The 467,981-nt window shown below is 41.5% G+C and overlaps 39 protein-coding genes across 54 annotated transcripts; 16 read left to right on the forward strand and 23 right to left on the reverse strand.

The window, feature by feature from the left end:
• Positions 1 to 5,962: 5,962 nt before the first annotated feature.
• LOC111605698 (relaxin receptor 2) lies at positions 5,963 to 25,493 on the forward strand. Its single transcript, XM_030223585.1, has 17 exons — positions 5,963 to 6,002; positions 6,259 to 6,681; positions 7,000 to 7,114; positions 7,685 to 7,756; positions 11,639 to 11,716; positions 11,985 to 12,056; positions 15,167 to 15,238; positions 15,295 to 15,366; positions 15,473 to 15,616; positions 15,717 to 15,788; positions 17,079 to 17,222; positions 17,968 to 18,084; positions 23,472 to 23,707; positions 23,790 to 23,904; positions 23,987 to 24,286; positions 24,964 to 25,037; positions 25,105 to 25,493. Exons 1-17 carry the CDS (start codon positions 5,963 to 5,965, stop codon positions 25,389 to 25,391), a joined length of 2,433 nt encoding a protein of 810 aa, XP_030079445.1. The 3' UTR covers positions 25,392 to 25,493.
• Positions 25,494 to 25,563: 70 nt separating this feature from the next.
• LOC111602660 (26S proteasome non-ATPase regulatory subunit 5) lies at positions 25,564 to 27,407 on the reverse strand. The gene is made up of 2 exons (XM_023319884.2): positions 26,144 to 27,407; positions 25,564 to 26,071 (listed from the first exon to the last, which is right to left on the reverse strand). Exons 1-2 carry the CDS (start codon positions 27,280 to 27,282, stop codon positions 25,711 to 25,713), a joined length of 1,500 nt encoding a protein of 499 aa, XP_023175652.1. The 5' UTR covers positions 27,283 to 27,407; the 3' UTR covers positions 25,564 to 25,710.
• A 444-nt stretch (positions 27,408 to 27,851) lies between these two features.
• On the forward strand, positions 27,852 to 29,795 carry LOC111602858 (brahma-associated protein of 60 kDa). Its single transcript, XM_023320214.2, has 3 exons — positions 27,852 to 28,082; positions 28,161 to 29,408; positions 29,471 to 29,795. The coding sequence occupies exons 1-3, from the start codon at positions 27,972 to 27,974 to the stop codon at positions 29,624 to 29,626; spliced, it is 1,515 nt and encodes a 504-aa protein (XP_023175982.1). The 5' UTR covers positions 27,852 to 27,971; the 3' UTR covers positions 29,627 to 29,795.
• Positions 29,796 to 30,676: 881 nt separating this feature from the next.
• LOC111599933 (cleft lip and palate transmembrane protein 1-like protein) lies at positions 30,677 to 32,747 on the reverse strand. The gene is made up of 2 exons (XM_023315826.2): positions 31,512 to 32,747; positions 30,677 to 31,440 (listed from the first exon to the last, which is right to left on the reverse strand). Exons 1-2 carry the CDS (start codon positions 32,409 to 32,411, stop codon positions 30,688 to 30,690), a joined length of 1,653 nt encoding a protein of 550 aa, XP_023171594.2. The 5' UTR covers positions 32,412 to 32,747; the 3' UTR covers positions 30,677 to 30,687.
• A 781-nt stretch (positions 32,748 to 33,528) lies between these two features.
• LOC111604871 lies at positions 33,529 to 56,275 on the reverse strand. The gene is made up of 7 exons (XM_023323111.2): positions 55,779 to 56,275; positions 37,152 to 37,474; positions 36,256 to 36,434; positions 35,622 to 35,976; positions 34,872 to 35,498; positions 33,929 to 34,552; positions 33,529 to 33,839 (listed from the first exon to the last, which is right to left on the reverse strand). The coding sequence occupies exons 1-7, from the start codon at positions 56,167 to 56,169 to the stop codon at positions 33,711 to 33,713; spliced, it is 2,628 nt and encodes an 875-aa protein (XP_023178879.2). The 5' UTR covers positions 56,170 to 56,275; the 3' UTR covers positions 33,529 to 33,710.
• A 9,458-nt stretch (positions 56,276 to 65,733) lies between these two features.
• Positions 65,734 to 182,072, reverse strand: LOC111604861 (voltage-dependent T-type calcium channel subunit alpha-1G). Its single transcript, XM_023323098.2, has 27 exons — positions 181,971 to 182,072; positions 179,735 to 179,737; positions 120,155 to 121,039; positions 111,898 to 112,009; positions 109,884 to 110,115; positions 109,649 to 109,823; positions 105,354 to 105,395; positions 100,980 to 101,101; positions 100,603 to 100,757; positions 98,042 to 98,134; positions 95,115 to 95,356; positions 91,396 to 92,011; positions 90,512 to 90,535; positions 88,417 to 88,716; positions 88,131 to 88,353; positions 87,383 to 88,085; positions 87,107 to 87,316; positions 80,398 to 80,563; positions 77,296 to 77,451; positions 76,451 to 76,633; positions 75,994 to 76,173; positions 75,739 to 75,900; positions 74,749 to 74,981; positions 73,555 to 74,658; positions 72,786 to 72,978; positions 71,801 to 71,950; positions 65,734 to 69,673 (listed from the first exon to the last, which is right to left on the reverse strand). Exons 3-27 carry the CDS (start codon positions 120,976 to 120,978, stop codon positions 66,893 to 66,895), a joined length of 9,381 nt encoding a protein of 3,126 aa, XP_023178866.2. The 5' UTR covers positions 120,979 to 121,039; positions 179,735 to 179,737; positions 181,971 to 182,072; the 3' UTR covers positions 65,734 to 66,892.
• A 2,481-nt stretch (positions 182,073 to 184,553) lies between these two features.
• LOC111604619 (vanin-like protein 3) lies at positions 184,554 to 188,037 on the reverse strand. The gene is made up of 2 exons (XM_023322744.2): positions 187,340 to 188,037; positions 184,554 to 185,585 (listed from the first exon to the last, which is right to left on the reverse strand). The coding sequence occupies exons 1-2, from the start codon at positions 188,031 to 188,033 to the stop codon at positions 184,663 to 184,665; spliced, it is 1,617 nt and encodes a 538-aa protein (XP_023178512.2). The 5' UTR covers positions 188,034 to 188,037; the 3' UTR covers positions 184,554 to 184,662.
• A 958-nt stretch (positions 188,038 to 188,995) lies between these two features.
• Positions 188,996 to 191,164, reverse strand: LOC111603624 (vanin-like protein 2). Its single transcript, XM_023321334.2, has 4 exons — positions 191,048 to 191,164; positions 190,334 to 190,991; positions 189,524 to 190,262; positions 188,996 to 189,428 (listed from the first exon to the last, which is right to left on the reverse strand). The coding sequence occupies exons 1-4, from the start codon at positions 191,126 to 191,128 to the stop codon at positions 189,191 to 189,193; spliced, it is 1,716 nt and encodes a 571-aa protein (XP_023177102.2). The 5' UTR covers positions 191,129 to 191,164; the 3' UTR covers positions 188,996 to 189,190.
• A 1,785-nt stretch (positions 191,165 to 192,949) lies between these two features.
• Positions 192,950 to 194,944, reverse strand: LOC111605690 (vanin-like protein 1). The gene is made up of 4 exons (XM_030223551.1): positions 194,812 to 194,944; positions 194,093 to 194,753; positions 193,290 to 194,019; positions 192,950 to 193,212 (listed from the first exon to the last, which is right to left on the reverse strand). The coding sequence occupies exons 1-4, from the start codon at positions 194,890 to 194,892 to the stop codon at positions 192,975 to 192,977; spliced, it is 1,710 nt and encodes a 569-aa protein (XP_030079411.1). The 5' UTR covers positions 194,893 to 194,944; the 3' UTR covers positions 192,950 to 192,974.
• Positions 194,945 to 196,191: 1,247 nt separating this feature from the next.
• LOC111602509 (vanin-like protein 1) lies at positions 196,192 to 198,333 on the reverse strand. Its single transcript, XM_023319632.2, has 4 exons — positions 198,209 to 198,333; positions 197,495 to 198,152; positions 196,640 to 197,369; positions 196,192 to 196,568 (listed from the first exon to the last, which is right to left on the reverse strand). Exons 1-4 carry the CDS (start codon positions 198,287 to 198,289, stop codon positions 196,331 to 196,333), a joined length of 1,707 nt encoding a protein of 568 aa, XP_023175400.2. The 5' UTR covers positions 198,290 to 198,333; the 3' UTR covers positions 196,192 to 196,330.
• Positions 198,334 to 222,322: 23,989 nt separating this feature from the next.
• Positions 222,323 to 224,202, reverse strand: LOC111604335 (vanin-like protein 1). The gene is made up of 2 exons (XM_023322434.2): positions 224,130 to 224,202; positions 222,323 to 224,066 (listed from the first exon to the last, which is right to left on the reverse strand). The coding sequence occupies exons 1-2, from the start codon at positions 224,187 to 224,189 to the stop codon at positions 222,492 to 222,494; spliced, it is 1,635 nt and encodes a 544-aa protein (XP_023178202.2). The 5' UTR covers positions 224,190 to 224,202; the 3' UTR covers positions 222,323 to 222,491.
• A 672-nt stretch (positions 224,203 to 224,874) lies between these two features.
• LOC115482747 (UDP-xylose and UDP-N-acetylglucosamine transporter) lies at positions 224,875 to 227,069 on the forward strand. 2 transcript variants are annotated; one of them, XM_030223590.1, is made up of 3 exons: positions 224,875 to 225,273; positions 225,375 to 225,425; positions 225,654 to 227,069. In XM_030223590.1, exon 3 carries the CDS (start codon positions 225,662 to 225,664, stop codon positions 226,700 to 226,702), a length of 1,041 nt encoding a protein of 346 aa, XP_030079450.1. In that variant the 5' UTR covers positions 224,875 to 225,273; positions 225,375 to 225,425; positions 225,654 to 225,661; the 3' UTR covers positions 226,703 to 227,069. The 2 variants fall into 2 exon arrangements, with proteins under 2 accessions (XP_030079450.1, XP_030079449.1); XM_030223589.1 differs by having other exon boundaries at positions 224,876 to 225,277.
• On the reverse strand, positions 225,470 to 233,478 carry LOC111592350 (myosin regulatory light chain sqh). The gene is made up of 4 exons (XM_023304504.2): positions 233,344 to 233,478; positions 231,980 to 232,440; positions 231,445 to 231,908; positions 225,470 to 225,491 (listed from the first exon to the last, which is right to left on the reverse strand). The coding sequence occupies exons 2-3, from the start codon at positions 232,397 to 232,399 to the stop codon at positions 231,804 to 231,806; spliced, it is 525 nt and encodes a 174-aa protein (XP_023160272.2). The 5' UTR covers positions 232,400 to 232,440; positions 233,344 to 233,478; the 3' UTR covers positions 225,470 to 225,491; positions 231,445 to 231,803.
• Positions 228,473 to 231,372, forward strand: LOC111592331 (UDP-xylose and UDP-N-acetylglucosamine transporter). Of its 2 annotated transcripts, none has more exons than XM_023304488.2 (2): positions 228,473 to 228,520; positions 230,266 to 231,372. In XM_023304488.2, exon 2 carries the CDS (start codon positions 230,288 to 230,290, stop codon positions 231,347 to 231,349), a length of 1,062 nt encoding a protein of 353 aa, XP_023160256.1. In that variant the 5' UTR covers positions 228,473 to 228,520; positions 230,266 to 230,287; the 3' UTR covers positions 231,350 to 231,372. The 2 variants fall into 2 exon arrangements, with proteins under 2 accessions (XP_023160256.1, XP_023160246.1); XM_023304478.2 differs by lacking the exon at positions 228,473 to 228,520 and adding an exon at positions 229,981 to 230,188.
• A 545-nt stretch (positions 233,479 to 234,023) lies between the features above and the next one.
• Positions 234,024 to 247,828, forward strand: LOC111592316 (probable serine/threonine-protein kinase nek3). Of its 2 annotated transcripts, XM_023304432.2 has the most exons (6): positions 234,024 to 235,427; positions 235,538 to 235,813; positions 245,803 to 246,012; positions 246,073 to 246,155; positions 246,227 to 246,342; positions 246,949 to 247,828. In XM_023304432.2, exons 1-6 carry the CDS (start codon positions 234,967 to 234,969, stop codon positions 247,201 to 247,203), a joined length of 1,401 nt encoding a protein of 466 aa, XP_023160200.1. In that variant the 5' UTR covers positions 234,024 to 234,966; the 3' UTR covers positions 247,204 to 247,828. The 2 variants fall into 2 exon arrangements, with proteins under 2 accessions (XP_023160200.1, XP_023160209.1); XM_023304441.2 differs by lacking the exons at positions 234,024 to 235,427; positions 235,538 to 235,813 and adding an exon at positions 239,702 to 239,808 and having other exon boundaries at positions 246,949 to 247,827.
• A 13,166-nt stretch (positions 247,829 to 260,994) lies between these two features.
• Positions 260,995 to 263,823, forward strand: LOC111605263. The gene is made up of 4 exons (XM_023323705.1): positions 260,995 to 261,082; positions 262,410 to 262,621; positions 263,162 to 263,341; positions 263,404 to 263,823. The coding sequence occupies exons 1-4, from the start codon at positions 261,071 to 261,073 to the stop codon at positions 263,753 to 263,755; spliced, it is 756 nt and encodes a 251-aa protein (XP_023179473.1). The 5' UTR covers positions 260,995 to 261,070; the 3' UTR covers positions 263,756 to 263,823.
• Positions 263,824 to 265,243: 1,420 nt separating this feature from the next.
• Positions 265,244 to 267,396, reverse strand: LOC111605681 (Meckel syndrome type 1 protein homolog). Its single transcript, XM_023324353.2, has one exon. It carries the CDS (start codon positions 267,329 to 267,331, stop codon positions 265,319 to 265,321), a length of 2,013 nt encoding a protein of 670 aa, XP_023180121.2. The 5' UTR covers positions 267,332 to 267,396; the 3' UTR covers positions 265,244 to 265,318.
• A 1,023-nt stretch (positions 267,397 to 268,419) lies between these two features.
• Positions 268,420 to 291,738, forward strand: LOC111605028 (myb-like protein I). Its single transcript, XM_030223567.1, has 4 exons — positions 268,420 to 268,457; positions 289,119 to 290,104; positions 290,170 to 290,292; positions 290,963 to 291,738. Exons 1-4 carry the CDS (start codon positions 268,437 to 268,439, stop codon positions 291,210 to 291,212), a joined length of 1,380 nt encoding a protein of 459 aa, XP_030079427.1. The 5' UTR covers positions 268,420 to 268,436; the 3' UTR covers positions 291,213 to 291,738.
• A 2,704-nt stretch (positions 291,739 to 294,442) lies between these two features.
• Positions 294,443 to 369,679, reverse strand: LOC111605673 (homeobox protein prospero). Its single transcript, XM_023324341.2, has 9 exons — positions 369,210 to 369,679; positions 367,737 to 368,093; positions 365,158 to 365,314; positions 308,953 to 309,087; positions 300,731 to 301,361; positions 295,968 to 299,093; positions 295,412 to 295,595; positions 295,214 to 295,333; positions 294,443 to 295,136 (listed from the first exon to the last, which is right to left on the reverse strand). The coding sequence occupies exons 1-9, from the start codon at positions 369,677 to 369,679 to the stop codon at positions 294,950 to 294,952; spliced, it is 5,367 nt and encodes a 1,788-aa protein (XP_023180109.2). The 3' UTR covers positions 294,443 to 294,949.
• Positions 349,891 to 351,341, forward strand: LOC111599853 (cuticle protein 2). Its single transcript, XM_023315698.2, has 3 exons — positions 349,891 to 350,150; positions 350,918 to 351,118; positions 351,196 to 351,341. Exons 1-3 carry the CDS (start codon positions 349,891 to 349,893, stop codon positions 351,326 to 351,328), a joined length of 594 nt encoding a protein of 197 aa, XP_023171466.2. The 3' UTR covers positions 351,329 to 351,341.
• Positions 369,680 to 374,772: 5,093 nt separating the features above from the next.
• LOC111592030 (probable E3 ubiquitin-protein ligase IRF2BPL) lies at positions 374,773 to 384,734 on the reverse strand. The gene is made up of 4 exons (XM_023304061.2): positions 383,469 to 384,734; positions 375,833 to 375,922; positions 375,142 to 375,767; positions 374,773 to 375,052 (listed from the first exon to the last, which is right to left on the reverse strand). The coding sequence occupies exons 1-4, from the start codon at positions 384,361 to 384,363 to the stop codon at positions 374,912 to 374,914; spliced, it is 1,752 nt and encodes a 583-aa protein (XP_023159829.1). The 5' UTR covers positions 384,364 to 384,734; the 3' UTR covers positions 374,773 to 374,911.
• Positions 384,735 to 388,722: 3,988 nt separating this feature from the next.
• LOC111605056 (LIM domain kinase 1) lies at positions 388,723 to 398,502 on the reverse strand. Of its 3 annotated transcripts, XM_023323428.2 has the most exons (6): positions 398,221 to 398,502; positions 396,761 to 397,378; positions 395,473 to 395,559; positions 394,108 to 395,377; positions 391,723 to 393,286; positions 388,723 to 390,588 (listed from the first exon to the last, which is right to left on the reverse strand). In XM_023323428.2, exons 2-6 carry the CDS (start codon positions 397,330 to 397,332, stop codon positions 390,281 to 390,283), a joined length of 3,801 nt encoding a protein of 1,266 aa, XP_023179196.2. In that variant the 5' UTR covers positions 397,333 to 397,378; positions 398,221 to 398,502; the 3' UTR covers positions 388,723 to 390,280. The 3 variants fall into 3 exon arrangements, with proteins under 3 accessions (XP_023179196.2, XP_023179278.2, XP_023179356.2); XM_023323510.2 differs by lacking the exon at positions 395,473 to 395,559; XM_023323588.2 differs by lacking the exons at positions 395,473 to 395,559; positions 396,761 to 397,378.
• A 92-nt stretch (positions 398,503 to 398,594) lies between these two features.
• Positions 398,595 to 401,654, reverse strand: LOC111605692 (ATP-binding cassette sub-family B member 8, mitochondrial). Its single transcript, XM_023324407.2, has 6 exons — positions 401,480 to 401,654; positions 400,860 to 401,223; positions 400,244 to 400,777; positions 399,700 to 400,182; positions 399,033 to 399,638; positions 398,595 to 398,969 (listed from the first exon to the last, which is right to left on the reverse strand). Exons 1-6 carry the CDS (start codon positions 401,524 to 401,526, stop codon positions 398,799 to 398,801), a joined length of 2,205 nt encoding a protein of 734 aa, XP_023180175.2. The 5' UTR covers positions 401,527 to 401,654; the 3' UTR covers positions 398,595 to 398,798.
• A 317-nt stretch (positions 401,655 to 401,971) lies between these two features.
• On the reverse strand, positions 401,972 to 403,865 carry LOC111592378 (kelch domain-containing protein 4). Its single transcript, XM_023304583.2, has 4 exons — positions 403,659 to 403,865; positions 403,288 to 403,593; positions 402,809 to 403,229; positions 401,972 to 402,751 (listed from the first exon to the last, which is right to left on the reverse strand). The coding sequence occupies exons 1-4, from the start codon at positions 403,770 to 403,772 to the stop codon at positions 402,039 to 402,041; spliced, it is 1,554 nt and encodes a 517-aa protein (XP_023160351.2). The 5' UTR covers positions 403,773 to 403,865; the 3' UTR covers positions 401,972 to 402,038.
• Positions 403,866 to 404,020: 155 nt separating this feature from the next.
• On the forward strand, positions 404,021 to 418,582 carry LOC111604622. Of its 6 annotated transcripts, none has more exons than XM_023322791.2 (11): positions 404,021 to 404,181; positions 405,593 to 408,801; positions 410,372 to 410,713; positions 412,289 to 412,724; positions 412,786 to 413,516; positions 413,773 to 414,037; positions 414,104 to 414,268; positions 414,323 to 414,793; positions 417,547 to 417,716; positions 417,785 to 418,323; positions 418,386 to 418,582. In XM_023322791.2, the coding sequence occupies exons 2-11, from the start codon at positions 405,620 to 405,622 to the stop codon at positions 418,574 to 418,576; spliced, it is 6,492 nt and encodes a 2,163-aa protein (XP_023178559.2). In that variant the 5' UTR covers positions 404,021 to 404,181; positions 405,593 to 405,619; the 3' UTR covers positions 418,577 to 418,582. The 6 variants fall into 6 exon arrangements, with proteins under 6 accessions (XP_023178559.2, XP_023178800.2, XP_023178878.2 ...); XM_023323032.2 differs by having other exon boundaries at positions 417,550 to 417,716; XM_023323110.2 differs by having other exon boundaries at positions 414,326 to 414,793.
• A 1,284-nt stretch (positions 418,583 to 419,866) lies between these two features.
• On the reverse strand, positions 419,867 to 421,798 carry LOC111592931 (box C/D snoRNA protein 1). Its single transcript, XM_023305434.2, has 4 exons — positions 421,724 to 421,798; positions 421,429 to 421,553; positions 420,591 to 421,360; positions 419,867 to 420,530 (listed from the first exon to the last, which is right to left on the reverse strand). The coding sequence occupies exons 2-4, from the start codon at positions 421,449 to 421,451 to the stop codon at positions 420,328 to 420,330; spliced, it is 996 nt and encodes a 331-aa protein (XP_023161202.1). The 5' UTR covers positions 421,452 to 421,553; positions 421,724 to 421,798; the 3' UTR covers positions 419,867 to 420,327.
• On the forward strand, positions 421,741 to 426,560 carry LOC111592114 (putative folylpolyglutamate synthase). 3 transcript variants are annotated; one of them, XM_023304184.2, is made up of 5 exons: positions 421,741 to 421,820; positions 422,235 to 422,592; positions 422,658 to 422,831; positions 424,515 to 425,353; positions 425,853 to 426,560. In XM_023304184.2, the coding sequence occupies exons 2-5, from the start codon at positions 422,311 to 422,313 to the stop codon at positions 426,265 to 426,267; spliced, it is 1,710 nt and encodes a 569-aa protein (XP_023159952.2). In that variant the 5' UTR covers positions 421,741 to 421,820; positions 422,235 to 422,310; the 3' UTR covers positions 426,268 to 426,560. The 3 variants fall into 3 exon arrangements, with proteins under 3 accessions (XP_023159952.2, XP_023160034.2, XP_023160109.2); XM_023304266.2 differs by having other exon boundaries at positions 421,742 to 421,820; positions 422,230 to 422,592; XM_023304341.2 differs by lacking the exon at positions 421,741 to 421,820 and adding an exon at positions 421,949 to 422,005.
• A 1,119-nt stretch (positions 426,561 to 427,679) lies between these two features.
• On the forward strand, positions 427,680 to 432,035 carry LOC111593601 (homeobox protein B-H1). The gene is made up of 3 exons (XM_023306498.2): positions 427,680 to 427,752; positions 430,995 to 431,499; positions 431,777 to 432,035. The coding sequence occupies exons 1-3, from the start codon at positions 427,680 to 427,682 to the stop codon at positions 432,033 to 432,035; spliced, it is 837 nt and encodes a 278-aa protein (XP_023162266.2).
• Positions 432,036 to 436,120: 4,085 nt separating this feature from the next.
• On the forward strand, positions 436,121 to 443,080 carry LOC111593161. 2 transcript variants are annotated; one of them, XM_023305801.2, is made up of 4 exons: positions 436,121 to 436,240; positions 441,777 to 441,891; positions 441,954 to 442,145; positions 442,223 to 443,080. In XM_023305801.2, exons 1-4 carry the CDS (start codon positions 436,233 to 436,235, stop codon positions 442,847 to 442,849), a joined length of 942 nt encoding a protein of 313 aa, XP_023161569.1. In that variant the 5' UTR covers positions 436,121 to 436,232; the 3' UTR covers positions 442,850 to 443,080. The 2 variants fall into 2 exon arrangements, with proteins under 2 accessions (XP_023161569.1, XP_023161652.1); XM_023305884.2 differs by lacking the exon at positions 436,121 to 436,240 and adding an exon at positions 437,450 to 437,522.
• On the reverse strand, positions 436,290 to 443,325 carry LOC111593454. The gene is made up of 5 exons (XM_023306252.2): positions 443,111 to 443,325; positions 437,328 to 437,468; positions 437,075 to 437,257; positions 436,552 to 437,010; positions 436,290 to 436,497 (listed from the first exon to the last, which is right to left on the reverse strand). Exons 2-5 carry the CDS (start codon positions 437,433 to 437,435, stop codon positions 436,363 to 436,365), a joined length of 885 nt encoding a protein of 294 aa, XP_023162020.1. The 5' UTR covers positions 437,436 to 437,468; positions 443,111 to 443,325; the 3' UTR covers positions 436,290 to 436,362.
• Positions 443,326 to 443,434: 109 nt separating this feature from the next.
• Positions 443,435 to 444,821, reverse strand: LOC111593372. Its single transcript, XM_023306127.2, has 2 exons — positions 444,452 to 444,821; positions 443,435 to 444,386 (listed from the first exon to the last, which is right to left on the reverse strand). The coding sequence occupies exons 1-2, from the start codon at positions 444,478 to 444,480 to the stop codon at positions 443,528 to 443,530; spliced, it is 888 nt and encodes a 295-aa protein (XP_023161895.1). The 5' UTR covers positions 444,481 to 444,821; the 3' UTR covers positions 443,435 to 443,527.
• A 144-nt stretch (positions 444,822 to 444,965) lies between these two features.
• Positions 444,966 to 446,243, forward strand: LOC111593068 (putative glutathione-specific gamma-glutamylcyclotransferase 2). Its single transcript, XM_023305689.2, has 2 exons — positions 444,966 to 445,106; positions 445,185 to 446,243. The coding sequence occupies exon 2, from the start codon at positions 445,226 to 445,228 to the stop codon at positions 446,192 to 446,194; it is 969 nt and encodes a 322-aa protein (XP_023161457.2). The 5' UTR covers positions 444,966 to 445,106; positions 445,185 to 445,225; the 3' UTR covers positions 446,195 to 446,243.
• Positions 446,244 to 446,829: 586 nt separating this feature from the next.
• On the forward strand, positions 446,830 to 447,806 carry LOC111594421 (NTF2-related export protein). The gene is made up of 3 exons (XM_023307746.1): positions 446,830 to 446,969; positions 447,042 to 447,128; positions 447,204 to 447,806. The coding sequence occupies exons 1-3, from the start codon at positions 446,961 to 446,963 to the stop codon at positions 447,513 to 447,515; spliced, it is 408 nt and encodes a 135-aa protein (XP_023163514.1). The 5' UTR covers positions 446,830 to 446,960; the 3' UTR covers positions 447,516 to 447,806.
• Positions 447,807 to 447,831: 25 nt separating this feature from the next.
• On the forward strand, positions 447,832 to 449,120 carry LOC111593684 (high mobility group protein DSP1). The gene has a single exon (XM_023306629.2). The coding sequence runs from the start codon at positions 448,271 to 448,273 to the stop codon at positions 449,006 to 449,008; it is 738 nt and encodes a 245-aa protein (XP_023162397.2). The 5' UTR covers positions 447,832 to 448,270; the 3' UTR covers positions 449,009 to 449,120.
• A 770-nt stretch (positions 449,121 to 449,890) lies between these two features.
• On the reverse strand, positions 449,891 to 450,643 carry LOC111594282 (protein lin-52 homolog). Of its 2 annotated transcripts, none has more exons than XM_023307629.2 (4): positions 450,503 to 450,643; positions 450,339 to 450,440; positions 450,171 to 450,275; positions 449,891 to 450,113 (listed from the first exon to the last, which is right to left on the reverse strand). In XM_023307629.2, the coding sequence occupies exons 1-4, from the start codon at positions 450,543 to 450,545 to the stop codon at positions 449,950 to 449,952; spliced, it is 414 nt and encodes a 137-aa protein (XP_023163397.1). In that variant the 5' UTR covers positions 450,546 to 450,643; the 3' UTR covers positions 449,891 to 449,949. The 2 variants fall into 2 exon arrangements, with proteins under 2 accessions (XP_023163397.1, XP_023163320.1); XM_023307552.2 differs by having other exon boundaries at positions 449,896 to 450,113; positions 450,339 to 450,443; positions 450,503 to 450,642.
• A 543-nt stretch (positions 450,644 to 451,186) lies between these two features.
• Positions 451,187 to 454,083, forward strand: LOC111592843 (N-acylneuraminate-9-phosphatase). Its single transcript, XM_023305317.2, has 3 exons — positions 451,187 to 451,653; positions 452,838 to 453,323; positions 453,573 to 454,083. The coding sequence occupies exons 1-3, from the start codon at positions 451,495 to 451,497 to the stop codon at positions 453,984 to 453,986; spliced, it is 1,059 nt and encodes a 352-aa protein (XP_023161085.2). The 5' UTR covers positions 451,187 to 451,494; the 3' UTR covers positions 453,987 to 454,083.
• Positions 454,084 to 456,559: 2,476 nt separating this feature from the next.
• On the reverse strand, positions 456,560 to 461,101 carry LOC111592701 (MAP kinase-activated protein kinase 2). Of its 2 annotated transcripts, none has more exons than XM_023305119.2 (5): positions 460,980 to 461,101; positions 459,009 to 459,314; positions 457,359 to 457,630; positions 456,873 to 457,288; positions 456,560 to 456,807 (listed from the first exon to the last, which is right to left on the reverse strand). In XM_023305119.2, the coding sequence occupies exons 2-5, from the start codon at positions 459,293 to 459,295 to the stop codon at positions 456,715 to 456,717; spliced, it is 1,068 nt and encodes a 355-aa protein (XP_023160887.1). In that variant the 5' UTR covers positions 459,296 to 459,314; positions 460,980 to 461,101; the 3' UTR covers positions 456,560 to 456,714. The 2 variants fall into 2 exon arrangements, with proteins under 2 accessions (XP_023160887.1, XP_023160961.1); XM_023305193.2 differs by lacking the exon at positions 460,980 to 461,101 and adding an exon at positions 459,922 to 460,084.
• A 1,337-nt stretch (positions 461,102 to 462,438) lies between these two features.
• Positions 462,439 to 463,800, reverse strand: LOC111594044 (ubiquitin-conjugating enzyme E2 G2). Its single transcript, XM_023307200.2, has 4 exons — positions 463,644 to 463,800; positions 463,382 to 463,463; positions 463,035 to 463,294; positions 462,439 to 462,955 (listed from the first exon to the last, which is right to left on the reverse strand). The coding sequence occupies exons 1-4, from the start codon at positions 463,684 to 463,686 to the stop codon at positions 462,837 to 462,839; spliced, it is 504 nt and encodes a 167-aa protein (XP_023162968.1). The 5' UTR covers positions 463,687 to 463,800; the 3' UTR covers positions 462,439 to 462,836.
• Positions 463,801 to 464,053: 253 nt separating this feature from the next.
• On the reverse strand, positions 464,054 to 466,911 carry LOC111595003 (venom carboxylesterase-6). Its single transcript, XM_023308544.2, has 4 exons — positions 465,583 to 466,911; positions 465,170 to 465,520; positions 464,810 to 465,099; positions 464,054 to 464,747 (listed from the first exon to the last, which is right to left on the reverse strand). Exons 1-4 carry the CDS (start codon positions 466,483 to 466,485, stop codon positions 464,516 to 464,518), a joined length of 1,776 nt encoding a protein of 591 aa, XP_023164312.2. The 5' UTR covers positions 466,486 to 466,911; the 3' UTR covers positions 464,054 to 464,515.
• Positions 466,912 to 467,981: the final 1,070 nt, after the last annotated feature.

Consider the following 467,981-nt stretch of genomic DNA (forward strand, 5'->3'; position numbering starts at 1 on the left):
AAAAGGAAAGTACGGGAATAATGCTTAAAGAATATTCTCTCTCACTTAATGTGTAAAATATGAGAGGGGAAAGAAGAACAGAACAACAGAATAATCTCTGAATGATAATGATAATGATAATAATAATGAAGCAGCAGAGAAGTGAATATAAAAATAAAGGAATGAATATAAAAATAAAGGAAGAGAAAGTCGATCAAAGAAGAGAAAAAGAGAGAGGCAATATAATAAATAGAAAGAGAAAAGCGATGTGGGTTAAGTAAATGAAAAGAGATTCGCTCAGCTACAAAATATAAAAGCAAGCAAAAAGGTGAAAGAAAAAGGAGAATGTAACGAGAAAGAAAAGGGACAAGAAGAAGACATAAGGATAGTAGATATAGTAAAAAAAAAAAGGATTATCCCTGCTCTCCTAGGCAAAGGGAGACAAAAAGAAGATAAGAAATAATGGCTGCAGATAAAGAAAGAGGAATGTTAAGTATGAAAAGCTTTCATTTCTTCAAATTCAAGTTTCAGCAGATTCCCTTTTCGCTGAGTGTAAATTTGCTGTTCGAGAATCAATTAAAAGCAGCAAAACTGAAATTTGTGTTACTTAAAGTACTAAACATTGTTAATACCACCCCATTTCGATAGCTTCAAAGTTAATTTCTGGGAAAAGAGCTTACAAAATATAGAACACATTTCCCTTGCTCGGCCCTTTCAATTGGCCTCTTTAAGGTGTATTTAGTGCCAATTGGCACAAAACAGAGCACAGACGTCATAGACGACTCGCATTTGGCGGGTCATTACGAAGGGGCTGGGGCTGGGGCTGGGGCTGGGGCAGGGAGTATAAGGGTTGTACAGAGCAAAGTAGAGGATCCCATAACGAAGCACTCGACCCATAATCGACAAATTTGACAAGTTGTTTACACGGCCAGACCCCAAACAAAAACACAGAGAAACCCAACAAGCTCGACGAGTCGATGCGACCTGCTTTGACCCGATAACATTTCTCGAAAGTATTTCGGGTGTGCGAGCTAGCGAGAATGTGTGTGTGTGTGTCTGTGTCTGTCTGTGTGTGTATTGGCATAAGTCGATCGTTTTCTTTATTCTTTATAGCTGTGCTTTCTATTTTGGTGGCACGCCAACCTCTCCGCCCTACAGGCCCCTGTTAGCATTTGCCTGGCTGCATGCAAAAGCATTTGCTTTAATTATTCGAATTGGACATAAACAAAGGCAACCAATTGGCATTGGGCAAGTTGAAGCGCTTTGCTGTTTGCTTATGGCCAAATGATAATTTGGCCCAGACTGTGAAACGTCAGGTGGCCCCGTTCTCGGCTCGCTGTAGGCCTACGGCTTTTCCAACACCAGGCCAAGGCCGTGCCGAAGATGGGGCATCGTCTACCCTCTTTATCTATAGCTCATCAATCACAGCGCAAACATTTCAATTGCTGGCAAATGTGTTGACAAACGTCGGCAGGCTCGACAGCCGCGGTCTGGGGCTTGCGTAGGAGCCATCGCGAACGCGCGGCTTTCAACCCCTTTTTGACGCCCGCACATTAGCAACACGTGTCAAGTGTTCGCTTTCCTGCTCTCCGCTCCCGGTTGGATGTCTTATTCTGCGTTGGCACAAGTCTGGAGTCCCTGCCTCCTGCGACGTCGTTACTCACTCTTAGACCCGGTTCGGACGTTGCCTTTTCCTTGCCAGCTCAAACGCCTCTCAGTCGCAGCCGTAAGTCTCATTCTTTGACTCTGTTCCGATCTCTTTCCCTGTGCATCTCCTGCTCTGACCTCTCAGCTGTGGTCCTTGTTTCCTCCTGCTTGCCTGCGCTCTCGACTCTTCTCTGCTCTTCTAGTTCCCGTAACGTCTTGCTCTTCACGCCACCTCCGACTTGCTGCAGCGTCTTATTCTGCGCCCCAGCTACAACGCGTCTCCCTGATTCCATCCTCATACGCCTTCTGCTGTTGTCTCTTTTCTATTGGACCCTGCTCTAACCCCCCACGCCGGCCCCCTGCTCTTGCCGCCCAGCTCGGGTGCACTTAATTACACTTTTATGGAGTCATCCGCTACGCCAGCTCGCAGCCATTGTTGTCGCTGGCCGCAATTGCTGTTGCATTTCGCTGACTTTGGCTTTCATTGCTGCCGGCTGAGTTATGAGCTGATGCAATTGCTGCAACAACTATTGTTGGCTTCCCGCCCCGACCACTGCTGCCTCATGCAGTTATTGTTGTTGTTCTTGCCGTTGTTGTTTATATGTTTAAACATTGTTTTGGACTTTTGTGACTCTCACGGCTTGCACATGAGCTCGGCTCTCTTGACCCCAAAGGCACTTGTGTTCCCTTCCATATCGATAGATCTATCCACAGCCCTCCCATTAAGTGGTATTCGTATTATTTTGCGTCTTTTTAAACAGAGACTTTAGTTTCTTAATACTTTTGCTTATTGCATTCCTTCTCTTAGCCACTTGTGCTTATTATAAATATGATTTTTTATTTTGTTTATTATGGAAAATATTTAACAAATCCCAGCGATATTTTCTTTTCTCTTTTGTTATATTTATAAATAAAGTATTTCCTCACTAAATATGCAAAATGTTCGAATTACTTTGCAGCTGCCTTGCTTTCGGCTCTTCATAATAGGAAATAGTTAGTTGGCAACAAAAAACTTCTGGGCTAATTGACCTCTCAACGTGAATTGCTCCGGCAGGCAAGTGTCTGCAAAACACTTTTAGAATTTTCAGCTTTTTCCTTAAAGTCCGCTCGGACTTAAGTCTTCCACAGCCTGAAGTATTAGGAGTGAGTAGTACTCTCCCCACACTCTCAGCGCTTCCTTCTCTGTCTATTCTCATTTCGCTGCTTCTTTCTCTTTCTCCATCCACACTTTTTTCTATCTTCCTCTCTTTTATTTCTTTTTGTGTCTCTGCCCCTGTTCTCTTCCTTGCTCCTATTGTATTCTATACTGAAAGGTCTTCAACACATTCTGAAGTAGAAGAAGTGACTTGCTCCCCTCTCTTCTTCCTCTTCACACAGTCACTTAGTCTTTCCTCATGTTATTCTATCTATATCTTACTCTGTCTGCCATTCTCCATCTTTCTGGCTCTCTCTCTCTTTCTTTTATTTGCTTTTCTGCTGGATTTTCATTGCTTTTCTTAATTTTTTTATGAAAAAGCCCCAAAAATTTGGCTCAGTAATGAGTAAGTTGAGACCTTCGAGAACTTATAGGGTATGCATATTTGATCAACTCTCCGCCCACATTTGATTTATTTCTGATTGTTCTCTGTTTTGTTTTGGCTGTAATTCGATTTTTGTTGCTCTTTTTGTCTGATTTACATTTATTTGTTTACCTTTGGCTGTTATTTATTTATTTGTCTGCTCTTTTTTGGCTTCCTTTTTATACTCCTTCATCAAGTGAAATGAGAGAGTATATTGGTTTTGTACACTGTTCAACCATCTATATGAATGCATAAATGTATTGAAGCTAGACATTTGGTATTTATAGCTGCATGCCTGTTCAGCCTAGTCTTATAAGGTATGAGGCTTTGAGGTATCTAAGGTATTTCAGGCTTTGGATAAGTCCCCTAAGGCTATATGAACATAAATATGTATATGAATAGGAATATTGAATATGAATTATGAATATGAATATTATATGAATATGAATAATTAATAAGAATGCGAATATGAATATAAATATGAATATGAATATGACTCTGATCTGACTCATACCTCTGCTCTGAATATGCTCTGCCTCTGCCTATGACTTGCATCTTTCTCTGCCTCTTCCTCCGCCTGCGCCTCTGCCTGTCATTGTCTGCCTTGCATCTGCCTCTGCCTCTCCTCTGCCTCTGCCTCTGCCTCTGCTTCCTCTGCGCCTCTGCCTGTCTTGACTTGCCTTGCCTGCTCTAATCTCTGCTCTGCCTCTCTTGCTCTTGCGCCTGCGCCTCTGAATATCCCTATGCCTCTGCCTCTGCCTCTGAATATGCCTATGCCTATGCCTCTGCCTCTGCCTCTGCCTCTGCCTCCTGCCTCTGCCTCTGCTCTCTCTGCCTCTGCCTCTGCCTCTGCCTCTGCCTCTGCCTCTGCTCTGCCTCTGCCTCTGCCTCTGCCTCTGACTCTGCCTCTGCCTCTGCCTCTGCCTCTGCCTCTGCCTCTGCCTCTGCATCTGCCTCTGCCTCTGCCTCTGCCTCTGCCTCTGCCTCTTCCTCTGCCTCTGCCTCTTGCCTCTGCCTCTGCCTCTGCCTCATTTCTCTGCCTCTGCCTCTGCACTCTGCCTCTGCCCCTGCCTCTGCCTCTCCCTGTGCCTCTGCCTATGCCTCTGCCACCGCCTCTGCCCTGTGCCGCTGCCTCTGCACTCTGAGTATGATCCTATTCATGAATATGAATATTACAACAACATTTGAATGTGACTCTGAATAATGAATATACATATGTCTATACTCCACCATGAAGAACATTAATCAGTCGCTATGCTCATTGACAACGTATTTACATGTGTCTTTTTTTGGGTTGAGATGCTCATTTGGATTCGAACAGCTGTCAGCGCAGCTATCAAAAAGTCACCCACATTGATGGCTTATCGATGATGCGGAAAGTGTCTCCCAGTGTCATTCCCACTGTTACACCTACAGCTAGTGCCGCTCCGGCTGCCCCGCCGCCCGCTGCTCGGTGGAGCATTTCACGGTCCATTGAGCCATGGCCCAAATGTACTGTGCATAATTTTTATTAAAAACAATTTTATTGCATATTTTACATATTGGCATTTTCGCATGTTCGCATATTCACAATTTGCGATACGCATCCAGCGTTCGGCGATTGGCCCCAATACAATTTTCCATTTTCCAATTCCCATCTCCCATTCTCCCGCTGGCAAAATTGCATCGTAAAAAATACTCTGCATTAAATGCAATCGTTAAAAATGATAAATGTTCAATAGTTAAGTGCTGCGGAACTGGAACTGGAACTGGAACTGGCACTGGAATCGGTACTGGAACCAATTGACCGAGTAAATTTGATTGTTACAAAATGCAATTCCATTTTCATTTCGATTTACATTTCCATTTCCATTTTCAGTAATTAATATAAAGAGCAACAGATACAGATGGACTCGTTGGCTTTACAGCTACAGTAGTCACTCGACATACATCAAATGTAACAACAGCGATTTGTATACATTTATAAAGCAGTTCTTTTCATAAGCCTATTCAAGATTCCATACAATATCTTAGTTAGCCTGATTTTGTTCTATATCAACTATAAAAAATTTTGCTGAAATAAAGTTTATCTCAATTAATATCAAATTCGCCGCAGTCATAGCAAATTTGAAGGCTGTAGCTGAGTTCACTGCTGAGTTCACATAGGTTTTCACTCAGATCCATGGAGGTTAGGCATATTTCAGCTTCAGATTTCGGCCTGTCGAGTAAATCAGTTGCCTAACTACATGGCTGCATGTGCTATGTAAAGTTTATGTGACTAACAGATACCCTCTAATATATATCTACCTCAACTATAAATCAAGTTAAATATTTCTGCTGAGCAAATTTGTAGACCGAAATTGTGGGGCATTTGTTCAGTCACTCGTTTTTGACCTAATTCAATATTTGATTTATTTGTAATCAAATCAGAGTCGAAGCTGTTGTTCATCTGAAATCGGAAAACTGCATTTCCCAGTTTAACAAATCAAAAATTAAATTGATAATTTACTCGACGTCTTCGAAATTATTTGGCCTTGACTGCTTGGCAGCGACTTTGCTTGAATTTTGTATATTTTATGAAAATTTAAATATGTTTTCAAATGTTTTCTCTATATACCCTCAAGCTATTTAAAATGAATAAATAGGGTATCTTGATTTTGTGCAGACGTATGCAACAGGCAGCAGGAGATGTGGTCTCTTGCGGAGGAAACGTCAAAGAATGAGAAGCGAACTTCGTCTGTCCGTTCGTCCGTATGTGACATAACTTGAGGACCACAAAAGCCATGTTTAGTCTGAAGATGTCCTTGATGACTCGAACCGTCTTCAGGGTATTTACAGGTCAGGCACTCCTGATACTTTGACTTGTTAGCCCAAATAGTTTAAGCTTTGTAAATATCAAAGGAGCTGAGGAATGATTATAATAATTTACACTAATATTTCCAATTGCAATGCAAGGCTCAATCCATACAATGAATTCCCTCTTATAGATCCCAAAGACGTAACACACAGACAACCTAACCTAAGCATATCTAAGACACTCTGAAAACTTAACCCTCTCTCTCACTCTTTGTCTCTTGCTCTCTCCCTTTTGCAGCACTCCTAAGCCTAGGCCTTGTCTCTGCACTGCTCTCGCTATCGTCAGTGACCTGGGCTAGCATTACAGCCAGTGTGGAGCAGTCAAAGTCGGCCATAAAGGCCAGTGTTGGACAGCGCCAAGCGATGCTCAAGCTCAGCAGCACTGCGATGGAGAGTGAACTAGACGCTAAGCTGATTGCCATAGATACGGGCATACTGCTGCCCGACGACAAGGACAACTGCCCGGCCGGCTACTTCCACTGCAATACAACGGCGCAGTGTGTGCCGCAGCGTGCCAACTGTGATGGCAGAGTCGATTGCGATGATGACTCGGACGAGCAGAATTGTGTGAATAACTTTGAGGCCAAGTACTGGGATCATTTGTTTCGCAAAAACTCGTTCGGACGTCAGGGCATGGATGATAAACCGATTGGCGAGTGCTGTGAGTATTCAATAGATGTCTATACGCTACGCTGGATGTGCGCAGCGACAAGGTCGAAGTAATTAACAGTCGACAGCACTGTGCAAGTGGCGCCAGCCAGCGGACGGTAGTCGTAACATCCCACTCCCTCTCCTCTCCCCTTCTGACGCTGCTTCTATTATAATAATAGAAATCCGCATGTAAATTTTTTGCATTCAGTTTTTCATGCGTTTAATTAAAAGACTCGAATGACAATTATCCTTGATGCGCATATCAAATGTAATGGCCACAGTGAAGACTCATTAAAAGCGATTTCTCATTCTTTCGATGCACTTGCAGCATGGCCGAATGCGAAGAACTTCAGCTGCCCATGTCGCGGCAATGAGATGCTGTGCCGCTTCCAGCAGCTCACGGCGCTGCCCCTCCAGCTGCCCAGCAACAATCTGGAAACACTGTAAGTATGGAGATACTCTAGTTAATGTTGGCATCGTATGGCAACCTAAAGACACAATCAGTTTGGTGAAAAGCAATTCTTCTAGCATGCCTTTGCACATACAGTGTTGGTTAACAGCAAAAACAACAAAAGATTAACAAACTAAAAGTTAATGAATATTATTTTCATGCTTCATTTTGCTATATCTACTACAGGCTTTCTATATCTTATATCGTATATCCTAACTGATTGCCTAGCAAAGCTTTCCTAGACAGCAATTGCAGCTAGTGAAACTCAGATTCAGATCAGCAATTCCCAAAAGCTTAAAGCTTGACCTTCTCTTTAGATTAGATTAGAGCTAGGTATACAATACTCTAGTGAAATAATTCTTTTTTATATATATTTAGCTATGCTTGTAGAGTAGCATATAAATTGCCAGAGCACTTACTTTTCATGCTGTTTCTCATGCGTCTCACGCTTCTGCTCTTCAGGTTGGCCTACAGTTTGCCCAATTTCTCTCGGTGTATTTAGTATTTACCTTGATTGCTTTTGATGGCATTTGATTCGCGTCTCATTTGTTTTTATTTCCAGCGACCTCACGGGCAACAATTTTGGCCTCATCGACGCGAACTTCTTCAGCGCCCTGCCCGAGGTGGAGAGCCTGTAAGTATTTGTAAAGGATTTTCAGCTCGTTAAGTATCGAAATTCAAGCAACGTCAAGCCAACTGCGAATACAACTCGAAATTTGCAAATGGGTCCTTCCTCCTGGGAAAATATTCTATTAGCGTCGCTCGCTGTACTTAAAGCAGCCAGAGACACCCCATTCAATAGCTGGCAGCTGAGCGGGTATGGGCGGCATGTTGTGGGGGAAGGCTATGTTCTGGCATGGCAGACAGCTCGTATCGTGTTTTGCAGGCACTTGCAGTTTATGTGGAGCTCTGCTAAAGGACACTTCTACGACCACGGCACAAGCCGTAAAATCGTTTTAACATACGACAAAATGTGCCTCGCTTCGTTAGCACTGCAAGAAATAGCCCAAGAAATACCCGAAAATTTAGCCACAAATGAAATTACGGAGAAGCTGTTATCAAATTTATTTACTGGAAGTGGAAATCTAATATGTCCCAGCGCAGAGCTAGAGACAGGGCGGAGCGTGGGAGCGAAGCCAGTAGAATTCCGTCACATAATATAAAACTGTTCGAGTGTAACTGATATAAGTAACTGTTTATTATTTTGAATTTGGAATAGAGGAATTGGAGAGTTCTGAAGCGATGCGAGAGAGGTAGGGGAAGGTTAGAGCTGTGAGCGAGGATCGAATATATATATTGAAAAGGGGAAAGCAAGCGAGAAATTGGAGCTAGAGATAACTAGAGGAAAGTGAGAAAGTAAAAAGAGATAGAGGAAGAATAGAAGAAAATGAGAGACAGAAAGAGAGAGAGAGAGAGATGTGGAGACATCATAGAATGTAATGGCAGACAGAGAGATAGTTTGTGAAACGGAGAGAGAGAGAGTGAAAGAAAGACTTTCTGTCCCAAAGAAAGAAAGAAAAAGAATGTGAGAGACGGAGAGAGAGAGATGTGGAGACATAGTGCGAATCATAGAATGTAATGGCAGACAGAGAGATAGGTTGTGAAACGGAGAGAGAGTGAGAGAGTGAAAGAAAGACTTTCTGTCCCAAAGAAAGAAAGAAAAAGAATGTGAGAGACGGAGAGACAGAGAGAGTGTAAGATAAAGATTGCCAGAGAGATATACAGAGAGACAGAGAAAAAGGAAAGGGGAAAGAAGGCAGTCAGATGGAGGTGATGTATGTAAGTTTCTCGCCTCGCAAAGGTAAATGCCAAAGCGTATTCATTCAATTCCTTGAAGCATCTGCGCCTTTCGCTCAGTGCAGCTGTCGTTGATTCATTTGCTATGGCCTACGATGCCGGACTTTGTAGTTAATGGTTTCGGTCGTCTGTTGCCACGACTATATTGCCTATTGGCCACATTGCTTAAGCCTAAGCACTTGGAAATCCATCACCGGGAGAGCTTATGCCTGGGCACATATGTGAGATGCTTTAGCTAAGATGCCGACTTTATACTCCCTCCTTCCTTTTGAATGACAGCTGCCTGAGCCGCTGTCGTTTTTTTTGAAACTGACAAATTCCTGCAACGCCCTAATTATATCGCCCGGGACTATCAAATTGAAGGAGACAAAGACGCCGCGACACCCAACTCGGTGCCTTCGAGGCGGCTGTCAGAGTACGTGGGCGATGGACATGCGTGAAAATTAAATTGACCGTAGGCTGTCAGAGTGAGCAAAACAATGTCAAAAGTGCGTGGGAGTTAACAGTGAGCGGTGATTGTAAATAAATAATGCCGCCTAGCAGATACCCTGTACAAAGTTGTAGAGCATCTGTGCTCTTAGCTGCTTGGGAACTAAGAAGCAAATGAAACTATATAAAAAGTTTTGCTCTAAGGGCAAATATAAATATATATAAATATAAAAAATATAAACGCGAATTTAAGATACCCTAAATAATAAATATTCTACAGAGTGTCTTAGAGAATACCCCAGGTTAAGGAAAACCCTGAGATAAGCTGCAATTATAACTTGAAGTTATGTGTAGCGAAGATGCGATACGATTCAGATCAAGTGTCCTCAACTTAAGATTATCATTGAGAGTACACCAAGTGATATACACCCTCCAGAGCGTCACAGAGAGTACCCAACACTAATAGAAAAGTTTAGACATCCTAAGAGTATCCATCGCACAATGAACGTGCCAAAAGATAACTAAGCTATTCAGATGAAACTATTTGTGGCTTTGTCTCTTCACTGAACTCACGTAAGCAAAGTTTTTCTCAGTGGTAATTGAATATAACTGAATTTACCAGTTCAGAGAGCTGGGGGGAGGGCTGCTTCCTGTTGCACTCCTCGACTCACGCTTCGACAATTTTGTGGCTAGGCATAATAAGAGATAAACAAAAGTTCCTCGCCTTTCTTAATGCAAACTTTGCTTTTGTCCGTACGCAACTTTCATCGTCCCATTTCCATCGGGGAGACGCAAAACTTGACAATTGAATTTCGAATTTATTAAGTTTTATTCATTGTTTCGATGCCTGTGACGTAACTCTATATGAATATAATAAGACATGCCTTAAGTATATGCCTATATATCTATATATATATATATATATTTATATATATCTCTATCTGTATGCCTACTCTATCTCTATCTCTATCTCTATCTCTATCTCTATCTCTATCTCTATCTCTATCTCTATCTCTATCTCTATCTCTATCTCTATCTCTATCTCTATCTCTATCTCTATCTCTATCTCTATCTCTATCTCTATCTCTATCTCTATCTCTATCTCTATCTCTATCTCTATCTCTATCTCTATCTCTATCTCTATCTCTATCTCTATCTCTATCTCTATCTCTATCTCTATCTCTATCTCTATCTCTATCTCTATCTCTATCTCTATCTCTATCTCTATCTCTATCTCTATCTCTATCTCTATCTCTATCTCTATCTCTATCTCTATCTCTATCTCTATCTCTATCTCTATCTCTATCTCTATCTCTATCTCTATCTCTATCTCTATCTCTATCTCTATCTCTATCTCTATCTCTATCTCTATCTCTATCTCTATCTCTATCTCTATCTCTATCTCTATCTCTATCTCTATCTCTATCTCTATCTCTATCTCTATCTCTATCTCTATCTCTATCTCTATCTCTATCTCTATCTCTATCTCTATCTCTATCTCTATCTCTATCTCTATCTCTATCTCTATCTCTATCTCTATCTCTATCTCTATCTCTATCTCTATCTCTATCTCTATCTCTATCTCTATCTCTATCTCTATCTCTATCTCTATCTCTATCTCTATCTCTATCTCTATCTCTATCTCTATCTCTATCTCTATCTCTATCTCTATCTCTATCTCTATCTCTATCTCTATCTCTATCTCTATCTCTATCTCTATCTCTATCTCTATCTCTATCTCTATCTCTATCTCTATCTCTATCTCTATCTCTATCTCTATCTCTATCTCTATCTCTATCTCTATCTCTATCTCTATCTCTATCTCTATCTCTATCTCTATCTCTATCTCTATCTCTATCTCTATCTCTATCTCTATCTCTATCTCTATCTCTATCTCTATCTCTATCTCTATCTCTATCTCTATCTCTATCTCTATCTCTATCTCTATCTCTATCTCTATCTCTATCTCTATCTCTATCTCTATCTCTATCTCTATCTCTATCTCTATCTCTATCTCTATCTCTATCTCTATCTCTATCTCTATCTCTATCTCTATCTCTATCTCTATCTCTATCTCTATCTCTATCTCTATCTCTATCTCTATCTCTATCTCTATCTCTATCTCTATCTCTATCTCTATCTCTATCTCTATCTCTATCTCTATCTCTATCTCTATCTCTATCTCTATCTCTATCTCTATCTCTATCTCTATCTCTATCTCTATCTCTATCTCTACCTCTATATTGAATTGCATCTTTAACTATATCTTTTCTCCCCTCTCCTTATGCAGGGTTCTCAAGTTTTGCACAATCCGTGAGATAGACTCGCATGCCTTGGACAGACTGGCCGCCATTCCGCTAAAGACACTGTAAGTAGATGTTCGTGATGTGGTTGGGGCTGCTGGTTCCACTTTTGGTTGGGGCATAACTCTTAATTAGGTCTTATTATTAATGTGTTCTTAATTTATTTGCTGCTGTTGCTGCCGCTGCGGCGCTCGCCTTTCAAATTGGCCCTGGACCTGGCCCTGGCGCACTGTTTTTATATTCGATTCTTTCTCTGCCACATCAATATTTTCTCCTGCTTTTTACTCACTGTTCTCCTTCTTGTTTTTCGGTTTTTGTCCTTCTGTTTTCCAGTTATATGGACGATAATGAATTATCGCGTTTGCCCGAACACTTCTTTGCGCCGGGCAATCAATTGCGCATTTTGTAAGTATTATTAACTATTTTATTGCAATGAGTCGCATAATTAACTGTTAAGTGGCGCCGCCTTTAGTCACATTTTATGCTTCATTTACCGCTATGCTTTGGGGGTTGTTGTAAAGGGTGAGAGAGACAGAGGCAGAGAGAGAGAGAGAAATACAGAGCTTAAGTATTTTTTGGACTTGGCTAAAGATAAACTAATTTTATATTGCATATTTAACTCATCTTCAGTTCTTGACCGCCTTAGGGCCTTAGTCAAGGCAAAAGCTTGTCGCATGACACCAAAGTTGAGTTGATTCCAAATTTAGGCTTATTTTCACACTGTTTGTAGCTTGAAATAGGTCCAACAGGCTACACTTTGAGTGACGAGCTCTGCACATTCTAGACATTTTATGACAGCTAGTTATTGTAGTTAACCGATGCATCTAATGCTTGCTTAAGTTTCCCAATCAGCTGCAGCAAGTTTCATGAATGTAGCTGTGCCAACAGCTGAGTTCACATAGGAGACAATTTTCTATATATCAATTGAATTTCTTTTGTAGTACGATAGTTATTATAGCATAAAAATCTTGCTTTACTGCCTTTCATCAACTCCAGTGAGCTTTAGCCTGTGCCTTCTATGAAGGCGCTGGAATATTGCGCATACGCCGCGTGCGCCGCTCTCAATTTCTAAATGTTTAAAGACTTAATTATTTATTATTTATATTGATTACTTGTAAAGAAAAAAACTGCCTTGGCTTGTTTATTATAGCTGATATTTGCCTGTTGGTTAGAAAAATATTTCGATTTTTTTTCAAAATATTTCTGTTAATAAATTTTGCTGCATTAACTGTTTATGTGGCAGTTCGCTTATGAAATTTGCATAAATTGAAATTAAAACAAGCAACAATGTTGCAGTCGGGCGTCTGCGACTGCATAATACTCTTGCTCTAGCTTATGACGAAATGTGCACTTACTCAAATTTCAATATTGCGAAGCTCTAGCTTCATATATATATGTATATATATACGCTGCCAGCAGATATATAGTATTGTATATAGTATGTGATATATCTATATATATATATGAAAAGTTTTTAGAAGCCAATATACCCCTTTCATTACATGTGCAGCAGCCAGTCGAATGCCCAATTACTCTTATTTATAAAAAAAAATAATAGGGGTAGTCCTTTGCATTATATTAGCTAAGCTGGGGCTTTACCCATGAAACATCTATTTGAATTTACAAATTCCTGTTTATGCACATGTTTTTATTATTTTTACATATATTTTTTTTATTAAATTTAATATTTTATTGATAAAATTTTACTTTGAAGTGAGTGGAAAATATTTAAAGTTTTGTTGTTCAGTTTGTGCAGCTTGTTTAAGCTTTGCCCCAGCCCTGCTGCTGCCTTGTAATTTGGTCGCCATCGATGCAGCGATAAACGCTTCTCATAATTACTTCCAAACTTATAGTTTTGTGCGCAACTGTACCTGTGGGATAGGATCAAAAATTCTGAGCGTGCCTAAAATATTTTTTATTTTTTTTTGCTTTGTCAGAGTTGAGGGCGACAAAAGTGCTTATTAACGCAACTGGCCTGAGGTGAAACGACCTACAAAAAAAGTCTGTAATTGCCAATAACTATATAGTAGATAAGGGCACACACACACACACATACACAGCAACAGACCAACACGCCAACACACACGCCCACACATGCAGCGAGGCTATTGCACAGAGGCGCACAGAGGACAGTTATGTGCACTCACAATTGTTGATTGTATCATCATTTCTGTGTATGAGTGTGTGGGTGTGTAGATGAATGCCAGCTGATAATAAGCGTGTGTGTGTGTGTGTGTATGTGTGTGTGCTGCAGCCATTGTTGCGTATACGCAACGCCTGCCAGTTGGGGCCATAAAGTGAGCCATTGTTTGGCCTCGGCTGACGGTTTATTTTCGGGCGGAGGAGCTTAGCAGCTATACAATAAATATATTAGCACACACACACGCACACTCACACGCATACAGAGGCTGCAAAGTTCTGTGGGCGTGGCAGTTCCGGTCTGAGCAGTCGACTACAAAAAAAAACTTAAAAGGGAAGCAGAAGAAGCAGCCAGCTGCAGCCGGCGACAACAGAAAACTAAAGCGGAAAACAAAACAAAAACACATAAACAACTCAGTTACACTTTGCACACCCTACAAATTGATGGGGGGAGACGGGTAGGGGCAGCTTGGCATTGGCTAGTTGGTTTGACTGCAACGGAATCACAGCTGCTGCTGTTGCGGCAAGCCAAGGCTGTAGGGCGCAGCGAACAGAGTTGCATTTAATGGCTTATTAAGTTGCTCTCTAGGTGTCTCTCTGTCCGTCCGTCTGTCTACGTCTCTGTTTCTGTCTATGCGCTAACTTTTTATGGCCTAAAACAGGGTACTACACATGTCACATGAAATGTGTCGCGCCGAGCAATTCACGTTTGCCAGGAGCTTGCTTGACGGAAACTGTTCTCATGCTACCTTTTATCATTGTAGCTAGGCACTAAATACCCCAGCAAATTGCCCATAAAAATAGTGGTATTTTAGTATGTATACGCCCCTTGTGGGCGTGGCAAGTGCAATTAAAATGTGGCATATACTGTCTTGGAAACCATTCAGTAAGTGAGCCAAGTAATCCTTTGACTATGGCATATCAATCCAGGGCCAAGCTGAGAAGATACTATTTCCGATAACAGCAGCTGTGTGGGTTATCGATAACAAACGACAGTTGCATTATTCAATGAGATGTGCCATTTGATCTTGAATTGCCTTAAGTCTGCCTTAGGTGAAGTATCCTCAGCATGGCCCAAATGCGTAGACAATTCGTGGCTTGAGCATGACTGAAATCCTTTGAGATCTTGAGTCTTAAGTGAAGAGCACATAGTCGGGAATAACCGATATAATCGATAAATAAATTGAAACTGGAAACGCACTAATATTTCCAAAGTATTAGAGAACTTAGAGCACATAGAGCTGCTATGCTTGGCTTTGGTTAGCTGCTTTGAATATCAAAAATTGTGTGTATTATAATAGAGTATTTGGCGTTCGGTGCCTTTCGTAGTCTCTGCCTTTGCGCATTAAAAAACAATTTTTGGTGAAATGTTTCAGGATTTTGGCACGCAATCAACTGAGCAGCCTAAGCAGCAATAATTTTCGCTACCTACAGCAATTGGTGGAACTGTAAGTAAAGCCCATTTGCTAATCATATTAAAACTTGAATTACTTTTGCTCCACAGCGATCTGAGGGGCAATTTGATAGCAAACTTTGGCTCGCAGGTTTTTGCACAGCTGCACAGCTTGGAGGTGCTGTAAGTAGCATTGAAACGATGCTAAGATCTGAGCTATATAGATAACACTAATCGTCACCCCCCCTCCGCCCCGTCTCCTTCTACTCCAACTCCCCCACCTGCACAGCTATTTGAACAACAATCGTCTGCAGCAGCTACATTTGGGCATGTTTCCTAGCAACTTGCTCCATTTGCAGACTTTGTCCTTGGCGCACAATCAAATTGCGAGCATTGAGCCGAACACGTTCACATTTCCACAGCTTCGACACTTGTAAGTATTCCTCACAGGGGTTACCTAGTGGGGGAATGGGGCATGGGGCGTGTCCCCTTCGCAGCGCTAACATTTTACGCATTTTTGTGGCTTTTTGCAGATTTTTAGCTGGAAATCAATTGTCTTACATACGCGAAGGAACCTTTTGCAATCTCAGCTATCTGCAAGGACTGTAAGTCACAAAGGAAACAAACAAGGCAAAGGAACCGAAAAGGTTCCCTTTGCAGCTCAGCCAAAATGTCGACGAGGCATATACCCTGTTTGTGTGTTAGCTGTGTGGTATAGTTAAAGCTCTGCTGGTATTGCGACTGCAAAGCTAGTTGAGAGTTTTCTAAATGCCTAGGAAAAGATGACAGACTGGGCATATACCCTGTAAAGGGGCAATTATACATAAACTTTTATTTATTCCTTAACTTCTCTACTCATGAGTTACAAACGGCTGTGCCTCTCTCTCTCTTTGTAGACAATATGACAGACAGAGCTATACCCTGTAATTGAAGAAACTGCTATTTGATGCGGTTCCAATAGCTTTATTTATAAGTAAAAAGCATATACACAGCATAGTTTGCTGCAGCTCTGTCAACAAGTATGATAGACTACTACATACCCTGTAAATTGGCATGGTTCAATTCGATTTTAAACAGGCTTGCCTTTACATAAGCTAAGAATATATGTTTCTGATAAGCATCGCTTAGGCTAAGCCTACGCAAATAATAGACTAGCCATATACCCTGTAATTGGAAAAGCTAGTTCGCTTCGAGATGATGCGAAGTTTCCCTATCAGCTAAAACAATGTTCTACAAGCTCTAATTGGATTCTCATATGATAGCATAGGCATATAGCCTATTTGCTGACAGACCCGGCATATACCCTGTAATTGTCTAAAGATTATTCAAATATATATAGTCCAGCATGGCCTTGCTTCACATCTTCTACAGGGTATTGGCGCGCAAAATATGTTGTCGGGCCCCGGGAGAAGGCGAAGCTGCTGATAGCCACATAAAAATGTGTCGCGGCTTATCTTGCCCATTGAGCTTTTCCAATTTGCTTAGGCTTAACCACAAAAAAGAATTGGGCACAAAGGGCCGTGGAATGAGAGAGAGGGGCAGGCGAGCTGGGTGGGCAACGAAGGGTTTGCTTTGTGGCTTCATGCCGAGGAATTTCATTTATCAATAACGACTGACAAAAGGCACGCGGCAGACGCATCAACTGGAATGCCAAAGGAAAAGAGAAAATGGGGAAAATATTTGAAAAATAAAATAAGCCAACTTAAGTTAAGCTAAGCTCGAGTCTGGCTTTGGTTCTAATGCATATTGAATAACAAGCAGCAAATGATAAAACTTTAATGACAAAACTTCAAGAAAACTTGCCTTGCACGCCGAAGCCAGGGGCTTCTCTCTATTAGCCACCCACACACAGACAGACACGGACAGAGATTAACCTTTGCATCAATATTCTGCAGGCATTTGAATGAGAATCAAATCGAGAAGTTCGATTTGCACGCCTTCGACTGCCTGGAAAATCTAAACTCTCTGCTGCTAAACGGCAATCGCTTCAAGACCCTCCAGCCGGCTGTGCTGCAAAATCTGACCAATCTGGACTTTATGTAAGTATCAAATCAATACCCAGTAATGGCCCATAAGCAGGCTAATGCTCTGTGCGCAGCATATAAATGGGGTATATGCAGTATATATATATATAGCATATATGTATATCTGTCATTTATTTCCATACAGATAATATACAGTTTTAAAGTCACTTTGACATTAAATTTGATGAGTCGCCATAGTTTATGAGCCGAAACTGAAGATGCTTTTGCAAGCTTAACAAATCTACAGTTTTGAGTGTACTGTGCATGTTACAGTTTCAGAGTCCTTATTTTGAAAAAATGTTCAAGCAGACACAGTTACTAATGAAAATACAAAGTGCTTAACACAGTTTTAGAGTCATTTTACATTTACGGTTTGAGTGTCCGATCACTAAGACTAGAAAACGTCTTATGAAACCTGCTCTAGTTTGGTAAATATCATCAGTTTCTAGTCTTACAGTTTGAATACCATTCAATGCTTACAGTTTGAGAGTCCAAACAGTATTTTGTCAAAAGCATATCTCTCACAGAAGCAATATATTCGACTCATTGCTAAGGAATCCGCAAAGCACGACTTCGCACAGTTTGAGAGCCACTGAGGTAATCAAGAGCACACGCGTCTCGAACGCTAGCTGAACTGTGTGCAGAGCATGGCACAGTCGACTTAAGCACAATATTCCTGCTTCTGTTGGCAATTGCCAAATCTCTTTTCTCTCCTGCTCTCCCTCTCTCGCCGTCTCACTTTATCTCTGTCTTTTTTCAGCTACTTCTCGTGGTTTCATTTGTGTCGCGCCGCGTTGCATGTGCGCGTTTGCGATCCCCGCGGCGATGGCATCAGCAGCACCTTCCATCTGCTCGATAATCAGTTGCTGCGCGGCAGGTAAGTGTCCTATGCCACCTCTCTCAGCCTCCAGCCCCTGGTCCTGCTCCAGCTCCTGCTCCTTGCTCGCTTCGGCTAATCCTTTGCTGCAACTGACGACATTCGCCTTCCAGTTTATGTTTATGTTTACTGTTTACCATTTGGACTCTGTTTATGCTTTTGCATATTCTTTTCGCAGTCCCCTCATATTACAGCTACTAAATATACCCTGTAACCAGCTTAATTGAGTGGAAGAGACGCATAGACAGAGGAACAGTCTGAAACATTTGGCTCAAGCGACTTGGCTTTTCGATGTAATAGATTCTTTGAGCTGGCTTGACTGAATTATCTTAGCTCATTATACCCTATTTCGGCCGTTTGCAATGGGTATAGGCTATACTAGTTATATCTAATACATATGCAGAGTACTTTGTAAAGCAGCTGCAAGTGCAAACTGTTGAACAAGCGTAAACAAGCGTTTTACAACACTTAACTGGATTGATATGAAAAAAATTGGGGGGAGAAGAGAGGGCGGGAGAGGCAGACCTAAAAGTGGGAGAGGTCACAGATGGAATAGAAATGGGAGAGAGAGAAAAGAGCGAGAGCGATGAGAGACAGAAGAGATAAAAGATATAAGATATAAGATATAAGATATAAGATATAAGATATAAGATATAAGATATAAGATATAAGAGATAAGAGATAAGAGATAGATAAGAAAGAGATCATCAGATCAGATCAGACAAATATATTATAAATAGAGAGAGAGAGGCAAGAGTTGATACCAATAGAAAACTGGAAGAAAAAAACCAAAAAGTGGAAGAGGTGAGAGATGGAAGAGAAATGGAAGACAGAGAAATGAGCGAGAGCGATGAGAGACAGAAGAGATAAAAGATATAAGATATAAGAGAAGAGATAAGAGATAAGAGAGAGATCATCAGATCAGATCAGACAAATATATTATAAATAGAGAGAGAGAGGCAAGAGTTGATACCAATAGAAAACTGGAAGAAAAAAACCAAAAAGTGGAAGAGGTGAGAGATGGAAGAGAAATGGAAGACAGAGAAATGAGCGAGAGCGATGAGAGACAGAAGAGATAAAAGATATAAGATATAAGAGATAAGAGATAAGAGAGAGATCATCAGATCAGACCAGACAAATATATTATAAAGAGAGAGAGAGACGCAAGAGTTGATACTAATAGAAAACTGGACGAAAAGACCTAAAAGTGGAAGAGGTGAGAGATGGAAGAGAAATGGAAGACAGAGAAATGAGCGAGAGCGATGAGAGACAGAAGAGATAAGAGATAAGAGATAAGAGAGAGATCATCAGATCAGATCAGACAAATATATTATAAAGAGAGAGGCAAGAGTTGATACCAATAAAAAACTGGACGAAAAGACCTAAAAGTGAAAGAGGTGAGAGATGGAAGAGAAATGGTAGAGCGAGAGCAATGAGAGACAGAAGAGATAAAAGAAGATATAAGAGATAAGAGATAAGAGATATCATCAGATCAGACCAGACAAACATATTACAAATAGAGAGAGACGCAAGAGTTGATACCAATAGAAAACTGGACGAAAAGATTTATTTTTAATATATATTGTTTCGCCTCAATTTTTGTATTTGAATTTTAGATTGCGTGGCTGTGGTATTTTTTAGATCTTTTACATGGCTGCTCGCATGACAGCTCGTATAGCCTCTGTTAGTACAGTCAGTTGTATAGGGCGCGACGCAGGCGCTCGCGCAGCACCAGCAAACGCATTTGATGCTGATGATCGGTGCTGCCTAGCGGAGCGGCGGAGGGCGGCTCCGCCATTAGGCCATTCCGGCCGGCACATGGCACGCCTCCGCCTCGATTGCGCACTACCAGATCCAGATCGACGATGGGGCTAGTCTCCTGACCTTGGCGCTGGTACTCAAAATGCATGCTGACTTCTCGTATGTTTGCAAATTTTGGACTATTTCTCACGACGTGTTTATTTTTTTTTTGTTTTTTTTTTTTTTTTCTGAGTTATGTTACTAAGCTGCGACAATTTATAAATAAGAATGCGAACTGAGCTTCGCTCCACAATTGACTAACATTCCTGACAACCTAACCCAGGCACACAGTTTGAGCATGTGACGCATGTCTCTCAGTCGAGTCGATCGAACCAGGTTCGTCTAACACTCCGTGTGTATGTTCGCTTGTCCGACTGATGTCCGTCTGTAACTCTGTCCTGTCTGTCCATCTGTCTGTTTGTCTGTCCTTCTGTCTGTCTGTCCTTCTGCCCTGTCATCTGCTCTACCATCTGAGCGTCTATCAATCTGTCTGTTCCTCTGTCTGTCGATCTGTTCGGTCATCTGTTCGTCCGTCCTTCCGTCCGTCCTTCTGTGCATCTTCCGTTTGTCCTTCTGTCAGTCCGTCTGTTCGTCCATCTGCTCTGCCGCCTGTCTTTCCCCTTTAAGGAGGCTTTTAAAGCTTTTTCAGGTTCTCAAATATATTGCAGATATTTTCTGAGCCCCTTTGATGACTAGTGGAAACTTTTTAGGCTCGTCGTGAGTTTAAATTGGTTTTGCAAAATGTTTATTCTAGAGACTTGAGAATTGCACTATCCTTGCTCAACGGAGCTGTCAGATGCGGAATACAAACGACAATTTCATAGCTGATCCCTGATGAGATGCTGTTGATCTTCTCTATGGATTGACTCCTAGGCAAATCTGACTATGTCTAAGCCACATCTACTTGAACGAGCATTATGCAGCCGTTTCTACCCGACTGCAGAGTGCTAACTTTGTTTTTCTTACATTTAGGAGAGGGTGCAAACGTCTTTTCCATTTGGCATTTTTCATTTTCATCTGGGAAAAGCAACCGACAGCAGGCAGCAGTCGGCAGTCGGCAGTCAGCACTTGTCATCGGCTGCTAACTGGGCTGAGTGATTATCCGGCTGCTGTCTGTTTGTTGAGGGTGTGAGAGATGATGCTAAGTGCCCCGCCCCTTTGTTTGTGCCAAGTGAAAATGAAAATTACGTTTTTCCTTGAGGTCTCCCCACATCTAGCCATCTATCTATCTATCCATACACGTTTGCTTGTTTGTTTGTTTTGCTTGCATTTACACGCTCTGCGTGCTGTCGGAGTTTTCCGAGTGCTACCCACTCTAAACCCTTTTCCACCCTTTCAAGCCCTCAGCAGCCAGCCCAGCGTATGCTTAATGTAAGTTTCAGCATGTGTTTGAGCATACTCATTCGAATCTACTCATTCAACTGCTGCTCGGCTCTGCCGTTCGTCTAAGCTGCAGGGCAAATATTAACAGCTAGTCGCACCCTTCATCTGCCCCTCTGAGTGTGGAGTGTGGCTGAGTCCCTCTGGATGCCTGCACGGCGCGCAGCCTGGCTGGCATGTGCCAGTTACATTATCATATTATTTTTAGTTGACGCTTTCATAAAAATTAAATACTTTTTCACAGTTCTTTGTTCGCTCCGCGCTCCACCTGCTGCCTCAGTGCTTAAAGCGTTATTTGAGCACATGTGAAAACCTTTTCGGCAACTTGTAGCAGCAAATGCCACACGTCTCCGGTTGCCAACTGTTGCCACACAGCCACCCGCACAAAATATATATAGGCCTTAAAAGTATTCTATAACAGTTTCAAAACTCAACTATAGTTTATTAACTAGCACTTTTAGCCTCTTGTCAAAGTTGGCTAAGTTTAGCTGTCTTCATTTAAAGCTTGAAGAAGGCTTTAAAATTTACACAAACCCTGATTTGGGTTGGTTAGGGCATAGTTGACTAGCAGTTAGCATCAAATGTGTGCCTTGCGCTTCCGAAATGAGTTTCTTATCGGGAGTAGTCGACTGGCATATACCCTGAGCACCAGTCCTTGCCATTTTGAATGAGTCTGGGGCAAGGTAAGCAAACTGATGACTGGATTGTTGGCATGCCTCTGCTCATCCCTTTGTCCCTGGAAATTGTCTATACAATTTGTTTATTTGATAGCTGTAATCTAGTTAAAGAAACTCGACTCAAGGCTAAACTAATTACTTGCAAATGGCATTCACATAAGACAGAGGCTTGTTTCCGTGATGCCTGTTAACGCTAAAGCTGGCAGCGACAACTTTAAGCAAGTGTCATTCGATCATAATTCCATGCAAACTCTGCCTGCCTGTGGGCTTTAGCTTTAAGCCAACAAGTTGATATGATTTCTGGCTTCCGTGCGTAACTAGAAGGAAATGTTTGTCGAGCAAATGAATGGAAACGGGCATAAATTACAGTGATTTTATGATAACTGTGTCCCGACCCCGTCCCACCTCCAATGGGCAATCAAATCAAAAGTAAAGGCAAAGCATTCGCAATTGTCACAAACAGTCGTGGGCTGCCTGTGCCAAGCGAATCCTAATTTCAGCACCAACTATGACTGCAATAATGAGCACCTATTCGACCACACCCGCACCCGCACACACACACACACACACATCCATGGCACACAGCTAATTGGCCAATAGCATTCAGCAGAAGTCGCCTTTGTGTGGCTTTTGCCACTTAAATTTCCTTTAATTGCCCAAAAGCTATGCCAATTGATATTCCATTCGCATACGCAGTAGGACAACTTACCCCCCCCCCTCTCTCTCTCTCTCTCTCTCTCTCTCTCTTACTCATTAAGTTCTCTTTCTATTTATATTCAATTACTCACAATCCATAATTCCTGGAATATATAAAATAATTGAACTACCTCTAACAACGACTTGCTCAAGCAATCCATAAAGCTAATTAAATTTAAATTTAACATTAGCTTTTAACGTTCAGTCAATCAATCAGTCAGTCAGCCAGTTACTCAATCAAGAACAACTCTTTCAACTATACCTAGACATTGTTTTAGAGCTAGCTCTCTTTTTACATTGCCTTAAGATAGGTCAATCAATCAATCAATCACCTCTGCAGTTATTTTCAATAGTTTCTCCACCCACAACCTACTGTTCTTCAAATAGTCGCTCAATCAGTCAATCAACTCTAAAAACTCTTTCAGGTATTAATAGTTTCCTTTGACAGGCTGAGCACTGCTCATCAATCAATTCATCAGCTAATCAGAGGCAACTTTTGTTTAACAATTCCACTTCTTTGTGCGTTATTCGTCAATCAAGCAATCAGTCAGTCATTAGCTTTAACAGGCAGACAAATGTATTCAGTTAGTCACCAGTCAATCAATCATAAGCTTTTGTATTTATACATAATTTTATATCGTCAATCAGTCATTCAGTCATTCAATCAATCACTCACTAAAACCCTCCTTGATCTCTATAGATTCGTTGTTTCAGCTATGCATAGCGCTTTCAAGCTCTGTGCTATTCATGCACAAATTGTTCAATCAATCGATTGACTGATTGATTGCTCAGTTCTATTAATTCACTGCTCTATTCTGCCTCCACTTTCCACAGCGTTTGGATCATGGCTTCGATTGCTGTGGTGGGCAATCTACTCGTTTTGGCCGGACGCTATTTCTACAAGTCGCGCAGCAATGTGGAGCATTCGCTCTACTTGCGCCACCTGGCGGCCAGTGACTTCCTAATGGGCATCTACCTGACGCTTATTGCATGCGCCGACATCAGCTTCCGGGGGCAGTACATACGACACGAGGAGTCCTGGCGGCACAGCGAGCTCTGCGCCTTTGCGGGTGGGTGTGCCCCGAGAGCAGCCCGGTCTAGCTGCACTCTGATATGTATTCTACAACTAACTGTATTTTGCACTATTTGCAGGCTTTCTGAGCACCTTCAGCTGTCAGTCGTCGACGCTGCTGCTCACGCTCGTCACCTGGGATCGTCTGATGTCGGTCACAAGACCTCTAAAGCCACGCGACACGGAAAAAGTTAGGTAACTTCACGTTGACATTTGGCAACACTATTGAGTAGTGTTGTAAAGCAATCTGGCACTCAAACGAGCATCAATTTTGCAGAATTGTGTTGCGTCTGCTTCTAGTGTGGGGCATCAGCTTTGGCCTGGCAGCAGCTCCGCTCCTGACCAACGACTACTTCGGCGAGCACTTCTATGGCAACAATGGCGTCTGCCTCTCGCTGCACATACACGATCCGTACGCCAAGGGCTGGGAGTACTCGGCGCTGCTGTTCATCTGCATTAACACCATCTCCCTGATCTTCATACTCTATTCCTATGTGCGCATGCTGCAGGCGATCCGCGACTCTGGCGGTGGCATGAGAAGCACCCACAGTGGACGAGAGAGCGTGGTGGCCACGCGGTGAGTGGAGAGACGAGACTTTAGCCATAGCTTATATAACTTTTATAGTCGCTACAGTCTACAGTCATTTATATGATATAAAGAGCTCTGCTCTGGGCATTTCTTTTATATACATTACTCAGAGAGAAAAGGCGTCTGAAGCGTAGCTATAGCAGCTGTGGCTATAGCTAGGCTCTAAACAGTCTATAAAATCTCGTAAAGATATCATATACAATTTGATATATAGTATGATATATATCATCTTAATAGACTTCTCTATGTTGTCACTATATAGTTCAAACATATTTAATATATAATCTTTATAGTATATAAAAAGTGCCCTATAGTCTAGAAGGACAGTATAAATATAGTCCACAAAAGATACGGCTTTATGACCCCATATAGATATATCTCTATACTTGATTGTTTCTGTAGTCTGTGTATAGCTTATAGGCATGTATACAGGATCTCTATAAACCATGCACCGAATATAGGTCTCCAAAAATGCGGAGCCTAGAAAGTCTCTTTCTTTCTAGTTCTTATACATTTGTTGGCAAATTTATAGAATCTGCAACATGAAATAGATATTTCAATCTTAACTTTGAGTATTTAGTTCTAAGAGTCTATGCACAAGTATCTTCTATCTCTGTTCAATTCGAGCAGTAGAGTGTTTTATAATTCTTAATCTTCTTTTACAGCTTTGCCATTATTGTGACCACCGACTGCGCCTGCTGGCTGCCCATAATCGTGGTTAAGGTGGCAGCGCTCTCAGGTAAGCACAGCATCCAGCTCTCTCTCTCTCTTTCTCACTTGCTCTAGCTCGTGCTTTACTCTTCTAGGCTGTGTTATATCGCCCGATTTGTATGCCTGGCTGGCTGTGCTGGTCCTGCCAGTGAACTCGGCGTTGAATCCAGTGCTCTATACTCTAACGACAGCCGCATTTAAGCAGCAGCTGCGTCGCTACTGTCACACGCTGCCCACCTGCTCCCTGGGCAACAATGAGACGCGATCCCAGACGCAGACGGCCTACGAATCGGGCTTGAGCGTCAGCTTGGCTCATATGGGCGGCAGCTTGGGTGGATCGGGACGTAAGCGCATGTCGCACAGACACATGAGTTATCTGTAGGGCGTAAACCTCGGTTCTCTATAAATGTGATCTAAATAGTTACAGAAAGAAAGAAACGTTAAATTACTATAAATTATTACAATTGTATTGTAAATACATATATATTTGGAATTTTGGGCACAGTTCGCAACTGCAAAATGAAAATAAACATTTGTTTCTCTCTCCATCTCCCGCTTCCTCTCCTTCTACTTCTACTTCTAGTTCTAGTTCTAGTTCTCCTTCTCTCTCTCTTTGTGTCTCGATGTTAAAATGTGGTGTCGACTAAACTCTTATATATTATATAGAAGAAAGTGTTTTATAGTAGCTGCTACTGCTACAGCTACTGGGGCTCGGTGGCTATGTTAACTTCGCTCTGTATATGATATGGTCCCTCGTTCACATAGGCGGTAAAGCGAACAATCTCTGTCGCTGAGAACTCATTGCTGACGGAGAGCTGTTCCATGATTTGCCACTTAAGATACTTGACATCCTTGTGTAGATCGTGTTGACGTGAGAGCAGAAACTCAATGGCACCGCCCGTGCACTGCACAGCCTTGCAGCCCCATTGATATTGGCAGAGGGTCTTCAGCAGACCCAGCGCTGCGAGCTGTAAATCGGGAAACGGAGTTTGCAGCAACTCCATAATGTGATTCACTTGCTGGCCGCCAGCAAAGCATTCATACCAATTCTTTAAGATGACACTGCAATTTGAAGACACATAGAGAGAAAGAGAGAATTAGTTACAGCTATATAGAGTCTCAATTGCAGCTCACCTCAGCTCCTGGCTGACTGGCGTATTGATTGTATAGATAACATCCAGCGAGTTGAGCATGCGTATTTTCAGTGGCGGCGATAAACTCTTCGTGTAGGCAGAGTATTTGCGTAACATCTGCTCCATGGCCGGCTGAAACTGAACATGCATTAGCATCTTGCCCTGCACTGTGCTTGCCAGGTTGGCCAACGTGTCCATGGCAGTGGGCAGCACTGTCTCATCGCCCGATGCCAGCAGATCGAATAGGCAGGCCAGCATATGTGGATAGCCGGTGATGATCTTTTGCGGCTGGACAGCAGCAATTTTGCCAAAGAATTTCATAATACTCGGTATGAGTAGCGTATCCAAGGGATTGTCCTCGATGTGCTGCACCCGACTGCTGATAATGTCGAAGACGCGGCGTCTCTCCATATAGCTTAGGCCGTGATTCTGTTCGGCCAACGGCACAAGTATCTCCATTACGCTCGCCTGCAGCAACACATCGTCGTTGTCCAGCTCACTTAACGCCGCATCCAAAATGAACTCTACTGAGGACAGGGAGTCGGCGCTACGCTTGGCTAACATGACGCCTAGCTCGTAGGCGCGACAGCGCACTACCTCGTTCTGCTTGAGCAGCTGCACGAGCTTCGACTGTACGCTTTCGTCATTCAGCCCTTGGTCGAGCACAATGGTCAGAATGTTGATGGCAGCTGTGCTGCTTTGTGTCTCTGGCTGCTGGAGTTCGTCGAGCACATAGACAAGCAGCTCATTGCTGGGCAGCGGCTGAATTTGCATGGCGCTGGCTTGTTGGCGGCGCAGCTCCTTTAGCAGAATGTTCAGTACCAGGGAACGCAGTGCGGGATTCGAATGATGTAGAGCCGGATTAAGCAGCTGCGGCAGATTGGCATCGCTGGTGTCCAGCTGCAATTGCTCGAGGCAGCTACTCATGAAGTCGGTGCACAGATTAACCAGTGGCTCCTTATCCGTACCCTCGACAACGGCGCATTCGTAGAGCGCCGGCGCACGCAACAGCAGCTCAATTATTTTTCGCGGCAGGGCCGATTGTTTGTTGATTTTCGTATACATGCTGGTGAGCGTCTCCAGGCGCTTGCCCTTTGCATTTAGCTGACGTAAATTGGTTTGCCACCATTCTTCCTCCATGTTGGGATCTTTGCTTGACTTTTTAGACGTACTCAAAAGCAAGATTTGATTATTGAATGAAATTAAAACAAATCAAGCAACAGTCTACTTATCGATATAAATTGGGACTGTCGATTAACGCCAGTCACGGTCACTGTGTGACCGTTTATGGCACGCAGTCAAAATACTTAAAAGTACCGAAAAACATTCACATATTTAGTGATAAGTACTTAATAAAGTTTCAAGGGATACCTTAAATATATATAGATATATTAATATAAATCATTTATTTTTGAATTAAGTACATATTATTTTTATCAAACAAATGTAAAATGTTTCTCACAAATATTGTCCAATTAGTATATATCATAAAAAGTGAACAGAATTCACTTCTGCATCGATATATCGGTAAGCCAATATTTATTTCATTTATTAAAACTGATATATTCAGATTCACTTTTAGAATGGGCTGAATAATATTTATTCCCAACAACTTTAAATGTTAAACAAAAATATTTAATATTACCGCAATCGATCTATCGTTATTTTAGTATTTATTGCAACTATCGATAGGCACAGTATATATTTTACAACCCTAAGTACGACGCCATTTTACAAATAGTTTTTTTATGTGACGCAGCGTTGTTGTAATCAAAAAATTGTAATTTTTCGTGGATTGCAGCAAGTGCAAAGGTGAAACAGAATTAAAGATGTCGCAACGATTTGCGCCAGGCCAAGCGCCGGTGCAGTCGCGCTATCAGCCGCCACCTCAGGCCCCCGGAATGCGTCCCTATCCGCCAGGCACCGGCTCAACTTTCCCGGTAAGTGAGAAAATCAAATCATCGATTAGTCTCAATTTTCACATTAAGTTAAATTAACAACTTTGTTTTGCTGGGCAGCCTCGCGGATTTCCGCTGCATCCGAACACAACGCAGCCAGTACCAGGGAGCGTTGCCGCTCCAGTTGGACCCGGACCCGCCCTGCTGCAGCGCACCACCCAGCCCACTTTCCAAAGCGGTTTGCGCGGCAGCGGCTCGGGTGGTGGTGGTGGCGGTGGCAGCAAGCGATCAGCCGAATCGCGCAGCCTGAACAGCGGTCCCAACAAGGGTGAGTTTGTTGCTGGCGCCAAAAAGAAGAAGAAGCTGGCAGACAAGATATTGCCACAGAAGGTGCGGGATTTGGTACCAGAGTCGCAGGCCTATATGGATTTGCTGACATTTGAGCGCAAGCTGGACGCTACCATCATGCGCAAACGTCTGGACATACAGGAAGCACTCAAGCGACCAATGAAGCAGAAGCGCAAGCTTCGCATCTTCATTTCGAATACATTCTATCCGAGCAAGGAGCCAAGCAACGATGGAGACGAAGGCGCCGTTGCGTCATGGGAGCTGCGTGTCGAGGGACGGTTGCTGGAGGATGGCAAAGGGGATCCCAATACAAAGATCAAACGTAAATTCTCATCGTTCTTTAAGTCGCTGGTCATCGAGCTGGATAAGGAGCTATACGGACCGGACAACCATCTGGTCGAATGGCATCGCACACACACCACCCAGGAGACGGACGGCTTTCAGGTGAAGCGGCCCGGCGATCGTAACGTGCGCTGCACCATCCTGCTGCTGCTCGACTACCAGCCGCTGCAGTTCAAACTGGATCCCCGGCTCGCTCGACTGCTGGGCGTGCACACACAGACGCGACCGGTAATAATATCGGCGCTGTGGCAGTACATAAAGACGCACAAGCTGCAGGATGCCCACGAGCGAGAGTATATCAATTGCGACAAATATTTGGAGCAGATTTTCAGCTGTCAGCGCATGAAGTTTGCGGAGATACCGCAGCGTCTTAATCCGCTGCTCCATCCACCAGATCCGATTGTGATCAACCATTTCATTGAGAGCGGAGCGGAGAACAAACAGACCGCCTGCTATGACATCGACGTGGAGGTGGATGATACGCTCAAAAACCAAATGAATAACTTTTTGATGAGTACCGCCAGCCAACAGGAGATCCAGGGGTTGGACACCAAGATACATGAGACGGTGGATACGATCAATCAAATGAAAACGAATCGCGAATTCTTTCTCAGCTTTGCCAAGGATCCGCAGATGTTCATACATCGCTGGATCATTAGCCAGACGCGGGATCTCAAGGTAAGGCTAGATACTCGAATTATTCGCAGAAACAATTCTATTAATTTTGTATTCTTTGCCAGCTCATGACCGATGTGGTGGGCAATCCGGAGGAGGAACGTCGCGCCGAGTTCTACTATCAGCCCTGGACGCATGAAGCTGTATCGCGCTACTTCTTCACCAAGGTCAATCAGAAGCGCGCCGAACTGGAGCAGGCACTGGGCATACGCAATGGCTAAGCTATGGATTGAGCAGTTGTTCCATCAATGTCCATGTCGCATGTAGTACGGCAAACTCTTTTTTCCTTCGGCAGTTTAGTTTAAGCCCTAAATGCTACACACCCTATACATATATATATATATATACTATATAAATAATTCTATCATTTTTTTGCCAACAACAACAAAATCAGCGACAGCCGCTAAAACAAAAATAAACAAAAAAATGTAATACAAAACAATTGAGATTATTGAGATATATAGATCGAATCCATGAATTGATGAATATAGCTCGTCTTCGTCTCCATTGACAATTGGCTAAGATGTTTCGTAAGGGTATAGACTATATATATTTTATATACACTTTGTAATTTTGAAGTTGGCTAGACAAGACTACTTCTGAATTTACCAGTGATTGGGATTATTGTAGTTTCTATAGTTTCTGTATGAAAGGTAGACTTGGACAACATCTGAACGCTTATTGTAAAGAAGCTGACAAAGCCATTAGAGGCTTATAAGCTAGCGACGTAGAACTTTCTGAACCAGCTGGGTCGTCAAGCTAGGCTTAAATCTAAAGCTAGACATAGTCTAGAATCTGACAGTTTTGGAGCTGCATAATCTAGGATTTCAATGTCCGACAATTGCTGAATTTAAAAACGTTTTTCTCAATCTGTCGGTCGTCTTTGAACAGTCTATGTTAGTTTTCGAGGTGCTGCTGCTGCATCAAGTGGTGATATAATAGACTAGCTTGTGCTCTCCGGATAGCAGGCATCTCACCTGCAGAGGTGTGTTATGCATAAATAAATACGTGATGGTAAAATTTGATTATTTGATGATGCTTGCATTTGCTACATTAAACAGTTACATGTGAGCGTGTGTGTGTTGTGTGTGTGAGTGTGACTGTGAGTGTGAGTGTGTGTGTGTGTGTGTGTGCGTGTGTGTGTGTGATGTATTACAGCCTAAATAAATCGACGGAATGTACAACTGCATATCAATGGATAAATGCATTAAAGCAGTTGCTTCTCTCTTTCTCTCTGTCGCCTCTCTCTGCGTCTGTGTATTCTGTATCTCTGTATCTTTGGCTAATCCCGTTTGGGATGTGCGTCGGCGCGATTAGATCGTGTTGGCTCTTCAATGGCCAGGCCCGTATCGACGCGTGTCTTATCCACAGGGTACAGCCAGCGCTGGTAGAGATAGATGAGGAAGACAATATCGTCGCGCAGACAGGCGACACGATGGGCCGTTGGCATTGTGATGATGAAGGCAAAGAAGTCATCGATGAACGTGTTGAATGCTTTGTACATGAAGGCGCGCCAGGGCAGCGCGGCCACAGACTTGAGCTTGTAATTGACAAACAGTTGGGGCAGCATGAACAGAAAGCCAAATGCGTAGACTCCATTCACAAGCGAGTTGAGCGTCCAGCTGTACCATGACCGATGCGGCTGATAGAGCAGCGAGTAGGCAGCGCCGCCCAGACACAGTGGATAGAGCAGATAGCTTAGATAGCGCATGCCCTCGCGATCGAACTGCTGCGTCTGCTGCTCGGCCAGCTGGCCGGGCTCTGGCTGCTCAGACTCCTGCAGTTTGCGTGTGATGAACGATGTGAAACTGAAATGCAGGCGCAAGATCTTCTTGCACTTCCACAGCTCGATCAGCGTGCCTAGGCCGACGGGCACAATCACCAAATAGGAGGTCTGCTCGTCCAGCAAATATAAAAAGATGATGAACTGCGAGAAGGCGCGCCACAAGGTGGTTCGTGTGGATAGACCCTCATAGGATTGCTTCTTGCGCCAAAAGGAGACATCGTTCTTGAAGCTCAAGAAGTCAAACAGCATCTGCAAGCGACAAAGGAGCAAGTGCATCAGGCAAATCTCCCTCTCTCTCTCTCTCTCTATCAGCTACTTACATGCACGCTGGATACAAAGATAGTGCCACAGAGCAGATATACGTTCGTATCGGAAAATATGCCTTTGACCTCGTCAATGTCCTTCTCGGCAAAGCCAATGGACTGGAGGGTCTGTGTGGCATGCTCCATGAGCAGCATCAGTCGCAGCTTGCCCACGCCAACGGGCTTGTAATGGAAGCTAAACGTAAATTCGGTGGTGTTGCTGGTCACTGGCACCAGATGCTTCAGTCTCGTATTGAACATATCCGTCTGCACGATGGGCAAAATCTGTTGCATGCGATTCACTCGGATCAGTGGCGCCAATTCGGGCGGCAAGTCCGCTTGGGATAGAGCGAATGCATCTGTTAGCAGCGTCACATACACATTGGAGCGTATATGTGTGCTGGGCAGATCTGCGTTGACGTTTGTCCTCTTCTTCTTTTTCACCTGCTGCTGCTCGCTGGGCTCCGGCTTATCCTTCTGATTGATCAGGTTGAAGGCCTCGGCACGTGGCACCATATAATCACAGAGATTAAGCGTATGCACCACTGTGGGTCCATCGCGTTTCAAGGTGCGCCATTCGAGGGGCTCACCCTCCAAGGCCAGCACCACATGCAGATACAGGGTGCCATTCCGTCGCGTCTTGAGCGGCACATCGAGCTGAAAGTCGTGATCGAAGGCTTGCGCATAATTGAAACGTTTCGCCTTATACACATCATGCACTTCACTGGCGATGGGGTTCCGGTTCTGCGAAGTGAACAGGGCCAATTGCAAGCGCGGACGCTCGGTCAGAAAGGACGTGTAGCAGGGGGAGCTGCTGCATTGTAGCGTCGTAAATAACTGTGACATTTGGTAGATCGAATTTAGGATGTAGGCTAAGAACGCCACGCCCACCAGCGTCGAGATCGAAGGCAAGGCCATGACGTAGCACGGATCCTAGCCAAGTGTGGGTCCAGCACTGACTGGAGTCTCCCTTTTTTTCCTAGAGTTCTTGCAAAACTCCGCCAAAAGCTACGTCAGTGAAAGCAACTTTTTTCTTTTTTAATTAATGGCCAAAAATGCCGGCGTAGCTTAGTTCCAGTGTTGTGAAACGCGTAAATACTTTAGACAAATGGCGCAAGTTTATGCCGCGTCCCGGGTAAGTTTTAAAACTAAAGAATAACGGCAGCTTTGTAATTTAAAAATAAAAGATATACAAATAACTAAAAAATCAAATATCGTATACATTTCAGATTTAAGTACTGCTGACAATAAATGTTAACACATAAGTTTGAAAAAAGAAACGACATTTCAAGGAGCTTAATTCAAGAACAAAAAGTACTAAAAAATACCAAAAATAATGACTGCCTACTAAATACTCCATTGAAATTATGTGAAACTGTTCAAATTATTTAAACGTGATATATGAATAAAAAGTTCTATTTCATTGCTATATCGGTACATTTTTATCGCTACAATTTTACAGCAGCTTATATAAAATTTGAATAAATTCAACAAAAATTGTTCTATTGTTTGGTACAGCACGTATCTACATTAGGTACACTTACGGTATATGCAGCCCTGGTTTGGGCAAATCTTTCGTTCAGTTATAAGACCAAGTGCAATTGACAATCGATCAATTTAGCCGCCAAACCAATATACTTAAAGTTGAAATTCAAATATAAATTTTCCGTTTTTTAATTTTTATTTGGTAGCAGTTTTATTTAAAAGTTTATACATATTACACATGTATATATATATTTAGTAAATATATACAATATGAACTTGTAAAATTAGGTACTAGAGTTGAATTTTTTGTCGTTTTTTTTTTATTTTTATAATTATAGCTATTAAGTACTATTTATGTTTTCGTCACACACAAAAATTTCCAAACCTTTGGAATAAATTAAACGACTAAAATGTACACATTACGAAACAAAAAAATGTAAAGTATATATATATATATATATATATATATATATATATATATATATATTGTTAAAAATCTGTGATAAAAAGTGTATTAGCAAATAGAGGATGTTAATAAAACAGAAGGAATCGAAATGAGAGGTTATGTATGAACGATCGATGCTATAAATATGTGGACAATTTTGGTTGAGAATGTAATAGTAAGAGATAGAGAGAGATGATGGAAGTGTTCGCTATATGGTATATATGTATGTATATGGTAGATATATATTTAGTAGATATTCGCATAAATAAAGAAGGGAGAACCCGGACTTAGGCGAGACGTTTTTTTCGACTAGGTGACAAGATTTTGAGCATTGTAACAACGGGCGCCTCGAACGACATCGAGACGACAAAGGATAGGAAATAGGAGGCGACCGTCAGACCAAAGAACATGACGACCTGCCGAGAGAAAGAGAGAGAGAGAGACATAGATAGATAGGTATATGTAGAACGAAAGGGAAAGAAAAATATGAGGGAGTTCTACTTACCATCATATCTCCGCCCAGATGGAGCGGCGCATCCGAATTGAGCGCCATGGAGCGTATGACAATGGGATGCACCAGGTAGGCGCAGTAGGTGACACGGGAGAACGGATAGAAGCAGGGCGCCGATAGCAGCGAGTTGATATAGCCGCCATAGCCCGTTGAGCAGGCGATGGTTATCCAGGCCAGCGACAGCGCCCAGGCCGAATGACTGAGCGAGCTATATGCGGCCGCTGTAAACTGTGACAGATCGGCCCGGTATAGACCAAAGACCAGGACGAACAGATTTAGCATTGCCAGCGTCCAGGCTGTGGCAACTGTTAGTCGTGGCAAACGAATCTTGCAATTGGTGCGAAACAGTATCCAGCCGACAGCCATGCCAATTAGATAGGGACCCAATCTCGTCCAGGGCTTATCGTAGATTTTGTCGAAGAGCGCCAGTGGATCATCCGTATTGGGCCTGTGATTGTTCGTGAAGGCAATCACCGCTGTGGTTATCCAGGACAGCACCAAAAACACCAATGTGGTTATAGCCGATAGCTTAAAGTGACGTACGCCCACAATTAGGATTATAGCGCCGATCATATAGAACTGCGTGTCATTCGCCAGATACCAGCTCCACAGCATGCACTGTAAGAGAAAGAGAAAGGGAGACAGAGACGGAGAGAAAGACAGAGAAGGGGAAACAGAAGATTAGTGGGGCTTATGAGGGAAGCTAGCGAGAGGTACTTCGAGGGATCGCGCCAGAGATCTCTCGATAGGTCGTGTGAGAGGCCATTGGATGGCCCTTCGAGGGATCTATCGAAGGATCTACTGAGGGATCTATCAAGGGATCTGTCTAGGGATCCATCGACGAATCTATCGAGGGATCAGTCAAACGATCTGTCGAGGGATCTATATTCGGACCAATCGAAGAACTTCTCGAGTGCTTTATTGGCGATTTACCCACCATCTCATCAACGGGAAACAGCGTATTGATATAGAGAATGTTGCGCCACCAATAGTCCGGACAGGTCACATGGTCCATTGTTGGTGGATCGAATATAGAGTAGGCAGCCAAATATCTCATTGTCACTTGGACCACACCCAGCACGAACAGGTAGGGAGCAGTGAGTCGCATGAAGCGATAAGCAACTAAGCCAAAAAAGTGAGCGGTGCCCGCTGTGAATTCATTGGCGCCCTTGCTCAGCTTGTTAAGTTTGCCCTTGGCATTCGTGCGGAAATACAAATAGGAGATCAGAAAGCCGCTGATGAAGAAGAAGGTATCCACGCTGAATGGTCCATTGGTGATTGCTTGAAAGAAGAAATTCTGTTCGACCTCCTTGCGCATCTCCATGTTGTCCGAGTATTTGAAGACCACAATGCACGTGTGTCCGAGGATGACCCAAGCCATGCTGAAGGCGCGCAAGCCATGGATACAGGGTATTGTATCGGCGCCCACATTGCGATCACAGATGGCATTGAAGTTCGTAATTGCCGAAAAGGAGAGCAACAGTTCCGAGTAGATGCTTAGCTTTTTGGGTTCGTGCAAGTGACCCTCCAGGTGCTCATCTGAGTTGCTGTTGTTCTTGTTGCTGTTGTTGTTTTTGTTGTTCGAAATGGAGACGACACCGCCGCTGCTGCTTCTGCTGCTGGTGCTGCCGATGCTGACCCCTTGATGATGACGATGATGATGATGATGATGATGATGAACGTTTATGCGCTCATGATCGTGATGCTCAAGTTCGTGTTCGTGATCGTGGTCGTGTTCGTGTTCATGCTCGTGCTCGTGATGGTGGCCATTGCCGCTGTCATTGTCGCTGGGTGGCAAGTGAAGTACCAGCTGATCGAGCTGCTTCAGCGAATCGGATTGATTTGATTGCTTCAACGCCTCCTCATGGGCAGTCATCGTGTCGCTGTAGTCGGAGGAAGCACAGCCTATGCCCGAGCTAGTCTCACTGTTGTTCATCATTTCCTTGTCTTGCAGACGCAGCGCCTCCTGCAGTTGGCGATTCAGATAGATCTCGTAGAGTGTGCCGCAGCAGATCAGTCCAAGCACAATGCAAGAGACCACACTAAATCGAGACAGACGCAGAGGGAGAGAGAAAGATGGCGAGAGGGAGAGTGAAGTAGAATGTTAATATGATAATCAAATAAATGGAGGGCGTGGCGGGAATAGCTTCGCTTCTTTTTCTTTTTTCGGACTCGCATTTCACACGATTTCAAATGCTAATGGCTTAAGCCAACGGTGGCACAGTCGGGGGAGGGGAGTTCAGTTGTGGCATTCACTATTTGCGCTGTTGATTAGCGACAGACTCACGCTTATTTTTGAAAGTAAGTTTTGGGTTACTTACATCAGCAGGCAGAAGGTTTTGTCCGACCAAATGTTAAACTCCTTGTCCGTGGGCACGCGGATATCGAGCACGCGCAGCTCACGGCTGGGCAGCTCCAAGCGTGCAAAACCGGACATGCGACGTACATCGGCAATGCTGCAGCTCGAGGGTAGACACAAGCCCATATATAAAGTGCGTAGCTGCAAAAGGAAAGAGAGTAAAAGGTAAGACCGGAAGAAAAAAGAAAGAAGTTTAAGGCTTAAGAAAAAAGGGTTTTCACTGCTCAATGTAGAGCTGTAAGATGAAGTCAACTCTCTAGCGGAAGAGACGCCAAGGGAGAAGCTAAGTAGAAAGCAGGCAGCAGGAGGGCGTAAAGGGTGTCTTACTTTTAGATGCATAGTCAAATTTTAGATCCAAATATCTATATATTAAGTAAGTCATAATCAATGAAGAAGTTAAGTGAGGGGCTAGCTTATCTGGGAAGCTAAGAGCAGCATGATACTGATGACAGAGTGAGTGAACGATGGCAAGTTATGTATTCAAAATCAATTAATGGGAGAAACATTAGTTGAACTGAGCAACTTACTTAGCTGCTCGCTTCTGTCGACACGCCTAATATAAAGCGTAGAGTTTATTTACCTTGAAAGCAAGAAGCGAAGTGAAGTGAAGTTTCGAATTGCATTTCATTTTGACTTTGCATCTCTGGTCTGGCATAAGCCAAGGCAGCGAAAAGCCTTTAGAGAAGTTCTTGCTATTAAGCTTCTACAAATGCTTCTCGCTGTGAAATATATTTTGTATCATTTAATTGTAGCTCTATGATTTCCCTCTCTCTCTCGCTCTGTCTCACTCTCTTTCTGTTAACTTATTCAATTGCTGCTCTCTTTCTTAGATTTGGCCTGGAATTACTTTAGACTTACCATTTCTGTTGGCATCGTTTCATTCAGCTGCAGCTTAAGTACATAGAAGCCCGGCACAAAGGGAGGCGGCGCATTGTAGACGCTGCTGTAGGCCTCGGCATACGCCTCGGCAAAGGGCAATCCATTGTTTCGATTCCCATTCGACGTGTTGTTGGTGTCCTTGCTGCTGCTGCCGCCGTTGGTGTTGTTGGAGCTAGAACTGGAGCGGGAGCTGTCAATGGTGCTGGAGCCGCCGTAAATGGCTTCGCAAAGGGCCAATGAACCCATCCAATAGTTGTTGCCATAGAAGAAACCGGAAGTGTAATGTCCGGAAGCATCGTCCACTGTAAGCAAAAAGCACAAGCAAATGTTGAAAGTGAAGGGCATTATTTAATGCAAGACCGATTAGCATTCGCCCCGTCAGGCCCTTACTGGGCGAATTGCGTACTCATGCGTTTACCCTGTACACATAGTGAGTGTCCAACTGGGGAATATTGTCTATCATAGAGTAACGGGAATCTTTGAGTATATGCAGCTAAGGTTTAAGCTAATATCCACGCACTCCAAAACTAAAGCTACCATAACCAAAAGTACAACTCATTCACTCCCAGACACTCTTTAGACTTTTGAAGCATCCTTTTTTGACAATGACTTTTACCTTCATCTGCAAAACAGAATTCTTGTTTCCATTTCGAATTCCTTTCGTCTCAGAAACTTGAGCAGAATCAAGTTTGACTTTTGATGAGCACACCTGGTTAGGCCCTCTTATCTACTGGCAATTGTATATTTTGAAGTAGCTCTCATACATTGAGTATGTAGACTTTCGAGGTGTATAAACACACTTTAGGGCCAACATCTCTATATGGCATGGAGATAGGTGTCTATCTATAGGTATCTATTTATAGAGTCATAGTTAAAAAGAAATATAAACACCCTGTAGTGCTAATATCACTATATAAATATCGAGTGTAGTGAAAGGTAAATATTCAGATATATTCAAAGAGGATGAGGTGCTTCTGATAGCTCTGTAAAGAAGTTCTATGGCTGTGGCACAGCTCTCAGTCTTCTCTTCTTGGACCTAGTGGGTAAGGCGCATACAAGAGATAGATCTGTACGTAGGAAAGCCAACTGGATCGTAGCGAAGTGTGTAGGATTGAGGAGTTCTTATAGACATGAGTCTTGAATGAGCTTTATGTATATTGCTTAAAGCATATCTATCAAGAGCCGTTGTTACTTAAACGCCCAGGGTATCTGCTAGTCGTTCACACTACTCAGCTGGTTTTGAAATGATTTTCCTTTTCGTCTCTGGCATCTGTTGGTACATAAAAAAGTTGCCGTTGCTGCTGATTATATAATGTTGTTTGTTGGCTCTGTTTCTGTCTTCCCTGTCAGCTCTGCCCCGCACCGACTCGCGCGGTCGCTCGCTGCCCACCACTTCTCCAACATGCAACATGTTGCGCGCTGTTGTCGCATTTAAGCACATGCGAACTTTATGTTTCAGCTCAAGTTTTTTTCTCTTTTGGCCATGCGATCTTCTCCCATTTAGCTTGTCATATATTTTCAGTTGTTTGTTGTTGTTGTGAATTGTCTTGTAACCAGTTGCCAGTTGGTTCAGCAACCAGTTTCTTTGGTCGTCAGCTCCCAACAGGCAACAATAAAGTAATATCAACTGCAGCTGCGCAATACTTTGTTGTTGCCTGTTGTTGTTGCAGACATTTTGGCATTTGGGCTGGCAACTTCCCTCTGTACGCAAATTTTGCTGGTGGTTTTTTTGGCGCTTGACTTGACCAAAACGCAGATTTATGTATGTTGCAGAGGCGTAGCATGGGACAGCTGGGAAAGGGGGAAAGGGGTCTTAGCTAAAGGGGAAGAAGGAAGCTTGTAAGGGGAAACGTGGCCTAAGCCAGCTGCTTGTAGACCACGTCCCATGGCCATGACCATGAGCAGGTTTTAACATGAATAACTTTCCGGGCAGCTCTGAACAAGATGTCAGAGAAAGAGGGAGAGTGAAAGGAAGACAGAGACAGATGAAGAGTGGGAAGAGTGGGCAGGCCAGTTGCTAAAGAGGTGATGATGAGCATTTTAGCGCATTGTTAATTGTTTAGTCAACGATTATTAATTAATCAAAGCAATTCTTGACCAACCCGGGCTGACACATTTGCGTAATACCCTGTAAGACTTGCTCAAAATGGGCTGGCATGTTGATATTACGGAGATCTGTAAAAATATTGCATAATTCATTTGACCCATGCAAATCGATAGATATCAATGCAACAGCTGAAAATTATTAGAAGTCTATCGATATCGATAAATATCGAAATGACAATTGCTTATTTTGAGAGCATATTAAAAGTTATTATTTTCTATCAAAGAGTTTATTTAAATCGATGACATTGTTTATCGGAAATCGAACACTCAAAAATCGATAATTACATATATGTCACCAGCGATTGAAAGTCTTCTTATATGGCACACTGCTCAATTGATTGCAAAATATTGGCATAATCGATAAATATCGATAATAGCTTGGAGACTAAATTTTCATGTATCGAAATGAATGTATATTTGGCTTGTAAAATATGATTAACTTAAGCTTAGGCCATCTATTGCTACTTTCCCTTGGCGTGATTGGTTTAAATGATTGAATCGATAAATATCGATAGTAGCAACGAGACAAGATGTAATTGGTAGCCATGCCCATGCTTAGCTTAGAAGAGCATCTGCTCGTTGCCTTCACTTGGTCGGAACACTTTTACTTTTTTCCCACACGCTCGCCGCCCTTTGGAGTGGCTCTTTCACTCTGGCCCCTTTGCCAACATTCGTCTTTCTACCTCACCCTCTGTCACATTTTTGTAATGTTTAAACATGTTTTTGTTGCTGTTTCTGTGTGTCTGTTGTTTGTGTTTTTTTTTTTTCTTTTTTCGGTTTCAATTTAATTTGCGATTGAGGTCATTTGATTTCTGTTGGCTTTGGGATTTTGTTGTCTTGGCTTTTATGTAATTGTTAGGCCAACTCTGCTTTGGTTTTTTTTTTTTTGGTAAGAGCTGAGGTCTTCGTAGATCTGTGGGACCTCTAACTAGTCAGATTTCATTTTGTATTTGTCACTTCTCTCTGCATTTTTGTTTTGTTTTTGTGATGTCTCATGTTCAATTGAACGTGTCATTCAAGCGTTTAACGTGTCTTCAACAACAAAAGCAGCCCAACAAAAATAATCAAGCGTCGACAGATCCAAAGTAGACGCGAGACACAGACTCCATCAAGGTAAGCGCCGCGATGTACATGACAAAAAGCCCGATCGGAGCAAACAGCAGCCGGAAAAAGCCCAACCAGGTAGCGCTTGGACCAGTGTCGTCTCTCCCCTCTCCCTCTCTGCCCCTCAGCCTCTCTTTTCATCGAGTACCGTTTAACCCCAGCTCAATTTGATCTTGTACTCGCAGCTCTAGCTGCTGTACCCATATAAATTCTTGTATGGCCGCAAGGTCTTCGCTTCACAGACGAGACCCGAAAAATCATCTAAATAACACGGTCAATGGGCATGGAGCGAAGCGGTGGGTATGGGGTTATGGGGTCCACAACCATCAGATCAGCCAACATGCTCTAACCTAATTGAAACTTGTTGACAGATCTATTAAATAAATTAAATTAAATAAATTAATAAAAAAATTAAATACTGCAGTTTCAACCTTCAAACTGCTTGGAAGCATTAACTTATTTGCCATCACTCATTCAGGCAGTCAATCAATGAATTGAAAGTTGTTGACAGATCTATTAAATACTGCAGTTTCAGCCTTCAAACTGCTTGGAAGCATTAACTTATTTGCCGTCACTCATACAGGCAGTCAATCAATCACTCAATCAATAAAACAGTCTATATATCAGTCTGTACACTGATTGTATTAGCGAATACACCTTTGATTGATCTAATCGTTTGTATTAGCACATTGTGCCTAGACACCATCAAGAGCCATAGACACATTGGATATGTTTATGGCGTCTCTCACATACCTGATATGCAAATTTAAATATTTAGAATTTAATAAGCTTGCAGATAAAACATTTGAATACTGCTCATTGTTTAGTCATAAAACATTGTCAAATTTGTGTTTGGCTAATGTTTACTGATATGTGTGGTACCAGAAGAGTAATTGCAGTACTCTGACAGGCATGATAATAATCATGATGATAATATCAATGACAAGGCAATGATGAAATAATGAAAATTTGACTGAGTAACAGAATGAGAATGATAATGATATTGATAATGATATTGATAATGATAATGATATTGATAATGATAATGATAATGATAATGATAATGATAATGATAATGATATTGATAATGATAATGATAATGATAATGATAATGATAATGATAATGATAATGATAATGATAATGATAATGATAATGATAATGATAATGATAATGATAATGATAATGATAATGGTAATGATAATGATAATGATAAGGATAATGATATTGATAATGATATTGATAATGATAATGATAATGATAATGATAATGATAATGATATTGATAATGATAATGATAATGATAATGATAATGATAATGATAATGATAATGATAATGATAATGATAATGATAATGATAATGATAATGATAATGATAATGATAATGATAATGATAATGATAATGATAATGATAATGATAATGATAATGATAATGATAATGATAATGATAATGATAATGATAATGATAATGATAATGATAATGATAATGATAATGAAATGGAAAAATGCAAATAATACTCATAATGTTGATGTCTGTATTGTCTGTAATGCAATAGATAGTGATAAAGATATCATTGAAGGTTATGAAAATGCTGTCGACTATGATAATGAGCAGCTGCCAAAGCCTATGCATGCCTAGTGCAATTTTGTAGAGCTCACGTTACATACTTGGTCATAGATACATCATACCCTGCTGCTAGAGCAATGAAAGAATGCTTTAAAGACTTGTATTTATTATGTTGTTAAGCAATTTTCATCTAACTGAGAATCAATATTGTCCATAGGAAGCCATAACAAATAGTTTTCGCTGATATATCAGCAATAAACTTGAACTGATGTTTGGCAATCGCTTATGGGGTATTTCTCTCTCTATATATGTGTGTGGATATTCAGATGTGTTTCTTATTTTTGTCATTGTCACCTGAGTGTCAATGAAATCGCCAATTGAAAACAATCAGCGAATTGTCAAGAGCTGTTTGGCTCAAGTCAAGTTGCGATTGGAGGTTATGACAGGGAAATATATAAATTTATATATATATCTATAGGGTATATTGAAGTGGGGCGCCTGCGCAACATAGGTGTTAACACTAACACCGATTACAGCACAAAAGAAAGAGAGAGAGGAAGAGGGGGCGACTGGGCGTGGCACACGCAACGCCCATTAAATGACAGCCACATAAAACTGTTGAAATTTTTTCGTGTTTGATTGATGAAACGCAGCACAAAAATAATCATAAATAATGTGCTTAACACGCCAAACAATAGCAACAACAACAACAATAACAACGAATAGTTGTTGTCTTGTCAGAGACACTTAATATTTTTATAGAGCTGCGGCGCAGCATTGCGAAAGGTTTGCAAAAAAATAAAAATAAAATTGAAAACAAAACAAATCGAAACAAATATAAATGAAAATAAAGCAACAACAAAAATAGTTTTTGTTTTTTATTTTCAACTTTTTTTATTATTTGTTTTATTATTTTTACAACGCGTTGCAAATTTAAAGCGCGCAATTAAAGCAACAATAAAAAGAAAGAAGAAGACGAAAAACGTGCGTCAGAACCATTAAAGAAATTATGATTATTCATATATAAATTGCTATATATATATCTAGACATATATGTATATATATATATATATATATATATGTATATATATTTATATATATATATATATTTATTTCTTAAAGCAAAGAGAGTAGATTGGCTTTTGTACTCTTCTCCATTTGTTGCCTGTTTGTCTCTTTAAGCTAAAGAGAGTTGGACTATATATTTCTATACATCTACTAGTCTTATAGACTATTTGAAATGGGGCACATCTATTACAGTTTCATATTGAGAGCCGCCGATGAATTGCTCTATAAATTGATTGCACTTTTCTACCTCACAATCGAGTCGCACTTATAGCTCTGGTAACTGCAAGTTTTTAAGTTGACTCATTGCTCTGCTGTTCTACAAAGAGAAGTGTAGACTATACTCTGCGCCCGCAGGGGTCATGACGAATGTGTGAGAAAGCTATAGTCGGCAATGCCCGACCAGCAGATATCCGAACATTGTACCCAGCTGCTATTCAGACATCATTTTTACACTCCCAATTTCAAAGCTGTTTACTGCAATGGGCTTTACGTGTGTTTCGGCTTCTAGGCTAGACGCCTCTCTCTCTCACACACACAGCTTTTGGTATTCTGTTTATGCATTGTCAACACTCAAAGCTAACAAAATCCTTAACAAGTTCTGAAAACAAACAAATTCTACGGTTGCCAAACTTCATTGAACCCAAAAAATAAAGAAAGCTAACAGCATTCTCTGGAGCATTGTCAATAAAGGTGTGAACGAGAGTGCGGGCGACAATCCTTTTTGAAAACCCAAATAAATATTACAACAGATCTTTGCCAAAATGTCTAATCGAAATTTCTGGGTAGTCGCTTGTGACCGAGCAGCTGCAGAGCCAACAATTTGCCTACAAATTCTACGAAATTCGACTAGATCAATAGGAAAATAGAAACTTTACTCAGCGCCAATTTTGAAAGAAAACTTTTCAATGTTTGTTTGGAAGACTTTGGCAGCGCGAAGAGTCAATAGAGTCGAAAGCTGTTCTAAGTCTCATTGAGTTGTTGGCGGCATCATTAAATGGAATTTTAATATATATATGTGTATACATCTATGTTTATATCATATGATCAATCAACACTTCAAACTTGTAACATTTTCCTTCAAGTTTCAGGTATTCCTGTTTGGCAAGGGAACTTATCAATGTTCAATATTGATTCAGTATTGATATGAGTTGCACTTCAATAATTTATGTTAGTTCCAAGCTTCAATGATCTTGCAATAGTTTTGCAAATAATTGATGCAGCTTCAGCTGTTGCTGTTGGGGGAAATAGTTCAATATTGATTTGTGTGAGAAGATCAAAGCAATTGATCGCTGATTCTCTTTGTATATATAAACTATAATAGTAATGATGTCATTGAGTTGGATCAGTACGTCAAAGAGTTAGCTCTAACTACACGAAATTATCTTTAACTTCACAGCTCGCCTGCCCTTCTAACTTATATATAATATATCTGTTATACTATTTATATATCTGATATGTATTTTGTTCTCCGATACTGAACAACGATTCTCCATCAAATTCTCAAATCTTCAAGCTTAAGAATTTCTAACTTGATTACATATACTTCGCTTCATTTAGGCTTCTTCAATATATAATTATTATTTCAAAGATCTTTTTCGTCTAGTTTTCACATGATCCGAACAAGCTTTGCTAATGAAATAATAATTAATACAGCTGGCACCTGAGGCACTCATTAATTTGTCTCGCTGTTGACTTGATTCTCGGCTTTGTCATAAATGACTCTAACGATGTATTAGTTGTATCAGTTGGGAGATCGTTGGGGCTATGCCTACGTCTGTGCCTGACTCACAGCAATTTGCTGACGACTCAACACGATTTCAAGGTACTTCACGCAATTTCTATGGCTGCTCCAGTTAATCGCGGCGATTTATGTAATCGACTGCGTCTGGCGGGCAAAACTATCTGAGAACACGCACGCAGCAGCTCAAGCATGGAATTTGAACTGAAGAAACAGAAGGCTATTAAATTGTTTGCTTTCTTGCCTCTAAGCTATGTTTACTAAATACTTTTACTACACCTGGAACACGTTTATAACAATTTAAGTTTCAGTTTCAGAGGGCCAAAGAGCCAAAGGTCTTGCTGCCTAATAGGGAGGAATTTTGAGATAAAGCAACTTCGAACTTTTGCTGCTAATAGGAGCTACGGAAAGTGCAAAGCTTGGCATCGAAGCATCGATTCTGTGAACTATGCAAAGTGACTTAATCGATAGCTATAACTATAACTATAACTATTAGAGATATTGTTAATACAAGTTGCTTATATATGAATGCTTCAGAGTTTTTTCAACCTCTTGGATTCTGATCAGTCTTAGACGCAGCCTAAATATTCCTTTATATATTTAATTATATTGTCAATAGTTAAACAAGCATAAAATAGTCTTATTCCTACAGAAAACTGTCTAGACAAACTCCACTTGCTCTGCTTTCATATTTGAGCCGACAGCTCATCAAGTCATTAGATAACCCTACAAAAAACCCACACCGTTTGATATATCGACCTTAAACTTTATCTTTTTCTATTATATCATATGCTGCATAACATCAAGTTCATAAATAAGGCATTCCAGACTCTCTGCAATCTCTTCAACTTCAACTTGCTCACCCAGTCGATAGTTTTTGATCGCTTGAGTAATCCATGCAGTTATATTTCATATCACATCAAGGCTTTGGCTCAACTGCAGTCAAGCTAAGCTTATGTTGTAGTAAAAGTTTGATTATGATTAAAAACAATTTCAGCTTGAAGTCCTATAAAAAAGTTGATTCAAAAAACTTTTGATGATCTCGAGTTACGTGGCAGCAGCTAATCAGTTTTATGATCTGAACTTAGCAATTGAATGCTTGAAATAACTCAAAAAGTGTTGCTGCTCTCGCTGTCGTCGTTGCTGTTGCTGTTGCCTAATTGAGTCACATCAAAGGTTTTTGTTTTGTTTTGGGCAATTTAATGCTCGGCCACGCCTCGAAAGATCGTCTAAGCCTTGATATGACAACGTCTTCGCGCCTGGCTGCAGCTGACAAATCTTCGCCTAACTTCCCTATTACAATTTATTGTACAAGAGCAACAATTGCTGCCGTGCCGCTTTGCATTTGTTATTCAGGTCGTGAAACTGAGACAACGCACTGTCAGTTTCAATGTCAATGTTGCTGTCTGTTGGGCAGAAGTTGTTGTTGCTGCTGCTGCTGCTGCTGTGGTTCAAGAGCAAAATGTTGCTGTCTTGGCCAACAACCAACCCAATGTTGCTGATCTTGTTACTGCCACAGCTGCTGCTGTCGAGGTTTAAGAGTCATATGTTGCTGTTGGCGCTAAACAACAATATGTTGCTGCTGTTGCAGCTGTGGGTCTAGCTATTGCTCTTGTTGCTAGTAAAAGAATTGTTGCTGTTGTTGCCAAGGTAATATATTGCTGATGTTGTTGTCGGAGTTCAAGAGCAATATGTTGCTGCTGTTTCGCCCACCAGCAACATTTGCAGCCGATAGCGTAGCGTAGCTATTGTTTCAGTTTTCGCTGTTGCTGCTGGGGTTCAAGAGCAATATGTTGCTGTTGTGTCGCCTACGCTGACAATGCCAAATATTAGACAATTGACAGACGCTGTCAACAGCAGCAGCAGCAGCAGCAGCGGAAACAACACGATGAGCAGCAACAATTGCCGCTGGCGCTTTCGCCGCGAACATTGACAGCAATTCGTGCTCCAATTCGCAAGCGACAGATAAAGCAGATGTGTGCGAAAGAGTAAGAGAGAGAGAGAGAGAGAGAGAGCGAGCGAGCGAGAGCGGGTGTCTTTGCTTTGATATGGTTTCTGTTTGGTTTTCATTTATTATTCCGTTTCATATAAGTTTATTTCGGCTCTCGCATCTGGCGGAGATTCAGCACAAGGTCAGCTGCATCTTCAGCAGCAGTCGCAGTCGCAGTCGCAGCAGCCGCAGCAGCAGCAAAGGCAACTTCGACTTTAGCCATTGCCAGTGACGACCCGTTTTTGGTATATGACTAACTGGTATTTCCTCTGGCCCCGCCACGCCCCCCTTCGGAGGCTGCGCCGCACACAGCTCTGCACGATCTGAAGGCTTTGCGTAACATGCGTGGCAGATGGACAGAGATATAAGTCTGTGCACGAGCTTATTTGCTCAGCTCAGGGCTGCATCTGCAGTGCCATTAATAACACTATTAACACTGTTAATGGCATTCCACAGAATAATTAGCCAAACGAAATGTTCATGTGAAATCTTCATTTGTAACCAAATGTCAAACAGTCATTCTGAAAATTACAAATCAATTATCGATAAATGTACTGTGTACTACATATATATATGCATATATCTATATATTCTCTATAGATCGAACAACGTAAATTAGCTGCATTAAAGGTTTCTATATTTTCTAATTACAGCAATTGCTGAATCGATTCATCTTGTCTAATGAATGGATTAATTAACTTATTATTGTGGGAAAATCTAATGGGGTTTCTTCTTCTTTTTCTTCTTATGCATTATATATTTTCGACAGATTGAATAACTGAATAACTGTGCATATAAGTTGTCAGTTTGTTTGGGAATATCTTGAAAAACGGATCGAATTGCAAAGAGAATTCTATAGAGCTTTATGCTTTATATGGGCTGATCTATTCGTCTCTTTCTTCTGCTATACAGCCTCAATGAACTCGGGAGTTATTAGAGCTAGACTTACGAAATTTGGTATGCAAGTGCTCTAAGACTAAGCAAGCTGAAGTCTATTAAGATTCTTGATAAAATTCATAAAACTATTTCAGTCTATCTCTATACATTCCATTCTAATTATAGCTTCCAAGCTCACTGAGGCTACTTATTAATTAACATATGACGCACTTACATTCAATAATTTGTAATAGACAATAGGAAAAACAATAAAACGTTTATGTCGCTGATATAGCCCAGTCGATCCAACGATCTGACCATTTGGTCTGGCCTTTTTCGTTGGCCATTTGCGCAGTTATATCAGCTGCGATTGCTGCCTGCTGCCTGCTGCGTAATTATCAAATGGCCCGAACGCGATTATGGTCAATAACCCCAAATAGAGGGCGCATGCAAATTGTTGCTGTTAGCCAATTTCATAACCGATTCCAATTTCGATCATTTCAATTTGAGGCACGTGCCAAGTGGCTTTTACCTAACGGAAGCGACGTTTTCGACAAGACTTTTACCCGGCCCGGCTCGGTCGGGTCCGTCTCAGTGTCAAGTCGAAAATGGGGCCAAGCCAAAAAGCAAGCGAATGCACTTGCACTTGCCATAGAAACAAGGGATATATACATACATGTATATATATACATATATATATCTATACTATATGTTAATATCGGTCTGAAGGAACCTTCGAGTGCAACAAGCGCGACATAGAAATCGTTCGATTAACTAAAGTCAGAGCTTAGCCAAGATCACGCGACGCATTAAGCTTGAAGGTCGATAAGCTATTGCAATTACGAATTCGATTACGATTACGATAACCGATTGGCGATGTCTGATTAACGCTTTAGCTCGGCCATTCCGTATGCTATAAGCAGCCAACTTATATGAGCATCAGAGCCAAACACGTTGCTGCGATTCACAAATTGCCAGAGTTGCAAGCGAAATCCGGCGACATCATCATCGCCATCTTCATCATCATCATCAGCTCTGGACAGGTCCCAAATTGCATGTCAAGTGCAAATATTATGTGCGTGTAATCAAATATGGCATCCATCAAGTGTTCGATTGCATAACCCGACCAGTCGAGCCCAATATAATGTGCAGAAACTGGTTCACACTTAACGCAACGCCGTCCATTAAAATTATCATATTCATCAAAGAAATGAAATGAAATGCTGAAGAAAAACGATTACATTTTAAACACATCTTGCCCTGCAGATCTCTCTGAGTAGATGAACTGAATTATAAAGAAAATTAATAAAAAAAAACTGTAAGTTGGAGATAATAAGAGTTGAGCTGAGCTTAACTATAGCTATTGTTTCTCATCAAAGCCCTTTCTAGATAAATATAAAAGTATGATATAAATACAATTATGGAGCGAAGCTTGATCCAAAAATGTTTGGTAATCCAACAATGACAAGCCAAGCCCCTGGCAGTATGTTCAAGCATGAACACTTGACATTACTAAAAAGAAGAGCTTCAGCTCACTTAAGCTATCTCATAATCGTAATAATGAAAGATGGGAAAGCCATGCAATCGATAAGAATCTAGATCAAGCATTGAGAAGAGCAGCAACACCTTTGTAGAGATCTGACTGGAAGTAAGTTTAAGATTCTTACGTTGGGTATATAAGACAAGGGTTTCTAGTAAATAAAATAGTGTTAATCTTGAATGCATAGATCACTGTATCTCGCTCTTCCGATCCTTTGAGCTACTTTGTGTATCCTCCATCGGTGATATGATCCCCTATTAACTCTCTCGCATCATCTCTCTTTTGCTGGAACTATTTTTCTAAAATGTTTCCCATTAGTAAGAAACTTTAGCTTTAAGCTTATAAATAGTTGCAGTCAGAGCTTAGTCGCTCTTCTTTCATAAGAACTTATCATATAATACCATATACCGTGCTTCATTTATATCTGCTCCATTTGCTTGCTCTAATGCCTTACATCAACTGTCTGTAGTTAAATATACTTTTTATTATATTTCTTACCACACGATCTAAGCTTTTTTATAAGCATCATCAAGCCTATTAAACCATTTTTAATCTTCCTTTTCTCGCAGCTCTACACAAATTTGTCGCTCAACAAAATGAAATGAAAATGGAAATCGGGCGGGAATTGCAACAGATGTTTTACGCCATAATTCATGATCAAGTGCCAGCTTAAATTGCGTTGAATACAACAACAAAAACGACAATAGAAACAATAATAAGAAAAATTGCTCTAGCCGAGCAAGTTCGTTGCCTAAGTCTTTTGTTTTTGGTGTGTGAAGCTGAAAACGAAACAAAAATGAAATTAAACAAGAGGAAAACGCGGTCAAAGTTGAAAGTGGCTGCCACACAATTTGAACCGTTGTTGTGCCTGCTAGCAGCAGCAGCAACGACGGCAACAGCAACAGCAGCAGCAGCAGCAACAACATAAACGAACGCACATTTGCCTGTGCCATAATTTTGTTTTCGCCAAAGCAACAACAACAGCAAAAAAACTGCAAGACATTGCAACAATCAAATTAAACTTAAATTACATAAGCTTAGCGCTGCCGACGTCGCTGCCTGACCAGCGCAGGCTGACAGGCTGCAATTGTTGTTGCTGCTGACTTGGCGTGTTTATTTGTTGTGCAATGCCTGCCTGTGTGTGTGTATGTGTGACTGTCTCTGCTTCTTCTTCGTCTTCTTCTTCTTAATTTTTTCTTGTTGCTGCTGCCGTACAACAACAACAACAATGGGAAAGCAGTAGAAATTATGTTGCGTGACGTTTCATTTTGCACAAAGACTGTAATTGCTAGCTGCCATGCCCCACGCCCCCTTGCCGCCCCTCCCTGCCGTCCAATCCAAAGTCGTCTAAGTATATTGGCCTAAAAATTGTGGCTATTGTCCGCAATAAACATAAAAAATAAAAACAGGCCAGGCACGAGCCACAAGCCATTTGCCAATTTGCAGCCAAGCGACCAAACGGCCAACAGCAATTTGGACTTTTGATTATAACTGTTTATATACATATATATATATATATATGAATATATATTTTGATTGTCTTTTGGTTTTAATACAAGACGAGGTCAGCATCAAAACGAATTCGTTTGGTAATCGACAAAATTTGCAATTGCTGCCAAAGTGAAGACAAACTTCCAGGAAAAAAAAGCAAAAACTGATGCGAAAGCAGCCAGCAGGAAGTTTGCACAACACACATACAAACACTTCATATATATGTAACCAAACTTAGATTTATATAAGCACACATATAATCAGCCACAGTCTAAATCGACTTATGCTCAGTCAAAGCAAATATTTGCTTTTTTGCTCGCACTTTTTGTTTGCGTTTGTTTCCACAAAAGCCTTGGCCAAACATGCAACAGCGGCAAAAGCCACAGCAACAGCTAGAAAAGAGAGCAACTGCATTTCATTGCCAGGATTTGTGCGCATGCCATGGCCCAGAACCAGCCAAGCCAACTCAAGCTAAACCGTGTCTAGCCAAGCAATTGGCCTTCATCCAAGTCGTAGCCAAGTCGAGCTAACAAAACAGCTTTAAAATGCAACGAGAGGAGGGTGGGGAGTGCATAGAGTGGACAGGGGGAGGGGGGAGCTGCAGGGGTCCAAGCTGGTGGCCAATTGATTTCAACAAACTGCCAAAAGGCAACGGAGCGTAGTTGCCACCAAAAGCAACAACTCAGAACGTTAACCAAAAAGGCGAAGACAAAACATGCTGAGAGTATGCAAGTGCGCGAAACAAGTTGACATTGTATCTATGTAGATATAGCTTATACACCCCTCTGTAACCTATAGAAGTACTTAGCATGACATCGTATATAGATGAAGATGTGTATATAGATGCTAGAGATATGTATTTAGAGATATATTTATATAGATAGTGTACAAACATCATATGATATACAAATTCTTGGCATTGGATTGATATAAGCCAGATATTGGGCAACATTTGCCAAGACTTAAGCCAAGGAAAAAATACAAATTGGCTTATTTAATTCAGTTAAAACGGCACTATGAATATTTCCTGGTGTTGGCTTAAAGTAAGCAACGATGGCTGTATTCATGCTCATCCCATCATCCCTCAAAGTAAAGTTTGCATAATACAAAATTCATTCGAATTTCAATTTAAATTGAAATGCATAACAGTTAATCAAAGTTGTTATAAATGTAAAGGAAAAGCGAGCAACGATTGCCAAGTTCTTGGTTCGAGTTGTTGATTATTTATTTTGCAGCGTGTCTGAACCATAACTCTAACAAAAAGCCGCTCCATATGTAGCTTAGCAATGTAGAGAAGTTCTTTGCAACTAGTTAAGTAATGAAAAACCTGAATGAGGTTCAAACAACTTTCTGACCTATGAACCGACTGATTATTGGCTTCGACTAATTTGCAAGCTTAAGCTGAATTCGTAGTGGTATAAGAATAGGAATTTCGAACTAGTTCACGAACTGCATTAAGCCTTGACCTGTATTGCACTACGAGCACAAAGATAAAGTCTATTGCAGCCGGAGGGGTGAAGTAAAGGTATCGGAGCAATGCGACCTGCATGATTGGCCATTGATCTTGGCCATTTGAGGCTGGTCTTGGCTTTTAAGTCTCTTTCCGAGACATCGACTATGACGTGATCAAAGGCAAAAGTAGTTAACAAAACAGAAAAACGCTTAGCGCACAATTAAAGCTAGTTAAAGCCAATGAATGTGGTTAGGAGTATGAAGAGCGAATAGAGAATATCAAAAGAATAAATAAAACACAAACTGTTTGTACATATAATAAGCAACTAAGCGCGAATACCTTGTAAGTATTGAGCAGCAGACTTGCTGGACTTAGAGACTTTACATTGCATACGCGAATCTATCAATAGTATCAATGGTATCAACTCTAGCTATACGATTTTAGGTCATCGTCATCAAATCGATTAGGATCGATATAAAACTTCTTCTTCTCTCTCTCTCTCTCTCTCTCTCTCTCTCTCTTGTATCCCTTTTATTTCTTACCCTTTAATTATATTCTCTTCTCTTTTCTTCCATTCTTTCACTAATTCCTCTTTCTCTTCTCTTTCAATTATTGCTCGTCTTTTCTCTTCTGAATCGTTCTTCTCGCTCCTCTACTCGTCTCTGTTCTTTACTGCATTTCTAAATTTATTCCTTTTCGCTGCTCTCTCTCTTTCTCACCTCTCTCTCTCTTTTTCTATCTTTGACGAAGTTCGCGGTAGTTGCTAGTCGTTCACTCCCTACTAAATAGAGCACTCTTACTTGCTAGTCAGTGAAACTTTGAAAGCAACTAAAATACTGTTGCTGTTGTTGTTGTTGTTGCTGTTGTTTTTCTCTTTCATTTTGCGTCTCGTCTTGAATGTGTTTTCGTGTTAATTGATTGCATAACCAACAGAAAGACACACTCACATTCACTCTTGTCAGTTGGTCAGTCGAACTCGGATTCGGACTGGCTCGCTCCGTCAGTCAGTCAGTCAGTCAGTCACTCGGTTGGCCAGTTGGTCAGTTGGTCACTGCGGCAGCCAATGGAGGGGGCGTGGCATGCACTCCAATCGCTGGCGCAACCAAATCCAACAAATTCAAGAGAAACCATAAAAAACCCAAAAACTCGTCGCACAACATTTATTCATCATTTGGTTTTGCCTTGCAACAAGCTGAAGCTGAATTTGCAGCTGTTGTCAGGCTGTGCATTGTGTTTACCATGTACCTGTTAAAGTGCATGTTAACTACTTGACAGCTAGTTGTAGTTATCAAGCAAAATTACTTTTCATATGAATTGAATTTGGTTTCTTTTAAGTGATTTGCCATGTACCTGTTAAAGTTCACGTTAAATGTTTACCAGCTATAGACTAAGTTCATGTTAGATAGCTAACATGTAAATTGCATTTGATTTAATTAAAGAAGCTGCAGACAGCAGAGGTAGCTAACCAACTTACCAGGTACCTGTTAAAGTTCATGTTATATATTAAAATCTTGGCAATGAATTCCAGACACACAAATTCAGCTTAGTGGGGTCATATGTTATCATTTTCCCCAAGCTGGCAACATCACTAAGCTCAACTGACTGTCAATGAACTAACTTGCATGTCGAAGTTCATTTAAGTCTCTATTCAATTGAATTCAAGGAACATAATTTGGGCAGTCATCAACTGTTCAACTAGGTGGCAACGTCCAAATAACTGTCCAATCTAACGTCGCAGAAGTTAATTGATGTTTAGTTAAATTTCTGGTGACAGCGCCAAATAATAAATGTTAACCAAATCTGAGCAAATGCCAAATACTTTGGTCTATGCCCAAGCTTTTTCAGAGTGCATTCGGCCAGGTGGCAACACTGGCGCGAGCATCCCATTAGCCATAAATAACAGAATACTTAACAGTTGGATGAACTGCCCACTCAACTTTGACAGACAGACAGAGAACATGAGCGTGACGCAAACTAGTTAGACAGCCAGTTCAACTGTTGGTTAACTCTTTGACAGGAGTGAACGTGAATGTGAACGCGCATGCGCATGCGCGTTGCCCCCAAAAAAGTGATATGATATGCCGTGTTGCATTATGCGCAATATCCACTTACAGTTACAGGGGGCTATTGTTCAGGCTGACATAATGACCAAACGATTTGCCAAAAAGCCGAAAACCGAAAACCGAAAACCGAAAACTGAAAATGTAAATTACTAAGCAAATCGAATCGAAGCAACAGCAACAAAAACAACAACAAGGACGTTCGCCTTAACCAGACTGCATAATACTCGTTCACGGTCCAAAAAACAAATCCAATTTATCGAATTCGAGTCGACAAACAAGGGCAGTGCAATATCTTAATAGGGTGCAGCTGTGGGCGTAGGTCGACACAGTTTGGATTGCCTAGTCGTCTTATATATAAATAGCAATGGATCTATTGAGCAGCTTTGTGACAAGTCTCTTTCCCATATTATGCTTTAGTTTCCAGCCGAGATCAACTGTAAGCCACAGCTGCAATACTCGATTTTCAATCAACCTATAGCGAAGGTCAACTGTGCCCGACATGCCACGCCTCCCAGTTGATGCATCGCAAATAGCTCAACAGGTTAAAGTCTCTAGACAGACAAACGCACGGAATATACTTTTCTGTCACCTGCCTGAGCGAGCATAACAACTAAACTAAACTACAAATCAAAATGCACAATTGAGTTGCTGTTGTTGTTGCTGGTTGCAAGTTGTTGTAGTCGGGCAAGAACTAATTGCGACCTTGGGCGTCCACAGCCAGCGGCGCATGCATGAAACCAACCAAACCGACTCTATGCAGATCCGAAAAACTTGAAATGTGGAGAATGCGCTAAACTAAACGACACGTTCACATGCACTAAGCCAAGTCAACCAGCAACAGCAGCAGCAGCAGCAACAGCAACAGCAATCAAACACTAATAACTGTCAGCCATAAAGTTTATATAAATAACTTAATACATGAATCTGAAAAACCGATCAATGCATAAATGTTAATCGAATACGATTTGGCACTTTGCTCGATTGCTCAGCTAATGGATAATGCTCGATAGTTTTGATGTTTATAGATTTCCCAATGGGAATATTTGTCAGCTTGAACTAGCTGCTTGAAGTGAAATATGTGTGATCCAAAAGTAACTTGTTGAGATTGGGTTGCGCTAAGGTTGAATATAGCAAACGAATGAGAAAGATATTTGTATATGGTAATTTTTCGTCCTATCTATCATGAACTGTGCCTAGAATTATATTGCCTTCCCTAATTTATCATAATGAAAATATTAGACTTTCTCTTTGATAGCATCAATACAAGATATCTTATATCAAATTTACATATTACATACATATTTACATATTTTTTATTTACATATTTACAATAGTTCCTGGATGATTTTCCTTGGCAATCTCAATTACAACAATTATTTTCCTCTTTATCAGCAGCCAATTAGCTGTTCCCATTTCCTAACGGATACATACTAGTCCTATTTACTGCTGTTACACAACTTCCATAACTTCCAATTGGAATCACTGTCACATTGAATCACATTAAAGTTCTGCTGTTCTCTCAAAATTAATAGCGAACGCAGCCAATGACTGTTCCCATTTGCACTTGCACTTGTAATGTCGCATCTGTTCTCACTTAATGCGCTTGTACTTACTTTTGACAGCCCACATTGTGGCATCGGTCAGGCCGTGCAGATAGCTGCGCATATCTTTTGTGCAGTTGACGCTCAGCATGCGTGTGGCTTCGAGGCGTGGCCACTGCGGCGCTAGCAGCGACAGATCGAAGACATTGAGTGCATCGCGAAGTCGTTGCCTGCGCGTCAGGTCGAAGTTTACGTTGGTGTCGCTGCTGCTGCTTCTGTTCCCATTGATGTTGTTATTGTTAGTTTCCGTTTGTAGGCTCAAGTTGATGACATTGTGCTGATCGGGGCTGATGATAGGCGAGGACTTGTTGTCCTTGCTGTCAATGGCCGCCAGCGTGACGCTCGCTGCCAGCGCTAGCAACAGCAACGGCAGCGGCAGCGGCAGCATGCGTTGTATGCGCATGATTTAAATGAGAAGAAAAAAAAAAAACAAAAAAAATATCGCACAAATTGATGGGGCACGTTCGCCCTGCCCTGCTTCACTTTCACTCAAAAAAAATATATCGAAAAAAATCTGTATGTGCGTGTGTGTGTAAAAGAAATTCCAAAAATATATATTAAGTTCCAAAATCTGTGTCGTTTGTTTTCGTTTTTTAATAATTTTTATTTATTTTTTATATATTTTTTTTTTGGTCAATTTCTTTGCAAACACTTTGCTTAAGTCATTTTCACGCAGCGGACGATGAAAAAAACGAGCTTTAATTATCACACAAGAAAGCACATAAAAAAAACTTCGGCTTCGGCTTTGGCTTCTGCTTTTGCTTGCCCTTTTCTTCTCTTCTTCACTTTTGGATGGCAGTTGTGTAATAAGCGCTGCTCCGAGCGTTGCTTTGCTTTTTAAAAACCGTTAGAATTTCTCAGTCGTTGCTTTTTGTTTCGTATTTCTTTTTCGATAATTTCTGTTGGTGTTGCTGTTGTTGTCACTTTTACTTTCGTTGAGCACACGCGAGCCCTGGTGCGAGCGAGACGGGGCTTTAAGGCTGGCGAGTGTGGGGGGTGGGCTCAGTGTTCGCACTCGACTGCCGTGTGATTTTGGTTACTATTGGGAGCTGCGACAAGCGACGACCGCTTGGCATGAACGCACGTCAACGAATTGTGGCTGCGCGTCTTGGCCAGCTGTAAAAATATGCTAACAATTTCAAAAACGCAGCCCAAAAACTCACAGTGGCAGCGCAGCAGCAGCGTCGTGGCGCAGCGGCAGCACGAGAGCCCAAAACGTAGTAACAACTGCGCTAATCTCAGCCAACATAGGCTCAGGCGTTAACGTCAGCAGCGCAGCCGCCGTCGACCGCTTGAAAGCGCAAGTGAGCGCAGGCAGTGCAAAATTTTTACCGTTAGCTGAGCAAGCGCAACGAAAGTGCTGCAGCAGAGACAACACACACACACACAAATCAAACAAAATAAATGAGAGCGAGAGTGAGTGAGTATATAAAAGCAAAAGAGAGCGACACAAAGAGAGAGCGACGACGACGACGGCTACTGCTGCTGCTTCTGCTGGACAGTGGAAGAAAAAGCCCTGCGTCATCGGCGATGTTGTAATAAGCATTTTGTTAACAAACGAATGTCGTTGTCGCTATTGTTGTTGTTTTATGTTATGCTGCTGTTGCAAAAGTTGGCCGCAAAAAAAAAAACCGAAATGGGAAAGAAAAAAGAAAGAGTGAAGCAAAAAAAAAAAATGAACTCAAATGCGATTGAATAAATAAACGAATGAGTGAATAATTTGAATACGCAAGGAAGTGAATGAACACGTGAATAGCAGGAAGGAAGTTGTAGAGATGAGCGAGATGAGATAGGAGTGAATACTTCGAATGCTGACTGAATGCAAGCTAAGAATTGATAAATAAAAAGCAAATGAATACTTGAATACTGTGTGGGAATGAATGAATGCCACAATGAATAAGAAAGTCAGATAATCTAATGAACTTACATGGATAACTAAGCAAATACTTTGAATATGAATCAAAATCCAAATAAAGACAAAGAATGAATGAATCATTATGAATCGTAGTCAAACTATTCAAAGGAAGCTCAAGCATAAATGAATAAGTGATTAAGTATCTATGAATTAACCAACTTTAGTCACATCATTAGACACAGATCAATCAAACGTTCAAAGGGCATTCATTCATTCATTCACTCAGTCTTCGTGAATACCGTGACAAATGAATAAACTGCTAATTAAGCTGCTTAAGCTCACATTCCGATCATTAATCTAATCTATAAAGTAGGAAGGGGAATTTTAGATTTCTGTTCGAAAAATTAATTTGTGGCGACGGTTTCGGCTGCTGTTGACCCATTTACACACACACTCACACACTCACTCACACATACACTTGTGACTGAACGTGATGCAGTTACAGCTTCAGTTACCATTTTAGCCTCGATTCCAGTTCGCAAACAACAGACAGCAAGTTGTCGCTCCCTCCTCTCCCTCTTCCTCTCTCTCCCCCCCCCCCCCTCTCTCTCTCTCTCTTTGTTTCTTCGAAATCCCATTGTGTAATACAAAAAATCTCCAAATGTCGTGCAAATGCTTTTTCAATTTTCCACAAAAAGGCGAAATAACATGAAAAGTTGGGAAAATACGTTTTGGCCACAATGCTTTTTGGCGCTGCCTTAGCTTTACCGTTATCGCGGTGCTGTTTCGAAAAACCAGTTTTTGAAGATCTGAAAAGAAATTAACTGCATTTACTGGAACTGACAATACCCTGCAGTCAGTGGCCTAAAGTCCCGCTAGATATGCATCGACTGAGCTGAAAACTGTTCACGTGGCTTCATTTTTCAGGCTCACAAATGTCTATCCAGGAAAGGATTTATTGAATAGGTATATATACTATATGAGCGTCTCTATACCAAATTTGCTGTACGTAGCTCTAAGAGTCTTCGAGTTATGCCAAAAATAAAACAAGTCTAGGTCTCAGTCTAGAGACTCAACTACAATCTAGGTATAATACAGATCACCTAAACTCGTTACATGCATACGTTTAGCATCATCATACCCCATTTGCTGCTGGGCACAGGGTATCCCAAAACTGCCAAAAACTGCAGGCACGACTGGAATTCTCCATAATTATGAGCTGGGTAATATGGAGAGGTGTACATACGTGGATGAAGGGCGAACAAACTGCATTTTCGGAAGATGCGACCAGAAGCAGAGGCACGAGAAGCCGCAGAGGATGAGGAAGAAGCAGAAGCGAAAAAGAATTCATCGAGTCTCAGATCGAAAATGGAAACAGGTTTCTGTCCATTTTCGAAGCAAAGAGTTGAGATGCATTGATTGGGTTTCGAGCACTCATAAAGATTGACACAATTCGAAAACAAAGTATTTTCATGAAGATAACGCGACTTGCAGATATCCTCTACGTGTAGATGATATGATATGAATACATGAATATATGAATGATATGTATATGAATACTCAAAATACTTGAAAGGAGAAACCGAAAGACAGGAAGAGAGAGAGAGAGAGGCAGATAGGTAGGGAATGATGAGGAGAGAGAGAGAGTGAGACATATAGAGAAACATTACATGGATAATTGCTGGTCAACTATAGAGAGAGAGAGAGAGAGAGAGAGAGAGAGAGAGACAGAGATACTGCTTACTGGTTAGCCACAAGTCAGCTGTATTCACTGACAGCGAGAGAGAGAGAGACAAAGTTATGGGATATGTACATATGTCAAATGTCATACGACATGTCTCTATATATGTTATAGGGTCAGATTCGGATTCACATTCGCACATTCGTATATTCGTTAACGCATTGTAATATTGCCTGTCAGCTGGAAAAAAAAACCAGTCTCGGCCCGGTCTCATATTTTAATGAGAAAAGTGAAAGTGTCAAGAAACAAAATTTAAAAAAATACCTACAACAACAGCAACGAGTGCTACTAAAGCCCAAATACAAATATACGAATACTAAATGAATGTACGAATACTAAACGAATAAGCGCCGAGCGTTCGTATGCAAATAAAGAGGCGGCGCGGCGCGCGTCGGGTGTTGCGGCAGAGGCGGCGGCAATACACCGAAATGTGTGAAAATCAAAATTTGAATTGTAATCGAACGAAGATAAGTAAGAATGCTGCCATCGGGTGTAGCCGACTGCACAACACCCGCTCACTCCAACTATCATTGAACAAATATACTTCTGTCTGGTCGAGTAGGTTGACTTTGCTAAGCTTGAGAAAGCTTTCTGATTTCAGCTCTATGAATGTGGTAGCTGGATGTGCCACGATCCCAGTAGGCGAAGGCATATACAGTTGAGGTCAGACAAATATGTATGTACGAGTCGCCTTGCGTTTCAGAAAAGCTCGAAGTCATATCAAGCCGGGTGACAAGGCGTGATTAAAAATAATCCATTTACAACTAGCTATTAGAGCATAAGACATGTGTAGAACTTAATATATGCAATTGGATTAAAGTTAAATACATTTTCCCCCTTTTTTAGTAGCCACTACTATTTTTTTGAACGACTACATTTTGAGACTTTCTTTCTCAAGCCCTGAAGCTCGCATGTTCCCTAGCTTGGAGCCCAACAAGAATCGCACTTAATAAAGACAAATGCTAATCCTATTATAATAACTATGCAGTCGCACTACTATTTTTGTGAACACAGCTGTATTTATTTTCAGATATAAACTTTCAAGTCTTGGGCTGCCAATATGCACACTTTTCGTATGAACTTTGGACTAGTATGCCCAACGATCTGTCGCACTTTTGCAACACTGTTGCTGTTGCTAGCAGTGTTGCAAGAGGTTTTATGACGGCGGCTATAATTAAAGTTGTTTGCATAATGATATGATTGAAGATAACGAATCTTTACATAATTATGATTACTTGATGCGAAGTAGTTCAAGTTGTTCGTGATTTGTCTGATTCGACAGATTCGAATTGTTGCGCATATTCGATGACAGGGCTGAGGTTGCAGAATCGCTCTTATGCAGAGCTTCGAGCAACTTATTGCCAGCTCATTTCGATAACATTGCGATATTAATCGATCATAGATCAATTGTATTTGTATCAATCACCCTCATTCTGAATGAAGCTCGTCTATCTTCCCCTTTCTATTGATCACTCTCACTTACTGTCTTACTCCTCCTTCTCTCTCACTCTCTCTGCTGCCCCGCTTCTATATATCTCTTACGCTTCTTCCCATTTGTTCTCATAGTCTCATTCTCTTTCAGAGTGCCCCTATCTCCATGTCTCTCATACCCTCCATCTTTTGCTCTGTTCTCCTTTTCTAACTCTGTCGCTTCTTCTCTCTCTCTCTCTCTGTCTCTACTCATCTTTCCTACTGCCTTTCTCAATGTTCCCTATCCTCTCTTTGTCTCTTTATCGTTCTCCCTCTTTTTCACTAACTCTCTCTCTCTCTCTCTCTCTTTCTCCTTCACTCTACCTCTTCGTTTGGGGTCAGTGAATAAAGTACCGTTACATCACGTTTGACACTTTGACCATGAACGCATTTCACGCCAAGGAAAACGTTCAGCAATACAACAACAACAACTGGAACTACTCTAGCTGAAAACTGAATCAAATGCCGTTATTTTTTCTTACGTCGTAACTGAAGTTATGTTACCTGTTGTTGTTGTTGTTGTTTTATATCTTTTGCTCATCTTCGGCATTTATGTTTGACCGTTTTTTTTTTAATTTGTCGCTTGGTCTCTTCTGCTGCTTCTTTTATTCATTTTTTTGATAATTACTTCATTTGCAATCTTTCATGAAGCAATAGGAAAAAAGCGCCGTTAATTAAAAACGCAAACGCGAACGCGACTCGAGCCGAGTCGAGTCAAGACAGAAGGCAAATGAGCGTCGATTGCCTCAAATCTCTGCTACGCTGATAGGGGCAGTGCGGCAGGCAGAGGGGCTGGAGTAGGGGTTGGGGGAGGGGGTGTAAAGACAACTGTCATTGTCAGTGTCAGTGGAGTGGGAGGGGGTGAGCGGCTGTGGGGTGCAGGGGTTGGCAGGTGGACAGGTGGGCAGGTGTTGAGGTGGGTAGGCAGATCTTTGTTGTTATAAAAGCGGCGCCAAAATATTTTCACTTGTCTTTAGCGGGATGCAGGGCAATATGGGCAGAGGGGGGAGGGGCGTGGTAATAGGTTCGCTCTTATGCAACAAAGAGAAAATTTTGCGTAAAACAAAGCCCAAGAGAGTCCACAGAAAAATGCATTGTCATTCAGCCATTAATAAAAGCAAGCGGCTGGGCGGGAAAAGAAAAGAAAGATGAGAAGCGGAGAATGTGGCTGGGCGAGTATGCTCGGCCATTGAATAACCTGTAAATGGACCAAAAGCCCATGAATAGCCATTTATATAAAAACGGACTGTATGATACATACCTTTAAGGCATTAAATCTTAATATATATGATCATATGATGATGTACTTACCTGCCAGGTACCTATCAAAGCAATGCCATTAACATTAACAAGTAGAAATAAACATACTTACAAGCAGAGCAAAGTTTTTTATAAGTTGCGCATATATCCTGATTTCAATATTTGCGAGGTATTCGATGAAGCGGACACACCTTGGTTGAACTTTAACGACCGTTGACAAAGCAATTCAAAAGATAACACACTGCCGTCTGCATGTCTGTCTGCTTGCAAGCAGGCGACAAGCAGTGCTTGCCATGTGACAACTGCCGCCGCCGTGCTCTAGATGGCGCCACTTGCGTAATAAATAAAATCAATCAATATTCTAAATTCTTTTCAAAATTTCTGTTTAATTCATAATGCTCTTTGTTTTGCTTATATACATATTTAAATATATGTGTGTGTGTGTGTGTGTGAGTGTATATGTGTGCACGTGTGCATGTGTGTGTGTATTAGAGGCATTTGTAGAGCGATTTCTGTGGTAGTTTCAACCATATTGTACAACTATTAATTATTATTTATTTATTTATGTTTTCAAATGATTTTTGTTACTGTTTTAACTGTTTTTTGTTTTGTTCTTTACCTTTAGTTTTGTGGTTATTACTTTTTATAACTAGGGACAGGCTGAAAGTGCTCAATTTTTTAACTCACTTTTTGTTTTTTTTTTGTTTTTTTTTTCAACATTTACATAATTAATTTTTTTTGATTATTTCATTTGGCTAAAAGCAAATTCAAATATTTTTATTTATATTTTTATGTTTTTTTTTTTGTTTTTCAATTCAAATTTCTATATAGTTCTTGCGTATGCAAACTTTTTTCTAATTCTTTTCTGCCTTTATTTTTTACCTAATTATTAATCAACAAGACAAAAAAAATTTTATTTGTTTAAATGTTGTTTATAACTTTTTTTAGCTCAATAAAATAGATGTTAAACCGAAGCAGATGAAACTAAAAACATAACTTGAAGTAAATTGATGTGTTAAGTGTATGGAAGAGTGAGAGAGGCGAGGAAGAGAGGGAGAGGGAGATAGGGAGATAGGGGGGGAGAGAGAGTGTCTCTGTGTGTTTGTCTGTTATTCACTTATTGTTATTGTTATTTGAAAAGATTTGTTTATCAATTGACTTTCACAGTTATTCCTGTTGGGCTTAAATTTGCAGGCAATCGATATTGAAACTTAAACTTGACAAAGTCAATAAAAGCTTTGCAACATGCAAATTGCATGTTAAATTTTTAACAGCTGGTCAAACTGTTTGCTAAGAGTTTCGCGGAGAAAGCAGTTGGCTTCAATTTGTCGGTTACTAGGGAAATCTGAACAGATTTCTCTCATTTGTGTTATCGATAACTTTATCGATTTATTTGATAGCTAGATCAATTGAGATAAAGAGCGACTGATATTTATATAGACGCAGAGAAATGGTAGCTTGCGCTGTTTACAGTCTCTGCTGACACTGATTCAATTATCGATAAGCTATCGATACATTTATTGACAGCCAGAGTGAGAGATAGAGAGATAGAAAGAGTTTGTAAAGAAGAGCACATGTGAAGTATATATTTAGTATATAGTAAAGTAGTTAAGTATATATCATAATTTGTATTTAGTGTTTATATACATAGAGCTCAATATATATATATATATATATATATACATAATTATATATATATATATCGATATATATATTCATAGAGAAAGGCACAGATGAAATTATTACATAATTAAATTTTGTGTTCGGATTTTCTAAGTTCGATTTGTTGCATTTGCAGTTTTTGTTGTTGTTGTGTCAAAAGTTTTTCTAAATTTGGGCATTTGTGTCTTGTTATCGAACTATCGACTTAACGATGTTACAAAGAGTGTACAAATGCGTTTCTTCTCCTTCATCTACTAGTACTACTTCCTCCCCTTCTTTAAGATCATGCTACTAAATTGACAGTTTTTCCTTCCTACATTTCTAAGTTCGAATTTATTTTTTAATTTTCTTCTTTTTAGAACTTGCGTTAAAAAGAGCTCAGCTAGCTTTCTTCCTTCTCTTTGGCTTAGCTATGGTAATTCGTTGATAGTTTCACATTAAATTTATATATACACACACATATACATACATATATATTTATATATATATATATAAACGATATATATATATACTATATACGCTATATAGTGCGCGATTGCTACAGTATTTTCTTCTTTTATTGTAAATTTCTACTACTTTTTATAAATGCTACGCCATAAAGTTCTTCAGTTTACCAATTGAAGTCGGCTTACCGTATATATATATATATATATATATATATATATACAGTATATATATATATATATGTATATCAATATACAGACAACAAAGTTGATTCTACGTTTTCTATAAGCTACACTAAGAAAAAAAAATTGTGTTTAGTCTGCATAGGGATTTTGTCTTAGCCAATTTTTCAGTATTTTTTCTGTATTGGCGTTTTGTATTTTTGGTTGTGTATATTTCCCTCTGATTTGCTTACATATTTTCGGTATCTTTTTATAATAGGTATTTTTGACATTAGCCAATTTCTAGATATTATCAGTAATTTTGGTAGCTTCGGTACCTTTTGAAGTTTCGGTATTTGGTGTAAATATTTTTCGCCAATTTGTAGTTATTTTTCTAGTATTTTTATAATATTTTAGTATTTTTCGGTATTTTCCGTAGCTTTTCGCTTAAATGTGAATAATTACCGAATTTCGTTTTGGACTACAGAAACAAGTTAACGTACACTAATTACCCTTACTCTGTGTGTCTGTGTTTTTTTAGTATATTTAAAGTATTTTTTATATTTTGGCACAATTTGTGTGTAAATGAGCGATAGTTGAGACAGCGCTAGGGTTAAGGCCAGAAAGAGAGCGCGCTAGAGGTGTACGAAAGATTGTCTAAAATGAGCAAGCCAGCTGCTGCTGCTGCTGCTGCTGTCTGTGTGTGTGTGTGTGTGTGTGTGTGTGTGAGTGTGTTAAGTACCTATGTAAATTCGTATTTTTTGTTATATATTTTTTTGTTTCTTTCATGCATAAAGTGGCAACATTTCGGTATTATTTAGGTATTTTCATAGTATTTTTGTTTGTTTTGTTGGTATTTTAGTATGTTTCGTTTCGTTTAAAGTTAGTTTATACCATCTTAACGAGCTAAAAAAAGTTTTGCTATTGCTTATCCATTGTGTATGTACTTGTTATACTAAATACTGCATCCATAATAATAGTAGACTACATAAAATACCAGACAACATATATAGTATATGTGTGATCCATATCCAATGATCTCTATGTACATACTCTAGTATTTCACTTGTTTATTCTTCCCCTTCCCCTTCTTCTCATTCGTCTTCCTCTTCTTTTCATATAAATCTTTTTAAACTTTAAGAGCTAATCACAGAGTTGATGATTTTTTTCATTATATATATAGATATATATATGCTTATATATATATATATATATTTCTCTTCACAATATCCATAGATATACATATATATATATATATATATATATATATATATATATATATATAGTTGTTGTGTATAACTGTGTATATAACTCTTGTATATATATATATATATGTATATATAGTTCTATATAATCATCATAAATCAGCTTTTTCTTGTAACTTGTTGTGGTTGAAACGGAAAACGCTCTAAGCAACGATTTTGGTTTAGTATTCTTAATTTTGTGGTATATTTGTAGTATTTTTTATGTTTTTCTTTTCAAATTTGTTTTTGTTTCTGCTAAACTTATGAAAACCGTAGATTGCACTAAAAACAGTTGACAAGTTGTTGTTTGTTTTGTTTTTGGTAGAGAACGCTCGATGAGTAGCTATCGTAATTGTTATCGTTATCGTTATCGTTATCGTTACCATTACCGTTACCGTTATCGTTATCGTTACAGTTAGTTTGTAGAGTTACAGTTACATTTATAGTTACAGTTAAACGCCTATACTCTAGTGAGTAATGTTTATCGTTAATCGTTATTGCCTAAGAGCTAACGCTTTAGTTTCTGTTTCTTTCTTTTTCTTCTTATTATTTCTTCCGGTTTCGTTTGCCTTCTTCAAACTGAGCACTTGGAAAATTCCCTAAAGTTATAGTGTGAGTGAGAGAGTGTATGAGAGGGGGAGATGCTTGTGCATGCCAACAGACTTGCTTCTGTTTATACCGTAAATTATTTATCGACCTATCGATAATGCTTAAATGCGCATGGAACTCTCTTTTAGCAAGCCTCTATGTCAGCGAGAGCACGTCAGAGAGTGAGAGAAAGATATAAGTATTTCTGCTAACAGGCTTGCTATGTGTTATCGACTTATCGATAATCTTTAAATGCTCGGGAAATACTCTCGCGGCAAGCCTGCTTTAAGGTATGTGTGAGAGAGAGGGAGACAGTTGTTGAATAAATTTGTGATAGTGGCGGGATATATATATGTATATGGGCTTGCTTGATGTTATCGTTTATCGATAGTGCTTATCTTTCTGTCGTGCGTGTCTCTCTGTAAAAGAATTGTGTGATTGACTGAGAGTGATATTGATATATGTGTGCTTCTGGGTATTTGTTATCGTTTATCGATCTAATTTAGAGATTGTGAGAGGGTGGGGGACGGGGATATATGCTTATGCTAACAGGCTAGCTTCGTGTTATCGTGTTATCGTTTATCGATAGTGCTTAAAATTACTTATAGTAAGGCCTGCTTTACAGTGTGTTTGTGTGTGTGACAGAGAGAGAGAGAAAGAGAAAGAAAGAGAGGGAGAGAGAGACAGACGAGAGTGAGCGCTTAGTCCGTTGAGGATTGCGGCGACTTGACCAGCAGGAGCTCATTGTAGTCGCTGTCCTCGTTGCCGCACTGATCCCGCTGATCCATGCGTCTGCGCTCGCTGATGATGCGCATGATGTCCGCTGAATCGGATTTGCTTAGGCCCGCTGCGCTGCTGACGTCGACGACATCGATGTCGCCGTCAACGTCGCTCGCTGCTGCTGCCGCTGCCGCTGCCGCTGCCGTTGGGTGCTCCGAGTGGGTGCTGGGAGCAACTGTTGCTGCCTGATGCGTGGCGGGCAACAGCAGCGAGTTCTCATCCATGTCGGCGTCCTCATCGAGCGCCTGCTGCTTGAAGAGCTGCTTCGTGCTGCCGCTGCGACTGCGAGGGGGCATCGAACGTGGCACCGAGAGCAGCAAGCTGCTGCGTCCACCGGGGCCAAGCAGGCAGCCTTGATCCACCGACTGTGACCAGCCAAAGGGCCGCCGTGGTTGCTGTGGCTGTGGCTGTGTCTGTGGCTGTGGCTGGGGTTGGGGCATGGGCGTAGACGTTGGCGTTGGCATGGGCGTGGGCGTGGCTGTTGTAATAGGGGGCGACGATGGCGTTGCCATCGGCTGTATTAGAGCACTGACCACGGCTAGTGGTTCCAGCGTCTCGTCATCGTCGCGCGGCCTGGAGACCTCAGCGCTGCGTATGCTACGCACATCCAGATCATAGCTGGAGGCGGGATCCGATTCGAGGCTCTCGAATATGGTGCCGCGTCGGTAGTCGAGCGCATCGCCGCCCCACGGCAATGAATCGCAACTGGTGCGTTTCGCCTCCAGATTGCGTCGCCTGATGGCCTGCTCGTCGAGCGAACGTTCCTTGGACAGCACGCCGCGCTTGCGGAAGCCAGCGGCGGCCGAGGCGCGTCGCCCGCGTCGGCCCAATGGCGGCAGCTGCAAGCCCAGCAGCTCTGAGCCCGGACCACTTCCAGCTGCCGTCATGGCGCCGCCAAAGGGCTCGCCCAGCCGAGCGCTCAAGCTCTGAGGCGTCAGCGCGCTGCCCATTTCGGCCAGGCTCAATTGTTGTTGTTGCTGCTGCTGTTGGTGTTGTTGTTGTTGTTGCTGATTGAAGTATTGTACGGTCTGGCGACGTTGGCCTGCGCCAGCGGCTATGTTGTTGGCGGTGCTGCCAGTTAGACTGACGCTCGGGAATTTCTTTTCCAGCGACGGTGTGCTATAGATGAAGTTCTTGGGCAGGGATTTGACCTTGGCCAAGGGTCTGGGCGGTGCTGGCAGCTTGGCCTGCGCCTCCGCCAGCTGCTGGCACAGTTTTTGCTCCTGGGCAAATTCCTGTTCGCGCACCAGTTCGCGCTCCAGCTCCACTTCCATGTCGAGCTCGTCTTCCATTTGCTTGTGGCTCTCCTCGAGATGTTTCATCAAAACAGCCACCACGACGTTCACCAAAACGAATTGCGCCATAAGAACGAATATCACAAAGAATATGGGAGCAATAAATGAGCTGACGCAGCAATTGCGCACGCAATCGGCGGCGTCATCACAGTTATCCCTCAGCGTGTCCTTCATGATGCCGTTCCAGTTGTCGCCAGTCGCTACGCGAAACAATGTGAGGAAAGCCATGCCAAAGTTGGCGAAGTGCGCGTGCTCGCCGAGTCCCTGGCAGGGTATCTCATCGGAGCATTCGAGCCGGCCAAACAGCTCCACGCCCAGCGCCGCAAATATGAAGAACAGCAAGAAGAAGAGCAGGCCCAAGTTACCCACCTGGGGCAGGGCCTGCATAACGGTGTCCAATAGAGCACGTATGCCCTTGGCCATCTTCAATAGCTTGAGGACCCGTGCGATGCGGAGCACACGCATCACTCGTATTATCGTCGGATTTATGGGTATTATGTTCGTTTCCAGCTCCTCGAGGACAATGCCCACTATCGAGAGGAGGACAATGCCCACGTCCAACTGATTCCAGCGATCCTTCAGATAGAGACGCCAGCCCAGTGCCACCAGCTTCATGTTTGCCTCGAGTATGAAGACGGCTGTGAAGAAATAGTTGAAGATCTTCAGAGCGTATTGCAGCACCATGGGCATCTTGTAATACTCCATGGCCATGGTGACGACATTCAGTCCAATCACGGCGGCTATGGCCAGGTCGAAGTACTTCGACGTGACCACATTGTGCACGAACATTCGGGTGGGCGAATAGTTAGTGTAGTAGGGCGGCTCGTGCATGCGTCGGCGTTTCTTTTCCATTTGTAGCGCACGCTTGGCGGCTCGTCGGATTTTCTCCTCCTTCTCTTGCTCTTCGCGGCATCGATGGAAGTTCTCGACGACCACGCCCACAAACATGTTCAGCACAAAGAAGCCGACCAGCAATATGAACGCTATGAAGTAGAGCAGGCGCCATTCGTTGTAGTTGACGATCGGCTGTTGATCAACGCCGACGGCATCGAGGCCCGTGTACATGATGTTGACCCAGCCATCGCGGGAGCTGAGCACGAAGAGGGACATCAGTGCCTTGCCAAGATCATCGAAATTATATTTGCGATTCGTCCAGACGTTGCCCGGTATGCGACGGCACTCGTCGGCGTTTCGTACGTTCTTAATGTTCTCGCCCTCGCAGTAGAAGAAGGTGCCCTTGAACAGCTGGACGCCGAGGATGCCAAAGATGATGAAGAAGGTGCAACAGATCAGCACGATATTCCCGATGGGACGCAGGGATGATAAGAGCGTTTGAACGACTAGTTTCAGACCCGGCGCTCGGTTGATCACACGCAGCGGCCGTAGGGAACGAAGTAGACGAAACACCTGCGAACAACAATTGGGTTTGGAACATGCATGAATCAGTATTAGTTCGATTTCAATTGATCTATTTCGAATTTCGTTTAAGAACGACGATTCGTTGTCGCATCACAGTGTGAAGCGGCTATAGCAACTGAAACGACTGGAATTGGAACAACACAAAAAACAAAACAAGGCAAAGCAACATGATGATAATGGAACACTTGAATGCTACCATAGATTCGAGCTACTTGAGCTTTACGGGAAATATATATTTATATTGAAGAAGAAACGATTTGGAATTTGAAACACGCTAATAATGAAACGATTTGGTATTCCAAACGTGTATTCAATTCGATAATGATGTGAACAGCAAATGACACTAGCTGGTAAACTTTCAAAATGTCATTTGCACAATGGCATGGAACGAATGGAAATGGGAATGAGTGAGGCGGTTAATGCAAGGCTGGTGAAAGCTGTATGTAGTGCAATTGATTTGGTGTATAATTGATGCTTTATGATGAGGAACGAGCGGAACTGGGACAGATTGATAAGAACAAATGAAAATGGTATGGCAAGAAAATGCAATGGAGTAGTAGATGAAACAGCTTACGCATATTGAAAAATTGTAAAGCTGAAGTTATGGGTTGGAACGAGTGGAATTGGGTTTTTGAATGTAGAGTATAATTGATTATATTATAAAAAGCTGATATTTAAAGGGGGGTTGAAATAAACAATGATATAAAAAGCTTAACAACTTGAAACACATGGAATTGAAACAATGATCATTATGTATAATTGCAATGCAAAGGGTTATAAGGTAAGAAGGGGCGGTAATAGCCAAGGGACATGTGGAATTTGGACTAACAACAATGATATTATCACATGAAACAATCGGAATCGGAACTATGACAATTTTTAATCATAGTAGTAATGAGGCTGAAGCTGCATAGGGTAGGAGCGGAATTTATGCTAAAAAAAATGATAAAGTAGATTTTACAACATGAAACAAATGGAAATGGAACACTGATAAATATGCAGAATAGCACTAAAAGTAAACTTATTTGATGCAAATGTAGGTTTAAACTTTAGTTTGACAATATCGGAGCCGTAAGATCTGTTTTAGATTTTAAAAGACACGATTTGTAGTATAAAACGTATTGTAAACGGAAAATGTGGAATAAAACTCTGGATTAGTTTAATCTTTCACCTTAATTTCTAGGCAAAGTTTCAAAGAGCTTACAACTCCGATAGGTGAATTTTGCAAATGTGAGGTTATGTTGCGTTTATAAGCGAAAGTTGTGCGTGGTTGAGGCATGACCAAGTCTTAAAGCAATGCAAATCTTATCGTTAACAAATATAGATAGATACATATATACAAAGAGCTATAGCATGAGGGAGAGGCCAACGTTTTACATATTTGGAAAGGGTATTAACAGTTTTTAAGGGACTCTACACACACACACAGACAAAAAATTGGATTAATGCTTTAGATATTGGTTTGCCATTAAGTGATATAGCAGCGAGAATTTACCTGCAGATTGGTTTTTTTTTTGGTTAATGTTAAGATTAAGATACGAATACCCAATTCAAATACAATAGAGTCATATATATATATATATGCACAAGTATATATATATGAAGAGAGAGAGAGAAAGACAGAGAGAAAGATAGAATTTCAGAGAGAGAGAGAGAGTTGTAGAAAGATTTGTGTGCGCAGTAGGCGAGACGAGACGAGAGATGTGTGCGTTAGACAGAGATAGCGATAGCAATATAATAAGAAACAAAGTTAGCTAAAGAGAGAAAGATAGAGAGAGAGAAAGACAGAAAGAGAGAGAGAGAGAGAGAGAAGAGCGAGAGAGCGAACGAACGAGCGAGCGAGCGAGCGAGCAACTGCTAGAGCTTTTCTTAGCGTTTCTAGTTTTTTGGTTTTTAATGATTCCGCAGCTGATTTGATCTTGTTTTTTTTTTTTTTTTGGCTTTTTGAATATTTTGCGTGGTGCGTGGTTCGAGTTGTTGAATTTGTGGCTCGCACATTTGTTGGGCGCTGCATTCAGTTGCATGCTGCATGTGGCATGTGGCATGTGGCAGTCGCTGTTGGCATTTCGATGCCACGTTTTTTGTTTTGCCACGCCGGCCCACTTACAAACTTACCCTTAAAATCCCAAATATCCTCGGGCTCGACTCGCTAATCAATGACATTAACAAATCAATTATCGAAATTGTAACCAAAGATCCATCCATTATATTCCAGCCGGATGTGAAATATGCATCCGGGCCATAAAACATGCCCGTGGCAACTACCTGCGAATGCAATCAAACTTCATCAATACCCAAAATTCAATTACAAATCACAAAATGCACAATACACTCAGCGAAACTGCTAGGATAGATGAGAGATACGACTCAATTTTCAGGTGACAAGTTTGGCTTCCGACTCGAAATAGTCACAGTAACTGTTTACCTTACGTATGATAGCTGACCTATGCGAACTAGCTTCTCGGTGTAGCTATTTAGCTGAAATTTGGTTCAGTTGTTCCTCTTGAAGCTAGTATCATATATCATATATCATATATCATATATCATATATCATATATCATATATCATATATCATATATCATATATCATATATCATATATCATATATCATATATCATATATCATATATCATATATCATATATCATATATCATATATCATATCATATATCATATATCATATATCATATATCATATATCATATATCATATATCATATATCATATATCATATATCATATATCATATATCATATATCATATATCATATATCATATATCATATATCATATATCATATATCATATATCATATATCATATATCATATATCATATATCATATATCATATATCATATATCATATATCATATATCATATATCATATATCATATATCATATCATATATCATATATCATATATCATATATCATATATCATATATCATATATCATATATCATATATCATATATCATATATCATATATCATATATCATATATCATATATCATATATCATATATCATATATGATCATATAGCATATATTTAGAGCTCTCTCTACTATTTTTCGCTGAGTGTACTGTTACTGCTAGTTGAACTGGCATAAACTTACCTTAATGAACATTTCGACAGTAAAGACGACGGTGAACACGTAGTTGGCTGTTGCTAGGAACACTCGTTCGGTGCTGCTTGGAGGGATGTTTGGTCTTTCCATGGCTAGAGTTATGCAGTTGAGCGCTATAAAGAGCAGCACAACATTGTCGAACCACTTTTGGTTCACGAACCACGTGCAGATCTGCCGGAACCTGTTGACAAACCCAAAAGCAGAGAGGGCATCAGCTCGTATTGCAACAAAGTTGTATAATTGAATTACAGCTTTTCCGATGCACAAATCAGGAACGAAAATTGAAAATGAAATCGAACTGTGAAACGTGCGACAAACTGAAGGACACTCAAGTTTGTAGCTATGGCAAAAGTCAATTGGAAAATTGTTAAATGAATGACGAAAATTTGTAGCATTTGATTTAGTGAATAGGAAATGTGTTTCATGTGCTTCGTAGTTGAGCTTTCAAAAGACTTTAAAGTACCGCAGAGAGTGGCTTATTAAGAGCTTTGAGCTCAACAGCAATAATGAAAGCTTTCAATGGAAGTGTGAACGTGAAAGCTCTGATTCAGTCCATAAGCTTATTAAAGCTCGCATTAAAACGAACTTTAAGCAACCGAAAGCTTTATTAAAGCTTTTTTGAAGTTCGTGTGGATAGTTCATTGAAGCTTATATAAACTCTCTGAAAGCTCACATTGAACTTGCTTTACAGGACAATTTCAAAGCTCTCGTCAAGATCAGTTTTAGTTTTACCATTAGCACTTGAGACTCGACGCACCTGTTATCCTCCGGAAAGACGTACATGGAGTAGGAGTCACGTTCGGCGGTAAAGTGCTTGGGCGTCAGGCGCTGTATCAGCATCTTGAGCTTCGAGACGTGCTCCCCGCTAGAGCCGCACGGCACCATGGAATGTCGTTGCATAGACAGCAGCTGCAGCTCCTTGGCCAGCTGCTGTGGCGGCAGCTGTGATTCGAGTTGCTGCGGATGCTGTGGCTGCTGCTGCTGTTGCTGCTGCTGCTGTTGCAATTGCTGCTGATGCAGCTGCTGTAGCTGTTGCAACTCCTTCTCCTCGAGTCGCTTCTTCAGATTGTAATGGCTGATGGAGTTCTTGCGCTTGTCCCGCGCCTCCATATACTGTTGCAGCATGTCCGGTTCGTTGAGGGTCATGTAGGACTTTTGCCATTTGTCCAGATCGATTTTCGAATTGGTGTACGACAACGATTTGCGGTTCGCCTCCAGATTGTGGAGATTCAAGTGCGATGTCTTGCTGAACGCCAGCTCAATGGAGCTCATGCGTCGCTGGCCAGCGCCCGGTCTCAGCTTGGGCGGCTGGTTGAGATTCTGATAGACCTGCGAGTTGAAGATGCAGGCCGAGGCGCGTCGACTGCCCGGACCGCTGCCGATGCTCAGCGTATTGGACAAGCGACGTATCGAGTTCTGTGGACTCAGGCGATTCGTGTCCTTGGCACCTGTAGCGCCAGCTGCCATGGCCGAGCTGCTGCGCAGCAAATAGCTGTTGTCGCCACTGCCATTGTTCAGCTGTGGCTCCTCCTCGTCGCCAAGGTGCTGCTCGTCGGCGCGCTGTGTGCTCGGCCGCTTCTTGGAGCTGGAGCGACGGAAGCGCTGCTTGAAGCTGCTCGGCGGTGCCAGCGGCAAACGTTCGCTGGATGAGCTGCCGCTGGTGGAGGCAACGCTGCCACCGGCGCCGCCCACAGCCGAGCTGAGCGACAGTTCGGATAGATTGAGGCTGTGGCTGTGGCTCTCGGTCGGTGGCTGCAGTGTCGATGCCGCCGATGATATGGTGGGCACATAGATGGGCGGGGCTGCGGCAGCTGTGCTGGAATTCTTGGAGATGTCATCGATGATGACGCTGTGCATGCTGCTGGTCAGGGCGCTGGGCAAAAGGCTGCTCAGCTGATTGCTGCTGCCACTGGATAAGCTGGAGCTGCCAGCAGCACCACCAGCACTGAACCCAGCCACACCAGCACCGCCGCCACCACCAGCACCAACACCTGCACCACCCAGACCGCTCACAGCTCCCGCATGTCCCTGCAACTGGCTGGCATTCAGTATGTTGAGCGGCTTGTGCGCCAGCACCGGCGATGGCGGTATGAGATCTATGGCCGGGATGCCCTCGTCGAGAGTCCGCTGCCCACCGCTGAAAATGTTCGGTGGCTTCAGCAGCGACGGCGACGGTGGCACGGGCTGCGGCATAAGCGACAGGCATTAGTAAATATTAAGCAAGAGCTTAGACTTACTATCGAAATGATGTGTGTTTCTACAGTTATATATGTTCCGTTAGGTTCAATTGATAGGCTACAAGGTCAGTTACTTACATTCAGATTCATTATTCTTTATTCACATTCTGTATAAGCTCATTAGAATGCTATCTATCTATCTACCAAGTTGAATGTGCCTAACACTTAAAGTCTTCGAGTTATGCTAAGTAACCAAATCTCAAAATCACATAGTTCCCATACTAGGAAGTAGTAGATTTCGTATATATATATCGAAAAGCAATAACTTAATTGTGTATTTGTTTCACACGAGCCTCTATACCAAGTCTTATATATTTCTCTCGTATAGTCTTTGAGTTATGCTAATAAAAACCAAGCTTAAATATTCCACAATTCCTATATTAGGAATGAATCTTTTTAATCTGTGCTTGCTTCACACAAATCTGTTTACCAAAGTCTGCCTCAAAACCCAAGTCTCAAACAGGGACAGCTCGCGTCTTAGGGATTTTCAAGTTGATCAGGATTATATAGTCAAAAAAGAATTCCTTTTCATCCCTATATACCTTACACAAATCTATATTCCAAACTTTAATTTTCTATCTTGAAAAATCTTCGAGTTATGCTAAAAGTATCAAGAGCCTACATCGATATTTATCGATAAGCCAAAGAATGTATAAGAATGAAATCTAGTTTTCAAATAAGAATTTTGACTTGGCGTAACTCACCTCCATGTCGCCCCATTGGCGGAAACTCATGCCCGGCTCCATTGTGGTGCTGGGCGAATCTTGAGGCGTGGCCGCTGTGGTTGTGATGAGCGGTGGATCGCGTATGAGTCGCATTTTCGATATTCGTGGCGCCTCGCTGCGTCGCTCCTTGATCGAGTATGTCTGTCGTACAAGTGGAGGTCGGTTGGATATGTGGCTTGATGTTGATCGTCTTCTACATCTTCTTCTAACTAGAAGTTGAGCGAGCTCACTTACCTTTTTGAGGCCACCGCGTGGCTTAGCGTCGCCCTCCTTGTCGCCGGCATTGCCAAGCGAGGCAGAACTGGCGCCTTGGGCGGGCAGCTCGTTGATTTGATAATCCTGAATGGGCTGCAGCAGACGCTGGCGATGAATATTGCTCTTGGTTTCGATGTTCAGCTCGGCTGATTCCTGCAGCTGCTAAAGTGACGATAGACGATAGACGATGAGCGATAACAATCGATGATGTATGCTGATGGTTCAACAATAGACTACGGATACATACCGTGATGGACTCTTGAGGGCACACGCACTCACTCATTTACACTCTCTCACTCACTAATACTCACAACCACATGCATGCTATCTCACTCACTCTTGCAGTCAGTGCGTGGCACAGAGTCGAGCTTGAGCTTTCGCTCTCCCTCGCCCACTCTCTCTCTCTCTTTTCGATTCGATTCTCTCTTTCACTTACCTTGCGCACATCCTCAGCACTGCGCCAGCGATTGCGTACTTCGTAGTAACTATCGTTTGTGGTTGATGAATCCGCTTCGCTGCGTGATTCATCGTACATACCATCGCTATAATTTTCGGCCAATGTCTCTTCGCGCAGTTTTTTTACCAATTCGCGTTGTTCGCGCTCGCGACGTTCATTTCGCTGAGGGAATCAAAATTTCAAAATTAGACTTTTTCGTCAACGTTATCGTTATCGTTATCATTATCGATGCTGTCTATCGTTTGCGCGAGCTATTGTTTTCGCTTCAAGACAGTGTCTCAATTATCGTTTATCGAACTTATTGAACATCTGATTTACTTTTCTATATATATCGATAACATATCGAAGCTTAGAGAATTATCAAATTTGAGCAATAATTGAAACATTGTTTTGTTTGCTTCGTTGTTAATCGATTATCGATTAGTTATCGATATAAATTTCAAGTGTTATTTTTTGAAAAGTTAAATAGGAAATCATAAAAGACAGCAAGAATCGATAGATTGTTAAGTTACTGTAAGTCGATAATTTATCGATAAGTTAGAGAATTGAAATTTACTATAGAGCTTAAGTGAAAGCAGGTTTTAGTAGAAAATCAAAATAGAGCAAGAGCTGAAATAGTATTATTTATCGATTTTAAAGAGCAATTGAAAAATTGATCGATAAACTTGACCTGGTTATCGTTTCGACTAAAGGACATTGAATGAATGAAGATAGTGAAACGATGACCAATGTGGTCAAAGAAAAGGAAAGTCAATTATAATTTGTTTAGTATTTGCAGTATTTTTTAGTATTTTCGTAATTAGTTGATGTTGGCAAAACTCTACCTCTGAACTGAATCCCTCAACCAAAATGGCGACCAATAAATTAAACAGCACATAATTGCCGAATGTCATTAGAGCCACAAAATACAATGCGGCCCAATGACTTGTCTTTTCCATGCCATTGAACAGGACAACGTTCCAATCCTCTTGCGTTAGTATCTAAAAACATTTTTGTTGTTTGTTTGTTGTTGTTGTTGATGTTTGGTATTTTTTTTATTTTTTGGTTGCAGTTGCAGGTGGATTGCGGGCGGCAAAACGTGGTGCAATTAACGTTCATATATATACGATATATATACGATATATATTTGTTATCGAAAGAAGCATAAAAAGAGAACGAAACACCATAAACATGTGTGTGTGTGTGTGTGTGTGTGTGTTGGTATATAAGAAAAAAGAGAGCATAAAAGAAAATACATCATGTTGGAGAAGCAAAAAAAGACGCCAAAAAAATGTGTTAGATATATCTGCTTCTTCTTACATTCTTTTTGTTATCGATTATTATAGATGTATATAAATATTATAGAATTCAATATATGTTAGGGTAATACATAAGGTAGATATAAATATATATAAATATATATATATATATATATATATATATATATATATGTATATATGTATATATATATATTTATTGTAAATGTTAAGTAATATAGCGTTTAATGTTTAGCTTGTTGGCTTTTGGTATTTTTAATATTTCGAACATAAGATTATAAGAACTTTTTAAGTAAGTTTTAATGAAAATTAAAGCACTTAATTTGAAAAGTAAATAAAAATAAAATATTAAAAAAAAATTGTTTTGGGATTTTTTAGTCTTTTTAAACTTAAGTCTATTGCCCTTATATCATCTGTTTTTGGTATTTTCTTTTTTATTATTTTTTTTAGAGTTCTTAAATATTAAGAAAAAATACATTCAACATGGAGTATGAAACACAAAAGTTTGCCAAGGCGCAGTAAAAGCAGTTGGCAAATGAAAGCACAATCACAAAACGAAACGAAACGAAACAAAGGAAAGGAAAAGGAGCTTAAGATTAGAGACACGCACTGTAAGTAACCCAAAAGTTAAGTTGAATTGAACGAACGAATCTAAAGTACATGGTATTATACTTGTAATTCGTGGTGTGGTTTAAAAAACGCAAAGCACTCGATTAAAAACACGTTTTCAACTCAAAATACAAACTCCAATTCCATAGAAAATACTGAGTAATTAGAATTAGGAAACTAAACAATGAAAATTCCTTTAAAGAGCTGCAAAAGCGCGCAAAAAATATCTTGCATATAAATTCAAATTCTTGTTAAATACTAAAAGTGGTATTTTTTCGTATATATACTTTTTTTGGTATTTTATATATATATATTGTTGATTTTTTTTTAATTTTTTTACACGACGTGCCAATAAATAGTTGATGCTATGGGGTTTCATATACAAATCGATTATATATATTTTTTTGGTATATTTTTGATGTATTTTTTCAAATTTTAAATATATATATTTTTTCTTTGTCGTGACTGTACATGAATAACATTTGATTTTTTTCTATATATATATATGTATGTATATAGTATTTTTTTTATTTTTTTAGAAAAGCGCAAAAAGCAGCAAAAAGCAATTGTAAAACGTGAGCTAGGCATAAACGCAAAACGAAAACAATAAAACGATACCACAAAGCTTGGGGGAAAATAACATGAAGAGGAACAAGAAGAAGAAGAAGAGCAAAGCAGCAGCTGTTGAAGGCGTAACGTGGTGGGGGCGGGGCAACAAGCCAAAAAAAAGCGGATCGTAAAGAAACTGTTTATATATATATATATATATATATATATATATATATATATATATATATATGTATATATATATGGATCAGTTGTATATGTGTATATAGAGCTCAAAGAATGAAAATGAAAATGGAAAGAAAAGAAAAACGAAAAAGTTTTCAATTCAGAAGAAAAATCATGCATGAAAAATTAAATGAAACTTTGGTTTATGTTACAAATGAGTTGTGTAGGTTGTGTGACTGAAAGAGAGAGATATATATATATATATATAAAGAAATAGCAATGCACAGAGAGAGAGAGAGAGAGAAGATAAAACTAAAAGACAGCGACGTCAAAGACGAGAGAAGAAGAGAAAGAGACAAAGCTGTCAGAGATTAATGGTTGGAGTTCAAAGTGCGCGTGAGCTGTGTGTGTTTATGTGTGTGTGAGCGAGATAGCTGGCTTACTAGAGACAATTATATAGAGATAGAGAGAGAGAGAGAGCGAGAGCGAAAGAGTATTTGAGGAGCTAGTTCAGCAAGTGAGAGTTCTTATAGAGTGCACACTAAGTGCTGTACAATATGTTCATTGTTCAGAGCTGCCAAGCCAAATGGCAATTGGCAGTGTTTCAGTGTTTCAGTGGTTCAGTGGTTCATAGTGACTGAATAGTTTGGCTTAAATCAATTTCAAGTTGCGCTCAGTTCGCACTTGTTGACAAAATTAACTAGTTCCTCAATAAACGGAATGTTTACAAATGTTTTTCCATAAGTTTAACAAATTTCAAGCAAGGAGAGACGCTCAAAAATTACCTGTGTGAAGGTGGTGGTGCGAAGATGTGTGTGTGTGTATGTGGGTGTATGGGCGTGTGTGTATAAAGTTAGCTAACAGCTACATTCTGATTGAAAAAGTATTTGAAAACTAAGTAAAAGTTACGAAAAGAACCAAAAAAAAAATTGAAAAACTCAACCGAACCGAATGAACTTTTTAGAGCCAACCAACTAAAGCTAGGAAAACGAGTAAAGTTTTTCTTCTTCTTGATATACATAGAGCTTAGAGGGATATGTTTATATATATATATATATAGTATAGATTTAGCTGGGGGAAATTAACTAAACTAAAACTAAGAAAATAGTCAACAGAAGAGAACTAGTTAAAGTTTGGATACAGCTGCTTTGGATGTTTCGACATAAAATTATATATATAGAGGTAATATTTTCGCTTGTCTGTTTTGTACTTAGAGATAAACAGTTGGGTATATATATATATAATGTTGATATATATATATATATATATATAGTGGGTATATCTCTTAATGGATGTTGTTTGTTTTGGTTGATTGTTGGTTGCTCTTACTTGGAAAACTGTGACAGTGGCCCACAAAATGTTGTTGAAGTGTTTGCGATCGCATTCACACTGCGGATGTCGGCTGATTATTTCGGGACACGTGCATTCGCGTTCGAGTCCGGATTCATCCAAAAATTTACAAAACTTACCGCCAAACAGATACATGCCGAGTATGCTGTAGGTTTATACGTATATATGTTTTATATATATATCATATATATAAGTTTTTTTTTTGTTAGAGAGAGAGTATTTTTTTTGTGTGTGTATCTAGAGCATATATATATAAATATGTATATATGTATATATATATGTGTGTGAGTGAAGATTAGATTAAGTAGAGCAAAAGGCTCAGATAATATGATTGGGAATATATATATGTATATATAGATATATAGTATATATAGACTATATAGCATTTCTGTGAATATACGATTCTATATATATATATATTTATATTTATATATATATGTATATATATAGGTAAAATTTGTTTAATTTTTAGATATTTTGTTGTATAATTGGTTGTTGTTGTTGTTGTAGTTGTTGTTGTTGACTCTCAGTTTTTAAGAAACTTGGAGCTAAGTGGGTATTTCTTTGGGATAAAAATTGGTTGTATAACTGTTTTTCTGTACAGAGTGGATAGAGAACTGGGATATTCGTGTTTTTTTATGAAGCAAAAAGTTGAGCAAGAAAAAAACTGTTTTATTTTACAGAGTTTTTTTTTGGTATTTTTTTAGTGATTCTGTAAACCTCATAAACTCTAGAGACTGTACTAGATATGTATTATATATATATGTGTGTGTGTATGTGTGTGTGTGTATGTATGTGTATGTGATATGTAAAGTTTTCTTTAGAGGAATATAGTTTACAGTTAAGAGTTGAGAGTGCTTGTATGTGTGTGTGTGTGTGAGGGGGTTTTGGTTAAGTGGAGGAGGGGAGAATACAAATTCTAAACAACTTAGAGTCTAGATTATATAGCAATTGATATGTACCATGGATGCATACATAGATAGTAACAAATATTTAGACAGACAGAGGGAGAGAGAGAGAGAAAAACACAGAGAGAGAGAGAGAGAGAGAGAGAATAAAAAACATGTGTGTGTGTGTATGTGAGTGTGTGTGAGTGCGGGTGTGTGTGTGTGTGTGACAAGAGGCAAACGACGAGTGAACACAAAGAGTTGGACTAGAAAGTAGAACGAGTTAATGCGTGTGTGTGCGTGCGCATAGAGCAGACAGCGGTAGGTGTGATCGACAATTATCGATTAAGCAAGCCAAAAAAAAGTAATTGCAAAAACAAATATACATAGATATAGATATATATATAAGGGCAGGCGATTCTACGCAACTGGTATGCTTACCTGTGCAGTTTATGAATATATATATATATATATCTGCCTTAGGAGCTAGGCTAATTATACAATCGATAGCTGATCGATAACGATAAAGAAACGAAAATTCTATATACAGAAATAGCGAAACAACTATGGCATGCGTATGCGCGTAGCTCCATAAAAAAAACATGGCATGCCACATCAACTAGGCTCAAACGTGCAGGCACGAAACGAAATGGAATGGAACACAATGAAAATAAAGACCACACCAAACGGACTACACACCACAACTTAGTGCGAAATCGAATGAAAACAAAAACAAACAAACATAATACAAGAAAGAACAAAATCAAGGAAAGTTTTCCATTTTGCAGGCGTTTTCACGGGCCAAATTGGAATTGAAACACACACAAGAACTGAACACACAGACAGACAGAGTGACAAATATAGATATATATATATAGAGAGAGAGAGAGAAGGAGAGACAGAGCACTAGTTTCTGGGAACACAAAAGAAAGCACAACAATTATAATCGAAATTATTGTTATCGTTATTGTTATCGGTTATCGGTAATCGGTTATCGGCAAGGCCTGGCACATTATCGAACAAACCAAATCGAAAAACACTTCAACAAAAGCCATAAACAAATATCAACGTAAGACAAACAAAACAAAATGCTTACAACTTGGTATTATTCTTGGTATATTTTGTTGATATTTGATAAAAAAAAAGGAAAACGAAAAACTTGTTTTGTTTTCATTGAAACATTTAAGTGTTAGTTATCGATAGATTACGATTATGGCATAAAATTAGGTGGTAAACACATATATATATATTATATATATTTTTGTATAGTAGTAGTGGTATTTATTTGGTATTTTTATATATATATATATATATTTAGATAAGTTAAAATTATGCTGATAGCAAATGGGGTCTACCTGAAACACTGTGACGAGCGCCCATAGCAGGCTGTCGAAATTCTTACGATCGCAAATCTTCTCTCCATTAATTTTCTCGCAGAATTTACATCCGAACAGATTCATGCCGAGTATACTAAATTGATGGTTTTTTTTGTATTTTTTTTTGGTATTTTGATATATATATGATATACATTTATATTTCGATAATATATATATTTTTGGTAATATTCTTGTAAGTATTTTTTTTAATTATTATTATTATTAATGTTGTTGTTAAATATTTTTGTGGTGGTTTTTTGTGGTGTTTTTTTTTTTAGTTTTTAGTTTAAGATTTTTATTTTTAGTTTTTTTTTTTGGTTTTAAAGTCATTTTTAGTATTAAAATATTTAAGAGTAGAGCAATTGTGTGAGAGAGAGAGAAAGAAATAGAGAGAGATAAAGAGATAGTTAAGGAAGAAAGAGAGAGAGACAGAGAGAGAGAGAGAGAGAGAGAGTATGTGACTGTAAGTGAGCAGCAAGCGAGCGTTAATTCGAAAATCAAAATTTATTTAATTTTTTCAAAATCTCAAAACTCGAATATCGAATTTTTAATTTGAGCTTTCACGTAGAGAGGCGAGCTTTCAAAGCTCAAATCGGACCGAACGGAACGAAACTAAAAGTTGCTGGAAAATGTAGTGTTAGAAAATATATTTGTATTATTCGAATGGTATTATTAGTATTTTGCTTCTTCTGTTTAAATCTATTTATTATTAAACGGGCTTTATTTATGAGAGAGAGAGAGAGAGAGGGAGAAGAGAGAGATCGAGACAGAGTGAGAAGCAGAGGGAGAGAGAGAGAGTATGTGGGGCATTGGGTCTTCAGGGTGGACATACTCTAAGTATTCTTTCATTCCAGTTGTTGTGATCTATGTCGCTTGTGTTACGTGTGTCAGTATGTGACTGTATTTTGCAGTATTTTTTTTTAGATATTTTTAAGATTTTATTGTTATTTTTTGTTTTTGTTTTGGTTTCTAACTACGCAAACGTTTACGACTTTTTAGTTCAAGAACAGAGCAACTAAGCTAACTAAACTTTGGTTTAGAATAAAAATGTACGATTGAAGTATTTTTTTGGTATTTTTGCATATATATTTTTGGTATTTTTCGGTATTTTTAGTATTTTTGTAGTAGTTTACGATTTAAATTTAAGTAAAATCAAGAGTTTTAAAAATGGAAATTTGAATAGTAGATATATATATATAAATATATAGGAAAGATAGCATGTAGTAGTACGAGTAGTTGAGAATTGAGATATATATATATAGATATATATGAAGTTTATATATATATATATATACAGCTATGGTTTGTATGCTGCAAAACTACACAATAAGCGTACGACTTGATAGTTACTGGTTTAACGTTTAGTATTGTTAAAAACACTATTACTTTTTGGTGTTGTTGTTGGTATCTAATTGTTGTTTTTGTTGTTCCCGATTTGGTTTTGTTTCTTGTGTTGTTTAAGCAAAATGAAAAGCGTGTGGAATTTCGAGTTTGTTTGTTCAGTGTTGGTAAACGCTAAGAAAGCTAAGACACACATTTAGTTAAGCCTTGTAACTAACTAATTGTTGTATGTGTTGTTGCTGTTGTTGCTGGCTGTGTCAAACAAGTGAATTGGCAAATGGCTTGTAACAGAGTTTTCTTGGCAGCGAGTAGCGAGTGAGAAGTTAACAAAAAATTGAGATAAGTTAAGTAAATAAACGAGCTGTTGGGGGAGCACGCAAACCAGATGCGCCTATAAATGGGGCGACGAGTGACGAGTAAAGAGAGTAGCGAGAGTAGCAAGTGACGAGTGGCGAGTAAACAAAAAGCGAGAAGAGTTGAAAAAGTAACGAGTAGAAGAGCGCAAGGCGTATGGGAGTGAGTGAGAGAGAACGATAGAAGGGGAGAGAGAACTAGCCTCGTTGTTGGTGCTCACAAATCGTTGACAAGTTGGTATATAAAAATACAGAGAGAGAGAGAGAGAGAGAGAGAGTAGAAAATCACTCGCATACATTAACTTCGATTTAGTTTTTCTCAGTGTATTATTTTGTTTGGTTTAGATTAAGTGTGCGATGCGAGTGTACGACAACTAACGCAGCAACGAATTGTGTTATATAAAGACAAAGACAGAGAGACAGAGAGTGAGGTAGGGAATATGTGTGTGTGTGTGAGAGAGTTGGAAAACAGAGACTGAAATTGATGTTAGACTTGGATTCGAATTTGAATTTGGATTGTAAAACTCTAACTACAAATCGAGATTACGAGTACACTTAATTTAAATGAGAGAGAGACAGACAAAGAGAGAGACAGTTAGAGTAACTGCATGTGTGTGTGTGTTTATGTGAGAAACAGAGAGAAAGAGAGAGAAATAGAGAGAGAGAGAAAGTCTTACGCAATCGTTTACTCAAATGGTACGCATAAAAACGAGTACAGTTATTACCAGGGCTAAAATTTAAATACTTTTGTTTCTATTTTTTGTGTTTTTTTTAAGGGTTTTGGTACGGTTTTTGGAGGCGAGTTTCAAGTGTTGTATGATGCAGAAGAAGAAGGAGAAGAGAGAGGCAAAGAGAGTGAGAGATGTGTAATGTGGATGAGAGAGACAGAGAAGGATAGACGAAGACAAAGAGAGATCGCATATGAGAGATAGAGAATAGAGCGATAGAGAAAGAGATGCAGAAAGAGCAAGTGAGAGCCAGTTAGCGCCAGTGAGAGCTTGCGAAAGCAAGTGAGAGAGAGTTATAGAGAGAAAGATAGCGAGCATATGCAAGTATCTGAGCAAAGAGAGAGCGCATATGCGTGTATGTGAGTGTGCAGACCGAGAGAAAGAGAGTGAAATGGAGATTGTTTTCATTGTATCTGATGAGATAGCAAGAGCTTATTAGAAAGAGAAATTGAGAGAGAGAGAGAGAGATAGAAAGAGCAGAAGCACATCTGCACAAACATATAACTGAATATATATATATATAGATACATATATATAGACACACATGTTCCTATGCAGAGGTCTCTTCTCCATACGTGTATGCGAACGATCTGTTCCATATATGTCGTGAATGTGATCGTATGTGTGTGTGTGTCTGTGTGTGCGTGTTAATAACTATTTCTCTTAGATCATTATTAGTTGTTGTTGTTGCTGCTGTGGTTACTGAGGGATTAATGAGAGGCTAGCAAAGAGTTAGTAGATTAGTATTACGCAACTCTATGTCATATAGTAGACGAGCTGATTACTAGACATATCTTCAGCATATTATCGAAGCTCTAAGAGCTGTGGACTAACGCAAACAAAAAGAAGACACAATCAACTGTTTAGTGGGTCACTGATGCGGCGGGTCAGTGGTTTAGTGGTTCAGTGGGTCGCTTCGTATTAATTGGATGCGCATCAGCATTACGATATACATTTCTGTACATATCCATATGTATGTTGTATGTATGCGTGTGTGTAGATATGTATGGGATGTTGAGCTCGGCTCGGACTCCATGAAATAGTTGGCAAATAGAAGTATCGCTGGAAATTGACGTACTGGAAATTAGCTGAGACTGCAGAAGCTGGTTTTTCGCAGATTTCGATACAGATATTTCCTGGAAGGAAATGTAGTACTTGACTTTGATCGAGGGAATTTCAAGCAGAGCTCATATTGCAGACAGAAGTTTACAAAGGATTACTTTGATGGACCTCGATCATATAGTTTACTCTCTTGGTAATGGAAGAGTCTAAAATAGAGCTCGAATTCATATAGCTAAAGCCCAATAGGGTGATAATAGGGATAACAACCAACTTTAAATCTAATGTCTCACAGACTCTACAAAGGCTTGAGTTGAGATCTAGGATGTCATACAATACTCTGAAGAGCTCCTAGCTATACGTTTCTGATGGATTTTTTTAACTTATCTTTTAGCTTGACTTTAGTCTCGTTAAACTGCTGGAATATAGAAGGGATATAGAACATATCTTCGAAGTGAAAATATCTCTTTCAACTGAACTCGTCATTCACACAAATTATGTCTGATTAGAGTTGACTCTCAGACTTCGTTTTCAGTCTAAAGTTTTGTATAAGCCTATATAGACATGGGATATATACTCCAATACTACAAAAACACGCGCCTAACGCTTGAACAACTTGGGGCAAATCGAAACATTTCCATTAATGATTCAGTGCTGAGCCCGACTGCAGGATTCGTTCTTCTGTCAATTTGCCTCTGCTTGCCAACTTCTTTCAGGAGCTCTCTGTTTACGCTTGTTGTTGTTGTTCTTTTTATATAGATTTGATATCTTTGACTTTGACAGTTACGTTTCAGTTGTTGTTGGGTAGGTGTTTATGAGGTGTTAGTCGCGTGCCCAACAGACGCCTACCCCGTAGGCAATTGCTGTTAGTTCACATGCATATATTCGTGTGTGTGTCTGAGTGTGTGTGTGTGTGCGTGTGTGTTGGTTACAGTAGAACTCACCTGAATATGAATATAAAGAGTACGAGTAATGAGAAGAAGACAGCAACATTGTCCATGGTGCGCAGCATGACAAACAATTGCCGCCTCAGATTGGGCATAAAGCGAACGAGTTTGAGGATGCGCAGCAGACGGAAGGTGCGAAGGACGGACAGACCTGAACCACCGCCGCCAGTGCCATTGCCTGCGAACGTTTGACATATCTCAATGGCGCTGAGAGGCAAAGAGAGCGAGAGAGAAGATTAGCTGAGTGCCATGACAGCTACTGTGAATGCTCACCTGAGTATGACGATGATGCCGTCGAAGACATTGAAGCCGTTGGCTATGTAGCGAAAGGGTCCCTCGGCAACCACCTTGAGCAACATCTCGACGGCAAAGATGCCAGAGAAGACAACGTTGCTCGTCTCAACAATGGCCGTTAGCTCCTCGGGCTGGTTGTGATACTCGATGCCCATCGACAGAGTGTTGATCAATATGGCCAAGAGGATGCCCTGCTGAAAGTATTTGTGCTCGACGAGCCGCTTGATATAGCGACGGATCCAGCTGCAGACGCGCATCAGGCAGCGATAGATGGCGATGAGCAGGCGCAGAGCTGGGGAGCGTGGACGTTGGCGTTCGTCGAGGGGCGAGAGTGCATTCTGGTATAGATCGTAGCAGCAGGCATAGTCTTCCATGTAGTTGCCGGTGGGGGCGTGGCTGCGACCATGTTGACGTTGTCCGCCGCCCGTGTTGCGGCTGTGATTGCTTTTGCTGTTGTTGTTGTTGTTGTTGTTGTTGTTGTTATTGTTGTTGTTGTGGGGCAATTGCTGGCGCTCCTTGCGCCGATTCTCCATGGGCACGGCAGCCGAGACAGCGGCCAGTTCCAAGCTCAAAGCCGGTGCCGGCAAATCCGCACTCGAGTCGAGTATATCAGCTGCAGCAGCAACTGTTGCTGGTGTTGCCGCTGCTGGTGTTGCTGCTGCTGTTGTTGCAGCTGCTGCTGCTGTTGCTGCAGTTGTCGCTGTGGCTGTTGTTGCCGCTGTCAGACGCTTCTGCTGCTGCACCTTGTTCAGCGCCTCGACCGTGTGCGGATCGCAGCGCGCCAGCGATGAGTAAAACGATTCGAGCGTACTTTGACCCGTCGGCAATGCCGCTGAAAATGCCACAGAGAATGCTAAAAGCTCTTGACAGGTCATCGCATCGTGTATACCCAGTTCGGAGCAATCGGCATACGGATTGGCAATGGTGCCGATGCTTTGCGGTAGATTCACCTGTCACAAAGATTTCAAATAAGTCGATTTTAAATAAGTCGATGCCACGCCCTCAACACTCACCTGCCAAATGCTGCCGTCACCTGCCTGTGTCATCTTTTCCATGGAGTGAATGTTGCCGCTGCTGCTGACATTGTTGGTTGTTGCTGTGGTTATTGCTGCTGCAGCTGTGGTTGTTGCTGCTGCTGATGTTGTTGTTGCTACAACTGTTGCTGTTGTTGTGACGGCTGCTGCTGCTGCTGCTGTTGGCTCGCTGCTCAAAGCTGGCGGCGTATGCAGCAACACGTACTCATTGAACATAACCGAGGGACGGCGGCTAGCCGAGGTGGGCGGACTCAGAAAGCCCGAGGTGCACGGATGGCTCTATAGTGACACAGAAAGAGAGAGCGACACACAGAGAGAGTGGGAGTGGGAGAGAGAGAGAGAGTGGAGGGGAACATGGGTAAAATAATAAATATGCATTAGCTCTTGTAACTTCAGTTGAAAAAACATTTATAAATAGTTTAAAAATTTCATTTAGAATTGCGACTTAAACGTTTTGTTTTAGAGTTTGGCTATGTACAGTGGGCACTGGGCAGGAAGCGCTAATGGAAACAACTAGAGACAAAAATGCCATATAAATAAACAAATAACAGTGATTTGGTCGGCTATGATCGACTACGGGATACCCTCACTGCAGCTTTAAACTTGGTTTTTTTAGAAATGATTAAAGTATTCAAAAGACATCAAAGTGTGTTAGCGTTTGGCCTCTATAGATTCAATCAATAGACTTTTTATCGATAGTTGCAAAGTGATACGATATATCGCAATATAAAAAAAATATATTTTACCTTTTAAGTTTCTAATATTGGTGTCTTACGAACTCATTTAGCCTTAAGTTATAATTATTGAACTCTTAGCAACACTGGAAATGCATTGCCCAACACTGAAAAGTCAGTTTCAAAGACTTGAAAGTGTGCTTCACATCATTGATTAGCTATATTTAACTCGAGCATGGATAGGTAAGCTGTTAAAGCTGCTTAAAAATATTCTAAGCTAAAGCAGAACGACAAAGATTAAAAGCTTTTTATGGCTTGAAATTAAAGCTCGCTCGGACTTGAAGACTTTAAGTGATATCGATTTTTGAGACATTCAGAGCTTAGTTCTTGAATTGCTTGAAAAGCTCATTAAACTATAAGTCAAGAATTGAGTTTTGACTGCGATCGGCCACTTATGAATGCCAGCGCTAAAAAGAAATGCAAAAAGAGTTTCTAATCCCGAGCTCTTCAAATGGAACATGCTCTACACTAGAATAATTGCATCTAATATTCATAAAGCACAAATCTATATCCCTCAAAAGGTTGCCTCTCCTTTGATGGGCGAGGGAATCGTCGAGTTGAATGAATCTCAATTACTATTTACATATGTAATGAAATGAAACAAATATTTGAATAATTAATTGGCATTTTAACAATGGGTCTAATGGAACAATGGACTTCAATGGGTCGCCGGGGGCGGCGGGGCTGTGGGCGTAGGTCTTTTATACATTGTATTCACATTTAATGGGCGTAATTCTCCTTTTCGCTTCGAGCTTTTGTTGTTACATTTTTGATTTAATTGCAAATTTCGAAGTCTCGTCAAAGATATTAACGTTTTGCCCTTGCAGGAATATGGAATTATAATCGTTTTCTGGAAGTATTGTCCTAATATTTGAATATCGTAATTTCGTTGTATCGTTACATTGTAATATCGTAATTTCTCAATTTCTGAATGTCGTAATATAGTAATATTTGAATATCAGAATATTTGAACATCGTAATATTTGAATATCGTAATATTCGAATATCGTAATATTTGAATATCGTAATATTCGAATATCGTAATATTTTAATATCGAAATATCATATCAAAATATCGTAATATAATTCCCGAAAATAATTATTACATCGGATTATTATGGAAACGTAAAGCCGTAACATAATATCGTAATTCTTAAGCCTATTTTGATTGACTCGGAAAGATTTTCTGTTTCAATTGAATATCCTCTGCTCTCAATATTGCCGATTCCATACATCTGCTTGGGCTGCTTCGGCTAGCCGAGGCTCAAACTTCTAGCTTGATTTAAATATATATGTTTTTTAGGGTTCTTAAAGATTTTAGTTGTGATAGATAGCAATACCTTGCCTAAATTTCCCAACTGCAGCTACAAGTTGCGCGACGTTCGTGACAAATATGAAAGATCATTATTAGCGGTATTACATAGTTAAGTTAGTGGGTGGTCAAAAGTATTGTTGGGTTTGATTATTGTTTCTTGGTTGTTGAGTATGTTTGTGGAATTTGTAAGCAAAGTCTGGCCCTGCTGCTTGGTGAATGTCAAGATAATGTATATCGAATATCGTATGTGGTATATCGTATGTAGTATAGCTTATTTAGTTGCCAGTTTTATGTTAGGCTTAGTGTGGGATATCATGCATATGATATCAATTGTCATATATAATTCAATATCGTACATTGTGCATCGAATATCGTATCGTATCGTATGTATATCGTATGTGTTATAACTTATAAAATATGAAAATATTATCGTATCATATCATATTTAATTAACTGCTCATGGAATATCGTATACGGTACGACAGTTTTGGAGTTTATCGTAAGTTTTGGTTTTTGCTGATTTTGTAATAGCCGTAACTTTGTAGTGTATTTAGTATATTATACCAATGTATTGAATATCGTAAGACACATGTGTTTAATTTGTAGTATATCGTATTAAGTATCATATGTAGTATCATATGTAGAGTATCGTATTTTGTGTATCGTATCGTGTTGTCAAAAATAGTATGTCAAAAGCCATATATCGTAATTAATATATAGGATATCGTATTTGGTTGTAGTATCATGTTTCGTATATCGTTAATTGGTTTCTCGTCACGGGTAATTAACTTATGGACTTTATGTGGCCTAGAATTTTAACATGTACATATCGTATATCTTTGGACAGTTTTTGGATATGGTATGCTGTTTACTTCTGTTCGCTTCTTCCTCTTTTCGGTTGGTACTTACGATCAATTGGTCCGAGTCGATGACCTGTTGTGGCAGCTTGAGCAGAATTGTCTTCTGCTCGCCGCCAGTTGCCTCTGGCTTGAGCTGCAAACTGTGGCCATGGTGGGCGGTGGGTTTCTTCATCGAGGAGCTGCGACGAGCGATGCCTGAGCCGCTGCCCTCGCCAAGCGACTGCTCCGTGTTGTCCGACGAGGAGAGTTGCGCCTGAGACGCAGCGCCGCCTGCCACCAACTGTTGCTGCTGGGCCATCGAGACGCTGGCGGTGCTGCCATTGATGCCATTAATCAATGCAACAGTGGTGTGATTGTGGCTGTTGCCAGCTCCACCACCAGCACCACCAGCACCAGCACCACCACCACCAACTCCACCACCGTTGCCGCTGCCATTGTTGCTGCTGCTGTTGTTGTTGCTGTTGCTGTTGTTGTGGCTGCTATTGTTGTTATTGTTGTTGGAATTAAGCGGCACCATAACGGTAATCATCTGATCCTGTATGCTGGACGGCTTGCGATTACTGTATTTGGGACAATTCGGATGATGGCACTTGATGCGCGACGGCGAAAAGGTCAGATTATCAGCATTGGGTAGCAGACCCTCGCGACGCTGTTGCCGCTGATACCTGGACGAGGACGAGGACGAGGACGAGGACGACGCAGCAGCAGAAGGTGTTAAGGGCAAAGGGCAAACGATTAGTGTATATAGTCAAAAACAAGCTCATGCATTACACATACACACGCACACACACACACCTACAAACATACACATTAACACTCGCGTAGACACACACACTTACACTTACATGTGGTTCGCACGAGAACGTGTGCGGGTTCTGTTTCGAGGTTTGGATTACGTGCGTGTGGCTCTCTGTGGCATCATTAGACATTGTCTAATTGTGTAAGTGTAAGTGTAAGTGTGTGCGTGCGTGCGTGTGTGTCTGAGTATGCGTGTGCTTACTAATTAGACAACAATTACATAATTCAATCAAATGAACAACGCAAATAAGCAAAAACAACGACAACCACAACAAACGAGCGTCGAACAAGACGAATGCAAATTAAAATTAAAATATTTTATAGCAATTCGACTTAAGGCAAGAGACAGAGCAGACTGTGTAGTAGAACGGAGGAAAAGAGAGACAGAGAGGCAGAGAGAGAAGGAAAGAAAGAGGGGGCTCATGTGTTGTAAACGTGTACTAAAGCTAATGACTTAAAGCATCTCGCAGAGCTGAAATGTTTGTGGCATCAAGCCCAGTGAAGCACTCGAGCATGACTTTCATTGAGTGAATGTTGCTTAACATTCAAAGTGAAGTTGTTATCTGACCTTGTTATCAGCGCTTGAGCAGCTGTTAGAAAATAATCAAATGCTTACTAAGTCAAATTAAATTCATTTTCATAGCTCTTGAATTAATCTTGTGATTAATTACTTACAATAATCATTGGTTAGCTGAATTTAAGTCAAGTGTGCTGAAAGCACCTTAAAGCTTTAAGTGATCTGAATTGTCACGCTTGGTAAGAATGTTTTAAAGTATGGTAAAAACTTTGCATATCTTGCTAAAGTAAAAGCTCTTGACTTTTAACTTAAGAAATTGGAAAGTTGAAAAATTATTTTAAATTTCTTTAAAGGCTCAATGTGACATAAACTGCCAACCTTAAGCAATATTTTTGGATTCAGATGAAAACTCATAGATTGAAAATATGGTTGAGAAAAAATATTTGATTAAAGAACAACAAACGCTCACAGCCTAAGTTGGTAAGTTTTTTCACTTACAAATTGACAAATCTATGCCTTATTATAATTTTTCATAGCTAAACATGCTACATTTGTGTTAAGGTAAGCTAAGCTTAATGTTTAGGGGAGCTTAACTTTAAATAGCTTTCTAATCTTTGGCAATTCCAACTAGCTGATTATACTAGCATAGTCTAATTCTATATTATGCTAATTCTAGCTTTCTGCTAGCACTCACAGTCACAGTCACAGTCACAGTCACAGTCACAGTCACAGTCACAGTCACAGTCACAGTCACAGTCACAGTCACAGTCACAGTCACAGTCACAGTCACAGTCACAGTCACAGTCACAGTCACAGTCACAGTCACAGTCACAGTCACAGTCACAGTCACAGTCACAGTCACAGTCACAGTCACAGTCACAGTCACAGTCACAGTCACAGTCACAGTCACAGTCACAGTCACAGTCACAGTCACAGTCACAGTCACAGTCACAGTCACAGTCACAGTCCCAGTCACAGTCACAGTCACAGTCACAGTCACAGTCACAGTCACAGTCACAGTCACAGTCACAGTCACAGTCACAGGCTAAACTGTCTAAGGTGACTAACTCTATTTGTTGCATTTGCTGTTCTCTTGTTAGACGAGACACAGCAGTAACGGCCACACATGGGGAACAACACACGCGACCAGATGCAAGTGCAAATAATTGAAAGGCAAAGCCCATAAAAAATGCAAAACCCAAAAAGTTGACAGCTGTAAACGAGAAAACTAAAAAGCAGAAAAAAGAATAAATATAAAAAACACAAGAAGAAACAAACAGAACGTGCGCTGCAGGACGTGAGAAGCGGAACGCATGTTAAATGAATTTTTAATAAATCACAAAAATATATATATATATTTATTTATATATATTTTAGCCAGAGCAGTGGAAGATCCGGGTCAGGCGCTCAAAGGGAAACGAATTCAAATCGAAGTATCGCAAATAAAATGCAATAAAATCAAACGGCGTGTTGCGTAGAGGCAGACCCCTGCCTCTGGATGAGAGCTAAAAACTTGTGAACTGAGAAATTCAATTTGAACGTCAAATACAGTTGGCTTTAAGCCTCAACTTTGACTAAGAGAACTTTGCTTTAGAAGACTCTTGGAATAGTCAATTGAATAAAACTTATTCAATTGAATGAAACTTGCCAAGATTTTACTAAGACAACCATTTGATACACTTGGTCTAGGAAGATGCTAGTTGCGAGATCTGTGAAGATTTATTTAAGACATGTACGAAATTGGAAAGCTCTCTAAGTGTGATTGAGCTGTTAATTGAAGAGGTGTTAGATTAGGTTGGGTTGGGATATTGTGAGAATAGTCTAAGAAGGGTTAGGTTAGGTTAAGGAAGGAGTTAGATGAAGAGGGTTTATGTTATAATAAGTTGGGATAGTAAAGGGTTAAGTTGGGTTGGATTAGATTAGACAAGATTAGGTTTGGCATTATTAGGATGGCTAACATTAGGCTGCCTGCTGATCAGAGACAAGTTTAGGAATGGCCTTCGAGTAACGTATTTTGAGCCTAAGCTGCATGAACTCAAGACGATGAACCAAAATTAAGCAAATGCGAACCAATGCCCAGCTTGAACTTATGTTTGCTAGAGCTCTACCATTAGAGCAAAGAGCAGGTTCTCATATCCAGCGCCCTAGCTAAACATTTAAGATAGTGAGACTTAGTGGAATTTTTGGGCTATATCAAATAGGAAGAAATCGTGAGCTCTGAGATAAGAGCTGAGTCAATCGAGTTGGAGTCCTTCACTTTGGGTGTTGGGAGGCCTGACAGAGAGGCTGACCTGTTGCAGTTGTTGTCAAGCTAAGCAATTGTTAAGTTGATGTTAAATATTTGATGGGATTTAGTTTACAATGAAATAACGAGAAAAACGAGAACAGTGACAGGTAAACAGGTGAACGTAAAACGTAATTGAATCAAATCAAAAAACGGACAAGCAGCATACTTATATAATCTGTACTTCTTTAACATTCGTCTCTTGAAGCGTCGCCACAGATGGGCGATGTATTTGACTATCTCGGCGTAGCATGTGGCCGGCTCTGAGTTGTTTGTGCTGCTCGCCAGCGTCGAGGTTGACGTGTATCGTGCACGCTCCTGCCGCATGCGCTCCATCTCACGTTTCTTGGTCTCCGAGAACTGGGTGGCAATGACGACCAGGCACAGGTTGATCATGAAGAACGAGCCAATCTGCAAATGAGTAGAAAACCAAATATTTGTTAAAGTTCACAGCAAATTTTGTAACTTTTCACATTTCCATGCCACAAGCGACAAAACAAGTTTGTGCCACAAATTGAGGCAGCTTCGATAGCGGCGCGACGGCTGCACCAGGCAGCAGCAGGCGGCAGGCGGCGCTACAAATTGTGGAACTTTTGATTTGTTATTCGTTCAATGACTGCAAATTAGTTGAGTTGCCAATTTGGCTCACTCCCTCCCTCCCTTTCTTACTCTCTCTCTCTCTCTCGCTCACTCTCTTTCCGCCTCCCTCGCTCACTTTCTATGGATAGCCATCCATTAGCTTGCTGTTGCATTTTAATAGCTTTCTGGCAAAACAAATTTGCCAACTTTAAATTGAAAACATATTTTTGTACAACAATAGCAGCAACAAAGAGAGACAATAAAAGAGCCAGACTAGCACATACCCTCTAAATAGTTTGTAGAGTATAAGATAAGCAAAAGAGTTGACTGACTGATGGATTGATTGATTGAATAACTAGATGATGGATCAGTCGTTGGCCTATCATATCATTAGCGATTAGGTATAACTGATTGACTGATTGACTAATGAAATAATTACGTTGTAAATTGACTGATTGAGTGATTGATTGACAAATTGATTGGAAAATTGACTCATTGATGGGCTGAGCCATAGACTGGGAATAGGCTGATTATTGACTGATTGACTAATTATCAGATTGATTGACGACTCGCACTTGAAAAGCTGCTTGCTGACTGATTGTTTGATTGATTGAATGACTATATGATTGAAAGAGTGTTTGACTTACCGATTGCCGGCCTGACTGATTGACTCTCAGACAGATCACATAATTGACTTAGTGTTAAGTGATTGACGAGCTGATTGATTGACAGAATGCCGCCTTTCGAGTCGATTGATTTCGCAATGAAATTGCTTTAAAGAGTTCAATCTCCGAGTTGGGTAAAATGAGCGCAGATGATCCACTTCATCCACGTCCACTTTGCCAAGGGTATGCCGAGCGAAATGTTTCTAATTTTGGAATTTGTGTGGCGCTCGCTGCACAAAATGTTTCTCAAAATAGAAAAAGGAGCAGCAACAACATAAATATGCAATTTCCTTGCTGGCAACAAGCAACTTTCAATAGCATAAAACATAAAAGAGGGTTTTGACTTGTGGAGTGGATGGAAATGGGGAAATGAATGGGCTTTGGGGCAGGTGGTTGGATATATGCCTTGCATAGACTGCTAGCTATTTGCATATGAAAAGTTATTGCTGCTGCAGTTGCTGCAGCTGCAGTTGCAGTTGTTGCTGTTTGCCTGAGCAACAGCAAAAATCATTTTGCACATCAGATGAGCAACTAACAAAGCAGCTGAATCGAGTGAGATAGCAAGCGTTCGGTGTGAGCGAAACAACAATTTGAACATAAATAATGTGTGTGTGTTGGCTTAAAAGGCTTTTAATTAGTACAAGGACACTTGATACCTGGAGATGCAACAAAAGCTTGCAACATGTGGCCAACTGGGCAAACGCATGATGAATCTCCAGCCAACTGGACTTCTATTATTCTATATGTGAGTGATTCCGTGTGTGTGTGTGTGTATAACATATATATTTACATATTCAAATTGCTTTAGCTGCTTTGCTTTGTGCACTCAACGAAATTCGATTCAAAAGTTTCAAAATATAAATTGGAATCTTCTATGGGGGCACAGAGCTCGAGCTTCAAAATACAATTAGGCAACTCAAATGTCAATATGACCCGAAATAATACGATGTACAGCTGGCGATAAGTGTGGTTATGCTTACAGCTTAACCCAAATGCGAGTTTTAACAACAAATCGATGAGTCGAACCATCTATTGCATACTTCTGCGGGCGTTGCTCTCGCAACTTTTTTATTGCCTACTTATTGGCGCTTCCATTTCGTGCTCACTGAGTCGCTTGACAGCGAAAGTATCGGCAGTATACGTTTATTAATTTTATCTTTACACTTTGCCTGCAGTTGCAAATATGCTAAAACCTTTCCTTAATGCCCGTTTAAGTCTCACCAGGGAGGCATTTATACACATTTAATAGCCGTTTGGCTACTGTGTTGATTATCAATCAGTCAAATTGTCAGATAAAGCTTTTTATAGCCTGCACCCATTCAAGTTGAGCCAACAGGGTATATGGCTATGTGAAAAACAAAAGCAAGTGTTGGCACTACTATTTTTATGAACAGAGCTGTAGCCACGTTCGTCTGTCTGCCTGTCTGATTACTTAGCACATTTGCTTATTTTCGATGCAAATTGATTTTTGGCAGGGTCTTTGAACCCTAAATGCTGGAGACATCAAAATTAGTTTATATTTTCCATGCATACATACGCAGGGCTGAAATATTTTCGGATTTGGATACCTTCACTCTACTCCAGACTTGGCTGATATTCAGAACTTTGGCAAAGAGGAGCAGAGGCAGAGGTGTGCGTGTATTGAAGAGATTCAGGGTATTTGCTAGTCGGATACTCCTCAATTATGTATGGATATGTTAAATAGTTGAGAGAATGCGGAAGTTTTTTAGGCTGTGCATTTATTATTCAATCAGTCACTCCAAAAAAAGTAATTTACATATATGAATATCGCATGTATATAGCATATATATCTAGATATATATAAATGTTTGTATTAGCTTCACGCACTTACCACAATTAGTAGCACAAAGTAGATCCAGTCCCAGAAGCTGTGCGCATCCTGCACGTAGTACATAATGTCAGTCCAGCCCTCCAGCGAGATGACCTGCAATGACAAGTGACAAACGTTTAAATTCTTGTTGTTGTTGTTGTTGGCTTTGTTTTTAGCGTAATTAGCAGCGGGCAACAACAACAAAGGTCAGCTCTTCATTTTGTACCACGTCACGTATGCGTAATATTTCAGTATTGTTTTGTTATGTGTGTGTGTGTGTGTCCCTGTCACTTCTGTCAGTGTGCTGTCCTGCAACGCAGATGGTTTAATGCGTATTTGATTTGTGTTTAATTGCAAAGCATTTAAACCCTTCGTTGACCCCATTGGAAAGCCGGGGAGGGAGCCTCCAGCATTGGCTGCGGCTCCGCCCCCTTAATGGCGAAATATCAAAGTCACAAATCAAAGCAGCCACAAACGTTGACAGCGCAGGGGACGCAGCACTGAGGCAGCCGCAACTGTATCTCTCTCCTGTATCTGTCTCTCCATCTGCATCTTAATGAATGCATCCAGCTGCATTTGTATCAATTAAAGCGCAGAAGCTCACTCTGCGACTGTATCTAAATTAGTATCTCTCTTTCCCAGAATCAGCTTTTGACTGCAGCTGTCATTTGGAACAGCTTCTGCCTCTGCATAAGTTTATCTCAATGTATTTTTATTTGTATCTTTTGCATTGGCATTTGTATCTCTGGGAAGTAAATCAGTCAATCGATTTCTCATTATCATTCTATGTATCTGTATCTGTATCTGTATCTGTATCCGTATCTGTATCTGTATCTGTATCTGTATCTGTATCTGTATCTGTATCTGTATCTGTATCTGTATCTGTATCTGTATCTGTATCTGTATCTGTATCTGTATCTGCATCTGTATCTGTATCTGTATCTGTATCTGTATCTGTATCTGTATCTGTATCTGTATCTGTATCTGTATCTGTATCTGTATCTGTATCTGTATCTGTATCTGTATCTGTATCTGTATCTGTATCTGTATCTGTATCTGTATCTGTATCTGTATGTATCTGTATCTGTATCTGTATCTGTATCTGTATCTGTATCTGTATCTGTATCTGTACTGTATCTGTATCTGTATCTGTATCTGTATCTGTATCTGTATCTGTATCTGTATCTGTATCTGTATCTGTAACTGTATCTGTATATGTATCTGTATATGTATATGTATCTGTATCTGTATCTGTATCTGTATCTGTATCTGTATCTGTATCTGTATCTGTATCTGTATCTGTATCTGTATCTGTATCTGTATCTGTATCTGTATCTGTATCTGTATCTGTATCTGTATCTGTATCTGTATCTGTATCTGTATCTGTATCTGTATCTGTATCTGTATCTGTATCTGTATCTGTATCTGTATCTGTATCTGTATCTGTATCTGTATCTGTATCTGTATCTGTATCTGTATCTGTATCTGTATCTGTATCTGTATCTGTATCTGTATCTGTATCTGTATCTGTATCTGTATCTGTATCTGTATCTGTATCTGTATCTGTATCTGTATCTGTATCTGTATCTGTATCTGTATCTGTATCTGTATCTGTATCTGTATCTGTATCTGTATCTGTATCTGTATCTGTATCTGTATCTGTATCTGTATCTGTTATCTGTATCTGTATCTGTATCTGTATCTGTATCTGTATCTGTATCTGTATCTGTATCTGTATCTGTATCTGTATCTGTATCTGTATCTGTATCTGTATCTGTATCTGTATCTGTATCTGTATCTGTATCTGTATCTGTATCTGTATCTGTATCTGTATCTGTATCTGTATCTGTATCTGTATCTGTATCTCTGTCTGTATCTGTATCTGTATCTCTAACTGTATATGTATATGTATCTATTACTGTATTTGTATGTGCATCTGTAAATGTATCTTCATCTCTAACTGTAGATGTATCTCTAACTCTATCTGCTTCCATGGATTCAGCTGAAATCCGTTTATTTTGTGGTTTTGTATTCAATTTGGTTTCTAATTTCAATTAGGTGTCGAGTTGAGGCGAACAATCGCAGCTGAAGCAATGCAAACTGTGAATTTGTGTTGCAAATTTGCGCTTCGATAAGCTGTTAACTTCCAAAAATGATTCAATCTGCAATGACATTTCGCAGTTAGTTTGGAACTTTGCTGCTGCTGTCGCTGCTGCTGTTGAGTTGTCGCGGCAACGTGACGCTGACTATTGACACATTGCGCGTACGCCGCGCTGTGCCGCGGGGTGAATCGTCGTGACCCGCTTAGCTGACAGCAGCAGCTACCGCCCTATGCAAATTTGACAGCTGCTGTTGCCGTGTTTGTTGTTGTTTTAATTGAAAGCGATGCCAAAAGTGGCAACTGGCACCGCAGTTGAGCAGCGAAATTAACATGCAACAAACACTCGACTGAGTGCCTCGCTGGTTGCCTGGCTGCCTGGCTACGTGTGCTCTGTCAATGTTGTGTCATTGTTATTTGTTTAAGCAAAAAGTTGCGATGCGCTAATTGGCAAAAAGTCTGCGGCTGCTCGCTGTCAACTTACCAGAAATATGGCCACCCAGGCCATGCCAATGTTGTCGAAGGATATGGTGCCCTGAAAGGGATTCTCGCCGCTCTGCTTGCAGGTCGTATAATACTGATTCCAATTCACGCACGACGTATTCGTTGGCTCATTCAGGTCCAGTAGCTTGGCCTCCTCTGCAAAAAGTTTACAATTAGTTTCAGCGGGAGCGAGGTGGAGAGACTGAATAGGGCGGAGCGGGACGGGGCGGAGGCTGCCAGAAAGTTGAGCAGCACGAAAGCAATTAAAAAGTGCCATCAAAATTTGATTAACACGCACAGTTTGCACCTCATTAAGATGAAAGTTTGCTTGAGCCGAGGGGGCGGCTTGGGGTTAGCCGGCTAGCTGGAAGTACTTACCACTGCAGACCAGTGATCCGATGCGATACGGCGGAAAGTTGCCACACAGATGCATGCCCGAATCCTCGGGCGTTGAGCAAATGTAGTCCTGATCCTTGGAGAACTCATAGTATTGCGAGAGGCTGCGACAGTTGATTGGGTAAAGAGAAGGTCGCATGTTGCGTTTGGTTAGATAAACAAACAAGTTGCGATTGTCCAGACAGACAGAAGAGACAAACACGTTATATTTATATAGAAAATAGACAGAGAAAGAAACACACAGAGAAAGAAAGAGAGAGAGAAAGAAAGAGAAAGAGAGAGAGAGCATAAAAAAGAGTCGTTTTTTAACAATCAAAGTTCACATCAGATTTCATTTCATTTAATTGATACGTAGAGTAAATGTCATTATGCGTTACGTTATTTTATGTTTTTGTTTCTTTTTTTTTTTTTTGATAACATTTACACATACATCGACAATTTGAGAGAATACGTTGAAAAGTTCTATGAGAGAGAGAGAGAGACAGAGATATATATATTTTTTTTGATTGAGTTTCTTTGGTTCGTTTTTGTTTCGCATGATCAATTAGGTGCGTGAAAATTTTGTAGAGCTTTTTTCAGTTTTTGACTGCGACTGAGGCAGTCATTCAGTCAGCACATACCACTAATTAGAGTGAGACAGAGAGTGAGAGTGAGAGTGAGATAGCGTGAGCAGAGCCAATTGAGAACAAGCTAAGGTGACAGAGTGAGACACACGTTGATCCAATGTTGAGTCCAATACAAAGTGAAAGTGAGACAATGAGCGAAAGAGTGAGTAAAAGCGAGACAGAGAGAGAGCTAATAAAGAGCCAGAAAGCCAAGCCTTAAGCGTGAGAGACAGAGCTTTGCACTTTAAAAGCTTCAGGAAGAGAAAGAGAGGCACGCAGTGAGCGAGTGAGAGCATGAAATAGTGAGTGAGAGAGTAAATGAAGAGCGAGCCAGCCAAGCTAGAAGCTTGTAGAGGAAGAAGAGAGAAATAAGCTTTGTGCTTTTAAAGCTTCTGAGTAAGAGAGTAAAAGAGAGAGAGAGAGTGATAGTGGTGAGTGATAAGCTTTGAGCATAAGAGCGTAAGTCGAAAAGAGAGAGAGAGACGCATTAAGCTTTTAGCTCACTGTTTTAGTATAAATAAGAGAGTGAGAGATTTGTCAGGCATAGGCTTTGAGTATAAAGCAGTTGACAAGGCGTTCAGCTTGCATGTGAGAGCCAGATCAAAGTAAAAGACAGAGTGAGAGAGTGAGAGAGGTAGGCAAGGAGTATGTAGAGAAAGCTCAAAGCTTTGGCAAGATCAGAGCACGTACAATGCAAATACAGCTCAAGCACAGCAGGCTACAAGCACAATAGTAGCACAACTAGAGAGAGAGAGAGAGCGAGAGAGGCAGCGAAAGAGAGTGAGTGAGTGCGGGAGATAACGTGTCTGAGAGACCATAAAAAGCGGCTAAACCGCAGACCACAAAAAGTGCGCACTCAAAAGAAGCAGCCACAAAATTAAAACGTAAAGCTCAACAAAATTAAAAGAAATGAAAATAAGAACAAGAGAAGACGGCAAAAAAGAAGAAGATAAAAACAAAAGTGGCAACGGCAAAAGTAAATTCAAAGCAATTTAAATTAAACGCAACGAGGGCTGCAGGGGCGAGAGGGGCGTTGAGACTGCACCACAAAGGGGGGCGTGACGGGGCAGAGACACAAAAATGTCAACGTAAATGTACGCGTGTGTGTGCGTGTATGTGTATGTGTATGTGTGTGTGTGTGTGTGTGTGTGTGTGTGTGTGTGAAACGAGAAGAAAATAAAAATGCGAAAATTCTCGCGCGTAAAAGTATGCTAAACTTTTTTGACAGAGCGCCGAAGAGGGAGAGTCAGGTGTGTGTGTGTGTGTGTGTGTGAGTGTGTATAGCTTGTAATGCGACTTTAATTTTGATTATTGTTGTAGCTGCCATTTGTGGCAAGCTGTGTAAGTGTGGGGCTGGGGGCGTCACGGGGGTTTCTTATGTTAAGCTAGGTTGGGACCGGGCAGCTTTAAATACCTTTGCAATAGAAACTGATGGTTTTTCCTGTAAAAAGAGTTGAGCTTACAAACATAGATAGCATCAGTTTTAGGGTGCGACTGTGTACGTGTACGTGTGTGTGTGTGGGTGTGAACATAAATGCAAATAACAAAACACAACTAATATTTGCTGCTGGAATAGGGAGAAAAACTAACGCATTGACTACGCTATGAAAACACGCTAAAAACTAACAAAAAGTGTGTATGTGTGTATGTAGGTGTGTGTGTGTGTGTGGATTAAATGGTAGGCTGGTACAAGATTGTTACCCAATTTGTTGTTGTAGTTGAGGGAAAACACTTTTCGGGTTCGGCTTCGGTTTCAAAGGCAAATTCGAGGCAAAACTAAATGAAAACTCACAATAAATCAAAGAGTAAGAGACAAAAGACACACACACACACACACACACACATACACATAGTCAACATCAAGTCTAGGAACACAAAGAAACGAAATAAAACATTTTTGTTTAAGTTCGAGTGAGTAACTGTTGCTAAAACACTAACAAGTACGAGTACGAATACGAGTACGAACACAACAAGGACATAAATATACACACACACACATACAAAAGTAAAAAGAAGTAGGAGTAAGGGAGAGCAGGTGGGGCAGAGAGAGACAGAGAGAGAGAGGGAGAGTTATATTCACTACGACAACGACACAGACTTCACACACGTAGAGTTGGCTACAAAAACATTACGAGTGACTAGTATCTGCTGCTGGTGTGCGTGTGTGTGTGTGTGTGTGTGTGTATGTGTGTGCGTGCTTGTGTGCTTCTAGTAAAGGCTATTGACCTCAGACCGCAAGCAGCTGTGAGGCCAGCAAGAAAGAGAGCAGCTTAAGGAAGGCCAAGAAGCCTTCACAGAAGAGCTAAGCTAACAGAGTAGCGAGAAGCTTAGAAAGAAGCAAGCAATTTGAACAGAAGTGAGTAGCTGAGAGAAGCAGTAAGTTAGAAGAGAAGTGGGGAAGACGAGCGAGAAGCTTGAAGGTAAGCAAGCAGCTCAATAAGAAGCCTACACAGAAGAGATAAGCTAACAGAGCAGCTTGAAGAGAAGCGAGAAACTCGCAGGCAAGTGAGAAGCTTCAAAATCGGATGAATGAAGGCATCTAAAAAGTCTAAAGAAAAGCAAGAAGCTTTAAAAGAAGCGAGACTTAAGAACACATTTTAATAAATTCAAAGAAGTTTGCTTGACTTCTTAAGAGAGAAGCGAAAGTATTTCAATCTTCTCGCTTGATGCAATGTCGCTTCAAGCTGAGCTGAGCAATATGCTTTGCCTGCCTGGCAACTGCGCTTCTCGCTGGACATTTATTGCTTTGATTATGTTACTTCTATTTCTCAACTAAGCTTATCGCTAAGCTTCTCAGCTTTGCTTTGCTCTTTTTAAAATATCTGATATAAATTTAGCTGCTGTCATCAGTGAGGCCTTAGCTACTCGCTTTAAAGGTTTCTTGCGGCGGCTGTGGGCACACAGCTTGGGTGAGTACAGTGTCAGTGTTTCAGTGTTGCATAACGTGTCACGCCAATAGTTGAGTAGTGTTGTATTTGGCAGTTGTTTGATTGAGCAGATGTATTCGTTACGTTCTAGTTTATATAGTCTATATATGGTTTAAGTATAATAAGTTTAAAAGTTTTTAAGTAAGTATTTTAGTATGTATATATCGGCAAATATTACTTATAAGGTGTACGACAGATATAGAGATAGGGATAGAAAAAGAGAGAGAGAGAGGGAGACAGAGAGAGGTAGCTGTTTACGTATTGGAAACATATATATTGAGACTAGAGCTTGAGGGTGTAAAACTAAAGGGAAGACAAATATAGATAGAGGGAGAGAGAGAGACTAAGAGAGAGTGTGTGTGCTAGAGATAGAGCTTAGCGGGAGAGCGTGTAACACGAGTAAGTTTTAGTGCTTGCGATATATGGACTATCGCTAAGGGGGATAAGACAGCGAGCGAGCGCTAGCTCCAGGGTTAATATAGAGAGAGAGAGAAAGAGAGTAGATTTTACTGGTTAAGGAAAGAGAGCGAGAGCGTACACTAGAGAAAGAGAGAGAGCGAGAGAGCGAGAGCTATATTAGACGACTAGGGTTCTTATATACTGTGTGTTCGTGTGTTGTTGTTGTGTTGTTAATCAAATTTACTCATTTAGTATTCGTGTGGTATTTTTTTGTATATATATTTTTTAGGCTTGGTATCTTATTGTGTTGTTGTTGTTGGTGGTATTTTTTATTTATTTTCTGGTTGTTTGTAGTTGTTGTTGTTTGTTTGTTGTGTATTTAGGGCATTTTAAGAAAGGGGGAAAAATAAATCATTTTATCTTACGAGTTAACACGGACTCGAACTCTGTACACTTCAGGTAGTCCCCTGTAAACAAAAAGTTTGTTCCCGGTATGATTTTTGTTTTAGTATCTTTTTTTGTATTATTAATGCTTTTTTTTTGGTATTTTTTTGGATTATTTGGATAAACATATTTGAAACTCAATGCGATAAACAATAACTGAAGACAGAATTTTGCAAGAAATTTGATTCTTAAAAAGATATTTGGTATTTTTTTTCGTTGGTGTATTTCCACTTACTCAGTGCCAATTAAATAAAATTATACTTTTTAATGCAATGTTCTTTATCGTTTTTCGACTTGTTTCAAAAAAGAAAATTATTAAATAAGAGATGAAAAAAAAGTAAAATAAAATCAAGGAAAGAATTGGAAAAGAATTATGAAATATAGTTATGTATATATATGTGTTTGTGGTATTTTTTTGTTGGTATATTTGTGGTATTTTTTATATTTTGTTGTTTGTTGTAAGCTGTTGTTGTTGTTGTTTGGTCTGTTGTCTGCTCATCATCATCAAAAAATACAGAATAAGAAGAAGAAGGCGATGCATGTGAATGCAGCAATCGCGCCTGCTCATTGTGAATGGCTCAAAAAATGTAGCTTTTGCACGTGACTGTACACATGTGTGTGTGTGTGTGCGTGTTAAGTGTGTAAAGTGTCTTTTATGTAGTGTGTGTAAATCCAAACCAAAACGTCTTAAGGACAGCGACTCATCCACTGCGTAGCCAATAAATGTAATGCCCTAAAAATACTTTTGTGTTGAGCCGAGCTATAGCTAAGAGAAGTCTTTCATATGCTGATGCGACTATTGGCTATATAACAGATAGAGCTTCAAACATAACGGGTTTATATACAAAAATACTTTAAAAAATACTGAAGCTTGAACTAGATAAATATACAAAAATAAGAAAAAAATATAAAAAAATTAATTTATATAGTAACTGTATCTCTATGGCCTATAAAGCGAAACAGTTATATCCCCACGCCACTGAACACTCAGTGGAAGAGATAGTATCTGGCAGCGTGAAGCTCTCTATGCTATGTTGGATGTGTGTCGCTTTGAAGAGAAAACAAAACATTTAAAGCCATCAAAACTAATTTTAAATATTTATTTATATATTACAAATATGTACAAATAGGCCCAAGGATCAAACGACTTGAGTGCTATCAAAAATCAATAAAAAGCAAAAGATAAAGTAAAACTATTTCAGTTGGGCGTAGCCGACTTCAAAATACTCGTTCACGCTTCGAACTCGAGGCCAAGTCTAATAGATTTTGAGATATGGCTTAGAGTTGAGGAAGACGACAAGCCCTCAAGAGGCGTCCGTCTATGACGAACTGCATTTGGACTCCTGCTGCTACTGCTACTGCTACTGTAAGCTACTGCTTAAACTATACTGCCACGCCCATCAACTTGACTATTCAAGTTAACTGCAATATATATATATATATATATTGTATATAATACAAGGTCTGCTGTCCTGCGAGAAAAACTCTTGGGAGGGCTGACCAAGCAAGAGTGATACTATTTTCGATAACAGTTAATCAGCAGTTGTTAAAGTAATCGATAACTCTTAGTTGTCGAAAGTTTTAATAAGATTTGCCATTTGATTAAAAATTGCTTACTGCGTGCCAAAAGCATAAATATAATTTAAAAATTCGGCGAAATGGCAACTCAGCAAGATGACTTTTGCCGGCACTCGTCAGAGACGTTGACAATTCGTCGCTCACTTGCTAAGTTTTAGCGTGAGTTGACACTTTCTTGGCCAATATCCTGCCGGCAATTGGAATAAGTCGAAAATAGTTTCCGCTTCAAGCACTGCCTGAGCTGTTCACTTGATATATTACTCTATAGCTAATGGCATATGGAATGACTTTGGACTAAGACTAGTAACACTAAAGTATCTTAAAGAACCCATTTTGCTATGGCTCACACAAAACACAAAGGTCTCCGTACAATTGAAACCAATATACGGCCGTTTGTCTACCGTGAACGAGTATGAAACGCATGAATTCAGCATTTATCAATGCGACAAGCCGCGAAAAGTGCTGCCCATTTAAATGAATGTGAAAAAAAGATACAAATTTGCATGTGAACATAAAAAATATATGCAAAATTATGATGGAAATGCAAACGAGCATTTATATACATATATATATACGCAGATATAGGTATATATATAAATACATGTGTGGGCCATGGGAAATTTGCATTTACAATAATTATGCGAGGCAGCGAAAAATGGCGTAAAATTAACACCTGCGAGTGTGGCCTATTTTGCGGCCAGGCAGGTACAGTTGCTTGCTGCATGCAAAAACAATCGATTAACGATAACAGAGAAGGCAAGAAGGAAAGAAAAAATCAGCAAAAGCAAACAAAAACTTGGCAAAGGTAGGGGAAAAGCAAAAGGTTCTATATGCTGCCTACATTTGGGTGTTTAGCTGCGAGTGTGTGTGTGTGTGTGTGTGTGCTGACGTCATTGCTAAGAGAGTGAGTGGGAGAGAGATAAGGAGTGGGAGAGAGATAAGGAGTGGGAGAGAGAGACAAAGCATGACCCGTGATAAATGATTTTTTGCCAAGTTTGAAGTCTTTGCCAGCTGTCAGAGCCAAGAGGCGCCGCATTTGTGTGCTGGGGTTTGGCCCGAGTGACCATGGAGGTGGCCTGGCTCAGCTGCTCAGGCATTATCACATCAAGGTGACTTAGTATAGTTCTACACTTTGCTTGCACAGGAAATCTGTGATTCCAGACATAGACTAATGCATTATGCCATATACCCTAGCAAGGCAATCGAAGTGTTGCTGATTGAAGTGGGTCAATCAGTCTGACTGTCCTCCTTGGTCACTTGATTGACGCCTTGACTATCTGCATTCTTGACTCTAACTTTTGGCTTGAGATTAGCCTAAATACGGCTGAAGTGGCATTGGTGAATGCCCGCCAGATTCATTCCTCTCCATGGTCACTTTTTTATACTAAACGAGCAACTCAGTTCGAGGCTGCTGCTGTTATTGTAAAGCACTGTGACAAGCTTAGGAGCAGTCAAGAGGCGTGGCAATCAGACTGACTCACTTAGTGCTTGACTTTGTGGCATTTTTCAAACAAGTTTTTGACTTTAAAGCAAACTTGGCCACACTGAAAGTGAAGTGGTTGAAGTACACTAAAAATATCCCCGCTCCCTCCATGGCCACTTTCTCTTGGGTTAAGTGATCAGTTGGCTGGACTCGAAGCTGTTGGCTGTGTTTGAATAGAGGCTAAGTGACAATAGGGTTCTTCGTCCTCCATGTGCACAATGGGACATTATCTTTGGCCATTTATTGGCTTTTAACGCAAACTTTGTCGCTGGCCACTCGCAGCAACTGGCCTCCATGGTCACTTTGTGCTGGGCACGTCATTTACAGGCACTTAAGCCGAGAATAGAGTCAAATTTGGCATGCTTATGTCGATGGGCCCACTCGAAGTGTGTGTTGAACACTTTTACTCGTGCGTTTTGCAACACTGCTAACAATTGAGGCACACAGCCAGACGTCAAGTTTGACGAGCGCTCAGTGCATTTCACATGCAAATGCGTAGCGTTAGACAATGGACAGTACGGATGTGTGTGTGTGTGTGGAGGTGTGTGTGTGTGTGTGTGTGTGTGTGGCTGTAAGCTGTCAGTGGCATTTACCAAAAATCAAATAAGCAAAAGCCAAAAAACGAAACAGCAAAAAAACATAAATTAACAGCCAGGCAGCCCAGGAAAGAGCGAGTGTAAGAGAGAGAGAAAGAGAGAGAGACAGAGCGAGCGAGTGAGTAAGTGAGCGATGAAGAGTTAGATACAGTGAGTGAGAGCGAGAGAGACAGAGAGAGAGAGAGAGAGAGAGAGAGGGATAGAGCGAGCCTGAAGTGAGCTAAGCAGCTATCAAAAATCAAAGCAAAAAATTATATCAAAAAGATATATATATAAGATATATATATATATATATATATAAAATATGATCAAAAGGAACTTAAAACGATATATCAAAGCGATATATATATATATATACATATATATATATATATATATATATATATATATATATGTAGATATGCATTGGAGGCGCCTGCAGCGAGAGAGAGAGAGAGAAAGAGACAGAGACAGACATATGTGACTCATACGCGTCGTCAGCTCAGTTGAACTCAGTCCGTCGAATCGAATGTTCCCCGTCCCACACAAACGAAACCAAATGAGCATATGGAAATCAAAATAGAACTCAAAAGAGAAAGTAAACCCCAGTGGAAAATGCTTTGCAGTGGAACTCGCTTACGTTATGGGATAGATCATGCCTTCGGGTCGCTCCAGTGTGCAGCGCTGCCTCAGTATGCCCTCCCACAGCTGCACGCCGATGATGCCGAAGATGAAGAAGACGAAGAAGCAGAGCAGAAGCACATTGCCCAGCATGGGCAGCGTATCCAGCAGCAGCATCACCAGAATTCTCATGCCTGCAACGAGAGTGGCGTTCAGTGAAGTCGGACTACCCGCTGCAGGACCCCTGCACTTACTGGGTATACGATTGATGGCGCGCAGTGGCCGCAGCACGCGTATCGTGCGTATCGCTGTCAAGTTCAAGTTCTCCACATGCATCACATACTCCAGCAGTCCGGCCAGCACAATGAAGAAGTCCAATCGATTCCACGAGTCGGCCAAATAGGTGTTCTTGCCACACATGCCCATGGCCACCATTTTGATGGTCATCTCCAGGGCGAAGAAGGCGAAGATGATGTCATCGAATATCTGTGCGGTATGAGATATTGCAATCAAAATTATATTCAAAGTAACTGCATATATCTATTTATTTAAGTTTATATATATATATAACTGGCTTTTGAACCGAAAACCTAGCGAGCTGAGCCCAAGCCTGAGTCGTCGCATAAATTTCTTCACACTCCTTCACACTTCTTCACAGCCTGAACTCTGCTTACACCTTATATATATATATATATACATATATATATATATATATATATATATATAATTGATATTTTTTAATTTCTCGCTTGTATTTGCAGCGCTTTTGCAGTTTTTGAAACAGTTATTTTCGAACTGGAAAACGTTCTTTAAATTTGGGTATTATCTTTATTTGCTATCAAACAATTTACTTAGCAAAAGTTCAGCTTAAGTTAGAGAGGGAAGTGAAACAATTCAGTTTAGTCAACTGAAGTGCCCAAAACTTGTTAGAAACAAATTATATATAAACAATTTTTAAAGAAGACAAATAACACTTTTCGATAGTGTATAAAGCGTTACAAAAAAAAATTAGCTTAATGTAACATAGCTACATATATACTAAAAAAAAAGAGATGTTTTCTTAAGACTTCTTGCTTAAGCGAGTTCATAGAGCTGATTATTACTTTTTATATATTTTTATATTATAAATATAGCTTCATATATATAGCTTCATTATATTTCTAGCTTACCTTTTTATTATATAAAATATATATATATATATAGCTTTCAGTTATATCTGCCTTTTCTATACACATTCTTATGCACTTTCATTTGCCAAGAAGAGTCTTACTCTGTGATAACTTCAGCTTCATTCTGCTCAACTGCAAAGTTGATTTTGCTAGAAATCTGAACTAACTGAGATAATGAAGTGTGACAAGCAGAGGCAGCTAGAGAGTGCGAGAGAGTGGGGAGGGTTGGGAGGCAGCGGATGTGGGCTGCAGGTGGAGTAAGCGTGTGACTCATTTAGTGCTTAGAGCATAATGTGGTTGACACTTGTCAAAATGAGCTGTTGTCTACTTTAGCTGCCACTACGTGTTGCTACATCATGCATGAACTGCCACGCCCCCTGCATACTGGCCCTGCGTCGCCCTTGCCCTCGAATACTTTGAGCAAACAGAAGGAGCCGACGCTCAGCTCAGCAGGAGCCGTCCCAGTTTCAGTTTCAGTCTCAGTCTCAGTTTCAGTTGTAGTTTTAGTTCCAGTTCCCGTTCCAGTCTCGCTCTGTCTCCTTCACTCAGGCAGTTGCCGTCTTTATCTTCTTGGCACGGCTCAAACAATTCTCAGCAATTTGGGCGCCACTTATGTCCTGGCTCATGCTCGGTCTCGGTCTCACTTCTGGACTGGCCTCGTTGCCCCGTTCCCGTTTTGCCAATTTGTCGCCCTGCGCACGCTTTACACTTGGCTGCGGCCAAAATGTCTGCCTGCCATATCATTTACAAACATTTTCGCACGTTGGCTGCGCCCCAACCCAGCTCCTTCCTGGAAAGCAGTTTCTATACCAGAGCCGTGGCTCTGTAATTGCCCCAAAAAAAGAAGAAGCACAAGAAGGGCAACTCAGGAACCAGCCCCCATTGCCCCGCCGCCCGCCCTCTAGCGCCACGGCGTGTGCGTTGGCTGCCTAATGAGCCGAAGTGCCTGTTTGATGTCATCAGCAAGGCAGACAGGAAGTGAGCCAAAAAATTGCTTAAATAAATGACAGTTAATGTGACGCCAGCGTCGACAGCTCCCTCCAACTCTCTCTCTCTCTATATATATATATATATACAGGTATCATATGTATTTACTCACCTGCAATATTCTGCAGCGCGGCTTCAAACAGGTATCGTCTACACAGGGCTGATACATGCCCAGCGTTATGCAGTTCAGCAGAATAACCAGAATCGAGATGCGCTCGAACCACGTGCACTCCACACAGATAGTCAGCTATAGTTAAGGAAACCAAGGTTCTAACCAAGGAAGAGGAAGAAGAAGAAGACAAAGGCTGCAAAGGAACAGTTCCGACTATCGGCTGCCCTGTCAAGCGAATGCAGAATTTAGTTGGAGTAGAGCAAGAAGCGAAGCGAGAAGTTGACTGAGCATTAAAGGAAAAGTGGAAAGAGGAAGGAGCAGGTGAAGGGGTGGAGAAAGAAGGAGATGTATGAAGTCAGCAAGCAAAGAATAAAAGCAAAAGAGAGAAGCGAAGTGAGAAGTTGACTTAGTTTAATTAAGTAAAAGGGGAATGGGGAAGGATCAGGGAAAGGAGGTGATGTATAAAGTCAGCAAGCAAAGAATAAAAGGAAAAGAGAGAAGCAAAGTGAGAAATGAGACGTACAGCAGAAGGATGTGGGTAAGAGGAAGTTTAAGGCCAATATGAGGAGAGTCTTCAAATTGAGAGAAAGGACAAGGATATAGAATAAACTTAATATAGCTAAACTAAGAGAGAAGCAATGGGAGAAGTTAAGTAAAAGGAGCAAATACAAAATCTGGAGTTGATGAAAGAAGTATGCGGAAAGAGAGAAGCGAAGTGTTAAGTATCATCATCATGGAATTGGGGAAGTAGTTTGTGAAAGAAACTTTATCAAGCTAAAACTAAGAGAGAAGCTTGATAAGCTCAAACAGCTGCCTTAAAACAGACTCGTGTGCCTTTGCCAGATGCAACTGTTTAGCTCTCGAGCCTCGCACTTTGAGAAGTATTTTTTAGATAGAAACAGAGCATCGAGAGATTAGTTTGCATAGCGATTGCCTGCCTGTTGACTGCTTTTGTGTGCTGATTTAAGCAAAACATGTCGAGCGCCCAATCGGTTGCACGCCCTCAGCTATGCTGCCCCTCGGTTTTTAAGGCATGCCACGCAAAGCTGACAGAATTGTGGCGCAAGCCACGAGGCACCAGGCACAAGGATGGCAGATAGCTGTTTACTATCGCCTCTAATGCGCACTCAAGTGCTTGTCAACTTGGCTGCATTTTGTACTCGACGTGCTGCCATTGCTGCTTATTTTTGCAACAACTTCTGCGTCTGTTCCGCTCCCGCGCGCTTGCTTTGTGTGCGTTTTGTGGCAAAAAGAAATGACACAAATTGATGACAGTCACTCAGTCAGTCATTCAGTCATTCAGTCATTCAGTCAGCCAACCAGCCAGCCAGTGGCATTATAATGCAATGTTGCAAGAACTTCTGTAAGCCTTTTAGCCAGCATATTAGCCACGACGGCACAGTCACTGCACGGTCCGGGCCAGTCTCGGCTTGATGTGAACAGCTCACTCCATCAGCATCTGAAGTCTGCTTCAAAGGCAAATGACTGTTAATACAGCCAAAGCTTGAGTCCATGAAAACATTGGCATTAGCATCCATGGCCTGATGGATGGCTGTGGCTGCTTTTTCGACACAGTTCAACTGCAGCTGCAGCACGAAGCAACGCATATTGCAGTTGCCTTAGAGATTATGGCGAAGCAAGACGTAGTTAGCTTGGGGCACATATGTCAGTGTCGCAATATAAAGTCCAGGGAGAAGCGCACCAAATGATGAACTGCAAGCGAGAGAGGGAGAGAGAAGTTCAGTTTGAAGGGTATTGCAATGGAATGAACAAACGGAAAGCGCAGAGGAATAAGCGAAAGGTGAATAGAACAAGTTAAAGATTGCAGAGAGAAACTTGAAGAACCTCAAAACAGAAGTCGTTCGATGAGCCGAGTCAGAAACCGAATGCAAATCAAATAGAAATATAAATGTAGTAAGGTAAGAGAGAAGCAAAGTGAGAAGCTCAATGTTTAGCCTGATGAAGTTGAAATAAGAGAAGGAGCGAAAGAAGAAGTTGACTGAGCATTAAAGTGAAAAGCTTGAGTAGCAAATCTAGAGTGAATAAGAGAAAGGAATAGTATAGGTGAAGCGAGAAGCGATGTGAGAAAACAAACGACAAGCAAGGCACAAAGAAAATAGTAAATGAAAGAAGCAAAAAGAAGAATGAAGCCCGAGGTAAAGTGAGAAGCAAAGGAGACAAGGGTAAGCTAGAGAGAAGGTGTAAGTGAGGCCAATCGAAAGAGCTAAAAGCAAGTATGTTAGGGAAAGCAAGAGAGAAGCAATATAAGAAGCAAACACTTCACTCGAAGCTTCTCTCTGCTGGCTGCTCGCACTGACGACAGCTGCAAATAGCCCGCGGACTGGCCAAATATTTGCTCGACATGCGAAATCGGTTGCGTTTCGCGTGTTTTCAATACACAAAGCCAAGGACAACGGCGAAAGGATTTCAATGGGGCGCTTAATGCATGCCAAATGCGCGCCAAGGACGAGGCAGCAAAATACAATGCACAAAATGTTTACGCTATTAACGCACAATTAAAGATAAAAACGGCACACAAAAGGAGCAGCAGCAGCAGCGGCAGCAACGATGTGCACATATATATAAACAAATAAAAGGACAATCGTTTGGGGTCCTTGCAATTCATTAGGAGCGCTGCGAGCGGCGCGAGCGGGTTAAATGGATGGCATATGCAGGTCAGGTCGGGCCAGTGTCATAAAAACCAATGTATAAAGCGCGCGCACATAGAGCGTAGAGGTCAGCGCAGTGTGTGTAAAAGTTTTGGGCGGAACGAGGCGTGTCAGTGGCAGAGGCTGAGAGGCTGAGCATTTGGTGGAACGTTGTATAAATATTGCAGCAGCACAAATATGCGACACAACGTTGCGGCCTCTCTCTCTCGCACTCGCCCCCACTCGAGAGAAGGGGTTGACGGGGGCTGGGGTCCATGAGCTGCCATTATTTTTGATTTGGCGCGCAGCGTCGACGTTGGCAAAGGCCACCAAACCAACAGTAAACAAATTAAGTCGAGCGTAAAGTGGGCCAGCAAATGGCCCCAGCCAGAGCCTCTCTCTCACTCTCTGTGTGTGTGTGTGTGTGTGTGTGTGTGTGCATGCGAGCGTACAAAAATCGCAACAAATTAAAAGACGGGCAAACAAAAAAGTCGAACGCCGAGCATCGAGCGTTGAGCCGCTGCAGTCGAGTGGACACGAATAATTTGTGAACACAGCGAGCAGCGAGCAGAAGTTGAAGAAGAGAAGCAGAAGATGATGAAAAAACCAAATCAAATGAAAGGAGTCGAAAAGGTAACGAATCAAAGGAAAATGCGAGCGAGAGTGTGTGCGAGCCAGAGCCCGAAATAATTGGCAACGTGGCAAACGCAGGCCCAAAAAACTTGCCAATTCAATTGAAATTTTTTATCAAATACAAAAAAAAGAGAAGTGGAAAGAAAGAGAAAGTGGGGCAGAGTGGGGCAGCGTGGGGCAGAGCGCGCCTTCATTTGAATGCAAATGTGCTGGCAATTTGTGTGGCTTATTTGCAGGTGATAATTGGGCACAGGTGTGAAGTGAAGTCTATAAAGAGTCAGCTTAAAGGAGATGCGAAACTCTCATAGGTATATGGCTTACATGAGAGAAGTTCCAATAGGAAAGAATAAATTCCAATTAGATTTTAATTTACGCTATTTGTCAATCAGTTCTGGTGTATAGAGCAAGTCTACAATTATGAGTTGAGCTAAAGAAGAAAGAAGATGAAAGAAGAGAAGATGATGAAAGCAGAAGAAGAAAAAGAAGAAGAAAAAGTAGAAGAAAAGCAGAAGCAGAAGATGAAAAAGAATCAGAAAACCAAAAACAAAGAGTAAAAAGAAGAAGAATTGTATAGAGAAGAAGAGCACAACGGGAGAAAGAATAAAAGTCAGAAAACGAAAAATGAAGGAGAAGAATGAGATAAAGAAGAAAAACAATATTTAGATGAGAAATATAAAGAAAGAGGAATAAGACGACAAAGTTCAAGAAGAAGAATAAAGATAAAGATGTAGTAGAACAAGAAGGTTGGTACAGTCCAAGCTTAAATTCTAAATTTCAAGTCTCCAGCTTCGATAAATGGGCTGTAGTCATGCCCCATTTGCTACGCCTTCAATGGGCTTATAGAAAAAACCCCAAGGCCTTAACATAAGGGAAGATATGAGTCTATACATAAAAAAAGGTTTGAACGAGTGTTAACAGACTGAACACATAAACACGATATTTCGCTGCTATCGATACTTATCGATTTGAATGCCTTTCCGTCTGTTGTATAGAAGACTTGTAAATGCCACAACGGCTGAACTTTGACTTCAAGCAAGAAGTTAACTCTTGAACTTGCACTTAAACGAATTTGCTTTTCGATATGCATACAAAATTGCCACCTTGCCTATCGATGACTGCCTAATTATTGGCTTCAGTAGCTCCGCCTTTGACTAATTGATATCAATTTTCCCTGTTGTGCTCTGGAAAACACAAATAATTGGCATGCCACGAGGTGAGCCGCCAAACCACGGATCCACTCAGCCACCTGTTGGCCCCGATGCGAATGGGAGCTGCCATCGGAGCTATCGATGAAGGCATGTAATGTAATATCAAGCACTCAGCAATCAGCGAGGTCAGAGCGGGGCTCGGCTGGGGCGCAGGGCTAATGAGATTGCGCTGCGATTCATTGCTATTAAGTAGATGCCATAATTAGTTGTGGGCGTGGATATCGCATTACTTTGCTCGCATGCTAATGATGTGTACGACGTGCCCCAAAATGGCCCCAACGGCGACTGCCCGCGCTGCGGCAAATCAGCTCCGTGTTCTGATTGCGAGGAAAGAAATTAAAAAGAGAGAGGGAGAAGGAGACAGCGATGAGAGAAGAGAAGAGAGATGAGCGAGGTGAGGGATCATAGAAGAGATAAGAGAGAAGACAGATAGGAGACGAGAGATGAGAGATGAGAGATGGAAGAAGAAAGATGAGAGAAGAGAGAAGAGAGAAGAGAGATGAGAGATGAGAGATGAGAGATGAGAGATGAGAGATGAGAGATGAGAGATGAGAGATGAGAGATGAAAGATGAAAGATGAAAGATGAAAGATGAAAGATGAAAGATGAAAGATGAAAGATGAAAGATGAAAGATGAAAGATGAGAGATGAGAGATGAGAGAAGAGAGATGAGAGATGACAGAAGAGAGATGATAGATGAGACATGAGAAATGAGAGAGGGAAATGAGATGAGAGTTGAGAGAAGACAGAATCTCTTCTGCATGAAAGAAGATAGATGCACGAGGTGAGAGAGAGCAGAGATGGGACAGATGACAAAAATACAGCTAAACTAGGAGATAGAGTTTGACTCAAAAAGAGATGAGATAAAAGATGGGATAAGAGGCGAGGGAAAGGAGAATTAGAGATGTTAAAGCTGGCGACTTGAAGGCGATGTTCACACTTTTTGGCAAATGGCTCAGTTGACCTCGCACGTTCATCCTCTCTCCCTGTCTCCCTCTCTCTCTCTCTCTCTCTGTCGCCTTGTTTGTCCTTTATGTTGCAAGTGGCATTGAGCAGCGCCACGTAGACGAGGCGAAGCAGTAAAGTTTTCAACTCGAAATTAGTTTAGGGTCGCTCTTAATGTAGTTATGAAATTGATTATGAGCAATGCCAATTGAATCGAGACGCCACGCTGACTGCAACAAAACGTTGCAATCCGATCAACAATAATTGATAAGGGAAGGCTAGCAGCTGCAGTGGCAGTAGCAGGAAAAACTTTGCGAAACTCGCCCAAGATATTGCCCAAGGGACAGTAGAACAATGACAAAATCAAAATTTATAGCCAACAATTAAGTGGGCCAGGCCAAGCGCACGAGAAACTTATCAAAGGGGTTAGCTAAGGGGCGTCAAGGGTGCGATTATCGTGTTATTGTAGCTGACTGAGCAATGCAGCTGGCAGCTGGCAGCTGGCAGCTGGTAATTGGCACTGGGTATCTCTGTCTTCCTCAGTCTCTGTGTGTCTCGTTTAGAAATCTGGGCAACAGCAACAACGGAAAATGACAGGAAATGGCAATTGAGATGCCACAAAGATGTCCGGAAAAGTCGGAAAATGGGCAAATGCAATAAATAGTTTCGGCTCAAAATCTATTTGTGGCAATCGACAGTTGCCGACAGCGAAGCCAACAACAGCCTTCATAGCAAATATCCGAAATAGAAAAGTTTAAGGAAGTAGGAAGCACTTGCATTTGGGCTGACTAAATTATGCATATCTTAACACTAAATCCAATTAGAACTGCTGTCGAGTTCCCAACTGATTGCGACTCAAATGTTCACTGCGAAAACTAAGATCAACTTGAACTCGAAGTGCTAGAGCTCAGCTTCGGCAGCAGCTTAGTTAAGGCTAAAGTGGAAAGTCCACGTAAATCTTTGCTTAATCAGTTGAATTAGCTCAGTTAGTATAGGCATGTCTGTCCATCTGCAAAGATATCCTTAGCTAGCAAAGCTAGAAACCTTAAATCTAAAATAAAATGTTCTTTTTATCAATTTATTTTCGCTAACTCATCTCATTTAGCCATTATCGATAGTCACAAATCGATTTTCAGCTCAGCTCGAAGACCATCAGATCTAGGGCCAGCAAAGTTGGATTTGCTGCGATGAACGGACTCAGATCTTGCTTTGATATGTCCTAACTTTATTAATATATATATATATATATATTCTGATCTGTGCTTGATGCTACGACTAGAGCAATTTCATTTAATTATCTTTCGATTGCTTGGAACAACGCGGTTAATTCCTGTGGTCCTGAAGCAGAGCTGACTGCATAAGAAAGCACTTAAAGGCAGAGCATCTGTTGGCCATGTGGGCTGAGTGGCTGAGTTTAATGTATGAAGTGTGTTCGTCTTAAATATCAACGTCAGTCAATTTTAATTTCAGGTTAAATTAAATGTGAAGTGCGCCCGAAAGTATGCAAAGCGATTTTTCATGCACATGCCAGAGGCGCGCGCGCGCTGCCTGTCACGAGCAGAGCGCAGAGCGCAGAGGGCGGGCCAGGCGACGGGACACTGATTGCCGCACATTATCCCCTAGCGACAACAACAGTCAGGAAGAAGCAGTAGAAGAAGAACAACTGCAAATGACAAGGCGCAAAAAAGGCAGAGAGAGAGAGAGAGAGAGAGAGAAAAGCAAGGACAGAAATGTCAGAACAGGAAGCAGCGACTGCAAATGGCGATTGGCAACTCGGGCAGCGTCTTCCGCTACGCCGATATATGTTATTTATGCGATACACACACACACACACACACACGTGTGTGTGTTTATATGTAGGCATATATTTTGCAACAGGCAGGCGAGTATGAAAAAAAAATGAATAAATAAAACGCAAATATTTCAAGGCTCACAGGCAGCTTATACCCTGCACTGGCTGCTGCCGCGAATGTGGGTAGTTTGACTAAGAGCAAAGAAGGTCATCTTAAGTACAGTCTTTGAATCATAAACATATGTATACATATACCGAGCTAACTCAATTGCTATTCGTTGCCCAGGCTACCTGCAGTAGTAGACCCATCCAGTGTGGGATACATATATCTATAGAGCATATAATAATATAGGGTATTTAATAGAGCTTCAATCAAATATTTTATGTAGATATCATTGACATTGGAAGTCGTCTAAGCCTTAAAGTCTGCTGATCAAGATCAATTGTCGAGTTGATTTAGCGCGACCTGTAAGACCGTTTGTATGTCTGTCTTGCCTATGTGTCCTTGCCGCTGTCCGACTGTCCGATTGTCCGTTCGCCCATCTGTCCGCCTGTTTGTCGGATCGTTCAACCGCTCTGTCTGCTTTATCTTCCGTCCGTTCTTTGGACATCCCTCTGTTTGTCCATCCTTTGGACATCCCTCTGCTTGTACGTCCTTTGGACGTCCTTCTGCTTGTCCGTCCTTTGGACGTCCTGCTTGTCAGTCCTTGCCCTTGCTTATCCGTTGCATACAGACCAGGAGAGTACTCAACTATTTCGTCATCTGTCACCATTATTGCTAAGCTCGGCTTCAGGGTAGCACTCAGTCGGTACAGCTTGCTAGCCTGAATTTCAGATGTACCTTTAAAAACGTAACTCCCAGCAGACACGAGCAGACACTAAAAATCAATAGGCCGCAACTGCGATATAGCTCTATATATATATACGGCTTTACATATATAACATGAGTATGTATCTATTGGGTGCAAGGACACAGCAGGAAGGACAGCCCTAGGTATATGTGGCACATGTGTTTTGTTTAAAAAAGGATATGGATTGGTGATGAGCATCAGGCACCAGTTGCGCGGCCGTGTGTATTGTGTGAGCGCCTTCATGGCAATCTCTGGGAAGCCTGGGTAGGGCAGATTCGGTTCGCCCGACGAGCTGGACGAGGAGGAGGACGAATGCGTTGAGTCGCCATCGTCGGAGCTGCAGCTGCCGTTGCAGCTGGATGCCGTCGAGGAGCTGCCGGCCGAGTCTCGGGCCGTGTCGCGTGTGCGACGCTGGGCTGCGCCAGCCGTTGCCTCGCTCAGCGTGGAGGCGCCGCTGTGACGACGTGTGCCACGCCTACGCGCCGCCTCAGTGCGCTCCTTGCTGCTAGCGCGTCCAGCTGGCTGATAACGACGCGATTGTTGCTGTTGCTGTTGCTGTTGCTGCTGTGGCTCCTGTTGCTTCTGTTGCTGCTGTTGCTTGTGCATCGAGTCGGAGGCATTTGAATGCTGTCTGTGTGGGCGGCGCGTGTGCGGCGTGGGCGTGGCCTTGGCACTGGCACTGGCACTGCATGAACTAGTCTTGCGCAGCCGCTGCTGCTGTCCGCTGCTGCCGCTGGCGCTGGCGCTGCGTCGCAGCTTTTGCTGCTGCTGCTGATTGCCGCCGTCGACGATCACCGACGTCGGCGGCTCCTCGTTGGAATGCATTGGCTGTGGCTTTAGTTTGTTGTTGCTTTTATTGTAAGTGCTGCAGCTGTCGCTAGCTGCCACGCGACGTCGCTGCCCATTGCCTGTTGCAGCTGTTGCAGCAATTGTTGCTGCTGCTGTTGCCACTTCAGTTGCTGCTGTTGCTGTTGCTGCTGTTGCTGCTGTTGGCTGTTGCAGCATCTTCCGACAACGTGTGTGTTCCAGCACAAGCAGCTTGGGTCATTCCATGTTGACTGACTGCCTATAATGAGCAAAAGAAACAGAGAGAGACAGAGTGAGTGAGCGTGATAGTAAGAGCGGGTGAAAGAGAGAGAGAGAGAGAGAGACTATATATTAGTCAGTTAGCAGCCACAGCAGCGACTGCTTCATCAAAGCCGCATAAAAAGCTGTTGCTGTTGCTGTTGCACACAAAACACACTTGAAACACACGCACACACACACACACACTCCCACACACACACACACACATGCGGCACACACTTCACTTGAAGCTACGTGCAAAGTTTGTGAATTGATTTTTAATGCGGCGTCTGCCGAAATATGCCAAACACACATAGAGGCACAACACACACACACCCACACACACTCACACACACACACACACAGACGAGCACACACTCTTGGCCTGGGTCATAAAAGCAGTTGGCATAATGAAGCCCAAACATAATTTATATGCGTGTGGTGTGCGCACCTATGTCTGTGTGCGTGCGTGTGTGTGTGTGTGGGCTGTGCGTAGCTCTAAAAATAATGAGCAGCATATTTGTTGCCCACAACGTAAATTGTAGCATACTTTTCAGAGCAGGCGCTTGTTAGGCAAAAGTTTGAGTTTGTGTGAGAGGAAGTGCGTGTGCTTATGTGTGCATGTGTGTGGGTGTGTGTGTGTGTGTGAGTGTGTTCAATCATTAATTACGACCCGCACATGTATGTGCATGCGCACGTGTGCGAGGCACCTAAGTATAACACATTAACTTGCCAAAAAAGTGCCACGTTGTGGCTTCTGAAACACACAGAGGCAGGCACACACGCACACACACTCACACACTCACAGGCACACACACAGCAATTGTGCGAAAACTGGTTTATTGATAGGCCACAGGAACAATGCGAATAGAGAAAGGCATTAAGCTACTTAAAATGGCATTCGCATTTGCTAATTCGCCTGTCCGCAGCGTTAATTAAAAATTTATCGATAGACGATAAGCGATTAAGCCCGAAAATGTAATTGTTGTCGTACAAATAAACAGTGATAACAATTTGCATAATAACAATTAACGCTTACAAAAATATGACTGCAAATTATGGCAGTTGCACAGTTAATTAACGAACGATAACAATTGGCAATGGGGCTGAAATGTTATCGATGGCACGTCTACAGATGTAATTAGAGTATATGCAAATTCCAATAATCATATGAAAGCAAATCATATGAATTCTATAAGCAAATTGTTAAACTTGATGTTATCGATTGCACAAATTATCGAGTTTTGTGCGAATTTTAATATTTTGTTATCGATAAACGTAGCCAATGGGCGTAAAATGCATCAGGAGGCAAGTAGATAAAAGCAAGTCGATTACTTCCTCGTCAATCTAATGATATGGGCTATCGATAAATCGATAAATTGATAAACTCCGATAAGTATCCACAAATGATTATTAAATACCAAATTGGACAGATTCAATCAAAAATAAGTCAACTATCCACTCTTTAGTAGTTGTCCAAATCTGATCATATTTATCGATAAGTCGATACATGTATGTCAAGTCAATTACAAATACATGTAAGACTACAGGCTAGACCCATAGACCCTCATCAATCCTTGGCCTAATCTAAACAGATGGGTTATCGATAAATCGATAGAATGCAAAAAAAAACTATCGAGAAATGATTGTAAAATTCTAAAATTGTTAAGCTACATGGGCGCATCCAATAACTTAGCCACGCCCATTCCAATCCTAGCCCAATAATTATTTTATGTACTATCGATAAATCGATAATCACCATGACATAATTAAGTAATTCATAATCTCTATGGCGCGACCCAAAGTAGTTCAAATATTTAACAAACGATTTATCAGTGCTAATGCAGGAAATTGTTTGTGTTTCCAGAGTTTAGGATTGAACCGACGCGACGAACCGGTCCTAGGGGGTGCGGCGTCGACTGCGGCACGTGTCCTGCCACAAGCATGGACAAAGGCAACGAAATCAACAATAATTAATCGTTCGCTGGCGCCATTTGTTTACAAACCGGAAACGGAAGTTGGCCCCAAGACAAGCTCTAGATGTGTCTGTGTGTGTGTGTGTGTGTTTGAATATGAATTTCAAATGTTAAACAAGCCGAAAAGGCCAGGAGAAAACACAAGTAACTAAGAGCCAAAGAGCGAGTAGAGCAGAAGCGAGAGAGAGAGAAGGAGAGAGTCAGAGAAAGCTATACAATAACGAGAATAACAATGTAAGCGCCTTGTATAATAACACAACGCACATATGTAAACACACACACAGACACAGACACACTCTCACACACACACACACACGCACACTTATCCATAATTAAACACAAACAACGCGGAAAAGCAACTTGGGCAAATAAAAAGCTGCGTGGCTTACACACTTCGCGCGTGTAAGAAGAAAAAAAAAAAAGCACGACACACAAACATATCTACACATACACACATGCTCACACACACATACATATACATGCATATATGTACATACATGTGCTTGTTTATGTCCATGAGACACAGGAATATTGCCGCAAATCAAAATGTCAGATTTCCATGTCGAGATCTTTAAACTGGCCAACAAATTTCTTGCTTGATGTGGGTTCTGCAAAGGTTTCTTTGTCTTCTTCTTCTTCTTCTTAAGCCTAAATAGATGACGCCGTCTAGATAGTCGCAGCTCTTTCACTTTTCGTGCTGTTTGCCTATTGTTTTGCTTAAGTCAAGTGAGAATTTGTCTGATAGAAAAGCGAATTGAAGTTCTTAAGTCGAAGCCTAATCGGGGCATAAAATGTTTGCTAGAGGCAGCACTTGGCATAGCTGACGGCATGAGCTATGTATTATATATTATATACTATACTATATACTTCATCAGGAACAGTCTGGGCCTAGGACAATCTAGACCTGCCTTGACCATTAAGAGCCACAGACGTGGCTTGGCACAAACTTTCTTCTGTAGCAAGCGCAGACTAAGTTGGCTCAGCAGTATCGATAACTTGTTTATGTGAAATCGATACAAATCGATACAACTAACAAAGTTTGCTTAAGCAGAGTATCAGCTTTAAGGAAATATCTAAAGTACGGCAGAGCCTTAGACTTAATGTTTCAACGTAAACAAAGCCGCAGGCTTTACTTTTCGGATGATAGTGAACTTGCTGTAATCCTAGTCAAAGGCTCGCTTAGCCTTGTAAGGCCAAGCTGATCGTAAGTCAAGTCTAGTTTCTTATTGGGCTACATTCAGAACTAATTTCAAATTATTTTCGTTTCAGTTTTAGCCAGGTAAAGCATAGTCTGGTTAGTAAAGTCGAATGGCTTATGACTTTGGCCTGGAATTGATTTTAGAATATATCCAACAGACCGCTAACTGTATAGGCTCTAGTCTAACTCTTATGGCTTTCAGTCTAATTTGTATGCATTTGGTCTGCTCTGCGCTGGAATCTATCAGCCCAAAATATCAACTCTTCAAAATTCCAATTCCCAGAGCCCGCAATTAATTTTCAACTAATCTATTTACATTTCAGCAAATTCCACTCATAATCTCTCTCTCTTCCACTCTCCCGCTCTCTCTCTCTATGTCTGTGTGTAATATGACAGACATGTGTACTTAACTTTAAGCCCTCGTTTCAGTTGAAATAAAAAACTTTGACTGTTTCGCCCCCATCGCTGGAGCGCTGTGTGCGGCAACTGCTGGCCTAGTTCTGTTTGTTCTGGCATAAACAAGCGATTGACTTTTGTGGCACGTGCAAACATTAAATTGCTTATGTGAAAGCATATTTAAATTTGTAGCTGCTTTAGAACTGATTATCCCCGGCTTGTTGTTGCTTTAGTTTCTGTTATCCCGCAAGACCCGCGCACGCAGCTTGCTCAAAAAATTATGCAAATAGATTCCATCCGTCCGTGCGTCCGACTGTTTGTGTTTTGCCTTTTTGACAGCTTCAAAAAAACCTTCACTCGAATATAAATAAACAATGCGAATACGAATGTGAAGCTGAAGCTGAAGCTGAATCTGAATCTGAATGCGTATGCGAATGTGTGACATAATTTACTTTTAAATGCAAAGTCGATTCGCTTGCTGTCATTGATATGAGCCTGCCATCTCACAGCTTTCAGCCTCTCAGCCACTCGCGCTCTCTTCAGCTAAAAGAAAAAATACGCATACGCAGCGTTGTGCACGTTGGCAAATAAATCAAAGCGAGAACAACGACGACGACACCGCGGCGCCGAGATTCCCGTTTTTCTTGTTGCTCACAGTATTTTTTCCTTGTCTTTTGTTGTTACTGCTGCTGCTGCTGGGCTGCTTCTGGCTGGGCGGCATACTGAGATTTATGCTCGCTGTTGTTTATGAGCCCGGGAGACTGGAGTCTGCCCGCCCGACAGCAGCAGCCGCCGCACATTAGCATAAGTCCACGTTCCGCGCAAATAGTTCAGCTCCATTTGTTGTTGCTGCTCGGGCTTTAGCTCCGATCGCCTTGGCTTTTTATTGCAAATTTTATTATTGACTTGATATGCCATTATTATCAGTCTTTCCGCCATAAAGCCAAGGCCTTACGCCTCGCGCATAGCCATTAGCACTTCAACACAACTATTCGTGCCTGCAGGCAGAGCTTATTCGAAATCCACTTGATCGCTCAGTCTCTAGGCTTTTGGTGACCGACTCTTGAGTGTCTCTCCTGGCTCAAGCAGCAACTCTGCCAGTCGCTGCCAGTACAAAGTCCGCTACCGCTCGCCAGTCTGTTCTATCTCTGTCTGTCCTACAGGTCGTCCTATCCCTTGTGCCTGCAGAGCCGCCATTGCTTCGCCTGCTAGCTCTAGGTCAAGCCTTGCTCCAGAATCAGACGTGCTTCTGCTAAGCTGATGATTCCTACTCGCTTGAGGCCTATTCTTTTAGTCTTGTTCCCTTCTTTTAACAAACCCTGTTCAGCTTTCTAATCAACTCAGCTGTCCGCATTGCTATATATGATCAAGTGCTCTGCTCTGCTCGCCTGATAATTTGATTCAGATAGTCACTTCAGATCTATCGCCACTGGCTCACTTCAGCTAGTTTAGCCTCTCAACTGTCCACAATCGAACTCCAGCTCCACTCAGCCTCTTTGCTCAAGTAGTTCTATATGCTTGCTGTCAGATTCTGCACTCAGTCTAAACATCAGTTCACTCTATCATTCGCTTATCCCTGCCGAATGGCCTACCTGCTCGGACGCCGCTGCGTCTGTCCGTACGGACTTTCCCAGCTGGGAACTCTGATGTATTTAACATTAATATTTATGATTGCTCATCTGTGTATACGAGGCGCTGCCGCTGATGGCCCCAGTCCGTATCTGGGCATTCGCATTCGACGTCTCATTTTCATTGCTTGCTTATTGCGCTGATTTTATTACGAGTATTATTTGTTTTGTTGTTGGTTTTTTTTCTGCTTTTCGCTTCTTTTTTTGCTTTTTGCTTTGTTTTTTTTTTTACTCCGCGTGGCGCATAAAAATACAAAAGCTCATTTTCATGCTCAGCAGCTGCCAAACGCAGAGCCAAATCTTTACCTTTGTATGGCATAGAGAGCGGGTGAGAGAGGGAGCGAGCGAGAGGGTAGGGGGAGAGTGAGAGTGGGAGAGAGATTGTTTTTTCTTTTTCCATTTCATTTTCCAATTTCATTGGCTTTTCGTTTGCTCTGTTGCTTTTCAGCTTCATTGAGCTCGGCTACTCTTCACTTTTACTTTTTATCTCTGTATCTCGTGTGCGTGTGCGTGTGTGCGTGTGTGGGTGTGCGTGGGTGTGCGAGTGTGTGCTTATTGTCATTTTAAAGACACAGCAGTAAAATTCATATTTTTTATGCCTTGGCTTTCATTGGCCATTCGCTGAAGCACCTCGCAGTCAGTCTCAGCCGCATGACCAACTGTCCAGAGCGAAATGACGGACATAACGGTAAACTGTTGGTGTAACTGTAACTCGTATCTGCAATATGCAACTGTAACTATAGCCGCATCTCTTGCCCGTTATCTATATCTTTAAGTACACTTCAACTATTCAATTAGTCTGGAAATATTTGAAGTGGGGAATGCCCTTACTCTACCGGATATATCCATATACACTGAGCTTAATCTACGTTCATTTCATACAGCTCATCTCTGTCCATTGAGCTCGAAACAAGCTGAAGTCAAGGCTGAAAGGTCCAAGATATATCGAAGAATAATGGAAGAAGAAGAACACTAGCAAACCAAGCTTGAGGAAAGCACGAAGACAAGTGCAGAAATTTTAATGGCTTGAAGTTGTAGCAGCTAAGCTTGACTTTGTAGAACTATCAATAGATAGCAAATGCCAGCTTTATATATACATATATATTGCTATCTATATCCATTAAGCTTCGACACTTTAGCTTTAAAACTTAGCTTCAAGAAAATTGTAGATTACTCAATAAATTTGCATTACGCTTATCGAGTGTGTGCCTTAGTCTCTCTCTCTCTCTCTCTCTCTCTCTCTTTCTCTCTCTCTCTCTCTCTCTCTCTCTCTCTCTCTCTCTTTCTCTACGTCGCCTCTGCTCAGCTTTTCACCTGCTGCACTTATGTAATTATGCGAATTGCAATCGTCAATTTTGACGCCTTTGCATTGTTTGCAAATGGCTGAAATATTGCGCATACGCCACGTGAAGGCCGAAACATTATTTCGCTTTCCTTTGTTGATTTTCGCCAATACGCCCACGGTTTTCGTCAAGTCACGTCGGGGCATGCCCACAGCGCCCACAAATTTCCCAGCACAACTCATTCAATCAACGCGCTTGGCGCACTTTTTAAGTAATGAGGACAGCATCAACAGCCGCATCCACATCCGCATCCTCATCTCCATCTCCTCCTCTCCTTCACCGTCTCCAGCTTCGTCTGTTTCTGCTTCATCTTGGCCATTAACGTCGCGCCTACTTCACCTGCTGGCAGCAGCTGCAGCTGTTAAATAATAAAAAAGCATCTAAAAGCTGCCAGCTTCATGATAATCTCAATCTTAAGCCAAGGCTGCGGCCGCATTCGCATTCACACACATCCGCAGCATCCACAGCATCCGCAGCATCCACAGCATTCGCATCGATATTGTAAATTACTTGCCCGTCCCTTATTGAAAACGGAATTTCTGAGCAGCTCAGCGCACATTGTGACAGTTCAAGGAGCATTTCCCAAGCAGCAAAGAAACCGAAACTGAAGCAAAAAGCAGAGGAAGAAGAAGTCGAGCAGATTACGTGAGCAAATCGTAGCAAATCATTTGAAGGAACCAGCTTGAGTTTGTCTGTCCCTGCCTTTGCCATATATTAATATTAAGTGAAATCTGAATCTGAATTTGAAACTGTTTCAAAATCACAAAACCTCAGATTTGCGAAAGTTTCGTAAGTTTTGAGTCAAAATTCAGCAGGTCAAAATGTTGCTAACTGTTAACATGCTATTTGGTAAAAATGTCTTATTTTATTCAATTATATAAAAAAAATTTTTTTTTAAATTCTCAAATTTTTTTCAAAAACGAATACAAAATTTTTAAGGCATAAATTATTTTTAAAAATTGTAAAAAAAAATTCATAATGAAAATATTTTAATAGAATTTTGATAAGATTGAAATATATTTTTTATTTAAAAAATTTGACACTATCTGAAAAAAAATATTATATGAAAAATATATTTTCTAAATTGTTTCTAGAATTTGTATGTTTTCGCCTAATTTTAAATTTTTGGCCAAACAAATTTTTTTAAAAATAATTTTTAGATTTTCTTAAATTTATAAAATTCTTAAATTTCTATTTCAATTGTTACATTTTTTAAATAAGCAAAACTTACATAAAATCAATTTTGGATAAAAGTAGAGTTCCAACAAATATTGAAGAAAAAGTTCTGAATCACAGAAATTTGTTTTAGTTTTTGACAATTTAATGTGAGATCTGGGCCTCGATGAAGCATTTGACAACAATGTGAACTGCAACTCCAAGTGCAAAATCGTTTATATCATAAGCCAGCTCCAGTCGGATTAGGAGAGCAAAGAGGCAGGCGGCACAAGGACTTAAAAGTATTTATGCTTATGAATAATTGCAAAGGGGGAGTTGAAATCGATTTGAAATCAATTAGAAATCATGCCAAGGCGAGTGACGGACGGAATAAATTGAATATTTGTGCATTGTGCGAATTAAAAGTACATTTATTAGATCGATTTGGGGCCTGGTAACCCAGTGACCCAATGAGATGCGAAGAATTTGAATGGAATTGGAATCAAATCAGAGCATTTTGCTGATTTAATGCCTCGAGTCGGCTAGGCCCCAGGAGCGAGCAGTTCACACAGTAGATGATGCCTCTCTCTGTGTGTTTGTGTGTGCGTGGCAAACTAATCGCTCGTTCTGACCGGGGGCTCAAGTGTTTGGGCATTATACTCAGCCCTTTTGGGACAATGGCACGCACTCGACTGCAGCAGTTGGAGTCGGAGCCCGCTAGATGCCCAGCAGTTGCCAGTTCAGTGGGCTCATCCAAATGAATTTTTATGCAAATTCTTTTGCTAGCCAGAGCAACGGCAACTTGTTGCCACAAATTCCATGCTGGGGTTCTTTGATGTGGGGCTTCAGTTCAGCCTCAGTGTCCCTGGTTAACGGGGTTTCGTGTTTCGGGCTTGCCAAAAAAAAACCCACACACACTGTGTTTCCTGTGTCCTGCCTCGTCCTGTGTTGTCAGTCAGTCAACAGGGGAGCAACTGTGCTCGTTCTTTTGGGCTCGGGCAGCGTTGACAAATTAAACAAATAAGACAACAACAGGCACAACATACAGAGAGTGATAGATGGAGAGGGAGAGGCAGAGAAACTCGTAATTCGATTTCAGTTTTGGGTCTGCCTCAGTCTTGTTTGTTGATGTCCCTTAATACCCTGTGCCCATTAAAATTGCTTAACGACAAACAACAAAAGCTTGGCAGGGTCCAAAGACTCTGCCGATGACAGCTAACCCCAAAACGAAGACCGACTCTAGGTGGAACTACTCTTTGCCTTGCACTTAACATTTGAATCTGGAACAGCTTTCCACCTTACAGTTCACAAGCTTCAAGAGTTCAACTCTCTGTCAAGAGAAGGCTAAAGAAAACTCAGCACTAAGCCCTGTTCTGCTCACGAAAGCATTCACAAAAGAAAACTTGATATAGATCGCAAACGATTTTTTTCTAACCTTGAATTTCCGATCTGCAGCTTTCACTTTTATGTATCATATAAAATGATATGGATTGAAATATTATTCCTAGTTTTCAATAAAGCTTAAGCTTTTCTATCCGTCAGCTCACAAACCTGAATCAGAATCTGTATTTGCAGTAAAGAGAAACTAAACTTGAGCTGTTCAAGTCTTTTGTATGACGAGCTGCTCTCCATAATTCAAATTCCAATTAAGTTCATTCCTGTTCCAGTTCAGACTTCTCTCTACACCTCATCTGCTAGTGAACCATGCGCTAGCTGCCCACAGTTGATGACAAAATGATATTTTATTCAATCAGCTTTTTAATTAATAGCTTTCATAGCAATTGCCCATTGCAGAGTATCTGCTAGTCGTGCATGCTCCACGCACATTTTCTTCATCTTTTTTTTTGGGGAAGTAACAACGACATGTATATTTTTTTTTTGCCTTGCCAAACGTCTCAACGGAAATGCTTAGAATTTTGTTGACAACACTGAGACTGAGTGAGAGAGAGGACAGAGAGAGGGGGAGAGAGCGAAAAAGTTTGTGGCCCAAATCGAAAAGCACACGAATGAATTTTCATTCAATTATCCTGAACATTTGCCCCCAAGTGGCGTCTTCGCTTTCGTCTTCGTCTTCGTCTCCAAGCGGAGGCCTCTGTCCCCATGCTGTTGTTCGTTCTCGTTCTTGTTCTTGTTGCTTGTTCTTGTTGTTTGTTTGGTTTGTTTTCATTTGTCTGGGGACTGAAACTAGCCCCCAAAACAGCGCAAGGGACGCATTCGCACTCGCTCCTGCTTGTGTCTGTCTGTCTGTCTGTCGGTCTGTGTGGCCCATTGTCTTAGCTCTGACTGAAAATTCATAGTCGCTCTGTTTCAATTTTTGGCCTCTGCTCCATTGGTGCTGCTCCTGCTGTTTGCTCTCTCTCCCTTACTTGCTCTCTCTCTCTCTCTCTCTCTCTCCATTTCTCTGGTGTCTTCAGCTGTTATGTCCTCTTGTCCTGGCCGTCGGCTATTCTCCCGTCTCGTTGCCATAAAATTTCATTTTATCTCAAACAATGAAAACGTGTCGGACGCTCGCCCAACACACAACAAGTAACGACATACACACACACACACACACCTTGAAAGCATCTCGTGGAAAAGTGCTTTAAGGGAATCTCGTATATTTCACGTAATTCTCTCCTTTGGATTATGCCCTCTATGCAGTTACGCTCGCTCGCAGAGCTCTAGATTGCCTCGTAAGACTGCATTTATGTTATATTTTACGTTTACGAATGAGCAAACGCAAATGACGAAGATAAAACTGTAAAAGTGGAAAGCGTAAACTGTAAGAAATGTGCAAGGCGCTGAAGTTTATTGTAAAACTTTAATCACAAAGCAGAAGTCAAGAGTGAAAAGTTTACGAAAGAGTTGCACACTAAAATCTAAGAGATTAAATAAGTCTTTTTGTGAAACGTTTACGAATAGCCGACAAAAAGCAATTGACGATAAATGGAGGGAGTAGGAGAGGCACAAAGCCGAGTTAAAGAGAAGATAGGTAGAGAGGAACAAATGAAGCATTAAAAATCAAGGCAATAAGCTACAAGAAGACTTTCCAAAAACAATTACGAATGAACTACGAAGCAGAATATAAGAGAAGAATGAAGATAGATTGAAGGCATCTACTGTAAGGCAGAAAATTCAGATAGTCATTCGAGTCTATTGTAAAACGTTTACGAATGCCTCACAAAGCAGAATCGACGATAAGTTCAATTCAGCTCTAAGAAACTCGATTATCTTTTACGCAATGCTTAAGTAATTTTACTTTAAGCTATTACCTCAAGTCGCTTCACACTTAGTTCAAGTTTCTCGCTTCTTCTTCTGCTTCAAGTAGTTCAAATATTTGCAGTTATTTCAATTTCGAATGCTTTTCTCGCCGTGTTTTTGTTTTGGCTCTCGACTTTTATGCTTTTTTTCTTGGACGCTCTTCTTTTCGGCTAATTAAGTTTCATATTCCACTGCGGAATTTCGTAAGTTCGTAATTTCGTGGGCAGATTTCATGCCCAATTTTCAGGCAAACAAAAAGTTCTGCTTTTAATTTGCGCTTTTGCTTTTCTTTCCCGTCCTCCTTCATTTCTATTTGCCACTTCCCATTCTTTCACTTATGCCCCTTGAGCATTATCATTTTGTTGCCTAAAGGTGCCAGCTGTGCCAATTAGATGTCATATAAAATATGTTTTGTATATACCTTTCAGACTCGCTTCACCAACTGCAAAGAGGGAGTTTATACTACTTGCTGGCTTACCTCGCCAAGCTAGAGACAAGCAATTTCGAATATATATACTAATCTGTAGCCTCATCTCTTATAATTGTTTATATATATATCGCTAAGTTCGTCTGAAAGTAGAGCATATCTGGCATCTGCTGTTGTTGAAGCTATACACTTGAGTCAGGGCAATAAAGCTTTTGTTGATCAGATTGTTAGCTCTTATAGCTTGACAGCAAAAATCGCCAGATACAATGTAAGTCTCTTGGGATCATGGCAAGCCTGACATCTCATGATCTCCTCCTGCTAATAGATCTTTAAATTGTACGCTGCGTCGTGACATATCCAACATTTTATCACTAACAAATATTCTTTAAAAATATTTAAAAAATATTTAAATATAATAAATAAATAAATATTCTTTGAAGTATATTTTATTGAACTTGATTTAATATTATCCTATCATCTATAGATCTTTCATACCTGATCTTACCTCCTCTTTCTCTCCTCTCATTATTCTTTAAACTACTTTTCTTCCATCCTTCGCTTTTAAGCAATTCTATTGTACATACTCTATATACTCTATATACTCTATATACTCTATATACTCTATATACTCTCTTTAGAAGTGTATTGCCTAGTCGGTCAAGCAACGAATTCTTGTTTTTGCTCCTTCCCTGGTTTATCATTTTCTGGTTTTGGTTTTTGTTATTGCAAATTCATTTCAATTAAGCTTTCCACAAATGATTTTTCCACTGTTTGTCGTTGTTGTTGTTGCTGTGTTTTTCTTAGTTGACAATTTTATTTTTTGTTTTTTGGTTTTTAATTGGCCGCCAGGTCACAGCGACAAGCGACGAAATTGCAAAATAATTTAGAGCCAGAGCAAAGTTTGTTGTCATTGTCATTGTTGTTGTTGTTGTTGTTGTTGTTGTTGTTGTTGTGGCCATCGCTGCTGATGCTGCTGCTGGCTGTTATTGTTTGTGTTGTCGTTGCTGCTGTTGATTAGGCCAATGTCCTGAGCACAAAAGACCAAAAGGCCATTAAGCGTCATAAGACGCGCCTTAAAACCGGCCTAATTGGCCGCTGCTCGCGTCGCTGTTACCGTCGCTGCTGACGCTGCGAGCAGCGTGTCAAGTTTTTTACCCAAAATTTATGCTGCTGGCCATAAAAAGTGGCCAAAATAGCTGTCGAAATATGCCAGCTATGAATTTGTAAATAGAGCCACTGCGAACTGTTATACACATAACTGTTCTACAGCTATGCTCTATGCCATTAGGCAAAATTTCCAGGCAACACTTCGGACATTCATTCAACTCAATTTGTATGCCAAATGGTTCCTTTGTTTCTGCACATTTCATTCCAACAAATTTGCACAATTCCTAAACTGAGTTCAAAATGTTTTGCGCAATTACGGCTGGAGAAATTTTGTCTGCGATGGGAAGAACTATTTAATAATATAATAATATAAAAATATATATATATATATATATATATATATACAAAAATATAATAATATAGCCATAAATATATATATATATAATTACAATTAACATAATCAACATCATTGTCATTATCACCACTTAGCATTAGCATTAGCATGAGCATTAGCATTAGCATTAGCATTAGCATTAGCATTAGCATTAGCATTAGCATTAGCATTGGCATTAGCATTAGCATTAGCATTAGCATTAGCATTAGCATTGTAGCATTAGCATTAGCATTAGCATTAGCATTAGCATTAGCATTAGCATTAGCATTAGCATTAGCATTAGCATTAGCATTAGCATTAGCATTAGCATTAGCATTAGCATTAGCATTAGCATTAGCATTAGCATTAGCATTAGCATTAGCATTAGCATTAGCATTAGCATTAGCATTAGCATTAGCATTAGCATTAGCATTAGCATTAGCATTAGCATTAGCATTAGCATTAGCATTAGCATTAGCATTAGCATTAGCATTAGCATTATTATTATTTATTATAAGTATCATTAACATCTTCATTATTACCATTAGCATTAGCATTAGTATAGGCATTAGTCTTAGCATCACTGTCATTATCCATTATCATTACCACTATCCTTAATATTATTAGCAGCATCATCATTCGCATTAATATTAGCATTAGCATTGGTATTAGTATTAGCATTCTCATTCCCACTCTAATTCTTATTCTTATTTTCACTAGCTGCATCTTCCTTGGCTTCTAATGAAATTATAACATTCTTGAATGTCATATATTAGAGCAAGCGCATGATATGTTGACGACGTTTCTTGCTGCCTTGGCTGTGCGGTATGCAGCATTCATTCGCATATACGAATACGACGGCAAATTAGTGACTTGTTCATTTGGCTGAGAGTTGCTTGTGGCACTTGTGGCAGCAGAGTCGGCGACAGTTGGCTAAGCCATGTTCCGAGCCACAGAGCTCGAGGCTCAAGTTGCTGCAATGGCGGCTGTCACCTTGAGATCCAGGCAGCAGCAGCAGCAGCAGCAGCAACAACAACAACTATGACAAGGCCGCCTGCCAGCGACATGGCAACTGTCAGCCTATGGACCTACATTTTGACCTGGTCCAAATGCGACGCAAGTTGCAACAGCAACAAACACAAAGAACTGTTGACCTTTGCTACAAATAGAGACTACGGCAGCGAGCGAGGCAGCGGGGAAGAAAGAAGGAGAGAACGAGAGGAGAGCAACAACATGTTTGAGGCACTTGTCTACCCTTTTTGGCCTCGTCATTGTTTGCCCCAAAGCCCCAAACTGGCAATAAACTTGTCTATTTTAGAAGCACAAAAACTTGGAGTAAAGCAGAGACAAAGAGTGAAAGAGAAAGAGACAGAGAGAGAGACAGAGAGGGGGAGAGAAAGAATGTCATTTTATTTGTTGCTGCTTCACATTTTGCTGCGGCTCAATTTGAATTAAATTCAATTTTTTTTCTGTGTATTTTGCGCATTTTTTTTCAAGGTTGCAACTGCTGCAAGCAGCTGCGTTCCTGGTAGCAGCCAGCGGCCATTAGACACCATGAAAGGCGCGCTAACAGCCCAGCTGCCACGCCCACGCAGCCCACGCCCTCACGTTTTTTGCATTTGCTGTCATTTCAGCTGCCTTTGGCCTGATTTTTGTACGCTTTCATGCGGCTGCAGCAGAAGCGAAAAAATTGAGCAAGCGCGAGGAGTGCACGACTAAGAAATACGATACCCGGCAAGCAGCTCAAGCAGTGCTAGTTGAATTTACGATAAACTCTGATCAAACTGAGCATACGGCATGTTCATTATGTTGTTTGTTACACTTTGATGCGGTTTTGGCTTTTTAGTCTGCGTTTCGAAACGATATTTATCGATAATTTAACTCTGAGGGCGACTCAGAGACACCCTGTAAGGAGTAGAGCAGGTAGGCATAATATGAGATGCTCAAACTATAGCATATCGTATTGGATGCCTTTGGCTATTGCCATCATTGAGTTATCGATGTTGGCAAGAGAGCTAAAGATATCGATAAAAACTTGTGCTGTCTGTAAAATGTGTTTGCAGAAGGGCTGTCTGCAATCGCTTTTGATATCGCTGCAAGCATAAAATTCTCAACGGGTTACAGCTCAGCTTTAACAGTAGCAAGGCGAGGGATAGGAATATTTATTAAGGAACATACATAACCTGCAACATCTATATGATCTGTATTCCAATCATTATATTTATGATCGATATATTTATGATCTCGAAGAGCATAGCTGTGCCCGTCGCTGAAACTGCTCACAGTTTTTCCATGCATTCAGGGTATATAATATGAAAAAAAGCTAAAAGCTGGCCAAAGCGAGCGAGGAAAGGAAGAGGCAGAGGCAATGGCGGAGGTAGAAGCAGGGGATGTAAATGCGTGGGCGTGGGCATAGGCGTGTACGTGGTCGCTGTCGTGGTTTGCTGCTGCACAGAATGGAAAGCGTATGCCCGAGTTGCAATTAAGAAATTTGTCCGTTTGCCTCGCTGACGTCGCGTCGTCACGAATGAAATGAAATGCATTCAATTGAACAAAAATCTGCGACATTCACAAAAGGCGCAACCAGCTGCAAAAATGAGAAAACAGCAAACAGAAAACAAATATAATAAAAATAATAAAAGAATTCGAGGTAAATGAAACCTTTTGGCAGTCAGCGAGCCAAGAGCAACAGCAAACTACGGACAACAAAATATAATCCAAATAAAAGCTATGCTCGTAATACGCATATTTATGTAGAGCTGCATCGTGCAACTATGTCAACCCAATAGCAAAAAGCATATGTCTCCCCCTCCCACTCCCTCGCACTCACTCTCTTTGAGCTTCATTCAAGCTGCGAGCTTAGCAAGTCTTGTCCCTTTTGCATTTGATAATTATGAATACACAAAGTGAACATTTGAAATTTCAACAAAATTTCACTTCTATATCTCCATTGTACTAGGTTCGCTTTGGTGGCCAGGCACAGAAAGTGTGCAGCAATTTGCATAGCTGATGCCCCCCAATAGATCCTGTGGCAGCTGGTAGACAGCTACACTAAGACTTGAAAAGATAGTGCAATTCTAGATGGTACTATGAAGCGATAGATAGCCTTGACAAGGGGCGATATCATAGGGAAGTTTCTGCACTGACTAGAAATAGTTTTTAGACATATAAGACAAGGATAACAGCTTGAATTCATCAAAATAGATGCTCAGCTTAGCTTGATTAACTTTTAAATGTGTGTGTTAACTTTTTAGAATAAGTTTTATAAGTTTTCTGTTTTGCAGTTGGAATAGAGCGAGTGAGAGAGAGAGCAATGGGCAGTTGGTTGTATTGATTGAACGGTCGTTGTCCTGTTGTGCCAGTTGTTTCAGTTCTCATACTTCGTGCGCTGCCTGAATGGGGAATGAAGCCAAGTTTTGCTTGTTTGCCTGTTTGCCTGTTATCTGCCGCACTTCCGGTTTCCGGTGACACTTCCACAACGACAACAACAGCAACTAGAAGTAGACGATGCGAGAGCAACAACAAGCGCTTCCTGCACATCGTCTATGACATTATGGGCACTTGAGTCATTGCCAGCGGCAGCAGCACCAACAGCAGCAGCAGCAGCTGCCTGCCAGCCATTTGTTTGGCCCATAAATGTTTTTGCTTAACTCTCCCCATCTCTTTTGCGCTCTCTCTCCCTCTCTCTCACATTTTTTGGCATTGTTGAACTTCACACAAATTTGGCACGATTTATGCAGTACCCAAAAGGCCATGTCATTTGGGTCTCAGTTAAAGCACAACAAAAGCGAAATGCAACGAGCTCGTCGATTGATTAGATCTGACCAACCATAAGATACCCTATAGATAGCTAAGGGTATCAACTTTATAAAGCTAAAGCCATTTAGCTCGACTGCTCAACTGCTGTCCATAAGTATCGATAGCTCAATGAGCATATAGACTCTCACAAAAAAGATCGATCTTTGGCATTAAAATAAGCATCGAAATATATATAAATCTCCATTATATAAAATTGAATTTCCACATATCTGGCATATGGAATTTCCATTAGGAATACAAAAAGAGCTTCTGCAGCAAAGTTTCTGAGTTCACTGAATTTCTTTACAGCATGAAAGGTATATATAAGTCAGCAAGAGCTGAAATCCAGATATGTTTGAGCATATCTTCTGCTATATATCTTAAATATATAGTCATGTTGATCTGTCCAAACTACCCTATAGCCACGCTCTCACGAGCTACAGGGTACGATAAGTGCATTTTGCCATTTGGCTATGCCTTTAACTAGCTAACTAGACTTACAGCACAGTCCCGCCCACCAAACTATGCAACACCATGCTGCACACACACAGACACGCAGACATAGTGATGCTGCCAGCTGGCAGACACCTGTGACGCTTGTCGTTGGTTGAAGTTCGGTTTGGTTAGCTGGTCATTTGGTCGGCTCTTGGTGGCTTTTGCAGCTTGTTGCATTTTTGGTTGCAGATTTCCGCTGTTGTTGCTGCTGTTGCTGCTATTGCTGTTGCTGTTGTTGTCGCTTACCGCTGCTTAAATTACACACACTTCCGCTTTCCTTCCTGCAAGCGGCAGCAGCTGCGTTTTGTTTGTTGCCACGCCCCAGCCCCCGGTCGCCCCAAACGCCCCCGTCAAGTTTGGCTTCCTAAACGGGTTTTGTCAAATTGTAACCGGGGCAATTCGGGATATTTCCACCGCTGCCTAGCCACTCACTCGCTTCCTGCATTTCATTTCATTCACAATGCGCCTAACGTAATACAATGGGCATGCAACTGTTATACAGATGCGATTTTACTTGATTGAAGTAAACTTAAACTGGTTTCTTCCATCTGGTGCTTTGAAATGCGTACTTATTTGATAAAAAAAACTGTTATACAATTGTTATACGAATGTTATACATTATGCAAAACTTGGAATACAATCTATTTCGGTCATCAAAACTCAGAATTTTAATATTATATGTATAACAGTTACACTGTGTTCATGCAACTGTTATACAGATGAGACATTAGTACAAATTTACCGTATTTAATCATGCTTAACCAAAATTGTGGCAATGAGTACGTATTTCGTTCAACACTATGCTGTTATACAACTGTTATATCGGGAAAAAAAAATATGTTTTTTTATAATCAAGAATAATCTAAAAAATACATATAGTAATGAAGTATAACAGTTTCTCAGCTTTTAAGCAAGCCCATATTTTAAACTGTTATATATAGGTTTTAATCAGTGATTTGGAATAAGTTCTATTAGCATAAGTTATAAGCTGTTATACATAGGTGCTATATTAGTTTTTATAGTAAAAAGTTCAGTCAAATGTAACTCAGAAATAGCACATAGCTTATATTTAAAGCTGTTACAAACTGTTATACGATTGTTATACGAGACACAGATTGCGTGATTAGCTCACCAAAAGCACATTTTTATCACTCGCCTAAAAATGTTATAAAAGCAAAGTTTATAATCAGTTTAGGGCGTTCCATTCACTGTTATATTAAAACTCAACAGCTGTTTCTGCTGTTAATTCGTGCTCAGTAAATCTTATTTATGTCCCCTCGAGCGAAGGCCGAGGCTGAGACCAAGACCGAGACCGAGCCAGAGAGCGAGGCTGGGGCCGAGGCCGAGGCCGAAGCTGGCCAGATGAACAGCAGTTAGGCGGTAGCCAAGCAGCCCCTCGGCCCCAACTCCAAATTGTACATTCAATTACCGTTATACTAAATGCATTCCCGTGTCTGAGGTTTTGCGTTTTCCGACGTTTTTCACTCAGCGCTCCGAGCGCTGCAGATGATGTTGGCCCCGAAAACTTTTAGCCAACTGGTCACGCATTAAGTGCCAGCTCCCAGCGCCCCGAGCCGATTTCTTTTCTGCGTCTGCTGCTTGTTCTTTTGGTTCTTTTTTTTCATACAAAGTTTTTGCTGCTTCTTTTATTATTATTATGGCTTTGTTTTTGTTTTTACTTGTCAAAAATTAATTAGGCTAATTAAAACGTTAGCTGGCAGCGCGATTCGACAAGAACTTCAAGTTCAAAGTTATTTCGCACAGTTGATTGAATGAAAACTTTGCCACCTGACGAAAAGCGAGACAAGTGCTGACAAAGGGAGAGCGGGAGGGAGGGACTGTGAGAGAGGGAGGCGGAGAGCGAGTGGGAGCATTGAGCATTGGCGAACGAAATTAATTAACTTGTCCTTGATGTCCAGCCGCAATGCGAATTGAGCCAAACGGCATTTTTTCTTTTTTGGCAAATAGCAAACAATTGGCCAAAACTGAAAACATAATTAAGACGTCTTTGGCTGTGGCCTGGGCCGCACACGTTGCCCTGCCATGGGCTTTTCCCACTTTATTTTTATTTTTTTGATTTTTTGGGCCCTCAAGTCTTGAAATCAATTAGCGCCCATCACTCGAGCGCTGCATTTCGTTTGTGGCCAAGAGATTTGGGTCACATCGAGTCCAACAGAAAGCAGCAAAAAAATGTCGCAATTTAAACATTCTTTGCGTTGCTTGCAAATAGGCTTTGCTTTTGCCTTTTCCCTCTTCTTTTCCATTTCCCTTTCGCCTGCCCTTGCTTTTCACTTCTCCCATTTGCAGTTATCTTTCGCTCGCTTTTAAATTCGTGAACTTTAAGCAGTTTTTTCTCCGTTTCCTTTTTTTGCAGCCCTTGGCAAAGCTGCGTGTCAGCGTCAACGACTCACGACTCGTGACAGTTGCAGCTGCTGTCATGTGCAGTTCCACAGGAGTGTCATAATTGTATGCGTGTGTGTGTGTGTGGGGGAGGGGGGTGTCTTTTCATGGGCCAACACTTTTTGGTTGATGTGGTTTGTTGAAGATGCGCGTATGCAGTAGTTAAGCTCTGCATAGTTGAGCATACAGCATGTAGCACATAGGGTATAACAGTTGCATAGTGGCTTGGACTTTAGCTATATAACAGTTTGCAGAACAGTTGGCTTAACAAATCAGCGAACAGTTTGAGTACCCGTTTATATAACAGCTTTGAATATTCGCTTGTATAAGAGTTTGTATAACAGTTTAAGGTCTGTATGACCGTTCATAGAACAGTTTGAATACTACTTTATTAGAATACTAGATTATATAAAAGCTAATATACTTGAAGAGCTTATATAGAAGTAAATATAAACACTTATAGAACAGTGTGTATAACAGTTTGAATATTTGCTTGTACAAGAGTTCACATATAACCGTTTACCAAAAGTTTATTAAGCTGACGGAATAACGTGTAATAAGGAGTATAGTAAAACAGATTAATAGCTTGTATAACAGCTTGTAAAATAGTTTGTATGACAGTTTTTAAAACAATTTTCCTTGTATTTCAGTTACGTGCCTTCACACATGGCGACGAATCATACGATAGCAGTATAACAGCTTGTATTCCTACTATGACACATTATTTCCAGGTGACTTCAATTACTTTTCCCAGAGCTATGTATACTAGTTGTATAACAGCTGTAGTTGCCAAACAGCTTTGTAACAGTGCAAGTATAACACTTATGGTAAGTTATATGCTTTGTTTGGCTATTGCCCCAAGTGTTATACAACAAGCTAAGAGCTGTCATCCTTCTGTGAGCCCCTCAGTTTCGTTAAAGAGAACTCTCAAACGAATTAGCTGTTTTTGCTGCTTCTTCTGGCATATAAGCCAGCTTTTAGTTGGCTCGCTGCTGACAGCAGCTGTAGCCTTCGATTACTTCAGTTTGCATGTCCATGTCATTTGCCCTCTGCAGCTTGATCCATCTGCCATTTGACTTATATGATAAATTTGTCTAGTTCCAGTCAGCTGACAACGCACTTGATGCGAGCATGGAAAGATATATTTATATATATTTATGGATGTGAACTATTAAATACGCTAGCAAATTGCTTATGTAGAGCTTACGAATCGTGAAGAGCTGATATCTTGCATTTGAAGATAATTTTTAACTGTTATAATTGAAGCTAATCCATCTAAAACTCGAGCTAGATCAAGCTAGATATGCTATTGTGCAATAAGTTATAATCTGTTATATTTAAGAATATCTATGTATAAAGCCAACTGTTATAATTGAAATATATTTGATTCAAGACTATCTGAATAGAGAGACATCTGTTATAATCTGTTATAAATCGACATACATTATAGAGAAGTTCAGTCTCTCAAAAGACCGACCACAGCCGCATATGTCATAGAAGAATGAGCATGCTCTATGTTAGTGTAGCAAAAAGCATATCATATGTGAGTCTAGGGAAGAAGCTGACAGGTGAATGTGAACAAAGATGCGAAGGGGAGCGAGGATGAGGATGTGCATGTGAATGTGAATGTGGACAACAGCAAAACTGCAAACAGCAAACGGGAAAAGCGATGCTTTGACACAACGACGACCCAAGTAACCCACACACACGCACGCACAGAGCCAGAGAGAAAGAGTGGGGGTGGGTGAGGGAGAGGGGGACATGTGTGCTCGTAACATGCGCACACTAATGCACACCTGGGGCTCTTGCATGTTGAAGCACTTTTAGCCACCTTTGTGCCGTTCGTGTGCTTTGTTTCTGGCGGAAAGGTCGCCCCATCAACCATCAGCTCCACATCGGCCCCCGACCCCATGCTCGCTCCTCTGAGCCCCACTTCAGCTTCAATGAGTCGACGCGTTTTTGGCAAACGCTTTCGTTTTGGCTTTGCACTTTTCGTTTAATGAAGGCATTTAGCAATGCGATGTCGAAGTCGATGTCGATGTCGATGTCGATGTTGATGTCGATGCCAATGCCGCTACCGATGTTGATACGAAAAACCTGGGACTCACACTGATATGTGGAGGACTTGACCTTTGGCCCCCACCTTTTGGCAGAAGCCAAAGCCAATGGATGCGAATGCCATTTGAGTGCTGAAGGCAAATCAAAATTCAATTGATCTGCCTGTAGCGGGTGCCAGAAATCAACAGTTGAAGTGCCATTGGCAGCCATCTCGGCCAAATGCTAATTGATTAACAACTGTTCTACAACTGTTATACAACTGACTATGACTGACTATGTGACAAAAATGCTGCAGGTGTATTTGGAAACATTTGTTTGTTAGTCTTGCAATGAGTAAACTGTTATACAACTGTTATACATTTCTTGACTTTGAGCGTGACTGTTATACTAACAATTGTATTATGTTGTACTATTTCATTAACAGCACCCTTTGTTATAAATATATATAAAATGTATATACTGTTATACAACTGTTCTACGACTGTTATACAGCTGTTATACTATTTCATATACAGCACTTTTACCGAAACATTCGATTTTGTGAGAAATTCACACTGTTATAACTGTTATACCAGGCAACAAACTCAGTCATTCTCGAACCATTGCCTACAAGTCAAACTCATACCTTATTGTTACCTAGGAAACTTGATGTTATACAGCCTCAATTCAGCTGTTATACTATTAATTCGACTTCCAATCACGCTACTTGACCTTCGACATGCAAGCTTACTCTCTTTGTCTGTTTCTCTGTACAAACTACAATACAATTAGAGCTGCCCGTCAGCAAATCATTCCAAGAACAATGCTCAATGGGGCATTTGGGAGGAGGGCGTGGCAATCAGTGATGCATTTATCAATTTAGATGCGCCCCGCAGCGCTGATGGCAACAATAGATGCCAAGAGACAAGAAATGACACGACCGACAGACCGCCCAAATGGGCGTGCCACAATGATGGCTAACAAACCTGAAGATAGCGCCATGCCACGCCCAGCTGCAGCCACTTGCAACTAGCCCAGCCAGAGATAGAGATGGCGATAGCGATAGAGTGGGAAGGGAGGCGAGGGAAGGCTGGGACGTGGCAACACTTCCGGCTGTTTGGAGGCAGCGACTAAAGCCCATTGCAATTGTTTGGCACAACAATGAGACAAGTCGCCTGCCTCTCTCCCAGCTGCTGACCCTGTTGCACCTGCCATGCTGCACGGACAATGGCCAATTGAAGCTGCCCCCATGCTCTCGTCTGCCCCGTCTGCCCGGTCTCTAGGGCCTGCGCATGGGATACGTTATAATTACAACCGCAGGCCCTCTGCCGGCCCCGGGGCAGTTGGCATTGTTTGCTTCCATCAAGGAACAACTGAAATGCTACGGCCCTGGCCTTAAACACAAAACAAGTGAATAGCAGCTGCTGTTGCTGCTGCTGCTTCATCATCTTCATCTGCTTCTTCATCTTTCGACTTGCAGCTACAATTTTCAACTATTTTTCTTTAGCTAACTTTATATGTTAAGATGCAAACGCGACTCGTCTATATATAAATTATAAAACTATGCAAATTGCAGAGCAACAAAGATAGAGAGACAGAGAGAGAGAGAGAGAGAGAGAGAGACATAGCGCTAGAGAGAGAGTTATAAATTTCAGATAATGCATCTCTAGCGTGTAATGCAGGCAGCAGTTGTTGCACATGTGTTTTTTCTACCCTATTCACGAAATGAAAGAGGGCATATTTGTTGCTATGTAGTGTATAGTATAGTGAACATAGCTTATTATATAGATGGGTAAGAAATTTGGTATACTTGACATGCTGTTAGATAACTGTTATACGTATAATAGATATAATATACTGTATAATAGAACGATATATCAGCGGTTTAAGGACAGTAGATATAGCAAGACTATATGTATATGTTAAGCAAAGTGATACGACTGTTATACGAATGGTGTTTTTTACCTGTTATACATCTGTTATACTGAACTTTATACAACTACTCTTATACAAATATAATAAAGGTATTATCTAACTGTTATACAAGTGTTGTACAACTATAATACTGTTATACAACTGTTATACTGTCATAATAATAGTTGTATTATTATATTAAAATTAGTACAACTGTTATTATTATTACAACTGTTATACTGCTGTTATGCAAATGAAATGCCGCTTTAATACGACTGTTATACAACTCTTACATAGTTGTATACGACTGTTATAAGACTGTTATAATTGTTAATTTGAAGCTTTTTCAACATTCAATTCCAGCTGCATCTACACTTTTTGCTCTCTTAGCAGTGTATGACGCAGTCGGCTATGCCCGCCTGACAATTGTTTTCAGCGTCATATTTTTGCAAGCAGCTTAGCTGCCAAAAGTTGGCATAGTCTAAGTACTTTCGCCAGGTAAACTACACATGGATGATCGATGCTGTTGTGGCATGCAACTCATACCACACAGACACAGACCGAGATATATATAGAGAGAAAGATAGAATTTATCCAAAATAAACTCGCAAGCGCATTTAAGGCTATATCGAACCAGATGCTCTATGCCAGATCTTTAAGCGTTTCCATGGACACATATGCACCTCCATGTTAACTTTATTACCCAGTCAGGGTTCAGTTGTGTTTTATGTTTACTTTTAGAGTCCAATTTGTGAGCCATACTTTGTCGGAGTTAGTTCAACATTCATATTAACTTTTTGCATTTTGTTCTTGGCCAAAAATTTCATTACTCCTCTGTCCACTGCCCTCCATGGCCATATTAAGTCTATATAGACTTTGGCTACTAAATTTTGCATAGTTGGAATACAATTAGCATTTGGCTGGCTTCCTTGCAAATGTTTTGTTAGCGGAACAAAGCGAGAGGACCTTCAAAATATGGACTCGTATCTGAGCCCCTCCGGTCTCCCTCTCTTTCCCATTTAACTGTAAATTTCATGCAAGGACAATTTCGTTTCTAATTTTGGTTTTTACTTTCTCTCTCTCTCTCTTGATTCACTTTTGACTTTTGCTACAGAGCTGCAAGGTCAGCAGAGTAACAGACAGCAGCTGCTGCTCACCTACACACACCTGCAACACTGCTGCCCACGTGTGTGTCCCCATTTATAACTGTCTGTTTGGCTGGCAAAATTCATGTAGTTGAACCTTCGCCCGCTTGTTGCTCGAATGCGTTTTGCGTTCTGTTATCAGTCAAAGCGACTGTGGCAAAGTAAAAAATCGATAATTAGCGTAGCGAAGTGCGGCCACAAAATGACAATCAATCGGGCAATCATGGTTAATGCTGCGCGCAACACGCAACATGCAACACGTATTACGCATGCGACGCGTGGACAAGCAACATTTTCGCTGTTTGCATTTCACAATTTGTTTTGGGGCAATAAATCAAAATTGCAAAAATTGCATTCGATTTGCCAGGGCATTGGAGATGTGCGCGTGTCACGCGCATATTAAATCACGCACGAGCTATACAAGGTGGGAGGGGAGTGCTAAAGCAGAGCCTTGAATCAATTGATTATTCATTGACTCTAAGTTCGATCTATCGATTAAGCAAAGGGAGAGAGAAGGAGAGAAATATATACATATGTATAGACAGAAAGAGAGAGAGAGAGAGAGAGATTGGAAAAGAGATATGGGAAAGCGAGAGAGAAAGATGGGAAGAGATACATGGGAAAAAAGGCAGAAAGCCAGTTAGAAAGAAAAAGAGAGCGACAGAGGGAGAAAGAGAGGCATATAGATACTGAGAAGGGCGTAGGGAGAGAGAGAGAGAGAGAGAGAAACTTACGCTTATTCATAAGATATATATAAAAGAACCTCCGACTTCTGAATAGCTAAGAGTATGATCATAATTTTTTCATCGCTTTAAGTAACAAATGCCAGAAATGAATCTAAGAAAGTTCTATGCATAACTAAATCTTCTATTCTGCCACAAAATACTTGAGCCTTAGTCTACTCTCATTCAACTCACTTCTAAGACACACTTCGAACTATGTCCAACTGGTCAACAGACTGGGCACATCGCTCATCACTAACGGAAATATCGACTGGCCAGTGATGACCTGGGAATCCGTTCGTGGCATATTTAAATAGGTTGCATTATAATGAAATTATTTAATGCTAATTAGAGCTAAGTAAACAAATAACCGCAGCACAACAAACAACTGGCGACAGCTGCGACGGTCTCACTGCTAAATAATTCAATTGGAATTGAAAATTTTGAAATTTGAAAAGTTGAGTCGCAATATTGAAATGCCAAAGGCAAATGCCAAAATGTCTGACTTAAGCTCTTCTCTTTCTCTCTCTCTCTGTTGCTCTCTTTATCTATTTCTGTTTCTGGTTTTGTCTTTCTCTAGGCGTTGCCATTCAATAAAACTAATGAAATTTTCTCAACAACGACCTTCAGCCTGTCTGAAAAGTGTCGGCACTTGGAGGCATTGGCAAAGCCTCCCGTGGCTTAACATGCAATTCAATTAAAGTTGCATAAGGCCATCTCAAACAATGGCCGCCCATCCGGAAAGTGAGAAATCTTTTAGTCCACAGAATAGCGAACAATATGAGACCTTGCCGGATGCGGTTACAAAGCAAGCAAACAAATGGACTGAGCCATGGGTAGCCTGTCAGCCAGCCAGCCAGGCAGCCTCATAGATGCCCTGTACCGAAACTTGTCCTCTATCGATTTTCGTGACATGCGGCTTAAGCCCATCAAGTGTAAGCTAAAAAGTGTCTTGTCTTAACTGAATCAGAGTAGAGATTCTGAGATTAGGATTCGTGTCGCGGCGCAGTTAGTTTGACTGATTAATCTGTTTCGGACTTTATGCTGAAATGATAAGCTTAACTGTACTGTCTTCTCTCTTCTATCTCTCTCGCTCTCTCTCTGTCTTCTCTCTCCTACTTTCATTTATCTTCCCGCTTTTTCTCATCTGCCTTCTGTCTTTTATCCGCTATCTTCTTATTCGTCTACCCTCTCTCAGTCTTCTCTCTGTTCTCTTTGCTATCCTCTTTCTTCTTTCTTCTTTCTTCTGTCTTCTTTCTTCTTTCTTCTTTCTTCTCTCTCCTCTCTTCATTCTGCATTCCTCATTCATCATTCTTTATTCTACTTTCATCTTTCCTCTTTTTTCTTTCTTCTCTCTTTCCTATTCCATCTCTTTTTTCTCGTTCTGTCTTTTGCCATTCCTCTCCTCTCTTATCCAGCTCTTCTTTTCCTCTCTCCGTTTGCTTTTATTTTCTGTCTTCTATTCTGCCTTTTCCTTCCTGTTCTCTCTTCATTATTTTGTACTCCCTATTTTCTTACTCCTCCCATTTCCTCTCTTCTCGCTTCACTCTTCTCTCTTTTTCTTCTGTTTACTTCTATTTTCTCTCTCTTGTCCCATTTCGCTTCTGTTATTCTTCATCTTCTGCTTTCCCTTCTCTCCACTCTCTGCTCTTTTCCTTCCTAGTTTCTCTCTGTTTCCATCAACTCCCAACACTTTCAGTTCGATATGTATCGAATATATCGCTTCGATATACAACCAACAGCCACAAGTGAATAATTTCGAGATTTCACTCGCGCCTGTGACACTCTGGGCCAATCGTGATGCTTATAGGGTAATGCGAATTCATGGCGTAGCAGGCGTATTAAATTACATGTCGCTCAGCGCCAGCTACAAGTCAATTGGCAACAGCTAGCGCCGGCCCCTCGTCACGGTCCGCCCCGCCCCCACACGCCCACAGCTGCCAAGTTAAATGAAGTCAAAAATGTAAATTTCATTTGGCGCCCACGCCGAAAGTCTGCATCGCGCTGTGAAAGTCGAGACTTGAGATACGCAAACTTCTAGCCGCAACGTCTTGTAAGTCAGTTCCAACCAAAAATATACGCAATTAGGCTAGACGAGGCTCTCTCTGTGTGTGTGTGTGTGTGTGTGTGTGTGAGTGTGCAGGCAAAGCAGCTGTTGCTCTAGCCTAAGGACATGAGCTGTGACTCTGTCGGCATGTTCTGGGTTGCCACTGCTCGCCTTAGGGGCTGCCAGCAACATGTGCCACACACACACACTCACACACCCACAGCGTGTGTGCGCGTTTAATGGCAATTGCTGGCTTTGTTGCCAAAGCACTTGGCAAACAAAGTTTGCGCTGCGTCTAAGATTGCAAAATTAATTTGTGCAAATATTTTGCATGCGGTTGCCTGGCAAATATACCAAACAAAATACCGCAATCCTTAAGCATGCTCTACGGCAAAAAATACCATATGATGTTAATTTAGAGACCCGAATAACGGAGCTCGTATTTGCAATGCACAGTACGTAGTTTCTTTAGTATAGTTTACAGCTTGTGAAACGCATACAAAAGCTGTACAAAAATAATTTTAAAAAATACCGCATTTTAAATACCAACATAAAACATTGCAGGAGTCACTGACTTAACATATTTACTAAATAAACTTTTATATTACTATAGGAAAAACAAATATTTTAACATAGCAACACATAAAAAACTGAAAGAGAGAAAAATACGACATAACTACTAAAAATATACCAAAATCATACCAGAAATATACCAAAAATATATCAAAAAAATTTTAAAAAATTTATACATTCACAAAGTATAGAGCAAGCAACCAACTACTATAAAAAATAACAAAAAACAACAGTAATATACCAACGAACACAAATACAAAAATACCAAAAAAAAATACTTGCTTATACAAAAGAAAAATAAAAACGAAATTGAATAACGGATTCCTGTAATTAACTAAATGCATAGACAAAAGAAAAACGCAAGGAAAAGTTACGAGCATGCTCTTAAGATTAACATCGTCTCCGGAAACAAGCACCATGAAAAATACTAACTCAAAATACCAAAATACTAAATAAATAACTAAGAAACCTAACAAATTGACAATACAAAAGGAAAACAAAGCCGCAACTGGAGAAAGAGAAAGTTAACAAAGTGGTCAAAAGCTGCCAATCAACGAGAAAATACCACCATAAAAAATACCAAGGAATGAAGACGAAAATACTCACTTAATTGAGTCAACAGCATAAGTTGCAGCTGGAGCGAAGCACAAGGACATTCGAGCAAGGACAAAGCACTAGCAAATGGACGTGATCACATTAGACTAATGAGCTAATGGAATAACCACAACTCATCCAACAATGCCAAAGCCAATGTCCACGACTCGAATCCCCCAGCCCCACTGCGCCCTTCGTCCTTGCCCCTGCCTTTGGCCCAGCAATTAGAATCCCCGTCGTCGTCGTCGTCGTAGATTAGTCATTATTAACTTTGAATGCCAAATGAATGATTCATTTGCCTGCTGACTCGAATGAGTCCGACAACAATTGTACGCCAAACACTAGTTGAGTTTTAAACTAATTTCGAATAGTCAAATGGAATCTATTTGCATTAAGGGCAATGTGACAGGAAAATGTAGCTGAATGCTGAGGTGACTTTTAAGCGGACTTGCATTAAAAACAGAAAGTTAGGTTTTCCAACAAGATATCGATAGACCGATATATATACAAATATTCTATCGATAAGATACCGTTAGTAATCGATAAACCTGTTTGTGATTTGACTCAGATCGTTCTTTAACCAAGTCTCAGCTGTATGTTCTATCACTGGCTCAATTCCAACATATTAGCTACAATCGATCAATTTTGTCTATCGATAACTGAAATTTTATACCTAAATATTTTGCTAAGTTACGTACTGTCTGCATGACAAATGCCTACTACAACTGTTTATACAATTTCAAAACATTGCCTATCGATAAGTAATTTATCGTTAACTCAACGTTTCTAGCATTTCTGCTTTATTGCGTAATCTAAGCTCTGTCAGCAATGCAATTCATAGCAGTCAACTTATATATAAACTTATATTTTAATCGATAATAAATGTATCGATAACCGTTAAATTAGATATCGCTAATTACGTGCAACAATGAGTCTCATTAGCATTTAAATAAATGCTAGTCATCAAATTATGTTTAGAGTTTTTCAGTTCGGTTTCATCTGCTTTTATATTTTTTCAATCTGCTTTACGGATCATCGACTTCCAATTGCAACTAATTATGGCTGACAACAAATTCGTTTCACTTATTTGCGCAATATGTGGGCCATTTTAGGCAGACGATACTAAATATATTTGAATGTGCCTTCATATACTCTATAAGCAGAGCCAAGTCTAACAACTGTTATCGAGCCTTTCACTTTAAGAATCCATTTCAAGGTTTTTAACATGTCTATACTGTCTACCTAGCTATGCGAACTGAGCTCTCAATGCAGTTCTAGCCCTGAAATTTGATACTCTAGTCGCTCAAGGCTTTGCTGATTATAAAATCATCATACATAGCCTTCAAAAACTGAGAATTTATTATAATAAAAATACATAAAATATTCTTGAAGTGTAAAGAAAAGAGTATTGAGAGAAGTTTTTCAATTTGGATATTCCATAAAGTACTTCCTACATATATGTCTATATACTTTCTGCACGCTAGTACAGGGTATTTGTAGTTCGTTAGGTGAAAGTGAATTGAACTTTGTTGCGACAAATGTTCAATAAATTTGAACACAACTAGCACTCGAAACACAATATATAAAAGGTAGTTTTTTGCTATGCTTGGGTGGGTGTTGGAGTGGTGCAGATAGAGCTGGTAAATGGTGGAGGTGGTGGGTAGTTCTGTTGGCAGCATGTGGCAGCTGCGTCATGGAAAAACTCGCGTCATTGGCATTGGCAATAAGTAAATAAATAAATAAATCATTTGTGTGCATAGCCAGCGATATATATCGATAGATAGAAATGGTGTGGGCGATGGCTCGGCTAGGTGGGTGGCTGGGCTGGCTGTTTGTTGGCGGATGGTTGGCTGGGTGGGTGGTCAAAAACAACAACCGCTACACATGTCACACATACAACACACTTGAAAGCAAATTGAACTTAGCTACAATTTGACGCTGGCGCCTTTTGGGCTCTGCTACCACACGTAACACATGGTGTATACTTGATATTCTGATATGCCATATGATATATGTGAGTGAGTGTGACTGTGTAAGTGTGTGTGTGTGTGTCTGTGTGTCATATCTTGCGCTTTTATGACTCACACACACAAAGTCAACTATTTTTAGGCACAAACATTTAACAAAAGAATGAAGTATATATATATATATATATATATATATATATATATATATATATATATATATATATATATATATATATATATATGTATATATATCTCTATCTTGCCTTTAGGTCTCTATATAAATTTGTATCTGAAAAGAATTTTCCGTTTTCCATTCTCCATGCAACTGAAGAATTTCGAAAAGCAAATATATAAAGACTAAAAAAAAGCAATAAACTGACTGAACTAACAAATACCCTTTAAGTCTCTTCATAAGCAACAAATTTGAAAAATATATTTATATAATATATTAGTTCTTATAGCAAGCACTTAGTAGAATACTAAAGACATTGACATATCAAATTTGCTAGCTCTGGTGCTCGTAGAGCCCCAGTTCCAGCTATAGAAATGTTTGAGAAAGTTTCTTTGGAAATATGAAATTTGAAGCCAAAGTCATTGCGCTCTTTGGTTATATACCCTCGCGCAGTTGCCTGCAGGGTATTAACATTATTTTTATAAAAGAAATATGTATTTCGAAAAGCAATTTGGCTCTTTGGCATGCCCGGCTTTTCCTGCCTGTCTCGCCAGCCTTTGCGCCTTTCAAGTGTCCATCAACATATTTGACAAGTGCGCTGATTTACTCCACCCCGTACACCCCCGCCGCGTATACCCTATGCCAAGGCAGCAAACAGCGTGTCTCTCTGTCTGTGTGTGTGAGTCATTATTTGGTCATGCTTGCAATTTCCGTTACCCCATCCCTCTACCTCTCCCTCAGCCTCTCTGTCTCTGTCTTTATCTCCCTCTCCTTCTGTCTCTCGCTCCATCCATCTATGTAGTTGACTCTGCTTTGGCTGGACCGGAACACGGAAGCTTGTCCAATGTCATGCCCGCTTGTGCCCCTCGCCGCCAGGTGGCATCGCCGCTGTCCTAATGAATAATGCAACAGATGAACTGACAAAACAGATGAGCAGCCAGCAGACTATGCCACGCCCAGCACCCCCTCCCAGCCCACATCGGCCACTGTTCAACATCAGCAAACTTTGCTCAATGAAATATTTAAATCGAAATGCTATCTCTCTCACTCTCTCGCGCCTTCCGTTGTCTCTAGCTTGAGTCGCTAAAAAAGAACAAAAAATTAACAAGAACAAGTCAAAGTGCCCTAGTCAGAAGTGCCTAACTAAAAGATAGCCTAGAGGGCCTGAAGGTAGGCATCCACAAAGTGCACTGCTCTTTGCATGCCTCAACCAAGTTTGGCCTAAAACGTTGAAACATGCTCAAATAACTTAGGTTCGATATCGATACTTATCGATTTGATGGAAATTGTGTTGATTTGATGATTTGGCGGACGAATAGATTGACTGTTGGCCATTGTAGAATATAGATCATATTGTAGAATATTGCAGAATATAGATCATTTATGGAGTCAGCTGTGCCAACTGCCGCCTTTCTATGCAATTTTCAGTTGATTTAATGAGGCGCTTGATTTAATACTAGAGTTGTAATGGGTAAAACTTGTTTATGTTTTTGTCTTATTCAGGGACTTGAGCATTGTCTAAAGGCAGCTTGATAATAGCTCGCCTGTCTCTCTCACCCGCCTCTCTCTGCGATTCTCGTTAGGCTTTTGTGTAAGCAAAAACTATGCAAACATTGTGCATTTAGCACAATTAATCAAATATTTTTATTGAATTTTTGTGTGTGGCTGGCAAACAGACAACAAAACCAGCGACAAATGTTGGGTTAAGCCGCAATATCACATAACACGAGAGAGAGAGAGGGAGGCGAGCTGCTTGGTATCTAGAGTCTGCTGACCATAGGCAGCTGGTTGAGACTTGGGCGCGCGCGTTAATGGGCCTGCTGACAGCGTGCCAAACAACCAAATGCTCAGCAGAATGATGAATGACATATAAGAGTGTGTGTGTGTGTGTGTGTGTGTGTGTGCGTGTGTGTAAATGTTTGCCTGTTAAAAACAAAGAGTGAAAAAGACAGAGTCAAATTTGCTTTTGGCTGAAAAGTTGGCGACGCGCTCATGTCCAGGTCTGTCATAAATCGCATTTGTGCATTTGCATTAGATGCAGGCCGTTGCTTCGCATGAGGCAACAATGTCAAAACTTGCAACAACAACAACAGCAAACATCAAATCAGCCGCTGTTAGAGACTATCATCTAAATGCAAATGCCGCCTAAGCCTTTATGCAAATGTTATTCGTGTCTAGAACTCGGAATATGTGAGCGCATTCAGCATATACATATGCATACATACATACACATACACATACACATACATGGCAGTACTTATCCGTGTGTATATGAGCACTCGACTGGGCCATAAGTGGAATATGCACTCTGCCAGCTATGCATATTGCATTGGCCGAGCCTTTGCCTTGGGCATTGCCATCGGCGCTGCCTTTGACTTTGCTTTTGGGCTTTAACTTTGATTTTATGGCCTAATGCGAGTGTAGAATATGCACGGATCAACACACACAGAGACACTCACACACACAGTGTGTTGTTGAAAACTGAACTGAATTTGTTCAGCTACTTATGTCAGTACATCGATAAGTTATCGATATATGTAAATGCATGAGCATCAATATATAAATATCGCTAGCTAATAATTTAAAATTATGCTGTTAAGCTAACTTTCGCTTAACTTTCGATATATGGTAATCGATAAATAAATAAATATGCATACAATAATCGATAGACACGTATGTTTATCGATAAGGAAACATAAACTGATATGCAACTTATGTCAAATATTTAATTGGGTATTATTTAATATGTCAAATAATCGATACATATTGATCGATATATCCCTATGACTAACTTTTTAACCGTTGCCTGAACTCATCTAATTCTCTAAATTTTTCACACATAAGCTTATTGCCAGCATAGGCACCGCTTAAAAACTGATCGATAAGTATCGATAACACAATTACATAAGATTTTAGCCACTTTTTTGTTACCTTCTTTTTCGTACTCATACAAGTCCATGGGACAAATGAATTCAACCAGATATATATGAATGCAATACACACATCTGTTAATCGATAACTCGATGGCTTAGCTATGCGATGACTTACTTGCTGAAATGATAAAAAATATATATATAAAAGTTAATTCGTTTTAGCTTATTCTTGATATTTTAAATCAAAGGCTTGTCAAAATTCAATTGATTGATCAGTTAATCGAAGCCAATATTTGTTATCGATAATTGTATAAAAGGTTAGTTATATATTTATTATAAGTCCCAGCTTTAGCCTTTTAAACAAAAATGCCATAGTCAACGATAAGGCACACCAAGCCCTTGCGTCTCTTTAAGTGAATCGATGACTTTAGAGGCGATTATCGATAACAGACTTTGCTTAATGGTCAAAAGCAATCGAACGTTAATTGGATCAAATCGCATCACAGCTCACACCTATTCTCTCTCCCCTTTTCTCTCTCCCTCTGTCCCTCCCTTTCTCTCTGTTATACACAAAGAGATTATCGATAACAGTCGCTTTCTGTAAGCCTTTGTGTGTTGTTGTTGTTTTTGTCGGCAGTCGGCAGGCGCAGCCACCTCGGAGTCTCCTAATAACATGTGATGCTGCCTCGCTTACGCAGTTAGCGTCAACTCTGACATCGCTGCCTCTGCCATCAACTCATGCATCTTGGCGTCTTGTAACGCTTCGCTAAGCCCTTTGTCTGCCACACAAATGCAATGACTGTGCGAACGTGTATGTGTGTGTGTGTGTGTGTTCGTGTGTGTTTGCTGGGATGTGTGTGTTTCACGATTTATGTATTATGCAGGCTTGTCATTTGTTTGTTTATAGCGCATCGCACGTCTGACATCATTCAATTGAGGCAAAGGCGCCAACAGCTCTTTGAAGTCGAAGTCTTTAATATGAGCAGCAGCGGCTTTCTACATATCTCCCAGCTGCCAAGACTTTCCTCGCTCCTTCTTCGGCTTAGCTCTACCCCCATCGCCCACTTTCCACACGCTTCCCATTTATATCTCCTGCACCCTGACGCCCTGCGCCCCTCTCTCTTGGCTTTTACCTACCGTCTCCAGCCTCCCTAAATATACCTCCGACTCGCTATTTTGTACCTAGTAAGACCTGTCTCCCAGCTCCTGCTCCTCCCCTTTCACCGCATGCCTTCTGGGCTTACTTGTCACCACATACCTAGCTCGTAGCTTTTCGAATCCCTTTGCTCCTACCCCATGGCACCGACATTGTGCTTACCCCTTACCTCCTCTCTCCAACTTCTACCCCTAGTCACTGTAGCTGAAGCTTAGCTTGATGTTTTTGAAGGGTATTAGGTCTTTGAACGTATCCTTTCTAGTTGCTTTTATATAATTTTGAGCGCCTTGAGCCACGGCTAAGCTGTGCCCCGTCACTGTTTGCGTTCCCGCCGCCAATTATTATTTTGTGGGTGGCGACCATATGCTAATAGGCCTGGCCAAAAGCAAGTTCATCAAAGGCCCATAACTCGCGTGTCCACAAAACACTTCGAAAAAAAAATTAAAATTTTATTTTTCATTTTTTTGCCTTTTTTTTCTGAAAACTTTGCAATTTTTTTTTTTTTTGGTTTGAGTTTTCTGTTGTTGTTGTGCAAAGTTCATTGTTTGATTTGCGGGTTAGCTGCGTGTGGGAGGGGGAGGTTGGAGGAGGCTGGATAAAGGACGAGAGACCCAGTTTGCAAAGTAAACAAGTGGCAAATGAAACGACGTCGACGCCGGCGCAGACTACGCGGCTGAAAACTATTAAAAATGATACGGCTCTCCATGGAAAAGGGGGCGACAGCGTGCTGGAATGGGCGGGGCAGGGGACGGATGTAGCGCAGCACATAGACAGACGAGACACCAGCAGCACCAGCAGCAGCAACAGCCGCTGGCCGGCGGCCCTTGCATGTATTATGCATATGGAAAATCACACACATACACACTACACACTACACACCACACACTACACACACAAACACGCATAGCACGATTGATGTGTGTGCAGAGACATCAACTTAAATAACAACAACAAACACAGGAGGCAGCTGCAAAAAAATTAAATGAAAAAGGAAAAGCTATTGCAGTCCTCGGAGCTGTGCGACTGTGCATATACCCTGTAAATGTCACATGAGCGCCATCTATTGGCAGGCAGTGTAAGTAAATTGAAACTCATTTACATTCAACAATTACATCATTTGTCGGCAACTGCTCTTCGCTTCTAAAGCCTTGCCTCAAGGTCGGGCTAAAAGATTTCATTTTATATTGTAGTCAAAGTCTAGCTCAAAATTTTAGCTTTCCATGCAGTTTCCACAATTCCTGGTGGATTGAAATAATAAAAAAAGTTTTGATATTTTTCTTTTCTCTCTCTTTTTTCTGATTTCTTGTATTAAGCATTTGGGATATGGAATATCCCAATATGAAAATCGATTTCTCACATATATAACCCTCCGACACTCTCCTTCTCTCTCCCGCTCTCTGATTTCACTTAGTTTCCACAGCTAAGCGAGGAATTAAAGTTTTACTCTCATCATATTATATTCGACTGGCTATGCTTCAAGTTCAAATGCTTTCAACTCGCACAGCTCTTCCTCTCAAATTAAAAACCAAATTCATTTTTCGTTTTCGCTCTTTGAATCTAAGCTCGAGGCTAAATGCATACCAGATTTTCGTGCAGTGCATGTTCCATGACACAGTCAGCTTACCCTTCATTTCACACACACACAGACTCGTATATACCCCATGGCAAACATTGCTCAAGGGGTAGCTATAAAAAAGGAGACAAAATTGTGCTGGTCATTGCGTAAAAAAATAACGCATACGCAGCGTGGCGCACGGGCGAAGGTAAAAGCCAGGGCGCAGTTTTGTATTGGTATATATATCTATATATATATAGATATATATGCCAACTCACTCTCCCTCTCCCTCTCTCTTTTCATTTTATTTATTGCAGCTGCAGGCTCGATGAGCATTTATAGTTGACTCGGGCGCTTGAGCTTGGACTCAGCCAGCTATCACCCCGCTCTATACACATCTATGACCCATTTGTGTCCAGCTATTCATGCTTGACACGCGACAAAAGCCTTGAAACAGCGCCAGCACCCAACCAAACTTACTTTAAGCGACAGTTAAAGCTGCTGCTACATTTTATCTGTCATTTAAATTGATTTCGTATAAACATTTGATAGAGCTCTTCGTCCTCAAAAACGTGTCTGCCAGCTCAACTGCCTTCAACCTGTAAGCTCAAACCCGCACCTCTTCGAGCTAATCTAGCTGTCAGCATTTAGCATTCAGTTTAGCTGCCTTTTAAATATAACTTAACCTAACAAATATTTTCAGCAGATACTTGACAGAGTTTTTTGTTGTTTCTATTTGATTTTCAATGGCTTTGTTTAGCTTCAGCTCAATCTGCATGCTAAGACTGCACTTGACTTAAACTTGTCTGAACTTTTGATTAGTTGTCCCTCAAAGTGCTGGTATATATACAGATAAAGCTGCATGTCAAGACTAACAAGGCAAATTAACTGCATGTTAAATTTTGCAATTTCGATGTCAACCTTTACAAGCATACATATTTAATTTCAATTAATTTTAAATTTCTTTCTGATTTGACTTAACAAGTAGTTTGACTTGCTGTTAAATATGTGACATTAACTAAGATATCAATCAATTTATTAAACTGCCAGTAATATTTGAAACAGTCAGCACAGGTAGGTGTTAAACATTTGACAGCTGACACTGAATTGAAATTCAGTTTAATTTCTCATTCATTGCACTGTTAACATCTGATCCCTAGGTCAACAGTTAATACAACTGTGCGAGGGAGATGGCGCTAGCAGTGCGCGAGGGAGCAAGACAACGTGAGCTTGACAAATACTGCAGACACACGAGATGAAAGCGTTTTTAAAAAGCCATGCGACAACTTGAGCCAGAAATAAAACACAGACTCCAAGCACGCGCCAGATCTAAACACCCTAGAACCACCCTCGGTCCACCCTCTTCTATATCCTGTAAAAGCAAAGAACAAACAGCTGACAAATGCGTTGTCCGATGGCGTCTAATTTGTTTTTCTTGCAAGTTTCATTTGGAAAGCAGCACAAGTGGGACTAGGGGATGGAGGTAGGGGATAGGGGGTAGGGGGTAGCAAAAGTAAGACCAAACTAACCCAATACCCAAACCACTGCCTCTCAGTGCTGTGGGTCGCAGCAACAGTTTGTTGAATAAGCAGCTGGACTGCAGGAGGCGGGTGGGGGGAGGGCTGTCTCGCTTAGGGGTTGCACCTACACAAAAAACGAAAGCAGCAGCAGCAATGGAATACAAACGCTTGGACAATGTGTTTATTTAGGATAACTTTACTGCCTGTTTTTCGTTTTGTTGTGATGACAATTGTTTGCGTGGGGGATTGTTGAGCGGTTGGGATGGGGTCGGGAGTTGGGGTTGTGGCTAGGGGTAGTCCAAGAGATCCAGCGCACAGACAAAGCGGCGAACGAAACATACAAAAAATATTGTTGCCCTTACCCCACACCTCACACCCCTGCCACGCCCACTGTAGCTTAACCCTCTAATGTCGCCTCGCGCCCCCATGCAAAGCTGCTTCAAGCAAATTGTGCGACCTTTTGCTTTTGTTGTTGTTGCAGCATTTTATTGTTGCGGCAAATTAATAAGCGCGCAGCCGACGTCGCCGCTGGCGTCGCAGTCGCCGCACATAAATCAGCGCAAGCAAAAAAAAAACGTAAAAATAAATAAAAAAAAAAAAATAAAAAGAAAGAAATCACAGTAATTAATTAGTGTGTGTGTGTGTGTGCTGGCTCATAAATTAATTGCCGCCTGTGCCTTGTGCCACGCCCCCGTCAACACGCCTTGCGCTGCGAGCCCACGCGGCAGCCACTTAATCAGAGATTTTTTTTCAAAGTTGCTTTTATTTCATTCAGTGTGTGTGTGTGTGCGTGTGTGTGTGTTTACTTTCAGTTGCCACCTTCCTCTTCTTCCACTTTGAGCTCACATAAATAACGAAGGAAAGCAGAGGCAAAAGAAAAAACAAATAAATGATATCCCTTTCAAATGGCTGACAGCCAGCTGGCTGCTATGTGATTCCTGCACTTCAGCTTTCAACGGCCAACCAATTGAGGCTCACTGAAGGGAAGTGGAAGAGGGGGGCGAGGGTTAATATATTCAAATGAATTGTAAATTGAAAGCTGAATTCAGATGAAATATATTCGATAGTTGCTTAATTAATAATTGAATGCAAAATAAAATAATTAATTGGCCAAAGCAAATCAATTTGTGATGTGGCCAAAGCATGGATCAGTTTGCAATAAAAGTGGGTAAAATAAATGAGCAGAATATAATTTAGGAATAATAAATGTTCAATTAATTAAACTTTGAATGAGCTAAAAATATTTATTTTCCACTCTCTCGCGTTCTCTTCCTTTTCGTTTCTCGCTTCCTCACTCTCCTCACTGTCGCAATTACTATCTTTCTCTCTCTCTCTTTCTCTTTTCTCATCTTATTGCATACCTCTCTCTGTCCCTCTTTCTCTTGCTTCATCTCTTCTCCCCCCTCTCCTTCTCTATTTTAAGTTCTCTCTATTTATCCATTTGTGCGTCGAGAAACTAATTTGCAACCCAAATATCCTCCTTTACATCATTCCCCATGCACTTACCGAAGCCTTTGACTTGTAATTTGCAGCTGCTTTAAGCAATTACCAGAAGCTCCACAAAAATGTGTAAAAGCGGAAATAAATAAAACGTTGGCTAATTCAGAAGCTGCCCTTCGCCTAAGATCATTAGCGCTACCTAATTGGCCAGCTATACACACACATGAGTACATAAGAGAGAGAGGGAGAGAGCGAAAGAGAGAGATACATATAGATATTTTGGGGCAACTTGGCAAACCAAAATCATCTCAGCTAACATGCAATGCCTAACCCTACCCCAATCTCAACCCCAGCCCCTGCTTGGCCGCCTGTTGTGGAGCAGCAGGTGGCACAGACAGCGCGCCTCGAGCCAAACTCTTCGGCTTTGAGTTATGGCAGCAGCGTACGTACATGTGGCAGAATCTTTTGGTCCACCACCAGCTCCTGCTGCTGCTGCTGCTGCTGTTCAGCTTATCTTTAAGCCTCTCTGCCACGTCTCTTGTTCACCTGCTGCTTCGCCTCTGTGTCCAAGACTCGCGTGTGTGTCCATGAAAATCTGACACGCATAAATTTTGTAACTGCCTCCGCTACACTCGACTAACGGGCAAAAAAACGGAAACGGAAACGGAAACAGCGTAAAACGGAAGCGCATGTCTAACAACTTTCCCAGCAGCAAAATTCGCAGAGTCGCGCCAAATATGATTAGCGCCGCACGGCAAGTGGCCATCAGCTTGCACAAAGGGGCAGCGAGAGAGAGAAAGAGAAGGTAACATGTTCCAGCTGACGGGCAGCATATGCAGCTAGCCACACACACACTCGCACAAGCAGAAACGAACAGGATTTGGTTGGACTATTAAGATTGGGTTCAGCTTTCGAGCAACAAACTAGTCTGCACCCTCTGTCCCTTTCCCACTTCCTCTTAACTCACTATCCTCACACTCTCTCTTCGTCTCCTTCTCACAAACAGCTTGAATTGTTGCCAAGACGTAGCTAGTTCACTTCCATTTGTGCAAATCCATTGGGTAACATGTATATGAAGTGCAATGGGGTATATTGCATTATATGTGAACACATGCATCACATTCCAATTAATTGACGCAGTATGTTACTGGACCTGTTCTTGCCACCTATTATTTATACCCTGTTTTGTTTGTTTAGGATATTTGGCCCAGCCTAACAAACAATATTTTTCACATGGCATCTGTTAGTCGAGTGCTTTTTAACATACAGGCGCCTCATAATACTGACTCTTTCAACGCAAAGAGGGTATATATGTATGTTGTATATATGTACAAGATGCCCGTAGAGTATCTAACACACTTCCAACTGCCAGCTCTCATGTATAACTGAAAATTGCACACTATTGCACACTATTCAAATTATAACAGGGTAGCTGCAAGTCGTGCATATGCATAATAGTTATTCGCTCGTGATTGCCTTTATCCCTTTTATGTATTGTTTTTGTTGTTGTTGCGGTTGTTGTTACTCTTCTCCGTGTTGTTTGCCTACTTTTAGTGTTTACCCAGCGTCGCATAAAAATAGCACAGCAGCAATCGCTGTCGCTGCTAGCGTCGCAGTCGCCCCATTGCATTATGCGGTTGTCGCCTGCGGTCTGCGGCTGCCTCTTTTTCACTTCACTCTACCCACCTCCTTTGCAGCGCTGCGCTGCCGGCTGCCTGCTGTGTGTTTTGTCGTCTGCGTAAAGGCTTAAAGTATTACAGTTACAGTTACAGCTAGTAAGCCATACCCCTCGCTCTACATGGCACATTGCTGTTGTCGCTCTGCTCGCTCCCTAGAAAGACTAAGCCAAATGTTGACGACGACGTTTGCAGCTGCTTTTGGATTTCGCTTTCGCTTTCGCTTTGCTCAGCGCAATATGAGCAACTTTGTTTTTATTTTTGCTGTTGTTGTTGTTGGCTGTTGACTGCTGCTCGCAACAAATTGCTGTAAGCTGTGAAACTAATCCCTCTACTCCGCCATTATGCCCAACTCTCAAGCTGTCTCACTCTTACTCTTGTGCTCGACTACTTTAGCGGATTAGTTTTGAATATATATGTATGTGTGTACATTATTTTTTTGTTGGCGACCATTTGACTTGCTTATGACTACAGTTTTATTTACTGTCTTCGTGGTGCTGTTGCGCTCTCACTCGCTCCCCTTATTTATGTATGTTCCCTTTTTTCGGTATTTTCTGATCACGTGCTTCGCGCCATTTCGTGCAAATTTCTATTGCATACTTTTAAGCGGCCTCTAATAAGCAACTCAATGGCAAATTGCCGCTGTTGCTGTAGTTGTAGTTGTAGTTGTTGTTGCTGCGGTATTTACATAAAAAAGGCGTTCACACTGCATTCGCATAAATTTCAGTTAAGTGCTTTAAATAAATTTGTGCTTTGTTTAGACTTCTATGGCTCGATTTTAAGTTTGCTTCGGAACAAATTCTTATTGTACCGTTGGAGATGATTATCTCGAAGAGGCACTATCTAAGGATTTTCTATTGATTTGTATAATCTATATTCTATGAATCGAAATTAGTATTTATAAAATCATATGATATATAGCTTTCTAATCTGTCTACTAGAGCAATATACGTATGTACATACATGAATATACATATATACCCTACATAGTCGCCAATACCCATTAAGAGTGCTCTTGTCGGGAATGCCTGACTAACAAAAATTTTTGCTCATTTTTGGGGTAATAAATGAGGTCTACACAGTTGGTTATCTTAAAAATCTATGAATGATACTCTGAAAATCAATTTTTAACAAGATATAGTTATTTATATATAAACATTAATTCGTTTTCTAGGGTATCTGCGAGTCGGTGCAGCTTTTCTTAAGCTTGATAACTTGGCCACAAAATGTGTAAACAGCGAAAAGAGGTCGCTTTATCGCGTTGACTGTCAATGCCAAGCTGATGGCTGTTGACAAGAGGCAAGTGGTGCATGTGGTGCATGTCGGGCATGTGGGGCATGTGGTAAGCTGCAACCACAAAAGCAGCAGCAGCAGCAGCAGCAACAACAACAAAGTCAGGTGAGGGGCAGGTGTATAGAATGGCTGCCACGACGGCAATGATGATGACGATGACAGCTCAAGTTGTCGCTGTTTATTGTGTGTGCCACGCCCACCTACCTCCCGCTCCTACCTTTACGATTTGCTTTCAATTTCATTTTGTGCATTTCCGTCAAGCGGAAATTCGCGTAAATTCGCCGGCATGTCCAAAAAGGCGAAGGCGGGGGCGTGTGGTGCTTGGCGTGTGGCGTGGGAGGCGACGAGAGGCTTGGGCAGTTTGTCGTGCCGGAAGTTGATGCAAGTCTAGAAACAAGTGCCAAATGCCGGAAGCACAAAGGCACAGCACACTAAATGAAACAGTGGAATGGAACACACACGAGCAGTAAGAGAGAGAGAGAGGAAGGGAGAGCGAGAAAGACAGAGATGACAGAGCGAGTCGCAGTCAAATGGATTTTGTCCACCTAGACTTTGCGTCGCATTGGAACTGGTTCCGGAGCTAGTTCGCCAATTGCTTTACGGATTCAATGAGCTGAACATAATGTGCTCGCCAGTTGATTGGACTGACGCGCTTAGAGGTCTTAAGTGTTGTTGGTAATGCGATAAGAAAGTTTTAAAGACGAATGCGAGAAGCGACTGTGAAACACGACTGAAATGAAGCGGAAAAGGAACAACAAATATATTTTCATGAATTTGAATTATTTAAGAAAGATTTGTGTACATAGAACGGATAGTTTTACAAACTAAAAGCCAAAATAAATTTCAAATGAAAAGCAAGGAAAATTCTTTCATCCTTAACTCTTGCAGATGATATAGCTAATAGGTAGACGACTTAAAGGTTTCTTACAACTTGAACCAGCTACGAACTATAGTTAAGACATAAAAACTTTCCCCTTCAACTTGATGCTAGCTGCTTAAACTAGCAAGACACAGTCAGAGCAGCAAAGTGTGGCTTAGATAGAGGCTGACCCAACAAGAGTGAGACGATTTGTGATAGAAATACTTTGGCAATTGTGCAAGTTATCGATAACATTTGGCTGTGGAAATGCTGAATATGATTTGCCATTCATGAGTAAGTTGTCTTAAATCTCTTAAAATATAACCAAATTCCGAATCAGTTATAATCGTGAAGACTGTATTCATAACATGTCTTCAGAGCACACGCAAATCATCTCAGAGTCAAAAAACCAAAGCATTAGCAAGTTCCATTGAATCATAAATCAACATCCAGTTAGAAACTGTTCCGAACTGAAGAAAAGACGGAAGTCACAGCAGCTAGTTGGGAAGTTGGGCAACAGAAACGAACGAGACGTCAGGGTAGCTGCGCTGTGAGCAAAGCTGATGAATGAAACGATATTTCATTCACAATGTCTTATAAGTAGCTTTGATATAGAACTAGCAACAATGTGAGATATCATATTATTGCAATTTCTAATGCTATGGCTGCTATTTGGTCAGTTGATGCCCAACTCCTGCTGTGTTGTCTCTCTCTCTCTCTCTCCCTCTCTGTCTCTCACAATTCAACCAACTCATCTTGTCTATTTACAATTGGCCTCACCCATATATATTGCTCTATCGAACCGAGTTTCTGCCAGCTGCTGTTGCATTTAGCTCTAGCCAAGCACTCGGTTGGGCGTTATAAATAGCTGCAGCAGGTGGCAGCAGGGGGTGGTTGGGGGCAGGGCTTAGGTTGAGAGCCACTTAAACTCGATTTGTCGCCATCACGTGGCCAATTAGCACGCAATGCACATAAAAAGAGAGCAGAATATAAAACAAACAAGCAAAAGCCAAACAAAGCACAAAATAGAAATAAGCAAATGCCAGCACGTAGACCCGCTCTATCAGCTCAGACGCTGCCTAAGCTCCCACCCCCAGTCTGGGTCCTGTTGCATGTCTGCTGGTCGTTCGACCGGACAGAAGTGTCGGAGTCGCATATCGAGGCACTTCAATCACTTCATCATAACCCAGCTGAGGCCAAAACGTAGGCAACATAAAAACGCCGAATGGAAATACGCAAATGAAATTGGGCATAAACTGCAGAGAGAGAGAGGCGGAGAGAGGTGCGAGAGGGGGCGGTTGGATTGACCAAAGCTTAACTGGGCGATCTATTGGGGTTACTTGAACCTAATGGCTAAATAACAAATAAAAATTGAGTGAATTGCCAGCAGAGGGCACTGGCAAGGGGCGACAGTATGAAAAGGGCAGCACGACAGGCCGGAGCCGGAATGAAGTCAAGGGAAAGAGCTTATCTTTGCCAAAGGAATCATTGAAGAGGCTTAAAATTGAAAAGCAGAAAAAATTGTAAGGGATTACAGAAAGATCTAACGACGAAGGGTAAAGATAGAGAGAGAGAGAAGCAGAAGAGAGAAGGCTAATAGAGCTGGAAGGAAATCTACTCATCCAACAAAGATGAAAGCAATTGTACATGGATTACAGATAAGTTCTGTAGCTGATACTCCTGCATCTACTGGCAGAGAGAAGCCGAAAGAGTAAAAGCTAGAAGGGAGAAGCGAAGCAAAGCAGTAACAAAAATGAAAGCAAGCATGAAAAGTGGGAAGTTAGAAGCGAGAAGCGATAGAGTAGAGTAGACAGAGCAGCGCGACAGCTGCTAGCGAGCAGAAAAGAAAGAAGCGAACAGCAATGAAAAGTGCAGCGAGAAGCTGCTGCAACTTATCTTTTAAGTATTTCTAACATTTAACTTGATCACACTGATCACAGTTTGCAGTCAGCATTTCCTAGTCCACTTCCGTTACCACTTCCCGCTACTCCCTGCTGGCACTCAGCCGCCATTGCCTTTAGCTGTGGGCCATTGTCTCGCCTCTACGCCAAATGTATGCCAAGTGGCAAGAAGCCGCGAAGGCTTTTGGCATAATGAGCCACTGCCTGACTGAGACACCAACAACCACCCCCCACCGCACCATCAAGGCCTCGACAATTGTTTCGACCTTGGCTGAAAGACCTATCCTAAACAGAAAGCGCCCCGCGCTCAATCCTCGTGCCTTTCCGCTTCACATTCGTTTTTATGTTGAGTTTTCATAATTTTTCCCATTTGTATAAAATTCGCATATCTCCGGCCCATTTAACAGTCGAGTGGGCGTGGCAGCAGACATTAAAAGAGCTTTGCGCCTCCGCCCAGCCTGCGCACCTGACAATAAAATTAATTAAAATTCAATAAATTGACGCCCAAATGAAACATTCAAAACGAAAAGCGGAGCTCAACATTCAAATGGAAATCCGCTCAGGGCTCAGGGCTCGGTGCTCGGTGCTCGGTGCTCGGGACCAACGGGGCTGGCTGGGGTATATTTACATTTCAGCGCTTGATGCCCTGATGGCATCTGCGAGGGGGCAGGAGCGGCAAGGGGCGTAGAATCCATAGCGAGGCAATGCCGGGTGTCAGCTTATGTTAATGCTCAATTACAATTGTTGTCCTTGTTTGAGTTTCAGCTGAAATTCAAAGTATTCCCCTGGGTCCTGCAGCCGTGCCGGCGGTGGGGCAGGCTGCCTGACTGGAGCACGAGATAGGTGCAAATGTATTTACATTGCGCTTGAAAGCGAATCCAATTGTTGCCCTAGCAAAGGCAAGCTCTCAATTGCCTTCCGTTTTATGATTATTGAATGACAATTAAATGATATCAGCTTCTAGCTGAGACTGAATTCAATTCAGTGAACTTTTCCGTTTTCACATTACTTTGCAAGCGGAAAATTAGCAGAAAAGCTAAGTTTTCAGTTAGTTCCAAAGTATCTAGCACGCTTTAATATGTTGACGATGCTTGAAACGAAAGTTGATGAAAGTTTTGAGATTTCTAAAAAAGAATTTTCTCATATTATGAAAAAATTTGAGACTTAAGACATTTTTGAAAATATTTCCCGACAATTTTAAAAGTTTTATTGAAAATTGTAATTGAATTGCTTAAGCATTTTTAATTAAAATTTTAAAAATTTATTTGAAAATTTTTGAAAAATTTATTTGAACTTTTTTTTTAAATATTCTAAAAAAATTTCCTGAAAATTTTAAACATATTTTAAAATTTTATTTAACATAAATTTTTTGAAAACTTCATTTGAGAATTTTATTTAAAATTTTTTTTAATTTTATTTGAAATTATTTTTAAATTTTATTTTAAAATTTTTGAAAACTTTATTTGAAAATTTTTAAAATTTTATTTTAGAATTGTTGAAAACTACACTTAAAAAATTGTTTAAAATGTTTTTGAATTTTTTTTTAAATTTTACTTAAATTTGAATTGAAAATTTAAAAAATTTTTTTTCTGATATGTATTGAAAATTTTATTAATTTCGCATAAAAATAAAAATGAAATATAGAATCAAATCCATGACTAAAGGAACTAGTTCCGTTTTAAAAGAGCTGAGAAGACTTGAGCTCAAGATCTAAAGGCACGGGAAATGGAGAAATTGAGAATTAAATTGAAATGCTTTTGAGTTTCTTCAAAGAATTCTTTCATATCATATCACATTGCCCATGGGCATGTTATTTGGTTCACAAAGTATTCCAAAATTCCACGGCGGCACACAGAAAGACATGGATAGTTCATTTGGTAACGCCACTTAGGCTTATTATTTGCAACGTTTGCCCTTGACTAGTTGTATATCAGTGCGCATCGTTACACTTAAGCCCCAACCCATTCCAGCCCATTCCAGCTCGACGCAGCCCCTGCCTCGACAATCAACAGTATGCTAGTTCATTGTTATTTATAAATTGTTGTTACTGTTGTTGTTGTTGCCCAATCGAAGTGCCAATAAATTTAGAGCGTCATAGACAGACCCAGAGCCAGCGCCGCCCTCTTGCAACACTGCCACGGCCCCTCGCCCACCGTGGCAATTGCGGGGGCTCATAAACAAAACACTCGGCAGTGCACGGGTAATAAACAGCAACAGCGGAACAAGTGTGAACGCTCCAGTAGGGAGTGCCCAACGAGGAGATAGCCTCGATAGATGCGTAAAGAGCTGAAAACTCCGATAGGTATTCATTGGTGTTAAAACGTATCAGTGATTTGGCGCTAGCTTAGTCGAGTTATGCTTAGAAAATTAAGACTAGAGTCATAGAACTGACCGTAGGACGGGCGGATGGAAAGAGCCACGGAGCAACGGTAGGACGGACGGAAGGAGGCGCGGGATGAAAGCTGGGAAAGGAAGGACCATAGATGGACCAATAGATGGCAGAGCAAAAGAAAACACAGATACTGGAAGGGACGGACGGACAGATTAACAGACAGACAGACGGTGAATCGGGCGCTGGAACGAGCAAGGACAGACGTACGAGCCGTCGGAGAAACTTAAGGACCTATGCATAGATGCGGGCATAGTAGACAACTGTCAACTACAACCACCGTGCTGTCGACAGCGCAGCATGCCCTGTTCAGTCATTTTCATGTAGGGTATACAAAGTTTAGCAGACAGCAATGAATTATTTTTATTTCGTACGATTCTTTTTGAGGGTTCGAGGGTTGCACAAACTAGAGTGGGTTATGAGAGCCAAAAGCAAATGCAGGTAGCTTTTGATACAAAAAGTAAATATATAAACAAATAAATGGCAAAAAAAAGTGCATTGAAGTGTTGGCACAGATAGTCAAAGGGGTTGCCCAGGAGGGGCTGGGGTTATGTGTCAGGGCTAAAGGCTTGCCGCTTGGTGGGGCAGTAGCAGCCGCAACGAGACTTTGCCTCATAGGCAGCGCTCATAATGATGTTATTGTTGTTCTTATTGTGGCAGAGGCATACGCCAGCAAATTGAATTGTTTGGCAAAAGCAATAAGAGCGAGAGAGAGGGGAGAGACAGCAGCAGAGGCAGAGGGTGGCAGCTCAGCTGACAGCGAAATCAACAAGCAGGCAGGCTACTCTGCTGCTCGCTGTGTGTGCGCGTGGGTGCAAGTTCTTGTGGCAACAGTTGTCCCAACGAAATGCCAACATTCTCACACACACACACGCACACCACACTTGGCTAACAAAGTTAGGCAAAAAGCAAAACAAAAGCAAAATAAAAAAAACGAGAAAATTCTTTTGACAACAACAAGCGCAAAAGAAGGAAATTGAAAAGCCTGCAAATGCCTGTGGTGCGGGTCTTTATGGGGGCTGCATGTGTATACGATTGTCACACACACACACACACACACACACACACACACACGCACACGCACGCACACATAGAGTAGCTACGTCTCAGTTTCGATTTGTGAGTTTTGAACAAACTTTTTTTTGCTTGGCGACAAAGGCATTTCGAGAGCTTTTCTTTGTTTATATGTGTTGTGTATGTGTTGTGTGTGTTGTGTGTGTTGTGTGTGTTGTGTGTGTTATGTGTGTTGTGCGTGTTGTGTGTGTTGTGTGTGTTGTGTGTGTTGTGTGTGTTGTGTGTGTTGTGTGTGTTATGGGTGTGTCTTGTGTGTGCGCTTTGCGTGTGTTTGTTTGTGTTTTTCTCTTGTGGAATTGAACTTTGCTGGCTAAGCAGCGCGTTACTAATTTGAGGAAGCAATGCGTTTGCCCAAAAGCAGGCAACGCGCTTCAAAAGAAAATGGCTCTACAGTGAACACTCGACATGTGGCACATTTCGAGCGGTTGTTATTTAAATTTCCAAGCATTCATGAAACTGAAAAGGCGTTCAGCAGACAGCCTTAATCTGACTCAGTAGGCACTGAACTGCAGCTAATCAATCAGTTGATCATTTAAGGAATCAATCAGTCAGTCAATCAGTTATCAATTTACCTTTGAGTCGGTAAGTCATCACTTAGACAGGCAAACAGGTCATCAGTCTGTCATCAATCAAGTCACTAGTTATCAGTCAAGCCATCGAGTAGACTTCAGTCAATCATTCATCAGTCACTCATTCACTAATCTATAAGTCGGTCAAGCAGACAGCAAATCATCAATCAGTCAGTCATTTAAGTACTAAATCAGACCACTACCTGTCATTTAGTTAGTCAATCAACCAATCAGTCTGTCAATCATCAGTCAATCAAGCATAAATCAAGCACTAGTCAATCAGTCAATCCTTCAATCAGTCAATCAGGCATCAATCAGTTACTTAATCAGTCAATCTGCCATCAATCAAGCACTTAATTAGTCAATCAAGCGACAATCAATCACTTCATCAGTCAATCAGTCATCAACTAGTCAGTAAATCGTTCATCGGTCAGCCAATTAGGCATAAATTAATCAATCAGCCCATCAATCAGCCAGTCAAACTGACGTCAATCAGTCAATCAGTCATCAATCTGCCATTGTTTGCTGTCATTTGTCAATTAGTCAATCATTCAACCAGTCAATCATTCAACCAGTCAATCATTCAACCAGTCAATCATTCAACCAGTCAATCATTCAACCAGTCAATCATTCCACCAGTCAATCAATAAACCATTCATTCATTCACATAATACATTCACTCTGTCGCACTTTGCCCGTTTCCCATCTGTTTCATTGCATTCCCCTTTAGTGTTGACCTATTTCTATCAATGAAACACTTTGGAATGGCACACGAAACGTTTCATTCCGGCAGACTTAACATCTAATCAGGCTTTACGCTTGCTGCCGTCAGTGAAGCTAGAACCCAAACATATTTCCCTTTTCTGCCAATAGAGGAATAACCGAAAAGAAATCATTCAGTGCAATTCAAGCTTGGCCCACACGCCCCGCTGTGGCAAGGACTCGCAACGATCCTGTCTGAAACATTGGTTGACCATATTTTGACAACTGTTACCGCAAAAACAAATAGAACTAAAAATGCCATAAAAAATGAAGGGAAAAAGGTGGGACGTGGGCGTGGACGTGGGCGTTTGTGGTGCAGAGAAGCAGAAGAAACAAAAAATTGCTCGGCCAGCTGCGGCATGTGGCATGTGGCATGTGGCATCCACTTGTGGTTATTGTTGTCAGAACTTTTGCTTTTTGCGTACTTGCGCCACTTGCTGGCTGTTATTTTAACCAGCCAAATGTGTACGTGTGTGTGTGTGAGTGTGTGCGTGTGTGTGAGTGTGTGCGTGTGTGTGAGTGTGTGTGTGTGTGTGTGAGCTGGCCAAGGCTTACAAATCGGGGGCAAGGCAAAGAAAAACAAGAATTACTTTTATGTTTAACTTGCGGAATGTTAAATACTCTAGCAGAAACTGTTATAAGCTGTTATACTGCTATTAGATAATGTTCTCTTTGAAACTGATATTAACTGTTATCATTCTAGCAAACTGTTATATACTTAAACTGTTATAAGCAGTTCTACTGCTTCTCTTAGCAAACCTATATCTATCTCATAAGCTGTTCTACTGCTGAACGCTGTCATGAAATATTAGAAAGTATTATACTGACTTAAGCTGTTATACTCATATTAGATATTCCACAGTAATAAACCGTTATATACTTTATAACTGTTCTACTCATAGATTAAAACATGAGCTTCAATATAGATGTTATCTGTTATACTGTTATAAAGGTTATATTGTTATACTTTCACTAACTATTTTACTGCTAACAAATTTGTAGAGTTCTGTACTGTTATACTGATACTGTTATACGAGTATAAACTGTTATACAATATTCTGTAATGCTGATATTGGTTAATGTGCTTTAATTAACTGTTATATCATTTTCATGACTGTTATAATTATCATAGCATGTCGTTATAGACTGTTATATTAGCCTCCCACTGTAGAGCGCCATAATCCACAACTCCACAATTCCTATTTGACACTTATCATAATGGAATATGCTTCATTGGGTTAAGGAAGAGATAAGGTTTTTGGCAGCTATGTTGTCTAGGCTGTCAAAGCTGTATAACAGATTGTTTCATTAGAAGCTAGCTGTCAGCCTGTCCTTTAGCAATATTTATCTATAAACGTCTGAATCTACTTTAACTCGTTATGATCGATGGTTGCTGTGCCTGTTATTTGCTTATCTATGGGCAAGTGCTCTACGACAGTGTTCGAACAACGATTTTTGTATAACAAAAACGTTTTTGATGCACTTTTATGTTTGATTAGCTCCAAAGAGACGTTTGACATTGTTGAAGAAAAGTCGAAATTGTTTTCGAATTTTCTAGAATTTTGTTGTAGTATAACAGTTTGTATAACAGCAGAAGTCTCTCTCTCTTCGAGTCTGCTGTGCTTGAGTTGAGCCAAGTCACATACAAACTTGCATTCCCTTAGCCCATTCCCAATTACCCGAGGTTTCAGATAAGCTTCAATCACTCTGCAGTCCGTATTTGAATTTGAATTTGAATTTGTCTAACTTCTCAGTCATATATCATTATCCATTCGGAAGGGGTTGGCAAAGTTACATCCAAGTTGTGCTCTCATCTGCATCTCTGTCTGTCTCTGTTGCTATAGCACACATCTATTGTCAGTTAAATTTAATTAACAAGCTCAAAAATGAAAACTTTTCGAAAACTTTACCTGCGCGATAGGTGAGCTCGTGCTGGGGGCTGTAGCACAGGTGGGCCAGAGACGAGGCGGAAGCCTGTGCAAAGTTGTTTTATATGTAAGCATTTCGGCTGGAATAGTTGCTCGAACAAGTTGTACGCATTTCGTTTGATCTGCCACCGCGAAAAACATTTCAATGAAAGCAGAAGAGAAAAAAACAAAAATCCGAAATTCTCAACGAGCAACGGCAAAAAAATGCGAGAAATTAAAATTCATAAGCTGTCTGCGTGGCGCCATCTATGTGACGGCGGGGGTAGCTTCAACATTTTCGCTGACATATTTTGCAAAGGCGTTTAAAGGGGCGAGCTGAGGGCGTGGGCGAGTTAGCTGACGCTGCAGAGTGTGCTCCCTCTCACTCCCACCCACTCTCTCCCACTCTCTCCCCCTCTCTTTCGCTCACTCTAAAGGGCTCTGCTTGAAAAATTCATAGCGCTGCGCCTGTTGGAGGCTGGCAAAAAGTTTTGCACAAAACAAAAATACAAACACACGCAGCCACACACACACACACACACGCACACCTCTGCACGGCTGTATTTAGAGCCTGGCCCTGGGTGCAAAGGCCAATTTTGAGTTTGAATATTTGAGCTGCTAATTAAAATGTATTCGCGGTTAACAAAACGTGCGCACACCAAAAAGAAAACAACAACAACAAGAGAGCGCACCCCGAAATATAGCAAATGCCCCCAGCCCCCAGCCCCCAGCTACGGCTCCAACTCTGGCAGCAGGCGAGAAAATGAGCTTAGCAGCAAAAAGAGAAAAAAAACTTTTCACAGGCTTCGCATTGAAGCCGCAAATAAACACAAAAATGTAATTGCAAGCAAATTCGTGTGTGCGTGTGCGTGTGCGTGTGTGTGTGTGTGTATGTGTCAGTGGCAATGCCAATCATTTACAGTTACAATTACAATTACAATTACAGCAACAGTTCCAGTTCCAGTTACAGTTCCAGTTACACATGGCCGCACAAACGACAAACAAGAAAATGGCAATGCAGCAGCAGCAGAGGCGGGCACAGCACAGGGGTTGGCTGTGTGTGTGTGTGTGTGTGTGTCAGGAGGGGCTAGGGATAGTCAGAGAGTGGGCTTTACATCAAGCCGCTGCAGTTACAATGGCCAAGCTGTCCAAGCAAGAGACAAGCCGACTGACAGTCAGACAGAGCGTAACAGCCTGTGGCAAGTGGGCTCAGGGGCTGAGGGGCTGCTGGCTGCGAAGCTGGCCAGTTGACAACAGCTTGACATTCAGTTGGCAGAGCATGTTGCATCATTTAACTACAAGCGGAAATATGCTGCCATATTGAATTGGCAAAAGACACAATGCAATCCACTGCAGCTGAGCTAAGCAACTGAGAGTCGAAGCATATATAACGAGCAGAGATTGCAAGTGGAGTGTGCGTGTGTGTGTGTGTGTTGTATAGGGCTGAAAGAGTGTTGCAACGAGTAAGGAACGTGTAAAAGGGAAACTGATAAATGAGCTAAAGGAAAGTCACAGGTAACGTAAGGATAACTGCATATGACCAAGACATATCGCTCGCTCTTCAACCTTAGCCAGCCTCCAGCTCAGCTCCAGTCGAGCTCACCAGCAGAGCCTTTGGCGAGCATCAGCAAACAGACGAGTCCCAGGCACTGCAGACAAGCATAGCGCAACTATTTAATCCACGTCCCCATGGCCCATGCCCCCTCTTTATTTGGGCCCCCAGTCGTCAGAGATGCGCTTCTTCGTCTCATCAGCGTGCAGTTAGATGTGGCGAATGCGGGATCATGGGCCAAGCGACGGCATTGGCTAAATGACATGGCATATTTCAAGGTAAAAAATACCAGCAAATACCAGAAAATACCAGCAAAGAAGAAGAAGAAGAGGAAAACAACTTTTTAACGAATTGCTTTGCACCAGCTGCAAAATTCAGCTCCCCCCCCCCCCTCACGCTGTTGGCAAATTCTAATTGTGTAATTAATGAATTGCCTCTCATGCAACCAGCCACCCACTGAGCCACCCCAACCGTGGGCAAGTCGCCCCACCTGACCCGCATTTGGCATAATTTTCATCCACTGGCCAACGAACCACATGGGACGTTAATTGAAATGCTCGTTGGGTGGCTGCGTCCTTGAGATCGCCAGCCTCCAGAAAAGAGAAAAACAAATACCAAACGGGTCGAGCCCTAGGGAGTGAACGACTACACGCATACCCTATGTCAATACGCATTTCTAATTAGCAGTTTGCCTTGACACCAAAACTAATTATGAATGCATAACTTGATCGACTAGAATATACCCTGTGCATACTAGAGTATACCTTAAACTGAGTACAGCGTAAGCTTTAGTTATAGTTTTAATATATAGCAGCTTTGTATCGTGCTATATCATGCCAATGACCGACTTGAGTATACCCTATACTTATAATAATGACATTATGCTCGAGTAGTCTATGCCCAACGCACATAGAGTATATATCCTAAAGATTGTTTCATAGAACTAGTAATTCTAGTGATTCTGACAGACTAGAAGATACCCTATGCTAATTATAACATACACATGTCCAATTATATGCTATGTCTATATGGATACACCATTGCATATTTTACAGTTATAACTGTAGTATTTTAAAATATGTCAAAATGTTAAGTATGACTGACTAGAATATACCCTATACCATTTGCTAACATATGAATTTCCGATCTTCTGGCACTCTATAAATGTTTACCTAGAGTATACAACTTTAACAGAGTATAAGCTCAACTGGATAATACCCTATACTAAAGCTAAGCTCAGTCAGCTCTACGCGATGCTATTTTATGGCAACTTAACTTTGCGCATTAGGAAAAGAATATGTAAAAGCGCATATTTCAGTCGGATACATCCGCTTTCAATATTCCTTAATTTTTGTAACTAACTGCAGCAAGTACCGCTGCACTTGCATTTAACCACGCCGCTGCGAGTGCAGCACCAAAAGTTGACTCTATTAATTGAACATATTCAAGAGCGAGGGAAAGACGGGAAGAGTGGAAAGTGAAGAAAGTGAGAGAGGCGGAAAAAGAGAAAGGAATATGAGAGACAGAGAGAGTTAAGTATAAAGAGAAAGAGAGTGACAGAGAGAGAGAGAGAGAGAGAGAAAGAGAGAGAGAGAGAGAGAGAGAGAGAGATATCTAAATGGAAAAATGCTGACAAACGTTACCAAAACTTGGAAGATTTCTCCAACACAATATCTTGAGAGCTAATTGCATAACACTCAATCAAGCTCAAGGTGGTCACATAATTTATAGATCTATTTTTAGCTCAGCACAACAATGATTAAACTAGAAAATATAGTGTTAGTAACGCTCAATTTTTATTGCCATTTATCTATCCATAGAGCACTTCAAATGGAGCTTACTAGCTGAAGTCTAGCCAGATTTGTCTAACTGAACTTGATATTTTTACTAACAAATTGTCTTTAACAATTTCCATATCATTGCTGTTGCATAAGATGATTAACTACCCGATTTATGCGACAAAATGTTAAAGTTGAATAAGAGCAGGTCTATAGATAAGCCGAATTTCTAGTCTCTAGCAACCATAGACAGCATGCAGCTCACCAAAATCTCTTTTCAAGGCTGTAAGAAGTTGCTTAAAACAACTTGAATTGTGAGCTAACTGATTGAACGAAAGGAATTCAACAAATATTTAACCGAAATCTCGCCAAGCTGCAGCTGGCCTATATATCTGATGTATACAGTTTGATATGATGATATCTGATATATTATCTCTATATATATCATATATATTTGCAATATCCACTTCAAAGTTTTAGAGTTTTTCGAAAAGCTTTTGAACTTTCTGAAGGAGCTTTTGCTAGGCGCAGCTTTTGAGTTTGTGAATTGTGGCAAATGCTTGAGGCAACCCACGCATAACCAGCTACAACCAGTGCAATGCACTTGCCCTCTCTCTCTCTCTCTCTCTGTCTCTCTCACTATCTCGCTCTTTCTCTATCTCTCCCAGTCTTTGGCTCTCTGTTTACAATTGCTGCTAGTTAATTTATTTGAAAATCCATTTGTTACCTTTGGCTCGACTCTGTTTACATCTACGCCCCGATATCGACATATACGATATATATATATAAATATATGTATGTATGTATGTATGTATATAGTATATGTACACACGATTTTGCCTTTATTTTCGTCGTGCGTTTTACATTTACCGTTAATTCAATTTGCCTGCTAAAAATTTTGCTACGCTTCACTCTTAGACATATGTATGTATATCGTATATGTATATCGTATATATATTTTGGTTAAATCTTAGAGTTAATTTAAATAAACAACAGCAACAATTGAATTGTTTATGTAAATTTGCTAACCAAATTCAATTTCAAATTCAAAATCAAATTCTTTAACAATACAATTATTTGTATAAATCGTCTCGCTCTCTCTCTCCCTCTATACACATAGATCTATATATATATATATAAATTCCACAAAATTAGTTCATCTTGAGTTTATCAAAGTTCAACTAGATTTATTTTCTCTTCTATCTATATGCATATCTATGCCAACTAGAGTCTATGAAGAAATTGGATTTTTCCAGTTCGATTTATAGCAGAATTTTGATTAATAATTTGTTTATAAGAGATTTAATGGACTGCTTAAGAGTTCATACCATAAAGATATATAAATATATGAATAATCAAATGTCTAGAACTCAATGTTGTCTGCATAGGCAAATCTATTGTTATTCTTGGTGAGAAAAGAGTTGCTATACATTTATGATCACAATATATATTCATATATACGATATACGATATATTTACGATACATATATATATATGCATGTGATATAGGCACAGTATGTAGACGATATATACATGATATTTACGTACGATTAACATTCAAATAGTAGATATGATTTATATACGATTTATTTACGATATATGCTTTTATTTACGATATATGCTTTTGATGTGTGATATATAAACGATATGCATCTAACACATACGATAGGTAGTACGATATATTAACCTTTACCATGTATACACGATATATACAAAGTATATTTACAATATATAGAAATACGATATATAGAAGTTATTATATATATTTGAATATATAATATAATCTATAATATATAATCTATAATAATATAACCTATAATAAATATATTTTGTAGATTTTTTTAAATTTATTTATTTACGATATAGCGTCATATGTGGTATATATTGTATGTGTAAACGATATTTATACATTGCATACGATATATTTACAGTAGACAATATACATACACTAAATATATACGATATATGTATAATACATGATTTTTCAGTCTCATAATTAGTTTGCATAAGGCATATACATATACAGATATATATATATATATATATATATATAGTGAGAGGGAGTATTATATCGAAATTCGAAGTCGAACTACAATTCGAATTCTTGATTTCAATAAAAAATTTCATAAATATTTGAGCGAAAATTGGCTTCGAAGTTATTCCCAAGCCAAAACACTTCCAACTTAGTTATATTTATCTAAACTAAACTATAGATAACGCCAATGATAATGACAATAGTAATGATAAAACTATTGATAAAACTACTATAAAAAGTTAACAAATTTCTAATGCATTTTAAATATCTCGAGAACCGAGAATAATTGAATTAACATGTCTAGCTCTAGATTTTGATGTGAATGGGATCTATATATATAGATATATAGACAGCTATACATTTATATAGAGCCAAGTTGCATGATGAAAAGTTTTCTAGGTAAATGAGGATACCTAGATATAAAGTAATATATACCAGGCATATACCACATATACCCATATAGACTGATCTATATATACTCCCAATCTATGTTCACTCATCGGTTGCCCCGCTCCATATGAACGCAGCGATTGTTGCTAAATGAATGAAACGCTGCTGCGGCACATGGTCGAAATTCACACGTCTTGGGCATGGGGCATACATATATCAAGTGGCGGGGGCGAGAGGCGAGGGGCGAGGGGCGTGCCAGTTGGCGGGAACAATTGCCCGTTTCGAGTTAATTTAGTGAATTATCGCAAAAATCGAACAAAAAGAATTTTTCTATTTTTTCCCAATTTTTGTTATTGTTGTTTGTTTGTTGTTGTTGTTGTTGTGTTTGTTTGTTTGTTGTTGTTGCTGTTGTAGTTGTAGTTGTAGTTGTTGTGTTTGTATTTTGTTTAGCTTTAGTAAATACTTGAAAATTTAATGCCGTTTGGCCAATAATTAAGGCAGCGCGCGTTGTTCGCGTTTTCAATATTTGTGTCTTGCTCTCATTATGCACTGTTTGTGCTGCAATGGGGCGTATTGGCTGAGGCAGCTGAGCATTGTCTAAATGTCGCAAGGTTGCCAGACTTCAAGCAGTTTGAGGGTCACAGAGCGAGAGGCCTTGAGCGCAGCAGAAAGGATTCATCACAAAAATATCTTAATAAAACGCAGAAATTAGTGTTTTTTTTTTATTGGTGATAACAGTTTGAGAATCACAGTTTGGGAGTCACAGTCTTAGCTGTGCCACTTTTAAGAGTCATTGTGAGAGCGGAACTCACATTTTTCATATATATTCATAATAGATTCATGATATAAGGTGAACGAGTCTCACAGTTTGAGAGCCAGCTTAAGATTCAGATACAGTTTGAGAGCAAGCTACTTGAGCTTTACTGGCCTGCAAAGCCCAGATTGTTTGAGCTTAAATTTTAGAGCTCTCAATGAGCAGAGTTACAGTTGGACAGCCATTGAATTTGATTGAGGATTCGATATTGTTGAAGAGCTCCCAGTTTAATGTTTACAGTTTGAAATTCCTGTTAAACAGAGCTAAAGAGACTTGAGCATAGTTTGGCTATTACAGTGCCAATGTCAATGCCTCATAGGAGCAATTCGCTGTGTCACAGTTGAGTAGCTGCAGTGGCCATGCCCACTTTTTCAACGCCCACCACATTGGGTGAAACTGTACAGCGTATGCCGACGTCAAGCATACCCGAGCAGCCATATGCTTACTTGCTTTGCTTTTTATATGCCTTCCCGACCATCTTGTTGCTCTCTCCCTCTCTTTCTCTCTCTCTCGCGCATATTTGCAAATATTAATCATACGCACAGTTAGCCAAAAATTGATTTGATACAACGAAATGTACATAAATTAGTTGAAAGATTGAGCGCAGGCTGTGCAGCAGAATCAATTGAGAAAGCGCACGAAATAATGGAAAAACAAACGATTTGATGTTAAACACAAAACTCTCGACTCGAGCAACAGATGGCGCCACCCCCGCAGCCAGCCACAAGCAGGAAATCTTTCGAATCTGCAAATGAAGCAATGCGAAGCAGGAAGTGCGCCCCGAAATAAAAAGGTTAACAACAACATCAAATGGCCCAAGAAAAGAAGAAGAGGAAGACGAAAAAGCAGGGGCGAACGAACTAAGAAAAAATCTTAACCCAAATGAAATTACATTAAGCGGAAAATTTACAGTTTTATGATTCAGTTAACAGCAAAAAAAGGTTGTCCAAGACAACAAAATCAAAATTATATAATATTCATAGATATGCATCAAATCCCAGCTAAACTCTTATCAAATTTATTAAATTTCCAATTACAAAATTATTTCAATATTCTTTTCGCATCTTTCGTTACCGTTAGTAACTCCTCTGAAATTTTAGCAATTCTGTTTCATTTTCCATTCAAAATGTCTTGAAGTTTAAGAATTTGTATTAAAACCAAAAATATTTTTCAGCTTGATATCTCAATTTTGAAAACAAGCTAATATATTTAGAAACTAGAATTTTTAAGAGCTATTTCTTTTATATATATATATTTTTTTTTATTGCTTTTTTATTTGCAATCTGTCTTATACTAGACAATAAACAAATTTGTTAAAAATAATATTAAATTTATTTATATATTTAAACTAGAAATTTTTATATTTCTATACAACATTTCTATTTCCATTCAAATTCAAATATATTATTATTATATTATATTATTTTTAATTTATTTCTATTTTGTTTATTTATTTCTTTTATTTTATTTAATTTTTTTTTAATTTTATTTAATTATTTTATTTTCTTTATTTATTTTTATTTCGTATTAATTGTTTTTTTTTTTATATTATATATTTATATAAAAATTTAAATTTTGACATGTTTTTGCAAGTTTATTTATTTCTAAAAATAAAGCTGTAAAAATTTTTATTTTAGCTAAAACCAAAATTGTTTTTTTTTTCTGTTTCCATTCGGTTCCAAATTTGTGGAAGAATTGTTTCAACTAAATAGCATATTAAATATCATTTAAGGGTCTAAAGATATTTGCAATTATGTATTCAAATAGAATCTTCGAGCAGTGGGGTATAACTGACTACCGCCTGCTCATTTAGCTAAGACGTTAAATTTTAGCTGTCAAATTTATTTTTATGAATAAATGAAAGTCTTAAGTAATTCCTGGCCTCTAATAGGCATAGCAATCTAAGCTGTAACAATTAGAGCTGAATATAAAGTATAAAGCTGAAATGCCCTCTGCTGCTCATATTAACAGGGTATACACCTTCATTTACAAACATGTTTCACAGCACGGAAATAGTCGAAATGAGAGTTCGAATCCCGCACACAAGCTCTAACCGCATCTTCAAGAGAAAGAAAGCAGCTCGAATCCATAGCTTAAAAAGTTTTCGTTCCCAAAGTTTTTTTAGTTAAGTTGTTTAAGTTTTGCATTTGTGGTTTTCCCACATTTCCATGGCTTTTCTTTTGGAAATAGTTAAAATTTCGCAAATTTGAAGAAAATTCAAACTATTTTCTACTTTTGCTTGAGCCTAAAGCTTATTGATTTGCGAAGCTTGAAGAGTTTTGGCAACAATTTTTGAAATTCGAAAACATAACAAACGCAAATTTAGATCAAGGCCAAACCCAAATGAAAACTACATCCCAAAATATTTAGAGTATTTAACAAAAATGTAGACAAAGTTATTTTAATTATTTTAAAATTTTTTTTAACAAATTCGAAATATTTTTGAATTTTTGCTTTATCAACATTTTGTATGTCAAATATTCACTTAAAATATTATAAACTTTTCCAGATTTTAACGACACTGGCCTTTAGGACTTTAAATGCAGCCTTCAAACCATCAGAAGAAGAAGCAGCAGCAACAGTAGAAAACTCTAATCACAATTTAAAAAAAAATCACTCAAAAATTCAGCTGAAAATTTGTTTAAAAAAATTTTTGTTATTTTTTTCATTTCAAGAATTTACCTTTATTTGCTTTCTTTGTTCTTTGGTCTATAGCTTTCTCGCTCGCACACAACAACAAAAAATCGTATATATATATTTCTATATATATGTAGGCGTGTATATTTGTTTAATACACAAACAAACTTTGCAACTTTTAGTATTTATTTATTTTGTATCAACAAGAACCCAAAAAAAAAGACAACAAAAAAAAACAGCAACAATTTTCTTCGAGTTTTTCAATGGGCAACAAAAGAAATTTCCTTATTTTTCGCGCGCCTTTAATGATTTTCGAAAAAATTTCCAATGCGAATTTTTGATTTTAAATATTTTCTTCAAATTTTTCTAAAATCTTTGCTGCACACACACACACTCACACATGAACTGGCTCAAAAAACGTAATTTCTTGTTGTTGTTTGGTTTTGAACGCACGACTTCAAGTAACGGAACTCGAAATCGAACTCAATCGTAAATTGAACGGTACTTTGAGTTAGTTTGAGTGTTGAGCGCTTCTGATTGGCTGTCTCCAAGAAGTAACAACAACGCAATGTTATCCGCTCGGAGGCTGAACGCCTACTGGTCGAAGGCAGTCGCTGAATGCGACGTAGCGCGCCACGCAACACAACGCGTTAACATTGGCAGCGACGCCGGCAGTGGCAGTGGCAGTGGCAGCGACAGCGACAGCGGCAGCATTAGCGAACAGCGCAGCCGAAGAGCACACGATGTGCGTCGTTCTCGCTGCCACCGTCGCTGTCACAGTCGCTGCTGCTATGACTGCTGCTGCTGCTACTGCGCTTTTTAATTGCATTTCAGTTGGCAAAAAGCGCAGCAGCTTTTTGGTCTGTTGCTGCTTGTCTGCGCTTCATAAAATATTTTCCTGCTGAATAATTTAATGCAAATATAACGCAGTCTACACAACGCATACATGTGCACATGTCTCTGTCTCTGCCTCGGTGTGTCTGTGTGTGTGTGTGTGGGTTTATGGCGCCCAAAAACTCTACACAGAACACGCACCGAGCACGACCTTCTGCTTCAGGTGGACGCTCTCCAAAACTGCCTGCTGGAATGCCATAGCAGTCGGCACTCGGCATTCGACATTCGGCTTACGCGTCGGCCACTCGTGCCAGCGCTTTCCAGTCTCATTGGTGCTAACAAGTGGGGAGCAACAGTTGAAATGAATGAAACGTTTTTAACGGCAGCGACGCCGGCAGCGACGCTAGCAGCGATGTGCGACTTCATATGTTGCGCGCCTCTAATACACCTGCTCTACGTAGATGTGTGTGAGTGTCTGCTTTCCAGGCGCACGCATAAGCAGCAATTCGCACTGTTGCGCTGCCATGAGAAAGTGTGTGTGTGAGTGTGATTGGGATTGTGAGTGTGAGTGTTAAGCAGCAACTAATTTTTGTTAATCACACCTTAATGACATGAACTTGACACCGTTCTCGATATTGCTGTCGCCTGCTATCTAACTGCATGCATTTAATATCAATTGGCCCGTTACCGTTATTTGACATGTGCATGTTTGTGCTTGCATGTTTTTGCGTGCCTCTGTGGGTGTGTGTGTGTCACTTAATTACTATTCGCTGCAAGCTTACCAGCAGCAACAGCAACAACAATAGCAAACCGCAGCTTCTTTATATGTACACACACACTTGCACACACACACATGCAGCAGGCTCGGCGCCAATGTCGCGTTTAATGAGCTCTGCCAGGCGACAAACGTGACAGAAACGTTGCGTCGAAGCAGGCTCATGATTCACACACAATACATGCATTATTCAGTGCAGCCTGCCTAAAATTAACCTACTGACTATTTAGAGACCATAATTAGGGGCATAGAAATAAGTTAAGTACATATTGAAACAATTTAATTTGCTTTCGTCGGAACACGAGCTCGAGTCTACGCGATCGCGCACGACGCCTGCTCGTGGTGCCCGAACCCAAGCACAATTCAATGGCAATTCTGATTCTATTTATAGAATTCGAAAGAAAGTACATGTATTTTGATGTTTGTATGTAAATAAGTATGCAAGTATGTATGTGTGCACTTGCATAATGCAAATTCACTTGGCGCTGATTGCCATGTGGTCTTCCCGCACGTTTTCCTTAATAACTTCTGTGTTATTTATCCGATTTCAATGAAATTTTCAGTACATGATCTGCATATTCTACTGCATATGAAACATTTCATAAAAAATTTAAAAGTGTTTTGCGTATTCGCTATATTTACAACTAAACCTTAATATCAAGAATATTTCTAAGCTTGGAGTTGTTATCCGTAATGAAAGATAAATCAAAATTGAATCTAATAAACATCAACCTAAATTTAAAATTAGGAAACACTAGCTTGAAAGATGTATGATATATGCTTAAATAACCCCTATGCAATAAAGTCCTTGATCGATTTCACGGAAACGGAAATAATTATCGATTATTCGAAACTTACTTACCCTTATTTTGTCACATATATTTTAACAAAGCCAGCTCCCATTTATAATGTATATAAAACTAAATTATTTTTATATAATATCATTTGCATATTTATATCATCGTTATATCTAAAATAAGAAAATTCTGTTTAACAAAAAAAAAAAAAAAGGATTCTTCTCACTCTGTGTCCTCTCCACACTCCTCTTATCAACCACAATTTCGACAGTTTTGTCGCCTGCGCCCGCATTTCCAATTAGAACTAATCAGCAAAGTGTTTGCGTAGCGGTTAGCCCCCGTGATAAGACAGCAGCAACAGCAGCATCAGCAGCTGCTGCCACGGCATAGCCACAGCCACGCCCCTCGCCCCGCCACCACCGCCCCCTGGCAGGCCATCGTCAGCGAACTCATCAAAGTAGTTGCCATAGATGCCAAAGGTCAGCAGTTGTGTGTGGGTTTTTCTCAGCTTCAGCTCCACACGTGTCACGGCGCTGTCAGCGCCCAGCCACGCCCACTCGAATTCGGTCGCCTGCAGCGCATAGAGCGCAGCGCTCAGCGTGCTGGGCATGAGCAGTTGTCGCCGGCGCTGCACGAACTCGCCGCGAATACGCAGCCAGCTGAATGCAACGAGGCGACTGTTCGCCGCGGGCTCCGCTGCCTCCTCCGTCGCCAGTTGGCCGCAACTGTAAACGCTCTCGTTGCGGCACGCAAACAGACCGCACAGTCTGACCACGCTATATTGTTCCTCCTCGTAGCGCCGCTGGCCCACGAAGACGCCCACGCGATAGCTGTACTCCGGCTGCGTGGCATCGCCTGGCAGCTCTAGCTGCAGCTCGAAGTCGCAGCAGAGATCCTGCTGGCAGAGGCGCTGTTGCTGCCTGCTGCCATTGAGCAGCGGCACCAGCGAACTGGTAAAGTCCTCGAATTGCGGTTGCTGCAGCATCGCCAGCTGCCTCTGCGCTGGCCCCGCACGCTCCACATCCAGCTCCAGCTCCGGCCCCAGCTCCTGCTCCAACTGGGGATAACGCGGCACACGTGCCAGCAACAGCTGCCGCTGGCCAACGTGCGTGTCGCCCACCATGCGACGCACGAGGGCACCGCGACGTCCTGCATAGATGCCGCTGCCACTGATGCCGCCGTGGGGCAAGCTCGCGCCAGCTGCCAACAGATTCACATTGTTGGCCCACGCCCAGCCCTGTTGAAATTGGCTCGCTGCAAGAGAGTTAAATGTGAACGAATGAACATTTTCAATGACAATTGCCGGCTGGTAAAGTTACAAGGCAGTTGCAATGAACTTGCCAAGAGCTTTCCTTAAAGTTACGAAGGCATTATTAAGAGTAACAGGAAATATCTGCTTGACAGTTACAATGAACCTTGCCAGCAACTCGTAAATGTTTACAATCTAGTTGCAAGTCACTTGCCAGGCAGTTGGAAACTAACAAGAAATTTTCAGGACTTTTGCAAGGAAGCTACAAGTAATTACAAGGAAGCTGCAAATAACTAAAGTAAACTTTACTTCGTGAGTAAAATGAAACTTACAAGGAGCTTCCATTGTCAAGAGAAAGTTAACTTAACTTGCCATGAAATCTCAGCGCATTCAATAGATAATTAGCAGCAACTTTGCTTGCGCGTTACAAGGAACTCACCCAAGAAGAGCGAACATTTACAAGAAACTTCCAATAAACATTCATTGCTAACAAAGGTAAAGAGAAACTTTTACAAGTTACAAGACAGTCAGCTAATAGCTATAATGAAGTTACAAGGAACCACACAAGTAAGTAGATAGTTAGTAATATCAATAACTTTAGGAGAAAGCGAGAATTACAGTGAAGTTACTTCGTGCATAAACTGTCGATGAACTTTATAGGGAAGACAAATGGTAAATACCAACAAATGACCCGAAACTGAGGCTGATAAGAAAGTAGATTTACATAATAGAAGCTGACAGAACCTTTCTCTATAATCAGATAAGAAGTTCTTCTGAAAGGCGGAATAGGAAAATAAAGCCAACAGATTAGACTGAAATAATCCGCCACAATTTAGATACTCTCTTATCAAAGACAATATTTATGAAGTCGACACGTCTAGACGGAATTGCTCAATTGTATGGCCAGTACAAATGAAATTGTTATCGTTGCCATTGTTCAGATTGAGATATATATAGGGTATAGAATGCCATAAGCTAGCTGAGGTAAAGTAATTCAAATTTATTTGGCGAAAATGCAAATCATGTCTTGTAAGTAACTGCAGAGCTCTTACTATAGGGTATCTTTAAGTCGACTGTCTGACAAAATCTCAAATTATATCAACTAAGAGAGTTCGGATGTCAGTATAGAGTATTTGCAAGTCAGCTGACTGACAAAATATGTGAGTCACATAAACTACAGGGTATTCCTTAGTCAAATATCTGACAAAAATGTCAATTCTATCATTTAAGAGACTTCAGATATCATTACAGGGTATTTGCAAGTCAACTAACTAAAAAAATATGTGTCACATAAAGTACAGGGTATTCCTTAGTCGAATATCTGACGAAAATGTCAATTCTATCATTTAAGAGACTTCAGATATCAATACAGGGTATTTGCAAGTCAACTAACTAAAAAATATGTGAGTCACACAAAGTACAGGGTATTCCTTAGTCGACTATCTGCCAAAATTATAAATTTTATCAGCTAACAGACTTCACAACTCGCTACAGGGTATTTTCGAGTCGACTACTTTGGCTTTTACTCAGTCTCTAATAAATGAAAATCGAATTCAACAATTTCCGTTGTACAAGGAAACCTTTTGACTTAACTACAGGGTATTTCTGAGTTCATTACTCACTGCCTCATATTTTACTGTCAACTGAACTTCTTAGTAAAGGGTATTTGTGAGTCGACTACTTTGACTACTCGACTAGTTTCACAGCCAGCAAGAGCAGCGCAACTACAGGGTATTCCTCAGTCGTGACACCCGCTCACCTGTGAGAAAGGGCAGCTCAGACTTGAACATCTTGGTGACTATCAAATGCTGAATAGAGTAGCGCTCGACGAGCTCCTGGGCGGGCGTATGGAAGAGCATATCGAAGCATATGAAGTGGCCGAAGGTCACATTGAAGTCCGTTTCGAAGATGGCGTATTCCGGCTCCGGAGTGCGATTCAGTTGCGGCTCCAGATACAGATTCCATTTGCGGTAACGCGACACCACCGCACCGCTGCGATCCAGCACCACATTCGTGTTGTAGAGTCGAAAGCCGCGAGGGGGGCAATCGGCGTCTCGGTCGCAGCGCTCGCGCTCCTTCACGTTCAGCACCAAATAGCTCTCGGCGGCGACGGCGGCACACGCCAGATGTCTCAGAAACGTGGCCACGCCATCGACAGGTGCAACCACAATGTGGCACAGACTGCGCCACGACGGCGCCGGCACCGCCGTCAATTGCAGCTGACTATTCAGCGTGCCCTCCGGAAAGATCAGAATGTCCGCAGTGCCATTGGCGGCGTCTATCAGCTCCAGATAGGCCGCCAGATTCTCCTCGAGCAGCTGCTCGGAGCTGCCACCACTAACAGCCGGACGAAACTCCACCACGCCCGCCGTATAGTAATCCCTGCCGGCTGCACCACAGCCAGCCACAGCAGCGCACAGCAATTGCAGGAGCAGCACGCACTTGCCACACATGATGTGCTCGACAGACTGCAGACGATTCGCCTCAGTCACTCGCGTTCTCTATCTCTCTCTCTCTCTCTCTCTCTCTCTCTCTCTCTCTCTCTCTCTCTCTCTCTCTCTCTTTGTTATTTCTATCTTATCGTTCGTATCGGAGACTGCGGTTTATGACCGTTGCCTATTGTTATCGTCTCTGCAATATGATTTATGAAGCCCTTCGGACTAGGCTCAAGGTCTGCATACTTTTAGGCTTTCACGATAAACTCAATGCTTAAGATCTATTCAACTGAACTAGCTATATTTATTCATTAGCTCAACTAGTTCCATAAGCTGAACGAGTCATGGGCTTAACTTGTTTTTCCTATAATTTGTGCTGAACTAATTAGAGCTACTCAAAGAGCTTAACTAGTTCCGAACTGAAAAGGCTCTAAATATTCAATGAACTAACTTATTTTATTCCAAGAGCTGGTTCAGCTGATAGGACTGTCTACTTTTAGGCTCATGCGAATCCATAAGATGTTCCACGAGCTGAACTAGTTGACACTATTCTATGAACTGGTTCTACTAATAACACTACACAGCTTTGAGCTTGCACATAACAATACAGCAGCTCTATAGTAGTAGCACTTGAACTGGAACTGAACTAGATCCAAGAGCAGGTTCAACTCATAGAACTGATTACTTTTGGGCTTTATTGAAATCAATGAAATGAGCTTGTTAGTTATGTTTCATGAGCTAGTTCACTGTATTCCATGAACTGGTTCAACTTGAACTGGAATTGTTGAGCTGAACCAGATCCAAGAACTGACTCAACAATACATATACAATACATAAGCAAAATATTTGAACCAACTCCGAACCGAAAAATATGAACCAAAAGAGTTTATTAAAAAACAGCTCAGCTTTATAGAGAAATATATGAAAAGTATATGTATTAATTTATCATTGAGCCTTACAAAGAATATTACCTAAGACCTAATTCACGACTCAACCCAATTTTCTTGTTAGCTTGAGGCTTTCTTACTTTAGTCTAAATGTAACTATAATATATAAGTTTTCAAAGCTTCATAATGAATTCCAGAATATCTTTAAAATTATTTATGGCTTGGCCCGTAGACCCGCATCCTGCTGCCAAAGATCTTCCCCACAGAAAAATTAAACAGATAAAGATTCTAATTTCTAAGGTGAACTATTAAAGCCACAGCCAGAAGCAAATGCAACCAACTGGCAAAGAAGCGCAGCTCGGCGGCGCCATCATTAATAGGCTTAAAGCCACATTGAATATCCTTCTCCGGGGTGCCCGTGCCATAGGTACAAATGTCATCGTAATAATTCCCATAGATTCCGAAGGTCAATAGGTTGGACAGCGCCTCAGTTTTAACTAGGGCAAAGCGCACACTCAGCAGATGGCTGGAAGGAGGAAGGCAATGCATCAGTATCATAGAATTCTGGGATCTTACAAGTGAGGTCACATATGAAGGACAAAGGCAGGATCAACGACTCACCTCTTTTCCTCCTCCTGGACAGACCACTCGAACTGCGATGGCTCGAGGGGCAACAGATTGTCCCTCACACTGTTTGGCATCAGAAGAAACTCTTGAGACTTGGGATACTTGGCCTCAATGAGCAACCGGCTAAAGTTGTGATTTAAGTCATTCGCCTTCAGCAGCAAGCCGCAATCCTTAATGTTGGGACCGCTGCAGGCAAAGATGCCGCAATTGCGCACATAGTTATTATCCACATCCTGCTCATTGCGCCAGCCATCGTAGGCAGCTAGGCGATAACCGAAAGTGCTTTCATTGCCAGCTCCTGTATCGACTGGACTCCACTCCAACTCGAAATGGCAGCAGAGTTTTTCATGGCAAACATCCTTTGTCACGTTGCTTTCCTGCGGCAGTAGTACGCTCTCGTACAGCTCAAGTGTATCCCGCTTCATCACGAATCCCGACCTACTTCGGGCTAGCGAGCTCTGCTCTTGACTCTGGCTAAGTCTTTGCTTCTGGCCTGCCATGTGAATCTGACTCAAGACATGTCGACGTCCCTTAACCTCTGAGCTCTGGAACTTGGGCACCTGGGCCACATAGATGCGACGCTCACCTTCGTCCAACTTCATAACACTAGTGATAGTTCCCTGCCTTCCATTAAAGATTCCTGTTCCAGTACTGCCGTACTCCGTGTGACTGGCGCCGGCAGCTAAAAGATTCACATCGTTGGCATAAGACCAGCCCATCTGAACTTGAACAGCTGTAAAAGGGAAAGAGGGAAAGGGCTACTTACTTAACTCAACTTACTTACTTAACTCAACTTGAACTCACCTGTGAGAAACGGTAGCTGAGAGAACCACATGGTCGGAAAAACGAAGTTCCGAACGCCCTGCTTCAGACGCAACTCATGTGCTGGAGCATAGAAGAGGATGTCAAAGCAAATGAAATGTCCGAAGGTCACATTGAAGTCCGTCTCAAAGCTGACTGACTCTGGCACGAAAGTGCTATTCCTTGGCTCGCCATACAAGTGAACCTTGCGATACCTGGAGACAACAGTTCCATTGCGATCGAAGACAACATTCGTATTGAAGGTATTTAGTCCATTGGAGGCACAAGGACGCGTGTCCTCGGGTGTGTCGGAGCAGAGTTGCTTCTCATTGATATTGATCACAATATACCTTTTTACACTACGAGCCGCACAGGAGAGCTCAACCAGAAACGGTTCAAAGTAGTTGGCCGAGGGATCGACTAGGCAGGGTGTTACCTCCTCATCGGGCGACGGCACAAAGCTGGCCGTACTTAGGCCATTGAGGGTCATCTCAGGGAAGACCATGATGTCTACAGAGCTGGCATTTGGGGAGTTGATCAACTCCAAATAGCCAGCCAAATTGTCGGCCAGATTCGCATTGGCATCGTAGCCATTGGCTTGACGAAACTCAACAACGCCGGCCGTATAGAAACTGTCGCTGGCCGATTCACCGATCGACGCCTGCGAATACCCAACTTGCGATTAGCCGCTAACGCTTATCGGGGCTGCTAACCCACCTGCTGACTCAGCCTGATTCCAACAGCCAACAGCAGCAGCAGCTGCCACAGCCCACTAACGCTTGTCACACGCTCGGCCATTTGGGTTTCTATAGCTGTTGTTGCCTTGCGCGTCGCCGAATGCTTAACTGACACACAGTTGCCGATGCGGAAATCTTTTATAGCGAAATCCAAAACCCAAAAATCATTTATCTAATCAGCACTAACAACAGTTTGCACTACACTTTTCAATAGGACTCACATAGATCGTCTAGGCCAGTAAAGTAAAACGATGTAACGAGTTCAGACAGATCATAGCAATAATTATTATAGAGCTGAAGAATATAATACCCTCCCTATAAAGGAAACTCTTTAGACTAGACTTCACTTAATAAATTTCAAATATATATCATAGATATATATAGATATGCCCCTCTAGAAAGAATCTCTCTTAAGCTACAGTCTCGCTCTATGCCACGAATATCTCAAAAACTATATCAAATTGGATCAAAAATATCTATAAAGATTCTTTAGAGCAGATATAGAATCTCGTTCAGAGAGTTTCAGATTGATATCGTAGAGTATTTAAGCTTCGATTTGTCGAATAGCATTCGGCTATCTGGATATTTTGCAAGCGAGTAGAATGTCTGAAATTATTTTCAAGATGATCGCTCACCCGCGCACAGTGGTGCAAAAACATCAGCAAATACTAAAAATGGGCATCAATAAGAGATCTGGGAAGCACGCCCTATATCTTTATTAGGCAGCTTTATTTGCCTAACGGTCTTGATTAAGTTGATAGGAGTGATATATCTTGTATTTATATCTCTGTTAGCCATCTTCAGGACATCCTACATACCCCTAGTTATAGAGTATCGTCTATTTCTTGTGTAAATCAAATTTGTATGTCACCTTTTTCGATGTTTTCATGCGTATGGCGAATGCATAAATTGATAACTCGGCGATTTTTGGGGCTTGTACATTGGACAGTAGAACAAACTATTTAAGCAGCTACTTCGATTGGCTTTACCCATGTGTATATAAATATATATGCGACAGCTATCAGGCTACAGTCCAATTATCCGATATAATGGATTTATGATCGTTACGGCTGTCGATACTCTCTCTTATCTAAGTATATTTTTATGGATGTCTATTAACTGCGCTTATCAGTCACGCCCTCTAGGGCAGGCTAGGCCACTGAAACTATTTGACTGCCAGAGCTACAGCTCCAGAATGTGGTATTTATAGGGTATTGGAATATTATGCTAATTACTATAAGATAAAGGAACTCTCATGATTGTCAACAATGCAGGGTATTAATTGGGCGACTAGTGACTTTTCGAGACACTGACTCATAAGAGACTTGCTCTTTGAAGTACAGGGTATTGCATAGTCTACTACTAAACTTAAGCTTATCTAGCTAAGACCAAATGTGAACTGATTTAGCACAGCTTCCACTTACAGATGTGGGCTCGTAAGAGAGAGGTCGGGTTTGTCTTCTAGTCCTCATGTATATTTACAGGGTATGTCTAAGTCGGCTACTGAAGCTTCAACTTTTGACGTATAATACTCGGACCTGCTCTCACTCACTCTCTCTTTCTAATTCGCTCTATCTCTCGCTCTCTCTCTTTGTTATTTTCATGTTATCTATCGATTCGAGAACTGATAGACCTAAGGATTGCATACTTTTAAGCATAATGATACTTAGAGTGCATCACTTTTGACCAGACCAATGACTCCTGGTACTTGGATCACACATCTATTTATCCCTATCTATCCATTCCCATGATGTAATAAAAACTCAGTCATGCACTCTTTGCTGAGATAGACCATTCCAGCTCAGGGACCGATACTCAGCAAACATAGATCAATGAGTTCAAGTCCAGGCATATTTGGCAAGCTACGTCTTTAATAAAACAGACTAAGGCTCAAGTTTGTGATCTCTCTAATGGCTCAGGTAGAATATAATGCTCACAGCCAGAAGCAAATGCAACCAGGTGCCAAAGCAACGCAGCTCAGCTGCCCCATCGTCAGTGGGCTTAAAGCCACACAGAATATCCTCTTCCGAGGTGCCCGTGCCATAGGTGCAAACTTCATCGTAGTAATTTCCGAAGATTCCGAAGGTCAATAAGTTGGACAGCGCCTCAGATTTAGCCAATGCAAAGCGAACACTCAGCAGATGGCTGAAAGGAAGAAGCAATTGAAATTAAAGTCTCGAAGGATTACAAAGGCAGGAGCAACTAAACGTCTCTTGACTTACCTTTTCTCCTCCTCCTGGACAGACCATTCGAACTGCGCTGGCTCGAGGGGCATTAGATTGTCCCTCACACTATTTGGCATGAGGAGGATCTCCTGAGACTTCGGGTACTTGGCCTCAATGAGTATTCGGCTTAAGTTGAGCCGAAATTGCTCAGCGCTCAACATGTATCCGCAGTCGTCAATGCTCACTCCAGTGCAAGCAAAGATGCCGCAGTTACGGACATAGTTGGGATCTACATTCGGCTGATTCCGCCAGCCATCGTAGGCAGCTAGGCGATAGCCGAAGCTGCTTTCATCGCCTGCTTCGGTTTCCAGTGGGTTCCACTCCAGCTCGAAGTGGCAGCAGAGCTTTCCATGGCAAACGTCAGCTTTCACGCTGCCCGCCAACGACTGATCTAGCCACAAGGTCTTATACTGCTCGAGGTAGTCCCGAGTCATCACAAATCCTGAGCTGGTGGTCTGGGTCTTCTGTTCCGGAGTCGGCTCACGGACACGTTTCTGAGCCTGCCTGGCGATTCGTTGCTGACGCTTTGGCTCTGTCTTCTTGTACTTGGGAACTTGGGCCACATAGATGCGGCGCTCGCCTTCGTCCAGCTTAATCACGCTGGTGAGAGTTCCTTTCCTTCCATTGTAGATGCCTGAGCCGGTGCTGCCGTACTCCAAGCGACTGGCACCAGCTGCCAAAAGGTTCACATCATTGGCATAAGCCCAGCCCAGGTGCACTTGAAGAGCTATAAAGGAAAGTGTAGTAGTAAATAGAAGACCTAAGACTTTAGTATTTTCAGAGTATTAGACTATACTAACCTGTGTAAAACGGCAGTTGTGAGTGCCACTTAAGTGGATAGACAAAGTCTCGTATGCCATGTTTCTCGACCAATTCCCGGGAGGGAACATAGAACGCGATGTCGAAGCAAATAAAATGTCCGAAGGTCACATTGAAGTCCGTCTCAAAGGTTTCTACCTCCGGCACAACTGTCGTGTTCCTGGGCTCATTCAAATACAGATGAACCTTGCGATACCTGGAGACAACAGTTCCATTGCGATCGAAGACAACATTCGTATTGAAGATATTATGTCCATTGGAGGCACAAGGACGCGTGTCCTCGGGTGTGTCGGAGCAGAGTTGTTTCTCATTGATGTTGATCACAATATACCTTTTGACACTACGAGCCGCACAGGAGATCTCCACAAAAAATGGCTCATAGGTTTCAGCCGAGGGATCGTCTAGGCAGGGTGTTACTACCTTATCGACTGAGGGCACATAGGTAAGTGAATTCACGCTATTCAGAGTCATCTCCGGGAAGACCATGATATCCGCCGCAGTGGCATTTGGTGAGTTGATCAGCTCCAAATACCCCGCCAAGTTGTCAGCCAGATTCGCGGTCAGATCGGCTCCATCGGCCTGACTAAACTCCACAACGGCGGCAGTATAGAAGTCCTCGCTGGCCGATTCAGGGACGGACGCCTGTAAAAGCCAAGCATTTGATTAGATTAGAAGAATCGTCAGGGCTCTTTAAGGTCACCTGCTGACTAATGCCGACTCCAACAAGTAGCAGCAGAAACAACGGCCACCGCGAATTTGGTTTCTTCAAAGGATTGGCCATTTAATTTTCGTATCAATTTTCGTTTTGATTTCTGTTGCCGAATCAAGTCGTGGCAAATGTTTAACTGATGTGTAGTCGGCGATGAGGAATCTCTTTTATAAGACCGAAACTCTTCAATCTTATCAGCATTAGCAATAATATTAAATCTTGCGAGTAATTTAACTTGTCATAAAATGAACTATTCTTTAGTATTCCAGTTATATGGACCTATCATGGTAATTGCAAATATTATCACAAAAATCTTATCTAAATATTTTGACTGTGTCATAAAGCTATATTGAAAAGACGATCGATCATACGAAGCAATAGCTGAAGCTTATGGCTACATCATTCATAGATTGTTCAACGAAGTCTTAAGAAGTGAGAAGTGCTTCAAGAAGTCGAAAGGAACGATATTTGTTGAGCTGTAACTATATTGCTTGTGTTGAGGCATGCCATGAAGCTTGCGACGTCGGTGAGTGTCGACAGTTGACGGAGAGGTCCTATTCCTTTCCTTTCCTCTGCTCTGCTGTAGCTACTTACCTGACTCTACTGCCTGCTGTAAGGCAGTGTGCCTAACAATGTGGACTACCTCAAAGCTGAACGCCCCTTAAAAAAGTTTATGTTGTGCTTGAGGATCACATAGCTGATCTCTGTGATGGGTTGTTAGCCACCTGATTTATGTAAGGTATGTGGTTTGACTTCTGCATATAGAAAAGCTCGCAAGAGCTCAAACCTGTCATGCACTGATTGGCAGCGTATATGGCTTCCAAGCTCGTCTGTAGCTAAGGTCAACAGTGATGCAGCTCCACAAGCTGAAGAAGTTTCAGCTTATTGCAGGCGGGTGTGGTTCTATCAGCCTAAAACAATATATAAATAAGACTTGAAGATTGTAAACTGTGAACGATATATAGCTTTGCTCCATTTGCCATGACCTCAAGGAGGGAGCCATTAAAATTTGATAATCGTCTGTGGGATTGGTAGACCTCAGCACGTATTTAATATGCTTAGCGCAGAGTCTTTATATTGTAAACTTCAATTTGCAGTAGTTTCATCATCATCTAAAGCATTCATAATATCTATTTTCATGCGGCATTAATCATGCTTTAGCCCAATTTACCTGATAAAACAAAATATGGCATTTTATTTTATAGTTGTTCTTATCAGTCACACACCCATTGAGAGCCAAAGATCGAAGTACCTAGTGATATTGATGGAATGTCAATTACCAAATAACCAATAAAGAACAAAACTTAAGCGAAATCTATTTCGTATTCAATTAGTTCATGAGAGTCTTGGTTCAAATCGAGCCAAATTTCATTTATTAACGTATAAAGTTTCGATTAACACTTGAGACCTATCCCAAGATTTAATTTCTTTGCCTTTGGGTTGAGCTTTTCTTTATTTACCCTGTGCATAGTTATCAAGGTAGAAAGGGCTACTTCTTCAGATAGAAGCATTAATTTCTAAGGTAGTACACGAAGCCCACAGCCAGAAGCAAATGCAACCAACTGGCAAAGAAACGCAGCTCAGCTGCCCCATCGTCAGTGGGCTTATAGCCACATTGAATGTCCTTCTCCGGAGTGCCCGTGCCATAGGTACACACTTCGTCGTAGTAATTGCCGAAGATAGCGAAGGCTAACAGGTTAGATAGCGCCTCAGTTTTAGCTAGTGCAAAGCGCGCACTCAACAGATGACTGAAATTAAGAAGGAGTTCGGTTCTATAAGGTTCCAATCCCAGTGAGTAGCACTTCCAACCTCGACTCACCTTTTCTCCTCCTCCTGGACAGACCATTCGAACTGCGCTGGCTCTAGGGGCATTAGATTGTCCCTCACACTGTTTGGCATGAGGAGGATCTCCTGAGACTTCGGGTACTTGGCCTCAATGAGTATTCGGCTTAAGTTGAGCCGAAATTGCTCAGCGCTCAACATGTATCCGCAGTCGTCAATGCTCACTCCACTGCAGGCAAAGATGCCGCAGTTACGGACATAGTTGGGATCTACATTCGGCTGATTCCGCCAGCCATCGTAGGCAGCTAGGCGATAGCCGAAGCTGCTTTCATCGCCTGCTTCGGTTTCCAGTGGGTTCCACTCCAGCTCGAAGTGGCAGCAGAGCTTTCCATGGCAAACGTCAGCTTTCATGCTGCCCGCCAACGACTGATCTAGCCACAAGGTCTTATACTGCTCGAGGTAGTCCCGAGTCATCACAAATCCTGAGCTGGTGGTCTGGGTCTTCTGTTCCGGAGTGGGCTCACGGACACGTTTCTGAACCTGCCTGGCGATTCGATGCTGTCGCTGCGGCTCTGTCTTCTTGTACTTGGGAACTTGGGCCACATAGATGCGGCGCTCGCCTTCGTCCAGCTTAATCACGCTGGTGAGAGTTCCCTTTCTTCCATTATATATGCCTGAGCCGGTGCTGCCGTACTCCAAGCGACTGGCACCAGCCGCCAAAAGGTTCACATCATTGGCATAAGCCCAGCCCAGTTGTACTTGAAGCGCTATAGTAGGAAGGGAGGGATATGAAAGAGACGAAGTGAAGGAGATAAAAGTATATATATAGTATTAAATGAATTAGAAAGTGAGAAGCAAGGATAGTCAGTATCTGATTGTAACCTAGTCATACCTGTAAAAAACGGCAGCTGTGAGTGCCACTTAATTGTATAGACAAAATCCCGAATGCCATGTTTCTCAACCAGCTCAAGGGTTGGCACATAGAACGCGATGTCGAAGCAAATGAAATGTCCGAAGGTCACATTAAAGTCCGTCTCAAAGGTTTCTACCTCCGGCACAACTGTCGTGTTCCTGGGCTCATTCAAATACAGATGAACCTTGCGATACCTGGAGACAACAGTTCCATTGCGATCGAAGACAACATTCGTATTGAAGATATTATGTCCATTGGAGGCACAAGGACGCGTGTCCTCGGGTGTGTCGGAGCAGAGTTGTTTCTCATTGATGTTGATCACAATATATCTTTTGACATTACGAGCCGCACAGGAGATCTCCACAAAAAATGGATCGTAGTATTCGGCCGAGGGGTCGTCCAAGCAGGGTGTGGCCTTTTTCTCGGGCGCAGGCACATAAGTAATCGAATTCATGGTGTTGAGGGTCATCTCCGGGAAGACCATGATATCCGCCGCAGTGGCATTTGGTGAGTTGATCAGCTCTAAATACCCCGCCAAGTTGTCAGCCAGATTCGCGGTCAGATCGGCTCCATCGGCCTGACTAAACTCCACAACGGCGGCAGTATAGAAGTCCTCGCTGGCCTCACGAAGGGTCGCCTGCAAAAACCCATCTTAAGATGTGCTGCTTACTTTTATTGGAGTGACAAACCGACCTGTTGACTTATCCCGGCTGCAGCCAACAGCAGCAGCAGTACCTGCCATACCCGATTAGCACTTGTCACAGTCTTGGCCATTTGAATTCGCTATCTCAACTGCTGTTTACTGTTTCTGTAGCTGCCTCTCGACTGGGACACCATTGCTGCTGCGGAACCTTTTTTATAAACTGAAATCCAACAACCAAAATTAATTTATCTAATCGGTCCTAACAACAACATGGTATACCCTACTCCAGGGTAAAGCCAACTAGTAACGATGTAAGTGACACACAGACGCCTCGAGCTATGGACACTCAGAGCCAACGAAACTTAAAGAAGTGTAAGAGAGAATGCATCAGAGTTGAGAGATATAGATAAGAAATTATTATGGACTTTCGAGTGAATCTGACATAGACTCCATATACTTGAAATTGTAGAGTATCAATAGCTAATTCTATATATAAGAATAATTTTTCTATAATTTTGTTAATGTCGTTTATTGACTGATTATGATTTTATGAGCCCATTTAAGATTTTATAATTGCAATTGCACACATCGAAAATGTCAATTTGATATCAAGTGAATACTTTTCGGCTTGTAGATTGGATGGCAGAGAAAACGCTTTACGACTGTTCTGTGCTCGTGTGAAACACACTTCAAGGTACAGCCCAATTATCCGATATCATGGGGACGTTGAGCCCCACCTCCTGCTCTGTCAACACGTTTTGTTATCAAAGTATTTTATGGATCCATATTTACTGCTTTCTGTTTTTTATCAGTGATATATTTGTTATGCTCTCCTCGTTTGCTAGTTATTAAATTTATCATATTATCCGCATTTATCCGTTTTCATTTAAGCAATTTTGGATCTATATCTAAAATATTTAGCAGAATTTATTTGGCAAATTAATTAAATTATCCGAATTCATCTGTGTTAGAATTTATATTAATTTTGACTTTATCCGTTCATATCCGGCAGTGCACATTTTCATTCAAATTAAACGTTTCTCAGCTTTAAATTTATTTCAGCTTATTGTTAATCAATTTATCATATTATCCGAATTTATCCGGCATTATCCGTATTCAATCTTCTTCATTTAAATTAAGTCTGTTAATCTTTAGGCCCCTTTTAACATTTGAAATGGTTTATTTTTATTATCATCCGGCTTCATCCGTACTTATCCAACTCTATCCATTCTATCCGTTCTCCATTAAATACAATCCAAAGCAATTCAGATTCCAACTCACAATCTCTCAATGCTGAACGCACGGCTCACCACACACTTAAGCTGTTCGTCTAATACGAGTTGAGTTTTTGCTACAAACGGAATATTTTTATACGTTCAAAACGTGAATAAAAAATACATAACTGAACTGAACTCTTTCTTAAAGCTAAAGCAAAAAAACCAATTTCTGTGCTTATATAAAATTAAAAAATAATGTTTTAACATTTCTTGGTCATATATTTTAAATACGAAAATTTACCCAAGGGAGACGAGCCGTGTGCGCACAGAGGGCGAGGAAGGGTGACTGCTCATTTTATGCGAAGGCTGCCATAAAGAAGAAACGAACGGTAAAACACGTTAAAAGGTAAGACGTGAAGGCAACAGCCAGCAGCAACAACAACAACAACGAGGAAAAGGCAAACGAAGGCAGCTTCATTTAGGCTTTGGCCCCAGCCTAAGTCCCTGCTCCACATATGCATAACCAAATGCTTGAGCTGTGTGTGTGTGTGCGTGTGAGTGTGTGGTTGCCAGTCGGGTCAGTCATATGTGTGTGTGTGTGTGTGTGAGTGTTGCTTGTTGCTACTTATGTTTAAGCTTTGTATTTAAGCTTTTTGCACGATTTCCTCTAACAAATGGATTTTCACTTGTTGCCCCCATCTATACATACATATCTTATATATATATATATATATATATATGTATATATATGTGTGTGTGTGTTAGTCAGTGTGTGTGTGTATATATTTGTTATGTAATCTGTATGTCCTTGTTGTCATGCTCGTTTTTTCTAGATGCCCTTCATCGACTCACTTCAGTCGTCGCCTGCTGCTGCCACACGTTTTGCTGCTAACAAATAATTTAATTTCTTTGGGGCATCTTAGCCATCTCTCTGTCTCTGTCTGTGTGTGTGTGTGTGTGAGAGCTCTCTTTAGAAGTTGGTTAAACAAGCTTAAGCAACCGACTCGCATTTGTGGCTCGCCCATCGATGGATGCTCCACACAGCAACCGCAACAAATTTCATATTCCTATTTGCAGTTAATAATCTTAAGCAGAATATTCATATTAATTTAATGATCGACTTTTAAATATCCTGTAAGCTGATATTAAGATATGTGCAGTTAAGGCTAAAGTGAAGTTGCTTAAACACTTTTCCTTGTATAAATCAAGAAGAGTTCGCCACTTTCAGATTCAAGATTTTAGCTAGAGTCTTATATAGCTTGAAAAAGGCTAAGCATAATAAGCTGTATTATATTTCTTATCAATTTAGCTTAAAAGGGCAAGACACTTAAGATAATTTAGCTTCTTCCATGGTCAGAGAGCTCTTGCCCAGCCGCTGGCTAAGCAGCTTGGCCTGCTTCCGGGATTGGTTTGGCTTTCACTGCTTTGTCAATTATATATTATTGGCATATAAAAAGCCCTAAAAGTATATTTATGCCCAAGAACAAATGGCAAATCTTGTTAAATATTTAAACAGCTAAATGTTATAGAGTACTCGAGCAACTGGAAATATTAACACACTTGTTGGGTCAGCTCTAATTCGTAAACGAATTTTCGTTGATTGAAAGTCTGGAAATTTCAATTGTTAAATCAATTCACATTGCTTCATAAATTGTTGATCCAGCTTTGCCTTCGAGTATTTTGTTTCACATTTTCAGTCGACTGAAGGCATTGAAAATTGCATTAGCTCGAGTACAAACTGAACTTAATATGAGGCAATAAACTGTTTTTTTTTGCCCACAAGCAAAATGGGTTAAGGCAGCTTAAAAGGCAGTTGACACTCATACACACACACACACGCACACACACTCATGCCAAGCGCTTCTGAATCACTTGAGGTGAAGGCGTTTTGCATGTGAGCCAACTTAAGTTGACATGATATACACGCAGAGCCCACAGCTTTGTCATCGTCATCGTCATCGTCATAATATCGATATATACACCTTATATGGTGGCTGGAATGTCAACTCTGGCCGCAGGAACTGCCAGATTTTTGTCTGCTTGATTAATTGCAGCATGCGGCGGAGCTGAAACCATTTGTTAGAGCTGCGAGCGTTGCCGCACATTCACAGCCACGCCCCCCCACCGCCCCCACCCCCCATGAGCTGCGCTTGGCAAACTAAAAATATTATTAATGATGGCAACTCTGGCGGCAGTTCTCAGTCTCTCAGTTAGTCTGCATTTGACATAACTCATACGATGCGTTGTCTTTCCTCAGCCTATACAACTCGCTAGCCCCTCTCTCTCCCTCCCTCTCCCTCACACACAGAGCCGAGATTTATGCGTGTTAGCCAAGGGAGTTGGGCATGTTGACTGCGGTAGATGTATGTGTGGGCACTGTGGTGTATTGACTGATTAATTAGCAGCTCTTAATGCCAGCAGCAAACGAATTGCCGAATTATGAAGCTTCACCGTTTAGCAGCCACAACAGAGGTAAAGAGAGAGAGAGGGTGAGAGGGTGAGAGGTAGAGAGGGAGAGGCAGAGAGTGGCGAGTGTTTGCTTGCCTAATCCATGTTCGTAAGCTCTGCGAACTAGCTCCGAGACAAGACTTTAAGCCACTTGACATGTGTTTACTTCTATGTGCGTTAAGACTCTTCTAAATAGCCAAGAGTTATACGGACAAACGGGCGGACGGACGAACAGACGGAAGTACGGACGGATGGACGGACGGCCGCATAATTTAGCTTTTCATATTTATTTTCATATTCTATTTGCATGAATTTACAATAGCATTTAATACTATTGCCGATAGTTAAATTTCCGGACTAGTTTAGTGAAATTTCATTATAGTTCTGGCCAAGGTGCCTAGCCAATTCGTCTGATAGTTGACGCTCTTAAGCAAGAGTAGACTTTTTTGATTCCTAAAACAACAAACAGTCGAAGATTGATACAGAAAGAAAGTCGCTGTGGCTCTATTTAGTTCATCCGGGAATGGGAGCCTAAGCTGAGAGGTCCATTTGCATGGTATGTGGGGTGTATCTTCCAGGTTTGGGTCGACTTTGCTACTTTGCTACTAGAGAACATGTGATCATGTCCGATTGCTATCAAGCTTCGGTTGCTTGACCAAGTCTCGTGTTGTATATGAGGGCCCAAGTAGTTCACAAATGGCTCCAGCAAAGTGCAGGATATCCTATAGTCGAGCACTGCTGACTACAGCTCACTTACTTAGCTTATGCTTATAAGTTAACTTACTCTTCGTCTATGCTCTCTCTCTCTACCTCTCTCTCTCTCTCTCTCTCTTTAACTTTCCACTTCAACATTTATTTCTCTCTTTATCTTATTATATTTGATTTAATTAAACTCTGCGCAAATATATTGGTTTTTTTGCAGTTCCGGCTATTATTTAATGTTGATTATCAATTTGCTCCGGCATTTTTAACACACACACACACACATCTGTTGTCTCTCTATCTCTTACGCACACACACAGTGATAAATACATGCTGGGAAACCAATAAAGCGCTCGAAGCTGAGTTCATAGCTCGCTTGTTGTCTCGTGTCGTGGATGGAGACTAGCTGATTTATAGACATATGCCTCACAGCGCCAACCTGACCGGACCTGACCGGACCCAACGCGACCCAACTGGACCCACACCTGCAGCTAGGGCTGTGAACTGGACCTGAACCTGAGACCCAGCAGCTGAAACTTTGGCCCAAACATACGCCTCTGCAGACGTTAGGCGTTGTTTAATAAGTTTCAGCTAAGTGGACAGCGAACGGATGGCAGGTAGGAGAGGATATTGCAACAAACTACTCGTAAAGCCAAACGATTCGCGCTTGCCGTTTGCTACTTTTGAGATTTATTGACATATAAATTTAATGCCTAGCCCCCGAACGTCGAACTACCCAAAGTCCACGCCGGATGAGCAAAGTTTAGGAGCAGTTGATTGAATGCGCTTTACTGCTTGGATTTCCGTTAGTAAATTGAAAAAAAAAAAAAACGTACACAAACTATATATATATATCCATATATAAATAAATTGATAGAGCAGAAAAGGATGTATGAAGGCGAAGGAACGCATTGGCATCAAGTCGACGAATGCACAGATTTCGTATTTAGTTTAGGCAGCTACGATTTTAATTTTCAATTTCCCTGCATGCAGAGCTGGGCATTATTGAAGGACGGCAGCAACAACAGTTGCTCCACACAATTTACCACGGCAATCACACACACACACACACGCACACACACAAAAGAAAGCTACAAATGGGAAAATGGGTCTAAATTGAGTGCAGCATCTGACCGACTTGCAAATACCTGGCAATCATTAGAGATAGATGGACAATCTATTGTCTATTGTCTATTATCTATCATCTATCATCTATCATCTATCATCTATCATCTATCATCTATCATCTATCATCTATCATCTATCATCTATCATCTATCATCTATCATCTATCATCTATCATCTATCATCTATCATCTAATCATGCTATCATCTATCATCTATCATCTATCATCTATCATCTATCATCTATCATCTATCATCTATCATCTATCATCTATCACAATCTATCATCTATCCTCTATCATCTAGCATCTATCTCAGTATCATCTATCAGCTATCATCTATCATCTATCATCTTATCATCTAATCCTCTATCTATCATCTATCATCTATCATCTATCATCTATCATCTATCATCTATCACTATCATCTATCATCTATCATCTATCATCTATCAACTATCATCTATCATCTATCATCTATCATCTATCCTATCATCTATCATCTTCATCTATCATCTATCATCTATCATCTATCATCTATCATCTATCATCTATCATCTATCATCTATCATCTATCATCTATCATCTATCATCTATCATCTATCATCTATCATCTATCATCTATCATCTATCATCTATCATCTATCATCTATCATCTATCATCTATCATCTATCATCTATCATCTATCATCTATCATCTATCATCTATCATCTATCATCTATCATCTATCATCTATCATCTATCATCTATCATCTATCATCTATCATCTATCATCTATCATCTATCATCTATCATCTATCATCTATCATCTATCATCTATCATCTATCATCTATCATCTATCATCTATCATCTATCATCTATCATCTATCATTATCATCTATCATCTATCATCTATCATCTATCATCTATCATCTATCATCTATCATCTATCATCTATCATCTATCATCTATCATCTATCATCTATCATCTATCATCTATCATCTATCATCTATCATCTATCATCTATCATCTATCATCTATCATCTATCATCTATCATCTATCATCTATCATCTATCATCTATCATCTATCATCTATCATCTATCATCTATCATCTATCATCTATCATCTATCATCTATCATCTATCATCTATCATCTATCATCTATCATCTATCATCTATCATCTATCATCTATCATCTATCATCTATCATCTATCATCTATCATCTATCATCTATCATCTATCATCTATCATCTATCATCTATCATCTATCATCTATCATCTATCATCTATCATCTATCATCTATCATCTATCATCTATCATCTATCATCTATCATCTATCATCTATCATCTATCATCTATCATCTATCATCTATCATCTATCATCTATCATCTATCATCTATCATCTATCATCTATCATCTATCATCTATCATCTATCATCTATCATCTATCATCTATCATCTATCATCTATCATCTATCATCTATCATCTATCATCTATCATCTATCATCTATCATCTATCATCTATCATCTATCATCTATCATCTATCATCTATCATCTATCATCTATCATCTATCATCTATCATCTATCATCTATCATCTATCATCTATCATCTATCATCTATCATCTATCATCTATCATCTATCATCTATCATCTATCATCTATCATCTATCATCTATCATCTATCATCTATCATCTATCATCTATCATCTATCATCTATCATCTATCATCTATCATCTATCATCTATCATCTATCATCTATCATCTATCATCTATCATCTATCATCTATCATCTATCATCTATCATCTATCATCTATCATCTATCATCTATCATCTATCATCTATTATCTATCTAAACACCCATCGTATACATCATACCCCTCTTGATTGCTTTCACAATTCAAAGGTATTTTCAGCAAAAAACCAAATCGAATCAAATGACAGCAAAAAACGACTGCAATTTCCTGTGGCGCAGGTTTCGCTTTTCTCTATATATAACTATATAAAAATGTTCTGGTATTTCCTACACTCGCACTCCCACGGCCAGTCTCACTCTGTCGCTTTCGCTCAGGCTTTTACCCATACTCTTTGATTAGCATCAAATTATGGGTCATTCATTCATTCGCATATTCGATTTGGCATTGGTTTACAATGGTCTGAGTAACCAGGAGGCGACGCAACTCGACTCGACTCGCCACAACTTCATTATCAGTGCAATTCCCATCATCGGCGTCATCATTATGATTGCACTGATAATGAGCTTTGAACATTTTCAATGTCAAGCGTAATGAAAAGTTTTGCACTTGTAATTTCTTATGGTTGCAAAAAATAGAAATCGTTCCGTTTTCTCCTTTGCCGTCGACTTCACCTTGACGCTGTGTCGCCTGTCTGCTTGAATAGAAAGAATCTGGATTTCTTTACGACATTAGTTCGACTCAATTTTGCAGTCGAGTCAGCTGCACAGCCCCCACACACACACACACACACACACACACACACACACACACACACATACACACATCATACCCAAAAGCAATCCAATCGAACCGTGTCGTCGTCTCGTAGCATATCGAATGGATTGAAAATTTGGTGCCGAGCACAAAATGCTTCAGCCATAGAACGCATGACAATGTCAACTTCAACTATGAAATGCCTGCCTGCCTGCACGCCATGTCTAGCAGAACAGGAGCGAGGTCAATGCAACAAGGTTAAAGATGTTGAGAGAGAGAGAGAAAGTATATGTCATTGAGACATAGTTGAAGTTCGCCTTCCGAAGCATCTAAAGCTAAGCTTAGACCTTGGTCTACTTGGATTTTTTTGTTAAGCATCTCTACTCGCACGCAGGTCGCCTACTCTGAACCGCTCCTGTGCACAGAAGCTGCCAATGCAGAAACCATAAGTCAAGCTGCACGGCGACAGACAACGAGCAGAAAAAAAATTAAGAAGAAGAAGAAGAAGAAGCAGAGTCGAGAAAACGACAAACGACAAGTCGACTCGAAATCCAATTCAATTTCTTAGCTCATGAAACGCCGCCAAATGTCGCGACATTACCAAGCAGCCCGAAAACTCAAACCGCCTCAAGAGCCCAGCCCAAGCCCTTCTTAACCCTACCAGGCCAACGCCCAATCCCCGCCTCATGCCTCCCTGCCAACTTCAGCCACAATTCAATGCAGTTCAGTTCAGTAAATATTATGCTAAATTGAGATAATTTGTTGCCTGATACTCACCACAAAGAGAGAGGGAGAGGGGGAGAGGCTGTGGGGGTAGCGTGCGACAGAGCCAGTGAAGCCCTGGCGAATTGTCGTCCTTCGCATGCTGCGTCCTTTCACACACACACACATACACAGACAGAGCGAGGGAGTCGAAAGGATGGCCGGACAGTCGGACGGACAGATTTGCATGTAAATTCGCTCGCGTTTTATAGTCGCAAATTTTTGCTCGATTTTGCACATTTTCTAGATTTCTATCGTAATTGGCGGCTTGTTGTGGCCCATTCACAATAATAAAAAAAAGAGCGAAAGAGAACTCCGCATCGCTGCCTCTCTCTCCCGCCTCTGCCATTCTCACTGACTCTTTCTCGCTGCCGGAAGTACGAGTATCCGTATCCGTATCCGCATGCCCATATGCACCATTTTGCCATGACTATTGCTTGAGCATACAGAGGGAGCTGGCGTGGAGCGGCAACGGCGATGCGTATATACTGTTGCATATTATTGAGGCACGAATTACGTAACACACTTTTAAGCATAGTTGGCTGAAAGGCAAAAAAATAACAAATAAGATTGCGCTCGTTGGGAATGCACGACTACAAGATACCTTTTCACTCATGACACTCTAAATGTTTACCAATTGAATTGGGATCTGGTCAGCATTCTGCAAAAAATCTTGAAAGAGCTCAACGAAAGGATGCTCAACACACAGACTCATCTTGGAACTAGAACTCCAGGTAAATAGTTATCAGATGTCTCCGGAGCTAACCAAACAGCGATGAGGAGACAAATGGACGTGGGGACTTTGTTGAGCTATAGGGAAAATATAATATAGGAAAAGCTATCGATCAATCGAAATGTGAATATATATCGATAGCAAAGTAACGTGTTGGTTTATCAATCAGTCAATATATTTCGTGTATAAGAAAAAGTGATCAACTTTCGATAAGTAATTGAATATATGTTAATGCTGCCTATCGATAATTATCGACTCCATGAAAATTCACTAGCATAAGACTAAGTAATAATAAAAATTCTGGACTACAAAATAATATTAAAATATATACATGTTAAATTGATTGAACTTAGGCTCCAAATGACTTACTGATATTTCGATATTTATCGATTTTAATGGAACAAAACTTTTCATAAATGTGCATTAAATATATGACAGAAAGAATAATGTGTGGATAATACTAATTATCAAACAGATCTATATGTATTGTTAATTATCGATTTTCACAAAAATATCGATAAGCAATCGAGCCAAATATGAGAATCTGTCAGCTCAAAGCTAAAACTTTATTGATAAATTATACTTCCCTCTACCATAATGTCTCTACTCATATAACTATTGATTCCTCATACCCCCTATGCGCTTCTCATCGGCAATTGGTTATTTCTTAACTGCATTTGTGTGTTAAACGATTTAATCCAAATATTTATGAACAACTCAACTGGCCAACAGAATTTCAATTAGTACAACGACTTGCAGCTGTTACCCTGGCAGGCGATGCGGGTTGGGTGGGGTGATTTTGGGCCCCTCCCCCCAGAGGCTGACGTCGTTTAAATACTTTGTGCATGCCATGTAGCATAGTTAGCAAAAGAGATGCAGAGCGACGGGGAGTCGAATGTAAACGTTGCATATTTTGTAGCATACTTTTGTGGGCTTCAGCAGACTGCCAGGCGTTAAATTGTATAAACAAGTTAACATGAGCGGCACTTCGTGAGGGAGCTAAGGGGGGACAGAAGGCAGGCGACTCTGTCTCAAAGTCAGTGACCCGAAATTGTGCCAAGCCAAAAAAGAAAGAGTAAGAAAACTCTAATCGGGATGCCCGACTACGGGTTACCCTGAACCGAGTCCTATCTGCGGTTTTTAGTATTTTCCATAGCTTATATAAAGCATTAAAAAATCAAATAATAAACGACATTAGAACAACATCGCCTACGCAGCACGCATCAGCTCCACCAAAGAAATATGTAAATAATTAAATATATGTATAAATATATATTATATAGGTATATATTAATGTATTAAGAAAAACTTAAATATTTATTTAAAAACAAAAACATTCTATATAATTATTTAAACAAATACAATATATATTTAAGATATACAATTTCTTTAAGCTTAAACAATTTAACAAAAAATAATTAAATTTATTCACCATTTGCACTGAGCAGCACAGCGACTGACCTAGACCAGATCACGAACTTGACTGAGGGACTGACGGACCGCCTAAAGGACAGATAAACAAACGGAAGAAGGACGGACAGACGACTTGACTTATCTTTCTGATCAAAAATATAAATACTTATGGGGCTTGCCACGCCTAGCTCTGCCTGTTGCATACATTTTAACAAAACCGTTATACCCTGATTTCCCAGTTTCAATGGGTTCAGGGTATAAAAACAAGCGCAAGACTCAAATGCTCGACTGCCAAATGCTCGCTCAAAACAAAACATTTCAACAGAGGCAATAATCAATATTACTTCATGGACGTAGCAGGTGCAACTGTGGAGTGGGCGAGCAGTGTTGGATAACTGGATAATGAACGTGGCTATAACATCGTTAGTCAATCCTGAAAGGTATCTACAATTAGCTAACAAATTTGAGTTCTCTAGCTCGACAACCAATGCAGACATCGCTTACTGACGATTTCTCACGCCCAAAGGCATATATACATAGGTAATCCAATCAATATTATAAAAGTAAATCAATAAAGCTCCACATGTACCTAAGGTAGAAAATCCAGTTGAGTTTCTAGCGCTAAAACTGTGGAAGGTAAAGTGCCAATGGGCATAGATATATCTACTTAAAATATTTGATATTGGCTACACGAGTATATATGCCATATGTCAAGTCAGTTATAGTGATTTCTAATATGCCACGCCCCTAGTGGGCAGTTCAGTAAGACCTATGAATACATATTGAGTAACTTCAGGTAGTGCAGCACAGGCCAATACGCTCTCTTAAGACTCCGGGAACGAGTATTACAACAACAACAACAACGACAGCTTCGTCTGCCGAAGCGTGCCCCACAATCATAATAAATTGTGGGGCAAGCGTCAGTCGTGTGTATAAAATAGTCATTAAAAAGACAAGGCTCCAAAGGGAAGCAAGCACACACATGTGTGCGTATCTGGGTGCGTATCTGTGTGTGTGTGTGTTAGTGTGTGTGTCATTTTGCACAATGCAATTAATTGTTTTGTTTATCAGGTTTATCAGACGCTTCACGCTTGATTTGGTCAAACAAAAAGGTTTCTTTTGGCCAATGTCCAGGCCGCACTTTTGGCCATTAGTTGTCATTACTTATGACTCCATATACAAATGCTAAGCCAACCGCACACTCCCCTCTACGCCCACTGCGAGGCCCCCTATCAGCCGCCTTTCATCTGCTTATGTCCGCCTAGCCGACCCACCTCAATATGGCCGTTTGTGGCTCAGGTCTTTTGGGCCTGCGGCGTATTCCGTTAAATTAGTCAACGGCAAAATGCTTCATTGATTATTCTGTTTTTCGGTTTTTCGATTTTTGATACGGATTTCAAAAGCAACAAAAAGACAGAAGCGAGAATTAGTGCTGAAATGAAATGAGAATTAGTGCTCTAATGGGCAACGGAGAGCTTGCTCGACTAGAAAACTCCATTTCCATTTCCATTTCCAACGTCATTAAAAACTGTAAAAATCCATTGCGGACTGTTCCCAAATAAATGAATGAGAAGGACACATAGGCAAGAGATGCTAATCAAAAAGAATATAGCTAAAGGAAAGTTTGTTCTCGAAAACGTTTTCTCAATTATCAGTCAACTATGCATCTATATGCAGCCGAGTCGTAAGTCTCAGCTTTCGTTCTGCTCACTTTTACTACTAATCATCGATACATATTAGATTTGAAATGGATTAAATTCGATATAAAATTTTATTATTCGGTTCTAAGTATACTGAAGAGTAGAGTACTCCAACTCTTGAGCTTTCCTTCAAAATACCAAAGAAAGGTTTATATTTTAGGGTATCTTTTAGTCGAGTACATTAATTGCACTTTCTGCTTTCAGAATCCTTAGGAATTAACTTTCTCTTATCAATCAATTATATATATATCACTTTCACGACCTACTAGAAGAAGTGTCCTTCCTCAGTTCGAGAATGCTGACAACATCAGCTCTATACCCAGTTCAGGGTATCTGCTGGCTGAGCACAGTCGACTCGAGCACATATTCTTGCTTTTAGTAGAGAGTTTGTGGCGAAAGAGTTTTCAATTTTGTGGTAATTCCGACATTTTGTGGGACGCAAAGTTTCATGCATGCAAATTTTCATGCTGGCAGGAACTGCTGCTGCTGCTGCTGCTGCTGCTGCTGCTGCTGCGGACAATTGTATAGCCACAATGGCAGACAATAAATGTACATATATACCCAGCACACACGCGCACGTAATGCGCTTTTCAAAACTAATATCAAAATAAGGCACGTGTGTGTAAGCGGGTGTGTTGGGTGTGTGTGCCTGTGTATTTGTAAAGGAATGCAATAATCAAGGCGAGAGATGGCATCAATGCCAACTGCCAGAACAAGGACAACTCACAATTTGAATACCCTGCACTTCTAGCGCTCAGAGTGGGTAGGCTGAAAGTAACAGAGAAAGAGGCAAGCTTTGCTTAAGCTGCTTCGATATATCTATCAATAAATATCGATCAATTAATTTGCATTTGAACTGAAGAATATATATACAAAATTCATATGACATTAGCACTAAAATGCGTTTAACAATCTTTGAGCATAGTTATCGATATATATCGATATGAAATTCGTACATATTTGAACTATTCTAATTGTTATATGTATTTGAAAATAGTACTTGGCATGTAACACATGTAATTAAGCGTATTTCCTTTTAAATACTTCAATACATTTATCGATAAATATCGATTTTCAATAAATATTATCTTTTCTGTATCCGTTCTCCTAGTAACAAAAATAGAGTTTAAGTTATGTTATATACTATTTTGTACCTATCGATAAATATCGATATTCGATTACGCTTTATTTTCCCGGGGCCACTTCTCTTTCTGTATGAGTTTCACAATAACTCGATTCATGACAGAAATTTAGTAAAAAGGTTTTCCTTTTTTTTTGATATATTACCATATATTTATCGATAATTATCGATGGGATATTTTCAATCTAATTTTTAAAATCTTCTGAGTTCATGTTTTTAAGTGACATATGCTAAGACTAAGTATAGTTCCTCCATATTTAACGCACATTATTTATCGATATTTATCGATACTCATCATCAACATATGTTTCTCTATGTATTGAAAAATAATACTTTTCGTAAAACATGGAAAGCTCAAAAACGTATATATTCTGATCGATAAATAGCGCTTATCAACTCAGGTTACTTACAGGTCATCTGCTCGTCGATCACGCTCATCTTTGGAACATTTACTTGCTGGAATAATCAACAACTGCAATTGCATTATTTATAAATCGCTGACGTCAGTAAATTCATGAGGCATATTCGATAAACTTAATAAACAGCTAACGCCATTGCAGCTCCAAGTGCGCAGCAAGCGTCAAGCATTCACAATAGACTCGACTTTAGTCGCTTGCCTGAGAAACTCTATTGCCTATCCCGAGAAGCTACACTATTGAAACTCCAGTTACACATGCGATTAAATGTGAGTTTCGATTCCAATTAGACCAACCAATTCCCATTCATCTGCGATTATCATTGTTAAGCACATTTTGAGCTGGGGGCGTGGCAAATCATGCAGCCACCTTCTATTGTGCCTAATACTGCTTGGCCATAGCTGGCATAGCTTTTGAAATAACTTAACAGGTAAACGTTATCAATAGCTTTAGCAAGTGCTAAAGTACAGTTAGCGCAAATAGCATCGCTCAAGCTGGGTCACTGCAGCCAAAGGCTGAAGTCAAATTCGAACTCGCAGATTAGTTTCATAGGTGCAAAAGCCAAGTCGAAGTGCTGCATTGAAATGAAAGCAGACATTTTTATGAGCTCAGCTAAAGGTAATGCACAAGTTGTTAATGTGTTGCAAGTTGCTGTTGTAGCCAGTTGCCGCCAGTTGTTGCTGTTGCTGTTGCAAGTTGTTGTCAGACGAGCACAAAATTGTCAGAGGCCACACGTAGCGCAAACGTGTTGCAAATGCTTCGTGTGTGTGTAGGAGTGTGTGCATGTGTGTGCATGTGTGTGCATGTGTGTGTGTGTGTGGGTTATTAGAGCAAAGCTGCGGCAGACAACGCCTGTGAGCGGGTTGTGCACGTGCGATTATTGCGTTGGCAATAAAATGATTTTCAATTGAATTTTGCGCAGTTGCCGGACGACAACAGCTGAATTTATGATGAACTTTAATATATGTATGAAAAAAAAAAATAAATAAAATATAAGAAAAATAACGGTAAATTTATATAAACTTTTCCTTTTGTTGTTGTTCATCTCAGCGCACAAATGCTTAAGATTTCTTTGCTGTTGTTGCCCTCGTCGTTGTTGTTGCCTTGGCACCTTGTGCGTGTGCATAAAAATCAAGATTTTGTACGCGACGTTGACTTCATTTGGTTAGCATAAAAAACGCGTAAAAAGAAGAGAAAAAGAAAAAGTGGAAGGCATAATGCGAGCGAGGCGGCAGGCGCTGTGCTGCAGACCGAGGGCTGGAGGTGAGGTGATTTTTCTTTTCCTTTTGCTTTCTTTTTGGTCAGCGCCCAAAAAGTATGCAACATAAAGTTAAAATCTTAAAAGGCGCCCCATATTGTATGCACAATACAAACACAACACACACACACAGTCAGGCTGAATGCGGCAAAGGAAATGAAGAAAAACTTGATTTATTTTTATGTGCTCAACGAGCCAAGGCGCGCAGGGGGCGCCTCACGGAGGCGTGGCAGAGCCTGGCAGGTGGCCATTCATACAAGTGGTACGTGCGTAATGACCAGGGACACACACACACACACACACACACACACACGCACACGCACTTTGGCGCACTTGAACTTCGAGAAGTTTTCACATTGCGTATACGTAATCACATTGCCGTATTCGATGTCTTTCACTCTCTCCCTTTTGCTCCATCTCTGTCTCGGTCTGACTGACTCTGGACATCTCTTTCTTCTTCTATTGTCTGCTCCTGTCGCTTGTTTGTCGCTACATACACAAACTTTCTATCTCTCTCCCTCTCTCTCTCTCTCATACTCTTCCTCTTTTTAGCTTGATATCTCTTTCTCAAACTATCTTTCTCTCCTTCTCATTCTCTTTATCTCTCTATCCGCTTCTCTGTTCCTCTCTCGCTGTATTTCAATTTCTATATGTCCCCGTGCCCCTCTAGCTTTTTGTCTCACTCTCTCACTTTCATTTCTTTGTTTCTCTCTGTTCCTCCATCCATCTCCTTATTTCTCTCTCTCTCTCTCTCTCTCTATTCGTCTACCCCTCTGTAGCTCTCTCTTTCTCTCCTTGTCTTTTTCTCCCTATCCGGCTCTCCGTCCTGTTCTCTCTCGAGAGAGAGAGGAGAGGAGAGAGAGAGAGAAGAAAGAGAGCTAAAGAGAGAGAAGATCGTATATAGATAGCGGAGTCGGAGTGAGCTCATGAGCGCTTCTCTCTAGACAGCGCGCTCTCTCTCTCTTCTTTATTCACTCTCTCTCTCTTAGTCCTCTCATCTCTCTCCTCACTCTCGGTCTCTTCCTTTCTATGTTTCTCTTTCTATGTTTCTCTCCCACCGTTTGTTTCTCCTCGTCTCTCCCTCTCTCTCTCTCTCCCTGCCTCTCTCTCACATGTAAATATAGTCTTGAGGCTTCCGGTCTTATTTCTTTCGTTTGGCCCCCACTTTGTGTACGTGGACAAGTGGCCCGCAGGCAATGCGAACAATGCGAACGTTGAACTTGAAAGCAATTGGCAAACGTAATTGATATATCAAGAGCGTAAGGGCAGCGGCATCAAAAGGCAATAAACGAATATACGAAATATGGCAAATAATTACTGAAGAAATAATTTTGAGACAAGCGAAAGTGTTCTATATATGTGCTCGACCAGCTGGATGCCCTGTAAACCGACTTAGAAGACTTGCCATAAAATCGATATATATCGAAAAGAAAGTAAAGGACACGAGTGGCATATAGAAAAGTGTTAAGTTACGTAAGTGGATTCGTAATATATTTACTAGTTCGATACATTATCAAAATCGATATTTATCGATGTTGGGCAAAGAAAAAAACTATTTTTAGACATAATTTGCATATTTTATTTAGTTATAATTAATAATCGATATATTATCGATATATTAATAATCGATATGTATCGATATCACATTTATATAACATATACTTTTCAATCAGATTTCTATTTACATTTGCCTGCATCAGTGCCCAAGTGTGCGCTAATATCATTGGCTAAACTATGCCAATCGATATGCAGTAATCGATAGCAACACCTATAGCATTCAACAAACGATATATCGCTACATAGCCTACCCTCTATTGTCACATACAATTCCTTCGCAGCAATATACCCGCTCTCCAAAACATTTTCTTGGAATTCGATTTATCGCAACGCTTCAGGCGTTGCAATTTAAATTTCTCAAATTTAAAGCCAATCGAAAACGAGACTCGATTAAGCAACAATTCAAATTACCAAGTCGATTCAAATGCGAGCAATTGTTGTAAAACACTTTCGCATTAGATGTGGACAAACATGGGACAAAATATGCAAATTAAATGAATTCCTCTTACGTGAGGCTATTGTGCGATTTGATGATCGAAATTAGCTTAAGCCATTCAATTTTATTGGTTTTTCATTAGAATTTGATGGGATTATGTGAAGCTTAGTTAGGGTGAGCAGAAGTGAGGCAGAATTACAACAGATTAAGTATAAGTAGGCTTAGGTTCGATGGAACTTGGAGTGCATAAACTTAGTTTGTATGAGTTAAGCTACCAATGATAAGTTAAAGTTAGATAAGGCAATGCAATGGACTGAGTGGGGTAAGGACTTATGCCTAAATAAAAACCAGATAAGCTTAAGTTTGGAGAGAGTTTAGCTGCAGGTAGGTCAGGGTTAAGGTAAAGGCTAGATAGGATAACGTTAGGGTCTAGGGCGTTAGCTTAGGCTAAGAGCTCATCATTTGTCAAATAACTAAGATAAGACTAGGGAATTCCCCTCTGCAAAACTTGTTGCTTGAGTCGTAGTCAAAGCTTTTCAACTTTCAGGCATGTGTCCAATTTTCCTAGAGCATTCGCAGCTTGTGGCTAGTTAGACATTAAGTCAAACATTATTCACTCAAAGCCTAATACTTCTTTTTACACTGGGAAAAACAATAACACGACGTGAATGCCAAATTGATTTCTACGACTCGAAGCGGAGGCAGAGGCAGAGGGGAAATACCTCGAACGGAAGAAATATGTAGAAAGGAGTAGAAGGACGCGGCGCATGCCTCGCAGCATAATAATAAAGCAAAAATATGAAAATCAAGTAAAATCATTTCCATTCAAATTCAAATTCAAATGGCATGCCACGTGGGCGGCAGGTGACAGGAGGCGTGGCGCCAGCTGAAAAAGCTGCAAAAAATAACGGGGGCAAGCGGGAAAACTGAAAGCTGAAAACTGATATTCAATTCAATCAGTTCTAACCCACACTCGAGAGGGAGAGAGAGAGAGAGGGAGGATGGAGGAGAAGGGGGAGAAAGCCAACGGGCAACAATGCCCAGCTGTGAATGCCACTGTTTAGGGGCGAATTTTGGGTCGGTGGGTAACGGGGCTCGAGTTGGGGCGCTGAATGGATTGTCAGACTTTTTGATTTTGTGGTCGTCGTCGCCAGCGACGTCTTTGGCCCTGTTGTTTCTGTGCGCTGGACGAGTGTTGAGTACTTCACGACTCGCAACCTACAGCATATATGTATCTGCGGGCTGATATTAAGTCAGCCCCAACTGCCAGCCGAAGCACTCCACGCCCCAGACTCGCGCGCGACCCTTGAACCCCGCCAACATTGAAAACATTTCACTTTGGCAACTCGGGGGCAACTTTACAATAAATTTCAGCAAATAAATCAAAATGTAACAGAAGCCAGGCGGAATTTTCAAGCGCCAGGTGCCGCCTCATATAAAAAGAACCCAAGTGTAAGCGAACGGCGTGCGCGACTCAGGCATACCCTATGCAAGCTAGCTAAAGCTGACTAATACTAAATGCAATTTGAAAATATTTTTATCCATTTCCATTTCCATATCCATATCCATATCCATATTCATATCTGTATCCATATCTATATCTATATCTATATCTATATCCATATCCATATCCATATCCATATCCATATCAATATCTATATCCATATCCATATTCATATCCATATTCATATCCATATCCGTATGTATAACCATATCCATATCCATATCCATATCCATATCCATATCCATATCCATATCCATATCCATATCCATATCCATATCCATATCCATATCTATATCCATATCCATATCAATATCCATATCCATATCCATATCAATATCCATATCCATATCCATATCCATATCCATATCTATATCACTATATTTCTGCCCTATTTTACCTTCATCTTTAACCTTGCTATTATCCGTATCCTTAGTTTAATGAGTATCCTCAGCCTTCTCCCTTAATGTATACCTCTACTTATCTAAGTCTGTATAGACATCCCTATACCTCTACTTATTCCTATGCTTATCCCTATATCTACTCTTAATCCAAACTCTATTCTTCTGCTTATCTGTATCCCTATGCTTAGCCCTGCTCGTATCGCTTATCCCTATCCTTAACTCTTAATCTAATCCTCGTCTCATCCCTATCCCTACCTCTATCTCTATCGCTCTTTCTATCCCCATAGTTATCCCAGTGCCTTTCAATCCCACAGCCAATTCATATTACCTATTATATGCTTATCCGCCTCTCGGATAACTATTCGCGCCTCCTTCCTTCTATCTCTATCTAAATGGAGCATATAAACCGGCATCTGCTTCCCAACGCATAGGCTATTTCGCAGGGTATAATAAAGGCAAAAGCTGAGACACCATTGAAGCTGGAAGGCGTGGCCGCGCCATAGCCGCAAAACTGAGCCCCGACGACGAGCAAACAAAACGATCCGAGCACAACAACAACAACAACAAAAAGGAATAATAAAAAACAGAACAGAAAAGTTTTTGATTTTTGTGAAAAATGTTTTTCGTTTTTGTTTTCGGTGTGTGAAAAATGAAAATGTGCTGGCAATGCCAATGTTAACAGGGGATAGCTAAGTAGGGAGCGACGGGAGCGACGGCAGAGGAAGGCAGCGGAAGGCGGCGTTCAGGTTCACAATGAATGAAATGTGATGGCGTCGACAGGCAGTCAGTTGTGGGCGTGGCAGACGGCTGCCCATGAAGTTTGTTTGCCCGCCAGCTGACTACAGATGCTGTCGCGGGAGGCAGAGTGTGAGCAGCAGAGCTAGCCGGACCAGACCGGAAGCAATGAGACAATGGGGAGATGTGCGGAGGAAAGGTGTGTTTGGGTGAGGCTCCTTAGAGCCCATTTTTGGGGCCACACTAATTGACTTTTTATGCGCTGTTTCTCTGAAGCCAGCCCAGCCCAGCCCAGTCTCCCCCTGGGGGAGGGAAGCTAGCTAGCTAGCTAGCTGCCTGCCACCCACTTGCTGTGATCTCTGTTGGCCAATGGCTAAAAGTGAACTTGGCCCGCAAAAATGTTGGCAAAACTTCAGCTCAAGTAAAACGCACAACAAATGCTGCCTCGAAATGTTTGAAATGCTCCCCAGACCAAGCCAAACTTTTGGGGGGGGAGAGGGCGCAACTTTCGTTGGGGTTGAGCGTGGAGCTTGCAGCGGCGAGTGTGGACAATTACCTTGATGACAATTTAATTAGATACAGCAAGTGCACAATGAGAATCATATTAGATGAACTGCTGTTCGCATTAGCGCGAATTACATGAGGCGGAACAGCAACAACTTTCAGCTGTTAATTTGGCAAGACAGAAGCAACCCAAATCGAGGCTCTAACTGTACTTTTCTTATAGAAAGTGCCCAGGAAAATCTGACACAGACTAAAGTCAGAAAGCAAGACAGGTTAGACCAGTCGCCCTCTTGCCTGGTCGCACTATATATAACATCTATATAAGTGGGAATGAAAAGTTTTTCTGTCATAAAATGAGCTCCAATTGTAATGCACTAACTGCGTCCAAGTTCTTTTTTTTTTTTTGGCTGCCATCAGAAACAGACGCTAACAGAAACTGAATGTCATTTTTTTCATTAAAATTCGCAACAAGTTTTTGCATCGATTTTTGATAGCTGCCCAGAAAATTTGCTGAACAATTAGCGCAAATATTTCACTTCTCTGTGAAGTTAACCAAATATTTCCTATAATAAAAGAGAAGATAAGGAACAAGTGAGAGTGCTCTAGTTGGCAGTGCTCGACTGAGAGATATCCTGCATTATATTTTTGACTAATTTGAAGTATTCAAGGAGTTAAGAAATAGAACCTGAAACATTGCAGTTGCAGCTTGATAACGAGGAGGAGTTATGTCTAAAATTTTAAGTTAGTAGCGCCTGTGGGACGGACGAATAGACCGATCAACAGACTGATGGGCAGAGGAATGAATAGATAAACGATAAGACGGACAAAGAGACCGACGGATGAACGGACGGATGGACGGATAGATGGATGCAGGGATAGACGGGCGGACGATTGAATGGACGGACGGATGAACGGGCAGACAGACGAATGTAAGGACGGACCATTGAACGGACGGACAAGCGGATGGACAGACAAACAGACGATTGGGCGAACGAATGAACGGACAGATGTTGATGGTTACTTCTAAATAGGAATATATATTTTATCTAAAAAACATGAACCATGCCTTCTACCCATTACAGATATTATATAACCTATTAGCTTTCCATGAGTACGGGGTATTAACAATACCTAGCAAGTGAAAAGGTCAATTAAGGCACTTTTTATTAGACGTTTTTATAGACCTGTCACGTAATTAGTTACGCATAACAACTGATAATAAAATATATATATGTATATTATATATACATTTCTGATCCATATCTAGAGAGGAGTCATTGACGTCGTCTTATCTCTGTGTCTGCTTGGCTAACTGTAACTGAGATTAATCTCTCTGCTCTCGCATCATAAAAAGTGGCCTTGGCTCAGCCAGCTGGGACTACTATATCATATAGAGGCAATTCGAATGAAGTGTTATCAACTATATCCTTGTTTGTTAAGCTCTTTAGTTTTTTACGGTTTTTATTACTGAACAAACTATGCTGCATTCTTCTCAAGATATCTGACAAAAATAGACATTTGGTTATATGGCAATAATACAGATTAATGCTAAGCTGAACATATATATCTACATCGCTTTGATATAGCAAATAAAATCCCAAGTTTTAGTGCCCTCAACATATTGTAGATGGGAACTCGGGCAACAGGGAAATATTTTTCATCGGGATAATGATAAAAGTTGAGCTAGCCATCTCGCTGTCAGCTTGCCCTGTCCATCTGTCCATCCGTCTGACTGAACTGGATATTGGATAATAGATACTGAATGCTGGATATTGATTATCGGATAATGAGTAATATATATTGGATAATCGATAGTGGATATCAGTTATTGGATAATGGATTATGGAGAATGGATATTGGATATTGAATATTGGATAAGGGATATTGCATAACGGATATTGGATATTAGATATTGAACCTTGTATTTCGGATAAAGTGTATTGGATAAATAGTGGACTATAATTTATTAAGCTCAAAGAACAAGCGTATCCCCATCGTGCTGGACTTTCAAACGCCTCAGGATAAGAAGTTTACCCCAAGAAATTGGAGAAATCTTGAAAGATAAACCTTATTTGATGTGTATTACAAGAGCTCTATAGCAATATTCAAGATTAGTCAAAGCTAATTGCAGAAAGCACAAGTTGAAGCGAATGAAAGATAATTCACAATGGCTATATCAATAAAAAGTGTGGAAAGCTTGAAGAACTTAATGCTGGAGCACTTGAGGGCACGACGGGACAGGAGTTTAGGGGATGCCTGGATGTGGTAAGCCTTGACTCGCTCTGCCCACCTGTCCAATTGCCAATTTTCAGCGAATTCAGAGGCGTGGCAGTGCCAACAAATGAAGTTAAAGCGCGCGAAGCGTGGGGTTAGGGTGGGGGCACAGCGTGCGTCCAGCAGGCAACAGCTCCACTGACAGGCGGTGCGCAGCATGTGGCATGTGGCATGCGGCATGTGGCCAGCATCCACAGCGCACCTTCAAGCGCTGCCCCCCTTCGCTCGCCGTCCTCGCCAACGCGCTGCCTGCCTCGCCCACCCTCTGGCCTTGTGCAACAGCCTCATTATAAATAGCGGCGACTGTTGCACGGCGGCGACGCCGACAGCGACGGCGACGTCGACGCTCTGGCTACCTGTTGGAAATGCAAACACGCGGCTTTGCAACCAGCAGCGACGCTAGCAGCGACGCCAACGCGCACGCGCTGGAACCAACTCTCCACACGCAACAGAACATTTCGTGTCGTTTCGTTTCAGCTCCTCTCTCTGGCGCCTGCTCAAGCTACACACGCACCCTGCCCCTGCCCCCCGACTCTCCGGCCACTTCCAAGCAGAAAGGACGCTTGGCGCAATTTTTGAATATTCTGGAAGCCTTTAGATGCAGTTGATGCTACGGAAGAAACTTTCGGAGAACAAATTTTCATCTGAAGATCATTTTAAACGTAACGAGAATCAACTAAAAGCTGAAGTACAAGCGCACATAATGCGGATAACTTATTTAGCATGATTTATGGAGTTTAAATATGATTAATCCTTACCTTTGTAGAGTTTCATTGGCATCTTACCAAACGTCTCCAAGCTCTTAACAAAAGCAAAAACACATCACAGATAATACAATACCCTAGGACCTTAGGAACTATGAATTAAACATAAGTTCACTTATCCGGAAACATGCAGCTGGATGCTAAATTGGTGCAGCAAGCTAAATTAACAACCGCATAATATATATAATAATAAATAATCTTTTCCGGATAAAACTTATCCTATCCTAACAGGGGAATTAAACCCGTCGGATAACGGATGTAGCAAAATAATTTCAGATAAAATATGACAACAAAAAAACAGCTGCATATTAATGTATAATAAATCTTATCCAACTATACAATAAGCATAGGATAAAAGTTCCCGTAAAGAAATATAATATACATATGATCCCAGTTGAAGATCACCACACGGATAATACTTATCGTATTATGCCAAACGAATAACAACACTGGATAAAATTGTACAGGACTATCGCGATAATACACCAAATAATGGCGACCAAAGTTGGTAGTCAATCCTACAGTAACAGTCGGATAATACATTTTACGATATTTACTGCCGGATAATGTCAATAGTTGGTGATCAAGCAAATACTAACAACCGGATAATATATATGTTTTCTAATAGTGTCATTTTATCTTTCTCCCTAGCTGTGTTTGCAAATTGGAATTTATTATGTATAAAGACTTATCTTATCCGCAAGTGATCTTATCTTAAGCTGAGCAAAACTCTTATGAAACATTGCAAAAAAAAATATCAAAAAATCAAAAAATCTTGCTATTTTTGGTAGATTCAATATTCGCTCAGTGTAGCAGGATTAGAAGCGGCAAGAGTAGGAGACCCAGGCATGAGAGGGACGCAACGGCAACAGCTGAGCCGCGAGCATTCGTCACAATCGGCTGTAGATGGTCCAGATTGTGCGTGGTGGGCAACTGGCTAAAGTAGTTGGCCCAGATGCCAAAGGTCAAGAGGTCATTCTTCGGCTGCACTAGCTCCAACAGCACCTGTGTCTCGGACAGCAGACGAGCCAACGGCGTTTCGGTCCAGTTGAACTGCGTCACAGGCAGCGGCATCATCGACCCATCCAATGTGCTGGGCATGATCAGGCGACGCCGAGCAGCTGGAAATAGAGCCTCGATGCGTATGCGCTGGAAATAGTGGCGATTGGCCACATCGAAGCGGCTGGGAAAGATGCGTCCACAGCTGGAGAGTTCGTCGTCCACGCAGGCGAAGAGCGCACAGACCGCCTGTTCGCTGCGATCCACCAGGATGAAGGTCGTCTCATTGCCAAAATAGGCGCCCAGGCGATAGCGATAGGTGGCATATGCCACGGCGCTTTCGATGGGACGGCGCTCCAGCTGGAAGCTGCAACAGAAGCCGCCATGGCATATCTGCTGCGTCACATTGACAAAGTCCGACGGCAGCAGCTGCGTGCTAAAGATATCCAAATTGTAGTCCCTATAGGTGGCCAGCTCGGTGTGTCGAGCTGTGATCAATTGTGGCTGAAACGCGGGCAACGCTTCCGGCTCAACGGCGCCGCCTAGCGAGCGCTTGGGCAGACGCGCCTTGAGCAACTTCAGCGTTGGCTGCTGATAGATGGCAGCGATTTGGCGGCCCGAGCGTCCGGCATAGATGCCGGAGCCACTTGTCCGTCCGCTGGGCTGGCTGCCATCGGCGGCCAGGAGATTCACGTTGTTGGCAAAGGCCCAGCCCTCCTGCAGCTGCAGTGCGCCCAGAAATGGCAGCTCCGAGAACCAAAATGTCGGATAGATAATGTCCGTAATATTCCGCTCCAATATCAGCTTCATGGCCGGATCATAGAACAGCATGTCAAAGCAAATGAAATGACCGAAAGTCACGCCAAAATCTGTCTCGAACGTGGATAAGTCAGGCTGGCGCAGCACAGCCGACGAGTAGTATTCGCGTCGCCACAAATGGGTTTTCCTGTAGCGCGATATGACGCGGCCGCGCCGATCCAGGACGATGTTCGTATTGAATTGCCGAATCCCAGAGGAGGGACACGGATTCAACGCATCCGAGCCGTAATCCTTGCCGCACAGCTCCTTCTCCACCACGTTGATGACGACGTAGATGTTGCGGGCGCGTGTCGCACAGGATATTTCGACCAGGAACAGCTCGTAGTCGGGCGAAAAGCACGGCGTTATCTTCTTATCCGGATCTGGCACGAATGTCGCATAATCCCTATTATTCAATACATATTCGGGAAAGACAAGAATATCTAGCTCCGCGGTATCGTTCGACTCGAGCAATGCCAAGAAGCCAGCCGTTGCCTGTGTAACCCTCTCCTTGGCGGTGCCAGACTCGACCGGATACTCGACAACTCCAGCAAAATAACTTTTATCCGTGGGCAGCGAGAGCTGCAAAGGCACAAAATCTCAAACATAATTATATAGATATATATTCATAGCTCCAATATATACCTGTCTAGTGTTGGCTATGCATATGGCCAGGGAGAGCAGTCGTACAACTGACGCGTACATCTTAATGCAATGGCTCGGTTAACACTGAATCTTGGCCTCATTCCATGCGCAAAACGTAGGCTAGCCGAATTACTGTTATATTATACATAAGTACGACTAAGATCAGCGACTTCTGGGCCATAAAAGAGCCGTTAAAGTAGACGTTTAATAGCTAGCTTGCAAATTATGTCAGTCAAACTACGTTATCTGCGAAAAGAATTATGACTTGCCGATATGCACTTTATGATTTGATTTCCTTAATTTTGGATCTTTATTATTATTATTATAGTCGAAAATGGTTTATTTCATTATTTTCTTTGTTAGCCAAATCTAATTGCTCTATCCATCAAATGACGCATCAAAAATTATTTAAAAAGCAAGCGGCTTTAAGAGAATTTAGCCGTTATATTCGAATGTGAATTAAATACCTAAGTAATATAAAGCTACGGTACTAAAATATTATTTTTACATGTATTTTAAAAAACATTTCTTTTAACAATTAATAAACTGAATTTCATTATCAATTTATTTCATTTCAATTACGTCTTTAATTTGTTATCATATATTTTAAAGCTGTTAAGTTTGAATTTCCAACTAATTACTAGCTGGCAATGCTGCACAGTATATTTGCTTTTGGTATTTTTTAGTGACACTTACGACTTGTTAGCTGAAATTTGAAATCGTTGCATTTTAGCATGCATGGCCTGCAGTTCTTTTCATGCAGCTGGCAACGCTGTGCTGGTATTTTTTAGCCACACTTTGCATGCTGGACGATAACACAATTACAAAAATTTCTTATCGGACCAACGATAGCTGCGCGTTTATTTCAGCTGTTCAACAACCAAAACAACAACAGCAGCAACAACCGTATTAACATCAGCATTCGCAGTAGCGGCAGCCACAACAAACGTCCAGCACAAATACTCACCAAGCAATAAAATAGAAACAACAATTAAGTAACAAACACGCAAGTGCAACAAATTGGCAACACTTGCAAACGTACAAATTGTGAAGGTCATTCCATGCAAAAGCACTAAGACACGGAACAGATAGATACGGAGAAGGGGAGAGAGAGAGAGAGAGCAACAACAAATACTAACTGAAGGCAGGTTTGTGTTCTAAGCACGTGTGTGTGCGTGTGTGTATTGTTTGACTATTAATTAATAATTTATTCCATTAAAACCAAAACGTGGCATGACACAACAGAAGTGATAGACTGCCAAGCTTCCAACAAAAACAATTCAAAGAAAATAAACGGTAAGTAGCTGCCGTCCTTGGCACACACACACGTGCGTAACCGCGTGCGTGTGCGTGTGTGTGTGTCTTTCGAGTTCAAGCGCGTCTTATCAGCAACGTGCCAAGCAATAGCTAATGCCGGTAGCTGCTGATAAGATGCAGAACAAAGCAACTCATTATTAGACAAAAGTTTGTTAAGCAATCAACGCACTAACTTCTCCCCTTTCTCGCTCTCTTTCGCTCGTGCAGGAACCGCCATGGCGCTAAACATGAAGGCTCTGCTGGCCATGATCTTTGTCTTTGTGGGCTGCTGCAGCAACGTCGTCTTCTTGGAACTTATCATACAAATCGACCCGGGAGCTGGAAATCTGATCACATTCCTACAATTCGTCTTCATTGCCCTCGAAGGTCTTATCTTCACCTCCAAGTTCTTCACGGTCAAAGCGAATATTGCCCTCAAGGATTATCTCATGCTGGTGGTGCTGTTCTTTGGCGCGAACGTGTGCAACAACTATGCGTTCAACTTCAATATACCGATGCCATTGCACATGATCTTTCGCAGCGGGTCGCTGATGGCCAACATGATCATGGGCATTATATTGCTGAAGAAGCGCTACAATCTGAGGCAGTACAGCTCCGTGGCGATGATCACGGCGGGCATCATTTTGTGCACGCTTGTGTCGAGCGGCGATGTCAAGGACAACACGCATCCCACTCTGAAGGTGGACACCTCCTTCTCGGACTTCTTCTGGTGGAGCGTGGGCATTGCTCTGCTCACGATCGCCCTGCTGGTGACAGCCTATATGGGCATCTACCAGGAGGTGATCTACAAGCGCTATGGCAAGCATCCCAATGAGGCGCTCTTCTTCACACACATGCTGCCCCTGCCCGGGTTCCTCATCATGGCCAGCAACATCGCCCAGCACTGGAATATCGCTGTGGCCTCCGAGACGGTGGCTGTCGCCCTGCCCGTGCCCGGAGTGAGCTGGTCGCTCAGCTTTCCGTTGATGCTCTTCTATCTGCTGTGCAACGTGGTCACCCAGTACATCTGCATCAGCTCCGTTTATGTGCTGACCACGGAGTGCGCCTCCCTCACAGTTACCCTCGTGGTGACGCTGCGCAAGTTCGTCTCGCTCCTCTTCTCCATCATCTACTTCCGCAATCCGTTCACAATCTCCCACTGGCTGGGCACCATACTCGTCTTTCTGGGCACCGTGCTCTTTGCGAATGTGATCAACCAGGTGAAGGATGCGTACCAGGCGCGCCAAGCCAGGCAGGCCAAGCTGAAGACGGGCTAATCCAGACACGCCCCCCCCATAGTATAGCGCCCACCCCTCCCAGTAGAGGCCATTCGTGCATGCCATTGATATTGCTAACAGTCGCTGTCCCGCTCGCATTCGTGTGCTGGCTACGTCCTTCTCTGTTTGTATTTTAGTTTCAGTTCCCGCGCTTCAGACTCTATTGTATATGTTGTATATAGATAGTTAGTTAAGCTAATGCCGACTATTTGATACTCTGTAAGCCAAGCTCTTGACGCTGTACATGTCCCGTACCATGTAACCTTTGTCCCGCTTTATGTAATATTTCTGTTTTTTTACATAAAAGTTCAAAAGTAATTTTAGCAAAATTTTTAAATAATAAATAAACAAACAAAAAATTACCCGAGAGCTTTCGGTTATCTATCTCAACTCTGTCAAACTAAAGCCACATTCTCACTGATTTCATATCCCAGTTCATCTAAGTAAAACTTGAGTTACCTCTCACTCTCCCTGTCTCTTTCTCTCTCTCTCTTGATAACTATCATAAAACTCTCCCTCGCATGCCATATCAGTTCCTTCTATCATAACTCATATCAGCTTTTAAGTCTTCATCATCTCCATTTATTCATTTTCTCTCTCTTTCCCACTTTTGATTACGTCTCTCTCTCTCTCTCTTTCCCTTTCTATCCTAACTCCGACTTCGCCATATGCTTTCTGTCACACTCACTTGTTATTCTGTGTCTCTCTCTCTCCTCCTTTCCGTGTCTATCCTATTCACTCTCTCCCACTTAGAATGTCCTTTCTCTTTCTCTCTGCCTTTATTTGTCAAGCTGTTCCTCTATCTCCTTCTTCTCCCGTTCTTTCACTTCGTCTTTTTCTCTTTCTTTTTCGTTTCGTCAGCTCTTTCTCTCTATCCACTTTATACTCTGCTTATCTTATCTAACTTCTATTCACATACTCCCGCCCTCATTATCCCTCGCTCTATCTGTTTCTCTCTGTCACAATGCATTTATTTCTCTTTGTTGCATTCCACACTCTCTCGCTTTCTCCCTCGTGATCCTTCTCTTCCTGGAACCATATTTGCAGGCTTCCTTTCTTCTCCCTGTTCCCTTCTACTTCCATTCATATTTTGGTCTTCTTCCATCTCTCTCTTTACCACGCTCTCTCTCTCTCTCTCTATGCCACTATTTCTCATCGTTTTTTTACATTCTCTTTCTATTACATTCTTTCTCTATTTCCTAAGCCACATTTTCGTCTTCTCTCCTCTCCCTCTCCCTCTTCCTATCTCCATCTCTCTATTCTACTAGCTATCTCTATCTATCTCTCTCTCTCCCATAGTCCCATCATCACTCCATTACGTTCACTTTCTTCCTGCTCTTTCATTTTCTCTATTTCTTCTCATTCTTCTTCTTCTTCCTCTTGTTCTTATAGAACAAATAGTTCTGTTTCCCGCTCTTTTCATCTGGCTGTGGTCTATTGTCTTTTCCACAGCTGTTGAAACACAAATATTAAGTTTATTAGGCGAACCTGAGTGTCGAAGCGACTGCTCGACTAGCAAATACCCTATTCAAGTGAATAATACAAATTGCTAAAGCTAAAAAAACGATATACCTAATTTAATGTAACCATATACCTAGATAAATCTACATTCTAGATAAATCTACAGCAGAAGGTTCTTGGCCAACTTTTCAATATACCCTCTGCGAGTACTCAAAGAGCATGTCTTACATAATGCCTAAGACCTGCCTATGCTCTATGTAGGCCTCTGGCTCCAGTCCCCCATGGCGCTGTCAGTATTCAGCTGCTTCGAAAGCGCCACAGATGTTACGAGTCTAAAACTGTGCCCTACTTAAGCAAGTGCGTTCCAAGCTTCAAGTAAATAAAAAATATTTTTTTGCTTAATAAAAGTAGATATAAAATTTAGAGAAATTTTATATTTTTTGGTAGGTTCCTTTGAAATAGTTTTCGAGCTGAAAGTTGAAGCTGAAAATAAGTTATTTTCATTCTACTTATAGCTGAGTAAACGTCTTCCTAGGGTAATAGAGCTTGCCAGGGTTTCGGGGTGTCTACGAGTCGGACACTCCCCATCACAACTTTTTTACTTATCTTCAAATATGTGAATGATAAAAAAGGAAAAAATTTAAAACTTTAAATGGAATTCATAAAAACTTTAATCTCAATAATGCAGAAGAACCCGCCTGATGGCACCAGTGCTCCAGATTGCTATAGTATCTCTTGGGTAGTACGTGCCTAGAACGTGGCGGGTCTGAGTTTGTGCAACTTTCATTGATTGTCTTCGCAGTTGAAGTCACATAGACTATTGACGCCATGGTAAAAACTCATTCTCCCAGCAGCACAGATCAGTTGGTCTTACGATTGCGGAGCTGTCAGTACTTAACTTTCCTGAAACTGAGCGCATTGTCAATCTACTGCAAGTTAAAACTTTTATAAATTATAGATATACTATAAGAACACATGGGAAGCATAGATCGCAGCAATACCTTGAAGAATTTGTGAAATGTTCTATGTGAACTCGGCTTCTAGTGTAAGAATCGAGCTGAAATTTGGAATAGAAAAAGCTTTTATCTGCAGCTGTGACAGATAACAAACTGAGCTCAATCGGATTACTATAACCTATAGTAATCTTAAGAAAGTAAGCGCAAATGTGAGATATCAAGCAAACAACTTAACTGCATTCATTACAGAAAACTCTAGGCCAAACATAAGAATCAATCGAGGAAAACTTTAAGAATTTGTGAAATGTTCCGAAACCTGATATAGCGATGGCCTCAAGCTATAACTCTAATATATAGCAAACATAAGCAGATTGGATTACTGTAACCTAGAATACTCAGAAGTTATTCAAAGTACAGTAAATAAAAGGAAAATCTATATACTCACTTAGCAGTTGTAGTTAGGGGTTATAGAAGAAGAAGAAAATATCTTTAGATGTAATCACGAAGTATTGCCATAGCATGAACGAAGTCTCGATAGTCAATGCTGTGCAGTCAGGGTATCTGTAAGTCAGTCAACATTTTCATCCACTGCAAGCCTTGACGGCCAAAGATAAACGAGTTCCATTTCTTATGACCCACGCAGAGCTGTGAAAACTATGTCAACATTATCTTAAATATATCTAACGTATCTATATAGCTTATATGTCAACAGTTCGTAGAGCTGATTCCTGAATTGGGGTCTAGCAAAACTTCATTTGACAATTTGATTTATCGTAGTCAAACCCAGTTTTTATAGTTCGACAAGCTGTCTACAGCTATTGCTCTATATATAGATACATGTCTCCAGGTAGACGTCCCCAAAAATAACCGAAAGATAGCCCTGAGCTGTCTCGGGTCCCTTGATCTATTATCGCATCACATTTTTATCAGTTCCATCAAAAATTATGATAGTTGCTTCCTCTTCTAACACTTAAATGATATTTCACCTTCTTCTTTGATAGCTCAGTGAGTATTCTCGGTGAAAAGTTAGAAGAGATCTTCAGGGTCCTCGCGTCACTCTTAGACTTCAGTTAGTAAATTCAATCATAGAGCTCTCAGCTGAGCCAGTTATTGTCTATATATCACTCATCTCCCGCTGTCCTCCAGTTCTCTCACTGCCCATCTCAACATGGCGCTCAACGTGAAGGCTCTGCTGGCCATGATCTTTGTCTTTGTGGGCTGCTGCAGCAACGTCGTCTTCCTGGAGCTGATCATCAAAATCGATCCGGGCGCTGGCAACCTGATCACATTTCTGCAGTTCCTCTTCATTGCCCTCGAAGGCCTGATCTTCACATCCAAGTTCTTCACGGTGCGGCCGAAGATCGCCCTGCGGGACTACGTGAAGCTGGTGGTGCTGTTCTTTGGCGCGAACGTGTGCAACAACTATGCGTTCAACTTCAATATACCGATGCCATTGCACATGATCTTTCGCAGCGGGTCGCTGATGGCCAACATGATCATGGGCATTATATTGCTGAAGAAGCGCTACAATCTGAGGCAGTACAGCTCCGTGGCGATGATCACGGCGGGCATCATTTTGTGCACGCTTGTGTCGAGCGGCGATGTCAAGGACAACACGCATCCCACTCTGAAGGTGGACACCTCCTTCTCGGACTTCTTCTGGTGGAGCGTGGGCATTGCTCTGCTCACGATCGCCCTGCTGGTGACAGCCTACATGGGCATCTACCAGGAGGTGATCTACAAGCGCTATGGCAAGCATCCCAATGAGGCGCTCTTCTTCACACACATGCTGCCCCTGCCCGGGTTCCTCATCATGGCCAGCAACATCGCCCAGCACTGGAATATCGCTGTGGCCTCCGAGACGGTGGCTGTCGCCCTGCCCGTGCCCGGAGTGAGCTGGTCGCTCAGCTTTCCGTTGATGCTCTTCTATCTGCTGTGCAACGTGGTCACCCAGTACATCTGCATCAGCTCCGTTTATGTGCTGACCACGGAGTGCGCCTCCCTCACAGTTACCCTCGTGGTGACGCTGCGCAAGTTCGTCTCGCTCCTCTTCTCCATCATCTACTTCCGCAATCCGTTCACAATCTCCCACTGGCTGGGCTCCATACTCGTCTTCCTGGGCACCGTGCTCTTCGCCGATGTGCTCAGCCAGCTGTGGGATGCCTACAAACTACGCATGGAGCGACGCCACGAGGCGGTGCCAAAGACCGTCGAATATAGTCGGATATAAAGTTAAGGCAAATACATTTCACTATTAAAACGATTCGATTAGGATAAGAAAACAAACTGTTGTTTTTTTAATGGGACTCACTCAGCAAATAGTACGTGTGTGTGTGTGTGTGTATGTGTGTGTGAGCTTGTATATATATGAGTTAATACTTATGGAAATCGGAAAATCGTGTTATCAGTTCACACATTCGCAATAAATCGCACATAAATGTTAAAATGTAAATTTCAAAAGAACAGAACAGGTAAAAAAAAGAATATATAATATATGAACATAAAGGTTATCATATAGTTGCTATATAGGCCATATAAAATACGCGATTCGTATGACAGTTGGACATGAAGTCGGAATATACATATACACAAATTTATATATATATATATACGGAGGGATATATATATATAGGCGTATATATGGCAGCCGATTAACGGTTGGCAAATTATCAAGTACAGTTAGCCTATTGCTCATCCTTGTCCTTGGCACCATGCTTCAGGATGCGCGTGAATTCCAGATAGTCGAATAGGCCATTCTTGATGGGCGCCTCCCGGTACATCTCGTCCACCTGAACAAGAGAGGGATATAGTTGATCAGTATATAAAAATATATCGTCAGTTTGTCCATTGCAGCACTCACATCTTCGTCTGTGAAACGATCGCCCATTGTGGTGAGGAGCTCGCGCAATCGATCCTCTGGCAGCACGCCCATGTTCTCCTCGTCGAAGCAGCCAAAGGCATTCTTGATCACATCTTCGGGATCGGTGCCCTGCAGGCGTTCGCCGAAGAGCGTCAAGAACATGGTGAAATTGATGGGGCCGGGCGCCTCGTTCATCATGCCGTCCAGATAGTCATCGGTCGGATTTTTGCCCAACGAGGCGAGCATATCGTGCAGATCCTCCTTCTCCACAAAGCCATCACGGTTCTGATCGATCATATTGAAGGCCTCCTTGAACTCGGCGATCTGTGCCTGATCGAACATGGCGAACACATTCGATGTGGCGCGTTGGGCGCGCTTCTTTGTCGTTGCACGACGTCCGGCGGTTTTGCGGGAGGACATCTTCTAGCTGTGTGTGTGTATTGGTGATGTGTGAGTGTTAGCTAGAAGAAATACAAAATGTAATATAAGCTGCAATCTCATCAATATGTCTATATATAGCCAAAGCGTTGCAGCTGCGGCGCCAGCTCCAAAGCCAAAGCCAAACCAAACTGTGTCAACAGCAAAAGTGATTCGATGATCGACTGCTGAATACGCTATGTGGCTCTCTATAATTATGACATTAACTTACTAAATAAATTTTGTATTTTTTAAAAAATATGTCGTAAAATACTAAAGCTGACATGTACAAAACAAGTTGCAAAATCTATATACCTCAGTTCAGTGAGTGCACAGGGTATAGAAAACAGACACGCACACACACATGCATGTACGAGCGAGTTATGTGTGTGAGTCATGCAACCAAAATGGCAAAAATGACAACGTCAACGGCTGACTCCCAATGTGTGTGTGTCGACATATGTATGAATGTATGTATGTATGCGTGCTTATCAATGCGGTGTCATTTGCTTTCAATGAATAACAAAAAGCAAACACACACATACACACAGCAGCGAAGCCTCGCTTAATTGAAAGTCCATAAAAGGAATAAAAACAGCAGCCGAAAAGAGCGACTTCTGTGTGTATGTGTGTGTGTGTGTCTTATTTACACAGCAACTGCCTGCTGCAAGAGCAGCCGCGCCCCATTTTCGAGCCCAACAAATGGTCTGCTTTAACGAATTCCACGTAAATCACTTACAAAGCGCAAAACTGCTGCTTCTTTGCATTCATTTTGTTGTTTTCTTTTATATAGGGCTCCGACGCTGACTCATACACACAAAAACGCACAACCACAAGCATACATGTTAGCAGAGTGGATCAGAGTTTTTCTAGCCGCATTGAAACAATGGCTTTTCATTTGTTAATTTTTTCTGCTCTTTTGTTAAATAAATAAATTTGTAACTTACCAGTTGCCGGAACGTACGAACGTCTTGTTTTTAATACTTGTAATTAAACTGTTGCCGCTGCAGCCTATTTGTTGTGTTGTTCGCTGTTTGCACAGATGACAAATGCTTGTGATATCGATATGGACGATAGCTTTTATATTCGATACGTTAAATGTACAACCAGACCAAATGCAGATCTGTACAGTATTTTTTCGTTTGGTATTTTATCGTTGACAGCTGTGCTTCCTAAATTTATACAAATTGAGCCAGCAAGTCAAAGAAATTTTTAAGTACATGTAAATATAAAATGCATTTTAAAAACACTTTGAAATCTGAGCTACTTAACTTAATTTATTTACTTGTCTATTACTTAAAATGTCAACCCTTCTTTGCCAGTGATGTTATCGATATACATGGTCTGTAATAAGCCAATATCAACTGTAAGCGCCACTTTCAAAAATACAATATAACGCCACAATGTAGAGGTATATTTAAATATTTGCACATAAAAAAATAGTTAAAATAAAACGAAAAATAAACGACCAATATATTTTATGCCAATTTGCTGCAACTTTAAGCAACTTCACTTATAATTGGGCACACTTGCTTAAAGCTGTTTAACATTATGTGTGACCAGCTGTCAGTTAGTAAAAATAACCAATATTTTACTACTGACCAATTTACAGGATTATCCGTCATGTCGAGCTCAGCCACACTGACGGCAGTGGCTGAAATTCGAAGCGCAGCAAATACACACGGCGACGCAAGAAGGGCCAAAATAAACAGCAACAGCAACAGGGGCAGTCGACAGAACGGATTTATTAAATGCACATGCATATTTATTTATAAACTTGTTAGCGTACGCAAACGTGTTACAAATGCGCCGCAGTCGGAACGCCGCCGCATCTTCTCGTCTGTGTTAAGTGTGCCCAAGTGCAATTATCGAGCGCAGCCGCCTGCCGCCTCCTTCGTTTGTTGTTGTTGTCGCTGCTGCTGTTATTGCTGTTGTTATTTGTATTTGTTGTTTTTGGGTGCTAATATTTTGTTTGTGTGTGTGTGACTGTGGCAGTGGAAATTCTATTCAATTCTGTTGCGGAAATTAAGTCGCGTATCGTTGTGTCTCTTTGCCTATGTGCGTGTGTGTGTGAAAGAAAAAGGTGAAACAAAAAAAGGCGCAGTTGCGGCTGCCGCCGCAGCCGCAGAGCCGCGCAGTGTAGCATTCGTATGCAAGAATTGTCGCTGTCGTCATTATTGTTGAGCGTCGGCGTTGACGTCGCCGCGTCCGGTTTAAATTCAATCAAGCGGCAAGCGAAATAAAGCAAACGATAAATTAAATAAAACATTGCCAACGTCGCATTGTTGTTGTTCGACTGCTTCTTCATACTCTACTGCTGCTGTTGTTATTGCCTTTTGAACGAAGCTTTTTACCGCCCAACTACCTCGCCCGCTAGCGCGCCGTTAGCTTAACGAAACTCGTGCGAGTGCATTCAACTCACGCACGCACTGAACACAAGTAACATTAACAACAATAACAACAGCAGTCAAAATGCTGCAGTGGCTATTGTGAATTAGCATACAGAACTGAACGAAACTTTTGTTAAGCTTAAGCCGACTGCGCCACCACAGCCGCCGCCGCCAACCGCAATGCTTGCTAACGTGCCGTCAACGTCGAGTGCTGTCACTGCCTCTACCGCTGCCTCCGCCACAGCCGCTGTCACAGCAGATAACTGTGATGAGCGCACACGTCTACTGGGCAGCACATCGACGCCAACGCCGCCGCCGCTGCCGCCGTCGCCGCCAAAAACGTTGACGTTGCCGCTGATCCATGCAGCGACGCATCCGTCCCGCAACAGCAGCAGCAACAACAACAATCACAGTGGCAGCAATAGTAATAACAACGACAACGAAATGGAGGCCAGCAATAATAATTACAATAACAACGACAACAATCGCAGCGACGTGGACGATCTGTCCGAGGAGACGGCCACAACGGCCGGTGCGGCCGACTCGAGCGATCAAAGTGATAAATTCAACCGCCCGCCCACCCACAATCAGAAAAAGCCCAAACTCAGCAAACTTGGCACTAAAAGCGTTGGACTCAAACGGTGCGTAAAGCCAACAGCTCTCCAGCCTTCCAATAAGACACCAACTCAATTTATTCCCTATAATTATATTCTCTGCCTCTCTATCTCTGTGTGTTTTCTTTGCTGTGCAGCGTGTCGTTTGGCTCTTCGAAAGGATCCATGGTAGAGACTTTGGTGTTTGAGACGCCAACGCCTCTCTCTGAGCACGTGGAGCCGAGCTTTGGTTTCGATGCGGTCGATGCCGCTGCTGCTGCTGCTGCCGGCGCCGCTGCTGGTCAGCCGCTGCTGGCAGCAACTACAACAGCAGCAGCAGCGACGCATTTACCGCTAGTCGGCAACAATTACGCCACTTACGGTGACTATGCAAAACTGAATATGGACGACAGTGGCATCGAGGTGCAGGAAGAGTAAGTAAAAAAACAAAGACTAATAAAAAGAATATATAAAGAGAGCACTAAGTAAGCAATTAGTGCAAGAGAAATAGCAGCTAAGCGCTTCCGATCACCAATGCAATGACTGAGCGAGACGTCATAGGTTTCCACAATGATGGGAACTCAAAACTGAACGAAGATAAAAGAGTGTTTGTGGAAAGCTTGTGAATGATACAAGGTGATGGTGGGAACCAACAACTGAACGAAGCTGAAAAAGGTGGAGAGGGAAACGGAAATGAAGATTTAAACAGGAGTTTGTAATTTCGTTAAGGTGTAAGAGTTGATCATTTCTTGTCAGTGATGGGAACCAGAAACTTGACGAAACTGGAAAAGAGTAAAGTGTACTAAGGATATGAGAATTCGATCAGTGCAGAATAAGTTAGTTTCGTTAAGGGAAAGAACTTGTCCATTACGTATGCAAAGTGCACAGAACGGAAACCTGACTCCGCGCTCATCTCTTGCACAGCAGCCACAAGAAAGTTAATGAACCCTTTATATTATGCAGTTCGTTTTTTACATTGCGCTTTTTTTCATATATGTATGTATACAAAACAACGTGCTCTTTTGTTTAATGGATGTGCTCTAAATTGGGACTCTACTTTTATGGCGCATTAAAAAACAAAAGATCATGAGAGTAATTTTTTTGTCAGCTTTCACTTGAAAATAAGCTGCTGGTTAAGCGGCAGCTAAGCCTAAGCCACACACACATACAATCGCTGGAAATCCAATTGGCATGCATTGAACTCTGCATAAAAACAAACAACCCCGCCAAAAGAGAGAAACAGATAAAAATCCCAACTTTTTTAAATCGATAATTACGTTGGAAGTTTAAAAGAAGCAAATGAACTACATCTGATAAGACACACACACTCACACTACATATACACAGGATGCGCCGCTCTGTTTACTTAAGTTGCTCTCTTCCTCGCTTCTCGCTCTTGTTCCGCTACCCATGCCTATTTGATTTGCCACCACCAACAACTCCAACTGGAGTTTTTCAAACTGTTTTGGTCTGCGCCGGCGCTGCAGTTGCGCGTTCTCAGCAGCAGCAGCAGCCGTTGAATACCGTTAAACTGCGCTGTCGTCGTTTCGTTGCTTACATAATGTTGCGTTATATGTGTGCTTGTGTGTGTGTGTATTTGCATTTTAAAGCATGATGTAGGTCAACTTCATTTGGTGGTTGTTGACCCACATCTTTTTTGGGCTCTGTTTAGGTGCCTGACTGTCTGTGGGTGCATAAACGCGCGCGCATGCATGTGTGCGCGTGGCTGTTGTCTATTAACTGCGCCACACCCACGCAACGCCTTTTATAATTAAGACTCGCCTCTTGCTAAGCTGTTTATCGATAAACCCAATCGCCCACGCATTTTTTTTTTTTTTTTTTTGTAAATTATCTGATTATTGCGTGTGGTCTCATCGATAGCTCGTTGCTGCTTTGTCGATAGTACGCAGTTTGGCGTTGCCAGAGCTCGCACTTATTTTGTTGACCTTTCCCGTTTGACTCTCTCTCTCTATCTCCCTGTACGTGTGTGTGAGCTTTAATTTGCCGGTTCGTGGGCTTCAAGCGCGACCGCGTGATATCATCAAGCGCCACTTGCTGCATGGAAACATTCTTTGGCTTACGAACTACAGCTACTTAATTTCAATAGAGCCGTTAATTTTTTTGAAATACTAGAATTGAAATACTCTGCAAAAGCTGTCAGGGTGATCGTTCGATTAAATAGAAAGAGTTCAAACAAAGACATCGAGAGATAGGGAGGGATAAAGGGAAGATGGAGAAAAAAGAAAGAGGAAAATAAAGGAGGAAAGAGAGAAGGAAATAGATAGAAATAGAGAAAGGGAATTAGAGATAGAGAGAGAAAGGAAGAAAGACAGAAGGAAGGAAAGGGAGATATATAGAGAGAGGGAGAAAGAGAAAACGATATATTAAGAGAAAGGAGAGATATAGAGAAAAATATTTGGAGAGTGAAAGAGAAAAATAGAAAGAGGGAAACCCAGATAGAGCAAGTCAAAGAAGGAAAGAGAGAGACAGAGAGATACAGATAGAATGAAAGTAATAAAGAAAGAATGAACACGAGAATTTAATACAGCTCTTTTCTACTTGTTACAAAACAGAGAATATAACGTGAATACACACAGCGTAGAAGGGTATAGAGCTGGTGAAGCATAAGAATAGACAAAACCATTTGCTGTTATTGATTATGTTTATGAGATCGAAGATGGAAGCTTGAGAATGTGAATGTGAATGTGAATGAGAATGAGATGAAATAAAAATGAGTTGAGGTTGAGGTGAGGCTGCGGGCATTAACACAGTTGGCCCGGATGCTGGGCTGACTGACCCCAGCCAGCGCCTGCCCCACGCCCGATCCACGTTTTTCTTCTTCTTCATCTTTATCTTGATCTGGCAGCGCTTGCCTTGGTAATTTTCAAGTGAATGTCTTGAAATTCGAGCACCTTGCGCACGCCTGTGTGTGCGTGTATGTAATCTACGTGCAAGCTTTAGCTATTGTGAAGGTACATCTGTATCTGTGTGTGTGTGAGCTGTCTGTCAGTCGATTGATTTTCCGGTACCCCAATACACTTGTGAAGCATGTCAGCAGGAGGAAGAAGAGTTAGCAGCGGCAGCAAAAAGGCAGCCATTGTCACATTTTGTGTGTGTAATGTTAACGGTAATTGTGCCGCTGGTCAGTCGCTCAGTCAGTCAGCCCTATTACCTACATACATACACACACACACGCATGCTGTACGTGCGCTCTGAATAGTTTTATGGCGGCGTCGACACAATAGAAGCACAAACACACATATGCACACATACAGAGACAACGTTCCCAATTGTCAGCATCAGCGCGTCTGTCCGTCTGGCAACCCTGTTTATTAACTGTCAAGCACAGCCGAAATAATACAAAAAAAAAGAGAATATAATAAAAGAATATATGGAAAACAAAACAAAATGTTTCAATACATTTAAGAATGTGTGTGTCGGTGTTCCCCATCTACAACCCCTGGCTTGGCACGATTTCCATTTATCAGTCAGCTTCCCCAATGGCTCTCCAGATTACCTTTTATATAGTTACGTGTTTATGTTTCTTATGTTATTATTTTTATTTTCGTTCACGTTGTGTATAACAGCAGCAGCACTAGTCGCAGCCGCAGCAGAGAGCGGCAGCGGGAGTGCGCGAGCGCAAAAGAGAGTGCTCTCTTGCGTCGCGCGCTCTCTTCACATTACTTTGCATTCTTGTGAGTGCGCAAAAAAGGAGAAAAAACGAAAAAGTGATGTCATGTTTGTTAGTTTAGCAGCGTTGCCAGATGTGGCACGTTGGCGTTATTGTTTGTTTGTTTGTTTTTGCTATTATTACAATGTGCGTTTATGTTGCTGTTGCTGTCGTTCATCTTATTGCGCATCTGCGACAACAACAACGCAAAAAAAACGGGAAATTGGCGCAGTTCGTTCAGTTCTATTGTTGCTGTAAAACAGCTGCCAAATCTCCGAAATTGCCGCCTTTTTCACTGTTTGTTTTTGTTTGGCCAAAAGATAATTGCGCACATTTCCCAATTGGATTTTTTTGTTTACGTTTACTGCGTAGCAGCCAAATTTATTGAAGAAAGTACAGCAACTATTTAAAGATCAAAATGAAACTATATTTTTTCGCTTTCTTGTTTGAATATAGTTCAAATATGAAAGGAAAAGAAAAAATTAGGAAATGTTATTGTTAAATATATTATAAAATGATTTGAATTATTTTTCTTGAACATACAATTTTCATATTCTTGACTAGAATATTTAAATTTAATTATTTAGTTTTTTTTTATTTCCAAAATTACATCGCAGTTAATTTCCAGTTAGAAAGAAAAAAACTTGCTAGGTGGCAACCTTAGCGTATGAACTTCACAGTTGGAGAGCGCACGCTGGCACTCTCGCGTACTCTCTTAGTTAGCACGGCTCAGCAACGCGCGCTCCTGCAAACATTTGTGTACGTGTGTGTGTGTGCGTGTATTGTATCTTTTACTTTTTAGCAGCAAGCTTGCAAGTTTAGCTAGGCAAACGCAGCGACAACGCCAAACAGCCAACAACAAACGAGAATTACGTGCGGGGCGCTCGTTCGCTCATTGCTTGGAATTCGCCGTATTCTTCTGCCACTCGTTGTTATTGTAAATTTTCATTCTTATTTTGTTATTTTTTTTGCTGTTGATTTTTTTTCAATCGTGTTCCGTGTTTGGTGAGTTGTGTCTTTAACAAACAACCCCAGCAGCCGAGCGCGAAACGGTCGAGAGAGTCGAGTAAAGGGCATAGACAGCCAGCACAGTTCGGACGGACAGACGGTGGTTCGCAAAAGTAAAACGCGCGTAGAATCGTTGAAAGAGGAAGCAGAACGTTGAAAACATACAGCCAACGAAGAAGAAGGAGTAGCAGCAGCTGCTGCGGAAAGACAAATTGTCAAGTGCGTGAAATTAGTTGTTAACAAATTAAATGCCAGCTAAATGCAGAGTGACAGCAAAAACGAAACGAAAAACAACAATTGCAAAAGTCAATCGTGCGTGCCAAAAAGGGACACATAAACACACAAACACGCATGCACACCTACACGGTTGAGCAGCAGTCAGTGCAAGTGGTTGGTGTATTAGTTAGTGTAAGGGAGAGAGAGTGAGAGAAAGGCGCTGTTTGCACTCATAACACCCACTGCAGCAGTGTTGGTAAATGCAGGTTTTTTTGTAAATGCCCAAAACACAATTGAAATGCCATGGCAAAAAAATATAGAAAACCAAAATTAGTAATAAAACAATGTGAAAGTAATTTGTGCCATTGTTGTACAATGTAATTCGCCCCATACACACATATACTTATATACGCTGTTACGCTTAGCCAATTGCTGTTGTTGTTGTCCATGGTGGGATGCGCACAGTGAGTTCATCGCAAAAAATAATACACACTAGCGCCCCCTTGAGTTCTCCTCGCTCAACAGCAGGCCTCGTTTACCCGCCAACGCCACTTCACCACCCCATTTGCCACTCCCCACGCTCGCACACTCTCTCGCTTGCGCGCTCTCTCACACTGCTTCACTGTGTAGCGCAGCTCTGCTAATGCTCTGTGAACGCAATTAAAATACACTGGCCCGACTAGCGCATATTAGTGTATGTGTGTGCTGCCTGTAACAGTGTGCGTTAAAATATAGTGCCTTGTTTGTACATAAATTAGACATAGCTTTAAGTTTAGACGGTGTTCGTGCCCGTTGCGACGTTGTTATTTCTATATATATATATATACATATATATATATATATTTATATACATGTTTGTATGCTTATAATATAAATTCTATAATATGGGCATGTGATCGCATCTCTGTGTGTTTTAAAAATTTTGTTGAAAATAAAATGCCGACAGCGGCCGCAGTCGCAGTCGCAGTTGGCGCAGCAGCAGCAGCAGGTATGCGCGCCGCAAAGCAGCGCTGTTTTAACAGCATGCAATACAGTAAACCAAAAACAAAATGTCTTTTTTTCCAATTGGAATGCAAATAAATTGCTCCTGCTGCTGTTTGACGTCAAGTGCAAAAATGTTCAATTAACATTTCGTTCAACTGTTAATTTCATTTTCCTTTTTCCATTTTTTTTAAATGTTACGCGCGGGTGGGGCTCTTTCACTGACATAAATCTAACATGGACACAAACACACACATACATACATCTCTGTACATATGTATGTGGCACAGTAATTTGTTAAATTAATTTACGCTGCTCTCATTGCTCGCCTGCGTGCGTGCGTATGAGTGTGCATGTGTGTGCTTGTGTGTGCTGTGACGTCGTCCAAGAACTAATTGAAAGCTCTACTGTGCTGCGTTGTTTTGCCGCCCCAACTTGATGCGCTCATCGCTGTGCAAGAACTAAACAGCAATAACAACGACAGCCAAGCGCGTCTGGAAGGGGAAGAAGTAGAGAAGAAGACCGAAGAGTGAAGAGCAGCAGTTCTCAAGTTCGCTGCATTTGCTTTCCAACACCTTGCACTTAGTCGCTGCTATCTCACTCTCACTCACACTCCCACACCAGAGCAACAAGTTTTTAGTTTTATTTCTGCTTTGCTTGTTGTGCTTTACTTTAAAGGAAGTTTATGATGAGCAGACAGCCGCCTATCGTGCCTCCATCCCTCTCTCGCTCCTACAGCAGTTGGCACTTGAAAAATGAGAAATATACAAAAAAAAAACTTGTTTTTCGTTGCTTGTAACTTTGCTTGTTTCTTTTGTAGTGCTGCTTGTTACAGTTGTTACTGTACTTGTTGTTGTTGTTGTCGCATTCGCATATCAATTTCGGCACATGACGTAAGCTTCACATGTTCAATGAGCCGCCAGAAACAACAACAACAACAACAACAGCAGCAAGAACATTAGTTCGTACGTTGAATTTATGAAGTGTATTCGAAAAGTAAACAGATAAAACAACTTGGCGCTGGCTGATGAAATCGTTTTAGATTCAATTCGTTTCGATTTCCATTCCCATTCGTTACGCTACAACATTCACTATTTTTCAGCTAAGATTTCTATCACGTATGCCCTGCAATTAATATAAATTGTCTATAAATAGGCATTAGGCGAATTAAAAGCTATTCCAATTGATAACAATTGAAAGTATCCGGGAGCTTAGCTCTAGAAATATCCTGTAATTGGCTAAATGTGCTATTTTGAGTGGTGTACATAGAACAAAAGCATCTGATGTTGATGACAAGTCAAAGAGTGGAGTTACCGTCATATAGAGCACCTTAAATACCCTTTAAGTGTGGGAAGAATCGAACAAAAAGTGCGAAATAAATAAATACGAAAATTGCTAATAACTTAAAGAGTATTCTAATGGTAGGTCTTTTGCAATACCCTGCAATTTCTATAGCAGTAAATGCTGAAAGTGTTAACAAGCGGCATCTTCGACCTTATCGATTGTACATATGTATAAAATTTCTAATCAGTGTTTGTATTCTGGCCGCTGACTAAAAGCTGCTTCAATTGACTTATTAAACTAGACCAAATACGATAAGTAAATACCCTGTTAATAGCAAAAATTTGGTTTATAATGATGTTATAATCTTTACAAGATTCAGTTAAATATGAAATAGTGAAGATCAATTATTTTACATACCAACCTCATCTGTGATACCCTGTAAAAATGAGTATCACATAATGTATAGATGCTAACCTTGTAGTTTAAACAAGAGTATTCATTAACACTTTATCTTGATCTATTTTCATATATGATACAAAATGTACCTGCCCTATAAATAGCTTTTGCTTATCACAACCTCACAGTGTGAATTATCGTGAGTAGACAGTTAATAGAATAATTCCTAGTCACTTAAAATTCCAAACATATTAACAAATTGAATATGAATCAATTCAAACTTTATTTCGAGTGAAACTCAAGCGGTAATCTCAGAAGTTTAGCATGATTTAAGTTTTATATCTTAAGAAGTCTGGGAAGAATAGTGTTTAGTTAATTGTAGGGTAACTGCGAGTCCATCATGCCGTCTAGGTCCATAACCTTCAACTGCGTAACTTGTTTGGAAACAACTTTTGAGCTTCTTCTCGATGAACAAAAGACTCAAATGACTGGCAAAAAGAAACCGAAGAAGAAGCAGCTGATGGACAGCGGCACATAAAGAAGTCCAAAACGTAGATCGTAGATCTTAGATCACATCTGGCCAAACAAGCCAGCAACAGCGTTAAATAGAGCTAAGAATATTGCTTTGCGGCTCATTTCGAGTTTCCTGGAAACCCAGCAACAAACACAAACGAAACGAACAGAAGAAGAAGAGGTAGAAGAATCAGTTAAAAATAGAAACGAAACGAAAAAAACTTAGAAAGTAGCAAAGCTTCTTGGAAGTTTTTACGACTTGAACTAGTTGTGAATTATTACGATTAAACATGGCGTCGCTCAGCTAATTTGCATGCACGTAACGGGGCTTATTTTTTAATGGGTGCCTCGTAACATTATGCAATTGCATTACTTATGAATATATAACAAATATAGTATGTGTGGCTTAAATACGTGAAAAGGGGGCGACGCCTTTGTTTCCGCCAAGCTATGAGTCATAGGTTCGACCCTTTGCCTCTACCCTTTGGGGCTGTTGCTTTTTAAAGTTCCTTTTTCTCGAAATGAGGTCACATATCAATTAGTTGTAGTCGAGGGCTCGTGCTGCAAAGGAAGCGCGCTCTGGTATCATTCGGTAGTGCCCTCGATAATATGGTTACAACTAACACAATTAATTAGCTGCATGCAAATGTTCAATCACTAAATGTGAGCATAAATAAGAGAGTGTCATTTGCCCATCTGAGGCTAGTGCCCTTAAGGGCCTATGAAATTCTGGTAAATATACATAAGTGATTCACAATATGACATACTACGCTTTCTGTCCTTTGTCTAGTTCCCTTATATGCGTTATCCTATCTTCTGTTCATCTATCCTCTATCCTCTATCCTCCTCTATTTTATTCTATTCTCTATCTTCTACTCCCTAGCATTATTATCCTCCATCTTTCTCCATTTCTCTTCTTCCATCTGACAACCTCTGAGTTTCTTTCCTATTCTAGCTCTAATCTATAAGACAGCTATTACATTCTACTTGGTTAATCTTCCATCTTTCGTATTTCATCTTTATTGGATCTATAATCATTCATCTATCTTCAATCTTTGCTACGATCTCTGCGCCCTTCGTGTGTTTACTGCAAATGAAAAGTTTTGTTTTGTACTGCGTCAGGCGTGATTTTTATGCCAAGAGCAACAGCTTTTAAACAAGTTGTAATTCGCAACTGGTTTAAGCCGAGACTTGCCTTAAACTAACTCTTAAGAGTTGGTTAACCTCGCTGCTGTCATTTTGGGCTTGAAGTCACGTTCGAGTCGCGACGTAATTCGATAAACGAGTGAAATAATGATACACATTAAGATACCCTAGGGATTGCAGTGTTTCCTGGAAAGGTAGTTCAGTGTCACTCACTCACTCTCTCTCCCTCCCTCATTTATTATATTATAACTGCGACATTTTGTGGCACGCGCTAAAATAGCAAAACTCGTTCAAGCTGTGGCCGGGGTTTTTTTTAATTTGTTTCTATTTCCATGAGCTTGTTGAGATTTTTGCGGTCTTGCCATGTCAATTTCCATTTGTGGACGAAATTCAATTGGAAAAAATTTAATTGAAAAGTTCAAATCGCTGACGCGATGCGTTGCGACACAAATTGGCAAATGACTTAATTCAATTGACATTGAATTTAATTGGTGGGCAGCCGGCACTGGAATTTATGCGATTGCCCAACCCAACTATTTCGATTTCTAACTTATAATGCTTAGGGCTCGAGTGCCGCAGGGGAATACGTGAGGAAAATTAGTCAAGTTTTGCCAGAGCTATTGGTAAATCGATTACTACTTGACTGTTATGCGACTCTAATGATAATAAATCAGGGTATGAATCAGGCAAATGATAATGGCAATGACAGCAATAATGATAAGGGTCGTATTGGGAAGAATAAGGACAATGAGAATGATAATGAGTAGCATTACGACAATGATAATGCTAATGATAATCACAATGATAATGATAATCGGTAATGATAATGACAATGACAATGGTAATGACAATGACAATGCTAATGATAATGATCATAGTGGGAAGAATAATGCCAATGACAATGATAATGAGTAGCATTACGGCAATGATAATGCTAATGATAATCACAATGATAATGATAATGACGATGTTGGTAATGCTAATGATAATAACAATGACAATGACAATGACAATGCTAATGATAATGCTAATGATAATGATCTTAGTGAGAAGAATAATGCCAATGACAATGATAATGATAATGTTAGTGACGATGACAATGATAAAAATAATGAGCAATTTATTATTAATAATGATATTAATAATATTAATATTTGCTAACAATAATATTAATGTTTGCTAATAATTCGCTTCTCTCTCATATTTCAGATCGGAGCGCTCGATAGTGCGCGTTTCAATTTACCAAAGCAGTCAACCGCAACAGATTTGTCCGCCAGCCGAATATACATTAACGAGTTTTTCAGATAATTTAGATAATACGTTTAGTAGCTACAATTGTAACATAGACTTCACGCAAATAGCGGCGGCAACGATGCAGCCAACCGTTGGCCTGGGACCAGCCTATGATAGACAGCAGAGGTGATTGAAAAAGCGCATTGAAAACGTTTTGCAATACTGATCTAATACAACGTTTTACAGCACTGATTCTGGCTGGGATAATCCGTTTCGTCCCGGCGGCGATTTGTCCAGAGAGGCTGATGAAATCGTGAGCATGATACGTGGTAAGAGTTACGCACACTCCTCTTCTCTGCAATTCTCACTTTGACTAAAATTCATTCCATTCCCATGACAGGCGGCAAGCCCATCACTCCCACAGAGGATCGTACAATTGGCAACGGCAACGCACAGCATGGCGATGATAACTGTAATGGCGCTACTGCAATAGGCGAGACAGTTACCAAAACAAATGTAAGCGTAACCGTAAACAAACGAAGAGAGAGCTACAGAGAGAGAGAGAGAGAAAGACAAGGAGCTACAGAGAGTGGGTGTAGGAGAACCATAGAGGACTACCATTGAGAACTACTCCATAATCATATAGATGTAATGAGTATTCCTACTACTAAAGATGATTTCATTTTCGATATTTGCAATTGTTGCAAGAACATATAATGCAACCGTAAAGCAGATAAAGGTCTTACAATTGCATTTATGCAAATATTGTTATAAATGTAGCTAAATGTAATAGAGATAAAGAGATACTCTTCTATATAGATAGTTACATTTCTGTTAAGACTTTGTGAACTCAAATTCCAAGTCGTATAAATCACGCGATAAATAGTTAGTCTTGGTGTAAAGTTGTGCTAAGCTTTTACTATACATTTTCGACTCGCTAAAAAACATTCACAGAAATTAACTCGCTATACAACACTGACATTTTAGCTCGTCCAGTCTCTCTCTCTCTCTCCCTCTTTGAAGAATATAAGTTCTCGTCAATTGGCTCTCGCTCAAGGACAAACTCGCTGAATGAATTCTACTCGCTAAGTGAACTAATCTTGTTTTTCAATTGTCTTGCAGCTCTCGCAGAATCAAGCGACAGCACAAAACGGTACAAATTCCCACGGCAGCAAGGTGGTCAACTCGACAGGAGTAGGTGGAGCAGGTGGCAATGGGGTGGCAAGCGGAACGGCAGTTGGCAAAGCAGAGAGCAATAACGGCGTCACTTCACTGGCTCAAGTCTCAAAGCAGGTGGTGCCGGGACCAACTTCGGCTAGTCACGTGGTCATCGACGAGAAGAAGAACAAGAAAAAGGGCTGCTGTGTGGTGCAATAATCAACGAGAAACGAGGAACAGCAAACAGCGAGCGAAAGCAGAAGTGAAACAGTAACAGAAACACACACACACAGACAGACACACAAACACACACAGAGACGACACGCCAGAGAGAGACAGAAAGAGAGAGTAGGAGCCCAGCTTGGACATATGGGCATATGGGGGATACTAGGGATACTGTATGGGGCGTATCATATTTAATGTTAATGTTAAATGCTAATTTTTTGAAGGGGGAAAAGTGAAGAAACCGAAGCTGTTGATATTTTGAATGCTGCTGCATTGAGAGATTTGCTTTGCTTCTACAAAACACACACAAAACAAACAGGCAAAAGCGAAAGAAAATAAAAGTATATAAAATAATAAGACAACAGTAAACGAAACACACACACAAAATCGAAACGAGACGTCAGCTCTCTTAACAGAACAGAACCAAGAACAGAATAATGTAAATGGCAATGCTAACAGTTGCAGCAACGCTAGCCACAACTGTTAGCAGTTATTGCCGTCTCACTCATACACACTCAATGCCCGCTATAGCTGTCGCTGTCTAAGCCACGTGCAGTTGCAGCTTAAATTTAATTTAAAAACAAATGAAACAACTATGATGATATATACTTATAATACATATGCATATATGTATATATCATATATATATATATTTATATATTTGTTAGTCTGGATATATATATATGTATATGTATATGTAAAGCCGATGCTATAGCAATTCAACAGAGCAAATGATGCTGATTCTATATATATGTATATATAAATATATATATATATATATATTCCTTTATATTTTTTTTTTGTAATATGACTCGACTTTATATACATACATAATATATATATATTATATATATATTTTTTTCGTATTTGTAAAATTAGAGCAGCTTTTTAAAGAGTATTTAAAAAGTCGATAACAAAAACAAACATGAACAGAAACAGTTTTTGCCTGCATGCATAATAAGAGAACAGAAAGAAAACAAAAAAAAAAAACAAAAACAAAAAAAATTGTATTTATTTTTTATTTATATGACGATGAAAATAATGAAATTAAATTAAATGTTAAAACCTTAAACAAAATATACAACAAAAATAAAAAGAAAACAAATATACACGCATACAAACATATAAAACACTCAATAACACACACATAAAGAGTTACAAACTAAGAGCGCGTTAAAGCAGAGCTTGCAAATGCCAAACGGTATATTTGCTGCAGCTAGCCCAGTTGAACTTACACGCATGAACTATGCACAGAAAACACCATGCATTGTAATATCGCGCAATTATAACTTTCGTCTTACTGGGTTCTTTTGAACTTTCATTTAAGTATATTCTAATGAATGCCAGACTTTAGGTGCCTCACACACGCACATACGAACATATATGTATATTGTGTGTGTGCGAGCGAGAATATTTTCTTCTACTTTAGGCAAGCAAGCTACACTGAAATAGATGCATATGTGTGTGTATGTATATCACACACAACCCACCCACCCAAGAACACACGCATATACAGATTCAAGCAACACACACACATACGCACTGCAGACTAGTGATATTTGTGCTTATGTAGCGGGATTCTTTTCGCTAGCCAAATATAAAGCTAAACCAAATAGTAAAACAGTAACACCGATGAGGACCGCCACCCACACTTACAAAAACCACACACACACCAACATAAACACACAGACACACTCACAGCGTAAGCATTAATGTGCTGCATTTGATAAATGTAATAATATTAAAAAGAAACGTAATAAAATTAATAAAAACAAAAAAATAAGAAATTATATGTTATAGCGAGCCCCGAAATATGTGCTAATTCAAGTTTCCAATAAACAAAATCAACAAAAAAATCAAAAAACTTTAAGCAAGCAAAAAATCAGAAATAACACTATAAACAAAGCAAAAACATGAAATCAATATTTAATATTGTATATTTCCGATTCCAAAACGCAAACAAATGTTAAGTTATTGTATAAATCCTAAATAAAAAGCAAAAAAAAACAAAAAAAAAACATGAAAAAACGAGCAAAGAAAAGTAACACAAGAAGAATTTTTATTTAAGTAGCGCTCTCTTAGGCGCGAGCAGAAACTCTGCGCAGCAGACTTCCAGGCGCGGCTATAAATAGGAAACGAATTGAGAATGCAGTTGATTTCCAGGCGTGTTCCAAGCCCGCAAGAAACTCATAGTACTGCAATTGCTGCGGTAAGTGTGAGTGCGCGTCAAAACTTCCGCTTTGAGTGTGTGTGGAAGAAGCAGAAAAAGGCAGCAACAACAACAATGCAGAATGACTACGCATTAGCCTTTCACCTTTAGTTCAATCAATTCAATTTGGCAAACAAATGCATAAAAAGTCGTGCTAAGCGGCAATTAAAAAACATAAATAACATTCATTTTAATTAATCTTCTGTGCCGAATAAAAAAGCAACCGATTATGGGAAACGAAGTTTGAATGCTCTTAAGAATTGGGTAATTGGAATCGTAGCAAAGTGAGCTTAAAAACTTTGATTTTTCTCTTAAATGTGTGGATGTTACTGTCAAGTAAGTAAAAATAAAATAATATGCTGACACAATTGACAACTTGAAGCGGGTATTTGCGCTCTTGAGCTGCAAAGCTAGAAGAGAAAACGAGAAATTCCGTAGCCAATTATATTTTTTGTATATTTGGGAATTTTCATATTTGTCTCTCTCTTTTTATTCTAGCATTTGGGAATTTACCAATAAGACATTAAGGTCAAAGAAGGGAAAATCCCAAATGGGATTCTAGGAAATGGGAACTTAAAAAACCTATGTTGTAAGGCAATATTAACAATTTGGAATTGATCATAAAATGCAAAGAGACTCTTAAAAAATCTGGGTATTTCCACAGAAAGTGTAGGTGCCATAAATATTTAGAGTTACAGTTTATTAATAAAAAACAACATTTTAATTCTGGAAATTGTAATAAAACAACCAAAAAATGACAATGTCATGAAGAAAAATGGGAAATTCGATTATTTAAAAGAAAAACTTTAAAATGTAGGCAATTTACTTAAGAGAAAATATATAAAAATATCATAAAGGGAAATCGACACAAAGGGGAATTTAAAAAATTTGACAATTTGGCAAAGAGAAAATGTACGAAATGAGGATTGATTATACAGTTTCATATGGAAAATTGTACACACTCAAAGCTTGTGTGAGAAAAGTATCAAACTGTTCCGCACGTTCATGGTACACTAAATATACCCTACAGATAAACGTGGGCAGGGAAGGGGACGATAAGAACTGCGATTTCGATTTCGATTCGAGTTCGTTTTCGTTTTCATTTTCGATATCGACACGAGTTGTTGGTGTGGGCAATTTCCTGATGCCAAAAACCTCTTGGCACAACTTTCAACAGTTCGATACGAAAATTTATGGCTGACATTTTTTTGTTTTTTTTTTCCTTGGCTTAATTTATGAACTTAATTCGAAAAGACATTTATAACAATTTATCTGGATTTGCGTTTGTTTTAGACATTTATATTTATTTGTAGTTTTTTCTACTTTTGGTTTCTTATTTTTGTTTTTCATTAGGATTTTTATGCTAGATTAATTGGCAGAGCAGCTGTCAATTTTTTAATTGCTGCGCCTAAGCAGCAGGCGGAACTATCGAATCGATGCGAATCGAAGCGAATTGTCCCATTAAAAAGTGCCTGATGATAGTAAACGCACACGCATACGCACACGCAAATGATGTATTACTCATGCAAGAACTAGAAGAAGCAGAAGAAGCTGTGTCTCTAGATTCAAATATATCTAGCTATCTATATTTCTATCTCACGTCTTATGGCCAAACTTGTTTTAGCCATAATCCACGATATGACACAATAAACAGTGGCTAAGAAAAGTTTAGCTGCCTAGTAAAAATTCGATGAAATATATAAAAATTGATTCAGTTTTAAAATATTTACGGCGCTTTTTACCTCTGTTAGGATATCTCCCAGTTGAGCATTTCCAACTAGCACAACTGTGACACACATATGCTGGCAACTCTTAGCTACAGGGTATTTATGGCCACACCTAAACACACTATTACGCTAAATGCAGCCATTTACTTATGTCAGTCACTGTGCAGCACCTGCCGCACCCTAATGAACCTAATTGCCGATTGCGGTTTTTCGTGCGGTAGAAAATTATGGCAGGGCAGCGACTGCGACGTCGACGCACAACAAGAACAATAGCGTGCACAAAGAACGAAGAGCAAAACAGCGAAGAGCAAAGAACGGCTATCAATTGCGACATGTGCAAACAAGAGCAAAAATAGAACAGCAACAGCAACTGTGTGTGTAAGCGTCACACCAATACACGCGCACACATGCATATGTAAATGAGAGCGAAAATCAGATTAATTTATGTGTAAAAAAAAAACAATAAACAATGGACTCGAAGCTGCGCATGCGAAGCACACGCACATATACAGTTGTATGTATGTAAATGCACACGCGCACGTCAAAAGCGAGCTAATTAATATGTGCGCATGTCTACCTAACTAACTATCTAACTGTAAGCAACTGGAAGGGAGAGGAGCGCCAGTTGTCGCTGTTGTCAACGACGCACGCGCTAGCTGCCGTTGCTCTCAATGTGTGTGTGTGTGAACGGCTTCGCGCATGTATGCGTGCGTTCGGAGTCGCGCTGTCTGGCAGTGTAAAACCTTTTGGAAGTGGAGCAAGTGTCTTCCATTGATTGAGAACTTTCTGAAGATTTGTGAGCGCTGAAGGTCGAGCGCTGTTAAGCGTATGACAAATGGCACGACTTGTGCTGAGTGCTTACAGTGCTTACAGCTGCCAATGAATTGAGCGTAAAGAGAGTGCAATGCAGTGGGCTAGTCTGTTATCTGTTAAGTTGGCTGCACGTGAATTAACAGCGCAATTGTATAAAATAAACTGTTAGTCGTTAATTGAGTGGTGATTGGAGGCATTTAACGGCTAAAACCAGCTTATTAAAAACTTTGCTGTTCGGTTTTATTGAATCTGGTGATTTAATTTGAAATTCTAAATGGCGAAACCTTAAATCAGCTATTTTTAGAAACGTAGAAACTCGATTTTATGCCTTTTTATTGTATTTGAGGGGAACTCTGTGAGGTTCGCGGAAAACTCAAATAAATTAATATGTTATTTAATAAATAACTCTTAACTCGTGCTTGATTATGGCATTAGCTATTTAAATTATTCTTAGTTGGGGTCTGGGAACCGGCAGTAAGCGCGCCTGGTTTTATTTATAAGATTGAATATACTGAAGTTCATTCTTCTTCTAATTCTTCGTCTTCTTCTTCTTCTTCATTTTTAATATAATTAGTATTCAAATTATAATTAAAAATTAATACAACCAGAAACAAGAAACTAACATCACAATCCATTTTGATGCCGTTTCTCTAGCCATTTCTGTGAATGCCTAATAGCCATAAAATGGCTAAAACTAGAGAGTTTATTAAAGCCAGCTAGCTTCAATTCATGCGTCATCCGAAATTTAATAGACTCTCAGCTCGTAAAAAATATCGTTTTCATTGTTCTACAACTTGGTCAGTTTAGTTCCCTCGATTCCTATCACCTGGAGAATATTATGCGCGTCTTTAGATTTGTGGGTTAGACTTGATTTACAGCTAGGATTGATGCTTTTAACTGAATATTTACGATATGCAAATAGAGAATACTTTTCTGTTTTATATAGAATAAACATATATATATTTATATATATATATATATTTTTTTATTATTTATATTTTATTTTTTGGCTATCAATCAGTCAGTCAAGAAGACAATTAATAAGACAAGAAATCAAGCAATCAATCAATCAACTTATTTCATATGCCATTCAGTCAATCAATCATATGTCAAGGTTGAATCCGTCAATCAATCAATCGATTGATCTAACAGTTATTAATCAATTTGTCAATCAATCAGTCATCCAATGTCAGTCGGCGAGTATGTCAGTCTGTCAATCAGCCAGATCATTTTAGAAAGTCTGTTAATCAATCAATCAAGCAGTTAGTCATTCAAAAAGTCAATCAATCAATCAATTCTATTAGTCAACCAATCAATCTGCCAGTGTCTATTGCAGTTATTCTGTCAGCTAGCTAAGCCATGACTTACTCAATCAATCTGTCTTACAGCTGCTCAATCAATCAATCAGCCAGTCCAAACAATCAGCCGATCCTTCACTCAATGTGTTAGCCAGTCAATCAATCAATCAGTGAAAACTGAAGCAATCATTGAGTTATCTGTTCAGTTAGTTTACTAATCAATCAGTCAGTCAATCAATCAATCACAACAAACCTTGATTTGATCTATTTCTATGTTGGGCAACTATCACCCAAATAGAACCAAATACGTGGTATGTCTGAGTCGAGTTCGACATTTCTATGTCAATTCGAATTTTTATGTTATATTAATGTGAATTTATCGATTAACACCGAGCGGGAAGACAAATTGGTATTGTTTTCCAAACGCTGAATTCAGCTATGAAAATGAGGAAAGCGGGTATATTGATTGTGAGGCAACGCATGTAACAGAGCATTGGACTCATACATTATTGCGCATGAAAAGCAAAGCCAGACTCAGGCATTTCTATTTCGATAACTATCGATAAGAATCGATTTTCCCGGTTGCCTTTTTGAGCATAGCTCGAGAAGTACAAGAGCTAGAGCTATGTAATTGGGTGTGTGGCTTCTAGTGGGGTATACACAACTTATGGATGCTACACTTGTCGTCAACTTTACTTGAAGTGGCAGATAGATACCCTGTGATGGGTCCAGGCAAGTCTAGCTGAGATACTCAAGAAGTACAAGAGCTAGAGCTATGGAATTTGGTATGTGGCTTCTAGTGGGGTATACACAGCTCAAGTATGCCTTACTTCTTAGATACCTTCACACAAAACGAGTGTTAGATACCCTGTAATAGGGCATCTGCTAGTCAGGCAACTCCAGTTGAGCTAAACATGTGCTGCACCTGCTGCTGTCACCACGCCCCAAGCTCAGCAGCTGAGATCATTGATGAACTGAATGGACGGTCAATCGTCAGTCGTCAGTCGTCAGTCGTTAACTTTATGAACTGGTTGCCCAATAACTGAATTATGACATGGAGCATAGAGCACAGAGCATGGCTGCCCACGCATGGGATACACCTACCCGCAGCATTTATGAAAATACTAAATAAATACATGAAAAATAGAAAAAACATACGAATACTATAAACAAGCTAGAAAACAACAAAAAAAACTTTACGTTTCGGGGTAAAAGCAAAACGTGTTTAGCTTTCTATTTAGCTTATGCAAATCGCGACTTTTGGTTATTTATTTGTAAGCCATTATAAATATATGCAAAAAAAAAAGAAGAAAAAGAGAAAAAAATAAAAACAATTTGCGTAGAAAACACACGGCTCACATAAAAACACCATAAAAAGGAGCAAAAAATAGAATTTGTTGAATATGCATAACCGGTCAAAGAACCAGAACCACAATCAGAACCAAAAACCTGATTCCGGCTCGGACTCGAGTGCGAAGCTAGATTCAGATACAGATACAGATGCACGGAGTCGTCGATACACGGATTCTGTTTCCAATCGAGCTGTTTGCCCAAAATTCAATAATACCTGTCGCCCTCTCTGTCACTCTCTCCCTCACTCCCTCACTCACTCGCCCGCTCCCTCCCCCTCTCTGTGTCTCTTTCGTTCACTCTAATTGGTGTTGCCTGTATTTGTATTTCCTTAAGCTCAATTTAGGCTGGGTTGAGCGGACAGCAGCTGTAGAGCAACGACTTGAACATACCTGCACCTGTCTAAGGTAACTATAAGGTAACTAAGGTAACTAAGGTAACTAAGACTATATAGTGGCTATAAGGGCAAGAAAGCTTTTTAAGCAAAGTTGACTTGCAAAAGGAGAGAGAGTGAGAGAGAAGGAAAAATAAATGTAAATATGTGAAAAGCTTTAGATGCAAAAGCTTGCTAAAAGCTCTTTATTATGTGGATCAGCAGACACATAAAGCCAAGGGAGAGAAAGCCAGAGACAGCCTGAGTAAGTAGTCAAGGAAAGTCTAGCATAAGAAAGCTCAAACAGAACTTTTTATGAAAGCTTTTTAAAAGTATCATAGACTTACGAGTCAGAGAGACAAATGAAGAAAGAGAGTGAGAGAGAAACAGCAAGATTCAGCTAGAGCTTTTAAGTAAAGCTTTTCGAAACATGAATATTAATAAAGCGAATGGGAAAGTGCAAAGCTTAGCCTAAAAGCACTTTCAAAGCACATCAAATGATTAATAGAAAAGCTTTAGCTAGCAAGCAGTCAGCACAAATTGGCACTGCACGCGCATATACCCTGCCAGCGAGCACTGTGAGCAGGGTATACAAATGATGTGCCCTGTTAGATATTATTTATGGCTTAAGAGCCATTTGCCAAAGGCGCAAGAGGCAACAGCATCGAGCAGAATAACAAGTTATCCAGTTATCGAATTTCATCTGGGGCGAGCGAGAGGAAGGGTTAAATATATAAAAGAATTCATCTAAAATATCAATTATAATAATTTAAATTAATAAGCCAGCGAATGCTCCAAATGTGACAGCTAAAGCCAGAATTGAAAGCTCGACTTGGCTTGGCCGACAGCTCGAGTGGCAACTGGAGTCGCGATAGAAGCCAAGCTCGAATCCCCATTCGCATGCATAAATTAATTCCTATACAATTTCAATCAAGTATTTATGTATTTAATTAAGTAGAAAGAGTGGGAGAGTGGGAGGGAGAGGATGAGAGACAGAGCTAGAGAAGCCAGGCAATAGGAAAAGTTGAAGTTGCACTGGAGAGCTGAAGCTGCTAAGGATAAAGTAGAAGAGAGAGCAGCTAAGAGTGAGAAGTAAGCAGAGGCAGAGAGTGAAGCTTAGTAAAGAAGTTGCACAGTGGCTCTAGCTCTTCTTATCTTTAAATATATCTATTAGTATTACGCTCTTCAAGTGCATTTAAACCAGCTTAGTATAACTCGTTTTGTCTATGAATAACCTAGCAGAAAGAAGCGAAGCTAGGCAAACAGGAGAAGTTGAAGTTGACTTGAGCAGTTTTTCGCTAAGAGTCAGTGAGTTATGGAGTGTTAGGATTATATATACATACATTACGTATAAGAAAGTAGGTGTGAGAGAGAGAGAAGCTTAGTAAAGAAGTTATAAATCTGCTCAAGTTCTGCTTGTGTCTATATAGACATATCTTAGTAATAGGTTCTTAACGACATATCGTTTTATCTACTTAAAAGCTAGCAGAGAGAAGCATAGTAAGTACCTTGAGGCTTGCATTACTATGCTTCTCGCTGCTCAAATGTTTACATATTTTGTGAATCATCGTATCTTATATATCTTTTATCTATCTCTATTCCATAGGACAATCTCTTTTATGCATTCAAATTCATTCTCTGTCAACTCAGATTTCTCTGCTCTTACCTATGAAGTTCTTGGAAATCAATCGAAATTTGTAATTCTCTCACAAATTCTATAAAATTTCACATCTCTTCCCTCCCATTGCGTAGCTCATAGAATCCGCATTCAGTTGAAATTAGATGAAAGATTTCTGATTTCTAAAAAATTCTACGAAATTTGAACGCTCACTTCACATTATCATAACGTGTCAACTCAGTTGTCGGCTCGAAATGAAATCGCATCGTATGCAAATATCGATAAGTGATCGATAACATAAAACAATTATTGCTCCGATTTCGCATCAATTAGCATTGTTAATTTTTAGCTGGAGCGAAAAGAAAGTGTTTCTTATTTCCCCATTAATTCCTTTAGCAAATTAACAGATCTTCAAAGCAACACGAACTCAGCGCAGCTCAGCTCAGCGCAGCTCAGCTCAGCTCGACTTGTTACGCATCGCCTTTGATATGCGCCGAATGCGAAGTTTGTTGTTTTTCGTCTTCTGCTTCTTCTTCTTCTTCTTCTACTTTTTATGTTCGTCTGTCGATAGATAATAAAGAAGGCAATTAAAACGCGCGGATCGATAAATTAACAATTATGCAGCAGAGGCCCAAAGAAAAGAAACGGGACGAAACGAAACGAAACGGAACGGAACGGAACGGAACGAAACGAGATTTCCAAGAAGCTTCTTAATTCGTCTTGCGGCTTATGTAAAATTATGTAAAGTTCAAGGCGTCGATGATTTGTGGCCATCGATCGTTGGCCATGACTAAGACGCGGTTAACGGGAAAGAAGAAGAAGAAGAAACTGGAAATTTGAAGGGAAAAACAAGCGGAACGAGTGGGAGAGAAGCAGCAAGGAGATGGTGAGCAGAGAGGGAGCAGTGAGAGAAAGCGGGAGAGACAGAGGAGGGTGGAGAGGGAAGGGTAAACAGAGAGAGGAAGAGGTAAGCAGTGCGAGAAATGGGATGGAATGAAAGAGAGAGATACGACAGAGAATCAAAGAGAAGGAGATGGAGAAAGAGAGGGAGAGAGAAAGAGATAGTGATGAAACGAAAGATGAAAAGCATGAGATAGAGAGAAAGAAAGAGTAAGAAATAAAAGAGATAAAATGAAAGAGATGAAGAAAGAAAGAGGGAGATGCGAGAATAAGTGTAAAGCAGAGAGAGAAAGAGAGCAAAGAGCAGGTAAAAAAAGAAAGAAAGAGATAGAGCATGAGTCCACAGGTTGTCTAGAGATAATCAGCCGAATCGAAATAGCGTGAGACTTGGCGTCTTCTCGGTGTAACTCCACTGGCATGTGAGTGAGATAGTCGAACAACAGCTTACACCTGTGGCAGGGGCGGGGGGGGCCGACAGTCCTTGAGCTGTGCCATAAATTAGCCTTAACGAACGGCAAACAATTCGGAAGATCTATTTGATGAAGAGATTGTTGTGGCCGAGCTGAAGAATGGTTCCGACCGCAGCAATTTGTTTCTGTTGTGTTTTGCTTTTTCTTTTGAGTTTCCCAATAACTCGTTTGCATAGAGCAGACAGAGAGAGAGAGAGAGGGAGACAGAGAGATGGAGAGGGAGATCGATTGAGATAGTTAGTAGAGACGTCACTCCGCAACTGTCAGTGGGGCGTGTCGAATGAATTTGTTTAATCTTCATATTTTTGTGTTCAAATGAAGAAGAAGAGGAGAGACAGAAGTGGTAGAAAAATGAAACCAAGGCAAAAGCCATCAGCAAGATGGCATTTGAAGAGCGTGAAGAACGACAACGCTTGACAAGCTTGACTGACAACGCTTAACGTTTTCATTAATACTGAATGAATGAAAACAGAATAAAAAAGTCATTTGATTTTGAGCCACGATTAAAGCTGTTCTCGATTCCGAATATATATCTTCATACAGATTTGAATACCAAATGGCTTTGCATAAGCAGATGGCTCTAAGTACGCTTGATAATTGGCTGGCGGTGAAGTTTGGCAACGCCGCCTGTACTTTAAGCTCTTCTCTATGGAAGCTTGGCAAAAGCTTCTGGGGTTGTTCTTAATTTTCTTTTGACAAAAGTGCATAAGCTGTGAAACGTGGCAACAGCGCATTCATGAAGCGAAGGAAAGCAACAAGCTTTCGTTGCGAAAGCTGGCAGCGACGTTTGCTAACTGAAAGGCAGCAGTTGATGCCTCTGAAAACCGACAACAGTGCACTTTGACCCCAGGCAAGCGGAGCCATTTCGCTGTGAAAATCGGCAACAGCGCGCCCTGACCATTGAAATGTGGCAAAACAAGGAAAAAAGTCGACGAATATTAAATATGTTTTTAAAGACTCAGGCTAGACTTAATTAAAATTAGATAAAACGAGAAGAAAAAGAAGATGATGAAGGAGAATGGAACTAGAAGTTCAACTGAGATCTCAGATCTGCGATCGGAAACGAGGCGCAGGTTGATAAATGTGCTAAGTGTGATAAGAGGCCGAAAACGGAACGGCTAATTGAGCGAAGGTCAAGCAAACGCAAGGGCAAGTCTCTGCATGAGAAAGGCGCCAAGAGAAGAGCAGCCCAAGGCGTTGGCGTTGGCGTTGGCGGTGTTCCCTTAACTGCTGACCACAAACAGGGGCATGGTTGGGGCGGCAGGGGCTGTGCTTAGGACTAGGCCTGAGCTAGTCCGGAATCCATTCCCCAACAGACCCAAACTGGTCTTCGAAATGGACTCCCAAATCGAACGAATGTCGCGCATATATTAGCGCATGTTTTCCAATAACAAAATATTGTGCGCTTCATAAAAACTGAATGCTAGGCGTATGCAGACAAACAGACACACAAACACACAGACAGCCTTACACACACATGTATGTACGAATATGTATGCGTATGTATGTATATACATCTGTAGATACTCAATAAAAATCATTAAACTTAAACGCGTATGCTAATTCGTTGATGGCGGTTTTCTAATTTGTTGTCATCTAAGCACACACACACACACACACACTCACACACACACACACACACACACACACAGAGTTGTATGTTAGAAAACCAGCTCTTTTGATGGCCCTTTTAATGTGTAAAAGTCTGCCCAAAAACAGTTACATCTATGCTGAATGTGTCTGAGGCTAGGGGCGGCTGCCCCAACAACCCAACAACCCAATGGCAATTCAAAACAAATAGCTAGTGCGTAGTGCGCAGGCCTGAGTGATGCACAGCGTAGATACCCTGTAAATAATATAAATAATATATAAAATGTAAATAATATATAAAACTATATTATTTTGCTATATAGCTATAACCGATATAACCCTATGCATGTATAGATATAGATGTGTATGGGTAACCTCGCTCCACTATTCCTATATATCTATATAAATATACCAATAAATACCATATACCATATACATTAATACTGAATCTGTCATATTTTAAAATTATTCAATTTATCAAGTTCATATTGATCACGTCTATTCTTTAGCTATTTCACATAGAAAATGTTTAAGTCCATAACAACTGTGAGGAAGATCTCATTCTTCTTGACACACACTAGTTCACACACAATATTTCATATACTACTCACAGACTTAACATAGTTATCAAGCTATTCTCTCACTTTCAGGGCAGTATATGAACTGCAAGAAAACCATAAAAACTTGACCTATGCAATGAAAGACAGTCACATACCAAATTGCAGCTCTCTAACTCTGCTAGCAGCTGAGTTCACATAGATACTCAGACTATTCTTAGCAGTTTTGATAAGTAATTGTAAACTGTATACCAAGTGCATATAGAACTATGATATGCACTATGCAAGGCAGTCACATACCAAATTACAGCTCTCTAACTCTGCTAGCAGCCGAGTTCACATAGATACTCAGACTATTCTTAGCAGTTTTGATAAGTAATTGTAAACTGTATACCAAGTGCATATAGAACTATGATATGCACTATGCAAGGCAGCCACATGACAAATTTGAGCTCTGTAGCTCTGCTAAAAGCTGAGTTCCCATAGGCTGTTTGACGTAAAATCAGAAATAAAAACTATTTTTAAGTTTTTGTAACTGTTTGTGGTATATTAAGCAACTGTCTTGTTGTGGCTGGCATATTATATTATATACACCGCATTTGCCAAATTTACAGGGCATCGCAGCACGCAGCGCGTTGACAACTGTCGACGTTCCCGCCATGTCCGCATCGTATTGGGCGCTGCGGTTCGTTGTCCGGTTCTGTTGGGTCTTCTTTTTTCTCATTTTCTTCTTTTTTTCGCCTTCTCCATTTTGTTGTTGCTGTTATTTTTTTTTTTGCGAGCTGCGACGCCGACGGCGCTTGGCTTGGGCTCTAGCAAAAGACCATATATAAGGAAACAAGAAGTGGAAGCGTTTGTATTTATTTGTTAGAACCTGTGCGCAACGCATCTCTCACAGTCTTCAATTTGCAGTTCGACTTAGGATACCCTCTCAAATATAACACACAAAATTAAACATGAAGAGTTTTGTAAGTTTAAAAAATAAAAATTCTGTAAAAATATATTTTGATAATAAGTGCTTAAAGTGACAAAAGCAAAAACTAAAAATATTTAAAAAAAACGCTTGTGATTTTTTTTAAGTGCTTTCAAAAGTAAATAACAGTAAAATGCTGCAGTGTTGTAAACTATTTTTTCACTTAGAATTAATAAAAAATCTCTAACATCTGTGTACAAAAGTCCTTTTAAAAAGGCTAAATTTTAACGTTTGAAAATTGAATTTAATTTAAAAGCAAAGTGTTTTTAATTGTATGAAAAAAAGCGCTAAGTATCATTTTTTTTTTAAATATATATTTGCTTAATAATTTTTTTTGCTGTTTGCTTTTGGCTTTTTTTTCTGCACGTTTTTTCTACACCTTTTTTTGCCGGCATGCTAATTGACATGTTCAGCCAGTTGGTAGCACTTCCTAAAAAATTCCAGTTGTACGAGCTCTTTAATCTGCAATCTAAACTTTGGCCTTTTGTTGTTTTTGTATTTGCTCACGCTGCTAATTGATTTCATTCAAAACATGTCGTGTGTGGGACACACGCAAGCAATGTGAGCGCTTGCTTTCGCCCTCATACACACACGAACAAGCAAAGAGTGGCCATTACTAATTGCAGGCGCCTGCCTACTCACTCACACACGTGCAAACGAAGAGTGCCCAAGTTGATTTCCAGGCGCTTGCCTGCTCACTCACACGTGCTCATGCAAAGGGCTTCCATGCCATACTCCAGGCTCTTGCTGGCTCACTCACACACACGCACACAAGCTCTATTTGCCTGGATGGAGTACAAAGCAATGAGCCGCAAACATTGGAAACGATTTAAGCTCAAGTCAAATAAATCAAAACGCATTAGCAGCAACAACAACGCCAACAAGAGCGCAATGCGCGAGACAAAGCGACGACGCGCCAAGGCGAGCGTTTATAGACGCCAACAAAACGCTAGCAAAACGCGCGCGCACGCCAACAGTTTGATTAATTGCTGCGGCTCTAAGCGCCTGTTGATCGTTTTTTCGCTTGTTTTTCTTAAATTCAAATTTGAAATGCATAAAACAAGTTGTCTGACACTTGGCATAGACCACGAGCCACTTTGCCCGTGATTTATACAGCGCTCGTTAAAATAATATTAAGAAAAATAAAAAAAATCACGACACAGATTTCCATATTCCGTTTTATATCTATTTTTATGTGTGTTATCTATGCTTCGCTCTTAAGTGACAGCTCGTACTAAACGTGAATACACAAATCAAGCAATCAACTAATCGTATAAACTAACCATCCCCTCCTCTCTCTCTGTCTCTCTCTTGGCTGGCAGCTGGTTTTGTGCTTTGTGGCGTTGGCAGTCGCCGACGTGAAACACCTGACAGATCGCAATCTGGATCTGTTCAAGTATAATCCGGGCGATATCTACACCCTGCCCGAGGACATCGACGACGATAAGCCCGCCGTTCATTTCAGCGGCGATGTGATGAAGGCCAAAACCGAGAAGCTGCAAAACTACAATGCGGGCAAAAAGTTCAAACTCGAGTAAGTTGGTACAGCAATAAATCGATACATTTCGATCGATAACTGCGTTTGTCAGCGAAACAGCGAACGAAGATGGCTAAAGCAAATGACATTAAGGGCATTACCTCATTAAATTTATTTACGAGTTATAATAAATATTAAGGGCATTCCCTTAATATGATATCGCAGCTTATTTATCACTCTGAATAATACTTCAAGTTAATCATGAATCACAAAGTAGATTTTCTTAGCTAATTAAAGTGTAAATCACTTCGATTACAACTAATCGATAACTTGCATTAATCGTTAGCATTGATATACTAGAAAATATTAGATTCTATTCAGGCCAAGCGATAGCACTGATCGTATTGTAGGTATCGATAAGTAATCGACGGTAAGCGATTGTTTGTTATTGTATGCTATTGAATTAATTGGCATAATTTGCAATTATTTGATTTGAATGAATCGATAAATTATCGATACCATGTTAATGAAATATCTGATCGTCGCCTTAAGTTAAATTTGAAGCGCAATCGATAACTAATCGATCACTTCTCACAGATTGAAGACCCAGAACGGCATTGAGGTCAACAGCGTGGGCAAACTGAAGGACGACAAGACCTTTGTGGTAAGCGGCTCGTACTCGTTCACGGGCGCCGATGGCAAGCGCTACAAGACCCGTTATACGGCCGATGAGTTCGGCTATCACCCAATCACCGAGCTGGATCTGGACTTGCCTGAGTAAGTAGTGCTAGCGCCAACTCCGTGAGCTGCTCGGCTACAATGCAATCAACTCTATGCAGCCCACAGCCCTTGGCTCCTGCGGGCCCCAAGCCAGCCGCCGACCTGAGCAGCCTGCTGGGCAACAAGAATCGCTTCCAGTTCCTGCAGCAGAATCTGAACAACGAGCAAGGACCACTGCGCGGCAGCGGCCAGAGCGGCGATGACTACAGCTACAGGGCACCCATCGATGACAATGCCAATGCCAATGGCATCTATGGACCTGGCTCTGATGGCAGCTTCGGTGTTGACCCCAACGCTGGCATCGGCAGTCTCTTCGGCGCCGGCAATCCGTATGGCAGCAATGTCAATGGCAACGGCTACAACTACCAGCCCCCCGCAGAGCCGTCCCGTCTCTATTTGCCCACGGCATAAGCATGGAGGATGTTCCCAGTCCAGAGAGCAAGTCCTTCCGTAAAAGCAACCCCCTCCCCTCGACCCTAAGCCCAAGTATTTAGTTCTAAGCGCCAAATTCCCCCAATCAACAATTAACAAGTAGCAAAATTATATATAGATATATATATATGTGTATATCTATAAGTATATATATATATATATTATTTTTTTATCATCTTTTAGTGTTATATGTATACAATATATCCTTTGCAATCCCGATATCCCTGATCCCCCTACCCCAGCCCTCAGCCTGCCAGAAAAAAGAAAACAAAATATGAGACGATGCGATGCGAACATGACAATGAATCTATATATGAATATATATATATGTATATACACTGAGTGATATTAGTAGTAAATAAAATGGCTAAACTAAAACCGTTATATGATCTATTGTTTGGGCAGTAACTGCTCCGCGCTCTAGTTTTGCAAGCAGCTTGCAAAGTTCCTTGTAACGAGCTGAATCACTACAAATTTGGATAGAAAAATTTGATTCAATTTGCTTTGTAGAGCTTCTTAAGCTTGCTGATCTTTGACTCTACAAGCTGCTTGTAAACTACCTTGTAAGTATACAATGAGCATGATGCACTTCTTATACTATTATTTACAAGTCTTAAGAACAGCTGTCCAGCTGATATAAACGCCAGTCAATAGTCTATCTACAAGCTGCTGGCAAAGTGCCTTGTAAGTATGCAATGCGTGTTAAAGGCTTAGCTTGTATATGCAGTCGCCTAAAGACAGGCTTGTGTTTTATTATACTTTTCCTGGACTGATACAAAACATACTTAGGCTTAGATTTAGCGCGAGTTTAGCCAGGGAAAGGCTGTTTTTATGATGCTATATGGAATTGGAAAGCCTTTTCTTATAATATTCCAATTCAAATGGTACTGAATACTATATACAAAATAGATTCTATGTATGGGTAGGACAGACACTGAGGGTTCTTTACTTTAGAGACTATATAGGGACATGTATATATATAGGAAGTTCAGCTTCGTTGGATTTCCAAGGCATGTTTCGCGTTGAACCTCATAGCACATCTATATAGAATCTATCTATATTATTTGAATCTAGATACTCTACTAGCCCCAACCAGTAGTCGAGCTAGCATAAGCCAATCTAGAATCTATATACATACATAGCCATATCGAATCTAGCTGAAGTTCCCCTACTAGCTACAACTGGATTAGCTTAAATAACCTTATACTGAATCTACATATCAGGATATATGCTTAGATCTTATTTCCATATGAATCGAGCCCAGATACATTTAAATGCTGAGCCTCAATTGGCTTCATCTATACAGAATATACATTTCCGATTATGTCTCTACTAGGATCTGACTATCTATGTGCAGATAGGCATCCATATATTCGTAATGAACATACAAACTGGATACAAACTGGATACAGATCAGATGTAAGGCAAACTATATGCGAGCTCTAGGCAAGACTCTGAGAAGCTGGATTCGATGGATGAAGTGAGTCGGGAGGCAAGTGTTGGCTGCATGGAGTCGTTGTCTGTGTGTTAATGGAACACATTCTAGGGCAGCGTTGCAGTCCCGAGCAGTGCTTCGATGCGTTCCCTGGCCTCCACATAGGCAGACATCACCTCCTGCAGCGTGGCAGAGACACTGGACTTGGGCTTGGGATCGAGCTGGCAGCAGCCTGGAGCAGCGGCATCGTCGTTGTAGTTGTCGTCGTCATCGTTGCTGTGCTCCTGGAGCAGATAGTAGCCGAACTGTTGGTGGCGCTGCTGCAGCTTCTGCACGCTGAAGAGGAGCGTTCCGGTGCTGCGCATCACATGCTGTCGGCCGAGCTCCATGCGATTGTGCAGCATATTCTCGCGGGATCGGCTTTTGAAGTAACCAACGAAGTCGAACAGCGCACGGCCGCCAATGAAATAGCGATTGAGCGCATCCAGCCAGCTGCCCACGGGACGGATGCACTGCAGCCGCATGCCGGAAGAGACGCCGCTGGGCAGCGGCGCCAGCAGCGAGCAGGAGAAATGGGCGTAGCCCTCGCAGCGCTCACGCTGCCAGCTGTCGACGCTGATCACCTCGAAGTAGATGTGCAGCAGCTGATGGGGCTGATGCGACTCCTCGCAGAGCAGCGTCAGCTGCCAGCAGTGCGAGAAGTGAGCCAGGCGCTCAGCTCCGCCCGCCACACAGGTGGCTGTGGCGCCACGCAGCGGAAACGGATCATGCTTATTGGCTGGCTCCAGTATCGTATGCGACGGCGGATTGACATAGTAGCGCACGTGCACATTGGGGTACTCGAAGTGCTGTGCCTCGTGCAGCTGCAGCAGCAGGACGACGCGGCGCATGCGCTTGGGCGGCAGCTGGAATTGCAGCAGGCGTCGCTGGGCCGACTCGCTGCTGCGCTGCTGCTGATAGTAGTTGACCAGCTGCTCGGCGCTGGCCTCGGAGCCCGGCAGCGAGTCCCAGTCAAGCTCCAGCTCCAGCTCCGCATCTCGCTGCGACTGAGCTGCCGACTCAACGTGATCCTGCTCGAGCACATTCACCACGGTCACGTTCTCAAAGCCGTACGCGTAGAGCTGCCGGCAATCGTTGTCAATCTGCAGCACATACTCCAAGTCTTCCGCGCTCAGGCTGAAGTCCGGATAGACATAGAGCAGGCCGCACGCCGGATCGTAGCGCAGGCAGAGCAGCAGCATATCCTGCTGCAGCTGGGCATAGATGTACATTAGCTGAAAGCCCTGCTGCTGCAGCTCGTGCGCCTCGGCGGGCAGCTGGGGATCGCCTGCGTCAAGCTCTCGCAGATCCGCATTGATGAGTGTGTGTATGAGGCAGGTGCGTGTGGCGAAGTCCGGGTCCTCGGGCAGCGCCGTTGGCGCCTCCACGCTGAACTCGGAGAGCGGCGAAGATTTCGACTTCGTTTTTGAGGTTTTGTTTTGCCGGCGACGTCGCACGCGCTGCTTCTGCTCGGCGTGCTGCACTCGGAGCTGGTAGCGTTGCTGCAGCTCCACAATGTCGCGCGTCCAGCGATGGTAGCGACGCTGCAACGACGTCTGGCAGTTGTTCAGTTCGCCGTAGCGCTGCAGCTCCTCGCGACTGAAGCACTTTTGCTGCCAGCTAATGCAAACGTTGGCCGTTGCGCCATTGCACAGTTCCGGATTCAGGGCATGGAATCCTGTCTCGCCTGTCAGCTGCTGCTTCTGCTGTTGGTCTATCAGCTCCGACTGATTGCTGCTGTAAAAGCTGCTGCGGCCGCTGCGCGCGCTGCTGCTGCAGCTGGTGGCGCGACTGCTGCTGCCGGGATAATCGCTGCCGGGATTATAATAGTTGTAGTAGGTGTAATAGTTATTGCCATACTGATCCTCGTAGGGCACATAGATGAAACAGTCTGACCAACCACTTGTGCTCGTACTCTCCGGATAATGGTCGCCGTAGTTGACTTTGGCGCCCGTATATTCAAATTTCGGGACAGGCAGCCATTCGCTAACGTGCCTTAATTTCAGCTCCAGCTGGAAATCGTTGATGTTTCCCTTGACACGATAAATGCCTGTGCGTTTCGGTGCACTGCTTCTATACATTTTGTCAAGTGAAATAGCAGAGTTTGGCTTGTTTTTCCTTTTTTATTATTGTTTGCAATTAAATATTTTCATTTTAGTCGTTATGGCAACGATAACAATTCTACATTTATCGATTGCGTATTACGTTAAATACTGAAACGTATGATATTTATTTGGTATTTTCATAGATGGCAACGCTGAGCGCGCTAGCCCAAATTTGAATAATTTGTTGATTTATGCTAGCTGGGAATTACTGTGCAAACAGGCAATCTATTGCAATGTTTTTATATTTAAACTAGCATAAAATTGAGTTTTGAGAATTTTGATTTTATTATTGTAGACAATTGCAATTAAAAACTTTTATTTCAGTCGTTATGACAACAGAACTATCGATTGTTGGCTGGAATTTTGGGTTTTTAATTGTAGCTGGTATTTAAATAGCAAATATTTTAAATTTGATTAATTTATGACAGCGTAAAATACATAACCAGGAAGCATTTACTTTATTTAATGTAAGTTAGATGCTAGAGAGGCGAATGTGTTGTACTAAAAAATACCAAAAATGATTATTCTATAGCGTTGCCAGCTAGTTTCAAAGTGAGCGCGCGCGCGCTCCCAACTATTTAACTCCAACTAACTGTGTGAGCGCGCAAATGCATGAGTGTGAGAGCTTGAGCTTTTCCACTGCGCTTGCCTGCAGTGTTTATCGTCAGTTGCTTTCGGTGCCGTCAGTTGTTATTTTGTAGCGCAGCGTGCTGGTCGTGCATAACGCGTTTTTCACCTCTAACCACGCACTTCAATTTGTTTAACACATTTTTCGTTACTTTGCGGTTCGTCTCTTTTGTTGTTGTTTGATTTTTCTAATTTTTTTTTGGTTTTACTTGTCATTTGTGGCGTCTTGTGTTGCGCACGCGCGCATTGAACAAAAAGAAACAACTGCAACGGTTTAACAATAACAATTGTCATAATTGCATTATTATTATTTGACGCCACTGTGTTCTGCTTTTATTGGTAGTGAAAGTGTTTAATTTTGCTTATTTTTTTCTTTTGTTTAGTGTTTTCTAATTGTCATAAATAAAATACGATTTTTGCAGCGTCAAAAAAAAAGAAATAATAATAACACAAAATGCAGCAAAAAGCCGATGAGGTGAGTAGAAAAATAGATAATAGAAAAACTGTTACATGAAACGATCGCAGAATGTTGCGACGGCTGCTATTGTCCTCGGCAACATCCTGCACAACTTTGTTGCAGAACTTTATTTCTTTTTTGCTGTGCGTTGAACTCTTTTGCTCTCTTCTACCATGCTTGTTGCTATTGTTGTTGTTGGTGGTGCTGGTGGTGGTGTTGCTGGTGGTTCTTGTGCCGTGACGTTCCATTCACTGATTCTGGAATATCATCGCAGCAGCAACAAACGGCCTCATTGTTTTTTTTTCGTTTGGTTTTTCATTTAAATTTTGTTTGTTTGGTTTGTTTTATTTTTCTTCTCTATTGTTAGCTATTCTTTTTCATTTTTTGTCCTCGCACTATTTGCACAGTTGTTAGGCAGTTTTTTTTTTGGTCTTTATTTGACTCTCTTTTGCTCTTCTTCTTAATTGCGGCAACAATTTGCTCTGCGTCTTGTTGCTGGCTTTCCATGTTTCATGGCATTGTTTATAAGCATTTTTAGCTCTTTTTCGGTTGGTTTTATTTGTGCGGCTGCAAAAGTCAAAGTCATGGCAACATTTCGCCGCTTGTAGTGAAATTTCTTTTGGTTGATTTCTTTACACGAAAACTTCTATTGTTTGTTGTTGCTGTAGTTGGTGTTACTGGCACATGTCATGCTCTGAAGATGAGCACATTAAGCTCTCCATAGCCAAATGTGCCAAGTTCGATAAACAAGCCACCGAGCGATCCAGAAGTGACAAGCGGCAACCATAGCCAACAACCACAATAAATCAACAGCTGTTTTTACAACTCATTTAACGCGCAGACCAAAGTCAACAACAACAACAAGAACAACGCGAGCAGCAACATAAATTGCCTGCGCCTGCAACAAATTTTGTTGCCAAGATCGAGACGGAACCAAAAACAAAAACAAAGCCGCTGCTGCCCGTCTCCAAATGTTGTCTTTAGCCTTGCTGCAGTTGCAAGTAAAAGTCGAAAAACCTGTAAGCCGAATGAAGCGGGAAGCAGCAGAGGGAACAAGTGGAATGGGAGAGGGAGAGAGCGGGAGAGGCAGAGGGAGAGCGGAGGACTGCTATTGACAGAAGATGACTGTCCATGACCCAAATAAATGAAGCTAAACGAAAAAGCCAACAAGAATTACAAGAGCAAAAGAGAGAGAGAGAGAGAGAGTGAGCGAGGAGGGGGTGAGGCGAGAGAGCGGGAAGAGACATCATTCGAGTCAAATTGTCACGAGTCTCAATACGAGGTTAAGTGCCATATTAGGCGCACTCGGACAAATTATGGAACTGATCTGACAGCGTTGCCAGACTGGGTTAAAACAATACAAATTGTAGAGAGTTAAAGGACTAAAGTTTTACGTGCTTGAAAAGACGCCAAAGGTGGGGAAAAAACAAATTTTTTAATAAAATTAATTGAAAATTAATAAAGCAGAAATAAACAGTTAGCCAATTTTTAATATTGACTAAAGTTCAAAACAAAAGTAAAAAATGAAAAAAAATCGAAATATATTTTTTCTTAATTCTAATTTTAATTGAAATAACAAAATTAAAAATACAATAACAAAAACTAAAAATAAAAAATATGTAGAAGTTGTATCTAAGCAATATATTATAGAGCTGTCATAGCATTGATCGATCAGCTTAAGCATAATACTTTATCTTAAGCAAATACATAAAAAAAATGACGAATCAGTATGAAAATTTGATAAAATTATATACATATTTCTGAAATATAACATATATCATATATGTATGTTTGTTTTAGGTATTCTTAGCAGGAATTGAATCCTCTAAGTGATTTGCCATATTTCTACCCATCTGAAGTATAGACTTATTTTGCATTTCGCTTCTCAAATCGCTTTTTTTTTAGCCCTTTCAAGGAATTAACTCCAAATGCATTTTCATGTTTTTTTGTAATCACAAACCTGTTTAGAATTTGTTTTATTTTTATTTATTTTTTACTCGTTTTTTATTGTTAAAAATTTCGCTTTCAGACGGCGACAAATTTGTATTTTTTTATTTGTTGAAGCAAAGTCAAAGTGAATTTTCTCGTTTCTGGCGGCGGTTTTCGCTGCCAAATTGAAAGTAAAAATGGCCAAAAAAAAAAACTTAAAAAACCACCAAAAACCGGTCAAGCAATGAATGCTGGCTGAATGCAGTTAGCTTGATGCGGATGCTGTATGCAGATGCCAAGCGCAATCTTTTAAGCTTCGATAAGCGAACATTAAAGTAATTATTTATTTATTGCTGCACAAAACTTCCAATTGAATATAATAAAATAAGAAGAAGATAGAGAAGAAGAGGAGAAAAACATAAAGATAAATGCAAAATCATCACAGAGACAATCATTAAGGCTAAGCAGAGGGCGTGAGAGATGGAGGGCAGCAGAGCAGACACACTCTTTAGACTCTACACACACACGCAGCTGTCTGAAGATGGCAGCGGCTGTAATCAAAGCCAAAGTCAAAGCCCAAATCCAAATCGTGGCCCTAGCCCAAAAAAAAAAAAAAAAACTTAAAGCCAAAGGCGTAACAGAGCAAAGAACGCGGCTGTAATTACGTCTGGTGTAGGTAGCCAAAAGGAGGGGCATAGAAAGACAGAGAGAGAGGGAGGCAGGGAGAGTGGTAGGATGGGGCGGGCTGGAAGAGGGGTCAATAACAAACAGAGGCAAATGAAAATTGCAAACAAACGAAAAAGGCGCCAAAGACGAAACTTGACGCTGGCGATCGTCGATCCCAGAGGGAGAGAGAGAGAGAGGGGGGGAAACAGAAAGAGAAGAGCGAGTACCAGTTGGCAGAAGGTGGGGGTCAATGGCTGAGTCAATGACACTTGACCCCAAGACATTAGAGACGATTAGATGGGTACGCAGCGTAAGTGAGCGATGAGAAGGAAGAACAGAGATAGAGCAAGAGAGAGCTAGAGAGAGGAGAGAAGAATGAGGAGAGTCAAAGAAGAAGCTGGCTAAGACAAGAAGAGAGTGGGAGAGAAAGAAAGATATAGAGAAAGATATAGAGGGCGAGTTGGAGACAGAGATAGCCAGAGAGAGACAGAGAAGTAGCTGAGAAAAGGTGAGTAAGAGAGATAGATAGACAGATAGAGTTAGCTAAAAGGAGACAGAGATAACGAGAGACACTGGGAGCGAGACAGAGAGAGTGAGAGATAGATCAAGAGACAGATAAAGACTGAAAGATGGCGAAGCTTGAAAATATAACTAAAGAGAAAAGGTATATAAAGAAAAGGTGAGAAAGCATGAGATACAGAGAGAGAGAGAGGCAGAAAGAGAGAAATCCCGAGCAGGAGAATAATTGAGAAAAATGTTGATTAAAATTTTCAAGTGTTTCTTTCTTTCTCAAATCTAAGCGAAACTCGCATTAAATAGATTCCTTACGAATGCAATTATTAAATCATGCATATTAATAGATTAAGGCTCATAGATATATCTATATAGCTCCGCACACACCTTTGTACATCAGGTTTCGAGTCTAACGAAAAGCTAACCAAATAGTTATTTCCGTGCTTCATCGGCAGTCAATAAACTATATAGATCTATGTGCATATTTGGTAACTTCCAGCTAAATTGATAACCTCTAACGGTAAACTATAAAGATATTATTAAAGTAACGCAAAAATCCCCACAAGAGTCGAGTAATAAACAATTTGAACTGTTATATATAGATATAGTCAGGTGCACCGCTGAATTGGCAATGAATTTAAGGTGCGTCTGCTGTGCTCTTCCGAGTTGTTCCTCCCGCAGCTTTTGCCGAAATATCTGCGCAGAAATGGAACTTCTCGTTTTGCCTCTGACCAAAGACAATGGAGCTATTAAGATGTTAAAGATTTATATGCCTCATAAATTTCACCCTGAAAGAAAGAAGAAAAAACTGAAATCAAATCAAAGTTCGGCTCGGTTCTGACAATGAAAACGTTTTCGTAACGAAAGAAAAGTTAGATGAAAGAGACGAAAGAGATTATGAAACAACAATAACAGCAACAACAACGGCAACATCAGCTTATTATAATAATCATGGTCGAAATATATACGCATTATCATAGTCATAATAATAATACTAAAGATATCGCTGAAGTGTTGAAAAAGTGAATGTTGCCATGCCTAGTGTTGGTAAATGTTATGCAGTCCAATTACCGTTAGACTCGACTCTCGAATGAATAACATTTGGGGCATAAATGCAACGGGACGGCGCAGAGATAAAGCCACTTAAATATATGATCTCACAGATGATATAAACAACTGGAGCGACAGGCGAGGCGAACTAGCTCCGTCTTGATACTTGTAAGAGTTAAAGATATTTTAAATGATATTTTACGCAAATTTTCCCTTAGATCAGATATCTCTATCAATATATCGATAACTTTTCAAGCGAAATCGATCACACACTTTAGTTATTTGAGCAGAGTTCGAATGATTGTAGATGCGATTTAAGCGTAATATCTCTCAGTTCAATTTTCTCTTAATATATCGATAACTTTTTCGACAAAAAGCTATAAATCGATAACAATTTGAGTTGGAGTTGTCAAATTTCCCTCATAGATTCGTCCTCATTAAGCACAGCCAAGGCATAACTCGACTCTTTAAATCAATTTTCACAGGGTATGTGCTAGTCGTGCACACTTTGTATGTGTTTGCCTTGATGTCTGCTATGCAGTTGCGCATCAAGCTAATATGCCATTTACCGCTGCCCACTGACTTAACAGTTTTGACAGACATAATACACACGGTTTTATCAGACTCGCATCAAGCGATCCAATAACCACGTCAACTCTAGCACTCAACTGAAATCAAAGTGAAAGACGCGACTCGCTGCGATTATCTCATAGAGCAATGGGCATTATGGTCATATATTGATGTGTGAACACCTCTATCACTCGCTGTCTGTGTCTAGCTTGAAGCATAATTGCTTATAAATCGATTGCAATTTGTAAATTTGTGTGATTTTTCAATCCTCTCTCTCTTGCTCTGTCTATGTCTCTATCTCTATCTCTATCTCCAACTCTAAGCTATAATTTTTTATCATTTGGTTTTTATTGATTCACAAACTGTAGCTTATTTTTGGAATTGACGCAATCGCTTAGCAATAGCTGAAAGAGAGAGTGAAAGAGAGAGAGTGGTAGAGAGAGAGAGACTTGTTTCATTTAGCATTCAGTGTTGATAAATGATTTGTTTTAGTGCTTTTAGCGTGATATGAGTTTGTTGCTGTTGTCTTTGAACTTGCTAGCTGAAGGTATTCACAATTTAAGCCCTGTAATGCCTCTGTTCCTGGACAAATGATCTCAAAGAAATCATATTCTTTCAAGATAGAGATAGAGCGAGTTCAGTTGTGATTGGTTTGTGACTAATAATATAATATGATCTAATTTAATTGATAATAACACTATGATTTATGATATAATAAAAAAAGTTTGATTATCTTTTGACAGAAACTCGTATGGAAAACTCTAGCAAGAACCTAGACGTAATTTAAGCAATGTCTATAGAAATGTTATATAAAAAGTTCTCAATAGGTCAGAAGAAGCAGGCTATACTTCAGGGTATCACAAGGTCGATCAGTATTTAAGCTTATGTTTCGTATTCCTTCATGCCTCATTTTAGTTTGCATATAGAAAATAATGGGGGGTATCGCAAGGTCAATCATTATTTAAGCTTTATTATATAGAGTATTACTAGGTTATTCAGTCATAGTTATAGAACATTGATTTTTTTCTCGTATTTTAAATTTTCTCTTTGCTTGACTTTTGGCATGTTTCGCTTAAGAATTCGTTGTTAGTTTTTCTTAGTGTATTTTCCTACACTTCAATTATTTTTAGCTTCTTAGTTGAGCTTGGGAAGTGCTTGTTTTTTTTAGCTAATTGGCAAGGCATTTGCATTGTTCGATGATTCGATTTCGCTCAAGCGCAACTTTCTAATGGGTATTTCGAGTCGAGCATTGTATGCAAAAGCAGTTCGTGAACCTGGCTCAGTTTTTGCAATCTCTGTGGCATTTGCATATCAGCAACCTTAACCCATTGCCACACAGCTGACCTGTCTCTCCCGCTCTCGCCCTATCTCCCCGCTCTCGCATGCACTTAGCTGCAACAGTTGTGCTTATTTTCCCTCACAGTTATGAATATGGTAAAAGTATCAATTAGTGGAACTTTACAGGTGCATAGACGGGGGTGGCAGATGGGCGGCTTATGTCTGGAATTTTGCTTGCCAATTTGTAGAAAAAAATCTTTTTTATTCCATTTTGTGCTAATTTTAATTTGTGTAATTCGCCGCAGACAAAAGGCGCATTGTTGTGCTTTTACTTTTCGCACAGTGTAGTGAGAGGGGGGGCAGGGTTGCCACCCGCTTGCATTGAATTCAAATGAAAGCAACAGCTAATGTCAATGGCAGACGACGAAAGGCAAATCAAAAGCGTGTCGCCTTTGCCAACATCAAATGCCGCACAATGTTCGACCGAAACTGTGCGGCGCTTTCACCAATTGAATGGGGGCCCCGATATGATATATCAATATATCACATCATATCATATCATATATGAATATGTATATATGTGCACATATATATGATGTGTTGTTCGTGAATCGGCTTAAATCGTAAATATTCCAAATATGGCCAAGTGCTGGCTGGCTGGCTGGCTGGTTAGTTCTATATAAGTCAAGGTTCCCTCCGCTTCGCTGATGGTTGATAGCTTATCAAGTGCATTAGCTATGCCAGCTGCAATACTCCCCAGTCTATGTATATCTACAACAGCTTATATACGTATACCGTGTGTTGTATATCTCCATATAACAGTAGAACAGTTTTCACAGTTGCAACTTCGGGCCACGATTGCTTCATTCATCAATGTCAGGGACGGTTTGGCTAATTACCATTGAAATCGCATAACAATCTGCAACTCGTGAGCGAATAATCAGGTCAATTAACACATGGGCTTTCCGTGGGGGCCTGAAGAACTGTTATACAACTGATATACAGATGTTATATGACTGTTGTACCGATGTTAAATGAATGCTTTTCTCTTGCTTATCAGTTAGCTGTTCTTTAACTGTTATAATGCTGTTACACAGCTGTTATACAACTCTTTTACAACTGTTATACAACTTTGACGCCCTTGTTAGACGTTTAGTTTGCTTTTATATGTATCTTACGACTGTTATACTACTGTTATACGCCTGTTATTTAACTCTTAGGTAAATCATGGATGGTTAATAGACTATTTCACATATTAAGCGTAATTTATATCTGTTATACGACTGTTATATTGCCGGTTTACAACTGTTATACTACTCTTATATGGCTGATTTGCGCATTTGACGTCGACTACAGTTATATTAATATTTTAAGACTGTTATACGACTGATATATTTCCATTTAAGGTTTGTTAAATGACTTTCATTCAATCATTCTGTGGCACAACTATTCGTCAGAAATGTTATACGAAATATACGTTATATCCAGTGACAAGGCGATGCCTTTGTAATGGTTACATAAGTTCGAATTCTTTGCCGATCTAATCAATATTTAAATTCAGTTCGATGACTACCCAAAGGTCTTCCTCTGTGTGCTTTATCTAATCAAAAACTGTTATACGACTGTTGTACAGTCGATTGTCAGTGCTTGTTTGGGGCATTAGAGAAACCGTTTGGTTCTCCAGTTCTCTATTTAAGGTAAACAGCACTGATAAGCAAAAAACTGTACTACAACTGTTATACACATGACAAAGAGCCAAAGCAGAATCCATACATATTTCTGCACCCCACTCACCCACCGTCAATTGGCATTTGGAAGTACATAGGCCAATTTGTACTTTATCTAATCAATGTTCCATTAGTCGAAGTCTCTTCTACTTATATTTACTGCGTATACCCATACACATGTGCAAGGGCAGGGCTAAACTTGGTCGCTTGCTATTTATGGTATATCAGTTATAGAGCTGAGCAAGAAACATGAGTTCATGCCTGTGTAATTTTTGTGTAATGCTTCCATAATTTGTCTTGTCTTTGCTTTTCCAATTATTTTTCGACTGTGAAAACTTCTAAGTTTTAGATAAGCGCCATAAATTTAAGCGTGCTCGCTGACTCAGCGTGGCCGTAACCAGCTGAACTTGAATGTCATGAAGGCACATTTCGTATTGATAACGAAATGATAGCTGAGATAAGGCCACTATCAGGCATAGATTTCCACACAATTCACTCGGCCGGGCCAATAGCCCTTGCTCTAAGTATATGCTATATGTGTGTGAGTGTGTGAGCTATATGAACCTTATATGGCGGCACTTGTTCAAATAGCGAGCCCCGATGCAGCGAGGCCATGTAACACGGCGCACCTGCCGCGGCGCATGAGAAGCGCAAAGAGAGGCAAAAAGAAAGAGGAAACCAGATAAGATATTTTCTGCAGCAACAAAAAAGTAATTGAAATGCTTGCGTTAATTATAGATACGCGACTGCCTATGACTATGACTCAATTCAATTTTGCCAATCGAATTCCCGGGGGAAGTTTCTAACCAAAAAAAAAAACTACAAGTTTTCGAGACTTGTCATAAAATGCATCTATTTTTGGGCTATTGCGAACAATATTTGACAATAGATAAGCAGTAAAAGCATTTCAAGCAAAGTGCGACAAAAGCGAATACATTCGAATACATTTAATGCATTTGCTTGTAACTGGCAAAAGCAGTGAATGATGCCAGCTGAAGTGTACGATAAAAGCTTAAGACTTTCACGCAAATAGAGTAAAGCCAACAACATTTAATTCGGTTGCATCTTGCGAGCTTGTCAGGAATTTCACAAATATTTTTGACAAGCTTTCGGAACTGTCCGTACTTAATCTTTTGAATAACTCGCTTGACCCAACAAGTAATTTTAACTGCTTAATCAACGCTAATTTAAAAATTAATTTTCAGTAAATCTTGTTTAATGACTTAAAAGCGCGCGTGCGCCACTCATTTAATTCCAAGTGTGAATCATTCATTTGATTAAAGCGAGCAAATTGCATTACTTTCGAATTCTAATTGGAATTCAAAGCTATTTAGATATATTCAAAAGTGAATGTCTTACAAACAGCTGTAAGAGTGAGTTAGAGGAACACAGAATGTGTGTATATGTGTGTGTGTGTGTATGTGTGAAGCCATGTGCCATTTGTGCAGCACTTCCGCCGAGCAGAGGTGACAACCTGCTGGTCTCAGTATCTCTTTCCCGTTCCCTCACCCTTACTGCCGGCCTGTCTGTCTGCCTGTTGTTTTGTTTAACGGTCAGCGTATTATATACACTAAGTAGAGCCATCAACAGCAACATAATCATCATCATCATCATCATGATCATCAACATAGTCAGTAGCAGCAGCACAGTAACATAAATAAGACAGCTGCGAACAGCGAACCACCGTTTGAATGCAAAAAAAAATTAAGAAACGACAACAACAAAAGACAACTGGGAAGTCGCACTCAAAGTTTTACACATATATCTATATATTTGTCTATCAGTCCATCTCGCTCTCTCCCCCTCGCCCGCATATAGCATTTGCATTTTTGTTTTGCTATTGCGTTAGTTGCTTATTTATGACATGATTTGGCGTTTTATATGCTAACCCACCCCACTTGACTCTCTCACTCTGTCTCTTTCTCGCTCTGTCTCTGGCACAGGCTGCCATTGCCGCTCGCCGCTGATCCGTTAATCTTCCTGCGTTTGGCCATTGTCATCAAACGTCGCCATTTTATGTTTTTTTTTTCTTTCTACTATTTAAGCGTGGGAACCGCCGTTTGTATTAAATTTCTTGTTGAAATTCTTATTGTCTGCTGTTGAAATTAGCAAAAAAGTTAGCTACACTTAATTTCCATTGCGCGCATTTCGCAGCTTACATCAAATTGAAATTTTGCTAATTTGGATTTTATGCTTTGGCTTGTTGCCTATTTTTGCCTCAGTGTTTAGTAGAGTGTAACTAGGCTAGTTGTTGCATGCTAAACGACTAACAAAATGAGCTTGCCATGGCATGGTGACTGTACCATCGAGTGGTTATTATATATATATATATATATTGCTTGCAAACTGTTATACAACTGCTAAAAACACTTCAATGATTGTTAAATTATTTACAAAATGGTTTAATTGCACTTTTGTTCATTCATAAGCAACTACTAATCAATTGTTATATAATTTTGATTGCGCATGTTGTTATACTGTCCTACTGTGCTACTGTCATACTGTGAAATGCGCACAAATCATTGCAAATCCCTTTGATTAGCATATTAGCACATTTAACTTTCACGTAAAATGCCAAACTGTTATATAACTCGTCTACTGTTATACTAATGCAGTTATGAATAACTTCTGTAATATGCATTTAAATTAATTTAATTTAATTTAAATATCTTTTAATTTTGGCATACTTGACAATAGCCCGTCACTGTTATACAGCTGTTATATAACTGTCAAAGATTGGCATGAATAACATGTGTATAAATATGCAAAATCTGTTATACTTATGCTCAATTGAAAGCCTCTATTTGAATGCATGGCCAGCTTTTACGTTTGGCATGCATTTGAAATGAGCAGCTGTTATACAACTGTTATATACATACAGCTCCATCTCTGGCATTTTGCACAAAATTGTGGCCTAGAAAACGCATTTAACACTTGCTTAAAACAACTGCCATCGTAAACGTGGGTGAAAGGCATCATCAAACACACACCACACGACAAATTTCCATGAAAATATCTGAGAGAGGGAGAGAGAGGGAGCGAGATAGAGTGGGAGGGGAGAGAGAAAGGCCTAGCCAACGATAATGATAATGATAACTTTTATGAACATGCCAAAGCCAACAAACCGCATTGAGCCAACAAAATATGACGCTTATAAAGTGCAGTTAGCATGTGTTAAAGACGTCTCTAAACAGTTTACCGCTAAGCAAGCCGCTAAATGTCATAAAAAACAGAAATACGAAGAGCCGCAATTCAAACTCCGACCGACACCTTGCACCCAGTCTTCGGGCTGAGTAATGATGATTCGCTTTCTGTCTGCTCGCTGTCTGACCAGCTTTTCATTCATTCAGACGAAAACCCATTCAAACGTTCAGCCAGGCTGAGCTCTAACTTGGCTTCAACTTAGGTGGGAGTTAAGTAAATAAACCGTTGGTTAAGATCGCTTAAATTACCCACAAAAAAGTTGTAGAGAAGGAGGAGGGAAAAGAGAGCAAGAGAGAGAGGGGGAGGGAAATGCCGTTACCTCAATGGTCAGCTTTGGAATAGCTTAGATGGCTATTATGCGAGCTAACTGCTTGGCTGGCATTAAGGCCATTTCTGCATTCAACCTGACCCGGGGTACATCTCTATATATCTGGCTACTATATATAGAAACTCTTGCTTACACGGCCGCATTGAATGACATGATACTAGTTTATTTAGTTTTGGGGGGCTCAAAAGCCACGAAAGTGGTTTCACTTTTGCTCTCGAATGTTTTCTATCAACTCAAACACATTCTCCCGGATAATTGTTATAAGATCTGCTTAAAGTTTTTGGTACATTTCTACTCAAGCATCTTGCTTGTGCTCCAATGGGCCTGTTGAAGAACTCTATTATAGCAATATAACAGTTGTTGGCTTCATCGTAGGCTCGTTATTTGTGCTTTATAATGGGATAGGAAAGAAAGAATCCATGCAACCTGTGTATAAGCTGTTAGAATAGCTTTAAAACTGTTATACTACTTTAACATACTTAGATAGCTGTTATACAACTGTTATACATATGTTATACAACTGTTATACATATTTTATATAACTGTTATACGACTGTTATACTGTTATACAAAGTAAATATTTCTGTGTAATGCCCATCAAACTGTGGAATCAATTGAATCAAGCATCAATTAAATGTCTAATCGACTATATTCATAAGATCTCATGAATTTGTATAGCTCGATTTAAAAGAATCAACTGACGGACTATTATTAAATTAGTCAAGGCGCTTAGTCTTTGTCGACAAAGAGAACCATCTTTCACGACATATGACTAAGCTGAGTGCTGATGAGTGCTATATCACATGACTTCTCACTCAGACTTAGTCATTTAGCTGCCAAATATTTGTTCCTCTAAATGCTATTGATCTACATGCTTCTAAACATGGCCAAGGTTTTATTGAGCTCAGGGACCCATTTCTCAGGGCTTTGTTGCTTATTTGCTTTCTTTTCTCTCTTTCTTCGCTCTATCTATTTACCTGAGGGCCGAACGAAGCAACTCAATTAAAAAAATGACTAGTGCGCCGTAGCTAGAGTCTGCAATAGAGTTGTTCGCAGTTGGCAGCTCTTCCTCTTCTTCGGCTGTATCTGTATTTCTATCTGTGGCGACAAACGTGCCGCAAATATTTGCCATTGTTTTGTTTCGTTTTCGTTTTGTTATTTTCGGGCAACATTTTTCAATCAAAAGCGACAGCGCAGCAACGTTTTAATTACAAGCCAAACAAGAAGCGGCCCAAAACATGGCAATTATCAGAGATACGTCTACATTAGAGCTTGACTCTGGCTCTGCAAATGTATCTGTAGCTGTGCTGTAGCTCTAGCTGTGTGCTGTGCGCTGTGCGCTGTGCGCTGTTCGGTGTATGTATCTCTGGCATTGTATCTGTATCTCTTACGTGCTTCGTGTAGCGTGGCTTTTGCCAGCTGCTTCTGCTTCGGGCCATACTAACTAATAATAATAAAAAGCGCCAGCGCACGCTTCAAGTTCAGACACGCAAGCGCCTCGGCTGCACAGATGCACAGAGATACAGATACAATTGTTTCTAGATGCGTTCGACTTTAACTGCTGCCCAGTTGTTCTTCGCATGTCAATGGCCCAGGGCAACTGCAGCAGCTGCGATTTGCTTGTTATACTTGTTGCACTGCTGTTATACTACATGACATAATGTGAATGCCCGTCTTGCTTTCTTTCTCCATCTCCATCTCAATCTCCATCTCTCTCTCTCTCTCTCTCTTTCACTCTCTTTGTCTGTTTGCCCCTTTCTGTATGCGGAGCACGTTTTGTGGGTTGCTTGGGCTCGCTCATCGGGCATTGGCATGCGTTGCTGAGACAGCGCGCTGGGTGACATAATTTGATTTGAAAATGCACAGAAATGTGACATTGGACATCTTAAGATATGTGTAGCTTGTCACCTGCCCAACTGTTATACAATATTTCTAGTGCCTGAGTTTAGTTTGGCTTTTCTCATCTTCAGCTAGCATTTACAAGTAGTGTTTGACAGCTGTTACACAACTGTTATACGACTGTTATACAACGGTTATACGTCTGATATACACATATTTTGACTGCTCGTCGAATGTTCTTTTAATATTTAAATGTCTTTGTTTGTTTACGTGTGTATATCGTGTCACCTGCACAACTGTTATACAACTTGTCTTGAGTTCGGCTTGGTTCATCTTAAATCGAGTGCATTTGCATTTTGTGGCAATTATAAGCAGGGCTTGACATCTGTTATATTGCTGTTATACGAGTGTTATACACGTATTTTTACTGCTTGCCTCAGCTATTCAAAGCATGTGCAATTTACTAGATTTTTAGTAAAGTGTAGAGCTGAGTCCAGCTGTTATACAACGTGAATTGTGTTGAACAAAGCATGCGTACTGTGCTACATGCAAGTAGAATACTCTCGTGCTGCAAGTGTCATACATATGTTGTTTTGTTCACTTACAAATCAAAACTGTTATACATATTATTGTACTTAAACTGTTATACGTATAATTGAGCCAGACGCGCTAAAGTCTTTTTCAAAAATATTTGCTGAGAATCAGGGAATCTCCAGTCAATCGAGTTTTGTGGAAATGTGAGTTATGTCCGTTATTCAACTGTTATACCATAAAGTTAAGCCCTAAACAAACACGCCTTAATCGCTATTGGAAATGCCCGCAACTAACCGCAAATGAATGAAACGAGACGACGCGCCAACGAGCACTTAACCTGATGACCTAAGCAACCAATTAAGCGAGTCGAGGTCGAACCTCAATGCACAAACAAGAGCTGCGATTTGGCCAGGTCACGCCAATCGAAGGCGTTTCGTTATTTTATTACAAATTATTTCTACTGTTTGCTTTAGTTTTTTTTTGCTTTTATCAATTTGCCGCTTATCGCGCATTCAGTTTGCTAAGTAAATGCGTAGTTCCCAATGCCGATCCATAGGTAGCTCAGATAACAAAAGAAATAGTGAAAAGGAAATAATTCTGTGAACTTAAGGTAAAAAAGCTTAAACAACAAAGCAAACTTTTTTAGGCATTGCGCAGCGTTTTTATAAACAATTCGATTCGATTTGTTTCAATTAAAGGTAGGCTCAATCATATAAATAACTTTTATACAAAGTACACACATCGAACTGTAAATTTTTTAGTTTTCAATTTCACTTAAAGGCGTGGAAAATTGGTGATAAATCGAATTAATTGTATAAGAAACTTTTTTTCAGTTCAAATGATATATAATGGAGCTTGTCATCTGCACAACTGTTATACATGATTGTTTGATCGCATTTGCATTCGCAATCAGTGCTTGACAGCTGTTATATGTGTAATTGTTATACGGTTGGTATACAACTGTTAAATTACTGTTAAAGGACTTCTCTATGACTGTTATATGACTGTTATACAACTGTTATACAACTGTTATACGACTGTTATACACATGTAAAGCTAGCCATATGCACAATTGTTATACCTTTCACTAACTGTTTATCATCTAGAGATGCTTCATGATTCTCAGAAAACCCAGATTTATAATATTAATGCTAGATCTATATATATACGCTTATTACAACTAATAATAGCTCCATTGTTAGTATTCCTTAAGCATTGCCCATATTTTAGTACAACTTTTCGAATTTTCCAATTTAAAAAAAATTATTTTAACTCCAGTCTGGTAATTACAGCTGGTATATATACATATGTTTATAATATATGTATGTCTAAACAGATGTGTATATATATCTTTCTGTTTTCTTTGCTTAACAATTTGCCCCAGTGGCGAGACGTGACTTTGTCTGTGGACTCAGCTACAGATTTTGTGTGTTTTTTCGCTTTTCGTTTGGTTTATGTTTTTGTTTCTTTTTTTTTTGGGCAAGCGAGATTTTTGGGGCCAAGACGTAGCCATGGCAAATATGCTTAATGATAGCAATCGAGCATAACGGTAATTTGTAATATGCTCATGATATGGCGTCATAATTGACACATGCTCCAACTGCATCCGCCACAGATATCAAATTGTCGAAAGACCGTAGATCTCAGTAGATGTTGATTGTTGTTGCTGTAGTTGCTATTGCTGTTGCTGTTGCTGTTGCAAGAGAATAGATCACGATTTATCCAATAACTGGGTCGCTGGCATGAACTGCCGGGTATCTAGTTATCTATCTAACTATGACCATGTATCTGTAACTGTAACTGTATCTGTGTGTGCATCTGTGTCTGCAGCCGAGTATCACTGGTGAAAGAAACGCTTGAGGAGGTGTTGATATCTGCTCCGCAGCTGCTTCGAAAGAGAGCCGGCAAGATAATCGATAAAGCATAAAGCCTAGTCACTAATAGTAGTTAAACTAGCAAATGCTCTAGAAATGCTTTGCAGAACGAGCTAATGACCGTCGGCGATAGGCAACTAGCAACTAATCGCATCTGTTGTACGATATAATTATATAGAATTCAAATGATTATCAACAACTCGACTTGAACAACACAATTTCTAACATTTAAAGTGTGAAGCAAGAAATTTTTAAATTAAGCGAAATCTTTAGATATGCTAAATACATTTCAATTTGTGGAGAAGCTATAAATAAATGAAGAGACCAGTTCGACAATTTTCCGAACCTAATGATAGCAAATGGCGGTCAGTACAAATCAACAACAACAGTTATCGACTGCCATTTAACCGTTGCCGCCGGACAGCGAACACACCCAATCAGTCATAAGCACACAATTGAAGCTAATTTTGATTGGCTTGGCATCCTTTCAACGGCGCCATTAGCATTAACATTAAACTCAACATAGCAGCTATCATAACTGTTGTTGACCCAAATGCCTGGCAGGCCAAAAATTTGACTACACACCCCCTTTTTATCGCGTTCTCTTTCTCTCTGTGTTGCTCTCTTGTGTTGCATTTGCTTTTTTTTGCACGCTTCGATTGCAGCTACGTTGCTGACTGTGAGGAGCAGAGCAACAAAACATAAACAAAGCGAAAAAAGTATCCAAAACAAAAAACGTTAAATGAAATGCCCTAAATACGTGTACAGCAGTTGTTGTTATTTTTGACGCGCTGCCGCAGCATCATCAAACATCATTACGATCAGCCTTAACGTGATGATCGTCAAGTCTGAAATACATTATGAATATCATGCTAATGCGCTGATCACTCGGCTGGAAACGATATGGCCCACCCCGTTAGCAGCGCTGTCAGCTGCGCAGTCGACGTTGCTATTTGCTGTTATGCTTTAGCTGGAAGTGGAGCAAAAAATGTTGAAGCGTGAGAGCGCTAGGCCAGCCAGCGTGAGAGTAAGCAAGAGAGCGCATGCAGTCAAGTCACGGTCACGTTTCTCGTCACGTTCTGTTGTTGCTGCTGCTGCTGCTGTTCTTCTTGTTGTTGCTAATTTTTTGTCTTCGTGTCTTTTGCTATGCTCTTTCGTGTTCTTGGCGATCTTTGGGCACATTTCGCATGTGCCAGAGCAACTAAGAGGGACAGACGCACTGTCTGTGCTGCTCTGGCGCTTAGCTACTGACCCCGGCTACATGCAAATGAGTTCAGCTTGGGCCAGCGACTTTGGCTTGGACATGCGCTATCCCAATTGCCGTTATTGCAAGCAGTAAAAAAAAAAAATAGAGAAAAAATTAGTAGAAAGAGTTGCGGTAAAGTAGAAAAGCAAAAAGAAGGGGAAACAACAGGGTAACAACAGCTGTCAAATTGGCAGCTGCTGCCATTGCACTTTGGAGGTTACATGTGTGTGTATGATTGTGTGTGTTGCTGTCACATGTTGCCAACTAGTTACTAGCAACTTGTTGCTGGCTATATCGAAACTAACATTATGTACAACATTTAGGCAGCGGTTTGTTGTTGTTGTTGTTGCTGTTGTCTTAAGCCGGTGAAAACGACAGTTTGGCGGGTTTTTTTTTCTTTATTTCTTTCGTTTGTCTGTGTTCGCGTTGAGTTTAACGCACAATTGAGTGAAAATCTGCATCGAATTGCGCAAAAATTTGATGAGCCTCGAACAACAACAAAGCAAATTGCATTTGTCAGCTGAATGTTGCCTGTGTTACCTGTGCTGCCATGTTTCCGACTTGCGTTTTTGCTCCGCCATCGCTGGCTACTTAGTGGCAGACAACGGCATTTGTTGCCACTTTCTAATGCGAATACGACACAGCAACAGCAACAGCAGCAACAACGACTATGCGGAAGCAAGAGACAGACCCCAACAGTTGACGCACCCACATAAAGACGCAGCGCCCTCTATGGGCCAATGCGCTGACCCGCAACATGTTGCCAGCAAAAACTTTAACCTTTAGGCAATGCACCCGCCCACCGCACACCCCGAGCATTTCCCGCATTCCTGTCATTTGTCTGTCGCTGTGGCATTTCTGCCATTTGTCGCCGCTGGGGGAAGTGTTTAGCTGCTAAATTGCATTTAATCAGCAAGAATTTTTCTGCTCAGAGAATCGTGAAATCAGCTAAAGACAGATCACGGCGGCAGCAGCTGCTGCAGATGCTGCAGATGCTGCAGTCGTTGCTAATTGACTTGTCATTTGGCCAACAATGACATTGTCTGCATAAAATAGAATAGCTAATAGTCGAACAGTGTTGTAAAACGACAGTGGGGCAGCTCGCATCTTCTTGCTAAGTTTAACAGGAACTTGGCATGTGATGACCCACACTTTGCTGGAGAAGTCCATGTCAAGTGGTGTTGTAGAAGCGCTAGAAAGCTGAAGACCTAGTATTTCGCATCTGCTTGTTAAATTTGACAAGCACTTAACACGTGTTTGGCCAAAAAAAACGACAATATAAACTGGCCCTCAAGACATTGGCCAATTAGTGTTGTAAAACGAGTGAATGGGAGGCTTCAATTCTGACACGCACTTAGCAGAACTTAATCAACCATTAAACAAACATTTGACGAGCACTTTAACATGCACTTTAGTTTAATTAGCGCGTAAAACTTCAGTTGATTCCATTTAACTATTAATGAGCTGATAACTGCCTGTCAAAGTTTGGCAGTAGCAGTTAAATTGCTTGACAGTCAGTTGCCTCCCCGTCGCCTCGACTGGTACGACTTGAACTCGACTACCATCTAAACAGCTGTTGCCTCCAACAACTTTGCGCCGATTAGAGTTGAGCTGCGAGAATCTGCATCCAGACACAGCTGCTGGCAGCCCTGGCTGACGAAGATATGCGAAATAGATTTGCCCAGTGGCACATATGCTTCCCGATCTGTTGCTCTGCCATTGAAATCCACTTTCATATAAAGCTCTGCCCGCCTCGAGCTGGCTCAATTGCGTTCTGCCACTGCCGCTAGACGCACTCCAGAGGCCCCCCGCAACAAGCGTGAATAGCTTTTTCTTGTTTTCGCCCTGAAAGACGAAGGAACTTTTTGTAAGTTCTCAAATCAAATTGGCTTTCTTTTGCATAATCATCTCTCTCCGCTCACCTTGTCACCTGCACACATCAGTGTATATATGTATTTATATATGTTCGCTATGCTTATCTATATATCTTTCTCTATATCTCACTCTCTCTCTTGTTCTCTGTATGCATCTATCTCTTTCTGTCTATCCCTATCTGCCTCACTCTCTCTCTCTCTCTCTCTTCCTTTCTCTCCCTCTCTCTACCCGTCTCCGTCTCTCTGCTCGCCTCTCTTTATTTTTCTGTCTGTCTATCTCCCTCTATCTCTTTATGTGCATCTGCCGCTTATGTCTTTCTCTTTCTTTCCTTTCTACTCTCTCCTTTTCTCTTTTTGTCTCTCTCGCTTTATTTATACTGCACTCTATTTTTTCTTTCTCTATGTCTCGCTCTCTGCTTCTCAATCTATCTCTCACTCTCACTCTCTCCATCTCGCTATCTCTTGCTCTCTCCCTTCTATTCTAACCTGTTTCTTTCATTCCATCTCTGTCTATTACTTCTCCGCATCTCTAAGTCTATCTCTACATTTCTCTCTCTCTCTTTCCCTCTCTATTCTCTCTCTCTCTCGCTCTCTTCATCTGTTGTTAGGCTTCCCTAGCAGAAACTCCTACTTAATGAAATGCAAATATTTGAATTGTATAGCCTCACGTTTCACCTCCAGCTCTGCCTCATATCTCCCACCCCACGTGCTCCTCACACACACACACACACATACACACACACATATATATATATATATATATATATATATATATTTATACTTATATTTATATCGCATTACAGCCCACTCAACCGCATCCGCTAAAAGCTTCCCATTTTCATTTTCATTTTCATTTACAATTTTTCATTTTAATTTTTCTCACTCACTGTGCCCCCCTCCGCCTCCTCCCACCCACTGTGCCTCTCGCCCTTCTTCTGTTGTTTTTTTTATGGCATGCGGTGTCATAACTTTGAGGTCACCTTTGTCACGCCCATCATCCATAATATGTGACAACGGCAACAGCAACAACAACCTGTTCACTCCCATTGTTATTGTTGTTGTTGTTGTTGCTTATTATTATTATATATTTTACTTTCAAACACTTTTACTCTCGCTTGTTTCATTTCGTGTGTGTTTAGCATTTCTGCCGAGCAGCCGAACAGCCGAACAGCCTCTCAGGCCCCCGCCCCGCCCCGCCCCTCTCGTGTCTCGTGCGCCTTTTGTTTGCTGTTTGGAATTCAATTTAAAGTCCAAATGTCACGCAACTTTTGCGATCGCACGCATCAAAAGTCGCTTAACGCAGTTCGTTACGCTGACTCCATTCGGTTCAGCTGAGCCCCAACACCCCACCTCCCCCCCTGCCCTTACCCTGCTGCACCTCTTTAGCCTCGACTCCATCTACTTCTTCTGCGCTGTCATCCGCCCCTCTCCCTCTCCCTCTCTGAGTGCAGCAGCTGCAACATTTTCGCTTCATCACATAACATAATTCAGTCTACAGTGGGCACTCGCTAGGGCGCACAAGCTGAACCAACGTCAGCTAAATACACAAAGCAGAAATTGTCCGTTTTCTCTAATCAGCTCTGCATTACAGTGTATCTAAAGGCTTAATACTCCTTGAAGTAGATCTTCGCTAAGTTGTGACAGTTCCTTAACAGTTTTTACTGTAGCTAAGCCAAGGCAGTGCTACGATTTCACATGTCTATAGCTTGAGATTACAGGGTATACATTGGATTGCATAGACTCTGCTGTAGGCAGTCTCCACTGTTGTTAAAGTCTTAGAGGTGCCATGGCTTACAGGGTATCGTTCAGTCGTATACTTAACGCGCTCTCTATCTGTGTCTCACGTCTCGCTTTCTATTCAATTGATTCGCTTAGGCAGTGCTCACTGTAGCCGCTAGCTGGCAGCTGCAGCGCCTCGTTTTGTCATCGTATTCGATTACACAAATACGATTTGTTATCGGATCGCTTCCTGCTTGCCACACACAAAGACGCACGGAGATATCGAATTACCTAACCTTCTCCCTCTGTCTCTGCTGCTCTCTTGTAGAAAATGGATCCATTGTTACGCATTCAGGAGGAGATCAAGGAGGTGGAGCGCCGCGAAAAGGAATATCGCCGGCTGGCAACGGCTGCAGCGCTGGCAGCGGCTGCAGCGCAGCCAACGTCGCCGCCGATCGCAGTGAACTTCGCACTGAATGGCAATGGCGACGAGTTGGAGCAGCAGCTGGAGGCTGGGCGGGATCAGGTGGACCAGGGCGTGCTGGTGACGGCGCAGCCAGCGTCTGTGACGTCGCTGCTGGTGCCCATCGAGGAGCAGTCGCCCTCGCTGGCGTCCAGCGTGAACAGCAACAACAGCAGCCACAAGGAGGAGAGCCTGGACGAACAGCATTCGGATGACTCGGGCATCTCGGCATCCTCGCAGAAGGCCAGCAGCAACAACAACAGCAAGCCGGAGGGCAAGGCTGGCCTAAAGCTGAACCTGGCGGGCCGGCAGGAGTCGCGTTACATTGGACCCAACTGCTACAACCTGACGCCAGAGCCGCCGCAACAGAAGCTGATGACCAGGACGCAGGCCACGCCGCAGCTGCAGCAGCAGAAGCGACAATTCGCCTTCAATGGCGCCACAAAGGGCGTGATGCAGCGCTTCATTGCCTCCCACGGCAAGCTGCAGCTGGGACAGTCGGCTGGGCAGCCCCTGCTCTTGGCCAATGGCAACAGCTCGACGCTCAAGCTGAACTCGCGCAATGCCTTGGCCTTCCTGGAATCGGGTCGCACCTCGCCCTCGAACAGCAGCAACAGCAACGGCAGCAACAACAACAGCAGCAGCAACAGCAACAACAACAACAAGAACAACAGCAACATTAGCGTCAGCAGCAACAACAACATCGAGCGAGACTCCGAGGGCAGGCCGCTGAGACGCGGCTACGTGCCCGTCGAGCAGAAGATTCAGCGCGAGCTGCAGGATCTCAAATGCCGCGAGTCGGAGCTGAAGCGCCTGCGCAAGCTCAATCGCCAACATATGCTGGAGAAGCTGTAAGTGCAGTGGGTCGAGTCCGCTAAGCTAACGTCCCTTTAACACCTACTCTTTGCCATGCCAGACACCTGAGCACAGACGACGAGGCCGATGCCGATGACGATGATGACGACTCCGAGGTGGAACACTGCTACGGACCAGGCAAATTGCGCAATGCGCAATCCACACTCGAGCTCGAAAGAGAGAGGTAAGTGTCTGGGGGTAGCTCAAGATCGGCAGCTCGACGTTGCAGGAAGAAGGTGCAAGGAGACTGAGGACATTGAATGGGGTACATGAATGAGAAGAGCAGAAAGCTGTCAAGCGACAGAGGATCCATCGGTGAATACAAGAGGAAAATGACAAAAAGTATTGCAGACATTAGATAGAGGGCAGAGACAGATCTCAGGATAGCCAAGAGCTCATATGTACTTGAAGAGAGCCAGGAGAATGAGCTACATAAGCAAGAACAAAGGAGTCCTAGACGAAGCGAGGAAAGACCTTACCTAAAACCAGATTTCTTGCTGCAAGGAGAAACTGCTTAGCCTGAAGTGAAAAGTTTACTTTAGTAACACAAGCGATCGAATGGAAGAAGTTGAAGCTCCAAGACGATCTTCAGAAAGCTGAGTGAGTCTTAAGCCAAAGTAGAAAGGGAAGTAGAAAGGCTGGAGTGTTCACATAGAGTTACTAAGGACGACAAAGAACTTGCTTCGACTTTAGCTATTTATTTCAATGCAAAACTGATCAGAGTTGTCTTTGACTTTAGCTGAAGTAAGCTGAGACTTTAGGCCATTGAGTGTTAGGGTCCGAGGTCTTGAGGTGCCAGCAGCTCGTATACTAACATTCCACGTTTGCTTTTGCTCTCTCTCTTTCCTTGCCAGCAACGACCAGGAGTTGATGGGCCACAAGTCGGCGGGCAACCGTAGCCTGAATGCCGCCGCCGTTCTCTCGAATGGCGGCGGTAGTCATGTACTAAGCAAGTCCGGTTCCAATTCAGGCATGCGGCCAGCCATGTCGCTGGCCCAGCTCTGTGACCTGACGCCAGAGGAGGCACCCTCGTCGCATCGCCTGATCGCGCAGTGGGAGAGCCTCATCAAGAAGAACGCGGAGGGCATCGAGGCGGCCATCTAGGCCCCAGCCAAGCACAGCACACCAAATTATTACTTTAAATTGCCCCAAGCACTAAACACAGGCAGTCCCAGCTCCTGACAGTTTCCAAAATTATTCTTTTTTTTTTGTTTTTTCTTGTATGGCCAAGTTGGGCTAATATATATATCTAGATATGATAATGTCATGGAGTCGAGAGGGGAATACCCCATCCATATACCAGCAACGAATTAGACTTCTGCTAAGGGAAGGCAAAGGAAAGGAAAGGAGAGGCATGTACTTACCTAATGTGTAGAGAGAGAGAGGAATACAAAAACATCCTTGAGGTCTGTTGTAAATAATTCTTCGTGCAAGTTTCAAGTGCAAGTTTCACCAAGTCTATATAATTTATTGAATATAATATATTACGTACACATATACAAATATACACTTACCTGTTGGTAGGCATATATCAGACATACTAAGCTTAACACACACACACATACGTACTTACGATATGCGCTGTCTATTTGCGGCAGAACGATTTAATAAAATGTTTACGTAAACGGAACGAATGTGTTTCTTGTCCTTGCTCGCTTTAAATATGTTTGTCCAGTGAAACTCCTTTTCATGGGCAAAGGTGTAACTGGGTTAAGGCTGTGGAATGGTCGTGCATCGTGGGATCATCGATCACACATGTGGAGCATGAATAATACGAGTATCCTGACGGATCCATTGACCCTTTTTCTGCTCCCACTTGGTCACGAAAGTAACTCTCAGATGAAGCTTCAGATGCCGTTTAAGATGCTGCCAGGCTTACTCCAAGGTACTGTCCTCTTTCGAGGCTTATGGCTTCATCTAGACAGCATCGATTTTTGCTCGTCTGTGAGTCCTCAAGGTTGATACACCTAAGGTTAAGTTGTGCTTGAAGTCCTTCTGTCTTTGCTGCTTCCCAAACCGACGTCCCCCTAATCCCTAATATCCTTGAATGCCAAAGGACATTGCGCAAATATCTGGCCATATCCTAGTAGATCCTTGAACATATAAAGCATATGCTACTCACTAGAAAAAGGAAGATGTTGAACGAGGACAAACTGGAATAACTGAGCCACTTTGCTTGGTCAAGGACGGTCAAGGATATCCCTTTTTATGCAGGATGTAGCATTTCCCATGGGCTGAGTATACTTACTATCTTGTTTGCAGCAGGCAAAGGAAGGCGTGGCATGCCCCATTTAGTAGCAATAGAGCAAACTCTGTTCGTTCATCCATCTGCATCAGCGTCTCCCTCGCTCTCTCCCTCTGTTATCGATAAATCCCAAAAGGCAGCTTTGTCTAATTTTTTTCAAGTTTTTTTTTATTGTTTTTTATGTTTTTTATTTATTTATTAAATACATTTCGTTTTTGGTTTTGTTTTTCCTTTTCTCTTCGGTTGATGTTTATTAAATTTGTATTTTTGCATTTGTTGCTGTTCATTGTTTTCATCTCTCATTAATATTTGTTGTTGTTATCGTTTAAATTTGTGTTGTTTTGGTGTTCGGTTTTATAGTTTGACACATGTGCAGGACAGTGAGAGAAAGTCACAGAGACAGCGAGTGGGGAGGGAGTGGGAGCGGGAGTGGGGGAGCGAGAGAGAGAAAAATTACTTTTAGAGTTCTGTTTTGTCACTCTCTCTCTCTCTCTCCCTCACTCCACCTCTCTCTCCCTGCCCCTCTCTCGTTCTGCTGTGTGCTTCGCTCCACTGCCTACTCCTGCTGGAAGCCTCAACATAATTTGTTGCTATACTTAAGAATTTTGCTTTCAAGTTGAATTTGTTGTGTGGAAACATGGAAATCTTATGATTAAAATTTTATTGCAAATAAAATCAAATATTCTTGGTTTTCGTATAGCTTGTATATATAGATATATATGTGTGTGTGTGAGTGTTATATAGATAAATATATTTACAACTTCGCAGCTCTCTGGATCAAGCTTAACTCAATAAATACATATATACTCGATGTGTGTGGCTCTCGCTTCTAAGTAGAGACAGTGTTGCATAACGTAAAAGCAGTGTGGTAAAACGCATAGGGTTAAGGTAAGTTAAGGTGAAATGGTCTGCGTATTGCACGGCGTTGCCAGACTTACAAATTAGACAACAAATAACAAAAATCTCTAGTTATAAAAATATATTGAATAATGACAATGATAATGACAATGGCAATGGCAATGATAATAATAATAATAATACTTAAATACTTTTTGGCACACATAAAAAACATAATTTGCATCGAAAACTAAACTCATTTATTGCACATATAGATAGATAATGCTGTCAGATCTGAAGCATCCAACTCTTTCATTTCTGTTCTCTGTTCTCTTTTCTCTTTCGTTTTCTTTTGCTCTGGAACCAAAAAACCATTGACTGCTCTTAATATTGTGTTGAATATATATAATCATATATATATATATAGATATATATAATGCTTAATTAGCCCGTGCTTGACTCTATATATAGAGAGTGAGTGAGAGAGAGAGAGAGATATTAGAAACTAACACTTAAAACCGTAAGTTGTTCATATGCGTTGCTATATCCTTGCCATACGATATTGATATCGATAACGATAACGATAGCGCCCTAGTCGATAGACGTCTTTCTACTCATATCCAAAAATCGAAAACGCTTTGAGCGCTCTACGTTTGCATGCCTGGCCTAAAACTAGGAAAAAAAATATATATATGAAGTTATTACGCCTTCTAGATAAGTTACGATAAATCTAACTATCGATAACACTGATCGATACACATATATATATTAGTATATATATATATTAGTTTCGAACATAAAATTAATTAACAAATTGTTAGCTTTTTATCCGTTTCGAGTCAAAAACGAAGAAAGCGCAAAGAAAGCGAACTTCGTGTAAACGTGCCGTGTGAACGAGGCTTCAAATGTAAGTGAGTTCTGATCACTGAGTGTGTGTGTGTGTGTGTGTGTGTTGGTGTTGGTGTCATCTACGTAGTATTCTTAGACTTTGCAAGTATTTAATATACGCGTGATAATCGCTAGTTACGAATAGATATCGAATTGTTATCGTGATTTACGAATACACAAAAGAAACAAAAAAAAAATATTTATATATAAATATCGTATGTGTGTGTGTGTGTGTTAGTGTGTGTGTCTACTACGTCTAGCAACTGTCAAGTGCTCTTTTGTTTCTAGATCTAGTTAGATTATATAAATATATATATATATATATATATCCTCATATATATATATCATGTATATTGTGTATAAATATTGAATTTGGTTTATGCGATCTGCTTTGTTCTCGTATTGTCTGAAAGTGCTACGTACTTGTTTTTTTTTTCTCTTTCTCTTGCTCTTCCTCTTTGTCTGTCTCTTGCTATTTCTGATTTCTGAACACTAAGCTACATAGTTCGTGTGTACTCTGCTCTAACATAATTTGCTTTTCTGTTCTGCGTGCTAATTGATCCAAAATGAAGGTTAATAGAGAGCATACCAGAAGTGCGGTGAGTAGAAACAAATTGTAGTTAAGACTAGAGCATATGACTAGAGTGCATATATAATGCATACATATCGATATAGCGACTTATCGACACATCGATCTATCGATCTGTCGAGCTACCGTTCGATATATATGCTTGTTCATATGTATATATAAAGAGTATATTTATAGAGCTGTCTCTATATGCTATATATCAATATGTATGTTGCTTTCTCTGCCCATGCACAGCTGCGACGTGCCTCAAGTTAACATTTCTGCGTTAACAGCTCTGTTAGTTTACAGCAGCTGCGCTATGACCGGCTCAATCAGACACATGTGCTCCGCGCCACGGACGGGCAGGCGATTCAGGCAGAAATGTCGTATCATATCGGGCACCGTTTCGAAGGGTCGACTGAACTGACCCAAGATGTACTGTCCGGCCTCGTTGCGCTGGATTCGCATGTGCATAAAGCCCTTGGCGCCTCTGTGAGAGCGAGAGAGAGAGAGAGAGAGACAGAGTTTAGCTTAGCTGCTCACTAGTGTTAAGACTCATTGACCTACTTGAGCGACAGGGAATAGTCCTGCTTGGTAGACTCGCAATTGCGCACCAGGAACGAGCCCTCGGCCAAAGGACGCAACGTTGTCTCCGCCTCGATGCGTGTTATAGCGCCATGGTACCAGCTAGAAGGAGGGCGACAGAGAGAGAGAGAGAGCGGGTCAACACGAGAGTAATAGAAAGAGACAGCTAGCTATGCGTACCCTTGACGCTCTAATGGTATGGTCACGTCTATTAGATCGACAGCCGTTACGTAGCCCTGGCCCAGATTCATGTTGAGCTCCTTGTGACTGCTCAAGCCGCGCAGATCGAGACTGCCGAACTGTTTGTTCACCTGGCGTGGCTCATTCAGATTCAATGTGAGATTCTGACGGAAGAGCGCTGTATCTACGAGCAGAAAGAGAGAGAGAAAGAGTTGAGCATGTGAAGTCTACTATAAAATGACAATATTTAAAGCTAGATTCCCTCAAATTACTTTCATTACACAAAAGTAATTTTAATTACTCGCAAGTAATTGCAATTACCTGAAGGCAATTCATACAAATAAAGGGTTTTTTCCTCAAGGCTAATGCCTGCAATGGCTATTGTAATGGTAATTAAAAGTAATTACTTCAAGTAATTGCAATTATTTAAATGTAATTCAAGCGTAATGAACTCAATTATCCATCAGAAAAATCCTTGTCAATTACTTTTGGTTAATTACTAAAGTAATTGCGAGTAATTAAGTGTAATTCGAGTACTCAGTTCACTCATACTCACCTAGCTTGCTGGCCAGCTTCTGCTCGTCGCGCATCGAGTGGCTGGAGGATGCCTGGGAAATGCCGCTGGATTCGGTGCTGTGCATCAGCAGATTATTGATCTCCGCTTGATTGGCACGCAGCCGCCTGCGCAGCTTGGGCATATCGAAGGGCAGATCGCCCAGATCAACGGAGGTGGCACTGCCCGAGGTGCAGGCCGCCTCCTGCTGCAGCGTCTTGCGTCGTCGCAGCTTGGGCATATCGAAGGGCAAGTCGCGCAGCTCCTGCGGCAGCGCTGAGGCGCCACCAGCACCGCCTGCCGCCGGTGCTGCCGAAGAGATGCCCGCTGCTGCCGAAGAGGATGTATCCGCGGCGCTGCCATTGCCCAGCTGCAGCTTGGGCAGCGTCAGGCGCTGCAGCGCCAGATTCGTTGGTTTGCCATCCTCTCGCGAGTGCAAGGAGATGCCGCTGTCCGAGCCGAGCAGCTCGTCGGCCAGGTGCAGCAGCGCCTTGTTGGGCGCCGCAGCTGCTGCCCGCTGACTGCCGCTGCGCTGCTGCTTCACCAGCAGCTGGACAGGCACAGACGAGCTGCCGCCAGCAGCAGCAGCCGCAGCAGCCGCATCTGTGGCGGACTCCTCCTGCAGGCTGGCTGTGCCAGCAGCTGCTGTCGCTGGCTGCTGCGACTGCTCGGAGGCCGGCTCCTGCGAAGACTTGTCCGATATGGGGCTGAGTATGTGCAGCTTGGAGTGCAGCAGCACCGGTGCACGCAGCGGATAGGCAACACTCGAGCTGGCACTGGCGCTGGCGCTGGCACTGGCGCTGTTGCTGTTGCTGTTGCTGCTCTCGGAGCTGTGCGAGCTGAGCGAACTGGAGTGGCGCGATTCAGAGCTGGAGGTGCTGCGATTGCCTTCGCTGGTGCTGCTGCGCAACGATTCCATGCTGCCGCCGCTCGACGAGGTGGCAATGCTCTCGGTGGAGCTGTAGTTGTGCCTGGGCTTCGGCAAGTGTGGCTGCTGCTTGCCGTGTTGCTGCTGTGCATGCTGCTGCTGGTGATGTGCGCTGCGACGCAGCTCCAGCACGCGCCCCGACTCCAGCACAAAGCTGCGCGGGCGCCGCGACGACGCCGAGGTGGAGGCAACAGCTGAATTCGAGTTCGAATTTGTTGAGGGCGGATTCACGTAGGCGCTGTCGGTGAGACTGTTGTCATTGCTGCTGGCGCACAGCTGCAACTGTTGCTGCTGCTGCTGCTGCTGCTGCTGCTGACGCAGCGATGCCTGCAGCGGCAACCGCAAGTCCCGCAGTCGCGGATGCGCCGGCTGCGCAGCTGGCAGATTCGGTGCACTCTTTATGCTGTTCATGTAGCGTTCGTGCTTGCCCGGAAATTTGATGGGCAGCGGCGCCGTAGAGGGCGGCGAGGGCGTATAGCCACGCGCCGGCAACTGTTGCGACTGCTGCTGCTGCTGTTGCTGCTGCTGCTGCTGCTGCTGCTGCTGCTGCTGCTGATTCTGATTCTGTTGATCTGCTGTTTGGCTGAGCTGCAGCTGGCTTAGCTCTGCCTGCACCTGCAGCACCACCTGGCATTGTCCTTCAGGTGACTCCTGCTGCGGCTGTTGCTGCTGCTGCTGCTGCTGCTGCTGTTGCTGCTGCTGCTGTGGCTGCTGCTGCTGCAGCGCTTGATTTTTACTATTCTTAGCGCGTTTGCACTCGAGACGGCTCTTGCTTAGCGACTTGGACGGCACGGATAGCTCGTTGCCATTGCTGTTGCTGTTGCTGTTGCTGTTGCTGTTGAGCTGCAGCAAGACCGAGTGATTGGTAATGCGGTCCACTTCATCCAGATCATCGTCCGACTTGGCTATCTTGCAGTCGAAGGCCGTCTCATAGATCTGACGTCGTCGGCTTGCCATGTTGTCGGAATCGTATTCCTCCCCTTCGTCACCCTCCTCGTCCTCGGCCTCGCCCTCGCCCGCCTCCTCTGCCTGCTGCTGCTGCTGCTGCGGCGGCTCCCCCTGCTCGTTAGCAAGTGTTTGCTTTAGCTCTGAGTGCTGCTCCTCTAGCTTAGCTGGCGGCGCACATTCAACGCATTCGTGCACGCCATGCGGATGCACATAGAATATGCTGCGTGGCCTAAAGTATTCCTCCAGCTCATCCAGCTGCTCCTCATCGCCGTGGCCCAGGCCAAGCGTCTTGTTGGGCGTCGGTATGCAGGCTCCGCACACGGCTGCTGGGCCCAGCAGGCGGTGCGGCGGCATCGACTCGCACGCTAAATCCCCAACGGCCACTCCCACTCCTACTCCCCCAATCGCTGGCGGACAGCACTTGAGCAGCTCACCCTCGCCGGCGTCGCAGTGCTGCAGCTGCAACTGCAGTTCACCGCTGCCAATGGACAACTGTTGCCGCGGCTGGACGTTGCACGTCTTACGCACGAGCGCCAAGGCGCGGGCGTGCCACTCGCGCCGCTTCAAGCACTCGCTGCAATCGGACTCCTCCGAGGTGCTGGTGCTGGGCGTCTCACAGCGTATAATGCGTACGCCCTCCTCTGTGAAGCTGTAGCGTTTCGGTGTTGACTGTTCGGTCAGGCAGGTCGCCTCCTCGAGCTCAGCTGGATCGTTGTCTAGGTCTGCCTCTGCTGCCCTCTGCAGCAGTTGCTCCTCTTGTTGCTGCTGCTGCTGCTGAGGCTGTGGTGCATCTAGGCTGCTGCTCTTGCGATAGCCGCCCAGTCGATGGGGCTGCGTTAGGGTCTGCTGCGGCGGCTCGCTGGCCGTCGACTGGCGGCACTTTTGCTTTGCCTCGCGCTCGAGCGTCGGCTTCTCCTCCTCCTTGTCGCGAGTCTTGAGCAAGTCCGAGTAGTAATACGGCGACGGCTGGCGCTTGCTGTGCTCCGCCTGGGCGACCGTCAATTTGCGTGGACTGCGCTGCAGCTGCGCGGGCAACGGACGAACTAGATCATCCGATATGCTGTCCGGTGAATTGAGTAAGGCTCCAGCTGCAGCTGCACCTGTGCCAGTGCCAGTTCCAGTTCCAGTGCCAGTTCCAGTTCCAGTTCCAGTTCCAGTTCCGGTTGCTGCTGCTGCTGCTGTTGCTGGCGCGGCACGCTCTACTTCCTCGTCTATGTCCGCCTCCTCGTCGGAGGACTTGGGCGCCGAGGAATCTGCAAGGCAAGACATTAGATTTTGTTCAATTACCTTGAAAGTTCCTTGCGCTCGCTTCTCCCTGACACTCAGCTCAGACCTAAATCACTGGACCAAACTTGAAACTAACCCAGACAAGTCAAATCTGACCCGAACTTGACCAGGTCTAAGCTCTAGCCCAGTCGCTCTCTAGCTCAACTCAACCTAAGCCAGAGCTTGCCCTAGGCTCATTCTAGCACAGCTTACGCCCAACTCTCGCTTGATTCCAGCCTCTCTATAACTGAGCTGAGCTAACTCTAAAGCATTTCAATTGGCTTTGAGGTTTGCAATGCTCCAAGCAGCAAATATCAATTAATCTGTAGCAATTCAGAGACTTCAAACTTTTTTAGCAAGTCTAATTAACAGACTTAGGTGTAGGCAGCTTTAAGTCAGCCATGTCTGCCCGCTTTGCTGTCCTGTCCAAACTGTCAAGAACAATTTAGCCGCTTGTCAGACTTGAGATTTTTGTTTATAATTACGAGAAATTAGACGCAAGTGCAGGCAGCCCGCAATCCGCTGCTGTAACTATCCTCGCACAGTTAATTGAGTCGCCAGGCAAATGAGCCAAAGGGCAGTCAGTGGGCTCCGCATCCTTGGCGTGCTTTTTGGCGCGTCTCTGTCGCAGTCTATTAGGCGCTTGGCTGCTTGGCAATGCGTTACTCGCTCTATCGTTTGCTCTCTTCCCCTGTCTGGGCCTCTCTCGCTCCTTGCGTCTCAGTCGAATGGCTGCCAGTTGCCATTTAACGCCTGGCTGATCTCGGCAGCCGCAGCCGCAGTTAGAGCTGTCTGCCCACTGCATCTATTTGCCACACCCACAAAGCCACGTCCCTGCTTTTACAAAAGCATGTAGCAATAATTCTACAAAGCTCGTTGCTTGTTACCAAATTTGTAATTTTTTTTTAGCTGACTCCTAAAAGTATGCAACGCTTTAAGCACTTTGCTGCATTGTTAGCAACATTTGTCTAGAAAATGCTAAAGAAATCGGTTTACTGCATAATGTGGGGTTCATATATGTAAAAATCTATGATTTGAATCTAAAACAAATAGTTCTATAATTTAACATCTATAAAGAATTGAATTAAGTTGGGCAACTGCATGCAGCAACATGTTGTCAGTTGTTGTTGCTGACTTTTGCAGGTCTTTTTGTTCGACGCAATTGTTGCTAGCTGAAGTGTTGCTAACTGCAAAAGGGCTTATGTTGCTAGCTAATGTTGCTGATCGAAGCTTTGGTTATTATTGTTGCTAGCTAGATGGCGTTACTAGCTGATATAGTTCTTAATTGCACTTGTTGCTAACCAATGTTCCTAATCCAAAAATTATCTTTTAATGTTGCTAACTATTGTTGCCAGCTTCTAGTTGCTAACTGTTGCTGACTTATGTCGTCGCTAATTGTTGTTGGCAATTGTTGCTAGCTGATCTTATTGGGTGCTGTTGCTAGTTCAAAATGTTGCCAACTATTTATGCTGTTAGCAAATGTTGCGGAAGACGACATTAGTTGATATAGCTATTGTCGCTAGCTGCTATTGTAGCTAGAGCTTGTTGCTAGCTGTTGTCGGTCTTTCTGGCAATTGTTGCTAGCTGTAATTGTTGCCAGCTGTTGTTGCTTATTGTTGCTCACCTGAGTTGTAGTGGCTGTTGCGCTTGTCCTTCTTATGATTGCCGTTATTATTGTTGTATGTGGAATGGCGATGCAGCAATTGCTGCTGTTGTTGCTGCTGCTGTTGCTGCTGCAACTGCTGTTGATGTCCGCGCGGAGTTGGCAGCGTTTGCAACTGCTGCTGCTGTCGCTGCTTGTGCAACGGCGCCGAGCGGCGTTTGGCCTTCTTGTGATAGACCTTCTTGTGCTGGCTGTGATGTCGCGTATCCTTCGGATCGGAATAGCCCTCGATCAGCTTGACGGAGGCTTGCTTGATGTTGCTGTTGGGCAGCGGCGGATGTTGCAGTGTGCCGCGCTGCTGTTGCTGCGGTGCTGATGGCAATGTGTTGTTGTTGTGCGCATGCAATTGCTGCTGCTGCTGCTGCTGTTGCTGGCAAGTGTTGCTGCTGCTGCTGTTGTTGTTGTTGTTGTTGCTGCTGCCTAAAATAGTTGCTATTGCAGTTGTCGCCTGACTGGGCAGCGTTGCCAAGGAGGCAAGTGGCGGCGGCGGCGGTGGCGCAGCTGCTGCTGCTGCTGCTGCTGTCGATTGCTGTTGTTGCTGTTGCTGTTGCTGTTGCTGTTGCAACGCTTGTTGGGCTTCGTTAAATGGCAGCTGTGAAAGGCAAATGCGAAAAGCGAATGAGTTAACATTTTGTACCTTTTTCTTGTTTCGTTTTCGTTTTTGCTTCTGCTTTTGTGGTTGCGACTAATTTGATTTGCGTTTCAATTCCAATTTGTTGGCGTTTAATTAAAATTTGTGCATGCGTCATGTGGTAACCGCCCACTGGGCGTGACCTGTGGTCGAAATGTATGTGGCTGTGTGTGTGTGTGTGTGCGTGTTGAGGTCTCAGCCCATTGAGCGCTTCAAGGGTTTCCTTTATCGAAACAGACAACAAAAGTAAAAAGCAATCGAGCTAAAAAAAAGGTGTTATACCTGGCACCTGCTAGTACCTGAACTAGTAACTCATATGAGCAATAGCTCTCATACGAACTCATCGATTAAACAGAAATTTGAATTCTGAACATCTTCATCGACGAAGTAGGTAGCTTTCTTGCAACTACTCGATATATTAATATAATAATAGACCTTTTTAGTTTTAATATTCAGCATACGAAAACTCTATGGAATGATTTCTGTTTCATAAGATTTCATTTAAAAAAAAAAAAAAAAAAAAAAAAGATTTCATTTATCATTTCTGTCTCTCTTTATCTCACTCGCTCGCTTGCTTTCTCTGTCTCCCTCTTTTCCCATTTGTCTTTCTTTATCTTCATCTATCTCTCTCTCTCTCTTTTATTGTACCTCTCTGTCTTCTTCTCTTTCTCTATCTCTTTCACACTTTTTCTCTCTCTCTCTCTCTAATTTGTTATCTCTATCACTCTCTTTCTCCCTTTTTCTCTATCTCCCTGTTCATTTTATCTTTTTTCGGTTTCTCTTCATCTCTTTCACTCTCTTCCTTTTTCTCTCTTTTTCTTTTGTTATCTCTTTCACTCTCTTTCACCCTCTTTCTCTCTTTTCCTCTCTCTCCCTCTATTTTTTTTTTTTTTTTTTTTTTTTTTTTTTTTTTGATTTAATTTCTTTATTTGTTGCAGCTTATTGTCTTAGACTCTATAGCGCATTTAGCTCTAAACCTTAACTAATGGGAGGGCAGATATGCCAATTATTCTGCACTTGTAGCTACTATCTTAATTAGTTCTAATATTGTCTAGAGGATGCAATCTCTTCAGTCTTCGCCTATTGTTGTTTATAGCCAGGTTGCTTGCGAGATGGTTAGGATGCGCTGCAAGTCTGTCCGCGTATCTTGAACTGTGTCGCCCAATGAGTTCAGCAACTGTGGGAATTGCTAAATCCCTATGTAAGACTGAGTTTCTTACAAACCAGCTGGCTCCAGTCCATCTGCGTAGTGCTTTATTCTGCAGGGTCTGAATTTTGTTCCTTGTAGTCTTCGCCGAGGAGCCCCATAGAGAGATACCATATACGAAGGTTGGGACAACTATTGCCTTGTAGATGGCGGCCTTGCTGCTGTAAGACAACTTGCTTGAAGCTCTCAGCATCCAGTCGAGGGTTTTTAGCTTGCTTTTGCATTTTGAGGTTACTTGACTTATGTGCGCTTTAAAAGTCAGCCTTCTGTCAAGAGTGATACCAAGGTACCCTCTATTTTATTTTATCTTTTTCTCCGTTTCTCTTTTTCTTTTTCTTTCTCTCCTGTTTCTCTTTCACTCCCTCCCTTTTTCTGTTTATCTCTCCCTCTCTCTTTCCCACATCCATCAATCTCACATTGCTCAGCTGTTGCCATGCAGAAATCATGTTCGATTCGTTGCTTCCTCTTTCACAGTTGTTCAGTTCAGTTGAGTTCCGTTCATGTTCCGTTCAAGTTCAGTTCAGTTCAGTTCAGTTCAGTTCAGTTCTGTTCTGTTCAGCATGGTTCAGCTGCTGTTCATCTTTCATTTATGAGAGGAGACAATGTCCGCCAGAGGATGACAAATAGCTGAACATTACAAAAGTGCAACAGCAGGTCGCACAAACAACGCCAGCAAATGACATTAACGTGTCCCTAATGTGCACACATTATAAGCAGCACACAGAGAGAGAGAGAGAGAGAGAGAGAGAGAGTGAGTCGTAAATATGCGCATTATTGTTAAACATAAATTCCCGCTGCAATGGAGTGAGCGAACAGAGCTGGGCCAGAGCTGGGCATGTTGCATGTTGCGGAAATTGATGCCAAGACTGGCAGCTGGGGTTGGAGGCGGGTAGGTGGTAGGAGTGTGGGTGTGCGTCTGTGTGTGGGCTCTTTGGGTGTCGGATTACACTAAGCACTGGACGCTATTGTTGTGCGACTTGAAATTGAAAGGAATTTTTAATTGAAACTCATAAATTAAGCCTCAACTGCGGCAGCTCATCGAATCGATGATAGAGAGGGGGAGGGGGGGAGAGGAGACAGGCACAAATATATATATATACATGTCTATATGTATATAGCCCCTGTTTCAAGCGCCGCCTCTGCTGTGGCTATTGGCAACGGCTTTGTTTGAGCTCACGTTGCCCGGACAGCAGCAGCTGCTGCTGCTGCTGCTGCTGATAACTCAACTCAATTCAAATCTCATAAATGCAAGACAATACAAAATTTAAATGCAAAACATACACACACACACACACACATCTAAACACACTCAATAAATGGCAGATTTGTTTTGGGGTTGATCTTGAGCTGTTTGCGAATTCCATTTGGAGCTGAGCGCGTGAGCCTTGTGCAACAATCGCGCGTGCCAAACTTAGTTAAAACTAGCCTTAGTTATAGAAACTATAAGCTAGGCATGTATTAAGTTAATTAAAGAGTTCGAAACAAATCAAAATTTGCTTTGAAAAAGTATTGAGGAAGAAGAAGATAAAGTGAAAGCGCATGAGAAATGAAGTAGATACTCAATATATCGGAATATGAAAGATATGTCTGACCTCATAGAGCTAGAAGTACCCAAAAACAGGGAAGCTTATTATAAAAACCTTTCTAAAAAGTTCGTTCGCTCTTTGCCAGCATTGCTCAAGCAATTACCGTTAACATATTTATCGATAAGTGTATCGATAACAAGTTTTCTTTTTATATAACTTCACTTAAGTGTCTTCTCTAGGCTTTGCTATTAATCGATTCTGGCATCATCGTGTTTTGCTCACATCTCCAAGTTGCGCTGTTTGCCTTGGGGCTTGGGGCATTCGAATAGAAATCTTGCTCACATGTTGTGCACACACACACACATACACACACACACATTGCTCTTTAAATATTTGCCCTTGATTATTGGCAAACGTGAATTTTCCTACACGACTTCGATTGGCTCCCGCCCACAAAATGTTGCCAACAATCAGTGCGGGGCGTGGCATGGTGGGGGTGGGCTGAGACTGTTAGCTGGCAGGCTAGACAAACTACAATCAAAATGGTTAGACGAATGTGTCCCAGGCTCTTTGTTCATGTGCAGCTTCTTCCTCTGCTGCTGCCGCTGCTGCTGCTGTTGGCCCAGCAAACGTGATTTTTATGCGGCAACATTAATGAAAACGTTGCCAGATGATGTTGCGGCTGATGAAAATGTTTGCTGACAATCACCATCATGATGATGATGATGATGATGATTTGAAAGCAGACAAGACTTAAGAGCTGCTTCGCCATTTTCTAAACGTTGCGCCGAACACATGAACGATTTCTGTTCTGCTTTATGCTTAGCTAACAAGCATAGCTGTCTCTTTTGCTCCCACTCTGTCTCCCTCACACGCCTAATGCCTCTGAGCAGTGTTTGCATACACTAACCCACCAACCAACAGGTATTCACAACTGTGCAAACTCAAATAATATCAGACTACTCTTAAGACTAGATAATGCTGATGTCTATGAAGAAAAAGCTTCAGCTTCCAGCTGCAGCAATGCTTCACTCAACCATCATCAGCAGAGATACCTCTCATATTATACAGAGACAATAAGAGATAAGCATATGGTATATATATCTGCCTATATAGAGTTGATCATATAAGAGACTTTACTTTGTTTTTGATTTGGCTTAAACGTTATCTACTGCTATTCCAGCTATAGATCTTAGCCACTTTCACCTCTTACCAAACTCCGTCTGTGCGTTTGTCTTAGAGCCCATAGCTGTTACTGACTCTATATGACTCTTTTATATGACTCTATGCACAGCTCAGACGCACAGTTGACAGACTTAAGACGCTGCAGCTGCTGTTTATCGATAACTTAAACAGCTGCGCCAATAATGTTATCGAAAGTAGCATCACTCATGCTCTAACTTTCTGCACGTTGTCTGGCTTGAGCGTATTCCTAATTCGTCTGTTGGCTTTTAGCAATTTTGCTAAGTTTTGTCTCGCCTTTTTCCAGTTTCTAAGCCAGACAATGCGGCGTATGAGTAATACGTAAGCTGTGACAGCAAGCAACAAGCAGCAAGGGTGCCCGCAGCCAAGTTATTGAAATCAACAAAAAGGCCACAGCAGCAGCAGCAACACACAACCTCACACACACACACACAGGTGGCTTTTGTTGTGCTGTTGTTGATTTTTTCGCTGAGTTATCGCTGATATTGCTCCATGGAGAGTAATACAGGCTAAAGCTGGCAACGGCTCTGCCCAAGTGCACTTCACAATGCAGCCCAGACAGAGGCGCAGGCGACGCTGTGCAGGGGAGGGGGCAAAGTAAAGGGGCGTGCCAGGGCGGGTCGAGCCAACGTTTTCATATCGCAAAAATGTCGCGCGCGTTTGCCATTAAAACGTGTGCCAAAAAAACAACAACAGCAACAACATGGCCAGCATTTATATGGCTCATACACACACGCGCACACACACGCACACACACACATGGCCTGCAGCTTTTTATTTGCGAACTGAACACGCGTCGCGGCTGTTTACGCAAAACAAAAGTCATAAGATAAAAATTACATTAATAACTGTAAAGCTGTGGGAGAGGTAGAGGGAGAGGGAGAGACAGAGAGTGGGAGCAGGAGAAGAGTGTGCCCAAATGGACATGGCATACATGGAACGCTGTTGAAGAGGCGCTAAACGTTAACGCTTTGGGCCATTGGCTCGGCTGAAAGCGAACGTGAGAAGGGGAGCCGAGCACTTAGACGGGGAGCGGGGTGGTGCGAGGGTGGTGCGAGGGTGTCTGGCACTCAGCAAAGAAGAGAAATCGGCTTAGTGCTGCGTAGTATAGAGCAATGCACATCGAACAGCGCCGAGAGCAGCGCTTCAATATGTGAGCAGCCAGTAAAACGTTTACGAATGACTCATAATTGGGAGATAAGTGTGAATAAGTGAGTCTACAGAGGGACAAAATGACGTATGAAGGAAGAGGAAGGTGTATAAAGAGGGAGTGATAGACGGAAGAAAGGAAAGAGAGAAAATGGGACACAGAGAAGCAGAAATAGAGACAGATAGGGAGAGGGAGATAAAGGAAGAGAGAGAGACAGAGATATGAAAAGTGAGAGAGAGAGAGATATGAATAGAGAGTGAGAGAGAGAGAGTGAGAGAGGGAGAGAGTCAAAGAGAAGAGAAAACAACAAAAGAACAGATCGAAAAGGATAGACAGTCAAAGAGAATGAGATAAGTAAGACAGAGAGGCATAGAGATAGAGACAGAGACGGAGACATCTAATTGGCCGTTTAATGTGTTGAATGTGGTAAACAATGTTCGCTAATGAATATTCAGTCACACTCATATGCTATTCAGAGTGAATATTTGTGAATACGAAAGCGAATCGAAAGTGAATATTTTGCCAGTTGCCCAGCTCTATGCGAGGCAGCCAAGCCACAATCTGCAAGCCAATGAAAACATTTGCTGCGCAATTTCTGTCACACACACACACACACACTAGTACACACTAATACACACACACAATCATTTGGGCGCTTGCGGCTAAACAAATTTCAATAAAAAGAAATTCAAGTGGCAAAGGAACATTTTTTATGCGCTGCCAGGGCGGTGCAGCAGCCGCTTTCACTCTCGCTTTCACTTTACGACCAATATGCAAAAGGACAACAGCAGCAACAACAACAGCCAGGATAACCACGAGGCAAAACAAAACACACAATACGAGCACAAATATTTCGCATGAGGCCATAAAAACGAAATTCCAAACTCCAGCCCCAGCAAGAGAGACCACAAAAAATCAGAGATTATTGCCAACGGCTAGCAACGACTGCATAATGCTCGCTCACTCACAATTGTCTTTAACTTGGTTTAACAGATCTATGGATCAGTCATGGATCAATGAATTCTCTCCACAACTGTGCTAAATGCAGTTCGTGTGCACTAGACTTGCCACGCCTCAAGAGGCATACGCCCCATAGACTATAGACCTGTGCATATCTAGAATATTGTATATACACTATATACAATATATAATACATATAAGTAATGTAAGGCAAGGCAAGTCAAACTAATATGCTCGCTCTTCACCTCACTGAACGAATATAGAAGAAAAAACGCCGTAACGTAACTTTTTTGCGGACTCTCGAGATAACGGGCCGAGATTTTTGGCAGGCGGGGTTACGTGGCGCATGTGGAGCAGAGCCGAGGGGCAGCGTTGGCAGCGCAACATTTGATTTGTGGCAACATTTGCTGCAGGCTCCTCGCACACGGCCTGCCCGCCTCAGGCTCAGTTTCCCTCTCTCTCCCAATATGTATATATATATGTGTATATATGTGTTCATAATACTTAGTATCTCAGGCCCTTTTAGCTTCCTTTTTTATGGCTGACCACCCGCTGGGCGGCAGCAGCCGAGGGTTGGCTATGGCTGTATTTTTTCCAGCTATTTCGCAATATTTAGCCAATGGACTTTGTGCATTGTTTGAGCGACGCTTTGTTCGCTCCGGTTAAATAATCAAAAGGCTCGCAAATATGGGAGGGGGCGGGGTGGGGGGGAGTACGCCGAGCAATGAGAAAAATGCTTTTCATGCTTTTCATTAGCGCATTGCTGATGCGCTCAACGTCCACATTGCTGTCGTCCTCGTCGGTGCGTGCAGTTTATCAATTAGCTGCCCAAGGGCAGTTAATTGCTTTTTGCCAATGCCCAGCTCCAAGTGCAGCTGCAGCCCCCGCCTCAAAGTCTGTCAAAGATTTTATTCACTCCACTGAAAGCTTTAATGCGGCAGCAGCTGCTTTCCATGAAGTCTAGCTTCTTGCTTAAGCTTTGCATGCACAAGTTCATGAACTGGTTCAGTTCAGCAGAAGAGCCACTCACAGTAACAACTTTCGTTTGCAAATTCTTGCAAAGTCTAAGAAGTTCACTCGACTGCAGGAAAGTAGCCAAAAAACCAAATTATTCTTAGCTCAGCAGCTGAATAAAGTGAGATAATGGAAACTATCGATACTTATCGATAATAATGAGGGTTAGTTCCTGCTGACTGTTACATATACATTACGCTGAATTCCTCATTTCAATGAGCTCAGCTTATAAAAATAAAATTACTAAATTAAATTGAAGGTTTTATTCAAGTTGTGTAAGATTAAGGAACTAGGACTCGGAGCTAGGTTCATTAAGAGCCAGTTCATTTGTTATAAGTTCCCATAGTTACTTTGCGACTAGTACTTGCTTTCGGTTAAGTTGCTCGAATGTGAACTAGTTCAGATGTTCACAAAGTTCTTCATATATACTTTACTTTATTTTACTTACGAACTATACTTAGTGGAACTAGTTCATTGTAGAGCTATACTTACAAATTCTGTTTGTGGACTCGGTGCTATCCAATGCTCCGGATTCGTTGGTATTGCCTCGGCCAGGCAGGGATCGAAACTGGACGGTCGTTTCTTAACAAAGTCTACAGGCAGGCTGTAATCATCACAGATGGCAATCTGCAAAAGAGAGAGACAGAGAGAGAGAGAGAGATAGAGACAGTGGCAGGGTTAGAGAAAGAGAGGCTTCACGCAATTTGTATGCTAAAAATAACAATTTCAAGTTGAGCTAAAGAACACGACGCACATACGCCAAGTGCTGCCAGCTGTGCTCACACAGCACAAAGGAGCGTGAGATGGGGAGAGAGACAGAGAGAGTGAGCGAGAGGGAGAGAGTGCGTCATCAAAAGTGTTGAAGCACAATGGCTAAATTACAGTTACAATTAAAAATGGCGACTTCGCTGGAAATCTGTTTGTCAAGTGCACAGTCGACCAGGTGGGCGGGTCTTAGACTGAGCGACAGTGGGCGTGGCACTGCACAATATGGAAATCCACAAAGCAACAGCAATTAACGCACAAGTGAAAAGCGAGAGGAGGCGATTATAATAATGAGGAAGAAAAGATTATGAATAAAGCAGATACAGATGCAGATACAGATACTGTGTATCTGTATCTGTATCTGTATCTATACCTGTATCTATACCTGTATCTGTATCTGTATCTGTATCTGTATCTGTATCTGTATCTGTATCTGTATCTGTATCTGTATCTGTATCTGTATCTGTATCTGTATCTGTATCTGTATCTGTATCTGTATCTGTATTGTATCTGTATCTGTATCTGTATCTGTATCTGTATCTGTATCTGTATCTGTATCTGTATCTGTATCTGTATCTGTATCTGTTATCTGTATCTGTATGTATCTGTATCTGTATCTGTATCTGTATCTGTATATTGATCTGTATCTGATCTGTATCTGTATCTGTATCTGTATCTGTATCTGTATCTGTATCGTATCTGTATCTGTATCTGTATCTGTATCTGTATCTGTATCTGTATCTGTATCTGTATCTGTATTGTATCTGTATCTGTATCTGTATCTGTATCTGTATCTGTATCTGTATCTGTATCTGTATCTGTATCTGTATCTGTATCTGTATCTGTATCTGTATGTATCTGTATCTGTATCTGTATCTGTATCTGTATCTGTATCTGTATCTGTATCTGTATCTGTATCTGTATCTGTATCTGTATCTGTATCTGTATCTGTATCTGTATCTGTATCTGTATCTGTATCTGTATCTGTATCTGTATCTGTATCTGTTATCTGTATCTGTATCTGTATCTGTATCTGTATCTGTATCTGTATCTGTATCTGTATCTGTATCTGTTATCTGTATCTGTACTGTATCTGTATCTGTATCTGTATCTGTATCTGTATCTGTATCTGTATCTGTATCTGTAATCTGTATCTGTATCTGTATCTGTATCTGTATCTGTATCTGTATCTGTATCTGTATCTGTATCTGTATCTGTATCTGCATCTGTTTCTCTCTATCTCTAGCCGTAATTGAGCTGGGAGCACGTTTCACTTATAGCTACCTCAAAGTACAATTGCAGGCGATAAAGCTGACGGCAATTGTGACAATACCATTCCATGCCGGAGCCGGAACTGGAACCGGAGCCGGCCCTTGGGCCCAAACCTAAGCTGGAGCCCAAGCCCAAGCCCAAGCCGATGCCGAAGCTGGCAAAGTTTGTGTCAAAGTTGTTGGAGCGGCTGCGACGTAACTCACGCGCCAGCTCCCGTGGGACGGCGGCGCAGGTGGCGTGATAGGGCCAGGCGCAGGGGCCGGCGCACACGACGTAATCCTCCTCGCCGGCAGTAAAATCAATCCAGCAGCGACGACAGAACATGGCTGCTAATAATTTTAGCTGGCAGACAGACAAACACTTAAGAAAATTACAAAAAACGATGCGAGCGCCTTGCGAAAGGAGTAAAGGCGACGGCCGCTCAGCTCAGGTGTTGACAGGTGCACGGGCAGCGCGGCACTGAGTTAAGAACTTTAACTGAAATCCAAATGCAGCTAGGATAAAACTTTTCCCAGCCAAGGAAATGAATGTGAAGGCTGCAGCTGCAGCTGCTTCGGCTTCAGCTTTAGCTTCTGCTTCTGCTTCTGCTTGAGTTTTCCCTGTGGCCTTTGGGGCATTGCTTTGAAATTGAAAGGCCAATCATAGTGAATGAAGGCAGTTGGTTAGTGTGCATAATATGCCACATTCACCCGTCCGCCCTCAGCCCCGTTCATAATCTGCGCTCGCCCCATGAAGTATGCAAGACATCCTGAGCAGAGGCAGCATGCACTTAACGAGCGAGAGGCGTACCAAGCTTCAGATTGAAGCTGGCTGGTATTATGCTTGGCTAAGCGGGGGTAGAATTTGGGAAGGTAAAGAGAGAGAGAGAGAGAGAGATAGCAAGAGAGAGAGAAGTAAATAATTGAAGATAGGCAAATAGAGAAAGAGAGATTGAGCTAGAGAAATAGTAAAAGTGAGAACGAAACAGAGAGACAGAGAGGGAGAGAGTAAATGATAACGAGAGAGAGAGGGAAAGACAGAGAGGGACAAGTACATAGAGAGTGAGAACGAGAAGAAAGAAAAGAGCGAGCGAGGCAGGAGAAGCGAAAAAGGATGAGAGCGAAAGAGAGAGAGTGAATGAAGGCGAAACTGAGGAAGTGACAGTACAAGAGACAGAGAATGAGAGAGAGAGAGAGAGAGAGAGTGATAGGTATATATATACATAGACATCCACAAGATGTGTTGAGATATAGATATAGATATAGATATAGTTATAGATATAGATAGAGATATATATAGAGATAGAGAAAGTGATATATAGAGAGAGAAAGAAAGAGGATAGAAAGAGAGGTAGGGAAAGAGAAAGACACACAGATTGAATTAGAAAAAGAAAAAGCCTGTGACTTCGCACTTGAACTGCTTCACCTGGTTCACTGGGAAGCTCGGTTAGCAAGGCCAACTCAACACGATTACAGGGTATTTGGTAAGTCAGTAGCAATGGGCAGCTGCTTAGTTGGCCGATGAGTCATCGTTGATTCGTTGAGGCAGCTGCCTCATTGGCCTGGCCAAAGCAGCTGCTCTGATTGCCAAGTTAGTTGGCTTTGATGTGAGCCCATAAAAAATGCATAGTCAAAGCGAAAAGCAAAGGCAAAGGCAGAGGCAAAGGCAAAGCTAAGCAGGCAGCAGTTGCCTGGCACGTGGCCACAATACAGCGTGCACCTGCAGCGTGCACCTGCCGCCCCCGCTACGCCTCGAGTGAAATGCTCGATGCAGCGTTGGCGTCTGCTGCTTCGAGTAAATATCATAAATTTTAAAGACGGCGTTAATGCGGCTCGTTTCAGTTTCAGTTTCGGTTTCAGTTTCGTAACGGTGCACGCTGCACGTTGTTAGCTCTGTGGCACAGCCTTGATGCCGTTGCCAGTGCAAAACATTGCCGCATAACCGCAGGCACTTTGGCAACGCGCCCAAGCCCATCATCCGGCCAACCCGACAACCCGACAACCCGAGCCACACACAAAAGACACAAAATGCAAAAGCCCAACTCGGGCCACGACTTTGCTCAGCTACTGTCTGTGGCCACATGTTGCCACATGCCACATTTGCTTTGACACACTTTGTCTGTGTGTGTGTGTGTGTGTGTGTGTGCTGGCCAGGAAATATAAACTGGCTGGCTTGGCTAGCTCCCCCTCACTTCCTCTCTCTATTCCTCACTCTATTCCTCTTTATCTTCGTGCCGCTCTACATCTCTCTCTCTTTCCCTCTCTTCATATCCCTCTCTCCCTCCCCCTCTCCATCTCTCTCTCTCTCTGGCTACCTCTTTCCCTTCATGCTCTGGCATTTCTTGCTTTGTGGCATATTGCGCTGATTGCAGCATCCAAACCAAACAGAAACCTGACAAAAGCTTAGCTGTGGGCATGTGTGTGTGTGTGTGTGAGTGTGGGTGTTGCATTGACAGCATTGCGAAATGCCATTTGCTAGTTCATTTGGAAACCTTCAAAACAGCGCTCGGCTCTTTGACATTTACACTAATTTGCTGAAGTCTGGCAACTCTGCACATAGTCTGGCAACTCTGTCAATTTCTGAAGTGAATTTGACTATGAGAAATTGTTGTAAGCAGTTTTTGGCCACAATTTGTAAAGTTCATGGTAAAGTTCATGTTAAATGCACATCCTTAACAAGTACATTGTAAGTGCGGCTGTCAGCCAAGACGTGGCATTTACAATGTGGATCAAGTGCTTGTCAGCTAGCAGCAAGTAAGCCCATCTCGCTCGTAAGCCTCAACTCGTTCGCTAGTAAAATCTTAGCTTGGTTAAGCTTTGTCAGCTTCATTGTATTACGCTGCTTTTACAGGGTATATTGCTAGTGCGGGCGCGACAGTGGCCCTAAGGGCTATACACAAATAGATGTTGTCAAAGGGAATGCACAGTCGAATGTAACCACGTTTATTTGTGGACTAGCTAGAGACTAGAAGTATTATCAATATAGATATTCTTGTATAACGGTATATATCATTGTATGCTTCGATAACTCAACTCAATTGCGGCTTATCGATAACTGAAAGCCACAGCCATGAAGACCACAAAAGCGAGAGACAGCAAAGTAGATTTATTTCATATCCAAACTCGGCTGTTTGTCTCCAGTTCTTTAGTCTCGAATCGAAGCACGTCAAGGTATCTGCTAGTCGAGCATACCCCACTGCACTACTCCTGCCTGCTACTCGTTTTGCTTTAGTATTGCACTTGACAAAGTTAACCCTAACCCTTGGCCCCAGGCAACAGCTTGACCTCGCTGCCTATGCGTGTTGTTATTTCCATTGTTGTTGTTGTTGTTGTTGTTATTGTGGCTTGTTGTTGTTGTCGTAGGAGCTGTCAAAGTCGCGCACGCTAATTGCAATTAGCTGGCAACTGAATCGCACACACATCAAAGGGACGCGTCCGCTGCGCTGCAGCTGGCTGTGACCTGCTGTTCTTGCGTTTGATTGATTGATTGATTGACTGATTGGCTGATTGATTGATCGACTGTTTAGCTGATTGATTAAGTGAGCGCTGTACGTGCAGCAGACGCTTTCAATTATCAAGGAAAATGGAGTCGCCTACAGCTGGCCTCGCTGCGCGGCCTTTATCACGCTCAATTGATTTGTTTGCTGTGGGGCGCAATTACAGGTAAATTTCCACCTTGCTGCCACAGCTCAATTACTTTATCCAGGCACTCCACTACACGTCCAATCCCCATCCTTTACACATGTTAAAGGCGTCCCCGCCCAACGCGCCTCGCCTCGCCTCGCTTGGTATTTATAAACAACGTTGCAACGTTTCCTTTTCACCGGCTTTAATAGCTCGCATGTGCATTGTGCGCCTCAGAGTTTGCTGCATTCATACGCCATACCCTGCACTTGCAACTGGGTGTGAGTGGGGCATATGTGTGCCTGGCAGTTATATATATACATAGGATATATCAACTCGATTGCCTGACAACCGTTTGAACTCATTTTCAGTTGGGTTTTAGGAGTTTTCCTTTTTTTGCAGGGTATTTGGTTAGTCGAGCATTGCCTTTTAGGCATATTAATGCCTAAATACATAGAGTATGTCAACTCTATTGTCTAATGAGCTCATTTTCAGTTGGGTTATAGGAGTCTTCTTTTTTTGCAGGGTATTTGGTTAGTCGAGCATTGCCTTTTAGGCATATTAATGCCTAAATACATAGAGTATGTCAAATCTATTGTCTAATGAGCTCATTTTCAGTTGGGTTTTAGGAGTTTTCCTTTTTTTGCAGGGTATTTTGTTAGTCGAGCATTGCCTTTTAGGCATATTTATGCCTAAATACATAGAGTATGTCAACTCAATTGCCTAATGAGCTCATTTTCAGTTGGATTTTAGGAGTTTTCCTTTTTTTGCAGGGTATTTGGTTAGTCGAGCATTGCCTTTTAGGCATATTTATGCCTGTTTTTTGTTTGTTTTTTGTAATTTTTGCTGTACTTCAAGTGCAGGCCATTAAAAATGGCCGTCAATGAGACATTTGGGAGCAAAAAGTTTCAAGTGGCAGCTATGGCAAGGGGGGGGGGGGGGGAGGCAAATGTGTTTGATACAAAAGTCAACTGCAAACTGCGAGCTGAGCACGGTCCAGGGTTTACGGCGCTGGAACGTTGGGCTGTTTGGGATTGTTTGAAGGGTGTCATCGCTTGGCTGACTGCTGATGTCGAGCTGACGTTGTCCTCGTGCTGCTGCTGCTGCTGCTGCTGGTGCTTTTGGGTGGCTGCACCCTGGGGGTTGCGCGCCATAAATTTTAATTAAATATTTTTGTGTGCGAGCTGCGTTCGAGCCAGATCGAAAGGATCCTCACGGCAGCACCTGACCTAGCCTGACTTCACTTGCTCAATAAATTTGATTGTCGTCGCAACCACCAAAGTCAAAAGCAGATGCACAGCCCAACCAAGTGTGGCAGCTCCACAAGGGGGTTGCACGCACACGGACAGACAGAAAGAGAAGGGGTGAGAGGCAAATTGAAGAGAGAGATAAATTGTTTGCTATGCAAACTGAATGTAAATTGTAAAATAAAATTAAACAAATACGAGCTGCTGCAGCCGGCCAACAACGACTGCTCAATACTCGCTCAAATATCAATATTAAATAACAAAAATTATAGATCTATCTATGGAGCACAGCAAGAGTGCTTCCATTGCAACAAAGCAGCTAGAACTGCGCCCAATGCTGAACAAACACGAGTGATAACATTTTCGATAACTTTATTTGAGCAGCTGTTTAAGTTATCGATAACCAGCAGCTACAGCGCCTTAAGTCTGTGGAATGTGTGGCAGCTCAACGAGCGGTGCATAGAGTCATATAAAGCTGGAGCGGTAGTAAACGCTATGGGCTCTACGCCAACTGTCCAGAGGGAGTTATATATGAGCTGAAAGTTTATGTAAAGTCTAAGATCTATTGCTGGAATAGCAATACATATAATATATATAGAATCCACAGTCCCTTGCTTGCTTTGCTATAACAGCCTCTAGGGCCACTTCACTTCCAAGTTATAGACGTTGCTCAGTCCCAAAAAGGGCCCAGTCTCGTGGACGACTCCAATCTACACGAATGTATATATGTTATATAAGAAATTAGCGCTCGTTAACTGCACTGATCAGGCCAATATACTCGCTTGCACCACTGGATGAGCGGGCATAAATAGCGTGGGTCAAACCGTAAAATAAATAAAATCATTTGTGGCCGCTGGCCAAGGCCGAGGGCCGAGAGTTTTAAATGCTCGCAATTGTACACATGTTGACAAATGTGCTCCATCTCTCTGCCCCACTACCCCTCCCTCTCCCTCTCTGTGTGTGTGGCACTTCCTGTTTGGTTGCACTACACGACGACGACGACGACGACACTCGACGCCTCGAAACCCTTTTTCTGCCACTACAGTTGAGCGAACATTGTGAACATTTTCTGTTCTGCTTGTGGGAGCAGAAGTTGAGCGCCAAAGGGGCGCAGTGAGGGTTGAGGGTTGGGGCTTGGGGTTGCATTTCATGTTGTTGTTGGTTTTTTTTTTGTGAACTTTGCAGAAATGCAGTGACCGGAAAGTTGTAATATCCAATCGCCACTTTATTTACGAACTGCAGCCAACCGCCCCCGCCCCCGCCCCCCCTGCTTGTTGGGGTGGGAGTTCATTTAAATGGGCATTACGTGGCTGCCAACCAAATGGAATCAGTGCACACATGAAACGACAATTCAAATTGTTCGAATTTGCGGCCTTTCACATGAATATAAATGTGATTCAAGTTTAACGAGCGCCATTCGATTGCCCTGTTGGGGCCTGGCCTAGCCTAGCACTAACTGCCCACTTACATAACCTCACTTTGTGTATGGCCAATGGAGATTTGCTAAGTGTTTGCTATAGCAACTCCATATAGATAATGGATAATTGGTATCGCAACTCGTTTACCAGCTGACAAAGGGAGTCTATTGAGTACGGACTCGATCAATTTCAATTCAATTCAATTCTAACCTCACTTTTCATATATACTACACATTGATCTTCACATGAAACTACCCAATTGACCCTAAAGCTAAAGCTTACTCTCAGCTTTAGCATATGCTCCACATAACTCTACATAACCTCACTTCTAGTTGTCTTAGCCACGCTTTAAGCCATCTAAATTTATTTTAAGCTCATTTCTAGCATTTTATTTGCAGTTCCGCTTAATTTTATACGACTATAGGTTTTAAAATTGTTTCTCTAACTTCGACTACTGCCAAACCAATCCAGTTTAACCTCACTTTCCACCTTGTTATGGAAAATTGAGATTGGCTTTGTCTGAGTTCATGTTCCTGACGTCAATAACGGCAACTGGCATGGCAAATAACCACAATTTTGATTGAAGTATTGCAATCAACTGACCCCAAATCAATTGCAATTTTCTTGTGTTCCTTATGCTTCGATATGGGGTATACTGACTTTGTCAACAGAGAGAAGAAGAGGCGTGACTGAGACCATAGATTAGATCTGTATATGCTCTTCAACCGAATGAACAATCTGAGTCAACTTGAGTCAACCGGAGTCAACCTGAGTCAACCTGAGTCAACCTGAGTCAACCTGAGTCAACCTGAGTCAACCTGAGTCAACCTGAGTCAACCTGACTGTCTGCCTCTTCATCCTTCCGTTAATCCTTCTCTCAATTCTTTCGTCCATCATTCCGTCCATTCTTCTGCCTAAACTACAAAAGCTAAAGACTTGAAGTGCTTTTGATATCTGACATTTTATTATATTTATCGATAGCACTTCGTAATTATCGATAAGTATCGATATTTTGAGTTGAGTTGCTAGACAATAGAACCTGGAGATACCCTATTGCTGCCACAATCAAGCAGCAGCAGTGAGCAGAGCTCAGGGCATCTGCCAGTCAGAGATAAGCGTATTGCGCACTTCTCTTACGTGTCTTTCTTAACAGCTTTCAATTTGGTGTTTGGCTAGTATTCCAATCTAGTTCTTAGCATGCTATTTACATAGCTAACCGCAAATATTCGTCTCAATTTTTGCAATCACAAAATTTTGATTAGGGCAAATCTGAATCGCATGTAACGTCTGTGGCAAGTGGATAAAGGGGCGTCTGAGTGTGTCACCACAGGAGCCACAACGCCGCAAAACTACAGCCAGCATATGAGGGGAGGGGGCAGCATATGGGTCCAATTACTCAGCACATCCGGCATTTGCTTAGCCCTAGCCTTGGACGGGTGGCCACTTGCCTCGCTCTCATCATCGACGCACGAGGAGCGCATCAACAAACACTTCACGCCTGACATTTGACAAGACGTTGCCGGGCTTACGGGTTGCTAGTGACGTCTACAGAAATCCAAATGCCAAAAAATGGCAATAATATTTTTATGGGCATAAATAATACAGCACATGGAGGGTGGAATTTTTACATCAATTCAGTTTTTCACGCCATTTTCATGCACAGCGCGCGCTCAGCAAGGAGCGAGATGGCGAGGGGATAGTGGGTTAGGGCTCAGCGTTAGAGGCGGGGGTTGGGCTTGGGGTTGGGGTTGGGGTTTGGCTACACTGGCTAACCGCACGCATTTAATGTTGGCAAAGTCGATTAAGCGCCCTCCGTCCTTCAGACAAAAGGCAAGCAAAAGCATCTGCTAAACGGGCAGAGCGGAGCAGCAAGAGCGCTGGGGAGCAGGCACAAAAGAAAGAAGAAGCAACTGAAGCAACTAAAGTAGCTGAAGGGGGAGCGAGAGGCAAGGCCAAAGCGCGTTAAACTACAAAGCTTAAATAGCGACTCGCTGCCCCTGCCACTGCCACTGCTGCCATTAATGTTGCCCATGAGTCAGCTATTCAAAAACAACAAAGACTTTTCGGTAGTCGGCACTGATCGACTACAAGATACCCTGAATGGAGGTGGCGGTGCTTGACAGCTGTGCCTACCTTAAGTGCGTCTAAGTGCCAACATTTTGCGAGTCTCGCTTATGAAACATATGAAATATGCTCAAATAACACAAGTTCCCAATCGATTTTTATCGATTTCTATAACTGGACATTATTCAATTCGATTGACGAATGGACACAGAGACAGATGGCCAGGACTGGATCTAACCTCTGATCTGGCACATATATTAAATATATAGGTTCACGCCTTCTACTTCTAACTACAAAGCTAATGTACCCCGCTTACCCACTTCCATTGGGTTCAAGCAAGTGCATAGCATTCCTAGAGCTCGCCCGCACTCACAAGGCGCCCAACACTTCACCCTTAGTCTACTGCACATCCTTGTCGTCGTCGTCCTCATTATGAGTTGTGAGTGCAAAACAATTTAAGAAATCGCTTGCCAAGAAGTGACGTCGTAATGTAAAGGGGTTAAGGTTAAGTTAGCTAAATTCAAGTCCATGAGGCAGATGGATGTTAATTAAAGATAAGCCATGTGCACACTAGATTAGCCGACGAAGTTGCCTCTTAGACTTGGCAAGATTCAAGATTTAAGGAATCTTCAATTTCCCATTAGTAACTTTAAGCCCACCAAACACAACACTATGCATTGAGAATTGCATAGAAAAGCTGTAAACTGCTTAAGGCCAAGATTTCTTGCAATAGTTGGAACTAACTAGAGTGTTAGCCTGAGAATCACAAAGAAAGCTTTACAATCAATGCTCACCACTCAAGCAAATAACAAACATGAGAATCGCATAGAGAGACGACAATAAACAAACACAATTTACGGGGCTCTACGACACTCGCTCAACCTGCTCTCTACGCTAATGCCGTTTGGCTTCAATTTCGATTAAAATTACGCTGAAATTATTGTGAAGTGGAAAAATAAAGCTGGAAATTGTGCCCACGGCTTAATTTGCAGTCTTGAAATCAAGCAAGGAAAATATTTACGGAATTTCATTTATGAATTTTCACTCGAGGGGTTAAAACGATGCGGCTTAAGTATTACGGGTTGGGGTTTCAGTTGGGGGCCACGCTCAAGAGGGGGTTGCGCCATATTTCTTGGCAACAAAACACCAGACGCATAATGCTAAACAAATAATAAAAAAAAACACACAGATATATATATATATATATATGTCTATATATATATACATATATTTTATATAGATATAGATAAAGAAATTGAGCGCCCTAAAGGCAATGGCAAGGCAAATAAACGCGTCGCATGTTGTGTGTCTCCATGTTACTTGATAATATGAGAAGGGCAGCAGAAGAGAGGGAGGGAGCGGCAGAGTTGGGGGAGCGTTGGCAGCTTGGGCTCCTTTGGGTGGTTGGTTTCGCTGCGCGTTCTTCTTCTTCTGCTGCTCCTTCTTTATTTTTTAAGTGTGGCATCGTCGTCAGCGGCGCTGACAGGTGGTTTTGGCAAATGATTTTGATGCCCATATTCAAAGTGACGAGCTGACAAACCGACAACTGAGCCGTTGCGATAAAGCAAACAGACAGAGGCAGAGAGGGAAACTCAAGCCAGAAGCTAAAGCCTGGCTAAGCCCTAGCCAAAAGTAAAAGCAAATATTTTTATTTTGCAGCCAGCTCAAAGGTAGGTGTGTGCGTGCGTGTGTGTGTGTGTGTGTGTGTGTACATAGCACAGCTCATTAAATACAAATCAGCTTAGCAGCAACTTGAGCAGCTGCCACAGCAGCATCAGAGCACGAGACAACACTCAAGTGCCACAATTATGATTATTGAAGTTGCCTAGCAACGAATTGTTAATACCCTGTAATAATATAATAATATATGAAAACTGAATGCGTGCTTAAGCTTGTTAGTCTGTATCTAGTTCAGCTAATGCAACTCTTTCTGAATTTGATGAGTCTCCTAAGAGTAAGCAGTCTCAAGTGTTTTTGCTTGATAGATATAGATAGATAGCCCATTACACTTTACTTCCTTATGGCTGGCATCGAGTCAAGTACCTCAATTGCTTGCATATACCTTTAGCTACCCTTACCTGGCCAGGCCTGCCCTCTTAAGCCCCCAATAATATGGCCATGTTAGGCAAATGTCTAGCACAACTCAAGCTGCAATTAAATGGACACGGCCCGCCACCGCCCCATACACACACACACACACACACACATCTTCGCAGTTCGCCCAACGAGCGCAAAAAAACATCAACAAAAATTTCACTTAAGCCGCAGCAAACTAAAGACATGAACGCTTATCAGCAGAGATAGAGGGACAAACAGCCGACTGTGCAGACAGGTGGATTGAGAGATTTGGGGCAGCTGAAACGGCTCAATTTGTGGGCGGCTAAAGTCAATTTAAAAAGCAAATATCCAGCCAAGAGCTGTGTGTGTGTGTGCACTTAAGCTATAGATAACAGACAGAGAGGGAGGGCGCGTGGGGTGGAGAGTGGGTGCTCATAAAAAGCGTTCTTTGGTCGTCAACGTCCAGACACTAATTAGTAATCCTTGACACGAGCTTCATTGTCATTAAGTATGCCACATGCGGCAGCTACCACCCGGCAGCCACCCAACACCACCCCACCTCGCCCCATCAGGCTACTCAACCACTCAACTCCACCCAACCACTTGTCAGCCCTCAAATTTTGGTTGTAATTATTTGTCTACAGGTATTAAGCTTGGCATTACTTTAGCCGCATATCAAATTATGACATGTCTCACACACACTATGGCTATCTCGCTTACTCCTTGTTTGCTTTCTTTTATAGCTGTGCATGAGTCATCAACGGCAACTATCTATGCAGACACACGCACACACATACAGCTATACATATATACGTGTATATATGTATTATACCGTGTCCAGCTGATCAATAAAACTTGCCCCAGCTGCGAAAGCAAAGCAATTTCCATAATCTGCCAATTCGTAATTCCCGCACTAAGGCAACAAATTTGATGGGATTTGTGCTGTCCCTCTCCCGTTTTCACACTTAAATCTAAGTTCGATTCATGTCGCCATTGCACTCGAACTCCCTGGCCAGCCATGGCCACATCTCTTTTCAGCTCACGGCGCGACGCGTCGCGCACCAAACGCATAAATCAGATTTACAGATTTATTTTTTTTTTCTCGCTCTTTCTTTGCCGTTGCATACTTGCGGGCTGCAATGCGAGCGCCGCCGCAGCGAAGACAACGGCGCGCACAGTGGACGCACAGTATCTTATTGCAAATATGACAACAATTTTAGAGAGTTGAGAAATGCAGACAGTGGAAATGACTTAGAAGTCAAATTATAAAATTCTTTATTTGCCATTTTTGCTACAGTGGCCAGAGTCTACAGACTATAATGCGAAAATAAATTAGTTTGTGGAAGAACATATTACTACTGATATATATCTAGAACATACACTACGACGTGTATATAAAGCTGAGAATCAGACAAGTTTGTATAGATATTCAAAAACAGCACGCATCTCATATATTTCGTTGTTGAGCAAATGCTTTTCGTGTCACTGTGCTGTGTTGCCTTAAACAGCTGTCTGCGACTTTTGCGTTTTGCTTTTGCCAGGTTTTTCGCCGTTATTATTTTGCACGCCTTTGGCTCTTGCTATTTGAAATGCTGTCAACGTTGACCTCCCCAGCCCTTCACCTCCCCCTCTCGCTCACTCCCACTCGCTCGCTAACTCAGCCGCTCTCACTCTAGCCACATTATCGATGCCGGCGGTGCAACGGAAATGTAACCGCAAAATTCAAAACGGTAGACGCAATTTGTTGCGCACATGTGACGACATGGCATGTGGTGAATGTGTGTGTGTGAGTGTGTCAGACGATGACGCATAGGACGTCCGCGCGTGTGTGTGTGAGTGTAAGGAGGCTTTTGCTAGATGCCGTTGGGATTGTCAACTGATGCCCGGCCGACAGCTTTGTGTGTAATACAACACGCAGTGCGGCAGGGCAAGCCGAGAGAGTGAGTGAGACAGAGCATAGGGGATTGGGGAAACATGTAGCAAACTAAAATTTTTGACACGTCACAGACGGCAAAGCAAGGGAGCGAGAGAGGGCGCAGAAGGCGCTTGAAATTAACATAATTCACATATTTAACACGCTGGCGCGCCGACCAGCGGTCAGTGTTGTTCGCCACCGCAGCGCCAGCTGCTGTAGAAATGACCTTATTAGACGGGGGAGGGCGGGGGTTAGGGCCAAAACGGTTTTTAGGCTGCGTACGTGCCAAATCAGCGAAAATAAAATCAACTGGACTCCAGGTGGAATGGTGAATGAATGGAGCAACGTAACGGCACTCTGTTTAGGGCCATAGCGAGGCACATTGTCCCACAAACAGCAAAGCGCACTTTACATAACTAATAAGGTTGTTCCACTACCCCTCGAAAGTTAATTGACAGCGGAGCATATTGGTTGTTGTGTAGGTGTATGTGTCGCTCTCTCTCTGCTCATAGGGCATTTATATTTGAACTAAGGCTAGACTTTCTATACGTCTTACTGTTGGTCTTTATCCCTTCTTCTTTATATCTCATATTAAACTATACGTCTTACTATCCATATTTCTGTTTCCTTTTCTATTACTTTTTCTATTCGTCTATCCATATAAGACGTAATTTTTTCGACCTTTCAGTCCTTGAGCTTCTTAAGCTACAAAATATATTATTTACGAAAACGTCTTTTTTATCAGGCAGCTCTATGGCCAGTACAGGGTATCTACTCGTCTGTCAGCCAATTTTCGTTCAGAAACTGTTGCCAACTTTTGGCGTTTGCATTAATAATGTGTTTTGGCTTCCTGAAGGATTCAAATGCTAATTGACGTTTGCCACAAAATATGCTAAAATATAAATAACATGAAAATAAAATCTGACAATTATTTATGTCAATTACCGAAGGTATAACAAGTGGACCAACAATACACGTTTGAAATATACGATATTCAGCGTATCAAGCGTCTGTCAGATATGCTCACATGTCCTTAACATTAAGTAACTATCTAACGTCTTGTCAAACTAGTTGTTAGAGAGCTTAGTCAATGTCAGCACATTTAAAGCTGCTATCAAATACAATTTTCATCATGCAGTCAGCTAACAGCAGCTGTCAAATATTTGACAAGCAGTTACACTTGCTTGAAACCAAAGTTATCTTGAATGGCATTTAACTAGCTGTTGTAATAAGCATTTAATTTGACTGTCAAATTTAACACCCGCTTTAACCAGTTGTCAAGCTAGCTGAACATTCATATGTGCTAGAAAGTTCTCATAAATTGTATCCATGTCTTGGCCACAGCAATTCAACAAAGTTATCATTGGGGAAATCAAAGTGAACCCTCTACCCCCACCCCCAACCCAAGTGAACCCGTTGAATGAGCCAAAAGAAATGAGCTGCGAAGTTTGCAGTTGCGTGAAGAGCGCATAAATGTGGCAAGGGTGCTCCTGACTGCGACTTCAAGGCCAATCGAAACGGACCTCAGCTGAAGGCAAAAAGCTCAGAAAGTGGAGTTCATATAGATTGTTTGTTGTTGTTGTTGTTGTTGTTGTTGTTGTTGTTGTTGTTGTTGTTGTTGTTGTTGTTGCAGCGTAAACATGTTGTTTACAACTTTGGCACTTGACACATGACAACGCCAGCAAAGAATAAGTGAGGGCAATGCCGTCAAGCTCTCACGACTGTACAATGCTCGTCCAATTCATAGAACTGTCCAAAGAGTAGGTCAACTGTGACTCATACCCCCAAGAGAGCGTGGCATACGTCTATAGATGAAGCTCGTATATAGAAGTATATATCTGTCTATAAAAAAGCAACAACTCCCAATTTGACACATCTACCATGGACCTCTCCATGCAAGAAGTTTACTTAGAAGCCAATATGCTCCATTTTCAGTGCTTGCACGAGTATAAGCAGCAGTAGCAGGAGCTAGGGGCCAGGCCTCTAAAGAGACTGCGCTCATACAGCAACAATCCCCGGAGAATCCAAAGTGAAACCAAGAAACCAGCGCACTACAAGTTGGAGCTAGAGTACAAAAGATAGAGAGAGAGAGGGAGAGGGAGAGGGAGAGAGGGAGGGAGAGAGAGAGATAGCAGATAGTGCAGCTAGCGCTCAGCTATATAAACTAAATTTTGTTTGCTGCTCTTCGCTGACTTGCGAACTTTTTCATTTTGGCGTGAAAATTTGTAAACATCAGCGAAAAAAACGAAACTTTCACAAAAGTGAGGTTATGTTCGTCTTGTGAATGAGGTTAGGCAGAGTTCTTTCGACGGGGTGAGTCGAAGTGGCAACAACAGCAGCCGGAAATAAAGGGTGAATATTTAATAGAGCGCACACAGGTGAGCCGTAAAGCAAACAGCTAAAACCCCAAACACGATTCGAATTTTCTCTCTCCTTCCCCATTTTTTTTTCCATTTGGTAAATGACAAATTGTGTTGGGCAGTGTTTGGGGGGGGGGGTGTAAGGGGGCAGGAGTGGGGCAGTTACGAGTTAACACTTGTTGTAACACGTGTGTGCAACAATTCGCGTTTGTTCTCTTTGCTGTTTCATGTTGCTGCTGTTGCTGTTGCTGTTGTTGCTGTTGTTGTTTCTCACATATGAATAAAGTTCAACGGGTTTGCGACCTTTCAACGCAATTTCCATGAAGTTTTCACCTGGGAGCGTCATCGATAAAGAGCAAAGCGGGGACTAACTGTAAATAACTGGACATGGGCAGCAATTGGACGTATATTGCTTGAGTTAGCTGACGGGGGAAGGAAATGGGGGCCGAGGGTAAGGCGCACCTTCAGCAATTTATGCAAAATAATCGAAAACTTGACATAGATTTATGTTCAAAAAGCAAGCAAAGTGTGCCCTAGTCGGGTATGCACGGCTAAGGAATACCCTGCACCCCGCTCGCTAGCTGCTGTGCCAATCGATTTAAAGCCAAGAATAACTTGAATAAGTTGGGTACTAAATAACATTCCTCATTGATTGGCATTCAGAGCGTAATAAAGACATCGAAATACCAATCCCACTGTAGTCCGGGCATAGAAATCGATTAAATAGTTTAAATTGTAAATAAGAGTGAGAGAGCGAATGGCAGCGGAAGGCGGGGGGAGGGACAAAAGCTGTGTATGACAAGTGAAAAGGGAAAACAATTTGGAAATTCAATAAACCTTTCCCCAGCTAAGCCAAGGGAGAACACATTCACATGGCTTGCTGCTTGCCACGCGCAGACATTAGTTAGCAACACTGCTAAACAGTGCTGCACAGTTGCCTGAGGAGCTTAGCCACTTAGCCCATGAGCCTAATGAATGGACGCAGTTCGTTTCCATTTGCATACGGATTGCGACACATTCGAATGCCGCGAGATTTCATTCCGGGCGAATGGGCTTAGCTAATGGCAGGCGATAAGCGGGCACTTTAAGTGCATTTATCAACACTGGCGCGACGACGACGTCTGAGATTTGCAACAGCTGCAACAAAAGCGAAAGGCAATCGGATGGAAGAAGCAGCAAACGAATACAAAATACAAAACAAAAAAAGTTTTGAGCGGCTTTGCAGCCGAAGGCGCTTAGAGAAACTTATGAAACGACGACACCTTGCACGCACAGTGGTTCGAGAGTATGGCAAAAATGTCAATGGAAAATTTCCTAAGGGAAAACTTTTTCCAAACACATTTCATTGCTAGTCTCATTGAAAACAAATATGAAGTATGTCTGCAGTACCCAGTAATACATCTATGGCAACTGGTCTTCTAGGGTATATGGAAGAAGCTTATGCAAAATACAGGCTAAGGCTTAGGACTTTGATCAAACTCCTATGAGAAAGTTGAAGCGAGCATTTTAAGCACATTTCGATTGATTTTTAGCTTCGATAACTGTCAATCGATATCAAGACTGTTTCGTTTCGCTTATTTGACAGGGGCTCACGACTGTTTTGATTATATTTCCTGACAATATATAAAGATATATAAATAATAAATAATATAAATATATATATAAATATATAAAGAATATTTATCGCAAGCAAGCACTCGTTTTCATGTCATACATATCGATAATTGACAATCGTTTGTCATTGAATTTAAATTTTGTTATTTTTCTGAATATATATATTATTCGATAACAAGTTATCGATATCAATCAACTAAAAACTGTTTACAGTCTTGCTGAATATATCGATAACTGCCATTCGATACCACAGCAACTAAGCAATGGCCATATATATGTATCTATAAATATCTAAAGACAAATTTCATTCGATTTCTGGCCGATAAATGAAATCAAACCAAAATTTTAGCTAACGCTGCAACAATCGAGCCACTGTGCAACAGTTTCTTTGTCGCGGCAAGCGAGGGGGCACGTAATACGCTAGTAACAGGATGACATCCATTAATCATTAGCGCAAAAATGCGGCTGCCCCGTCGAAGGCGAAGCAACCACCAGATGACAACGGCAGCAGCAACAAGAGCATTATCAACACTGCCCAGTGTTGGGCAGCGGCAAATTATGCCTGTGATTTTGCCTTTTTGTTGTTGTTGTTGTTGTTGTAGTTGTCGCTTTTTGCGCACACAGCATGACGCTCGAACAATGCCCGTTGTAAAGGCCTAAATGTTTTTTATCTCATTTCGCAGACGTCTGCCGGAAAAATGGTCCCGAACAGCCCCACGCGAGCCCCCTGCCACTCTCCCTCTCTCGCACATTCATGCTGTCCGCCCACCCAACGGTAAACGATAAACGTGCAAAAGCTACTGAAAAATTGGAGAAAATCACTTCATGACTTGTGACTCGACACACGACACACGACACACGCCACACGTTGCACATACGACGCGGCACGACACGTCGGCACACACCTTATTTTCTCTGCTCCTATCATTATTTATTATTCATGTTTTTCCTCTTTCTTCTTTAATTTTCTCTCTCTCTCTTTGAGAGGGCAACTTATATGGCATATTCAGTCATATAATATATATATAAATACTTTGATAGATAGAGCTATGACAACTTCTTTCAGTCTCTTCCTGCATAGTATTATATAGTACAAAAATGATTATAAAACAGGTTCTATACTATAGTAGTAGTATATCATATATGTCTAGATGTATGGGCATAAGTGATATGGGTATACGGTTATATGGTAAATAGATTCCTAAATACTTTATATTCTATTAATATATAATATATATAATGATATATGTACAGCGCTTATTTATATTAAATAACTTATCTATATAATATATATATATGTCTCCATATCTTCCCTATACTCTTTGCTCTATTTAAATATTAAATCATATCAGACTCACATATCATCTGAAGCAGTTTCAATCTTTACCTATTTATTATATTTTCCTTTCCATTATTTTCCTTTTTTTAGCTTTCTTTTCTTTTCAAGATTTTCCTTTCATCATTTTTTGCCGTTATTTAACAGGCGTGTGTGTAATTTTTCACTCTTGAGCGGCTTTTGGCAAGTGCTTATATAATTTGACAGTGCTGGCAATAAGTCTGCGACCGACCCTCCGCATCCACTCGACTGCTACCTTTTTGCTTTGGCTTGACTTGGCCAATTGTTGCGACATTAAATAAGCTGCAAATTGATGGCCAGCCATTTGTTAATATTACGTTTATACACACACACACCCACCCACACACCCACACACACACACACAGAGCTGGCCCTTTGATTACATTTTGGAATTAGTTGTCAACTCGATTCGGCTTGCGGGCGGCAGCTGCCACGCCTCCTTTTTGGCAATGCACTTGATACACGTACTTATTAACTTGTATCTAGGCACTGACACGCCCCCACCCGCCCTCTAACACGCCTCGCCCAACCCACTGCCGCAAGCGCCCGCCCTTTGGGCAAAAGTTTCGTTTGACTTTTTACGTTTTTTTCTCATTTGTGTTTTAGTAATTTTTCCTTTTTTTTTAACTTTTCATTTGCATTTTCCAGCAGTTTTTCCCACAATTGGCAAAAGCAGCAGAAGCTTTTTGAAGCGCACTTTATTAACAAAAAAAAATGAAGGCTTAAAACTTGCGGCCAAAAAATCGAAATGAACAAAAAAATGCAAATTTTCCAGCCTCGGAAAATGCTGCAAATGAAGGGAAAATATATAAAAATATAATGCTAAAATATTAAAATTGGACAGTTTAAAGGGGATACAAGGAGTGAGGCAGAGCGAGAGTGAGAGAGAGACAGGGCGAGGAAGCTGCAAACTTTAGTTTCTATTTAAATGAAAACGAAAAATAAAATGCAAATGGAAATGCAAATGGAAATGGAAATGGAAATGGATCCACAATTTAGCATTAAGCGCTGCACTTTTCAACTCGTTTTATTTACTTTTTGGGTCAAGAAAAGCTAATAATAAGTGAGAATTTAGACGGCAATGAAAGCAGAGCTTAGGATAAATCCCGAAATACTAGATTACGATTCAACTGTTTCAACAAAGTATGTCAAACTAACTTTGCCGGGGCTTAGAGAGGGCTTATATATGTGCTTATGTGTACCTAATGAAATAGATTTCTACAGATCTCTCTCTCTCTCTCTATGTCTCTCTATGATTCACTAAGTCTCTCTTTCTCCCTACCTTCTTTCTCTCTATCCCTATCTCTCTCTCTCTTGTCTTCTTTACTCTTGTCTCACTCTTCTCTCTTTCTCTCTTTCTCTCTCTCTCTCTCTTCTCTCTCTCTCTTCTCTCTCTCTCTCTCTCTCTCTCTCTCTCTCTCTTCTCTCTCTCTCTCTCTCTCTCTTCTCTCTCTCTCTCCCGATCTTTCACTCTACCTTATCTTTTTTACTCTTGTCGTACTCATCTCTCTCATCTCTCACACTTCTCTCTCTTCTCTCGTCTTTCTCTGTTCTCTCTCTGTTCTCTCTCTCTTCTCTCTTTCTTCTCTCTCTCTTCTCTCTCTTCTCTCTCTCTTCTCTCTCTCTTCCCTCACTCTAATCCCACTCTTCTCTCGCACTTCTCAGTCTCTTCTCTCACTCCTTCCTCATTCTTCCCCATTCTCTTTTTCTTTCGCTTTCTCTCTTCTCTGTCGATGCTTCCACATTCTTCTTCACAGATAATTTGCAGTATTTATAATTTATATTATGGATGTGTTCTAATGAATAGGCTCTACAACCAAATTTGCTTTTATAATTTCATCATACATTGTACTAAAATATGATTTCTGATGTAAACGAATGAAAACCCATTATAAAACTTTCTAGACATCTTGACTCTTAACTGTTAATCAAAGGAACTATCTATATCTATATCTTTCCTTGGCAATTCCCACTCAAGTTTTCTTAGTGTTTTTACAATTTTCTATTATTGCTAATCATATTATTTGTATTGGCTTTCGGTCGTACGTTCGCAGCCCAAATAAGTATGCTATGAAATAGTTGGCCCATTAGACATTATATTTTTATTAGCTAGCGCTAGAGGTAAGTTACGATAGTCGCCAATCCCATTTTTTTATATATTAAATGAGATTTAATTAGCTGCCAATGTGTGCTCCTTCCCCACGCTTTGTCTGCAGCAGAGACTCAAACTAACCTTCGATAACTTGACCAAAAGGCCAAAACGTTAAAGACCGGTTTTATGTATATATGTACATATAAACAGGTGCGGCCTGCTTGACCAGCCAGGTGGGCAGAGGGTGGAGTTCGTCCAAAATTAATGAACAAAATGGCCAACTATATATTAGCCGCGCTCCAATTTATGCAATAACAAAAAAACAAAATAAAGCACATTAACAATGGCAAGCGACTAAATGTAAGGACAATTTATTTAATTAAATACGCAAAAAACGCCAGAAAACAACAACAAATAACAGAAAAAGCAAAGCAAAAAGGCGGGCCATGCCAGTAAACTTGCTATCTCGCTCGCACGGCCAACATCGCATGGCAAGGCGAAACGATGAGTCATGAAGGTCATGACGAAAGCAAGCAGGCAAGCCAGCGCGCAGCTGGCGGCGACGTCAGCAGCGCGACAGCGCCAAAAGTCGCTGAGCAAAACGAGCCGCTTTGATTAGTTCCAGTAGCAGCAGCAGCAACAGAAACAACAACAACAGCAGCCGTTGCTGTTGTTGTTGTTATTGTGACAGGTTGACGACGCGCCTGCCAGACAGTTTGGCAGCAAGCACTCTCCCAAAAGAGAGAGCGTAAAGAGAGAGTGCAAGAGCGGAAGAGCAGTCGCTATGAAAAATCAATTTCGCAATGTTACGACGTCGCAGTTGATGTTGACAGCAGAGCAGCGGCCGCTGCTAGTGCTCTCAGCACTTCGTTTGTTTATTTGTGTTTGTGTGCGTGCGTGTGTGTGTGTGCGCGTGTTTGTTTTTATAGCTACTTTTGCGCCTTAATATTCGCACATTAGTCACACACACACTCATAGTTTGTTTATAAACCAATTGCACAATTATATGAAATGCATATTCATTAAATCATTAGCGCTCGTAGCAGCTAGCTTTTTGTCATGCAAACTCACCTCTTCTTGTATTGTTCTTTAGCCCACTTTCCATTTGATATGTGTATGTGTGTGGATGTGTGTTATGTTGCCAAAAAAACAGAAACAAAAACAAACTACACTGCAAAAATTTGATATATGTTTCAATATTCTACACTCGCACAACAAAAAATACAAAAATAAACGCTTGACAACAACAACGGTAACTGTAAAACCAGCAGTTATAGTTTCTTGATTTTTTTTTTTTTAATTTTTAATTTTTCAGTGTTTTAAATTTACTTTTTTAGTTTATTTTTTCGCGCGCTATGATTTCGGCTGCTGTTTCACTAGCACCTTTATCACTGCTCACTGTTCGTGCTGTTGTTGCTATTGTTGTTAGTTGCTGTTTACTGTTACTATTATTATTGCTTTGCCGTCGTGTTGTCGTTGTTCTGTTTCAATGGCCGGCGACGACTTCGACGACGACAACGACGCGCGCTTTGCGTTTGCGTTGCGTACACTGCAAAGGCTGCTGCTGAACTGAGCTGTGAGCCTCGCACGCGGTTGCCAAGTTAGCTAAGCAGCAGCAGCAGCAGCAGCAGCAGCAACAGCAGCGGCAGCAGCAGCGACAGCTCCCAGCTGCAGGCTCCTTTGCTCAGCCGCTCTCGGTAGTCGGCAGTCGGCTGTCGCAACCCCCAAAGCAGCGCGGCACGTGCGACGACCACACGGCACCCACAACTGCAACAACAACAACAACAACAAGAGCAACAGCAACCCTGCCTGATGACAATGCGGCGTTACCGGCCTGACATTAGCGCCTGCGCACAATGCCAACGCTACAACGTCACATCCGCAAACACTCGCTGCCAGCAGTTATGTAACGGCATATCAAACAAGCGCTTGATGTGCAGAAAGGCAATAGAAAGAATTTAAAATATGAGCAAACAGGAATAGTACAAAAAGCTTTACGGTTAAAAGTCAACATATACAATAATAAGAACTTAAATAAATAATATATCTTATATAGAATACAAAACTTTATTGATCTAAGCAAACAGTGTTTTGTTAGGCATTAACACGTAGTGTACGTTAACATCCCACACGCACTGTGCTCGAGTCAAAACAAAGAGAGCAATTCATGCAGAGAGAGCGCAGTAGATAGTGAGAGAGCGAGAACAAGAGCACAGCACGCTTTTGAGGCACTTCGGCAGTTGGACTCCTGGCACTTGTGTAATATTGGCAATTAACTGACACACAAAATGGGGTTCAAAACTTACAATTCAGCATATTGGCGACTGGAGCCCCCACCCGTTACCCAATTAATGGACACAGGCCCTCGGCAATCGACTTCGCTGTCTACAAAGGCATCTGTGACCGGCAATTGACCATTGAAGAATCCTTGGACCTATCCTCTGACCACCTGCCACTAATAGTCACAATCCACGCGCAGCCACAGCCCTTGCCCATTAGGAAACAACTACTGCCAGCAGGATCAGATTTAGGAGTCTTTAGGCGCGAGCTCCATTACTCTTTGCACATAGAAATGGAACTTAACACTCCTGAAGACGTGGACTACGCAGCAAACAAACTGCAGGAAGAAATAGTCAAAGCTGCGCACCAAGCCGCCCCACCATCTTGCCAAACAAGACAACAGTCTCCGTACAACATCCCCCTCACCTTGGAGGCCCAACACCTACTAATACACAAAAGATGGGCCAGGAGACGCTGGTTAAGATTACGCACGCCTGATGCCAAATCCATGTACAACGAAGCCACGAGGCATCTTAAAGCTGCTCTCGCCCTGCTTCAAAAGAGGTGTATCAGCGATGCGCTGGTACGAGCTGAATCGCCCACTGACGCAGAGTTTCAATTATGGAAATTTACAAGAAAGCTCAAACGGCAGCCAATACGACGTCATCCCATTCGGAGCATTTCTGGTTCCTGGCACATTGGAGACGAAGCTCAAGCTGAGGCTTTTGCAAACCACCTTCAAGACCAATTCACGCCGGTGATTACCGCAGAGGCCTCAGAAATCGAAGCAACAGAAGACATCGTTCTCTCGCCCCTCCCAGCTGAAGACCAGATAACTGGATGTACAAAAGAAGAGGTTCTTGAACACATCAGAAGAGTGAAGGCAAAAAAATCCCCTGGATATGATCTAATAAACGGCAGAGTCCTTAGAGCACTGCCTGACTCCACCATAGACTACATAACTATGGTGTACAACGCCATGCTCCGCATCCGGCACTTTCCAGCCTGCTGGAAGCGCGCCGTGATTGTGATGATTCCTAAGCCTGGCAAACCCGTGGGAGAAATTGAGTCGTACAGACCAATTAGCCTGTTGCCAGTACTCTCCAAAATATTCGAAAGAATATTTCTGGAACGAGTACTGACACATCTGGGACGCCAGGAGGCCATTCCAAACCATCAGTTTGGCTTCAGGAGACAGCATGGAACACCGGAACAGGTTCACAGAGTTGTGCACCATATCCTTGGAGCCTTTGAAGAAAAGATGTACTGCTCTGCCGTCTTTTTAGACATCAAACAGGCGTTTGATCGAGTTTGGCACCTGGGACTGCTGCAGAAAGTGAGGACCACCCTTCCAGCCCCATTTTTCGCGTTGCTATCCTCATACCTTATTGGAAGAACCTTCCAAGTGTCAAGGGGGCAAACAGTATCCTTGACTAGACCAATTATGGCTGGAGTACCACAGGGTAGTGTTCTAGGCCCAACACTTTATACTTTATTCACAGGAGATATGCCAACTCCCGAGCCAAATATAGGAAGTACAGATGCAGTACTCATAGCGACCTATGCAGATGACACCGCCATCTTATCACGTCACGTATCTGCGCAAGAAGCTTCAGACTCACTACAAAAATATCTGGACTCTTTCGGACGCTGGGCAAAACGGTGGTGTATCACCATTAATGCACAAAAGTCTGTACATACTACCTTCGCCACTAGAAGAGGAGATTGCCCAAGCGTTGCATTGGGGCCCACTATTCCCAAAGCCTCAAAAGTAAAGTACCTTGGTATCACTCTTGACAGAAGGCTGACTTTTAAAGCGCACATAAGTCAAGTAACCTCAAAATGCAAAAGCAAGCTAAAAACCCTCGACTGGATGCTGAGAGCTTCAAGCAAGTTGTCTTACAGCAGCAAGGCCGCCATCTACAAGGCAATAGTTGTCCCAACCTTCGTATATGGTATCTCTCTATGGGGCTCCTCGGCGAAGACTACAAGGAACAAAATTCAGACCCTGCAGAATAAAGCACTACGCAGATGGACTGGAGCCAGCTGGTTTGTAAGAAACTCAGTCTTACATAGGGATTTAGCAATTCCCACAGTTGCTGAACTCATTGGGCGACACAGTTCAAGATACGCGGACAGACTTGCAGCGCATCCTAACCATCTCGCAAGCAACCTGGCTATAAACAACAATAGGCGAAGACTGAAGAGATTGCATCCTCTAGACAATATTAGAACTAATTAAGATAGTAGCTACAAGTGCAGAATAATTGGCATATCTGCCCTCCCATTAGTTAAGGTTTAGAGCTAAATGCGCTATAGAGTCTAAGACAATAAGCTGCAACAAAATAAAGAAATAAAAACGAAAAAAAAAAAAAAAAAAAAAAAAAAAAAAAATGGGGTTGATTTTTGAATGGAGGCGAATGCGAATGCGACTTCCACAATGATAATGATGAGGATGAGAATGTAAATGTAAACGTGAATGAGTATGAGAATGAGCAGTCGAACGAGCTGGAGTATGCAGCATGACGACTCTCGATGAGTAAGGATGCTGGCCGTTGGGTTATTTGTTTGCCGGCTCTGCGGTTTTGCTACCCACTATCAAATGGCTTAGATAGAGTTTTATCGCTTCATATTGTTAAGATATTACAGACATATATGTGAGAAGCTACGTTCAAAAGCACTTGATCTTAAAACGCTTTATAGTTATCGATCAATTTCGATTAACTTACTTGGTTATCAAACCTGAGGCATTGCAATAAATTGGAGATTGAGCTGATATATTTGAGATCAATGAAGATTGCACCTTATACTTATACATCGTACCTACAGATGATCAGCTCAACATTTTCATTTTTCATATAATCGATAACTATCGATTAAAGAAAATAGCTGTTAAAACATAAGTCCACAAATTTTATAGCTCTATATACAGCATGTACGATACATATATATGATGAGGTGATCGGTTCAACATTGCCTTCTTGCATATTATCGATGTATATCGCTTAAGCAAGCTAGACATCACTTTTAACAGGGTAGCTTCTAGTCATGTGTATGACTTGCATTCTTGTGGCATAGATCTTCCAGCTTTTGGCCAAATACATTTTGGCTAAGCGAAATGCTTTTTGCGATTAATTGCGAATCACAGAGGCGAGCTCATTCTTTTTGCTGGTCAATTGGTTTTTTGGTCTAGGGTTGCGGTTGCATAGGGCTGTCTGCATGTACATGCAGAGTTGTCGCAGACAATTTGATAACTTAATTATGCGGCCAGCTCTTAATCAAGAAACCCCACCTGCCCGCCCCGACCAACTGCCCACAGCTACGTGTGTCAATTAGCAGCTGGATAAAACTTACAAGCAAGTTGTAAAGAAGGAAATAAGAAAGAAATTGGTTCGTTCAGGTGAGTGCTGCCTGTACATTTCAATTATTTTTAGCATGCTCCAATTTCGTACTGACCGTAGCCCAATAAATCATTTGATTTGTACACTTGCTCCAAATAGCGGGGGTGGGTGGCACGGCTGGGGCGAGGGGGTTGCACGTGATGTGCGTGCCTTCCGGTGCTAAATCAAGGCAAGCGTTTTCAAATTGTCTTACCTAGCGCAGAGGCACAGATGCTTTCGCCCCCTCGGGCGTACCTCCACCCCTAAGCCTCTGCGGAAGCAACTGTAGTTAATATTTATGGCGATTTAATCTTCTCACTTGAGCGCTGCTCAGTTAAGTTTGATAGACACACACGCCGCACTCTGTCCAGCATCTGAGTCTAGCTGACCCTTTTTTATACCCTAAGTCCATCTAAAATGCTTAGGCTGGGTATATATATTTCATTAAAGTATATATAATTTGGAGCAACAGCCGAGTCGATCTATCCGAGGGACCTATCTGCCTGTCCTTGCTGTCTGCTCGTCCATATCGGAATACTTTATAAGCTACAGACTTAGGCTAGAGAGGGATGTGTACACCCCCAAGCCACTTTTTTCAACTTTCAATTAATCGATAGCATCTCTCGTCATGAAATCGATTAAAAACTTTCCTTTCGTCCTTAGAGCGTGCCGTTCTCGAGTCCTGACGACGGCAAGAAGCTGGGCAGCAGCTCAACCCACGGCTGCTACAGCAGGGTATTTGCTAGTCGTTCACTTCCCACTAGCGCAATTCGTATTTGTTATTTTTTTGTTCTCTCGCTCTTCTTCTTGCTTCAGCTAACCCCCTGCGCTTTGGAGTTTGTTTTGCGTGTCCATTTAATTTCCGACTGGAATTGCTTAATCAAACATGGCGCTGACTGCTCCACGTTGCCTTAATGAGTAGTTTAGTTAGCCCCACGACGGCGACCTTAGACCGAGGGGTTAGACCAGCGAGAGCAAAGGTTTTTGATATCTAAGCATATGTGGGGGCAGCGCTTAATCCCCCCAACAACGGAGCAAGCAAAAAGTGCATTAGCAACAAATTGTTATTGTTGCCTCAGAGAAAGTCCTGAGAGAGAGAGAGAGACAGACAGAGAGGCGGCCAAGGCACTGGGAATTACTCGTTGAATGTGGCCAAGAGATAAGCGATCTGACAGCTTCAGAAACAGACACACAGCAAAGCAGCAGCAGCAGTAAATCAGATTTGTTTGCCATATAATGAGTTAAGGAAAACTCAGCCAAAGCCCTGGATAGACAACAAATAATGTTATCTAACAGCTGAAGAAGAAAAACATATAAGAATAGTGCAATGGGGTGCTAGCGCCTGCTCAATGCTCGTTCATTTCAGTAAAAACAGCTAAATACTTATGCAAATATCGATATATATCGATATCAAGTTGCTCAAGTGAAGCTCAACAGTGACGCGGCACTGCAACTGCAGCTCAATTTGCCACGCCCTTGCTTAGGTCATATATAAGTATAGGATATTTGTAGGGAATATCAGCCAGTTACCAGTCTGACTTGCCAGATTTTAGGGAGCTTTGCTCTTAACCAGAATTTTTTACATATTCTCTAGAAAAAATGAAAGTTGAAAGCTCCAGCTGTAGGACGATAAAGATACTTCCCAATTTTTAAGTCTATAGAAGCGCTCAGTTTTGAGATTGTAATTCTGAAACAGTTCAAGCTTTAGCCAGCTAGCCCAAGTACTGTGACCCAAAAGCCATGCCCGTAGAGGCTACTCAGGATTATACGCATGTATTTACAATCCAAGTCAGAGAGAACTAGAGCGAAGGCCAACTGAAAAGTTTGTCTTTTGGCTTATCTTAACAAATGGCAATTATCTCTTGCATGGCAATTGTCAGTAAGTTTTGGGCAAGGCTGTTTGGCCCAAGTAGAAGATCCTATCGATTGGCTGCGCTTCAAAGAAGTCAAGGCTCTACGAAACTCTTCACAGATAAGTTCAACTGAATGGCTAGCAGATAGATTCCGATGTACATCTAGTACACAAAAAAGTTCCTTGTAATTAGGCTTACTTACTTCAAGTTAAAGTCAGTTACGCTTATCTAATTTGAATGGCTAGCAAAGCTTTTTAGCCAAGCTGCAAAACTTTAAGAATTTTCTATTTGGGCTCAAATGGGCTCAGAACTAGCGAAATTCAATTGATTTAGTCGCTAAGAAACACATCAGTTCGATAAGCGCTTGAGCTTAAGATTCTCCCTGATTGAGCTTAAGCAACAGCCTCAATGACTGCGCCACATGCGAATGCAAATAAATGTATTGGAACAAGCTTCTCTCGGTAGTCGTAATCCTCCCCCTCGCTCACTCACACTCTCTCACTCTCTAGTGCTATCTCTGTCGCATTTAAATGAATGGCCCATAACAATTTGACAAGCAAGCCGGGGGTTGGAGGTCACTATAAATGGCCGAAGTAGATGGGAAAAGGTCCTGGAGAACTTTGGCGAAGAGCACGCCACGGTTTTTCTTCTGCCTTTTTGCCATTCTTTCATTTCTCTCGTTCCTTTTCAATTAAACAAATAGCTGAATTTGACATTTTCGACTCGATGTGGCAGCGACATAAAGTTCAAAGGGAAATCATAAGAGGAAATAACGAGCGCAGGACGCGCGATAACAGACTCGCTGACAAGAACAACTTCCCAGGCCCAGCTGGCGCGCCGTTCCACCTCTCTCTGCGCTTCTCACAGCACGCGCTTATCGACTTGAATGTTTTTCTTTATACATTTCTATCAAGTGGAAGCGGACTGAGCAGATGCTGTTGCTAGCACTTACCTAACCCCTGCACCGCCCACTCACTGTCAGCTCGTTGGCCCCATATCATTCTAGATTTCTTCTTCTTTTACTTTTTTCCCTTTTCTTATCAGTGCATTGGCATCGACAATAACAGCTGCAGCGTCCTTTCGCCTAGGCAAATGTTTGTGCCTCGTCCTCGACCCTGTCTCCCTCAGCTTCAGCCTCGCCCGCCCACCTTAAAGCGATTACACACATTTTATGGGCACAAACATTTCTACAATTTCTTGCGAAGCATCTCATGATTCAATTAGCCACAGACCAATGCGTTGAGCTTGGGGCGTGGCCCCAGCGCTTGCAATTGCAAAATGAAACCAAAACATAACAATTTAATAACAGCTCAAATACTCCGACTAGCAATTACCTGGAGTGTAAGTAAGAGTAAGAGGAGTAAGAGGAGTAAGAGTGAACTTTTTGCATTTCATTTGTCGTTTTCTGACTCTGAGCAGGAACTTGACTAAGCTGAAACTTAAGATAATAAGTTTTGATATAGCAAAAGCTATAAACCAATTTGATGAGTTGCTAAGGCCACATAACGAGTTTAATGTGTGAAACTTTAGATGTAAAACATTTTGATAGACCAGACCAGACTAAATATCGAATATGATGCGTCTATCTCTTATAGTTTCTGAGTTCACATAGATAGTTAGCTATATGAAACTTAAGACATAACTAATTTTGATATACCAGCAACTATATAGTCAGTTTGATGAGTCTAGCTGCTCTAGTTGCTGGGTTCTCATAGATAGTTGAAGCAAGATATAACTAGCTTTGATACAATTGAAACTCTGACCCCAATTAAATGAGTCTAGTCAAACTGAGCTCTGCTTCGATATGCAACTACTTCTTAGTCTCACTTACTCATTTGCATATGTATAGGGTATATTAACTGCGTGTAAGCGGGTTCTATGCTAAGCTCGTTAGGCAACTGCAGCTTCCAGCTTAACTCTCGCCTAATCCGATTTCAGGCAATTTTCACAAGCTTAAACAACTTAGTTAACTCTGAGCAAGAGAAATGAGAGAAAAAGTGGAAACTCAATTGCAGTCTTAGCGCTGGCAGTGTTGTAAAGTGCCGCAAGTAACGAAGTAGAACTTATTTAGAGGTCTTAAGCTGTTTAGCTCTTAGACAGGTTTATTAAAAGCCTTATTCAATTTCTCAGATTTGCTGGAACAGAATCTCGTCTAAGGTATGCTCCATAAATAATGAAATGCGACTGCTAATTGCATAAAGCTCTAATCCGAAGTGGATTTTAGGTGAATTCTTCAAGTTTTTATCGTAGGCAACAGTCAATGCCAAAAGTATGTGTACTGCAGCAGCTGCCACCTGCCACCTGCCACCTGCCAGCTGTCAGTGTCAAATTCATTGCGAATTACAAGTTCAGTTGCGGCTGGCATTACATCCGCTAAAACAAAAACTGGAAAGCAAAATACGAAAATCCAAACTTTGTCTGCATAAATTATAAAAGTATCCCAAACTTAGAGAGAGAGAGATAGAGCCAGGTAGACGCAGCTTAGCTCAGCTCAGCTCGTAATGAAACTTAATGATGGCCCATTAGGCCATCAGCTGGTAGCGGTATCTGTCCATCTAACTGTACAATATGCATTTCCAGCTGCCAGCCAAGCGCGAAGTTCAACTGCAACAAACGCAAAGAGCGAGGCGGAGGCGTGGCAAAGGCGCAGCTGGACACAGACTCTATATACTATATATACTATATATACTATATATACTATATATATATATATATATATATATATATACTCTATATATGTATATATATATATATATACAGCAACAAAGTTCCATAGCTTGATAAGGTTTCTATATAGGATCTATATGTAGGTAGATCTTCCATGATATATACAATAAATTTACAGATTTACAGATAGATGTAGAATATATTAAGATGTATAAATTATATGTTTTCCAGTCCTGTGGTGACTGAAAGTTAGGTTGAGAGGCGACTGTGCCTCTTATTGCTGGCCTCGGGCTCAGACAATGAAATAAGCCATTTAACGAGCAAATGACGGAGTGAATATTTATTTAAGCGGTTTACTGGAAGAACGCTTTTTAACCCTGCTTTTAATTGTTCTTTTTTGAATAATCGAAACAGTTAATTTTATTGGTTTTTCTTATTATATTCACTATTTTTAGTTTTACTTATATGACACCAATTTTTAGCATGTCCTATCAGTACGAGTTAAAACACGAGACTGATCTATATTTTTACAAATCATAGCCTCACCGGCGTAAGTAGAGTTGCCCTTGCCAGGGCTGTTCCTTAACTTGTCTAGCACCCGATAATAAGTGTTGAATAATACCTAACATTAAGTGTTATAAGCTAACTAAGTGTTATAAGTTAACTACCCCCCCCTCAAGTGTAAGGTCGTCCTCGACCGACCCAATTCCAGCGACGACTCCTCGCAAGTGCTTCGCGGACTTCTTTGCGTCGATGATCCACCAAAGAGTGAGGCCAATGCAGATTAAAGCACAGCATATGGCTCCTCTTTCGGAGTGCCGTACAACGACACATCATCAAAGTGCACCATTTCGGTTCCTTGGTCGCATATTAGCAGCGGTGACCAGCGAGTCGGTGCAGGTGTTCTCGAATGAAATCCGCAAGTCGTTCTCATTCACATTCAATACGGAGCAGTATGAGCAGCGTACTGATTCTTCGCTATCGCCGTTCAGCAGGCGCTTACTAAGCTTGCTCTTGCGCCTACGTATGTGGCGTCTGTTGAAGCTGTTGGTGCACAACGTGGACGTGGGCCTTGGCATCGGATGATGCACACCAAAGTTGTGCAGCTGCAGCGACTTGAGTGTGGCTGGCGCCGTCGATGACTGGCCGTGCACGTGCCCGTGATGGCCGTGATGACTGTGTCCCACCACTCCAGCGATGCTATGAGCCGTTACTGGACGAGTGATGTGTGTAGTCTGTCGGCGCGCTCAGCTGGCGATTGAATTCGGCCTTGCGGCGCGTCAAGTCCGTCAGGCAGTATTTGTTCAGATGGCCGTTGCTGGAGACAGGGCTCTTGGGCGATGATGCCAGATGCTGCGTATAGGCCGAAGGAGTTGCTGCTCACGCTTAGCTTATTGCCGGCGTTGTGCAGCAGATTGTTACAGTTCTTGCCGCTGATCTTGGCCGACTTTTGCCCGTCGTCGGTATCGTGTTGCTGCTGCTGCTAGCCGCCCTGTACTCCTTGTCGTCGCTCTCGCTGCGCACCGATGCTCGATACGCAGGAAATGTCTTCGTCTTGCTCTTCAGAGAGCCGTTCAGCAGTAGCTGCTGTTGCCGTGCGGCAACTGCCGACAATGCCGGCAGCTGCAGTTGACGTGACGCCGCTGCCGATGAGGATGAGGATGAGCCGGCAGCCGTGGCAGGTGTCGACAGAGATGGGCAGCGGTTGGAGCAACTTGGTTCTAGTATGGATGAAGAGTCGCTTGGCTCTGCCGCCGCGAAGAGTTCGTTAGTTGTTGCTGGCTGATGAGCTTCTACTGTTGGTGGTGGTGCCGTGAACAAGGGGGTTTCCTCAACGATTCCGCTTGTAGATTTGCATGCTGTGGTTCTGGCTTAGCATCCAACTATGGGGCGAATAGAGCTGTTGCTGGTTCTTGTGGACGACAGGATAAATCGTAATTTTTCTGCAGGCTTTTTTAATTTTTGGGAATTTGGTTATAAAATGTATAGTGTTGATGGATTCCTCTAGCCAAATTGATTTTAAATCTGAGGAGTCCAAAATGTTTGGGCTAACAATGAGCCTTCGCGAGAGTAATAGCAAGCATTAAACTTTGCAACTCGATCGTCCGCATTCTGTTTCTGGACAGTGTTTCAGTGTTTCAAATAAATAAATCAATTTGTGAGTTTTGGCTATCCCGAGAACTCCATTGACAGCAAATGTTAACTGGTTAAGCTGGTCTTGAACCTCAGTGTTTACTTCTATCCGTCTACTGTTGGCATTCATTAGTCGCATTTCAGTGGACCTAATCTACTCTAAATGACCGGCATCGGGTGTACCCGCCACCAAAATGTTTTATAAAAATTATGCCAAGTGGCTAAAGGTAAATTGAAAAACTATATCTAACTTATTCTAAATTGCCTAGCGGCTTATAATAAAAGGTGTAATAAAAAAAACAAGGGAGTTATCTTAGGTTGTCCTTGTGGACCACCCTTCCTTTAATGAGGACCTCGGTCCCCAGGTCTGCTTCCACGGCCTTCTCGACACATAAAGGTGTGAGTTTGTTTCCGAGCCGTCGGTTGGACTTGACCAAAACCTTGTCACCAACATCGAAGACTCTATTCTGCCGCTTTGCGTTCTCCCTAGCTCTGAGCGTCGTCTGAGCGTTTCTGATCTTTTCTTCTATCTTTTCTTGTGGCTCTTGCTTTTTGGGGTGTCTATCATACTTAGCCCTAGCACATGTTTTGCAGTTTTGTACTATTTCCTTGGCAATTTTTGCCATCCGTGGAAAGTAGTACTCCGAGAGTACCTGCTTAACATTTTCCTGTGCAGACCTATGGGCCCTATTATGCTCGACTGTGAGGATTTCCCTTCTTTCTCCAACCGCAAATATGTCCACTACGCGATTTTTGCAATGCCAGAACTTTGTGGCTGGGTATCTTCGCACCAATGCATCTTGTATCATTGCAAGCGTGTGTAAATTACAGTGGAGAGCATTTACGCATTTGGGTGAGACTACATCTTCGAGCTCGTCTAGCAGCGATTCGACGCATGTATAGCTGATCAAGTAGCGTTTCTTATTTCCAAAAAGAATAAAACTTCGTTTTAAGGGGAAACGCGCCTCTTCTAGCACTATCTGGTTTTGAAAACAGTTCAAGGGTTTGTCTGTCGTCTCAATGGTGTTGGTGAGAGATACCTCACTGTGGATCGTTGCTGCGCAGGACTCAATTTCTTGCTCATTTATAGCGTTGAGCTGCTGTCTTGACAAGGCATCCGCAACCAGATTGTCCTTGCCAGGTTTATAGAAGATACGTGCATTAGACTCGTCAATGCGCGCTTTCCACCTTTTGATTTTCGCATTTGGATTAGATTCCGAAACTGCGAAGGTCAAGGGTTGATGGTCAGTGAAGATATTAATGTCTTTCACCCCATACAAATAGTGCCTTAATTTGGCAAGTGACCATACAATGGCCAATAACTCTCTCTCATTGGTTGCATAGTTAACCTCACTGTCCTTCAATGTTCTTGAAATCATTGTTATAGGACGACCCTCTTGAGACAAAACTGCACCTATGCCGTGAGCCGAAGCGTCGGTCGTTAGATCGAATGGCTTCTTAAAATCGGGGTACCTGAGCATTACATTCTCGGATGACAAAATATCGCGCAACTTCTGAAATGCCCTCTGCTGCACTTCAGAGAATTGAACCTTTATATTTCTGGACCTATGCTTACTGACTGTTCCATTTTCACCCTTCAGGATATTCGAGATGGGTCTTGCTATTGCGGCGAAGTCCCTAATGAAACATCTGTAATAACTTGCGAGGCCTAGAAATGATCTAACCTCGAACAGCGTTTTTGGTTCTGGATACTCCTGTATTGCCCTAACCTTTTCAGGATCCGTCGTGGTGCCAGTGCTGGTGACTACGAAACCAAGAAAGTTCACGCTTTTCTTAAAAAAACGTGACTTTTTGACGGAGACCCTCATGTTTGCTTTGTGTAAGCTTTTTAGGACCCTATCCACGTGTTTAATGTGGGATTCCTCATCTTCTGAAAAGATGATTACGTCATTGACATCAACATAGCAAAATTTGCCAATCTGCTCTCGCAGTATGTCGTCGATGGTTCTTTGAAAGATGCTTGCTGCATTCTTTAATCCAAAGGGGAGTCTTTTGAACTCGTATTTCCCCCCGTTTACAGAGAAAGAGGTTTTTTCACGGTCGCGTTCAGCGAGTATGATCTGGTGATAACCAGACTTGAGGTCTAATGTTGAAAAGAATTTGGCTCTCCCCAAATTCCCCAATATCATTGATATATTTGGCATAGGGTATTTGTCCGGCACGGTTTTTTCGTTAAGTTTACGAAAGTCCATTACCAACCTCATTTTCCTATTGCCCGCTTCATCAGTGCCCTTCTTGTCTACTACCCATATTGGGTTATTGTAGGGAGAGACGGACTTTTGAATTATATCATTCTTTAGTAGATCTTTGATTTCTTTATTAACGAAATCAGCCGCTCCCATTGGATATGGGTAAAGCTTGGTATAGATCGGTTGCTCATCTATGGTCCTAATGGTAGCCACGACTGATGTGTTATACGGCAACGTCTCGTCTGGGTCTGCAAAGGCCTTTTGTCTGGTCTTCAGCATTTTCAAAAAAGAACTTCTAACTAATGGGGATGCATCTGCTATTTGTTCAGCTAACTCATTAATTTTTTGAGTCCATGCATGCTCCCTCTGCTGGTTTACAGCAGCCTGTTCGGCTAAAGCTTTGCTGATAGCCGTCCTTATTACTTCCGTAAGCTGATCTACATCCATTCTACCTGATGGTGGGAGAACTGCACAGTCGGAATCTGAGTCGCTAGACTGCCTGCGAGGGTTTCTCTATTGGTTGAACCGAGACATGCGCAGGTCAGTGGTCGCGAAAAATAAAACGGACCGTCAGAAGATGGGTCGAATTACGTCACAGCTCTGAACTACGAGAACTGCATGCACAACTTCAGACACACAGAAAGTAACACAATGTAATTTTATTGACGATCTGAATGATCAATTGCTGCCACTAAAATTCCCAAAGTAGTCACTCTCACTTGGTTCTGATCATTAATTTTTTTTTTTTTTTTTTTTACATGCAATTGCAATATAAAATACTCGCTAGTCCTAGGTATTTTTTTATAAAATAAATTTTAACACTTTTTGTGTTTGAAGAAAAATTTTGGCTAGAGTATCCACTTACAAGATTCAACTAACACAAAACAAAAAAAAAAATCCCTTTATAAGATCTGTCAATTGCAGCTCCCGCGCTGCTGTCTTAATTGTTGTTGGTTGTGGAGTCCGACCACTAGTTGGGCGCCAATTATATGTTTTCCAGTCCTGTGGTGACTGAAAGTTAGGTTGAGAGGCGACTGTGCCTCTTATTGCTGGCCTCGGGCTCAGACAATGAAATAAGCCATTTAACGAGCAAATGACGGAGTGAATATTTATTTAAGCGGTTTACTGGAAGAACGCTTTTTAACCCTGCTTTTAATTGTTCTTTTTTGAATAATCGAAACAGTTAATTTTATTGGTTTTTCTTATTATATTCACTATTTTTAGTTTTACTTATATGACACCAATTTTTAGCATGTCCTATCAGTACGAGTTAAAACACGAGACTGATCTATATTTTTACAAATCATAGCCTCACCGGCGTAAGTAGAGTTGCCCTTGCCAGGGCTGTTCCTTAACTTGTCTAGCACCCGATAATAAGTGTTGAATAATACCTAACATTAAGTGTTATAAGCTAACTAAGTGTTATAAGTTAACTTATATAATATAAATGGAATAAAGAAAAATATATATATACGATATATAGCATAAACATATATATAGAGGATAAACATGATCTAGTTTCTATATCACTTTGAATAACTTTTAGGATATTTAGAGCTTATAAAGACACATATATGTTCAAAAGAGATATTATAGCGAATATAGTTACATGATCTGATACAGATTCTATAAAAAATGAAAGAGGTTTCCTCGTGCAACGCTCTGAGAAGCCTTTGATAAAGCAAGTAAGAGACAGAGAGAGGATGAGGGGAAGAGTAAGGAAGAGAGTGAGAGAGTGAAGGTGTGAGAGAGAGAAAGAGAGAGAGAGAGAAAGAGAGAGAGAGGGAGGGAGAGAGAGAGGGAGGGAGGGAGGGAGAGAGGTAGAGAGAGAGAGAGAGAGAGAGAGAGAGAGAGAGAGAGAGAGAGAGAAAGAGAGAGAGAGAGAGAGAGAAAGAGAGAGAGAGAGAGAGAGAGAGAGAAAGAAGACTAGAAAGAAGACTAGAAAGAGAGAAAGAAAGAAAGCAAAAGAGAGACGTAAAAAGAGAGACGTAAAAAGAGAGAAGCAAAGATAGAGGCAAAGAGATATACGCGTATTATATATAGAAAGTACATATCTATATAAGTATATACATATATATACACACAGATAAACATCTATATAGACTGAGCAGGGCTAAGTTTTCAGTTTAGATTTAAGAAATTGTTTCGTTTAATTTAAATGTGTCAAGTAGGTAAATATATGGATTGATCTCATTGGAGCCCAAGCCATATTATTATTGTAATATTTTTTTTTTTTTTATTGTAATATTATTGTTAAAAAATTTGTTTATTGTCTAGTATAAGGCAGATTGCAAATAAAAGCAGCAAAAATTAAAATAAAAATTTCATTTGAATTGAAATGTTTTTGAGTTATGTCAAAGCAAGAGAAAGTTGAATGAAATCACATTTTGAGCATAAGTATGAAGAGGAATAGATTGGTAAAGATAGAGATATAAATATATTAGATTTATAGATATATATATATAAAGAGACTATAAAAGTTGCGCACTTTTTTAAACTAAAAGCGAATCATAATCGTAAACAAAGCCAAGAAGAAGACACAACAGCGTGGCACGCGCTGCCTGAAGATCTTCGCTTGGACGCCAAAGCTCGTTACAATAATGAATGAATGCTAATGATGAAGGCGATAATGATGATAGTGATGATAATGACGCTGTTAATTTCTAATTGTAGCTCGCGTCAGCCAAGCCGCAGTTGAGTTTTCACGCATTTATTTGATTAGTTTCTTCATCAATTTTAATTATGTTTCAAATTAATTAATGACGTTTTGGCTTTATCGTTTATTGACAGCTGTTTTCAATAAAAAAAACTAAATAAATAAACAACAACAAAGCTGTTGTTGTCATTATTATAATAATTGCGGATATTCTTTAGCTATGCCCATTGTTTAGCAAAGCGAAGCGAAGCGGCTGTGGGAACAGACTTGAGAATGGAGCTGGAATTGGAGTTGAAATTGGACACTGGACGCAATATAAATATGAGAGCATATAGGGTATATAGGCTTCGATAAAGGCAGGCATATCACAAAATAGTTCTTAATTCTCAATGGCAACTTCAATCGATAACTGGCGACACGCTTTCAATCGATAACATTTGAACAATGTTAGACTTATTTTTGTTCTTTATGTTTGGCCTTGAGTATGCACAACCTTCGCATACTCTACTTGCTGTCTTAGTAGCATTCAGAACGCAGCCAAAACACAGCTAAAGTTGATAGAAATCGTTGCTCTACGCACTTTGTTCAGGGTATCTGCTAGTCGTGCTCACCCTACTCTTGCCTGATTTATTTTTTTTTTATTTTTTTTTTTATTTTTTTATTTTTATTTTTAGCAATAGCAGCAATGCTCACAGTGCTATTTATACTTCCAGATCTGTTTGTTTGGGGAAAATCCTAAGCTGTGAACCTGTCTCGTCATGCCACACAATCAAAGTGCGAGAAGTGCCTGAATGAGCGACATCTGCTTGGGTATACCCCAAGCAATTGAAAGCAATTGCAAATAAAGCTATTTCATATTGATGCTATATATCAGTGTTATACATGAAGGGTATTACGAATAGAGCAGCTAGATGAAAGACTTCATTCACTAAGAAAAGAGTAAGAGAATCGCTCCAATGGAATGTGCTCGACTAGTAGATACCGTAACTTGGCACAGAGCTTACTAAAAATATTTTATTCTGCTTAAAATTTAGTTGAAAATGTGGAAAAGTATTCAAAGCTTGAGCTGCATTGCCGTCGCGTTAAGCATGTAAAGCTCAAGGAGCACAAGCTTCAAGCCAGTGCAGAAAATGTGAAGTATTTTCTATTTGTGTATACTCAAAGGGTATTTATATACAGAATTTGTTGAGCTTAGATTTAAAATGTTCCCTCTTTCATCGTTTTTCTTTTGTCTCTCACTCTTCTTTCTCTCTCTTCTCTGTTTTACTTTTTACTCATGTCGCCTCTCCGTCTCTTTTGTTCTTTACTCTCTTCTCTCTCTCTCTCTCTCTCTCTCTCTCTCTCTCTCTCTCTCTCTCTCTCTCTACCTCTTCTCTCACTTCTCCCTCTTCCTTTTTATATAATTTTCTTATATATTTCCAAGAAATGTTATCGAAAGTTATCGATTTATACAAAAAGTGTAGACGGAACAGAACTAGCTTGACTCAGTTCTTAATTTTGATCTTACTATATACATCACACCCATATACCCTACATATATATGTATATATACCCCACATATGTCTCTGTCCATAATTTCAATGAAATGCGTTTACGACTTTTACGAATTAGAATACAAAAAGCAAATAGAATGAGAATGTGTAAACGTTGTAGAAGTGTTGAAGCTACTGTTTACGGATTTATTGATGATGTAGCTTAAGTGTGTTGTTGTTGCTGCTGCTGATCGCCTCAAGTTGTTTTTGCGCTCGGGATTTCGGCCCTCAGGTGAGGGCACTTGAAAGCGCGAGGCGAGCCGGAACTTCAAAAAAAAAAGCAAGCCGGCAGCTGATGTATGTGTGTATGTGTGTGTGTGTGTGTGTGTGTGTGTGCTAGCTAATGATGGTGGCACATGAGTTATAATTAGTTAAGCCCACCCCGAAAAAGGCCAAAAAAAAAACTAGATGCTAGACGCCCACACCCAAAGCTGGGTGAAGCCAAAAGCCTTCGCTTAAGCTGAACATTAATTAAAAGTGGAAGATGCAGAAGAAGAGGAGAAGACTTAAAAAAAAGCAAAATAATGAAAATCAAAAATGTTTGCAATAGCCAAAAAAAAAAAAAACAAAAAAAAGAGAAAAACAACAACGAATTGCAAAGTGTTTTTGGTGCATGTAGCAAACGCCTCGACAGCGTTTGAGCTAATTGAAAGGCAACAACAACAGCAACAACAGCAGCAGCAGCAGCAACAACAGCAGCAGCAACAACTCAAATCTTTATAGAATGAAGTTGAAGACGAAGCAAGAAACAATTAAAATTTTTTCAAACTTGTGCTAGAGTATAAAAGACGCAGCGCCGCAGCTAAGCCACAAACAGTCAGCGCTAAAGCGTTTCCACAGCAAGAGCTGAAGATACCGATACCGATACCGTTACAGTTCCAGCTACAGTATCTTTCAGATACGCGAAATCAAATCAAAATCAAAAAATTTTTTTTCTTGTGAACTTTTGTGTGACATGTGGCATCCATTGATCCTGTTGGCCTGCGCCGCTGTCAGCTGCGCTCTGGCTGGTCGTCCAGCTCAACGCTATTTGCCCTCGAACCAGTATCTGGCGCCGCATCCAAATCAATTGCACTACCATGGCGTCAGTGGACAGAGTCGGGGAGCGATTGGTGGGGGCGGCGTGCGGGGAGGCGTCGGCGGACATCGTCAGGCTCAGATACCGATTGTGCGCAGCGACTATGAGAGCGACACGAGCGGCAATTACAATTTTGGGTAAATGCTATAATTTTCTATATTTTACGTGTTCCCATTATATTTTTAATTTTAAACTGTTCTCAGTGCAAAGTTCTTTGATTGCTTATCTACATTTCAATATACATTTCATATTATTAGCTGTTCCCAGTTTAAATAACTGTTCCCATTAATTTGAGCTAATACGTGTTAGCATAGATTGGCTCAAATTAACTTTAATTTCGTATTGGATCAGCTATATAATATGTGATCTGTTTAATCACACTGTTCCCACTTTTTAAAAACTGTTCCCCGTTTTATAAAACTGTTCCCAGTTTTATAAAACTGTTCCCAGTTTCCAAACATCATCCTACTATATCTAGGTTTTCTGTGTCCATTTCCTATAAACTGCAATTGAGCTCAAGTTCTATTCATTTCCCAATGTAAGCAAAGCACATTTGCAGACATTTGTTTGGTTCTTTCTAGTTATACTTGAAGTGTTCCCAGCTATCTATTTGAAGCGTACATTGATCCTATGTGTACTGATTTACTATCTATTCCTGGATACTCTTGCCAATGCTTAACAACATTAACATTATTTTCTACTTTTGCTATCTAAATATCTAAATCTAAACACTAATTGCTGCCATTACGAGCACAAATTGTTCTCGCTATTCTAATTAAACTCTATTTAAAGCAAATTGCCATAAGCTTCAGTTGAGCCACGAGTTTATAAATAGATCGAGAGTGAAATATGTATGAATTACTAATTAATTAAACTCTGGTCGTCTCATCGTCCCGTCTCTTAGCTTCGATACGGGCAATGGCATTCACCGCGATGAGACGGGCGAATTCAAAGGTGGCTGGCCCCATGGATCCCTCGGAGTGCGTGGCTCCTACTCCTACACGGGCGACGACGGCCAGCAGTATACGGTGAACTACAAGGCGGACAAGAACGGCTTTCAGGCAGAGGGCGCTCACCTGCCCACCTCGCCATCGCTGCCCAACGAGTAAGTTGAGACCAATGGGACTCATCCCCTCCAGTTGTCTATTTCCGGCTCAATTCGCTCTCCTTTCTGCTTGACAGACATCATCAGCACCGCAGTGGCAGTTCAGCTGGCGCCTATCATGGCGGTGCCTACCATGGCTCCGCTTCCAGTGTCCAGCCTCCATCCTCCCGCTATCTCCCGCCCAGCTATCGCCAGCGCAGACACTACTAGAAATGCTGAACGAACCCAACGATCCTCGTGCGCTCAACACAGTTTAGTTCTCTGTGGCTTTTTTTTTATGTATGCTAATAAACATATGATAGAATTTTGATAATACGTCGGCTTTTCTCTTAAATATATGGGCAGATTATAGTAGTTTTATATGGGTAATACCTATTTATATGCATGACAACGAAGCTTTATAATTTTAACTCTGATTGATTCAAGAAAATGAGTTTGGAGTTGATTCAAGGTGTTGCAACTAAAAGTATTATTTCCCAATAAAAGAGTGCAGCTCGAGCTTATTCAGAAATTCCCCATGGTGTCTCTGCGGCTAGTTAATAAGGGAGTTAATAGCTAACTACACATAAATACCTATATATTACTTATCTTAAACTAAATTTCATTTAATTTATAAAATTCCCAATATTTAACACAATTTCCAGCGATTTCCCACTATACAGAAAAGTCTAAGATAATAAATTTTAAGTTTTTTATAATTAGCTCAAATCCCTATCAAATATTTACCGGTATTTAACTATATTTCCCAGTATTTGCCAGTATTTATTTAGTGTTTGCCTAAACTATGATAAATTTACTTTGTTAATCACTCATTTTTTAATTCCTTTGCATTTTCCCTTATTTTAAACAATTTCCCACTATTTAAAAGAAACCCTAAGAAGTTGCATTTGAGTCAATTGAACATTTTTTCAACAGTTTAATTGTCAACTCTTTAATTGTTTTGTTAAGTAGTTCCCATTATTTTCTTGCTGTTTGTCTTCTGTTTGCTTAAACTTTGCTGTTAGCTGCAAAAAGGCCAAGCACATTGTCTGGCCACGCCCCTTTGCTGCTGCACAGTTTGGCAAAGTTCCAGAAGCCGGGCTAAAAGTAAAGCTGATTAATATGCAGTTAAGCAGCTCCCCCCACCACAAATATACCCCACTCGAGATCGTTCAACTCGAACGAAATCAAAACACAAGCTAAAAAGTTGCCGCACTTAACTCACTTTTTTTCTCGCTTTGCCAACTTTTCGGGGGGCATTAATCATATAAAGCAAGGCATATATAACAAATATATGCGCAGAAGAGTCGGAACGACTTTAAGATGTTGCCGACACTTGCATTAAAATGGCTAGAACAAGGGCAGCCTTGGTCCCACTGATCGACCGAAAGTTACCCTGTAGAAGCTGCAGACAGTTGTAAGTAGGCGAGTGCAACTCAGTTGATCGACTGACAGTTACCCTGTATAAGCCTTAGTCACTGTCTGATCGACTAACAGTTACCCTGTAAAAGCTGTATTCGCTGTCTACTAACTAAGCTTAAGCATAAGTGATCGACTAACAGTTACCGCGTGTAAGCTGATCGACTAACAGTTACCCTGTAAAATCTGTATACCTAAGTTGATGGACTAATAGTTACCCTATGGAAGTTGTATGCACTGTATAATAGCTCAGCTTTAATCTATCTGATCGACTGACAGCTACCCTGTAAAATATATATACAATTCCTCAGACATCGACTTGACTTTTTCCATATATCGTTCTCTATATCTTTTTATTTGTCAAGCAAAACACAGCCATAGATGCCAAGTTGCTTCAGCCTAGACCCCAGACTCTAGCACTCTTTTGCCTAGGCAAAACCCCTTTTTTATGCATTTCCTTAGCAGCAGAAGAAATAAAAAGTAAGATGAGAGATTGTCAAGTTTCTCTTCGTCTTTTTTTGTTATTTCCTTCATTGTTTTTTTGTCTGTGAAAAGTTTTTTGTCATAGATTTTTCTTAAGCATTTGCCTAAGCAGAGAGCTGTTACAGCCCCTCCACTCTCGCCTTCTCCTCTCTCCCTCTAGCTCTCCCTCAAACCTGCACCCTCACCCTAGCTCTCACACTCTTTTCCATTTAGTATTCCCATTTCGTTTATGTTAAACGACGGACGCATTAATTAAAATTACATAGAACCGCTCGAGGGGTTTCCATTGAGGCTTGCCTCATGGCAGGACGAAAGGAAGGAAGGACGGAAGGATGAACCGAAGGGGGTTGGGAGCTCTGCTGCTGTTCTGACTGAATATTTTGTTCGGTTTTTGTTCTTAACTTTTTTTGGGGACTTCTTTCATAAATTAAAAGAGCGCTTATGAATTTTATGAATTATATTTTGCCATTTGGCAATGCAGACATTAACTGCCCCGCCCATCCCAGTCGCTCGAACGGCCTGAAGTGGGCAACGCGCTTATTGAAAATTTCATTGAGCACCTTCTACAGCAGCTTCTGCGGCTTGCTCCGCACTGCAATCATTTGCATGCATGTTCAGCTACACAGGTTACACGTGTACCCAACCAGCCCCGACCCAGCGCCCCGGCCCCCGCTCCTCTTTGGCACTGCACTCACTTAATTTTATGCCAAAACAATGACACGCCATAAATTTAAACGGATTTGCGTTGCGCCTCGAGCAGAACGCGTTTACCAACCCCCAAGAGTGTGGAGCGGGAGTGGGAGTGGGTTGCCTGCTTGTAGCTGTAAATGTGTGTGTGTGTGTGTGCTAGTGCCTGGGTGCAGCGCAGGGTGCGCACTGCCAAAGCACCTTGGATACATCCGACCAACCGCCCCAACGCCCATTCGCCACCCACAACTTTTCGCTTTTCCTTAGCATATTTTGAGGCAGCAGAAGACATGGCAAACTACTCCAGCTATATACTTGTACTTCTGATCACAATGAGTGGCTCAATCAGTCAGCGTTGTTTGTCCGTCCGTCCATCTGTCCTTCCCTAATCGATTAAAACTCTTTAAATTTGCAATCATTTCAAATTTCTGTAGCAGAGCTCTAGATTTCGGGGTAATTCCACGTCGTGCATACCCAACTAATGCACTTCTCTCTCTTGTTATTTTTATTGCTTGCAACGCTTTGCAACACTGTTTGACTGTAAAATTAATATGAGAAAAAAACAAGCGAAAAGTTTTATTAGTCCCAAGCGTTTGTAAATTTCAGTTCAAGGAGTTGGGCAAAACGAAAACAGTTTAAAATTGCATTGAAATGAAGTTAGTTCTGTTTAAGTGTTGTTAAACTACTCAAAGTGTTGTGTAACTGTTTTTTTTATGGCAAATGCTGCTTAAAGCCCAATGAGATAATTGTAAGCCAGCTAATTTGTGCGGTAAATGTGATAAGAGTAACTGAAATGAACTGAACTGGAACAGTGATCAATGGGCAAACGAATCAGTTCCAGTTGGCTATCAATTTGCATATTTATTTAATTGAATTCCATTTAATTCATTATTAACACTATGTTCATTTGAACTAGTTCAGCTGTTGATAACGAGAGCCCAATGAACAAGGCATTGGCATTGATTAGCTTATGTACTTCATAGAATGAACTGCTGTACTAACTGAACTAGTTAATAATGAACTAGTTCCAATTTAGAGTGAACTGTTATAGAAACTTAGTTCTTGTAATCTTTCTATGGTTTTTCTTTTAGAAACCCTTAAACAATTGATACTTGTTATCGATTTTTATCAATATAGAAGTTATCGATTATTTATTATGCATTTGCTGGACTGGCTGCTGCTCAGTTAGTTATATACTTCTTGCAGGACTTGTGTGCCTTTAAGGTATAAATATAACCAATAGACATTTCATATTTATGCCGGCCCTGAGCTCAACTGGTAAGACCTTTAAGACCACCTTTAAAAGTTGAAAAAGGAAAGTTAATGAAAGTTGAGCCAAGTTAAAGTTCGCCAAACTTAAAGCCAAATGACGTGCAAATAATTTGCCAACTTTAGCAATTTGGATGGGAATGGGGATGGGGTTGGGGGTGGAGGCAAGATATACGGGTCGGCCAGGTCGAATATGTATGGGCAGCTGGCAAATGAAGCATTTGGCACGCAATTGCGTGCCTGTCAGCCTTTGCGATGGGCGCCACCTAGCGGCGTGTCAGTTAGTGTAGATGTTTATATACATAGACAGAGGCACACACATACACACACGCACACACAGGCACACACACATATGCACCTGTCTAAGCTACACTTTAGTTTTTGTTATTGATATGGCAGTTGCACGCACTGCGAAACGCTTCACGCATTCGCCTCTCTCTCACTCTCCCTCTCTCTCTCTCTCTCTCTCACTTTCTATCAGCGTCTCTTTCATTTCGTATTTAGTCTGCTGTGAGTCATAGTCGCTGGGCATCAGTTTCATTAAAATTTTAATAGCATTGTTAGCAAATTTCTCTGGGTCTGTGGGAGCTTTTTGGCTGCGGCTTTTTGGCTTCGTTGTCTGGCTGGCAGCACATGACACGTAATATCCATAACTTTTCTTATATAATCTTCTATATTAGAAACTAAAGCATGTTGCAGCTCTAGTTTGGCAGGCAGAGCTGGCAAAATGTCTGCGCATGATAGGCATGAAGGAGCTTTTACAACACTGGCAAGGATTTTCGATTTGATTTGAAGATAATAATAATTGGGAATGAAAAGAGAAAGGAAAAAGATGAGAGCTTTCACTGCTTTAGTGTTCTAAGGCTCTTGGAGTTGAATATAAAAAAGAAGAGCTTTCAGTACACAAGACATAGAAGAGATTTCTCAATTTGATTCATAATTAAAATGTTTTGAGAAGCTTGCAAAAGCTCTATTAATTGCTGAATAAGCAGCAAAGCTTTAAAGCTGCTGGAAGTTCGACAATCATATAAAATAATAATTTATTAATAATAGTAATAACAGACTATGAGCTTAAGCCTCAAAGCTTTCGCATAAAATCTGTACGTATATACTCTTTATGGATTTCAAATAGACTGGGTGAAGAAATATGTAAAACAGCTTTGAAGCGTAAGCTAAAAGCTTCATAGAGCTTTAAAGCTATAAATATAAAACTTAAACTAGGCATATATATTAAATCTGAGCAGTGTAGTATGATTGCTGAAGTGCTTACTTTTAATGTTAATCAAAAGCTCAATTTATATTACAAGAAATCGACTTAATTTTAAAAAACTACAACTTGAAAGCTCAAAATTCAGTTGTTGAGCTTTTTAGCAGAGTCAAAGTCGAGCTCATCAAGCTGATCGGCTTAATTTTAGAGCTAATCGAAAGCACTCCTTCCATAAGCCAACTTTCGAACAAGCTTCAGGCTCTAAGAGAAAATCCCAATATAAATCTGAAATGCAATATTGTTTACGACTTGCGTGTAGGTTGATCGCTCCAATACATCCAATAAGTGGACACATATGCTATAAAAAGGCAAAGAAACGAACGCATATCGACAAATCAAGCCGCGGCTGGAGCTGAGTTCCCTGGGACTGGGTAAAACGCAAACAAGAAATTCCAATAAACTAATTTGCACACGAAAGCGTAAAGCAGCCGGGACAGACAGATGGCTGCTGGGGAGCTGTGCTCCTCCTCACTGCCGGCTGGCAAAGGAACAGCGACTGGATGCCACCAAGAATGGATCCACAACGAATGCGACTGCGACTGCGAATGCTGTCGGAATATTTGTGTATGAATTTTAAGCAAATTGTAAAAAAAAAAACGAAGCCCAGAAGTGCTCGAGTCGCAAGTGTTCGACTAGCTAGATACCCTGCCCAAATATCCTGAAGCCCAGTCAAAGCATAACTGGCTAAGTTAAGCGAACTTCAGGCGAATAGCGATGCTCTACTGAGTGACTCTAGCTATGAGGTGTACTCAAAATAAACGCTTTTGCTTTTGATTATTGGAATTGAGATACTCAAGCTAAGATCGAGTTCTGTTCACACCGCTAGCCAATCGTCTTTCCATCCGTTCGTCGCTCTAACGGTCTGTCCTTAGGCCTCACCAACTGCTCGTCTATTTGTCCAACCCTCTATCTAACTATACATTCATCTGTTCATTCTTCCGTCGAACTGTTCGTCTGTCCATACACATGCAGCTGTTGATCCTGGAGCCTAAAGCAGCTGAAGATGCACAGGCAGACGGATAGACGGCTGAAGAGTCGTAGGAAGAGGCAGATGAACAGACAGCCGATCGGAGCAAGACTACGCCATAGATCAAATATCTGCCTGCGGCTTCCTCTTCTATGACATAATCAATATGCCCTGCATACCCATATGCAATGGGTATAAAAATAAAAAAACCAATAAAAGGGATAAAATTGAAAACGGCGCCCAGGACATAACACATGAGCGCCACTAAAGCTGGAGTGGGTGGCGTGGGGCATGGGGCGACAGCTGTAATTGTAACTGCTCTCTTGAAATATTTACAAAGTGTTCGATGCAGACCTCCCACCCAACGCTATTTTATGCTTTTGGTATAATAAATTAGCATCGCGTTTCGTATTATTGACTGGATTTTGAATAATAACACACAAAGGACTCGCAGCTGTTGAGTTGAAGGTGTCCCAAGCACAGCTCGAAAATGAGATGGTAACCCAAGAGCTCGTGGGGCCAGAGCACAAAGCACGCTCAGCGCCATGTAATAAGCGCATTCACAATTCCACAAATGCTCTTTGCCACGCCCCCAAATCAGACCAGGCGCTGGGCGGGGCGGGCACAACTCAGCACAATTGCGCACATAAATTTAATGCGCCAAATAATACGCAAGACAAGTGAAACGCATATTTAAGCTGACTCGGGCACAGCTCTCTTCCTTCTCACTCACTCACACTATCTCCTTCTCTCTCTTTCATCAGCCATTGTGTTGCGCTATCGGGCGTACAGTGGCAGCTGCATGAAGCAAAAGTTTCTGCAAGACGAACTACAGCAAAACTATAGAAGAGCTGCGCAAATGACAAAGCTCGTCCAAATATCAACTTGACAAAGAGCTTTCGCAGAGCTTTTAGCTACATAAGTAAACATCAAGAAAGCTTCTAAATTCTACATTACTAAATTCGGCATTCCAGAATTTACAGTTCTCCGTTTCAGTTTGCTAAAAGCTTTAAAGCTCTCGCTGCTTAAAAGTTAAATACAATATAAGAAGCAGCAGCACTGCAACAAATGAGCTTTTAAAGCTGCTTAAAAATCGACATAATAATTAAAGTAGAAAATAAATACAAACAGCCTAAAAGCTTGCAAAAGCTTTTATATAAAGTGGCTGAAAACAGAAAAGCTGGCTCATATGGGAAGCATTGCTGCAAGATAGATGAGATACGCTTAAGCTTAAGCTAAATAAACAGCTTTAAGAAAAAGAGTTAAAAACAGAGGCCTTAAATAAGTTACAAGAACGTGTAACAGAAGCAGCAGATAAAGCTTTTAAAGAGCTTAAAGCGCTTGTAACAGCTTTTGTGTTTGCCTTGGAATGCTTAGTCTCGTTTTGTGTAGCAACTTAAGAAAAAGCTTATTCATTGTGCTTTTAATTTGTATTATTGCTTAGAAAGCTCATTAACTGTGCTTCAAGACAGTTTGTCGCCATGTTGAACCACTGTGCGCACAGTGCAGCTGCAAACTTGTAAAACTTTTTACGCGTTTACAAAGTGAAACGAGAGCATATTGGTTTTAGAGAGTCTTAAGCTTTGGAATACATAATCCGGGTCGATGGAATTATGTATTCCAAAGTTTAAGACTCTCAAAAAACTCTCTCTACTCTCTACATGAGGACCTGCTCTACAGATATATATATATATATATAGCTATATTAAATTTCAAATATATTTTAGCTGTTTCTTGGATTGAGTGCAAGTATTATGAAGTCTATAACACCCGACTGCACAGCTCTTACTGGCTGTCGTTGTATAACTGTATATATTTTGTATACTTGCTTTTTTTAACAACTTGAGATTTGCACAATATACATGCTCACACTTACACACACGCACACGCACACACACAGACACACCCACACACATGTCGCTGTACACTCATTTGAATGTATTACAACAAGTTGGACGTACAAAATTCCAGCACAAAAGGACGTAGGAGCGATGTTGCCGACATGAATTATTTAGAACGCCAAGCGAAATGACAGCGATGCAGGGAACGAAGCTAAGGTCTAGAGGAGTGGGAGGCTTAAGGCAGCTGGAATGAGGTTATATAACACACACACACACACACACGCAGAGAGAGGTGTATGTGGTGGCTGAGCGAAAGGTTTGATTAAATTTGTAGCCACTTGTAGCGAGTCATCACTGTAAGGGTAGAGCGAGTGTGTGGCTAGACACTGGGAAGGCAACTTTCGGCGAGGCGTCGGAAATTAACTCGTTTTTATGGCGCATTACATTTAACTAGGTCTAAACCAGACTCGACAAAGCTAAGAGATAGGTTTTAGCTGGGCAGGTTCTCTGGGGTAGTTGATTAGCGCTGAAGTTAAATAATTTCGCAGATAGCAGTAGGTCAGAGCTCGACATCATATCTCAGCTCAGTTTATTCCACTGACAGCACAATTTCTACTTATGACCCAGCAACAATCATTCACACAACAATTGAGGGTGGCTTTCGAGGGTGATGGACAGCAGCAGCGGCAGCAGTGTGGGCGGGGCGTGGCACACGTAACGCAATCAACAATTGTTGCATGAATAAACAGCCAAGAGCTTGGGAGGCAGCTCGCGCCTGTTGTTTGGGGCATTTGGAGCTAATGATTGCCAGCGCACAGATCACTGAGCAATTTCTGTGGCAAGGAGTGCGCGACTGCCAGTCCCAGCTCAAAATTGTGCCATCAAAATTAATGGATGGAATGGCGGCGATGATGATGGAAATTAGAAGCGCACAAAAGGCGGCTGACGTCCGAGACAGTCGGAAATTGAATAGCAGCGATGGAAAATCCAAGAAAAACCTGAGCACATTCACTTAGACCAACGAGATTTGCCTCGCTCAACACAACTATTGATGGTAGTTGAAGTGTGGGTAGCAAAGTAAGAGCTTAATTGATATCTTTAAAGTAACGACTACAACACCTAACGCACCTTTGCGGAGGGGTCTAAGGCTGAAGGATGTGATCGCAAGTCAAGGACAGGGCTATGGAGATGTAGATATAGAGAGAGAGAGGGGAAATAGAGAGAGAGAAGGAGAAGAAAATGAAGATGCAGATGCAGATGAAGATGAAGATGAAGATGAAGATGAAGGAGAGGTACCAGGGAGCGAGACAGAGAGAGAGAGAGAGAAAGAAGGAAATTGACAAAGAAAGAGAAAGATAAGTAAATGACAGGAACAGAGAGAGAGGGGTAAGAGAAGGAGGAGAGATAAGAGAGATATAAAGAAAGAGAGAGAGGGAAATATAGAGAGAGATAGTGGTAAGAGAGGTAAGAAAAGGAGAGTGAGAGGTAAGCGGGAGAGAGGTAAGACGGAGGGAGAGAAAGAGATAGACAGAGAAAGAAAGAGACAGCGAAAAACAGAGAGAGATAGATAAAGAGAGAGAAAGACAGAGACACAGGGGAAATGATGATGATAGATAAAGAATATTTCAAACTGTCTTCAATGTTGCCTTGAGAAAACATTCTACTCTAGAAACAACCACGTCTAGAGGCAGCTGAGGCAGGTCTTCAAGAGGCAAGTCGAAAAAGTTGACCCAAATAACAGCTTTGACTAGCATCCCAATACACTAAAAACTCAACCCAATAACTGCAACGAAAACACTTCGTAAGAGACAAATGCCCACCTTATATTTTGTTTATTTGAAACTCTTTGCTAAAACAAAGGAAACCCAATTTGAATGCTCCACAAAGAGAGCTTTCGAGTAGCTGCACAAAATGAAATTTGCAGTAATTTCGATGGCAAAATGCAATTTTGCTAAAACTCTATTGAACAGTTGCAATTCCATTCGAAATAATTGCATTTAGACCCGGAATGGGCGTCGAAGCAAAACAAAGGCTCGACCCACAGGCAAAGCAAGGCGCAAACATCTCCACAAAAGTGAAAGAAAACTTTATTATAATAAACAAACGACGAGGCAAAAGGCAGCTTAAGTTACGCAACTAGCAGCAGGGGGCAAACAAAACAAAGCTGCTTCAACTCGGGTGTGCACGACTAGAAGATACCCTGAGCTGCTCTATGAAGTGCTGCTGAATATAGCAAAGCTTTCCAGCTGGGATTACATCCATTTCTGTTGGCCAAGAGCTCAGCAATATATATCTCCATATGCTTAAGACTAGGCCAAGTGAGAATAGCATTGAACAGCTGAGAAATAGGCCCAAATAAGCTAATTTTGATATCGATATTTATCGATTTCTATACTTGAAAAAAAACCTCATAGGAGAGTTGCGAGTTGCGTCTCGATCGTCTCAACAGTTGCCGCTAATCAAGAATCTATATGGAACTCATATATTTCCCGTCACGTCAATTTGAACCCAATCAATATACCCCAAAATCGTCCTGTCAATGGAATGGAAACAGAGACGGGAAAAGGCAAAGTATAGGCGATAAGGGTTAGTCCACAGTGAGGCACAGCAGTAGGTAAATATGGCTGGGGCCAAGGTTTCTCTCTGCTTGATTGAAATGCGATTGCATTCTTAGCCAACTTTGACGGCCAGCAAATATTTCAATGATAAATGAAGGCTGAGAATTAGTTGCGAATTGCTAAAAGTTATGCATTCTTAACTAAGGAAAGATGGAAGATGGAAGATGGAAGATGGAAGATGGAAGATGGAAGATGGAAGATGGAAGATGGAAGATGGAAGATGGAAGATGGAAGATGGAAAATGGAAAATGGAAAATGGAAAATGGAAGATGGAAGATGGAAGATGGAAGATGGAAGATGGAAGATGGAAGATGGAAGATGGAAGATGGAAGATGGAAGATGGAAGATGGAAGATGGAAGATGGAAGATGGAAGATGGAAGATGGAAGATGGAAGATGGAAGATGGAAGATGGAAGATGGAAAATGGAAGATGGAAGATGGAAGATGGAAGATGGAATTGGGGTTAAAGATAAGTTAAAGGACATTTCAAAAGAACTAACATTGAAGGAATTATAAAGCATTCAAGTCTGCTTTTAATGACATTTCTTATGATGAGGCTATAAATAGCTGCACATGCTGCACTACTATTTCTATGAACAGATTCCCTCTGAATTTTGACCGCAAGTAACGCCATTTGGTGGCACTTCTTCTTCTTTGCATTTCTTTCTAAGCAAAAAGTTAGCATCTGTTTTATTTTTCAGGCATTCGGTTTAAGTTTGATGCGCTACTAATTTAATGAACAGCGCTATATTAAGCGATTTTAGCTAAAGATTCTTTCCAAAACTTAAGCGAAATTGCAGCAGAGCTAATGTGCTTAAGCGTTCTACTTGAGATCCTCATGTCAGGTATATTAGACTGCAATTTGAAGTAAGTTTCAGTCATGTATTCAACAAATATGTAGCTGCTTTAGCAGCTCAGCTATGCTTAAACGAAACATGATCGATTTTAATCGATAGATACATGAAGTTATCGAAAGAGAGCAGTACCTGACTAGCATATAGAAATAAATTTATATTTAAGCTGAGTCTTCATATATAGGCTTAGTCTAAAGTATACGCTAGATTTATAAAATATATATACTAAGCTATATACGCCTTAACTGTTATATAGGGCAGCCAATGCAGGCGTCAAAGATAAACGATCTATGTGAATAGACTAAGTTAATCTGACTAGAAAAAGGCAAAAAAATAATATTTCATAGCATACTTTTAAGGGCGTGAGAAGCTAAATGGGGGAGTGGCATCTGCGGTTGGTTACAGAAGTTTGAGTTTGTGCATTTAGGTAACTACTTAAGCTGCCAAAGAAAATTCCAATGCCATTTGTCTTAGCCGGGCTGCTATGGCATTTTTACGCTGGCTGAGAAATCAAATTGACAGCGACAGGTGGGCCGATGTGGGTGGCTGTGGGCGGCACAGCGAAAAGTTGGCAGACACGTCTGCGGCAGGCACTTTGGCATGATTAGTGTCTGGCAGGTCGGACAAGACAGTTGCAGCTCAGGTGAGACATGGTATGTCAACCGTGTGACGCAGCGCACATAAATCTAAGCGAAGATGAAGCTGTTAATGTGACTGCGAGGCTGGCTCAGAATCTGTGAACTCTGCCCGCCATCGAGGGGGAAGCAACAATTTTTATTTATTTATAGCACGAAAAATGTCTTGAAAAAGGTGCAAATGCTGCACATGCAGGGGGCAGCTGCGCTGAGGCTGGTGTTATCGAGTCGGACAGCTGACAGACCTTGTTCGCCACGAGACGGAACACAAGTTGTGCCCAGACCGCAACAGCAGCAGCAGCACTTCAAAAACATTTCGTCTAACAAATGGATGTCTGTCAGTTGAGCTGTGGCCAGGGCACCGAGATCAGGGAGCGGCCAGAGCTGTCAATACGGGCCAGCGTCTGTCTGTCGGTTGGACGCTCGGTCTGCCACTGCAGCGAGAACTTTAAAAATTTGATGAGATTAGCACGAAGCAAGCTGCGGCTTCAGTCCTTGATAAGTGCTGCTGAGCCACAGGCCAAGAGGAACAGCCAACTTGCTTGAGATTTTATTGGAATTGCCAACAGTTTGGATTTTTATTCGCAATTCATTGTCTCCCTCCGTCTCTCTCTCTTTACTTAAACATGCATTAGCACTGGCTCTCATAACTTATGCTCCATAAGGTAAAGTTTTCTCTAGGTATAGATCAGAATCAATAGCGAGCTTGCCCTCTTGGACCTGCTCACTGATTAAAGATTTCAAATCCCCGCCACAGTCGTAGCTTATTTTAGTCGAAGTCGAGTCTCTCCTCTGTCTCTTCTTTACCTCTAGTCTCTTCCTTCCTCGCTCTCCCTCTCTTTCTAATGTGCTCTGTTTAAGCTTTCTGTTGCCCCTCTCTCTCCCCACTCCCTTGGCCCTCTCATTCTCTAAGCTATTGCCTTCTCCCTTCTTCACTCTCTCTGACTTTCTCTCCGTTAGTCTATCTCTCCTCTCTCTCTTATTTTCTCTATCACTTTCTCTCTTGTTCTCTATCCCTCTGCTCAGCTTTCAGCTTCTCTCCGCTTTCCACTGCCTCTCTTCTCTCCTTCTATTCTGACCTATCACTAACTTCCTTCTTCTGTCTCTACCTCTTTCTCCCTCTGCCTCAATGTATTTCCCTATCTTTCTATACTTATTATTCTATCTATCTCTATCTCTCTCTATTTGACTCTGTCTACCTTTTTCTCTATCTCTTTTTCTCTCTCTCTCTGTATCTCTATCTCCCTTTTTCCTTCTGCCTCGCTCGCTCTCTAGTTCTAGCTCTCTCTTCTTCTCCTCCCGTCTCCCCGTCTCTCCTTCTCTCACCTCTCTAAAGTCATTGCCCAAAAACGTATTTAACTTGATTATCAGCTGTGGCACATCGCCCACCCTCTCTCTCTCTCTCTATCTCTCTCGCTCACCGCCTTCCCCTATTCCGATAGACAGACACCTTCAGTAATGGCCGCCAGGATCTCGCAGGACTTGAGGGGCAAAATCAAATTCGACGCTCAATTAAAATTCAATTTGTTGCGCGCCATTAATTAGATTCCCATCCCTTCACACGAAACTTTCGGTTGAACAAGTTTCAGGACAGCGCCACCTGCGACAGATGCCACCCACTCAGACCGAGAGAGACGGAGAGCCCAGGCCACCAGGCCAAACTCTCAACATAATGCAATTTTTCTTCGAGCTGCTTCATTGAACTGCAGCTGGCCAACTGGGGGAGGGCTGGGCGCCAGAGGAAAGCTCTCTAATTAGAGGTGAGGCTGGGCGGGGTTTCAGGGTTGGGTCAGCTCTTCGACACTTCAATTAGTTGTAATCTATGCGCATAAAATTGCCAGCTAGATGGATGGCTCGCAGCAGCAGCAGCAGCAGCAGCATGCAACATGTGGCAAGGTAAGTCCAACAAATACGCATAAATTACGCCCAGCGGGAGATTTTCGCTTGTTTTTTTTTTTTTTATTCTATAATTGTTTAGACCCGACTAGTTCGTTGGCCTTTTGCACACAACTGTACTCACCTGCTTCTGCAATGTGTTAGAGAGCTCCTCGAGGCACTCCTTGCGCTCGAAGCGCTCGAACTTGAAGCTATTCGAACGATAGAGCTCGTTGTCCTCACGTCTACGATTGCGGCACAGCCGTCGCGTTATTATGTTTCCACTTCCACTCAAGCGAGGCCTATCCAAATAGAATAGAGCAAAAGAACTTTGATTGAGAGCTCATAGGTTATTGTTATCTGAGCAAAGGGGTAACCGCAAGCGTCTTTTGTGTGTGTGAACTTTTGTTGAACTTCGAGTAGTTTTCCACAGGCTCTCGGGAGAGACAGTAAGCTCTGAGTTTCAAATTTTAAATTGCTTTTAGCTTGTTTCCCTTCCGTGCATCTGTCGACTCGTCTGTCCCTTCGTCCATCCGTTCAGCTGTCCTTCCCTCCGCTCGCCCAGCTATGCATCAGTCTGTCTGTTCTACAGTTCCCTCCACTTCAAATGCCAAAAAATTACTCCAATTCTAATTAATTTTGAACTAGTTCTTATTCCACTCAAACGTCTTGTAGTTTCACTCTATAACTGAACTAGTTCACTTGCCTCAAGATAGGAGGAGTTATTAAAAAACAAACTTGAGTTCAACTTAAGCTAAATGGAACTAGTTCTTGTTCAATTTTAATTATTTCTAGCACTATACCTATCAATTCTGTTGAACTAGTTCATTTTCGACTTGAAATGCTGTAGTTTTTCTTCTGAACTAGTTATTTTAACAGTTTCAGTAACTCTACATTTTACAAAATCGAACTAGTTCTTTAACAGTAAGAGTCATTCCAAGAAACTTCTGCCATTTGGACTAGTTTTCTGTGCTGAACTTGTTCCTAATCTAAATAGAGCTAGTTCTTTTACTGAAACTACCTTTGTCCAAAATAACTATTTGAATAATTTGACGAAACTTCTACTTCTTAGCCCAAGTCTCTGTGCTGAACTAGTTCCTTTCAAGTTGAACTTGTGCCGACTACTCCAACAATTCTTGACTTAAGTAACTATGAGTATATGATTCTAACCTTAATCTGCGCCTCTGCACCTAGTCCACACCTTGCACCTTCTTTAATTATGGTATGCCCAAAGTTTTTAGCTTTGAGCTAGTTTTTTTCCTGAGAAGGAGGAGGAGGGCGAGGAGAGGGAGCAGGCGAAGGTAGGCAGTTAGTTTAGCTCTGTATCACACCATTGACTCTGTTGCTGTTGCTTGTCAGCAGAGGCCTAAAGTCGCCCCCAACTGCTCCTTGCTCCAGCTTCCAGTTTTGGCCAAAAAAGGCTTTTGGGGCTAACAGCAGCTGGCAAAGAAGCTCGTTAGGCCGGGCGCTTCATTAAAATTTGACACATTTGGGACGGAGGCCGTGTTGAAAGCGCAAAACAAAAATATAGAGATGAGGTGGAGGAGGAGGTGTAGGTGGAGTGCGAGTGGGAGGTGTAGGTGAAGAAGGTGGGGGAATTGGAGGTGGCGCTGGCTTGTCGACCTGGTGTCGGGTTAAAGCCGCAGCATTTAAAGTTGGCTAACACGGAAAATGTCGTCGACCCAGTTTTCCCCTTGCATTTGGGTTCATTCAACGAAATGACCCCGCCCACCCACGTCCTGCTGCCGCCCCTTGCCACACTTCAATGAAGCCAACTAACCGACTCACTCGACTCCATTCCGAGCAAAGTCTAGCAAGCAAAACTGATCGACTCAGAGTCACTCCCTAACCAAAAGGCACCCCTTTAAAATACCCTCTAGTCCGCTTTCAGGCAGACGATAGACATGCGGTTACCCTGTGTATGCATGACATCGAGTTATCCTATAAGAGGTCGGTTGGGCTTGGTCTGCCTTCATGATACCTAAAATTTGATTTGGTTGATATTTATACCTATCGATAACTTATCGATGTTCGAAGAACACTACCGAAAAGCTTAAACATATATTCAGTATGCACGTTCTACAAACTAAATACCAAAGGAAAGTACTTTAAATGTCAGAGTTCTACAAAGAAAAACATACCAATCGATAAATATTGAGTTATCGAAAAAGCAAAATAATTCTATTTACTTTTGGCATATCGAGACTTGATAGTCCTAGGATAGTCCTAGATGAAGCAATACAATATCTTAAAACAAAAGACTATTATCATATTACATCGCAATAACTTGGCGAATTTATCGATATTTATTGAAATATCCAAAAGACCTCTAATACCACTCCTGTAAGCTTGTAGCTAAGTAAACATATCTATATAAAGCGTAACTCGCTGTGAGTAGCTAAGAGATTTGCTCACACATAGACAAGCGGGAAGAAAGAGAAGTATCGATATTTATCGATATATGAGGGATTTGTAAAGTTAAAGTTATTGAAGTTTGTTGAAGTTACGAAGTCTGAGCATGAGCTTAACTACCCTGTGTACTCAATTGCGTTTGTTTAGAGGGTATAACAAAGAGCTTAAAAACTCAACGACGCCCAACAAAAGCCACAAGCAGCTGGAAAAGGCTCAAGTGTTGGCAACGCAGTTGCCCACTTGCAACGTGCAACTTGCAACTCGCAACTCCATTGCAAATGGGAAACATTTTGGGGAATGGCGTAAACTCACCCGCAGGGCTTGCAGTGCGTCATGTGCAGATCCCAGTTAAGGTGAAAGTTGAACATGCGCAGCTTAGCAACCGCCCGCTGCCTCAGCGAGATGTCCGGCGGCGTTGCAGCTGCTGCTTGTGCAACATTCGCTCCCCCAGCCAAACCTCCGACGCCGCCTGCACCGCCAGCTGCTGTCGGATTGGCCAGCACTGGCGCACGCTGTGCATTCGGGTACATCATAACGGTGCCACTAGGCGCTGAGCTGGCGAACAGACGCTGCGATGTGGAGACTGTGCCATGTCCATGGCCATGGCGGTAGTGCTGATGCTGGTGCTGGTGCTGGTGCTCCTTCAGCGTGTAGAAGCCGCCCGAGGAGCTGCAATAAGCAAATTTACAGATGAAGCTCATGTCAAATCTGTAGTCTAAAGCTCAAACGGAAAGTTAAGGCTAACAGGATTAATTTCGAAAGGAAATGTTAAGGCTAATGTTAAGGCTCATGTTACAGCTCATGATAAAGTAAAGCCTAAAGTTAAAGTTATGAAAACTGTGAGGTATTTAGCAATTCACAGCTAAAGCTCATGTTAAGCCTCATGTTAAAGTTAGGACTAAGAACTAATTAGCCAGTTATAGAACAAGCTAAGGTTTTTGGTAGCTTAGATCCTGTTACCGGACTTCACTTAGCTGAAGCGCTACTGGACTGATTGATAAGTCGTGTTACATGATTGATTTAACCATCAATCAGTGACTGATTGACTGACAAATTGCCAGGCTGAGTAACTGAGCAGCCCAATTAACGGAATCTATAATAAAGCGATTTTTATACTAACTTAAGCTGAGTAAGAGATTAAGATTGATTGACTGATTGATTCAGTCATGACTCAGACACTGAAAAATTCAAAGACTGATTGCTAGTCAGTAGCTTAAGAATTCATTGGCAGAGTAGTCAATTGATTGAAGAGTTGATTGGCTGATTGACTAGAGCAGTTAAGTATGCCATGATTGATTGAATTGATTGACCGTTTGGCATACTAATTAATTGACAGTCAATTAATTGTTGTATTGTCCAATAGACTGTTTGATTGACTGGTTAATTGATGGATAGACTGCTTGATTGATTGACTGATTGATGATATTGATTGACCTATAAACTAAACGATAAAGTGACTGTTAGTGCTTGACTTGTTCACTTAAAGATAGTCGAACTGTCGGATTTATTGACTTCATAGGTGCGTAATTTATTGACTGATCCATCTTTTAGTTAATTGATGTATTAACTGTTTGACTGATTCCGCTATAGTCGGCCTGACTAGCAAATTGATGAGCTCAATTGTTTGCTTGGCCAACTCTTTAACTGATTGGCTAACGGATGCAAACTATATATACTCTATGCATATATATATATATCTATATTCTATGTATATATATATATATGTATACTCTACTACTATACAGATAGATTGATTGAAATGTAGTTCAAGTGAACTTGACTTACGACATATTATCGCCGCCGGCATCTCCCACGCAGCTGGTAACGCTGGCCATGCCGCCGCTGCGTCGTGGTCGGCTCTTGCGTCGACGTCGACGTCGACGCTCCGATGAGGCGGTGCGCGTTTGCAGAACATGCTGGCTAAGCGATTTGTGGCAGTTCGATGGCGGCTGGCCGCTGCTGGCCAAACGACGGCCAGTCGCATTGCTGCCGCCGGCAGCGCCGCCGACGCCGACGCCAACGCCGGGCAGACCCTGAACAGCGACCACGAGCTGCGCATCACCAAAACCGCCCGCAGAGCTGATGGTGTCACTCGAATGTGGCGTTACGATGCCGGCAGCTGTGCCGGCAGCGCCGGTGGCAGCGGCTGCAGCGTTCGCCGGCTGTGTCTGGCTGTGGCCGTGCGACGGCTGCGACGGCGTTTGCGATTTGCTGTTGCGCAGGCTGTGATTCACTTTGCGCCACATGCGTTCCATTACGGGATTTGTTGTTGTTGTTTTTCCCCTTTTTTATCTATTTTTAGCTGATTCTTATAATTCCTATGCAATTTTTACTAACTACAAAGGAATGGGAGGAGTTTGGCGACTCTTCGGTAGTGGAAATTGTTGTTGTTGCTATCGTTGTTGTTGTTATAGTTGTATTGTTGCGAGGTGGCAGTGTTTTGTTTTGTTTGTTTTTTTTTTTTTTTTGTCAGCTCTGGCGCTGTATGCTGAGCAGCAGCCGCAACATGCCTGCAAAAACACACACTCTCTCTCACGCTCACACACAGGCACTCACACACACAGACGCACACAGGCACACACAAAAAGCTACTCAGCAGGAACTATGCATTGTTGTGGTTTATAGTGTTAGTTGTAGTTGTTGGTGTTGTTCTCTGTGGATAGCGGAAGCAGAAAACAAAGAGCATGAATTGAGTTTAACCAAACACACACGCACACATCCAAGTAACGCACTATATATAAATGAATGTATGTTGGTGTGTGTTGGTGAAAACTTTTGTCATGCACTTTTAGGTTAAGCACGCGCTTCACTCCTTTTGTTAAGTCGCGCCGTTGTTGTTGTTGTTCGCATTGCACTTGTGAATGAAAACGAATTGCAGAGAGCAATTGAGCGAGGCACACTCAAACTGACACACGCACACTATTTGCCTACATGCACTGCTGTATATTTGTTTTTTTTTTTCTAAATGGCAAAACTTGTTAAGTTTTCACTCGAAAAAAAAATTATATTTAAATAGCAGCAATCAGCAGCAGTGAAAAGCAACAGCGAGAACTATAACTGTAAAGATGAGAAACAAAGTGAAGACGGCGATGAAGGCTACGACAGCGACGACAGCGACGGCAGCGACGACGACACACATTTTACGTTTTGTGTAATTTTGCGTTAGTAATGAGCGGAGACCGGAGAGCGAAAATACACACACACATGCACATAAGCATAGACAAACACACACACACAGTCAGAAAGTAAAACAGGAGAGTTTAACGTTGGCGTTGGCAACCAAAGCGCCGCTTTTATTGACGCCAAGCTACTCTTGCTTGTTGTTATTGTTGTTGCTGCTGCTTACGTTTCTAGATTCCGTTAAAAGTTCTCTATGCGAACAGTGGTCTAAAGCTTAATAAATGGACAATTTGATCCCTTTGAGTTGAAATAGAATATATAAAACCATAAATATATCGAATGCATAGCTTTAATTTGTACGTTATCAAAGCCAAGAAAATAGCTGAAATTAAGTTTAACTTAAGACAGCAACTATAAAAATATAAAACGGTAAGCAAAGTTAAAATCCTATAAAAGTATGCTATAAATAATTTTAGTCAATTAGGAAATGCAGCTTAAGCGAACAAGAGCTAGAATGACTTTATATGACTAATTGCCAAAAGACTGTGTGACTTTCAATAACAAAAGCGAAAACGAAAAGAGCGTAAATTGACACTGAGCACCACTGTGCCTGCACAGACAGGAGCTGCCCAAGTGAACGCTCTCTCGTACTTTCTCTCTCTCTCTCTCTTTCGCTGCCGTGCGTGGGCGCAAGCCGTTGCCGTCTCCGTCTCTGTTGTTGTTGTTGTATCCTGCCACGTCCTGTGTATAACACAAACAATTTGTGCTTGACGCTGCAAGGGAATTCCCGATGAGAGAGCGCAATGGCAAAATCATCAATTGATACATTGATGAAAATCTATTTTCAATTGTTATTAACACTTTTCATTGTCAGCTTTTAGGCGCACACACACACGCACAAAGGCACCGGAAACGGAAGTGTTTGTCAATTTACATTATTTTTATTAATTTTTTCTCTTCGTTATCACAAACAACGAAATTCGCTGCGCCTTTTGTGGCCAGGAGCAGAGGCCTCTGCCCGTTTATTGGCAACGCGCACGCACAAATAAAGCAGCCACAGCGAGCGATGCTCAACACTGGCAGCGGCAGCGGCAGCGGCAGAGATAGAGGCAGCACCGCATTCCGTTACGCTCGCCTGTCATGCTCTCATGCTCACTCTCTATCTCTCTCTCGCTGCCTGACAGTGACGTTCTCTTTGCAAAATGTAAACATTGTTGATGCCGGGAATTTTTATAAACTAACTAAAAAACTGCAAAGCCATTGGCATAATTAACCAACATTTTTCGCTGTTTATTGTTTAATTTGCCAAAATTGGCCTTATTCTCAGCATCTATTTCTATTCGGCTATTATCGATAGCTGTACTATGGCAAAAGTATCGAATGATGCAAAGGGATATTTTAGGGACATTTCAGCGACATTTACTAGCTGGACATTTGCTGGCGCCCTCTGTTGTGTGGCAGAGCAAGCAATAACTACGATAGCTTCACGCTAGGTGGCGCCAGCCTGAAACGCCACTACTAAACTTGTGGCCATTTTTAAGAAAGCATTAGAAGGCGGGGGACCTTAAGCACAGTGAATCTTGACCTATAAATATTGATTAAAAATTATATTACACGCTTTTGATCGTTCATACTAGAATTTACACTCCCATCCCAGTTTCACATTAAAAGCACATATTTTTTTATATATTTTTATATTTAAGTTTGCTTTTTCTTGTTCATGTTTTTGTTTATAGTATTTTTAATTGTTTTGCCAGTTTGGCTGACATATGTATCAGCTTGATCGTAATCATTATCGTTATCGTTATCGTTATCGGTATCGTTATCTGTATCGTCTCTATCCACATGCTTTGCCTTAGGTGACACTTTTCATTCGATATACTTGGTATATGCGAGCCATACTTGTTCTTGTTATCGCTATCGTTTATCGATAAGTCGACATATGTTCTTCCATTTGCATGCCATATATGTATTTATATATATATATGCTATATATGATCTTGATCTGTTTAGTTTAGACATTTAGTTGACATCGAACATACACAAAAGGAATGTCTTAATACGATTTCTTTATTTTTGTTTCTGTTTTTTTTATGTTTTTTGGTGTTTTTCTTTTACGTTTTTCTTCTTAGATAAATTGTCTTTATAATCTGATAACTGTATCACTACGTTACACACACATCGAGACACACATCAAAAAGGAAATGTTATATTACTGTTATATGCTGTCTACTTTTCCACTCTCTTCTCCACTCTTTCTTCCTCCACTTCTTTCGTTCTCTTCTTTTTGCTCTTTCTTACTTACGCTTACAAAATGTTTATTTTGGCCTATTGCGCAATTTTACAAAGTTGAGATCTTCAAATTACAATTAGACGCAAACGCTCTCAATTGGGCAGCGTTGCCACCTAGTTGTAGTTTCTTCCTTTTTTTCTTTGCTACTTATCACAAAAAGTGTTGAAAACTAAATGAGAAAAAACTGAAACTGACGCTGAGACGGCAAAGACAGACACATTTGACAGTTAGCTGGAACGCTTGGAAGTGAGACAGCGAATGCCATACAAACTTGTTTACAGCTAATTTATGCATGTCTACATATATATAATGTAAATTCTTGTTTATGTATGGTTTCAATTCTTGCTTGGATTTTTGATTTAGTTTTAGTTTTATTTATTTAAAAAAAAAACATGTATTCAGCGCACCTAACCTCAAAAATGTTGCAAATCTTGTCATGTTGTGTGGCAACACTGTTTACAATTTTTTTATTTTTTTATTTAATTTTTCTTATTTTTTTTTTTATTTAATTTTTCTTATTTTTTTTATTTAATTTTTCTTATTTTTTTATTTTATTTTTCTTATTTTTTTTATTTATTTAATTTTTTTTTTTTCATTCTACAAAATTTTTTTTTTTTTTGTATTATTTTGTGGCAACTTTAGATTTTCTTGATGCTCGCTTTTTAGAGTTGGCATTTTACAACACAGTGTTGGTCCAGTGTTAGCAGTGGCCTTTTTTATTTATCATATCCTTTTCTTCCTCCACTTCTTCTACACGAAAATTCGCTCAAAATGCAGTGTTTTTTTCTGTTTCTTTGTATTTTTTTTTTTACAATTTTTGCTAGACAAAAAATGAAAACAGAAAATAAAAGAATTGTTGCATGCGCTGTTGCCACAACGAAATTTGGCAACATCGCATAATGAGTACCGTTAGCTGCCCATGCGATACAAAATTCACAAGTTTTCCTTTTTCGTTCTTCAGTTATAATTTTTTACGTATTTCGCCAATGAAATTTTCCTTCTGCATTTTTTTTTACCAATTTTCATTCTCTTGTTCAACATCAAATATATTTCTATTTATTATATATATAGATATATATATATATTTATATATATATATTTGTATTCCGTTTATGTGGTATGAATATTTACAATCTTTAGCATAAAAACTGTTTTTTTTTTTTTAATTAAATTAAAATTAGTGTAAAAAAAATATATTATAGTAGTTATACATTTATATATGTGTTGTGTGGTTAAGAAAAAAATAAATTAATAATTAGCACAAAAAAAAAATAAATTTAAGCTTAAAGAAATTTTTGTTTTTTACTCGTTCTTTTTTTTAAATAATTTTCATGCATTAACAACAAAAAATTAGCTTAACTTAAGTTAAATTTAAGTGTAAAAAAAAGTATGTATATATATATTTATATATATATATTACGTAATGCCTATCGAATTGTTGTTGCTTTCATTGTTTCAATTATTTAGTATTTTTGTTGTGTTTGCATTAATTCAATTTACTCTCTGCAGCTGCTTTTTTTTCTTCTTGTTGCTCTTTTTCACTTGGCTAAAAAATCCCCTTTTTGCGCTACAAAATTTCTTGTATTTGCGTGCTCTCTCGCTCTTTCGCTCGCTTCATCAAATTGTTTGGTGTTTTCTTTACTTTTAAAAGTTAAAGTTACAAATTTTTTTGGAACAAATTACATTTGTTTTCTGTTTTTGTTTCTTTTGTTGCTTATGCCTACAAATGTTGTGGTTGTTGTTGTTGGTCGTCATGGACAGTGTGCGACCGCCCGTTGTAACTGCGACGCCGGCGTCGCGGCCGACACAGAAAAAGATATTTTTTCTTTTTTTTTTTTTTTGTTGTCAACGCTCGCTCAATGTATAAATTGACATTCGTTTGTCGTCAAAGACAGACAGACATATGCATAGTTGTTAGAGAGCGAGCGAGACAGAGTCAAGAGAGTTGTGCAGCCGGTGATCGCCGAACAATATTAAAATTCCCCCTTCCGCTATCTCTCTCCCTGTTCGATGGTCACTGGCTGGCTCAAAAGTGCTCCAAAGCTCTGCGCAGCTTTTTACAATAAAATGGACATTAAGATTCGCGCTCCTTCTTCACCTTGACCTCCTCGCCCAATATTGTGGTAATTTCACCCTGCATGAAGGCCCACGGTATGGTGGAATTGGCCAGCGGACAACGTTCACCACTGGGGCAATACACCTCATTGCCCAAACCCTGCAAATGATTATGTGATGAAAAGAGATGGCATTAGTAAGAATATTGAGCTTAAGGAAGTATTGCTTTCTCTCTCTCACACTACTTACATTTTGTCGCTTGATGCTTTCGCGACTGCAGGGGAAGCAGAACTTGTGTATGTTCACCGATGGGCATTGGACAAAGTGCGTATCCTCCAGTCGCTCCTGGCATAGCGTGCACTTCAGTGTGGCATTCTGTGCCGCAGCCGCTGCTGCTGCAGCTGCTGAATTTGGCGCTGCACTGCTGCCGGGCGCACCGCTAATTCCAGCTGCACTGCCACTGCTACCGCTGCTGCTGCTGCTGCTCATGCCCGGCGTACCTTGACTGCCACTGCTGCCCGGGCCAGCGTTGACTGAGCCGCTACCATTGCTGCCACTCGGACCAATGGCACCGCCGCCGGCGCCGCTGCCATCGCCCGCAACAGCATTCGGATTGGGGGGCAGTGATGAGGGTCCAGTATTACCATTGCCAGATGCAGCGCCGCCGCCAGCGCTGCTGCAACTGCTCAGCTGTGAATTGCTCGGTCCGCCTGGTCCGCCGAGCGAGCCGGCGACTCCACCAGCGCCATTACCAGCGCCCAAACCGGCAGCAACGGCGGCCGCTTGCACTGAATTCGAGCCGCCAACTTCGCTGCTTGTGACCGTTGTGCTGGATACATGGCGAGAACCAGACGAGCGTCGACCCGACGAAGAGCCTACAGAAGAGAGAGAGACAGAGACAATAAGTTTCATTTTCGCTTCTATTTACAGTAAATCTTACCCGAGCTATTCGGCGAGTGGACACTGCGCGGAGGCATTGGCCCCGATGGCGGGCTCGATCCGTTGCGCCGACTGGCTGGAGACAAGTGTTCTGGAATAGAAAAATAAAGGATGAAGAAATGGAAAATAGATTAGAGCACGCATAAAATATTAAGAGAGAAAGAGAAAGAGAAAAATTGCGAAAATTTTCACTCTTACTTCAAACATGACAAAGCTTTCGCCTTTTACTAGGCAAGTAAGAAACAGAGCTTTTTTGTTCTGTCTATAGTCGGCAAAGAAAATGGAAAACAGAGGGTGTCGCTCGAGTAGTCATGTAAGTCTTCATAAAACAAGTGTTCTAGAAAATAACATAAATCTTGCGAGCGCTGTTCCTACAATTCTTTTATGCAAAGCACGCATAAGCACGCCCTCTGCTTACTGCGCAGTTTACGCACCGACTGAGCTTTTGGGCTTTAGTAGCTTCACCTAATTGTTGAATGCATTTTCTTAATGAAATTTGCTGAGCGCAATGATATCCAGATCTGTCTATTTGCCAAGTTACAAGTGTTTAGTAATTGAAATACTTCTGCCGGTGGTACATGCAGCCGCTGCGTAAGCCGACCGCGTGCTTCTGTACTTACATGAGTATGTGTGTACATGTATTGTCTGCTATACATACATATACATGTATGTATGTATGTATGTATGCTATAAATGAAGCCTGGAATGATTGAAATACTAGAGCTGCGCTGTGCAGAGTTCTAGCTGAGTATACCCTAGTCGGACACACCCGATTTCAGTATTCTAATTGAAGTGACAGTATATATATTTATATACATGTATAACATTTTGTTATAAAACAAAATTTTAATTAAAAATTTGTTAGCTTTACTGATACTTTACAGTACATAAAAATGGTACTAAATCCCCAAGCGAAATGCGAACATATACACACATCTGCATAGTACAAAACAGAGTATGTATGTCTACATGTAGATATGTATATGCATATGTCGACTTGCATAAACATGTTCGACATTTACTTAATGAAGGCTGCTTTCGATTTTAAAATACGAATGAATCAAAAAGGAAAACTAAATTAAATCATTTTCATTGCAAGATGCTTTTTTTCGTTCGTCTTTTTTGGCGCAATATTTGTAATTTTAGAACTTGGCACGAAACGCTTCACAGTTTACTCACACATACATGCCTAAGTGGCTTTGTATGCGTTGGCAACACAGCAACGACAACGTTTTCATTCACCAGCAGCGACAACAGCGGCAACGTGACGTCACAGCACACTGTGCAGGTTGCTGGCCCCACTGTGCCTCAGCGCAGCGCACGAACAACACAAAAACAACAATAGAATCTTCAACCAGCTGGTTTTCGCAAACGCGACGTCAGTTGGCAAAGTGCCAGTGCCAGTGCCAGGCAGCGAAACAAACGACACGAATTGAACGAAACAAGTTTTTGTTGCTGCTGCGCATACGTCACAAGGCAGCGACGCATGCAGAGCAGCAGCAGCGAACGAGTGGAGCATGCGACCGAGCGAGCTAGCAAACGTGCAGAATGCAGTTGGCAGTTGGCTGGGCCGGTTTTTTCTTCTCTCTCTATATATATATATATATATATATATATATATTATATATATATATATTTTTTTTTTGCCTTCTTTACTTTTTGTTTCTTCCTTTTCGTTTTCTGCAAGCATGCAACGCAAGACACGACGTTGAGACGTTTCGTGTATGTATACCAGATACGACAAAGCGTACACATACACATACACACACGCATACACATGCGCAAACATATTTGTAGTTTTGTTTTGACTGTTTGCTTTGGTTTTTTCGTCACGCAGCCGGCACGGCCGCCGCGTGACTTGCCGAGCGGCGGTCACGCCAATTAACATACACACAAACGAAATATATATGTATAAGATAAGTATATGTATGTATATATCTATATTTATATATATTAAATATGCATAGTTATGTGAGTATGTACGTGTGCACATGTACATACATGAGACATGCGCAAGACTTAACAGGCCGCAGTCGCGTCTCTATCCCGCTGCTCTGTTAACTGTTGCTGTTAAATTTTTTTTATTTTACTTTATTTTTTTTTAATGGGTTTCAACATATTCAACGCACGCGCACGCGTAGCCACAATTTACTTTTGCTGCCGATGATGATATTGAAAAGCTACAAAAAGAAGCAAAAAAAAACAACAACATCAAAAACAAGAGGCACGTTGGAATTGAGCTGGGCTTTAATTTGTATTCCTAGCTGGGCCGCGCACATTGCTCAAATGTCGACGACGCTGTCAGCGGCCGCACAGTGGGCTGCATACCAAGTGCTACTGTCTGCCCCGGGAGTGCTGTTATGTTTATTTATTGGAAACTGTTGCTGTGTTATTATTGTTGTTGCTTTTGCCTGTTCCTGCGCCACGTTGCTAAATTGGCAATCGCAATTTGGTGCGTTGGCGTTGGCGTCGGCGTCGTCGTCGTTGTCGCCGTCGCCGTCGCTATAGATGTCGACGTCGACATCAGCGTCGTGCGTGTGGCCTCACCAATAATGAAATGTGATTATTTATAGCATTTGTTTATATTTTGCACGAAAATGTGTAAAAATAATAATACATAAGAAGAAGAGAAACAATAAACAATGACAACATCAACGACAATAAATACAAGAGTAACATCAGTGTGAAAGTCGACGTAGGCGTCGCAGCATCGACATATGCACGCATGCAGCGCATCGCTGCCGTCTCCATTCAAAAAGAGCGTGTAAGAGAGCTGAGCTGAGTGAGCAGCGGGAAAATGTGCAAGCGCTATGTGCACAGTGAGTATGGGGCAATTTGTGTGTCTTTTTAAGATTTACAGAACAAATTTATTAATTTATTGTTTTTAATTATTACCAACATATTTTAAGTCTTATTATACATTTCTTTATATACACAATTTTATATATATATTGATTACATTGATTCGTCTGCAAACAATCAAGTTGTTTCAGTGTGAATGCAGCAGACAATCTGTTCTTCGACCCAATCTATTTTTAGCTGCAATTCTTTTATATTTCATTCTATTTTCTGCTGCTTTTGGCATCATATTTGCACACTATAGCGCAAACATGAATCATTTGTTAATTTTTAAACACAGAAAGAACTATTTGCCTATATTAGATGAATGAAAGACCACACCCAGCACATATATACAGATATAGTATATTTGTTTAGATTTTGAAGAATGTGTAGGATTGCCAAGATATTGTTTACGAAAAAGAAACATTTGTGCGTTGGGAATTACTAAATTTTTTTATTTAAAGTTGATTATTTCAAAATATGCCGTAAGATCTCTCCATTGATTTCCGCTGATAATAAGAGAAAGAAGACGAAGAAAAAGTCGTAATTAAAATAAACAAAAGATATGCCTAGAATAGAGCAGCACTTAAGTCGTGTGATCTGCCTCTATCTAGAAAACAAATACTAGCCATATATATATAAATATATATATACTAAACCATTCGCTATCAGTCATAGTTGGCCGCGGATAAGATAAGATTGTAGCCTCAATGAGGACCAGGCAATTACCTAGCGATAAGATAAGGGCCAAAAACAGCTGTGTGCATAAAACCCAACGAGCCAACCAACTTAAAAGCAAACGAAAGTGGAGCCATGATATATATATATACACAAAATAAAGTAATATAAGTGGAACATGAATACATATATATTATATAAATAGCATGAGAGGCATAACATTTATCGCAAGGGAGCTCTCTTAAGAGCTTTACTCATGAGCGTCTTATCTGCTAAGTAAATGCTTAACCCAAAACAGCTTGGGAATTACAAAGGAAACACTTGAAAATCTAAAATCTATAGCAAATATTGCAACATTTGAATAAAGATTGCAAATTATGACAAGATTATCATTTATGATATTTGTATTTACTTTTTACCAAATGCTATTCGTATAAGTCTGGCCTAATAGCAAATTATATAACTATTTCACTCTCCTATTAGATAAGTCTGAACCATGGAATCGATAAATCATTGATAATGCAGTACTTAATCTAAATTATCCAACCGCTAACACTTCTTTATTGATTATATCTCTGCCCCTGCATACATCATAAATATATTTTTACACACTTACTTTCACAACCACTGTACCTGCTTATCTGTACCACTGTTCAACTGATAAGCACTACTAGCTGATAGAACATTAGATAAGATATGTCAACGCCGCATGATACCCTATTTTATTGTTTCGCTTATCACTGAGGCATGTGCTTGCGACTAACCGAAAAAAAATATTAATTTATTTTTTTTTCCCCTTGATTTATGCACCCAAAACATTGTCGCTTTCATTCACACGTATTATACGCGGTTGTAGTGGTTGGTCACACTGTGCACTGATGCATCTAATCAGCAGAGCTAGCGTCGTCGACAGCGATGTTGCCTAGGTTCATGCACGCATACACGGACCCACACATACACATTTGCATGAGCTCTCATTGCAGTATCTCTCTGCCCGTCGCTGTTCACGTGTTAACGGTAAAAGTGCTGCTCTGCATGCTGATGATGAGATGCTTCTGATTGATAGAGAGCATGCTTAATTATTGTATAGGGCAGACAGAGAAAGACAGAGTGAAAAAGTGAAGCGTGTGTACAATGAAATATTTGTGACTAACGCGCACATTGGAATGGTCACAAATGCCTGCTCTCTCAATGCAAGCTGCAAATGCACTGAATGAAGACGGAAAACTGCGAGAGCGAGAGAGAGAGAGAAGTGGGCGGGCAGGAACAGTCAACTCGCACGTTCTATGCGTGCGCCTAAATATTTGTGTATGTATACACGCATGTATGCATTATGTGCTGCGTTGTAAAAGCTGATGCTGTTGATGAATACATATTTACATATATGTATATGTAATATTATTATGCAGCGTTATTGTGTATGTACATTAAATTGTATTTTTAGCACACACGCACACACACAGAATTTGGTAATGAAACACTAATACATACATGTATAATATATATACAAAGCGCAAACGTAACGTAAATACAAGTAATAGGCAATAAATGCCCGCAGCAAAGTAAAATGAAAAAGAACTAAAATCAACAAGAAACATACATATGTACGTATATATGTTTGTACATACAAACAAAATCACGCACAGTGATGTCAATTAGATTTGCAGTACTTTAAAAATATACAAAACAAATATTGACATGCCACACACAAAGTTATGTTAAGTTAAAATAAGCTTATTCATTACATATTTTTTTCCAACCCATCATTCGTTACAATTAATATTTCTGCTGAACTATAGCGATCATCAATGGAAATACGCTTGGGCCCACTGTGTAGCGGCAGATGACGGCATCGGCATGCGCGAAAAATTCTCATTTTGTTTTTATTTCTATTTGGTGAGTATTTGGGCATGTATGCGCATTTGTACATGGATACATATATATAAATACGTATGTACATATGTATTGTATATCAGTATGAGTATGTATGTACGATAAACGTTGCTGTTGCAGTCCGTTCCGTATACTAACTAAAAATTTTATCTACACTGTTTGCTGTTCTGCGTATGCGCGCGTATCTGTGAGAATGTGTGTGTGTGCAACTTGTTATCGCATAGCGTAAAACAGCAAAGAAGAAGAAATAAAAACCAAAACAAGTTTAATGACGTTTTGCGCGCGCACACACTCACACGCACATAAAAGAATAAGAAAAAAAAAAACAAAAGAAGAAAAAACAACACATAAACGTAGAGAACACAGCAGTAAATCGAAAAACCCGTTTAGCCCAGGCATCAGCAACAGCGAGAGAGCGAGAGAGGCACAGTTACAGCAGCAACAGCAACGGCAGAGCTTTGGAACGTAAGAGAGAGAGACACAGTTACACAGCTCAGCCCAGCTCAGTTCAGCAGCATCGTAGCGACGTTGACTTTTTGCACGTCTGTTTTTATTACATTTTTTCGGGTCGCGTAGCGTCCTTTCGGGTTACGTGTAGCCGAATCCGAGTTGTGTATGCATACATATGTATATACAATATATATATATTTATATATATTATACATATGTATTTCTGTGAATGCCTGTTATGTATTTTAGCTTTTTGGATGTGCGCATGACAAGCAGCAAATGCCTTTTTATGGCAAGGGTTGGCAGCACCAAAAGGTGCCGCTGGTGTCAATGAGGGTTGCGCCGTTGTCGTTGTCTTATTGCAAAATGCGTGCAACTCTGTCTGTGTGGGTGTATGTGTCGGAGTGCTTGAGTGTGTACGTGACATGTTGTTGCGTCCAAAGAGACAACCAAATTAGTTAAATAAATGTAATTTTTTTAGTTGTTCGGTTTGTTTCTATTTCTCTCTTTGTCACTCTCGCTCTCTCTCCCTTCCATTTGCCCATGCACTTGGCACTTGATTCCTTCCAAGCTTAACATATGTATGTGTGCTTTACACACACGCATATACACAGTATTTGTTGTGACCCAGCGCCTGGAAGAGCTCATGCGTTCCAAAAAGCTGCGTCAGGGCTACCCACCAACTGCAATAGCTGCAGCAGCAGCAGCAGCGGCAGCAGAATTAGCTCAGCGATTGCGACTCTGGCCGATAAGCGTCAGCGACGGCGGCGGCGACATGCTGATAACATGTTCATAGTATATAAATATATATATAGCCAACTGTTCCGTTATCTAATCTGCTGTTGGCGACGCTGAGCTGCGCTGCCAACGCTGCCAGTTATCAGCCAATAGTCGCTGGTGCTCGACTGATAAGCACAACTTATTTCTTCCTATCTGCTATCTCTTCCTGTGCCCCCACTCACTCTCTCTCTCTTTGTGTCTCACTCTCCCTCGAGCCTAGGCTGTCTGGCTGGCTGTCTGTCTGTCTCTCTCTCTCTCTCTCTGTCTCGCTTTCGTTCTGATAAGCGACAATCACGCTCGTTCACTCGTTTTGGGATTTTGTGTGCCAGTTCGCAGCGACGCTTATCTTCCAATAGCACTCACACATGCAGACATACGTATACATGTGTGTGAATGTGTATACACGGAATCGAAGCTTTTGCATGTTTCACGATGCTCATTGGAAACCTTTTGAAAGATGTTAAAATTAAAATTGAAATCGGAGCTGAAGACATATGTTTATTAATATAGATACACACATATATATATAGATTGTATAGAATTATGTGTAAATAAAGCTGTTTTCGTTCCACTGATATTTGTGGTAGAGTTTTACAGGATATTGCGTAGTCGTTGCTTACTAACTTCATAAAGTACAGTTGTCAATTTAAACAGACACGAGCATAGGTACTAACACCATATACCAAATTGATAAATTGAAATTCAACTTTTCAGCAAATTTGTCAGTGTTTTACAGGGTATTCCGTAGTCGCCTCCTGCATACTACAGTGGACAATTCAATATAGCTACTGAACGTACCTATTTGAGTTAAATTTTCAAACAATTAGGGTACAGGGTATGGCATAGTCGTTGCCTAATTGTCATTTGCTATTTCCGTTTGGATATCAAATAAATTGCAAAGGACATTTCGGCTTAGTTTTAGTTGCAACTGTTTTACAGGGTATTCTGCTAGCCACTGCTCTTTAGTAGCTAAAGAGAGTCGCAGAAGAACTTACCGGCTGCCTTGAAGGTCGACGCATCGAAGCTGGGCGCCCGCACCGGCTGCTGCTTGTCTCGCAAGTTGTGCTGCCGCTCGGGCACGTAGCTGACCGCTGGCAGCGATTCGCCTCGTGTCAAGGGCGGCCGCACGCCGTTTGGATCGTCGAGCGCACTGCGCTTAACGCTGGATGGGCCGACGCCGACGCTGCTGCTGCCGGCAGCGAGATCGGCAACGCTGACGCCGACGCCAACATGCGATGGGCCGTGCGATTGCTGTTGCGATTCGATGTCCACATCCTCGGAGGGCGGACGCTTCAAGTTAGCAGAGAGGGCAGGCAGCAGAGCTGAGCCGCTGCCAACGGGTGGCTGCTGTTGCTGTGTAACGGGACCAGGTCCAGGTCCGGCACGCTGTCCGGCTGTGGGCGGCATATGGTGGGGCGTCATATGTGAGATGCGCACCGGTCGCACATCCGGTGCCGATTCCAATTTAACGGGAAAATCCATAACGCCGCTACTCTGCTGCTGCTGCGGTGGCGGCGGCGGTGGACCAATGCGCGGCATTTGATAAGCGGCCGCAACAGCATGATGATGTGATAGCGATAACGGCCCTGGACCGCCAGCTGTCGATGTGCTCGGTGCGCCACGATGCTGTGGACCGCCGCTCAGCTGCTGTTGTTGCAGACTCTGCTGCTGCTGCAGCACGACAACTTCGCCGTTCTCATGTGCTCGCTTGCTGCTGGGGTGCAAGCGCTTCATCTGCCTGGCCGCATCGAGCACCACCTCGATGCGATCGGCGCCCTCATAGTTGACGCAGCCGCGGCACACGGCCTCAGAGAAATCATTGATCATGGCCCATGGCATGCGGGGTAGATCGCAAAGGTAGCAATGTTGCCTTTTTGTTTGCAGCGACATGTTGTTGGGGTGGGTGGGGGTGATTGTATTTATATTTGTATATTGTATATTTGTATTTGTAGTAGTTCAACTGGAAGTCGAATGGAATGCACTGCTGCGGCGGCGACGACGACGTCGACTGCGGCTGCTGCGACCCAAATTTACGCGCGCAACTCGACCCACTTTTTGGCGTCAGCGTCGCTGCGCGCACACATGCACAAAAACACAAACACGCACACGTACACACATGCACATACACACGGAGTAGAAGAAACGAGAATTGGTTTTCTGTTAAGCGTTTGATTAATTGTGCGCCGATAACAAATATCGATAATTGTTTAACAATGGCGCCGCTTGCTGCTGCTGTTGAGTTTGTTGTTGTTGTTGTTTTTGTTGTACCGGCGATTTGTTGTCGTTTTTATCATTGCGTTGCGGCATTTTATATATATATAAATATATATATATATTTATATATGTTAATTATTTTTTATAAATTTGTTTAAAGCACAGAGAATATATATTCTTGTTCAGCACGACTAGCTGACACGCTATAGCCATGTCCGTCTGCAAAACTTGTTTTTAATTTTTTTTCTTATTCTTTTATCTGCTGCTGTTAGCGTCTTGCGCTTTGTTATTGATTTTCGTTGCTGCACACACACACATGACAAGCAAAAAAATAAAAAAAAAATTATTTATTTATTTCTTCCGTACACTGTCAAAAAAATAGTTAGATTGTTTTTAAATATTATTTTTTCTATTGCGCTGCGGCGCACGCACACACAAATACGCAGCTGCACATGTATGTATGCACGTATTATACACACACGTACGCTCTACGATTTTTTGTACGTCTTTGTCGCCTGCACAAAATACACACATACACAGAGACACGCATACACAGAGCGCACAGCAGAGACACGTACCGAGCGACGCTCAATATGTACGGGCAACACCGAAGAATGTTTAGCGTAAGCGTAACTTGACGCGGCAACGTTCGGCTACAGAATGATGAAAATGAGCGGTGCGCAAAGCAAAAGCAGCGTAAAGCAAAACCAAACAAAAAGAAGAAAAAAACAGGCACGTCAAATAGTCAGCAGCACTAGCGACCCAATGGTAAATGCGCACATATATACAAACAAACGTGCATAGGTCATGCAGCAAGCCAATGCAGCAGGGATGCTTACACTCACTCACACACAAATATATATATTTATATATTTCTATATATGTATATACATATATACATGAAAATTAACAATTGGATATTATATATTGACATTACACGGTGTAAACATTTTTAAGTTAGTGGTAAAATAGTATAACATATATTCATATTGTATATATTATTAAATTGTATATATATTGTATGCAAGTATTTCAATGCATAAGACAAATAAATATTTTTTATGCGATAATATCAATAACACTAACTTGTTTTTTAATTTTTTTTTATATTACAAATGAGCTTTAAGAATTTAGTCATTCCGATCTTACTATTACCATGCACATAGTATTACCTTATTTCATAAATCCCAATTGGCAATTGGGCTGTTTGCCGTTTACTATTGTACACATTTTTGAGTTCATGCGCGCACGCTGTCGCTCTCATATGTATGCGTGTGCCTTTTGGCGCATACACACTCTAACAGATGTGTATTTACTTCTACAGTGTGAGCTCTACACATAAAAACAGTCTACACATCGGATGTCCGTGTTCTGAAGCAACTTATTCATAGCTATTGCGTGTCGTGCAAGCGAGACATCACTGTATCACATACATCCACATACTTCCATGTATATGTGTGTATGACGCGATTCATATATATACACTAAAAACATACACACATACAACAGTTGTGCGTCGCGTACGTGCGAGCACGTCATAAGCAAAAGCAAAACCCAAAGCAAGGCGCTGACGACGCTGTGACGACGGGGCATGGCAATGGGTACGTCGTGCAAAAGGGGCGCGTTTGGTGTTGGGGGTTGAAACGAGAGCAGCGACCATTGCTCCAGTACACTAGCGTTGCGTGTATGTATACCATGTGTACAGGGGAACATACTTACATATATTCACATATCCATGAGTGTATACATATGTAAATGTACATGGGCAAGCGTATACATACGAAATTGTGGCACAATACATGCTACATACAAACGTTCGTGTATCGATACACAAATGTAGACCTTGAATACGTAACGGCGCGTCGTTGTCTCTGCCGACGTCGCTGCTACGTCACGTCAGTGGCGCTCGCAATTGCAGCGGCAGAGCCTGTTAATGATTGCAGTTATTTTCGTTCACAGTACAGCGGCTGCTACTGCTGGTGCCCCAAATGACGTTTAGCATGATGTATGCCATACGCATGATTTGAACCGTTATGTTAGCTGACAATGTTTATAGCATGAGTTGTGTGTGTATCTGTGAAAGAAAAGCTGAAGCTAATTAGCGCAAGCAGCTGATTTCGTCAGTAAACAGCTGACTTAACAGCGGCTGTTAAGCAGCAGCCTGAAAAATGGCAACGTTGCAGCGCTGTTAAGCTTAAGCACATACACATACATACATACATAAATATATATTTATAGTATACATTTTACATGGATATGTAAAGCTTTTGTGTGTGTGTGTTCCATTTTGTGACCAGGAAACGCTTGCACTGCGCATGTACGTAACTGCATGTGTGTGTGTGTATGTATATATGCCACGCCTCCTGCTGCTAATGTTTTGTCTGCATGTATAACAATTGTCCTGGGCTGTTGGCCCGGCCAACTAAATATATGTATATATATATTGCTATCGATCCGTCTTCCGACCATGGTCTGGGACAAATTCCACGATGGATACAACCTGTCGTATTGCCCTTTATTTTGTGTGTATCCAGCATTGTTAGCTGCCAGGCTTCCTGGAAGCAACAATGCCAAAGAAAGAAAATAAGTAACTGGATACACACAGTGCAGAGCCCGCCACTTCCGACCTGCCCCCGCACTGACATTACGGCCGTAGAGCAGACGAGCGAACCAAGTGCACTTGAAATGCTCAAACGGCAGAGCTTAATCAATTTAATGACAATTAACTATTATACTGTTATACGTCAGCTTTAACATTTCTCAATTTCGCCATATTCACAATTGAAAGCAATTCAGCCGTATACGGAATAGTCCAAGCCGTACATTTCTAAAGTGTTTTCAATTTTGTAAGGCTTCGACTTTGATTCAGATCAAAACGTCTGATAACTGCTTATATATCAAGAATCAAAAACATTAAGCTAAAGCTTTGACGTGGGTCCAAACTTGCAGCATTCACTCAATTTCCACTCAGAAATGTGAATTTGATTCGAATTTCTTTCGATCCATACGATGCTTGATAAAGATGTTCGATTACAGTTATTGATATATATATATATATGTAGATAGATGTGAGCTGGACCATTCCATATATATATATGTCTCTAGAGATGTCTAGATCCCTTGCCATTGAAGGAAAACCAGTTGGTATATAGGGTTTTGATCAAAATCAAATGTATTTTAAAACATAATAATTATTGGCTGCATACAAAAATATACGCATTATATATATACATATATATATATATATATATATATATATATAGTTATATAACTAACATTATAAAGTATTTTATTTGATATATATATATATATATATATATATATATATATATATATAAATATATATATATATATATATATACATATTTATTTGTTTTAATATTGTTAAGCGCGCACTCAGGCAATAGCTGTTATACGCATCTGTATAACAACTAAGCAACTCGTCATATATATATATATATCTATATACATATATCTATATATGAGTCAAAATCAGTTATTGGAGGGCTGTGGTGGGGGCGTGGCGTGTTTGCATAATTAATTTTGTAAGCGTTTGTTTGTTTTTGCCTAGTTATATAAAGTACAATAGAGCGTATAACAGTTTCTTTTTAACAGCATAAACTTGTGTGTGTGTGTATAACAGTTAGCACTGTGCTACTTATAAACTAATGCCGCATTGAGCAATTGCAAATTGTTGTATAACACATACACGTAGTACAGTTATCGTACAGTTAGACATTAATAAATAAAGTATACGAGCATAAGTTAGACTTTCAATTTCTCGATCGATTCACACACATATATATATATATATATACACACACATATATGTATGTACGTATGTATATATAACAGTAAGTAGTACAGTTTTTTTTTGAAACTGTTTTTAGTTCGTATTAGTTTAGAGGAGGGTATAAGTTTTTCAATTTTGTTTTTGTTTATATAATAAATTAGATTTAAGCACTAACATGGAATATATATATATATATATATATATATATATATATATATATATATATATATATATATGTGTGTGTGTGTGTGTATGCATGTATGTTATATGTATGTATGTATATAAAAAAATAATTTTTTTCTTGTCTTTTTTAACTTGTCATCATTTTGACCCAACCTAACACAGTTTTTCATATATATATATATAAATATATATATATATTCCAGCTTGCTCTTCTCTTCCTCTTCTTCCTCTGTTGTCATCTCTTTCGCGCTTGGTGGGCACATGGCACTAGTTTCTCTCATTCCGTCTCTCTTCTATTCGTATTCGTTATTGGATTTGTCATCTCATACAGTTTTTTTTATTTTTTTTTATATATTTATATATATTTTGGGGAACTTTGTTAATTCGAATACCCTGTAAACTTAGATGCTATGTTTATACAACGTGTTTCCGTTTTGTTTTTGATTTTGTAAATATTGCAACATCTTCAGATTATTCACTTTAACAGGCACTTAACCTTAAATGTATACAGAGATATAAGTTTATATTCATATAAAAAATCTATATATATATTGGATTATTTGAACAAAAATAGAATACTAATGTTGTATAACAGTTGTTATAAAAAAAATATGTGTATATGTATTGAGCATTACTGTTATATTGTGTATACATCTTATGTTTGTTATATTGTTACAGTTGCGGCTGTATAACAGTTCTGGATTAGTTGCACATTTGTGTGGCAAGCTTCGTAACTCTCTCTCAATCTTTCTCCCCCCTCTCTCTCTCTCCCTCTTTCGTTCTCTCGTTCTCCTACTACTACAGTTCGAACAGTTATTTGGGGGGCAACTGTCGTCGCTGCGCTACCGTCAGGTGGCAACGCTGTTTCGCTTCGTTTTTTTTTTCTGTTTCGTCTGCTTCGATTTCGATTACTCGTTTCGATTTTTTTTGTTGCTTTCGTGTTATCGATGCAATGCATGTGGGAATGTTTGCGACTGTGGAATGTCGTGTATAACAGTTTGTGGAAATGATGATTTTGTGATGCCGCTGCTACTGCCTCTGCGTATAACAGTCAATGATAGCGGCGTCTAACAGTTGTCGGAATGAGTTGGTGTTGCTGTGTATAACAGTTGTGGTGCGTAAAAATTGCTGTATATAACAGTCACTGCCTTCAGATACACTTCTTGTTTCAAAGATAGCGGCGTATAACAGTTGTTGGAATGAGTTGACGTTGCTGCTGCTGCTTGTATATTGTGTATAACAGTAGTTGTTAACCATTGCGCTGTATACATCTGATGCGTATAACAGTTGCAGCAAATGCCACACGCACATGACAACTGATAGCAGTATATAACAGTTTTAGGAAGATAGCCGCTGAGTATAACAGTTGTCGTGCATGGTTATTGTTGAACATTATCTGCTCCAATGCTGATGCGTGTAGCAGGCGTATAACAGTTTTCTTAGTTGGTTGCTACATAAGCCATTCTTCATAACTGGTGTATAACAGCCAAGGTGTATAACAGTTTTTCTTGTTTCTTTTCAGATTTTCGCTCTACTGGTGTATAACAGCCAATGTGTATAACAATTTTGTATTGGATTTTCAGTTGCTGCACAACCCAACGCCAACTCGTATAACAGTTAACAGCGCGTATTAAAATGCGTTCGCACTGGGGCCGGCGGCGGCGCTCGTCGGCGACGATCCACATTTACACTGTTGCCCGCTGCCGCCGTCGCGCCCACGCCCGCTCGCCCATGCCCATGTCCATGTCCATGACCATGTCCATGTCCATTGCTGTTGCCAGTGAGTGCTGCAGCGGCTGCTGCAGCTGCCTCCTCGCGCAGCTTCTGCTTCTGATCGGTGAGACGAGCGCCCAAGCGATGAACCTTCTCCGGACTGAGAATGCTGAGGCGCGTGCTCTTCGCTAGCTGCTGCGGGCCCGACGAGACTGTGCGAAGGATTGGAAGAAATACGATTTAGATACAGATTGTCTATATAACTATATATAACTATAAGTTAGAGATGGCAGCTTAATGAATATTTATTAGTTGATTGCAAACTGTTATAATTCAATTCGTTTTCTGATTAATATTTTTGTGCGGGTTTCTTGATCGTGGATAGCTGATGGTAGCTCGTTGGAGTTGGTTGCTCTGGCAATTCGTAATACTCTTCAATTTCTCTGTATAGAACACTTCTTGCATATTATTTGCTCCATGTGTACAACCAAAATGCGCCGTGTTCACTCTTGCCTTAATTTTTACTCCATTTAGTTTTGTAATTCTGTAATTTTTTTGTTTATTTTAGCTATCAGTCTGAAGTTCTCATATTGATATTATAGTACTTTGAACTGTGCTGAGCGGTTTTTCACTAGCTACTACAGAATCTATAGCTACTTCGCTTTACATTTGCCTTTCTGTGCAACTCGAAGCTCAAAAACCAGTTGGGAATTACAAGCAAAACATATTTAATGTGCGAAACTTTTGAATTAAAGCAATGTTTGGGGCACAGGCTATATAGTTAGTTATTTAAGTAGCTATAGCTACAATCACTAGTCTCCGTTATATATCTATTATCTATATAGCTGTTAATGTTAGCTCAGACACCAGCTGAGAGCTTTGAACTTGATTTTGTATAAGGAAATGGGATTATGTCGCGCTCTAGAGTTGAATTGAAACATAATCCATAGCTAGTTGCTATATATAGCTTACTATATATAGGTATACATATATAGATAACTGACTAAATATTCCTTTATGTACTCAACTCTAAGCTGTGAGCTCTCCGCTCGCTTAAACTAGTTGCGAATTCGAAGCGAAAAACTATTTCAATTTGATTTTGTATAGCAACATATGACTCTGCGGGGCTTTAGAGTTGAGGAGATGCTAGACCTAGAGCTTACTTAGCTAACTAACTGGCTAATTGTACATTCATTTAGTTACTCGACCCTCGGCTCGCTTAGGCCAGTTGCGAGTGCTGTTGCAAGTCTGATTCTCTGTTAGTTTCAACAAACTGCGTTAGCCTGGCTCTATCGAAGCAACCGAAGTGCCATCCGCTATGGAATGAAATGCTTTAAGGGATTTACCATGATTGTGGCTCTGGCGCTGTGCCGTGGCTGCTGTGTGACGCTGGGCGAGATGTTTGCCCGGTGAGCCGGGTCGATGGCGTGTGGGCGAGGCACCGTTGCTGTGGCTATTGTTGGTTGTTGTTAAGGTTGTTGTTGTTGCAGTTGTTGTCGTTGTTCTTTGTGGCTTGGCTTTGCTAACGGGCTGAGCTGGACGTCGCTGCCAAGAGGTGGCCAGTGGCAGCGTTAGCTTATGCTTCTTGGCCAGGCAATCAGCTGCTGCGGCTGCTGCAGCTGCGGGGCTTGCAGCAACTGCTGTTGTTGCTACTGCCGTTGTTGTTGTTGTTGTTGTTGTTGTTGTTGCTTGCTGTTCGGCTGCTTTGCTGCGCTTGGCAACAGCAGTTGCTTTCGCTGTTGCTGCAGCTGCCGTTGCGAGCTGCTCAAACGACTCGGCATGCGGCAAGCGTGGCAGCTGCGCCGGCAGCTGTCGCCGTCCAAAGATGGGCGTCTGATTGATGCGCTGAGTGCTGCGTTGTTTGGCTGTTGTTGTTGTTGTTGCATTGCTGCCATTCATGGATGCCTCGTGCTCGAGACGCTGAAACATTTTCAATGCCACTGGCGGCGTCTTGAAAAAGTTACGCATCGAATGCTGCGACTGACTGAAGTTGCGACGACTCGCCTCCTCCAGGTGCTCGAACTTGCTGCGACATTGATGCAGCCGAGTGCGCATATCCTCAAACGCCAAATGATGCTCGAGCGGCAGCGGCGGCGGTGTGGGCGGCGCCATCGGTGGCGGCGTCAGCGTCGGCGTCGGCGTCACATTCACATCATGATAATTGAGACTCGTGTCGCAGCTGGAGTCAACATCGGAATAGTTGTTCAAGTCGCGAACATCGTTCAGCTGCAGCTCAGCGCCCGGACGCAGGTCGACCAGATAGCCCTTCTCGCCGAATGGACGGCATTTCTTCAGCGCCTGCTTGAGCGCCCGCTCGGTGGATGTCGTTTCCGGCGTTAGGCCACGCAGCGGCGGCTGTGCGCCGAGGAAACGTTGACGGCGTCGAGCGCGCATGCTGTCGCGCAGACGTTCGCCACTGGGCGAGAAATCCTTGCCCAGATGCGGAGACTTGGGTATGTCGTGGGTGCGCATTACAACATTATCCATTAGCTCGACATTCTCCTTCTCCTCCAGCTCATGGGCTGTGGCTTGATTCGTGTGCTGCTGCTGCTGCTGCTGCTGCTGTGCAGCTGTTCCGGCCATCGTTAGATTGTCGAGACTGCGTTGCGATGTCGGCGACAACGCATCCTCCGAACTTATGTAGCTATCCTGAAAGTTCTCGATTTCGTGCAGCAGCCGCGCCGGCGGCTGTTGCTGTGCATCCAGATGCTGACGCAGCTGCTCCAGCCAGACGTACAACGTCTCGAAGCACGGACGCATATCCGGATTCAGATCGCAGCAGACAAAGGCAACCTTCACGAATGCCTCGGGGCATTGGGCGCAGAACTTTTCGCGAAACTCCTGCTGGTTCAAGCTGAAGTCCGAGTTGCGTGGCATATAATCCGGATCGGCTTCAACGCGTCCAATTATCTGCGACGAAAAAAAGCAAAAGCGTAAGTAGATGTTCAGCCAGTGAAACGGGTGCTTAGCTTAGGGTCAAGGATACTGCGTATCTATATGTCTATGAGCCAGTAAAACGTTTACGAATGCGGCTGCAAAACTGAAGATCTATTCAAGAGCGCCCAGATAGTAGCTCGGAAGAGTTAGGCTAAGCTATGGCAGCTACGATTTATTAATATATATTAGAAGTCAGTAAAACAGTTACGCATCGAAGCACCACGCAATGGGCTTATGCTACAAGAGCCTAGATAGGAGCATGAATAGCCCAGCTTATGATGCAAGCTTTAATATATATAGCAGCAGCCAGTAAAACGTTTACGAGTGTGGCTTATGACAATATATGCTAAATAGGAGCATGAGAAGTTGAGCTAATGAAACAAGCTTTAATATATAGTAGCAGACAGTAAAACGTTTACGAACACGAAAGGATAATATGATAAGCGCAGAGTTCAAAAGGCAAACTGTGAGCCAGTAAAACGTTTACGAATGCTTCACTAGAAGAGCATAAAAGAGCGCTAAGCTCTACAGAAGGGATCAGTGGCTGTCTAAAGGCGAATAGCTATAGTAAATTACATTTTATGGCACTAAAACATTTCAGACGCCAAGCCAAGGAAGCGCACAGGTCTAGCAACAATAGTGGCTAACAGAAGAAGTATTTACATGGAGCTAGAGAGCGAAGAAGGTGAGTTAACGCTTTCAAGCCAGTGAAACGTTTACGAAGACAGCGCAGAGAAGAAGAGAAGACTTTAGATGCATCAACTAATTTATTATATTGATATATGTTGACTCACCTCGCATAGCATAATGCCAAAGGAGAACACATCAACTTTCTCATCGTATTTGAGACCCTTCATCATTTCGGGTGCCATCCAATAGGGATTACCGACGACTGTATAGCGCTGCCGGCGCTGGCGACTCTTGCTGCGCCGCAATGTGCCGCTGGGCGACATGGCATTGGCGTCGATGGAGCCAGAGTTGGAGCTGGCGCCGGGCAGACGTGGCGCATCGACACTGCGCGCCAGGCCGAAATCGGCAACAATCACGGACTGATCCTCGCGCACGAGACAATTCATTGAATTGAGATCACGATGGATGATGTTCATGGAATGCAGATAGCTCATGCCGCAGGCAATGTCCCTGGCCAGGCAGACGCGCTGCGACCAGGTGAGCACGCGACTCGAGTCATGGATCAGCTCCTTGAGACAGCCGCCGGCCACATACTCCGTGACCATATGCAGCTTCTTGTCCTTATAGAGGACTCCGATGAACTTGAGCACATGCCGATGGTCGAGCAGGCGCAGCACGGCGACCTCCTTAATGAAATTGCGCTGAGCCTCCTCATCGGCGCGATGCAACTCCTTGAGGACCATCAGCTCGCCGGTCAAGCGATGCGTCACCTTAAAGACCTTGCCAAAGAAGCCCTCGCCCAGTTTCTCGCCCATCACCAAGTCGGAGGCCCGAAAGATGCGCTGCGGCTTCTGGACCACGCGACAGCTCTGCGTCCGCGACAGATCGTACAGCTGTGGATGCGCCGAATGCTGTTGAGCCGCGTGCTGCTCGTCCAGCAGTTTCGAGAGACTCGAACTGCGTTCCTTCTCCTTTAGCTGCGATGACAATTGCTCGGGCGGATTCTGTACCTCCTGCTGCTGCGGCAGTTGTTGCTGCTGCTGCTGCTGCTGCTGGTGTTGTTGTTGTGGCACGGTCGATTTGCTGGTTTGTAGCGATTGCAACGTTTGTTGTCGCATCTTACGCATCTTGCCGCTGGGCTCGGTGGCCGCAGCCTTATACAGGCGTTCGCGTCCACGACCTCCGACCTCAACGCTGGAAGCGGACGTGCTCAGGGGCAATATCAAGGTCGATGCGGAGCTGGCGCGCTGGATGTCCGCTTGACTGCAACTGCGACACACCTGCACCGGATCATGCTCAACGGTCAGCTGCAGCATCTTCTCGTTGCTGCGTATCAGCTTATCGATCTGATCCACAGACGAGTTGCTGACGGGCGTTCCATTGACCTCCAAAATGCGATCGCCGATATGCAAATTGGTGAGATTCACATCGATCCTGAAGCGGGCAAACAGACACAGATTAATGAGCTTTCACTTACAGAGTCCAGGATGCCAGCAGGGCTAGGTTTCCTGAGTTCTTGGTTTACCTACATATATGAAGCACAACAACGATCCGCCACCGAGGTAAGCAGGGAGAAGGCGTATTTGCCCATGCGACCATAAAATTTACAAATTAAGCTTGATAAGCGTGACACAGTGTAATTAAAAAAGAGACAGAGAAACGCAAACAGAGCGAGAGAGAGAGAGAGAGAAAGTAGGAAAGTAAAACAACCAACACCAGGCATTAAAATATTTGCTAACAAATTTCATTTACAAATTAATAATTAAAGTAGAAGCATTCAAAGCAGCTGCTTTTGTCTTAATGAGCTTTTTGCTTTAAAAGCACGTTAAAGCTTTTTGCATGTGTGTGTGAAGCTAAAGGTAAAACTACTAAACAGCTGCTTTAAATGCGTTTGCTCAAGAAAAAGCTCTCAAAAGAGCATATAGACTAAATTAATTTGAGAGAATTTTGCGTACATTTTTAGGTTTCAGTGGTTTCAAAATTAATTAAATTACCACAGCAATTTGGATATATTTTAAGCAACTTTCGCTTAAGAGCAAACAGACAAATTGAATTCATTTTAAAAGCTTCTAACTTAAGTTCTTATTAATATAAATACAAACTAAATACAAACATTTAAAAAATTCTTTCTAAATACTATTTACTAAAAGTTTTGCTCTAAAAATCTTAATATTTGTAGAATACCTTTTTGTTTAAGTATTTTGAAAATATATTAAAAAAAAACTTTTTGATTAATCGGTAATATGATACAAATTTCTGCTATATAGACTCACAAGATCGCATAAAATTCTATATCTTTATCCAAAAAAATAATCTTTTGTATTCAATGTTTGTCTACTACAACGACTCTTAAGAGTGTATAGAAATAATATATGTTTATGTATATTTTTAAAGTATTTTTATAGCATTTTAAAAAAATGGTTTTGGATTAATCATTTTATACATATTTAATTATTTTAAAAAGCTTTTGAATTAATTGAAATATTATTTTGAAAGACGTGGCCAAAGTAGATAGAGTATATATATATATATATTTTATATATATATATATATATATATATATAAAATATATATATATATATATATATAAAAGTATTTTTTAGTATAGAAGTGCCTTGAGAACTATTAATATTTAAACTCTATGATTAGTTTTGATCATTTGCTTTTTAAGTATGTAAAGCTTTTGGTTTTTAACAATATTTGTTTTAGTATTTAAAACTTTTTTTTTAGTACTTATTGTTTTTTCTATATGCTACCAAATACGTAAGGCATTTTTATTATTTTTATGATCTTAAGCCGTTTTGTTGGGCAACTTACTCGGTTATCCGCACAGTGGGACAACCATCGTCTAAGGCCCCACCATCCACACGAAGACCGGGTGTCGCATCCTTGGGTATCTCCACCAGGCGTATGGAATGCATTGGCTTCCCCGCATTCGTTATACGAGCCCGAGCATCGAGGGGCAGACGTTTGCCATAGCACAGGCCGCAATAGAGCTTGGAGCGTTCGACTAAGGCATAGGATTCGCCCTCCCCAATGAATGATCCGCAGGCCGCACAACAAAAGCATTCCGGATGAAATTTATGCTCTCCGGCAACCATAACAGGTCCCGTTATAACCGCTGTACACTGTTGACAGGCATCGCCGAAACGTGCATAATAATCCTCGCGGCAATAGAGCAAATTCTCACGCTCAAAATACCAGCTATGCAGATGTGAATCGCAAACGGAGCAGCGAAAACAATCACAATGCCATTGCTGGCCAAGGGCCATCACTATCGGCTCATCGTTGTGATTGTTGGCCAGCAGGGGACAGAGACAACTGGCGCAAGCTGGCAGCGCCACCGCCGCTATGCGCTGTTGTTGTGGTTGTTCTTTTTGTTGATGCATGGAGATGGATGTGTGTATATGTGTATGCGTATGTATGCGTTGCTTGCTGGTTGAAGAGAAGAGGGAGAGAGAGCACATGAGAGCACAATGATGATGAGAGCAAGTTTAAGAGTGCTGATGTTTGTTTGTGCAACGATCTGGCAAGCCTTTGTTTACTGAACCGGTTTTGCAAATGAACTACTACAACACACTGCATGCAACTAACTACATTGCTGGAGCTGTGTACAAACCAAGTCGAGCTACTTATCAACTAATCTAAGTATGATGTCATGTAGCCGGCATATTTCACAAAATATTGTATTAATATATACATATAAAAAATTATGACATTTTATTTGCAGCATCAATTGAGATCATGTGACCGAGTGGAACTAGTTCAGTTGATCGGTGTAGCGCAACTCTATGGGAATTCCAAATGCGCTTTGGGGTGGGAAACCTATGGTTATTGGCAGCATTGACCCTGAGAAATGGTGTTGTGACTGATTCTTGCCCAACTCATGACTGCATATTTGTTAACAACAGTATCAGTGCTTAATATAACTAATGAAGCAAGCAGTAGCAGCTGACGCAGCTGTGTTGTTATGCACATATAAATTAAAAAACAAAAAAAACATATACACAATATGACGAATGCACAAACACAAACAAAAACACACATACACACACACGCGCGCAAATAACAGTTGAAATGTTGTACGAAATGTGTGTGGGGGAACGGGAACAACAACATCAGCATTAGCAAATGGCAAAGCTTGTGCTATTGTTGTTTAAGTTGTTGTTGCATTCTTACTAATAGTTGTTACTGCCAAAACTATACACATGACATACACACACACACAAATACACGAGCGCGCACACAGAAAACAATACACTCACTTATACACTTACATAATTTTATCTTATATTTTGATGCTGCTGTTTAATGCACATCGCAAATTTGCGTGCATTGCGTTTTCACACCATTTCCACAAGCGTTCGAACGTTTGGCCACTTTAAATACTCCACACAGTTCGAAAATAAAAAACAAATGCATTTGTTTAAAAAAAAACCAAAATGAGACTAGCGTTGTGTGTACAATGTGACCGCGCTTGACTCAATCAAAAAATCCAAAAACCGTGAATACCAAAACAAATAATGCGATAAATACCATATAAATACCAGACAATATGTGAACTGCACGAGCCAAGCTTGAAAAATTAATTTTTTTGACTTTTGGCTTTATTTTTATTTTTAAACAAATAACTGACAAATTATGATAGACATGCTTTATGTACATAAAAATAATGTATCTTGTTTTGGTTTATTTAACATGAACACCAGTTCTTCTGCTTATTTAAATTATCTCATCGAATTAGTGATTTTTTTTTTAAATTTAAATGTAAATCTCTCAAACAATTAATAAATTAAAAAAATTTTATATATACAGGGGAATCATATAGATACATCTATATAGGTGTCGTTTTGTATTATTGTACTGCGTTCTCTGTCGTCTCGACGGTTGGGGAATTTTTGCTAATTGGTTGCTCCAGGAGCTGCGGCTGATCGAGGATCTGTTCCTGACTCTCGCGTCGCTCCTGCTGACGCACTAGCTCAAAGTACAGGCCACGCTTGGCCATCAGCTCATCATGCTTGCCCGTCTGCAGAGAGAAAGAATAGCGTTAAGCGGATATTACAAAGAAAAGAGATTCTCTTCAACCAACCTCCACTACGCGTCCCTGATCCATGACCACAATCAGGTCTGCATTGCGTATCGTGGATAGCCGGTGTGCTATCACCAGCGTAGTGCGATTTTGTACGGCAGTGTCTAAGGCCTTCTGCACCTCTGATTCGCTGGTGGCGTCCAGCGCACTCGTTGCCTCATCCAGGATAAGGATGCGCGGATTCTTGACCAGCGCTCGGGCTATGGCAATGCGTTGTCTTTGACCACCACTCAACTGGGTGCCGCGTTCGCCCACATGTGTGGCATAGCCATCGGGCAGATTGGTAACGAAATCATGCGACTGCGCCAGCTTGGATGCATCAAAGACATCCGTTTCGCTGGCATCCGGCTTGCCATAGCGCACATTCTCTAGGATGCTGGTGCCAAAGAGAATGGGCTGCTGCTCAATGAATCCCAGCACATTGGCCCTTAGCCAATAGGGCGAGATGTCGGAGAGCTTGTAGCCATCCAGTTTGATGTTGCCTGAGGTAGGTTCGTAGAAGCGTTCGAGTAGCGCGGCAATGGTGGATTTGCCCGAGCCGCTGGCGCCGACCAGAGCGACCGTCTGGCCAGGACGCAGCGTCAGGCTGAAGTCCTTCAGTACGAGCTGCAAGACAAGCGGAGCAAGGCAATTAGCATGAAATCCAGATAAACTTATTCTCACTCACATGATCCGGTCGCATGGGATAGGCAAAGCAGACATTCTCGAAGCGAATCTCGCCATGCAAGCGCTCTTCGGGTATGACATAGCCACGGGACAGCTCCACCTTGGGCTGCAGCGAAAGGAACTCAAAGACGCGACTGCCCGCCGTCAGGCCGCGTATCATGGTACCCAACAGAATGGAGCCCTGCGAGAGCGAACGCTGCACGCCCTGCGAGGCGACCAGGAATGCCATTAGAGCACCGGGCGTCAGGCTCTCCGTGGACATTAAATGGCCGCCCATGAAGAGCGTCGACAGGACCAGTGTGTTCAGGAAGAAATTTGTCAGGCCCTGGAAGACGGCAATGCCATAGCCCAGCTCCTGGGCGAGACGTGCTGCCTCATTCGTTTCCTGCTCGAAGAGCTGCATCTCACGGTACTCGCAGGCGCTGGAGCGCACAGTGCGTATGTTGGACAGCGCCTCCTCGCAAACGCCCGTGGCACGTTCCGTCTGATGAATGGGACTGAGATATATATATCGACTATTGGAAACCTTCTTCACAAGTGCTCACCTGCGCCTGGGAGCTTTTGCTGAGGGAGCGCAGCTTGCGTCCCAGATACGACATAAACAAGACCACGCAGGGCACACTGGCCAGGGCAATGGCTGCCATGTGCGGCGATATCATGAACAGGGAGACGCTGCCACCAATCAGCTGGGCGCCACTTCTCAATCCATGGGCAACGAAATGCTTGAACGAGGTCTTGAAGTCCTGCACGTCGGCTGTCAGGCGGTTCACCAGCTCGCCCGTGCGATTCTCATCGAAAAACGAAATGTCCTGCAGGACGATCTGCTTGAACAGATCCTGTCGCATCCGCGCGGCCATCTGCTCGCCCACGCGACTCAGCAGATAGATGTACATGAACGTGAAGCCCGACTGCAGCATATAGAGGCTTAGCAAATTGCTAGCTGGCTTGCTAACATCCTTCACAAAGGAGTTGTTGATCGGGTTTATCACATAGGTGTTGGCATATCGCGCCAGCGAGTTGACCAGGTCGCCCAGCAGATTGGGTATACGTATATTGATGAAGGCCACAATTAAAGCTGCCTGCAACAACAACAACAACAACAACAATGACATTGACATAGACAAATGGATGCACTGCGCCGCAAGCAGTTCAGGTGCTTACCAATATGGCACCTATTAGCTCCCAGGTGTGCGGCTCCAGATACGTCCACAGGCGCTTCCAGTCAAAGTTCTGCTCCTGTTCCTGCTGCAGTGTATGCTGTATGACACCGGCCAGTCGGTTACCCTCGCAGTGAGCGATCGCTCGACTCGTCCACCAGCTGCGCGCTGCCACGCCCACGCCCAAGCTGCCGCCGCCCCATAGCAGGGCACGCGTCGTCTGGAGCTTGGCGCGACAGCTGCTGCTGCCGCTGCCACTGCCGCACGTCGGTCGTGGTCCAGCCCACTGATGTTGACGCATCAGTCTCGTGGCATTGTGGAGACGTGTGCCTAGCGGCGATTGAGGCAGCTGCTGCAATAGGCTGCGGCTAGCGGAGCACCCACAACCAGCAGGGCAAGCAAAGCAAAAGCAAAAGCAAAACAAGAAACAAGAAAACAATATTTGATGACATAATCAAACATCAAAAAGGGCAAAAACTTTATCATTAAACGAAACGCGCGCGCGTTTGTGCTGAAGGGAGTGGGAGGGTTGGGGGGTGCAGAGGGCCAGCGGGGCCAAAGTTGTGTGTGAAGTGAGGAGCATGTGGAGCATTTGAGCTGCTGCTTTCCACTTTGCTGCTTTACCTGATCAAATCGCTGCGATTGCAGTTGCTTAGGAGTAGGCGCAGCATCTGTGGCTTCTATTTGTCGCACTTAACTTAAGAATAATTAACTATATACGCAAGCGCTTAAGCATTTAACTAACTTGTTGGTTAACCTTAACAATAATAATAATACGCACACACATGCTCACACCAACATACACACACACTCACACACACAGGCATACGCACGCACGCACACATGATATGCATACGGGTCAGGTGTACGCTGGACAAATGCTATTTGTCATGCATTAAATACTACATTTTGGTATTTTTCCGCAACTACTTTTGCATCTTATATATGCCTACTATATTTGTTTATTCATTTTGGTATTTTATTAAAGCTGATACGCCACTAATTTGGTATTTAATACATTTACTGTTGATGTATTATAGCTGCCAGCTGTGGAAAAGATAAACATTTTGAAATATTTGGATTGAAAGTTATACGAGCTAACTGTAATAAATGCTCACTTCAGCTGTACAATTTTGTATTTATTAAAATACATTTTACTCAAATTGTTTATAGTACTATGCAATCAATCAGTTTCCATTTCAGAATCAGAATCATCATCATCATCATCATCTTCATCGGAGCACTCCTCGTCGGAGCTGCTGCTGTCGTCATCATCGATCCAGTCGTGCGCCTTCTGATTGCCTGCTATGAGGACCTTCCATTGATCCAGTTTATGTAGATCTAATGCATAGAAATCATTTAATGTTTGCTGTTTCTCATCCTCCTCGTAGATTCCACCAAATAGGTATAAAATGCCCTTGCAAATGCACAGACCCGGATTCATGCGAGGTGACGGCACATCTGTGCGACGAGGCGTTCCAAACAGACTGGGTATTTTGGAAACATAGGGTGTGGTGGCTTGACTAGAGCCAGGTCCACCAACGGTTACCGTGAAAATGCCATCTGTGCTGGTAGTCACTGTCTTCTCGGCAGCTTGAGCGGCATCACCAGCCATTTCGATATCATTCGACTTTTCTTTGTCCAATTTAGAGCTGCTTTTATCCTTGGCTGCGACTTCCAGCAGTCGCCACGCATGGGAGCTCAAATCGAATACAAGTAGCTCATCTCCAAATTGTCCTTGTACATTCTCATCATCCTCGTTGACGTCCATGACACCGCCAAAGCAATACGCTTTGCCATTTGCTCCAACGGTGCAACCAACGCTGTTGCGCGGCTTTGGGCGATAACCGCCAGCCTTGACAGTGCTCCACTTAAACTTATTGCCGGAACCAGACTCTGCAAGTGAAATAAGATGCCATTAGATAAACTCTAACAATTTTAGAAAAGTCCTACTGTCTACATCCAGCATAAACATGTCCGTGTGTGTAACGCCTCGATCTAGATCCTTTTTCATTGAGGTTCGTGCATAGCCACCCCATATAAAGATTTTGCCATCCGGTGCGGCGGCCATGCAACAGCCGGAACGTATAGCCGGTACAATTGGGCTCGCTATTTCAATTTTCAACCATTCATATGTTTCCAGCGAGAATACGTGCACATCGTTATAGTAATGATAGGATTGATTATTGTCATGAAATCCGCCAAAGACGAAAAGACGCTTCTTGGAGACGACCATGCGATGACCGCTGCGTGCACTTGGACCATTTGGTGCATTGATTTTGGACCATTGGCGTGTCTTCAGGCTTAGCATCCAGAGATCCTTGTAATGATAGAACTGTAGCTGCGACGGACTAGCGTGCTCTCCACCAAACAACTGAAAAATACAAACTCACTAAATCGAGAGGCAATTTTGAAGTATTTTACCACTTTACCCAGAGCTGGCCGCCGTCGTTGGCTGTGGCAACCATCTGATGGCCACTGCGTGGCGTTGGACCTGACGGTGAACGCAGTTGCTTCCATTCGTTGCGTGGTATATTATAGAAGTACAAATCGTTATATATAAAGACTTTAGATCCATTATACAGCTCGCCGCCAAAAAGGATCAGCTCTTCTTTTTCGGGGTGTGCTACGAGTGAGAAATTGGAACGTGGCGTTGGTGCTGCACACACATTTTCGCTTATGGCCGTTACACTCTGCTCTTGAGCTTCTAATTTCTTAACAATATCCGCAATATCCGCCTATAAAAAACAAACCAAATATTTTATATACAAAAGTTTTGTTGCGAGTTGAACGTGTGTTTTACCTCACCGAGCTTTTCAAGCATTTTCTTTTGTTTGGCTGCCAGCTTTTTGTCCGTCTTCATGGCGGTTTTCTCGGCGCCCTTGCCTTTCTTCTTATTCTTATCCTTTTTACCCATTCTGTTCTAATTCAAAATACAAATTAAACTTGAACTTTTGAAGATTGAAAGCACGTTTTAGTGACCATATATGCTTAACATAAGAATACACAGTTTTTATGTATTTCTATTTTAAGTATTTCTAGTATATAAGTATTTTTACAGTTTTGTCTGACCGTTTTGTGCATTGCTTAGCAGCTGTTGCCTAACAGTCTGTGCCGATGTAAGTTAATAGAGTCAATTTTGCGTTTGCAGATTGCGTTAACAGATATTAGTTAGAAAAGTTAGTCTAGCGCTAACAGACTGGCAACGCTTGCGAAAAGTCGAGTTGGCATTTGTACTCGAAAAATTCCATTTAAATACAATATAACCCAACTGCATAAAATTATTAAATAAGTAACACACTGGCGTAATTGAAGAAAAGTTTCGTGTAAGTGTTTGTACCGACAATACTATAACAATTATTACAAACTAACAAAAAAAGAGAAAAAAGAAAGGCACAGGATTGACACCTTGTGTTTGTGTTGATGTGCTTATGAAGTGTGGCGCAAGTGTGTGTGTTTGTATGTGTGTGTACTTTTCTTTCGGTACGACGGTGTGGCTGTTGTTATTTTTATAAATTTGATGGACGGCCGCTTATCGGCTAATCAGCTGCTTTATGCCTAATTATGCGAAACGGTTATATGCAAGTGCTAGGAACCCCACCGCCCGGGCTACTTGGAGCAATTACATTTAAGCGGTTACTACCCCATATATGTGTATGTGCGTGTACGTACTATTTGTTTTTGCAGTTCGACTGAAACTTTGACGGCTCTCTGGCAATATAGCTCTCCCTCTCTTTCTATCTCCCAACCGCTGCTCTAATTTTGCTGTTTTCACTTTTGACTGACGTTGATGTTGGAAAAAAAGAACATATACAAATTTGTTTCAATATAAAGTTAATAAATATTATAAAAATGCAAGTGTAAATGATATACGCACATATGCAAAGCACCGCAAAGCAAATAAAAAAACCTGCTGTGTCAAGCAGTACAAAAAAGACAACAACAACAAACACCAGAGCGAAACGGTGGTAACAAAACGACGAAAAAGATTGCGAGTGTGAGTGTTTGTGTGCGTGTCTGTGGGGGCTGAAAGCGGGTATAGGGGCGCGCATAGCAAACGTCCACGTAAACTTTTAGCTCAGCGTGGTTATTGTTGTTGCTATTGCTGCTGCTGCTGCAGCCATTGTGATTGTTGGATTATACAAAAAAGAAAAAAACTGCACAACAACAATACAAGCGAAATAATTAACAAGACATAAGCAAAGCGAAGCACGGCATAACAAATTGACAAGTACACACATATGCATGAGTTCATATGAATTGTTTTTTTTTCTTTCTTTCCTAATTTTTTGTTGTCAAATGTCAATCCTATTGTAATTTGCACCTAATCCAAAAGCCGAAAACAAACGCATGTCATGCCAGAAGTTGTCTTCCAGCAACTGTAAAAACCAATTGTGAATTGTAAATACAAATCAATCAGAATGAAAACGTTATATACGCTCAGGTATCGCTGCATCCTAACGCGAAGTGAGCACAGCTGTCACTTGAAAGCTGTATGGCAACTTTGCTCGAGCCCACATACACAGACGCAGACACACACACATGCAGTCTGAAAAATAACTGTGAATATACGATTGGGTGCGTGCATACTTTAAAATAAGGAGACCAAAAAAACCATAACAGAAATGCTTTGACGTTGCCAGCTAGTTAAAATTTAGCATCACGTTAAAGAGATATGACAATTTAATTATTTAGCACAAAATTTCACCAAACTTTGAACGGGTTTTTCTTTTGCAGTTTGCCCAGCTAACGCACTGCGACAACATGTTGCACAATAATGCCAGCTGGCTGCCACCGCCTCAACAGCAGCAACATATGCAACAGCAACAACAACAACAACAGCAACAACAGCAGCAGCAGCAGGCACCTCAAATTCATCATAATCAGTCGCAGGCCCAACAGGCGCCACAGCAGCCGCTGTCGCAGCCGCAGCTGCAGCTTTACGCCAGCCAAATGTTTACACAGCCAGGCCCACAAGTATATTGGCCAGAACAGGAACAGCAGGCGGTTCACACCTATAAAAATTTCTTTTCCGGCACAGCACAACCTAAGCCAGTGAGCTATGCAACGCCTGCGACTGTAGCTGCAGCTGCTCCTGCTCCTGCTCCTGCTCCAGCTCCAGCACCTGCCGTTCCCATGACCTATGCACCGCCCGATGTGATGTCCACGCAGCAACAATATTATCAATCGGCACCAATGGTGCAGCAGCAGCAGCAACAGCAACCAGACCCACAGACACAGCCAGCTGTGGAGCTCTTTGAAAATAATAATAGTGGAAAAAATGATGGTTGGGGTGATTGGGGCGATTGGAATGATAACGTCAACAACAACAGTAACAACAACAGCGGCATTATCACCCAGAACGAGGCACCTCCTTCTTTACCTAACGTTGTGGATGATTCCTTCAGTGTGCAGGGTCAAAGCAGCTGGCACACCTTTAGTAACACCCTCAATGTCAGCAATAACAATAAGGCCAGCAATAATAACCTTAGCGAAGCAGGCAAATCATTGGAATTGCCACCTTTACTGTCGCCCTCCATCGAGCAGCTGTCACCAGTGGCGGATCCGGAACTGAATGCCATTGTGCCGCCACAAGCTTTCCAAAATCAGCCACTACCCATAGGTCCTTCAGTGGCAGGACCTCCAGTAGCAGCTCCTCTATCGGCAGCGCCTCCAGTGGCTGCTCCGCTAGCAGCTGCCCCTCCTGTAGCAGCGACGCCTGTTTTGCCACCACCTGCGATGGATACAGCAGCCGGGAATCCCTTCAAGCGCTCCGGCGGACTAAGTCAGCGGGTGAATATATTGGCAACATCAGGTGCAGCTCCAGCAGCAACACCAACGCCAATTGTGCCCATCGTAGCTGCAGCGCCTGTGCAGATGCTGCTACCGGAACCCAATCAGCCGGAGCAGCCCTATGAGAATCAGGAGGTATTGCTGGCAGCGCCAAATGACGAACGTGCACAGTACCTGCAGACCAGTCACCTGTCCGAGCAGCACGAGGAGGAGGCCAATGAGGGCAACTGGGAGGCGGATGGGCTGTTGCCACCGCCGGGATTGTCGCGTCTTGTGCTTGGACAGCCGGAACTGGTGGAGCGGCAACGATTGGTCACTGGCACCGAGCAGCCGCCCAGTCATCTGGCCAATGCGCTGCACATGTCCGATCGTCAGGCCGATGGCGAGGATACCTCCGATGGTGAGCAGCCAACGCGCACGGACCTCTTCCACCAGCAGCAGCAGCAACAACAACAACAGCTGCAACAACATCAACAGCAGCACCAGCAGCAAAAGCAACATCTGCAGCAACAGCAACAGCTGCAGCCATCGGCGCGTCGCGTGGTAACAGGTGTAGAGACTCACGCCCAAACCGTTGTGCTGTCCGGAGAGCAACGTGAGGTGGTGCTGGATGGCGAGAACCTGGAGGATCAGCGACCAGTGCAGCAGTCAGTGCCGCTGACAGTGCCACCAACAACAACAGCAGCAGGAGGAGGAGGAGCAGCAGGTAAAAGTGCGACGGCAACAGCTGCTGCCAACGAGCTGGATACGGAAATACATCAAACACATCACATTGGCAGCGAGGAGATTGAGACAAGCACGCAGCTGCAACAGCAGCAACAACAGCAACTGCCGCTTGATAAGAAACAGCAACAGCAACATTCACGTGGCAAGCCGCGTCATGTGGCCTCACTCGATCTGGAGTCGGAGGATGAGTCCGAGGATGAATGGTTGCTCAGTGATAGGCATGATCTGCCGCCGCGGCGACAGGCGGATGAGCGCAGCGTGCGCAGCTTGCGCAACAATCGTCGTCATTACAGCAACAACAACACTAGCAACAACTATGAAGGCGAAACGGAGGATTCCGCACGTGCCGTAGGCGGCGGAGGCGGTGGCGGCGGAGGCGGAGGAGCAGCTTTCCACAACGAAAGCAATAGCAGCAGTAAGTCCGGGCGTGACGCGAAACGACGCAGTCGCGATGCGGACCAACATCGAAGACACGAACCGGAGCGCAGTGGCAGGGAGCGCAGTGAAAGAGAACGGGAGAGGGAGCGTGAAAGAGAACGTGAACGTGAACGGGAACGTGAAAGGGAGCGCGAACGAGAGCGTGATCGCAATCGGTGGCGACGCGACGAGCAGCCCTATGGCCGACTCACTCGGTACAGCAACAACAATAGCAACTATGATGGCGAATCGGATGCAGCCGTCCCAGCGGCAGTCAGCGATGCCGATGGCGATGGCGGTGGCGGCGGCAGCGGTGGCGGTAGCGGCGTAGGCGTGCGTAAAAGCAAAGGGAATCGTCATAATCGCAGCGCTGCAGCAGCTGACGATGACTACGATGCCTACGAGATGCGATCGATGCCACGCGGTGCCAGTCACTATCGTTCGCGACGAGGTGAGAAACAGGCGCAGCCCTCGCAGCAGGACAAACTGCGCAGCAGTCGGCGCAGTCACGATGGCAGTGATCGAGCGCGTCATTCGCATCACTCCGATTGGCAGCAGCAGCATTGGGATGCCCGCACCTACGAGGGCTATCGCAACAAGAGCTCGCGCAACAGCGATCTGGAGAAGGAGCTCATCAATGGTGGCAGCACTGGCGGCGGCGGCGGCGGCAGCAGCAGCGGTGGCAAACGTCGCAACTACGAACAGTATGCGAATCCAGCGGCCAGCTTCGACCCGTTCAGCATGTACGAGCAGATGTCGCGTAATCCGCACGCCTATGCGGACATGTATGCCAAGTTCTATGGCCAAATGATTAACTCAATGACAGCGGCGGTAAATGCTGTTGCCACAACGAAGTCGGTGAAGCAACCGTCGCACGAGCAATTAGCAGCAGCAGCTGCTGTCGGTCTGGATCCAAGGCATTTGATGGCCGGCGGCATCGGCGTCGGCGTCGGCGTCGGCTCCAACGCTGCAGCTGGCAATGAGGAAGCTCTACTCAGTGAGCGTGAACGGTAAGTGCCACAGACAAACATCCAATAGAGATCTCAATCCATATGCGCTAACTTTGCAGATTGAGTAGTTGATCTATTAGTCTAGTTCACTAGTTGCTTGGTTTACCTACTTTAATCATTATTAGTCTAGCTAATGCCACTAAATCGATATGGCCATAAGAAATGGACTAAGACTCCAATAGAATACAAACTAAATGGCCACAGAAACGTGTGGAAATGAAACACTTTCACAAATATTCTAACCAAGCACCTATTAATACGTATTAATCGTGTCGAAAATATAAAATGGTTAGAAATAACTTTTGGAACAATTGGGAATGAAACACTGGATCAATATTTTACAGTTAACTGATATCTTTTTATTAATACCTTGTCTGAATGGCTTAAAACTGAATAGTCTAGTCTAGGAACGATTGGAAATGAAACACTTATGCAGTTTGTGATATTTAAATAAGGTATGCTATTCATGTGTGCTATGAATAGCGTTTTCCTGCTTAACACCGTGTGGGAACGAATGGGAATGAAACGCTTGAGGAGTCTTTTATATGTAATTCGCAAAGAAAATACTTAAATACAATACTTTATGTTTTCATGCTTAGAAGTAAGACGTTTCGGAACGACTGGAAATGAAACACTTGACGAGTTTTTAGATAGTTAACTCATATTTACTCTACACGCATCAATTGAAGTTAATTCAAATTTAGTTCTTCCAGTTGAGTATTAGGAACATTGGGAATGGCACAAATAGAAATAAGAAAAAAAATTTAGGTTAGGTAAGCTTCATTCTATCGTTCTTCAGTTGCAAATGTTTTAAGACTACAGAAGGATCTCGAATTCTTTAGACAGATCATAGCATTACTTAGTATTAAATATATATATGTATATATATACTCACTTCTGCAGAGTTGCGTTTTTTGGCTAGAGCAAAGTAAATGCTCGTTACTCGTTACTCGTTATTCGTTAAGTTAACTTTTTGTTTCTGTAATTCTCTTACAACTCTTTGGGCATGTTGTCGTAGCTACCTTTACTTACCTCAACTCAATTCACCTTACTTACTCGCTGATGTTCTTAACGAGCGTCGCTCGCTCTCGCTGCTTATATGTGTATCTCTGGCTTACTCGTTATGTTACTTAACTTTACACGTTATGTTGTCTAACATTGAGCTAACAGCGGCGCTGCCAAGGAAAATCCCTCAAAGTTCCCAGCGTAAATAATTATGTTATGTTATCCCTCAAATCCAACCACGAAACCAAACCGACTATCTCTCGCTCTCTCGCTGTCTGTCTCTCTTTCCCTTCCACTGTCATTCTCTCTCACTCCTTCACACTAGTTTGATTGTCGATTTGCTCGCTGTGCTTTGTGTAATTCCCCCTAAAGAAGTACTACTAGCATTCAAGTACTGCTCGTTGCAGTTGTGCTGTCTTCTTCTACTAACAGCAACAACAATAACAACCAACAAACAACAAGCAAATAATGTTTTTCGTTTCTAACAACAACAACTCGAACAACCACACACACACACACACACACACACACAACAACCAAACGCCGTCATGTGCTTCCTCTTTAGGTACACACACGCATACATAACACAAGCCAATGAATTCCATCGTCGTCGCCAACAATACAACGAGCAACTGAATATCTATCAGCAACATCAGCAACATCAACAACATCAACAACATCAACAGCAACAGCAACATGCTTATACGGATCTATTGAACAGCACACTGGGGGGCGACGACAGCGCCAGCCTCTATGGCAGCGATACGCACAGCAGCAATCGACGTCTGATGTTGGCTTCTTATGGCATCTCCAGCGCTCGTTCGTTAAGCAACTTGAACTGTGAGGATGCAACGCTAGCCGGATATAAGCGTTATTATGCTGGCTCGGAGTGCGGCGTCGATATCAGGTGGTCTCTACAAAACAAAAACAAAAACAAAAAAAAACTCCCCCCAAAACTGTCTCTCGCTCGCTCTGTCTCTGTCTCTGTCTCTGTCTTACACACATGCTAAAAGCTCATCAAAAAACCAGAATGGAACAGCTAGCTTTGGCATGCCGAAGTTTGAATACTCTTGCAATGCTCTAAGCATGTACATAGCTTATTAAACTCTGAATACGCTGCAGTTGGGAATTCTTCTGTGACGGGCAGAAGGCGTTGGGGTAAACCCCATAAAGTGTGCTTGATCAGAACGAACTTAGAGTTCAGAAGAATGCCTATTGTATATACATAAATTGAGATCAAATTCTCTATCTTCAAGGCAGCACTCGATTCAATTTGAGATAGATTTGTGAAAGCGTATCCTTATACTATTCATATATATGCTAAAAACTCGTAATATCCATTGCAAGAGTATCAGAATAATGAAACATCTCAGTACAAATTCAAAATTCATCGTAGACTCGACATGGTTCCAAAGTTCTTCATGCATCCACACATAAAAACACATCTGCAACATCTATCTTTACCATCTGAGTGCCGCCATCTACATATAGTTTCCCTCTACTCCAAAACTTTTGCTTCATTGATCATTTCAGCTTTCTGGAAATCTTAGCTTTTTGGCTGCTTAGATATCAACTATGCAAATATCCTAATCTATATCATAACATTGATAAATGATCTGAACTAAACTATTTTGGAATAGATCGATAATATCTTAGGCTGTGAATTGTGCTTTGCAGGCTGTACTTGAACGCTTACTGAGTTGCTGTGAACCCTGTTAATGGCAAGGTGACGCTGTCAATGTTAACTGACGCCTTTTGCTCTTTCTAATGTTTGCTGAAATGTTCACTAACATAGCAGAGACTACGCTATGTTAACATGTGAGTGTTAATAACAGCGCGCCATTAACAGCTAACAGCAGCTTAACAGCTTAACAGGCAACGCAAAGAGTTTCAGTTGTTCATATTAGAATTATGTAATTCAAGTTCATTTTAACATATATATATATGTATATATATATATATATATGTATATAATTTGTGCAGTCTGTTAACTCTAAACTGTTAACGGCTTTGTTAAGCGCAATTCAAGTTAGATTTCTATCTCTCTCCCATTAAGCAAATGACAGTAAACGTTTATTATAGGAAAGTTTTTTATATTTATCAGATGGCCTGAATGGCACAGGTACATATATATATATATGCTCTCTATGTGTACCTATTTGACAATCTATCTAATTCGTTTATGGTGTTTGCTTATCATGAAGCTCGCATTTTTCAGCTTTTAAGATAATGAATAACTCTGGAAAAACATTGCGAATTCTTTTTACTCTCTGTCAAGCCTAGCCTGTCCGCCCCTCTCTCAAGCCATTGCCACGCCCCTTTTGCATGCATTTTTGCTTTGGAATTGAAATTTTTGATTTCTGATTTTTAATTTCTGATTTCTGATTTCTGATTTTTGGATTATGCCTGTTGCCGTTCCGTTCTTTACGAAACATTATCACAATTCTCGACTAATTTTGGAACTTTTTATGCACACGCTTAGAGCTGCTGTTGGCGCGACAGCTATGGATGCCACAGCAATGGGCACCATGAGCGTGGCACGTCCGCCGCGACGTCGCACACCGCTGCTGCACAATCAACCGCATCTGGTGGGCAACTACTCGATGAGCGTGCTGCTGAGTGTGCGTCCCATGTACGCTGGACCCGGACGTTTGCGCAACGAGGTGGATGTGGCAGCGCCAAGGATCAGGGATGCCACCAGCAGCCTGCTGCGCGCTTATCCCGGCCCGTTGCAGGGCCGCAAGCTGCACAAGGACAAGATAATTAGCTTCTGCAAGGAGCAGATACGCTTGGGTCCGGCGCGTTCATGCAGCATTCTGTATGCCACGCAGACCAAGCCGCTGGGCAGCGTGGACAAGTATCGTGCCTCGCACGCGCTCATGTGGCATCTACTCATACTGTTGCTGCGACAAAATGGGGTAAGTCGAGCGCCCGACTTCAGCTGGACACAAGTCTTAACATCGTCTTGTCCTTTTCCAGGTGATTGCGGATACCGATGTGGGTGATCTGCTTCTGGAGAATCAGCGCGAATATCCGTATGCACCAGATGCTGAGGCGGACGCCGAATCGGCGGACACCGAATCAGCTGATGCTGATTCAGCGGCTGCACGTGTCGATCCGAGCGAGATCGGCAATGATTCAGATGACGAGGCTGTGCCGAAGGCTCCAGCTGCTGCAGCCGCTGCAGAGACTGAACGGGATGCGGATGCCGATGCGGCTACCACAGAGGCGCCCATGTCGGAACAGGCTGCCACCGATAAGTTTCGCAGCTTCGTGCTGCGCGGCAACGTCGAGGAGGCGCTGCAATGGGCCACCGATCACAATCTGTGGACGCATGCATTCTTCTTGGCTCTCTACGAGGATCGCTATGCTCTGACGGATGTGGCACAAAAGTTTCTCAATCGCGCCATCAAAGCGAACGATCCGCTGCAGACGCTCTACCAAATGAAGAGCTGTCACACGCCCGCCTGCGTTAGCCAGCTGCGCGATGAGCAATGGGGCGACTGGCGTTCGCATCTCTCAATATTGGTGACCAATAAATCGCGCCAGCCCGAATACGATCGTAGCTCGGTAGTTGCTCTGGGTGATACGCTCTTCCAACGCGGCGACATCTATGCGGCACACTTTTGCTATCTAGTTGCACAAGAGGAGTTTGGACGTTACGACAGCGGTGCCACAGAGCTAAGCACGCTGACAGCCAATGTGCCCAGGTGAGTATAGACTAGAAGCACTTGATATGGATAGGGAAACTTTTTGAGTTTGTTTGTCTGTGTGGGGAAGCTAAGAGAGCAATAGCGATAGAGTAGATGCACAGCAAACCGATAGTTATCGATGTCTACTTCTAGCTTTCTAATGTCTGATCTAAGACACTCTTGTAAGCGATAAATATCGATTAGCTTACACTGCTTCGCACAGGCCATTGGCTTAGCTCTCACATAATTCATTCAACTTTGATTTCCTTTACAGGCTCATCCTGCTGGGCGCCTCGCACTACAAGCCGTTCAATGAGTTCGCCAGCAACGAGGCGATCATCATGACGGAGATCTATGAATATGCTCGTTCGCTGTTCGATAACAAGTTCAGCATTGTGAACTTCCAGCATTACAAATTCCTGTTGGCCACACGCATCCTGGATTACGGACAACATTTTCGTTGCACCAACTATCTAGAGCAGATAGCCAATCATATTGAGCTCAAGCCGGAGAGCTATGATGCAGATTTCATAAAACGCGTAAGCTCTATATAATTAAAGATATCTATCTGTATATACATAGTGATAACTGATGTGCTTCTTTAGGTTTGCGGTCTGGCGGAACGTTTGCGCTATTATGATCCCATACTGATCAATCGTGTGTCCTTTGCTAGTCCAACAAATGCGACAAATGGTGGTCAGGCGGCGCCACAAGTTGGTGCAACGGAGGAAAAGGAATGGCTGCGTCAGCTGCGCACGCTGGCCGATCAGGTGAGTTGTTGCACTAGTCGCCAGTGGAGCAATTGTTAATTTATTCCTTTGTAGCAGCCACAAGAGCAGCAACATTTGCAACAGCATCAGCAGCAGCAGCAGCAGCAAACAGACATTGATCAGCAATTTGTGGATTTGAATAAGCAAATGCGCGAGCTCAGCATGCAATATGAGGATAACATGCAGCGTGAGCAGGAGGCGCAGCAGGAGCAGCATCAGCAACAACATCAGCCGGAATACTATGAACAGTCGGCCAAGGTGCAGCCGAGTCATGAGCAAACGCTCAGCGATAGCTATGCGTCGCCTTTGTACTACGATCCGAATGCAGCACAGCAGCAGCAACAGCAACAACATCTGTACGATCCCTCGCAGCAACAGTTGCAACCGGGCGCTGGCTACGGCCACATTGAAACTGCCACCGAGGCATATGGCAGCCACAATACGCAGCCCTATGATGCACAGCCAGCAGCAACAGCTGGCTACGATTATTGGCCCGGCGATGGACAGCAGCCCTTTGGCGAAGAGGTAGGTGGAGCATCAGCAGCAGCGGCAACAGTTGCGTCGCGTTCTAGTTAAAACTTGCTCAAAGCCCATTTTTTTTTTCTTCTTCTTGGTTTGACATTTTGTGCATTTTATATAATTATATACATTTATTTAGATTTGACTTTGTTGTAGTTGCAATTAAGTTTATAATTTATTGTATGTAGTTTTATTTTGGAATCTGTTCATAATTTTGTTAAGCGACAATTGTAAAACGCGCTGCATGCAATTTTAAGGCAATATGTTGCTAATGTTTCTAATCACACACAAACACTTGGAATGCAGCTGGCGCAGATGGAGCACCACGACCAAATTGCTGACGACAGCAACAACATTAGTAGCAGCAGCAATCTAGACAATAGCAACAATATTGTAACAGCAGCAGCAGCAGCAGCAATAGCAGCTGAAACTGTAGCTTTAGCTGAAGCTGAAGCTGGAACTGAGACAGACGCTGATGTGGAACAAACACAACAGCAACTATTGCAGCTGCCGGAGCCAAGTGCTTACAGCGGCAACAGCAGCAGCAGCAACATCGACCATAGCAACAATCGCTTTAAACACAATGCCTTAAAGCTGCACGCTGCTGGCAATGGCAAGCAAATGCATTGCGCCAGCCATGACCTGGACAAGGGCAAACAATTCTCACGTAAATTGCATTTTGACAACAGCAGCAACAACAACAACAATATTGCGGAAACGACAGCAACAACAACGAAGCCATTTAATTTAAATGATGTAAGTAGCATTATAGCCATAAATAAACATCATAATGCTACCAGCAAAAGCAGCAACAGCATCAACAACAACAGCAGCAGCAGCAGCAACAGCCGCAGCGACAATGCAACAGCAACAAGCAACGCCACATTAACAACAATTGCTAGTCGCGTGAATAGTTTTAAAAATAGCAACAATTTGATAAATGTTGTGCCCAAAACATTAACCACGCCCACACGCTTCATACCAGCCAAGCCGGTGTTAGCCAAGCCAGCAGCCAGCCAAACCACAGCAACAACAACAACAACAACAACGGCAGCAGCAGCAGCAGCGATAGCAGCAACAGGCGGTGTTAAGCGCGTCAACTTTGATCTGCCGACAACAATTGATGAGGCGGCAGAGCAAGACTGCGATAACGATAACGATAACGATAACGATAATGACAAGAGCTACAGCTTAGCGCTGACGAAACACAACATGAACAACAACTACAGCCTAAGCAGCAGCCACAGCAGCAGCAGTAAAAGTAGATCCCATATTGTATTCAATGGCACCTATCCAATTGATATGCCATTGGGAGCTGCTCAGTTGCATCAGCAGCAGCAGCAGCAGCGCAGCAGCTATGACGCTGAGGCGAATGCTGATCGCAGTGAAATGCTGCGTTATCGATATATGATGCATGATTATGTTATCGACGAGGATGCCGAAGGTGAAGAGTTGGCCGAGGATGACTATGACGATGATGATGACGACGACGACGACGACGATGATGACGATGACGATGACGATGATGATGAGGATGATGAATATGATGAATACGATGATTATTATGTGCTGCAGCGCAACAATGATTTCCTCAGCAAATTGGGCATTATCAAACAGCAGCAGCGGCAACAGCGACAACATCGTCACCAACAGCCAGCCGCAGCGGCAGTAGCAGGAGCAAAAGCAACAACAACAGCAACAGCTGCTCTGGTAGCTGCAACACCTCAACATGTTTGGTCAATGCAGGAGCTGATTGCCAATCCGGCCATACCGATAAACTATAAGAAAATGTGTACTGAGGTGGAGCAGAGCTTGAGCAAGTTCGAAGCATATTTGGATGCTAAAAAGCAAACAACAACAGCAACTCCCACAACACCAACAACTACTGTAACAGCAAAAACAAGAATGGGCGTGGTACGCACATTTGATATCGACGCACCCACCGAGGATGGCAATGGCGGCGCCGGCTTGGCTCTTAGCACTAAGAAACAGTTATAAGTCGAAATTTGTAAAAGCAGAGCGCACAGCGTTGCCAGACCGCTAAAAAAAGAAAAGACGAGCTGCGCGCGTCGTTTGATTGCACGAGCAGCTTTTCCTATTCACACACTCTTTCTCTCTTACTCTTTCTCTCCGTTTATGTGTGTGTCTCTGCCTCTGTCCCTGTTGCTCGCCTGTTAAGTACCTGCGCGCTATTAAAAATCAAAGACATATGTACAACTGTTAACTGTAAAAATGGCACTCTGTGATTTCATATGCAAAACTAATGTTTAAGCAATATATATATATATATATATATGTATATGTATATATATATATACTTATATATATGTCTATATATATATATATATATATATTTATATATGAATATAAATGTAAGCTTTAACCTAATTGACGAGCGCCTGGTTTAAGTTTTAATTTTTGACTGCGCCAGTTGAACAACTGAAATCTCTTTCTATGTATTTCGCTAACTAGACATACTATCGATCTATATATATGCATATATTTATATATTTATGTATGTGTGTTTAATGCACTTTAACTAATTTCTTTGCTTTTCGTTTGCCAAATAACCGAAACTAATCAACTGCCATTTCTCCAAATTCCCACCAAATCCAAACAAACTTGAAAACTTTTCATGTCTGCCAAAAACAAAAACAAAACTAAAACAAAATACGAAAAATTACCGAAAAAAAACGCATTTTCAACAAATATCAACAACAACAACCACCACCACTACCGCCAACATACACAATGAACAGCAGCATCAGCAAATGCTACCCACAATTTCGATGCCAAAATCAAAGAGTTACGATGATGACGACGGAGCTGCTACAGCCGGAAATTCAGCGTCTGGCAACGCAACAGCAACGACAAGCAAACAACAGCAGCAACTGCAACAGCAACAAGCCGCAGCTGGCGGCTTGCCGGGGTAAGCGAGTAGCAACAATAAATGAATTTGCACATAAACAAAAAACTAATCCATCTTATGCTCCACAGCGTGCAGGGCAATCAGAACGCTGGCTGGTTTGGTGGGCTGTGGAACAAGTTTTCGCTGAAGCCCAAAAATCAAATGATTTTGCCGGACGACAAGAATCCAACAATTGTTTGGGACAAGGAGCGCAAGTGCTGGACAAACACAGAGGGCAATGCCGATGAAACGGAATCCTTTAAGCCGCCACCAAAGATGAGCGACATGGGCGCCACGCCAGCAACACTCAATACATTGGGCAACGTGCCAACGCCAATTGCTGCGCCAAATCTGTTGCCACAGCAGCTGCCCAATAATGCGAATGTCTATGAGAATCAGATGGACTACGATTATGGTGCTGGCTATCAGGAAACAATGTATGCAGGAGCACCAGCAGCAGCAGCTGAATTACCTGCAATGCCAGCGCCAGCAGCTTCTCCATCGCATGGTCTGGCTACAGCTCCCGTTCCAACAACAACAGCAGCAGCAGCAGCAGCAGCAGCAACGTTGCCCGGTGGAACGCAGCCAAAACTTCAATCGAACATGTTCAAAATTAAGCGTAATCGCAGTAGGTCATGCAGCTAGCCAATGTTTGTGCCCATATTCATGCATTCACCTCTTGTTTTACAGCGTTGAAGAACTCCTATGTCGATGTATTCAATCCATCGGGTGCGCCCATCTCTGCGGCACCGCAAAATGTAATGGCGCCAACAATGGCGCCGGTAGCCGTGCCACAAGGCGGTTTCTTTGTGCCTGGCGCAATGCCACAGCAACAGCCGCAGCAGCAGCAGCCGCAACAGCCGCAGCAACAGCAGCAATAATAGAAATTGGAGTAGCGAATGAAAATGTTGTTAAACAAACAATATATAATATAATATATAATTTCCAACTAATACGTAAACAACACAATAGCTGAACAACAACAACGACAACATCGACAACAACAACACAAGTAACTCTTTTTAATTACTCTCCGCATGCTGTTGCTGGAAAGGACAGACAAAAATACAAATTGGCAGCTTCTCTGCGTGTGTTTCTGTTGTTACTTTTTAATATTCGTTTTTTTCATTTTCTTCCTCTATCTGTATTTACAAAACAATAGCAAAAGCAAAAACAAAACAAACTGTAATTGTGTAAATGTGTGCGTTTAGCGAAATTGATATCAAATTTATGTACGATTAGCAAAATATATATATATATGTAAATTTTTTCCCTCTCTTTATGTAAACGGTTAGAATGAGCCATTCAACCCACCACCCCGCACCCACGCAAAAAATCGTTTGTTTAACTAAATGTATATATATATACATATATATATATATACAAATTAATCAATTAACTTTCGTTCTCTTCTATGTTTGCATCATTTAAGCTGTACGATTGATTCGCATTAATAGAAAAAGCAAACGCATGTATTTGAGAAAGATTGAGAATGAGAGGAAAAACTAGTTACGAAATGTTTCAATATATATATATATATATATATATATATATATATATATATATATATATATATTGATATATACATATATCTATATATATAGAGTATATTCCATTTGCTTCAATGGATTCTTCTGTTTTTTTTTTTGCAACAAAAACAATGTTAATGTTTTGTTTGTTACGACTTTTTGTCTCTATGTGTTAATTATTATTTTTTTTTATAAAATCAGAATTAATTTAATTCTTATTTAACTAAAAAAACAAACTGGTGCAGGCAAAAATAAAACAAATCGATATAAAAATACAAATACAAATTGAAATATAAAACATATATACATACATATATATATATAAATCGAAATATATATATATATATATATATATTTATGAAGATTGTGCACTTATGTATTATGTACAAAAGCAAGTTATTGGTATATTGTATATGATGCTATAACTGAAAATATTGCATTATATAAATCCGAATTGTACACGAAGAGCTCACATATGATTATGCCCATACAGATATATGTGTATATACATATATATATATATAGGCGGAGCTATAATTGACAGTTTTTTTCGCCCCCTAAAATTCTTATCATTTAATTAGCCTATAAAAAAGAAAAATAAATAAATTCATGATAAACAAATTTAAAACTTTTCTTGTTTGCGCCATTTAGAGCGAGATGCATGTGTGGGAATGAGATGCCACTAGATGTGGCGACACACTGTGCAAAAAAAAGAACAGTACGTTACCCGTTACACATTCAGATTTTGTACACAGGGCTGCACAGCAGCAGCTTATTTTGAGCAATTAGCTCAGTTCATCTTGCACTGGTTCCACTACAAACTCCCGGCATCTGAAGTGCAATCCTCGTGCTTTAATACCATGATTTTGTACTGACAGTTTTTGAATTTAACGTTCCTTCATATTTACAATATTTATTTATACACAGTTCATATTTGTTGAATGAAAACATGTAAAAGGTTCGGCACTTTGATCAGATTTCTTTTAGGTTAGTTTACAAAATTTCTGTCCATATTTCGTGCACCAATTTGCAACATTTTTGCAAGTTATCATCTGTAAACTTAACTAAAACTTATGCTATTGTTTAAACTATTTGCTTATTATTTAATTGTCTGCATTTTCATTATCGCTAAGCAGCTCCGCATCGCTGCTGCTCTCTGAGGAGTTGTCAACGCCAAAGCTGGCTGCGAGTTCATAAATGTCCTGCAGCTCGGGCAGCTGCTTTGTTGGCTTTGCGGCTGCTTCTGGCTTGGGACGTTTCGCTGGCGTTGGCTGAGGCTCACTAGCAGCTGCCTCCACTTCTTCATCTGCAAAAAACATTTGCTATAGCAAAGTATATTGAACAGGCGCAGCTACCAGGAACTTACCACTGTCTATCAGGTCAAAGCCAGCAGGCGGACGCTGTTCGTAGCTAATGTATATGGCTGGATACTCGACAATTGTTTTGCCCGCCAGATTGGAGCGGAGTGTTTGATAGGCAGCGAGTCGATAGCAGCGTTGGCCACTCCGTTTGACGCCCTCAGCACGCAGCCAAAGGCTGAGCTCGCCAATGCCAGCTGTCTGATGATGTTGCAACACTTTGCGCTGCTTGCCGCCCAACTCCTGCTGCACATCCAGATATTTGTGTAGCAACTGCTCGAGTGTTTGCTGTTCATTGCAGCGCTTTTCCACAAAGCGTGTCGGCGTTTCGCTGTCAATGTGCACGAACAGCCATTCGATTTGCCAGTATATGCAACGCTCCTTCCAATTCAGATAGGTGCTGTTCTCCTTGTGGCGACTGAAGTTGGCTAGCAGGAACTGCAGACGCGTGCCGCGCTCTTTGGCTGCCACACGCAATCGATGCAGTGGCAGCGGCAGCTGTCGCTGCTGTTGCGTGTAACGTTTGCTTGGATCCTTTTTGCGATGCTCGGCATAGCGTGTGCATTCCTCGAGAAAACAATAGTCGCTCATGAATTCACGCTCGGTCATTTCGCTGATGGGCATGAATTTGGTGCGATCCCGCTTGCCGTCGCATTGCAGCTCCCGCTTGTGGATCTGCACGCAGGCGAGGCAGCAAGTTTTCACCTCGCACTTGGGGCAGGCGTACCGAGCCGGTTGGCTGGCGCAAACCTCGCAGTTGCCCAGACGCGATGTATGACTGTGTTCGTGTGGACAGAGCTAATATGATTCAAATTTTACTTAATTGTATATTTTTATGACACATACCTAGCTGCTGCTGTTTCCATCATGATTTTTTATTTTTGTTTACACGTGCCCGAACGCACACAAACACAAAATTTGACACACAGACATTTACACGCATACAGAAGTAAACGTAAACACAGCAAGCACTGAAATGATCGAAATTTTATTTATTTATTTTGCCATTCACACGTGCAGCGTTCTGTGAAGTGTAGAAACGCGGTTTCCCTTTCGGCTAAAAATTAAATATAAATTTTAAATGTTTGATATTTGTGATACAAAAAATTTATAGCCTATGGTGACAGCGGTGTCACTGTACCAATTATATACGCCAATTTTGGCACGGTTTTAGTGAAGGCCATCGAACACGTTTTGTTATTATTATGAAAATTCGCTGTGAATAGTAAAAAAAAGATGTAAATACAACGAAGCGCGTGCGTGCGCCTTTGTGTGTGTGTTTGTGTGCGTGTGTGTGTATTTGTGTGTGTGCATTTGTGTTTGTGGCGTAGCTGTGGCTGTGCCTCATTGCGTGAGTTTCGTGGAATGTTGCCACCTAAACAGCGTTTTCGATTTATCGTTATCGCAAGTGCCGATATTAATTGTAAGCGATATATCCACTTGTTGCCAAATTGCGCTTATCTCTATAACCGTTATCTCTAAATTATCGTTTTTGATTTGTGTGCTCGAAATTAATAATGAAATAAGTATATATGTGTGAAAGTTTGTGTGTCATCATTGCGTGCTTTATTAATGAAACAGATTGATCTTATCTAATCACATTTCTCAATTCACTTTTTCTATTTCTTTATCAATTATATTTATAAGCGCAGAACTTATACAACGAACCAGATAGAGAGAGAGGCAGATAGAGAGTGAGAGAGAGTTTAGAACGGTAGAATTTCCAGAATGCTTTTGCGAAAACAGATGCGATCAGTGCGTGAAATAACGACGGTCTACCTACATGTGATATTAGTGAACGGCACCAGACGAATGTACGATACGCTGAGAGTACGCACATTAACAACTAAACCGCCCATATTGAGTGCACTAACGAGGCCAGCTGCCGGCATTAATGGCTGCTCCAAGCCCCAACCAGATCAGATGAAACTCACGTTTAGAGAGTTGGTCTTCTCGGCTCGTGGTGCCATGCCCAGCGAGCAGGATGCCCGAGAAGAGGAGGAATACAATGTAAGCCAGCTTCAGCGATGAACTTCATCAATTTTTGTTCATATCATAATTGCTATTGCTTTTAGGCCAACATCGAAGAGCTGACCAAGCTCCAATCGAACCGGGAAAGCCTACAGAGCCCGATCAGCACTCGCTGCGATACGTTGGCAAATACATTGAAGTACCTAGAGCGCAGTGGCCTAAACCTGAGCGATGTGGAGAAACTGTCCGTTATCCATGTTGGTGGCACCAAGGGCAAGGTACGTAGCTTTCTCTCTCTCTAGCCCGCATTATTGAAAATTAACACTAAGTAGTGCAATACTAAAACAATAACAAAACAAAAAAAACAAATACACAAAACAAAAATTAAGCTGAAACTATTGTGGCATATATATTTGCCCAAAAGATTGGATAGAGCAAACTTTTTAATTTGTAAATAATAAATAATTAATAAATAATAAATAATAAATAATAAATAATAAATAATAAATAATAAATAATAAATAATAAATAATAAATAATAAATAATAAATAATAAATAATAAATAATAAATAATATAATAATAAATAATAAATAATAAATAATAAATATAATAATAAATAATAAATAATAATATAATAAATAATAAATAATAATAATAATAAATAATAAATAATAAATAATAAATAATAAATAATAAATAATAAATAATAAATAATAAATAATAAATAATAAATAATAAATAATAAATAATAAATAATAAGTAATAAATAATAAATAATAAATAATAAATAATAAATAATAAATAATAAATAATAGATAATAGATAATAGATAATAGATAATAGATAATAGATAATAGATAATAAATAATAAATAATATGTTATATGAATATGTTAAAACTAAATTTGTATATTTAGAGAGCTTTTAGCCAGGGTATTTTCTCGCAGTGTATGGCACTGGCTTCATTAACATGTCCATTGACAGCTGATGACTGATAACTGATAACTGATAAGTGTTAATTGTATTTGTCAATACTAAATGCACTCTGAGCTCGATTCTATTTGAACTATTCGAGCTGAGTCGATTTGATTTGCTTTGATTTGGGTCTTTATACGCTGATCCCATTGAAAATGGGAACTCAGGGTATAATGGTTTTGTGCAAATGTATGTAACAGGCAGAAGGGGGCGTGGCAGACCCCATAAAGTATGTATATTCTGGATCAGGACAAGCTGAGTCGATTGAGCCCTGTCCGTCTGTCTGTCTGTCCGTCTGTCCGTCCGTCCGTCTGTCCGTCTGTCTGTCCGTATGTGTGAACGCGTCGATCTCAGCCTCTATAAGACATTTTTTTGCAGGTCCGTGCATAGCACGCGCATGTCAAGTTTGTTTCAAATATTCGATAACTATTCGCATTTAATTGTTATCGAATAAAAACATGATTGAACTGCAGTTAATAAATTATATCTGGGACGTCTTAAGAGCTAAAGCCTCCAAATTTTGTTGTTAGTTTTATGTATATCTTATGCAATTCTGATTTTTGTTGGATTTTGGATACCGGCTCCAAATTTCCCCAAATTCTTACAATTTAAGTTCAGTGGGCATCTCTACCAAGCCAAGAGAATATGTAGATCACATGCTAAAAACTTCATTAAAATCCGCTAAGTTATTAAACAAAACATTTGGCCAGTGGCTGCGTTGGTAAAGGCGGCGCTCGCCAGCAGCTAGTCCCAGGGTTCGAGATCGGTAGGGATGGAATATTTATTATTGTTTTATTTTTTCAAATTATGAAGTGACTGTGTTGGTAGAGTTGGTGCGCGTTGCGTAAAAACAGTGGGTTCGAATCCTGGTGTCGAAAAAACTACGGAAAATATTAAAAAACTCAAAGAGGACTGGGATCAGTGTATCTTCTAGTCGGGCACACCGACTCGACCTTTCTTACTTGTCGTTTTTCGTTTTGTTTAGGGCTCAACTTGCGCGCTGACTGAGTCGATCTTGCGGCAGTACGGTGCCCGAACGGGCTTCTTTAGCTCGCCGCACTTGGTGTCGACGAACGAGCGCATACGGATTGATGGCGAGCCGTTGGCCAAGGCGAAGTTCACGCGATTCTTCAGACTGGTCTACGATCGGCTGCTCTTACACCGGGAGCACGATCGGGACATGCCGGCGTTCTTTATGTTCCTGACCATTGTCGGGTTTCATGTGTTCATCGCCGAGCGAGTGGATGTGGTGGTGCTGGAGGTGGGCATAGGCGGTGAGCTCGACTGTACGAATATTTTGCGCAACGTGCGCACAGTGGGCATCACGTCCTTGGCCCTGGAGCACACCCAAGTGCTGGGCAACACCCTGGAGGAGATCGCCTGGCAGAAGGCTGGCATCATTAAGCCGGGCGCCCATGTCTATACGGACGTCACACAGCCGGAGTGTCTACAGGTGATACGCGATCGGGCAGACGAAAAGAATGCCCAACTCTTCCAGGTGCCCAACACGGAGGAGCTGTTCAAAAGCAACCACCGTTCCGACCATCTGGATACCTGCAACGACTATGTGCGGCTCAACGGCTCGCTCTCCATACAGTTAGCCTACGACTGGCTCTGTCAGTCGACGGGCCCGCTGCATTGCTGCTACCCCACCAACTGGCCACGGCTCACCGACGAGGTGCTGCGCGGCGTCAGCCAGGCCAATTGGCCCGGTCGCTGCCAGCTGGTGGAGTACGAGAATATGCGCGTCCATCTGGATGGAGCCCATACAGTAGAGAGCATACGCGTCTGCTGTAATTGGTATCTGAAGAGCACCAGACTAAGGTAAACTGAAGAGATTTTAGATATGTGATATATATAGATGATATTGATTATATAAGATGCATGATATATATGTGATATAGATGATATATAAGATACATGTGATATATGATATATATATATCATATATATGGTATGTGTTCCATCTGATTTATGGCATATACCATATATACTAGACATACTTTATCATATCACATCACTATCAATACTACCCTTACGATTTATATCATCTATCCTATATCTTTTATTTTGAATAATAATCATATATATACGTATATCATCTATATATCTATACTATACTATCTATATATATCTATACTATCTATCTATCTATCTATATATATCTATACTATCTATATCATCTTCCCCACTATCTATATCATCTATACCATCCATACGAACCATCCCATCTTTACCATCTCTACTTATCCTATCCATACTCTATCTACTTGCTATAACATCTATATTCAGCTATCTTTAATAGTCTCTTTCTGTATTGTAGTCGCAATCCAAGTATCTTGGTGTTTAATCGGACAGGTGATACGGACACTAAGGACTTGCTGCAGGTGCTGCAGCAGTCGTGCAGCTTTGATATGATCTGCTTTGTGCCCAACTTGTCCAGTGCCACGGCCAAAGATCCCAACCAAACTAGTGTGTGCTACACCGATGATGCGCAGCGGGAGCGAGCCAAATTAATCGCAGCCACCTGGCAGCAGCTGTGCGATGCCAATCAGCAGGTCAATAATGGGCGCATGTATAATACGATCTTTGATGCATTTGTCGAGATGCGTAAACGTTATCCCGCCCATATTGAGGTGGATGTCCTGATCACTGGCTCCTTACACTTGTTGGGTGCTGCCATTTTGATGCTGAATGATTTCCATTCGGAGGCGAAGCTACCGAATGGAAGCACCTGAGTGAAAGCACCTGGGTTGCAATGTAATTGAAAACTAATGTAATAGATTATAGACTAGATATTTAATACCATTTAATCGTATGTTTTGTAAACTTCTCTTCCATCGCCTTGAAATCTGAGATTGGCATGTGGTGTTGCTTAACTAAAGGCCAAATGGAACTCCTGAATAGTGAAATAGTTTCGATAATTGGGTAGCTCTGTAAGTAACTGTAACTCTAAAACTCATTCCCAGCGTTTCCACAAATGTAATTGTATTCCGTAAATATCTAAGAAATATACGACAAATATGACTAATAGTTGAGTGTCCAAACAGGTGATATTTGCCAGTTGAGCAAACACCTAACAACTTTTCGTCGAATCTAACTTTAAATAATAATAAATAATCCAAATTAGGATACATTTGATATGGCAACTTTGTTCCATTCAAGCTCACCCGATTGCAAACCGTCGGCAATAACTGTTTACATTGAAACACGTTAAACAAAAATAAACACCGACGGCAACGCGCATTAGCGATGCGGACGTTAATTTCACGACAGGCAACACTGGCTGAGTGCGCGGCTGGCACCTGAGTGCGAGCTGCAGCAGGCTGTTCTGTTGTCAGTTGCCTGCGACAGGGTTGTTTGGGCAATGCTCGCTAACCAATCAGCGACGGCGACGGCGACAGCGATGAGTGTGCGAGCGAGCTAGCTAGCTAGCTAGTTGTATGCACATTCGCTGCGCTGTGTTTGTAAAAACAAAATGGCTAACGCGTAACGGAAGTAGGACTTAGCGTTGGGGGCGAGCGAGATGGCAGCATAGTTGACTGATTAAATCAAAGCTAAATGAGATGTTAACATGCCAGGCGAGTTGTGCGAAGAGAGTGGGCGGAGGCAGGGACGGGGTCGGGATTGGTGGTTGGGCGGCTGCCATTGCCGACTTTTGGGCGCAGCGACTGCCGGCTGTGCACGCTAAACTGTGCCGTTTACAGCAACAAATCGTGTAATTCACTTTTTTCTAGTCGCTGTGTGTCTGTGTGTGACTGTGTGTGTGTGTGAGCCTTGCGCTGCGCTAAAAGGATTAATAAACGTTCGCATTTCAGTTGTTCATTTGACTTTGCGCTTAACGGTTCAGCTGCCAGCGTTGCCAGAAATTTAATTAAGCTCAACTACATAAAACACAAATATGCAGAGCATCAAATAAGTGAAAGCAACTAAGCGACTAAGCGACTAAGCGACTCAGCGGCTCAGCAACTGCCGACGGAATTTCCTTTAAGCAAACGTTTTTTTTCAATATTTCTTTTAAAGTGCTGCATCGAAAACGTTGAAGGATCTAAAAGCTAAAGCGCAATGTTAGCGGCATTGCATTGAATTAGTTTAAACAATTGTGCAGTTTGTGTTTAGTACCGAAGTTCGAAGTGCTCAAGCCATCAAAATGCAAAGCTCAAAATCGTTTCTAATACGCGATCTACTCGGTGACCTAATCAATCGTCGGCAAACGGATTCCGGTAAGCCAATTGGAAATCCTATTGAAGCGTCTCTTAATTAAAAGAAGATCTCTCTTTCTCTCGCCTTTTCTTAAAAAGATAAGCTCTGATTAGTTATCCATGATAGTTTCATCTTCTATCTCACACATACACATACACACACACACACATACAAGTTGAAAGCAATTAGCTCCTAAATAGTTCTAATTGTTGAGCTAAACTTTATTTAATGTCATGCATAATTAGAGGACAAATGCAAACAGAGAAACACAAAGCTCAAGTCATACAAATGAGAGCGCACCTGAGGCTATTTGATGCCCTGGACTAGTCGTATGCATGGGTATATTGACTGTAAGTCACAGAAGTGACTGTAAATGGAAAAGGCAATTTTAGAATTTAGACTGATAGGCGTGGCTCTAGCTATAGAGACAGATTCTCTCTTTTCTTCAGTCTTTCTTCCTCTCTTTCTTTGTCTTGCTATGTCTATATCTGTATCTGTCTCTCTCCCTCTCCTTTTCTCTCTACATCTCCCCCTCTCATTCTTTTCTTTTTGCTAGCTAAGCCCATTTTCATAGCATACTTCTGCGCAGATTGTAGGGTATCCGTTAGTCGAATAACAATTCAGTTTGTCTTTTGTTTGGTGTTAAGAATTTACATAGCATTGTTCTCACATTCTTCTTCTTCTTCTGGTTGTTGTTGTTGGCTGATTCCGGGGCTAAACAATCAGAGTTTTTGTACGTGACAAATTGCTCGAGCGCGAGTTACGAGCCCAACAACAACAACAACAACAACAAATTAAATTATTGCCTCGAGCAATTGTTGCTTCGACTGTGTATGCACACGTCTCACTGCATCACCCAACCCCCCAACCACCCACCCAACGCCTTAGCCCCGTAGCCCTTCGCCCTCTCAATTTTGTTGCTAAAAGTTTTGTTGTCGTTTCTAATTGTGGCGAGGTGTGAGATTTAAATGCCAGCGGCCAATTGCTCAGCGGCTTGACGCACACACACACAGTGCTCTGTGTGGGTGGTTGGGTGGTGCATGTAAAGTGCCAGCTAATTGGCCGCCACAGCGCAAAGTAATGCGAGACAATTAAGAAATATGCGACTCGGCAAGCCCAAGCTAAGCTAAGGCCCAAGACAAAGCCCCTGCCCATGCCCATGCCCCAGCCTCAAGCTGACGTCTGAGCTAAAACTGAAACTAGATTTGATCTCAAGCCGAAGCCTCAAGTCAGATTCCTTAGGTAAAAAACTTAACCCCCAAGCTCAAGTCTCTACGAAATCGAACTCAAGCTCAAGCTTAAGTTCAAGCCAAAACCCAAGCTTAAGCCCACTCTGAAACCTAGACGAACTTCAAGTCTAAGCCCAATCCAAGCTGAGTCCCACGTACAATATGAATTCCCCAGCTCAAGCTGAAGGCCCAGCCCTAATCCTCAGACCCAAACCCTGCTCTAAGCCTTAAGCTTCAAGCCCAAGCCCCAATTCTCAAGCCCAAACCCAAGCTGAAGTCTAAGCTGAAACCCAAGTACAAGCTCAAGCACAAGTCCAGGCTCAAGGTGCAGCTGAAGTCGATCTGAAGCTCAACTACAACCAAGACGTAGAGTGCCACTCGAAGCCTAGACTTAAGACGAGGCTAAAACCCAAGTCCAAGCTCAAGCTTAGCTGAGCTAGAAGTGGGCGTGGCCTATAAATGCGATCAACAGCTTTGTTTGTTCCTTCCAAATGCAGCGATTTAGCGCTGTTCGTCTGTGACTCTAGTCTGGGATGGACTTGATCCCTCCGCTCGTCTCTCCGAGTCAGAGTCTAAGACTGGAAATGTTATGCAAAGCTCGCATGCCATGGACTTTGAGCTTGAACTCTTTGAAGTCTATCTCAAGGATGCAGCGAGCTAGAGTCTGTGTGTATGTGTGCATGTGTGTGTGTGTGCATGCAGGGTATCTGCTAGTCGAGCACTCCAAGCAACTCGCCTGTCACTTTTCAGTTTTTTCTGATATGAAATTTGCTTTGCTTTAAGTTGAGACAAAGTCATCATTGCGACTAGATTCCTCTCTCTCTCTCTCTCTCTCTCTCAATTTATATATATATATATATTATATATAGATATTATTTGATTTATATCTCAGAGTTCAAGTACCCATTAAATGGCAATTGTGCCGCAAATTGATACGACGTGACTTTTTGATCGAACAAACAAGAAGAGCTCACTTGAGACGAGCCGCACACACACGCACACACGCATACACACACACACGCACAGCAACACACGTGCATAATTGAATCATCATTCACATGTCTGTCCCACTCCCACTCACACTCTCTCTCGCTCTGTCTATCTCAGTTGTTCTAGAAGTCAAAAAGCATTTGGGGTTAAAATATAAAAATAATTTCCGCAGCACAAATATGATATATATTTGCTGTATTTCATATATATATATATATATATAAATAAAAATCAAGTTGAATCCTTGCTGGGCACACGTGAACTGCCGCTCGCCTCCTGCTGGTGGTTGTTTTTTTTTCTTCTGCTCGTCCTTTGACCGTAAATTCCAATAGGAAGGAAACAATTGAGCGTCTCGAGCAAACACGTGAATTTAATCAGGCAGTCCCGCAGCGCATAAGTCTATATAAGGATATGCGCATCGGATATAAATAACATGTTGATTGACTCAATGGGCACACATACCGTTCGTTCCCCTGCTCCTGCTCCTGCTCCTGCTCCTGCTCCTGCTTCTGCTCTTGTCTTGTCTTCTTTATTTTTTAATGGACACGAACCAACGCCCACTTAATGCCACGCCCACCTCCATGCCCACACGAGTCGCCCTGCTGGCGTTGTCTCTGCGTCCTGCGGTCGCAGCTGGAGAGTAATGAGTCCAGCCACGACCTGGCCAAAGTGCCTGCACGCGCTCATCTCTCAAGGCTCTGGAACTCTTAGCCCCTCAGCCTCAGCCGCAGCCTCTTTGACTCGTTGCCTCTTTGAGTAGAGAACGCATTAACGACACGCTGCGCTTAAAAGCATGCCACATTCTATTTATAGATTTCTTGATCTTGCTTTGCGCTTTGTTGTTCGCATACTCGATAAAGGAGGGGAGGGAGGGAGCGGGAGAGAGAGAGAACTGGGAGTGAGCTGGAGATAGGGTTGTTCTTATGGCTGAGCACCAAGAGAGATCTGAGCCTAGCCCTGGAGAAGAAGAAGCCTTGCCCTCACAGACTTGAGTAGTTCCTAAGATAAATATATCTCAACTTCTTTATGTGCTTCTCTGACAGAAATCGAATTGTCCAACGATGACTCGGACATAGACATTGAGGATCGGTCCACGCCCGACTCGACGGCTCATGGCTGCCAGCAGGAGTTGCTGCTGTCGCATCACTACAGCCACCACGAGGAGTCGAGCGTGGGTTCCTGCGGCACTGTTACACCTGGACCGGGCTCTGGTTCTGGTGCCGGCTTAAGCGCGGCAGCCGCTGCAGCGGGCATGGCGGCGGGCTTGCTGGCTGCAGCAGCTGTGGGCGGTGGCTCAGGTGCGGCAGGTGGTGGCTCGGGCGGCGACAATGCCGTTGGCAGCGGCAGCTATGCCGAGCACAAGCTGCAGTTGAGCAAGAGCGGACGGAAGCCGCGACGTCGACGCACAGCGTTCACGCACGCGCAGCTGGCCTATTTGGAGCGCAAATTTCGCTGTCAGAAGTATTTGAGCGTCGCCGATCGCAGCGATGTGGCCGAGACGCTGAGCCTCTCAGAGACACAGGTGAAGACCTGGTATCAAAATCGACGGTGAGTTGCATTTGGCTAACACTTTAGGACTCTTTCTACTATTTTTTTACATTAACTCATTATTTGTGCAAACGAATCTATCGACAATTTGATATTTTGCTCGATTTTATTTTCATTTCATGCGTGCGCTTAAAAGTAGACTACATTTTCTTTACTCTACTGCAAGCAACTAGAACTAGAAGTCTAGCTGTCTCGCTCGCACTCGCCTACTTGCAGTAGGCAACTCGTTGCTCCTTAACTACTCCAAGCCTCTCTCTCTCTTGCTCTCTCTTGGCAGCACTAAGTGGAAGCGACAGAATCAACTGCGTTTGGAGCAACTGCGCCATCAGGCCACCTTGGAGAAGGACTTTGTGGTGCAGGAGAATGGCGGCGGCAATGCGCTCGGCTGCTGTCCCAGCGGCTTGTCTAGCTCGTTCAGTGCAGCCGCCGCCGCCGCTGCTGCCGCTGCCGCTGGCAATCCGTGCAACTTCTTGACCTCAGCCGCAGCGGCTGCTATATTCCGCAATGTGAGCTACGTGCACGGCTGTCCCATGTAGAAGAGCTGCAGGCCCGATCCATTTCCCAATACAAATTCAAACCAGACTCCAACCAAACTCCATGCTTGCCTATGTAAATATGATGATGCTGATGACGACGACGATGATGATGATGATGATGATGAATATGGTTTTTTTTGTGCAATACGAATCTTGATTTCCAACTCGATGTCTACTTCAGTGCGTAATCGAATTATCGATATATCGCGTCTATCGATAAGTGTATAAGAATATCCAAATTGCCCTCTCGCCTGTTCCAATCAGTAAACCCTAGGCTTAGTCAAATTAACTGTAATATATACTCGCACACACACACACAGATATTTTACTGGTATATAACGGTAATAACAAATTGTGAACTTTGTGCACTCGATAAACGATAACTTTTTTTTGTGAAAAATAAAAATTGCATTGCATATTTGAAAAGAAAAAAAAAAACAAAAACAAAAATGTTCATTGTGTAAAATTTAAGATTGATTTTTTTATGTTGATCCAAGAATCAGACCCTCAAAAACAAGATAATTCTAGTTAGTGTAGCCAGTGTATTTCCCAGACCTTACCCAGAGCCGATATAGTTAGAAAGGATAGATTAAGTTATTTGAAAGACATTAAATATATTCAACATTTCAGATTATCTACTATAATCAATAGTGGAAGCCAAGTAAAGTACCTATCTAAATCGATTTGAAATCTCGTCAAAAAAAAAAACTATCGATAACAAGATTAGATATTTCTTTGTATGCAGTCATTTACCGTTTTTTTTTTTTTTTGTAGAACACTGGCAATCTTGTGGTAGTTGCAAGTAAACGTTGCAAGCTGCATTTCCGATTGTGCAGCGCATTGAGTCTCATGCTTAAAAATCAACTTGAGCGAATGATACAAAACGATATCAATTTGTCGCTATATGGTAGTAAATGGCATGCTATGTGCAGTCAAACAATACATACGCACACGAACAAGTACATGTGCTGTATATGTATGTATGTATGTTTGTATATATGTATGTGTGCGTGTAGTAGGCATGTAAAAGTTAGATTGGGCTGAATCGGGTGGCACGGCAGCCAACCGGAAAACAAGCAACAACACAGCATGCAATTAAAACGGGCCGCAAAAGAGCTTGCGCATACGCCAAACGCTTGTACCAGACCGAGATAGCAATAGTGACAGCAGCATAAGCTGTGGCTGTGTCTGTGTCTGTGCCTTTGACTGTAACTGTAGCCGTGGCTGGGTGCCTTGAGCAGCGACGTCGCATCGCAGTCAACTTTTGTGGTTAGATTTTCATGCACATTTAGCTCGCGATGATGGGGGGGCCAAAGCACAAAAAGGACGAGAAATGTTTAGCCACAAATTGAATCTGCGGCGAGTCCGTTAACAAGCACCGCCCGGCTACAGCGAGTGCGAGCAAGATGCACTGTTATATGCAAGCCATAGAGCAGCAGGAACTAGACGAGTGCGGAGACAGAGAGATAGAGCGAGAGAGGGGGAACACGCTAGGCTGTAGTCATAGTTCGAGTGGCCGCAACGGAAGCAGCGCAGCAACAGCACAGAACGCTAATTAAAAAGACACTTGAACTGAATGCGACGGCGGTAGCGGCGACTGCGATGGCGACGGCGAATGCAAAAAAAAAAAACTAAAAAGTAAAAAGGAGTGAGAGAGAAACAAGTTAACTTTACCGTTGTAGCGTCGCTGCATTACAGTTATCTATGAAATTGTCTATGAAATGTGAATGTAATTAAATGAATAAAATGCAAGCAGACTTCAGCCACTCTTCCCGCTTCGCCCTTCATCCTCTCTGCATTCAGATTCGTTTCGTTTGGCTCTGCGAATTTATTTTTGTTTGCGGTTCATTTGCGCAGCCATTGAAATCTCAATTGCATTTTTTAATTGGTACATTTTATGTCTGCCATCCTTTGAGTGCCAAAGGAACTCGGAACAGTGCTCTGCAGTGGCTGCCACTTTGATTTGTATTTATTTAATGAGTTATTAATTGCATTAAGCTTTGATTACAATTATACAACTGCGAAACACAAGTCAAAACTAAGGCTCAAAAAGGCGCACTGGGCTAGGATGATCAAGCATGGTCAAAGGCAAAGGCCATGCCCAAGTTGCTTTTTTCACATATGCAAAAAGCGTGCTTAGCTAAGCTGATTGCTACGGCACTCAGGCGAACTTGTGCGGTCTGAGCTGCTGTAGCTGACTGATCTGTTACTTTGTGTGACTTGTGCTGTCTGAGCTGCCGTAGCTGACTGATATGTTACTCAAGCTCTGCTGCAATTTGTTTTATTTAAAAACTTTTAAAATGTATTTTATAAAAGAAAAGTGTAAATTGTATTGGAATTTTGTTGCTAAATGAAACTTAAATTCATTAAAAAATCGAATTATTCATGTATATGCAAAAGTGTTGCCAAATTTGCAAAAGAAAATTCAAAGGAAATTTACAAAAAAATTTCATATTCCCGAATAATTTATTATTTGAAATATATACATTGTGCACGTTTATATATAACGTATTCATTACATATTCGGCATATGTATTCATACATATTCAGAGACAGCTTCAAATGCCAGCCAAACAAATAGCAAACATATTTTTTCAGGTGCTTAAATCGGAATTTTCCGCCCTCAATGAGCGTTTTTTTGCACCTCAGCAATTTAACGATAAATGCAACACACACATAAACAATTAGAGCCTGTTGGTGACATCAACAACAACCACAACAACAGCAACCACCATCAGCATAAAGACAAGTGCTCAACACGCCCCGCGGCACAAACACAATTTGCAACATTTTTCCAAACGGATAATGACAAACATTTTAATCACAAAATGAAACCGAAACCGAAACCGAAACTGAAAACGAATCTGATTCCGAATCCGCAGACGCAAAATCCACCACCAAAACGAGCAAAGAAACGGAGCAGGACAACAAGAGGAGCTCAGCACCACCAACCAAAACACCATGCATCCAGAAAGGTCCTGCAGACCAAACACCACTCGAGGTCGCAAGTCAAGTGTGTTGCCTTATCTTCTTCTTCTTCAAGCTGTTGTTGTTATTGTTGTTGCAGTGATATGACATAATCTGTGGCATTAACAACACAGCTTAAGCTCAATAAAAATGTGGAAATTAAGCTTTAAGAAAGCCATCAAAGCATATGAAATAGAATAGAATCGTAGAATTATTGGATATATGAAGTGATTCTAGGAAGAGAAGAGAGACGGAGGGAGAGAAAGGGAGAGAGGTATATATTAATACAAGAGGTATTATGAGTAGAGTAAAACTCAAATAGAGTCTAGGCTGGACAAATGATAATGATAATGATAATGATAATGATAATGATAATGATAATGATAATGATAATGATAATGATAATGATAATGATAATGATAATGATAATGATAATGATAATGATAATGATAATGATAATGATAATGATAATGATAATGATAATGATAATGATATGATAATGATAATGATAATGATAATGATAATGATAATGATAATGATAATGATAATGATAATGATAATGATAATGATAATGATAATGATAATGATAATGATAATGATAATGATAATGATAATGAATGATAATGATAATGATAATGATAATGATAATGATAATGATAATGATAATGATAATGATAATGATAATGATAATGATAATGATAATGATAATGATAATGATAATGATAATGATAATGATAATGATAATGATAATGATAATGATAATGATAATGATAATGATAATGATAATGATAATGATAATGATAATGATAATGATAATGATAATGATAATGATAATGATAATGATAATGATAATGATAATGATAATGATGTCTCTTGCCTTAGCACTGGATGTTATCCAACACTAAACTCCAATACGGCTCTAGCTGACGTCACACATATGTTGAGCTCAACTCATCGACAAAGTCAGAAAGAGAGAGAGAGAGAGAGAGAGAGGGAGAGAGAGCTGCCTCTGATCCATGGAGTTAGTGGCAAGCTCGAAGCTCCGATCGCGCAACTTGTTCGATGTTGGCTTCAGACCCGATGCAATTTGCAGCCAGTTGATCGTTGTGCGTGGCGGAGATCGCAGCCAGCTTGGCTGATCGTCGTCAGCGTTGTCATCGTCAGCGTCAGCGTCGCCGTCGTCAAGTGCCTTGCAGCTTGGATATCAGATAACAAGTACTCAGTCGCACGATGGAGGCGTAAGTAGTCGTTTAACATATTTCGCATTTATTCTCAGAAATCGATTACAAAATTACCAATAAATATATGTATAAATAATACTGCCAGTTGCTAGTTGACGCGCGCTCGGATAGGGTGTACGCTAGTCTTCCAGGTCCGAGTAGGTGTCGACGGTCACCTGCAAGATCTTGGGCTGCTCAACCACTTCGATCAGCTCCGGTATTTCGACCTTAATGCGATTCAAAATGCTCACCATGGTGGTAACCTGAGCGCCAACCTAAATATATATATGTGTAAATCTGATTGATTGACTGATTGACTGATTGATTACCTGTGCAAACCAACGGCCATTGATATGAATCTGATAGAGTATGGTCGTTGCCCAGTTGAGCATGGACTCCACATCGATGCGTCGCATCTGGAAGAAGTGATCCGGATAGCCGGCCTGCTTGAGCTCCTCGTTATTGGTGAGCATCACCAGCTCCAAGACGCGATTGACAGTCTCCAATAGCAGATTCAGCTCACTCAGCTGGTTGGCATCCATTTCGCTGAGGCTAAAGCGCGCCACCGGCCCCAGCGTCTGGGCCAGCTCCTTGAACTCGCGATAGCGATGCATTGTTATATCCAAGCTCAAGATCTGTCCAATCACCGACCAGAGCAGACAGACGCCCAGCGGCAAGCCACGTACGTTGGCCCGCACCAAGCCCAGTGCCAGGTAGAGCTGGTTCGTCTCCATATCGGCGCCCACCTTATGCAGCTCATCTAGCAAATACTCCACATGGCCATGCACCTGCGGGACGAGTGCCCAAGATGATCTCAATGAAGAGCACTCATTCCGCCGTCGCCCAACTTACGCTCATTGGATCCTTGGTGTCCATCAGGCCCAGCACACGAAAGATCAAGCTGCGCATATTCTTTTGCGGCTCGACTGGCCCGTGTATGAGGAACAGCATGCAAACGGCGACCAACAGAGGGCGCTGCATCTCCTCGTCCCAATTGCGCGCAGTTTTGCGCACCGACTCAAAGCCATTGATAATCTAATTGGGAAATTGGTGAAATTGGGGAAATCGGTTGAAGACATCGAATCTTTTCGCATTCGCCGCTTACCTGGTCCAGATCGTTGGTCATGTAGATAATCAGGCATTTGTGTGCCAGTGGACTGCACTCGACCCAGGCTCGCAGCTGCTCCAATGTGCAGAATTGATTGCAATTCATCTCGTTTAGCTGATACCAAGACTCCAGCGCAGACTAAGAGCAAAGAGATTATAACGGCATTACGATATTACGATATTACGATATACGGTATGCCAACGGTAATAGATGCTAGACGTCTCAGTTGATATGGGATATATAAGCGGTATCTGAGTATAGAACTGCTTCTTCTACTCATCTTTAAGCATTCGACATTTATCGATAAGTAATCGATATATAATATTTATCCTTGTCTCTACATTTCCATAGAACTTAAACCTCAGTACTTTCTTTCATGAAAATTAATGCTGTTTTCTATTTTCGATAAGTTATCGATAGACATTAGTTTTCATTACTTAAGTTTTTTTTAATTCATATTCCCCATTTAATATTCCCATAGACTAATCGCAATCACTTATAACGTATACTTGTGTCTTATTCTTAATTATTTAGCATTCATGATAGATTTATCGATAAACTAGAAAGAGATAAAGTAATGTTTGTCCTAAAAAGTCGATGTTTCCCAATTCTCGACTTGGCTAAAATTCAGTAACTTCAAAGTTTTGATACTTTCTCATTTTCGATAAGTTATCGATAAACATCAATTACCATTAACTTGATGCAGATGCCATATTTTTGAACAGCTAGGGCACCCACATCTTATTTCGCCTTGGCGGTTGACATTTACACTTATTTTTGCATACCTTGAATAAGTTATCGATAGGTAATAATAATCGTTGGCTTTATCTTTTTTACCTTACCTAACTATATGCGTATAGCGTAACCTCTACAACAACTTCTGCTCTTAAAAAATATGCCTTTTAATATTTTCGATAAGTTATCGATAAGTAAAAATCATGTCTTGCTTGCGGCAGCTTTTCCGCTGCGCCATCGAGTACCACCTTAACTCTTTTGTCATTGTTAATCTCAAAATTTGTTGTTCATAACATTTTCGATAACTTATCGATAAGCAATTATTGCCGTATGGTCGAGCTTTTCCCATAGCTAAAGAATCAAGATATTCTGTCGCTTAGGCGCCAATAACTAAAATAAGTTTTCAATGACAAGAGCTCTGCTCTGCTCTGCTCAACCCCTCCCCTAACCATGAGGCATAAACACATCGAAGATATCGATTTAATGGGAATTGTGTCTATGTTTATGGCAGAAGTGAGTTGTCTCGCATTCCACACAAAAAACAGAAACAAAACAAAGCAAAGCCAAATTTTGTTTAGAGCTCGACTCAACTAGCTAATTGCCAATTTAGGGCGGCGAAATTGAACTTGCCGAGTTTTTAGCCAGATTGCCAACCCGTGGCTAGCATTATTATTAAAAAGAGGAATAACCGCCTACAGCAACAAGAAGAAAAAACAGTCAAAACAGTGGCAAACCCAACAAATCAACGCATAATGATATGAAAATCTGTTGGCTTTTGTATTCCAGCTGAAGTGAAGCCATTCGCCTCACCCTAAGCCACTCAACCCCTGCCCAACCCCCACCCCCGCCTCTACCACACTCCACACATAAAAGTAGGCGAGTGTATGTCAACAATTTGTCCTAAATTAGGCGTAAAATTTACAGATTGCCCTGCTAAACAATAACAACGATCCAACCCCTAATAAAAATCAAAAAAACCACAAAGCAAAAAAGGGACTGACTAGTATATATCCTGTACTACGCATAATGCATGTACTATTCATAATTGATGATTCATTGTTCATACTTCACAATTTATGATTCCTGATTCACAATGATGATTCATGATTCATGATTAACAATTTATGATTCACGATTTATAATTTATGATTCATGATTAATGATTCATAATTCATAATTGATGATTCATTATTCATACTTCAAATTTATGATTCCTGACTCACAATGATGATTCATGATTCATGATTCACAATTTATGATTCATGATTCATAATTTATTATTCATGATTAATGATTCATAATTCATAATTCATAATTATTGATTCATGAATCATGAATCATGATTCATGATTCATAATTCATAATTCATAATTCAAAATTTATGATTCACGATTCATAATTCACAATTCACAATTAATGATTCGATATTCATAATTTACAACTCATAGCTCATTGCTCAAGATTCACGACAAAGATCATTATTCTGATAGCTCCAGAAACGAATATATCCACTGAGAACATATTCAATGAGTGCTCCGTATAAAAAAGCTTGGTAATAAAAGGGTAGTTGCTACTTATCATCAGCCTCAACCTCAACCTTAACCTCGTCCACAGCCAGATTCACATCATGCTCATGATTATGAATGTTATCGTTATGATGATTGTTCAGTAACTCTGTTTTTTTTCGACACTCTTCAATTGGCTGGACGTGGCAGGTGGAGGGGGCCGCGGCGCTTGGCTTTGTTCAACCCCCTTTCGCTAATTTGAGGCTTTTATGACATCTAATTGAAGTTGAAGCAAATACAGTTGGCATTGATTGCGCGACTTTGTGGTAACAGTGAAAAGAACAGGATTACAGTGTTGGCTAATGCTGCACTTATACGAAACTCTCTCTTTCTCTCTCCCCCTCTCTCTCGAGATTGTAATCGTCGTAATGCATGCACAATGTATGTGTGCTTCTAAGCTGATTTGCATAATTGGCTCAAGCCAGAAGGCTAAACGTGCCATAGAGATACATATATCGTATAGCTGCATCTTGTATAGTTCATCAAGTGCTAGCCAAATTGTTCTCATGGATTTAGATCAAAGCAGATTTGGTTAGAACTGATTTTCCCATGGAAACAGGTTCACAGGCTTCATGCTTTGATTCGGTATTTTGAAGTGAATTCATACACAGAAGTAGAAATAGTTTTTGTGCCCAATTTGGAAACTGAAAAACATTTTTTAAAAAGGATTTCAAGTTTAAGGCTTAAAAAACTATTGAAAGACAAGCAAATTCAAAAAGATATATATATACACATATATATATATATGCATTTTAACAATCAAAACACTGTGCACTCAATCTCAAATCCAATTCGAATAAGTTTTTAATTGAAAACAGTTTGAATCTAATTTCTTAAGGCGTTGAGTGTTTGTTAATTACAATTTGAGGTTAGGTTAGATGCCAGGCACTTACAATTGCACACACACACACACACACACACAGGAACAGCAGCATGCATGTGCATGTGTTAAATTTATGCATTTAATGCGGAAAAAGTTTGTGCGCGTTCCTTGGCCCCTTGGCTGCCTTTGTAAAATATGCATAATTAAAATATAAATATAAAATGCACAATGCGCCGTCGTCTTGGGGCAAAAGTTGTTAATCTTTTCATGCAGCTGCATAATTAAAATCTGAATATGGAAATTCTATGAAAATTGCGCCTCCAAATGGGCCAAATGGCAAATAACAACAACAACCACAGTGGAAGCAGCAAAAAAGGCACAAGATAAAAGCTGCACACACACTCGCACACATATACATGGGCAGACAGCAAACTTAACAGTTACTGCTGCTCGTTAACAGTCAGCTTTTGGCCTCGCCGCTGCTGCTGTTTCTGGTGTTGTCTCTTTCTCACTCTCGCACATTTGCGCTTTTAGCTAGCGTTCCATCTTCTGTATGTGTGTGTGTGTGCAAAGTAATTGCAAAATATGAATGCATAATGAGCAGATATTTCCAAGTCTGCAAAGGAAACTTCAAGCAGCAGCGGTGGGCGTGGACCATGGGGGGCGTCAACTTTTATGCTAAAATGTGCGAGGCGCGCGTGCATTCGCATTTTGTCAGATGCTTGTTCGCAAGGACAGACACACACACACACACGTGTATATGCATATGTATGTGCGCGGTATGTGTGTGTTCTTATGCAATATTGCACCAAGAACCTGGAAGTATTTGGCCCAAGCGTCTCCACTAGCACATATTCCACAATGTGAGCAGCAAACAAAGATGGCGGCCATTGAGTGCCGGCGAAAGATGTTAAGCAGAAGAGCTCATTAAAACTGCTGCCTATTCGAATTGTAAACAGTGTTAAGTTGGCTACACGAGCTGCCTATTAACAGCAGCGCCTACCGACTACAACAACAAGTGTTGAGTAACGACTTTTAATTACGTTTGCGTATGCAATGTAAACATGCTCAGATGTCCCTCTGATTTGCCTTCTGTGTTGGGATATTACCAGTTAAAGCTCAGCTTGAACGTTCACAAGAATTGGATCTTAGATTAACAAATTAAATATTTCTGAAGTAAACAATCGCAGTCGTATACTATATTCCCCCATACAAGATAAGCAAGGACACAATCGATAGGCGAAGCGGTCAACATGGTCTAACGGCAATCGAGTCCTGGCGTAAAAGTAAACAGTTACTCATAGGTTGGTTGCTTTTTTTTAGGAATCTAGCCATACGTCCACAGGGCTTCGATATCGAGCAAGTGCGCCAAGCTGTGGGCAAATCGTACCTCAGGGAGAAAACCGAGTTCATGCACTCCAGCGACAATGTGATCGAGGTAAGTGCGCCGACAACTTGATGGCATATAAGACTAATTCGTTCATCTCTGAGATCGTTTAGTTAATTGAGGCCTTCGGCCAGCTGATGTCACGGGAGGAGATCGAATTTGGTGCCGAGCCGCTGGCCGGACTCCATGTGGCTGGAATGATGCTCTTCATGCTGCATCACAATGACTTGGCCAGCACTCAAGTGCAGCGTACGCTGTTCATGCAGCGCTGCTTCGACTACATGGCCTGCACTGAGGAGACGCACGTAGGCAGACTATCGATTGAAAACGATAACTGATAACTGATAGCCGATAACTAACACCCGCTACCCCCTTTTGACAGGTGCATGAGCTCTGCACACAGATCCTCTCGCTACTGGATCTGAATCAATCGGACAATATGCTAAACCTGATCCTCTGCTGCCGCAACGCCAGCACGCTGGGCACCATGGCCCAAATCGTGAGCAGCTGCCTGCTCTGGGCTATGCTCGATAAGCTGACAGATCTGGGCTTCGATGAGTATCGTTTGCGTCCATATTCCGAACTGATGATGGCCATTGCCATGGTCAATCCGTTGGTCTATTTGCAAAACTATTTGCATTCGCTCAATTTGATAGTGCGCGTCATTGCCGGACTGCTGATTGCCGGACCGTACGGCTCCACGGAGAAGCTGCGCAACGAGGTGGGCGTGCCGCAGGATATGCTTGAGTTTCCCAATGCCGATGCGGCCGTGCTATTCCGCTGGCTAAACACCATTGTCGAGGAGCTGCGCGACGAGCTCCAACTGCGCGACGCTCACGTCCAGGAGCGCATGATCATACTGGAGACATCCTGTGAGCTAATGAAGCTGGTGCACGCTCATCTGGCTGAATTTTATCAGCGCATGTATAGCATTGGCGACTTCGAGGACGATGGCTTCGTATCGGATCAGCAGTGCGACAACGATACCGATTTCGAATGGCTGTTGTAGCATTATCTTGTTTGAGGTTATGCGCAGCCGCCACATTTTCTCAAAGAACTTTCCGATCCATATATTAACTGTTTTATTAATATTAACGAATATTAACTAGTAAATAACTACAATGCTACTGTGGTACGTGTTAAATCTGGCCGCAAACGACAATATATCATTCGCAAGACATTTTCAAAATTTCGAAAATCATTTTTGAGGTTATGTGCATATGACTTGCTAATTGATTTCGAAACAATCAAAATTTTTATAATATTTTACCTCTTGTTTTCCTTTTGTTTCGACTGAAAAGCACTTAAATATTTCAATTACAAGATTTTCTTAGCTTTTTGTCTAGCGCTTCAGAGCAAAAAATTCCTGCACAATGTGCAAACCGGAAATAGGTTTGACGAGTTGCCCGTTGCTGCCCGAAAATGAGCTTCCTTTTCTTTTCCTTTCCTTTCCTTTCTTTTTGTTACAGTGTTGAGCAGCGCGCGCAGCTTACAAAATGAACAGCTCGACAGCTGAGCTGAGCGGAACAAAATGGGAAATGGAACGGCAGAAAAATACTTTTAAATTGATTTTTTTACTAAGGCAAAAGCTGATTAAAATCGTTTCAAGTGGCATTTCAAGCAGATATGTTTGAATTACTACAAATGCGTATTTTACTTAAAGTTATTAGTTTTTCGTTGAGGCGGCTCACTCATCGAGCACGCTGTCCAGCCATTGCTCGACATCGTTTTTGCTGGCGTTTGTCGTTGGCGTCGCTGGCTGCACCAGCGGTGAGGCAATTGGCAATGTTGGGCCCGTGGCAATGGAGGTCTGCGCCAGCTGTGTATCGGTTAGCGCCAGCAGCTCGTCCAGCTCATCGGACGCGTTGGGAGCCGCTGGCTGGGCAATGGATTTTGTGGATTTGGCCGAAGGTGCACGGGATTTGGCAGCACTGACCCGGCCATTTAACTCGTGCAGCACACGTTCCTGGTAGATGCGTTCGGCCCGTTCAGCTGCTTCGTTTTGGGCAATAATCTGGGGTCGTGTAAACATCATAACTGAATAATCCATGCGCTTGTAGAAGGGAATAGTTTGTAGGCCAGAGTTGAGCAGACCGAGATTCAAAGTGAAATATCTGCTGGCGGCCTTGGTGTGCAGTTGGGTCTGGCCCTCGGCTACGTTGTTCCATTCCTTTTCGGCTCCAAAGGTGAAATGGCCACCGCCCATGCTGGGGAACTGCGACATCTGCTTGTAGTCGCCGGCGCGCAGCTGGGCACGTGCATTCTCATCAATGGGCGTGCCATCTATGAGCTGCTCCACATCGTCTGGGTCCGACGGCGGCAGCGTGTCCAGCATATCGCGATTTTTTTGCGGTGCCAGCGAGCGGGTGCCACTCGACCAGCCTTTGCGCCCGAAACGCGGTTCATCGCTTGAATCTGCCACATCCACAATGCTGCGTACTGCCGTTGTCTTTGGGGAGCTGGAGGACGTATTGTTGCCACCGCGATTCGATTGCTGCTGCTGTTGCTTATGATAATATTTATGCTGCTTCATATTCTTGCGATTGCTACAGCGAATTTATATGGGATTTTGTATTACTCGCACTTGCGATTACGTATACGTGTTACTTACTCCTTCGATCGATCGTCCTTGCCGCTCATTTTGTCCTTGTGTGCAATTACAATATAATTAAAATGATTTGTTTACGTTTTTCTTTCAGCTTTTTGTTGCTGTGGCACCGCGAACAGCTGTTCCGGTAGCTTTCTATAAGTGCGAGTGAAACAGTTGCAAAGTGAGCGCGAGCGAATAGGATGCACATCACAGCTGTTAGCACTGACAAGCGCTTTCAACTATCGTTTGCAGTGATTTATTTGTATAGTGCAGAAGAATAAAACCAAATTACAATACAGACAGTTAATTCAGTGAACATATTATATTGCATATTGCATGTTAAATGACTTTTTTTTAATATTTAATGCCTAAGAATTGCTAACTTTCAATTTTCAAAGTTTGCCGCATATGTTATCGCTATCGATTCTTAACATACAGTTAATCGATTCGAATTATAAAGCTGCGGTGATTTATTTATTCATTTGTTTTGAGAGTAAGGCAAATTTTAAAATAAAACAATAAATAATTCTGACAGTACTTTATTTTTGTGTATATAAGAATTCATCTTAATGTCAATATTTTCTGTTTCATCAATATTTCAAGTTTGCCGCCGGCGTCTTCAAAACACTGTGCCTGCTCTAAATCAAATCGATAGTTTGCACGAATCACGACAGATGTAAGTCGATAGAGTCGGTAATATTTAATACTTCTAGCAACGGCAATAGCTTTTGTTTAATTTCTGTGATATCTTGAGGCGATACGAGAACAGACGCAATTTGATTGCTCTTGGAACAGATGTTGCGTTTTGTACAGAACCTTCGACTTAGCAACACTTTAAAGACAAATGAGTTGTCAGCCACGGTGGCCGAGATTTATCAAGAATGTTTCGCTGAGATGGCTGCCAGCTCCTGCCTGCTTAGCCAACACAAATGCAATTCCAATAGCAAAGGGCAGCATTCCACGCTACTACAGTGCTTCGATGCGAAGCCCAGCAACCAGACAGAGATCATAACAGCCAGCCCCGAAGACGTCTGGATCTTTGGCTATGGTTCGCTTGTGTGGAAGGCAGACTTTCCGTACATAGACCGCCGGCGCGGCTACGTCTGTGGCTATAAACGAAGATTTTATCAGCACAGCATTGATCATCGAGGGATACCCGAGAGGCCGGGCCGTGTGGTTACCCTGCTGCCGGGCGATTTGAGCATGGATCGTGTCTATGGTGTCGCATATCGCATTGCCGCAACCCAGAAGTCTCAGGTGCTGGATCACCTGGATTATCGCGAGAAGAATGGCTACGAACGCTGTAACTTGGAATTCCATGAATATCCATCTACAACGATGCCCATTGAGGTTATTATGTACGTGGCTACGCAGTCGAACGATTCCTATGCAGGCCATGTGTGGCAGGTTCCGTGCATAGCAAGGCAAATCTTCACCTCGGCTGGTCCCAGCGGTCCCAATCGCGAGTACCTATTTAATTTGTTCATAGCGATGCGTGAACTCTTTCCAGACGCCGTTGATGAGCATCTCAACGAGCTTGTAAACTGTGTACAGCGCTATATTGAGAACGAGGAGCCTGCGCTGCTGGAGCATGCGCTCAAATCAAAGATCAACTTCATATTGAGTGAATCCTTGGCCAAAGATACGACTGAGCAGCAGCAGGAGGCGATTGCACAACGCTTAGAGGCTTTACTCGAACGTTGCCAACGACCGGGCTGGCGTGAAGAGTTGCTTAGTAAGGAATTGCAGGAAAAGACCTTTTGACCAACATCTTCCGCACTTCCATTTGATAACCTTTCGATTTTCATGTTTTCTCTAGATTCAGTCCTTCAGTTTACATGAGCTGTAAGATATATATCAAAAAATATATATAAATATATATATATAAATATATATATATAAATATATATATATATATATATATATATATATATATATATATATATATATATATATATATATATATATATATATATATATATATATATATATATATATATATATATATATATATATGCATATATGTAACGCAAGTATTTAATCGTCTTGGGCAATTGGGAAGTTTATAATAAATTTTTGCTGATAGAACATTATTTACAACCGTATCAAAGATATTTTTTTATGATTTATTACAATTTATCGATATCACGATGTTGCCAGACAGTAACGCGATTTCCAATATATAACCGCAACAATTCAATGGGTCCAAAGTCGATAGACGGTCTATCACTTTGTATTAAATTTAACATTTGCAACGTTAAGTTGCAACATTCTTACTTTTTTCATTTGGTACGCTTTTACAATGACAAATAGTTTTTTAAGAACTATTCAACAGAGCTGGTGGAAGCAAAAATAATTAAAGTAGGCCTTAGATCACTGATCATTGATTATCAAATTGAAATGTGTAAATGGCGCGCACCCCAATCGAGTCGCAGCCAGCCTAACATAACAGCTGTTGTAAGCGTTCCGATATATGCAAAATGCAACACTGAAATAATATGTTATTTCGAAATAGCACGCAACAGACGCAATGAACAACGTGAGCATCAAATAATTTAAATTTAAATTTTGTATAATATAATATAATATTGTACTACAATTACATTTACAGGAGCTAAGAGCCAAAGTGGAAGCCTGCTGTCGCACAGCGGAGGATTTTACACGTTTGTACTACGCTTCTCTCGATAACCGACGCCATGTACGCAAGCGAGCCGGCAAATGCCAAACTTGCTATAAACAAATTAATAGAATTTCTTTGTGTTTTTGCTTCTAGCAAATGGGTCGCTTGTACATAGACACGGCCAATTTTAGCTGGAACGGCAATGGTGCACAGGGCCGCCAGACAATTGAGCGATATTTCCTGGAGCTGCCCTCATCGCGTCATCAATTGACAACGCTCGATTCGCAGCCAATTTTAGATCCTGCCGTCGGTGGACAGACTACATATATAATACTAGCCAGCGGCACGGTTAAATATGCCGAACAGTCCATGCGCACATTTCAACAATCATTTGTAATAACCGCCGAGAATGATAAATGGAAAATTGCCTCCGATTGTTATCGACTGCAGGAGCCGCTTAATTAGTTCGTAAAATACGGTTATAGGAAAATTAAAGAGACTAAGAAGGAAAATGAAAAAATTGTGCTAGGAGAGTTTGATAAGTTCGGCAAGCTTATCGAACCGCCAGCCAAGATGGCAAACAGCTTGAAGATTTAGTAAATATATGTATATATAGAATGTAAATTGTAAATCTAAATTGTTCAAACTACTCTCGTAGTCCTGTAATGTAATGTAAATGTGTCGCATACGCATGTATATTGTTTACTTTCCAAGGCACAATTAAAGTGGCACAGAGGCCAGACATAAGAGCATGAAGCTATATTTAAACTAATATTTAGATAGCTATATTTATAACTGTAATGGGTGTATATACACACATGTGTGTGTGTGTGTATGGAGCAATTGTCAAAGAGAGCTTCGTTTAGCCGAGCCGTACCTTTCGCTATTGACCCCTTTAGCTCGTTCGTCTAGCATTTTGTCCACGCACTCGCGTCACAACAATCGTCCAGCCCGCACGTGCGGCCAGTGGCTGTTGCTCAAATTGGCCTCGCCTATTAATTAAAAGCAAAAGTTGTTAAAAAAGAAAGAACTAATATACATATACATAATTGGCAAAGTTAAGCGAATTAGTTGACTGGCCTTAGGACGGACCATTGCAACAAGTTGTGCGAGGAGGTTTGCTCGGGGTTGAGTTTAACCTTGGCCTAGTTGTTGTTGTTGTTATTGTGTGTGTCGTGTGTGGGCGGGCGCACAGTAACAGCCAAGGATTTACTTAGCACATGGTTGAGGAGCTTGGCTGCCCCATTGGCATGCCCACAGCAAGTGCGACGAATGCAGCTGCCAGCTCGACGGCAGCAGCAGGAGGCATCGTCATTGTCAGCAGCAGCGGCAGCAACATTGGCTCAAATACAGCAACTGTCAATACGCATCACTATCAGCAGCAACACCAACAGCAGCAGCAGCAGCAACATCAACAACAACAACAACAAAAACATCTGCAACAGCAACAACAACAATATCATCAATTGACTAACAACATGAGCATGCTGAACGTGAAGGGCGGCGGTCGCTATCTCTGGACAGATCGCGAGCTATTGATGCATCTACAGAACTATACGCCACTCATATTGCTAATCGATTTTGTGGAGAAGACACGAACCAAGCGCTTCTACGAGAGCTCCGAGCGGTATGAGATTCTGATGCTGGTCTTCATCATGCGCAAAGGCGCGCCGTTCTGTGAGAACAAACGATTTCCGGCTGAGTACTGGGTGAATTTGTCTGTGGGTCCGGTGGCCGAGGCATTCGATCGTCTGCAGGCAGCCATCGATATACCTGACCCACAGCTGCCCATCCACATGAGCGTCACGGACCTGACCACCTGGAAGGAGATGTTCGATGGGGCCATGATTGATATACGACGCTTCGCCTACCACACGGATCCCATGCAGCTGGCCGATGTTGGGGTCTACAATCGCATTACGTTCGAGCAGCGCTTCGCCATGCAGTGGCAGGAATAGATGACCTTGACCCAAGACTACAAACAAACATACATTACATCCCGTCCCAGTCCCCAGCCCCCAGCCCCTAGCCCCCACTCCCACTACTCCTTTTTTTTCGTGTAGTTGAGCTACAGAGACGTTGCCAAAATGAAATGAATCAACAAATAAGTCCTATATAGCAACAATTTACCGTTAGTTTCTATGAGTCGCTTTGCTTTTAAGGTTAGTTTTTCATATATCAGCAAATATGCAAATTATTTAATAAATTCTTAGAAGATTAGTATTTGACCAGTTTTTTACAGTTATTTGGACAATTTTACTCTTTTTTAAACTCAGAATTGTTTGTTTTTAAGGTTGTTTCACTTTATTTGAGGTTAGGTTAATGAGAATTAAAGAGAATATATAATATATTTTATGAAATTTATATATTTGTTGCACATTTGAGCATATTATCAATTGTAAATGGTAATTGTGGCTATTCGTGTAGCAATTAATATATCATAAATATGAGAAATATATATATATAGATATATATTTAGACACATAACGGTACCTGCACATATATAAACACATACACACATATATATAGACATAGAACAGAGTTAGTTATTGGTTTACGCATAGCGGAATTTATATACTGTGCCTTCTCCTCCAGCCATATCACACAGAACTCTCTCTCTCTCTCTCTGTCTTACACGGAAACCTAAACTCTATTCCTTAATTTAGTAGCCCATATCTTTATAAATATATATAGATGTATGATTCTATGCTGCTTTAATGGAAATAAATGTTATTTATTGTTGACTTGCATAAATGCATAGCTAACGCATATAATTGTACAATTTATGATATCAGGCAAAGGATGAAAATAGATATCTAAATGAATATATATTTAAATACGATTAACTACAAACTACATAAATATAATTAGTATATGCGTATTTGTTAATCAGTCGTTATTAGTTGCGCATGGCTTTCGCTTTGGTTAGACGCTCCCGATCGAAGATGCCCAGCAATTTGCCGCGCGTCATTTCCTTCGACTCGCGCAGACCCAATCTATAGATTTGATCATGCATCGATTTAATCTTCTCCACCAACTGTTCGGGCGGCAGCCGGGCGAATTCTGCAATGATTAATCGAAATTGTTGCAAGGCCCAATTTAATTGTCAGCTGTACTAACGGTTAATAGCAGCCAAATTGACGCAGCTAAGGATTTGGTCACTATCAGCGCTCGGTCTGTGTATTGGTGTATCGCTCATAGTTAAAAACTTTTCCATACCGGGAACTAAAATGCAATGTAGCTCGTAGCAATTAGCTGCCTGTCTCTTTATATTTATGGTTTACTCACAGCGTTCTGGCCATTGCACAGGCGATTCGCGCAAGGTTTCCAGCGAAATTAATTCATCAACTTTGGCGGTTTCGTTGGCGTCCCCGCTGGTTCGAGGCTTTTCTGCTACAACAAATTTAAAAAGCTAAAAATATTGAGCATACTTTATATTTTGGTTGACTCACCTGATGTTGACATTTCTACATCTGTTTCCGATTTACTACTCATTGTTATAATTCGTTAATATAATTTTCAAATTTATGACAAAAATCAATTGCTAAAATTGGTAAACAAAATCGGCCGTCAATAATCTTCTGGCGTTGCCACCCTTACAATAGTTTCATATTTTGCGATGTATCGATAAGCATATATAGCATCGCTGCATATTGTTGAACAATACTATCGTACAAACAATAATTAGTATTATAAGTATTATTTAAAAGCTTTATTTGTCTTTCAACAGAATCTTTTTTTTATTATCATTATTGTTACTATAAATAAATGCTGACTCTTCGTGTATTATAATTATATTAAGTATATGTACATGTGCTTTCCTCCGTGAGAGTATTGCGTGCTCGCTCTGACTCATAGAGTTTGCCGACCTGACCTCTCTCGCTACTCAGACTACAGTGTCTGTTAAAAAGCTGCGAACTTCAAACAAGTTATTAATATAAATTATTTTCATTTCGAAAATTATCAGAATTGTAATAGATTGAGAAAACGAATCGAAAAACACGTTAAGCAAATTAAACAATTTGGTTAAAACATGCAATAAATCAGCTGATGTGACTTATGTCTTAATTGCTGCAAACTTACTTACATGCATGACTGTGAAATCGTGCGTGTGTTCACTTTCTTTCAGTCATTGCTTCGCTCTTACTTGGTTACATTTACCTGTTCCCTTATTTAACTTTGGTGCAACGTTTGTTTTCAATTTAGTTGCTGTTTAACTAACGAAACGTGTGCAACTACCTCGCAAAGACAATTTCGACAGATACCACTTTTATCTAGTGGCGCCAAAATTTAAATAGAATAAATATATGTACATACAAACATATACAATTAATTGTTATTACGCTCTTATGATATATGTGCGTCCAACTACCGCTTCCCATAGACACACCCTACCCCCTTCTAAGAATCAAGTGCTCCAACCAACAGTGCGTGGCAATAACTCATGGCCGCTAGCAAATTTTCAACAGCAACGTCGTTAACAACGGGCCTCAAGCACGCAACACCATTCGATGGCATTTGTGCGAAAATCTCAGCGTTCTATTTTGACTTAGATAACACGCTAATCCCAACGCGGGCCGGTGATTCCAAAGCAATACGCAAGGTATGTTGAATTACTGTTAACTTCGCGGGTGAAAGTTCGCGCGCACCTCCAAACACACACCATACACACACACACACATTTACATTGATATTTACAAAAAATTTTCCACTGCAACCGCTCGTTACGTACATTTGTTGTTGTGTGCATGTGTGAGTAAATGTGTAGGCAAATAGCACGCGCATGCTATGTCCGCTTGTACGTGTGCGTGAGCATGTGCAAGTGCATGTTTGATCAATGCATGTCGTCTTTCCCTGACTAGAGGTCAAAGTCATAAGAGACCCAAAATAAATGGTCATACATCTTTAATGTAATGACACTTGTTAGTTTTGCCATTTACCGTTTAACGAATGCCCATCAATTTGCTTACGCACGAAATAATACAACTGTGAGAATGTGTGTGTTTTGGGTTCGTTTATTTATTTTGTGCGCAGTTTTTTTTTTAATAATTTTATTTGTTCAGCAAATGGGCTTGCCGGAAGCTAAATCAATGTAAATGTTCTTACTTCAGGAGTTATTAATATTTATTTCATGCAGAAAACCAGCTTTGAATTAACTGTTTTTTTATAATACGTAAATGATTAAATTAATTTGCGTTTGAAACCCACGAATCTGTTCTATGTGCACAGATTGTAGATGATGAATAATTGCTTTCTTTCATTATCTGTTGTCTGTGAATATGTTTAATCAAGTCTGGGTATTTGTTTTTATCAGTTATTTGTTATATCTTTAACAACTTCGGAAAAACCGGAATTATTCATCATTAATTCTACTTGAATCCATGAATATATATATTAATTGTACTTGAATCCATGAAATCTAATCAATTTAAAAGAATTTAATGTTAAATAAGAATATTAAATATATATTTTTTAAATATACTAATACATGTATTTTACACACACAGTTTACATCTTTAATTTTAGTTCTGTGTTGAGTGTAAAATACTTTTGTCATTATGTTTGGCACATGTCATCCTAACAAGTTCAAGACTATAGTTATCTCATTCTAGCATATTCGATCGCCTTATGCGAGTGCAAAAATTCGTGCAGTTAAGTTAGGTAACAGGTGTCATACGTACATGTTTACCGTTAGTTGCAGGCTTTGATTAATTTTTGTTTTTGCTCTTTTTTTGCGTATTTCTCATTGTCTCTCTCTTCTTCTTTCTATGCATCTGCTTCGCAAAGCTTGCTGACGTGCTGGAAACGCAGTATTGCTTTACCAAAGACGATGCCAATTTGGCCACACAGAACTTTTTAAAGTCGTTTCGTCGCTGTCCGGACAACTCGCAAACCTCGCTGGACTCGTGGCGGACGCATTTGTGGCGCGAGTCCCTGCAGCAGAAGCACAAACATCTCGCCGAGCAGATCTATCCGCAGTGGCTAAAGCTGCGCTACCGCTACCTGGCCGTGCCTCCCGACTATGTTCAGCTGTTGCAGCGCATGCGACGCGCCGGCTATTTCCTGGCCCTCATCACCAACGGGCCGTCGAATGCGCAGCGCGAGAAGGTCACCAAGCTGCATATGCGTGGCCATTTTGACTGTGTGCTCGTCTCCTCGGATCTGCCGTGGGAAAAACCGCATCCGGAAATATTCTATGCCGCATGCAATTTTCTCGGCGTTAAGCCGCACGAATGCGCCATGATTGGCGACAAACTCGAGACGGATATCAAGGTGAGTGAACGCCAACAAAATGACACCAGCTGAAAGTGACTTATGTATGGGACTAAGCTGAACAGGCTTAAAAAGAGGAACACAAATGCATGGAGAGCTTTAAGCTCAGTACCGTTACAACTGTTATTAGTGTGGAATAGGTGGAGGTGCAGGCGTAGCCTCTCTTTCCCTCTCTTGTCCTGCATCCTTTCTATCCATATCAATTTCTTTCACTAAGCTTCACTAACTGTTCTTCTTATTGTTGTTCAGGGTGGTCATCTCGCTCAGCTCGGCTTGACGTTCTGGACGCCGCTGAACAGCAGCAGCAGCGCCTCGCAGTGCCTGGACGATGTGGAATACAAGCCGCACATAAGGCTCAACAATCTGCTGGAGCTGTACAAATACTTTCCGCGCCTGAATGCTGTTGCTGCAGCTGCTGTGCCCAGCACCACGAATCGTCGTAGCAGCCACAGTCAAAGCAGCACCGGATGTGGCAGCGGCGGCGGCGGCAGCGTTAGCGGAAGCGGAAGCAATAGCGATCATGACCGTGCGTCTGCAGTGCGTCAGCTGCCGTATGCCGAGGATGCGTATCAGCGCCAATGGACGTATAGGCGTGGCGGCTCATTGCCAGCAATGGACTGCTCCAACAGCGAAGCAGAAAACAGCTGCGATAGCTTTATTTAGGGATTAATTTCGGAGTTATTTCGGACTTATACGGAGTTGCCTGTCAAGAGGCGATTGTTAAACCAAGCGGAAGATAAGCAATTGAATGTGCAAGAAATGGAAATGATGTACCTTCAGTTTACAAAACCAAACACACACGAACACAGCTACACACCTACACACCTGCACACACACACCCATACACACACACACACCTACACACTCAACTATACTGAATAAGCGACATTTTAAAGGGAAAATCGAATTGGAATTGAATCAGCGGAAAATTTTTGAATAAGCCAAGCTGAATCTCGCAAATCTGCCATATATATCGATATATATATATATATATATATATATATATACAAGAAATACTTTAAGCAACTAAAATACACCAACTGTTGAAACCTATATACTACTATAAATATATATATATATATGTATTTTTCTAAAAACCAAATACAAGGAAACAAAATTGTTATAGAACAGATACTATATGCATGTACTATACACACACACACATATATATACACACATATATATATATATATATATATGTATATATAGCTAGGCTATGCTTGCAATAAGATATAGACAGCACAATTTGTAAAGTTGGCACCACCAACGTAAAGGAAACGAAAAAATCTATTAGAAATGAAATCAACAAATTTATGTAAAGAAGAAATGAATACAAATTGTTAACTAATGTTGTAGGTTTTTAGAATTTTTATATATATACTACATATATCATGTATATATATATAGTTTGTTGCTTGTTTTTGTTTTATGATTTTGCTATAAGTTAAACAACTTTTGCTTGAGCGTATGCGCTCTTTGTGTACGAGTGTGCGTGTGTGTGCGTGCATCTGTGTGTGCGCGTGTGGTTGTGTTCATGTATTTTATACCGTTAGCAACTGAACTGAGCCAACACTTAGCAAACTGTTATTTGCAATGCTTTACCCTGGCACAATTCCCTCCAAGCGCAATCCTAAGGAACTGTTCCTAGCGTATGACTGCGTGTGCGTGTATGCAGGTGTGTGTGTGTGTGTGTGTGTCAAACTGCACTGTTATATGTTATATACATACATACGTCAATAAATGATGAAAAGCAATCGTATTGCTAATTCTAAACAAATTTCTTCTTGAATTATGTGAGCTGAAAGAGAGCGAGAAAGGGAGAGGGAGAGAGAGATGTATAGCCAACTCCCTCTAACTAGTGTGCTACTTGACCAGCTTCAGGCTTAGCTGTATTTAAAGTGTTTTAAGTGGACCGTTTGCATGCCTAGGACAACGCTGTCTATTAGAGATTGATGTAATATATATGTGGGCTATATATCTATGATTATCAGAGTTCTCTATGGATATGGAATATCTCTAGGGAAAGAAGAGATCTATGGATAGAAGACATGTCTATGGATATGGGATATTTATGAATACTTAAGAACATATCGCTATCAGTAATTCAGGACTATGCGATATTTAAGGATATAAAATGAGTTTATGGATGTCAGATATCTGTGGGAATATGGGATATGCATGGATACCTATCCAAGCTAATGATGTATCTGGGAATATGAAATGACCAGCATATGAGATACCTCTAGAGATATGATATTTATGAATCCGAAATATCTATAACTATGAGTTATCTAGACATGCGAGATATATCTAATATTACATGAATATATATCTATGGATATCATAGAAATTATTCATAGATTTTCTATGTCATGCAGAAACTGTTATAAATCTTAAGTAACTTAAGGCACTTCTATATCTACCCGGATTGGAGCTATCCTAATGACCTCTAGGCTGTGATCTCTACATTCTATATGAAAACTAGTTCTTAAACATATATATAATACAACCCACTCACTCTCTCTCTGTCTATCTCTTACTATAGCTATATACATACTTATACAAAGTCCAATTTGATCCAAACTTTCATTATAATGAAACATTCAAGGTTTTTTCTTTCGACTTTATAAACTACAAATACTTTATTTATATGATAAATCGTATATAGAGCTGTCAGCAGCAAGCGAAGCAATACATACATACATACATATATACATAGATATATACATATATATGTCAATTTGTTTACCAACCAGAGCAGATCTAATGCTATATATAGTTAACAGACATCACTTGCAAAAGTCGGGCATATTTTGAAAAGTTTTTAAGTATAAAAACAATTTGGATTAAAACTCAGTTGCTTTCTTAGTCGGGTCCAAAGCTAGCGACCTATAGTACAGATATAGATATAAACATACATAAATATATAAATATACATATATATATATACATATATATATATATATATATATATATATATATATAGATAGATAGATAGAGACAGGAAGTTTTTTAGCTATACCCTTAAAACCGTTACTGGAAATGGAAATGGAAATGGAAATGGAGATGCAGATGGACATACGAATACATACATACATGGGACACACGTTGGACGCAGGACAGGATCGTATAGTTTAACATGGTCAAAATCAAGTTGGGGTCATAAAACGCTTACGTAAGACAAACAAAAAATACATAATATATATATATATATATATATATATAATAAGAGAAGCACGCCAAATGTGGCATATAAATCCTATTATAATCTATCTCTTCTTTATGCACACACAGGCGCACACCCACACACAGAATTGTGTGTGTGCGTGTGTGTTAGAGGGGGTAAAGGGTTTTGGCCTGGTTTTGTTCACGCTGGCAGCGGCCGCTAAATCTATTTGTTGTGCTCCGCATAGATTTCCTCAATCTTTTTCCTGCGCTTCGTCAGCAAGGGATTGTTGGACTTGTCCAGCGCCTTGATTTGCATCTGGAATGGTTGAGAGAGTGAGTGGATTAGGGACGGCACTGGGCGCGTAATCGATTGGACTTTACTTGATCGTAGTCGACGCGCATGGTGGCCAGCGAACGTGTCATCTCCTCCTGCACCTCCGGCCAGGTTTCTTCGCCCTCCTTGAGCATGCGTCCGGTGCACAGCGGCGTCTGGGGGACGGCGTCGTACTGGGCTATCCACTTGTTGCGCAGCACATCCTCGATGCGCAAACGCTTGCTGGGATCGACATTGAGCATGCCCTTGATCAGATCCTTGGCCGCCTGACTGACGTGCGTCCATTCGGGATCGGGAAAGTCATATTGGCCCGAGCGTATGCGCTTCTTCATACCCGGCGATATCGACAGCCCGTTGATGCTGTAGAACGGTGGAAAGCCGCACATTATGATATACATGACCACGCCCAGCGACCAGATGTCGCAGCTCTTGTCATACTTCTGCGGGCCGAGCACCTCCGGCGCTAGAGGAAGAAACATTCGATGAATATGCAATCGATCGGGCAACGATCGGCAACGTCTGGGCGCACTCACCCACATAGTACGGCGTATAGCAGGGCGTCTGCAGTGTGTCATTGGTGAAGGTCTCCTTGGCGAAGCCGAAGTCCGTCAGCTTCAGTATCGCGTTCGGCTGCTTTGTCGTGTATAGCAAGTTCTCCGGCTTCAGGTCGCGATGCGCTATGTCTCGGCTGTGCAGATAGTAGATCGCTTCGCAGATCTCGCGCATGATGTGCGCCGCTTCCCGTTCCGTGAACGAGCTGTCCGCCTTGTCCTGGATGCGCTGGAACAGCTCGCCGCCCTCCATGCTGCCAAAGAGAATGCGTCGAGTGAATAAAGTGTGTGAGCTGCTGACGAAGCCAGTGAAACGTTTACGAAAAGAGAGAGAGAGCGAGAGAGAGAAGGGCTGGGGGAGAGACCTCTCTTTACTATCTAAGGGGAGAGACGTAGACTGAGAGAGAGAGAGAGGAAGGCAAAGAACGAGAGATGTAAGGTCTCTCTCACTACACTCCTGATGAAGGAAATAGGTGTGAGTGTGTAAGAGAGAGTAAGAGAGTAAGAGAACGTAAGCTCGTGCACTCTCTCTTTATTTGCCTTTTGGTCCAATCCTCTCTCCTTTCATATGTCTTGCTCGGTCTTTCCCTCTCACTCTCTCCTTTTCTCTGCCTATCACAAGCTAAGTTTTCACATTCTCTTCCTTGCTTGGCTCCACCCTTTCCAGCTCTCACTTGTAATCATAATTCATTCATGTAACTGTAGCTTATATATGTAGAGAGAGGGAGAAAGAGAGAGACACGCACACACACTGCGTTGCCCTCGCTCTAGCCTTGATTCAAGTCATTCATCTCTCTCATACACTTCATCCGACTTATCCAGCTGAAGTTGCGCCGCCTTTTAAAACGTCTGAGCAAATGCTAGAGTCTTTGATCTATTTCTAGAGCCGCAGGTAAGGGCCATACACTCAATTATGCGAATTAACGACAAATTAGTTTCAATGAAGAAGACGAAGAGGAAGAAGAAAACTCAAAACTTATTTAATTATGGCGCAATAATGCGGATTTATGGCAGCTTTATGGCAACAAAATGTAAACAAGGTGGCAACGCACTAATTGAGTTGCGTGCGAAAATGGAATTCATGAATAACTGTTCATAGCGTGTGCCATTCTGAGTTATTGTTTCGAATTGGAATATCAACAATTGCTGGTTGGCTGGATGCGGCAGTTAATTAGAAATCGATTGCATATCTTAAATTAGATTGATGAGAAGGTAATAATATCCACTTGGGATTTAGTCTAAACAAGCAGTGTTCGGTCTAATTGGATTCGTATTAATCTGAAATAATTAAGTTGAAATCTCCAATTGGCGTATATCTCATTCTATTGGAATAGTAATTTAACGACCCAATTAGAAAATAACATATGGATGAATTGGAAATTCATTGAACAACTAAAACACAGCGATGACTAGTGGCATTACGTATCCAATAGGAATTGCTATTTTACAAGCGATTTGATTGAGTAACGTTAATTACATTGGTAATTTGTCCAATAGGAATCTGCTTTGTTAGTGCTATTTCTGATTCAGCTAATTGGAGTACCTAAAGTCCCATGCTGTTTCTCATCGTAATTTGGTTCCTCGGCAGTGAGCACTCGCATACCCTTGTCCAACTGGACTAAGTCTATTTACCATTCCATCACGACCAGCAGACACTTGCGACCGCTATACGTATTCTCGTAGACATCGATGATGTTGACAATGTGCTTGCAGCCGCTGGCCCGCCAGTGCAGGTCGACTTCGCGGCGCGCCTTCTCGTTGTCCAGCAGCACTTTGAGTGCATAATTCTGTTTGGTGCGACGGTTGGTGCACTGCACCACTTTCCCATTGATGCCCAGACCGAGCACCGTGTCCGATATTTCGTAGTCGTCCACCAAAGGCGTCGTCTTTGGTTGCCGTTGATTCTGCAGCGAAAGCATCTTAAAAGTCGGGCTTAGCCTAGAAAATAGAGAGGGAGAGAGTGCGGGAAAAGTATTCAAATTAGAATTGTTATGTTTATGCGGGTATGACAGCTGCTTAATCTAACTGCAGTCGCGAGAGCTGAGAGAAAGAGAGAGGGAGAGGACTATGACACTTGGCAAATCTTAGTTTGAACTGCCATATTGGTGTCAGTGTTGCCTTGCTGCAATTGGTAGCAGCTATGCCACAATTGGTAGTATATATGACAGTTGCTGCTCATAAAATATCAGCTAGAGCACCAGTGTGGTCGAACACTAAATGACAGTATGTATGAGTTGCTGGCTTCTGCCGCCATCTCGAGCTGTCATATTGATAATGAAGTGTCAGCTTAGCATAATTCAAGTAACAACCAAACCGCCAGTGTTGCCGTGCTGCAATTGGCATTTAGTGCTACACTTGAAGCAGCGCTCGTGTCGAGTTCAGATACTTTCTTTGACAGTGCTGTCGTGCTGCAATTAGCATGAAGTGTCATTGCATCATAATGATCTTATAAGAATCTACAAAGCCAAATTCAGGTTAATTTTGGGTTATTTATCTCAGCTGACGTCAATGACGTCACACACACTCGCATTGCGCTATTATTTACAAATAAACAAATGATGCTCCTTTGTGTTGTTGCTACGTGGGCGCAACAACTTGTTAACGCAAACAAAAAATTCGATTCAAAGAGATGAATTTGTTTTCGGTAGAAGTTGCGAAACTCTCGGAACAAAACCGAACTTCAAATAATTGGAATTGGAACTGGAATTTATTTAGCATTTCGAGTGACTTTTTTTACATTGGCATACATTATTCGAAATGGAATAGTACATCGAATTGGAATTGCTTTGCATATGCTAATTGGCATTACAGCGCTTTCCGTTTTGTTTATGAAATTTTATGCAGCAACCGTTTATATCTGTGTGTGTGTGTGCGTACGTGAGCGTGTGTGTGTGTGTGCGTGCGTGAGCGTGTGTGTGTGGTCAGCTGCTTTAGCCATGCGACTTGTACAGTTAGTAACAATGATAAATCTTGCACTAATTGTTGAGAGCGGGTGGAAGGGGGTTGGAGTAAGTAAGCAAACATTACACAATGTTTTAACGGGGAGTGCTAATAGAAAAATGCATTTGCAGCCTGGCAACTCTGATTGGACATTGAGCTGCGTTGGCATGCCCACTTTATCCCACGTCTCTCTCTCAATCTGTGTGTGTGTGTGTGTGTTTAGCTGATGAAATGAGCTTATGTTATTTATTTATTATGATTAATTTATAATGCACAGTCAATTGCGGTTAAATAAATGTATTTATGTGAAAGTATATTGAAAAAACACAGCATATTGTACAACTCTTCTTCTTCCACACTGTAGTTGGCCCCGTACACACTCACACTGACACGCACACACACATACATACGCACGCAGACACTCACACACCTGGCGTGTGTGTCAAGCGGCAGCAACATGCGTCATGTTTTCATCCACTTAATGCGGTACTCTTTTTTTTAGTACCATTTTCACTTTGCGCTTATTTTTATCAGTCACACACACACGCACACGTAGAGATTTGTCTTCTTTCTTCTTTGATTAAAAGTTGGGTCAATGTCGCTGCTCACTGTGATATATATTTTAGATATTAGCACTTGTGTTCTCGCTTTTCGTTAACATACCTTTATTTGTTTTTACTTTTTTTTTTTATTCGGCGTGCGATGTAATAACAATAAAAAAAAGAAAACAACTAGCTTTGAACACAGCACGCTGCGTGTTCCGACTTAAAAGCAAAAACAATAACTGAAAATACCTTTTGCGGTGCGACCAGATTGCATTGGGCGAATAATACCCGATAAAAACACATTCAGTGTGGCAGCTATGTGTTGGCTATGGCGCTATTAATTAAATACGAATGTGAATACACAAAAGCCTAAGGAATTGGAATCACTGAATTTTGAATGTATAGTTGTAATTATCAATACTATACGTATGCTTTGCTGAAGCTTTTACTGTACAGAATTGTGCCAAGCAAACGCCACACTTAAAGTGTACGCTGCATTTAAACAATCTCTGGCAACGTTTGGTTTGACGCAATTATTTAAATACAAATATTGTGCATACTTAAAAGATTATTCAAATGCTCTTTTCATTCAGTCTATTTTTAATTTTATATTTTTAGTTATCTAAACGTATACATTGCTATGATATACATAAATTGCGTAAGTTGAACTGTTCAGTTGTCTACATAGCTGGGCACACTTAACGTAGCTATTGCATCTGGCAGCGCTTGATGAGGCGCAACTATTCAAATACGACTATTGTGAACACATAACAGGTGAATATCTAATCAGTTTCTAATCAAAATATACAATAGCAACGAACTGCAACATAAATGATGTATATTTAATTTAGAGCAATAATAAAAAAAACCTAAACAATGTCTTTAGCAGCACATCTAAGAGGTGAGTAACATAGATAAATACACAATACACCATACAAGTAATAATTATGTATACAGGACTTTTAAAACATATTGTTAACAAAACATGCAGTGGCTTATGTCTATACTGTTTACAATTGTGCATTTGGGCATAGCGCCGGCACGTGACGCAGGCCATGCCCAACAAGTCCTTATTTTGAGTATTGCACTGATGGCTCACATATTTAGCTGTTGTTTGTTTGTTTTAACTTAAACTTTATTCTCCCCAGTTTTTCGTCGGGCTTTAACTTCTCGTTTTTACTTAGACTTAAAATTGAAACTAGCTTGGGCTTGGAGGAAACAATTGTATAGTGCTAAATTGAAAGTGAATGACATGGGTATTATATTATTATAAGACTTGGGATTGCATTGTTTTGCTTCTCTTATTTTTTTCGTTCTTTTTCTTTTCGATTTTTTACACTACAAATTAAAGACTTTAATTTTTTCGAAATATCAATTGGACATATTGTTTGGTATTTTCTGATTAGCTTCGAATTTCCATGTTCTTCCCCATTTGCTTGATTTCTTGCTGCACTTTTTCGGCTCATTTCCTCTCGAAGGCTTTTCCCATTTCCCTTCTCTCATCATGTTGATCTCCTAAATTTTGAAAATTTACATATATACCAAGCCACTGAACCCAATATACACACACGCACACCCACCCACCCACGCACGCACGCACGCACACACATATATATATATACACATACACACACACATACAGATGAGAGGAAGTGCATTAGCGATCGATTTGCATTCTATTTTCATCTTCTAGTTGTTTCGATTCCATCCCAGATATTTTCCTGGTATATATAGTGGGTAGCGTTCGTTAATCCTCGATGGTCGGAATTGCGGCTTCTCTGTGAGTGGCTACTTTCATGTGCCTCTCCTCCTCTTCCTCTTCCTCGTCCCCCTCCACATCCTCTTCCCCTTCTTTGTCTTCATCTTCTATCCTTCCTCTTCCTTTCTCATATATTTTTTTCTTTCAGCAGTTGTTTTTTGTTTCTATTGTTGTTTTGTTTGCTGTGGATTTAGTGATCAGTCGCTGCAGTCGCTCTTATGCCGATAAGCCAAGTGTCTTGCGCACCAATCGTTGTGCGATCCGGTTGAATTCGTCCCTCCTCTCGCGCCACATAATCGCTGCGTCCACATTTGCGCCACTCTCGTCGTTCGGCTCTAATGGGAGTCAGTTGATTAGTTACATGATTCTATCCATATATATATGTATATATCTTTTATATTTGCATCAATTTACCCGCCAACATGCTAACCACACTCAGGAGTATCTTTTCGACACTTTGAACGGGGCTCCAGCGCTCGGCGGATAGCTCATAGCCCATAGGATCGTCGCCGGGTGCGTGTAATATTGATATGCAAACGCGGCCATCGGAAAAGATGTTTGGATGAAACATATCACAAGTGAATTTCATTTTAGGTGGACTCAATGGATAGTCGGGTGGAAAAACTAAACGGGCTGGAAACACGCCGCCCTCAAAGCAGGTGCCCTCGGGTCCGCTGTAAAATACATATATATATGAATAGATTAGATATATGTGCACACATACATATACATATGAATATGTATACGATCTGGCAACTCACGCAATCAGCGCCTCCCATTCAAAGAAATTGTCCTCGCTGATGGGTCCAGCGGCGATACCCTCTGGCGGATCCATTGTTAACTCTGTGAAATGCAGCAAAGATTGCAAGAGCGAGACGGAGAGAGAGACAGTTTCATTATAACAGTGAATTGTTGAACTTTCATCAGCTGCCATTGCTGGCCCGCAGCGCGCAGGCCGTCGCAGTCGCCCTCGTCGCCTCGCAAATATCTTTTAAGCACTTGCCCAAAGTTTCGAACACTTACGTTTGTATTCCGCCATCAGGCGACGCAGCGCCGAGCCAGCCATTTGTCGTCCACTTTAGTTCAAAATTGCAGCTCGAGGTCAAGTTAAGCGAGAAAAACACCACGTTGGTATTTGCGAGCGTGTGGCATAAAGTTGCAAAGTGTTTATTTTTATATATGTATATAATGTGTTTGTGTATATATATGTATATATTTATATATATATATATATATACATATATATATATAAATATATATATATTTATATATACATGTATATATACAATATATATTTGTAAATATGTATATATATATGTGTGTGATATATATATATATATATATATATATATATATATATATATACAAAAAACAAACAAAACTCGAACTGCCGTATATATATATATATATATATATATATATGTATATGTGTGTATGTGTATTTATTTTGTCCGTATGCGTATGTCAATGTCGGCCAGCTTGAAAAAAAAATGAAACTACGTTTTTGCGTTTTCAGGGTTGCCAGACGGTTTCATCTGCAATGCCATTTATCGCTTACACAAAGCATATGTATGCAAATGGCAAGGCGCACGATGCGTATGACTGTTTTTTAACAATTTACATTGTTGACTCTGCTTTTTATTGTTACACCGCTTATATTTTCGTTCCAATTGTTTACATGTACGCATTTGTCGTAATCCAATTATTTTCATTCTCACTTCGTTTTTACATCAATGCGAGAATATGCGTGTGTTATCGGTGGTAACGCTGTGTTACCGTTTCTTACCGTTCTTATGCTTGGATCTGGCAACACTCGATGTTTATTTCTTATTTATTTTATTTTCTAAAGCAAAACGTAAATTCGTATAATGTGCTATATTAATATGATAATAAATTTACAGCTCGTTGCGGTGCTGTGAAGGCGAATCGGCAGGCAGATGAGCTTTCAGCTCGCGCCAGAAGTCGGCGCGATGCTGCAACAATGACACCTCCATGCGCAGCAGCGAAGGCGGAGTCTCGGTCTCGTCCAAATCTAACTTGGAGCCCAGTCGGGCATATTGCACTGGATACGTGCGCGTGGGCAGCCAGGTGGGTAGGTTGCTGGTGCCATTGATATGATTAGGATCACTAAATTAAATTGAGTCTTGTTTTAGTTGAAGTTTTCAGCAATGGCTAATAAAGTGGTATACCCGTTGCGCGCAAAGTTCACCCAGAGACGCAGCATTAGGTCACGCAGCTCAAGATCCTGGCGCGTCGGCACAGCGCTGACGAACAGCTCCTGGCCAATGGGAAACAGATATTGCAGCTCCTCGGCATGACAGGCGCCATAGAACTCATTGTGCGCGCCCTTAAAGATCTCGGAGAAGCTAGCCGCACCCTTATGATCAAAGAGATAGACATAGGTGGGCGCCAGCTGGTCATCCAAGCGCAGCTGTAGATACTCATCGACACCAGCCACAAACCAGCCATCAGATATTAGCTGAAAACAACATTATATATATGTATGTTTTTAGATATATATTTATCGGATGCTCTTTTCTGTCTCTTACATCGGTCAGATTTTGATGGTTGGACTTGTTGTAGTTGTGGCCCGCCTTGAAGTAGAAGTTCTCGATGTGACGCGTTATCTCCTGCTGCTTCTCGTCCTCGTGATGATCATAATTGAGCACCACCGGCAGCAGACGTTCGAATGACGACTTGAACTCGGTCATAAGATGCGGCAAATTGAGCAGGGCCGCCGTCTTCAGCAGCCCCTCCTCGGCTGTCACGCCTATCATTAGGGGCAGCGCCTGGCCATGCGGTCGCTGTGCCACCTCACGTGGTCGTTGCGTCAGAAAGGCGCCTTCATGCTCCGGCTCAATGACAGGCGGGAAAGGTATCATCGGATCGAAGTCCCAAACCTAAAAGTAGAGCTTTATATGTTGCCAGCACACACACACACACATGCACACAAACAACTTACAAACATATCGTAGAGCGTGGCTACAACGTCTTCGGCTCGCTTGGCGCGCAAACAGTTCAAGCGCGCTGCCCAATCCTCACCAGCAACGGTGCAGTTCAGCAGCTCGCTCAATTTGAGTGCACGTTGAGCGGCCACGCCCTTGTGGGCAGGCTGCGCCCATGGATTGAAGTAGGTGCCCGACTGTGCAATGGCACGATGCATTAGACCGCGCGATTTCTCGGAGAGCATATGGTAGGTGACGCTGGCACCACCAGCACTCTCACCAAACACCGTCACGCTGTTCGGATCACCGCCAAAGACGGCAATATTGTCGCGCACCCAGTGCAGCACTTGGAGCTGATCCTTGAGTCCATTGTTGCCCGGGCAATCGAGCGTCTCGGTGCTGAGGAAACCGAGCGGACCCAGCCGAAAGTTGGCCGAGACAAGTACAATGTCGTGCTCGAGCAGGAAGTCGGGTCCGTAGAAGCTGCTGATGCCCGCGCCGCACTGCCAGCCGCCGCCATGGAACCAAATCATGACGGGCAACGGCTCCGCCGGCACCGGATCCGGCGTATACACATTGAGGTACAGGCAATCCTCCGAACCCTCAATGATCATGTCGCGTCGGAAGGGATCACGCTGCATGCAGACGGGCGCATCCTTAACGGCCAAGCGCTCGCCCTGCCATGGCGGCAGCTCAACAGGGGCCCGAAACCGCAGCTCGCCGAGCGGCGGCACTGCATACGGCACGCCCATAAACGCACGCATATGCCGCCCACTGTGGGCGGTCCTGTGGCGGCCGACCAGCCAGCCGCCGTGCGGCATCTGAACGTGCATGCCCTGCGAGGCACGTGCCCGTGCCGCTTCGATCAAAGCACACAGCGCGAGCGCCACCAGCCACACCAGCGTCCAATCGATTGCCATTGTCTCAGCTCTTCAACTCGTCAACTGATTTGGCCGGTGGCCTGCGCCGTCGCTTTTAATATTACAACAATCAGTTTCTCAAGCTCGCTTCGAGCGCACACTGGTTCCGCTTACTAAGAATAAAAAATATGTATATATGCATACGCATAATAATTGAAATACAATTAATTTCCATAACTGGAAATAATCACAGTAAAAGTTGCCAAAAATATTTGTATAACCCTTGAAGCTTGTCTTCAAAAATATAAAATATATTTTTATCAGTTATTTGAAATTGTAAGCTGTAACATATTGCGCTTTGTCTGGAACCTGATTGAAAGCTTTAGGGTGCAAACACCTTTAGAACTTAAGCTAAAGCTCTGCGAGCTTTCAAAGGCGACGTCTTTAGCATAAGAGTTTTATGCTCCCGCAGAGCTTTTGTGTGTGCTTTTGACTCTTGCAGCTTAGGACCAATTCCATGAAAGCACTCTAAAAGCTTAAAGCTTTTTAAGTTTTTGGATTTACTGTGTTTTCTACGTTGCCCTTTCAAAACGATATTTTGTAATCAGTTTAGATTTTAAACAGTATTTAATTCATTCATATGAATAAAATTAGAAATAAAAACCTGCTTAATTTAAATAATTTTGTACATATTAAAATATGGTTGTTTATTTTTAGTATTTTTAAATCAATTTTTTACGCGCAAAGTAAAAAACGTAATAAAAATATAAAAAATGTAAAAAAACCAAAAAATCATTAAAAAAATAATAAATTATTGATTAATAATTATGGTATACAAGTCTCTATATTTTTTAGTGTTTGTTATAAAAAGCTTTATTTGCTAACTTTTTAAATAATATTTAAAAAAAAAACTTAAATATATAAAACTTATAAATTGGTTTAAAAAATCTATAAATTTGTATAATTTAATATAAAAATAAATAAAATTAAATTTGAAAACACATTTGAAAAAAATAATCGCATAAAAATATAGAAAAAAATTAAGTTGAAAAATTGCATAAATATATATAATAAGCTTTAAGTAATATAGAAAAAATATATAATTATATAATAAAATATATAAATATATATATAATTAAATTTATAAAGTAAGTAAATAATATTTGATCTCAATTAATAATATTTTTTTGTTCATATAATTTAATTGCTAATATATTTTATAATTAAAGCTTTTGCCTGTTTAACCATTTGGCACGCCTTGCCCCACTGTGCGCGTCTGCATGCACATTTATCAAATTGTTAATATTAATTAAAAATTCATATTTATTGTCGTTGTCTGCTTTGGTACTTAGCCAAATGTACGAATTAAATACACAAAAAATTCGGCGATGCAAAGTGGATTTGTTAGCAAACGTCGATTAACGCACAGTGGGTCAACTGCAGCTTAGACTCGTTGGCTTTTGTGAGCTGCGCTGTGTTTGCTCTTCTTCTTTCTTTTGTTTTTTTTTTTTTTTTTTTTTTTTTTTTTTTTTTCGTTTTTATTTCTTTATTTTGTT

Source organism: Drosophila hydei, unplaced genomic scaffold (assembly GCF_003285905.1).
Source record: "Drosophila hydei strain 15085-1641.00,03,60 unplaced genomic scaffold, DhydRS2 tig00000237-arrow-arrow-pilon, whole genome shotgun sequence".
Lineage (NCBI taxonomy): Eukaryota > Metazoa > Arthropoda > Insecta > Diptera > Drosophilidae > Drosophila > Drosophila hydei.

Coding starts and splice junctions, on each gene's coding strand:
- LOC111605692 (XM_023324407.2), bottom strand. CDS start 401,526: ATGCTGCGCCTACTCCTAAGCAACTGCAATCGCAGCGATTTGATCAG. Junction 401,224..401,479: donor AATCGCAGCGATTTGATCAG/GTAAAGCAGCAA, acceptor GTGCTCCGCTAG/CCGCAGCCTATTGCAGCAGC. Junction 400,778..400,859: donor AGCTAATAGGTGCCATATTG/GTAAGCACCTGA, acceptor TTGTTGTTGCAG/GCAGCTTTAATTGTGGCCTT.
- LOC111594421 (XM_023307746.1), top strand. Junction 447,129..447,203: donor CTCTCGATAACCGACGCCAT/GTACGCAAGCGA, acceptor TTTTGCTTCTAG/CAAATGGGTCGCTTGTACAT.
- LOC111592378 (XM_023304583.2), bottom strand. CDS start 403,772: ATGGGTAAAAAGGATAAGAATAAGAAGAAAGGCAAGGGCGCCGAGAAA. Junction 403,230..403,287: donor ACGACGGCGGCCAGCTCTGG/GTAAAGTGGTAA, acceptor TGTATTTTTCAG/TTGTTTGGTGGAGAGCACGC. Junction 402,752..402,808: donor GTTTATGCTGGATGTAGACA/GTAGGACTTTTC, acceptor TTTCACTTGCAG/AGTCTGGTTCCGGCAATAAG.
- LOC111602660 (XM_023319884.2), bottom strand. CDS start 27,282: ATGGAGGAAGAATGGTGGCAAACCAATTTACGTCAGCTAAATGCAAAG. Junction 26,072..26,143: donor CCAGTCAGCCAGGAGCTGAG/GTGAGCTGCAAT, acceptor TTCAAATTGCAG/TGTCATCTTAAAGAATTGGT.
- LOC111592030 (XM_023304061.2), bottom strand. CDS start 384,363: ATGTCGCTGCAAACAAAAAGGCAACATTGCTACCTTTGCGATCTACCC. Junction 375,923..383,468: donor GTCGACCTTCAAGGCAGCCG/GTAAGTTCTTCT, acceptor TTTCTATTCCAG/AACACTTGTCTCCAGCCAGT. Junction 375,768..375,832: donor CCACTCGCCGAATAGCTCGG/GTAAGATTTACT, acceptor TCTCTTCTGTAG/GCTCTTCGTCGGGTCGACGC.
- LOC111592331 (XM_023304488.2), top strand. CDS start 230,288: ATGGCGCTCAACGTGAAGGCTCTGCTGGCCATGATCTTTGTCTTTGTG.
- LOC111602509 (XM_023319632.2), bottom strand. CDS start 198,289: ATGGCCAAGACTGTGACAAGTGCTAATCGGGTATGGCAGGTACTGCTG. Junction 198,153..198,208: donor CAGCCGGGATAAGTCAACAG/GTCGGTTTGTCA, acceptor GGGTTTTTGCAG/GCGACCCTTCGTGAGGCCAG. Junction 197,370..197,494: donor ACAGCTGCCGTTTTTTACAG/GTATGACTAGGT, acceptor TTCCTACTATAG/CGCTTCAAGTACAACTGGGC.
- LOC111594044 (XM_023307200.2), bottom strand. CDS start 463,686: ATGGCTGGCTCGGCGCTGCGTCGCCTGATGGCGGAATACAAAC. Junction 463,295..463,381: donor GAATGGGAGGCGCTGATTGC/GTGAGTTGCCAG, acceptor TGTATTTTACAG/CGGACCCGAGGGCACCTGCT. Junction 462,956..463,034: donor TGTGGTTAGCATGTTGGCGG/GTAAATTGATGC, acceptor GACTCCCATTAG/AGCCGAACGACGAGAGTGGC.
- LOC111592843 (XM_023305317.2), top strand. CDS start 451,495: ATGGCCGCTAGCAAATTTTCAACAGCAACGTCGTTAACAACGGGCCTC. Junction 451,654..452,837: donor ATTCCAAAGCAATACGCAAG/GTATGTTGAATT, acceptor TGCTTCGCAAAG/CTTGCTGACGTGCTGGAAAC. Junction 453,324..453,572: donor AACTCGAGACGGATATCAAG/GTGAGTGAACGC, acceptor ATTGTTGTTCAG/GGTGGTCATCTCGCTCAGCT.
- LOC111605681 (XM_023324353.2), bottom strand. CDS start 267,331: ATGTATAGAAGCAGTGCACCGAAACGCACAGGCATTTATCGTGTCAAG.
- LOC111604871 (XM_023323111.2), bottom strand. CDS start 56,169: ATGCGCATACAACGCATGCTGCCGCTGCCGCTGCCGTTGCTGTTGCTA. Junction 35,977..36,255: donor AAAACCTTCTGCCTGCTGAT/GTAAGTAACCCA, acceptor GTCTCGATTTAG/TGTGGTCTCTTGCATTGTGC. Junction 34,553..34,871: donor TGTTTCCCGTTGATGAGATG/GTGGGTAAATCG, acceptor TTTCTCTTACAG/TGCATGCTGTGGAGCTGGTA.
- LOC111593372 (XM_023306127.2), bottom strand. CDS start 444,480: ATGAGCGGCAAGGACGATCGATCGAAGGA. Junction 444,387..444,451: donor AAGGACGATCGATCGAAGGA/GTAAGTAACACG, acceptor AATTCGCTGTAG/CAATCGCAAGAATATGAAGC.
- LOC111593161 (XM_023305801.2), top strand. Junction 441,892..441,953: donor CCAGCGACAATGTGATCGAG/GTAAGTGCGCCG, acceptor GAGATCGTTTAG/TTAATTGAGGCCTTCGGCCA. Junction 442,146..442,222: donor CCTGCACTGAGGAGACGCAC/GTAGGCAGACTA, acceptor CCCTTTTGACAG/GTGCATGAGCTCTGCACACA.
- LOC111592114 (XM_023304184.2), top strand. CDS start 422,311: ATGCTTTTGCGAAAACAGATGCGATCAGTGCGTGAAATAACGACGGTC. Junction 422,593..422,657: donor GAGAAGAGGAGGAATACAAT/GTAAGCCAGCTT, acceptor TATTGCTTTTAG/GCCAACATCGAAGAGCTGAC. Junction 425,354..425,852: donor CTGAAGAGCACCAGACTAAG/GTAAACTGAAGA, acceptor TCTGTATTGTAG/TCGCAATCCAAGTATCTTGG.
- LOC111604619 (XM_023322744.2), bottom strand. CDS start 188,033: ATGTGTGGCAAGTGCGTGCTGCTCCTGCAATTGCTGTGCGCTGCTGTG. Junction 185,586..187,339: donor TGAGCTGCCCTTTCTCACAG/GTGAGCGGGTGT, acceptor ACTCTCTTGCAG/CGAGCCAATTTCAACAGGGC.
- LOC111592701 (XM_023305119.2), bottom strand. CDS start 459,295: ATGCTTTCGCTGCAGAATCAACGGCAACCAAAGACGACGCCTTTGGTG. Junction 457,631..459,008: donor CTGCTGGTCGTGATGGAATG/GTAAATAGACTT, acceptor TCTCTTTGGCAG/CATGGAGGGCGGCGAGCTGT. Junction 457,289..457,358: donor CTATACGCCGTACTATGTGG/GTGAGTGCGCCC, acceptor TTCTTCCTCTAG/CGCCGGAGGTGCTCGGCCCG.
- LOC111604335 (XM_023322434.2), bottom strand. CDS start 224,189: ATGTACGCGTCAGTTGTACGACTGCTCTCCCTGGCCATATGCATAGCC. Junction 224,067..224,129: donor GCATAGCCAACACTAGACAG/GTATATATTGGA, acceptor GTGCCTTTGCAG/CTCTCGCTGCCCACGGATAA.
- LOC111593454 (XM_023306252.2), bottom strand. CDS start 437,435: ATGAATTGCAATCAATTCTGCACATTGGAGCAGCTGCGAGCCTGGGTC. Junction 437,258..437,327: donor TGACCAACGATCTGGACCAG/GTAAGCGGCGAA, acceptor TTTCCCAATTAG/ATTATCAATGGCTTTGAGTC. Junction 437,011..437,074: donor ACACCAAGGATCCAATGAGC/GTAAGTTGGGCG, acceptor CTCGTCCCGCAG/GTGCATGGCCATGTGGAGTA.
- LOC111593601 (XM_023306498.2), top strand. CDS start 427,680: ATGCAAAGCTCAAAATCGTTTCTAATACGCGATCTACTCGGTGACCTA. Junction 427,753..430,994: donor TCGTCGGCAAACGGATTCCG/GTAAGCCAATTG, acceptor CTTCTCTGACAG/AAATCGAATTGTCCAACGAT. Junction 431,500..431,776: donor ACCTGGTATCAAAATCGACG/GTGAGTTGCATT, acceptor CTCTCTTGGCAG/CACTAAGTGGAAGCGACAGA.
- LOC111602858 (XM_023320214.2), top strand. CDS start 27,972: ATGTCGCAACGATTTGCGCCAGGCCAAGCGCCGGTGCAGTCGCGCTAT. Junction 28,083..28,160: donor GCACCGGCTCAACTTTCCCG/GTAAGTGAGAAA, acceptor TTTGCTGGGCAG/CCTCGCGGATTTCCGCTGCA. Junction 29,409..29,470: donor GCCAGACGCGGGATCTCAAG/GTAAGGCTAGAT, acceptor ATTCTTTGCCAG/CTCATGACCGATGTGGTGGG.
- LOC111593684 (XM_023306629.2), top strand. CDS start 448,271: ATGGTTGAGGAGCTTGGCTGCCCCATTGGCATGCCCACAGCAAGTGCG.
- LOC111595003 (XM_023308544.2), bottom strand. CDS start 466,485: ATGGCAATCGATTGGACGCTGGTGTGGCTGGTGGCGCTCGCGCTGTGT. Junction 465,521..465,582: donor CCACGCTCTACGATATGTTT/GTAAGTTGTTTG, acceptor CTCTACTTTTAG/GTTTGGGACTTCGATCCGAT. Junction 465,100..465,169: donor ACCATCAAAATCTGACCGAT/GTAAGAGACAGA, acceptor TGTTGTTTTCAG/CTAATATCTGATGGCTGGTT.
- LOC115482747 (XM_030223590.1), top strand. CDS start 225,662: ATGGCGCTAAACATGAAGGCTCTGCTGGCCATGATCTTTGTCTTTGTG.
- LOC111604861 (XM_023323098.2), bottom strand. CDS start 120,978: ATGCTGCAACAGCCAACAGCAGCAACAGCAGCAACAGCAACAGCAGCA. Junction 95,357..98,041: donor ACTTTGTGCTACTAATTGTG/GTAAGTGCGTGA, acceptor ACTCATTTGCAG/ATTGGCTCGTTCTTCATGAT. Junction 92,012..95,114: donor AAGAAGTACAGATTATATAA/GTATGCTGCTTG, acceptor GTCCTCGTCCAG/GTATCAGCGGCAACAGCGTC.
- LOC111605673 (XM_023324341.2), bottom strand. CDS start 369,679: ATGGAACGCATGTGGCGCAAAGTGAATCACAGCCTGCGCAACAGCAAA. Junction 301,362..308,952: donor CGAGTCCACAAACAGAATTT/GTAAGTATAGCT, acceptor TGCCTTTCACAG/CTGCCATTTAACGAAGCCCA. Junction 295,334..295,411: donor ATACCATTAGAGCGTCAAGG/GTACGCATAGCT, acceptor CCCTCCTTCTAG/CTGGTACCATGGCGCTATAA.
- LOC111599853 (XM_023315698.2), top strand. CDS start 349,891: ATGTGGCATCCATTGATCCTGTTGGCCTGCGCCGCTGTCAGCTGCGCT. Junction 350,151..350,917: donor AGCGGCAATTACAATTTTGG/GTAAATGCTATA, acceptor CCCGTCTCTTAG/CTTCGATACGGGCAATGGCA. Junction 351,119..351,195: donor TCGCCATCGCTGCCCAACGA/GTAAGTTGAGAC, acceptor TCTGCTTGACAG/ACATCATCAGCACCGCAGTG.
- LOC111592350 (XM_023304504.2), bottom strand. CDS start 232,399: ATGTCCTCCCGCAAAACCGCCGGACGTCGTGCAACGACAAAGAAGCGC. Junction 231,909..231,979: donor ATCGTTTCACAGACGAAGAT/GTGAGTGCTGCA, acceptor TCTCTTGTTCAG/GTGGACGAGATGTACCGGGA.
- LOC111605690 (XM_030223551.1), bottom strand. CDS start 194,892: ATGGCCAATCCTTTGAAGAAACCAAATTCGCGGTGGCCGTTGTTTCTG. Junction 194,754..194,811: donor GAGTCGGCATTAGTCAGCAG/GTGACCTTAAAG, acceptor TGGCTTTTACAG/GCGTCCGTCCCTGAATCGGC. Junction 193,213..193,289: donor GTCCAGGAGGAGGAGAAAAG/GTAAGTCAAGAG, acceptor TCTTCCTTTCAG/CCATCTGCTGAGTGTTCGCT.
- LOC111592316 (XM_023304432.2), top strand. CDS start 234,967: ATGCTTGCTAACGTGCCGTCAACGTCGAGTGCTGTCACTGCCTCTACC. Junction 235,814..245,802: donor GGCATCGAGGTGCAGGAAGA/GTAAGTAAAAAA, acceptor CTCATATTTCAG/ATCGGAGCGCTCGATAGTGC. Junction 246,013..246,072: donor GCCTATGATAGACAGCAGAG/GTGATTGAAAAA, acceptor AACGTTTTACAG/CACTGATTCTGGCTGGGATA.
- LOC111605698 (XM_030223585.1), top strand. CDS start 5,963: ATGTCCTTGATGACTCGAACCGTCTTCAGGGTATTTACAG. Junction 6,682..6,999: donor TAAACCGATTGGCGAGTGCT/GTGAGTATTCAA, acceptor ATGCACTTGCAG/CATGGCCGAATGCGAAGAAC. Junction 7,757..11,638: donor CTGCCCGAGGTGGAGAGCCT/GTAAGTATTTGT, acceptor CTCCTTATGCAG/GGTTCTCAAGTTTTGCACAA.
- LOC111599933 (XM_023315826.2), bottom strand. CDS start 32,411: ATGGCCTTGCCTTCGATCTCGACGCTGGTGGGCGTGGCGTTCTTAGCC. Junction 31,441..31,511: donor TCTTTGTATCCAGCGTGCAT/GTAAGTAGCTGA, acceptor TGTCGCTTGCAG/ATGCTGTTTGACTTCTTGAG.
- LOC111603624 (XM_023321334.2), bottom strand. CDS start 191,128: ATGGCCGAGCGTGTGACAAGCGTTAGTGGGCTGTGGCAGCTGCTGCTG. Junction 190,992..191,047: donor GAATCAGGCTGAGTCAGCAG/GTGGGTTAGCAG, acceptor GGGTATTCGCAG/GCGTCGATCGGTGAATCGGC. Junction 189,429..189,523: donor GTCCAGGAGGAGGAAAAGAG/GTGAGTCGTTGA, acceptor TCCTCCTTCCAG/CCATCTGCTGAGTGTGCGCT.
- LOC111594282 (XM_023307552.2), bottom strand. CDS start 450,545: ATGAGTAGTAAATCGGAAACAGATGTAGAAATGTCAACATCAG. Junction 450,276..450,338: donor TGTGCAATGGCCAGAACGCT/GTGAGTAAACCA, acceptor ATTGCATTTTAG/TTCCCGGTATGGAAAAGTTT. Junction 450,114..450,170: donor CAATTTGGCTGCTATTAACC/GTTAGTACAGCT, acceptor TAATCATTGCAG/AATTCGCCCGGCTGCCGCCC.
- LOC111592931 (XM_023305434.2), bottom strand. CDS start 421,451: ATGATGGAAACAGCAGCAGCTAG. Junction 421,361..421,428: donor ATGGAAACAGCAGCAGCTAG/GTATGTGTCATA, acceptor ACACGAACACAG/TCATACATCGCGTCTGGGCA. Junction 420,531..420,590: donor CTTTGACCTGATAGACAGTG/GTAAGTTCCTGG, acceptor TGTTTTTTGCAG/ATGAAGAAGTGGAGGCAGCT.
- LOC111605028 (XM_030223567.1), top strand. CDS start 268,437: ATGCAGCAAAAAGCCGATGAG. Junction 268,458..289,118: donor TGCAGCAAAAAGCCGATGAG/GTGAGTAGAAAA, acceptor GCTCTCTTGTAG/AAAATGGATCCATTGTTACG. Junction 290,105..290,169: donor CAACATATGCTGGAGAAGCT/GTAAGTGCAGTG, acceptor TTGCCATGCCAG/ACACCTGAGCACAGACGACG.
- LOC111605056 (XM_023323428.2), bottom strand. CDS start 397,332: ATGCATCAACAAAAAGAACAACCACAACAACAGCGCATAGCGGCGGTG. Junction 395,378..395,472: donor CGTTGTTGTGCTTCATATAT/GTAGGTAAACCA, acceptor TGCCCGCTTCAG/GATCGATGTGAATCTCACCA. Junction 393,287..394,107: donor TTGGCATTATGCTATGCGAG/GTGAGTCAACAT, acceptor TTTTCGTCGCAG/ATAATTGGACGCGTTGAAGC.
- LOC111604622 (XM_023322791.2), top strand. CDS start 405,620: ATGTTGCACAATAATGCCAGCTGGCTGCCACCGCCTCAACAGCAGCAA. Junction 413,517..413,772: donor CTGACAGCCAATGTGCCCAG/GTGAGTATAGAC, acceptor TTTCCTTTACAG/GCTCATCCTGCTGGGCGCCT. Junction 414,269..414,322: donor TGCGCACGCTGGCCGATCAG/GTGAGTTGTTGC, acceptor ATTCCTTTGTAG/CAGCCACAAGAGCAGCAACA.
- LOC111605263 (XM_023323705.1), top strand. Junction 262,622..263,161: donor GGCAAAAAGTTCAAACTCGA/GTAAGTTGGTAC, acceptor CACTTCTCACAG/ATTGAAGACCCAGAACGGCA. Junction 263,342..263,403: donor CTGGATCTGGACTTGCCTGA/GTAAGTAGTGCT, acceptor AACTCTATGCAG/CCCACAGCCCTTGGCTCCTG.
- LOC111593068 (XM_023305689.2), top strand. CDS start 445,226: ATGTTGCGTTTTGTACAGAACCTTCGACTTAGCAACACTTTAAAGACA.